Genomic DNA, 576,716 nt, shown 5'->3' with positions numbered 1-576,716 from the left:
AGTTATACGCCATCTTGCACATCAAAACTCAGTGATGCACTTTTCAGCATTTTACCTTTGAAATGTGGTGGCGGCAATTTGAAAAATTCTATTTGACAGCAGCCATCCTTTATCAACAGGGCATCGTGCTGCTATCTTTAGCTACATACTTTTGAAATGTGGTGGCTGGCAATTCCACGTGACAGCTGTCATCCGCCATCTTGCATCGCTAACCTTAGTGCTGCCCTCTTTACGGCACTGCTGGTAATTTAAAACCCACGTACTTTTTAACAGCTGGCATCCTCCATCTTGCATCGCAAACATCAGTGCTGCCATCTTTAGCTACTATCTTTGAAATGTGGTGGCGGATAATTTGAAAAATTATTTTAACAGCAGCCATCTTTAATCAACAGAGTACCGTGTTGCCATCTTTGGCTACTACATTTGAAATGTGGTGGCGGTAATTTTCACGTGATAGCTGGCATCTTTAATTAACAGAGCAAACAAAGCCACGTGCTTTTCTGACAACTGTCATCCCCCATATTGCATCGCTTACCTCGGTGCTGTTATCTTTAGCTACTTACCTTTGAAATGTGGTGGCGGACAATTTAAAATATTCTACGTGCTTAGCAAACCTACGTGCTTTTTTTGACAGCACCATCTTTATTCAACAGAGTACCATGCTGCAATCTCTACGGCTACTACCTCGCTAATTAGCGCTTAGAGGCTACTACACAAGATGGCGGTGGCTGTTATAGCCTCCTCCTCTTCCTCTACCTCCTGCTAAGGCATAGCTTCATCGAACAAGTTTAAACATGCATCGCGATAGCTAGAGTGAGCACGTGCTGCAGTAATGACGCCATTGTGCATGTTTAGACTTGATCCTTTTCTTAAGAGTAAGTAGGTGTAAGGAATGCAATAAGCATGCATCATGAAAGCAAGAGTGTACATGTGCTGCAGCGATGACGTTATCGTAGGTGTGCATGTTTAAACCTGTTCATTGACTAAAAGCTTTAGTCTTCGAGATACGGTGATAGAGAGTGGAGCGCAAACATGACGAAACATTAATAGTTGATGTACAAGGCTTTAAACTAAACGGAAACAAATTTGTGTTTAAAGAGGTGGCTGTGTTAGATTGCAGTGTGTTGTGGGCACCAAAACTTGTTAGTTTAGTATTTAGCCCACCTTTCCATTACTGTTTGCAAACAGATGAAGATAAAAAGCAGACTCAATGGATCGAAAACAAGTTAGGTTTGAAGTGGGAAGAAAAAGGAATACCTTATCGTTTTCTATCTTTAATGATGAACGCACATTTGTCAAGAGCAGATCTTGTTCTTTTAAATGGTTGTGAAAAGAAAGAATGGTTCGGTGAGTATTTACCATCATCGTGTGAAATTATCGACATGCATGAATTAGGGTGTCCATCATTTAAAAATCTTCCGAACGAGCATATAGAGAAACAAGTAAGCAGTCTTTATAACATGTGTGCATGCTCTTTGATTGGTTGTTTTGCAGTGTACGCCGGGTGGTGAACAACATATGTAAACTGCAGTGTCGAAAAACGTTAGTGTGAAAGAAACATTTGTAAAGGCAGCATGTCATTTCTAACAGATACTAAGTGTAACGCAGTTGAAAAGGCAATCGTAAAGTTCTATGCATGCAAAAAGAAACTAAACACTTTTACCGAAGAGGAGTTAAATGCATTACCAAAGGCATTTTTGTTAATGTAGCTGCGAATGCTGTAAAGAAGATTTGGGATAAGGTGCCTCGTGAGTGGACTCAAGATCCTTTTTTTTTTTCAGAGCTTCAAACGTGTAGTTTACATCATGAACACGTGAGTTTAGGTAGAAGACCTTCTGTGAGACAGTGCCGTTCATGTCAACTAATTAAACTGTATCACGGACTTAAAACTAACGAGTTGTCTTCGCTCATAAACACTTATCATGTCTGCGAAGAGAGTAAACAAGGAAAAGGTGAAGAAACATGCTGGTGGCCTTGGACTCCTCAATAAAGTGATTGATCTTCTTCTCTTCGAGCTCTATCTTCCCTGCGGCTCTAGAACACGTTCGCCTGACACATAGTTTTTTTTTTTGCTAGGGGCTTTACGTCGCACCGACACAGATAGGTCTTATGGCGACGATGGGATAGGAAAGGCCTAGGAGTTGGAAGGAAGCGGCCGTGGCCTTAATTAAGGTACAGCACCAGCATTTGCCTGGTGTGAAAATGGGAAACCACGGAAAACCATCTTCAGGGCTGCCGATAGTGGGATTCGAACCTACTATCTCCCGGATGCAAGCTCACAGCCGCGCGCCTCTACGCGCACGGCCAACTCGCCCGGTGACACGTAGTTAGATGCTACCTGTAAAGAGTACGTCGACAAAACAATCCTAAACTAAGACGTGTAGCTGATAAAAATCTGCTTCGTGAAATTATGCATTGTGTGTTATTACCTAGTGCTTCAGCTGCTCAGAAGATAGCAGCACTTGTTGTTATTGGTGCAATAAAAAGAAAACTGAGTGACAAAGACAGTAAAATAAATAAAGGATATAAAACGTATACATATTCGAAAATAAATATGAAGTGTCAAAACATATTACAGGTGTTGTTTAATCCTACAGCATGCCCTAATGACTTAGAAGAAAGGAGAGGTAGAGGATTAAAAAACACACACAAGATTTAAAGTACATCCTCTTTATTAATCCATGAATTAATGCTGTTATTAAAACCAAGCTATTTAACGTACAGTTTATTCCAACGACGTCAAATAACACGTTCAACTAAATAGTGATCAGGATATTTTGTTTTCTGCAGTTCTTCGATGTAGAATCCTCCTTCAATAGGCTGTCTTCTGAGATCGCGAGGTAAATACGTAACTGGACTAGTAAGCTTAACACTTCTGATTTGAAATACTTCAGTGCTCCAGTTAGGTGTGTATCCTTTTGCAAAGATTGACTTGTGTTTGCTGATGCGAACAAAATCACCTTATGTAAAGCGATGGCGATGTGGATCAGCTGTTTTAATTACAAGATAAATAGCAATTAGACGAGGTGCATTCCTTGTAACAAGACGCGGTTTTGTTCCGATAGTGCGATGAGGTGTATCGTTGTATGTAGATAAAAGTCTAGGTAGCAGATCAATCCAACAATATGAACCTTGTGCTGTAAATTCTCGCCACATCATTGTTTTGAGTGTACGATTAAAGCGTTCTACAACACTTGCCTTGAGATTGCTGAACGTAGAGTAGTGTTGAATGCCAAGTAACGTAAGGTAAGAAGAAAAATCCTTGTTGTAAAACTCTTTACCTTGATCAGTTTGAAGAAGCCTTGGGCAGCGTTTCGATACTTCAACAATATGTTTAAATGCTTCTTTAACTTGAGCTGCTATTTTAGAACGCATGGGTTGTGCAAAAGCAGACTTCGAGCATACATCGATAACAGTAAGTAGATACTTATACCCCTTATTACCAGAGGCATATGGAATCATTTGTACTAAGTCTGCTTGCCAGAGATCATCTTTTCCTCGTGTAATAACGCGTCTGTGACAGTAGGTGCGACTTGCTGGTTTATGTAACTCATGCGCGATGTCTACCTTTAAAGGTGAGATCTTCTCTTGACGAGCCATTATAAAATAATACCGGCATAACGCAATTCTCTTTCTATTTCTAGAATTTCTGATTCGTGACCTTGTGACCAGCATCTTGTGATGCTCTTAAAAGTTGTAATCGTTCAACGAGTAAGTTTGGGTCACTCCAGTATCTTACGTCCACATACGGCAACAAAGGCTTGTAGAAAACATCAAGGCCATGTGCAGTCGGAAACAGATTAAAAATAAACTCACGATACTTGTAACTCTTATTTGCATTTACAGCTTCTGTTCTCTTGTAATTACGACGTGTTGCGTCAGTAGCAAAACGTATTGCTTTATATTTTTAAGATCATCTTGTAAAATTATATCCTTATCAGGTATTCGTGAGAAAAGAAGTTCTAAGATCCTTTCGTAGGTTTATAGGTAACACCTTTTACAATAAGTTTGTTGTTATTAATCTTAACATTTTAATTTCCTATCCAGAAACAGTCATCTTCGTAGCGAATACAGTAGGTAGTGTCAGTTTGTCCTGTAAAACGTTTTTCTATATAAGGTGCAAAGAGAGATCCATAGGTATCTTGAATAAAAGTTCTAAACTGATTGCCATACTCTGGCCTAATCATAACCTCAGACACAGATGGTAGATCTTGCGTCGATGTAGTAGGTGTTTCAGCAATAACATGTGTAGTTAAAAACTCAACACGCTTAGATTGTGATGTATCATGAAGTTCTTCCTTATCCTCCTCTTCCTCTTTTTGATCTACATCTTGCTTCTTCTCTTCCTCATCTTGTTCATGTTTTTCTTCTTCTTCATGCTTCTATTTATGATAGGATGTTTGCATAGAAGCAAAACTTGAAGTAGACTGCGGTAATGAACTAGAATTAAAAATGTCTTTGAGTGGTGTACTTAGTTGTGTTTTTAACAATAAATCCGTGTCTGCTTGAATACGTTTAAGCTCTTTAAATTTCCGTCCAATATTGTTTCCAGCTTGGATGATATGTTTTGTAATCTCCTTGCTAGATGTTAACACGATGATGGTTTTTAATCAAGTAGTTACTGTAATTCTGTGTCAATGCATCTAAAATGATCGAAACCCATGCGATATCACCCATGCTGAACATAACTTTCTTTATCAACAACTAAACAGCTGTAACAGTGTAATGACCAACATTTAGCACACATGCGTTTAAAGTCATCGAATGTCATATCAGTGTTAACATGATCGGTATACACATGTCGCATTTTGCGCTCATCTTGCCGAAAGAGCACAATAACATTTGCGTTATCGCGTATCAACTGCTTAGGCACACGAGAATAGGTTTGGCACAAATAGATGCAATCAACATATTTATGCCGTCCCGTACTAAAGAATGCACGAATAACGTTTTGCTGCTCTGTTGCGACATCATTAAAGATCATAACAGAATTAGGAAGCACATCGTCTGGTGATGGTACTTGCTCATGCGAATTAAATTTAAAATATCTTATTCCATCTTTAACTAGATCATGCATTACAGTTTGTAGAATAGTATATAGCGGTTGATAGAGTGACTTTGCAAAAACGTAAATATTCTCGAAGCGTATACCATTTACAGAAGTAATACGTGTAAGTAAATGATTTGTTTTCCCGCATCCCGATGGGCCTGATATAATACATCGAACAGTGAAAGGAAACAACATTCCATGCGTTTTCTTGTAGTTGTACTAGAACTAGGTAAGAGATGTGGTACAATGTCGGTAACAGGTAGTGTGTCTTGCTGCTTTATAATATTCATGATAACTGAATCATAAGTAGGTAATAGTAATATATATATTAAACGAAACAAAAGGTAACGGTTAGTTTATGATTTGCTCTTGACCTGTAAAGTCGTGTACAGCATGGTGAAACAACGATATCCAAACGACATGAAGAAGAAGGCAAAAATGTTGGATGGAAAGATGTTATAAAGGCCGCACAGAAAGCTATTCGAGGGGAATACAATCCTCGTGTAGCTATTACTAAGACATTACGCGCAGCAAGGGCGAGAATTTCTCCAAAGCGCAGAGCAATATTTCGTAAATGTGCACGAATTATTCCTGTACCAACACGAGGAGGATTTCTCCCTGCGCTGTTTGCTGGCCTAGCGGATTTAGGGTCATTGCTGAGTGGTGCTAGTGCTGTAGTAAGAACTGTTAAAGCTGTAGAAGAAGCAAAACAACAGTTGAAAGAGAGTGAACGTCATAACAAGACGATGGAGGCAATTGCATTACGAGGCAAAGGTGTGCACATGAAGCTAGCACCATACAAGAGACGTCTTGGTATCTACATTTCTCCAAAAAAACGTCTACTGAATGCACTGCCACATCGAGCTCGAACGCATGATGAAGGTTTTACGTTTGCTAAATACTAGAAATTCATTATTTTCGAGGTGTGTATATGCGCCATCAACTACCAGCACACCAACGTAAACGTGAAAGTGCCGTAATTAACTTGGACAACAGTCGTGGACGTGGAACTCATTACGTTGCTTACGTAAAACGTAAATCTAAAGTATGGTATTTCGATAGCTATGGAGACTTACCACCTCCCTTTGAGCTCATACGTTATTTCGGAAGCAGTGCAGACATTGTTTACAATAAAACCCGTGTGCAAAACTTTAATGCACGCGTGTGCGGACGATTATGTCTTATGTTCTTATATCAAACCCAGACAATAGAGAAAGAGCATTAGTGTCTGCGTGATGACTAACAGCGAAAGACCTTTTGCTGTGCGCGGAGAAGGACCTGAAACAACCGTCTATTTTCATCCGCCGATCGAACTTGTGTATCAGCCGCATAGTCTTGGACTAGTATCGTTTGAAAGCTACAATAAAATCTATAATGTGCGTGATGGTGTAAACAAGTTCTATTACGATTAGTATGTGCTAACACTACCCTCAGGTAGTTATTCAGTAGAGGATATTCATGACTATATTGCAAGTACGTTAATTGAACAGTTCGGAGAAGACAGTTTTAGTAATCATAATTACAAGTTCAAAATCACTGTAAGCAACATTACACATAAACGTATTATTGAATCATCATTTAAGATTTACTTCAAATCACAACCTGATTCGATTGGACCATTGCTTGGATTTTCATCAAGGGAGCTCCTACCGAACGTACGTTACGAGTCTGATCAACCTATAACACTCTTCGATGCTTATCATGTGCACATTACTTGTAATATTATTACAGACTTGAATAGTAATCTACAACCTTCGCACGTCCTGCCGTCTTTATTGTTACAGAGGAGCGTGGATATACTATTTGCGAGAAACCAGCAGTAATTCTTTATCATCCTGTGTCTGTAAAACACATTAGTAACATTACTCTTAGACTTGTAAATAAACATAATCAGCTTATTCATTTAGATCGGCACGCGTACGTAGCTTACAAACTTCATCTCAAACCAGTATGAAAAACATCTATAAAACAGGGTGTACATTCCGAAGACATACCACATGTGTACTAAGATTCATCGAGTTAACAGATACCCACAAGCAGATACCCCAAGATAAGTCATACGCTACAACAACAGAATGGAAGAAATGCTAGACATTACGAATACAGTAGAAACTCGTGAAGGTGTAGTACGAAGTGAGCTTCATTCCCGTCAACCTTTTATGTTTGGATTAAATAACAATGATGAAATTCATTTTATTATTAATCAGCAAGATGTATACACCTTACCACACGAAAGCTACCTCTATATTGAAGTACGATTAGAAAAGTCGGATGGAAGTGGACCGAGCACATCACAACTAAACAACCATGTTCTACCTCTTCTTTATTCTGATGTGCGATATGAAGTAAATAATGTTGAAATAGATCGAACGAAGAATTTTGCTATTACAAGTGCAATGAAACTCTACCCTTCTTTCTGTCTTGAAGAAAGTAATATTTTGCGTATGGCAGGATGGTGTCCAAAAGCTACTAACAACTGGATGATTAATGAGGATGGAACTTTTACGGGTATGTTATCACTGAAACATATTTTTGGCTTCGCAGAAATCTTTACACGTATTATAATTAACGCAAAACAAGAGCTTATTCTAATACGTGATCGAAGTGATTACAATTCTCTTAAAGCAGCAGAGACGCCAGTAGTATCGGAAATTACACTTCATCGTATACTGTGGTGGATTCCACATGTAACCTTATCTGAATTTTGTGACAGTATTACTCTACCAAGGTATTAGAACAGTTCGACAAACTATGCATTTAGGTTACAAGCTACTGACACAAGTAGTTGAATTTAACAGTGGTATCGAACTTAAGATTTATTTTCCAAGTGACCGTATTTACGATAGAACACAGCCTTAGAACTGTGATTAAATAAACTGGTACAGTTAACATTTCTTGTGTTGAACCCAGGACGGCTCTTGGAAGGACAGTGTTTTCTTTATTTAATGGTGAACTGGACTAAATTCATCCCAGAACAAATTCTTTGGTTTCATTTATTTCTAGAATTAATTCGAACTTGAACTGTGTAAAGTTTGGAAGTGGAATATGTTTTTCTACGTCACTATTCAGCCGAAGTTCTCATATTTAACTTTGATAAGTGACTTATTTATTTTCCGTGGCTGATACTTCACAGATTTAATTTTGAATTCTCGTTCACCAATAACCGTGTTCTGTAGTGAAACCACCACTGTGAAGACAATTGAGTGCAGACCACTACAAGCTAATATCTCATTTGTGCAGACCAGTTACTTTGAATCTATTTCATGCCCAGTGCCAAGTTACGACCAAGACTACGGTTTCTCCTAGACCATTCAGACCTCCGAGATATTCGAGACCTCCCAGATATTCAAGACCGGCTCGGAAGATGGTGGCACCATGAGCACACATTGTGACCCGCAATGTATCAGGGCCAATTCCGCCCCAAGGAGAAGTACTCATTATAATTGCTGTGCTGAGGTGATGTTTAAATCTGACTTCATTTCATGAATAAACGTTTTAAAAAATAATTGGTGTTTCATTATATTAGTCTGACTTCTCTCTTCTCTCTAACAATTCAGATAACGACCGGTCACCCCTGGGCCGAGTCTTGTGTTCAGTTAGGCATCAAAACAAACTTTTACCGTTACAGAGAGGGAAGATAAGTATAAATGGCTCCCCAGACGTATAGAGGCCGAACTGAATAGCATATTAGGGTACACAAGTGTGAATGACACTCTGATGTGATAGGAATCGATCTGAATCTAGAGTGGACAAGTATAAAATCAATCAGCATAAGAGACACTTAGATGAAGCTCAGACTTTCAGAACTTGACCTGAATAAGTGTACAAATAGATCTTACAATCATTCTAAACTGAAGTACAAACACTTTGATTTTCAGATCATACTAAGTTTAGTAAAGTGCAGTGATAGAAATATCAACATTGATCGTGTGCTATTCAATCAGAGTAATCTTGAATCAATGGACGAATTTTGAACTTAGTTGAATTTATACAAAAGTAATACTTGGTAATTTAATGTTAATGAACTACAACGAATTTTTTCTCCTAAGTGCTATCTTGATTTTGATGTTGTCTGTGTAATATTTGCCAGTGTCTTAGTGATTATTTTACAAAGTGTATACCATTGAACATTAATGGTGATATTCGCAAACTTTATAAGTGCTTGATTATTACTTGTCTATGGTATTTTGGTCAAATATAATATTGTCAAATTGGAAAACATATTAGCAGCCATTGAAGCTCTGAAATTTAGCGCGAATGAAGAATTTCAGAATCTAACACCAATTTAGCACGACGTATTCAGGAATCCAACATTCACTTGCAAGCTCGCACTAACGAATCCAACACTAACATGGAAGCTCTCATTAATGAGGCAAGCGCGGCCACTAATCAACTCGGCATTAACTTGGAAACTCGCATTAATGAGGCAAACGCGGCCACTAATCAATTCGGCGTTAACACGGAAGCTCGTATTAACGAATCCAACACTAACTTGGAAGCTCTCATTAATGAGGCAAACGCGGCTACTACTCAACTCGGCGTTAACTTGGAAGCACGTATTAACGAGTCTAATACCAATTTTGAAACTCGTATTACTCAGATGACAGAAAATATAGATAGTAAGTTTTCTGAGACAAACACAAACCCTGAATGTAGACTCGCCAAGGCTGGTTCAGAGATCGAAAAAAGATTCTCTGATACCAATGCTAAAATTAATTCTCAATTTACCGAGATTAATGAACGCCTTACCAGTTATTTAGACACAGTAAAAGAGGTCATAAAGAAACAAGTTGTTGCGGATTTAAAGACAGGTTTTCCTACATCACAACAATAAATTGATCAAGTAGGGAGTTTAAAAGCAAAATTCCAAGAGTCCCATGCACATATTTCGCAAGCACAAGCGAAGATCGCATCAATACCGGATAATATTCGCCAGTCTCTAAAGAGTGGTATTCACAATTTCACTAGTAAAGTAGACTTGCTAAAAACTAAACAAGAAGAGACTGACAAACATGTTAAAACCCAACTGAATAACGCACTCACACAGATCACCTGCATAAGTCACGACGTTGCCGAAGTCAAAAAGGACCTCGAAAAAGAAGTTAAAAACGTAGAAACTTCCATTAATGTCAGATCAAAGTCATTAAATTAGATCTGCATGGTAAAATTGAAATACTCAGTGGTAAAGTTTCTCAAATGGAAAAAGACGGAGTAGCACCGAGCATTCTCGATACTAGCGGAAGCACTCCTCACATTTCTTAAATTATACGAATGCCCGATGACAAACCTGCGAAGTTCTCCGGAAGGGAAGAATATATCCCAAAGGAATGTCCCCTCAACCGTGATGAATATTTTTAGAGAATCAAGTAAGATCTGATTGTAAATTAAGGATACCTTCCAGATTTCTGGAAGGAAGGGCGCTAACATGGTACTCAGCGTTCAAGTTTAATATTAAAACTTACGATGGCTTTAGAGAAGCAGGATTGAAAAGACTTTTGAATTCAGAAATTCAACATTTAATTAAGTTGCAATTATATTCGAGAAAGTATAACACAGCAATTAATTCCTGACGATACTCCGACTTTTTACTCTCACAAATAAAAAAAGATGCAATTTTTTGATCCACCTCTACCCAACATGAATTAATTCAGGTAGTGATACTTCGATTTCCTACGCATGTTCAAGAGATTCTTGTAGCAGCTAATGTCCAAAATTTAGAGCAGCTTGACGATGTTATTAGGAGGTTGGACACCGCTCACACACAGAATCCCAATAAGACTAAGAAACCGAAAGAAGTCACGAATAATCACGTGGGAATAAGGTCACAACAGAGACCGAATCCCGAACCGCACGTGGAAACGGAACAGAGGAGAAATACACCCTCTCGTTTCCGTAGATTTCGAAGAAGCCTATATGAGGATAAAACACCTTATGAGCGTAATCAAAATTGGAATAAGCCCACTGAGTCAGCTCTCCAAGACCGAGATACACATAGGGCCGAACTCGAGAAAAGATGGCGGGACAATCGTGAATACATCCAACGTAGGAATCAGGACGAAGGATTACCAGCGCCGCTTCATTGGAATATCAAGAGAATGTTGGTAGACGGAATGAGATGTCCGAGCCAAATCCTGAATCGAAAGGCGCGATTAAAAAACTTCATTTTCCCAGCAATAAGATTGCCTGAAAACCAGTATGAAGAAGTAATTTCTTGCACCACAAACATTAACTATTGGCATCTAGATGATAGTGAATTATTGCACGAAGATCCTACTATTGCGAACCCTAGGATACAACGTAGTCTCCCAGTCATTAGCATTAAGCTAAGCCATCTCATTTCATCTGCATTGGTCGACTCCAGAGCTCAAGCCTCACTAGTTTCCAACAGATTAATTGATGAGTTAAAAAAGAGAGAGGAGATACTCTTAATGCCAGTCACCCAACTTAAAGTTAAGGGGATAGTACCTGACAAATTCATCAAATGTAAGACACAGGCTTTCTTGACAATTGAAATCGAAGGCGTCTACTTTGAACACGTATTGTTGGTAATTACACCAATGGAGTTAACATTGTTATAGGGTCTGATTTTCTAATTAAGTATAGCGGTGTTATTGACTATTCTGCCAATACCATAAAATTCTCAAATGCTAACTCTGTAGAGTTACAGCTGTTAAATATTGAAGATATGAAGTGCCAGGGTCTTAATCCCCTATAATTAATTTCGAAGGCAATAAGAGCGATGCACCGCTTATCGAGGAAGAGGGTAGACCCGATGAAGTGGGACCAGTAGAGTGCCAAGAAATGGCCATCATTGAGGATGATTTCGAATTGGGTAGTAATGACTACGTATTTTTCAACAGTGTAACTGAAAGCCCAGAGTTCAGTTCTCAGGTAGCAGAGGCGACCCAAGAATTGTTCGAGGAATACGCAGGCGTCTTCAATCATAAGCCTGGTGTAATTGAGAATTTTCAATACCGTCTGAATGTCAGGGATACTTCACTATATAAGAAGCGTCCGTATCATGTCCCCGAAAAATTTCGAGAAGAAGCCAGGACTTTGATCCGGATGATGGAGAACGATGGAATTATCTCTAAGTGTATCTTCTTCTTCTTGCTAGGGGCTTTACGCCGCGCCGACACAGATAGGTCGTATGGCGACGATGGGATACGAAAGACCTAGGAGTTGGAAGGAAGCGGCCGTGGCCTTCATTAAGGTACAGCCCCAGCATTTGCCTGGTGTGAAAATGGGAAACCACGAAAAACCATTTTCAGGGCTGCCGATAGTGGGATTCGAACCTACTATCTCCCGGATGCAAGCTCACAGCCGCGCGCCTCTACGCGCACGGCCAACTCGCCCGGTTCTAAGTGTATCACTCCTTATTTAAATCCTTTGGCGATCGTAAAGAAACCAAATGGCAGTTTCCGCCTGTGTCTCGACGCGCGTGCATTAAATGAGAGACTAGTGTTGGAATAGACCGTCCATCTTTACTCCGAGACGTCCTTAGGAAGTTCAGAGGAAAGAAGTATTCTCTGCAATGGATACGACCTCATCATACTTTCATATTTTGTTGGAAGAAGATTGTCGAAAATTCACTGGATTTATTTTCGGAAACATCACGTATTCCATCAAAAGGCTTCCGTTTGGAATGAAGAACTCGGGAGCCGTGATTATGAGAGCGTTGGAAAGTCAACTATCTGACAAATTCAAAGATATTGCTACCATTTATGTTGATAATATTCTCATAGCTTCAGAGTCACTTGAGGAGCATATTGAGGCTGTTAGTACTGTCTCAAGTGAACTCCGAGCGATGAACTTCAAAATCAACATGAGTAAGTGTCAATTATTTAAGACTGAGGTGTTATTCTTGGGTCATTTCCTCAGTGGATATGGGACTAAGCCTAATCCAGCCAAGATTAATAGCATTATAGATTTTCCTAAACAGACCAGGGTAAAGCACGTGCGACAATTCCTAGGATTATGCCAATTCTTTTCACAACATTGCTCCATCTGTACAGAAACTGTAGCACCATTGCAGTCAATATTGCAGAAAAATAATCGATGGAAATGTTCAGAAGCATTTGACGAAGCATTTCATAAAACCAAGTTAATGCCCCGGGATAGTGTACAACTTGCCTATCCGAATTTTGAATGGCCATTCTGCATTAAATGCGACGCTAGCTCCGCGGGAGAGGGTGCCGTCCTGTATCAGATAAATCCAGAAAAACCTGATGTCAGAATATTTTTCTCATTTATGAGTCGAAAGTTGAGACCACACGAAAGAGCCTACACTGTACCGGAACTTGAAGCACTTGCTGTAGTTCAGTCCCTGCTTTATTGGATGAAGGTAATCTTCGGCTACCATGTGATCATTTAAACCGATCATAAAACACTTACTTTCATTATGTCTTCCGACATTACCAGTGATCGAGTAACTCGTTGGGCACTCTTCATTCAACAATTTAATATCACTGTAGTTCATCGACCTGGGAAGAAAAATATCCTTGCTGACGCCCTAAGTCGCAACCCAGTCAGCACTATTACTGTTCATCCAATTGAAATTTTAGACAGAGAAAATGAAGAGCTTCTTCGAAGACTCCAACATTTACCACAAGCTCAAGCGCGAGATTTCAAAATCCACTAAATCCTTAGGTTCTTCAAGGGTTTGATTCCCATTGATGATGACGATTATAACCGTATTTCCCGCCTCGCTCGATCTTTTTGCTATCAGGATGGACTGATTTATAAGTACTTGGATCCAGCAAAGAGTAAGCCTAGGATTTACGCTCCTCCTAGACTTAGACCAGACATCGTGTGGCATTGTCGTTCTCTATCTGGACATGCCGGCACTGATAAGGTGGTTGCTCTCATTAGAGAAAAATTTGTATGGGAATACATGAGACGATATGTTAGAGACATATTCGCACCTGTGAAGTTTGCCAACGAATCAAACCTAATAATACGTTAATGAGGGAATTTCTTAGGCCATTGACACCAGAGAGACCTAAGGAAATACTGGCTTTGGACCTGTATGGCCTTTTGCCCAAGGCAACCCGTAACAACCGACACATCGTCGTAGTGGTAGATGTATTCTCTAAGTACACCATGCTACTTCCAATACAAAAGGCGAATGCTAAGAACATTCTCCTCAGGATTAAACGGAATATTATTCCGGAAATGGGTAAACCGGAATATTTATTACAGACCATGGTATTCAATTCACGTCTATGGCGTTTCAAGTAGCGTTAGAGGACATGGACATCAAACATATCATGAACTCGATACGTCATCCTGAGGCTAACCCAGCCGAAAAGATCATGAGGGATATCGCCAGATTTTGCAGACTCTACTGCGGGACTCAACACTGGAAGTGGGTCGTGGTTCTACCCATAATGCAGTTCATGAATCTATTCGTGACATTCCCGTAAAGGTCCATAAGGATATCACCCCCGATAGGCCATGAGATCAACTGTTACCACCTCTTCAGAAAATGGTAATCACTCACCAGGCTCGCGTGGAAGCTATGAAGGAACAACATCGACATGTAGCCCAAATCTGAGAGAGGAGGATGAGAAACAGAGCGTTTCGAACACCACTTCGAGTAAATGACATGGTCTTAATTAGGAAACCCGCCGGCTCACGTCCAGAACTTCGCGTATACGGTAAATTTTGTCCCTCTATGTAGGACCTTACAGGTGTGCCCGTTCGCATCTCGTAGACCATTTACAAAATGGCGGCGTAGGAAGGTATGACCCATGCGATCTATTGAAGGCAATGAACTTCTCATTAATACGGTATATAGAAGACCATGCGCGTCACGGAGCAGACCAAGTTGGAAGACACTACAGGACAGTAGAGGCTCAATTGTATTGTTTTATAAAAATACAGCAGCGGAGTAATTGTTATAAAAAAACTACACATTCTAAAAAATTCAACGGCAGAGGAAGGACGCAAGAACAAGCAAAGCTTACATCTGAAGATTATCCTAAACCTTTGAAGAAGATATTGAATATTTTATAATTGACATTCAAATCAGACAAAATAATTCACCGGCGTACATTATAAAAGAGACGAGATATTACAAAATTAAATAAATTACGGTGAGATATATCTAACTTGGATCCGGTGAGCAACCATTCTGCGATCGGCGGAGAAGGACTCACTACATTAGAGGACCGATAATTTCGTACGGCAAGAAAATTACCCCTGTTGTTATAAATTAATACACATATAAGGAGAATTTATTTCCAATTGAAGAAAATTTCGTCGTTAAGAAGAAGCAATAAAACAATGGAATATATTATGACTGATGTCTCCGCAGAAGGAATTTTCTATGTTGTCTGCAGATTTGGAATGATGACTGCTTGCTAAATCTACATGATGGACTGAACTGGAGATAGGCACCGGCAAACCAGATGACCATCTAATGAGGAATATACCGGCAGACCAGATGACCAGCCGAGGAGGAAGAAGGTAGCGGCCAATCTGATGACCAGCTGATGACCGGGAAGACGATGTCCAACATGAGATACAGATCCTAACAGAGAGTCGAACCACAACCAAGGAATGGAGCGACAACCAGACCAAACATAACATATAACGAGCTAAGTCTTTACATTTTCTAGTAGAGTAGTTTCTTACAATCTACACCCTCACTCTAACTTCGGCATGTGCTGATTAATTGGTGATATTTATGAATTAATTAAGAACGTGTGTGAACCATAAAGTGAAGTGTGAGATATTTAAGGCTATAAGATAAGATGGCAGTGTAGAATTAGAGTTGTAATATATCATATACATGCTACCGCAGTTGCATACATACAGTAGAAACTAGCATGTATAAATGAAAGAAGTGTTACTTATGAAGATCTAATAGCAATGAGTCTATACAACTAGTGAAACTTCGATTAATCTCGTATTAATTGTACAATGATTACGTCACCATTTTACCTGCGCAACAGAGATGAATATAGTTAGGTTACGTATTCTTTTCTTTATAGAAGGAGGGCATTGAACTCCAATTGCTTTAAAAGATAAGACGTTATAAAAAGGCGTTTATAAGAAGGCAATTCTAAAATGTTTGGCACATAGTTTTAAGAGTAATCGGCGATATGCGTACGGTAATAAGTGTGCCAGTGGAGTGACAATATATATTGGAATGGTATTAAAATATGGTTATTTCTCAGAGTATATTAAGGAATATTTGAAATGCAGATGTTTGTTTATGTGCTGCGGTATGAGAAAGACTTTTCAATTTGCCGAGCAAACGTTGCGTTAGATTTACATGAGGTGAGTTCTGTGTCACATGGAAGAGTATGTCAAATGAGTGCACATCGCGCAGATGACACATTTTAAGGTAAGATCGACATGTATTTCTTTAACACACGGTTTAACTATGCTCATGACCAAGTACACATATGATATTCTTTGGTGCGGTGACACATTTCAATATAATGCGTATTAATTTCATTCTGTACTGACCATATGAGTTGAGTAGCTCGTACACATGAGAGATATTGAGTAATATGAGATAGCTAAAGCACATTGAGCCGTTGGTGGAGGAGTGTGTGGATCGGAAACTACCTAAACATTTAGATAGATGTTTTATTTCTTTTTAATGCAGAGATCATTTGAGTTCAAGCGTTTAAATAACATAATGAATAGGAAAATGGTTAGGTAGAAGCCATATGTCGTAGGCTCTAGGGAGGTATTGTCTTGGCCCGTGAGTTGTTATTTATGACTATTCAAGATGAAGGACCAAATAATCAGAGTTCAGATTTATGAATAGAAATTTCGGAGAGTAGTTTTACGATTTCATACTCACGCAAGAGTTCAATTGGGAGACATATAAGCAAAGACACGATCAGGTTGATATTCGCAATCTGACTTTATCCCATTTAATTTCTATTACGCTTCAATTTAGCAAACCATCTGTTTGATTACAGTGAATTGACTTAAATGAGGTGAGAATAATTAATATAATTATCGTGACTGTGTTCACATCAAGCATTTATACGGAGGCCGTAATTGTTCAGTGATCTGTCGAATATAATTAGGATAAATTAAAGTCACTTCGGAACATGGTTACGAATATAGAAGTAAATAACCGATATGAACTTGAACATTGAATGAGAATGAGTGTAAATAATTTAAAGATCATAATTATTTTATTTTTATTTGAGCCAGCGCTGACTCTTACCCATTATACATAAATGTTATTAAGATTTTGCTACCCAGAATTCACATTAACTTTCATTGAACATTATTTATTCCAATAAACTTTCTTATATTATTCTTTTAGGATGTGTCTGTGTTATGAATTCTTTTTGGTAACACCTAGTTTGTAAGTTAGCTAGTAAGCTTAGTAGATATAAGTAACTAATGAATCTGACGGAAGAAAGAGATTCTTTTTGAGGTTTTCGGCCATTGGTCCATACTCGAGCGGTTAGGTTTCCCCATGATACATATCTCAGCGGTTCGAGTCTCTTCCGAAACCACGTAAAAACAAACACATATAAAATCTCAGATTTTATGAGCGATAGACAGAATACCCTGAGAAGAAACCGAGTTACCGGGAGGACATTGCGCTGACCGCACGACAGCGGGTGCACAGGATTACTGCAGTCTTTGATAATGAGGCTTATGAAGTGAATAAATTAAATGGAAACCTGGAAGTAATTTATAACTCCGCCAATTTCAAGAAATACTATCATCGGGAACACTAGAGAAGAAAACCCTGGTAGGATTTTCTTTTTCATAGAGACAGGGGGATATATACCCGTAACACGGTTCTCAATCAAAGTCCCCGATGTGTGCGGAGATATGCTACCCGCCGAACACGCTTCCACTGCGAACATGTCAGCTGCGAGCAGCAGGGAAGTGAGACGTCACAACTAAGTAAATTGTCAAAGGTTGTATTACGTCAGACGGAATGTTCCATTCTTTTCTATCGTTAATTCCTTCCAGGTGGATTAATGATATGAAGAAATGAACCACATCGTCGTGTAGCAAAATTTTTTATATTCATAATTCCCAAGTTTGAAGGATATCAGTTAAAATCTACAGAAGATATTAACAATTATAATTCCCAGGGGATGCTGAATAAATAGGCAGGCATTTCGACTGTCAAGCCAGTCTACCTTGTGCCACAGTCGAGGCCGGTCGGTCGGCTGTTGGTCATGCTGTTGCCGTGTAGTTAGTCGCCAGTTCGACTCTCCAATGAAAGTTCAAGTTCGCGTACTATAGAACTCTGATTCTACAACGCATCTTCAAGATTTATAAGTATTACAGTATCGTTTGCGTGTGGTAATAGAAGTTGCGTATAAGTTGAGACGTGAACAGTTAAGGTGTTTAACTATTTTCCGGAACATTGTGATTCGAACTAGTACGATACTACGTTACCAAGTACTTCACGTAATTTGATGTTTAAAGTACAAGAGATGATAGGATTTGAATGACAGTGTTTAAAATTCACAAAGTGACTTAACATTGAATGCTAAAAGTGATAACTCTTGTCATTAGTGAAACTTCAAAACTGTACATAATTTTGTATTTAACCCTGACAAGTGATAAACCTGTGCTAATAGCGAGACGTAATTAGGTATTTCAAACTGTACAGGTGATTGAATTTTGAGACAGTATTACTCTACCAAGGTATTAGAACAGTTCGACAAACTATACGTTTAGGTTACAAGCTACTGACACAAGTAGTTGTATTTAACAGTGCTATCGAACTTAAGATTTATTTTCCAAGTGACCGTATTCACGATAGAACATAGACTTAGAACTGTGATTAAATAAACTGGTACAGTTAACATTTCTTGTGTTGAACCCAGGACGGTTCTTGAAAGGGCAATGTTTTCTTTATTTAATGGTGAACTGGACTAAATTCATCCCAGAACAAATTCTTTGGTTTCATTTATTTCTAGAATTAATTCGAACTTGAACTGTGTAAAGTTTGGAAGTGGAATATTTTATTTTCTACGTCACTATTCAACCGAAGTTCTCATATTTAACTTTGATAAGTGACTTATTTATTTTCCGTGGCTGATACCTCACAGATTTAATTTTGAGTTCTCCATCAGCAATAACGGTGTTCTGTAGTGAAACCACCACTGTGAAGACAATTGAGTGCAGACAACTACAAGCTAATATCTCATTTTTGCAGACCAGTTACTTTGAATCTATTTCATGCCCAGTGCCAAGTTAGACCAAGACTATGGTTGCTCCTAGACCATCCATACCTCCGAGATATTCGAGACCTCCCAGATATTCAAGACCGGCTCGGAAGATGGTGGCACCATGAGCAGACATTGTGACCCGCAATGTATCAGGGCCAATTCCGCCCCAAGGAGAAGTACTCAATATAACTGCTGTGCTGAGGTGATGTTGAAATCTGACTTTATTTCATGAATAAACTTTTTAAAAATAATTAGTGTTCCATTATACTTATCTGACTTCCCTCTCCTCTGTAACAATTCAGATAAGGACCGGTCACCCCTGGGCCGAGTCTTGTGTTCAGCTAGCCATCAAAACAAACTTGTACGGTTACAGTTTGTATGTATGTATGTATGTATGTATGTATGTATGTATGTATGTATGTATGTATGTATGTATGTATGTATGTATGTATGTACGTATGTAAGTATGTATGTATGTACGTATGTATTGTAACCGTATCGGTAATTTGGATATTTATTTACAGATTATTTTTAAGGAAAGAAGACATTTTTCGAGCTACTTTTCCGTATGGAACATATGTTGATTCATAGTGCGCAACAGCTCCGACTGGTTGGCGCCGAAGTTAAGAGTTTCATGGCTTGAAAGAAGTCCCAAAATTGAAAGCGTGAACCAAGGGAGGACTGGGAAGCGATATATAGGTGGAGAGCTCCGCACTAAGAACAATGGCGGGATCACAGTAATGCCAGCGTGAGAGTGTGATTTTAGATGGTATATTCCTAGAAAATCGCCTTAATTATATATGGAAACAGAGGCATTTCTAAATTGTGGATGTTAGGTCCTTACCCAAATTACAAGTGACCTTAAGATATCATTGTGCATGAAATTACGTCATTAGGGATGAGGTAATCGCCAGTAGCGAACCCACACTAGTAGAGAAACCAGACACCGAACGGGGAATCCTAGGGTGAGTGCTGACCTTTGATCGCTGAAAGTGTATAAACTACTGGTCGATAAGTTTTCCGCATCCGATGAAATGATATTGATTCCTAGGCCACACAACCAACCAGATCGCCAGTACTGTAGAGTCCGTCGAACTTGAGAAATGAAAATTGGAGTGGGGACAACTTCTTAACTAATATCTCTGAAACAGGGTTAAACTTGTGATGTTTGGGACATCACTGTATATTTTAATTATTGAACTATATATTTAATCACTGATAGGTCATTCTTAAATTTATATATATATATATATATATATAGGGTTTTTACCATCCATTTCAATCGTCATTTCATTTCTTTGTATCGCGGCTATAACGTATTCTGAGCGGACAAATTATTGGGTAAAGTATTTCAACATCACGCATATTTATAACTTGCAGTAAATTTTCCAATAGCCGTTGTGAGGTGACCAGAGTCAGCAGGCTAATTTCAGCCCAGTTCCAGGAAAAGTACGTCATCGAGGTTACGAGAGACCTTACCCTCAAACTCGGCTTGGGACGCTTTATTTCAGCGGGAAAGTTCAACCTATGTGAATGAACGTAAGGAAGCAACGTGATGGATCCACAGCAATACATGGGAGAAGGGATGAGACCTCGAATCTTACTGGACCATGTGATATGGCTGATGGAAGGAGACTTGTGAACCGATAAATACCAACGACAAGGGCTGGAGAGGACATTCATTCGGACAGCCGGACTTTCTCATTTATATACTTATTCATTCTACGTCTACACATCGGAGAAGATTTTAACTTAGTTCACTTCGCATCTGAGTATATTCTACTCAAAAGATACTCTCATTGGGACTTGTTATCTCAATGACGAGAGGTAGTCAACGGGAGACCGGTTCTGACTGGTATAGGGGAGGAGAGCTTTTATTATGAATTTAGCTACGCTACTGTTCCGTAATACGGAAGAATACGAAGGTATTCTCTCCATGAACATAACCCATGGTGGTTTTGCACTTAAAATTAGGACTCATTACGACTTTATGTAAGGAGTACAGTAGGAAGTGTTAAGGACAGGAAATGTGGATGTAGGACTGGAATCCAACAACAGATGAGGCAGCCTGTACGAGAGATCCACCCATCTTCAGCTTCAAGACAACAGAGTCTACATTTGGTGAGCTTATGGCATAAGTTACTGCAAGTCTTCGCGCAACAGTTCATTTTCTTAAAGTTAATTTCATTCATTTTTTATTTTGTTTCCGTAAGTTCAGATTTCGTTAATACGCCGTTACGTCACGTTTTTCATCTTAATAAATAGCTGTTTTAATTTGTATTTTATGAAATGATTATTAATGATCCTTAAATTCCAAGTTAGTGTACTTAATGATTTGTGTTCCGTTCACCCCACCCCTGGGAGTTTTTTGAGTCTCATTACGTATTTTTATTTATTATTATTATTATTAATAATTATCTACTTTTGTTTTCAAGCCATAAGCTTGAAGACTGGCGCCCTTGGCATACTGTTTCTGGAGAAACAATGAAATATCATTTATTTATTTTAATATTAAAGTGACCCGCCACGTTATAATTTTGTCATACATCTGTGGGCGAAGTGGGTACGTCACAAACTTATAAGAGCCTTCCTTTTAAGGGTGAAAGGCACTTGGCGCGAAGTATTCAAGGCAGACACGCGGTCGGCGAGTGCTTTGTCCTAGACTTTGTTTGGGCGTGTTCATGCGCAAGTTATCGGTACGCGGTAGGAATGACTATATGAGGTGTATTTATAATTGTAGTGTCATTACAGAAGGTGGTGAAAGTTTGATTCCTTGCGAACGGATCGTTATAAAAACTATCATCAGAACGTACCGTCAGCTCATGCCGTAAGTTCGTGTCGTTTGAACGAACCGTTGTTCGAGTGTGAGAAGCATAAATTAATAAGCTGCCGTTGTATTAAAGACAAGATTAGTGGCGGAGGTATCGAGTGAACTGGATATATTTAGATGCGTATGTGTGTGTGTGTGTGTGTGTGTGTGTGTGTGTGTGTGTGTGTGTGGAAGGTCACGCAAAATTAATAGAGGATAAGACCGATCTAAAAATTTGCCACGATAAACTAGACTTTGATAAACTGTGTCAGTGTCAGTACATAGAGAAAATTTACAGTATGTAGAAGTTCAGAAACTGTGGTGGAGCCGCAGATGTAGAAACCACCATAATCTAGCATAAGCTGTAGCAGTAAACCTATAATAGTCTGTCGTAAATTAACATATTGTGTAAAACCTTGAGCTGGAAGTATTGGTGGAATTCAGAAGGATTGACGTCTCATAAAAGGGAATTGCAAAAACTGTGCGAGGGAGAGTATGATAATTTACCGTGAAGTAGCATTCCATAAACTGTAGAGACGGATGTTATAGTAGAAATCGGTAAGGATTGAAGTCTAATGATCTGTGATGAAGGAAGACGGGGTTATCATTGAACGTGGTGTACCTTACTCTGTTTCGAGTGGTTACGATCCAAGGATCATGAAGACGCCAAGAATGGATACAAGTGGAAGTAAACCAGCGATCTAAGCCAACATCAAGATTGCCTAAACAACACCTAAGAGCCTCTCCGAGGTTCGAACGATGTACAAATTAAGTACATTAATTTGAAATATTTGTGAATGCGGGGGTATTTTTTCTGTAAATATGTAGTATATTTTAGGATAGGATTATAAGGGTATATTGCATTTGGTTTTCTAGAAGGGAATAGCTTGAAATGGTCTTTAGGAATTTATTAAATGGGAAGTGGAGGCCAGGGAATACGATATTATGTCTAGCATTGTAATTCCATTTATTGCAATACATGGGCATGGATTTTAATTTCAATAACTTTTGAGAGGGCCTTAGATAGAGTGTAAAGCTTTAATGTGTTGTTGGTGAACCAACGAATAATATTTTCTCCATATATTCAACTAATCACTTATAGTTAATGATGGCACGATGACAGGGTCCTCAAAATTGCTTGTAGTAATGTGTCAATTGCGGGAATAGCAATGCGCTCTGTCTGTATAGTATTGTTTTTCTTTTTGTAGTTTATTTTGCATGAATAGAGATTGGCGGTATAATTGTCGGTATAATTGTGTGTGAAAATGCGCTATTCCTGGACTCGATGCTCCGTCCACCCGAAGTAGATAGTCTCATTCAGATAACCAGTTGAGTTTCGTTTCCTGTTATTTTATGAAAATCACTCTTTTCAAGTCAAAAACAATCAATAGAATTTTAGTGAAATTTGGAGCTTTCAGAAAACAGTAGAATCTTCTATGCTATTAGCTGTGAACGACCCCGGGTCTTTGTGAGTAAGAGATGAGACGGTGTGACGGGATAATATTATCGAAGTGTGCAGAGAACGCATTAGTTAAATTGAGCACCCGATGTGATACAATTGTGTGGCTGTGTTAGATAAATTGCCGCAAACATGTCTTGAAAATATGCTTCGTTATTGTGAGATTCTTTTTAAGACGAGGTTCTTAGTCCGACAAGAGGCGAGACCCAGCTTGAAGATTTATTTTTAAGATTTATGGTCGTAGAGGGTGCTGTCACGAACGTGGTTTGTTAAATGGAATGGCTCTGCTGAATGAAAGCCTCCACGTCAGAAATTAATGCCGGTTGCTCACGTAAAAACTCGCATTAGAGGATTTATTGATAATTGTTTTCCCATTTTACAGCAGTATAGATTTGAATAAATGAACGTCACAGTTAGATTTTATTCATCCTAAGGAAAAATAAAGGGATTTGCAGGGACCCACAGCTGATGCTGCAGTAGAGGCCACATATTCGAGTCCCAGGGCAAATTAGGGATTTCCAGTCACACACAGATTGATTTGCCGCAAGGAATACAGCCAGTGATATATTGTTTTGTTTACATTGTAAAAGGAAGAAGGTAGCGTGCGATAAAATAAATAGTATCAACCGAAGTTATACAATATAGTATAGAGCTTAAGCAAAGAGCTCATAGGAAAGGGAGGCTCGGATAATAATAATAATAATAATAATAATAATAATAATAATAATAATAATAATAATAAATCATTAAACCATGGAAACGTGCAGTAAGAAAGAGCTAGGCCAAGAGGAAAACCAAAAATTAACAATATGGATAGAATATATTTAACAATCAAACATAGTAACAAGATAAATAAATCGAAGACAAATTTTTAACAAGTGGTGAAAGATAAAAATATGTAAAGCTTGAGAAAATTTGAAAAGTGTGCCACATTCACAAATAGAATTTCCGAAATGCATGTAAGAAAAGCCTATTGAACAAATACAAGCGTACAACTAATACATACAGAAACTGAGTAAGAAAAGTGGGAGCAAAACCTGAAGGAGAAGAAGTACGAAAGGAAGGGGAAAGGGAAGTGGGATAAGGATTAGAACGGGGAAAGGATTTTCTTCACCGGGTATTACTATGTTACGAGAACAGAATTTACATATAGCATACGTCTTAGAAGACAACTGAAGTGATTACAAAAATTGTTATATTATCCGTAGCGCAGTTCGTGTAGAAGTGCAGTCTTTCATATGAGCTTTTAAAATACAAAGTATTAAGTCGGCGGAAGAAAAGTTCAGGAGACAGGTGGCCCAGATGAAAAATTAATGTCCAAATAATGATAAATCTTGCTCACCAAATTGTTTGAAGATATACAGTCCGGATGGAATTGACATAATACAAAGTAGCACGGTTATTTTGGCGCTCTACCACTCCGAGACGAAAGCAGACTCAAATTGTGGAGCAGCGGAGTGGGAATATATAGGTATGTAGAAAGGTCTAGAAAACTGAGGAGGCTATAATCTAGCAAGTTCGAGAAGCATATCATCACGTGTCCAAGGTAAGCACGCAGCGCACGGACAACGGAGAAGGCGAAACGTAGAGAGGATGTCGTCAGTCACGTGATGAATGGCGTAGCCAGAGCACAGGTGAGCGGAGTAGTGGAATGCGAGAAGCAGCGGCGACAAGATCGAAGAGAACAGCAGCATGCAAGGTGGGGAACACACGTAGTATATTCGGCGATCGAAACAACTTGTCTTTTCCTTCAGGATTTTTAAATGGATTTTAGTGTGACTTATGTTTAAATATTGTGTCTATTTTTCGTGCATTTGATTATGTTTTAACAAGAGTTATTAAATTCCTTTTAACATTTCTATGTTTATCATTTGCCATGATAAAATGCATTCTATTTTTCCTCCGTTCATTTAGAACTATAAGTTAGATTTTAAGTTAGTTAGTCTTAGCCGCGGCCGCACTACGGCCCTGGGAGGCCGGTGTTGATATGTTGGAACGAAGGAGGTTCGGTGGATCCTCGCACTGTCGAAAGAGCTTTTGTTGGCTCATCAATTCGGATCATTCTTGGTAATACAGATGAGGTGACAATTGTATCTCAACTGAAAAGGTCCCTTGACTATTGATCTCCGTGAGGTGTGGCCCCACATGACTATGGCCCAATTGGAGTGATTTTGCCGTCATAGGGTTCAATAAAGCTATGGGGTTAATGGGAAATGTCCCAGTATGTATGTATGTATGTATGTATGTATGTATGTATGTATGTATGTATGTATGTATGTATGTATGTATGTATGTATGTATGTATGTATGTATGTATGTATGTAATTTGGGATATGCCTGAAAGGTATGTTAGCAGCAGCCAAGGGTTTTTCTCAATTATGAGTACGGTATGATTGGCTGGATCACCAAGACTGTCCAGTTCAGTTGTGAGGGAGATTATAAACCTTAAAATGAACGCCAAGCTGTCTTGAACCGACTTCCATGAAAAAATTAGGGTGATAGGGTGTTTCCCGAAAAGATAATCTCACCTGAAAAGTAAAACATTAGTGAAGTACAAGACCGAAAACAGCAAAGGAAAAAGGCAGATGTAGGGCCCAGAACAAACTGAAATTAAGTGTAAGGACGTTCAAGTATTACAAGTTGCAAAAACAATGACGAAAATAATATTCTACAATGTAAATCAAACATATTAGCAGGCTATAAATTGAGATTTAGATTTAGATTTTGTTGGTTTAGGTGAAGTCAAGAACAAAGAAGAGAGAAGTTGTTCTTTAGAAGTTCATGTAATTAATTCACATAAAACTTTGAATAAAAATATTTTGTTCATTAAACGTGTTTATATTTACTAACCTCCCCCACCCCACTTCGAAAAAGTGTCTGTAATTCGAGCCGAGAATTTACGTTAAGTCTACACATGGCTTTGCAGTCTGAAAAAATAGCATTAAGCACTAAACAAGTCATAATTGGCGACAATTGGCACCGCCTGCTCTTAATTATTGAATTAATGGGGCTTCCTGATTTTCATATGAAGGATATTAGAAAATTAAGTGGGTTTTCCCCTATACTGACTTTGCAGCGTTAAAAATGTTTATGCCGGATTTTAATACGGAAGAATATACTGGGGTACGTGTAGATTACTCGTAAAATAAAATTATATCAAAACGGAGTGAGAATTGATTGTAAAGCTACCGGTATTACTGTTGATTTCTTGGCCTTTGCTGATGGTGGTGATGTGCACTTTGCAGACGATCTTCAAACGGCAGCAAAGCAGATTGAAGTACTCCAAGAAGTAGCTGGTAAGACTGGTCTAAATATCTCGTTCGAGAAAACTAAATACGTGGACTCCGAGAAGATTGATTCTACCCGTAAGATAGTGACACCATATGAAGATGTCGAGAGCACTACGACATTCAAGTATCTTGGTGAACTTATAGCCCCCAATGGTAATGAGAATGAAGCTCTGAAGGAAAGAGTTAGGTAGATGGAATTGGCTTTTAAACTGGGCCAGGATACTTAAAAATTCAAATCCCTCTCTTTAGGGGCAAAACTGAGAAACTACAGCACAGTAGTCACGCCAGAATATCTCTATGCAGCGGAAACACATTCCAAGATAGAAAAAACCTTAATTGAGAAAAAAGAAAGAAAGTTCCTCAGGAAGATCTTAGGACCAAAGTAAGTCACTGGAGAATTTTCTTCCATCTGAGTCCAAAAAGGAAGATAACCATCAAAATGGGGAGGAGGAGATTGACATTTTATGGACATTTGAAGATAATGAGCCCAGCCAGACTGGCATATAAATGAATTATTCTTCAAGAATTGAAAACTCATATCTGCTGGTTGAACGAAGTGCGTAAAGATATCAACGAAGGAGGTATCACTCCAACAGAGATCCAAAATAGAAATATCTTCAGACAGAAAGTTGCGGAACTGAGGGATAATCCAGAGAACGACCTGCTAAACCAAGGAACATCTCGTTGGAAGATCGGCAAAGGAGGAGCCAAAGGTTAAAGAACCTTTGGAGAGAAAGTAAAGAGAAGGGTATTACCTTTATGAACAAACGTGGCAGGTAGATGATGTATTCTTAGCCCAAAGTTGGATGTATCGAAAGAAAGAAAGAAAGAAAGAAAGAAAGAAAGAAAGAAAGAAAGTTATATATGATATATCGTCTCGTGTATTTTGCTTTCGCAAACCAAGGTCGCGTTGGACTTGTGCTTTGAATTGAATACAGGTGCTTTCGTTTTCTTGTTCAGTTGTAATAATAATAATGTTATTTGTTTTACGTCCCACTAACTACTCTTTTACGGTTTTCGGAGACGCCGAGGTGCCGGAATTTAGTCCCGCAGGAGTTCTTTTACGTGCCAGTAAATCTACCGACACGAAGCTGACGTATTTGAGCACCTTCAAATACCACCGGACTGAGCCAGGATCGAACCTGCCAAGTTGGGGTCAGAAGGCCAGCGCCCCAACCGTCTGAGCCACTCAGCCCGGCATGTTCAGTTGTAATGCGCCATCGAATATTCTATTCTTCTTTTATATAGTTTAAAATTTCTTCCATTGTCCGTAGATGCAGGGCTGTAGTTGACGCTGTACGCTTGTGCACACCGCAAGCCCTCAGCTTAACTCCACTCAGTAGTGTATGCAATCTGATTTCTTGCGCATACCTTCTACTTTTGTTTCAATTCCTTTTAATTTCGTCATTCTGTCATTAAGATTAACTTTCTAGCTACGCCTTGGTATTCAATCTAGTGATAAGAAATTGTATACTAACGTCTGTGGTGGGCCCATAGGTTAGGAAATATTTATAAATAACGATCTCCCGAATATTGGTTAGGAAATTTCCGTAAAACAATTTGTAACAGAAAGTAGTGAATATCATGTGAATTTGGTAAATTAAAATGTAAAAACATTGCATTATAAGAAGGATTTGTAGTTAGAAAATATTGAACATGTATATCCTTGTAATTGTATAACTTTTCATTTCGGTAAGAATCTGTACACTTGGCCCAGCAGTGAAGATTCTGCAGCATGAAAAACAGTGCCTATATCGGTAGAGACGGTTGAAGTCGGTTGAAGGTGTTGCAACAAGTGGCTTGGGAACACGGGGTACAGCCGGGAAGTATAAGCTGAAGATATAAATTCATCAATGTTGATGAACACTTGAGATCGCGAAATTGCTTATTGACCGCTCGGTAACCAATCCGAAAGCTCCGACTTTAACGGGGTTGCATTGACTGATATACGCTTGAAGATGGTTCAGTTACAGCGTTTCTACCAGTGGTTTCTTGGCGACGCTAGAGTCAAATGGAGCAGCCAATATATACGTGTGAGTAGTGTTGAAAAGCCCTGATTGTGGAGTCATCACTGTACCATTACGGAGCAGGTTGCAAAGACACTGATGAGTCATTCTGAGTGTATTACTAGGTTATGACAAGTCATTCTCGGTGTGTATTCAGCGGAAGAAGTTATATATTTTTCATTTGTCAGACATACACTTGTTTATTCCTCTCCGATATAACGCACAGTGTGTGAGGTTGTTTTTTATGTGTAATCTGGAGGCAATGTGTTGTTGTGCACAGAATTGATTATGGCTAGATGAAACCTTAGGCCAAGTGTTTGTTATTTGTGCATTCTTTGATTAATAATCAGGGGCGGTGCGTGGTATTGTTGCAGGTGTTGCACAAATCCCAATGATTTTACACTTCATTTGTCGTCTTTTCTTCTATTGTTTTGGTTTAATAAACCAAACATGTTACATGTTAAATTCAAGCATTTTTGGTTGTTCGCTGTACAAATGATTCGTAACGGACCAATAAACGCCGCTGGCTTTCAATCAAGCTCAGGGGGTGTGCTTACCTACGGCAACTCCCCAGCGGACAGCGCGGCCAGAATGTACCTCAGCAGGGACGAGCCTAAGCCTGTATAGCATCAGGTAGCATGCTCGCCGATATCGGTCATAGGGAGTTGCAGGAGACTAACAAGTTCCCTATCGAGAAACATTTCCAAATGTCCCCATTAGATAGCGCCACCCTGCGGAGATGACTTCATTCCTACATTCTCCTCTCATAAATGTAATTTCATTTCCATTTTATAATTTTTTCCTTTACGTTGCACCGACGCAGATAGGTCTTACTACGACGACGGGGAAGGAAAATAAGTACAGAAGATGTTATAAGTAGACTTTTGCAAGCAATATAAATTTATTAAGGATGAACTGTGTGCTTAATACAAAACTTGCCAGTGTAAATTGTGTAATACTGTATCCTAGGTAGAAAACTCGTTTGCAATCAAAGTGAAGGGATGGGATTGGATTGGATTGGATTGGATTGGATTTGATTGGATTTGATTGGATTTGATTTGATTTGATTTGATTTGATTTGATTTGATTTGATTTGATTTGATTTGATTTGATTTGATTTGAAAAGGGCTGGGAGTTGGAAGGAAGCGACCATGGCTTTAACTAAGGCACAGCCACAGCATTTGCCTGGTGTGAAAATGGGAAACCGCGGAAAAACCTTTTCACTCTATCCCCAGAATGCAAGCTCATAGCTACGCGATGTTAACCGCCCGATAAACTTGCTGTGCAATTTTTATTCCAAGCCATACCAGGCCACCCACAAAATTCCAAACATCTTGTTTCAATGAAATACAGGAGGGCACATTTACAATTCAAGTTAGGCAGAAGTAACTTTGCCAGGCTAAGTGGCTCAGACGGTTGAGGCGCTGCACTTCTGACCCCAACGTGGCAAGTTCGATCCTGGCTCAGTCCGGTGGTATTTAAAGGTGGTGCGTCAGCCCCGTGTCAGTAGATTTACAGGCATGTAAGAGAACTCTTGTGAGACTAAATTCCGGCGCGTCGGCGCGTCCGAAAACAGCAAAAAATTCGTTAGTGGGCGAAGAACCAAACATAATATTATTGAGAGTAACTGTAGTTATAGTAGTTGTGCGATGGACATTAGGCTATCACCCTTGGCATCCATTCACAAAGTCAACACGCTTGATCGTTCCCGAATTCCCCGGAATCTTCACGGATGCGTGCTGAGTATACGTGGAAAAGCAAAAATGTTCTTACCCTTCTTATATTAACTTAGTGCGGAATGCACAGTAAGCGACCTGTTCAACACGAGTATGTTTCTGTAACCTATTGCTATTCCATACACTCAGTGTTCTAGTTCCAACTGAATATACTCTAAGACAGGACATGACAAATCTCGGATGCTAGACCACCCTGGTGTTTATTAGTGGGGTTACAACTGAACAAAACGTCGGGGAGATTCATGCCAAATTTAAATTATGTCCTGGTGGCTAATTCGTTCTGGCGAAGAAGGCAAAATGTAGAGAAAATTTTCTCCATTTCTCCACTTAAGAACGAATGGTATTCCCTCATTCACAGGAGCTAAATATATTCTAGCGGTAAAACACTTCCTTTCTGAAACTGAGCCTATCTGAACTTCTGCATGAGCGATATTTTTGTCAGCTTCCGTAGATTCAATCTCGTTCCATTTCACAAACCAGCTTTGTTAACTTCAATAACATCATCGCACACTATGGACTCAATTGAAATGTACGTTATTTGGTCATCTTTCAAGCTATCCAGAACCTATTGGTTGATGATTTTAACTTGCTTGTTTCTTGGGAATTTTTTTTACCGATATCGTAAGCTGGGGATACTTCGACCACTTCAGAATTTGATTTTAACTTGCAAATCAGGCTTTTGATAGAAATATACATTTTTAATGTTTTAACTTCAATCCCAATTTCATTAGAAATGTCCGAATACAAAACATGAATACTACTTCACTGTTTTCATTGGTGGGCGTAGAATGATCCCTCCTATTCATTTTCCTAGATTTTTAGGAGATTCTGCCAATTAGTTCGGCTGTGTCAATGGCCTAGATGTTAGGCACTTTTCCTCTATAGTGCATCTGCCTGTATCTGGTACCAGTTCTAGACTTTAGAATTTTATCTTCTTCGATTACCGTTCACTTCAGCACAGAATCAATCACCTGAATTGGAGCCCTCGAGTATTGAAATACGCAATATGCAAACACTAGTATTATTATAGCGAAGCAGTTTAAGCACTTTCAAGATCACCTTCGCGTAGCAAATGAAATAAATTGAACTGAATGAATATTGAAATTTCACGACCCCATTGTAATCGAAACGACGTTCAACCTAATTGTGGGTTCGGATCCCACTGGTGTCTGGTTGGCCATTTTTGTTCTCTACTTAACATCTCTTCAACACGTACTAAATGTACGTTACACGACCTAATAGGTTGAAATTCAATTTCGATTACAATGCGGTCGTGAAATTTCAATGTTCATTGACTTGGCCCTCAACGGGCGACTTAAACGCACTCTACAGTGTGATAGTAGTACCAGACCTGTAGCTTAGATCCTCTTCAACAGAACAAAGATGGCATAGGCCACCGTAGCTCAATTGGTAGAGCATTCGACGCGAAATCGGAATTTGTGGGTTCGGATCCCACTGGTGCCCGGTTGGCAATTTTTGTTCCGTACTGAACATCTCTTCAACATGTATTAAATTTACGTAACACGACCTGTTAGTTTGAAATTCGGTTTCGGTTTAAATTGAACTGAGTTTCACACTAGAGACATTTTCAGAAAAACTCTACAGTTAATGACAAAGTTGCAGTGTGTCACTTTGCAATAATTAGTACATTTACAACACTGGATGGTAAGAAATATACGTTCCACAATCCGTTGAAAAATGTTTAAAGACTTTACAAATATTAAAGTCCATTAGAACATTTATAATAGTTGATGGTGAAATATCTAAGTTCCACAATCCGTTGAAAAATGTTAAAGACTTGACAAATATCAAAGTCCCTACTTTCACACAAATTCTGAGTCCGATTTACTTGTAGAAACTAAGTTCATTTCACTCGCAGAACTTTGAACAGTACTGTGTTCCGACGAACAGATTTTTTTTGCTAGGGGCTTTAAATCGCGCCGACACCGATAGGTCTTATGGCGACGATGGGGTAGGAAAGACCTAGGAGTTGGAAGGAAGCGGCCGTGGCCTTAATTAAGGTACAGCCCAATCATTTGCCTGGTGTGAAAATAGGAAACCACGGAAAACCATTTTCTGGGCTGCCGATAGCGGGATTCGAACCTACTATTTCCCGGACGAACAGAATTACGACGTAGCGTAGTGAGTCTGACACATCAAACTCTCAGCTGTGACCGATATCTACGGCTCCCCCCCCCCCCCGCGTGACAATTGACTCAATCTACATGGCCCCCGACATGCTATTATTTCTAAGAAGAATTATGAGAACCATCATATAGTACAAGACACGCAAATGCCTTTGGCTTACACACTGTTCCTTCCTTTAAATATGGTACAAAGAGCTTGAAGTTCTCTGCAATCCAAATATTTAATAACATCCCTGTGGAGGTAAAAAAATCACCGACATCGGTAACAGTCAAACAAAGAGTCAAGCGTTATTTTTAGGGAAAGTACAGTGCTGTTTAACCCTTTATAGGGCAATGGTATAATAATTTACCATCACCATTATCTCCTAAAACAATTGCAGTACTGCTTATTTCTACAACTGTATATTTGGAGTAAAAATTAGGACCAAAATATACACACTATTTAGTTTGCTCTTCCTTCACAATGGAACAGAACAAAAAGAAAACGCCACAGGTGGTAAAATAGTATACCACTGCCCGCGTGGTGGGATTACATTGAGTCTGCTCATGTTTGTGTGAAGTTGATATCGAATTACAAAGTCATCTACTAAGTGCAGAAGACTGAGGCATGTTTACAAAGCATACTGGTATATTTTAGTTTCAGAATTACTTTTCCATACAGTTTTATCGTTTTTAACTTTGAGAGAAAAATGAGATATCTGAGAGCATGCTTGATACTTCTAACCAAGGGCAGTCTGTAGGCTACTATGTATAGCCGCTCTGTGAAACATTTATGAGAAACACAAACTGGGACGCTGTAAAATATTATTACAGGAGCTTCAAACTTTACGTTAGCAGTAGTGCATATTAGTAATTACATTTGCCTAACATGTTATGTTATTATAGCTGCCGTATTTATCATATAACCTCAATCGGGCATGGAGACACGTACAGATTGTATGTTTGGGGTTGCTTTTTATACAAAAAAACAAACTCCATCTCACACCAACCCTTGAAGGGCCTTGGCTTTCTAACCGACCGCTGCTCAGCCCGAAGGCCTGCAGATTACGAGGTGTCGTGTTGTCAGCACGACGAATCTTCTCGGCCGTTATGGCTTTTTAGACAAGGGCGCTATCTCACCGTCACATAGCTCCTCAGGTCCAATCACGTAGTCTGAGTGGCCCTCGAAACAGCCCTCAGGCCCAGATAAAAATCCCTGACCTAGCCGTGAATCGAACCCGGGGCCTCCGGGTAAGGAGCAGGCACACTACTGCTACACCACGGGTCCGGCTTGCTTTTTATAATCCACCATGTAAATTATCGGTAATAATAATAATAATAATAATAATAATAATAATAATAATAATAATAATAATAATTTTTTTGCAGGTGAAGGGAAAATGTTTGACGGAGCTGTAAATCGAGCAACTTGTATCAGTCACTGACGAAATTGCTTTCCAGTCGGACTTAGAGGGTAATTCAGGAGCTGGGGATATTTTACTGGTGCAGCAAGTTAGGAACTTCAATGCTTCTTCAGAAGCGGAAGCTACCTTGTCCACTAAGAGATTTTCTCCAAGGCAGGACGCCCAGAACATGAGATTGGGACATACCGCGGATGTGCTTATTGCAGCACAAAGAAAAGGCAAAAGCGTAGCAAATTGATTTGCAAAAAACATGTGATAAGGCTCTATGAAAATGTTGCTTTAGACGTTTCCACGAGAGTCAGTAACACATTAGAATTACTGCTATATTTTACTTCAATGTATCTTAATTATATGCATTTTTTAAATTGATATTGTCAGTGTGCAGAATTTTTCTTCTTCTTCTTGAACTGTTTACCCTGCAGGGTTAGCTTTTCCCTCGGACTTAGCGAGGGATCCCACCTCTACCGCCTCAAGGGCAGTGTCCTGGAGCTTCAGATTCTGGGTCGGGGATACAACTGGGGAGGATGACCAATACCTCGTCCAGGCGGCCTCACCTGCTATGCTGAACATGGGCCTTGCGGGGGAATGGGAAGATTGGAAGGGATAGACAAGGAAAAGGGAAGGTAGCGGCCGTGGCCTTAAGTTAGGTACCATCCCGGCATTTGCCTGGAGGAGAAGTGGGAAAACATGGAAAACCACTTCCAGGATGGCTGAGGTGGGAATCGAACCCACCTCTACTCAGTTGACCTCCCGAGGCTGAGTGGACACCGTTCCAGCCCTCGTACCACTTTCAAAATATCGTGGCAGAGCCGGGAATTGAACCCGGACCCCGGGGGTGGCAGATAATCACACTAACCACTACACCGCAGAGGCGGACTGCAGGATTTTTAATTTTGATGATTTTTTGATCAAATCTGAACTACTTTATGCGTTAGCACAAGGTATCTTGGATGTAACAAAATGTATGTGTGGTGGTAAATTATTACACCACTGCCCAACCTGTGTTGTCGGTTGATCTAAATGGCCAGTGATATAATAATTTACCACCCAATTAACTCTACCTACACTTAATATTTTTCAGATTTTTTTATTGAATTGTGTTTCAAGCTCGGCAGAGAGGCAGTTTACAAAGTTTCAGAATTTTTGAACTACCCCGGACTTCTGCCCTATAAAGTGTTACGACCGCTCTACTACGTCTTACCTTCTGCCTTCTGTCGCATTCATCTGCTTGCTCGCCCAGCTGTTCACTTCTTCTTCTTCTTGGTTAGTTTTTGGACATCGTCGTAAGACGCTACGTCCAGTCACTGGTTTGCGGGATAATTAATGTCTAGGAGAGGTACCAACATTAGAAGAAAGTAGTACACTACAAGATAGTAGGGTTAGCTATGTAATGAAGCTAATGACAGCCGGGAATAATGAAACTGAGGAAAATACCAAGAATATGGAGGAGAAACTATCTAGGACAACACAAAAACACTGGGACACAGGGTTCTAATGCTTCACGTCTGTGTGGTCTGCCACGACGTCTTACTACGAACAAAACAGACCGGACCACAAATAAGGGTTAGGATGCAAAAGTTCGTACCTATAGGGAAGGAAAAGGTTACAATTGGATGTTACAGGTAACTAAAAAATTAAGTATTAAGTCTACAACGCGAAAAGTCGGTTGAAACACTAAACACGAAACATTTAACGGCAGTTGGTAACCCGCATGAAGAAGCTTAGCTATGAATTCTCGACGGTGATGTTCATATGTCTGACACTGAAAAAAGATATGGTTGACAGTACCTACTGCCCGACCGCATGGACATAAGTTACTTTCGATAAGATTAAGGCGATAGAGATGAGCAGGCGTACACACATGATTTAAGCGAAGCCGTATAATTGTAGTAATATGACGCCGAGTGTAGTTACCAAAGGCGAACCACGGTTTATTAGGAATATCAGGCATAAGCGTGAATAAGTGCTTACCTTTCAACTGGGAAGTTCGACGCCATTCTGCACACCACTGATCGTGGATGAAGTGACGACAGTGTTCCCATAAGTCTGTGTGTGGAACTGCGATATAGTAATCCAATCCAGAACCCTGGGCAGCCTCTTTAGCTAGGATATCCGCTGTGACGTTACCGTGTATTCCAGAATGGCCCGGAATCCATGCGAATAATACTTTAACATTACGGAGGAACAAGTCATAGCTTAATTTACGTAAATTTTGAATGTACCAATTATTGGTATGTTCGGGATTGCCTAAAGCCTTCAAGGTGCTTAAGGAGTCAGTACAAATGAGAGCTTTTGATATTCCAGAATATTTTATGTACAATAAAGCCTGGCGTATGGCGAAAATTTCAGCCGTGAAAGAAGAAGCGAGGTGTGGGAGAGTGAATTGTTTGTTCATAGCCAGTTGGGGGGAGTAAAATGCAGCACCTACACCAGTAGGGGATAGAGTCTTTGAACCATCAGTGTAAAAAATAATATATTGCTCTTGGTTATGCCTATTGAACGCAAATTGAAATAAACTGGTCGTAACATGGCTATTTGTTCGTAGTATTGGAGGACTAGTTTCGAAGATAGTGTGAAGAATATCAGGTTTAAATGTACTAGCTCGAAAAGGTATAGAGTATTTCGGGTGGTTTAACGTTTGTACCATGCTAGTACGAAAGTGACCGAATTGGTTAAATGCCCATAATAGGGCCGGTTGATGTTCTTCATTAACATTCCGATTTTGATAATATTCATGTAATAGCTGTAGTTTCGGGATGATTGGGTGGCGATATTTATTTAATTTGTTAAGAAGATATTTGCTAGCGAGTAGTCGTCGTCGAAATTTTAATGGCGGTTCCGATGCTTCAGCTAAAAGTGCATTCGTTGGGGAGGAGGACATAGCCCCCATGATTAAGCGGAGTATTTTAAACTGAAAGGTATCAAGTTTTCGTAGTTGGCTATTAGATGCTATATCAAGAAAATGACAGCCATATTCGTATACTGACCGAATGATATTTTTATATACCATAAGAAGGACATAAGGATCCGATCCCCAGGTGCGTTTAGTGAGAGATTTAATAATAAGGAATTTAGTTTCTAATTTGGAAAGAATATATTCGATATGTTCTTTCCAGAGTAATTTGTTATCAATTTTAATACCTAAATATTTGATCGAAGTTTTGATACAAATCTCATAGGAACCAAAGGTAATTGGAGTACGATCATAATTTCGTTTCCTCGTAAAGATCATTGCAGAGGATTTTTGAAATTCGATTTCTAAGTTATGCTGTAGAAGCCATCTATGGAGGATCGGTAGTGTACGTTCAATGGTAGTACGGGATTCAAGTGCCGATGCTTTAATGGAATAAATAACTATATCGTCAGCATATTGTAGGATCCTAGCCTGTTGAGAAATCACCCGCTCTAAGTCAAAGGTATATAACAGATATAAGATAGGGCTCAAAATATCACCTTGTGGGAGTCCTTTAGAAGTGTATCGAGAATCGAAACTCTGGCCATTGGTCTGTAAAAAAATGTGACGATTGGTGAATAATTGCCGTATGATATTAATAAACGAAAGAGGAAATTGCCACTGATATAATTTGGCAAGAAGTACACCAATGTCCACATTATCATATGCTCCTTTTATATCGAGAAAGATAGCCGTCAAAACGTCACCTCGACTGCGAGCGAGTAATAAGTCTGTAAAAAATATATTAAGAGCGTCTGTCGTACTTCGACCTTTCAAAAACCCAAACTGATACACTGGAAGTATATTATAATATTCTAAACACCATAGAAGACGGTGCAAGAGGATTCGTTGAAAAGTTTTACGAAGGCAGGAACCCAAAGCGATACCTCTATACCCGTTTGGGTCTTGAGGATGTTTACCTTGTTTTAAGAGGGGTAAAATTTGAAAATCGTTCCAATCGACAGGAATGGCATGGCTGTTGAGTATGGCGTTAAATGTAGTTAGCAACGTTTGCTTAGCGTGGAACGGTAGATATTTCAACATTTTATAGGTGATAGAATCTCTACCCGGGCTAGTATCTTTTCGATGTTCGAGTGCCATATCTAGCTCATGGAGGGAGATATTCTGTAATAGACTAGACAATTTGTCGGAGGAAGGTATTAAACTATATTCATAAGAAGGTTCCACGTAATCGGGTGTTAGTTGGTGGTAAAATTGGGCAATTCCTTGAGGATGCGATTGAGAAACAGAATTTCTATGAGTATTACTTAAATGTTGGATGGCTGCCCATATATCTTTGAGAGGGGTTTGTCGATTGATAGATGTGACAAATACTTTCCATGCTGTTCGTCGTTTTTCATTAAAAATAGTCTGTATAAAAGCGACTATTTTTTATATTGGATATAGTGATCATAGGAGCCAGATGTTCTATAAACTTTTAAGGCAGCTTGTCTACGACGAACTAAAGACGCACACTCGGAATCCCACCAACGAATAGCATTTCTCTGCATTTTAAAAAACCGCTTGTGTTCAATAGGATGATAAATATCTAAGTAAGAATGAATAAAGGATAATAGTAGATCATAGTCAAGAATATGGGGAGCTGGAAGTGTAGAACGGATTTTATCTGCAAGAAAGGTCGTGAATAGCGTAGAATCAAAAGAGTGGAGATTACGGGATGCTGTAAAGTGAGAGACATTCCTGATAACCTGTGGGCCGATATCGATTAGAATAGGAAAATGGTCGCTTTGATGGGTGTCATAAATTACATTCCAATTGGTTTTATGTGCCAAATCTACGGTGCAAATAGTGAGATCTACTGCACTTTTATTAATGTTAGGAGCTGTTAACCGAGTAGGAGAACCGTCGTTGAGGATAACCAGTTCCTGTTTTACGGTGATCCGTTCAATATTCCGCCCTTTGGGGCAACTAGATATGCTCCCCCAAAGAGGATTGTGAGCATTAAAATCTCAACCGATTAGGGTGTTGTTTTGTGAGAATTGTGAAAAAAATTTGTCCCATTGGACATAGGTACCTTTTATCCACGGCGGACAGTATATGGAAACCAAGGTCCAGTCTTGAATTTTTACTACAAGGGCTTGAGTGCCCGGTATGATATAGTTTAATGGAGCGTCCTGAAAGTAGATGTCTTGTTTGAGTAAAATGCATGTGCCTCCAGAGATGGGTGCATCATGCCGTATGACCGTAAAACCTTTCATACGAAAATGAAAATGAGATTTTAACCAAGTATCGCTCAAGAAAATTACCGCAGGATCAAAAGAATTTATTAAACTCACTAATTCATGTTTCTTATTTAATATGCTCCGACAATTCCATTGCAGTATCCGGATGGTTTACTTGACATTAGGGGAAAGTCCCATGGATTGAATAAACGCGTCATATACTTCTTGTAGCTGAAGCTTCCCTGGGTCGTTTGAGTCCATTTTTGCGATGAATTCTGCAAAGCCGTTAGCGAGTTTTCGCTGCCGTTCAGCAGAAATAACGTTTAATTGACAAGGTAATTCCCGGACAGAGGGGGATGCCGATATTGGCGCGGGGGGAGCCGAAGGTTGCCCGTGAGGACTTGGCTGCAGGGATGTACATGCAGGCTCGTTAGAAGTAGCAGGTATCAAACGCACGACTGAAGTGCCAGAATGTTCTGGAACCGTCGTCGGATTACTGAGCAAATTAGGATATGATGCCCTGTCATAACCTGGTTTAACGGGTGGGCGGGAAGGGTTACTAACCACCATAGTAAATTTACGCTTTCGAGGGAGATTTTCGTCCAATTGAGATGATCTATTAGGTAAAGGAGGAAAATGTTGGGGCATCAGAAGGGGGTTAGATAGGGACTGTAATGGGGCAAAATAGTTTTTCACTTCGAAATAGGATTTGTTTTCAACACTCATAATGCGTTTAATTTCTTTTTGTTGTTTGTGGATTTCACAATGATCTGCTCCCGCCGGATGATTTCCGCCACAGTTAGCACATTTAACGACTTGGTGTGTGCAATCTTCAGTAGAATGGGTAAGGGAACACTTTCCACATCGCGGCTCCCTGGAACGACAATTAGTAGCGGTGTGTCCATACCGCTGACATCGTTTGCATAATAAAGGAGAGAATATAAAGGCCTGAACCTCTAACATGACTTTAAAAATGGACACACTTTTCGGAAGTTGTTGACTCTCGAATACAACCTTCACAGTACCTGTAGGGATATATTCAGTTTTACCGTCTTTAGATGAACGTCTATTTAGACGTTGGACCTTCACTACAGGATATGGTGAGTCTAAATAGGTGAGAATGTCGGATTCAGAAATAGTAGTGTCTACTCCACGTATGACCCCTACTCGCTGAATATTCGAACACGGAATAAAAGCCGTCAATTTCTTGTCCGTAAGAATGGGATGAGAAAGAAAGGCGTTGGCAGCCTTACTAGACATGAAAGTAACTTGAATTCTATTTCTTCCCTTCCTATGGATGGCCTTGACGTCACCAATGTGCCTCTTGTAGAAAATCCGTCCCAGAGCCATAGGGTGAATATGTCCTATTTTATTTTTAGAGTCAATCGATTCGACAAAGACTATATAAGGGCCAAGATGAGTGGTAGAATAGGTAGCTACAGGAACTTGCGGACGCTGGTCCGAATCACGTATTGTATCGTGAGAACTGTCTCGTTGGGTAGCAATATTACTAACGTCCATGGGTATATCCTTACAAACTGCACCTTTACCAATATCAGGAGGTCGGCCTAAAGGGCCACCGCCACTATCTACAGACATAATAGGCCAAAAAGGAATTACCCAACACAAGCACCAGAACAAACACAAAAGAAAAGTACTAGGATACAAACACAAACGTAAAACACTCTACTTATCGACAGACAGGAAAAAGCCGCTGCACCAGTGACCGGAGCGAGACGTGTGCACCGCACAACAGCCGAACACCGAATGCCAGCTGTTCACTAACTGGCCTGCTCTCTGGCACTGCTGCTGCTTCCTCGTTGTGACGTCATACCTACGTATTTTTCATCGAGTAACTTCTCGAATATGTTCACCACCTATATAAGCAAGCTATTCCTTACTCTCGGCGGTCAGACATTCAGTTGGAAAACAACTCGAGTGGAGAGAGCGGAACTGTTTTACCTACTTTTATTTGTGAATTGCTGCATTGATTTACCAACAGACTGGGTGAGCAAAAGTTACAACCTTTTATATCTTTCGCGCTCAATATCAAGATTTGAACTTTGAATGTTAAATTATTTAGGGGTTTCATGGTTTCTATTCTAACTAAGTCCTTCAGACTGGAACCTTTATCAACCTCATACGCCAGAATAAACTGTGCTTGGACAAGTGAGAGTAGTGTTGCCACACCTTGAACTTTTCACTGACCCGAGTGGTCGTTTACATTGCCAACGTGATAGCGTCTAAGCAGCCTGGAAGGATCCCCCCCTCTTCATTCCTTTTTTCCTTTTTTTCTCTTCTTCCCTCCTTACTCCGCTTCCTTTTTCTTTCCTTCTCTTCCTTTCGTATATCGAGTTCTAAAAATTCTTGTCCTCCGATGCGCTATAACTCTCCTGCCCTCCTTTGGGTGCAAAATGAAGATTGTAAGGGTGGCCTTAAATCATTGTTTATATAAAGATTTAGTGGCTTTGTTTCTTAATTAAAGTGTTTGTGTACTTATATAGGTGTTGATTCTAGTTTTCCCTGTCGAACCTTGCTCTTGGGCTTTTCTTGAAAGTCATAATAATAGTTCCCAAGAAATCTTAATAATTATTATTCTTGATTGTGTTTTGGTTGTCAAACGGGCTGAGCCCTTGTCAAAAGTTTGTAATTCCCTTTCTCTGCTTGTTGTACCCTGCTTATTCTAGTCATTTGAAGTTTAAAATACAACTTGTTTTAAAACCATTCTCCTTTTCTTACATTTGGTCAGTTGTGCGTTCTCTTTCATTCTTTAGATTTCCCTTTTCCCTTCTTCATTTTAAAACAAAAAAATTGTACTTACCACGGACACCCCTCTCGGGTAGCCCGCCGTGGCGTCCACTGGCTCTGCTGATTGGTGAATGATAAAATCTGATATACTAGGTTTCACCCAACGAGGCATTGACCGCAAGTCTTTCCGTGGTCCGACAAGTCACCACCAGTGAAATAACTTTGGTTTACCTTGAGCGTTGTGGTGTCCCAATGATTATCTTTTGACGATCTTTGTTGTTGTGGGTCGACCATCTCATTTTCTATGCTAAGGTTTTCGTTCCTTTTGCCACTGGTATGAATAAAATATTTATCGGCACCCCACATTGACTTATCACGCCACAAAAGGGATATATCAAAATATCGGTTGTCATTTAGGTCATTCTCCCAAACAATCTTGCGAAGTTTTCGGATATATTCTTGTACCTCTGCAACTCTAATGTTGTGTAAATATAAATACTCTGTAAATACATTCAGAAACATATCTCTGTAATCCTCATATTGATGATGTACCTAGTTCATATATTGTATGTGTTTATATACTCAATCATTTAACTATACTTTAATGTGTAAGTGGCGTCAGTATGTATTGTCCTGTGTAATTCCTATGTATGAGCCTGCAAGCTCGTTGGAATGAATTGAAATAAATCAATGAATGAATGTTCCTGCCAGAAGCAGCTAAAAATGAAGCAGCATGTGACTTTTCCGTATCTGCCGGCTATTGAATATAACAGCGATTTTCAACTATTTTCAAATGTGGGCCTGTCGCAGGGCCGTCGGGAAGACTTGGGGCCTAAGACCTAAGGTGGTCCAGTGGCTCTATATCTCCATTGTACGGCCCACGATCACCTATGCATCTATAGTTTGGTGGCCAGGCTCAGAGAGCAAAACTGTGAGTACCAAGTTAAACAGTGTCCAAAGACTTGCGTGTCTAGGAATAACAGGGGCACTGGATACTACACCATTATGTGCAATGGAGGCCATCCTAGGTTTTCCCCCATTACATTTATATGTTAAAGTAATAGCGGGAATGAGTGCCTATCGCCTTTGGTCACTCGGAGGATGGTCCTTCAAAAACCCGAATAGAGGTCATGCCTCTATTCTTACCAGGCTTCACCAGACTTGCCCTATGACAATGATGATCGGGGATCTGATGAAGCCTAGCTTTAATTTGAATTATAAATTTACAGTGGTGATACCCACAAGGGAGGAGTGGGCCGCGGACGCTGGGGCCCGTCTTAAGTCTGGGGGCTGTACGTGGTACACGGACGGCTCGCGGACGGAGACGGGCACAGGCGCCGGGGTCGGGGGCCTAAGACAGGGCTCTCCCTTCCTATGGGTAAATATGCTACTGTTTTCCAGGCTGAAGTATACGCAATACTAGCCTGTGCTGTAAATATATGGAATATGCCTGGACACAGAAGACATATCACTATTTGTAGTGATAGCCAGGCAGCACTAAAAGCACTATGTGCAGTTAAAACAACATCAAAACTGGTATGGGAATGCCAAAGGATGTTAGATCAGCTGTGTGAGCTTAGCTCAGTTACCCTATTATGTGTTCCTGGGCACACAGGTATCAGTGGAAATGAAGAAGCTGACAAACTAGCGAAACAGGGCTCAATGGGTTCCTTCATAGGACCAGAGCCCTTCCTGGGAGTGTCACTCCGAAGTGTGAGACTGGCAATATCCCAATGGATAAACCAGTCTCACCTAGATATTTGGAAGAGGTTAACCATAGCAAGACACGCACGTGAACTTATCAAAGGGCCTAGTCAAAGCTATAAAAAGGTCCTAATGAATTTGAATAGGACCAGAATGAGAATGGTAGTTGGACTGTTAACAGGCCACAATACCTTACAGAGACACCTACACATCATGAAAATCACCCAGGATCCGATGTGTAGAAGATGCGGTAAGGAGGAGGAGACCTCCGCGCATGTGTTATGTCAGTGTGAGGCTTTTGCAAGCACTAGACATCGATTCCTGGGCTCACATTTTGTGAGCCTGGAGGACATCAGGAATGCCAAAATCCGGACACTGGTATCCTTTATAGGAGCACTAGGGCTGGACTAGGCAAACCCGTTCAAGGGGCACAAAGGGTCTTCATAGACCTATGTGTGGAGCTCTGCGAAAACAGGGCTCACCCATTTCTTATCTATCTATCTATCTTTCAACTCTTTTCAATCTGTGATACTCACTTGATCTTACACATTCACTTTCATAAAAGTAACATTTAAAAGTTTTATATTTACTCGTAGATAATTAAATCTCTTACGAACTTAAAGCAAAATTGCCGGTATCTATTTATAGTCATTATTTGAAGACCTCCCCGGAATAAGGATAAAAACAACAAATCAATCATTTTTCAGGAGAGAAGAAAAATGCTTTTGGGCGTCTATTTCATAGTATTCAATATTTGAACCAATTGCATATGAAATTGCACAAATGAGTTCATCTATTAAAAACAAGATTTTATTTTTGCAGCTTATGATGTTAATAATAATGTATGAATTGGAAGTGATACAGCGGAAAATAACCTACAAGTATGTCTTATGTTTGTATATAATGGAAGAGAAATCATGTATTTGCACGTGGAGCACAAATGATAGGAAATAATATTAGTGTAATAATAGAATAATAACAAGTAATAATAAAATAATAACAATAAAATTGTCAAGAAAATATTTCAAAATATAAATGTGATTTCATCTACGGCATTTATTTAAATGATCTATTATACCTGGCGATGAATCAGCACAAGTACTGGCCATCACCTTCACTGATGTTTATCGCGTACTTACAAGTGAGGTATTACACGACAGTACTTGGACGATCAGGGAAATTAAATTAAGGAAATCACCTACCAAGATTTTCCCAAGAGAAGTCCGCAGCAAGACGTGGAAACCGCTAGGCTTACAGAGGTCGAGTAGATTGGACGAGAAATAATACTTACTGACTAAAATAATAATTCATGTTTAAGTTACGCACAAACTTTAATCGACTGAAAATTAATTAATTGTGATTAAAAGATCAAGTTAAAATTCAGTTAGGTAAAGATTAAAGAAGGAATTATATTAATCATAGAACTTTCAAGTTCATTAAAATTAAAATCGGGAAAAGAAAAGGGAAAAGAAATACAATCCGGATTCACAAACCAGTCCCCAGGAGAAATCCTCAATGAGGGTAAATTAGGAAATATAACTTTAAAGAAATGAACGAACGAACGGCGTTCTTAATTGAACACTTAACACAAAACTTTGTTTTCACACAATACCGTTTTCGAGAGTGAAAAATGTTTCTTAAGAACCACTTCAACTGTAGATCAAAATCAGTAGAATGGGAAATCCGCAGAACACAAGTTCAACTTTAAGAATGGGTTAATTAAATTATATATAAAAGTGACCAACAGGTACAATGAGTCGCCAAGTCAAAAATAATCCAGAATGAAATATTAATAGTTTAAGGACGCCAAGCATACGGAGAAACGGAGATGCCTTTACTGAATCACATCTATCCCCAAAAACAAAAATTCCAACAATCTCCCATGGTGCACGTCAGCTGTCAACACATAACAAAGCATAGGAACGGCCAGTGGCGAAGCGTGAACTAAGTAAGGGGGTAGACAGAGATTTCTTTTATTTAAACTGTTTTAATCATATTATTATATGGAATTTTTGTTTTCAACGCATACATCTGTATTCAGTATTATATTAATGACTCTAAAAATAAGACAAACACTATAACAACCTATAACCCTACGTGCAGTTGCTTTATTTTGAAATATAGACGAAATAGGCCGCGGGAGTTGTCAAATAACATACTTTTAGAATAAAAATAGCAATATATTTCATTGTTATGTAGATTTAATAAGAAAAATAAGAAATAATTGATTGTTCGTACAAGTCACCTTAAACAATATCCTTGTAAATGAGTTTAATCCGCCTGTCCTTCATTTCGGCAAATATATCTATTACTCTCGTCTTGAAGTCAGGCGTTTTGCTAAGATTCCACAGAAATTTCTTCTCTATAGCTAGAGTTCCCAAGTTAGACAGTCTCTGGTTGGTCATCCAATTCCTTAAATACGTTTTAATTCATTTTGATGCACTCATAGCGCGTTCACTAGAAACTGACTTTAACGGAATATACAGCATCAAGTTAAGCATTTTTTCCGTATGCGTACTCTGGAGTACCTTATAAAGACTGGAAGCCAATAATTATTGGGGTTATAACACCGCAACTAATATTGGCGGGCAAGAAAGTGCACGTACTTGAAGGGTTATGATGCTGTCATTTCTTTATTAGGTGTAAGTTTACTATACTTCGTATTTAAATATTATTAATTTATTTTAGACGTGTCTTATAATAAAGTAAATTCAAATTATTAACATTAAAGCATGTCTAAGATGGTAGCCAATAAGAGCACCTTTACAAGAGAGAACCAAATACTAGCCAATGAGAGCAAGAAGAGACGCTGGTAAGTATGTCTACTGGGTGGAGACATCTCGCTATAGGAAAGTCATAGTCCCACAGTAAGCACCAACAGATAGCGTTAGTGTTGCTCTATCTGAAAGCTTTGAAAATCAAAGGGATAATACACAGAATGGACAGCGTCTACTTTCGCCTACGTGCTTCGTATAACTAACGCAGGCCTTAGCATTGCCGAAGTTAGAAGAAAATAAGTAAAGCGGGGAATACAATAATGCCACGAATCTGGAAATATCTAATGTTCTAAAAAGTAATTGAATTAACTAGACAGTATTTTTTCACAAAATGCTAAGTGTACACGCTGTCTACCCTGTCTCCCTTGACGTTTTGCCCCTGGGAACGGCAAATGTCAAACATAATCAGACAACGCCCACCCACATATAAATAGTGCAACCATGACTACCAGGTCACGTGACGAACCCAAACAAAATGGCTACCCACCCAGAAAGGATAAATACACAGCAGAATTTGCCATAAGAAATATTTTCGGCTCATATAATCATTTCCTTGATGGGGACATTTAAATAACAAGGATTTAACACGTCCTATTACTCTACACAGTTACATTAAAGCCCCAACAAATAGGTAGTTAATTAACAATACAAAATGACTTGCAAATGAAATTCCTTGTGCACTAAGGTGATCTGGATAGTAGAATATTATAGATTTAAGCAGTTCGATTAAGAAGACGAATTTATGTAATCCACTCCGTAACCTTCAATTATCCGATTTGCTGCTCACATAGCTTGATCTCCGGGGTAAACAAGAACTGGATGCTCACTTACAGATTATTTAAAAACTAGTAGAAGAATGAATGGAATGCAATAAGGTCATCGCCACACGACGACATGATCACCCAGGATCAAATAAAACCTTCATGTTTTCTCCTTCCACTCTTGATACAAGTAAAAGTCCACCTGCAATAGCAGAAGTAGCTCGGTCCTGTATCACTTTCCAAAACAACAGCACGTCTCACATTGTCGTTCGTGCATGGAGAAAAAGAAGTTGAATTCAGTTCCGTGGTTGTTGCTAGATGGCAGTATAATCTCGACAGCATGCCTACTGAATGCTAGCGCTATTGTGGCGAGCCGTGCAAATTATGAGCTTGCAGTCAAATTCCGACGAGCCGAAATAATCATGATAATGAGTTTTGATCAAAAGTAACTTGATAAGTGTCGAAGTACATTATAATACATCCCAAATCAGTTACAGATCCTCTTCACAAGGAAGACTAACATGGGGTTGGGCGAGACAAAGATAACCACAGACAAAAGTTCTTTTCAAATATACATGAAATAAAATTTCTTACTTGACGCTTCTAGAAGAAACAAGCTTACCGGTTAGAGCGATATCCTTGAGCTTTCATGATAAGCTGATAACTCAACAGTCAGTTTGAGCAGATCAATGTGCATCAGAGTCCATAATTAGGTTTGTAGAACAAGAACACATCACTCCATACCATAATGAACTGTTAACACATAAACTGTCAATTTTGAACAAGTAGCACACGAATCGTTACAGTTTCTTTTGATTATATTGCACGAGGTTTCATATTAAATTCCCCACACCAAACAAAACAGGTCTCAACTATCCTTTGAACAATACTAGTAAATTAAATTATTAATGAAAATTTGGGGCTTCTACTATAGAAAAAGGCACGATTCACATGCAAAATCTATTTTGATAGAGAAAACAAATCACATACACCCAGGGAGAAACAGGAAACAATTAATATAAGAAATCAGTACATCAAAATCATTTAACTAAGGAAACATAGAAAACATCAAGCCCATTGCTACATCATCAGGTATCCAACCAATTCAATTAAGTTTCAAATCAAACAGGATAATCCCAGAAGCTCGAAAATAAACTAAAAGCAGGACCTCCAAGGAAGGAGTTACATAGGAAAACAAAGTAAACCGAGATACTCCTTGAACGCAGTAGCTGCAGCACTACTAATCAGTGAGTTAAATAATTAACAACTAGAATCCCTAAATAGTACAGCAAAATAATTTAGTAGTTTAAGGTAGGTCTGGAACAACATCTCACAATTACAATGCACAACCAACAGAAGAAGAAGGAGACTAGAAACCAATACAATGAACAAACAGCAACACGGAATAAGGAAGGATTTAAAAATTACACAAATCCATGGCATAAAGGGTGAACATATTCTAAGCAAGGGAAGGATTGACTAGACCAGTTGGAGACCTCTAAAATTACAAGATGACAGTTTCAGGAATAGTACGTCATCAACAACAGATCAGACAATTATCACTAAGCTATGAATAACTTACAGATCAAATACTAACACTTCACGAGGCAATAATAAGCACCATGGAACCAACAGGAGAGAAATAGAAAGCAAGAAACTCAGGAGGGAATGCAATCTGGAATTTCAAAACAGACCTACTACGTGCGATCACTAAAATTACAGCTTCCACAATGGCACATCCAATCAAAATTAAAAGGTAAGGAAACACCTCAGGCTAGATGGTCAAGAAGGAAGATAAAGAGCAATTACTTGCACAACGTACACCACCAGAAGTTCCATTACAGAACCTCGGCACGACCCGGTACTAATAAGTAAGCGACATCCCCATTACACTATCTTAACGGCAAAAGAGGAACCTCCTCCAATTCCCAGGAGAGCAGGCAAATAAAATATGTGGCGGAATACTAGGCAAGAGCATGGAGAAGCTCAAGGACCATGAAGAAGGCAGTAACACTGCTAATAGCCCCCATAAACCATTAGCAGGGAGATTCCTGTAACGACTAGGGAAAACTAGCTTGTCCCATATCTAACTAGCGAACCCATAGAACGGTAAGATGACTAACAAATCACGGCAAGAGACACTAACTGAACCACTGAGGAAAAGAAAATGCCATAGGGTGGCAGGTAACATCAAATGAGCTTCACAGTGGAAAAAATTAAAACAATAGGACATCTGATCAACAGGTCATGCAAGCATACATGAGATGAAGAAACCAGAACACACAAAATCAACCAGGAACTAATAACAAAGCAAGGTGATTCACTAAGAGTTGCGGATAGATGCAAGAATACGTTCCAAAATATACAGGGCCACAGAGGTAAATTAAAGGCAACACACCGCCCACACCGAAGTGCCATACCCACTTAACACCAGACACAATGACAAAATAACAGTAAATACTGGCAAGACACATGAGTTAACTCACAAGAGATTAAAAGATACTCATCCTCCACAACATGAAATCACAACCCCGAAAAGAACCCTAATTCGGGACTCGATCCATGCCAATTGGGGTCGGAGTAGATACACCACTCAGGATAAGATTTCCTTAACGGAACCAGGGAACACGAACATCAAACTGTAGATCAAGTAAATCACACTTCATCATCTGCAATCCACATCCCAAAAGTGAAACCAAACACCAAAAGAATGCCAAATACAAGTTTTAAAAAATTCAAGTACCAAGCACAGAGCAGTATACTGCCAAACCAATCAAGGTGATTAAAGAGCAATATAATTGCGACAGCTTCATGTCAAGTAGATTGTAATAATAAATATCATATGACGACATTCACACGATAAATGAAGTTAAAATACGTAGAATAAAGCACCAGAAACAGTTGACAAGGATAACCAAGAGAGAGCAGGGGGTTATCTAGCAATAGTTAAATACAAGACATCAGAGGTCAGGAAATGAAATGCTCTTAAGACACAAAGTCCATGCACTAGGCAAACGAGTTACCATTTCCAACACCGACTAATCATATAACACCATAACCAATAATCACTCCATAAATAAATAACACAGAACGTAGCTAGGATCACAACCAAGCGCTACACACACACAGTGAAAAGATGAAAAATGGGAAAACTTTCATACAGCAAGCACACTCCATTCACTTTAGCGCAAACATACTACAGCCCAGCAATGATCAAGTTGTGTCATCCTAGGTGATTCAATACTAAACAAATTCAATACTAAACATTCTACGTAGAAACAGCTAAGAAAGGATTCTGCTAGGTTAAGTTACAACACTAACAGGTAGAAAGCCAACCGCAAAACATAATCTGCAAGTTTGACAAGGTTAAATACCAAAATTGTTGATCAGTAGTACAACATGCAAGCACAAGGTTCAAGTACCTAAACATAATAACCTAAGGAAATAGAACAATAGTACCAATACAGATAAGGTCACAGCAAGTTCGTAGATTACAGTTTATTAATCAGAAAATCAAGTTAACAGGTTCAGTAATGAGTCATCCACCAATCTCAGTATAATAAAACAAATTATTTCACTCATCGATGAGCAGGATGCAACCCAAGTTCAAATGAAGATACAAAACCGCTACCGAAGCTACCTTCCAAGGTTACATTCAACCAAGAAGGCTAGAAAACATAACCAGTTAACAAACTTTAATTTTGGAAAGATGCACAGGCCTGATGCGTTTAGCTACGGGATCACTCACTAATACAGATACAGAGGACAAAAACTGCAACAAGGTATATGAACCTTGATATCTGGGGGCAAACTTAGCAGAAAATGTACGGATAGCCTTTACATACACTTGATCACCAACTTTCAATTTCGAAGAGGTTCTACCTTTATCATACCTCTTTTTAACCTTCTCATGTCACACAGCAAAAATCGTCTTTGCTTCATCCCAAATCCATTTTAACGTCATTCTGTTTTGACAACTCAGGTAAGAGATCTTCAATACATAAACATTAGATTTAGGAGAATATGGTGTGTAACAGAACATGAGGTCCATAGTGCCTTACCATGTGACTCATGAGTAGCGGAGTTGAAGGCATGCGCCAACCAGTGCAGACCAGAATCCCACTTGGATAGGTTGTGATGATGATATGCAATCAATGCAGACCTTAGGTTTCTGTTCAACCTTTCAGCATACGAAGGGTTCGAATAATATGGAGTGGTAGTTACGTGGGAAATGCACAACTCAAACAGATACTTCTTGAATAAATTACTGGTGAAGGAACTGGCATTATCAGAAACCAGAAACTTGGGAGGACCACAGTATGCAAATATCGAATTTAAGCAGTTAATAAAAGTACGGGAATTAGTGGATCTGGCGGGAAATACCCAAAAACCTAGAAAATGCATCGACACATACAAAGATATGGGCGTTTGCCAGAGAGGAACGGGGAGATGGTCCCACGTAGTCGATGAATACCCTTTCCATTGGGCGAGAGGCTTGTGACGATGACAAAAATCCAACCTTTTTATTTAAGTTAGGTTTACTAATGCCACAGGATTTTCAGGGCTAAATCATGGTTCGAATCTCATGGTCCATCTTCTTACAAATGAAGAACTGCCTGATTATCTGGCGTATTTTATAGGTTCCTAGATGACCTCCAATGGGAGAACAGTGATAATACTAAAGATGGCTGGTACTAGAACCTTTGGGACAACGATTTTGAAGTTATGGGCCTTCCGAACCTTGCAACAGAGAACGCCGTTAGATAAAGAGTAAGATTTAACTTCGGTACCACGATTAATTGTGTCAATGATGCTTTTCAACTCTGGATCAGATTTTGATGATCTCCAAATTCGTGGTACAACAGAGGAAGGTCAGTAAGTATGGCACTAACACCAACGGCGTTAACTTGAAGTTCGTCCACATTAGGGTTCACGTCAGTACCACAATTCCCATCAAACATCATACTTAACCTGTCAGCAATGACATTCTCGAAACAACGGATATGCCGAACATTGAAATTAAAAGATGAAATTCGAAGTGCCCATCTGGTTATACTTCCGGTTCTCTTGGGCCTATTTAATACCCAAGACAGAGCCTGATTTTCGGTCTGTAGGTCGAAGTTCAAATGTTCTATAAAGGGCATAAGCGTATCTAGGGAAAATAGTACAGCTAGATATTCCAGCTCGTAGATGGAGTATTTATTCTCCAGATTGTTGAGGACTATGGATACAGAGACTACCGGTCTTCGCCCATCTTCATGTTCCTGTAGGAGGACACCAGCAATAGCGCGCCCAGAGGCATCAGTTTGAACAATGAAATGCTTCTCAAAATGTGGAATCGCCAACACTGGGCATTTGTCAGGGCAACTTTCAACGAACTGAAGGATTCCCATTGGGCACTATCCCAAGTGAACTTAACATCTTTCCGCCTAAGATAATTCAACTGAGCTGCAATTTCTGCAATGTTAGGGATAAATTTTCGGAAAAAATTCACCATACCGATGAAGCGGGCGAAAACTTTAACATCCTTAGGAGGAAGAGATCTCTGATGCCTTGAGTTCTGGAATGATCGATTGAGACACATTCAGAGGAAACTACATGCCCTAGGAACGACGTGCTAGGTTTGGCGAATGGAACCTTGGATAACTTCACCGTAAGTCCGGCCTTCTTTAGCCGTTGCAAGACTTCCTTAACATGTTACATATGTGCCTCAAAAGTATTGGAGTAGGTTACCAAATCGTCCAAATAATTAAATACGAATTTAAATTTGATGTCCGAGAGGATGGAATTCAGCAGTCTACTCATCACTGCGGCGCCGCATGAGACCCCAAACGGCAGCCTCAAAACTCATACAGGTCCCAATCCGCTAAGAATGAAGTAAGGGGAATTGATTCCTTGGATAAGGGTACTTGGTAGTACTCTTGTTTCAAATCTAGCACAGTGAAAAATTTTGCTCCAGGAAACCATCCAAAACAAGTATGAAGGTCGGGCAAGGGGATGGATTGAAGCACAACCTTGCTGTTCAAGACTCGATAATCAACAACAGCTCGAAAGCCACCAGAGATCATAGGCACCAAGAAAACTGGGGACGCGTAAGATGAAATAGAAGATCTAATTAACCCCATCTTCCTCCATTTGCACAATAATGTTTTTCAATTCCATCATGTGTGGTGAGGAATGACGGTAAGGGGAGATCGAACAGGTTGGTGGTCTGACAACTCAATATCGTACACAAGAACATCGGTCAAGCCAAATTTGTTAGTGAAGACTTCCGGGAACTCCTTACACAGAGGGGAGACTTGATTAGCTTCAACATCCTTTAAATGGTTTAGGTCAAGGCGACCAATGTCGCTAGACTCATCAGTCTGAAAGTAACCACACAAGAAGCAGTAGGGACCTTCAACTGAACGTTAATTAAGTCAAATTTTAAACTAGGAGAAAATGTGAAAAACAAATTTCGGCTTGATAAATCTAAAACAAGTCCAGCGCTAGACAGAAAATCGACACACAAAAACAATTTACAATAAAGGTTAGGTGTCACCAAGCACTTAAATTTCCAAGTAAAATTACCTCTTCTTAACCTGGCCTTCACCGAACTCAAGACTTCCAGAAATTGAGAATTAGCAGTGACGCATTTAACATTAGTAAGTTCCAGTCCTGGCAATTTACACGACGATTTCATCTGATAGTACCATATTGAATGAATCAAGCACACCACACTTCCGGTATCAAGCAAGTTGGTTACAGGCTCGTTATTGATTTCAACGGTAGTAAAATTACCTTGGAAGAGGACATGAGTTGAAATCTTATTACATTGGTGAGGGCAGATGATTTCTTCACAAGTTGTAGAATTCTCGAGAGTAGGATGCCTACACTCCGCTTCCTTGGCTTGCAGTCATTGAGTACCTTTTCGACCTACTAAGGGGCAATTTTTCTTAACATGCTGTCTAGAGCCACAGGAATAACATCCACTAGAATCTCGTCTGACATCAGGACAAGAATTCCTTAAATGATTTCGGGATCCACAATTATAACATTTACGATCATTCTTCTCTTTAGATGTTGATGAAATGGTGTAGCAGGAGGGGGGGAAATTCACAGGCCTAGAGGCATCTCCGTGCTTGACATCTTCGGCAAGAGTACACGCCTCTTCTAATTCTTGAAAATTAGTTGGGCATCGAGTTAAAGAAAGGTAAGAACGATATGCAGGAGATATTCCTGTTAAAATTCTAGCAACCATCTCTCCTTCTGTAACGAAAATTTTAAATACCTTACAATAGAATCGTAAATCTAGAACATAAGTCAGTAGGTTCACATGCAGAACCTGTGTTCGGAAATAGTGCTGTGGAATTAAGCTCTGGAGAGCAAGAGAAGGGATGAATTTCCCTAACACTAGTTCATGAAATGTATTGATCGACAATTTTCTTGATATAGCCTCAGAAATCTCTCTCTTCAAAATCTCATCGTAATGAGGGAAGAGTGCATAAAAAATACCTAGGTCGTCAACTGAATAGACACTACCCGAGTCAGTCAGTTCGACAAGAAATCGCAAAAACCTGATAGTCTCTTTAATAGAGTTAACGGAAATGTTATTTACTCCCCTGAAGATTTCTTTTAAACAATTAGGAGAGGAAGTAGAATTAAGCCGGGTTAACAAATTTTCCAAGATGGGTGTAGTCAAACAGCATGTACTTTGGTTGTTAGAAAAGGACGGAGTAGTGCTTGGGGAAGGTTCAGAAGTAGGTACGGTAGCATTATTTTTCGCCGAAATGGTCAGATTTTCAACATTCCTATTGACTAATAACAGGTCAAGTTCGGCGGAAATGCTTGAAACAACGGTTAAAAACTTAATGCATTCAGAAACAAGCTCAGCCTCAGGTTTAATAGTAAGCAGATCCTGAATGCGACCAAGATAATGATGAGCTCTGGCTTTCAGTCTGTTTATTTGAGTTCTCGACGGAGGCAGCTCTTGGAATTCTTCCCTAATAACGTTAATTTCATGCAATGCTTCATATATTTGGTTCAAAATTTCACAGCATTTGTTTCGATCGATAAGGGAAAAATTAATTGAAACGTGTGCATTTGCACTCACCAACGCAGCAAACTCCCCCACGGTAGTTGGTGGTTCTAGATTGCAGATGGATAGCTCATGTACTAATTTCGCCTTCCTAAGCTGGGAGGGAAATAACACAGAGCGAGTCATAGTAGTGGGCAAGAAACGAACCAAGCTACAGATTACACTCGGTGCGAGAACTTCCTATTACCAAATTTATTTCCAAGTAGAAATTTTACCTACTTATCAACTTTCGAATAATTCACAACAACAAATCAGAGTACTAGAGCAACTTACGAGAAGCTCTAGGCATAAAAGAAACAACTAGAGATCAGCTAACACTTCCTTCGCAGGCAAATTGAGCACATTAAACCCATAAAATGATTATGCCCAAAAGTAAATAACAAGTCACCGAGACGCAGATACACACCAGAGCAGATAAGAAAATGAGATGTTCTCAGATCTTATTCCTTGATAAAAAATCACACCTTAAATTAATAAGGTAGTCAAAATAGAAAAATAAAATAAAACAACTCACCAATTCACTGCCAACTACCATGTCCAAGCATATTTAATACAGCAAGCAGCAGTATAGCACACGAAAGCTCCCAAGCCAAAGAATTAGGAATACAGAACGCTCAGATACCTCACACTGCAGCAATGGGCTCCCGCGAGATGACAAAATGAACATGGAACAGAAATATACAATATTATAGTCTCAACCCGAATCTTGCCTTCCCCTTTACAGTTCAATGCACTTAACACACTCAACTTTATTTAGTCGGCATTAATTAATTTTAAAAATAGGTAATAATGACCTGAAACAGTTTACTAAAAGGGAAACAGAACCACAAGGTAAATTAAAGTGCAAAAAACAAAAGAACCACTCGAACTGATACCAAAACACTATCGCGTACTTACAAGTGAGGTATTACACAACAGTAGTTGCATTATCAGGGAAATTAAATTAAGCAAAGCACTTAGTAAGATTTTCCAAAGAGAAGATCGTAGCAAGACGTGGAAACCGCTAGGCTTACAGAGGTCGAGTAGATTGGACGAGAAATAGTACTTACTGACTAAAATAATAATTCATGTTTAAGTTACCCACAATTTTTAATTGACTGAAAATTAATTAATTAATTGTGATTAAAAGATCAAGTTAAAATTCAGTTAGGCAAAAATTAATAAAGGAATTGAATTAATTATAGAACTTTCAATTTCATTAAAATTAAAATCAGGAAAAGAAAAGGGAAAAGAAATAAAATCTGGATTCACGAACCATTCCCCATGAGAAATCCTCAGGATGAATTAGGAAATATAACTTTAAAGAAATGAACGAAAGAACGGCGTTCTTAATTGAACACTTAACCCAAAACTTTGTTTTCACACAATACCGTTTTCGAGAGTGAAAAATGTTTCTTAAGAACCACTTCAACTGTAGATCAAGATCAGTAGAATGGGAAATCCACAGAACACAAGTTCAACTATAAGAATGGGTTAATTAAATCAAATATAAAAGTGACCAACGGGTGCAATGTGTCGCCAAGTCAAACATAATCCAGAATTAAATATTAATTGTATACAGACGCCAAGCATACGGAGAAACGGAGCTGTCTTTACTTAATCACATCTATCCCCAAAAACAAAAATTCAAACAATCTCCCATGGCGCACGTCAGCTGTCACTACATAACAAGGCATAGGGACGGCAAATGTCAAACATAATCAGACAACGCCCACCCACATATAAATAGTGCAACCATGACTACCAGGTCACGTGACGAACCCAAACAAAATGGCTACCCACCTAGAAAGGATATATACACAGCAGAATTTGCCATAAGAAACATTTTTCGGCTCATATAATCACTTCCCTCATGGGGACATTTAAATAATAAAGACTTAACATGACCTATTACTCTAGACAGTTACATTAAAGACCCAACAAATAGGTAGTTAATTAACAATTCAAAATGTCTTGCAAATGAAATTCCTTGTGCACTAAGGTTATCTGGATAGTAGAATATTATAGATTTGAGCAGTTCGATTAAGAAGACGAATTTATGTAATCCACTCGGTAACCTTCAATTATCCGATTTGCTCCTCACATCATTTGAACTCTGGGGTAAACAAGAACTGGATGCTTACATACAGATTATTTAAAAACAAGTAGAAAAAGAATGGAATGCGATAAAGTCATCGCCACACGATGACATGATCACCCAGGATCAAATAAAACCTTCATGTTTTCTCCTTCCACTCTTGATACAAGTAAAAATCCACCAGCAATAGCAGAAGTAGCTCGGTCCTGTATCACTTTCCAAAACAACAGCACGTCTCACATTGTCGTTCGTGCATGGAGAAAGAGAAGTTGAATTCAGTTCCGTGGTTGGTGCTAGATGGCAGTACAATCTCGACAGCATGCATACTGAATGCTAGCGCTACTGTGGCGGGCCGTGCGAATTATGAGCTTGCAGCATAATATACTTCCAGACAAATTCCGACGAGCCGAAATAATCATAATAATTAGTTTTGATCAAGAAGTAACTTGATAAGTGTCCAAGTACATTATAATACATCCCAAATCCGTTACATGTTCCATCCTTGCACCACGGTGAACTTCGTTCTGCTGGCTGGAAGTTCAAATATAAGATAAGATGACGCCATATCATAGAGGAGTGATGATACATCCCAATGTATTTAAACTGAACTCTCTCTTTTCAAATTTTTGCTGGTTACATCCTTAATATCGGGAGGTCTTCAATTAACCTTGTATTTTTAACCAATAACCAATCGATTTTAAGTACAACAGTCGTCGTAACACAGGATTCGATGAAGAGACTATCACATTGATCAAATCATGTTCGTTCAAAGGGAAATAAAAACAGTTATTCTCTGTCCTAGGGAATCAGTCTCCAACAGAAAACGGATCATAATTAGGTACTTATTCAACGTTACTCGTATTACAATGAACCCTTTCTATATTGTGAAATGATAACTGCGTCTGTAACATTACAATCTTCACAATATACAATACAGTACAATTAATAGTTACACTACTAAAAATTAACTGAAAAGGACAATACAAAGAATACAATGAACTTAGGTAATACAATCAAAATATACAGTTTTATGTTAATAATTATTTTACCAGTGGTGCCTAACACAAAATACCACATTCAGTTAAACAGTTAAATTATACAGTCTTAGTCTTTAAATATGACACATTATGCAAAAAGAGAAATAAAATTATATTATTATTATTATTATTATTATTATTATTATTATTATTATTATTATTATTATTATTATTATTATTATTATTATTATTAAGGAAAGTATTGGAATATTCTATTACATCGTGTGCTTCATTTCATAAAAGAGATCTACATGATTAATACTTTTGCTTTCATTCTCTCGCAGCATACCGGTTAAAATGCCGACACATGAATACCATGACCATTTGCTAATTCTTTGTGCAGACATAGGCTACTGACTGAATAGCATACGCATGGGAAGTTGCAGTTTTGTAACCGGAACCATTGTTAGGCAGGTAGGCCTACTGATATCACTTGCCTTTGCGTCAGATAAGTTTCCGGTTTGACTCGTACATCACCTCCTTCATGGCGTTTATTGCATTTATTATATTAGTCTCAACGAACCTACATGTTCAGACAAAATTCGACAACGAAAAATATAAAATGGCCGAACTCCTATTTTACATTTTTTAAACCTTATTTTATTGATTACTGAACATTTGGATATGGGTAAACAATATATTATTTTAAAATCGAAGCTAAGTAAATTCTGTGGCTAAATACGTTTTTAGAAAGTTTAGATTTTGTCACAAGTTGTTGCACTGGTCACCAGCAGCACGGCGCCTTTGCGATTTTTTAAATATGCGAATCACCACAGTCATTAAATGGCAAACTACAACATTTTGAAATTAACTAATTATATCTTTTCAAGATAACGCCTGCCGGTGGTGGTGTTCCTCAAGCTGTTGAGAGTTTTCAGAAATACAGTAGTTTAATGGAAACTAGTGAATGTATAGAATTTAATGACGGGAAGAAGAAGGTGCCAAATACCAGTGGAAGTGTGGATCAGAGTAACAGTACTGACATAGGCCAAAGGGAAAATAATTCGCGAAGTGTTTTGTGTATGTGACGCACGCATCGGGCAGGCGGAAGCGAGAAATTGTGTTGGCTGTGTTAATTTATTATCCGAACTGGCCTCAAGGGATGAAATTTTTCGAATGTTAAGGGAGGACATTGAAAATATTAAACGTAATGGACTTAGTTTAAATGGTGTGACTGAAATACAAACTGAGACATGGCCGGAAGTAATTAGGAGGAGTTGCAAGAGCAGGCACAAAACTAATCATGATCGTGGCGCAAGCCTAGGGATTGAAATAAGGAATAATTTCCAGGGCTTGTGTCAATTACCTCTAGTGAAGGAGAATGTGTAAATACTAATAAATTTCCAGCCATTACAAGGAAGCCTGCACTGAGGTTGAGGAAGAATGAATGTAAGGTAGTTGTGTACGGGGATAAACATGGTCGGGGTATTGCTGTCGAACTTGCTGATATGCTACCGGGAACTGAAGTTGTATGTTTTGTCAAGCCATGTGCTCTGTTCAAAGTGGTTCTTAAAGTCAGATATGGAAGAGATGGGAACGTTTGATGAGAATGAATACGTGGCTATTCTGGCTAGAAATATTGCTAGAAATGAAGCATCAAATGTGATTTCTGGGGTGAAGAAAACACTTTGTAAATTAAAGACCGAAAATGTGTGTGTCATATTTCTTAAACTGCTATCTTCCCATCGTCGCATGAATATTATCCAGGCTTATGATCACCCCGGCGATAAGGAAAACGAATTATTCGAAGAATTCTGTCCTATTATAGGAGAGGCAATGTCCCTTACAAAGAAAGGGGATGTAAGTCTTGTCCTTGGTGATTTCAATGCTAATATAGATTTCAGTGCAGAGGATGAAATTGTTGGACAATATGGCCTTGGTGAGAGAAATACCAGAGTTGATCGTCTAGTTCAGATTTGATCAGAACAACAGCTCTCTATTATTAATTCCTTTTTCAAGCTACATCCCCGGCGCTTGTATAGATGGACGTATCCTGCAGATTTTGAAGGTCATATTGTCAGGAATCGGATATACTTCATTCTCATCAAAAGTCATCCAAAAATATACGGGAAAGCTGTCAAAACCTACCCTGGGGCGACCATAATCCCGTCGTCACGGACTTAACACTTCATTGCTTCGTCAAGAACATATGCTCTGACAGACCTAAGCGCATCGATACAAAAGAGACTTGACAACCCAGTATTTCGAGCTCAAACAACCTTGAAGCTCGAAGAACGTATGAGTACAATAAACAACTTGGATATTTAATCACAATGTACTGCACAAAAGAACATACTCACTGATACTCAAGAGAATGACATAGGACATTCGATCAGTTCAAAAAAGCCATGGATGACAGAAAATATTCTACAGCTTATGGACCAAAGACGGAAAGTGAAAAATGTACGTAAAGTTCAATACAAAGAGCTAACCAGGACAGTGAGGAAGAAGTTTAGGGAAGCAAAAGAACTATGGCTCGTGGAGAGATGCTGAGAAATATAACTTCTCCAAGAGAAACATGACTTGTTTAATCTCCACAAGAAGATCAAGGAACTTGTAGGGAAATATCACAGGCCATGTAAAGCTATACTGAGGGATGCCAATGACACCATTTTGGTAGGAGTCGAAGACAATTTGAAGTGTTGGGAAAAAATATGTTAAAATTTTTTTCAGCGATGTAAGGACAGACAAACCACCTTTTATTGGCGAAGGCAGCAAAACAAGTCCAAATATAACCCAAGATGATGTACTGTATGCAATCATACTCCAGAAGAATGGAAAAGCTGTAGGTCCGGACAAGATTCATGCAGAAACTCCCAAACTCATTGCTGAAGGCCATGGCAGAGGACTAGAGCTGCTAACTGTATTATTCTATGCAATATATAAATCTGGTAGAATTCCATCTGACTGGATAAGATCTACATTTGTCACCATACCTTAAAAGGCTAGTGCATCACATTGTGATGATTATCGTATGATCAGCCCAATGTTCCGTGTGCTAAAGGTATTTCTGCGTATCATCCACACTCGAATCTACCTCAAATGCGAACGCCCAAGTTGGACATACTCAGTTTGGCTTTAGGAATGGACTGAGTACTTACGAGGCTCGTTTTTCCTTGAATGTTTTGACCCAGAGATGCTTAGATATGAATGTAGATGTGCACGTTTGCTCCATCGACTACTGAAAATCTTTCGATTGCGTATCTCATGCAAAACTTGTGGAGATTTTAAAATTTACTGGTGTAGATGTTCAGTACCATGAGGACCTTGCTCACCAGTCGAGAACTCAACCTCCAGCTCAGAATTCGAATGCTACGTTGTTATATATTTCCTGTCCTTCTGTATGGTTTCGAAGGGTGGACGCTCAGCCCTTTCTTGGAGAAGCGGATTGAATCTTTTGAAATGTACTTATACAGAATAATACTACGAATATCTTGGGTAGGAAAAAAGACAAATGAAGAAGTCTTCAACATCTTGAACAAGAAGAAAGAGCTCTTCATAATCATCAAGGAGTGTAAGTTCAGATACCTCGGGCACATCATGAGAGGTGAACGATATGAACTTCTCCGACTGATCATTCAAGGGAAGATTGATGGGAAAAGATCTGTGGGAAGACGGAGAAATTTCTGGCTGAACGACTTGCGGCGGTGCTATGGACATACGTCGATAGAAATCTTCCGTGCTGCCGTTTCGCGTGTAATTATAATCAATTGGATCGCCAACCTTCGGAGAGATACTGCCTCATAAGAAGGAGAGGAAGAATGTAATATTATATAATATTCCATATCGACATGTTTCAGTTGAATGGTTTGTGTAAATAAGTTAATTAATGATACAAACAGGCGGCTACAGAATACTATCAATTGCTTTCAAAATACAGAAATAATTGATATGGGCAATATCGATCGAGGATTTTTCACAAATCACGGCATGCGTCTTAACAGAAGAGGGAAAAAGCAGCTATAAAATATAATAAGGAAAAAATAAGAGATACCCCAGGAACAACCATCATGAATAACGTCATACGAGTGCTGTTCGATAAATATAAGGAAGATGCAGAACACTTGCAGGTAATAAAAATAAGAAGAGTTGAGGAAGTAGTTGAGGTGAGCGCTACTACTAAAGAAGGATGCCCAGGAGAAGGAAATAAGCTGAAAGGGATTAAAGTGAATCTACCTTAAACATCATGGACAGCAATACCAGAAAGCATCGAGTATTCAGGGAAAACTCGTGACGAAACCACTGAGCTCCTCAGTAGGAGTCACTTGGATGAACGAGGAGAGGAGTTAATGGAGAAGCTGAATGTTGGAGCACATTCAAGGACGAACTGAAGGAGGGCAAGGTAAACAACCAGAAATAAGAACGTCAAGTAGGACAAGGAAACGACCAGTATTACTAAAGCAGAATTTTTAAGGTAAAGGGTAACAACAGTAATAATCTAAAGGGAGAGCTAAATTTGTTCCACCAGAATGTTCAATCTTTAAAAAATAAAATTCTATGTATGGAGGTTCTGTTGGTAGATAACCTACAAGGGTATGATGTTTTATGTTTAACTGATCATTGGTTGGTACAGTATGAGATTTCAAACTTTGTAATAGAAGGTTATGCTCTTGCAAGTAATTTTGTAGAAGGAAAATGAAGTGTGGAGATTCATGTATAAAGTATATGTGAATAATAATATCAAATGTAAGCAATTGGATAAATTTGAGTACCTGAATGTAGAGGAACATTTCAAGGCTAGCTTCTTTGAGCTATTGGATTATAAGTTAATACTTACATGCATTTACAGAAATCCTTCAAGTAACGTTGAAACTATTTATAATAATATTGAAATAATTTCAGATGACCATAAGATCAAGAATGTAGTAATCATGGGCGACTTCAATGTTGATTTTTAGAGAATGATGTTGGGCAAGACAAGCAAATGCTAGAAATGTTGCTTTCCTTGTATGGTGTAAAGGCAGTTGTAAATAAAACAACTAGAATATCTGGGGATACGAAGTCAGCAGTTGATCAAGTTGCATTGAATGAGGAAATGTGAAATTATGAAATAGAAATTTATGATACAGGTCTTTCAGATCATTTTGCTCAAAATGTTCATCTAAATTTTAGGGTAATAGGAAACCATAATTTAAAAATCACAATGCAATTTACAGGGAAACTAGAATGAGTAACAAGGAGAATATTTCATATTTTAATCAGTTATTGGCCAAGGAAACTTGGGAAACTGTATATAGAAATAACGAAACTAATGAGGCCTTCAGTGACTTTTTGGATTTGTTCAACTATTATCATCAAGTGGAAATACCAGTCAAAAGGGTAATTGTAAAGAATTAAGGGAATCGGTGGATTACAACAGAAATCAAAAATTCAAGTAGATGATTAAGATTTTTAAGCAAATGTGTGAAAGGGAGTAACAAATCATCTGAATTGAAGGATTGTTATAAGAATTATATGAACATACGGTGCCCGTATTGTAACAGTAAATGTGGTACTTCGGTGAGCACGAGAAACGCAGGGCGTGTACCAATCTGTTGAAGTGCATACAGAGGGAGAGGGTGTGTTTAGATGAAAATCTTTCAGATTTTTTCTGAATTTATTAATAAGTTCAAACCCATGTCACCTCTGTACAGCAGATATAGTAGAAGTATCCCCCGTCCTAGGGCTGGCGACGTCCTTGGATTCCGGCAGCTCCTCTCCCTTCCATACCAGTGGACCCCCATTTGTCCCTCGATGGAAGTTCTAGAAGGTCCATTCGACGACTAGAAGATCCATACGGTGCTGATGAAGGACGTTGAGACAGACCATGTGAATGACGAACGTGAATGAACACTGTTAAGCCTTGGGGCGAGTTAATGCAAAAAACTGCTTCTGCACAGATGAGAGAAAGGTTTATCACTGGTTTTAACAAGCTTCATGACACGTGAGAATGTATGTTTGAAGGTCTATCACACGGTAGAAATCTATCCCGTGTTAAATCCTCAATCATTTGAAATGAAAAATAAGGTCATTAAACTTGAATGAGTATATAATTTTAACATTCATAAAATGAAAGTCCACTCGAAACTTATCGAATTTCAAAATAGTCGCTTAAAGTTTATAGCACTTGGCATAATGTGATGTTACGCCACACGACTTAGTTCTTAGTTTGAAGCATTGTTCAATGTAATCACTTGGATTGGGAAAAATAAGGGTATTTCCCTCGTGAATTCAGACTTGTTCACGCATTGGTAATGACATAAAAAAATAAAACGAAATTAATCATGCATCAATAGTCCTCGGTTCGACTGTTCATAGAATCGAAACCCACAGCTGAATGTTCGTAGAATTGAAATGTACAGTTCTTAGTAGAATTGAAATGCACAGTTCACGCATGCAGTCTACAGTTCATTACTTACAAATATTTACACAGTTCATGAAATGGTAAATTAGTGGCGTAGTCATGCTTGCAATTTGAGTAATTCTGAATTAAAGCACAGTCTCGTTAACTTGAAGTATTCAGTACTTTGTAAGGAGCAAACTGTTCCAAATCCTGTCCACAACATGAAACTTTAAATTACGAGTACTCGAAAAATATTCACAAGTCTTAGACACTCGTGTAGAATAAACAGTCACTGATGATGTTCAGATGAAGCACAATTTATATCACGCCCCGTTGGAGCAGAAGGTTATCACTCACAATTGAAAACAACTCGTACAAGTTCATACTCGTCGCGATTGAGTTGAAGTCCACGGACTCGAAGTATGACGGCCGCTTCACGCTATATCGCGGTCCTCGCGAACCGACTGCACGAATTCCACTGCCATGTGTGCACATACACACGCTGGTCACACACTGCTCTGCTAAGCTTTTTTTTATTCGGTGGGGGGCCGAAACACGCTCCCCCCGCGTGACCACCGACTCAATCTACATGGCCTCCGACATGCTATTATTTCTAAGAAGAAGAAAGAGATAGCAGGGAGGAGTGGAAGGTGATATAAGGAGTATCTGCCGGTTTCCGTGTCAGACTCGCTACCACGGCAAGAGTTTGTGTTAGGTATATGGTGTTGAAGGGTCAGGGAAAAACCACATAGGCAGAAAGAAGAAAGAGCCTACATGTAAAACCTGACATCCTGTGATAGCACATGCAAGGATGTGGGCCGGATACAGTCCAGAGGTTGTGTTAGTTAGGAATAGGTGTCATGCAATCATAACCATTTCCTTGCAATTTTCTGTTATTATGGGGATCAGTCCTTCTTGTCACTCCGGGTCGGCTCGGGTCTGCTAGCGTCTGGGTTTGGCCCACAGGTTCGTCCCATTGTCCAGCAGCCAGCAGTCCCTGGTGCCAAGTCTCCTTTTGGAGAGGGGGGAATTAGAGCCAAGCCTTGCATGCAAGGGGCTATCTTCTTCCTCCTGTCGATGTCCCTCTATGCGGTGTTGTTGGAACACACTTGTCACTGCAGATCTAAAACTAAGGTTATTAATAACATATGTATATACAAGTTCTCATTGGAGTGCCGGCTGTTTTCCTGCTCTCGTGTCCAGCGTTCAACCTAGATAGGAGTGAGATAACTTATTAAACAGATAAATATTTGTGCTGTTTATAGGGCGCGGGCTGGTGTTCCGCTCCCATGTCTCTGTCGGGGGGCGGGGGTGTATTTATACGTCCTTGGCCGTCTGGCTGCGTTGCCGTCGTCTTCTTAGGTTGTACTTTTTGTCAATCTTCCTCGCCTGGTCCCTGGGCCTAGGAGAGCTGAAACATATTTACATATTTACATAGGTGTCTGCAGTGTGTGGGTTTATGTGGTATATAGGTGTCAGCTTGGTGTTCCGCTCCCATGTCTCTGTCGGGGGGCGGGGGTGTATTTATACGTCCTTGGCCGTCTGGCTGCGTTGCCGTCGTCTTCTTAGGTTGTACTTTTTGTCAATCTTCCTCGCCTGGTCCCTGGGCCTAGGAGAGCTGAAACATATTTACATATTTACATAGGTGTCTGCAGTGTGTGGGTTTATGTGGTATATAGGTGTCAGCTTGGCGGGAGGGGGTTGGCTATCGGCCCCTCGCCCACCCAATCCTGTGGCTGAACAGAATGTGCTTCGGTGTAGGACACTTTTTGTACAGATCGACGTCGTAGCGTCCGATCCCGCTTATTAACGGGTTGATCTTATTACTCCATGACTTTCTGTACATGTTTAGTGTCTACGTATTTGGTGACTTATTGAGCTGACTTTCGCAACACTGCGTAGTTGGCGTATTGGCGTGTCGTAAGGGAGTATGCTCGTAGGCATTTATTTTGTATTAATTCCAGCTTATCCAGGTTCGTCATTGCAGTGAACCCCCACGCTGGGGCTGCGTACATGATTATTGGTCTGATTAGGGCCTTATACATGTTTATGGCTACTTCCGTGTTAATACTGGACTTTTTGTTCAGTATAGGATATAGCTGGCTAAGTCGTATGTGTGCTTTTCTTTGGATATCATTGATGTGGTGTAGCATGGTGAGCTTTCTGTCTAGGACTACTCCTAGGTATTTGACTTTGTCATGCCACACTATATCTTCGTTGAAAAGCTTTAGCGCTTTTATGTTGACTGGTCTGCGTGTGCGTCTGTTCTTCTTAGTGAACAGCACTGCTTGGCACTTGTCAACATTGACCTTGATGCGCCATTTCGTTAGCCAAGGCTCGAGAGTTCTTAGTGCTACTTGTAGCCTCTTTCGAGCGCACGCTAGCTGTGGATGTTGAACTGTGATAGCGGTGTCATCAGCGGAGTTGTGTGTGGTAGTGTGTTCTGTAGTAGGCATGTCGTTTGTATACAGGACGAAGAAGATTGGGCCGATAAGGGACCCTTGGGCTACAACCGCTCTAATCCTGCGTGTACTTGACAGCGTGTTGTGTACGTCTACTTTGAACTCTCGGCCCTCCAGATAAGATTTTATAAGTCTTATATAGCCTGGGTGGAATTCGTGGTCTATTAGTTTCGCTAGTAGGCCTTCGTGCCAGACTTTGTCAAATGCTTTCTGGATATCAAGGAAAACCTTTCCTGTGTCTCTTCGTTTGTTGAGACCTATGGTGGCTTGTTCTATGAATCGAGTGAGCAGTTGTGGGGCTGAATGTCCGTTCCTAAAGCCAAACTGCTCGTTGCGAATTATACCTTTTTCATTGATATGCCCTATTAACCTTTTCAGTAGTATTTTCTCGAATACTTTACTGAGGCGTCCAGAAGGCTGATGGGCCTGTAGTTGTTGGGGTCTGACTTGTCTTTGTGTGGTTTTCCAAATACGAGGATCCTAGCCCTTTTCCATTGTTCAGGGTAATATTGGAGTCTGAACATTGCATTGAAGATGCTGGTAAGTAGTGTTAGGGCTTTGTGAGTTAATTTCTTAATTATTATATTCTGGATCTCGTCTGGGCCAGGCACCTTCTTGGAGTTAAGATGACCTATAATCCACTTAATTTCGTGAATATTTGTCATCTTAACCTCCGGCTTAGGTGCGTTTTCAAGGAATTCTGCTACCTTTGCCTCAGTTTGCCTGATGAAGGCTGGGTCAGATGGTATTTCATTTGGAGTGAAAGCCGCCTCTATGGAGTCCGCTATGATTTCGGCTTTATCACGGTTCTCGTATACCGGGCCGTTAGGTCCCTTGATGGTAGGGATGTTGTGTGTTTCTCGCGTGAAGTGTCTCGCTAAGTTCCAATCTGGCCTGGTGTTGGTGTCGAAAAGTCTAAGGTGGTTGTTCCACTTTTTCGACCTGTATTCCAGTAGTTGAGTTTGTATTTCCGTGTTTAGTTCGTTTTTCATCTCGCGGTCTTCGTCTCTGTGATTTCGAGCCCAGTTACGCCTGTGGCTGTTGCGCCTGCGTATTAACTCTTTTATGTGCGCTGGAATCTCGAAAAGAAGGGATTCTCTGTGTTTGCTTAGCGGTATGCTCACAGTTGTGGCTGTTTGAATTGCTTCTACGAGGGTTTTTACTGCTTCGTCAACTTGGGCTGTGCTGTCTATTAGCATGCCTTCGCTTCCCTGTAGGAGTGTGTCTAGCTTGCGTTCGAATTTGCCCCAGTTGGCTGCTTTATAGTTGAGCCGGCGCCTGGGGTTTTTCTCATATTCCTCTGGGTTCGCATCTAGTGTAAATATCACTGATTGGTGCCTCGACCCCAGGTCGTTCACTACCTTTATGCTATGCCTTTGAGGAATATGTCGCAATAGGGCTATGTCGAGTATATCGGATACGTGATCGTTCGGTGCTAGGAACGTGGGCTCGCTGGGGGCTGTTACCACATAGTCCTGGGATAGCATGTGGTTATACAGCCTTGTGCCTGCTGCGTTTTGTTTCAGGCATCCCCAGGTGGCGTGTTTCGAGTTTAAGTCTCCTCCTAGCACTGTGTTTCGATTTAGCCCTAGTACTGTTTCTATGTCCTGAGTGTTTAGGCTTGTCGGTCTGGAGTATGCTGCTATGACATTTATAAGTGTTCCTTGCACTGGTAGGGCTATTCCGCATGCCTCCAGCGTGACCAGCTCTGGCATGTCTACCTCCATGTGCTTGATGTCCTTCCTTACCAGGACTGCCACTCCTCCAACTTTGTTTGCCTTATCGCTTCTGTGCATTTTGTAGCCTCTTATAGTGAACTTCTTCCCCGGAGGGAGGAAGGTCTCTGTTAGGAGAGCTACGTGTATTGTGTTCGCGGCTAGGAAGGCTTCGAGTTCATATTTCCTAGACCTGACGCCCTGGCAGTTCCATATTAGAACTAGAAGCTTCTGCGTGTTATTATTATTATTATTATTATTATTATTATTATTATTATTATTATTATTATTATTATCATCATAATCTTCGTTGGGTTGTTCAGCCATCCGGGGTTAGGAGTTCGGAGATTGCATTAGCCAGGTCCCTTAGCCAGGGGCAGGGGAGCATGTTGGCCATCATAACCCCAGTGGTTATGACTACCGAGAGGTTCAGGTTCGGAAAGAAGGTTTTCAGGATTTCTTCTATCCTTTCCCTGAACGCCTTTACTGCCATGTTCCCCGCTGGCTTTTGTGCCTGTTCCTGTGTAGTTGGTGTGATTGGTGTGGAGAGAGGGGGGGCGAGGGTGGTGGTGGTGCGGATGCCGTCTGACTATCGGCAGGTTCTCTGCGGGGGGGTGGAGCTGGCCTGGGGCTCTGCTAAGCGAAACAGTACTGTATTTATATCCAATCCGTGCCTTCACATCTCGTTCCATAACTTCGTTGTCTCATGTCGAGTTTACGTGAAACTTTGCAGGAACGTAGATAAAGGATCTGGCTGCACGATGATATGGTTAAATTTGTATAATTATTATTATGGGGAAAGTTATTATCCATAGAAGCTCGAGGAACATTCCACACCAGTCTAGGCTCTGTGTTGTGGTGAGGCATGCTGTGACGTCACCCGTTCTACGTCACACGCACTCAGCTGTTGCTCGCTGTTCAGTCAGTCTTTCGCTGCCGGTCTGGAGCGTAACGCGTAAGTTTTTAAATTTTCATTACGGGGACTTATTTTCGTACCGCCGTTACCGGTACATCATATCAACATTTTTGAATGCTGCCAAAAGAATGCATAATGAGAATGAGCTAAAAGTTCTAAAAACAGGTCTGAATGTATAAAAAGGGAGAACTCTAGTTCAAATAAAACATAATTACTCCAGGAGAAGTTGGAGAAATCTTTAGTAATTATTTTCTAGAAGCAATTTTTCGTTTAACGGAAAAATTTCAAACATCAATGATAAGAACAAACTTGAACACAGTTCATAGGAATGTATTATCCGTGTTTCTTACTCCTGCGAATGAGCAAGATATAGAGAAGATAACAAAACAGATGGGCAAAACGAATTCTTCTGGTTTATATGGTTATTCAAACTACCTCATCTTTTAAAGCAGGATAGATCACATTATGAAGATAAAATTGGAATTCAAGAGGATAAATTGGGGCAAATGATCCTTTATAGGAAGGGGAGTTAGGGATTGGAATAACTTACCACAGGAGATGTTCAGTATATTTCCAATGTCTTTGAAATCATTTAAAAAGACTAGGAAAACAACAGATAGGGAATCTGCCACCTAGGAAACTGTCCTAAATGCAGATATTGATTGATTGATTGATGGATTGATTGATTGATTGATTGATTGATTGATTGATTGATTGAAATGCTGTTACCAATGCATAATGAAGCTTCTCTGTAATTTGATAGATTTGTCACTAACAACTGGTAAATTTCCAGACAAATTCAAGGTAATCAAAGTTTTTCTGATACATAAAAGGGGTAGTGAAGAAGATGCTGGTAACTAATAGACGTGTCTGCCTCCCATCTGTATTCTCCAGAATACTGGGCAGAATTATGAACGACAGACTATATCATTCTTATAAAAGCATAATATATTAACTGGTTGCCAAAATTGCTTTCGTAAAATTACAACAAGTACCACAGCATTCATTTATTGAACGGATATATGACACACTAGACGGGAAGGGTGCATGTTCAGGTATTTTCTTAGACTTAACAAAAGCTTTTGATATAACTGACCACAGCTTGCTTTTAGAAAAGTTATTCATGTATGAATTTCGTGGAATAACCTATAAATGGTTCAAATCATTTGTAGCGGATAGAAAACAGATTGTTGAAATACCGGAACTATTCTTGTGCCTCTACAACTTTTATGTTATGTAAATATAAATATTCTGTAATCTGTTCTTGTACCTCTGCAACTCTGTGTTATGTATATATACTGTAAATACTCTGTAATCAATTCCTGTATGTCCGCAACTTTTATGTTGTGTAATTATAAATAATCTGAAATCTATTCTTGTACTTCAGCAACTCTTATGTTATGTAAATGAAAATACTCCGTAATCCATTCTTGTACCTTTGCAACTTTCATGTTATGTAAAAGTAAATACAGTCAGAAATAATTCTCTGTAATCCTCATAATGATGATGTACATATTTTATATATTGTATGTGTATATATGTTCAACCGTTTACTAATTATCTTATACACACACACACACACTATATTTTGATGTGTATGTGCCCGCCAGTATGTAATGTCCTGTACAATTCCTATGTATGAGCCTGCAGGCTCGTTGGAATTAATTGAAATAAATGAATGAATGAATGAATGAATGAGTGAATAGAAATATTATATACCGGTACTGATTAGAGCAAAGAAATTAAGAATGTGTATTCCTGTGCCAGGAACATAGATCATGGTGTTCCACAGGGGTCAGTTTTGGGACCATTATTATTTTTAGTATTTATCAATGATATAGTCCAAATTGTCGATGATATGCAAGGAGTGCAATTAACTTTGTTTTCCGATGATATTACTGTATTTGTAGCTGATGAAATTTCTGAAGGGTTAGAATTAAACGCAGGCAATATAGTGAGTAATATCCTGAGCTGGCTTGAAGATAATAAATTAATTTTGGTAAACAGAAAGCTTCTGTGATTAGATTTCACCATAAGATTAATCTTAATATAGAAATTTGTCCAATATCATTTGGAGATGCCATAGTTGAGTACTCATCATCAACAAAGTTTCTTGGCTTGTGGATGTAAGAATCATTAACCTGGGAAAAACATAGAGTGTTTATAGGGGAAAAAGTTAGTAGAATTTATTTCATGATAATATCTTTGAAAGATTTAATTTGGAGGCTTGTTGAATAATGTATTTTGCATGTGCCCACCCCATACTAACGTATGGAATCATTTAATGGGAAAATTCACGATATAGAGAAGTTATCTTTAAGTTAAAAAAGAAAGTAATTAGAGGAATGTCCGGTGTCGGCAGGAGGATAAGCTGCAAAAAATATTTAAAACTTTATTCTATTTTACCATTGCCTAGCCTTTATATCTTCCAAACACTTGTATATATGAAAGAGAATGAAATCAGTTTCACCATAAACTCAGATGTACATAGGTATAATACTAGAAATAGACACAGTCTGCACATAGAACCACACAAAACTAAGCCTTATGAATCAAGTTTGAGTTATGCAGGAGTACAATTGTTTAATAAATCGCCAGACTTCATTAAGCATATACAGTAAAGTCATGTTCAAAATTTAAGAAAGAATTATTGAAATTTGTTTGTAAACATTGTTTTTTTTCTTTATTGAAGAATACTTAGCTCTTCAAAATTAACTTATGTATCGTCTTTTTTGTTCATCTGTGCGTCTTAACTACATTGTATATTTTTCTTTATTTCTCATGACATGTATATTGCTGTTTTCTCCTTTGTAACTGTAAATATGATTATTGACGTGTCCCATATCACTGTATGATCAGTTGGACGAAATACAATACAATACGATCACGGCAAACAGTTGAATCTTCTGTCCATAGCTTTCGTGAAAAGGAAATAACGGATACCGGCAAGTATTAAAAAGGGTATAAAATGCAATATTCGCAAATCAAAATAGTAGTTTAAAAATCTAAGCTAAATAGCTGACAAATGGCTTCATATTTTCTCGATTCTATACTTTTTTGCCTGTACCCTAGTGGCGTGTTACATTTATGCCAGTACGGCCTACTGGCTCAACTACAGCAGTGGGTAGCTGTGTTTAAGCTGATGGCATGAGCTGGCACTGGCACTGGCCTGTAAATGAAGATGAATATTATGAAGAACACAAATACCCACACCTGCGAGCTAGAGAAATTAACCAAATGCAAATAAAAGTTTCAACCCACGCGGGAATCGATTCCGGGGCGCTCTAAACTGAAAGTGACTGAGCTGACCATTCAGTCAAGGGGACGGAGCTACACGCATATTTTCATATGTGTGACAGAAGTCAGTAACTTATATAGTAAGAAAACTTCCGCTATGTACAGTATCGGTACTTACGTAAAACGTCCATCGAAATACGGTACGGTAGCTGTTTGCCTGTCGGAAATTTGGAAAGTTATATTTATTTTGTTAATCGCCATTACTGTACCTCTCAAGAGGGGTAAGACACCAACAAGCAATATGATAAAATACAAAGAAAAGATAGTCACTAAATATAGGTGGAGAGAGGAGCTAAAAAAACGAGTTTATGAATTATTATGATGGAGAAATAGGACAGATAGTGAAAGCTGGAATAGATTCAATGATCGAGAGTAACCAAACGAGTACAGCAGTTAAAATAATTGAAAATTCTGTAAAGATGGCAGGGGAGATGATGAGGATAAAGGAGGGGCAGAATATAATAGGAAAAGGCTGGTACAATGACGAGTGCAGGCATAAAAAATATGAAGTGATGAAAGCACTGAAAGAGTTTCGGAAGCATGGGGGAGAAAACCATAGGATGGGATTCTGTAACTTGAGAAGAGAATATAGGGTATTACTGTATGCAACTAAGTCTGAATGGCAGGAGCAGAGAGTTGTCGAATTAAATAGCAATGCAAAACAGAATGATAGTAGAAAAGTTTGGAGTACAATTAAGGGGATTTGTGGAATACAGAAGCTGCCGCGGCAGACGGTAATAAGTCAGGCTATCTGGGTGGAGCACTATAAGAAACTATTAGAGGCTGAAGATAGGTGGAGACCGAGATTAAACGATACTGGTATATCGGTAGGGCAAGGGTGTACTGTGCCGGCATTAGATAAGGAAATATCGAAAGAAGAAATAAGGGAGGTACTAGGGAAAGCCAGGAAAGGCAAATCAGGAGCGATTTCGGGTATCACTAACGAATTTTGAAAGCAGGTGGCGCAAAATAAGGATATCCTAGAAAGTATGGCGAAACTATTTAACAAAATATTTGAAGGAGGTGAGTTCCCAAAATCTTGGCAAGAGGGAGTGATCTGCCCAATCTATAAGAAGAAGGGCGATAAAAATAACCCTAACAACTACAGGGGTATAACGTTGCTAGATACATTAAGTAAAATATATACAGGGGTGTTAGCAAAAAGGATAATGAAGTAGGCAGAGGGGCAATCGATTCTGGAGAGGCTGCAAGCAGGTTTTAGAGAAAGGATGAGGACAACAGATAATATTTTTGTAGTGAAAACAATAATAGATAAGTATGTAAAAAAGAAAGGAGGAAAAGTATATATTACTACTATTGATTTGGAGAAAGCATTTGATTCTGTGAGCAGAGGGGCGGTCGTGACCAAGATGAGAGGGATAGGGGTGTCCCAGAAGATTTAAACAGCGGTTGAAAATATATATGCAGAAGTAAGGTGCGCAATAAAAACTAAGGAGGGCGTAGTATTTGGAGAAATATTCTCTAATGTAGGATTAAAACACGGTTGTAAATTGTCACCAGTACTGTTTCTACTCTTTATAAATGATATCTTTCAATCGAAAGGCTTCGAGGCAGGGGTTTACCCAAGTCTTGAGAACCGGGATATTCCGGGCCTCATTTTTGCTGACGACATCCTTCTGATCAATTTGACACCCAATAGTATGCAAGGTAGTATAAATGTGGTGGTAAACTACTGTCAAGAATGGAACTTAAAAATCAATGTACAGAAAACTAAGGTAATGGTGTGTAAAAAAGGTCATAAATTATCAAAGAATGAAAAATGGTGGATGGGCGAGACGAGGTTAGAAGTTGTCAATAAAGTCGAATACTTGGGTATGATTTTAAGTGGAAACGGAAAGTGGTCAAAGCAAATAAATAGATCAAAGCTAAAAGGCATGAGTGCACTGTCAGCTATTAGCATACTGGAAAAGAAGATGCCCAATACAGACTACAGAGTGCATAAAATGTTTTTAATGCAGTAGTCAAATCTCGACTGTTGTATGGAGCAGAAATTTGGGGAGCTGAAGAAAGGGTTGACTCACTTGATACAATTACGAGTAGATTTGGGAAAATAATTATGGGTCTACCCAGCTGTACAGCTAATTGTGGAGTGAGAATGATGTGCAAAGATATAAGTCTGCGAGTGGACATTATTAAAAGGACAATAAAGTATTGCTTGAGAATGAAGTTGTTAGAAGGGGGCGAAATTTTACAGATAGCATCTCAACACCAAATGAAACATCAGAACCAAGGATACTGGGTGGATGGGGTACGGAATATTTTAGAAACGATTGGAATGGGATGTTACTGGGAAAAAGAATGTATAGAGAAGTGGAAAATATGTAAAAAAAATAATTCTAAGAATTAAGGATATTGAAAAAAAGACATTGATACACAATGTAGAAATAAGAGGTCATTAGAAGAATTTTGTAATATATATGGGAGAATGAGAATAAATGTAGAGTTTATAACAAAAAGAGAATGAGAGGTATAATATGGTGGTTAAATGGGATACATAAAAATAAAGCATATAGAAGGAACAGGGATGAAAATAAATGTTTAATATGCTCTGAAGAGATGGGATGGGCACACCTTATAAAAGATTGCCCTATGACAAAGGAAATACGAGAAAAATTCATAGACGATGAGGATGTAAAGAAAATTGAGAACGAAAATCAGTTGTATACAATTGTAAATTTATTGAACAGAGAATGGATGCACCCGGATAGAATTGCAAAATTATTTAACATTATTAGGGGAAGGTGGAGCAGGAAATTGAAGGAAGGAAAGGATGTGATACATGTCAGCCAGGAACCGAATTGTGCCTAAGGCAACCTAGACAATATAACTCCGTTGAAGTCTAGAGCCATTAGGTACATAGGCTTAAGGGTTAGCAAGGAACTACCTCGTTACATTAGTTCTAATAGTTTTATGTAGTGTAGAACAATAATTTCCGTTTTCTCTCTTTTCTTAACAGCCTGCAAAGGCAATATTATCTTTGATAATCTGAAAAGATATCACTATAAATAGATGTTGTGGTTTTTTTCCTGCCATAATACTATATATGAATGAAACTCCAACAGTCAGTTTATAGTATTCTTTCTCTGTTCAATTTCTATGCACCTGCTTTATATGAACATTCATTGCATGTAACAATTATTAACACTATTCACAATAGTTATTTAAGTTACTCATTCTAATTTTGTATACGGCATGTATCACAAATTATGAAATTATGAAACGATTACAATAAACAATACCCTCTCCCTAATCTATGATTTTCGAGACTAAGGGAGACGGGTATATTGAATCTTGTACCTCTCAAGAAGAGCAGTAAAGCGGTATTAACTTGTCAAGACAAAGACAAAGACAAAGACACCTCCGTACGGACCATGAAGGCCCTTGGAGGAGTGGAAGGTAAAGGCTTCCACCATTGTTAACCGTGGCACGTGATGGGGTAGGGTGGTTAGCTCTACGCCCGTCCGCCTTTGCCCTCAGGAATTAACCTGGTACTCATTTTGGTGTAGGCTGAGTGAACCTCAAAGTCATATGCACCTCCGGAAGTGGAAATCTCGTTTCTTAAATTTTACGACTTCCTGGCGAGGATTCGAACCCACGTCCTTCCGGGCGAATTGAATTTCAAACCAGTCCGTTGCTTTCAGTGGCGACTGTTGGACTGTTAGGCCGTGGGGGGAGAGGACGGCCACAGTACTTTTTCACCCACCTCTTTCTTGACAACTTCGACAGAAAAGAGCAAATTGAGATCTTAAGGCTGCCCTTATCAGCTGTTTTTGCCATTTGGATATACAATGATGATTACATTTAAATGACAGACCACCATCACTGAGGATCTGATGTGAAAATTACGTACCGGCAGTGGCGTATACTGAGGGCTACCCAGGCTATCAGTGAAGTCCAAACCTCAATTGAGAATTATGGAAATCTAAAGCACATTAAAATGTAAGCATCTGGCACATTCTTCCATTTACAGAACTTGAAAGCAGTGAGAAAAAACCTCGCACGTATATCTGTGATCAAGACATCGGAGACTGATATTGCAGCCCAGACTCTCGTCCCTCTCCCCTCGACTCGCCCCCTATGGCTTGCTGCTGTTTATATCAGATAGGAGCGGGCACCGGGGTGATAGATGTGCTAGGCTTCGGTCCATCAGATCGCCACTGCTAACTATCAACCATGTGTTACTCATCGACATCGTACATTAGGCCTACTTCCTCACCTCAAACTTCTGACTTAATTATATAGATAACAGAGTGATTGTATTTCACTCCCGTTTACTTCTATATCCTTGTAGGAAGACACCGCAGGGCTGATGTTATAGGAGCAATATCGTTTTCTTTTTATCGGTAGATCAGTTAAAATGAAACGCAATCTTTCAGCTTTAGTGTTCTCTTTTCTTGGTTGGAATAGTACCCGTTATCATGGGTCAGACACCACCACTGATCTCCAGAGGAAGCTAATTAACCAGGTACGACCGCTGTAAAATTCAACATTTTTATTTAATAATAATAATAATAATAATAATAATAATAATAATAATAATAATAATAATAATAATAATAATAATAATAATAATGCATGACATCTGTATAGGTTTGTTGGTGACCTAATGAGGATAAAATCAATAGTGAAGACGTCATAAACATCCACTCCCCAAGCCAGGAGAATGAACAGTATGAGGGTGTTGATTCTGAAAATTGGGGCCATCGGACGAAACGCAAGCATTCTACCCATTTAGCCACAAAGCCGGACTTTAATTTGCTAAACCTTAGGCTACCATCTCCACTGATCAGTGGTAGCACACCTCTTGAAGCCAGCATATGCCACTGCGTACCGGTGACATATATTCGGAATTAGTCAAGCTTTATTTTCCGAACTAGATTGACTGGAGGTAAGTAAGTCCCCTGGAAAAGTAATTAGTCAGAGGTATGATGGTGCGAATGTGGTAAGAGGGCAACACACCGGTGTACAGGCAAGAAATAAGACCGTGTACAAAAATGCGCACTTTGTTCATTGTTGCGTTCATCATTGAACTTGATTATCGAGCGCTGTGCAACCCAACAAGCAAGTATCTAAAATAGCAATTTAGAACGATTTTGCACGTTTTGCTCCAAATCTCCCAAACGTCAGCCGTACTAGATGAGATCGTTTAGAAACGAGTCCCGAAAATTTCCCCAACTTAACGGAATTTTAGGGCAGGATGTGTAAAAACTATTTTCGTCTTCAAAAACGAACCGAGTAAACATTTTGGATGACTGTAATTATTATTCTGGTTTTCTCAGAAAAAATATCGTCATATATCAACTGAAAGCGCGCGGAATAGATTGAGTCTAAAAGATCGTTCTGTTTAGTTTTAGATAGTCCGAGAAAAACACGGCCGTTAGCTTTTCTAAATTTTCCCCTTTAAAGTAGAATCTACCTCGAAAATTAAGTTAGTCAACCCACGAAATATTCCAGGATTATCGGATGAATTGGTTTCGTTGTATCCCCGCAGTGCGAACTCAGATTTTCCACAAAACTTAATGCAGTCATCAGTTTACTGGGTATGTAACGGGTTTTCGATACGTCCTCATTGAACTGTTTAATTTTCAAGTCTACCCAAATACAGTAGAGACAATACGGACACTCTACGAGATATCGAGGGACAGTTATTAGAGCTCTCTCTAGCGGATTGACCTGAGAACTGCTGATTCTGTCATAAGAGCACGTGTATTTGTGTGTGAAGTTTTTTGTGTTATTTATGCGTTTTCAGTGAGTTGACATAATTAAATAGTAGCGTGTGTTATTCCTTATTAACTCCTCTCAACGTGAGGAGAAAGGTATGTGCTGTGTTTGGCTGCAGTAACTATGAAGTAAAGAAGAATGCGCGGTCTTTCTTCCGTTTCCCTCGTGACAAGCAAATGTAAGTAATATTGTGTTTGCACATATATTCTTCCAGTGACAAAGAGATTTATATAGTACTTCATAATCTTCTGACCTGCTCGACGTATATTTTAACTGGCTTAAAATATAATACGCATATTTTATTGTATAGTGCAGCAGTTAAACTTCAATACCAATGTGTTGTTGTAGGTGTGATCTGTGGGTTTGATTTACTTCAGGTAAATATATATGCATATGAGTGTGGCTGGTTGTGTTCCAAGTTACCCTATTTGCAATGCCGAAATGCGTTGTCAAGCACTGAAGAAAATATAGGTGATTTAAGAAATATACATATTTTATTGAAACAATATGATAATGCACATCTGCTTTACCCTAATGAAATGGCATTATGGCAAGTATTGCTTATAGGGAAAGTTTGAATATTTTTGAGGCTAAATTTATATATTTTCTTTCTGTTAGTAGGCTTCAAGTTAAAAGGAAAATTGCCCAGCTCTTAAATGTAAATTCATTGAATCATGTGTGTAAAGCCCGGTCTCCACTGATTAACATTTAACAACAACATGTTGAATGTTATCTGGTGACACCATCAACACACCGGGCGAGTTGGCCGTGCGCGTAGAGGCGCGCGGCTGTGAGCTTGCATCCGGGAGATAGTAGGTTCGGATCCCACTATCGGCAGCCCTGAAAATGGTTTTCCGTGGTTTCCCATTTTCACACCAGGCAAATGCTGGGGCTGTACCTTAATTAAGGCCACGGCCGCTTCCTTCCAATTCCTAGGCCTTTCCTATCCCATCGTCGCCATAAGACCTATCTGTGTCGGTGCGACGTAAAACCCCTAGCAAAAACAAAACACCATCAACAAGTTAAATATTGAATGTTGAATACTGTTTCATTTAACATTGTGTCCACATTTAATAAACATGTTAAATTTGACTTCTTTTGTCTATACACAGGTAGTTCATTATCAATTTGTGGTAATACATTTAGGTGATGTCTAGTAATTTCAAACAAGGACAATGGACTCAGATGAAGAGGATTACCGGGTGAGTTAGCCGTACGGTTAGGGGCACGAGGCTGTGAGCTTGCATCCGGGAGATAGTGGGTTCGAATTCCACTGTCAGCAGCCCTTTTTCCGTGGTATCCCATTTTCACATCAGGCAAATGCTGGGGCCTTTCATATCTTTCATATCTCATCGTCGCTAAATGTCGGTGTGACGTAAAGCCACTAGCAAAAAGAAAAATTATGAAGAGGATTTGGCCTTTTTTATTGCCACTGTAGCTACTTGTTACGATTTAGAAATGCAGTTTTATTAGCCACATTTCCTCCCCTCACCCATCTCATGCTTCAAAGGCAAACCACTTTGAAGTATAAACTTCATCCTTCTTTTCTGAACTTTTTGCAATTCTCGACTGTACTGGGAGCGGAGGGACGCTAGTTCTTTTTCGATGTACTCGCGGGAACAATTATAGATAATTTCGAGTTCCTGAAAACTGTCGGCATTTTTCGCTTTATCTCTGTATTCCTTTGATGAGACAACCCACAAACAAGATCTTTCTATTACATCATCCAGAGTAATCTCCTTGCTCGACTCCATTTGACTATAAATTTTAGTACCCCCCCGTATAGTGCAGAGAGAATGACATACGTGCGCGTATAGTATTTGTAGCTTATAACAAAGAGAATGAGTGTTGCCGAGTGTTGTAGGCCTAACTATAATCCTACTTCACGAGAAGCACGTCGTTTGCGTCGTTTAGGGTATCTGTTGTTATGGGAAACAGCACGGAAGCTGTCGAAGATGTGCCAACATGTCACGAAGAACGAATTGACTTGACACGTTTTCCACTTGGAGCGGAAAACATGCCAACATGTTAAAAGTGTTAACCTCAACATTCTGAGTTAACATGCAAAGTCAATTGAAAAATACAGTCACAATATACATGTCAATTGTAACATTTTAAATGTAACATGTTGGTGTTAAATGTTAATCAGTGGAGACCGGCCTTAAGGAATGTGCCGATGTTTTTGTTGATAAGTGTTTTAATATGATGATCCAATGCTTTTAAACGAGGAAAAAATCTAGCCGTGAATGTTCAGGCAGGAATTCTAAAGCTAAAAAAGTAATGCATAAATGAAAAATCAAGCCCTTTCACAGCAGTCCATTTCACATCTTGATTATATGTCTAATTTCAGTCTTAAAATAATAACCTGTTAAATAATTCTTCATTCATTTATCCAGAATTGCTTTAGCAACTTTGAAATGAATATCTTAGTAACACTTTCTTTCTAGACGTTAGTTATTTATCCATTTCCGTATATACATTTCCATTGATATTTGAATTTAGCGCGAATTTTCAGGTCAAGCCATTAGGGGCGCAAATTGCGACTTGTCTCCCATTTTAACAAGGCTAAATCCGGAAGTGTCGCGTATTGTCTCTACTGTATTTGGTCTACCTTACCAACAATCGCGAAGTGAATGCTATTGTGTATATGCTTTTCACTAGATTTATGTTTTTTAACTCATTCAAGAGTTTTAAGCAAAAGAACGAATTTCTTATTTCACATCCGTACAATCAGTTTGCATGCTTGTAGGCCCTACGATGTGCGATTTAGTTTTGCAATGATTCTGAACCTGTGTAATATCTAAATCGGGTTTCGGAGGCCCTAGCCTTTTCAGTTCTAATCTGCTGTCAAAAGAAAGACGTCCGCTCTTTAAAATAGCATCCACAGTATTCATTTTCAAAAGCAGTAATAATTAACCTCCCTAAGATGTAAGCATTGTCAGAATATGAAAATTAAAAAAGGTAAAACATTTAAGATTTGAGCACTGTGAGCACAACTCACCAGTTTCAACTTTTTTTTTTTTTTTTGCTAGTGTCTTTGCGTCGCACCGACACAGATAGGTCTTATGACGACGATGGGATAGGAAAGATCTAGGAGTTGGAAGGAAGCGGCCGTGGCCTTAAGTAAGGTACAGCCCCAGCATTTGCTTGGTATGAAAATGGGAAACCACGGAAAACCATCTTCAGGGCTGCTGACAGTGGGATTCGAACCCACTGTCTCCCGGATGCAAGCTCACAGCCACGCTCCCCCAACCGCATGTCCAGGTTTCAACACTAGACAGTATTATTATTATTATTATTATTATTATTATTATTATTATTATTATCATCATCAATAAACACAGATAAAGAAATCGCGAGGATATCACTGTCACCACAAGCGGTACCAAATCTCAATCGCACCGATAAATTAACACACACACTATTTTTAAAGATTAATAGTGTACAGATTAATCACTAAGAAGCACGAACATAATGGAAGATTACAAACAAAGAGTACAACTACGGACCAGTATCACCGCACTCATTCGAGTCTTCTGCGCAAAAACGAACTCGCACACTGCTGGCAACCCTCACGAAGAGCGGGATGCAAGCCAGAGGGCTGTGTTACTTCACCTTTGCAATTCGAATCGACATTCCTGATCCCAAATGTTACATTTTATTATCATTCATTATTATTTTTCATCTTCAAATATAATTAAAAATAGGGCAAACAAGGTCATGAATTATTATTTAATGTCATTTCCCACTCCTAGGCCTTTCCTATCCCATCGTCGCCGTAAGACCTATCTGTGTCGGTGCGACGTAAAGCAAGTTGTAAAAAAAAAAGGTATCGGTACACCTTATCGTTGGTAACACTGAGAATCAATAGAGACAAATTGGAATTGTATTTTTGCGTCTTGAAAACCTATAGCTTGTCGGTTACCTTTGCATTTAGGATTAACTTGAAATTTTCGCAAATATTGACACCCAGTAATTCGTGTTCCGAAAACGTTCAGAAACCTTACAACAAATGAACAATGTTCTTAAACAGTTTTACGCTGTTCTATAGTTTTCTTAAGAGACATAAGAGGCATTTCACTTGTAAGACAGAGGTAATAAATCGCCGTATTATATAGATTATACTTTTGTCCTCTGAGTTTAACTTCACTTTCGTTTCATATTCGGGTATTTTCCTCCGCCATCTTCTTTAGGCAATGTTATTGGTGGTAGTGATTATTGTTTTAAGGGGAAACGCAAGTCTTTGAGGTGAATACTTCTAGATTCGTGTACACCCAGGAAAAATAGAATTTTCCCTCGGCCAGTTTTCGGTTGTAAGGAACACTGACATTGGACGTAGGTACCGGTAGGTATTGTGGAGATGAGAAACAGGTTATAGGACAGGAAACTTTCAATAATATTCCCAGCGTTGCGTCGAGTAAACACAATAAAAATACGGTAGCCTACTACCTACTAGGGTGGCGAGAATTGGATTTACACCCACTTGTAATTAAATTCATGGACAGTGGCTACCGGTACGTACTCTCTCAGGAGACGGAGACTATATCAGTAGATGCCGCGATGTCTTCTTTATGTCTTATCTTGAGATACCGTAACCGATAAAAGCCCACTTGACAGATGGCTGCTTGAGTGCAGGCATTTTCTTTATCTATGTTCCCCAGACCTTCTTAGAGAATCGTTACTGTTTGTTAGTGGAATCATGAAGACAGAAAGATTTTCATATTTTTTACTTCCGATAGTGTGCATTTTGGTGAAATCTCCTCATGTACGTAGCACCACGGAACCTGTGCCTGTGTTGATGTGGGAATCTGCTGGAAATAGCAATAGTGTAGATAATTCGCCTTCGGTTTTTACTAAGATGAGCGTTAATGGCTTTTATCACCATGTTGCGAATCAGTTATCAGTGGGAGACTCAAGAAATAAGCATATTGTTGTTTTTGTTGAAGAAATGTTGAGTGTTGAAGACTTTAGTCGAACTGATGCGCATGGATTTTCTTCTTACCCGTTCTTAACTAATTTGACCTCGACAGCCTCAACGGTGTCGTTCTTGCCATCGGTCCAAAAACCTCTGAAAGCACTGGAAAGGTTGAATTATGAATGGCATGTGCTGGATGTACGAGATGCGACAAATATTACTTTGCCTGCTGAAGGTGGTGCGATCTTCGTTGTTTACTTTGGCGAGGGTAAGGACGTTGAACCAAAAAGGTCAAGTGCTTTGAAACAGCACGATCAAATCATATTTGAATCATACAATAAAATTTTGTCTCATTCTCACGTAATTGGGATATATACATCTAATCGGTTGTCAAGGGATGAACTGGACAGTTTTACAACACGTAAGCTTTTCGCTGTTGAGGATTATGAAGAGGAAGAGAAGAAAAACGGTACAATGTGGTATGATAGTCTTAAAAATGCGACAGTGTTTCTGTATTTTCATACGGATCCTTTTTTTAGTACCAATGTTACCGGTACCAATGATACACTAGATATAGATTCTATAATAAGCGTTATCGAAGAAATGGATGGAACAGACTTGCAACGTCAGTATCAACTAAATCTTACAGTTGATTTCACAGGAAACACAACTGGTAAATCTGGTGTTTTGAATTTTATATTTTATTTGTCGGCTTTCAATTATTGGAAACTGGAAGAAATTCAATATTCAGACGAAGATTTCTCTAATGAGACACTACGTTCATTCACAGAAATTTATGCTCCTAAGGGATTCTCCTATCATTGTAGCAACAATATTACGTTCACGAGTGAGTCAACAAATCTGTACTTTCCTAATGTCCAAATTGAGGCTTTTATCGAAGATAGGGACACATTGAGGTTCGGAGATGCTTATGATTGTGTTCCTTTTTATACGCCTGCAATTTTATCAGGTCTCTTTGTTACTGTTATGATTACATTAATAACTATGTGGGGTCTTTCTATGATAATGAGCATTCATACAAACGATCAATATGATGATCCAAAAGGTAAAACAATCACAGTCAGTTCAACAGACTAAATGTAACTCTGGAAAGGAAATACTTTTAATTGCTCAAGATAATTTTTATTCAACGAATTATTTTTGGGGGTGTGGGGGAGGTGAGTGGGGTAAATGCTTAGTCAGCCAAGAGGATTAAATTTCAGTTTCAGCACGACTCCTCGTTTTCCTTTATATACTGGTACCTAACCAAAACAGAATATTTAGGCCTATCTAACTTACCAGCAATGTTCACTGAATAAAACTAGATGTTACCAACACTCTTCAAAGGTCAAAAAATGAGTATTCAAATTGAAGTAGGTAGCCTATCAGCACAATGTAGATGTATCCATCTCCTTCCATTGAAATGTACTGGAATCAATCAATCAATCAATCAATCAATCAATCAATCAATCAATCAATCAATCAATCAATCAATCAATCAATCAAAATGAGGTATGAGTATGGATACAGAATTTTTATTCAACGAATTATTTTTGGGGGTGTGGGGGAGGTGAGTGGGGTAAATGCTTAGTCAGCCAAGAGGATTAAATTTCAGTTTCAGCACGACTCCTCGTTTTCCTTTATATACTGGTACCTAACCAAAACAGAATATTTAGGCCTATCTAACTTACCAGCAATGTTCACTGAATAAAACTAGATGTTACCAACACTCTTCAAAGGTCAAAAAATGAGTATTCAAATTGAAGTAGGTAGCCTATCAGCACAATGTAGATGTATCCATCTCCTTCCATTGAAATGTACTGGAATCAATCAATCAATCAATCAATCAATCAATCAATCAATCAATCAATCAATCAAAATGAGGTATGAGTATGGATACAGATTTTTACAACTATAGTACAGTACTGGTACGTGAACCACTGGTACGTGAACCTTTTCTTGAGCCCTAGTTCCCATTCAGCACTATGGAGCTCAGGGCTCAAGAAAAGGTTTGCATAATATATGTAATTAGCATAGGTACCCTGCAAGCTATAAATCTGTACAATTCATTCAATCAGTTTTAAAGGGTAAACATTTTTGAGATTATTTGGCTCATAACTCATATTGTTGTATTGTAAATAAAATAAAAATAATTCACAATACCTATTATTAATTTTTATCATCCTATTTATATTATAATAATTTACAGTATTATTATTATTATTATTATTATTAGGCCTATTATCAGTATTACAAATAGTTTCAAAATTCAACAAGCAGGTTTTGAATGGTATAGGCTACATTAAAAAAAAAAAAAAGGCAAGAATTTAAAATGGTACCTGTAGCCTACTTATAAGTAAGTTGCCACGATTCCTTTCTCTTTGTAAGAAAATCAGGTATGTCTAATCGTGTAGGCCTGCATGATTTTGTGGTCTAATAAAGATGAATAACAATCAATACTGAACTGGAGGGTGGAAGTGAGAGTTGTAGCCTACATTTGAAGGCTACTACGGTCATATTACTGAAAGGATGTTGATGGCCTGATCATCAGATAAATGAGAGAGGTTCTCAGATTTTAAAAGCATCTGTAACACCAATTTGAATGATTAGTAGAGTAGGATTATTACGCACAAAAAATATGGGGATCGACATTTCAATTTTCATATCAATATTCAGTGGATGAAGATCTTTCTTATTCTTCTTCTAAAATACAGGGTCCCATGAATCATGAAATTTCCAATAAGAGTAGTTTTTTTATTTTTTAAAGTACCATATCCTATGTTTGCACATGGTACATTATAGATTTGATACAAATAATATTATCATACAATTCTTAACTCATAATCTTTTCTATTTTTTTTTCTACGTTCTTTCTAAATTGAGGGTCTGATACCAGAGTGAACCAATTATATATTTAACAATTCTCAGTATCATCTTTTCAATTACTGGTAATTTTTAGAATGATAAAAATTGAAATTAAAAAGTTGTTAATTTAAGTTTGCAGAGATATCTGGACACAATTTCTTTTGCAATTCTGTACTTCTAAAAGGAACAGATAAATTCCAATTTTGTAGTTGGTTCAGTTTGGCATTAGATCCTCCAAATGTCAGTAAAACTAATAACTAATTGATAAACGATTAAGGAATACTTATCTCAATAACAGAATTAATTTCCTTCCTTTAAGGAAAAATGTAAATATTGGTATTTTGTGGTAGGTAGCCTATTTTGCTATAATATTTGGAATCATGTAATAGAATTTCTTCATATTATTATTCCTACTTCTGGTCAGACCTATCATTATGAAGAAAGTCTAATGCAAGCTATTATTGGTGATTAAAAATTAATGATGATTTCAACAATGTCCTCCACATTATCATTGTTCTATTCCTTTTTTTTTCCCCACCTGATATTCTTGGACATTATGTTGAAAACTTTCATACTAGCCTCAAAGACGGTGAATGTTTAGGTTCTTTTTAAACTATCATGTTCAGTAGATAAGGTATGTGTGCTTCATTTATGTTCCTTTATGAAATCTGCAAATACTAATCAGTGTTAGTTAAAAATGTATTGAGTGGGTAGTTTAAGAAAAAGAAAGATAACAAGAGTGTTTTCCTTAGATAACCACTCCCTCATAATGTGCTAAGTGAAGTTCAAAATACCGTACTGTACCAATATATTGATAATACTTAACTCACAACTACATTTTTATGGGCAGACACTTTCTTAAATCTTCTATATATATAAAATAAGAGTTTTGTCTGTACATTGCTCAGAATTTGAAAAAAATGGTATTTCTGTATCGTTCATGTCCACAGTAACAAGGAAACGCACTTTTTTCTTTTCCGTAATTTCTGTCTGTCTGTATGTATGTACACGCATCACTTGAAAATGGCTGAAGAGAATTTAATGAAAATTGGTATGTAAAGTCGGGGGATGAGCCACTACAATCTAGGCTATAAATCATTTTATTCACGCTGAGTGAAATGGTACTTTAGGGGAAGGCCTAAAATTCAATTTTCAACTATTTATATTTTAAGTGGTCCTGTCGATAAATTCTACACAACTAAAGTTACATAGAATTAAATTTCCGATCATTTATGTCTTATACAATTTTACCGTACCGGCTATGATAACACTGATATTCATGAATTTCGATTTTTGTTGCTAAGTCCCCATCAATGCCGAGCCACGAGAAAATGGGTGAACAGAATTTAATGAAAATCGGTATATAGAGTTGGGGAAGAAAGAACTGTAGTCTAAGCTATAAACAATTTTACTGAACCTGGGTGAAATGGTAGTTTAGGGGTAGGTGCCTAAAATTTAATTTTTAAATACCTTCGTTATTGCTCCTATAGAAAAGTACTACATAACAAAAGTTATAGAGAATACATTTTCCGATCATTTATGTTTTAGTCAGTTTAACCGTACCGACTGTGATAAGAGTAGTATTTCAGAGGCGGAAGAAAACTAAATGCGAAGGCCTACAATATGGAAAGCGCATAACATTGATCAACAATAACATTACATTGAACATTGTTTGTTGTGATGTTCTTTGCCTCTTATCGTGCCCTCAACTCTGATAGAAGGGATTACTGTTGTGTACCGAGTATAACAGCCTGACTCAATATTGGCGGGAAAGCTGGGGAGTTAAAAAACTGTTTTCTTTAGCATGCCATTCCTCTGGTTCATACACTGTCTGATACTGCTGGTACGTAACACACTGGTTCATCAGTATTCCAGCTATTCACTCCCTACTCTGACACGCTGTTTTGAATGAGCAGTGTGCAGATTTGGCAGAGGCTCACTTAGTAATAGTAGTATGACCTGGTCTAGAATTACAATTTAAGCCTATTCCAAATTACAGCACTACAATTCATTAATAATTCAAAATTCAACCCTGAAAAGAGACGTTACTTAAGAAAAGCGTCTTCCTCTTCACTTTTATTAAATTCTACATTCATTTTGTTCGAAATTAGCAGTGAAGAGGGGTTTTCTCCTCTGGCTTGGAGGAAAAATTTGCCTCCAAGTCAGATAGATTTTTCCGCCACCAGTGTAGTGAAATGAGATTTTCCGACTCATCAGGTACTCCTAGGAAAGAGATTAGTAAAAGGGCATAGATTTGTCCTCCTGGGACACCCCGCTATTCGACCCCCCCCCCCCCGAACGAAAAAAAGACGAAGTCTGTTCACGGATCAAGGCCGTGCGGCTTGGCCATTCTAGCTCTGGAACTTTGGACTGTTAGATCGGCAGCGTAGTACTGTTCGTCAAAAGTGAAAAAATATGTTGTTTTTCATTTGATCGGGTATTTCATATTGCTTTTAATCGTGCCTTTCCTACTGACGTCATTGTAATGACCTATGTTCATTTCACTTGGGAAAACCACTAAGGCAGTCTTTCTGAGAATGTAAAAAAGCAGGTGGAGAGTGAGTGTCTGCCATTATAATGAAAACTCCCCAACCTGATTGTGACAGAGTAGGCAAGCAGACCTACCATCACAATGAAAATTCCCTAACCCAGTCTTCATATGAGAAAAGACGTTTGGTGACTTCCCTGTCGCGTTTCTAGGGTAACGTTGTTATGCAATATAATACAATGTTGCTCACAAGGTGTACACTACTTAACATAGAATTCTGTATACAATGTAGAATTCCGTAGCGAAGCACGGGTACATCACCTAGTAAATAAATAAATAAATAAAGAAAGAAAGAAAGAAGGAAAGAAAGAAAGAAAGAAACAAACAAATAAATAAATAAATAAATAAATAAATAAATAAATAAATAAATAAATAAATAAATAAATAAATAAATAAATAATCTATCTATCTATCTATCTATCTATCTAATTTACTGTTTCATAGTACAAGTACTAACATTTGAATCTTCAATGAATTTTGGTTCTGGTAGCAGATCAACTGCTGCCCAGAAATAGGTACCAGTATTGCATATAGATATGGTATGTTGTGACCAGACCGTTCATTACTTGGAACCCTGCTGACATTTGCATTTAATTTTATGTAAGTTGCTAAAAACAAACATAGATATGTGTACCTACGATATGTAAATAGAGAACAAAGTACATGTTACTTTTGTCTTTAACCAGTCACATCAACACCTGTATAGTTGGAAGTTAAATTCAGTTTAAAGATTATGGTACAGTATGACATACGAATAATGTCAATTTTATCTGACATACCTACATTTCAATTTCATCACAAGTCCTCCATAATATTCTCATTTCAAAAATGTCATTGCATTCTTCTTCTTCTTATTATTATTATTAAAAACAACAACAACAGCAACAAGTCTGTAACTTCATACAGAGGATCTCCCCAACTTAATGTGTCTTGCATATCACCAGCAGTTATTTGGTCATCATTTTGACAGGTTTGATTTTCCAACAGTACAGCAAATTGTTAAGTTGAAAGTAGTAGTGTTCAAATGTAAATGACAATGAAGATTAAATTGCTTTTAGTTTAGATGAAAACTGTTTTTTTAATTAGCCATTACAAGGTCAATTCTTTATGTATCCATACTCATCTGAGATCTATCAATTTATAGCACTTTACTTTACTCCACACATGTTTCCCTTCTTGAATAGTTGTTTGTGAAGAAAGTTGTATTCTATGTGGAGGATCTAATATATCCTTAGGCTGAGTAGAGCTTGAGTCATGTACAGGGGGAGAGAGTGATTTGTTGGAGCAGTGCAGTGAAGCATATCTTCTAGTTAATAATGAACGTTCTTTAGTGGCGGCTCGTGACCAAATTTTCAAGGAGTTCACAACAAAATTTGTGTTAACGTATTAAATATACCAACGTAGAATGCAAATACGTACAAAATCACTTACTTAAATCATTTCACTAAAAGTTCCTTGTACGGTTGCTTCTCTACTCATAATATGGTAGAACCCTTATAACCGAGGATACATTTTTCTGAGACTGATTTGTGAGTGTACAAGAAAAATAAAATTATGACTGCCGGTCTGAGTTGCTCAGGCTTTGGCTGAGGCTGAGGCTCTGGCTTTCTGATCCTGTGATTACGAACACCTGTTCAGAATTACCTACTAGCAAAATCTTCCGGCGATGTAATACAATAGTAACTTCTGGGAGCTGTGGCCAATAGTAACAGGGGAGGTGGTTGACCCTTGCTGTCAACTGTAATACTATCTCTGGTTTGAGGGTGGTTGTAGACGGAAAGGTACATTCCTTACCGTGCTCCTCGCTTGTGGAGATATCTGTGCATAAACCATGACATCATCTCCATGCGCATGTCTATAGTCTTAAGGTTCGTAGCAAAATCTCCAGTGTGCTCCCTGGCATTGTCAGCTGAAAAGAACAGCTGTCAGTGTAATGAAGCTTCGATATAAGTCGAACGCTTTCGATCGATTGACGGAAAAAGGAAACAATTTTGGATTACTGGGTGTTCACGTGCTCATGTGCTCTTGAGAGCCTACCGCCACTGAGGTCCTTGAACAGCATACATGAAACATTATCTCTGGTAAGACTTAGGGTTCATGGTTTGGCTATCTACAGTATACATACAAAACCCCTATTCTGTCTCTCATTCACAGTCATACTGAAAATGAGAATATTTTGAGTGATGAAATTGGTACCAATTGTAGGTTGTTATGATGACATAAGTACACAGCTATATCTATCGTCATGAATTCGAAGTATGTACATCCTAACTTCTGTTGCCTTCCAACTGGTTCCAGATGTACGTTATAAGAATAATGCGATGTTGATCATCATACTTTTTAATGAAAAATCCTTTCAGTAAAATAAATTAATCATTCTTTCCATTCTGGGGTATGAAAACACATTATCTCCATCTATAAGCACAAAAGCAAGCAGTCTCTGTGGTCTTGGTCGTTAAGGCATTAAATTTATGGTCTGATACTGTGGTTATTCGGTTCGAATCTCATTGGTTTAAAAAAAATTTCCCATCAGAATGTTAGCCGGAAAGGTAAGGGAGATGGTGGTATACAATTTCTAATCACTAGATTGCGTACCAAAAGCCTGGATTAAATTCCAAACCTCTCTGCAGTGCTCATATGGAATGAGGGCAACTATTTATATAAAACCCCTATTCTGTCTGTCATTCAGTCATGTTGAGGTAACGAGAACATTTCAAGAGCTGAAATTGGTACCTGTTATAGATTTTTATGTCTTCTTTACAAGAAAAATACAATGAACCTCTCACGACCACGACTTTTGTACCTTCTATAAAAAAATAAAAATAAATTTCTATCAGTGAAGTTATTGTTGCATTTGCCATGATGTACATACACAACTATATCTATCAGCTTGAGGTCGAACTACATACATCATGACTTCTGTTGCCTTCAACAGATACTGTATATGAAGAAAACAGGAACGTTCGAGAGTTAAAATGTTACCAGATATGGACTACAAGAGTAATGCAATGAAAACCATCATAGTTGAACTATAATGTTATCGGCTTTATGTCCCACTAACTACCATTTTGGTTTTTGGAGATGCCGAGGTGCTGGAATTTTGTCCAACATGAGTTCTTTTATGTGCCAGTAAATCTACCAACACGAGGCCGATGTATTTGAGCACCTTCAAATACCACCGGACTGAGCCAGGATCGAACATAGTTGAACTACACAGTTCAAGAAAATTAGGGGAACATGATTTTGAATATATGCCATGCTCCACAAAACAATACCTCACACCCAGACATATTACCAACTAAACATTTATTCTTTACCGTTGAAGTAGACAAAAGAACATCAATGGATTCCCATTCATTTTCAGAACACAAACGGTAATGTCCAAATAGGGGCAAAAACAAAGCGATACAGTCCTCCAGGGTGGATTTTTATCACAGTTGGAGAGCTTCCATATGGTGTATGTCCTCTACGAGCATTTATCACAGCTTGGCACCTACGTGGCATGCTCCGTATAAGTCGACGGAGGTCACGTTGCGGTATCAGGTCCCATTCTTCAATGAGAGCCTGTTCGAGGTCTTGGAGAGTCTGTGGTGGAACAGGATGCCCACGAATACTTCTGTCAAGCTTATCCTACACATGCTCGATGGGATTAATGTTGGGTCTCACTGCTGGCCATACCATCTCTTGAATGACCAGTTCTCGCAAGACAGCTCTGATGATGCGCGCTACATGAGCCCTGGCATTGTCCTGCATGAGTACGAATTCAGGGCCAACACTGTATGCATCAATCAACACATGCTGTAGCAGTATCTGCTCGATGTACCCTGCAGCTGTAAGATTACCATGGACGACGACAAGCTCCATACTGCCATCAATACTAATGCCACCCTACATCATCACAAAACCTTGTCCGAATCGATCACCTTCCTGTACAACATTTGGCATGTACTGCACACCACAGCGTCTCCATACATGTTGGCATCCATCACGCTATATCAGCGGAAATCTGGACTCGTCTGTGAACAACACAGGTCTCCACTGCCAAAGTTGTCAGTTGATGTGGGTACGGGCAAAAAGAAGGCAAGCTGCGCAATGTTACTGCGTTAAACGGGGCACTCAAATAGGACGTCTGGGTCATAAGGACAGTTCTCTTAACCTGTTCCTTACTGTCTGGTCAGACATCGTGACATCAGTGACCCTCCTGAGGTTTTGTTGCAGTTCTCTGGCAGTTGCTGAACGACGCCGCAACGCACAGATGGTCAGATATTGGTCATCCTGTGGGGTTGTTATGCATCCACAATCTTGTCCAACCCTCCTTGTGAACTGGCCAGTCTCATTGTAGCAATTCCACAAGCGTTGAATAACTGACGGAGAGACATCGAGATCCACAGCAACACGAAGAAAAGTCCTTCCTTCCTGGATCATAGTGATGACCCTTGCGACTTGAACCTTGTTAAGATGTCTCATGGGATGTGTGTTTTATGTACAACATGCTCACATGACCGCAGTAGTCTGTGTATCTCACAACGACACGCAGACGCACTGCTATTCACTTTGTTTTGAGGGGTCACCTGACAGTTTAATGGATGGCTATGCCTACAGATGGAGTTGTCCAGGTAGTGTAGCAAACCAACAAGTACACTAATTGTCAGCACAAATTGCACCGGCTGGTACTACCTTTAAACCAGTAGGACCAAGACAAGTTAAATCAGAGATGGAAGCTCAGACAACATAATAATACCACGAATAAGAAGAAATGGACCCAGTACTTACCAACAAATGGTCATCGTTCGACCCAGAGTACCATGAAAGAAGTATTACCTGTCTCGGTATTGCATTAGTAAAAGTGAAAGATAAAATTACACCTTTAGGTAAATTAATAATTTTAATTTTGAAAAAAGATTAAAACAACATAAATAACCCAAAATGATTATCATCCTTTAAAGAAACAAAGCAAATGGACTACCTTGGAAAATAGTGATAAATAGACTAGTAGAATTCAATTACGACATGCCCGGTCTTTCTTTAAAAATTTAAGAAACAATATGGTAACCATAGTAATTATAATTAATTAACAACATTTCTGTGAGGTCTGAGCAATAACATGCCCCTTCAGACTTGTTTCCAAGAAAATATTCCTTATTTTAGGATGAGGTTTTGTTTAGGGAGCTTTTGCAAGGGCATCAAATTCTAGTCCATAAATTAACACCAGAAACTCAGATAACTTCCAAGGCAAGAAACTGACCCAGAAAAGGCTGCAAAATACTTAAAACCAAATTGGCAAATGCTTCACAAGTGCAAATATTTTATAATAAGAAAATAATCACATATCCAACAAGGACGATCAACAGAAATAGGCTGGTCATCAGATGGCGCATTTGCTGTGGTATGCTTTAATATTGGGGTTACTAGAGCATCCTTCCATGCAGTTGGAAACATCCCTGTAGTGAGACAGTAGTTTACAATGTGGGTAATAATTGGTAGAACCATGCCAATAATGTATTTTATAAAGGCTACTGGGATGTTATCTGCTCCTTTAGCTTGTGACTTAACTGAATTCAAAATATGCTTTACATCATTTACACTTACAGGTGAAAAGAGAAATTATGTTCATTTTCTGTAGGGTCACTGATTCTTTTATTTAGATGGATATGATTTTGAGGTTGAAATTCCTTTATTGGGTTAGTTACAAAGTGAAAGTTAAGTGTAAAGAGAGATATAGTTGGCAAATGTGGCTCTTTGCATTTTCCAACTCCCATAGCTCGAAGTTGGGTTCAAAAGATAAAATAAATTAAGAGACCAAACTAAAATTTTCATGCACTTGTGGAACCTCACATAAGCAGTAAAACACCCATAGCTAAATTTTTTTTATAATTTACATCACCGTGTAAAACTTATTCCCAAAAGAATTATGATAATTTTGAAACTGAGTTTTTTCCAGCACCAGATATGCTACCATTGGTTTAACATTATATTTTACAGAGAGGTTTTAAGATTACATCGCCACTTATTTCATCATTACTGTAAATTCTGATAAGAATCATTTAATAACCTCTTGTGAAGCCAGTTTGAAATAATCAAACACACGGCGGTTTCCCATGAAGTAAATTTTCCGAAGAATCATAGTTCGTGGTCACTGAAGTAAATATTAAATAAGGCTTGAAGAACTTACGTGTGCAGATCCAATCTGCAGTCAACAGTAAGTCAAATAATAAGATACAGAGATGTTCAAAGATATCCAAGGTTTCATCTCACAAAATAAAAACAGAAGGACGATGAGTATTTTTGGAAAATAAATCAGAAGTCTTTCCAGGGTATGAGAACCTTTAAATTAGAATAGCTACCCTGGGTCCATATCCCAAGCCAATGCTAGGAACCCGGGAGCCTACAACACACGTCTGTACTTCATGGCATCAGCTCTCCAAGTCACTTCACAATCATAGCTAATCTCCACTCGCCCACATGGCTACACACGCTTTAAGTAGATGCCGTGCACTGATTGGTCAATGAGGGTAGAAGGGGCGATCAGTTTAGACAGCTAACGTAAGATCGCACCACTTAGCAGGGCCACAGGAAAAGACCAGTTTAATCGATAAATATATATATATGAGGCTTTCAAAGGAGTCCGAATTTAGTTCACAGACATAAATTAACATAGGATATGTGATCCAAAATCACATGTGAAGTACAGAAGGAACCTCATAGCTTACAAGTTTAAATGATATGAATTTCAACGGCGAGACTGCCAGTCCGAAAATGTGTTGGGGAAGGGGCTGAAACACGTTATTCCATAACAGAGTATAACTTCGATTTGACATACCCTGAGTAGCTAAGGTCTCAAGATATGCTGTACGACCCTTGGAACCCCACCTACCAAATTAACGTCTACATACCAGATGTTACAAAACATGTTTCCCTAATTTTTTTTTGAACTGTGTATTTAGTGAGCCAACGGCTGTAGCCATGTTGAAACACCGGATCTCCAAAGTTAAGCAACATTGGGCATGGTTGGAAAGTGGATGGGTTGCCAAGCGCTGTTGGTGGGGGTAAGGGAATGGAGGAGCGGAAAGGAACTGGCCACCCTAGCGTACATAAACTCCAGCTCAGGTACACCTCTGTGGAGGTTCGGACCTGCCTTCGGGCAGAACACACCCTTACCTTACCTTATTTAGTGAAAAATGCTTTCAGTGAAATGAATCAATAATTTTCTTTTTACCATTTATCTCTGTTGATAAGCACGAAATACAGCAGCCCACCTGACGGCCATGGTCATTAACGTGTCAAGTTTATATGGTCTGACACTGTGGTTAGAAAGTTAGAGTCATGTTCGTTGAAAACATTTTTACCATTAGAATGTTGGCCCGCATGGTAGAGGAGGGGGTGGTATACAATTTCTAATTACTAGAATGCGTGCCAAAAGTCTGGGTTAAATTCCAAACCTAACCGCAGTGCTCATATGGAGGGAGGTCATATGACGCTGTTGATGGTGATTCGGTTTGGACAATTGTATGTAGCTTTCTCATGAGTACGAAGATCCATAGATGTCAAAGCACAACTTCGAGCTACAACTGCACTCAACATGGATTGTTAGAAAATACGATAATACCTGTTTTGATTCAACTCAAATGTGTATAAATCCTGAGTGTAACTTTTATTCATAAGATATATTAATAGTCAATTTAGAATTTCCAATTACTTTTTATATATATATACCGGGCGAGTTGGCCATGCGTGTAGAGGCACGCGGCTATGAGCTTGCATCCGGGAGATAGTAGGTTCGAATCCCACTATCGGCAGCCCTGAAGATGGTTTTCCGTGGTTTCCCATTTTCACACCAGGCAAATGCTGGGGCTGTACCTTAATTAAGGCCATGGCTGCTTCCTTCCCACTCCTAGCCCTTTCCTGTCCCATCGTCGCCGTAAGACCTATCTGTGTCGGTGCGACGGAAAACAACTAGCAAAAATTTACTTTATAGATTGTAATTTCGACTGCCGAGGACAAGCTTATGTACTAATAGCTAAACATTTTTGGCTATCATTGGAAACTTTACCCAACACATGAGGAATATAGAGTGAAATAAGCAGGCTATTTGTTGTTAACATCATCAAGATTTTAAAATATTGTGTCTGACCAGTACCAGTTTCCTGTGACGTCAATCAATCAATCAATCAATCAATCAATCAATCAATCAATCAATCAATCAATCAATCAATCAATCAATCAATACTGATCTGCATTTAGGGCAGCTGCCCAGGTGGCAGATTCCCTATCTGTTGCTTTCCTAGCCTTTTCCTAAATTATTTCAAAGAAATTGGAAATTTATTGAACATCTCCCTTGGTAAGTTATTCCAATCCCTAACTCCCCTTCCTATAAATGAATATTTGCCCCAGTTTGTCCTCTTGAATTCCAACTTTATCTTCATATTGTGATCTTTCCTACTTTTATAAACGCCATTCAAACTTATTCGTCTACTAATGTCATTCCACGCCATCTCTCCGCTGACAGCTTGGAACATACCACTTAGATTGATGTAACATACCACTTAGTCGAGCAGCTCTTCTTCTTTCTCTCAATTCTTCCCAACCCAAACATTGCAACATTTTTGTAACGCTACTCTTTTGTCGGAAAAAACCCAGAACAAATCGAGTTGCTTTTCTTTGGATTTTTTCCAGTTCTTGAATCAGGTAATCCTGGTGAGGGTCCCATACACTGGAACCATACTCTAGTTGGGGTCTTACCAGAGACTTATATGCACTCTCCTTTACATCCTTACTACAACCCCTAAACACCCTCATAACCATGTGCAGAGATCTGTACCCTTTATTTACAATCTCATTTATGTGATTACCCCAATGAAGATCATTCCTTATATTAACACCTAGATACTTCCAATGATCCCCAAAAGGAACTTTCACCCCATCAACACAGTAATTAAAACTCAGAGGACTTTTCCTATTTGTGAAACTCACAATCTGACTTTTAACCCCGTTTATCAACATACCATTGCCTGCTGTCCATCTCACAACATTTTCGAGGTCACGTTGCAGTTGCTCACAATCTTGTAACTTATTTATCACTCTATAGAGAATAACATCATCCGCAAAAAGCCTTACCTCCGATTCCACTCCTTTACTCATATCATTTATATATATAAGAAAACATAAAGGTCCAACAATACTGCCTTGAGGAATTCCCCTCTTAATTATTACAGGGTCAGATAAAGCTTTGCCTACTCTAATTCTCTGAGATCTATTTTCTAGAAATATAGCAACCCATTCAGTCACTCTTTTGTCTAGTCCAATTGCACTCATTTTTGCCAGTAGTCTCCCATGATCCACCCTATCAAATGCTTTACACAGGTCAATCGCAATACAGTCCATTTGACCTCCAAAATCCAAGATATCTGCTGTATCTTGCTGGAATCCTACAAGTTGAGCTTCAGTGGAATAACCCTTCCTAAAACTGAATTGCCTTCTATCGAACCAGTTATTAATTTCACAAACATGTCTAATATAATCAGAAAGAATGCCTTCCCAAAGCTTACATACAATGCATGTCAAACTTACTGGCCTGTAATTTTCAGCTTTATGTCTATCACCCTTTCCTTTATACACCGGGGCTACTATAGCAACTCTCCATTCATCTGGTATAGCTCCTCCGACCAAACAATAATCAAATAAGTACTTCAGATATGGTACTATATCCCAACCCATTGTCTTTAGTATATCCCCAGAAATCTGATCAATTCCAGCCGCTTTTCTAGTTTTTAACTTTTGTATCTTATTGTAAATGTCATTGTTATCATATGTAAATTTTATTACTTCTTTGGCCTTAGTCTCCTCCTCTATCTCGACATTATCCTTGTAACCAACAATCTTTACATACTGCTGACTGAAAACTTCTGCCTTTTGAAGATCATCACATACACACTCCCCTTGTTCATTAATTATTCCTGGAATGTCCTTCTTGGAACCTGTTTCTGCCTTAAAATACCTATACATACCCTTCCATTTTTCACTAAAATTCATATGACTGCCAATTATACTTGCCATCATGTTATCCCTAGCTGCCTTCTTTTCTAGATTCAATTTTCTAGTAAGTTCCTTCAATTTCTCCTTACTTCCACAGCCATTTCTAACTCTATTTCTTTCCAGTCTGCACCTCCTTCTTAGTCTCTTTATTTCTCTATTATAATAAGGTGGGTCTTTACCATTCCTTACCACCCTTAATGGTACAAACCTGTTTTCGCATTCCTCAACAATTTCTTTAAACTCATCCCAGAGTCTGTTTACATTTTTATTTACCGTTTTCCACCGATCATAGCTACTTTTTAGAAACTGCCTCATGCCTGCTTTATCAGCCATATGGTACTGCCTAACAGTCCTACTTTTAAGACCTTCCTTTCTATCACATTCATTTTTAACTACCACAAAAACAGCTTCATGATCACTAATACCATCTATTACTTCAGTTTTCCTATAGAGCTCATCTGGTTTTATCAGCACCACATCCAGGATATATTTCCCTCTGGTTGGTTCCATCACTTTCTGAATCAGCTGTCCTTCCCATATTAACTTATTTGCCATTTGTTGGTCATGCTTCCTGTCGTTCGCATTTCCTTCCCAATTGACATCTGGCAAATTCAGATCTCCCACTACAATCACATTTCTTTCCATGTCGTTTCCCACATAGCTGACTATCCTATCAAATAATTCCGAATCCGCGTCAGTGGTACCCTTTCCCGATCTGTACACTCCAAATATATCAAGTTGCCTATTATCTTTAGAAATGAGCCTTACACCTAGAATTTCATGTGTCTCATCTTTAACTTTTTCGTAGCTTACAAATTCTTCTTTCACCAGAATGAACACACCCCCTCCCACCCTTCCTATCCTATCTCTACGATACACACTCTAGTGCCGTGAGAAAATTTCTGCATCCATTATATCAGTTCTCAGCCATGATTCAACTCCTATTACAATATCTGGTAAATATATATCTATTAAATTACTTAATTCTATTCCTTTCCTTACAATACTTCTACAGTTCAACACTAACAATTTTATGTCATCCCTACTTGATTTCCAGTTCCCTGTTCCCTTATCACCGCTCCCTAGGCCATCCCGTTTCCCTGAAAACACTGAGTTGAGAACACATAATTTTATAAAATGCATTAAACTTTTTATTCAGACCAAGCATCAATTTATTATTATCATCACTGCTGAAAAACTTAATACCTTACTGTTTGCAGTGTCTTTGCTTGACCAATAATAAGATTCTCATTAGTTAAGAATTTAATGCTTTGTAATGTTCTACATCTTAGAGCATGAACACTGACATTATTTTTTTTACAAGAGAATCTAACATATATAACAATCTGATATTTTCTCTTCTGTTACTCATCATATCTAAGTAACAAATATATACACTGGAGCACACTTTATATCTTTGAGTTATTGTGAGTGATATTAGTGCTTACTAACAAAATTTTTCAAGTCACTGTCAATGTTTTTGAACATTCTCACTTTACAAATTCACATTCCCAAAGAGACATTTTCTCGAGGCTACCTTTTCCCAAATGCCAGTTTCTCTAATTTACTTTTCCAAAGCCACATTCCCAAAGCTACAGTCCTGAATATCATTTATGGTTCAATTTCCCAAATATAATTTGAGAAATTGCCAAACAGTATGAAGTGACAATCACTACATATTACCAAGAAACAACCCAGCAACCAGCCAGCAAATCCTAATATCCTCCAGGAGCTGTGAAACATTCCAGGCAGTTATACAAAAACAGTGACTGGGAAATGATTCCTTCATAAGGATATACAAAATGGTGATCAAATCCTAATTTTTTGTACAAAACAGAATTTATAAATGTTTATAAGAAGTGAAATCCCCATTCATTGATGGAACTATGAAAACAAGTCCATTTATCTTCAGGCAACTGTTCTGTATTTTAAGTTTGATTAGAAGACTAGCTCATGCACATGGGGATCCTGATGTACAAATGGCTGTTCCTTTTGTATATGTATTTATGTTCTCTAAAATACAACAATCATATGAGGCTATCTTTCAGAAGATAATATAAGAAGTGATCACTGTTTCCACACAGTTCACATCACCAAATTGTATTACGTGTGATTTTGAATTAGTCATAATCAACAGTGCAACAGAAACTGTACCCACTGCAGATATTTCATGCTGCTTTTGCATCTGGGGCAGTCAGTATAAATAAATGAAAATACAGACTGAAGGGCTTCAGGCTCAATACAAGGATCCCAACAATCATACATACATACATACATACATACATACATACATACATACATACATACATACATACATACATACATACCTACATACCTACATACCTACATACATACATACATATATTATCATTATAGACCATTCTGCCTTTCAGCGTTCAGTCTGCAAGCCTCTGTGAATTTACTAAACGTTGCCACAATCCTCTATTTGCAAATAGTGCTGCGGCCTCATTTAGTTTTATATCTCTTATCTTTAAATCGTTAGAAACTGAGTCTAACCATCGTCGTCTCGGTCTCCCTCTACTCCTCTTACCCTCCATGACAGAGTCCATTATTCTCCTAGGTAACCTATCCTCCTCCATCCGTCTCACATGACCCCACCATCGAAGCGGTTTATGCGTACAGCTTCATCCATCCAACTTAGTCTTTATCTCCTCGTTCTGAGTACCCTCCTGCAATTGTTCCCACCTGTTTGTACCAGCAATCATTCTTGCTACTTTCATGTCTGTTACTTCTCACTTATGAATAAGATATCCTGAGTCAACCCAGCTTTCGCTCCCGTAAAGCAAAATTGGTCTGAAAACAGACCGATGTAAGGATAGTTTTGTCCGGGAGCTGACTTCCTTCTTACAGAACACTGGTCCCAACAACCATACTGTAAAACAAAAAAATCCACATATAGCTGGCACTGGCATTTGTGCACACTGAAGATGTGCTGCAATGTTTTGAAGGACTCCACGATATATTTCTATATTTGATTATCTTGTTGTCATGTACATCAGCGGCACATGAGCTCATGACAGAAGACAAGCTGCACCTCCTCAATATGATACGATATTGTGGAAACAGTACACTTGTCACATTAAATTGAGAACACTGAACGAACAATCTGTCAAAAGGCATCCACTATCATCTGCAAATGTTGTTTGGGAAACACTATCCAAGCTTTTATACAGCTTTGTTTGAGCTGCAAAAGGCAGAGAGTGACACTCGGACCATAACTGCGGAATTCACATTAGGCAGACGTGTGAGCACACACCCACAGAGAGTGGCTACAACTGCAGACACAAATATGAGTTCTAACAGTTATAACAGATACCTTTGTAATAGGAAAATGGAAATTAAATAAATTTTCATGGTAATATACTTTACTGTACTGCACTGTTACAATTCAGGAAAATGGAAATTAAAGCCATCAGGAAAATGAATATTGGGCCTGAGTAATCAGGAATCTTGTATTGGGGAAAAATACTATTTGGGAAAATGAATGATCGGGAATGTGGATTTGGGAAAATGTCCAGAAACCATTTTAGAAAAATACCATTAAGAAGATTTTCTCTGACAGACCTATTAAACTGATTTTGATTTTGCATCCTACTCATTGTTTATGATTCATGGTGCTAGGAGTGGAACAACTAAAATAATGACATGTTTTTATAGAAATTTCTAAATATTAAATTAAAACTGTACTAATTTTAGAATGTTTAAAATAAGGCATTCATTTTCTATTGCAGAAATTAGGTTTATTTCAGGCCATGAAATCATAAATCAAAAGAAAATATTAACATGTATGTAACTAAGGGTTGCCATATGTCCTGAAAAAGCGGGACTGTCCTGAATTTGAACACGTGTCCTGAATTTGAACACGTGTCCTGACGTCCTGACGTCCTGACTGAATTTTTAAAAATTCCTAAATGTCCTGAATTTTAAAAATCAGAGTAAATTATTTCAAATTTTGTTCAAATACTTTTGAAAGGGAATGTCCCATCTGTTACTTAAAAATCTGTGCAAATAACATTGAATATTATTTAATTTTGGAGTGTTATGTAAAGTAGGTATTTTACCTCAAGTATGATTTTTTGTTATTGCTCTTTTTGATTTTTAACATTAACATCAAAACAAGTGTGTCTTTTCGTAATGGATGGGACAGTTCTCGTGGAATTACTCAAATACACTCGTTGGAACCATAGGCACCAATTTTTGGTCTTGAGCACGGGGGCAAGGATGAATATATAAAATATTTTTACGGGAGCAAAAACACGATTATGTCCCTGTACCACTATATGCATGAGGGCAAGTGCTCCCGTGGAGTCGGCACCTATGTTTGAAACTTGTCGATGTTGGTGTCCTGAATTTAATTGTGAACCGTATGGCAACCCTATAACTGAATATACATATTAATCATGAATTATTTTTCTTTGCATGTATATACTAAAAAAGTAATTAATTTTGGGAAACAAACACAAAACACCCATTTTTATAGGCCTGCTATCTAGTATAAAAAATGTGCTTTGTAACTGTACAAAGTAATCTTATGATCAGTCAAACTTCAGAGTGAAAAATAATGTCAACCATTTTCTGAATTTATAATTTGAATTATGCAGTACCATAATAAAAATGAAATGTAGGAAGACAAAGCATATATAATAAATTGAAAGTTTCTAGTGTGAATTATTCTCATCACCTCAAACAAAATATTTGCAATTTCTTGCGACTTTTAGTATACCTGTACAGTTATTACTTTGAATGATATGAATAAAAGATCAAATTAATCAACAAATATGCACAGATAAACAATAAAAATTTTGCTGATGTAATCACGTGGTATACACTTAGTCAGCATGGTTCATCTTCGCAGATGAAGTCCATGTCTCCGCATAAAACGAACAGCCCATCCCATGCTCACCATACATTGTTCTCTAGTAATGCCATGTTTTTTGCTACATCCTTCGCTTTCATCCACATCATTTCATATGATACAGCAATGCCGTCATTTCTCAGTTCCACTACATAGTCAAGAACTTCTTTCTCGATCTTTTCACACTTTGATGGTGGTGAAGTCCTCAATTTTTGGGAGCATTGGTTTAGCCACCGGTGCTGGGTCTATGCAGCCATCCCTGGCCCAGTGAATTCCCACAAAGTGCATTTCCAGCTCTTCATTGGGGACCTTACAGTAGGGAGACTCCTACTTGAGGATCTGTCTCATCGCCTTCCTAGGGTTTGAGCGGTAAAAACGTTGGATTTTGGCAGCCTCCTGGGGGTTGAACTGCGGTACTCCTCTCCGTCGTCGTCGGTTGGTCTGGTCCTGATGTGGCTTTGCAAGAGACTATCTTAATTTTTCTGCATTGAAAGTCTATTTAAAGGAGAAACAATAAAACTTTTGTATCCACCTATTCAATACATTAAAAGGAATTATAAAATAAGGATTTCATCCTTATTTTATTGCTTAAATATTAAAACATAGGACATGTTTCGTTCATATTTTGAACATCTTCAGCCATAAATATTCTTACAAGGTTAAATGGTAACATTGTTTTAGAACTTACACGTATGGTTTGCCTCTGACAAACTTTTCAATAAGACGATGTAATATACAAACGTTTTAATATTTAAGAGATTTTTCAAAGCTCATTAAGGATAAGTTTGTCAAAGGCAAACCATAAGTGTAAGTTCTAAAACAATGTTATCATTTAATCTTGTAAGAATATTTATGGCTGAAGATGCTCAAAATATGAACGAAACATGTCCTATGTTTTGATATTTAAGCAATAAAATAAGGATGAGATCCTAATTTTACAATTGCTTTTAATGTATTGAATAAGTGGATACAAAAGTTTTATTGTTTCTCCTTTAAATAGACTTTCAATACAGAAAAATGAGGATAGTCTCTTGCAATGTAATGGCCAACCAGGCTAAGGTAAACATTAAGAACAAATTTATAAATCTCAAGGTTAAAATAGGAGAGATCTCAAAAGATATATGGTTTTTGAAGAAATTTTTAAAAGACAAACTTATACCAAGTTTTTAAGCCTACATAAAGACATAATTTATCTACACAAAACTTAGTACACTCACAAAGAAAGGTGAATGAAATGTGGCTGAGGGACGAAATTAAAATTCATTACAGAAAAAAGATTGTTTTTGAACCTACAACTATACCGCACACATTTAGAAATTTCTCAGCAGTTATCCCCTTTAAAATGGGGTTCAATCCAATTGCATACTAGAGAAAAGCTTGTTGACATACTAGATAAGAAATAAAAGACTTTAGAAAACAAACTTTTCCATCTGAATGAGAGTAAATTAAACTTGAGGGATCAGGAGACAAGAATAAATAAATCCACTCCAGCTTTAAAAGATGTACCCACTACAATAAATTTGTCTAGCACTACTTTCAGTGAGAATGAAATAAGTTTACTCAATGAAGGATCTAAATTCAACTCGCCTAACCCACACATAATGGAAGATTTGATACCTACAATAGCAGAAGCAGAGTAGAATGTAGGACAAGTGCCAGTAGATTCACAGAATGATACTAGGTATGATATAAAAAAAGAAGCTTCCTATCTTAGTTGAAGAATTAACAATTCAGATTCTACTCTATCTAAACAAATCAATGGTTTAAAAACCAAAATTAGGAATAGTAATGCAATAGTGACTAAAGCCGACAAAGGTGAAACCACAGTTCTCTTAAACAAACATGATTACATTAACAAAACAGAAGCATTTTTTCAGATAATAATTATGTAATAACTAATAAAGACCCTATAAACAAAATCCAGAAGAACCTAAAGAATATACTTAAGAATTCCATTTTTAATTAACGAACAAGAGTATCAAAAAATGATCAATATGAATCCCAAATTACCAACAGCAGAGGAAGTCCTACTTATAAAATCTCTAAATTCTTACACCAATTTTTAAAGAAACATTACAAATATATCAGCAACGTTTTAATATTTAAGAGATTTTTCAAAGCTCATTAAGGATAAGTGGTTTTTCTTACGTTGGCCAAACTGGGAGAAGTTTCATAACTAGATATTTGGAACATGTAAACGCTGCTAAACATAATAAATTCTACACTATGAGTAACCATATACAAGAAAAGGGACATCATTTTACTACAACAGAAAAAGATTTAAAAATAATCAGAAAAGTCGACAAAGGAAAATTAATGAATGAGCTGGAGAATATACATATTTACTTAGACAAACACTTCAATAGAGATAAAAATCTGAATGACGAAATAGAAATTAAAAATCCATTAATAGAACAAATACTGAAATTAATACAAACATTTAAACTCAATAGTACAAAATTTACACGTAATTTTATCCCGGATAATAAAAAGAGTCAATCCACGAATACACAAACCCCTCCCTACACAACTTCTAAACATTCCCCTCCACGAATCACGCCATTTGCTAGAACGCCGCCCTCTGTTACCTCCCCTCCCGATGCCCCGCAGATACGGAGACACATATACAACATGAGGAGCGCAAGTATAATGCCAAGCAGCAGTCAAACAGCTGAGTGCACTAGAGTAAATGCAGGCAGGAGGAGAAAGAGTAAGTGCTGATTTTTCAATGTTAGTTTCTTCAACTTTTAAATCATTCGGCATATTCTTATGAAAATAACTTTCCTGTTACAGATATGTCAACAGACTTTCTTATGTAAACTTTGATGAAATTACCATTTGCTTTTCACCAAAGCTTGTTCATCACCAATTGACAGAGTCCCTGCTTACGTCTGGACAATTACCCTATTATACACTGGTCAAGACTACAAGCAAAATGTTAGTGTTGAACTGTAGAAGTATTGTAAAGAAAGGAAATTAAGTAATTTAATAGATATATATTTACCAGATATTGTAATAGGAGTTGAATCATGACTGAGAAATGATATAATGGATGCAGAAATTTTCTCATGGAACTGGTGAGTGTATCGTAGAGATAGGATAGAAATGGTGAGAGGGGGAGTATTCATTCTTGTGAAAGAAGAATTTGTAAGCTACGAAAAAGTTAAAGATGAGAAACATGAAATTCTAGGTGTAAGGCTCATTTCTAAAGATAATAGACAACTTGATGTCTTCGGAGTGTACAAACCGGGAAAGGGTAGCGCTGACACAGATTCAGAATTATTTGATAAGATAATTAGCTATGTGGGAAATGACATGGGAAGAAATGTGATTGTAGCGGGTGATCTCAATTTACCAAATGTCAATTAGGAAGGAAATGCGAACGACAGGAAGCATGACCAACAAATGGCAAATATGCTAATATGGAAAGGACAGCTGATTCAGAAAGTGATGGAACCAACTAGAGGGAAAAATATCCTGAATGTGGTGCTGGTAAAACCCGATGAGCTCTATAGAGAAAAAAGTAACAGATGGCATTAGTGATCATGAAGCTGTTTTTGTGGTAGTTAAAAATAAATGTGATAGAAAGGAAGGTCTTAAAAGTAGGACTATTAGGCAGTACCATATGGCTGATAAAGCAGGCATGAGGCAGTTTGAAAAAGTAACTATGATCGGTGGAAAAAATGTAAACAGACTCTGGGATGGGTTTAAAGCAATTGTTGAGGAATGTGAAAACAGGTTTGTACCTTTAAAGGTGGTAAGGAATGGTAAAGACCCACCTTATTATAATAGAGAAATAAAGAGACTAAGAAGGAGGTGGAGATCGGAAAGAAATAGAGTTAGAAATGGCTGTGGAAGTAAGGAGAAATTGAAGGAACTTACTAGGAAATTGAATCTAGTAAAAAAGGCAGCTAAGGATAACATGATGGCAAGCATAATTGACACGTGGGTTTAGCTTTCTTTAATTCTTTCCGAGCCGACCAATAGTAAATTAATGTTAGTTCTACATCACACCATACACTGGAACCATATTCTATTTGAGGTCTTACTATGGATTCACACACCCTCTTCTTTACATCTTTACTACAACCCCTGAATATCCTTATAACCATATGAAGAGATCTGTAACTAACCTTGTTAATAAGATTTTTTTTAAAGGGGGGGGGGGGAGGGTGTTCAGCTTTTCAAATAATTCTGCATCAGCTTCAGCACCATTCTTTCCAGGTCTGTTTATTGTTCAACAACAATAAAGGTGTTTTAATTTAATCCACCTATTCAATACTTTTATTTACACTTATAGTGGTTACATAAACAGACTATCAGTTAAATGGGACATGTTTCGCCCTCAATTAAGGGCATCTTCAGCCTAAAAACAATCATCAAGAGTACAACTAATATTAAATGTGGAAGCTGTAAGTTTAGCCAGTTATTACAATTCGGGACATAAAAATGTGAAAAATGATACAATATATAAAGATGCTAATGGAAACACTGTCAATGATTAAACTATAATCTTGTCAGAGACTAAAACTTCTTCCATTAAAATTCTAATTAAAACAGTTCGTATAAAATGTTACTGGAATACCAAAGTGGAAATAATATAAAGCCAACGACATGAGGGCATGAACACAAGCATAAACATGATTGTCATAGATACAATATGTCCAAGGCCGCTGATGAAGTTCGTGAGCATAAAGTGAGACAGAAGCATCAGTTGAAAAATTGTAGAAGTGGCCCTTAGCACTAGTAGGTAACACTATTGGCTGAAACCTTGTCAGGAAATGTCAGTAGATACTGAAATAATGTTTGCTGTAAGAGAAGGAAAAGATGAATTAAGAAGTTGAACGTAAGGAGAGAATTCGGATTACATAATTTGAAACAGATGAGGACTTACATGTTAGTTGAAAGTTGTTATTTGTTATCTACTGTCGTGTTGGTTGCTGCCCTTCTGTTGGCCTGAATCTCATGTTGTAACTGTGCTGCAGAGGTGGCAGTGAACTCGGAGGGGAAGGAATAGGAGAGTGTGGAAGGGAGGAGAGGATGGGTGGAGTCAACTGTGACGAGGCTGACAAAGGGGTGGAGTCAATCGTATTGATGGAAGTAGGCCTAATATCTGTAGGTATGGGTGGAGTATTAGAGTATGAAGAGTTAAATATATTAGGTATCCTAAATTTATTCGAACTAACTGACTTTAATAATTTCGGCATTAATTCATGTAACATACTTTTACTGTCCGTGATTTCATTAAGATTCTGTTCCTTATTGTACGTCTGATCTAAATAGATATATGAACTGTCTAATTCGTTCAACATTCTCCCTTTTTCTATGTTTCTAATTATCGCTAGTTCTTTCTCTATGGATTGAAATCTGTGACCAGTCTCCCTCATATGCAAACTCATCGCTGAGTATTTCCTATGTTTTTCCACATTAACATGTTCCATGTATCTTGTCATCCTTGCCGACATATTTATGGATTCAATCGAACACAATGAAATAATAGCAAAAATTGAAGGAATTGATTTATAGTTGAGATATGTAGATGATACGTTTGTAATCATAAACAAAGATGTCACTAATAGTCAAGAAATCTTAAATAAGTTAAATGAAATCAAATCTAATTTGAAATTCATGAAAGAGGACGCAATCGATAACTCATTGAATTTTCTAGATGTAACAGTTACGCGTTAGGTTAACACTCTTGATTTCCAAACATTTAGAAAACCGATACAATCATCTACAACTATAATTAATTTTTCTTTACACCCAAATTCACATAAACAAGCATCTTTTCACAGTCTGATTTATAGAGCACTTAGAATCCCTCTATCTCCCAAAAATTTGAAGAAAGAATTAAATTATATTAGGTACCTCGCTAAACAAAATGGTTTCAAAATAGAAATTAATCAATAAAATTAATAATAATAATAATAATGTTATTTGCTTTACATCCCACTAACTACTTTTTAAGGTCTTCGGAGATGCCGAGGTGCCGGAATTTAGTCCCGCAGGAGTTCTTTTACGTGCCAGTAAATCTACCGACACAGGGCTGTCGTATTTGAGCACCTTCAAATACCACCGGACTGAGCCAGGATCGAACCTGAATCAATAAAATTAAGAATAAGTTATCCACGAATCTGATTCCAAAAAAAAAAAAAAAAAAAAAAAAAAAAAAACCTGAGTATGCTACATTCACTTTTAATAATCCAGCTATACACAAGATTACTAACGTATTCAAGAAACATAATTTTAATATAGCTTTTAGAACTACTAATACTAACCAGTCCATATTCTTTAATCATAAAAAAGTTAATTATGACAAAAATCATTATTTGGGATCAGGAGTATACAGACTCAAATGTACACAGTGTTATTTTTCATATGTTGGACAGACTGGGAGAAGTTTTATGACAAGATACATGGAACATGTTAACGCAGAAAAACATAAGAAATACTCAGCGATGAGTCTGCATATGAGGGAGACTGGTCACAGATTTGAATCCATAGAGAAAGACCTAGCGATAATTAGAAACGTAGAAAAAGGGAGAATGTTGAACGAATTAGAAAGTTTATATATCTATTTAGATCAGACGTACAATAAGGAACAGAATCTTAATGAAATCACGGACAGTAAAAGTATGTTACATGAATTAATGCTGAAATTATTAAAGTCAGTTAGTTCGAATAAATTTAGGATACCTAATATATTTAACTCTTCATACTCTAATACTTCAGCCATACCTACAGATATGAGGTCTACTTCCATCAATACGATTGACTCCACCCCTTTGTCAGCGTCACAGTTGACTCCACCCATCCTCTCCTCCCTTCCACACTCCCCTATTCCTTCCCCTCCGAGTTCACTGCCACCTCTGCAGCAAAGTTATAACATGAGACTCAGAGCCAACAGAAGGGCAGCGACCAACACAACAGTACATAACAAATAACAACTTTCAACTAACATGTAAGTCCTCATCTGTTTCAAATTATGTAATCCGAATTCTCTCCTTACGTTCAACTTCTTAATTCATCTTTTCCTTCTCTTACAGAAAACATTATTTCAGTATCTACTGACATTTCCTGACAAGGTTTCAGCCAATAGTGTTACCTACTGGTGCTAAGGGCCACTTCTACAATTTTTCAACTGATGCTTCTGTCTCACTTTATGCTCACGAATTTCATCAGCGGCCTTGGACATATTGTATTTATGACAATCATGTTTATGCTTGTGTTCACGCCCTCATGTCGTTGGCTTTATATTATTTCCACTTTGGTATTCCAGTAATATTTTTTATGAACTGTTTTAATTAGAATTTTAATGGAAGAAGTTTTAGTCTCTGACAAGATTATAGTTTAATCATTGATAGTGTTTCCATTAGCATCTTTATATATTGTATCATTTTTCACATTTTTATGTCCCGAATTGTAATAACTGGCTAAACTTATTGCTTCCACATTTAATATTAGTTGTACTCTTGATAATTGTTTTTAGGCTGAAGATGCCCTTAATTGAGGGCGAAACATGTCCCATTTAACTGATAGTCTGTTTATGTAACCACTATAAGTGTAAATAAAAGTACTGAATAGGTGGATTAAATTAAAACACCTTTATTGTTGTTGAACTGTAAATTTTCAATACGGACCAAAAATGAGATTTATAACATGTAATAGGTCTGTTTATGCCAAAAACATCAAATTGCCTATTATATCTTCTTTAAAAATGGGTCTTCAGCCCAGAATTCCATGTTTCTCATCCTTAACTCTTTCATAGCCTATAAATTCCTCTTTCACAAGTACGAATACTCTCCCTCCTACGGTTCTCATCCTCTCTCTATGATAAACACTCCAGTTCCATGAGAACATTTGCACATCCATTATACCACTTCTTAGCCATGATTCAGCTCATAACCTCATGGAGATCACTGCAATTACAAAGGTGTTACCATAAGGAAAGATCTTTGTGGTAATCTCATTAACAAGGTTGTTGATAGTTACAGATATCTTCATATGGTTATGAGGATATTCGGGGGTTGTAGTAAGGATGTAAAGAAGAGGGTGTGTGCGAATCCGTGGTAAGACCTCAAATAAAATATGGTTCCAGTGTATGGGACCCACACTAGGATTAGCCTACTTGATACGAGAAATGAAAATGATCCAAAGGAAAGCAGCATGATTTTTTCAGGATGTTTTTAAACAAAAGATTAATGTTATGAAAATGTTGCAAGTTTTGAACTGGGAATACTTGGAAATAAGGAGACGAGCTGCTGGACTAAGTGGTATGTTCCCAGATGTCAGTGGAGAGATGCCATGGAATGATGTTAGCAAAACCAATAAGCTTGAGTGGAGCTTTCAAAGGTAGTAAAGATCATAACCTTCTATACAAATAAAATAGTAACGACCATGCAGGGGCACTGATTCTGGGGGTGCTACAGTGCTTGAGCACTCCCCAGAGTTTTGTATGGGGGGGGGGGGGGGGAGGGAGGGACTTTTCATCACAGTTCTTAACTCTAGCAATACCAAGGTATTTTTGTCCCAACATTACCAATGGTGCGGGGGGGGAAGGGGGTTGAGGAGCCCACCGAGAAACTTTTGTTTTCTTTATTCTCAATCACAAGCGAGTTATATGGATATTTTATTTTATTAAATAGATTTGATTCATCCAAAATTTCATAAAGGGTGATTGATTCCAGATGTTGTTACATATTTTGCTAAAGATCGCTTTAACTATACCCTTTTATATATGTACAACAGAACTTTTTTTTTCCACCTTGAGAAGTATACAAGTAATAAACTTCATTCCAGTTCCGTATTGACTTCAAGTATCTATGATGAAATTCTTTTTTTTTTCTACTTGCTTTATGTTGCACCGACACAGAGAGGTCTTTGGGCAACGATGGGATAGGAAAGGCTTAGGAATGGGAAGGAAGCGGCCATGGCCTTAATTAAGGCTTGGTGTGAAAAAGGGAAACCACAGAAAACCATCTTCAGGGCTGCCGACAATGGGGTTCAAACCCACTATCTCCCAGATGCAAGCTCACAGCTGCGCGACCCTAACCGTACGGCCAACTCACCCGGTATGAAATTCTTTGAGAAGATCTGTGTTGTACCATGGCGCAAGGAAAATTGAACGAAGTGTAATCATGCATGTCCATTATAAATAAACAAAAAATAAACTGAACCTCGAAACTGTGACAAATATTTTCATCAAACGATAGACTGTTCATTGGAACACTCTCTTTGAATTAGAAATTCTGTGAACATTTTAAATTTCATACTGAAGACTTAAGACTTCCAGTTTCTTTTTTATTATTATACCAATAACAAATGCCAAATGTGCATTTTAAAAATTTATTTGGTATCATTCTACAAGAAAACTACACTATTATGGTTCCTTTTTCTTACCATTAGAGACAACATTTTTCTTTAGCTTCCATCTTTTAATTCACATAAATTTAAAATTTAAAATCTCTTACTTTTTCATAATTAAAACACACCTTTACATTTCATAGGGGCTGCCTGGCCGAGTCGGTAAAGGCATGCTCGGTTCACCCGGAAGGACGTGGGTTTGAATCCCCGCCAGGAAGTCATAAATTTATGAAATGAGATTTCCACTTCCGAAGGTGCACATGGCCCTGAGGTTCACTCAGCCTACACCAGATATGAGTACCAGGTTAATTCCTGGGGGCAAAGGCGGCCGGGCGTAGAGCTAACCACTCTACCCCATCAAGTGCCGAAGTTACGGATAGTGGAAGCCTTTACCTTCCACTCCTCCAAGGGCCTTCATGGCCTGTACGGAGATGACTTTGCTTTTTTTACATTTCATGTCGATTGTATGTGGACTTATGTAGAATTTTGTTTGTATTCATCCATTATTGTTAAAAAAAATGGCTAATAAAACAATTTCTCCATCAAGTCTTGCTCATTCAAAAACATCTAAAACTCCATTTTCATGACGGTTAAATTTTGACATTTTCTGGGGCCTTCTGCTTTTTGAACTGTGAATTTTTCCAATTTGCTTTATGTCAAACCGACATAGATAGATCTTATGGTGATGATGGGATAGGAAAGGTCAAGGAGTGGGAAGGAAATGACTGTGACCTTACTTGAGTTACAGTACTAGCATTAGCCTAGTGTGAAAATGGGAAACCATGGAAAACCATCTTCAAGGCTGTCAACAGTGTGGTTCAAATCCACTATCTTCCGAATGCAAGCTGACAGTTATGTGACCTAAATCATGCTGCCACTTGCTTGGTTGGACTGTGAGTTAGAGCAACTGTACTAATTTTCAAAACTTGGCACATCTGTAACCATGTGTCAGTACATTGAATACTTTTGCGAGGCTTTCTCATAGCTATCCATTTAAGGTTTAATAATAGCCATCTATAGATTTTTTTAAAGCTTTTGTGTCTGTCTGTTTGATGTCTTATAACTGGAAAACTACAGGACATATACATTTCCATCATATATTAACCTATCCACAGGTAGGTTTTAGGGTTCATAACATGTCAAAATTTCCGAATGTACTGCAGGCTTGTAGGAAGACCAAAACAGTAATTTTACTCTCCTACAAAGTATACCTTGATGGAAATCTACTTCTAGAACTTTTTTCTCACATATGCCTTTTTGATAGAAGGAATAAGAGGGGAAGATTTTTTTTTGCAAGTTGCTTTACGTCGCACCGACACAGATAGATCTTATTGCGACGATGGGACAGAAAAGGGCTAGGAGTAGGAAGGAAGCGGCCGTCCATCTTCAGGACTGCCGACAATAGGGTTCGAACCCACTATCTCCCGAATACTGGATACTGGCCGCACGTAAGCGACTGCAGCTATCGAGCTCAGTGTTTTACAGTCTAAATACTAGCTGACATTGCCCAGCAGCAGTGCATTTACTGTTGCCATAGATAAAACTGTAACGAGCATGTGTCTGTTCACTGATTAGTTTTCATATAGTTATTTGTTTCAGGTGTAATAATGACCATCTACAGAATTTTTAGATTCGGTTTCTGTTTCTTTGTTTGACTGTATGTTGATTGATTTTTATAACTGGAAAACTAACAGACATATTTCAACCTAATTTCATATTTAAAATTCACCTATCCACGGTAGGCATTCATTGCATGCATAATGATAGCATGAAAAACTGTCAGAAGAACGATTTTAGGTTGTTTCAAGTCAAGTATTATTAATTTCATCTTTCAGAAGTTCAAAAGTTCCATGCAAATGCACTACTTCCATTGCATGTCTACATGTGGTGCTGGTGTAGTTTTGCCATCTAACCCACTGTAGAAAGAAAGAAAGAGAGAGCAAATGTAGCTCATTGGAGCAAACGGAGAAGCTACGGATGTAATGCATTCAATCTTTGAATAGCATTCGGTGGCAGACATAGTTCTGAAACCCTCCGCATGACGTCACTGCATTTGAATCTTTGTCATTGTTCACGTGTTACACCCTCTCCCAACTGTTAACAGCTTTGGAGAAATTAAGAGATAAGAATTTCATATTGTTCCATTTTGAAGTGAGTTCACTAATAAGTTCTGTGCATTGTTTTACACCTGTTTGTGATCGGCTGATGATGACCAAAAATTCTGTTCGAAACCAGTACCAATTTTAATTAAATAGGAATGTAAACTTACATTTCTTATTTTAATAGTATTGAAAGGTTGAACTATTTTATACTTTCTTTTAACTTATTAGCTTTGGAGAAAGTCGGAATGTCCAAGGTAATGTTGAGCGGGAAGCATGGATTACCCCCTGGCGAGATGAACTCTCTTCGGTACGGATCCCATACGGCTGCTCCATTTTCCAGGACTGGCCTTAACAAAGCCAGCCCAAAGCTGTGTGGAGGAGTTTTTGGATTTAGATTCTGTTGCTATTAAGAAATGTAAGCTTACATTCCTATTTAATTAAAATTGGTAAATATGTGTGTTATACTTCTTCATTAACTGCATTTGACAGTATCATCTAAACTTCATATTTTACCTGTGCATCTTTCAACGCACAGTACTCCCTGAAGTTTTTAAAGCTTCACTATCAGCAACCTACAGAATTCTTTATACTTTGAAATTTATTTATCTGTGCATTGTTTTACACCTGTTTGTGATCGGCTGATGATGACCAAAAATTCTGTTCAAAACCAGTACCAATTTTAATTAAATAGGAATGTAAACTTACATTTCTTATTTTAATAGTATTGAAAGGTTGAACCATTTTATACTTTCTTTTAACTTATTGGCTTTGGAGAAAGTCGGAATGTCCAAGGTAATGTTGAGAGGGAAGCATGAATTACCCCCTGGCGAGATGAACTCTCTTCGGTACGGATCCCATACGGCTGCTCCATTTTCCAGGACTGGCCTTAACAAAGCCAGCCGAAAGCTGTGTGGAGGATTTTTTGGATTTAGATTCTGTTGCTATTAATCCATTCAAAGGTAGAAGATCCTTTTAGTCAGCTGAAAATAAAGATGCATAACAGACTCCGTATCAGAACTGCTTCACGCTTCACGCCAAAAGCTCTTAGAAGTGTTAGGAAGACCTGTTGCACATAATTATGAATTGTCTGAAAGTGCCTCGTGTAAGATAGGACTCTCAGCTGCATCTTCATATTCCAATTGCAACTACACCAGATGAGGAACCTGAGTCTTCTCATTTTAATTAGGTATGTTGTAGTTATTCATCCATTTAATTTCAATATCCTCCTCCCCCACCCATATAGAACTAGTTCACAAAATTTCATGTTGTGACATTTTAACAAAATCAGTGATAGCTGGCAACACTAAATCTAGCACCTACCCAAGTTCAGTAAAGACTACCCGATAATTCATTTAAACTGAGCAAACAGGTCCATTCAACTTCCAGTAGCATAACCACTACTGAACGAGTACAGTAAGGAGATCTGACTTCCTAAAACTTCATGCACATTCGTGCGCTGTTATTATATATATATAATCTTCTTTTTTAATGCTATAGTTGCAATGATACTTGGGACACAACATTTTCTGGGCGTCTGCAAATACACGAAACATTTTATTAGTAACCCAAATTCAGTCTGCGCATTCACAAGTAATAATGTTATTGATTTAACGACCCACAAACTACTTTTAACGGTTTTTGGGAGACGCCAGGATGCCAGAATTTTGTCCCATAGGAGTTCTTTAACATTCCAATAAATTTACCGACACGAGGCTGACGTATTTGAGCACCTTCAAATACCACCGGACTGAGCTGGGCTCAGAAAGCCAGTTCTACCATCTAAACTACTCATCCCTGCTGCGTCTTCACATTATTTCGATAGTAGGTTCTATGTATGATTATTAATCACTTATCTCGTTATATATACTCGAACATATCCGTGAAAAATAAAACAAAAGACAAGACGAAGTTCACTACACACAACATACAGTATAGGTGAACAACACACAGCATCATATTGGATTCTTTTACCCTTATTGAAAGAATGGTTATCTAGCTGTACCACCCTTAAAACAAGAATCATCACCATCACCACCTTCATCTGATCTTTGTTTTGTTTTTGTTTGGTAGTGGTTTAATGTCACATTATCTTAAATAGGTTTCTGATGATGTTGGAATGGGAAAGAGTTACGTATGGGAAGGAAGTATCCGTATTTAAGGTACTGCCCCAACATTTGCTGAGGGTGAAAATAGGAAACCACAGGAAACCATTTTCAGGGCTGCTGATGGAGGGATTCAAACCCATCAACTTCCAAAAACAAGTTAACAGCTACACAGCCCATACTGCACAGCCAACTTGCTCGTTTTCCTTTTCTCTCAAACTAATGATGTAACATTTACATTTGTAGCCAACTTAGTGGCCATGATCATTAAGGCACCGTGATTAACCAGAAAAGTCCCGTTGGTGGAGAAAAAAGTGTTCATTATCAGAATGTTGGCCAGCAGATTGCATGCCAAAAGGCTGGATTCTATTTCAGATCTCTTCACAGAGCTCATACGGAATAAGAGCATATAATACTGTGGATGGAGATTCGTCCATCAGATGGGGACTTCAAGACTTGAGCAGACCCCTTTGTAAAAGGGGCAATCAAAAAGTTTCCATTCAAAGGACGTAGAGTCCTCAATCGGGATGCCAATCAGGCAAAATCGCCATGAGCATTGAGGCACTCATGCCACCAATGGACTGGGTTGAAGATCCCCGTGTGGTAAAACACTGTGTTCTGCTGCGTGAAGAAGTCTGTAACCGCCTGCTGCACATTCAACTCGACAGGAAGCGTCGACGCTTCAAGGCTTTTTGAGGGGACCGAAGGAAAGATAATCGCATGGGGAGAGATCAGGACTATAGGGTGGATGCTTGAGTATCATCGCCCACTTGTTGTTGTCCGTAATGAATGGGGCTGGCTCTCAGATCAACTGGCATCTTGTGTCGAAACGCGACCCACACGGAACTTGGTGCACCATTCCACAATGGTGGTTTTCGACAGACATGCTGCCCCATACTCAGTCTTCATTCTCTGATGGGTGTCCACCGGTGTTTGTCCTTCAGCAGCCAACACCCAGAATAACAGGACGCTGGTCCTGTTTGGACGCATTTGGTAATAACGTTGCCATAGTTCACGTGGTCGCATTTCACGTATGCATCTCAGCACGACACGAGTGCCACACTAGGCCCTATGCCTACATGTCTATGCTTATAAACCTGCATCGGAGTTGCGCTACATTGCATGTCCGCTGCAGCAATGCCCTCTAACGGAAACCTTTTGATCACACCTTATATTATACGACAGGAGTAAGCTATGCACCAACACACGGTTTAACCCTCTCCCTATCTCATTATTGTCTGCCTCCACAGCCAAAGAGTTAGTGCTATTAGCTGCTGTCCTCAGAGGTCCAGTTCAATTCCTGGTACCGACAGACAGGGCGAGTTGGCCGTGCGGTCAAGGGCACGTGGCTGTGAGCTTGCATCCGGGAGATAGTGGGTTTGAATCCCGCTGTCGGCAGCCCTGCAGATGGTTTTCCGTGGTTTACCATTTTCACACCCGGCAAATGCTGGGGCTGTACCTTAATTAAGGCCACGGCCGCTTCCTTCCAACTTCTAGCCCTTTCCTATCCCGTAGTCACTATAAGACCTATCTGTGTCGGTGCGACGTAAAGCAACTAGCAAAAAAAAAGGTACTGACAGAAATGTAAGAATGACAGGAGGGCTGGTATGTGGTATATGCAGCTCACTACCATTGGGGATATGGCACCACTTAGAGGATAACAGAACACAATTTTTCTTACATCATCATCATCATCATCATCATCATCATCATCATCACATACTTCACAACAACACATAACATGCAGTCATCACACTAGACAAAGAAATGCATACGCTCATGAAATGATCTTCACCACTGAGTCTAGGAGTAACTAATTCCTTGACCAAAGATAATACACACAAATAAATGAAGATAGTAAACCACCCATCATCAAGACCAATGGACTCATATCCATGTGCTTAGGCATTAAAATACATATTTCTTACCTTGAGCCTTAATTCGTTTTAATTTTTTGTGTTCAGAATAATTTCTTCAGAGATTTTTCAGCTCAGTGTTAGGCTACCTCAACTGGTGGATTGTTTCCCACCCACAAATCTTCAGGGGTACATTGAAATGGACATCAGGGCAGTTCAAGATCTTGAACTTGGCAACATTCATATAGGATGCCATTTTTGTGCCTAAAAATGCATCTTGCCAGGCAGGTCTTCACTGGTGCAACTCCTGTTCTGGCCCAGTCTTCACTCCAACTATACATCTGCAACCTCGTTCTCTTGAAGTGGATACCAGACTGGGAGGTATAAGCTTACTTCTGACCGGAGACTTTTTCTTGATTGCAACCTCCTAGGACTACCGAAGATAACTTCTGCCCCAAGCATGACGTGCTTTCTAGCTGTCAACTTCCTCTCAGTCCACTTCATTCCACCAAGCATCCTTCTGAGCCTGTGAGACGAAGTACAAGGTCAGTAGCATAGCTACAGTTATTAAATGGACATATTTTCTGCAGTGTTCAGTTAAAGCCAGTATTGCAGTTATGCCGGAGGTGAGCATTAATGCAAAGATACGAGCAATCAAATTTAAAATGATCATCATCACCCTTAAAAACCCAAAATCTAAAAGTCATGGTATTCAAATTCCTATGCAAATGACACAGAACACCTTTAAAATGCACCTACAGTCATTTAAAATCAACACATGAAATTCAGAAAAAAAGTAAAGCATTTAAAAAAAAATACTGATTTCCATCAAAAGAGAAAAAGAAAAATGCAAGTACCTAGTTATCGCTTGTTTATTTTAATCTAACCAATATCACCTGCTCTTTCTCTTGATACTTTCCTTGTACGGGTAGATTTTATTGTCAATAATCTGCCCTTCTTATATGACCTCATTATTAAAATCTTTAATACAAAAATATTCTAAAACATTTTATAAAATGCAAAAGTAGGGTTGCAGTTTTATTAGCATGAATTATATTCATCATAAGATGCCAACCCGAAATTTCTACATTGATTCTACACTCTTAGGAGGTGTCACTTTAATGTTAGTGACTAGTATTTGAACCAAAGATGCCTTGGTGAGAATTAAGAAGTTATCACATCCTGAATTTCTTTTCTCTGTGGTATTCGTATATACTGTACATGAAAAGATACCATGTTAAGAAATACAGTATCTTCCATCTACAAGGGTCGAGTCATAAGTCATGGCAACTATTTCTTTTTCTCGTGAAGAGGACAAAACACGGAAAATATAAGATGTGCATTTGGAAATACAGGACGTGTACTTATGCATAGTGCCTGAAGACAAATTCTGACTTCAGGAGATTCTCGTAAGTAACTGACAGAACACAGGCCATTGGTAAACATTGTTTTATTATGATATAGACAGCAAATACACAAGATTATGTACAAAGGACAGGTCTCCACTGGTTACAGACCTTCGAAATAATCACCCAAGGTTTCCACTGTGCGTTGCCACCAGTGGGGCAGGCGCTGAATACCATTTGCAGCATTTGTATTGCTAACGTGTGACACCTCTCTCTGAAATGCTGTTACAATGTCCTCACGTCTCCACCCACCTCGCCACTGTTTTATGGGGCATGGCATTTACACCTAATGCTTCCCGCAGCTCTGCATGGCATTGGTGTGCATTTCTGCCCCGGAGAATGCTCTTTTAATATATACGATCGTTACTCCTGCTTGCTGACTTCCATTTTGTGATGCTTTCACTCACACACTGAACTTGGGGGCATGCTTAGACCCACACTGTTGTTTACATACACCATCTAGTGGCATCATACGCAAGTTCATACTGTACGTTTCCAAATGCATATTTTAGATTTTCCGTGTTGTCTCCTGTTCGCGAGAAAAAAAAAAAATAGTTGGCATGACTTATAACTCGACCTACGTATAAGCTATTGGCATAACAGCAGGTATGGATAGAGTATTGGCAGGAAGCATGGGCTGCCCTTCCACACACAGAGAAGCAGAGGCGAAGTGTCTGAGGTCAATGATGGAACAACTGCAGAAAGCATTCCAAAATGGATTGAACTGGAAGAAGATTATCAAGAATGTACTTGCCATGGCTGCCATAGAAACAGTATAGGGGTGTTCTTGCAGCTTAGGTCATGATTTCCTGCTGATTTTAGAATAAATGAATGACTCCTATGCACAAATCACTGCCTCCTGACATACATGCAATGATGGATTGTTGGATTGTCTTCTTCATCAACAAAAGGAATAAATGAGCACCTTACAAAATATTAATAAATGATGTGAGTTACACAATATACTATTTTTCTCCAAATACAAAACGTTTTTTTCTCAAAATTTCATGTAAAAAATCACGGGTCTTCTTGCATTCACGATGTAACTGTAATGAACACCAGTAGCAGCTACCACCATAATTATGCTGCTTCCCTTCACACCCAGCGTGCGCACAAAACTCACCTTCAACGTCCGCGTCTTTCACTAGTCGTGGCAGTCGATTGTACAGTGTCTCTGTGTAACATTACTGGCTCTCGGAAAATAGTGAAGAGAGAATGACATTCAACTAGCCTCTACAAAAATGTTTCTCAAATCTGCAGAATGGAATCAAAATATTAGGCCTACTGTACTGTCTTGAGCTAATTACAAGGCCGTCCGTAATGTACCGAACTTCCGAGCCCCAGCTGCGCAGGAAATGTCAATCGAATTGGAATAGCAAGGATGCAACCCTTAGATTCTTAGAAAGGTCATGGTTACTCAGTGACAGAGTTATGACGTGTCTACTGCACCTGACGCTTAGTAAAAGTATCCGTTTTATAGACAGCAGAAATATTTTCGTGATAGATCTTCATATTGTAGGGAAACATGGAACAGGTGTTGCTGGTAATTTTCAACTGGTTCTCGTCGATATTATGATGCCAATTTTAAGTTAATGGTTATTAAACATGCAGAAATGAAGAATAATTGTGCAGCCACAAGAAAATGCGGCACAACTAAAGTCAATCTTTGGCGTTAGTGTGAAGCCACAGAGAGCTTAAAAAATGCGTACTATACAAAAGATGCATTCAGTGGCCCACAACAAGGATGCTTTTACAGAGGTTGAATATGAAATTGTGAGGCATGTGCACGAAAAATGCAAGGGCGGAATGGCCATATCACGGCTCACAAAACTCGTCTGTGCCTTTATTGTACTGTCCATCGCTAGCTGCTGAAGCAAGCTGGCAAGTGAGACGTGCGTCTTGCGGCAGCAGGTTGTACCTGACACTTAGTAAGAGTTTTATAGAGAACAGGAATACTTTCATGATAGATCGTCGTATTGTAGAAACACGTGGAAGAAGTATCGCCGGCAAATTTTCAATGGGTTCTCTTCGATAGTACGATGCCAGTTTTAAATGAATGGTTATTAAACATGCGAAAATAAAGAATAATTGTGCAGCTGCAGGAAAATACGGCATAACTAAAACCAATGTTCGGCGGTGGCATAAAGACAGAGATAGTCTAAAAATGTGTACTGTACAAGAAAGACATCCAGTGGCCTGCAACAAGGAACATGAAATTGTGTGGTATGTGCGTGATAAATGCAAGGTCGGAATGGCCATAACATGAGACGCAATAAGAATGCGGGCTCGCGAATAGGAATAAATTTACGTAATTTACATAATACTTGTGTGTGTTTATTTTACATCTCAAATTAAATTTGAAATTTGTAATAAATAAAATTATAATTTCAGAAATCACTTTTTAAGCCTGATTTTTTTTTTTTTTGAAAGAAAAAGTGAGGGTCATCTTGCATTCAGGATTGTCTTGGATTCTGAGAAATATGGTATATGTTCCATGCCTGAAGTCGATCTGTTGAATACTTTTCGAGTTACAAGAGTTTTGAGTGCAGCAGTGTAATTTTGTACCAAGCAAGTTGGCCGTGCAGTTAGGGTCACACAACTGTGAGCTTGCATTCAGGAGATAGTAAGTTTGGCAGCCTCGAAGATGGTTTTCTATAGTTTCTCATTTTCACACCAGGAAAATACAGGGCTGTACCTTAATTACGGCCACGATCATTTTCTTTCCACTCCTAGCCCTTCCCTATCCCATCGTCACCATAAATCTGTGTAGGTGCGACATAAAGCAGATCATAAATAAAAAAATAAATATATATATATATAATTTTGTTCTTGCAAGTTTGAACTATCGGGTGAACAAGGGGTGGCAGCCTCTGCTCAGAGCCTGTCCCCAATGTGTTGAACATGTCAAGTTTACAAATCTTATACAAGAGCACAACTCCATCTATCCAGAGATGTGTGTGGGGGAGGCATTTTGCATTTTCTGCCAGTGATTATGCTGTAAACTCTTGAAGAGGAGCACTGTCCAATGTACAGTAATTGCTTTGTTAGTTGTAAAATGTGTACTGAATGTTTTGGCCTCATTCCGGCATAATGGTTTTCATTTTGTGCACAGAGTTGTTTGCTTTCACCACCAAAGTACTCTCATTAGGGTTGTATAGAGCTCTTAATAAAAGTAATCACATGATGAGCATGTAAATAAGAGAAGAGAGGGGAATAATTCCAATTCTCATAGTTTTGAATGTGTTCATTTGTGAATGTTCATATAGATAATGTACAGTATAAATATGGATCTGGCAGCTGGACCAAGCCCAGCATGCAGAGAGATTAAATAAATACATTTCCAAAAATAGTTTCTCACTAGATGAAAATTCCTTCTTTAACGAGAAACATTTTTGTAGGCAGATTATTTTCAGTCCTGCGCTCTCATAATTAGGTCACATTACCAACTGTTCACCACTATGAATCTTCCCTTAGAGGGAAACAAAGTTCACCCTTAAGATGGCGGCTTTAAAACAAGGTAATACGTTACACAATGATGAGATCTGTTCTGAGGTTGAGAATGTCTATGACCTGATCTGGAGCAAGATTGTGAACTCCTACATCAGCTAGCACTTCCGAACCTTGTGGGCCTTCTTCTGCACCCTCTTCGTCTAGGCTCAGTTTCAAGGTTTCCCGCAGCAAGAGAGCAGAGCCTTTTGGCAGATTTAGCAGCAGACAGGCTTCCTTCACTCTGAAAGAAAAATTGAAAATGTAACTAATTAGTGAATATTACAGAGTGTCAAGAATAAAAATCTTACATAACATATTCTTCACAATTGTTTAATAATATAACAAGAAAGTCAATCTCATAGCATTTCTCTGTAGTTCTGTCAGAAAGAGTGCCAGACACTCTTCAACAAAGGAATGAGCCATAGTTCAAGAGAATCTTCTTTCAATTTAAACTCTTTAAATGAAATTAAAACAATGTTAGCAAAACATATGCAAAATGACCACTCATTTTCACATATTTCTTGCTATTTTGGTATACAACCTGCAAGCCTGTACTGTTAGAAGACACATACAACTGGCCCATTTTCCTGTGCATAATTGGAGCTTTTTTTACCCAGTTTTATAGAATACATACATTGTACAAAGACTGAAGGAAACAAATGATTTACTTGACATTTCTTTTAATTCCTGGTGGAACATAGGACCTCAACAAAATTTCTTCAGCTTGTTCTATCTACTGCCAATGCTTTCACCTCTCTCCATGTGTTGTTGACTCCAGCTATTTCCCTGTCTATGATTCTCTTCCAGGTAATCCTTGATCTGCCTTGCCTGGCACTACCTTGTGGATTCCAGATCAATGCCTGGCTTGTGATACTTTCTTGTGGTCTTCTCAGGGTGTGGCCGACCCACCTCCATTTTTTGCCCGTTATTTATTGCTGTACAGGACTTTGGCTTGTGGCCTCCCAAAGGTCTTTGTTTTGTTTGGTCACTATATTGTCATAATGTACCTTAAGCAACCTTGTGGTGATGTCTTTGGTCACTTTCCAGGCCTCACGTCCATACAGTAATACAGATTTAACATTTGAATTTTTATGCAAATCCAAGGAGATCTCCATATTGGTTGTAACAGTGCAAAAGCTCCTTTGGCTTTATTTACAGAACTCATCACATCTATAAAAGCAACTCCATCTAGAGTCAAGCTAGAATTGTTACAACAGTTTATGCTCATTTCCTTAGTCTTTTGTTATTTATCTTTAAGCCTTCTTCTTTAGCTTCTATTTTTAAGTTATTCACTTTGATATCCATGTCCCAAAAATATTCTGCAAGAGGACAGAAATCATCCATATAATCCAGATCTTCCAATTGGTTATTTAATCCTCACTGAATGCTCCACTTTCTATTAGTTGCCTCTCTCAACATTCAATGTAATGTCATGATAAACAAGATAGGTGACAGGAGATATCCTTGTCTTACTCCAGATTTCACAGCAAAAGGTTGAGACAGCTTCCCTTTATGTTCTACTTGAAAAGTATATCCACTGTACATTGCCTGTGTCAGGTGGACTATCTTTTGTGGGATTCCAAAATTTTCCATAGCTCCCCATATTTTCCTCTGGTTAATAGAATCAAAGGCCTTTTCAAAATCAATAAAAAGTATATACAAAGATGTCTGATACTCAGAAAATTGTTCAATGATTAGCCTTTGTGTGTTAATCTGATCTACGGTAGACTGACCTCCTCTGAAACCTGCTTGTTCTTGGCAGAGTATCCTATCAACGACACTGCTTATACTGTTCAGTATGACTCCTGATATCACTTTTCTCCCATACGAGCGCAATGTTATTCCCCTCCAGTAATGACAATCTGAGAGGTCACCCTTCAACAGTATCTCGATGAGGACTTCCTTCCTCCATTCCTCAGGAAGGTGTTCTTCATTTCATATGTGTTAGAATTGGCTCCATGATTTCCGCTGTTAAATCTGGATCTGTCTTTAGGATTTCTGGGATAATGTTACCTATACCAGGTGATTTTCTACCCTCCATTTGTCTTACTGCTTACATGATCTCCTGTTTGTGTTGGTGGTTCTACTGAGATATCTGGATCCTCTGAAATGGTTCACCTTCTTTAGTTCTTGTTTCCTCACTGAGATTATTGAGCATTCGTATGAAGTGCTGTCCCCATCTTTCCAATTGCTGTGTTAAGGCTATTCTGTATGCATCTTTGACTGGTTTCTCCACTGAAAAGTTCCTCATGGAAAGCTTTCTCACAATGGCATATACCAATTCTTGCTGCTTCTTCTGCTTGTGTTGCCAGTTGGTCTGTAAACCCTTGTTTATTACTCTGCAGTAAACCTCCTTGTTGGCCTCCCTGTATTTTATCATTGCTGTTACTTTGTGGTGTCTTGTTTGACTGGAATTGGCCAGTGCCTTTCACTCTGTTTGCCTCTGGATTGATTCCCAAGTGTCATCTGATGTCCATTCTTTCCTCCCTTGTTCTTTGTAGCTTTCTTATCTCTTCACATGTTTCAAGAGAGAGTTCCTTGACTGAGTTCCATTTAGTGTTTCTCTCTTCATCTGGTTGTTTTTCAAGGGCCTCAAACGTGTCCTTCAATTATATCTTAAATTCATTTTGGACTTCTGGTTTTCCAAATTTCCCTGAGTCGAAACATGTCATCCATATAGCTACCTGTTTTATTGACGCTGCCATCTTCAATCTAATATCAGCAATCATAAGATGAGGGTCGCTCCCTTCATCTGTTCCACGTTTATTCCCCACATCCAGGAGTGAATGTCTCAACCTTTTGCTTATTGCCAAGTGATCAATTTGGTTTCCTGTCCAGAAAGCAGTTGACATCCTCAAGATCTTGTGGCAGTTCTTATGTAGAAAGTGATCCACCTATAACCAAGCCAAAATTACTGCACAGGTCTATGAATCTTTGGCCATTATTTTTTCTTCCCCATGTCTACGTTAACCTATGATGATTTTTCTTCCTTCAGGTTCACTACCAATATTTGTGTTTAAATCTCCCATTAATATCATAATGTCCTTCTTCTTTATCCCTGCCAGTGTTGAACCTCTCATAAAACTCTTCCTTTACAGTTTATACCTTTTCATTTCTGCCATTACATCTCTCAATCTGCCAGTTTCATACATAGTTTTCACATTTCAGAATCTCATTTGTGCCCTGTATATCATAGCAAAAGTCATATCTATAAAATATAACCAGGAAAATTTTTGTCTGGTTTCTGCTATGTTTCTTTCAGGTGTGAGTTGTTGGCTCACAGCACCCTAGTTCAGTGGAGGGGCTGCCTCCTGCCTGCACTAGACCACAGAAAGATCCTTCTTTACCACACGAGACCAGAAGAAGAAAGGCTGCTAGCTTTGCTGTACCAAAGGACTCCTTCTCCGCCATTGCTGCTGTTGAGATCTTCACCAGAGCCCCATTAGCCATCACATATCAGGGTTCCTGCAGGCCTTCACAGATACTGTAGAGGTCATGGGGCATATGTATTCTCCCCTGTACATCACCCCTACAGAAAATCCCCTACTTCATAACAATGTCCACCCCTGACAATGTGAACCACGAGTTGGTTGTACGGGAGACAAAGAAAACGAATGGTGAGTATTAATTTTAACAAACGACCAAAAAAGGTCATTCCCCAGATAGTTGTCAAATATTCCTGAATCTGAAAGAATTTCCCACACAGATGTATGTTTAATACAATCCTAGTTAGAAGAATAATAATAGTCATTAAAATAAAACTTACTGTGCAAAATAGGCATCAGGCTTCTGGGTATACTGCCCAAAGAGAGGGAACAGATTGCGAGTCATATCATACTGGAGCTGCATAGATCCTCCTTCATTAAAATTGTTTTGTAGAATGACCTCTTCATATATGAACTGCAAAGTAATACATAATATATGTAAAAGTAATACAATTATATTTTGGTACTAAATGCTTTCTGTCACTGGGCATGGTCCACATCTGAATCTTAATCGTTAGCGCTATTAGCTCCTATCCTCAGAGGCCTGGGTTCAATTCCTGGTACTGGCAGTCATTTAAGATTGGCAGCAGGGCTGGTATGTGGTTAAAAAAGTGCATGCAGCTCACCTTCAGAGTATGTGTGCCTGAAAAGAGCTGCACCACCTCGGGATGAGGAAACAAATGTTCATTTATACAGAGTATGGAACTGCTATGAAACAAAGTAATGGAAAGGAAAATGCAAATGGCAAATCAAGTTATAAAGAGAAAGATAGGAACATACGCAGGAACACATAATAGGACAAACTCAAGGATGGATCAGTGTGGGAAGAGGGAGCAACAGAACTGCTTCTGAAGTAGGCCTATGCTATATTGCCATTGAAAATGAAAAGGAGCAGTTCCAAATTGTTTAATATTGCCCAATATGCTCGGCATTCATGGTTAACGGAACTAAAACTAGTGGAGCAAGACCAAACCACAAAAAACAGGCCCACATCATATTGCCTCCTCTGTCAAATTTCACAGAGGGAACAATGCTCTCCAATAAGTAACATTCACTTGGCATTCACCAGGTCCATACACATACATCAGGCTGCAACAGCATTCAGTGTGTTTCATCACTCTACATGATGTTCTTCAAATATTCTAGAGTCTATAAGCAATGGGTTTTGCATCACGATAATTGACAGCAAGCATTTAGTTTAATGATCCTTGGCTTATATATTGCAGTTCACCCATGGAATCTAAGTGCAAACACCTTCTAACAAACTGTACACTTCCAGACGTCAAACGAAAGTCTATGGCCATGGTTTCTAATGGAGCTTGCCGGTTTGAATTCACCATACGTCGAAGGCATTGACGGTCCTTATCTGTTAACTGTTTAGGTTTTCTTGGTCAAGAAGGGGGTTTTCAAACTCTTTGGTGTTTCCATTTCACATTATCACTCATTGTTGAATGAGGTATCTGAAACTTGTTAGAAGTCTCATGGATGGAATGAGTGAATTGGTGAGCAACTGATAACCATACGCCTTCAGCCTCAGTGAGCTCTTATAGTATGTCCATTTTGAGATCTGTAGGTAGTAAACATTTCCACTGAGTGCTCCTGGCCTGATATAGGCTCACAACATTCTTGAGTGACAAATAAAATCAGTCCTTTCAAGGAGTGTCCAGTCATTAATGGCAATGTAGTGTAATCAAAGACAAATCTGATAAAACTGTAAGAGTACTGAAACTTGGTGTGAATCATGCCAATAAGATAAACTACTATGACCTGTTATACTAATACTAGAGAGTTATAACTTTCACCTGACAAAGGTCTTTTGCTAGAGTCTGCCAAGCCAACAGGAACAGTGGCACAGACAGGAGTTCCTGTAGCTGATGTAGTTTCTCAGCAAGTACTTGGAACATGGAGCAAGCACTTGGTGTCACAGAGGGGTTTACAAGCTCCTTTGGCGAAGTCATGGCAAACCACCTACAACGATTTAAAAAATGGTAATGTCTAACATTATTTCATATATTAAAGACTGTACAATAAATCATATATACATGGAATATGGTTCAACACTTTTTATACTAAATACAGTTCAACACAGTTTCTCCCATTACTAAATAATGACAAAACAATTACATCTTGCATTTACCTTTGCAAATGTCAAATACAGTACTATCAAAGGTTTATAAGCAGATATCACTGACAAATCAATGTAATAATATAACTAGACTAGCTGCATGCCCATTTTTTCACACAGGATATTTCTTAATCACAAAATATCAGAATAGAATAGGTACTTTTCTTAATTAGTTTATAAGAAACACTTGTACCAAATTTCAGCTGTCTAGATCTCTAGTGTTGTGGTTGGAGTGCGATTTAGTGATGTTAGGTATAGGGTAGTTACCCCAATTTCATCGCCTTTATCACAATACATAGGAATAAAATAACTTTACTTTTCCTAATTAGCTACAAGACTTATCTATGCTAATTTTCAGCCCTCTACCTTCATGGGAATTGTGTGAGAATTAATGATACTGTTAATAAGGGAGATACCTCAATTTCACCCCTTTAAATATAAAACATAAGAATGGTCAAATTCCACACATTTTGTTACTCATCTCCCTTGTGAACAAGGGTTGGTAGTAGGGTGCGGACTTTCCTTTCCTCACTTAATTTCTATTTAATACAAAGACCATTTGCTTGAAGCACAACTTACATACAGAATGACATAAAAAATTATGTATATTTAAATCGTTTTTGTAATTTAACCAAATCCCCCCCCCCCGAATGTTTCGGCTAAACTATGTTGATTAAAAGTGTTTTGGATAATGGAGGATCTACTGTATTGTGTTTAGGGTAGTTACCCAAATTGCACCCTGTTTATACAAAACAATTAGAAAAACCTTATTAATTTTCCTAATTATTGGCTTACAAGGAGCACCTGTGCAGCTCTCTAGTTTCATGAGAAGTATGAGAATTAAATATTGTAATTAGGGGAGTTAACCCTATTTCCCTCCCCTGTCAACCATGTGACCTTGCTGCAGTGGGGAGGTTTGCATGTCCCAATGAAGCAGAAAGCTGAACCATAGGTGCAACCATAATTGATGGGCATCTGTTGAGAGACCGGGCTAATGACTGGCTCATTTAAATAGGGGTAAGTAAAGTAAACTCACGTCCTCATCCCGAGGTGGTGCAGCTCTTTTCAGGCACACCCCCATTGGAGGTGAGCTGCATGTACCATTTCAACCACATACCAGCCCTCCTGCCATTCTTAAATTTCTGGCAGTACCGGGGTAGCAAGCAGCCTTTCGGAAGTAGAGAAGGCAGCAGTCTGGATGACGTGACTGATATGGCCTTGTAATAATATTTAAAATGACTTAGCTGTGTTGATACTGCTACACGGCTGAAAGCAACAGGAAAATACAGCCGTAACCAACTCATGAGGACATGCACCTTTCTCTGTATGAATGAAGTACTGATGATGGCTTCCTCCTGGGTAAAATATTCCAGAGGTAAAATAGTCCCCCATGCTGATCTTTGGGTGGGAACTACTGAAAGGGGGCAATCATCAGGAAGATGAATACTGACATTCTGCGAGTCAGAGTGTGGAATGTTAGAAGTTTAAATTGAGGTAGGTTAGAGAGTCTGAAAAGGGAAATGGATAGATTAAAGTTAGGTGTAGTTGGTATAAGTGAAGTACGTTAACAGGAAGAACAGGAGTTTTGGTCAGGCGACTACAGAATTATCAACACAAAGTCAAACATCGGAAATGCAGGAGTTGATTTAATAATGCAAGTTGCTTTACGTCGCACCGACACAGATAGGTCTTATGGCGACGATGGGATAGGAAAGGCCTCGGAATGGGAAGGAAGTGGCCGTGGCCTTAATTAATATACAGCCCCAGCATTTGCCTGGTGTGAAAATGGGAAGCCACGGAAAACTATCTTCAGGGCTGCCGACAGTGGGGTTTGAACCCACTATCTCCCGAATACTGCATACTGGCCACACTTAAGCAACTGCAGCTATCGAGCTTGGTGTTTCAATAATGAATAAGAAATTAGGGCAGTGGATAAGCTACTACTTCCAGCATAGAGAACAAATTATCGTTGTCAAGAAAGACACCAAGCCAATGCCCACCACAATAGTGCAGGTCTCTATGCCTACTAGTTCATCAGCTGAGGTAGAAATAGAAAGAGTATATGAAGAGATGATTTAATACAATTTGTAAAAGGAGACAAGAAACTAATTGTGATGGAAAACTGGAATGCAGAGGTAGGACAAGGAATAAAAGGTAATGCCATATGAGAGAATTTGGACTGGGAGAAAGGAATGAAAGATGCAGTTGGTTGAATTCTGCACTGATAATAATTTAGTCCTTGCTAACACTCAGTTCAAACACCACAAACATTGGCTATATATGTGGGCAAGACCTAGAAACACAGGAAGGTTAAAGTACACTTCATTATGATTAGGAAGAGATTCAGAAACCAGGTGTTGGACTGCAAGACCTTCCTAGGAGCAGATGTGGACTCTGACCAAAACTTTGTGGTCATGAAATGCCATCTGAAGTTCAAGAAATTGAAGAAATGAAGGAATGCAAGAAGTGTGTTGGATTGTTTCAAGGAGCATGTTACACAAGGACTAAATGAAAAGGCTGAAGGAAATACAATAGATGAGGACTGGACAGTCGTGAAGAATAAGATCAGTAGGGTTGCTGAAGACAAGAATTTAGGAAGAAAGGTATGACCAAGTAAGAATCAGTGGATAACTGAGGAGACATTGGATCTGATTGATGAATGGCAAAAATACAAGAATGCAAAAATGAGGAAGGCAGATAAGAATACTGGTGATTAAAGAATGAAGTAGATATAAAGTGCAGGACAGCTGAGGAAGAATGGCCGTAAGAGAAGTACAAGCATGTCGAAGATTGTATGGTTGTAGGAAAGGTAGATGCTGCATACAGGGAAATCAAGGAAACCTTTGGAGAAAGGAAAACTAGGTGTATGAACATTAAGAGATCAGATGGAAGACCTCTTCTAGTGAAGGAAGAAAAGGCTGAAAGATGGCAAAGAAATACTATATAATTGTATCAAGGGAAAGAAGTAGATGATATGGTTCTGGAACAAGAACAGGCTGTTGATGCTGATGAAATGGGAGACCCACTTTCGAGGTCAGAATTCGATAGAGCTTTGAGAGACCTGAATAGGAACAAGGCACCTGGAATTGCTGACATACCCTCAGAATTTCTGATTGCCTTAGAAGCCAGCATGGCGAGGTTATTCCATTTAGTGTATAAGATGTATGATACAGCAGAAGTACCATCTGATTTTAGACAAAATGTTGTTATACCTATTCCCAAGAAAGCAGGTGCTGACAAGCGTGAAAACTACTGGACCATTTGTTTATTTAGTACCTCATGCTTGCAAAATTATAACTTATATTATTTACAGAAGAATGGAAAGACAAGCTGAAACTGGATTGGGAGATCAGTCTGGCTTCAGAAGAAATGTAGGAGCACGTGAAGCAAGCCTGACTTCACGGATGATCTCAGAGGATTGAATTAAGAAAGACAAGTCCATCTAGATGGCATTTGTAGATCTAGGAAAGGCATTTGATAATGCTGAATGAACCAAGTTATTTGAGATTCTGAAGGTGATAGGGATCAGATACTGAGAAAGAATAATTATCTATGTTCCAGGAATATTGTGGAACGCAGAGGTATAAGAAGGTGCCGGGGTGAATGGGCGGACAAGAAAATGACCAGAGCATAAGTAGAGGCACTAAATTTTAAAATTTTATTTCTTTCCTTTTTTTTTTTTGATAGATAGAAAATCTGAATAAACAACAACAAATGAGCTCATCAGCTCCCACAACAACAATAACTTAATGTCCAAAATCAGGCACAAAATTAGAGAAAATTACCAACGAGATAGCATGAACATTGTACCCCTGAACAAATACACTATTTATAAGAGCATGTTTCCTCCACTAATTTACATAGCCTACAAGTCTGAGCTCCAAAATTTACTATAGCCCAGTCTCTCAGATGCACAAGTTTCTACAATGTTATGCCTGACAAACTTTACAGTCACTTCTGCTCAACAGCTTGTTACACATTGGTCTATAAATAATTACAATTTAAACAAGGGCATTGAGTGCCCAATTTAAATGGCCTTAATGGAAAAAGAAAGGGTTTAACATGACTGACCATGAACAAAAGGCTAGGAGGTGAAACACTTCCACTCCTTTTAGAAAAACTCTTAAAACCCTAAATGGGCTTATGGCCCGAAGTTGCAGAGGCTAAGCCTATTCTACAGAGAGGTGACTAAACAAGAAATATTAAATGTCAAAAATGTGTTAAGAATTTAGAGGTTTAGAAAATTTTAGTCACTCCATACCAAGTTGAATGGGAATCAACAGAGGTTAATCACACTTTGTTCCCTGAGTTTACATGTCTCAAAGTCAGGATTTGAACAGAGTCCTCAGACTTGTCAAAAATCTACATTTAAACCGTTAAATTAGAACTTTACATAAAATGAAACAGGTTTGAAACCTTCCCCTCAAGTTACCTACTGGAGCTATCACATGTTTAAGAAAATTCTGCCATTACCTTGTTTAGCTGGGCCTTCCAAATGCCAACCTACGGCCCCTGCCTCTGAATAACATGCCGCACTCGCTGAACTGGAATTATGAAGACGACAATACGGCCTTAAAGCACCCAACTTTTATAGCATTCCGAGGGTAAGTTTCCAGAACTCTTTACAATAGGCTGGCTGATTGGTTAATAACTGAGGAAGAAGCAGGCAGTAGGAGTGTTGACAACTTTGACATAACAACAAAACAATCTTCATAAACTTTAGGTTTGCCACCTGTCACAATACAAATTTCTTAATAAATTAGTTAAGAGTTCGACACGCTAGGGGAAGCAAAAAAGCTGAGGATAGAGACATCTAGCGATTGAAAGTTCAAGTAACTTGTATAACATTAGTTCAAGTTCAATTACATAGATAGCCTTATAGAAGGCGCACAGTTTTACTGGACGAAGAAGGTGTACCCCCGGTACAATCTACATTCTGTACAGAAAACAGTCTGCAATGATAAGGATCAAAGGCTATGAAAAAGAAGCAGCAATCCTGAAAGGAGTGAGGCAAGGCTGCAATTTTTTTCCACTTCTTTTCAATGTTTATATAGAACTGTGGTAATGTAAATCAAAGAGGAATTTGTAAAAGGAATAACAATCCAAGGAGAGAAATTCAAAAGTTTGAAATTTGACGATGATATTGTTATTTTATTTCAGTCTGCAGAAGACGTGGAGAAACTGCTGAATGGTATGGACACAGTCTTGGAGAAGGAGTACAATATCAAAATAAACAAATCCAAAATGAAAGTAATGGAGTGCAGTCGATCAGTCAGATGATGCAGAAAATATTAGATTAGGAAAGTCTTAATGGAAGTAGGTGAATATTTTTTCTTGTGTAGTAGAACAACTAATGATGGCAGAATTGAGGACATAAAATGCATACTAGCACAAACAAGAAAAGAAATTTGCTCACTTCGAACACTGATATAGGAATTAGAAGGATTTTTGAAGACTTTTGTTGAGTGCAGCATTGTATGGAAGTGAAACATGGATGATAACTAGCTTTGAAAGAAAGAGAACAGAAACTTTTGAAATGCGGTGTTACAGAAGTACACTGAAGGTGAGATGGATATATTGAATTATGAATGAAGAGGTACTACATCGAATTGGTGAGAGAGAATGATTTGGCAAAATTTGACCAGAAGATAGAATGATAGGACACATCTTAAGACACCGAGGACGTGTTCAGTTGATTTCGGAGGGAAGTGTAGGTGGTAAAAATGGGAGGGGTAGACCAAGGTGACAAACAGATTAGAGTAGGATGTAGTAGTTATGTAGAAATGAAAAGGTTATCACAGGATAGGGTGGGATGAAGGGCTGCATCAAACCAGTCTATGGACTGACCAGCCAAACAACAATAACAGCAGCAACAACGACAACAACCACCACCCTGTTTCACACTTTTAACTCTTAGAGTGCCAACGAGCGCGATTCCACTCCTCCTGACTCTTGCTAAAATTGCCAGGAGCACGACTGCACTCTTCTTTATTCAGCCTTGCAATTTGGTCATAAAATGGGCGGCATTCTTAGCATATCCACTGTAAATAGGCACAGCAAGAAGAGAATTTAAAAAAAATCAGAATAGAACATCCTTACTGTCCTTAATTAGCTTAAAAGAAACACTTGTGTCAAATGTCAGCCTCTATCTTCATGGGATGTGAATTATTTATTGATATTGTGTTTAAGGTTGTTACTGTAATTTTACCCTGTTTATCAAAAAAATCTATACTTTCCCTAGTTAGCTTATACGGAACATCTGTGTCAAGTTATATGCCTCTAGCACTGTAGGAAGGGTGCAATTTAGTGATGCTGTGTTTACCCAATTTCACACCCTTTATCACAAAACATTGGAATAAAACATCATTACCTTATGAGGAGCACCAGTGCCAAATTACAGCTCTCTAGTTCTGTGGGAAGTGTGAGAATTAATGAGTGAGTTAGGGTGTTTGCTTTTATTTATAGATAAATAGTTACCAACAGCTGCTATAAATAAGCCAGCCGATGATGAATTGCACCATTGGTGCAGGTTTCTCAACCTGGAAATGCAATGTCGCCCAGAGCCTCTTCTACCTTAACGTTTCCGTGAAGTATGAGTATGTTTAGAAACAACAACAGCAACAACTACTACTACAATTACAAATACTACTACTACTACTACTACTACTACTTCTTGAAGTACCGGGCGTGTTGGCCGTGCGCGTAGAGGTGCGCGGCTGTGAGCTTGCATCCGGGAGATAGTAGGTTCGAGTCCCACTATCGGCAGCCCTGAAGATGGTTTTCCGTGGTTTCCCATTTTCACACCAGGCAAATGCTGGGGCTGTACCTTAATTAAGGCCATGACCGCTTCCTTCCAACTCCTAGGCCTTTCCCATCCCATCGTCGCCATAAGACCTATCTGTGACGGTGTTGGGCTTCTGACAGTGGGATTTGAACCCGCTATCTCCTGAATGCAAAGCTGACAGCTATGGTACTCAAACTGCACAGCCACTTGCACAGTCATAGATCAGATTATAATTGTCACAGCTCATACTTATGACCATTATTTTTCTTTTTGGTGTGTTAAGGTGTAGTCCACATCCTTCACTGAGACTGAAGTTCATTGAGTTTAATGACACTTACAACTTGATTGACTGTTTTTCGCAGTCCTTCTGCACCACCAGCAAGTAGAACTGTATCATCAGCGTATCTCTAGTTGTTAATAATTATCTCATTTACAGAAATGCCATCCTCTACAACTCTGAGAGCCTTTCTGAACAATTCATCGGAGTAGATATTAAACAATAATGGAGACAATATATCCTTGTCCAACTGCTTTACAAATGAGAAAATTCTTATGATGTTTGGGCAACCAACCAACCAACCAACCAACCAACCAACCAACCAACCAACCAACCAACCAACCAACCAACCAACCAACCAACCAACCAACCAACCAACCAACCAACCAACCAACCAACCAACCAACCAACCAACCAACCAACCAACCAACCAACCAACCAACCAACCAACCAACCAACCAACCAACCAACCAACCAACCAACCAACCAACCAACCAACCAACCAACCAACCAACCAACCAACCAACCAACCAACCAACCAACCAACCAACCAACCAACCAACCAACCAACCAACCAACCAACCAACCAACCAACCAACCAACCAACCAACCAACCAACCAACCAACCAACCAACCAACCAACCAACCAACCAACCAACCAACCAACCAACCAACCAACCAACCAACCAACCAACCAACCAACCAACCAACCAACCAACCAACCAACCAACCAACCAACCAACCAACCAACCAACCAACCAACCAACCAACCAACCAACCAACCAACCAACCAACCAACCAACCAACCAACCAACCAACCAACCAACCAACCAACCAACCAACCAACCAACCAACCAACCAACCAACCAACCAACCAACCAACCAACCAACCAACCAACCAACCAACCAACCAACCAACCAACCAACCAACCAACCAACCAACCAACCAACCAACCAACCAACCAACCAACCAACCAACCAACCAACCAACCAACCAACCAACCAACCAACCAACCAACCAACCAACCAACCAACCAACCAACCAACCAACCAACCAACCAACCAACCAACCAACCAACCAACCAACCAACCAACCAACCAACCAACCAACCAACCAACCAACCAACCAACCAACCAACCAACCAACCAACCAACCAACCAACCAACCAACCAACCAACCAACCAACCAACCAACCAACCAACCAACCAACCAACCAACCAACCAACCAACCAACCAACCAACCAACCAACCAACCAACCAACCAACCAACCAACCAACCAACCAACCAACCAACCAACCAACCAACCAACCAACCAACCAACCAACCAACCAACCAACCAACCAACCAACCAACCAACCAACCAACCAACCAACCAACCAACCAACCAACCAACCAACCAACCAACCAACCAACCAACCAACCAACCAACCAACCAACCAACCAACCAACCAACCAACCAACCAACCAACCAACCAACCAACCAACCAACCAACCAACCAACCAACCAACCAACCAACCAACCAACCAACCAACCAACCAACCAACCAACCAACCAACCAACCAACCAACCAACCAACCAACCAACCAACCAACCAACCAACCAACCAACCAACCAACCAACCAACCAACCAACCAACCAACCAACCAACCAACCAACCAACCAACCAACCAACCAACCAACCAACCAACCAACCAACCAACCAACCAACCAACCAACCAACCAACCAACCAACCAACCAACCAACCAACCAACCAACCAACCAACCAACCAACCAACCAACCAACCAACCAACCAACCAACCAACCAACCAACCAACCAACCAACCAACCAACCAACCAACCAACCAACCAACCAACCAACCAACCAACCAACCAACCAACCAACCAACCAACCAACCAACCAACCAACCAACCAACCAACCAACCAACCAACCAACCAACCAACCAACCAACCAACCAACCAACCAACCAACCAACCAACCAACCAACCAACCAACCAACCAACCAACCAACCAACCAACCAACCAACCAACCAACCAACCAACCAACCAACCAACCAACCAACCAACCAACCAACCAACCAACCAACCAACCAACCAACCAACCAACCAACCAACCAACCAACCAACCAACCAACCAACCAACCAACCAACCAACCAACCAACCAACCAACCAACCAACCAACCAACCAACCAACCAACCAACCAACCAACCAACCAACCAACCAACCAACCAACCAACCAACCAACCAACCAACCAACCAACCAACCAACCAACCAACCAACCAACCAACCAACCAACCAACCAACCAACCAACCAACCAACCAACCAACCAACCAACCAACCAACCAACCAACCAACCAACCAACCAACCAACCAACCAACCAACCAACCAACCAACCAACCAACCAACCAACCAACCAACCAACCAACCAACCAACCAACCAACCAACCAACCAACCAACCAACCAACCAACCAACCAACCAACCAACCAACCAACCAACCAACCAACCAACCAACCAACCAACCAACCAACCAACCAACCAACCAACCAACCAACCAACCAACCAACCAACCAACCAACCAACCAACCAACCAACCAACCAACCAACCAACCAACCAACCAACCAACCAACCAACCAACCAACCAACCAACCAACCAACCAACCAACCAACCAACCAACCAACCAACCAACCAACCAACCAACCAACCAACCAACCAACCAACCAACCAACCAACCAACCAACCAACCAACCAACCAACCAACCAACCAACCAACCAACCAACCAACCAACCAACCAACCAACCAACCAACCAACCAACCAACCAACCAACCAACCAACCAACCAACCAACCAACCAACCAACCAACCAACCAACCAACCAACCAACCAACCAACCAACCAACCAACCAACCAACCAACCAACCAACCAACCAACCAACCAACCAACCAACCAACCAACCAACCAACCAACCAACCAACCAACCAACCAACCAACCAACCAACCAACCAACCAACCAACCAACCAACCAACCAACCAACCAACCAACCAACCAACCAACCAACCAACCAACCAACCGTAAGTTATTCCAATCCCTAACTCCCCTACCTATAAACGAATATTTGCCCCAATTTGTCCTGTTGTATTCCAGCTTTGTCTTCATGCTGTGATCTTTCCTACTTTTAAAGACATCACTCAAACATATTCGTCTACTGATGTCATTCCGCGCCATCTCTCCAATGACAGCTCGGAACATACCACTTATTCACAACTGAGTATTTTTTATTTTCCACCTTGTCGATTCATTTGTTGCTTATGGAAACTTATGAGTTAGAAGTGGTACATGTTTTGTATATTATTAACATCTTCAGCCACATAACACTGTTTAGATGAAAAATTCATATATAGACAAAGTATCCATGCTTTGAGAGAAAGTGTCTTTAAAAATAGCATAAGAAGATTAAATGGAAGATCGTCATTTGTTTGACAAGTGTTGCTGGCATGACTGGGCGAGTTGGCCGTGTGGTTAGGAGCGCACGGCTGTGAGCTTGGATCCGGGAGATAGTGGGTTCAAATCCCACTGTCGGCAGCCCTGAAGATGGTTTTCCGTGGTTTCACGTAAAGCAACTAGTAAAAAAAAAAGTTGCTGGCATGCTAGGTGCGCGAATAGCTGATCTCGCGAGATATCATACTTTGCGAGAGTCGAGACTGTTGGTTACGGAAGTCTACCTCGCTCACATTAGAGATCCGTATCTGTCCCGTGAAAGTGCTGTCTCGATAGTAAGCGATGGATTCAAAACGGCATCTGTGGTCGTGTACTGTGCGTGAGAAACTTACAGTTGTAAGCGAAGCTGAAATATCAAATAGAGAATATTTAAGATAAACTTAAATATTAAAAATATTATTAATATTATAAACAAGTTCATTAAGTTTATCTTAAATATTCTCTATTTGATATGTAGTCAATACAGGATTATTATTATTAGAAATGAAGTTGTTAAAGCTTGTTACATGTGAATCTGAAATCTACGGAAATTGTGCCATTGGCAGAAAGTACAATATTGATGAATCGTGTATTTGTAATTGGCGGGAGAAGAAGAAGAAAAACTTCTAAAAAGTAACGGCGATCGCAGAGCATTCTGCGGGCGGAGTGCAGTATTTCCGGAAATTGAAGAACGACTCCACAAATTTGTGATAGTAAAACGTGAGTTAGGATTTGGTGTTTCTATTTATTTATTTATTTAATGGTGTCTTTATTTGTGGCGAAGTTAGGCTCTTGGGCCCTCTCTTACACTTAACCACATTATGCGGCTTGATAACGAATACAAACTTAAATATTCAAACTTAATACACTGTATATAATATAATAATATAACTTAATATAGACTAAAACTAAAAATCTACATCCTAAGTCTAAAATGAACAAAATAAATTCAATATTAACTACTCTACGTGGAATTCATATAATAAAACAATAATTTATGTAAACTTTTGGGAACTATTTACTCAAGACATTCACACATAACTACATGATATAGCCTACGTATTCAAGAGGAAATCTTTACACTGCCTTTTGAAGGTAATTAATGAGGAACAATGTCTGGGATACATGCGAGGCAAAATTCAATGAAAAAAATCTAATCCAGGAGTTTAAAGCTCGCTGCAGTTTCTTATTTTGTTCACTGGTAGCAACCAGCAACACAACATCACAATAGTTAAAAATTGGAAGTATTAGTGTTTGAACCAGTCATATTTTTAAGTTGAGAGGTAATACGGTCTGGTGAATCTTAAGGGGATGAAGTGATGAATGAACTTTCCTGCATGCATTAGTGACATGCTCATCCCAGTTTAAAGTTTCATTTATAGTGACTCCAAGGCTTTTTACTGATTTACAGAATGGGATAGCAACGCCATTTAGTTGAATAACTGGAAGTTTTAGACTGTGTATATGGGTAAACAGTTTTCTCTGCCCTAGTATGATAGCTTGTGTTTTCGTGGGGTTGAGGGAGAGAGAATTCTCAGCTGCATAACAGCTGATCTGCTCTAAGTTTTGGTTCATATTTTCAATAGCTGCATTTATGAAATTCTAGGTGTAAGGCTCATTTCTAAAGATAATAGGCAACTTGATATATTTGGAGTGTACAGATCGGGAAAGGGTAGCACTGATGCGGATTCGGAATTATTTGATAGGGTAGTCAGCTATGTGGGAAACGACATGGAAAGAAATGTGATTGTAGCGGGAGATCTGAATTTGCCAGATGTCAGTTGGGAAGGAAATGCGAACGACAGGAAGCATGACCAACAAATGGCAAATAAGTTAATATGGGAAGGACAGCTGATTCAGAAAGTGATGGAACCAACCAGAGGGAAAAATATTTTGGATGTGGTGCTGATAAAACCAGATGAGTTCTATAAGGAAACTGAAGTAATAGATGGTATTAGTGATCATGAAGCTGTTTTTGTGGTAGTTAAAAATAAATGTGATAGAAAGGAAGGTCTTAAAAGTAGGACTGTTAGGCAGTACCATATGGCTGATAAAGCAGGTATGAGGCAGTTTCTAAAAAGTAACTATGATCGGTGGAAAACAGTAAATAAAAATGTAAACAGACTCTGGGATGGGTTTAAAGAAATTGTTGAGGAATGCGAAAACAGGTTTGTACCTTTAAGGGTGGTAAGGAATGGTAAAGACCCACCTTATTATAATAGAGAAATAAAGAGACTAAGAAGGAGGTGCAGACTGGAAAGAAATAGAGTTAGAAATGGCTGTGGAAGTAAGGAGAAATTGAAGGAACTTACTAGAAAATTGAATCTAGCACAGAAGGCAGCTAAGGATAACATGATGGCAAGCATAATTGGCAGTCATACAAATTTTAGTGAAAAATGGAAGGGTATGTATAGGTATTTTAAGGCAGAAACAGGTTCCAAGAAGGACATTCCAGGAATAATTAATGAACAAGGGGAGTGTGTATATGAGGATCTTCAAAAGGCAGAAGTATTCAGTCAGCAGTATGTAAAGATTGTTGGTTACAAGGATAATGTCGAGATAGAGGAAGAGACTAAGGCCAAAGAAGTAATAAAATTTACGTATGATAACAATGACATTTACAATAAGATACAAAAGTTGAAAACTAGAAAAGCGGCTGGAATTGATCAGATTTCTGGGGATATACTAAAGACAATGGGTTGGGATATAGTACCATATCTGAAGTACTTATTTGATTATTGTTTGGCCGAAGGAGCTATACCAGATGAATGGAGAGTTGCTATAGTAGCCCCTGTGTATAAAGGAAAGGGTGATAGACATAAAGCTGAAAATTACAGGCCAGTAACTTTGACATGCATTGTATGTAAGCTTTGGGAAGGCATTCTTTCTGATTATATTAGACATGTTTGTGAAATTAATAACTGGTTCGATAGAAGGCAATTCGGTTTTAGGAAAGGTTATTCCACTGAAGCTCAACTTGTAGGATTCCAGCAAGATATAGCAGATATCTTGGATTCTGGAGGTCAAATGGAGTGTATCGCGATTGACATGTCTAAAGCATTTGATAGGGTGGATCATGGGAAACTACTGGCAAAAATGAGTGCAATTGGACTAGACAAAAGAGTGACTGAATGGGTTGCTATATTTCTAGAAAATAGATCTCAGAGAGTTAGAGTAGGTGAAGCTTTGTCTGACCCTGTAATAGTTGAGAGGGGAGTTCCTCAGGGCAGTGTTATCGGACCTTTATGTTTTCTTATATATATAAATGATATGAGTAAAGGAGTGGAATCGGAGGTAAGGCTTTTTGCGGATGATGTTATTCTCTATAGAGTGATAAATAAGTTACAAGATTGTGAGCAACTGCAACGTGACCTCGAAAATATTGTGAGATGGACAGCAGGCAATGGTATGTTGATAAACGGGGCTAAAAGTCAGGTTGTGAGTTTTACAAATAGGAAAAGTCCTCTCAGTTTTAATTACTGCGTTGATGGGGTGAAAGTTCCTTTTGGGGATCATTGTAAGTATCTAGGTGTTAATATAAGGAAAGATCTTCACTGGGGTAATCACATAAATGGGATTGTAAATAAAGGGTACCGATCTCTGCACATGGTTATGAGGGTGTTTAGGGGTTGTAGTAAGGATGTAAAGGAGAGTGCATATAAGTCTCTGGTAAGACCCCAACTAGAGTATGGTTCCAGTGTATGGGACCCTCACCAAGATTACCTGATTCAAGAACTGGAAAAAATCCAAAGAAATGCAGCTCGATTTGTTCTGGGTGATTTCCGACAAAAGAGTAGCGTTACAAAAATGTTGCAATGTTTGGGTTGGGAAGAATTGAGAGAAAGAAGAAGAGCTGCTCGACTAAGTGGTATGTTCCGAGCTGTCAGCGGAGAGATGGCGTGGAATGACATTAGTAGACGAATAGGTTTCAATGGCGTCTATAAAAGTAGGAAAGATCACAATATGAAGATAAAGTTGGAATTCAAGAGGACAAACTGGGGCAAATATTCATTTATAGGAAGGGGAGTTAGGGATTGGAATAACTTACCAAGGGAGATGTTCAATAAATTTCCAATTTCTTTGAAATCATTTCGGAAAAGGCTAGGAAAGCAACAGATAGGGAATCTGCCACCTGGGCGACTGCCCTAAATGCAGATCAGTATTGACTGATATGTCATTCACTTTTGTGTGGCAGTAAATTTGAAGGTCATCGGCATAGAGATGATAGCTGCAGTTTTCCAACTTAGAAGAGATGTCATTCAAATATAAAATAAAAACAGGGGGCCGAGTATAGAATCTTGTGGCACACCATTAACTTTGTACTTCCACTCCGTTCTCTTTTCATTTACGACAACACACTGTCGTCGGTTATAGAGGTAGGAAGTGAACAAATTGAGAGATGTGTGGCTAAGATGGAAGGAATGCAATTTCGCTATTAATTTGTCCGTACTGATAGTGTCAAAAGCACTGCTGAAGTCTAGGAGAATGAGCACGGTCACTTTACATTCATCCATTGCTTTTCTTATGTTATCCGTAATTTTTAGAAGAGCAGTAGATGTACTATGTCCTTTTTTAAATCCAGATTGGAAGTGATCAAGTAACGAATGGTACGTCAAATACTGGAGCAGTTGTTCATACATGACTTTTTCTAAGACTTTCGAAAGTGAAGAAAGTATACAGACAGGCTGAAAGCCAGATGGAGAATTTGCTAGAGATTATTTTGGTACTGGAAAAATTAAAGCATCTTTCTAAACAGTTGGGAAGTAGCCTTCTGAAAGACATGAGTTACCTATGTGGGTTAAAATTGTCAATACTACATATATCAAGGTAACGATGAAGGATGTCGGGATGTTGTCCACTCCGATTGCTTGTGATTTTATTGATGTTAGTTTTCTCCTTACATCTGTTTCATTTACTTTACAGAATTTGAACAAAGGCCTTTGTGGTAATGGAGTAGATTGAAGAGAATTTATTGTTTTTTGTATAATATGAGGATGGGTACTATCTATTTCTCTGGTAAAGTGGGTATTTTATTCATCTGGATTTAAGTCATGCATATTGGAGTTTGTAGTTTGCCTCCCAATACCTACCTACGGATCTGAGTTGCTGCCAGGTACTTTTTGTGTTCAAGTTACAGGCTAATTGTTGGAAGTACGCTTATTTTTTGTTTCTGATTATTTGTTTAACTCTATTTCTAAGCACACGGTACTTTTCAAAAACGTCAGCTGATAATGTCTGCTTGTAACATCTGTGTAGTGCATCACGTTCAGCCATTGTGGACTTAATGTCATTTGATAACCATGGAGCAGCTTTGCGAGTCAACCTAGCAGTACGTTTAGGTACGTGTTTATTATACAATCCTTACAATAATGTGTTAAACCTCTTTACTTTTTCGTCATTGTCAGTCAAGTGCAGTATTTCGTCCCACGGGCAGAGAATAGCGTCTTGTATTAATTCTTGAGGATTTAACTTTTTCATGTCTCTATAGGTTATCCACTTCGGCTTTGTTTTGGGAACTTTCAAAGAATAAGCTAAATATATGAGATCGTGGTAGGATATACCAGGTACAGAAGTTTGTCCGTGTTTTAGTATTTTCTGAGGATTGTTTGTGATGAGTAAATCTATTAGAGTGTGTGAGGATCCACTAGCCGTATGCACATGGTGTGTAGGGTTAAGTGGCAATACTGACATGTTACAAGAGGTAAATATGTTCTGTAAACGATTTGCTTCAATGGAGTCTATTAACAGGTTTGTGTTAAAGTCGCCAAATATGAGTACATGTTCGTAGGTAGGTATGAGTCTTAGTAAATTTTCTTCGAATTCGGTGAAGTTTCCTGCTTTTGGTGGTTTGCAAACAACTCCAATAAGTACTTTAGTCTTATTAACAGATAGTTCAACAAACATATATTCAGTTAAGGTGTCAGTAGATAATGTCGAAGTTTGTATAATCTTCCCTGTTAAATTGTTTTGTAGTATAGAGCTACTCCTCCTCCACGGCGTTTCGGTCTATTGTGAAAAACTGCATTAAATCCTTCTATATTTACCGTGTTTAGAGGGACCGAGTCCTTCATCCAACTCTCACTAATTGCTACAACTTTTACCATGCTTCCTTCAAAAATAGCTTTCAGCTCAGTGTGATGGGCAATTATAGACTGAGCACTGACATGGGCACGCAGTAATGAGTGGGGAAAGACAAGAATTCTCTCTCCAGGTGACTGCGGGTGGGGTGAGGAGTCAGGGAAAGAGAAGGGTGGGAGGGTTCAGTATCAAGGTGAAGGTCGTTTACCCTGCCCAGGGAGAAAGCTACATTACTACCAGTGTTAGCCATAATAAAAAATAAACAAGGGACAACTTACCATGGTTTCCTCTTGTATACGTAAGCCACTCGAATCATTTAAACATTCACTCACACTGAACTTATAATAAAACCACTTATAATTAAAATGTAAATCCATGAGTCATGTACTCTACTCTACTAGTCACCTAGCACTGAAATAACAGCATTTAGTTCCACTTTAGTGGTCACTGTAAATTTGTTTTTGTTTTTACCTAGAACTATGATTCTTCCTTCCTGGGTCCAAATGTTACGCACTCTGAGCTGGTCTCGGGCTCGATTTAATAGATCTTTCCTTGTAGCAGTCAATGACTCTATAACCAATAGTTTGGTCCCTTTGAAGAGTTTCTTAGCGTGTAGACATGATCGCGAACATGAAACCGGGCGAATTTAACTATAATCGGCCTGTTTCCCGAAGTCACGACTTCCGCAGCTGATCTGCGTAGAGGTCCCAATCTATGACAGCGATCAATGTCATCCATCGATAAGTCCACTTGCAGGTTAGATTTTACTGTCTCTATCACTTTGGCATAGACATTCTCAGCCGGTTCTTCTTTCACCCCGTGTATGAGTAGACATTTCCTCCTACTGTATTGTTCGGCTTCATCAGCCCGGGCTTTGTCAAGACACTGGTCAAGACGCTGTTTCACAACTAATAACTCCTCCTTTACACAAGAAATTTCCACCGAGATGTACTGGCGGAAATCTTTGAACTCAGAACAGAGGGAAGTCAGATTTTCATTAACCCAGGCGTTAGTGTTAGCAGTCCTGCTGGCACTGGCTGATGTCAACTGTTCCAAGTGAGCTTGGAACTCATCCATCCATTTAGCAAACATCGTTTCAAAGTCCGACACACGCTTATTTACACTTTTTACGGACATGTTTTGCTAGAGCTACATGTCAGTTGTCTGGTGTAATTATTGACACACACTCACCAGACCTCTCTGCTAATTATCTTGTTAATTTGGGCTGGTAACACGGAACTCTCCTACACAACACGCAAAGCATGTGCCAATGTCAATTAAAAGCACTAGAGATCTCAAAAGAACTCAAAACACAGGGTTTTACTGCAATCCGCGGATGGATCCGAAACTTTTAAAAGGGATTGTGCATTCGGAGACGTACGTCTATTTGACAACATCTCCCTGGGATATATGAAGAAAAACTAATGGCCTTCCAGCGTCACATTATTCATTTGAGGAAGCAAAATTCTTACTTGCTGTCGCAAATTGAGAATGCCAACCAGACACCTGACTATTTTGAAATTCCGTTGGAAAATACAGTGGATACAAAGGGTTCTAAAAATGTAACCATCAGAACAGGTGGTAACGAAAAGCAACAATGCACAGTAATGTTGTGCGTATTAGCGGATGGAACCAAACCCCCTCCATATGTGGTTCTGAAAAGGAAAACACTTCCGAAAGGAAACTTGCCGTCCGGTGTTATTGTTAGAACACAGGAGTCCGGCTGGATGGACAGTGCGTTAGTTGAGGATTGGGTGAAGTACGTTTCGCAACATAGCTCAGGAGCTTTGTTACAAAAACGAAACATGCTTGTTGGAAAATTACCGAGGACATACAACTGACACCATGAAAGATATGATGAGGAAAGGAAAAACCGATCTTGCGATAATTCCCGGAGGACTCACTTCTATTCTGGAGCCGTTGGATGTGTGCATGAACCGGCCTTTCAAACCTGCAATGAAACAATTGTACACCAAATGGATGGTGATCACGCATTAACACCAACCAGACGAGCGAAGAGGCCTGAAGTGGGACTAATATGCAGCTGGATCAAGACCGCATGGGCGCGCATTCCCAACAATCTAATGTCCAAAATCTTCAAGAAATGTGGAATTTCAAATTCAGTGGACGGTAGTGAGGACGACTATTTGTGGAAAGATACCAACGACGAAAGTTCCTACGGTGAAACTTCAAAGGACGATGGTGAATTGTGAATGATCTGAGTATTGGACCAATTTTAATTACTATGATTTTTGTGATGATTTTATTAATTACAAGCTGTTTGAATTTATATTTGTGGTATATTTGAAGAAAATTAAATAGGTATGTAAGTTATTTGATTTTTGATTTTTTTCCTATTTTGCCATCTCAAATTTAGGGTGCAGGTCTTATTCGGTGGCGGGTGGTATTCGGGATTATACGGTACTTGATTTGATAGTAACAAACAATCCCAACAAGATCATAGCACATGGACAACTTCCAGTTCCTGGAATTTCCCATCATGACGCTGTATATGTTGTATATTCACTCAAAATCTGCAATTATTAACAAAAAACTGTAACTTTCAGAGATTTTAAAAACAATAAGATAGATGCCTTCATTGAGGATGCTCTTTCTACACCATGACACGCTGTTCAGCACCTGAATGTGTTGATGATAAAAGTTCTTCACTTTAGCTACCTTTTGTTTTCATTGTTTGTATGATAGACATGACTCACTCAAAACAACACTGGTCATTTGCATCACCCACTCTCAGCTAAATACCAACAACAAAGCTAAACTGTGGAGATCAGTTAAAGATCTAGGTTTAGGAAAGGCTCCTGAAAGCAGCAAACTAATTAGTATAGATATTGAGAAGCTCAGCAGCCACTTTGCAACAAGACTGAGTCCAATAGAAGAACAAAGTAAAAAAAATATATTTGAATGAAATTAAATGTGATCAGAAACCAAGTACTGAACAACTGTATTTCTCTCATATCTCACCCACTCATGCGAAGCAAGCCTTTCTATCAGCTTGCGTGCTACCGGTTGTGACTGTATTAGTTTTAAGATGTTAAACAATACACCAGATATCATCCTTCCTACCTTAACTCACATAATAAATAGTGTACATCCCTTACAACTGGTATTTTTCCTTTGCAGTGGAAGCAAGCTATAAATTGCCAGATCCCAAAAAATGATGATCCTACTTTACCTGAAGATTTATGACCTGAAAGCATATTACCTTTTTCATCAAAAATTCTTGAAAAAATAGTTCATAAGCAGATTATAACGCTCATAGATGAGAACAGTTTAGACAATAAATATCAGTCAGGATTTTGCTCTAACCACAGTACTACAAAAGCTGTGGTGAAAGTAATTTATGATACCGAATGTGCTATGGACAATGGTCAGTTAATAATTTCAATACTATTAGATCTGACTAAGCCTTCGACTGCACAGATAAAGATATACTTTTGACAAAATTAGAAACGTTGAACTTTTCATCTAATGTAATAACGCGGATAAAATTATTTTCTGTCAAATCGTAGTTAGTGTGTTTACATCGTGGAAAGAACATCCTCGTGGAAGGACATTGAGACAGGGACACCTCAGGGTTCTATAATTTCTCCGCTTCTCTTTTTCCTTTATATTAATGATATTTCATCAAATGTTGAAAACTGTAAATATCATCTACATGCAGGTGATTTGCAATGTTATGCTTACACGAAAGTTACTGGTATTCACAAAGTTATAATTAAAATTAATCAAGACCTTATGTGTGGCAACATGTGGACTAGACTAAATAGCTCAGAATGAACTGCGTGAAATCTCAAGCTCTAATGATAGGTATATACAAGACACATTATCACTTTACGAATGTATATATCTGCCCAATAACATTAAATGGAATCATTACCCCTTTTGAAAACATAGTTAAAGATTTAAGGTTAGTACTGGACAAAAACTTTTACTGGACAGAACACGTAACCACTATATGCCAGTGAGTATTTTTCACCCTTTACTCACTTAAAAGAGTTCTGTCGCCAAAAGACCTATCTGTGTCAGTGCGACGTAAAGCAAATGGCAAATAAAATAAACTTACAAGAACGAAAGATTTACTTCCCTTCAAGGTCAGAAAGCTGTTGGTTCAACAGCTAATTGTGCCTCTGTTTGACTACTGTGACGTCTTGTATGGCAGACTAATAGACTTCAGAGAGCTCAGAATGCTTAAGTCAACTTTATAATGAACATTCCAAAATTTTGTCATATAACTCCTGCATTCCATGAGATAAATTGGCTTAAACCAAACCAGTGTCGTAACTATCATTCGTTGCTTTCATTCTACAAAATAACATACAAGCAGACACCATCTTATCTAACAGATTCTTTCCAGTTGCTCTCAACCATTCATAACATCTCGACCAGAGCTACAGTTAACCTAACCCTCAAAATACCAAATCACAGATCCACCCTCTTTTATTGCCAGTACAAATCAGAAATTCATTGCCCAATGATCTAAGGGACACCCTATCTGAACTGGTACTTAAAAAGAAATGTTGGCAGCGGTACTTGGACGGATTAAGTTGAGTGTAAGTACATGAATTCTGTTTTCCTGCTTTGTTACGAGGGCTATTTTTTTTTTTCAAGGTCCAATTGGTCACGAAATGAAACAGCAGTACAAATTTGACACTTTTCTATTAGTAACACTTACTGATACATCACAGCTATTTTTCAACATAGTTGCCTCGCATATTGAGACATTTGTCATAGCGTGGTACCAACTTGTCAATGCCCTCTTGATAGAACGTCGCCGCCTGCGCCTGTAACCATCTTTGTACGCCGGTCTGCAGCACCTCGTCGGTGTCAAAACGCTGTCCTCCTAGCCAGCGTTTCATATGAGCAAAGAGGTGAAAATCTGATGGAGCCAGGTCCGGACTGTATGCTGGGTGATCAAAAACGTCCCACTGGAAACGCTGCAGGAGGTTCGTGGTGGCAGCTGCAGTGTGCGGCCGAGCATTGTCATGGAGGAGGACAATGCCTGATGACAACATCCCTCTCCGCTTATTCTGAATTGCCCGTCGTAGACGTTGAATAGTCGCACAGTATGCGGCTGCAGTGATGGTGGAACCAAGTTCCATGAATTCCACCAACAGAACTCCTTTCTGGTCCCAGAACACAGTAGCCATACACTTTCTGTTGGAGAATGTTCGCTTGAATTTCTTTGGCTTACTTGGGGAGTGCGAATGCATCCACTGTTTGGATTGCTCTTTTGTTTCTTCCGTTTCAAAATGAACCCATCTCGCACAAAGTTTGCGGTACTGAAGTGTCTCACTCACAATTGTGTAGAGAGCTGACCTGGAAATTTCAGGAAACGAAGCACTCAACACAGAAATTGTGAACCGACGATTTTCTCGAATTGCCTGATCCACACGCTGAACAAGATCATCAGTTGACACACGCTTCCTTCCCTGGCCGCCTGCATCATGGACGTCTGTACGCCCTGCTGTAAAGTTCCTGTACCATTGTCGCACTTTGCTGTTGCTCATGCACGTTTCACCATACACACGACTTATTCAGCGATGAATTTCGGCTGCATTGCACCCCTCAGCCTGAAGAAATCGAATTACACCGCGCACTTCACACTTGGCGGGCGAAGCGATCGTTGTAGCCATGTTTACGAGCGCGCTGCATGTTCACTACTGACAGGACTGAGGTGAGGTGCATAACGGTCATTTCAGAGACGTTGCGCAACACATCTGCGCAGTGGTTCATCATATATTCGCGAGCGTTTGACTGTCGCGACCGATCGGACCTTGAAATAAAAAATAGCCCTCGTATTTCATTCTATGTGTCAGTAAGTTTTACTAAATTTGTTTTTTTTTGATGCATTAGGACAGTAGTTTTATTCTGGATTATTATATATACATTTATTTTTTCTTTCCTTTAATGTGTTTTTATATTTTTATAACAACTACTATGTCCAAGAGAGAGAGAGAGAGAGAGAGAGAGAGAGAGAGAGAGAGAGAGAGAGAGAGAGAGAGAGAGATATATCCTTTTGGGGATCATTGTAAGTATCTAGATGTTAATAAGGAAAGATCTTCATTGGAGTAATCACATAAATGGGATTGTAAATAAAGGGTACAGATCTCTGCACATGGTTATGAGGGTGTTCAAGGGTTGTAATAAGGATGTAAAGGAGAGGGCATACAAGTCTCTGGTAAGACCCTAACTAGAGTATGGTTTCAGTGTATGGGACCCTCACCAGGATTACCTGATTCAAGAACTGGAAAAAATCCAAAGAAAGAGAGAGAGAGAGAGAGAGAGAGAGAGAGAGAGAGAGAGAGAGAGAGAGAGAGAGAGAGAGAGAGTGTGTGTGTGTGTGTGTGTGCGCGCGCACGTGCGCGCATGAACATGTAATATGTACATTATAGCCTGAGTCACACCATGAAAATAAAGGCATTGTAATAATAATGAATTTAGATGAAGGAAGCACACTTACTTGTCCTTTCTGTACTCCCTGCTGCGAGCTTTCACCTCAAGCATTACAGCTTCACACAGCTGAGCAACCAGCTCTGTCTTGGTGTGCAAGAGAAGGGCCAAGATATCATCAAACACAGTCTCTTGTATGTCATCCAGCTGAGGTAGAGAAGATACAGTTATATTGTCTTCAGTGTGACTACCAGTGCGATCATTCTGTAACTTGTAGTAGTAGAGCTGCAAGAAGTGCTGAGAACAAATCAATCAATTATTATTAAAAACATGTTCTGTTCTACTTGCAATAATAAAGATTTAATTTTTTTTTTTTAAATAGCCTAAACCCCATGGCACTACAGCTCTTATGGGTCTTGGTCTACCAAGTGACTGCTGTTCAGCCTGAAGGCCTGAAAATTACAACGTGACACGAGGCCAGAATGATGAATCCTCTTGGCTCTTATTTTTGGTTTTCCGGACTGGAGCCACGATATCACTATCAGATAGCTCTTCAATTGTTCTTACATAGGTTGAATAGACTTCAAACCAGCACTCTGACCAAGCTAAAAATCCCTGATCTGGTCAGAAATCAAACCTAGCACTCCTGGGTAAGAGGCAAGTGAAGACAAATAAAAATAAGAGGGGAATTCCTGAAGGTAGTATTATTGGTCCTTTATATTTTCTTATATATATAAATGATATGAGTAAAGAAGTGGAATCAGAGGTAAGGCTTTTTGCAGATGATGTTATTTTGTATAGAGTAATAAATAAGTTACAAGATTGTGAGCAACTGCAAAATGACACGATAATATTGTGAGATGAACAGCAGGCAATGGTATGTTGATAAACGGGGTTAAAAGTCAGATTGTGAGTTTCACAAATAGGAAAAGTTCTCTCAGTTTTAATTACTGCGTTGATGGGGTGAAAGTTCCTTTTGGGGATCATTGTAAGTATCTAGATGTTAATATAAGGAAAGATCTTCATTGGAGTAATCACATAAATGGGATTGTAAATAAAGGGTACAGATCTCTGCACATGGTTATGAGGGTGTTCAAGGGTTGTAATAAGGATGTAAAGGAGAGGGCATACAAGTCTCTGGTAAGACCCTAACTAGAGTATGGTTTCAGTGTATGGGACCCTCACCAGGATTACCTGATTCAAGAACTGGAAAAAATCCAAAGAAAAAAGCAGCTCGATTTGTTCTGGGTGATTTCTGACAAAATAGTAGCGTTACAAAAATGTTGCAAAGTTTGGGCTGGGAAGACTTGGGAGAAAGGAGACGAGCTGCTCGACTAAGTGGTATGTTCTGAGCTGTCAGTGGAGAGATGGCGTGGAATAATATTAGTAAATGAATAAGTTTGAGTGGTGTTTTTAAAAGTAGGAAAGATCACAATATGAAGATTAAGTTGGAATTCAAGAGGACAAATTGGGACAAATATTCATTTATAGGAAGGGGAGTTAGTGATTGGAATAACTTACCAAGGGAGATGTTCAATAAATTTTCAATTTCTTTGAAATCATTTAAGAAAAGGTTAAGAAAACAACAGATAGGGAATCTGCCACCTGGGCGACTGCCCTAAATGCAGATCAGTATTGATTGAGTGATTGATTGATTGATTGACTGATTGATTGATTGAATAACAACAACAATTATGAAACTGATAATGAAAATGACTATGATGATTTGAACAATAACAATAGTCAAAAGTGGATTTCCCTAGACAGAAAGTAAATTTTTCTTATATTTGTTCCTCGATGATAAGTCTGAAAGATGGGTTCCATAACTCTTCTGGTACAGAGTTCCATACATATTCTACACCTACAAACTGCCTTGGTGGATCAGTGGTTGAGTATCCAACTCATGATACCATATTCATGAGCCTGATCACAGTTGGGGTAGACGATTTTTAAAGGTTGGTAAAAACTTGTGGCTTTCCATGTCATTGTTATTAGCATTTTAATGATTTCTGGTGGTGTACTCACTGTAACCCGATTAAATTAACTCAGCTATAGGGTAGTTGTGGCGATTACTGTTGTAAAAGGAACTACAAATGGGCAACCATCCTTTTGTGACACTAATCAGAGGTGATCAGCCATAGGAACCGTCCAGTACAAATCCACTTTCATTGCTAGACAGTAGCACAATCAGAATGCTGAAATTGCTGAAATTAGTAAGCAGGCCACCTGGATACAGTCACCACCTAAAGTCTGCAACTTGGTAGTTGCAGATATACCTGTACAGAACTTTGAGAGCAGTATGGTGTGAAAATCGGGTTCCAGAGGACTGGGCAAAAGGTATTCTTATCCATTTATTTAAAAAAGGCTGCAGAAAAAAGTGTGCCAACTATAGAGATATCACAATTTCTCCCATGGTCTAAAAATAATGGAAAAGATTATTGAAACCAGACTGTGAGCAGTGACAGAACCTGTCCTGGAAGAACAACATGGATATAGAACCAACAGATGGACAACAGACCTGATCTTCACCCTAAGGATATTAATGGAACAGCACTGAGAGAGAGGGAAAAAATAATTGTAGTATTCTTAGACCAAGAAAAGGCATATGATAGGGTACCTGGACCAGTCATATGGAAGTGCCTCAGAGAACTGGGAGTGCCTGAATATCTCATAGGCAAGATCCAGATGCCGCACCACAACAGTAGCAGCTGTGTGTGTATTGGGGATGGCCATTCAGAATGGTTTAATACCATACAGGGCATTCAACATGGGAGCGCACTCTCAACATTGCTATTCATTACTGTGATGGACACTGGGCGAGGTGGCCATGTGGTTAAGGGCACGCAGCTGTGAGCTTGTATCCAGCAGATAGTGGGTTCGAACCCCACTGTTGGCAGCCCTGAAGATGGTTTTTCAATGTTTTCCATTTTCACACCAGGCAAATGCTAGGGCTATACCTTAATTAAGGCCACGGCTGCTTCCTTCCCACTCTCATCGTCACCGCAAGACCTATCTGTGTCGGTGCGACGTAAAATAAACCCTGTAATGGACAGTCTTCTTAAAATAGTGAAAAGAGAATGAGATCGAGAACCGTGCACATTGGTGTTTGCTGATGATGTAGCCATCTGGGGAGAGACAGACGTAGACGTACAAACTAGGCTGGATGAATGGGTAGCAAAGTTCAAACAGTATCAGATGAAAGTTAGCACAACAAAAACTGTTGCACTGAAAATTAGTAGGAAAGATACTGGCTGCCACATAAAGCTTGAAGGTGAAAACAAAGTGCCCATGACACCCAAGATGACAGTGCCCATTCTCACGTACAGTCTACAAACATGTACAATGAAAGAGAGAGAAGTTAGTAAATTACAAGCACAGACATGCCAAGTCTCCAGATTTTTCATCGTTCCTCCAGATCGCAGGGACTGATCACCCGATTTTCAGAGCAATATCCAAAATTTTCGTATTATTTTAAACTCCCGTGGATTTCCTCGTTCTATCGAAATATGGCTGAGTATGGCTGGTCGACAGTAGTTCTAATAATGATATCAGATGGCAGTACGGGGCACGGTGGCCAGTCATGTGCTCCTCTTTGGTCTATAATACAGTCATTCTCTTTGCAAGCGAGTCAAGCGAGTAACATTCTCTTTGGAGTAACCTAACCTCAGATGAAGCACACCATAGTCATTTTACTCGGACCAAGACCTGCAGAAGTGCTCGTGTTGTGTCTTAATATTTGTTTTGGCCAAAATGTCAAAAAGGAAATTGATGCAGTGTTTAAAAGTGCTTATAGGGAAGAGTTTCTGTGTTTGAGTGAATCCAGAAAGAGACCAACGTTCACATTCTGAACTATATGTAGGTGTGATTTTTCAGTTGCACATGGCGGGAAATGCGATATACTCAAGCATATGCAAACGAAAAAACATAAGGAGAGTGTCCAGTGTGTAGAAAGAAACCAGAAACTGAACTTTTCATGTAAAAACCAAGATGTAAATCCTGTGACGAATGCCGAGGCGTTACTTACGTCATTTATAGTAAAACATAACCTGCCTGTAAATTGTGCCGATCACGCAGGACCTTTGTTTCACAAAATGTTTCCGATACGGAAATCGCAAAACGATATGGGTGTGCTAGAACGTAAACAGCGGCTATCATTACAGAAATGTGCATGGAAGAAAGGGCAAAATTTGTATGACATTTGCAGGTGAATGCATTTTCTGTTGCTACTGATGGTAGCAATAAAAGCGACTTGAAAATATATCCCATTGTTGTAACATTTTTTAGGCCTGAACTCAATGAAATTCAGAGTTTATTTTATTTATTGACTTACTTATTGGTGACAGAAGGTCCCATGAGCCTCTGGCTTGTGATAGGGACAATACAGTACATATTTTTCTTAAGGCCTCGTTGGCTGAATGGTCAGCATACTGGCCTTCGGTTCAGAGGGTCCTGGGTTCGATTCCCGGCCGGGTCGGGGATTTTAACCTTAAATGGTTAATTCCAATGGCACGGGGGCTGGGTGTACGTGTTGTCTTCATCATCATTTCATCCTCATCACGACGCGCAGGTCCCCTACGGGTGTCAAATAGAAAGACCTGCACCTGGCGAGCCAAACCCATCCTGGGATATCCCGGCACTAAAAGCCATACGACATTTCATTTTCAAAGGCGACACAATACATATACAATAGCTTTTTCTGTAAAGTGACAAGTACATTTTTGCATAACTAAGACATAAGAATATGTTTTGTCAAGTCCGAGGGTTTGATCTCTAACCCCTATCAACCTTCATCTGGCGTCCCACAGGGATCACTGTTAGGGCCTCTTCTGTTTGTTTTGTTTCTAAATGATATTAGTACAGTCATTCAGAGCAGTGAATGTCTCTTGTACGCTGATGATTTGAAACTATACAAAGTCACAGAAGACAGTGATGGCGATTGTCTACAAGAGGATCTGAAGCAAATATGCGAGTGGTGTGATAAGTGGTCCCTTAAAGTGAATAAATTCACGTGTGGTGTCATGTCATTTACTTGGAAATTGACACCTGTATTTTACAGATATAAAATCAGTGGAGAAAGTTTAAATCGTGTGGAGGAGTTTAATGATCTAGGTGTAATTATTAGTAACAGGAATGGTTTATCCTTTGAGAAACACATTGATGGTATTATTAAGAAATCTTTCAGACTCCTGGGGTTTGTCAAAAGGAATTGTAAAGATTTTGGTAACATTGCATGTGTCAAAACACTGTTTTGTTCCCTGGTGAGACCCTGTCTCGAGTATGGTTGTGAGGTGTGGCTCCCGTATCAGAAAGGCCACATACACCATCTCGAGAGAGTACAGATAAGGTTCATGAAGTGGATTAGTTTTGGATTCCTGGGCATGCCACACTCTTCAAGCAGGTATGAAGAATTTGTAAACATTCTTGGAATGAATAAGCTGCCAACACGCTGAAAATGTGCGAACGCAATGTTAGTGATTAAATGCTTGAAGAGTAAAGTGGACAGTCCGGCTATACTAGGGTTGATCCCACTTCATGTTCCAAGCAGACGAACAAGGCAGATATGTACATTCCATCTGACCAAATGTAGAATGGTTGCACATGAAAATTCTTGGTTCATGCAAGCCCTTAGGACCATAAATCAGCTAAAAGTGTCACTCGACAATTTTTACCACCCTTCCACTGCAATTCGGAAACTTCTTCTTAAGGGTGGAACGTGATAATTTTGTAAATTATGTAAATAATCTGTAGACATGTGAAGATTTATATCTGTTTGTATATATATATATTTGTATATATATTATTTAATTTAATTTTTTAATTAATTTAATTTAATTTTTAATTTAATTTTCTATTACATCATCTGTAATTGGGACATCCTGTAGGTGATAAATAAATATATTCTATTCTATTCTGTTTTTAAATTAACATGTTAGCATGATAGTTTTTCAGAAGTATATTCAGATATTGCATGGCTGTAATATATTATATATAGACAATATATATATTATTGTATTAAATAAAGCAAGTTATACAGAGATTATATTAAGATATCTGTATAAGAGTAATATTCCTTCAGTTTTTCTTAAAACATATAACCGATTTAGAGTTCTTTATAACAGGACGCAACACATTATATTCCGTAAACATTGATGATTCTATGCCTTTCACTCCATACTTTACTGAAATAGAGTGAGAGGGATATATCCTTAATGATTCTCTAGTTTCATATCTATGAATTTCACTAAAATGGGAGAAGTTAACAGTAGAGTGGGTTAATTTCCTGTCTAGCTTATACATAAAGACTGATGATGAAATTGCAATTTGTTTATGGAATGGCAGAAAATTTGACTCTGAAAAAACTTCATGTGACGGTTTGAGGAAGGGGAATCCATACTTGATCTTGATGGCTCTTTTCTTGTAGGATTTCCAAATGATTAATATAATCTTTCCTACATCTTCCCCAAATAAAGCTTGTGCATGTTAGATGTGGATGGATCATTGCATAATATATACACTTCAATTGTTGATGAGAGAAATTACTGTGTCTTAATCTGTGCATTATTCCTATCAAAGGGGTAATTTTGCTGATTACATAATCAATATGGCTTTTCCAGGAAAGTGTTGAGTCTAATATTATACCAAGATACTTAGCTGAGTTGACTTGCTCTATTATTTGGTCCTTTAGGGTAACAGTGTTAGCTGCTGTGATCTTATGGGCTGTTTTATGAAAGATTAAGTATTTTGTTTTAATCACATTTATGATAAATTTTTTAGATAAAGCCCAGTCCGATAACTTGTTCAAGTCACAATATATATCTTCCATAATTTGCGTTTCACTTAGTCCTTTATAATTTACATTTTCCCTCTAGTGTTAAAGATTGTACGTCATTAATATAAATAAAAAATAGCAAAGGACCTAGTACTGAGCCTTGCAGTACTCCCGTTTTTGTTTGCTGGTTAGAACTTTTAGTATCATCAATCATCATGTATTGTGTTTGGTTTGATAAATAATTTTGGAACCATTCGTGTGCTAAACCCCTAATTCCTGCTATTTTTAACTTGTTCAGAAGGATTTTGTGGTCAACCAGGTCAAATGCTTTTTTTAAGATCTAGGAGTAGCCCTGCTGCTAATTTATTTTCATCTAAGGTCTTTTGAACATCTATTACTGTATCAAATACAGCATTATCAGTTCTTCTATTTGGGAGAAACCCATATTGATTATTGGAAAAGTAATTAGTTTTACACATAAAATTTACCAACCTAATTTTTACTACAATTTCTATGAGTTTTACAATTGCAGATAATATACAAACTGGCCTGTAATTGGATGGATCTGTATTATTTCCTGATTCTGGCACATTTGAGTAATTGGGGTATTTCTCCACTGAGAATTGAACAGTTAATAATTTCCACAATATATGGCACTAAACTTTCAACACAGGTTTTTAACATGACATTGGTTATTTTATCTTCTGTTAAATTATTTTTATTTCTCAGAGAAGTGATAATTTTGAGCACTACACATTCATCAGTTGGAGACATGAAAATACTATTAGTTTGACTTTCAGCTGTTGTGCTGCCATGAACTTGCTCATCTTCAAGGAGTGAGAGTGTTGTTTTGCGGTGTGCTGGGATAGTCAGAGTGTTCCAAATGTGAGAGTGCATGTTTATACTCACCTACAGAGTAGTGCAGCAGGCAATGAACATGAAGTTGCCTTCTCATTTGAAGATTTAGCACTGATACCTGGCAAATGTACAGAGAGATATATTGAAAAGGTTATAGGGTAAACCGTACAGTGATTGGCCATTTTGCGATCTCTCTGCCTCCTGTACTCTTTGGATACAGTCTGACTGATGCCACTTGTTGATTTCAGCTTACTATCCTTGTCACCAGATACGTGATTGTTGAGTAATAGCGTATTGGGTTTGTTGATGTGAAACTCTTTCCAAATTTTAAGGTATGTCTTAAAAATTCGTTAAGGATTGAGAAATTTATTCGGCTGTCTCACAGGAGAATGAATTGTTCTGAAATAGTCATACTGTATGTAGATGCTCTTTAAAGCATGAAATTTTGTTTAGCGCAATTGAAATGCCATGAATCACAATGTTACACGTGGTTCTGGGGTGGCCAATGACTGTGTGTGAATAATAGTGGAAAAATAGTTATTGGCCAGGTGGCCAATCACTGTCATTTGTGATGGCTAATAGCTGTGTCCAAATGTTAACACATTTAAGTATCCATCATTCCCAAGGCTCCCAAGCAGGCTTATAGCACAAAGGCAATGGAGAGAGCACTGGCTTATGTTCAGTTAAATAACGCTTCTGTACGCACTGTGGCTACTATGTTTGGTGTACCAAGATCCCGTCTCCAATTCAGAATAAAAAATCCAGGTCATAAAGATACATTTGATACCACTACAGTTCTGTCAGATGAAGAAAAGAGAACACTAGTGAAGTAGGGCTTTACATTTCCTCTTCCTTAGTGTGCTTGCACCATATTCTTTTAACAAAGCCTACATCATTCACAGGTACTCCTTACCTTATTACTTTATTTCAGATAAATAACAGAATTATCTCTGAAAGGTTTCCCAAAGAAAAACGAGGACTTAAAAACAAGTATCCAGCAATTCCTGGTCGTACATCCACGCCCTAATACGTTTAGGATTAATCGTCCTGGAGATGGCTGGGTGAAGGTAGGACAGTTTTATACAAATGGAATAGAGGATGAGCTGAAATAATTCCTTCTTAACATTCACTGAGTTTCTTCTATTTTGAACTTAATCTAAAACTGTGCTCTATTTACATGCTTTTTGAGGTGTCATCCTTAAGTGACTAAAGAACAAGTGGAGCAGTGACAGCAAGTTCATGCGTTAGTGTAAAGGATATAAGAGGGTGGTTTAAAGAGGTTCAGCTGTACATAGATGGAAACAACTTACGTCCTGAAATAGTGTTTGGTGACAATGGACTTAACATCGGCAGTCTAGACAAGTACAGAAGTTTTTTCATTATTTTAATACTTGTATATCATTATTTGTCAATACTTGTTACTATTACCACCTGACTCTCAATCATTGACAAGTTTATGCAACGTCAACAATACTGTGCATATATACGCATGTTTTAAGTGATTTGACAGAATCTGAGGATGGTCTTGTAGAACGAAATATGTCATTCTTTGTATAATAGTGTATTTTTTACAGGTATGTTTATAGTGTTATAATTTATATTGAAATTGTTGTGTGTTTGACAATTCTGGCTTGATAAGTGGAATAAAGCCAAACGACCCTATTGCGAGTGTGGGAATATGCCACAAACTATGTATCATGTAGTAATGGATTCTATCAAGATGATGTTCTTTCAAGAATGAAACGTGTCATTCTTTGTTTAATAATGTGTATTTTTATTCCTTATTTATTCCTTGTTTAATAATGGTGTTTTTTTTTTTTTTTTTTTTTTTTTTTTTTTTTTTTTTTTTTTTTTTTTTTTTTTTTTACATATATGTTATAGTGTAATATTTATATTTAACTTGTGTTCAGCAGACTGGAAAGCTTTTAACTGAGCTGACATTGAAAAGTATGGCTTCCTTCTTTAAAAAAAAAAAAAAAAAAGATTCATTTTCAGTAAAACAATCTGAGAGAACTTCACTCCCAGCCACATTCTCTCATACGTTGCAAGTAGTTGACTGTGTTTGATCAACTTGGCCATTACTGGATATTAACAATGCTTATTGTTGACTATAAGTGACACTGTGAATTGTAATTTATTATCTATTATCTAAAGAGCAACAATATCTAAAGGTCAACGACTTCGGGCTCTGTTGTATGAGGAGAGCAGATTTAATACTATATTATTATTAGAGACGGGAATTTGCCTATTTGTCTATTTTATTCCTGTGTTCAGAAACGTAGGCTTTTGAGATATAAATCCCTTTTAGGTTATTTCTAGCTAGATTTTGTTGACTTTATTGTGCCTATAAATGCCTATTTCAGGGGTTTGTGCCTATTTGGAGTATAATTGCCTATTTGATGCTTTTTGACTGTATTTTAAAGAAGCCGATTTTCTTTTAGTGCATTATATTTTAGCCGCTGTGATAGACAGAATTATCTTCTCATTTCTGAATATTGTTTACCGCACGAACAAAATATGGGAATTCTCGGAAGTCACCAGAAATAGTTCTTGGGAGATTTTCACCAGGAGAAACAAGGAACAATTTGACCTCGAAGCCTTCAACCCCTCCAACCTCTATGCGAGAACCAATCAACGTCGAACTACAGTATCTTGCACAACCCATATCCCCTATACCTCCTTCTTGATGCAAACTGTTGTACGCATACGCTTTATTTTAAGAACGTGTTGTGATTTGTCATGTAGAAGAAGAAGAAGAAGAAGAAGAAGAAGAAGAAGAAGAAGAAGAAGAAGAAGAAGAAGAAGAAGAAGAAGAAGAAGAAGAAGAAGAAGAAGAAGAAGAAGAAGAAGAAGAAGAAGAAGTGTGTCTGCAGCAATGCCCATAGAAAAATCGTCAAAGTCCCGCTGGCTGAAGCAGTGGATTACAGGGGATCCCATTTTCACTACGGACGGAAGGGTAGTCTTCTGCCAAGCTTGTTGCAAGGAGGTAAGATTGTTTGTTCCTTCTACCTTTTTTGTGACTGAGAACTTCGATCGCATTTCATTGTAACATTTATATGCCTATTAATTTATGTATTGTGGCAAGTTGTTTTGTTACAATGCTGTATTAGTTGTGATCTTTCAATAATTTATATTGCTAAAATGTACGTAATTATTTCATTACTGAACGAGGAGTTAGAACGCCGGTGGTCTGTTGTCACAGAGTGGATGAAAATTAAAACTCTGTATTTTGAACTGTGATTCATTTCCTGTGAAAATAAAGATTTACAATGGAAATGCAATTTTAAAACAGTCATAACTTTCACCAGCGCTATGTGTAGGCTCTAGTGAACTCTATTACACTTCCACTAAGCCTTTGCGAAACATAGGTTGGAGATCCAATGTGGCGTGGCGAGGACAATGTCACAAAATGGCACGGCTCGGATTATGTCACAGCGTGTTTTACAAGGGTGCCAAGACTATCTTTACAAGACCAGGCCAGTGAAAAAACCGTTGGTCTAAATTGGTGGAGGAAAGCAAAGAGAGTCTGAGGCGATGTAAGCTCCCAGGTTAGACCCGTGAAGTGGTCAACAAGCCTCTAGCATTGTGAAAAAAGTAAGGTTATGGGCACATGCCACGACAGTTTCAAATGACGTAGTCTTCTAAGTTTCAACGAGGGTGGCAGCCTTGTGGGTGCACATGATGCAGGATCTATAGTAAACAACAGAATATAGTCTTCATGACTGCTGACCCAGCTGACCAAAGCTGACGAACAGCAACAAATAAAATGTTCACAAATCTGAAATTTAATGCCTCCATTTTAATTTTTCTGTATAAGTAAGAATACTGCTAGGGACAGGTTGGTAGGTGCCTGACAAGCATAAAGGAAGGATCTCTCCTCTCCGCTACTCAGGTATTGTTTCACGTCATTCTTATTATTTCCCCCCCCCCGGTGAACTAGACAAGATACTGCCAAATTATAACTGAAAAACCTTTGAGGACATATTTCCACGTAAATTATGAATTCCCTTGTTCCTATTTTAATGTTTTGTACTTTTAGAAACATCATATCTAATAGGTTTTCCTTTTCTTTAATGAAACAAATGAATGATATATATACTAAGCTTTATTGCCAATTACAACAACTGTAGAAATATAAGATATAGGAATATAGTAATTTATTATTTACATATTTTACGCCCACATTGGAGCACTTAAATCAATACATTTGAGTTAATTTCTTCTTTTTCTTTTCCGAGAACTTTCTTATCCTCTCCAACCTGGAAGCCGTTTGTGTGTCCAATATAGTATATTGTTTCCGTTCAACTGTTTTTAGTTTGAGACTTATGCTTTTGTTCTTCAAAATCCTCTTCTCTTTTCTGTCTTTGATTTGTTGCCGAGTTATACCCAATTCTTCCAAATCATCCTGAACTTCTTTGAACCAATTATTATTGATTTTATTTTTCAAAAAATAATCAAATAATTGTTTCAATATCCTGGTGTCTGGTAATGTTGATATGTGACAGAAAAAGGAAATTCTTCTTTTACGCATTGTAGATATTATTGATTCACATTCACGATAGACGATGTTTTTAGGCAACAATTTTATTAATTTTCAGATCAAATGTTTAAAAAACCATACAGATCAACATAGAAATACTGCAATGCATCTGACATGAGTACAGAAAGCTGTATCGACGCAGCCTTTCTACCAGTCCATGTTGAACAGCGACCAACAACAATTTTCTTCAGACCTATGCATTGCAATGTTGGGAGTTAATATCCCCTCCATAAACTGCAGCATCTTCAAACTTCAACAAGCAGCTGCAAGCAATCACCAAGTTCGAGAAAAGTGGCATGCCCCTGGTGGAGTCATTTAGTATTGTGGAAGAAGTCAGGGAAAGTTTTGACCGAACCTCTGTGAAGGTAGCTGTCAGCGAAAAGTTTGATAGGGTCCTACAGCGGAATCCAGGATGGAAAGCGTTGGTAAAACTAGTCAGGGTGCTACGAGGTGAGGTAGATGAAAAATTGAACTAAAACCAGATGAAGTGACTATATTGAAGTTTTGTCCAACTACTTCATATGATGTTGAGAGATCTTTCTCTCAGTACAAAAACATTCTGCATGTCAGGAGAACAAGATTGTTACCGGAAAACATTGAAAAGTTGCCTGTTATAAATTCCTTTTATACTAATTTAGTATGTTATTAAATTATAAGTAATTTTTAATGCCTATTTTATTGCCTATTTTAGCTAATTTAAGATCCTATATGCCTGCCTAGTTTCACTGTTTTTTAGTGCATATAATTCTCATCTCTAATTGTTATACATAATACGCTTAATATTTTACATACACATAGACTTACATAATGGCACAAATGGATTCCACTACACAACACATACTTTCTGAGTGTTGTATTTCTCAAAACAACCAATGATACAGAAATGGTGCTTATTGGGACACTGAGCACAGATATAAGTGGTTTGCTTCTGCTTACAGCAAACTTTGCCATGTTTTGGACAATTTGCAGGCGTTATACTACAGACAAGGAGCCTCTGTGGCTCAGGCAGCAGCGTGCCAGCCGCTCACCGCTGGGTTCCATGGTTCAAATCCCGGTCACTCCATGTGAGATTTGTGCTGGACTAAGCGGAGGCATGACAGGTTTTTCTCCGGGTACTCTGGTTTTCCCTGTCACAATTCATTCCAGCAACACTTTCCAATATCATTCATTTCATCTGTCATTCATTAATCATTGCCCCAGAGGAGTGTGACAGGCTTCGGTAGCCGGCACAATTCCTATCCTCACCGCTAGATGGGGGCTTCATTCATTCCACTCCTGACCCGGTCGAATGACTGGAAACAGGCTGTGGATTTTCATTATACTACAGACAGAATAATTCATTTTTGTACTTTCTGTCCTTGAATTGAATGCATCTCTTCGAGCCTTATTTTGAACAGGTTACAGAAACGACATCCCTTTCAAACCCTTCAAGTAGTCCGTCAATTATAAATTGCCAGAATGTGTGGTGAGCGAATTCCTTTGTAAGATTTTCTAAATTATATGAGATGCAACCATTCACGAGTCTTACTCTGGAAATGAATTGCCAGATTATATGATACCATTTCACAGACTTTCTAGTAAATGAGTAGGTTGAACAGTACTGATCAAAACGAACGGTCAACTACACCCGTGTACTTACTGTAACCAACCTGCACGTTAGGTTTGGACACAACTCATTTTCCACTTTTGGAGTTTATTTGGACTTTGGTAACTTTGGCATTTGTAACATCATCAGATGAAAATGGGTCAACAGTTTTATCACAGAAGGAGCACACTCATGCACCAGACTGGGAGCCTGTGGGACAGCAGAGGTAAAAGATTCTTACATACACATCACAATGTCTTTATGACTCTTCCCATTTAACTCGTTAGGTACATGCTAGCAGAGTCGTTGACGAAAATGTGGTCCTCAAAGCCTTGAAAGTTTCATTATCCATAATGAGAAATCATTTATATAGTCATAAATGTATTTAGTATACTTTGTCACCAAGCTTGATAGCTGCAGTCGCTTAATTGCGGCCAGTATCCAATATTCGGGAGATAGTGGGTTCGAACCCCACTCTCAGCAGCCCTGAAGATGGTTTCCCATTTTCACATCAGGCAAATGCTGGGGCTGTACCTTAATTAAGACCACGGCCGCTTCCTTCCCACTCCTGGCTCCTTCCTGTTCATCGTCACCATACGACCTGTCTGTGTCGGTGCGACATAAAGCAACTTGCAAAAAAAAAAGTATACTTTGTCCTCATGGGCAACCTCCTAACGGGGGAAGTGTTTATTCTCTGAATTAATGTGTATATACCTCTGTTCATTTTGGCAGTCTTCATCAGGTAGCCCTTTCCTGTTGATACATACCATACCACATGCCCCAATCCCATTACTTCCAACATTTCTGAATAGATCGACACCTGAATAAAAATTATCCATGTACAGTAAAACCTTGGACTGCAAGCATAATTTGTTCTGTAAATGTGCTTGTAATCCAAAGCATTCATATATAAAAGCAAATTTTCCCATAATAAATAATTGGAACGTAGATGATTCATTCCACAACCCAAATTATGTATTGATAAAAAATTATCCATATGAGAAGGAACTTGCTTTGATACTTCCATAACTCCTTTTACTGCATCCAGACCTTTTAGTTCTTTCCTCTTTAATAATGTGCAAATAGTTGATCTAGGCTTTGTATAAAATCTTGCTATATTGGGCACATGCATACTTTGTTCATAGGCTACTTCTCGATGATTTCCTTCTTAACTTTCACCATAATCATCTCCTCCTTACTGCCTTCATCTTCAAGTATTCTTTTCATGGGGCCCATTGCTGTAGTAAAGTTAGGCTACAAGATAACAGTCACTACACTTGGACATACATAACTTTATGCACAAACGTGATTACAGTAGAAAGCGTATGCACTCGTATGGATGTTAACTAAATGAGCACGGCACAGTGATGCTCAGCGGATAAATAATTATTACTTGTAGTGCAAAACCTTGCTCGTTTATCAAGTTAATAATTATTTAACATTTTTTTTTTCATCTTGCAAAACACTCGCAGATCAACTGCTCAAAATCCAAGATTTTACTGTATGTATATATCCTTGAGTTTCAAAATACATCAACAATGTCTTTACGACTTTTGCACCTAACCTGTCCTCAGCAGTGGGGATTAGTGTCTTTCCCACTACTGTCGCATAATGACCAGACTTTTATGCCCCATTTAGCTGATGGTTTCCTTTGAAAGCACTGCTTCAAATATAAATGCCTTTTGAAGTAGAGCTTAGTTTCATCAATGAATAGCTCTTTGCCACAATTAAACACATTTGTGTACGCAACTTTTGCCAGGTTGAGTATTGGCTGTACTCTTAACAGTGGGTCATAATTTTCTTCTACTTTGTGTGGCTGGATTGTATTGTCACTGAATGACTACAGAAACTGATACTGATCCCTACTAAATACTTCTGAAAAGAGGGAAGATCTTGTAAGCCAGAGCTTGTCCTGCAAGTAAGATTCAAGGGTAGGATTATGGCATAATCTCATTCCTATTTCTATTGCAACAAATGCTCTAATGTCATGACAATTCACATCTTTACTCTTCCATTACTTACTTGAAAAATATATCCAAAAAATAATTCTTCACAAATCGATTCATCATTTTCAGCCATCCTATAAAAATATGTGTGAATACATAGTTAAGAAGAAAGTTTATTTTAAAAATTCTGATATGATTAAAGCAGCAGGAAGCATTGGACTACAGTTGCTATACCAAGCCCTCAATGCCATATGGAAGGATGAAAGGATACCTGAAGATTGGCAACAAGGAAACATTGTACCATTGTTCAAAAAAGGAAATAGGAAGAAATGAGAAAATATTATCACATAGGCTAAAAATAATGGAGAAAGTCATACACAAAAGACTGAGGGATATAACAGAAACACAGAGGAAGAACAATATGGCTTTAGACTGAATAGATCAACAATAGACTTGATATTTACAGTGCGAATGATAATGGAAAAACATCTGGAAAGGAACAAAGAAATCATCTTCGTATTTTTGGATTAGGAAAAAGGCTTATGATACAGATAAGAGGAAACATGTATGGGAATGCCTACTGAAAAGGAATGTACTAAAATCATTAATTAACAAGATAAAAATGTTGTATATGAAAGTAAAAGCAGTGTACAAGTGGGGAGTGGTGACTCTGAAACATTTTGTACAAAAGAAAGGTCTCAAGCAAGGAATTGCACTGTCGCCATTATTGTTTATTATATTGATGGATGAAATCATAAAATGTGTAAAACAGAGTATCAGTAGTGATGAAGTGAATGCTTTGGTATTAGCAGATGATGTGGTGATTTGGGGAAAGGGAGAAAAGGAAGTACAAAAAAGACTGGACATTTAGAATGAAAATCTGAAGGAGTTTGAAATGGTAATTAGTAAAAAGAAAACTGTAGTCATGCACTGTGGAAAAGAGAAAAAGAGAAGTCAAGTGATCATAGACAGAGAACGGTTAGAGAATGTAGAACAGTTTACAAATCTGGGTAGTATTATTAATGGAAGTAATGAAATCAACCCCGAAATTAATAACAGATTAAGTAAAGGTACAACGTTTCATCACCAAGTCACAGAGCTTTTATGCGATGACAAAGTACCCAAGAGAACGAAATTAACATTATATAACTGAAAAAATAAAAATCACAGACAAACTTGAAGACTTAGTACACAACCTTAAACAAATTGCAGAAGATCTAGCTCCAATTAAACCACGTAAAAAACACCAATGGTGGAACAGTGAATGTGATGAAACAGTGGAGAAAAGACATCAGGCATGGCTATTACATCAGTCCCAAAAGACAGAAATATCCTATCAAAAGCTAGTAAAACAGAGAAAAGAAACTACCCAAGTCTTAAGAAGAATAAAAAGACAACATCATAAGGACACCCTGCAGTTAATTGAAGAACAGTTCAGTAAAACTAAATCAAGGGACTACTACAAAACCTTCAGAAAGCAGCTCCAAAAATATGAACCCCCGACCCTACTGATGAAGGATGAAGATGGTAAGCTGGCCCATAACAATAAAGACAATGCAGAAATTCTGGCTAAACATTTCAACAAGCTTTTAAATTGTGAGGAACCTACAGAACTCCTTCATTTGGACACCAACACCCCGATAAAAACATCACCAGAAAACATCAATCCCCCCACAATAAAGGAAGTCTACCAAGCTCTGAATAAATTAAAAAACTACAAAGCGTCAGGAGAAGATCAGACCTTTGCGGAAATCTGGAAATATGCAGGAACCTCAGCAAAAGTTGCCCTCCATCCACAACTTGTCTCTATCTGGATTAAAGAAGAACTACCAGAACACTGGACAACAGCCCTCATTCATCCTCTGCACAAAAAAGGGGACAAAACCGACCCTAATAACTACAGGGGAATCTCTCTCCTAGACATAACATACAAAATATTTTCAATAATCATCCTTAATAGGATAAGTTTACAACTTGAGAAAGAACTAGGAGAATATCAAGGAGGTTTCAGACCCTGGAGGAGCTGTCCTGATCAGATCATGAGTCTTAAGTTGATAATGGACTATAACAGGAGAAGAAACAGAGATATGGTGATAACATTTGTAGATTTCAAGAAAGCTTATGATTGCATCCATAGAGAATCTCTGTTAAAAATTTTAAGACACCTTGGACTACACCCCAAATTAATAAACATGATAAAATTGACTCTCACCAATACCAAGTCAAAAGTGAAGTTTAGGGGTGAAACATCAGAGACATTTGAAATTAAAACTGGACTACGGCAGGGAGATGGGCTCTCACCACTATTATTTAACTGTGCTCTAGAAATGGTAATGAGGGAATGGTTTAGAAAATGTCCCCCCAAAATAAAGATTGGCCGAAAAATCAAAACAAATTGCCTGGGTTTTGCTGACGATTTAGCATTACTAGCAGTGGACATAAAAGAAGCAAAAACCCAGATATCAGAACTTCAAAACATTGCAAATAAAAATTGGCCTCAAAATATCATTTGAAAAAACAGAAATTATGCCCCAAAAACCAACACAGCTAAAAGAAGTCACCATAAATGGTAATAAAATCAAAATAGTAACTCAGTTTAAATATCTTGGAGAAGTAATAACACATAACTTAAATGAAAAAATCTCAATCCAAGTAAGAACAAATAGATTAGCTAAAGCACAAAAATTAACATGGGATATCTACAAAAAGAAATGTCTATCAATAAATACAAAAATAAAACACTACAACACAGTTATAAAACCGGAAGCTACATATGCAGCAGAAACACTCTTTTACCTGAATAAACAATCAAAGACTGACAGACTTCAGAAAATTGAAAGGAGGATTGGAAGAACCTGTATCAACAAAAAATATCAGAAAGATGGACAGTGGCGGTTAATACCTAACAAAGTCGTGTACAAAGAGCTAGAACCCATTACAGATACTATGCGTAAGAGGAGACTGGGATTCTTTGGACATATCATGAGGATGCAGGACTCGAGACTTCTGAAACAACTAGTACAACACAATCTCGTCTCAAAAAATACCACAACAGGATGTAAATGGATCAGAGAAGTAAGAGAGGATCTGAAGGAAATAGGCCTTACAACAGAAGACACCAAAAATAAGATAAAATTGAATACAAAACTCAAGAATACAAACCTCCGCTTTACCCTTACACAAAACAAACCAACAACACGCACATTTTCAACTGAGGAAAGGGCACGAAGATCGGAGCGTCTGAAGTAGTACTGGGAGGACCGCAAAGCCCGAACAATCCCTTCAAAGAGACCTGAACGACGGACTGACTAAAGTGATCCTATGTGGTCATAAAAGAAGAAGAAGAAGAAGAAGAAGCAACAGTATTTCATACCAACTGTAACAAAGGGACTAGAAATGCTGGTAAATAATAAGAGACAAGATAGTAAGATCCAAGCAGTAGAAATGAAATTTTTAAGAACATCGGTTAAAAAGACAAGAAGAGATAGAAATCAAAATATTAAAATCAGAGAAGAGCTAAATATAGAACTCTCAGTACACAAAATACAGAAAGCAAGACTGAGATGGTTTGGACATGTAAAAAGAATGGGACAGGAATGGGTATCAAGAAGGGAATTGGAAAGAGAAGTTAATGGAAAGAGACCAGTATTACCAGTATGGTTTAGTTGGAAGACCGAGAAGAAGGTGGATGGATCAGATTTGGAAAGACATTAGAGAAGCTGAATTGGATGTGGTGGAAGTCATGGAGCAGGAAAAGTGGAAGGACAGAAAGGAGTGGAGGAGGCTTGTTAACCACACCTACACAAATAGAGTGGGACATTGATGATGATGATGATGATGATGATGATGATGATGATGATGATGATGAAGAAGAAGAAGTTGAAACAGATTTTAAAATAATAAAATTACCGTTAATCCTCCCCATTCTTGTAACACTGAAGCTAGATAACTGATGGTGTTTAGAATTGCTGGCAGGCGTGAGTTCAGAGGGTCAGGGAACTCTTCATGGAGAAGTTGCAGCATCCGTACTCGAAAATCATCCAAGAGCTCTAGCTGCAAGTCGAGGAATTGAAGCCTGAAAATATAAATGAAAATGGGAATGAAAAAGATGATAAATTTCATAGTTCACTGTTGTGGATAATCTATACTCAAGTAAAGTATATACAGGATGAGTCGCTCCTCTATGGAAAAATGTACGGAGGTGATTGGGGCGATGACAAGGAGGATAGTAATCCAAGAAGTATAGTCCAATATACTACTATTTGTTAATTACAGCTGATCAAAGCTGGAGGAGAATGTGAATTGTGTTGAGTTGCAGCTAGCATGCCACAAGTCACTTCCAGCAACTACTGTGACATTGTTTCTTGCTTGGCCCTGCAGAGTCCTACTAACACGAGGCATAATCATCAACAGTCTGCCTACAGACTGCAGTACAAAAAGGTCTCATACACACCCACTATTCACACTTACACTTAAAATGCATATGGTATGTTCATAGATTGTTGATATGTCCAGAACAGTCAACTGTTGATTATGCTCAGTATTTTTGTTGCGATAAGAGTAGAAATGTTATAGTAAAACTATGTGTGTGCGCGATTCAATTAGTGTAATAAAAATTGTGTATTTGTGCATGTTGAAGTAATCAAGATTAGTGATATATATATGCATTGAGTAGTTCTGTCAGTGTTGGTATGTTCCCATGCTGTAGATTACGCAGGTTAGGTTTCGTGCAGTAAATTATGTAGGTTAGGTTTACTTTGTTTCAACTTTGGGTTGGGGGAAATAAGAAATAATATTCCCTTATCTTCTCAAATATCTGTAGTTTTGTTGATAGAATACTTATAAAGACAGTTTATTATTTAGAGTTGTACTTTCCACAGTTTTTACATTTGTACATGCCTATGTATCAGATTTGGTATTTCGCATACAATACCTGGAACTTTAAGATCCATAGCTGGAAAATTTGTAATGTCCAATAACGGACCATTATATTGGTATTATAAATTTACTCATTCAGGACAAATATTTTAGGTTCCCTATGGGAATCAACATCTACATCATACTGGATACTGGCCGCACTTAAGTGACTGCAGCTATCGAGCTCGGTTGTTAACAATTCCTCTAACTCCAGTCTGATATAATTTGTGCAACAATATTTCACGATCAACAGTATCAAATGCCTGTGAAAGGTCAAGAAATAGTCCTATCACAGTTTCATCATTATCAAGAACATTTACAACCAACTGTGTAAAAATGTGATAAAGCAGACAAAGTACTTCTGCCAGCTCTGAATCCGTGTTGTGCATTATTTAACAAATTTGAATAAAAATTTCGTAAGCCGATCTTTCATAGCACATTCAAATATTTTTGAAATAACATTAGGTATTGATATTGGTCTGTAATTATGTAAATTGTGTAAGTTTCCACTTTTAAAGACTGGGATAACTTTAGCTATTTTTAGGAGATTCGGAAACTGACCACTAGAAAATGATTCATTGATGAGATAAGTTAAAGGCTATACCAGATAAGGAGCAAATTTTTTAATGAGTTTTGTGGGAATTTCATCTACACCTGTAGAAGTTTTATTCTTCAAAGACTGTATGATTTAGAACTTTCAATTCTGTTACTGGAGTTAATTGCATAGAGTTTTGCACAAAGGTTGGGAGTTCTGGTAATACATCTGATTTATTTGCATTTTCAAATTTGTATGGTAGGGATAGAAAGAAATCATTTATATAAAATTGCAACAGTAAATGTACTGACACTGACGGGAAAGACAGAAGAACTGGTTGACTTCATGACAAAAAAAGATATAGCCATACTTGGACTGTGCGAGACCAAGGAGAGGGGTACAGGGAAGATCCCTCTGAGAGAAGGATACAGGCTGTATTACAGCGGAGGACCTGAAGCACAAAATGGAGTGGCCATCATACTTAGAAGAGAAATCCAAGAATATGTGGAATATACAAAGTACATCAGCGATAGGATGATGATGATGAGACTCCAGTTTGAAAATGGTGTGAAAGATCTATTTCAGTTGTATGCCCCACAAACTGGTTGCATAGATGAACATCTAGAGGACTTCTTAGAGGAAGTGGAGAGACAGATAGAAGATAAGGAAGTACTATTGATGGGAGATCTAAATGCACAAGTTGGAATGGAAAGACAAGGAAAGGAAGATGTAGGACCCTTTGGATATGGAAATGTAAATCCAGAAGGTGAGTTGTTGGTGGATTTTTGCATGAGGAATCAAATGATTGTTGGAAACACCTGATTCAGGAAGAAGAACAGTCAGAAGATTACAAGGTATGGTTGAGGAGACAGACGAACAAAGACCATGATTGATTATATAATCATAGAGAAAGAACACCGGAAGAACCTTGTAGATGTAACGGCCATGCCTGAAGAAGCCTTTGGTGGAGATCATAGAGTTGTGATAGGAAAACGGAAAGTTGGAAAGATTGAAAAACCCCAAGTAAGAAGAGAGAAAAGAATTAAAGTATGGAAGTTGAAGGAGAAAAGCATACAAGAAGAATTTCAAAGGGAAATAATACCCTTGGTACCCAGGACAGAGGTAAAGTAAACTCGTGTCCTCATCCCGAGGTGGTGCAGCTCTTTTCAGGCACACCCCCATTGGAGGTGAGCTGCATGTACCATTTCAACCACATACCAGCCCTCCTGCCATTTTTAAATTTCTGGCAGTACCGGGAATCGAACCCAGGCCTCCGAGGACGGCAGCTAATAACACTAACCATTACGCTACGGAGGCGGACAGGACAGAGGTGGGGAATGTTGAAGAGGAATGGAAAAGATTTAAGGAAGCACTGGTTGAATGTGCAGAAAAGGTGTGTGGTAGAACATCAGGAAATGTGAAAGACAAAGAAACACACTGGTGGAATGATAGGGTAAAGATTAAAGTGAAGGAAAAGAAAATGGCACGGAAAGCATGGAAAACATCTAAGACTGAAGAAAGTAGAAGAAAATATGTGGAGGCAAAGAATTTGGCCAAGAAAGTAGTGGAGGAAGAAAAGAGGAAAAGCTGGGCCTTATTCACACAGAAATTGAGAGATGATATGCAGGGCAGCATGAAATTACTGTATGGTATCTTAAGAAACAAAAAGAGAGATCAAGTAAACACCAGATTTGTGAAGGATGAAGGTGGCATAATGTTAACAAAGCCAGAAGAAATAAGAAATAGATGGAGAGAGTATTTTCAGAAGCTGCTGAACATAAGAACAGATGACAGTCATTCAATGGACGACCGGGAAAGGCAATTAGTTGATGAAGGAATGGATAAAGAAATTACAATGAATGAAATTGAAATGGCAGTAAGAAAGATGAAGAATGGAAAAACTGCTGGAATAGATGAAATTTCAGTGGAGATGATAAAGTCAGCTGGAGCTGTAGGTCTGCAGTGGACATATCGGGTTCTCAGGAATGTCTGGGAGAATAAGGAGGTCCCTGAGGATTGGCAAAAAGGAATAATCATCCCAATTTTCAAGAAAGGTGATAAGAAAGTATTGAAGAACTACAGGGGAATTACTCTAATATCCCATGTTGCTAAGATAATGGAAAGGATACTGGAAAGTAGAATAAGGTTGAGGGTTGAGAACCAGATACAGGAAAATCAGTTTGGTTTCAGAAGTGGAAGGTCAACAATAGAGCCCATTTTCATTATGAGACAACTAATGGAAAAGCATTGGGAGTACGGGAATGATATGGTGATGACATTTGTTGACATTGAAAAGGCATATGACAGTGTACCGAGGATGAAAGTTTGGGACAGTCTGGTGCAAAAAGGAATTGGACAGGGATTAATAAAAATGATCATGGCATTGTATAAGGAATGTTGTAGTTGCGTGCAAACACAAGTTGGCAGGACAAGTTGGTTCAAAATAACTAGTGGGCTGAGAAAGGGAAGTGTTCTATCACCAATCCTGTTTACAATAGTAATGGATGACATCATGAGAACAGCAAAAGCAGCATATGGAGGAAGAGAAATGAACATGATGTTATTTGCAGATGGTTAAACATTTCAACAAGCTTTTAAATTGTGAGGAACCTACAGAACTCCTTCATTTGGACACCAACACCCCAATAAAAACATCACCAGAGAACATCAATCCCCCCACAATAAAGGAAGTCTATCAAGCTTTGAAAAAATTAGAAAACTACAAAGCGCCAGGAGAAGATCAGACCTTTGCGGAAATCTGGAAATATGCAGGAACCTCAGCAAAAGTTGCCCTCCATCAACAACTTGTCTCTATCTGGATTATGAAGAACTACCAGAACACTGGGCAACAGCCCTCATTCATCCACTGCACAAAAAAGGAGACAAAACCGACCCTAATAACTATAGGGGAATCTCGCTCCTAGACATAACACATAAAACATTTTCAATAATCATCCTTAATAGGATAAGTTTACAACTTGAGAAAGAACTAGGAGAATATCAAGGAGCTTTCAGACCCTGGAGGAGCTGTCCTGATCAGATCATGAGTCTAAGTTGATAATGGACTATAACAGGAGAAGAAACAGAGATATGGTGATAACATTTGTAGATTTCAAGAAAGCTTATGATTGCATCCATAGAGAATCTCTGTTTAAAATTTTAAGACGCCTTGGACTACACCCCAAATTAATAAACATGATAAAATTGACTCTGACCAACACCAAATCAAAAGTGGAGTTTAGGGGTGAAACATCAGAGACATTTGAAATTAAAACTGGACTACAGCAGGGAGATGGGCTCTCACCACTATTATTTAACTGTGCTCTAGAAATGGTAATGAGGGAATGGTTTAGGAAATGTCCCCCCAAAATAAAGATTGGCCGAAAAATCAAAACAAATTGCCTGGGTTTTGCTGACGATTTAGCATTACTAGCAGTGGACATAAAAGAAGCAAAAACCCAGATATCAGAACTTCAAAACATTGCAAATAAAATTGGCCTCAAAATATCATTTGAAAAAACAGAAATTATGCCCCAAAAACCAATGCAGCTAAAAGAAGTCACCATAAATGGTAATAAAATCAAAATAGTAACTCAATTTAAATATCTTGGAGAAGTAATAACACATAACCTAAATAAAAACAAATAGATTAGCTAAAGCACAAAAATTAACATGGGATATCTACAAAAAGAAATGTCTATCAATAAATATAAAAATAAAACACTACAACACAGTTATAAAACCGGAAGCTACATATGCAGCAGAAACACTCTTTTACCTGAATAAACAATCAAAGACTGACAGACTTCAGAAAATTGAAAGGAGGATTGGAAGAACCTGCATCAACAAAAAATACCAGAAAGATGGACAGTGGTGGTTGATACCTAACAAAGTCGTGTACAAAGAGCTAGAACCCATTACAGATACTATGCGTAAGAGGAGACTGGGATTCTTTGGACATATCATGAGGATGCAGGATTCGAGACTTCTGAAACAACTAGTACAACACAATCTCGTCTCAAAAAATACCACAACAGAATGTAAATGGATCAGAGAAGTAAGAGAGGATCTGAAGGAAATAGGCCTTACAACAGAAGACACCACAAATAAGATAAAATTGAATACAAAACTCAAGAATATAAACCTCCGCTTTACCCTTACACAAAACAAACCAACAACACGCACATTTTCAACCGAGGAAAGGGCACGAAGATCGGAGCGTCTGAAGAAGTACTGGGAGGACCGCAAAGCCAGAACAATCCCTTCAAAGAGAGCTGAACGACGGACTGACTAAAGTGATCCTAAGAAGAATAATAATTAGCCAAATGATGTGGGTCATTCATTTGTATTCCCTTATCATTTTTTTTGGCAGCAACTTTATTTCCAACTGCGTGTCTTTTGGTTTCTCCCTTGATTACATTCCATATGGTTCGTGACTTACTGCACAACTCTTTAACCAAAACTGCTGCGATCAAGTACTTTCATTAACATCTTACATTGAGAGCGGATAACAGCAAAAGCTTAAAACGTCTGCTGTCTTTGTGGATCTCACTGCTGCCTTTGATACTGTATGGAAGGAAGGATTGATTTATAAATTACTCAGAGCTATACCCTGCAGAACGATTGCACAGCTTATAAACAACATGATCAGCGACAGGAAATTCCAGGTCTGTTTAGGTGAAAAGAAAAGCTCAGTGAGAAAACTGCATAATGGTTTGCCCCAAGGATCAGTTTTATCGCCACTACTGTTTAATCTGTACATCTTTGATTTTCCAGAAACAATATCCAGAAAGTTCTGCTATGCTGATGACTTGACCCTGGCCACACAACACAAGATCTTTGAGAAAACTGAAGACATTTTGACTCAGGACTTATCCACATTGGCAGAATATTTCAGGAAATGGAGACTCAGACCCAGTACAGCCAAGACGGAGGTTTCTTGCTTCCATCTGAGCAACCGGCTTGCTAACTTAAAACTAAATATTACCTTCTCCAATCGAGTACTTAATCACAATAGGTATCCAAAATATCTCGGTGTTACCTTGGACCGGACTTTATCATTCAAGCAACATCTTTTGAACTTGTCGAAGAAACTGAAAACCTGAAACAATATTATTCAGAAGCTAACTGGTACTACTTAGGGATCTACTGCTAACATCCTGCGCTCTTCAGTCTTAGCACTGGTTTTCTCTGCTGCTGACTATTGTGCTCCAGTGTGGATTAATAGCCTGTATACAAAGTATATTGACGCACAATTGAATACCAGCATGCGTCTTATATCTGGCACCATCAGATCAACTCCAGTTCACTGGCTCCCACTGTTGTCTGGAATAATGCCACCTGACTTACGAAGATCCAGTGCACTTGTTTGAGAGTACAACAAGTTCTGCAAGAATCCTCTGCAACCTGTTCTAAATGACATACCAATTCTTAGTCTCCAAAGACTATAATCACGACATCCACCCCTTTGTGATGCTGCGCTGAAGACGTCTATCAGCTTCAATGCTTTGGAGGAGTGGAAAGGCCGCTGGAATAACTCTCCTGACTTGCTCCTGCACAACATTTTCAGAGAGGAAAAAATTGCAAATGGATCCCAACTGCCACGTGCAACTTGGTCCAAACTGAACAGGATCAGGACAGGTCATGGAAGGTACAGGGATTCTCTGTACAAGTGGAACTTTGTACCATCTCCAGAATGTGACTGTGGAGCCCCTTGCCAGACTATTCCCCACAGTGTAAGTGAGTGTCAACTATGGGCTTATCCGGGTAGTTTGGAAGACTTCCTATCTCCAATAGCGGAAGTACTACAGTGGACTGAAAAGTTGGACATTCAGATATAACAGATAACACTAATGCTTGAAGTGAATCAATGTTTTTTGTTATTGTGTATATATTGTATATTATGTATATAATTTCCTTGCCATGCGCTAATAATAATAATAATAATAATAATCTTAGCCGCCTTAAGAACTCTTCGATAGACTGATTTGTAGTTTTTAACATACAAAAAACCTGGTCACAACTCTGCTGTGCTAATCTACTTAGTAATTTACATTTTTGACTTGAAATCCATACACCCTTCGTGATCCAAGGCTTTTTTGAAGATTCATTAAATACTGCAAGCGTTTTGGAAAATGTAATTCAAACTGCGTTAAAAAATGCTTAAAAATGTTTTATACTTTTGGTCATTGCTATGACCAAATGTTATTGGAGCCCAGGTCTGAAGTTTAAGACTTTCAATGGAACTGCCACATGCAGCTGCAGAGAAAAAACAAGTTAATTGTGCTTGCTTCATTTTGGTTGAATTCTTGTAGCATTTTCAATTTCTAGTTGTAAAATTTGAGCATGATGATCTGATAATCCAAAATTTATATTGGACGCTTGAATTTTAGAACAATGGAAATTAATACAAATGTCGTCTATCGTTGTAGCTGAGCTGGCAGTTACCCGGGTGGGTGTAAAAATTAAGTGTTTTAGATTACAGCTTTAAAGAACATGCAGTAGTTGTGATGTTGATGGAAGGTTTTCTTCAGCAAAATCTACGTTACGATCACCACTAAGTATTACTTCTGTGCTGCTATTCCTACCGAAAATGTTATGAAGGACATCTAATTTTCCTAAGAAAATCTCCACATTAGCATCCGGTGAATGGTACACGGTTAACAGAATTACCCTTTTACAAAAGGGAAGCTTAAATTCCACTGACGTTACTTCAAATTCTAATTCAGAATTATGCACTTCAAGATCCTTCCTTTCTTTACTTAGCAAAAATACAAACTCCCCCATGCTATTTATTAACCCGACTGTAATTACTTGCCAGATAATAACCTTCAATATTAATGAGTTCAAGTTCATCAGTGGTTAATTTGGCTAATGAAATCATTCCAATAGAGTATGCTGGTTTCAGACCGAACCATACTTGTGTTGGTCAAGTGATGGCTCCCATGACATATATTCAAGCTGATTTTCAAAGACACACAAAGACATGTTGTCCTAGGTACGACATCCTAACTGTTGTAAAACCTTCAATTTCTTCTTCTTTCTTGCGAACCGGACAAACTTAGGACCACGCCAATACCACTTCACTTCCTTCTAATCATCCCTTCTTCCTTCCTCTTTCTCCACAGTGCCTTCATTCTTTCAGAATGTTGCGCTCTTCTCTCTTCAGTCCATCTTCCCCCTCTGAGCTCTTTCTTTTCTTCATCCAGAACTTTTATGTTGGAAAGTCTTTTCCTGAATTGTCTATCATGACATTCTTCATCTGCAATTCTTAACCTCTTGAGTTCTTCCTTCATCTGCTTGGCATATCCCCCCCTGGCTCTTCAAGTAGTATATTTTATTAAAAATTTGTTTATTTAACCTTGTTGGATCCATTCTGACCATGTGTCCATAGAATCGCAGCCGTCTTTTCCTTATTGTTGTTTCCAGGTCTTCTGTTCTTTTGTATATCTCCTTATTTGAGCGTAATCTGTAGTTTCCCTCTACCACCCTTGGGCCGTAAATCCTCCTCAATATTCTCCTTTCAATCTTTAGTAGTTTTTCCAGGTTCGTTAGTGTTGTTGTTTCCACCCCATACAGAATCACTGGTTTTACCACAGCATCATAATGTCTTAGTTTTGCATTGATGGAAAGATTCTTTTTGTTGTAAATGGCTTTGGTAGCAATGTTTAACCTTTCCAACTTAAGTCCTATTTTCCATGGCCTCTTTATCCATCCCGTTGCTGCTGATAATTTCTCCCAGGTATTTAAACTGCTTTGTGACCTTCACTTCGCCATATTTCATCTTCATTGTTCTCTTCACATAATTCCTGTTCGTGCTCATCATCTCTGTTTTCGTGAAGGAGATTTTTAAACCTGTTTTTTCGGCTATCTCCTGTAGTTCATTTATCTGTGTTATTGCTTCCTGTTCTGTCTCAGCAAAGAGTGCCAAATCATCAGCAAAGGCCAAACACTTGGGTTTGACATGTTTATTTTTACTACCTATTATAGCACCTGAGTCATTATGTTTCCACAGTGTTTTCATGACCTTATCTAGAACCACACTGAAGAGTGTTGGGGATAAGCTGTCACCCTGTCTCAGACCTGTTTTTATCTGGAAGGGTTTGCTGATCTCTCCTCGAAATTTCACTTTGGATATGGTGTTTGTTAGTGTTAACCTAAGTAAGTTGAGTGTTTTTTGATCGATGCCATATTCTCTCAAAATTTCCATCAATGTGTCTCTATCTATTGAATCGTATGCTTTTTGAAAGTCAACGAAAGAGATGAAGATGTTCTTTGGCCGCGCATTGTAATATTTGATTATCATTTTTAGACTCAAGATATGGTCCTGACAAGAGCGCCCTCTCCTGAAGCCACCCTGATACTCTCCCAACTTGTGGTCAATTTGCGGTGTCAGTCTGTTCAATAGGAGTTTAGAAAAAATCTTATACGTGACAGATAAAAGTGATATTCCTCAGTAGTTGTTGACGTCTGTTTTCGGTCCCTTTTTATGTAGCGGGTGTATTAATGCCACTAGCCAGTCTTCTGGTATTTTCTCATCTCTCCAAATATTCCGGAACAGTTCTGTCACTTCAGTGATAAAGGCGTCATTGGCTATCTTCCACAGTTCTGCTATTACTCCATCTTCACCAGATGCTTTCTTGTTCTTTAGGGAGTTGATTACTTCCCTTACTTCTTCCTCATCTGGTAGTTCAGAATCTGGGTTGTGGATTGTGTTCTTCTCAATCTCCAATTTTTCCCGTGGTGATTCACAGTTAAGGAGGTCTTCAAAGTACTTTGCAAGGATCTCACAGTTATCTTTATTGTTGAGGGCAAGAGTTCCATCCGTTTTCTTGAAATGCAGGCTCGGTGCTATATAGCTTTTGATTCTATTTTTAAAGGCCCTATGGAATAATCTGGTATTGTTTTTCTTGAAGTTTTCATCCATTTCTGTGACTTCTGCCCTAAGGTGTTCTCTTCTGACTCTTCTCAGTGTTTGGTGGGTTTGTTTCCTTATTTCTCGTGATTTTTCCAAATTTGTCACAGTCTTATTCTCATTCCATAATTTCCATGCCTCAAATCTTTCTTTGATTGCATTTTCACATTCTGCATTCCACCATGCATGCTTGCTTCGACGTTTCATAGACGCTAATTCAACTGCTGGCTCCTGCAGATTTTTTGTCACTTCATTCCAATTTTTTTGACACCTGTAGCTTTTTCCTGTATTCTTCCCCCTTTTCTTGGATGAGCAATTCACGGTCAATTTTTGGCACTCTATTGCCACAGATATGTGTTTTTCGTCCGGGTATGAAATTCATCTTTATCTGGGATAAATAATGGTCTGATGTTACATTAACCGCTTTTCTAACTTTGACGTTATGAATTTCCTTGTAATTGTTCTTGGATATCGCTACATGGTCCAGTTGAAATTCGCCTAGCAAGGGGTTTGGTGATACCCATGTTTTCTTTTCGTTGGGGTGTGCTTTGAAATGGGTAGACATGAGTTTGAAGTTGTTCATATTGCATAAATTGATCAGTCTTTCTCCGTTTTTATTCGTCCTGTTGTGTGCCGGATATTGTCCAACTATTTCAATGTACTTCCTTTCCCGCCCCACTTGTGCATTGAAGTCCCCCAGGAGAATTTTGATGTTATTTTTTGGGATCTTTAGTATTTCATCCCCCAGTTTGTCCCAAAACTCTTCAACCATATCGGGGTTCTTTTTATTATCCTCATTTATTGGTGCATGAGCATTTATCAGCGTGTATTTCTTATTCGCTGATTTGATCGTCATGAGTGATAGTCTTGAGTTTACACTCTTGAAGTCGACTATAGTGTTTAGAAACTTTTTGTTTACTACAAAGGCTCTTCCCAGTTGCGGGACTTTTTCATGATCTTTTTTCCGGCCTTTCCTTTGAAGATTCTGAACCCATCTGATTCAAAAGGTTCTTCATCCATGTACCGCGTTTCCTGGAGGGCCAATATCGAGATGTCGAGTCTATGTAGCTCCGCTGTTAACTGTTTCAGTTTTCCAACCAGAATAAGGGAGCTGATGTTGAATGTTCCAAAATAGTATTTTCTCTTATTCTTGAATTTAGCAATGTTCTTGTGGTGCTCCGATTCACTCACAAGCTTCAAAATGTCAGGCACCCTGGAATCCAAAAGCCTGATTTTGTCTTCAGGGTAGTTTAATTCGTAAGAAGCTTGTTCCATGATATTAATGTTCATTTTAGGGGTTGGACATAGTCCAACATTGTACAACTAAGGTTGTTAGCCTTAGAGGGCCTCATGATGTTTTCTGGCGAAAGGCAGGCATTTCCTCCAACCTTAAATACGTATGGTTTTCCCGCGCCGACACAGAGAGGTCTTATGGCGACGATGGGACAGGAAAGGCCTAGGAATGGGGAGGAAGCGGCCGTGGCCTTAATTAAGGTACAGCCCCAGCATTTGCCTGGTGTGAAAATGGGAAACCATGGAAAACCATCTTCAGGGCTGCCGACAGTGGGGTTTGAACCTACTATCTCCCGAATACTGGATACTGCCGCACTTAAGCGACTGCAGCTATCGAGCTCAGTGTTTAATATATTTTAATTACATTTTATTACATGCTAAATTATCTTTTATTAAATGTTAAATATTACTAATACGTGGTTTCCTTGTAAATATGTATAAATTTGTATAACCTCAAATACGTATTGTGTATAAGTTTAACTCAAAATCTATATAGTCGAAAGCTGTAGAAAACTCTATATAATGCTCGTATATTAGGTGTATTCTGCTATAATTTGGGACATATGAAGGGTTCTGGAAACTTACTCTAAGGTTTATTATCCAGATACATGTAGAGACATTAGGAATGTTGGAGAGATTTCCATGTGTATTGGTAAACAGTAATCGAAAGTTCGAGCTGGATCCATTACTGGAGTACTCCATTCGACTAGCTGGTCGATCGATGTTTCGAGTGTGTTCCATTTAGAGCGTTGTAAGAATCCTTCCAGAAATCGATAATTCTAGACAGTTGATCAAACAGGATATATATCGAGCTGTCAGTCACTGAGTCAGTCAGTTCAACAGAATGTGCGAGTCAGTGTTGTTGATATCTGTACTTGTCAGAATCGACTTCAGGATACTCTGCTATTAAGTGCTGTAGTGTCACTTGCTCATCATCATCATCATCATCATCATCATCATCATCATTTCCCTTTATCCAGCTGTAGCCGGGTAGGGGCAAATACGGTTCCTCTCCACCACTCCCCCTCCAACGCTGTGTCCCAGTCCAGGTTTCTTTCTATAATACTGCATTAGATTGTATCCTTCCATCTCCATCATGGTAATCCACGGCCTCTCCTTCCTTGCATTTGCATTTCCATCACCTTTTTTGGCATTCTTTCATCACTCATTTGCTTTATGTGCCCAAACCATCTTTTTTTTTTTTTTTTTTTGCTAGGGGCTTTACGTCGCACCGACACAGATAGGTCTTATGGCGACGATGGGATGGGAAAGGCCTAGGAGTTGGAAGGAAGCGGCCGTGGCCTTAATTAAGGTACAGCCCCAGCATTTGCCTGGTGTGAAAATGGGAAACCATGGAAAACCATCTTCAGGGCTGCCGATAGTGGGATTCGAACCTACTATCTCCCGGATGCAAGCTCACAGCCGCGCGCCTCTACGCGCACGGCCAACTCGCCCGGTCCAAACCATCTTAGTTGGCTCTATTCTATCATTCATTTTTTTTCCACTCCAATATCTTCCCGGATTTTCTCATTCCTTATTCCGTCTCTTCTGTATCATACTCCTCAAGAACTTCATTTCAGCTGCCTGTATTAGACTCTCATCCTTCTTTGTCATTGTCCGAGTTTCTGCTCCGTAAGTTGTTATGGGTACATAATACATCTTGTACATAGTTTCCTTTGCTTCCATTGGCACATCTTTGTCCCATAACATGTTTCTTACACTATGATAGAAACAATTTCCAGCTTGAATCCTCTTACTAATCTCACCATCCAGTCAAGCATTCTCCATTAATTCACTCCCCAGTTATTTGAACTTTTTCACTACTACTAGGGGCTTGTCTGCAAGTCTAATCTGACCTTTCCCTTCTTTCTCCCCTCTAGTCATAACAAGAGTTTTACTCTTTTCTACATTTATTTTCAATATGCATTCTTCGATCTTCCCATTCACCACATCCAACTATTCTTGAACCTTCCTGTCGTCTTCTCCCCAAATCACAATCATCATCATCATCATCATCATCATCATCATCTGCACTTTCCAGCTGTTGGCCGGGTCTGCTTGGAACATAAGCCTCTCCATCTCCTCTTTGTCTTTCCACCACTTGTCCCTAGTTACTCTTGCCCAGTCCTCTCCTCTTCTCTGTACACACTCTTCCACTTTTTTTATCCACCTGTCTCTTGGTCTTCCTCTTGGTCGTTTACCTGTTATCTCCATTTCGTGCATCCTCTTCGGTATCCTTTCCTCTGTCATTCTCTTTGTGTGTCCATACCATCTAAGTCTAGATGCCTCTATCCTATTCTGTAGTGGCTCTTCTTTTACTACATCTCAAACCTTCTCATTTCTCATCTTATCCCATCTTGTCACTCCTATCCTGCTACTCAGAAATTTCATTTCACTTGCCTGTATTCTATTCACGGCTCTCTACCTCAATACCCAAGTCTCAGCTGCATACATCAGAATAGGTATATAGTACATCCTGTATATCACCCTTTTGCTTCTCTGAGGGACATCCTGGCTCCAAACCAGGCTTCTGACACTTTTCAGAAATGCTCCTGCTTGTCTTCCACGCTCGATTATTTCCTTATGATTTCTTCCACTTTCCTCTATGATAGTCCCTAAGTACTTGAAACTCTCTAACTTCCTAAGCTGTTCCCCTCCAAGCATTATCCCTCTCGTAGGTTTCTCCTCCTTTCTAGTTGTGATCACTGTCTCGATCTTTTGGGCATTAAATTTCATTCCATATTGTTCCACCTCATCTACCCAAGCATCTAACTGATCCTGGAATCGTCGCCATAAGACCTATCTGTGTTGGTGCGACGTAAAGCAAAAAAACACCTGTTCCTGGATATCCTCTTCCTTTTCTCCCCAGACTAACAGGTCATCTGCAAACATCATCACTTCATTTTTCTTTCTCCAATTTTCCTTGTCACTTTTGTCATTATCTCGTCCACTGTTACTACGAAGAGCAAAGGTGACAGAGAACTTCCTTGTTTTAATCCACCTTTTTGCTCAAACCAGCCTGTTCTCTCTCCTATTTTCACACAATTGACACTCCCATCGTACATCTCCTTCACCTTTCCTACGGACTGTTCCTCGACACCTTTTCTCTGTAAGGCTTCCCATACCTTGTTTCTACACACACAGTCATAAGCTTTCTCAAAGTCTACGAAGGCCATCACAAGATCCTTACCCCATTCATAATGACCCTCTTGTAGTTGTCTTACTGCGAATATAAGGTCTACTGTGGACCTTCCTGATCTGAAACCATACTGCTCTTCTCTTAACTTTTCTTCCACCCACTTTCTGATTCTGTTCTCCAAAATCTTCTCAAACACCTTTGCACAGTGGCATATCAATGTGACTCCCCTATAGTTCTTAAACTCTTTTCTATTCTCCTTCTTGAAAATGATTATGATTACCCTCTTCTTCCAATCTTCAGGGGTCTTCCTTTCCTTCCATACTACTTTCAACACACGATAAAGCCACTGTTTCCCTACCTCCCCTGCTGCCTTCACCGTCTTAATACTCACTTCATCTAACCCTGGCTGGGGCTTTCCCTCCTTTCATCTTGTCCAGTGCTAGCTCCACTTCTGCCCATGTTAAGTCTTTTTCTTCCATATTTCTTACTTCCTCCCTGCTTCTACTTTCCTCCTCAGGGCATCCTTCTGGGTTTAGTAAATCTTCAAAATACTCCTTCCAGATTCCTTTGAGTTTGTCCATTTCCTGCACTTCATCTCCATTTTTGTCTATCATTATAACATCTTCCCTCATGCCTTTCCCCTTACTCTTGACCATTCGATACAGTACTTTTTTATTTCTATTGCTATCCTCTTCCATCATGTTTGTCCACTTTCTATCCATTTTTTTCTTCTCCTCTGTTACAATCTTTTTAGCTTCTTCCTTTTTCGTCTTATAGTCTTGTCTTGTCTTGTCTCCGTTGCCCTCTGTTGAAACCACACTCTGAAAGCTTTATTCTTCTCCCTAACTGCCACTCTGAATCTGTCGTTCCACCATGGGGTCTCCTTGCAGCTTTTCCTGGCACTAGTTCTCCCACACACTTCCTCTGCAGTTTTTACTAGTGTCCTCTTGAAACTTTCCCATCCTTCCTCTCCTGTTTTTGTATTATCCGTTGGTACGTTCAATCTTATTTTTTCCTGGTATTCTTCCTTTGTTTCCTTTTCCTTCAGTTTCCATATTTTGATATGTCTTTCTTGCTTCTCCATTCTCTTCCTTTCTGTCATTGTTCTCAGTTTCATTACCAGCAGTCTGTGGTCACTATCTAGGGCCTCTGATGGTATTACCCTTACATCTATAACATTCCTCTTCATTTCCCAATCGTAGATCATATAATGTACAATGGATTTCCTAGATCAGTCACTGATATCTCTTTTTGAACCACGAGTTCCCAACCATCATCCCATTTCTCCTGCACAAATCCAGTAGTCTTCCTCCTTCCTTATTCCTACTTCCCCATCCTTCCGCTCCAAGCACGTTCTCATAACCCTTCCTTTCCATGCCTACATGGGCATTCAAGTCCCCCAATACCATTTATTTTGTCCACTCAATTGTCTCTCCAATTCTTCCTCAAAGTCATCTGTATCTTGTTGCGGGCATCCTGTTTGTGGAGCATACACTTGTACAATTTCCCAGGTTTTTCCTTTGACTGTTATTTTGACTTTTATCAACCTGTCACTTATCTCTTTTACTTCCTCTTACAATCCATTCCTTACTACCACTCCTACTCCATTTCGCTTTCCCTCATCATTTCCTATCCAAAATAACCAAAAACCATTCCGCAGCTCTCTCCTACCCTCACCCCTCCACTCAGTCTCTGCCAGCCCTAGTACATCCAGTTTTCTTCTTTCCATCATGTCTACAAACTCTTCTACCTTTCCAGTCAAAGTTTGTATATTCAGTGTGTCAATTCGTAATCCTGTTCCTTGCCAGGGTCATCGTCTGTTACATCTGTCCGGCTTATAGTTCCATATGCTGCTTTTGCTGTTCTCATGTCATCCATTACTATTGTAAACAGGATTGGTGATAGAACACTTCCCTGTCTCAGCTCACTAGTTATTTTGAACCAACTTGTCCTGCCAACTTGTGTTTGCACGCAACTACAATATTCTTTACCTCATTTTTATTAATCCCTGTCCAATTCCTTTTCGCACCAGACGTCCCAAACTTTAGTCCTAGGGACACTGTCATATGCCTTTTCAATGTCAATGAATGTCATCACCATATCATTCCCGTACTCCCATTGTTTTTCCATTAGTTGTCTCATGATGAAAATGGGCTCTGTTGTTGACCTTCCACTTCAGAAACCAAACTGATTTTCCTGTATCTGATTCTCAACCCTCAATCTTATTTTACTTCCAGTATCCTGTCCATTATGTTAGCAACATGGGATATTAGAGTAATTCCACTGTAGCTCTTCAAAACTTTCTTATCCCCTTTCTTGAAAATTGGGATGGTTATTCCTTTTTGTCAGTCCTCAGGGACCTCCTTATTCTCCCAGACATTCCTGAGAGAACCTGATATGTCCACTGCAGACCTACAGCTCCAGATGCCTTTATCATCTCCACTGAAATTTCATCTATTCCAGCAGTTTTTCCATTCTTCATCTTTCTTACTGCCATTTCAATTTCATTCATTGTAATTTCTTTATCCATTTCTTCATCAACTAAATGCCTTTCCTGGTTGTCCAGTGAATGACTGTCATCAGTTCTTATGTTCAGCAACTTCTGAAAATACTCTCTCCATCTATTTCTTATTTCTTCTGGCTTTGTTAATACGCCGCCTTCATCCTTCATAAATCTGGTGTTTACTTGATCTCTCTTTTTGTTTCTTAAGATACCATACAGTAATTTCATGCTGTCCTGCATATCGTCTCTCAATTTCTGTGTGAATAAGGCCCAGCTTTTCCTTTTTTCTTCCTCCACTACTTTCTTGGCTAAATTCTTTGCCTCCACATATTTTCTTCTACTTTCTTCAGTCGATGTTTTCCATGCTTTCCATGCTTTTTTCTTTTCCTTCACTTTAATTTTTACCCTATCATTCCAGCAGTGTGTCCCTTTGTCTTTCACATTTCCTGATGTTCTACCACATCCTTTTCTGCAAATTCAACCAGTGCTTCCTTAAATCTTTTCCATTCATCTTCAACATTCCCCACCTCCGTCCTGGGTACCAAGGGTAGTATTTCCCTTTGAAATTCTACCTGTATGGTTTTTCTCCTTCAACTTCCATACTTTAATTCTTTTCTCTCTTTTTAATGGGGGTTTTTCAATCTTTCCCAGTTTCAATTTTCCTATCACAACTCTATGATCTCCACCGAAGGCTTCTTCAGGCAGGGCTGTAACATCTACAAGGTTCTTCCGGTGTTCTTTCTCTATGATTATCTAATCAATCATGGTCTTTGTTCGTCTATCTCCCCAACCATATCTTGTAATCTTCTGACTGTTCTTCTTCCTGAATCAGGTGTTTCCAACAATTATTTGGTTCCTCATGCAAAAATCCACCAACAACTTGCCTTCTGGATTTACATTTCCATATCCAAAGGGCCCTACAACATCTTCCTTTCCTTGTCTTTTAATTCCAACTTGTGCATTTAGATCTCACATCAATAGTACTTCCTTATCTTGTATCTTTCTCTCTACTTCCTCTAAGAAGTCCTCTAGATGTTCATCTTTGCAACCCGTTTGTTTGGGACGTAAATCAAATAACATTATTATTATTATTGCAACCCGTTTGTGGGGCATTCAACTGAAATAGATCTCTCATGCCATTTTCAAAACTAGGTCTCATCACCATCATCCTACTGCTGATGCATTTTGTATATTCCACATATTCTTGGATTTCTTTACTAAGTATGATGGCCACTCCATTTTGTGCTTCCGGTCCTCCGCTGTAATACAGCCTGTATCCTTCTCTCAGAGGAATCTTACCCGTACCCCTCTTCTTGGTCTCACACAGTCCAAGTATGGCCATATCTTTTTCTATCATGAAGTCAACCAGTTCTTCTGTCTTTACCGTCAGTGTCAGGACATTTACTGTCGAAATCTTGATGTAGTTTGGTGCTGGTTGCCCATTTCTCACAGTTCCCCCAGCACCTGAAAAGCTGTGCGTCGCTTTTAGCAGGGGATGCCCTAACCTTTTCCGAGGCACCATATCTGCTTTGTCCATATAGACTATTGTTACAATGGGCTCGCCACACCTAAAGGCATTTTATACCTACTGCCAGGTTCAAAATTAGGCCGCCCCTAACATGGAGTCAGACGCCTTTCGTAGCCGCTCCTCTGAAGTATAGATGCAACGGGTTTGCCCCATCCGCCATCTCCACCGTACCGAAGTCCACCTTCTCTGCCGTAGATGCCGTTGAGGTCTTCATTCGTAACCCTGAGCTGGGACCCATACCAGATGTTACACACTGGGTCAGTGTGCTCTGGGACTTACATAGGCTGGGGCGCCGCTCCCTGGGTAGGGCTGCCTCTGAAGAGGGTCCCTACCTGCTACCTGCACTTGCTATTGTGTGTAAGTGTGTGTTGTGACTTACAGTGACAATAAAGTAGTTTACACAAGGAAGTGAACGTGTTCTCGTATGATATTTATTTACGTCAAATAAAATCGCATTTGAGAGTGATAATGTGCAGTATTTGTTGATCTGAAAGTAGCCTATGGTTATTGCGATATTCGATCCCTACGTTTAGCAAACCTACCGCATCATCGTGACATAAAGAAACTGGAACGCTTCCATCAGCAAAAACTTAGATCCATCGTGAATATCAAATGGGATGACGATGTAAGCAATGTGGCAGTTCTTGACAAAGTGCACATGAACAGCATAGAAGCCTTCATCATCACTCATTGGCTTAGATGGGTTGGTCACATCCAGCGTATGAACAATAGCAGACTGCCTCAAGAACTTCTCTATGGTGAGATTGTTCATGGCAAAAAGCCTCAAGGTGCTCCTTTGAAACGTTATAAAGACCAGTTTAAGAAGACTATGATTCATTGTCGTTGGCCACTACTCATATCCGAGTGAATGTTTTTCACTTGCAATTCATGTAGAGTCCGTTTTGTGTAAATGACGTTGATGACTCATCAGGCCAATTCTTGCATAGAACATACAATCACATTTGGCACACCTGAGAGAAGGGGGTGGACGTGGTTGAGTTTGTCTGAGTTTTCTCTCTCTGTTTGCAGTCTTTGATGCTCAATTTCAAACTGCAATACAGCAGTGGATGTGACTGCGCGCCAGCGAGGGCGAACTTCAGTAAGTGTGTGCCAATTATTGGGGTCAATGTTTGTGCTCTTCAAGGTTTTTTCAGCTGATCCTTGTAGCGTTTCAGAGGTGCACCACGTGGCCTGCTGCCAGAACTGAGTTCACTGTATAGTATCTGTCAGGGTAGCCTATTGTCATCCATGCGTTGGACATGACCAATCCATCTAAGCTGGTGACCTATGATGGAAGCTTCTATACTATTCATCTGTGCCCTTTCAAGTACTACAACATTGGAGACATAACCCTCCCATTTGATATTCATAATGACCCTAAGCTTCTACTGGTGAAAACGTTCTAATTTCTTGATGTCACAGTGGTATAGAGTCCATGTTTCCCATCCATACGATAAAGTGGAGACAACAACAGCTTGGTACACCATCAGATTAGTGGATATATTTAGGTCTTTATTAGAAAAGACTTTGCGGGATGGATGTCCAAAAGCACAATGAGCAGCTCGTATTCTATTTTCTACATCCATCTCCGAGGTACGAGACGAGAGAATACTTCGAAGGTAGGGAAAGAGGTCTACTTGTTCCAGAGATGTATCTGAGATGGTTATGTTCAAGTCTGGCAAACTAGTTACTGGAGCAGTTTGTGCTAAAACCTTAGTTTTATGAATGTTGATAGACAGGCCAGAATGCTCATAAGCAGTCTTAAAGCAATCAACTGACAATTGCAAGTCCTCTTGAGAATGTGCTGGAGTAGTATTGTCATCTGCACATTGCAGTTCAGTAACTCGGGTGAGATGGGTAAGTCTTTTAGAGCAGAATCTTGCCATTAAAAATCCCTCCATCAAGTCTGTAACTAATTTTACACCTGCATTGTTGCCTGATGTCTCATAGCATAGCTGTCAGGTACAAGACAAACAGTGTAGGTGTGAGCACACAACCTTGCTTTAGTCCATTAGTAATAGGAAATTCTTCTGACACATTGTTTTGATAGAGAACCTGACCAACCATATCATCATGAAGAGCTTGGATGAGTCCAACAAAATATTCGGGGCAGCCAAACTGCCTTAACACCATCCACATAGCATCTCTAGGCACAGTATTGAAGGCCTTTTCTAGGCCATAAAACACCAACAACAAGGGTTTCTGTCGTTCTCTGCATTTTTCCTGCAACTTTCTTATACAGAAGATCATGTCAGTGGTACTCCTGGATGTGCAAAATCCACACTGCAATTTAGGGAGTAACTTTTCAGATAGAGTTTGAAGCTGATTCAACAGGATTCTGGTGAATATTTTACCTACTATAGACAGCAGGGATATGCCACGGTAGTCACCACAAATGCTTTGATTGCCCTTTTTGAAGGTGACTATGATAGAGTTCTTCATGTTGGCAGGTACGTATTTAGTTTCCCATATCCTTAGGATCAGAGAGAAGAGCCTCGTTTTGAGAGGTAGGCCTCCTTTAAGAATGAGTTCTAGAGGAATTTTGTCCAGTCCAGGAGCCTTTCTAGGTTTGAGGCTGAGAAGAGCTTTGTTATATTCATGAAAGGTTGGTAGCACTGACATCCAAGGTTGCATAGTGTGTTGTGGGACATGCTGAAGAAAATTTTCAGCAGCAGTGGAACTGCGGTTTAAAAGTAAATTGAAGTGCTCTTTCCAGCGTCTCAGAATGTCTTGATTTGTCTGTAAGAATGGTGGTGTTGTCGGGAGCTTTCAAATTTCCCGATGAAGCTTGGACAGGTCCATAAATCTGTTTTAGTCCAGCATAGAAATTTCGCAGGTCCCTGGCATCTGACAAGTTTCGTAGTTCTTTGGCTTTTTGTTGCCACCAGCTGTTCTTTATTTCCCTAATTTTGGTCTGACATTTCTGCTTCAGCTCTTGAAAACGTGATCTCTTCAACTGAGAAGATGGATCTTGCATGGAGGATAAAAAGGCATCCCGCTTGGCCATTGATAATGTTGATTATGGTTTCATTATTACCATCAAATCAGTCTTGTCTTTACCTTTTCTTAAAGCCAATAGCACTTTCTGCTGATTGGTTGATGATTTTTTGTAGTGTGATCCATTCACAATCTATGTCATTATTGTTGACTGGGTTGTGTGACAAGTGGTTTAAAACTGAATTCTGGTATTCAGAGGCAACAGCCTCATTTTGAAGTTTAACAGTGTTGAATTTTCTTCTGAAAGGGTACATGAGATGGACATGTAGTTTCTGATGGATAGCAATCCTGAGTCGACTAAGAAGAAGTTTATAGTCTGTCCAACAGTCATCAATGTTTTTAGCAGTCTTTGTAATCAGAATATCTCTTCTGTCACGTTGCCTGGTAATGACATAGTCAATGAAGTGCCAGTGCTTGGATCAAGGGTGCATCCATGTAGTTTTGAAACAGTTAGGAAGTTAGAATTGTGTATTTGTGATCAACAGTTCATGTTGAGCACACAGGTCAAGTAGTAATAGACCATTTGAATTGCTATTCCCAACACCTTGATTTCCCATGACATCTTTCCATAGCTGGTTATCATTACCCACTCTAACGTTGAAGTCGCCAAGCAATGAGATATTATCTTTTGTAAGTATCTTGTTGAAAACTGTATTCAGATGTTGGTAGGACTGATTTTTTTGTATCTTCCTCATATTTTAGAGTAGGAGCATAGGTGGAAATAAATGTAATGGCACTATCCTTAGAAAGAGGCACACACAGGTTCATAAGCCTTTCATTTACTGCAATTGGTGTGAGTTGATGTTCATACACTAACTTTGTCTTGACCACAAAGCCAACACCATGAATACCATGTTCTCCTTCCTTCCTTCCTTCCTTCCTTCCTTCCTTCCTTCCTTCCTTCCTTCCTTCCTTTCCAAAAGATGGTGTATCCGCTACTTGCTTCACTGATTTGTCCTTCACCTGATAGTCTTGTTTCACTCAGAGCAGCGATGTCAATGTTTAGCCTTGCTAGCTCATGGGTAATAAGAGCTGTTCTTATTTCGGGCCTATTATTGTCCTTCAGGTCAAGTAGCGTTCTAACATTCCACATGTCTACAGTTAAAATTGTGTTCTTCATTTTCAATTGATTTTGACCGCATGAATTGGGGCGACCCTCTGAGTGCGGTTTCCCAGATGGGTTTGAATGTGACTACTGATGTTTAACCCACATTTTCTAGGGCCTTTCTCCTTTGGGGTGGGCACCGGTGATCCTAAATAGGCCTGCCCAGTCATAGATGCAGGACCGGATCCCTGAGTATTCACAAGTTCTCAGGAAGGCGACCATCACACATCTAACGTCAACGTGCAAGTCCAGACTAGAAGCTCCCAGTTTCACCCAAAACCTGCTCCTACCATCCTTACCCCATCGCCGTTGGACTTTTGAATAGCAAGTGAAACTGCCATTGGCGTGACTTTGTTAAAGGTGGTCTACAACTTGCCAGGAAGTGGCCCACACACTATGATTCCAGAGCCGTTCATCGCGGCACATATAGCATGAGACATGCAGGATCAAGCACTGGAACTGCAACAAACTGCCGCAGACTCCACAAAACTTAAGTTGCGCCTTTGTAGCAGTCAGTCTGGCATAGCCTCTTCTGCTAGCACAGCCGTTGGGAACCAGGGTTATTATATCGGTTCCTCTTCCGCCTGCTTAACCATTGGGCGATTTTGTTCTTCTATTAATCCTCAGTACCTGGGCTGCCTCTTCCGCCATCTCCATTATACCAAAGCACATCTTCTCCACCATAGATGCCGTTGAGGTCTTCACTCATAACCCAGGGCAAGGGCCCTCCATATTTATGACCCCTGGAGAGAGGGTGTCCCAGTACTGTAAAGCCCCCAGGAATTGGGCTACCTGTTGGTCCGCGGGTTGTATTGGGTATTTCAACCAGCCCTACATACTGTAGGGGCCCCCTATCCGCCACCTGGGGATGCGCTCTGTAGGGGTCAGGTTCTCCTGGTTACATACGCCAGCCACAATGGCTGAGGTTATTTGCAGAAACTATGAATAGTGCCAACATAAATGCTAATACCTGGGCAACAACTGCACAGCTGTGTTCTTTAGTGCAAAGCTACTGCAGAAGGTGTCTCACTGTTTGAGCAGGCACGTTGCACACAAGAAATTGAAACCCATGAAAAGTGGAAACTACGTCAGATTCAACTGCGTCCTCCACCCACCTTTAGATGTGACCTGTCTAGCCGTATGTTTCATGTGAAGATTGGCATGATCAGTCATCAGCGAGATCTCCACAGAGCCAACAGACTTTAAGAATTGCAGAAGAAAAACGTATTCTTGGAAACGAGTAGCGGCCGATGATTATACATCTGACCTTCCTCCAACATCTTGTTCTTCTTTCCTGCCCATCTACGTGTCCATAATGGACACTCCCAAGAATTACTCAGAGTCGGCTCTTCTGAACCTCAGAGAATATTCCCTTCGGTTTGATGTCTGCGCCACTGGAATGCCGTTTCTCTTCACAGCCTTTACGGCTGGTCTAGAACATCCTCGTCCTCTCCTTGATTCCTTGATAGCAAGAGCTTTCTGTACAGGATAATCTTTATCTCGACATTGTACGTGCCCATACCAGCACAATTGCCGCTCCTCCAGTTTCTTACTGATACAAGCAGTATTAAATGATCTTTGGACATGCTCATTGAACAGCGTGACACTTGCTGGCCATCTCTGTGATGTGCATTTGCTGAAAGTGCTTGTTCTGCAGTGTCCAACATTCAGAGCTGTAAATGAGGGCAGGTCTGATGACAGTCTTATATGTCTTGCCTTTCAGATTATAAGTACCTGCCTGTCACAGAAGACTCTTGTCAGCAAATGCAATGTTGTCCATCCAACATTGATGTGATGCTTCACATCATCATGGTATTGGTGGCCATAATAGAACCCAGGTACTTGAATTTGTCTCTCATTACCAGTGGTTCACCTGCTAGGTAGACTGTATTAGGTGGACCTTTAACTTCTGACTTGGCAAAGTTACAGAATATATTCTCTGTCTTTTTATGACTAATTATGAATCCATTTCTCCCCAATGCTACTTTTCAAAGTTCTAAGACTCCCTTGACCTCTTCACACACTTCATTAATATTCGGAGAGTTCGAATCGCATCACTAGTTGGCACACCAGGTAAAACCCACACTGATTTTGATGGATGTTTGTAACATTCCTTACGTGATTTACAATGACATGTTCCAAAATTTTAAGGCTGTGTGAAGCGAGTTTAATGCCTTTATCGTTCCCACATTCTCTGACATCTCCCTTCTGCTTGAAGATGAGCAAAAATAAGTTTTCACAGAATTGTTCTGGCATGGAAACGCCAGCAAGGATCTTATTAAATATCTTCGTAAGCCAGTCAATTACTTCAGTTCCCAGAGCTTTCTGCAGCTCGGCTGGGAAGTCATCAGGTCGCAATGCTTTGCCATTTTTCATTTCGGGCACAGCTGTCTGAAGTTCGGCCATGGTGAATATAGACACAAGACCCTGCACAGGATGTTGTGGAGCTGTCATGTCCCTCAGGAATTCTTCGTTTAAAAACTCTATGAAATATTCCTTCCTGCTGTTCTTGATTTAGTTATCCCTTGTAAGAAGCTTGCTCTTTTTGTCATGGATGTATTTGGTGGCAAAGATGCCTCTGAATTGCTTTCATGCTGGACAGTGATCTTATAGATTTGTTTCAAGCCTCTGGAGTTTCTAGGCCTTCATAGAATCCTTACACAGCCTCTTGTATGGCTTTAGTCACAACCTAATTTGCTTATTTCTTAGCCACCTTATATCTCATCCTGAGCTGCGATCCCTCTAGGCTGTTCTTGGACTTGCACCACTCCTTGAAAGCTTTTCCTTCTCCTTTAGCATCTTCTGGACTTCTCTCTTCCAACATTACATTTCCTTGTTAATTTTTAGTCTCCTTTCTGAGATTTCAAGATGTTGCCTTGCTGTCTGAGTACAGTGATTCTGAAATATTGTTCACACTGACAGTCTGTATTGGTGCTGTCTTCCATATCCTGGGCAATGTAATCCTTCTTCCAATTGTGTGTAGTAGATATGTTTATGCCGATGACTTAGAAATTACCATTTAGAATACAAATATGCAGTCTGCCAAGGTCACTTTAACCACAGATATGCATGTACTAGCATCATACTCCCATAAATGGATAGTACAGTTAAAGAAAACCAGATGGTTTCTATAGAGAAACTGAAGTGATCACAAAACTATTTTTGTTGTAGTTGAAAATTAATGCAATAGAAAAGACGGTTGTAAAATTAGATATATTATGGTTGATAAAACAGGATGAGGGAATTAAAAAAAGTAATTATGTTAGGTGGAAAATGGGAAATAAAAACGTGAGCAGCTTATGGGGTGGGTTGAAAGCAAGTGTTGAGGAATGTGAAAACAGGTAAGTAACTTTAAAGTTTGTAAGGAATGTAAAAGACAAATTACATTATAGCAGAGAAATAAAGAGTCTAAGAAGGAGGTGCAGGTTGGAAAGAAATAGTTAGGAATGGTTGTCAAAGTACAGAGAAATTGAAGGCAAATTACTGGGAAATTGAATCTAGCAAAGATGTCTGATAAGGATAACATAATGGCAGGCATTACTAGCACTCATATGAATTTTAGTGAAAAATGGAAGGTTATGTATAGGTACTTTAAGGCAGAAACAGGTTCCAAAAAGAATATTCCAGGAATCATTAATGAACAAGGGGAATGTAAATGTGAGGATGTACAGAAGGCAGAAATATCCACTATGGAAAGATTGGATATAAGGAGGTGACTAATACTAAAAAAAGTATTGAATTTTACCTATGGTAACAAAGATATTTACAATAAAATAAAAAAGGTGAAATCTACAACAACAGTTGGTATTGATAAAATTTCTAGGGATATACTTAAGGCAATGCATGAAGGAGCTATATCTAATGAACAGAGAGTTGCTATAGTAGCCCTGTATACAAAGGGAAGGGTGATAAACATAAAGCCGATAATTACACGCCAGTTAGCTTGACATGTGTTGCATATAAGCGGTGGGCAAACATTTTTTCTGGTTATATTAGAGAGTGACAGAATGAGTGACTATATTTCTAGAAAACAGAACTCAGGGAATTAGAGTATGTGAAGCATTATCTGATCCTGTTATGATTAAGAAGGGTAAGGTAAGGGTGTATTCTGCCCGAAGGCAGGTCGAACCTCCGCAGAGGTGTGCCTGAGCCGGAGTTTACATACGGTAGGGTGGCCAGTTCATTTCCGCTCTCCATTCTCTTACCCCACACCAACAGCACGAGGCAACCCATCCACTTCTTGACCACGTCCAATGTTGCTTAACTTCAGAGATCTCACAGGATCCGGTGTGTCAACATGGCTACGGCCATTGGCATTAAGAATGGAGTTCCTCAAAATGTATTATTGGATCTTTATGTTTTCGTATATATAAATGATATGGGTAATGAACTGGAATCGCAGATAAGGCTATTTGCAGATGATATTATACTGTATAGAGTAGTAAATAAGTTACAGAATTGTCAGTGCCTAAAAAAAAAAAAAAAAAAAAAAAAAAAAAACCCAACGTGCTGTCCATCTCGCAACATTGTCTAGGTCTAGCGGAAGTTTGGCTCACCCCCAATGTCCAGTGTTCCAATAACGAACCGTGTGTGTGTTGTGTCTCACTGATCCGTGAGTGCACCAGTCAGCATTGTCTGCTGTTAGTGAGCTGACTCATGTGCTGTGAGTTTGCTGCTGCTGTGATTCGATTCACTTGGACAGTTGACTGAATTGATACACTGCTTCAAAGCATACACTCAGTAGCCAACACTAATAAATGGCAAAGCAAATAAAGGTTACAGATCTCCTCAAACGGCTTGTGGCTTTATTACAGACTCTCACACTCAGCTCATTTGAAAATAATACACTCACTTGCATTTCTACTAACAGGGAGATTTAAATAATAGTGATTTCTAACAAAAGAGTAGTGTTACAAATATGTTGAGAACATTGGGCTTTGGAAGATTTGGCATTAAGGAAACATGCTGCTCGACTATGCAGTATGTTCTGAACAATCAGTGGAGAGATGGTGTGGAATGACAATAGTAGATGAATAGGGTTGAGTAGGGTTTTTAAAAGTATGAAGATAATGTTGAAATTCAAGAGGACAAATTGGAGCAAATATTCACTTATAGGGATAGGAATTAAGGATTGGAATAGTTTACCACAGGAGATATTCAATAAATTTCTGAATTTTTTGAAATAGCTTAAGGAAAGACTGTCCGACTCGTTGGCTGAATGGTCAGCGTACTGGCCTTCAGTTCAGAGGGTCCCGGGTTTGATTCCTGGCTGGGTCAGGGATTTTAACCTTAATTGGTTAATTCAAATGGCTCGGGGGCTGGGTGTGTGTGGCGTATTCAACATTAGAAATCATCCTAGGTAAGGCCCTATCTTCACAGACATGCAGGTCACGTAATAGGCTGTCTACTACAAAATCAGTGCGTATTTGTCTTGTGTTGAGTGAGAGTTGGTTGTATACTATGTAGTATTTGTGTGTGTTCTATTATTTTCATATTGTACAGAAGTTGTTGCTGAAGACTTTGGTGTTGTGGTGTGCAGCGATACGTCATGGCATAACTTGTACTGATAAAAAATTTGGTGTGTTATTTGTGCTTGGTTTTATTATTTAGCTGTTCTTTCTTAAGCGCATTTTAATTTTACCACTTTTTTATGATTGCATTTAATTTTTACTATTGTTTTCGTGAGCGATACAACTGCACAGCAGTAGCCTGTGTTGCCTGGGGGAAATTTATTGAATGTAATTAAATGCCTCCCTCACCCCTCGAGCCCATAAAAAATATCATTTTTTTCTATTTTCTCCCCCAGTTTACCTTACACTTCAATACTGAGGTTTTTTATGTGCCGTAGTTTACCTCTGCCAAAAATAGCCCTAGTAAACCCCCATCCCCTTTAGTTCATAAAAATAATTTGCAGCTTCGTTTCTTCCGTTTTGTAAATCCTTAACTTAAATACCGAATTTCACAAATTTATGTGCGCCCGTTTTCTCGTGATGATGTTAAGAAGAGCTGTTTGATATGGTAACCCTGTTGTCATAAGAGCACCACTGTTTTCTTAACATGGAATCAACTATAACCTGCTTCTACAATATACACTCCAGTTCCATGAGAAAATTCCCGCATCTATAACATCACTTCTCAATCATGATTCAATTCCTATTACAATATATGGTAAATATATACCTATCTAATTACTAAATTCTATACGTACTATTGTGGTTCAAGTGAAGGCCATCTGAGCATAGCCTATCTCCTATCCTCCCATTAGGATCTACAAATCGCACTCCAAATTTCCCATATACGCATTCCATATTCTCATTTAAATACCCTACCATCCTTCATTCAATACCCCTTCTACACAGTATTCCACTGATATAATATAATTAGTGTTTTCGACAGGCTGAACAGCTTGACAGTTACATTAACTAAGTTAACACTAGAAGGTATGGCTTCATTCTTAACAAACTGTTGCATCCATTCAACCTGTTTGCCAATTCCTTTAAATTGTTGTTTTAACTTAATAGAAAGGAATGATGTCTGATTTTAAATTTGTACATCTAAAAAATGGCCAAGTAAAGAATAACGATTGAGTTTATTCTACAAGCCACTATGAAAAAACTACACTTCTCCACAATCCTCTATTTCTAACTTCCTCTGTGGCCTCATTTAGTTTCATACCTCTTATCTTTAAATCAATATAACCTGATTCTTACCATTGTTACCTTGACCGAGTCAATTAATCTCCAACATTCAAATTATGTGAGTGCACAATGAAAGTCAGTTCATGCACACAACTTCATCATCAAGTTCATTCCTAGCTTAACCTTTTTCTTCGCATTCTGAGAAACCTCCTATTGTTGCCCCCAACTGTTTGTACCAGCAATTTTTTTTCTTTCCATTTTCATGTGTTTTATTTCTAATGAATGAGATATCCCAGCTTTAACTGATGTACAGCAAAGTCAGTCTGAAAACAGACCAGTGTAAAGACAGTTTTGTTCAGGAGCTGACTTCTTCTTTACTGAATACTGCTGATCTCAACCGTGAGCTCAGTGCATTAGCTTTACTGCACCTCAATACAATTTAATTTATGAATGTACTACCATCATGGGAGAAGACACATTCTGAACACTTGAAATGATCTAACTGTTCCAGTTCTCTCCCCTGCCCCCTGATCTGACATTAAAAAAAAAAAACAACAACAACTGTAACAATTTCAAATTTAAAGAATGTAAATGATTTATAGGTGTGGCAAGGGTTGTACTTGCCTAATATTTTATTCACCTGTGACCGGGTTGTGGGAGGCTACTATAGCGCTCTGTGATTGTGAGTAGAAGGCTGAGAAAGCTCTCTCCACATTCTGTAACTCGCAGTTCATCAAGTTCAGGTGTCCCTAAAGGAAGCCATGCAGTCTCAGAACTCAGCATTGCATCCATCTTCTCAGTGGCATCTGCAGGAAGAATAAAATGTCAACAAACTACACAATCCTTCTGATTTTTATTTTATGCATATTTTTTTCAAAGTGTTCAAGCCTCTCTTTGTTGCCTCTGCTACTTTTACTGGCTTGTCACAGTGTTTCCCCTTCTATATGTTCCTGTCCTCCTTTCTATCACACTGCCTTTGATGTATGATATTCCTGTAGATGTTTAGCAAGAAACTTCATAAAAAACACTTTGGTACACACACAAAACCATAGATTTGACAAGTCTTAAAAAATATATATTTGTTAATGCAAGTCAATGCAATCACATTCTTCAATAATATACCTATAAGACATAGATGGTGTTTCACAAAGATCCATGGTTTTTGTCTTAAAATGAAACCAAAACTGTGTTAATAATACTGTGACCAAGAGCATAACTGATTAACTCGGTATATACCCAAAAAACTGTAATGTTTAGTATTCTAGTTTTCTTTGGCCATTTTCAGTAATTAAATATGACTGGTTCTGCTGTAGTTAGGAAGGTAACAAATAACTAACCCATGAGAATACATTTTCTCTGAATTATATAAAAAATATCTGAAATAATAATAATAATAATAATAATAATAATAATAATAATAATAATAATAATAATAATAATAATAATAATAATAATAATGATAATAATAATAATAATAATAATAATAATAATAATAATAATAATAATAATCATCATCATACAATGATATATGGACAATGGTGATTATTACCTAATGAAGTTGTATACCAGGAAACCGAGTCAATAATAGACACAATGCAGAAAGGGAGGGTTACATTTTTCTGCCACAAATCTTTTTGCTAGTGGCTTTACGTCGCACCGACACAGATAGGTCTTATGGCGATGATGGGATAGGAAAGGCCTAGGAGTTGCAAGGAAGCGGCCGTGGCCTTAATTAAGGTACAGTCCCAGCATTTGTCTGGTTTGAAAATGGGAAACTACGGAAAACCATCCTCAGGGCTGCCGACAGTGGGATTCGAACCCACATTCTCCCTGCCACATATCAAGACTACCAGAAACCAGTGTACTGAAACATCTTTTCAACTACTTTTGGAAAAGTAAAACCAAGAATAATTGGTTCCAAGTCTAAGATGATTTAGATGAGTTAGGCTTGACAATGAAGCAAACTGAAGACTGAGAAGAGAAGAGAAACAGAGACTTGAGACTTAAACTAAAAGCATTTACACGCAAACAGTACATCATAACTGACGGAGAAAGGGCATCCAGGTCAGAAAGAATGAAGAATTTCTGGGAGTAGAAGAAGAAACGTAAGCCAAATTTGTAGCTAATACTCTTAAGACTGAAATGTATATGGATTGATTAAAGTGCTCCACTGAGGGCGTAAAATTAATTTTTAAAAAAATTATTTTATTTCTTACACAGTTAATAATATTTTAATAAGAATGACAAACAATTTGTAATTTATTTATAAGGCAAGATAAAAAGTGATTTCAACAAATCCTCAGAATTCTCGGTACATTATACAGCAGCTGAAGAAGAGAACATATAAGTCCTCGAAACATGTATGGCATTTAGCCAACAATAAAACAATAAAAACCATCCATCTTGGTACGTGCGCTAGTTACCAACTGTTGAGCCCAAATTGGCACACTGGGGTGAAATTGGCAACTAAGAATGAGTTAGCTGGAAAATTTATAATTTCCAATAACGGACTATTTATATTGGAATTATGAATTTACTTATTCAGGACCAATATTTCAGGTTCCCTATGGGAATCAATATCTATATATTCTGATGGCCTAGCAGACATCAATTTTTGTAAAAGAGACCAAGTATCTCATAGTGCATTGGCACTGCCTGTGGCTCCAAGTAGCCTATGCAGTGGCCTTCACTACATGCACTAGCCATGTATTTTGGTAGGTGTGCTAGTTACCAACTGATGAGCCCAAACTGGCATACTGGGGCGAAACGCTAGCAACGAAGAATGAGTTAGCTGGAAAATTTATAATTTCCAATAATGGGCCATTTATATTGGAAGGCTGTAATCTTTCACCTTTGTTGGTCATAGTTTGCATGCGTCATTAATGAAAAGGTAAAAAAAAAAAAATACAGAGGAATTCATTTGGGTGAAAATGTGTAAGCAGTTTGGTCTCTGCCACCAATTTAGTCCCAAGGCCAGACAGTGCTTAAAGCATGCAATCTAATATTGTATTTGGAGCTTGAAAATAGGTGTGGTGAGTATGATATAAAAATTAACATTTCCAAGACAAAAAAATCAGTTGGGAAGAAACCTAAGAGGATTGAATGTCAAATCAGAAATATGGAACAGGAACAAAGGGAAAGTACTTAGGATGTGTATTATCACAGGATGTTAGTGTAGTAAGTGAAACAGAATCAAATTGTAGCAATGCTAATACAGTGAACTAGCAGTTGCGATCAACAGCATTCTATACGAAAGAGGCAAGTTCTTGGTCAAAACTACCTTTACACTGGCCTGTTTTTATACAGCAAAGTGGGTCTGAGAGTGAAAGCTGGGTGGACTCAGGATATCTTATTTATAAGTCGGAGTTACAGATTCAAACGTAGCAAGAATGACTGTACAAACAGGTGGGAACAAAGGCAGGATGATACGCAGAATGAGGAGGTATAGGTTGAGTTCAGATAGAACTTGATGGATGAAGCTGTGTGTACAAACCAACTTCAATGGAAGGGTCACACGACTTCAACGGAGGAGGATAGATTACAAAGGAGAATAATGGACCTTGACAGGGAGGTAAAAAAAAAAAAAAAAAAAAAAGAAATGGCATATGGCTTTTAATGCCGGGAGTGTCCGAGGACATGTTCGCCCCGCCTGCAGGTATTTTGATTTGACTCCCGTAGGCGACCTGCACGGCGTGATGAGGATGAAATATGGTGAAGAGGACACGCATACCCAGCCCCCGTGCCAGCGAAATTAACCAATGATGGTTCAAATTCCTGTCCCTGCCAGGAATCAAACCCGGGACCCCTGTGACCAAAGGCCAGCACGCTAACCATTTAGCCATAGAGCCAGACGACAGGGAGGTAAAAGAAACAGAGGGAGGCCACAACTATGTTTGGTGAGACTTGGTTCTTAATGATTTAAAGATAAGAGTTGTAGAACTAAACAGGGTTACAGAGCTAGTTGTAAATAGAGGATTGTGACAGTGCTTAATTAATACAGAGGCTTGTAGAATTAATGCTGAAAGGCATAACATTCTATAATGATGATGAATGATGCATCAGGGTTTCTCTTTTTAGATGTCATAGATAATTAAAATGTTCACTCACAAGACAAGTCTATAATCATTGAAATCACTTCCTGCCTGATGAAGCTGGCTAGGAGAAACCTGCTTACTGGAGGGTGAGAAGAAACATATCTAGAAGAATTGGAGTTTATGAACAGAGAGCAGATGAGGTGGAGTGGGTATGTTCATTGTCCTTTTGTGTTGCAAGTGTAATTTATATTTTGAAAAGAGATCTTGGAATAAAGTTTAACCACAGAACTATGTTACAAGCAAAGAATGATAATCAAAAAGAAAAAGAAATAATAACAGAGCAGAAGCATTTGTAACTGAAATGAATTTTTTTTTCTATTTGTTTTATGTCGCATCGACACCTATAGGTCTCATGGCGACGATGGGATAGGAAAGGCCTAGGGATGGGAAGGAAGCGGCCATGGCCTTAATTAAGGTACAGCCCCAGCATTTGCCTGGTGTGAAAATGAGAAACCACGGAAAACCATCTTCAGGGCTGCCGACAGTGGGGTTCGAACCCACTATCTCCCGGATGAAAGCTCACAGCTGCGCGCCCCTAACCGCACGGCCAACTCGCCCGGTCTGAAATTAAATTAATTAATTAATATACTGAAACTGAAAGATTGATAGATGTAGCGATGGATTGCTGTTTATCAAGCTTTATTCATACTTCCAAGAACAAGATGCGTACTTGCACCTAATGTCGCAAGTGAAACTGAATGAAAGCATCCAACAAACATTTTCTTGAAAGTAAGTGGGAGAGATGATGAACTTTCAGAATTTTCTTTATATCAAATTTGAATATACATCAGTCAGATAAGTCACTCTTACTTCATCATTCCTGGTCTGGACACAAGGACAAGAGAATACTTCAGGAGACCCCAGGGGAAAGTGACATCATTTAAAAACCATTCCACAAAACACTACCAAACATGTTCAGGCCTTAAATGTTTATTTTACCAGGCAAATATAAAATTTACACAAAGTGGATAACAAACTACGTAACACTATGTTCCAACGTGTTGCAGCCAAAAGTATATGACAGAATTTTTATTCTGAAAATGCACTCTATGATCTGCAGTCAACTGTCCGAGGAGATCTAAAACCCTATGCTTTGTTATGCATGGCAGGAAATTGGCTACCATAATGGTGAACCTGTGCAGAGTTCAAAAAAGTCTATGTGATTTTCAACACTGACATTCTTCATGAGTATGCATTCTGTGAGTGTACTGACATTGCATTTATTAATTACTGTGCATTCTAAAGCATGGTTACCATTTTGAGTATTTCATAGAACACTTCCAAAGGCGTAAATCTTTGTACATTTAAATACCCTGACCATTCATAATGAAGTTACAGAAGTCAACAGTTATTTTCATACAGATTCACTTTTAAAGATATAAACTGGCACTCATCATAAAAGACCTCCTCTGATCAACTACGGAATTTTACAAGAAAATGATTCAGAGATATGTAAATGACCTATAACTGAATTTTGGTGTGGTTTTGTTTGTTTGAATGTGAGGGTGATCTTTTGTGAGTTTTGGCTGGCTGTAAAACACAATTTATCTCTATTCAAGTAACATGTAAAAAGGGAAGAACATGAATAGGAACACATAATCGCATAAACACAAAGATACGTCAGCAATGGAAGAGGGAGCTATAGAAAATGAGACAAGGACAAATATTGAAAACACTAAAGAACAGGACAATCTACACATTTTCATCCACAGCCATCTTCACATAAATAGGCTTTCTCATAATCAATCCTATTCTTCTGGCCAGGCTGATTGGTTCAGACAGTTAAGGCGCTGGCATTCTGAACCCAACTTGGCACGTTCGATCCTGGCTCAGTCCAGTGGTATTTGAAGGGGCTCAAATACGCCAGCCTTGTGTCAGTAGATTTACTGGCATATAAAAGAACTCCTGCGGGACTAAATTCCAGCACCTCCGTGTCTCCGAAAACTGTAAAAGTAGTTAGTGGGATATAAAGTCAATAACATTATTATTATTATCTAATTCTTCTATATCCATTTCTTCTCAGACCTGACAAGCTAATTTCTGCTTCCCAGTTCCATCAGCAGGAAAGGCTTCAACACTCACTGAGGGACCATCTTAACAGATCTTCAGTCTTGATGTGGGAGGTGTATGATAAGAAACAAGCCACACAAACACAAGAAAAGGGAACAGACAAAATTATAAAGATGAATAATGGTGGTAGAAGGTTAGGAACACAGGACAAACACAAAAGGGAAAAGTAACCCAATGGGTCAACGTAAGGAATGGAAAGAAACAAACAAATTTTGAAGTTAATGGTCTTATGCCAGAATTATGATGATAATATAAGTAAAAGGAAATACTTACATTTCTTTTCCATATTTATCCACTTGATGAACACTTGGGCTTGGGTAAGAATACTGATTACATTTGGCTGTGAAGATGGATAGCTGAAACTTTCCCTAAGCTCACGATCGAAGCCCAGGGTCTCATCCACAGTGTGAGAGAAGAGGGCATCATCGTACTGCAGATGTGGTAAATCTTCATGAAGTTTCTCTGCTACCAACTGCACCAGACCACGCATCATCTCGATCTAGAGTATAACAGGAGTTCTTTTTATGAAGTCCTTTATAAAGGTACAAAAAAGGATTTGAATGTGATAAACTTGAATAAAAGAAAAAAGCATGAAAGAGAAACAAGTAGGAATGTACAAACTTTGAATTCAGGAAATCTGTTAGGAATGTGCGTTTTCTATGGTTTCCCATTTTCACACCAGGCAAATGCTGGGGCTGTATCTTAATTAAGGCCACGGCCACTTCCTCCCCACTCCTAGGCCTTTCCTATCCCATCATCACCATAAGAACTATCTGTGTCAGTGCGACGGAAAGCAAATAGTAAAAGAAAAAAGGAATGTGCGGGTATTCCAGGGACTTTTTGGCGATAGAGACCATTATCCGATCTGTAGTGAATTAAGTATCTCTAGGCCTAGGACAGGGAAAGTGAAATCTGTCAGCAGACAAATAAGGGTAGAAAATATCTGGGACGAGGAAATTAGACAGAAGTACATGTATATGACTAGTAAAATGGTCTAAATAGTGGACAATAATCAAGTTCAGGATATTGGAAGACAATGGGTGGCATACAGGGATACTGCAGTAGAAAAATGTCTAGAAACAACCATGTGTAAAGATGGGAAAAAGCAGACATCGTGGTAGAATGATGAAATGAGAGCAGCTTTTAAACATAGAAAGAAGGCCTATCGGAAATGGCTCCAAATTAAGACTAATGCAGACAGGGAACTGTATGTAGCTGAAAGAAACAGAGTGAAATAAATAGCTGTTGAATCCAAGGGGAAGTAGTGGGAAGATTTCAGTAATAACCTGGAAAGGCTAGGTCAAGCAGCAGGGAATCCTTTCTGGACAGTAATAAAAAAGTAAATAAATATTGTTTTGGATAAATAATGTGAACTCATTATAGATTCCAGATAATCACTGGACAGGTGGAAGGAATATTTTGAAAATTTTTTCAACGTAAAAGGGAATCCGTCCGGTAACTGTAAACAACCGAGCTCATCGCGATGAGGACAATGGTGACGGTGAAATAAATCTTGAAGAAAATAGCACCTATCTATAAGCAAGGTAACAGGAAGGATTGCATCAATTATCGAAATATTTCATTGATATCCAGTGTACCAGACAAGATTTCATTACCATCTTGGATGGGAGGGTGCGATCAGTGGTTGAGAGTAAGGTGGAAGAAAACCAGTGTGGTTTCAGACCAAAAAGGGTTTGTCAGGATCAGATTTTCATTATGCACCATGGCTAGAACCCTACATCACAGAAATTTACTTTTTTTTCTACGATCTGCTTTACGTTCACCAACTCAGATAGGTCTTATTGCGATAATAGGATAGGAAAGGGCTAGGAGTGGGAAGGAAGCTGATATTGCCTTAATTAAGGTACAGCCCCAGCATTTGCCTGGTGGGAAAATGGGAAACTGAAGAAAAGCACCTTCAGGGCTGCTGACAGTGGAGTTCGAACCCTTTATCTTCTGAATGCAAGCTCACAACTGCACAGCAGAAATTTACTGAGTACACTTAGAATGTTTTTAGCAAGCCTCAGACCATTGGGAATGATGGAGTCCGACTTCCATTTGACAGTCCAGGAAGACTTTGGAAACAACTTGGCAAGTGCTTATTAATTATAAGTTAAAAACTTCATTTTCCCATATTGAACTGAGATTCACAATTAAAATATCAAGGAAGGTTCAACCTTTTCAATACAAAACGTGTTGCATAAGATGTTCACAACATAATATTTATTAAATAGTTAGAACCGGTTTTGACGCTCATTGCATCATCATCGGCTACAAAAATCACAATGGGCAAAGTACATGTCATAAAAATTGCATTAATAACTCTTGCATGGCTGAATACAAATGGTAGGCTGCTTTTTCTTAAAAGCTAGAAGAACTTGAGTAAAATATGATGATGTGATGTGACACATAAAAGAATAGTAGTTTGATGGGTAAGTATAGTGCATAAAATTGAACTGGTGCTTTGAACATAAAAGTCTGAATATGATGATAAAACGATGTGGTAAAACCAAAGTAGTAAAACAGTCCACTCTTCTGATGTTCAATTCAGGCACAAAAGTCCAGGTCCGATGTTATATAGCAATACCAACAAAAAGATTTTGTCGAGGCCGGGACACCTGATGTTGGGCGAATGAATAAGGTTGATCTTCGAATTAGTCTCAGCTCAACAGGGTGGTGAGTCTTAAAAGAAAAGAAAGAAAAACTAAGTTAGTGAAATGGAAGTCTAAATGGAGTTGCGGCCAAGGATGATAGGATATGAGACTCACCTTGTTTAGCTTGCTGAGTGTGTGGTGTAAGAAGAGTTGTGGACAAGTGAGATGGGTGTGACTGAGGAGCGAAGTTAGAGTGAGAGAGGTGGAAAGGGGGGGTGTGGAAAAGGGGTAGGGAGGCGGAGTTTAAGGCGGGTCAGGAGGGCGGAGTGGCAGTGGTATGGGCCGTAAAAGAGTACTGTAGAGAGCGTGAAAGATCGATTTTCCTCCCGTGGTTTTTATACCTCTAAAGACTTCTATTAGGAAGTCGAAAAGAATATTGGATTTTTCTGAGATTTCATTAAGATTTAAGTTAGGGTTAAAAAATTGGTCTAGGTGAATAAAACAGTTCTCCGTAACGTCGAGTAAAGGGCCTTTATTTATGTTTTTGAGAATTTCTAGGTCTTGTTCTATGGTAGTAAAATTATGCTTTAAGTCATGTATATGTTGGCCTATTGCGGAAAATCTATTATATCTGATGGCATTAACGTGTTCTAAGTATCTAACTTTGAAGCTGCGCCCGGTCTGTCCGATGTATGAGGAAAAACAGTTTTTACATTGAAAACGGTAAACGCCTGACATTGCGTAAATGTCAGACCTGTTAACTGATTTGGAATTGTGAACTATATCAATGTTTCTATTGCTGGTTCTGTAAGAATTTTAATATTATGCTTCTTGAAAATATTCGTTACACTGTGTATGTTTTCGTTAAAGGTGAAGGTGGCGAATAGGGCAGGGTTATGTCTTTCTTTGGTTAATGTTGTCTTTAGTCTATGTTTACATTTGTTAATGATGCGTTCTATGAATGAGATGTTATAACCGTTGAATTTAGCAATGGCACGAATGGTGTTCAATTCCTTCTTTAGGTTTTCCTTGGATAACGGTATTTTTAGTGCACGGTCTACCATACTATAGTAAGTGGCGCATTTATGTGCGTGTGGATGTGTAGAGTTGTTTCTGATAGTAGTCGCTGTTTGGGTTGGTTTTCTGTAGATATTGTATTCTAAAGAAGAAGGATGTCGTTTAATTGTAAGGTCTAAAAAATTGATTGAGTAATTGGACTCGGATTCTAATGTGAATTTTATATTAGAATCAATCTTGTTTAATTTATTAAGAGTGGTAGCTGCATTAACCGTTCTGTCATCTAGAATAACCAGAGTATCATCAACATATCTAGACCAGAAGTGTATATTTGAAAAAGTGTTATTGGTATTAATTGCAGTGTCTTCTAGGAAATCTATGTAAATTTCAGCCAAAATTCCTGAAGCCGGCGACCCCATAGCCAGTCCATCTTGTTGGTAAATGCATTTGTCAAATGCGAAATAGTTGTTATGTATTACGAGTTTTAGGACCTGCATAAAGTCTTGGATCTCTAGTTTACTTAGCCCACTATATGTTTTTAGGTTTTTTTGTATTATGGGAAGGAGTTTTTTTGTGTTGATACTGGGATACATATTATTAATATCGAATGAGTGAATGGTGTGAAATCGTAGTATTTCAAATTTATTCAGTTTTTCGATTAGTTCGATGGTGTTTTTTTACGGATTTTTTCGACTGAAATTTATAGTTTTTACTAAGAAAGTTTTGTATGAATTGGGCCAATTTATATAATGGGCTAGGTCTATAGTTGATGATGGGGCGTATGGGGACGCCGGTCTTGTGGATTTTGGGGAGAGCTTTAGCGGTAGGCAGGCCGGGATTCATATTAATTAATCTCGTTTTTTCTTGTTCTGTAAAAAAATATGATGTATTTTTTAAAGTTTGTTTTAGAAGACGTTGGATTTGCTGTGTCGGATCTTTTTTGACTAAAGAGAATGAACCAGTATTGAAAAAACTTTTTGTTTTATCGATATAATCATTTTTATCCATGATGACCGTTGTATTGCCCTTATCAGCTTTTGTGATGATAAGGTTATGAACTTTAATTTTTTCCGCAAGTTTTGTAATGTGTTCTCGTTCTGCGAAGGTTTTTTTATGTGAACTGATATTAGTGGGAGTTGTTCTGTTTTTTAGGTTATTGATTTTGTTTAAAGTTCGTTTGACATCGAACCTAACCTCATCTTGTGCGTCTAAAGGTATTTTATTTATGGCTGTTTTGGATTCTATGATTAGTGTGGTAGCGATATTAACTTTATTTGGATTAGGTCAATTGTGTTTTGGTCCTTTTTCGAGGATCTCGTTTTCCTTGTCTGAAAGTGCTATTTCTGTTAAGTTAGCTACTGGGGGATGGAAATGTTCTCTTAAAGACTCTAGGTTACGGGTACTCGATTCGTTAGGAAATGTTGTAGTTGGACTATTCAGCCTTGCGTTATTTTTAAGGTTGTTAAGTTTCTTCTCATGTGTTGCTTGTTTTTGTTCGAGTATATAGAACAGTTTGTCCGCAATTTTATTTTGGAATATATTCCATTGAGCTTTAGAAAGTAAATGTGCTGTCTCAAGGTGCGTCTCATATAATTTGTTATTTAAAAAAGATTTTTTCTTGTATAAAAATCTTATTTCATTCTTAAGCCAGATTTTATTTACCTTGGCTTGGGTTTTCGAGTGTTGGAGAGATTTTCGTTGTATTTTTTTCGAGTAATTTTTAAGAAAGTTCGGAGTTAAATTGTATAATAGACATTGTTTTAAGAAACTAATGTCCTTGCCCAGTTTTGCGATCTTTATTCTTACGCCCATGTATTGATGGGCTTTAAATTTTGCTTGGTTAGCTTTGTCATTATAAAATAAAAACTTTATTTTCCCGTATTGAACTGAGATTCACAATTAAAATATCAAGGAAGGTTCAACCTTTTCAATACAAAACGTGTTGCATAAGATGTTCACAACATAATATTTATTAAATAGTTAGAACCGGTTTCGACGCTCATTGCGTCATCATCAGCTACAAAAATCACAATGGGCAAAGTACATGTCATAAAAATTGCATTAATAACTCTTGCATGGCTGAATACAAATGGTAGGCTGCTTTTTCTTAAAAGCTAGAAGAACTTGAGTAAAATATGATGATGTGATGTGACACATAAAAGCATAGTAGTTTGATGGGTAAGTATTGTGCATAAAATTGAACTGGTGCTTTGAACATAAAAGTCTGAATATGATGATAAAACGATGTGGTAAAACCAAAGTAGTCCACTCTTCTGATGTACAATTCAGGCACAAAAATCCAGGTCCGATGTTATATAGCAATACCAACAAAAAGATTTTGTCGAGGCCGGGACACCTGATGTTGGGCGATTGAATACGGTTGATCTTCGAATTAGTCTCAGCTCAACAGGGTGGTGAGTCTTAAAAGAAAGGAAAGAAAAACTAAGTTAGTGAAATGGAAGTCGAAATGGAGTCGCGGCCAAGGATGATGGGATATGAGACTCACCTTGTTTAGCTTGCTGAGTGTGTGGTGTAAGAAGAGTTGTGGACAACTGAGATGGGTGTGACTGAGGAGCGAAGTTAGAGTGAGAGAGGTGGAAAGAGGGGGGGGGGGGGAGGGCAAGTGGAGAGTGTTGCCGGCCTCAGGAATTATGGCTGAAATTTACATAGATTTCCTAGAAGACACTGCAATTAATACCAATAACACTTTTTCAAATATACACTTCTGGTCTAGATATGTTGATGGTACTCTGGTTATTCTAGATGACAGAACGGTTAATGCAGCTACCACTCTTAATAACTTAAACAAGATTGATTCTAATATAAAATTCACATTAGAATCCGAGTCCAATTACTCGATCAACTTTTTAGACCTAACAATTAAACAACATCCTTCTTCTTTAGAATACAATATCTACAGAAAACCAACCCAAACAGCGACTACTATCAGAAACGACTCTACACATCCACACGCACATAAATGCGCCACTTACTATAGTATGGTAGACCGTGCACTAAAAATACCGTTATCCAAGGAAAACCTAAAGAAGGAATTGAACACCATTCGTGCCATTGCTAAATTCAACGGTTATAACATCTCATTCATAGAACGCATCATTAACAAATGTAAACATAGACTAAAGACAACATTAACCAAAGAAAGACATAACCCTGCCCTATTCGCCACTTTCACCTTTAACGAAAACATACACAGTGTAACGAATATTTTCAAGAAGCATAATATTAAAATTTCTTACAGAACCAGCAATAGAAACATAGATATAGTTCACAATTCCAAATCAGTTAACAGGTCTGACATTTACGCAATGTCAGGCGTTTACCGTTTTCAATGTAAAAACTGTTTTTCCTCATACATCGGACAGACCGGGTGCAGCTTCAAAGTTAGATACTTAGAACACGTTAATGCCATCAGATATAATAGATTTTCCACAATAGGCCAACATATACATGACTTAAAGCATAATTTTACTACCATAGAACAAGACCTAGAAATTCTCAAAAACATAAATAAAGGCCCTTTACTCGACGTTACGGAGAACTGTTTTATTCACCTAGATCAATTTTTTAACCCTAAGTTAAATCTTAATGAAATCTCTAAAAATCCAATATTCTTTTCGACTTCCTAATAGAAGTCTTTAGAGGTATAAAAACCACGGGAGGAAAATCGATCTTTCACGCTCTCCACAGTACTCTTTTACGGCCCACACCACTGCCACTCCGCCCTCCTGACCCGCCTTAAACTCCGCCTCCCTACCCCTTTTCCTCACCCCCCCTTTCCACCTCTCTCACTCTAACTTCGCTCCTCAGTCACACCCATCTCACTTGTCCACAACTCTTCTTACACCACACACTCAGCAAGCTAAACAAGGTGAGTCTCATATCCTATCATCCTTGGCCGCGACTCCATTTAGACTTTCATTTCACCAACTTAGTTTTTCTTTCCTTTCTTTTAAGACTCACCACCCTGTTGAGCTGAGACTAATTCGAAGATCAACCGTATTCAATCGCCCAACATCAGGTGTCCCGGCCTCGACAAAATCTTTTTGTTGGTATTGCTATATAACATCGGACCTGGACTTTTGTGCCTGAATTGAACATCAGAAGAGTGGACTGTTTTACTACTTTGGTTTTACCACATCGTTTTATCATCATATTCAGACTTTTATGTTCAAAGCACCAGTTCAATTTTATGCACAATACTTACCCATCAAACTACTATGCTTTTATGTGTCACATCACATCATCATATTTTACTCAAGTACTTCTAGCTTTTAAGAAAAAGCAGCCTACCATTTGTATTCAGCCATGCAAGAGTTATTAATGCAATTTTTATGACATGTACTTTGCCCATTGTGTTTTTTGTACCTGATTTTGACGCAATGAGCGTCGAAACCGGTTCTAACTATTTAATAAATATTATGTTGTGAACATCTTATGCAACACGTTTTGTATTGAAAAGGTTGAACCTTCCTTGATATTTTAATTGTGAAGTGCTTATTAATTCACAGAGGCTTGAAGACTATAGCAATGAGAGATAAAAGAAGATGTTAGGCCTTTTAATGCTAAAACACAAGCTGAAAAATCTGAGAATGCACGAGAAATCTGGGCTGAAAAAAAGAGGGGAAGAGACATTTTCGGTGGATACTTGATTACAGGAAAAGCGGAGCGGAGGAGCAGGAAAATTGGAAGGACAGAAAAGAGTGGAGGAGGCTTGTAAACTACACCTGGGTGACTGGAGTGGGACATTGGTGATGACTTGATTACACTGTTACTTCCAATCCAGTAGAGATTTTAAACAATCCACAGGTCTGTGACAAGCCTTGTCTGTCAGTACACTCCTAGGTAATATCAAGATTAATAAAAGAAATAGCTTTAAGCCCACCTACAACAGGGAAGCAGTGCTCCTACAGCAAATGTCTTTTCTTAAATAGCTACATGACAATCAACCTAAATAGAAGCAGAAATAACATCTTTCTTTGTCAGTTACTGCCTAGAATATAGTCACATATATTATGTCAATTAAAAATTAAAGCACACACAAAGAAAGTTCATATAATTAGAGTACATTAGGCAGCAATTAGAACAAAGCAAAATGAAAAAATACTCGGCAGAATTCAACCAAGAAATATTATTATTACCTGAAGTTTACCCTCAAATGCAGTGGAGCCCAAATTATGCATTGGACAAATTGGCCAAAATTCAAAATGATGTTTACGAATCACTTCAGAGAACTCAAACATAAAATCATTCTCATTCAGTGATCATCAGCCCTGAAGACCATGCGCTGCCTTAACAATTTTCCTCCACCTGTACTGATCTAGTGCTTCTCTCTTCCAATCTCCTGTGATGTCCGACTGGTTTAGGTCTTTTTATCAAGCTCATCCTGCCATCACAGCTCTGGGTCCTGTTTCATAAAACATCTTTCACTAATGTTATTGGTAAGAAACCAATAATATTAACTAATAATATTAGTAATTAGTTTATGAATCAAAATTATTAGTAGATATTCCTTATATAATTAGTAAATTGTTTCATAGACAACATGACTAATAAAATTTACTCATATTATTAGGATTATTTCTATGAGTGTATTTTGACTCATAATTCTTATTATTAGTGAAACCAAAGTGAGTGGTATTTTAATATTCTGGCATAAAATCATGAAGATCACTGAAATGGTCGACTCTGATTCAAATACGAAGGAACGAGCATAGGTATTCACCGTTCAATAAATGTTACAACAAAAACAGCCTGTACTGGCATGTAACAAATATATGAATACAATGGGAGATTTAGGTCAGATTACAGAACTTTTGAGTATTCACTTGATAGGATTGGTATTAGAACGTTCAACTGCAAAGAATGAAGCATAACCTTAAAATAGCAGCTTTACATTGCACTCCACTGGTTGGTAGTGATACACAGTATCATTGTGTTTCTCTAGTGCAGTTCTGCTCGGACACTCCAGGTATCCTTTAAAATCTTGGCTTATATCACCAGTAAACCAAGATGATGGTGGTGATGATTATTGTTTTAAGAGGAAGTAGGCTACAACTAGGCAACCATCGTCTATAACAACACTAATCAGATAGAAAAAATGGAATCCAACATTTTGAAAAATGAAGGTATCAGCTAAAGAAAGAGAAGGGCCACGAAGGGCGTGAAAATGAAAGACTCTCTCGGCCTCGCAACCTAATACCGTCAGGGTCGGAAAAGGACAAGAGTTGAACAAGGGAGGTCGGAAAGGTAGATGAAACAGCCTGACACAAGTAAGTTGAAGCAAGACTCATCTCAGTGCCCTGTGTTCGCCAACACACGCTCCCAAGTTGAGAGCCCTGGGACCCCTTTTAGTCTCCTCTTATGACAGGCAGGGGATACCGTGGCTTTTATTCTACCGCTCCCACCAACAGGGGGTAGTAAACAAAGATTTTGCTAGTCCATCTCAACAAAAAATTTTAAGAGCACATGAAATAAAAAAGTAAAAGGAACACGGAGGGTTATAGTGTGCAAAAGGCTGTGAATAGTTGACGCTTGAACTCAATCACTTTCCACAAAGAAACTTTCTTCTCTCACATTATTTTCACTTCTTTTATCCATTTTCATATGTATCAAAGTCACAACAACGAAAATATCGAGTGAGCCTCTCGAACATGTGGATTAATAGTCGGTTGTAGTGAAGCATTAGCCTACCACCAGGAACAAACCTAAACCAAAAACGTATGCAACAGACCAATTCTAACCTCCATCTGTATCAGCTGACTAATGAACTAATATTATTAGTGAAGATATTTTATTAGTCATGTGTAAATCTTTATGCAACAGAATTTGGTTAACTAATAATCAATTTTATGAGTTCTAATATTATTAAGTAATATTATTAGTTAGTTTTATGAAACAGGGCCCTGGTTTACCAGGGGGATATAAACGACAACACAAGCATTGAAATTTTCTACATCAATTCCACAGGACTCATTTTAACACTCAACAACAATCTGACTTATAGACACAACATATTTCAAAATATCAATGTTCTCAATAAACAGAAATGAAAATAATGGCATTATATTCAAGCAGCTCAAAGAAGCAGCCATGGATAATTTATTACAACTTATGGAAGAAAGATGGAAACTGAAGCACAAGGATAAAGATCAAAATGAAGAGTTGAACAAGGCAGTGCAGAGAAAATGTAGGGAGGCAAAAGAACTTTGGCTGGTGAAAAGATGCAGAGAAATAGAAGATCTTCAGGAGAAACACAATTTCTTCAACTTCCATAAGAAAATCAAGGAACTTACAGGGAAATATCATAAGCCGTATAAAGCTTCATTGAGGGATACCAATAGCATTATCTTGGGAACTGAAAAAAAGATGAAGAGCTGGAAGGAGTACACTGAGAACCTATTTAATGATGTGCAACCAGACAAATCACTCTGTAATGATGAATACAATGAAGCAAGTCTTGACATAACAAAATATGAATTATTGTATGCAATCAAGCTTCAGAAGAGAGGTAAAGTTGTGGGTCCAGACAAGACACATGCAGAAATTCTCAAACTCATTGCTCAAGGTGATGGTAGAAACCTAGACCTACTAACGGCACTATTCAATGCAGTGAATTGGACTGGGAGAATTCCTTCTGACAGGTTACGATCAACTTTTGGTACCATACCAAAGAAAAGCTAGTGCATCACACTGTGATGATTATCACATGAACAGCCTAATGTCCCATGTCCTAAAGGTATTCCTACATCATCCACATTTGTATCTATGAGAAATGAGAATGCAAAATTGGTCATAGTTTGGTTCTAGAAATGGACTGGGAACTCGCAGAGCTCTTTTCTCTTTGAATGTTTTGGCTCAGAGATGCCTGGATATGAATGTCAACATGTATGCACGCTTCTTCAACTATAAAAAGCTAATGTAAAACAAGAGCTAAAAGGTTTCCACCTATTCAACAGCTATTTATGTAAACAAAAAATAAATAAATAACAATAAATACTGTAACCTAAAAAATAAATAAATAACAATAAATAAGTATTGAATAGGTGGAAACCTTTTAGCTCTTGTTTTACATTATATTACTCTTCAATACAGAATAATATGAAATTTATTACCTATGATATCAAAAGGCTTTTGATTGTGCTTCTAATGCAAAATTTGCTGAGATTTTAAAAACTACTAGGGCTCTACTGGAACCAAAAAGCAGAGGTCAAAACAGAGAGAGACACAACTGAGGATATAACTATACAAAGTGTTGTGGACAGGGCTGTGTCTTGTCCCCTCTCCTTTTTAATACCTATTCTGAGGCTGTGCTCAGAGAATCTTTCAAGGATGTTAAAACTAGGCTTCAGAAACAATGCAAATGTCATTAATAACATTACTTTGCTGATGATATGGTATTGTCAGCCAGCAGCCTTACTGATCTACAAATTATTATTAATAACACCATAAGGATCAGTGCAGCACTTGGTCTGTTTATGAATATTGGCAAGACTAAGCTGATTATTTTTGAAAACACCTAAGCAGGCCTCCTGCACATCAACACCACAATCGCTCAGCAACTGTCAGCTCAGGAACATAGGGTACATCATAAAAGGTGAATAATATGAACTTATTCAACTCACTTTTGAAGGAAAAACTGAAGGGCAATGATCTGTCGGGAGACAGAGAAATTCCTGGTTTAAAGACTTGCGCTGTTGGTATGAACAAACTTCTATTCAATTCTTTCGAACCGCTGTTTCATGACTAAAATCAATAGAATAGCCAACCTTCATGGGCAGACAGCGTCCGAAGAAGGAGGAGAAGAAGACGAATAATACAAAAATGCCTTTCTAACTATAATGTTGGTATAAGTAACAAGAAACGGTATCAAGTGTTCCTGTCTTGAAAGTAGGATGCGGAGGACAACCAATCAATATCAGCTGAAAGTACCCAAATGAGTAAATTTACTAATCATCAAAAACAGTAGTGAAACCAATGCATTACATTCTAACAAACAGACATATAATTCCAGTATAAGCAGACATTCTGTCACCAGATACGGAACAGCTGAGAGGCTCTCACTGCTGAATTAAAGAGTTAGATGACAGATGCTGGCTAGACAACTGTCTGACATGTTGACATGTTTGCTGCTGGTTCTTTAGATCTTTGCATCAGCAAGGAGATGAAATCTTGAAGTTTGAGTTCTGTAATTACTAAATATTGACTTTTATGATAATTTATTAATACCAAAGTGTTTCCTGTATGGGCTTGCAGCATATTCTAACACTTATAAGTGGCACCAGCAGTGAATGTGTTAACAGATTTTTCAATATCCCACAGTGCTTCTTTACAATTTGTGACAAGAAGTCTTTCTCAGATTTTCCAGATTGGTTTCTCTACATCACTGCAATGGTGATGAGAATGCAAGAACAAAAAATTTAAGAACAAAATACTAAATGGGTCAAATGTATAGGTTGAAGACGGAAAGAAGAATGGAGTTCAGGAACAATCTCAGGATAAACACACATCCACACACACCAGAAGTGAGCATAAATATGTTTTAAAATGAGGAAAGAATTACTCAATTAGCATACTTTAGCTGATACGTGTTGCATTCCAACTCTGTTGAACACTGGCTGCACTCGCTGGCCAACAAACTTCTCATGGTCTCTTATCCACGTCAAAACCTGGGTAAAGAACCACTCTGGCTTGTCTGGACGATTAGTCTGCTTGTTGCCATGAAAGTGGAACAGGAAGCGCTTCCTCAGAGGTCGTAATAGCAACACCATTGGCAATGTGAGAGGAGCAAAGTCTACCAATAAAGTAGACGTTACGACTGGATGAACTACTAAATCTTCACTGAAGATTATATTAAGGAAAATTTTCATACAAAATCACATGTACACACACACACACACACACACACACACACACACACAAAAAAAAAAGCCACCACCACCACCACTTGCCATGTTTGCTGAACTCTGCCCTTGTTTAAAAAAACTTTAAAATATCAACATTCACCAGTAGTCAGTGGTGTTGTCATAAATAAAAAGGAGAATTGATTGCAACCATTACTAGTCAAATGCTGTTTTCAGGTCTGCTAAGGATCATGACATCATGGTGATGAGAATGCAAGAAAAAAAATTGAGAACAAAATACTAACAATGTGGTTGTGGTTTGAATCCAAGTTCCTACGGTTTGAATTCCAAATATAACTGGAGGTCCCATGGCTATAAACACAACATGAGCAGTCATGTGAAACTGAAAGATTGCTTGGTTGCTTTTTCAGGTGTGTTAACTTAATTTTTATGTGAAGTTCAATATTATAATGGAGAAAATTTTCAGTAAAAATTAAACCATTCTTCTAACATACCATATATATGTATAAAATGCTGCTTTTAAGGGGCAAGATAGACAAGTGACAAACATCACAGATTTCTCACCAAGTGGTGGGAGAATGAAGTGCTAAAATAACTGGTTTAAATTTTCTTCGAAAATTTTCATGACATAATACGAAACTTCACATCATGTATGGGCAAAACCTGGCATTGTTTATTTGTGAAAGCAGTTATTCACAGATAAGCAAACATAATCAAACCTTTTATCACAAATAATCCTAATTTCACACGCTTCACAACTGAAAAATGTTCGAATACATCTACATCAACTTTGTTGTTCAACAGATGCATCATTTTGCACTGATATTAATTTGAAGTTTATGAAATGGAAGAATGAACACTGACCTTCTGCAATGTCATGTCTTGCAGCTCAGGTCAAGAAACACTTGTGGTTTGTGAACCAATAAATGCCCATGCATGTTTTACATTATCATCACCATATCATTTGATTTCCTTCATCAACATTCAGTTGGATCAGGGCAAATATGATCTCTCTATATTTCTTTATCCTTTCTTCACTTCTCATCTACAGCCACATCCCCATTAAGATATTCTTGCTCAATAATGTTCTCAACAAGGTACAATTCTTGTTCTCTGGGTATTTTTTCTTCTATTTCCTCTCATTTGTAATTCAAAAGACTGCTTATGCATTCATCTGTTTAATGTTCCTAGAACCATCTCAGTCTATTTTATCACTCAATTTCTCAAATATTATTCCTGCCCATATATATTAATTTCTCATTCTATCTCTCCTCACCTTTAGCAATATATTATATTCCTGCATTTCCGTATGTTTTGACACTGCATAAGCTGCAATAACTATACATCTAATATATTTTTCCCTTAGCCTTCCACTGGGCTGAGTGGCTCAGATAGCTGTTTTGTCCTCAGATGGCCAGTGCTATACTAACTGAACCAGTCAGCCCAACTCTTTTACTTTCAACTTGTTATTTCATCATGGTGTCTATTCTGTCTTACCTTCCTTATGTTCTACTACATTCACTTTCTGTGCTACTGACAATCCTTAAAATTTTCCTATTCTTCTTCTATGGTGCCAACCTCTAGCCCCAGGATTAGTTGTTTTAGTTCCTTACCAAACTCTTCCTATACATAATTGTTTTCCAGTTTCTACACTCTTATTCATCTTTCAGACCTTTCTTGCAATGGTAACAATCCTACTTACATTCAGCTTTGTTATCATTTAGGCTTTACATCAATATGCAGTAAATTAGGATTCTGAGATCTTGAAGCTTACCAACACAATGTCTCAGCTATGTCACAAGTATCCCAAAGTGGCTGAATTTGGGCTGACCAATCTTTAGATTAAATTATCACTCTTGTAATATTTACTGCTTGTATGAGATAGAAATGCTAGTACTATCACTTTATAATAGAGGATGGTTGCCTAGTTGTACTTCTGTTTAAAACAATTATCACCACCACCAACACTATCACTTTATAATAATGGAGATAGAAAACAAAATGACTTTTAAGATGTAAGAGGAAATTATTATGTATATAAGTATGCATGGGCGCCCATATGGCAGTTTGTAGGAGGGGGGGGCTAGACCTGGGGGTACATAGTATTTTTAATATTTTGAAAGATAAATGGCGACTTGTAATCTGCGGTAGAATAACCCATGGTATACCCTATCTGTTGGTGGGAGACGGTACTACTACTTCTACGTAATACTGACTTTTAAATAATTTTCTTGAAAGGAAAACACCTGACTACATTAGATTTTTGCCTTTCCCTGAGAGCTGGGGGAGAGGGCACCTTGCCCTCGTGTATGGGCGCCCTTGTAAGTATGAGTTTAAGAAGCCAGTCAAAGTACAGAACATCACAACCAGAATAATTAGAAAAACAGGTTAATCTTAACATCAATAGAACTATGCTGTAAAATATAATGTTACAGAATAAATTACAAAATATGTCCAGAAACAAACTCAAAAGTTATGAAGAATGGTCATGGGAACTAGTAACAAAATATTCTTCTTTAAGATCTACCAGTATTGAGAGAGAAGTCAGTACCACACCATTTTAGCAGGATAAATGATGAAAAGAGGTCTGGACTATTTGGAGCAGGGTTGATGGAGATTAATATACACAATACAGGTTTTTCTTCTACTTCTTTCTTTTTTTTACAATTTGCTTTATGCTGTACTGATACAGAGAGGTCTTATGGCAAGATGGGAAAGGAAAGAGCTAGGATTGGGAAGGAAGTGACCATGACCTTAATTAAGGCACAGGCCTGCATTTGTCTTGTGTAAAAATGGGAAACCACAGAAAACTATCTTCAGGGCTGGTGACAGTGGGGTTTGAACCCACTGTCCCCTGAATGCAAGATGCCACTTGCTTGGGATAGATAATACAGAAATATTTATGAAATAAAATGATCAAAGTGTCATTACTCATTCAATTTTCAGGTTCTTCATACCTTCCACGATTCACTGCTATGTTCTATTTTTATGAAATTAAATAACAGAAGAGCTCAAATAGGCATGCAGCTGCTAAAGGATACGGGAGCTGAATGTGGAGAAGATGTTCCGTCAGTAGATCAAACTTTTGAAGAGATTCTGGTGTTGGTGTGGTAAGCACGGAATTACCACTTATCACAGGCCATTTGATGGCCTTAAGAACCTCTTCAAATTCACTATTAACAAGAAATAAAAAAAATACAGTTTTTCTGGTACCAGTACATATCTACAGAAGTTGGTTATTTCTCTTTGTTATTTTTTGTTGTAATGGAAGCTATTTCCTTTCAGTTTTGACTTAGTTAATTTATACCTGTGAAGTTCTTTAGTCTGTTGAAACTCAGTATAACATAACATAAATTTAGAAAATACATTTATTAACCGATTATACCTGAAAAAAGAAACCATTAATTAAATACAGAACATATCAGATTCTATCAAATCACACTTTAAAACATATATATTTACTGTATGTTAAAATTCTGTTTATACCCTTCTATAGTTGAATGTTAGAACTTAACTAGACCAGCAAAGAGTGCAAGGTGCTAGTTTGTTGGTAATTTAATGGGTTCTTTTCCAAGTATAATTTATTAATAATTGTTTTCTTTTTTAGGTATTTTCTAAATATGTGATAATGAATTAGTGCAAACAGACTGAAGAAACTCATATTCATAAATCTCTTTGTCATTCAAAATTAAAAAAGGAATTAATTACGAAGTGAGGTAAATATGGGAACACAATCAAGATATGAAAGAGACTTTCAGCTCATTAGGTCATGTTGAGTACATATAGCACAGGCCAAAGAGCTGTCAAGTACAGAAAAAATATGATCAGAGACCAGTTCCAAATACAGCATTCAACTCAAATGGCCCAAAGCAGGCAACTAGTGCACACTCTACAGTTGCGCTGGCTGTAGAACCAGACCTGTAGCTTAGATTTCTGCCAATATAACTTGAATGACTGAGGTCACCATAGCTCGACTGAGAGAACATCAAACATAAAATCTGAAGGTTCCCTCTAGTGACTGGTTGGGCATTTTTGTTCTGTACAGTATGTATTCAGCACGACCTAATAGGATGAAAGTCTGTTTCAAGTACAATGTAGCTGTGAAAGTTATTACAGTGTATTTGGCACCTAGTGCCACAAATGCTCCGCTGGGCCTAGCCTCTGCCACCTGGCAGACAATGCCAGGCTGAGCTGCGCCTGGCATCTAACAGTTGACCGACAAGGTGGACGGTCTCAAGGTCAAGCTGTACTACACATCTCTTATTTGCAGTCAAGTGAGGTTATGTGAACATGTCAGACACGTGATAGCAGTGATGCAATACACTAGAAGAGCAACAGATATTTTTCATTGAGACACAATTTTTAAAGAAGTTGTACGAAAAATGTTCATGTAAATTTTACCGCCATTGAAAAGTATGGTAATGCAGTTGTTTAAGAAATAGAGAGAAACAGGCTCTGTTTTTGACAGGAAGAAGCAGTGCCCTAAATGATCTCTCACTGAGCAATGACTTCAAGATATCTGAGCAACAACGGAATTAAGTCCAAAAAAATCGATCCGGCAACTCTCCCAAAAATATATGGCATGTCTATAGGTTTTGCCTGTAAAGGCCTTAAAATGATCAAGTTTCACTCGTACAAAATATCTGCAGTTCATAAATTAAATTTAAGTGCGGCCAGTATCCAGTATTCGGGAGATAGTAGGTTCGAACCCCACTGTTGGCAGCCCTGAAAATGGTTTTCCGTGATTTCCCATTTTCACACCAGGGAAATGCTTGGGCTGTACCTTAATTAAGGCCACGGCCGCTTCCTTCCCACTCCTAGCCCTTTCCTGTCCCATCGTTGCCGTAAGACCTATCTGTGTCGGTGCGACGTAAAACAACTAGCAAAAAAAAAAAAATTAAATTGTACTCCTAACCCGGATGCATGCTCTAAGTTTTGCAGGTGGATTTAATAATCCATACATGACAGAACTGTGCAGCCCACACTTCTTTTTATGAATAACAAGGCCACTTCAGTCTGCTACAGTAACAGGGCAGACCATACAGCCAGCAACTCTGAGCTGAGTGCCGGGCGGCGAGAAATAACTCTACCCATAAAAGAGGACCAAAGGCTTTGAGCGAATGTGTTCTCTTAGGTGGGGTGATGGTCCCTTCAGTGTGGAAAATGACACTGAAACCCATCAAGCAGCATCTGTCCCCAGGTTAGGGGAGGCTACAGAAGGCATCTATACTCCATGTTAGGAACGACCGAATCACTGCTGGCAGCAGCTCTAAAATGCCTTGGGAGTGGCGAACCCATCATGATAAAAGCCTAAAATGAGAGCAAATGTGGTGTGGTCTTGGAAAATGCTAGGGCATCTCCTGCAGGTGATGCACAGTTCTTCAGGTACTGGGGGAGCTGTGAGAAGTGGGTGACAAGTACAACAATATATCCCAATCGGGACAGTCAACATCCTAGTCCTGATAGACAAGACCGAACAGTTGATAGAGTTCATGAAAGAAAAGGACATAGCTATCCTTTATCTTAGTAAAACAAAATGTAGAGGACGAAGGGGAAAAAAACTGAAGGAAAGATACAGGCTGTTTTACAGTGCAGGACAGGATGCAGTAAATGGTGTAGGAATGATCATTAGAAAGGATGTCCTGGAATATGTGAAGGAGGTGAAGAAGATTAGTGACAGAATGATCATTATCAAGGATACAGTTTGAGACAGGAACACAAAGTCTGTTCCAAGAATATGCTCCACAAACTGGAAATAAAGAAGAGAATACACAACAATTCCTTGAAGAAGGAGAGACGGATATTGGAGACAAAGAAGTAATTATAATGGGGTATCTGAGTGCACAAATGGGAAGAGAAAAACTGGAAAGAGAATCTGGGGCCATTTGGATATAGAAAAAAGAATCAAAAAGGGGATATTTTACTGGATTTTTGCCAGAGATAGACAGATAGATAAATAAAGCCTTTATTATCTGCAGCCAAGTTAGGGCTCCTGGCTCTTTCTTATACTTAACCACACACATATTATTACTTATTAATACAATGAAACTGATAAACTTAAAATACTAAGAACTACAAATAACACTAATGTTTAAGACAAAAATATGAATATATACACACAACGAGGAAAGAAAGAAAAAAGGAACTGCCTACATAATACAGATTAGAAAAATACTTATTTCAATACACAACAAAAGAAATACCAAAGTAAAAATACTAGTAATAAAAATATTAAATGAAATTTAACTAATTGTATTCTTGCAATACTAGATCTAAGTTAAATACTGTAATTACTACTAACTATGTTTACTTCTAATTAGTAAATACAGTATGGATGTTTTTAATTTAATTTAATTATCATATTGACCCAACATTTTATTTCATTGTACGATAATCTCATAACATCATTTTCACACATAATTACTCGTTCCACTCACACAGGTACCTTGCTAAAAGCACTCAATGAGGAACTGCTGGTAAGAGGTTTTAAATATACTTTTTGATGCAGCAGCCTTGATGTCTTTGGGGAGAGCATTCCACCATCCTGAAGTGGTGATAGTGAATGATCAATAGTATGTGGTTGTTTGGTGGACAGATATTTCTAGGAGGTACACTGAGTATCATGGAGATGTAAAACAACCAAGGTGATGAAAATTGTTGGAGAGATAAGCAGGGATGTCTTCCGAAAGCACCTGGTACACAAGAGCATTTGACTGTAGTTTATGCCTGTCATCTAGTCTTAACCAAGATAATTCTTTATAGTAGGGAGAAACTCGAGCATCATACAGTACATCATTAGCATATCTAAGGCAAGTATTTTGAGTGCACTGTAGTTTCAAGCTTAATTCATATCCGTAAAAATTACATCATAGTTGTCGAAAATGTGAAATAATAATGACTGAACAAGTTGAATTTTTAGTGATTGAGGGAATACATTTCTGAACTATTTTAAGGGGTGCAAGCCACAACACACCTTTTTACAGATATTCGTAACTTGCACGGACCAGTTTAGAGTTTCCGTTATAATAACTCCAAGGTTAGAAACTGATACACATTAAGGTATAACAGTATTATTTAAAGTTATGGGAGGAATGTAATTTTGTTTTAAAATGTGAAGATTCTTTGATGTACTGATGATAACAGCTTGCATTATATAGGGGTTAAATTTAAGGTGGTTTTTAATTGCATAGCCATTAATTAACTCAAGGTCAGCATTTAGGCCTTCATTATATATTGCTTGTTGTATATTATTAGTTCTAGTGTGGTAATAAATTTGCAAATCAACAGCATAAAGATGGTACTTGCAGTGCTTAATTGATCTGGTGATATTATTTATATATAAAGTGAACAGGAGAGGGTCCAGTACTGACCCTTGTGGGACACCAATATTTTATGTTTGCCACGTTGATTTATTATTATTTGCAACCACACTTTGCCGGCGGTTTGTGAGGTAAGAATAGAAAAATTCCAGCACTTTCTCGCTAAAGTTTAAGGACTGTAATTTGAAAAGAAGCAACCTTGGATCGACAGTCCAAATGCGCTACTGCAATCTAAAAGAGTAAGTATTGTCACTTGTTTGTTGTCCACTGCATATCTAATGTCTCTGTCACTTTCAGCAGAGCTGTCATAGTACTATGTTCTTTCTTAAAGCCCAATTGGTAAGAGTCGAGTAAAGCATATGTAAGTACGCAAGGATCCGCTCGCGTACCAAGCGTTTCAGCACTTTGGAAAGGGGTGGTAGGATGGAAACTGGTCGATAATCTGAAGGAATACTTGGTGCACCTTTCTTTCCACACAGTAGGGAAAATTCCTTGGGTCAAATAGTAGTTAATAATGTGTGTTATGATTGGCAGAATGTCACCAATGATATACTTGTAGAAAGACAGAGGTACTCATCGTGTCCAGCAGAATTTGATCTGAAAGAATACATAACTCGTTTACATCATTTATACCAATCTCTTTAAACACAAATTTATCTTGAATTGAAATAGAAGAAAAATTATTATTATTATTATTATTATTACTATTATTATTATTTGCTGTTAAGTGGATTTGGCCGACATGAAGTGTAAATTTAAATTATCAAGTGATACATTCAGCACCTGCTTTAATAACTTTCGACCTATACCCATCATTCATAATTATTTCCATATTTCTGTAGAGTTCTTGCACCTCGTTACTTAACATATGTGTTTGTATTTACTGCTTCTGATTAACTGTTTAACCCTGTTGCAGAGAATGCGCTAATTTTCAAAGTCATTAGCATTACCCATTCGATTAAACCTTCTGTAGCCGGGCTGAGTGGCTCAGACGGTTAAGGTGCTGGCCTTCTGGCCCCAACTTGGCAGGTTCGATCCTGGCTCAGTCCGGTGGTATTTGAAGGTGCTCAAATACGTCAGCCTCGTGTCGGTAGATTTACTGGCACGTAAAAAGTACTCATGTGGGACTAAATTCCGGCACCTCGACATCTCCGAAAACCTTAAAAGAGTAGTTAGTGGGATGTAAAACAAATAACATTAATTAAATCTTCTGTACCATGAGTCACGCTTTGCCATTTCTGATTTAATCTCACTGGTCAACCTCGGGGAAGATGGTCAAGTTACCTGGATCTCTTTCTTGGAAGCAAATCCGTCATAAAGTTCTAACACCAGACCAGATCATTTATTTATTTTTACATCAATATCATCCATGTGTAAAATATTGTTCCACGGCAGATAATATGCTTCGTGTTGTATTCTTTCCTTGTCCAGATTTTTTATATTCCTACATGTTATATATTTAGTTTCATATTTTGGCATCTTTAATGAATAGCAGACATACTGTATATAAGATCATGGGTAGAAATATATGGCACTGCAAGCTGTCCGTAATTTAAAACTTTCTGAAGATTGTTAGTTATGATCAAGTCAATCAAAGTGTGAGTCGTCCGGTTTACTGTATGTAGATGATTAGTAGCATTTAGAGGTAGAATGTGTAGGTCTAAGCTAAAGAACATATTTTGTAAATGTAATGAGTCGTTTGTCGCAGTCAGCAGATTTGCATTAAAATCTCCAAGCATAATTATATTTTCGTACAGTGGATTTAACCTGGCTAAGCAAAGTTCAAGGTCAGATATGTGTCTTATGTCTGGGGGTTTATAAACTACTCCGATCAGTACTTTATGATTGTTAGCCGAAACTTCTACAAACAAAAATTCTGGTCGATTGGGAATTGTCAGGTCTGAAGTAGCCACTATTTTAGATCATAACGACAGTAAATAGCATACCCTCCTCCTATACGTTTTCTACAGTCTAGATGATGTAAAGTTATGTTATTTAACTATTATGAAAGAGGGACTGTATTTCGTCAATGTGAGCCAATAACGATAACACGTTAATATGACAACACTATAGGGCTCTCAGATACTTTGCAAGACTTTCCCTGAGAATGTCTCCCATTAACGCTGTTGAAGAAGAGGGTGAGAGGGGCAACTGGGATGGGGATGGGTCTGGGTCACGGACATCAAGGTCACTGCAGTCGGTAGAAACAACACTTGTATTGTGACTAGCCATAGTCTAGGAAATACTTTTGCCCACTTTTAGATTTTCTCCACAAGTACTTCCAGGGGCAAAATCACTTTTACTCACATACATACATACACACACATATACTTAAAGTACAACATTATGCATTAATGCCATCTCAGAACTGAGCCCTTATCAATGGTCACTTGTGTTTTTACATTAGACTAATAAGTCGTACCATTGTAGAAATAAACACTTTTCGTCTATAGTCACATAGCACAACGATGCGACCATCCTGGCTCCAAACATGATTTAAACCAAAGTGATCACGTGCATGATTTAAAATATTTTTCCTGGTGCCCATGAGCGATTCCATCAGGAGGCACGTGCCTTATAGCTGACGTTTAGCCCTCCAGATGCGGTCATGATCCTGGTACCGCAGGAACTTAATAATAAACAGGCGTTTACCCGTGGCAACCACATCAGCCGTTGTTCACTTCGGAACACCTAGGTGATGGCAACGGTCAATGGCCAACATATTAATCTCTATTTCCAGTTTTTCTTTAATAGTTGATATTACTTTAGTGTACATGTATTCACCTGGTGCTTCCAGGAAGCCATGCAAAATCGGACAGTTTCGGCAGCTATGTTGTTTCGCTTTGTCCATCCATTCACTTTGCTTGTCCAGCTTTTCTTCTATTTTTAAAATATTGTTTTTTTTTATGTCTTTCAGTTCACCGGACACTTTCTCTTGAAACGCACAGAAATCCTCCTCCAGCCGCCGTAGTTTCTTCTCCCGGCTGGCGCTGCTGGTCGCCTCCTTGAGTTGAGTGGGGAAATGCTGCATTGCATCTTCAATTGCCAATACCTTTTGAACCACATCTCGTAGCATCATGACTGTTGCCAGTCTTCGACGGTGATTATTAAAACTATCAAGATTAAGTCACGAATGGCACTTAGCTGCTGTTTATCTTGCAGATTTAAAAGTTTGCCTTGACTCACACTTTACCTTATGACTGAGCTCTCTGCCATTTTGAAGCCTGGAACTAACTATAATAGGAAACACATGGTTCAGGAAGAAATATAGGCAGAAGATTACCAGTAGGGATGGGGGAGAAAGAAGAACAAAAACGTTGATTGATTACATATTAGTGGAAAAAGGACATGTTACATCTATGCCTGAGGAAGCCTTTGGGGGTGACCATAGAGCAGTGATAGCAAAGTTGAAAACAGGCAAGGTCAAAAATCTACAAGGATAAAGAGAAAGAAAGATTAGGGTCTGGAGATTGAAGGAAAATGCGGTTCAGGAAGAGTTTAGGAGAGAATTACAAAATCTAATACAAAAGGCAGACATTAGCAATGTTGAATAGGAATGGAATATTTTAAAGACTGCATTTGTAAGGTGTGCAGAGAAAACACATGGCAGAAGATCAGGGAAGAGACAACATGGTGGAGAGTAAAGGAGAAGAAGAAACTTGGAAGGAATGAAAAACACAAAAGGACTGAAGAGGGTAGATACATCGATGCAAAAAGAGTTTACTAAAAAGTAGTAGCCAAAGAAAAGAAGATAAGTTGGAAAACATTCACTCAGGAAAGACGGTGGTGGTGCGTCGAGATACTGATGTAGACCTTGAACCTGAAGGCCGACATGGTTCAAGTGCTGATCATTTCTTCACAACATACTAATTCACATGGCCTGTGAATATGATCTCTATCTCTAGTCTTTAAAAGGTGTTCTGGTTTTTACGAACATGAGTTTATTTGGGATTATAAGCAACTGTAGGAATGAAGCAGTGAACACAGGGTTTGTGAAGAATAAAGGAGAAATACTGACAAAACCTGAAGAGATAATGAACAGATGGAAAGATTATTTCAGTGAACTGCTAAACGTGAGAAACCAGACATGTGGAGAAGGTATCCAGGCAGCAGAAATAGAAGGAGTAACAGAGAAGGAATCAGACATTACAATAACAGGTGGAACGGGCAGTTAAAAAGATGAAGATGGGTAAAACTCTGGGAATAGATGAAGTAACCATAGAAATTATCAAGGCTGCAGGACCAGTAGGACTCCATTGGACTTATAGAATACTCAAGTGTGTATGGAGAGAGAGAGAAAAAAAGTGTGCGATAACTACCAAGGAAACATCATTATTTCCCATGTTGCCAAGGTAATGGAAAGGATATTGGAGAGAAGAATTAGAGAAAAGGTGGAGAGTCAGTTACAAGAGGAACAATTTGGATTCAGAAGTGAAATGTCAACAGCAGAACCCATTTTCATTCTGAGACAGATCACTGAAAAGAGCTAGGAATATGGGAGGGATATAGCAATGACTTTTATAGACTTAGATAGATAAGGCATTCAACATGATTCCCATACAAAAGTTGTGAAAAGTCTGATACACAGGGGCATTGGCGAGGAAATAATAATGAAGACAACAGTAGGTTGATCAGAATGGTTTGGAACTGACAATGGGCTAAAACAAAGGAGTGTACTGTCATCTTTACTGTTCAGAATGGCGATGGTTGACCTCATAAAGGCAGCAAGGGAAGATTATAGAGGGGAAGGAATGAATGTAATGATGTTTGCAGATGATGATGTGACATGGGGAGAAGATGAGGAGGAGGTACAACAACAGCTGAATGTACTGAATAGAAGGAGTGAACAATGGGGACTGAGGATCAATGTGGAGAAGAGCAAGACAATGGTGATGAGTAGAGGAAGTAAAAAAGGAAAATGAGCTATGAAAACTGGAGACAAGGAATTGGAAATAGCAGAAAACTTCACATTCTTGGGAAGTGAACTGACAAAAAATGGAAGACCAGATATAAAAATTAGTAGGAGGATACAAGTGGGGTGTGACTTTTACCACCAAATATGGAGATCAATATGGAATAAAGATGTACCAATGAAGGCTAAAGCAGTAATGCACAAGAGATATTACTTACCTATAATGACATATGCAGCAGAAACATGGACAATGACTCAGAGAGACGAGAGTAGAGTAAGGTAGCTGAAATGAAATTATTGAAGAGTATGGTACAGAAGGCCAGCCCTGTGGTGTAGGGGTAGCATGCCTGCCTCTTACCCGGAGGCCCCGGGTTCGATTCCCATTCAGGTCAGGGATTTTTACCTGGATTTGAGGGCTGGATTGAGGTTCACTCAGCCTGCGTGATTACAATTGAGGAGCTATCTGACGGTGAGATGGCGGCTCCGGTCTAGAGAGTCAAGAATAACAGCCAAGAGGATTCGTCGTGCTGAATACACGACACCTCATAACTTGCAGGCCTTCAGGCTGAGCAGCAGTCACTTGGTAGGCCAAAGCCCTTCGGGGCTGTTGTGCCATGGGGTTTGGTTTGGTTATGGTACAAAAGACAAGAAGGGATAGAGTGGGAAGTGAAGACACACAAAAAGAGTTAAATGTGTAAAAAGTACATGACAAACTGAAACAGAACAGATTGAGATGGTCTGGACATGCCAAGCAGATGAAAGAAGAAAAATTGCCAAGACAAGCACTGGAAAGACAAATGACAGGAAAGAGAGGATGAGGAAGACCAAGATTACGATGGATGCACTTTGTGAAGAACAGCATAGGACAACAGAATCTGGACTGGAACACAGTGTTGGATGGGGAATGGAGGAGAACCAGGACGAAGTGGAAAGGGACCATATTTGCCCCCACCCAGCATCAGCTGAAAGAAAAGGGAAATGATGGTGATGATTATGATGAAGGCTTGGTTTAAACTGAGTTATGTGAATGGTCAGAACAGATGATACTGGGACAATGAAAATCCTCATGGAGTTCAAGAACTTCCATTGCACAACGTAAGTTGAGTAAGATGCATGAATACTGCAAAATGGATAATTGGTTCTACCGTATATTTTTTCAAGACACTGTAAATTCAGAGCGCTATGTAAATAACAATTTGCGACCATTCATTCAAATGCTCATGGAAGAAGAAAAACAGTACGCTTACTTCCAACAGGACAGTGCAAGAGCTCCGACACATTCACTGCAAGCTGTTTGTGAGATTTTCGACGAATGGATAATTACCTGTGGACTTTGGCTCCCTTGTACTCCCAACTTAATGGGTTTATTTTTAACTTTGGGATAACCTTAAACAGGAAGTGTACAGGAACAACCCACATACTCTTCAAGCTCCTGAGGAAAATATCACGAACGTTGTACAGGGTATAACTGAAGATGAACAGCAATGTGCTTTCTAAAACATTCTGTGCTACTGCAACTTATGCCTGGAAATAGATGATGACCACTTTCAACGTCTCATATGAATGCAGGTAAGAATAAACTTCCAATACAATACATTTCAGTCAGGTAGCTATTACCACTGGCTGCCCGTGTTGTCCGCCTGTGGCGGAGGCTTGGTCCGGCAGAGCATGGGTAGTGCTAGGTTCTGAATGCCCTGTACTACACAATGAAGACTTTGCTTCAATAAGTCTGATTACATGATGATCAGATCATGTTGATACAAACCATAAGATCTATCTGAGCCTGACATTGCTACCATTTACTCGTGCCAGACTCCTCTCTTTAATTTTTCCTGACAAACTTCCATCAGTAAACTTCTATTCTCATCTGGCCCCAATAGTGTTAGGTTTGCGAGGTCGAGGGAGACTTATATTTCATACCTTTCATGGGTCTTTCGTTTAGTCGATTCAAACTCTTCCTCTCTGTTTAGAGTGATTCTGCCTTTTTATACTACAATTACCACCATTATATTAATAAGAGAAAGGAATTATGAGGATGATTCTAAGAAAATAAATGTTGTTAATGTTACTGAGTCAGTTTAAGGGGCATTAACACTGAGGTCATCAACCTCATGACTTACAGAGAATAATTGGGAACAACCATAATCAAAAGAGCTCTTCAGAAAAGAAAAGAAACCTAACTTACACCCTCTACTCTAATTTCATCATCTCATAGATCTATTGTACAGACATGGCTACAAGCACCATGCCCTTTCATACTAAATACGGCTCTCATCAGGAATAACAGAAATAAAAAAGAATTACATTTAAAACAAACAGTTCTAGTTGATGGTTTAAAGAGTTGATATCAATAAATAATTTGCAATGAATGATGCATTTCAGAATTTCTACTAGCAAAAAATATATTTACGACAAATCACAGATTTCACAGTGATAAATGCTGAAAGCAGGACACATTTATTTATGGATAAATTCAGAGGCAGGGAAATGAACCATTCTTATTTCACTATTACTACTGTTTCAAACAGATTAATTATCATGTTCTAACATTGACTCACACAGAAAACTTTTGCTTCAAAAGATTGTGCCAGAAATGGATGGTGTCGTGTAAGAATGATATGAGATGTTGGCACAATGATCCTTCCAGCTTCTTGTTAAGATCACACAGAGAGACGTACAACTGGACACTCTTCTGGTCATCCTTTTCAGACAGAGATGATTCTAATCCACAGCTGCAACACACAGATCCTTTTAACAGTAACTTCTTTTTTTTTACTAGTGGCTTTACGTTGCACCGACACGACACAGATAGGTCTTATGGCAACGATGGGATAGGAAAGGCCTAGGAGTTGGAAGGAAGTGGCCGTGGCCTTAAAATAGGTACAGTCCCAGCATTTGCCTGGTGTGAAAATGGGAAACCATGGAAAACCATCTTCAGGGCTGCCAACAGTGGGATTCAAACCCACTATCTCCTGGATGCAAGCTAACAATAACTTCTAGACAGGATATACAGTATGTTTAGCCATTCCCTTTACCTGCATCAGAATATAAAAGTACCAAAAAAATCAATGTCAAAGAATAACCTTTATTACTATGCTAGACACTTCATGCAACAATAAACCACCTCAAATATTCATGGCTCCTATTTGTTATAATATGGGTAATAATACAATGGAAATTCCTTAAATGGGAACATGGAAAGCCAGAAATCTCTTTAAGTCAGAAAATTACCATGGTCCTTTCGATTCCTCATAGTTAATGTGTTAAAAACAATGTGAATGAAACCATCTAACATGGAAACGGAAATAATTTTTCCGTTCCAATGATCATAGCTGCCTGTATAAAATGTGAAATATTTGTTGAGAGATATATAATTAGTTTAAAATTCATTCACCAAGCTCGATAGCTGCAGTCGCTTACGTGCGGCCAGTATCCAGTATTTGGGAGATAGTGGGTTCGAACCTCACTGTCGGCAGCCCTGAAGATGGTTTTTCGTAGTTTCCCATTTTCACACCAGGCAAATGCTGGGGCTGTACCTTAATCAAGGCCACAGCCACTTCTTTCCCACTCCTAACACTTTTCCATCCCATTCTTGCCATAAGATCTATCTGTGTTGGTGCGATATACAGCAACTTGGAAAAAAAACCATTCATTCTATGAATACCTGCATACTTTCCAGTTATAAGATAAGACAGAGATGGGCTATATAATTAGTTCATGGATTTTCCCCACCAAAACAATACTGTACCAAGATTCCCACTGATTCTAAATTTACAATACCAATTCAGAGATCTTGGGTACACATTCAGTACTGTATTTCGAAGATTACAGATATCCGCCATCAGTAAAATGAATAAAGTGAAAAGCAACATGTTGTCTTTGAAATTAGACCTTATTAAGTGTTGTGAAGAAAATAAAATTAGTGTTAAACTATTAGAGAAATTTAAATGTGGAAAAACTCATATTAATGAAATTCTGAAAAACAAGGACAAAATAAAAGTGATTGGCCGAATAAGGAACAAAGCAATAATTCGAAGAGGAAGCTAAGAAAAATTGGAAATGAGAACATACAGTAAATGCAATAATGAAGGATTGGTTTTTGGATACAAGATCTTGAAATTTGTCCATTTCAGGACCTATTCTTCAAGTCCAAGCAAAACTGGTGGTGGTGAGACTAAACAAAGAAAATTTTAAAGCATCAAATATATGGTTGGAGGGTTTTCATGTCCGCTATGACGTAACATTCAGACAAATCAGCAGAGAAACAAATGATGTTGATACGTACATTGTCAATGACAGAAGAGGAAAAATCAAAAGTTAAACTCGCAGCTACCAATTGGAAAATATTACAAACTGTGATGAGACAATTTTGTTTTTCATGCTTAGGGAAATAAGATGCTAAAACTGAAGGACATTGACAGAAAAGAATCAAAGAAGTGATGACCATTTTCAAGACCGTACCCAGAAATTTTTTCGGAGGGGGTTAGGATTTGGCAGGTGGGGGGTCCGAAAACAAAAACTATAGTAACAAATATCTTTTACTTTCAGATAGATTTTACAGAAAGAACATTGTTAAATAGTTTTAAAGAAGTACCTTTTACAACTCAACGGGTGAAGAAAGGTAAATTTATAGCAGACTGGTGGGCAGAACACGAGCGTGCAGTGCAACACAAAGATTTCTGTCATTTGTTTAAACATGGAGGTAATAATATGTTTCACTGTAAGTATTAAGTATAAAAGTATTAAAACTATTTAGAGGTTTGATTCATGTTTAAAAAATCACCTAGCAGCTCGGTAACATGAAGATATTTTTATATGTTTATTGAAATTGATTTTTATTATGGGAAATCTATTAAAATATAAAAACCAAACAATCCATATATCTCACTAAAATTAAAATTTATATTTTCCTGAAATTTGTTAACTACTGTATATTCATAGAGAAACATTTAAAGATGATACAGATTTTATAGGTTGAATTCAGTTGTTTATTTTGCAAATGCTTGTTTTCATAATATTTCTAATATATTGTAGGCTATTTCAAAACCCGTATATTCTGTTTAAATTTGTCAAGTTCACAGCACATCTTGTTGTTCATAATGCAACGTGTCCTCTTGCTCTAAAGTTGCCAAACATAAAACTCTGTTTCCTACCAGTGAATACAACTAGTGTTACTCAACTACTGGATTAAGGTGTGATTAGAAATTTTAAAGTGCACTGCTGAAAATACATTCTGCAGTTGGTAGTTGTGAACATGCAGCAATCAGTCTGTGAATAAATTACCGAAGAAAACATCCATTATCGATGCTGTAAGATGGATTTGCAGTGCCATTAAAAACATTAGCCCAGCATGTATTTTAAAAAAAATGCTTATGGAAAAGTGGCATTCAAAGCAAACCAGGAGAAGGGACCAGAAGAAGAAAATTCCATCTCTAGTTTATATGCCTTGATTACCAATGGAACTAAACCACAGGATTACGTCAATATTGACGTAAATGTACCAACTAAAGCCACACTTCAGAACTTGGATCAAATTACTGAAGCAAGAGTAAAGGCAAATATGAATAAAAAGAAGACAAAAGTGCAGGAACTGGTAAGTTTGAAACTGTTGTAGTCATCCGGTAACACTAAATTTTTTTTTTACTATGGCACTGATAGTGCTGCTGTTGAACCTCACTTAAAAATTCAAGACTGCAGAGATGCTTCAGAAATTGATATTTGAAGAATTTGCAGAAAAGTCAAACTGTAATGAAATGAAGGAACCCATCATCGAACTACAACCTTTGATTGAGAAAGAGTCTGTTGTAAAATGAAAACTAAAAAACACTCTTAGATTTGTGGAAAAATGGGAATGGAGGCAGTGTTACAACATCTAAATATATGCCTCATTTTCAGAAAATCAGGAAATGAATACATTGTGAAAACACACGATCTCAATGCTGAGCAGAGGAGTTACATTACCAAACTTTGTTTGACCAATGAAGCAGAGGAACATACCAAAAACAGCAAAGATTTAATAATGTTAATGTTACTATTTTCATGTCGCACAAACTACTTTGATGGTTTCTGGAGACGCTGAGGTGATGGAATTCTGTCCCGCAGGAGTTCCTTTTATGTGCCAGTAGTAAATCTACTGACACGAGGCTGATGTATTTGAGCACCTTCTTCAAATACCACTGGACTGAGCCAGGATCGAACCTGCCAAGTTGGGGAGCAAAGAATGAAGAGGGTAGTTAAGAAAGTGAGAACGATAAATGGTGTGAACTGTGTTTTCATGGGAAAGAGGCAATACGAGGACAGTTTGAAAAGTTCTCGGAATCACCGCTAGATATCGGTGCTAGAGCAACGTGGTTCCCGCGCAATAATCATACATCTTTTGTGAGTGAACACGTGGTGCGTCAGTGCTCTAGCTGCAGGAGTGTGGTAGTGACAACTCTCTGTTGTTGTTCCCGCGTAATGATTTGTGACAATGGAAAAAAAAACTGGGATTCGAGCAGTGATTAATTACTTTGTAAAGAAAGGTATGAAAGCAAAGGAAATTCATGCCGACTTTCAGAACACACTGGGGGATTCTGCTCCTTCATTTTCAACTGTTGCCAAGTGAACCAACGAGTTTAAATTTGGTCGGGAGAACTTGGATGATGATCCGCATAGTGGACGGCCAAAAAGTGTTACGACCCCAGAATTTATCGTAAAGTGCATAAAATGGTCATGGAGGATCGTCGACTGAAAGTGCGGGAGATTGCTGAAGCTGTAGGGATGTCTTCTGAATGGGTATATTATATTTTAACCGAAGAATTGGGTATGAAAAAATTATCCGCAAGATGGGTGCCGTGGCTCTTGACATTGGACAATAAACGCACCAGACTGGAAATGTCCGAACAAAGTCTGGCCCGTTTTCAGTGCAACCAACAAGATTTTTTGCGTCGGTTTGTGACTACAGATGAAACTTGGGTCCACTACTATACCCTAGAGACAAAACAACAGTCAAAGCAGTGGAAACATGCTGATTCACCACCACCAAAGAAAGCAAAGGCAGTGCGTTTGGCTGGAAAGGTCATGGCCTCAGTTTTCTGGGATGCAAAAGGCATTCTGCTGATAGATTATCTTCCTACTGGCCAAACAATTACAGGGCAATACTATGCAAACCTCCTAGACCAACTACAGGAAAAGATACGCGAAACAAAGCCTGGTTTGGCAAGGAAAAAGGTCATCTTTCATCAGGACAATGCTCCGCCGCACACAAGTGTTATTGCCATGGCAAAACTTCATGAACTGGGGTACGAATTGTTGCCACATCCACCTTATTCACCCCTGATTTGGTACCATCAGACTTTCATCTATTCCCCAAGCTGAAAATTTTCCTCGGTGGATGGAGATTTTCTACAAGGGAAGAACTGACTGCCGAATTGGGGAGGTATTTTGCAGGCCTGGAGAAACTTCATTTTCGAGATGGGATCAAGGCATTGGAACATCGCTGGACCAAATGCATTATTCTACAGGGAGACTATGTTGAAAAATAAAAGCAGTTCCACTGAGGTAAGATACTTAATTCTAGTACATTCCGAGAACTTTTCAAAGCACCTACGTACTTATCAAAGACATATGTCATCATACTGTTGGATTGAGACTCTGAATGGTTTGTCAAGATCTGAGTGGACAGAAGCCCTCAGGCTCCAATATAATATCATGTCAGCGCGTGCCTTCCCAGGACGAAGTCGAGACGGAACCCGCTGCAGACACTGCTGAGAGACCAAAACCCTTGCACATGTTTTTGGTTCTTGTCCCAGAGGGGAGTTCCTTAGAAACCTGGGGTTCTTCTGCTTCGACCTTACGAACTTCAGCCCTTGCCCTTGTCTTCTCAACTGCAGAATATTGCTCTCCAGTCTGACTGAACAGCTGTTACACAAAGCTGGTTGACACACAGCTAAATCATACTTTGCGCATTATATCGGGAACCATAAAATCCACCCCCACTTCTTGGCTACCGGTTCTGAGTCATATTCCTCCACCTCATCTACGGAGAAAGAATGCCTTGTTGCGAATCAACATCTATATCATCTGATGGCCAAGCAGGCATCAATTTTTAGTGATGAGACAAGGTCTCTTGGTGCATTGGCACTGCCGGTGGCTCCAGTTAGCCTACGCAGTGGCCTCCACGGTATGCACTAGCCAGCGTATTGGTAGGTGTGCTAGGTACCAACTGATGAGCCCACCCTAGCACACGAGGGCGAAACGCTGGCAACCAAGAATGAGCTAGCTGGAAAATTTATAATGTCCAATAACGGACCATTTATATTGGTATTATAAATTTGCTCATTCAGGACAAATATTTCAGATTCCCTATGGGAATCAACATCTATATCATCTGATGGCCAAGCAGGCATCAATTTTTAGTGATGAGACAAGGTCTCTTGGTGCATTGGCACTGCCGGTGGCTCCAGTTAGCCTATGCAGTGGCCTCCACGGTATGCACTAGCCAGCGTATTGGTAGGTGTGCTAGGTACCAACTGATGAGCCCACCCTAGCACACGAGGGCGAAACGCTGGCAACCAAGAATGAGCTAGCTGGAAAATTTATAATGTCCAATAACGGACCATTTATATTGGTATTATAAATTTGCTCATTCAGGACAAATATTTCAGATTCCCTATGGGAATCAACATCTATATCATCTGATGGCCAAGCAGGCATCAATTTTTAGTGATGAGACAAGGTCTCTTGGTGCATTGGCACTGCCGGTGGCTCCAGTTAGCCTACGCAGTGGCCTCCACGGTATGCACTAGCCAGCGTATTGGTAGGTGTGCTAGGTACCAACTGATGAGCCCACCCTAGCACACGAGGGCGAAACGCTGGCAACCAAGAATGAGCTAGCTGGAAAATTTATAATGTCCAATAACGGACCATTTATATTGGTATTATAAATTTGCTCATTCAGAACAAATATTTCAGATTCCCTATGGGAATCAACATCTATATCAGTACCAGAAGCTTTCGAGGAATTCCAATTCATGGAGATATACCCAATGCCTTGAACAACAGACTTCGGTCCAGAAATCAAACAATAAGGACTGCCAAAATCCTGGTTGACAAATTCAGTCTGCAGCAGGATTGGATTCACGAATGGACTTCTATGGCTCCAGCTGAGTATCAGAACTTCCCTTGTATTACAAGAATACCAAAAGGATTTGACCTACCTCGCAAAACCCTTAATCGTATCAGGACAGCCCATGGAAAGTGCACTGACTTCCTCTATAAATGGGGCAAACTTCCCTCCCCGGAATGTAGCTGTGGTGCCCCTAAGCAAACAGTTCGTCATATAGTGGAATAGTGACCCCTGAGTGCTTATCAGGGTACCCCAAAAGACTTTCTTGACCCAAATCCTTCTTGCATAGACTATTTGCAGAGCTTGATGGTGAAATTGTAACCTACATAGTATATTGTATATTTAATTTGTGATTGTGTGTTTTTATTTTTAATGTCATACGCTAAATAATAATCAAAAGTCATTGAATTTGGACAAAGATTGCAACTACCCTTTCTCAGCAAGGCCTGGAAGTGTATGAGGAAGTTTCATGAATTGCCACTGGAGGAAGCTGCAGATGGATGGACATAATCGCCATTGACGAAAGAAAGGACAGCGCTGTGATCTTGGATCCAACTGTCAAATGTGAAGTGAGCTTCAGCCAGCCTGAACAGGTACATCAGGAAAAGAGAGCTATCTAAGAGTCAATAATAAAATATTTCAAACACTTCTACAAAATTTCTAGTGTTAAAATTGTTGGACTGTTAACTGGGGCCAGAGGAACAAAGCCTAAATTTTGTGTGAAACATCTGCAAAATCTGGGGGTTTCTAAAAGCATTCTCCTAGATGTATCAATATTAGCGATCAAGGGATCACTTCAAACTATTTGCAATCACCTTTAAAATCCATTTTAACAACCAGTGTTCATTATGATTTTGAACACTACTGATGTGTCATGTTTGGCACCCTATAAATTGGGAGGTAATAAAGAAATAAAAACCTAAGAGTGCAGAGTTCTCCCTAGGGCCATTTTAATGGGAGCACTGCACTGCCATTTTTACAGACCACCCAGCTAAAATAACCTAAATATGTGCTAATTACATAATATTAATACATATTTGAATCATTGGGTATTCCAAATTAAAACGTAAATATTGTAAAGCTCTGTTTATTTAAATGATAAATCATTATTGTCAGCACATGATGACTATACCTTGGTATGACTCCAGGGACAGTCCAGAAATTCACACAGTTACACGCAGTGAACAACTAACAACTCAACAGTAAACAGCAGGACGATACACATGACAGAAAATAATAACTCAGGTCCATTTACCCCCACACTAACAATATTGCTGATTCACGGCTATCCTCAGTCCACAGAAATACACAAACACACAGTACTCTCGGGTAGTACACAGTCTTCCGTTGCGTACGTCATCTCCAGCCCACCTACTCACTGGACTCTCCGACACCACAGAAGGTCCTTGTTCAGACCTCGGTAGGACAATAGCGACAGCAAACACCTCTGTCGCCCTCAGCTCAGCCACCGAACTCAAACACACCGAGTCTCACACTGACTTCACCACAGAGCCCAACACTGACCCTGAGTCCAGCACCAACTCTGACTCCAACACGGAGCCCAACACTCAATGACTGTCTGCGGCTAGCCTCCCTTTTTATAGTTTGGTTGATGGGAACCAGAATATTCGTGAGGTGGCTAGAGGTAGAACATTCTCGTAAAATCTTCAAGAAACTCACAGGTAAGCCAGCCGATGAGAACAACTCACAGAAATGCCCGCCATACCCTCCAGGCCGGCTGGGAGCTGACTCACTAGTCCCTTCAAAGAAGTGCCGATAGAGGCAATCACAGGGCTAGTATGTAACACTATTAAACAAGGAATAAAAACACACACTATTAAACAAAGAATGACATGTTTCATTCTTAAAAGAACACCATCAGATTCTATCATGTCACACTCAATATTTAGAAATATTTATATTTATTTCTATCCAAACACCTAGGAATTTGAAATTTGGAACTTAATGAAGTCCTGCTTTGTCTCCACTCCAGCATACAATATATTTCCAAATATTGAGTATGATTTGGTAGAATTTGATATAATGTTCTTTTAAAGAACAAAACATATTCTTTGTTTTGTTTTGTATTTTTATTTCTTGTTTAATAGTGTTTTTTTACAATTATGTTACAGTGTAATATTTATACTGAACCTGTGTGTTCGACAGACTGAAAAGCATTTAAGTTGCATTTAATTGAGTCGACCCTGGTAAGTATTACTTCCTTCTTAACAAATGATCATAGAAGATCAAATTAAGGACAAACCCACATATATGGCATTTGTAGATCATACATCAATAATGGTGATTGGATCAAACCACCTGGTATTTGAGATTCAGAAGATGATCGGGATCAGATACCAAAAAAGAAGGCTTATTTAGAATCTGTGCAAATATCAGTCTGCAGTGATAAGAATTAAAAGTTATGAAAAAGAAGCAGCAATTCAGGAAGGTGTAAGGCTAGGCTGCAATTTGTTCCCTCTTTTTCAATGTTCATATAGAACAAACACCACCATTGTCCGGTCCCAAGTCCAGAATGGGAAAGGAAGAGGGTTAGATGGCTTGGCAACCGGCTGTAAAAACAGCTAACGCCGAGTGTCAAGCGGCGGTAAATAACTCGACCCCCTTAGGAGCCAACAGCTTAGGGCGGATGAGCCCCTTTGGATGGGATGATGGTCCCCTCAGTGTAGGAAATGACACTGGAACCCAGGCGTAACTCAATGGTATTTCGAGTCTGCTGAAGTCCATTGCAGTCGTGATACTAGAACCTGCATGTCGCATTTCATTTGTGCCGCAGGGTATAGTTCCGAGATCATAGTATGTGGGTCACTTCCTTGCAAGCCGCGATCCATCTTAAACAAAATCCTGCTTGTGGCACTTTTTCCTGCTGTCACCCCCTTCAACTCAAGTCCAACAGCGATGGGATAAGGATGGTGGAGGCAGGTTTACGGGTGAAACTGCAAGCCTCTAGTTTGGACCTGCGTGTTGGCAGCAGAGGTGTGATGGTCGTCTTTCTGAGACCCCGTGACTACTCAGGAATTCAGTCCTACATCTGTGTTTGGGCAGGCCTATTTAGGATCACTGCTGCCCACCCTGAATGGGGAAGGCCCTAGAAAATGTGGGTTAAACATTGGTAGTCATATTCTCAGCCGGCTGGGAGGCCGCACCCAGCAGGTCACCCCTTATGCGGTCGAAAAACGAAGATTACCAAAACTTTCATTATAGGAACCTGGAATGTTTGAACCCTACTTGATTTGAAAGACAACAACACACTGGAGAGAAGAACAGCGCTTGTCACCTATGAGCTTGGACGAATAAACATTGCTCCCTTAAGTGAAACCAGACTGTCCAGTGAAGATAAACTTACAGAGTTCAGCTCAGGGTACACAATCTTCTGGAAGGAAAATGATGAGGGAGAACACTGCATTTATGGTGTGGGATTCACTCTGAAGACCACATTGGTGAATGATTATCAGCTAACTCCATCCGCTGTCAGTGAAAGAATTATGACTCTCCGAATCCCAAATCTATGACATTCATCTCCGCGTATGCTGACACCTTGGATGCTGAAGTAGAAACTAAAGACCAATTCTACAACCTGCTGAGCACTACCATTACCAAAGTACCACCAAGAGACAAACTCTTACTACTTGGCAATTTCAATGCCAGAGTTGGTAAAGATCACCAATTATGGAGCATTGTGATGGGAAAACATGGACTTGGCAAATGTAATGCCAATTTGGTTTATGTGCTGAACATGAACTTTTCATTACTAATACTCAGTTCTGCCTGCCTAATTACTACAAGACCACTTGGATGCTACCTCACTCAAAGCACTGGCACATCCTTGACTATATCAACAGGCAATGTGATAAAAATGATGTCCTTGTTACAAGGACCGCAAGAAACGTCAATGACTGCTGGACAGATCATAAGCTCCTTTTTCGCTGATTAAGAATCTCAATCTGTTGCAAACCAAAAAGATCCATCCACAACCTGCCCAGAAATAAATCTGATACTTCTAAACTTCAAATTGAATCCATTGCTACAGATTACAGAAATGCAATCTCAAACAAACTAGATTAGTCATCCAGTCAGCAATGATAGTACAAATCAGGAATGGGCCACACTTCAGAAGGTCGTCACTGAGTCAGCTAAGGAAACAATTGATTTTGTGAGAAAAAAAGACAGGACTGGTTTGATGAAAATAATGAAATTAAATGTCTGATCAATGCCAAACAGGAAGCCCATCTAATCTATCTTCAAGATCCATCTTCCAATCTGAAGAAATCACATTTCTTGGAACTTAAAGGAAAATGTCAGGCACAAATTAGGGAAATCAAGAATAACTGGTGGCAACAAAAAGCTGAAGAACTGCAAAGACTACCTGATGCCCGTGACCTGCAAAACTTCTATGCTGGCATAAAGGAGATATATGATCCAATTTGATCTCCATCAGGGTCATTGAAGACTGCTGACAACTCCATCATTTTAACTGATAGTGGAGAAATTTTAGAGCACTGGAAGGAACATTTCTCTGCACTTCTAAATCGTGTCTCCAACGCTGCTGAGGACTTTCTTCGTAATGTCCTTCAGTACCCCCAACAACCATGAATGGCAATTCCACCTACATACAGAGATTTCACCAAAGCACTCAATCAACTAAAACCAACAAAGGCTCCTGGTCCTGATAACATCTCTCTGGAACCGATACAAAATGGAGGTATACCCTCGAAGACTATACTTTTCACTCATCCTCTTGATTTGGGAAACTCAAGAAGTACCTGACGACTTGAAGAATGCTACCATCATCACTATCTTCAAAAAGGTAATCGTAATGTATGTGGGAACTAGTGTGGTATATCGCTTTTGTCAATTGCAGGTAAAATTCTCGCAAGAATTCTATTAAGCCGGCTCCGAGTTATCTCAGAGAGGATTTTGCCTGAGTCTCAATGAGGTTTCCGAACCTCCAGAGGCACAACAGATATGATCTTCTGCACTAGACAACTCAAGGAAAAATGTAGAGAGCAACAGCAACCTCTGTGTTTAGTTTTCTATGATCTGGAAAAAAGCCTTTGATTCGGTACCAAGATCTGCTAGGTGAAAGTATTGAGGCATTTTGGATGTCCTGAACATTATGTGGCATGTCTGGAGAGGTTCTTCATTGTAACTCAGTATCAGATTTGTTTCCAATCACTCATAGAATAGAATATAATAGTTTTATTTATCATCAACACGTTATTTTCCCCATTAAAGATGATTCAATAAAACATTATATACAACAATATACCTTAAATAAATAACACTAATTTCCTAAAACAATAACCAAGTTCAAACTAAATCTCGAGATCTTTAAAAAATAAATAAATAAATAAATAAATAAAACTAAATCTCCTTAAATAACTGACATTATTAAACTACATCAAGTAACATTTACATATTTACGTATCTCACAGATAGGGCCTTACATTCATGAGGTCATTAAGGCATGTCTGATTTTAGACGGGGGTGAGTGAAAAAGGTCCACTGATTCACCCACCCCATTCAGTGATGTTAGTGCCTTCACAAGCTATGAGTTAGCCCGACCTACAGTTCTCACTTTAGGCAGATGAAAAATATACCTTTGCCTAGAATTGCGCTGAGGAACATGTAATGGAATCAGCTCCAGTAATGTTGAGGAATCCACTCTATTCGTCAGACATTTATAAAGAAAGAGGGCATTGGCATATCTGCGACGTGAGTACAACGTACTCATGCTCATAGTCTCACAAAAAGACTCGTAATCGGACGAAGAGAGAGAAATACCCAAACCCTTGAAGCTGATCCATTTCATGAACCTAATTTGGACTCTTTCCAAGTTTTGTATTAAATACTGCTGAGAAGGTAGCCACACCTCACAACAGTATTCTAACAATGGCCTGATAAGAGTGCAAAACGAAGATATTAGAGTTCTAGGAGAAACAAATTCAGCACGGTTCCTTTTCAGAAAGCCAAGTAATTTAAACCCTTTCCTAGAAATCTTGTCTAAATGTTTCTCGAAGGAAATACCGTAGCAGTTTGAAAGTGTCACACTAAGATCATTTATTTCATTCACACGAGCTATTTGGAAAATGCATAAATGGTAAGGGTAATTTACTGGTTCCAACTTACATGAAAATGTAACTGTGTTGCGTTTTGAAGTATTCAAACCAAGCAGCCACTTTTTACACCAGTTACGTAGGAGGTTTAAGTCAGACTGCAGCAACCTACAGTCCAACTCACTATTGACCACCTTAAAGATCTTTAGATCGTCAGCATAGAGAAAGCAATTACTGTGTTGTATAACTGATGTTATATTATTTATGAATATGACAAAGAAAAGAGGACCCAGTAAAGAGCCTTGGGGGACACCTGAAGTAGGCTGGTATGGCATTGACATAATACCATCAGCTTTTACTTCGCAAACCTATTAGTGAGATAGCTTCTATTCCACACCAAACCACTTCCTCCTATCCCATATGCTGACAATTTGATGAATAGAGCATCGTGTTGAACTGAATCAAAAGCTTTGGCCTCATGTCCCACCACCATAAAGAAGGCCCCCATCTTGGTGGGCTTGGCCTCATTCTCCCCACACGGGGGGCGAGCGGGATTCACACGCGCACCCACCCCCCCCTCTCACTGAGAAAAAATGGTGCTGCTACCGGCGTGCTAGCCGGCCAGTGTCTTGGGAAGGTGCGCTATCCAACTCATGAGGCCATGCTGCACTGGGGCAAAACACCACATTTTGAAAGCTTCTATTCTCTTTCTTACTGAGCTAGTTATCATGCATGTTTCACTTCCATACAATATCATGCTCCAGAAGAAAGTCTTTAAAAACATTTAAAATTCCTATATCAATGTTTGAAGTGAAAAAATTTATTTTTTAAGGAAGGCCTTCCTTGCTTGTGCTAGCCTGCATTTCTGTCATCCTTACTTTGGCCATCGTTAGTAATTTTAATACCAAAGTATCAATATTCATCTCTTTCCTTTAAAACTCAATTTCCTAATCTAATTTCCTGCATCACTTGATTTCGTTCAACTACACAAAATTATACTTTTGTTTTGGACATACACAAGAACATTGTTTATCTGGCCCTTGTTAATCCGGATCTCTGGTTTATCTGAATCGAAAATAATAAAAATTCATTTTTACTTGTACAGTATTTCTTCTATGTGGTTGATTCTTCTTTACTGTATTTTCGGCCAAGGACAGTTAAGGGAGTAAGTCATCCACGGTCTAGCAAAGGTACCATCCTGGCATTCGCCTGGAATTGAGAATTGGAATCTGTGGACTCTTCCGAGTTCCTTGACACATTTGCATGCATTCCTGAATGCTCGAACATAGATGTGAACGACGTAAATGACTGGTTGAAAAAATACTGTAATTCGGGCTACAGCATAGTGACAGATGAATAAATTATTGCCTCTTGTTCCTCAGCAGGTAATGACGAGAGTGATGGTAAATTCGAAGATAAAACCAGCTCTCCATCAGAAGAAACAATGACACATGGAGATGCAAAAATGCAGCTGGACAAACTGATGGCCTATTTAGAATCCCAGACTAAAACACACCGGGAGAACTGATGTTAGTAAAACGTCTTTGTGATCATGCTGCGCGCAAACGCTATACAAATGTAAAACAGAAAAAGCTTGCACATTATTTTAGTGCATAAAACAGAGTCGTAAATGTAAGAAAAATGTTCTTATATTTTGTTGTACAATTGAAGAAATGTATTACTGTACAACTTATGTTAATATACTACTGTGTACTGTATTTGTTTTTTAGTTTTCCGGATAAACGAGGTTCTTGTGTATTTATTTTAATCTTGTACCCCTTGCCCAAGACTCTGTCCATACCATTCAGCAATTTCTCCACATCTACTGTAGACTCAGATAAAATAACAATATCTCTGGCAAATCTCAGGGTTTTGATTTCTTTTTCTTGGATTGTGATTCCCTTTCCAAATTCCTCTTTGATTTCCTTTACCACCTGTTCTATGTAAACAGTGAAAGGGAGTGAAGACAATTGCAGCTTTGTCTCACTCCTTTCTGGATTGCTGCTTCTTTTTCAAAGCCCTTGATTCTTATCAGTGCAGACTGATTTTTGTACAGATTGTAGATAATTATTTTTTTTTGGTATCTGATCCTGATCACCTTCAACATCTCAAATAGCTTGGTCCAATCAACATTACTGACTGCCTTTTCTATATCTATGAAAGCCATGTACATTGGCTGGTCCTTCTTAAGCCGGTTGTCTAAGATCAGAAGTAAAGTCAGGATTGCTTCATGTATTCCTACATTTCTTCTGAAGCCAAACTGATCTTCTCCCAACTCAGTTTCAACTTGTATCTCCATTCTTCCGTAAATAATACATGTTAAAAGCTTGCAGGCATGAGATACTTAACTAATGGTGCAGTAGTTTTCACACTTGTTGGTACATGCTTTCTTGGGAATAGGTATAACAACATTTGGCCTAAAATCAGATGGCACTTATGTTTTATAAATTAAACATAAATTAAAACATTAAATTTAAACATTGAAATCATAGAAATTTCATATATTATACTCATTCTGTATCCAAGTACACTGTACACAATGCATATCAGTTTAAGAAAAGAATATAACATTAAATTAATAAGAAACAGAATTTAATTTAATCAGTTATTTTATATTTGGAAATCAAATCGAAAGCTTGCAGATGATTTAATTCTCTGGACATCTCATTTTCAAAATGTATCCAGTTTGAGAAAAAAATATTATGGTAAGCCTACTTTAAGCTATTTACTAGATACCTTAGTGTATGTGTATCCAACCCTTATACCGATTCTCTATGGGGTCATGTAGGAAGTGAGAGGAATCTTAATAACAAGATTTTACCAAGTTTTTGTCAAGCTCATCAAAAGAGTCAATAAGATGAAATGAATGACACGATAGAAAGGGGCAGGGTGAAACCCAGTGTCGGCACATAGCCTACTCCTGTCGAACAGTAAGGGGTCTGTTCAAAGCTTAATGTCCCCAACACCATCAACACCTCCCACTCTATACGAACACTGCAGAGAGGTTTGGAATTGAATCCAGGGTTTTGGCACGCAATCTAGTGATTAAAAATTATATACCACCAACTCTCCTACCCTGCTGGTCAACATTCTCATGGTGAAACATTTTACCACCGACAGGGCTCATACCAGCTAACCACAGTGTCAGACCATACAGACTGAACGCCTTAATAATCATGGCCACGAGGCGGGCTTGCTAATTAATTTAGTCATTTATTATTGTTTACTCCCTATTAAACTCAGACATTCCTTTCATGACTTATAACTAGGTAGTTGATTACCATGATATTTAAAATAATACTCTAAAAATTTCAACAAATTCATGTTTAAGAGAGGGCCAAGAGCCCATAATTAATTAAATAAATAAAAAGATACATACTACCAAATTATGAATTTCAGCAGTAAGATTCTTACCTTAGGTCTTCTATGGTCTTCACACATCGTAAATATGCTTCAGTTCTCTCCAAGTATTCTATTTTCTCAATATATTCTTGCATTTTGTTATTGACTCCCTCCACTTTCTCGAGTTGACTCCTGACATTACAGCTCAGGGCATCAAATCTTGATGTTAGCGAATTGATGTCTCGACTTGCTTCTTCCACACCACGAATAGCAGCACTCACTTTAGAAGGAACTTCACTACTAGCAAGAGACAGCTAAAGGAAAGAAAATTATTTGAGAAGAAAGAGAATGGGATATAACAGATTTCAAACAAATGTATAGGAAACATTTATAATATGTTACTCTGTTTGATGATCAACATTCTTACAATTGCTCACATCAAACATAAATAAGCAAATTAGAAGATGATCATGAGGACTTGGAACATGGCACTGTGAAACGTGATCAATGTCAGGAAGACTGTATCCATGGTGTTTAGGAAAGGTGGGGAGATCATGTGTAGAAGACTGTATTTACCTAAATAATGTTAGACTTGATTCTGTATTGAAAAAAAAAGTGTAATGTCAAGTCATATATAAAGAGATAGGAATAAGAAAAGGAACACACAATAGCAGGTCAGTATGGGAGGAGGGAGCAACAGAAAAAGAAGACAATGATTTTTATTTTATTTTTTATTTTTTTATTTTTGCTGGTTGCTTTACGTCGCACCGACACAGATAGGTCTTACGGCGATGATGGGATAGGAAAGGCCTAGGAGTTAGAAGGGAAATGGCCATGGCCTTAATTAAGGTACAGCCCCAGCATTTGCCTTGTGTGAAAATGGGAAACCACGGAAAACCATCTTCAGGGCTGCCGGCAGTGGGGTACGAGTCGTCCGAATCATGGAAAAGATCTGTGTTATCACAATGAGCACCACAGCTCCAAAGAGAGAGACACACAAAAAGGCTGCCATAGGAATAGTAGCCATTATTGATATTCCACACCTAAAAACGCTTATCGCTTGAGATTGCTAGGATTTTTTTTTTTTTTTACAAGTTGTTTCACATCGCACCAACATATATAGGTCTTATGGCGACACTGGGATAGGAAAGGTCTAGATGTGGGAAGAGAGCGGCTGTGGCCTTAATTAAGATACAGCTCCAGCATTTGCCTGGTGTGAAAATACGAAACCACAGAAAACCATCTTCAGGGTAGCCGAAAGTGGGGTTCTAATGCACTATCTCCCGAATAAGAAATACTGGCCGCACTTAAGCGACTACAGCTATCGAGCTCGGTGCTAAGAACTTTAAAAAATAAGATTGTCCCATAGTGACCTATGGACTGGAACTTATGTGGGAGTCCCCCCTGTGGGTGGGGATGGTAGAATAACACCCATGGTATCCCCTGCATGTCACAAGAGGCAATTAAAAGGGACCCCAAGGGCTCTTAACTTGGGAGTGTGGGTTGGCGAGCACAGGGCCCTCAGCTGAGTCCTGGCATTAATTCCATTTACTCGTGTAAGGCTCCTCACTTTTATCTATCCTATCTGGTCTTCCTTGGTCAACTCTTGTTCTTTCCCATCCCTGAAAGTATTAGAGCACTTAAGGCCTAGGGAGTCTGTCATTTTCATGCTCACTGTGGCTCTTGTCTTTCTTTGGCCAATACCTTAATTTTTTGAAGTGTCAGATCCCTTCCATTTTTTCCCCTCTTATTAGTGTTATGTAGAGGGTGGCTGCCTAGTTGTACTTCCTCTTAAAACAATAAACACCACCACCACCACCTCATGTGGGAGTATCTCACTACGAATGACTTATAAAAGCTTGTGCAAGTGAAGGCAGTTCATTCGAAAAGATACATTATATTTTCCTCATATTTAATTTAAAACTGATGTATGCTTCTGACACAATATAAATATAAAAAAATTGGAAAAGAGGCCTATGCGTATCTAAATACACAAAATCCAGACTTGTTTATGAGATGGCATGTGAGCCTTTCTTTATAGATGAAATAAAGTTTCCGATAATGCAGCCATCTACCTCTCAACTTCTCCCCGTAACTTCAGGAATTAGGAGAAAAGAAAAAAGACTTTCAGGCAGATTTCTATTCTACAGAAGCCATGACATTAAATGGAAAAGTCTTCATTATGAGTTCGGCCACTGGATCACACATTTTGCAGTGCAGGCTTCCATCACACGGTATTTTTTTATATCTACAAAAAAGAAATTTCATGAACACCAAACTGTAAATGTGAATGGTGTGGGGAACACTGAAGTAACTGCCATTCTATACCATGTCTGAAAAGGGCAATCTTGATCATGAAACTATGTACAAATAATGAGACAACATAGTACAGACCAACGGCGTTTTACAAGGAGACCTGATTAGCCCAACCCTATTCAACATCGTCATGTCAGACGTCAAAGACATCCTACAAAAGGACTCAGTGAAAATGTACCTCTACGCAGATGACATCGTATTAGCCTCGCACAACAGGGAGGCCCTGCAAGACACTGTAGACCGGCTACAGGAACGGGTCGAAAACAAACAATTTCAGCTAAATACCAACAAGACAGTGCAAATGATCTTCAGGAGGGGAGGAAGAACCTCTGCACAAGACAAAATATACTACGGAACAGAAGAGTTAAAGATCGTAAACTCCTTCAAGTACCTAGGCATCACCCTACAAACCATCGGGATCATCCTACAAAATTCACATACGGGAGAGGGCAGCCACCGCAATAAAAGCCATTTATGACATAAAAAATCTGACAAGACTAGCACTAGACACTGCATTAACTCTTTTCTATGCAAAGATAATGCCTATTCTGTCCTATGGCATTGAGCTCATATGGAACAACCTGACAACTAGAGACCTCTCGACCCTTGAGTGTGTGAAAGCAAGGTACCTAGAGAACTTTGGGAATATAAAAATACGCCCCTTCGAGACTGGCATATGAACTTGCAAAAACGTGCTTTCTCATAGAAGACTTGAGGTTTCCTCACCAGAGTGTGTATGCAGCCTCTGCGGGAAGGCCTGTAAATGCTACCACTTCAGCGAGTGCCACAAGCGCACTAAATCACTAATGGAATATAGCAAAGAACAATGAACCTTAACTCTCTGCACGTTTGTGCGCTTTTCTTATTAATAATTAATATATAACATGTAACATTGTGCGCTTTTCTCTCTTTATGAATTTTTATACAAAATGTCAATTCATTCAACTTTAAAGTTTTCTATAGATAATATATCTAAGATTTTCACTGAAGAGCGAAACTTTGTATGAGAAGTTAATTAATTAATATCTACTATATAGTTGTACGTTTCAACATTTAAACTTGGTTACAGGTAAATGAGTGAGTGCTGAGTCAAATTACATTTTTCTCTTTATATCACTGAAGAATAATATTATTAAAGGAATTTATAGGTTGAACTCACTGATTTTTCGATGGACGTCTTCTCTTCTTGTAATTTCTTGCTCAATTCATGACATTTGCTAATATTTTTAACATCATCTCCAAATTCTTCATTCAGTTTTTGATACACTCTTTTCTTTAATTCATCCATTATTTAGCAATAATCGGACAAAAGCATAAGGAAACTTACTGGACAGCTGTATGACCACTCATAACTTCCATTTCCACAAAGAACTAACTTTCGAATTAAACTAACCTAACATAACCTCCTTTATAACGCCAGGCTCCAAGGAGCTCCACGTTGATGTCACTTGTCAGCTGATTTAAACAATTGAAGACACAGCAGGAATCGTAACACCAACTTATACAGAATCAACGTGGACAAATCTCTGCATGAATTCAAAGTATAGGCAAGAAATCTTCATCAAATTACGTACCTATATATGAAACTAATTATTTTACTCACATTCTAGCACTATTTATAGAAGAAAAATACAGAAGAAGGAATTACGGCAATAACGAATGGTGTGCAACCCTTTGCATGTTTCATTTGTTTCATCTAACGGTGCTTGGCAACCACAAAGCACATGTAAACAATAATTCAAAACAAATATCGATGAATGGACGTGAATAAGACGGCGGATTCTCATGATTACTACATAAATATCTGCGAAGACACATGTTGCGAGAGAAAATACCGTGTGTGACGATTTACCATGCCTTTCTTTTCTAATAAATTTTCACCAAAAAGGACCACTCCTAGAAAAACCGATGCATCTGTCATAATAAGAGACCTAGAGCATGGTAAATCACTCGAAGAACTTGGCTTGGAAGTGGGTCCGATCAAGATAACGCTGGGTGACCAGAAAGCATCGTTTGATAAAGGCCAGTGGATTCCAGGTAAAGTTAACCATTTTAGTTTCCCCCAACTTAAGTATTTTCCATTTAAGTACTTAACAAGTTCAGATTGTTCTATTGTTTCACAAGCACCTGCGTCAAGGAAGTTTGCAATTGCTCATTGTGACTGCTGTCAGAAAATTAGGTACACGTTAAAAAAGTGGATTTTTCAGTAGGGCTTAGGCCTTATATGCAAAAAATTTCAGTCACAATTTCACATACTCTTGTTGACACAAACTTTCCATACACATTGGAAAATTATGGTCATTATCCACACTGATTATACTGTTAGATAATGCAAGTCCTCTGATGTAAATTAAATCAGATCCTAATGGGTGGGTAGGTGATAGGGATCTGCGTTCAGGTGGCCTTCACTTAAACCACAGTGAAATTTGTTTAGAAGGGTTATAGGGAGGTACATTCAGGGAAACGGGGTGGCCTAGGGAACTGGAAGTCAAGTAGGGATGACATAAAAATGTTAGTGCTGAACTGTAGAAGTATTGTAAAGAAAGGAATAGAATAAAGTAATTTCATAGATATATACTCACTAGATATTGTAATAAGAGTTGAGTAATGGCTGAGAAATGATATAATGGATGCAGAAATTTTCTCCTGGAACTGGAGTGTGTATCATAGAGATAGGATAGGAATGGTAGGAGGTGGAGTATTCATTCTGATGAAGGAAATATTTCATTCAATTTCAGTCACTACTGATCTGCATTTAGGGCAGTCGCCCAGGTGGCAGATTCCCTATCTGTTGTTTTCCTAGCCTTTTCTTAAATGATCGCAAAGAAATTGGAAAATTATTGAACATTTCCCTTGGTAAGTTATTCCAATCCCTAACTCCCCTTCCTATAAACAAATATTTGCCCAATTTGTCCTCTTGAACTCCAACTTTATCTTCATATTGTGATCTTTCCTACTTTTAAAGACACCACTCAAACTTATTCGTCTACTGATGTCCTCCCACGCCATCTCTCCACTGACAGCTCGGAACATACCACTTAATCGAGCAGCTCATCTCCTTCCTCCCAAGTCTTCCCAGCCCAAACTTTGCAAGATTTTTGTAACGTTACTCTTTTGTCGGAAATCACCCAGAACAAATCGAGCTGCTTTTCTTTGGATTTTTTCCAGTTCTTGAATCAAGTAATCCTGGTGAGGGTCCCATACACTGGAACCATACTCTAGTTGGGGTCTTACCAGAGACTTATATGCCCTCTCCTTTACATCCTTACTACAACCCCTAAATACCCTCATAACCATGTGCAGAGATCTGTACCCTTTATTAACAATCATATTTATGTGATTACCCCAATGAAGGTCTTTTCTTATATTAACACCTAGGTACTTACAATGACGCCTGTTGCCATTTCTTGATGGACACAGTATTTTTGTATCCGTCTGTTGGCACAGGCCAGAGCAAAGTGTAGCTTCCACCAAAGTTCCAGTCTTATCCATGGCTGTGACAATATGGAAGCTGCTGGGGTATGGGTGGTGCTGAGTAATGACATTTGGAGCACAACTAGTGTGTCTGAGTGTTATGAAAGGTGTTGCTCATAGGATCAGTTGTGCTGCAGTAGCACTCTGGCTCAGTGAGGAAAGCAATGGCAAACTACCTCACTCCTTATCTTGCCTTGTACGCTTCATTTGGGCTCTGCCATTGGTTTTTGCGGCTTCCCTATAACTGCATAGCCTTTGATGGTGCTATTTGAGGATCCAACCAGCCTCCGGGCTGATGACCTAACAGACAGACAGACTTACAATGATCCCCAAAAGGAACTTTCACCCGATCAACACAGTAATTAAAACTGAGGGGACTCTTCCTATTTGTGAAACTCACAAATATGTTGCAAAGTTTGCGCTGGGAAGACTTGGGAGAAAGGAGACGAGCTGTTCGACTAAGTGGTATGTAACTTAAAATCCAATAACGGTCCAGCTATTCAATACTGTCCCATTGTAAGTGGTTACAAATACATACAATTACAGACATCTTCGGGACATGTTTCACCCTTTCTGTAGGGCATCTTCAGCCTTAAATCAATCTTAAAATATTAACCTTAAATTTTAAAACAAGAAGCTAGATAATTAGCCTTGTGACCTTATATGCTTAAAATTCTGGTACATTAAGTGAAACATATGGACTACACTAAATAATAACAGTGATAAAATGTCATTGAAAAACTATCACTTAATCATTCTAAAACCATGTGTTCCGAGACAAAAACTAGATCTTCATCTTATATGAACTTGTGAAGTCCTTATAGAATGTCTGTTTGAATTGTCTCCTATTTCTCCAAATTCAATGGTAAAAACATATGTTCTAACAAACATGACTTCACTTTTCCTTTGTTAGAACATATGTTTTTACCATTGCATTTGGAAAAATAGGAGACAATACAAAGAGACATTCTACAAGGACTTCACAAGTTCATATAAGATGAAGATCTAGTTTTAGTCTTGGAACACATGACTAAGTGATAGTTTTTCAATTACATGTTATCACAGTTTTTATTTAGTGTAGTCCATATGTCTCACTTAATGTACCAGAATTTTAAGCATATAAGGTCACAAGGCTAATTACCTAGCTTCTCGCTTTAATATTTAAGGTTAATATTTTAAGATTGATTTAAGGCTGAAGATGCCCTATAGAAAGGGCGAAACATGTCCCAAAGATGCCTGTAATCGTATGTATTTGTAACCACTTACAAGTGGACAGTATTGAATAGGTGGACTAATAAAATAACTTTATTGGATTTTAAGTTATAACAACTTTCAATACAGAATAATTATGAAGTTTATAACTTGTAATAAGTGGTATGTTCCGAGCTGTCAGTGGAGAAATGACGTGGAATGACATCAGTAGACGAATAAGTTTGAGTGGTGTCTTTAAAAGTAGGAAAGATCACAATATGAAGATTAAGTTGGAATTCAAGAGGACAAATTGGGGCAAATATTTGTTTATAGTAAGGGGAGTTAGGGATTGGAATAACTTACCAAGGGAGATGTTCAATAAATTTCCAATTTCTTTGCAATCATTTAAGAAAAGGCTACGAAAACAACAGATAGGGAATCTGCCACCTGGGTGGTTGCTTTAATTACAGATCAAGATTGATTGATTGATTTATTTATTTATTTATTATTTATTTGTTTGTTTGTTTGTTTGTTTGTTTGTTTGTTTGTTTGTTTGTTTATCCTCTTGCTGATCAGGTGATGGCACAGTTCACACTGAGTTTCCTCCAATTTACATCGTCCATGCTAATTCCATACCAAGACCTGAAATTTTAGTTGAAGGGTGAGTGCTTGCGAATTACAGGAAACATAATACAATATGAATAACAAGTGTGGTAAAATATTATGAATATTTCAACTTACATGGAGGTTCATTAACGTTATTTAAGATATTCAGCACTGAGTTTGGAATAGAACTCTGCATAATCTCTTTCCTCTGCACACTTTTGCCAGATGTGATCTTTGTTCCCATTTATCTGTGTGTGCGTGGGATGATAATGAAAATAAGGCTGTTTTCAATATCCTGTTCATACTGAATCAAATAGATTATTTCATAATCAGGAAAAGATTCTGGAATGTAGTGAAAGCCGTTAAGACCATGCTGGGAGCGGACATCCCATCCGACCACAACCTGCTTTGTGCCACTATACGCCTACAACTGAAGACAATATGGAGGATAAAAGTACCTGACAGAGTGGATGTCGAAGCACACCGCGGTGACGAGAAGAAGCAAGAGGTCGTTCAAAATCTAGAACAATTTGACATCCAGGGAGACACAGATACTGAAGAGGACATGTGGACTCAGTTTAAAATCTACATTATGGATACTGTACACACTACGCTCCAAAGTAAGAGATCACTTAAAAAAGAAATTGTGGGTGACGCATGCCATGTTGGCTCTCATGCAAATGAGACATCAGTTACAAACTGAAATCTGAGTAGACACAGAGAACTCAAAATAAGGATCAGACGAGACATCAGGAAGGCCAAAGCCATATGGCTCAAGGACCATAGTGCCAAAATTGAGGACCTAGATAGGCACCATGATATGTTCCATCTACACAAGAAAATTCATGATGTTGGACGTAGGTAGACTGGTCAACTGAGCTGCCTAACGGATAGAAATAGCAACCTGATCTTGAATGATCACTCCTATCCCATCATCGCCATAAGACCTATCTGTGTAAAAAAAAAAAAAGAGAGAGAGAGAGAGAGAGAGGAAAAACAAGTCCTATGTCAAAATGGTGTTTAAAAAAAAAATGATGACTTGCCTTAGTTTCTTTGTTTATGATTTCCAAAAAGCAATGGTTGCACTGCAATTCTGGAATGGCTATGCTTTTAAATGGGAAAAAAATTTCTTTCAAATATTTATGAACTCAGTAAGGAACTTTAGCTCTTTTTTACTTTCAACTTCTCCAAGTTTGTAGGTGCAACATGTTTCCTTGCTAGGAAAGGAACAGGCTTAATTATATCCTTTGATTGCAATTTATGCAAGCTTTCTAGATGACTCCCTGTTATTTCTCCATGACTGCTTGTCATTGTCTTTTCTAGATAAAGTTTTTGACACTCTTTAATGTGTGACACTGGTCAAAAGCTAGAAATAATGGTCTGCTTTTGTCTTCTTTTGACATATTATATGTGGCTTTATTGTTTTTCCTTCTGAAAATAATTTCATCACGTTTGTATTCATTTTGTGACTGTCAGTAACTAATGTTATTAACAACTCCAAGCTTCCACTTGTTTAATTACTGACAGTTTTAAGGTGTGTGAAGGCCAGAAAGTTCCTTTGAGAATAAATATGCCATAGAAATTTGGTAGTTGATTGATGCGCCATTTATCAGGAAGCGCAATAAATGCCTCTCAAGCACGGTTCTATTTTCTCTTGCATTTCAAGAATAGGTAATTGATCGGATCTATTTTTACATTTAGGGGCTTTTGTATGTACTGGTGTCCTTACGCAAGAAGTGTATCTAACTCCTTATCATACTGTAGCTGCTGTTTGATAGACACTCCTCGATAATTAGAGAACACATTCTTTTGAATTTAAAAATTGAAGCCTGGCTTTCACTAGGTCTGTTACATCTGCTTCACATGATGTGTCCCTTATATAGCGACTCAGTGTGCTTGTTGATGGTAGTTTAAACAAATTGTTTCTAGCAAAGTTGTACCCGTTAGGTGAAATAAATTCCCAGATTACATATTGTTTTAAAAAAATTTCTGGCGATATGGATGTTTTTATTAAATAAAATGAACATTTTATGATGGAATGGTTACATTAATTAATTTGACATTTGCTTGCCACAGTTCATTCTAGTGATGATAAATGCTTGTAGCTCTTAAATGAGAACTACTGCTTTAGCACTGATCTATTCTGCAGCAGAATATGCACGTCCTGTTTGGTATAGATCATGTCATGCCAAACAGGTAGATATTGCTTTAAATGAAACTTGCCGGCTTATAACTAGTTACAAGTAACTAATCTCATGTTTGTTCCTTATTGAAGATAACAATAAGTAAGATTCTATTAGAATAAAATTTATTGTAGCCACCTATTCAGTACAATTCACACCAGTTTGGGCAACACCTTCTTAGCAATAACACATGCGCACAAAGCACATCCCAATCCCTTTCCCCCACTACGCTCCACCCATCTGCTACTGTATCAGTATTTCACTAGAAGTAGAAAGGTTAGTCGTTCAGATGCAACAGGAACAAGTGGATCCAGCTAACATCAGATAAAAGTTTAAGTTCAACTACAATCATGGGATATACAATAATATTATTAACGCGGGTTAGAACATTCATAATTCTAAAGTTCTTCTATTTATTTACAGACAATATAGGAGAGCCTCCGTGGCTCAGGCGGCAGCGCGCCGGCCTCTCACCACTGGGTTCCGTGGTTCAAATCCCGGTCACTCCATGTGAGATTTGTGCTGGTCAAAGCAGAGGCGGGACAGGTTTTTCTCTGGGTACTCCGGTTTTCCCTGTCATATTTCATTCTAGCAACATTCTCCAATATCATTTCATTCCATCTGACATTCATTGATCATTGCCCCAGAGGAGTGCGACAGGCTTCGGCAGCCGGCACAATTCCTATCCTCGCCGCTAGATGGGGGCTTCATTCATTCATTCCATTCCTGACCCGGTCGAATGACTGGAAACAGGCTGTGGATTTTCATTTCATTTACAGACAATATACATTAACAATCCCATGACAGAACAATGAAACACCGATAACATTAGTCTAAAAGCATCCAAGTAACACTTCATAGAGGAGCAGCTAACTACTGAATGACATTGGATAACATACTCCAACATTACACGAAGTTCTATCCACAAAAATTTCTTAATTCCTTATAATGTAACAACCTACTATGCTTCTTTGCTAATGGGATATTTCAAGCTTTGCAAGAATGACAACAAACTATGGTTCCTATTTGTTGCTGCCAAACGAATGTCATAGGTGAACAAAAAGAAGCTTGGATGAACATACTTTCTACAAACTACCAACCTAATGATTCGTCCAAAGATGAAGAGATCCAATTGTTGCTTTGTACAGTTTGTAAATTGTTAAAAAAGTTTAAATGTATTCATGTAACAAATTTTTGTTTTGAATTGAAGTTGCACATTTTTATAATTTTTTGTACATATCACCTAAAGTAATGCCACCTTTTTTTATTTGTAAAAAATAGGAAGAATCTTAGTATAAGGCCATATTTGTATATATTGGTTCCAAATGTTTAACTCAAACAAGACCCGAGTCTTGACCTTAAGATTGACAATAGGCTGAAGATGCCCAAAAACCGGGCGAAACATGTACGTGTGTAGTGTACACAAATCACTTAGAATTTAATCATCACAAATGGTGAATTGTATTGAATAGGTGGCTGCAATAAATTTTATTCTAATAGAATCTTACTTATTATAACTGGTTGCCTAAGATCTACACCTTGTGAGAATATATACATTTTGCTTGGCTGGCATTGCATCCCCAGATATTAGACATGAAGTAGCTGCCAAACATGAAAAATCTAAAGTAGATTTTTCCCAAACACATCCATTACATGATTATCAACCTGCTCAACAACGATTGAAATCCAGGAAAAGTTTTCTACATTCTACAGAGTGGCTTTCGGAATCACCTCAATCATCAAGACTAACTTCCTGGAGATCCAGAAACCTTCATCTCAATGGATGGTTGGATCCATCTGAAACCCTTCCAGCTGGTTATAAAGAGTCGTGGTCTACATGGAAGAGTATGAACAGGCAGCGGTCTGGGGTTGGTCGATCTAAAGGCCGGTCTCCACAACAACATGTTAAATGTTAAAAGTGTTAAATGTTAACTGGTGACACCATCAACATGTTAAATGTTGAATACTGTCTCATTTAACATTGTGTCCACACTTAATAAACATGTTAAACTTGACTTTCTTTGTTTATATATAAGTAGTTCATCATATCAATTTGTGGTAACACACTTAGGTGGTGCCTGGCATTTTCGAATAAGGACAATAGACTCAGATGAAGAGGATATGGTCTTTGTTATTGCCATTCTTGTTATGATTTAGAAATGCAGTTCTATTAGACACATTTCCTCCCGTCATCGTGCTCATTGCTTCAAAAGCAAACCACTTTGAAATATAAATTTTGTCCACTCCCGCCCCCCGAGTTTTCTGATTTTTTTTTGGCAATACTCGACTGTCCTGGGAGCGGAGGGACGCTAGGTTTTTTTGATGCACTTGCGGGAACAATAATAGATAATTTAGAGTTCCTGGAAAATGTCGGCTTTCTTTGCTTTATCCCTGCAGTCCTTTGATGAGACATCCCACAAACAAGGCCTTTCTATTATATCATTAATTAAGACCAAAGTAATCTTGCTCCAATCCATTTCTGACTAATAAATTTTAGTATTGAGCAGAGAGAACGGCACACGTGTGCGTATCGGTACCAAAACTGTATTGGTAGCTTGTAACAAAGAGAACAGAACAGGAAAATGCCCAAAATCAACGTTTGGGAACTCCAGAACACAGATAAGAGAACTGAGTATCAGAACCGGATAAAACCTTTGGCCACCGGGGTCCTGGGTTCGATTCCCAGCAGGGTCGGGAATTTTAACCATCATTGGTTAATTTCTCTGGTACGGGGGCTAGGTATATGTGTTGTCTTCTACATCCTCATCATGACGCGCAGGTTGCCTACGGGAGTCAAATCAAAAGACCTGCATGTGGCAAGCCAAACATGTCTTCGGACACTCCCGGCACTAAAAGCCATACACCATTTCATTTACCAAGAGATGAAAGGAAAAATGGAGAGGCAGAATGAACCAGACTAAGGGACACATTGGTTAAGGAAGCAACTGAAGGTTGTGGAAAGACAAGCATGAAAACAAGGGAGAAGGAAACTCCTTGGTGGAATGAAAGAGTGAGAGCAGCAGTCAGGGAAAGAAATCTCTTGTGGAAAGAAAGGGATTGGGAGAAAAATAAACTGGATCTTACTAGATATGAGGCAAAGATCAGAAACCTTGAACAATTATACCGAAACAAGAAACTGGATATTAAAAGAATAGCTACAGAAGAAAAGACCAAGGCATGGAATATATTCACTCAGAAACTGGAGGAAGACAGCAGAGGCAATAAGAAACTACTGTATAGTGTTATCAGTGGTAAAAAGAAACCAATGGATACCATAAAGGCACTTGAAGATGAAAGTGGAAATCTGGTTAGGACAGAAAGTGACATGAGAGAAGTCCTGAAGAACCATTTTGACCACCTACTGAATAGACCAGTTCAAGAAAAGAAAAAAAAAATACAGAACTTGAAATCCAAGCCTACAATGAGGAACCTCCCATCACCTGGACAGAAACTGATACAGCCTTAAAATCTATGCCTAAAGGGAAATCTTCAGGTGCAGATGAAGTGAATGCAGACATGATAAAGACAGCAGGCATCCAGAGTATACAGTGGCTGCACAGAGTACTAAATGCCATATGGACAGACAACAAAATACCTGCAGATTGGAGCAGGGGCGTTATAATTCCCCTGTTTAAGAAAGGCAGCAGATGGAAACCCACCACCTATAAAGGAATAACACTGCTTTCTCATGGGCTAAAAATTCTAGAGAAGATCATAGAAAAGAGATTGAGAACCATCATTGACCCACAGTTAGAGTAGGAGCAATATTGATTCATAAGTAGCAGATCACAATGGATCTCATTTTTAGCACCCACATGCTGATGGAAAAGTATTGGGAGATAGGCAAGAACCTGGTCATTGTATTCCTGGATATAGAAAAGGTCTGTGATAGTGTTATAAGAGATAAGATTTGAGTGTGCCTGAGGAAAAGAAATGTGTCTGAAGGACTGGTAAGGAAAATTCAGTTGTACAAAGACCGTACTAGCTGTGTACAAATTGGGGAAGGCCGATCATCATGGTTTGAGACCAAGAGTGGAGTTCAGCAAGGAAGTGCACTGTCCCCACTACTGTTCATCACTGTTATGGACAGTATAATGATGAACATTAAGGAAAAGTTAGGTGAACTGAATGCAGTGGCCTTTGCTGATGATATGATTTGGGGTGAAACAGAAGAGGAAGTACAGACCAGACTCAACATATGGAAATCCCATTTCCAGGAATATAACCTCAACATCAGCGAGATGAAGACAGAGGTGGTGGCAGTCAACAGAGAAGGGCGTCCAGCAAGTGTAAAAGTAGAAGACTACCAGCTAGAGTGTGTGGATAGTTTTCCTTACCTTGGATGTGTAATCTCCAGTGATAATTTGGTCAGAAAGGAAATTACAAATAGAATGCGAAAGGGATCAGAGTTCTACCAACAAGTGAGAACACTTTTATGGGATGACATGATTCCAAAACTGGCTAAACTGATGTTATTTAACAGCTATTTCATACCAATATTGACCTATGGTATTGAAACGTGCACCCTCACAAAAAGAGATTCATCAAGACTGCAAGCGTCAGAGATGAAATTTCTTAGATCCGCCATCCAGAAGACCAAGATGGACAAGTTAAGAAATGAGGAATTGAGGAAAAAAGCCGGAATAAAGACATCCCTGTTAGACCAAATCGGCACATGCAGACTACGGTGGTACGGGCATGTGATGAGGATGGATCCTACAAGAACAGCCAGAATAAATTTGGAAAGTCAGGTGGAAGGGGAAAGACCTGCAGGAAGACCTAAAACCCGATGGAAGGACATGATCAAGGTTGATCTAATTACCAGAGGATGGACAGTGTATGATGTTCTCCATGACAAGTTGTATATGGACAGGAAGACGTGGAAGGGGCTCTTTAACAATATCCGGGAAACTGGAACTGTACAATGATGATGACAAATAAATAAGCTCTTAAATAATTATTGCGAACACTATTTTCTGATTGAACTTCAGTGGACTTTCTTTTATGATCGGTTAAATTGGAACATATACTTATTAAATTGAAAATGAAAAAATGAAAACCTACAACCTGTTTTCCAGTCTTTGACCGGGTCAGTGATGTAATGAATGAAACATATATAGGCTGTTATTACAATGGGGTCGCCACTCCCAAGGTGATTTATTAACAAGTGATAAATGCTATGAAATGATAATGGAGAGTGTTGCTGGAATGAAAGATGACAGGGAAAACCGGAGTACCCGGAGAAAAACCTGTCCCGCCTCTGCTTTGTCCAGCACAAATCTCACATGGAGTCACTGGGATTTGAACCACGGTATCCAGCGGTGAGAAGCCGACGCGCTGCCATCTGAGCCACGGAGGCTCACTTATTAAATTATTATTTGTTTATTAATTAACCACCTATACAATACATAAAAGTCTTAACATTAGGATTTTATCCTTGTTACATGAGTTGGAATGGGACATGTTTTGCCTTTTTGCAGGCCTTCCCATTTGCCTTCATTTCCATGCTAAACAGCGAATGGATCGTAGTTCATGATTTTCTTACAGTAGAATTTTTTTTTTTTTTTTTTTTTTTTTTTGTTTGTTTGTTGGCTAAACTCATCATTAATTTACCCTTATCCAGCTAGGTCAGAGAAAATATTGTTTCTCCCCATTTTAGTCTTATCTTTCTTCTACTCCTCATCCATAACTACATTCCAGTCCAGGTCATGTTTGCTTTACTAATTACGTCCTATATGGCTTTCAATTGGTAATTTCCTTCATTCATCTGTTTAACATGTCCAAACCATATCAGTCTATTTCTCTCCATTTTATCATTCAACTTTTCCACCTTTATTCCCCTCTGTCCTTCTGTAATATACTTCTCAGGAATTTCATTTTTACTGCCAGTATTCTATTTTCATCCTCCTTTGTCAATGGTCTAGTCTCAGATAGTTACTGAAGGTAGACAGTGTACACTTCTGGACAAGAAACTGAGCAGTTTTGAACTATGTATTGTACCCTGATGAGATAGGCTCTATCTTTCATGATTTGATTTTGATACGAGAAATACTGATAAATAGGAATATTAAATGAATACAGTGTCAGTTTTGTGTGGACGGGATAATTTCGATATGAGCTAGACATATCGCGACTGTCCGTCGCCACAGTGTAAGCTTGTCATTAAGGGGAAAATGTTTCTTGGCCAGAAGATAAGAGGATTAAAACTAGAGCTCACAACAACGAAGTAATGACTTCGAGGAAGTGAAAGAGTATATATTTCGGACCAAGGGCGAGCGGATGTATCACCAATACCGAGAATGTGACGTGCCAGTTTTTCCACGCCCGAGGCATTTGGTGTTGTCAACGTTACAAGGAAGAGATTTCAAACTAACCGAAGCGGTGTTGACCAATGAGAAAATTTATCACAGGCCCGCAGATAAACCAACATAAGAAAAACTCAGAGTGAACTCCAGTTAGCTTCTCCGATAACAAATATTAAATTATTCCAACCACATAATTGAATAGAGGGGATTTTTGTGATATCATTCCCATGTTGATTAATTGTAATCGTAATAAATTCAAGTAATGAATTCGTGGAAATGACCCACGCTATCTCGCCATTGGTCGAGATGAGCACGCCATCAGGGACGCCGAGTTAGCGCGCAAAAGGTGGAGGACAGAAATTAAGTGATATTTCCATGATCACCGAACGATAGGAGTTCAGAATACGACACATGAATGTGTATCGCCAGTGTATTAAGTAGGATAAAGCAAGAGATCCAAATCCGCCTGCATATGCCGATTTAGGATAACCAACCCCCCTCTCCAGGAGTTGACCGCGGATGACCCCGGCGGGAAATCATATCGTCCATAAAAGTCCAGTAGCGAACCTCACATCACTCAGTTCTTACCAGTCACCAGTCGTTATCGGTCACCAGTCGTGTCAGTCGTATGAAGTAGTTGAGACTCTGACACGTTGACTCTGTAAGTCAGTACCTCGGGACGCATTCGAAGTCAGTTAAAGCTGAAAGTGCGTGAATTATTAGGAGAATGAATACGAACAGTGAAATTATCCATAGTACCGAGTGTAACTAATCAGTACAACTGTATGTTGAATTTAATCAATGTCATGTGATTAAATAATAAATAATTAACGGAACGCCGATAGTACCTTTGGAAGGCAGTGTGCGGAGCCTGAAGTAAACACCTCAAGATAGACGGTGAATAACTATCCGAGCAGGGAATTATAGGAGCTAGGCGATTATCAAGACGGCTTAGAAATAAACCAGGAAGTGCCGGTTGAGGACGCGATACGCGCCGGTTCAAATGAACGACATTTCGTCGTAATGTGTCACGACGTGTGTTTCGGGCGTATATGAAGAGTATATTGTGCGAGTGTCAGGGGTCTAGGAGCACCTATAAGTGTTTTTTTTGTTATTAGTATTCCTGTGTAAAATAGTGTAATAAGGTATTAATCATGGGTAGTCACCCAGAAGTGTTTTATTGTGTTAAATTTGTATTGTGCGACATGATGGACGAGTAGATCACCATGGGGCCGTAAGGCCTATATCTCATCTGCTACGAGACAATGGAATTCTACATAGGAATGAGTACACAATTTTGATATTGGGGAATGTTATCGCGACTAAACGGGGTTCAGTGTAAATTAATTATGGTTACTTAACATGGTCCGCTTCCCGAGTCCATGATTTTTTTTTGTTAGACGGACGAATTAATTTATATTAACGTAATAATGGGTTAGATTAATTAATTTGAGTATTTGTTTGTTGTATATAATGTAAATATGGGATATATTTCTTTCAATTAATGCATGCTGTTTGTAATACTTTGAATTAAGTTCATTTCAAGTGTTAAATTCTTTTTTTGTGCTAACCCATTTATTTGAATTTCATTCACTGCGGTGATCATTTGTATTTTAATTAGGAATAATTTCTATTAGACAGCCAGATTATGAAAGAGCCAGAGTATGTAAGATTTGTGTTGCGTACGGAAGGTCATTAAAATACTAATAATAATAATGTTTTGTGAGTTGACAAAGGAAAGTAAATTAATAATAATATTTGTGCGTTTGCAAGTTACAGTATAATAATAATAATGACAGTGCTTCGCGAGTTAGCCAGTGCAAATATAATAATCAATGTGGAGATGACATGTTGCGTTAAAGACTTTCATTCGCGTAGTCAGTTTGATTTTACATAAATTTTTGATTTTACGTTTTTGGACTTTAATTTAACCATTAAAATTTTGTTTAAAGCGATATAGGCACGTGAATTAGAATGGTCACAATATGTTAAAAGCCCAGAATGATTTGAGCCCATATTTAGAGTTGGAAGTCATGAGGGACGAATATCCGGCGTGAAATAAATTGAGCCGTATTGTTTGTAATGATGAAATAGATGAGTCTCAAGGCCTAAGATGATATAAATGCATATGCCGGTGTTATTAGTGGTAGAATCCACGCACCGAGGATTATTTTAGGAATTAAATGTTTGAAGAGTTCCGATGAAAGGAAATGGACTTAAAATTTGAAGGAATAGTTTAGCAATCGCCGGCATTGGAGGTATTTGCCCAGCCGCGATGTGCCATAGGTTGTGAGATGTGTCTTGGGAGGACAGGTGTCCCCATATAAAATTAACGGCAGTACGAAGTTGAAGGTACGGTCCCGAATACCGTGTTGTCCCGACCAATATAAAGCAGATCTTAGTGGTTCATAACGGGATTTAACATATGTGACTAAATTCTAAAGAGTGGAAATTAAAATATCATCTTTCCATTTTTAATAATAATAATAAAAATAATCATACTCCAAGTGAATCTTGTCTTAAATCAAGTGCTTAGTGCCAAGATAAATCGGAATCGTAAAAGGGGTTATGCGTTAAACATATTAAGAGTGAACTACCATGTAACAGGCGAAATTAATTTTTTTAATTAATAATAATAATAAATAAAACCTAAGCTACTTTTTTTTTTTTTTTTTTTGAAGAATTTACTTTTTTTATTTTGGACATAATAATGATGTTGGGAGTAGAAATGAAAGATTTGAGATTTTTAACTAATAATAATAATAATAAATAAAATATTTGAAGAAGGAGAAGAATAACCAATGAAGCTACTTTTTTTAATTTATTTTTTTTATGAAAATAATAAGAGCGAGAAGTTGAAGTATTATAGCAAGGATGATTTCGGGTTACGATAATCACGATTTCCACTATTAATAATAATAATAATAATAATAATAATCATAATAATAAATATTTATGAGGAAGCTGATCATTATATTGTGCAGATAAATTAGTAGGAAGAACGACCCTTCGTTTGAAACGTCGGCAAGGGTTGGCATATAATCATCCCGGATGACAAATGATAATAATCAAAAATAGGATTATAATTGAAATTAATGATAATAATAAAATTAATTGATGGTAGTCAAAGAATATGATAATGATCAGATAAAGAATGGTAATGATATTATTTAATAATCATAGGAGGATATGCTAGGGACAGTCATCCTGTGTCGAACTGCTCCGAACCACATGTTGGGTTTTCACGGGGAGATAGCGGTAGATACGTAAATAACCCACGGACGGCACATGTTTTCAGGATCAGAGCATAGTAGTGAACCTTTCCGTACGTCTTGTCGTATTGACAAGTGTAAATATTAAAGTAGCTTTTGAGTTAATGAACTCTACCTGGTGTGTTTGTGAATCTGGAAATAATAGGCTAGAGTTTGTCCGTATTATAAATTCCCGTTTTTTCGAGGCGATAACATTTTCTACGGTGGGTGTCCAGCTCACCAGAATGTACATACCGGAAGTGTCTCATGTCCAAACGGAACGAGGAGACGACAGTAAAAAGTTACTGTCGTGCCTTCGTCTCCGAAAGAAGATCTCCAGCGGTGAAACGTCCAATCATACGGATGTGAATTCGATCCCCAGTAACCAATTGGGGCGAATTCACCAAATGTTTTACACTACCAGAGTAGTGAGGTAAAATCCAAGTATTATGTCATTTATTTTTCAGGATTAAAGTGTCCCAATGTAAAATTGTCATCATGTGTAGTATGCAAAATAAGTGAATAAATTGCTCTTCATTGCAATTTCAATAGGAAACAGTTTCCATATCTTTTCATTGTAGTTAGTCCAGTATGCCCATGGAATTTAAGTTGTCACTTCCCAGTCCTATTGTGGAGTCAAAAATTTGTATCCATGAATGAGTCGTCCCCCGTAACCTTAAATTTGCATGCCCCGTTCATCCCTGTGTTTATTTGATGCGCCGATATATATTTTTTTGATTTTCTTTATATAAATTTTTTTTTTCGTTTTCGAACTGATCACCCATGAGATAAATGCTAGTCTGGGACTCAGGAGGTGGGCGGGTGCAGTATACCTTATAATAAAATATTTCTTGTCTTATTCTGTTTTGTTCAGTACATATGTTGGTGATCAGCTTGTGTAGTTCCTTTTGTGTGAGGAAAATGACTTCTAACATTGAGGAAAATTTTTAGCGAATGTTATCATTTAAATTTATCCTAAAAGTGTAGAAGTGCATCCTTTTATTGGCAAATCAAGTCATATAAAGATAGGAACTGTAACTTTGCCCGAAGCCACTTACACTTGTGAAACCTTGTTCCAAATTAAAAATGAAAGAAGAACTGATTGGCTCCTCAAAACTGAAAGAAGAATTATTAGAACCTGCATAAATAAAAAGTACCAGGTTGAAGGAGCCTGGAGAATCCTCCCCATTGAAACTGCCTATCAAGAGATTGACCCAGTTACCAGCACAATGAAGAAGAAAATAATCTCTTATTTCTTTCACATCTTATGATTACCAGAAAACAGGATTTTACGACAACTAGTGATGTGAAATCTGGGAAAGAAGACAGGAGGGCATTGGATCAAAGAAATTCAAGAGGATCTCAAAACAGTTGGACTCAAAATTACAGATGCAGATAAGAATAAAATCACCACCCTTCTTAAGAAACACAAATTTTCAACTGAAATGATGCACAGAAGATATTTTAGACAAATTAAGAACACTGTGATCAGTACGAATGAAGCACTACTGGGCAGATAAGAAGAATCAAACAGTACAACCTTCAAAGAAACAAGTGTACATGGAAGACTCAAGTGGTCCAATGTGGCCAATAATAATAATAATAATAATAATAATAATAATAATAATAAAGATAGGAACATGAAACGGAACACACAAAAAAAGATGAATACAATGAAAGGTCAGTGTGCGAAGGAGGCGCAATAGGAAGAGAAGACAAGGAGAAACATGAAGACACGTAAGGAGAAGGACAATCTCTACATCTTTGTACACTGTCATTTTTAATTAGATTAGGTTCTCTGCTCATCAGTCCCAGTTCTTCTACATCCATCTCTTCTCAGACCCTGATGAGCTTGTTTCTGCTTACCAGCTCATCAAGAGGGCAGGCATCAGCATTCACTGATGGGCTATCTTGGTAGATCTTCAGTCTTGACATGGGAAGTGTATGATAAGAAGAAGCTGGATATAAGTTAGGAAAAGTGAATAAATTAATTGAAGACAGCAGTATATGAAGATGTGGAGATTGTCCTTGTCTTTTTGTGTTTTCATGTTTCTCCTTGTCTTCTGTTTCTATTGCTCCCTCTTCCCGTACTGATATATCCATTGTATTCAACATATTGTGTGTTCCTTTCCATGTGCAGGTTTCTGCAGGAGCACTGAGCTACTGTGTACCAATCGTCACCATCGAGTAAGGACGTCAATTGCTCAAGCCTTGAGCCAAGAAAAGTGGATATCATAGCCATCATTAAGAAAGATAATAAGATGATGGTGTTAGAGATTCTACCATGCACTTTGAAAGGGACCTACGACAGGCTTAGGATTGTTAATCTTGGAAATCAAGCTATTTATATGGCATGTCTCCCATATTTATATGCCAAATATAATATTCCTCTTCGTCAGTGGGTTGTCAGAGGCCTCCTGTTTGGATCCAGGAGGACCCTGCCTAAGAACACAGTCACTATTCTATAAAACCTGAAAATTATGTTTTATGAAATGGAAAGAAATCTTGTAACAGATCTTAAGAGATTCCCCCCCCCACACACACACACACACTCTCTCTCTCTCTCTCTCTCTCTCTCTCTCTCTCTCTCTCAGCGTTCAATCTGCAAGCCTCTGAAAATGTGCTAAGCTTCGCCAAAATCCTCTATTTGTAACTAGTTCTGTTACCTCGTTTAGTTCTATACCTTTTATCTTTAAATCATTACAAACTGAGTGTAACCATCATTATTTTGTTCTCCATCTGCTTCTCGTTCCTTTCATAACAGAGTCCATTATTCTGCTAGGTAGCCTATCCTCCTCAATTCTTCTCACACGACCCCACCACCGAAGCTGGTTTATGTGTACAGCCTCATCCATCGAGCCTTTATCTTCTCATTCATGTACCCTCCTGTCATTGTTCCCACTTGCTTGTACCAGTTATTATTCTCGCTACTTTCAAGTCTGTTACTACCAACTTATAAAAAAGATATCCTTAGCCCACCTAGCTTTCACTCTCGTAAAGTAAAGTTGGTCTGAAAACAGACTGGTGTAAAGATAGTTTCATCCAGGAGCTGACTGCCTTCTTACAAAATGATTGCAACTGTGACCTCACTGCATTAGCTTTGCTGGACCTTGATTCAATCTCACTACAGACTAACATCCTGGGAGAACACACATCCCAAATAGTTGAAATTATCTACCTGCTCCAGCTTTGTATTTCCAACCTGACGTTCAGTTCTTTTAGATATCTAACATACTGGCATGAATTTATTCTTGGAAAACCTAATTTTCATATCATACTCATTGCACCTATTTTTCAAGTTCCAAGGTATTAGACTGCAGGCTATTAGCACCATCTGCCATTAAGACCAAGTTGTCGGCATAGGCCAAACTGCTTGCTACGTTTTCACCTAATTGAATCCCTCCCTGCCCTTAATACTTTTCAGTAGATGATCCATTGCAGCCAGTCCCTGCTGTGAATGGTGTGAAAATGTTGTTCACAGGGTCGGTTGGTGTATGCATTTCAGTGGGCTTGGCAGACTGATATGTAATAGCAACTCTGGCTCGGTGAGGAAAGCAACGAGAAACTACCTCACTCCTCATTTCCCTAGTACGCCTCTTCAGTGATGCCTAGGCCATCTATGACAGCTGATGGCAGAGCTGTTGAGGATCCCACCAGCGGCATTGCTGACGGACTGAACATACGGATGATCCATGTAAACTGGGATTGCCATGATTATTTTTCTTCCTGAAACATTTTTGCTTATGTAGGTCATCCAAATGCTATGATTCCTTACAAATTTTACGATTTCAGTTAGGTATACCTAAGATTGTAATCTCTGGCTAACTATGTTTATTTTTCCAGCATAAATTTTTATAAGCTACTGACAGTTTTTTACTGTATGTAATCCAGATTTGTATGGCCACCCTCACTGAAGGAGGGATGATTTATTTCTAATAAATCTTACTACTTCACTGATTACCCCACTCGGATCCTTTTTTCCTTTTGTGTTTGTCCTGTGTTCCTAATTTTTCACCACGTGTATTCAATTTTATTTTCCCACGTCAAAATTGAAGGTCGTGATGGCTCCTCAACGAGTGTTGGTGCCCTCCATCCTGATGAGGCTGGGAAGCAGAAACAAGCTCGTTTGGGGCTAAGATGAGATAGCTGTAGAAAAACTGGGACGATGAGGAATGAGCCTGTCTGATTACAGTATTGGGGATGGCAGTGTATGAGGATGTGTTTTCATGATTCTCCTTGTCTCCTCTTTCTACTTTGATCTGTCATTGTGTTCATCCTGTTATGTGTTCCTTTTCATGTTCCTGCCTCTATATGACTTGATTTGACTCTTCTTAGAAGAGAAGCTTCCACAGTGTGTAGAATTATTTATTTCTTTTCCCGGGTTGAACCGTGTTGTTGCTTTCTGTACATTGTCGGCAAACTGTACGTAATGTACAGAAAACGACAACACGGTTCAACCCGGAAAAAGAACGAAATGATTTGACTCACGTTTGTTCTTATACAATACTTTTATCAGCCAATTTTATAAGGTGTGATAAAAAGTTTCCATTTGAGGGTGTTGCTGCAGTGGACATACAATGTAGTTTGACTCCGATTCAGGCATATAAGCACAGGCACGTAAGCAAAGGGATTAGTGTGGCAGTCATGTTGTGCCAAGGTGCGCACGTTAAATGTGGCCATGTGAACTATTGCAACGTCATTACCAAATGCGTCCAAACAGAACCAACTTACTGTTATTCTGTTCTTGGCTGCCGAAGGACAAACATCGGTGGACATCCGTCGGAGAATGAAGACTGTATATGGGGCAGCATGTCTGTCGAAAACCACCGTTGCGGAATGGTGCCCCAAGTTCCGTGTGGGTCACATTTTGACACAAGACATCAGTTGATCTGGGAGCCCAGCCTCATCCATTAAGGACAACAAGAAGCGGGCGGTGTATGAGGCCTATAGTCCTAATCTCTCCTCATGCAATTATCACGCCTTTGGTCCCCTCAAAAAGGCCTTGAAGGGTTGACGCTTCCTGTCAGACGAGGATGTGCAGCAGGCGGTTACGGACATCTTCACACAACAGGACTGTACGGAAACTTTTTTGATCATCCCTTATAGATAAACCTCAGTGTATTTGCAAACCATGAAACCTCTGTGATGATATGCTCCTTCCTTTCAGCTGTGCTTGTACTTGGGGAGGTAGAAATTTCCAGCCAATCACTTTCGATGTCAGGAGATGTACGAAATATTGTTAGCATTCATTGGTATATATCTTTGTTCCGTAGTAGATTGTGAACTCTATGATAGGTTAAAGAAGACTTACAAGTTGAATCTTCCTGCTGATTTCCATACCATGTCTTGATTTTTCCATTAATTCACTTCATAAGTACTTGTATTTTAACTTTTTCTCTGACACCAATATGTGTTTGCTAAAAGACACAGATCCAGTCAGTTATGTGAAGGAGAAAGTGATAAGAAGACCTTAGAGATTGTTACTGGGCAAAGGTTTGGTACAACACAATGCCTGATGAGCAAGAAATTTAAGGCTATGCTTTACATAGAGTATACAGAATTTTTAAGAAGTGCTTTCAGGTGATGTTCTGAAGAAAGGCCAGAAAGTGGATGTTAGATCATATTATGAAATATTCAGGCATTAGGTCAATGATAAAGTAAAGACTGTATTGAGGAAGTGGGATTTTTAATGATGTAACAAATGATATTATTTGTGAATTAGCATTTTTCTTAGCCATTTGTTTTCTCATGTGAACTTTCATTGACAAGAACTACTGTTCCCTGCATTGCAAAATATTTTATAGAATTAAAAAGTATTTTCTTTATAGAATCTGGTCCCGTTAGTGGTACACACAAAGAAAACCAGAAATTGAGGAAATATGTTCAGAAACTGGAAGAAGAAAACAATTTATTGAAACTGAAGTTTGAAATTTTACTGGATATGGTAAGTAGACCAGTAATTCATAGTTTCCCACATAGTTTTCCAGATGGAGCAAAGTATAAAGTTTTATTGACATATAAGTAAGCAAGAGAGCTCACAGATAGGCAATACAGATAAAGCCCTTTTATTGCATGCTTGCATGCTGTTAGTCTGGATATGTTATTAGGTTTACTATACACCATGTACACCTACAGCGTGAATCACATAAAAGTGGCACCCCAAATATTTCTGACATGGAAGTTGCTATTGATGTGCTGTTTTCACAGAAATTGAGGGTAACCAAGGGTTCATAATTGTAGCCCATACACTGATTTTAATAAATTTTTTTTTTTTTTTTTTTGCTAGTTGCTTTACATCGCACCGACACAGATAGGTCTTATGGCGACGAAGTGACAGGGAAGGGCTAGGAGTGGGAAGGAAGCGGCCATGGCCTTAATTAAGATACAGCCCCAGCATTTGCCTGGTGTGAAAATGGGAAACCACGGAAAACCATCTTCAGGGCTGCCGACAGTGGGGTTCGAACCTACTATCTCCCGAATACTGGATACTGGCCGCACTTAAGCGACTGCAGCTATCGAGCTCGGTGATTTTAATAATTATTAGAATGTGTATTTACTAATATATTGATGTTGTATGCATGAGCCATCATCAGTGATGGGTCATGTTAGGCGAATGGGGGAGGATAGGTTAACTAGGAGAATAATGGACTCGGTAAGAGAAGTAGAGGGAAACCAAGATGACTATGATTAGACTCACCTGTTTCTAATGATTTAATGGTAAGAGGTGCAGAATTAAACGAGGCCACAGAGCTAGTTACAAATAGATGATCGATCGATCAATCAATCAATCCTGATCTACATTTAGGGCAGTTGCCTAGATGGCAGATTCCCTATCTGTTGTTTTCCTAGCCTTTTCTTAAATGATTTCAATGACATTGAAAATTTATTGAACATCTCCCTTGGTAAGTTATTCCAATCCCTATCTCCCCTTCCTATAAATGAATATTTGCCCCAATTTGTCCTCTTGTATTCCAACTTTATCTTCATATTGTGATCTTTCCTACTTTTAAAGACACCACTCCAACTTATTCGTCTACTAATGTCATTCCACGCCATTTCTCCACTTACAGCTTGGAACATACCATTCAGTCGAGCAGCTCGTCTCCTTTTTCCCAGTTCTTCCCAGCCCAAACTTTGCAACATTTTTGTAACGCTACTCTTTTGTCGGAAATCACCCAGAACAAATCAAGCTGCTTTTCTTTGGATTTTTTCCAGTTCTTGAATCAAGTAATCCTGGTGAGGGTTCCATACACTGGAACCATACTCTAGTTGGGGTCTTACCAGAGACTTATATGCCCTCTCCTTTACATCCTACTACAACCCTTGAACACCCTCATAACCATGTGTATCCTTTATTTACAATCCCATTTATGTGATTACCCCAATGAAGATCTTTCCTTATAGTAACACCCAGATACAATGATCCCCAAAAGGAACTTTCACCCCATCAACACAGTAATTAAAACTCAGAGGACTTTTCCTATTTGTGAAACTCACAACATGACTTTTAACCCCGTTTATCATCATACCATTGCCCACTGTCCATCTCACAACACTTTCGAGGTCACCCTGCAGCTGCTCACAATCTTGTAACTTATTTATTACTCTGTACATAATAACATCATCTGCAAACAGCCTTACCTCTGATACCACTCCTTTATTCATATCATTTATACATATATAAGAAAACATAAAGGTCCAATAATACTGCCTTGTGGAATTCCCCTCTTAATTATTACAGGGTCAGATAAACCTTCGACTACTCTAATTCTCTGAGATCTATTTTCTAGAAATATAGCCACCCATTCAGTCACTCTTTTGTCTAGTCCAATTGCACTCATTTTTGCCAGTAGTCTCCCATGATCCATGCTATCAAATGCTTTAGACAGGTCAATCATGATACAGTCCATTTGACAATTGTGGTGGAATTTAGTGAAATCGCAGAGGCTTTCCGAATGAACGCTGAAAGGCATAACAATGTATAATGAACCTATAATGTACTGTATGTATGAATGCATGTATATTTGTATTTAGAAATACATTTTTCAAATGGAATGCCTATTGACATTAAAAGAATAAAACTGGAGTAAATTAGAACACCAAGGATGATTTTATTTTCTTTTTTCAGAATTCTAGTACATAAAGTTTACAAGCTATCGTAGTTTGAAAATTGTAAATACCGGTAGTTGTCTGCTTCATGTGTTAACGTTAACTTAAAAAAAAGTGAATAAACAAATTCTTTGTATTCTGAAGAAGAAAGAGAACAGGTCTTCAAAAGTTGTGTTCAAAATGATGATCACCAGCTTCAATACAAGCTTCCAGTCTGCCATGTAAAGATTGGTGCACACATTCTAGCAGGCAGCACTAATACATTGTTTCATATCATCTGGTGTACTCAGTATGTCGTTGTAAACATTGTCTTTTAGCTTTCACCAGAGGAAAATCTAAAGGGGTTAAATCTGGCAAACAGGCTGGCCAACGTACAGGTACCTTTTTGTCCAATCCAACGATTTGGAAACAATCAGTGAAAACAAGCTATAGCACGTTGTGCGCTATGTGCTGGATAGCCGTCATGCTGATACTACATGTTCCTCCTAGTCTGCTGTGGAATGTCTTCTCACACCTGTGATGTTGGTGTGTTAGAAGGTTGAGATACTTCTGAAAATCTAGTGTTCCTTTTATGAAAAAAGGGCCCATGAGCTGATAGTTAACTATTGCACACCACACATTTAAACACCATGGACACTGACGTTCAACCTGACGAAGCCAATGGGGATTGTGTATGGACCAATAGTGCATGTTTCAGGGGTTTACTTGGCCATGATATGTGCTTCATCACTAAACAAAATACCGTACACGATAAATCTGGTATGTCTTATCTTAATGCCCATGTACAAATATTAACATGATTCTCAAAATTTTTTTCATGCAGCTCTTGATGGAAAGAGACATGATACGGATGATACTTATGATGGTGGAGGATGCGTAATACACTTGTCTGACTTGTGCGATTGCATGGGAACTAACACGTGAATCTTCAGCAACAGCAGCTTCTTCTTCTTCTTCTTCTTCTTCTTCTTATTTTAAGACACCGTCTTCAAACAGAGGTTGACGATCCATGTAGCCAGCTCTGATCTTGACATTGCCGCATGGAAGAGCTGCTTCTGATGTACATTTATGCCTATTTGAATCTCTTTTAGCCATGAATTTCTCCATTACCCAATGGACCTTTTCCCTTGTATCTTTCCTTCAATAATTAGTTGTAATAATTGATACCATTTGCCCCTCAGGACACATCATAGATATTGCGTTTTCCTTTGTTTTACAATAAGTAGCTTTTTTTTTTAATCCAATGAAAGACCTTGACATTTGAAATTTTCAATATCCAAGGTAGGCACAAGAGACAGATAATGAATATTGAATTTTCACAATCGCATTGTAATGTAAACTTCTGTAATAAAAACAAACCCCGCCTCCATCTCTCCAACTCATCACCACTCCCCCCCTCCCCCCACCAGCCCTGCACCCCACCCTTCCCCCTTCACTCCTCCCATCCTCGCAAACACAGCTGAGCCAACAATAGACACAATCAGTAAGGACCGGACCGTTAAGTTTGAGAAGGTCAGGCCGTTTCGAGAGGACAACTACTTAATAAGTAAGTTTAATGTTTTCTTCACACTTATTTTCCACTTATTAGCCCAAGTTTCTCATACAACCTCATTTTTCCATTACAGATTTGAACTCCATTGGCAGTTTCCACTATGTATCACATAAATTTTACCTGGCATCTGTTATCTTCTGTAACATTTATCACTGCCCTCCTGACCATTTAAAAATAAGGCAAGCTCACCTAGCCAACATTGGACACGTTCATTGAGAACAGGACCGCTAAAATTGAGAAATCATAATCTATTAGTTTCATGTCCGCATTGATAATTGATATTCACAAATTCCAAATTGGCAGACGAAAATTTCTTACATTTCACTCTTCTCTCTATTCTTACATGTCCAACAACACTACTGTGAAGGGGGAGTGTTCACACTAATTAAATGCCACACAGTGTGTCACAAAAATGGAATAAGATAACATGTTATGATATTTTAACGAAAATAGATAGCACAAACTCAGGAAAGCACATCACAAGATCAACAACCCACACTATAATTTTACATAAATTCAACTGTGTTTCTACATAACATTTCCCAGCACTGACATAAGCTTTAATGTGAATTGCATGAATGCTATGGAACAATTCTAAGCTGAAGAATATTGTACCTGATAGATTAAGATTTATTCAAATGAACGAGTAGATTGGTGAAGTTTTATATCATAGATGCAGACACTGAACTGTGACAAATATTTTAAACTGAAGTATAAACACCAATATATTTAATACTAATAATCATATCACATAACTTTTATTACTGAATCCAGCAATGTTTTATACTCACAGTCATGTTAATAGTAGATAATACGGTTGTCATGTAAGTGAAATCAAGTAGCATAAGAATGAAAATACCAGAATGTCGTATGAACTTACCTGTGCAATCAAAAGTTTTAATGTGGACTGCAAGAACACATTGAACATTCTAAGTCCAAGAACATTGTATTTTAACCAAATATATGTTATCCATGTATGGAACAGTGGATTGAAGTCTCGAAATTCAGGTCATTTGACTCGACGAGTATTTTAAAGCCATGAAGAAGAAACTATAAATTGATACTATAACAGTTTACTCATATCATGTGACATTCTTCATTGAATTTAGTGATGTTGTAATTGTATGTTATGTCAACATTAGATCATATGACTAGCTGAGGATGACCTCTAAAGAGGTCGAAACCAGTCCAGTACATTAATAAGACAAAATAAAGTACTGATTAGGTGGAAGCTATCTATTTTTACATTTGTGAAAATTGAGGTCAGACCTTTCTAGAGTGCAGCTATTCAAAAAATGTGAACTTCATTGGCAGTTTTCCACTATGTTGTCACACATTTCTTACCTGGCACGTGTTTCCTCTCAAACTTAGTTTCTCAAGTTTTTTCGCTCCCCTCTTAACTATTTGTGATGGTGACTCAACGGAGACACTGTTATTTTGGATTTTTTAGCACTATGATTTTGTCCTGTTTTTTAATTATAACACACTGCAGTTTTAGACTAAGAGGTCCACAACCTCGCCATAATCAATTACTGTTTGTTTCCGTCATGTCTCATTTCTTTTCATCCTTTTCCTCAGTAGGTTTTAACACATTTTTTAACATAAATTATGTAAATAATTTCAACCTTTTTTTCACTGCAGATGTCCCAAACATGTTGATTATTACTCCATCTAATTACGGAAATGTGTATATATTGAATTGTTTTAATTCCGTCATGTCACTTTTGTTTTTTATTTCCTTCATTATGTTTTAACACATTTTTAGCATCAATAATGTAAATAACTTTTACCTTTATTTACTGAAGATGGCTCAAATGAGTTGAAACATGTTTGACTATTATTACTCCATCTAATGATGGAGATGTGTATGTATTGAATTGGAGGACATATTAAATTTCCTTTATAAAGTGAAAACCGTCAATACGGAATGATTCTAATATCTTGTACTGCTATATTCTGTCAGCATTTCCTTAGAGATTTGCTCAGAATAAATGTTAAATAAAAGAGGCGACAATACACAATCCTGACGAACATCATTTCTGATTGAAGCTGTTTTTGAAGTTCCTTAATCAGTTTTGACATCTGCAGTCTGATTCCAGTACAGGTTACGGATTATGCATAGATCGTTACTGTCAGTACCAGTTGATCTCAAAATCTCTATCAGCTTCCATGCCCGACACAATCAAATTCTTTTTTTTCTTTCGCAATCTATGAAACAAGCATAGACGTCCATATTCATATCCCGGCATCTCTGCATCTATACATTTAAGGAGAAAAGTGCCTCCCATGTACCAGCACTATTTTGGAAACCAAACTGATTCTGTTCCATGTGAGATTCATATTTCTGATATATTTGAATATGAATGATTCACAAGAATATTTTAAGTACATGAAACATCAAGAGATGGGCTTCTTCAGGAGAGTATAAATGTTGATTTCAGCCAGTCAGATGGTATCTCTCCTGAGACATATATTTTATTGAACAACGGCGTTAAGAAATCAAGGCTGGCAGTTTCCTATTCTTCAGCCTAAACACCATCTGAATCCATGGCTTTACCATTCTTTTTAAGTTTTACAGTATGTGCAACTCAATTTTTTGTTATTTCAGGGATAGTCTCATTTATTCTAGAGAAGAGGATGATTACCTCATTGTACTTCCTCTTAAAACAAAAATCACCACCACCATAATTTATTTTCTCATTTGGTGAAAGAGGATCATTTCTGTTATCGTTAAAAAGAGTTTTATCCTTCCATCTTTTGAGTTTCCCTTCCACACTCAAGATGATTTCATTGTTGGCATTTTTTGGAATTTCTCTGAATTTGACCATATTATTTCTGGTGCAAACCACCAAGTTCTTTCACTTTCTTATGCAGATTAAAATGGCTGTATTTCTCTTGAAGGGTCTCAATTTCAGTACATTTGTCAGACATCCACATTTTTTAGGCTTCTTTGCACTTTCTGCCTGTGGTTTTGTGCAGGGTTTTGTATTGAATGTGACCTTTGGTTTTATATTTTCTTCTTTCATTTATTTCTAGAATTTCATCTGTCATCCAGTTCTGTCTTTTGGTATTGGGATGTGCCCAATATGAATTTTAATTACACTATCTTTTATGGAGTTCCAGGTGGATTCCACCTCTGTTGGCTAATGTTTCTTATTGTTTTCATCTTCTCTTCCAGAGCATTTCCAACATAGGTTCTTACTTCAGGATGCATTTGTTTCCTTGTACCTACGTGCCAGGATGGTTTAACAATCCTTTTAACTTTTCTAAAGTGTAGGATTTTGAAATCCATTACAACTGGATTTTGATCACTGTTTACTTCAGCACCAGGATATGTTTTCGTGGATGTAACATACTTCTTTAATTGTCACTTCAACAAAATTAAATCAATTTGGTTCCTTATGATCTTTTTATTGCTATCAGTGGGCGATGTCCATGTGTACCGTTGCTTAAGAGGAAGTTTGAAAAAAGCATTGGAAACAAATAGATTAGGTTCCATACAAAACTGTACCAGTTTATCTCCTCTTAAGTTTCGTTCACCAATGCCATAGCCGCCTATGGGTAAAATAACCCATGACCAGTGTTATCTCTCCCTTCCTGGTGAGTTTCATTGCTTCTTCTAATGTGTCATGGAATGATTCAACTTCTTCTTCATCTTTTTTGGTGGCTGGTGGATGGGCCTGAATAAGATTTATGATCCAGTGTGATGTTTGCATCCTCAGAAACATTACGCGATCATTAAGTGGTACAAAATCCAGAACTGAGTTTGCATTCACGGATGAAATAAGCACAGTAACTCCATACTGGTGATTGGTGTCTGTTCCTCAAGAAAAGTACAAATACTTGCATTTTGTAATTTGAATTTCAGATTCAGACCATCTTAACCTCACGCAATCCAAGGATGTCTGCATCTTTCTGTTTCCACGTTTGCAAGTTTTCTGGCCATATACAAGCTGCATACATTCCAAGCAGCAAATCATACTTCGTTATAGATTTTGATCCTTCTAGAGCTGTCAAGCATACTATCATTCATAGCAACATTTGCAGCATCTCCCCCCACCCGGAGAATCAATTGGGGCAATAAAAACTCTGGAAATATTTTTTGCATTGAACTGAGCCATTACTATGTGAATTTATAGGGCTATCCTTGAGGATTTTGAATGCAGTGGTTTCCCGTTGCCTTCTTTATCCTAATGCCATTGACCAATTTGGTTCCTCCACCTTTAAGCCATGTACAGACAGATACATTTCTTGCACGGGAACTGGCGCAATAACACAATGTTCTCGTATGAACTTTGACATTGCTTACCATCTGTGGCAAGCAATGAACTTGCTTTTAGATTGCATGCCAACAAATGATGCCAGATATTGTGCCATCTTCCTAGCTCCTGAAGTTTCACACGGGTTATTGAAATAGTGCTGTCAGTGTTTATGTGTAATAAAATGGAGTTAAGCAGGCTGGTAGTAGAATGTTTGCTCCCATTCATTTTCTTTTGATGGGAACTAGAGAAAAGAAACATAATATTGCCATGAAAATATCAGTGAACACATAAAATGTAACTTGAAACATAACTGTTTAATTTTAAAATTACGGGCCACCTTCATGCATGTTTCTTTCAAGCTGTGGTAAATTGGTGCACATGTCTCGGGAATAATAGTAGAGATTGTACCTGCAGGAATTTGAAATGAGAACATTAAATTTATATACCTCTCTACTGTTGCTAAAAATTGTAGAGTAATTACCAACTTATAAAAATAATATCATACAATCAATGGCGAGGTTATTTTACAAGAAAAACGTTTCAATCACTCAGAATTTTCAGGCAGTTACCTCTGTGAAGTAGAAATACTTTCTCACATGACTGTATTTTTCTTTGTGAGTTGGGGCCCAACTAATTGTAACATTTTGTTGAAAGCCTGTTCATTCATCCTCAAAAAGCACTTGATTTGATTTGATTTGTTTATTTATCATCAACAGAGTTATTATTTCTCCAATTACAGATGATATGATACATTCAAATAATAACTATATTAACAGCACTTACTACTACTACTACTACTACTACTACTACTACTACTACTACTACTACTACTACTACTAATTATATACATATTTACAAAACACATAAGGAACATAAGAACAGAAAAGAGAACAGGAATCAGTGTCCACTGTCCTCAGTTCATCATTCAAGAAAGTATGTAATTCATGTTCAGTTTCGCTCGCTGTAATATCCATAGTTTAGTTCACCATCTTCTATTCAACCACCGTAATTTTCTTCTTTGGCAACATCGAAAAATTAACATAGAAATAATCGCTTGTATGGCAGCTACTACTAACTCTATTGCACTATCAGCCATTTTCCTGACAGAATTTGTACCATATAGAGTATTGTGTGTTCATGTGCTACTGTCAGAAGGCATACCAATCATTGTACAATAAAGGGTAATAACAGATTGCGCCAGTTCTGTCGTAAGAATGTCTCCGTCTGTACAGGGCTTTAGGGACAATTTCTTGCCTCCTGGACAGCAGAGTACCAAGCTCGATAGCTGCAGTCGCTTAAGTGCGGCCAGTATCCAGTAATCGGGAGATAGTGGGTTCGAGCCCCACTGTTGGCAGCCCTGAAGATGTTTTTCTGTGGTTTCCCATTTTCACACCAGGCAAATGCCGGGGCTGTACCTTAATTAAGGCCACGGCCGCTTCCTTCCACTTCCTAGGCCTTTCCTATCCCATCGTCGCCATAAGACCTATCTGTGTCAGTACGACGTAAACCAAATAGCTAGACAGCAAAGTGCCTAACCTATACCCGCTCATCCACTCTCAAAGAAACTCCTTATACCAGGAAATATTTGGTATTATATATATATATACACAGTATATATAACTATGTACATAAATTATAAACCCTTACCAGCACTGATAAACCACAATATTATCAAATAAATATGCTTGGGACCAACAATACCGTTCAAAAAAAAAAGTACATAAAAAACTTCTTAGTAAATATTATTTTGTCAATATAACCTATCAGCTGTATCGATATTAATCATGTACGAAGATGTCCAAAGACCTTAGGTTTATAAGCTATAAATTTCATTTTTCAACGTATTGAAGTGCAACTATAAGAAATATATTGTACTGAAAAGGTGGACCTTAGGTTGTTAAAAACATTTCTATCAATGTGCTATACAGCAGCTAGAACATTTATTTCACCCGCTTCTCCAGTCACTAGTTTGTTTCTGTTACATTTTCTAGGTGTTACACTTCCAATTGCACTTAACTCATTGAAGAAGTTCACAGATAATTATCAAGATATGTGACATCTATTGCAATATCATTCCACGTAGAGCACAAGAATGAACAGCATTTTTCCTACATTGTCCATACACCATTAACATGTCAGCTTTTTAAGCATAACATCTTCCACCACGTCCTACTTCTTGAACTATCACAAAGTAACTGGCAGGGAAGTCGCAATGCAATCAGTGTAATGAAAAGGAAAAAAAAAAAAAACGTAAGACATCATAGCCTCGTAACCAAACAGTTGAATCGAACAGACGACTGTCGGTATTAATAATTTTTGTAAACTATGTGTATAAGAATCCTGAATAAAACACTGTTGGCATTCTAGTTTACTCTAGTTTTATTTTGTTAATGTCAATAGGCATTGTTCCTTTTGAAAAATGTAACTTTCTAAAATAATATACTTCTAATACGTATTAAAATCTGTGTATGGGTTGTGATTAAGAGCCCTTGGCTACAATTAATTCCTGTAAAAACAGTACGTCACCTTCCATTTCAGAAATATTTTGGGTGCAATTTTCAGGTGATTCACCCTGTATATGTAGAGGAGTGGGTTCCTCACACCAAAATATGGGAAAATTGTCCCATAAATGCTTCTTTTAGGAGTCAATGACATGTTATCTGTTTTACAAGAAAAAAAAAATCCTTTAATGGAAAAATAGTATCTTGTTCCACCTATTCAATACAATTTCAACTTTAATTAAAACTGAAATACAAAATGTAGTTGTACATGTTTCGGTTTTTAATATAGACCTTCAGCTATCAGATATGCTTCATATATGCATGTTATTTGGTTATGTGCATTGAAAGTCTTGAAAAATCCTCATCTTTAAAACCTGACTGTCAATTTTAAATGTTATGTTAGTGTTCTAATTCTAGTATGTTCTATGTTATTGGATGTCTAACACTCTTGATGATGAACATAGAATGTGTGAAAGTAAGGTCCAGTTATTTTTTATTACAGTAAAATGATATAGAAACATACATATTCTCAAAAAATTTTTTAGAAAATATGTTTTTACTTTCAAATAGATTTTACAGACCAGGCGAGTTGGCCGTGCGGTTAGGAGTGTGCAGTTGTGAGCTTGCATCTGGGAGATAGTGGGTTCGAATCCCACTGTTGGCAGCCCTGAAGATGGTTTTCCATTTTCACACCAGGCAAATGCTGGGGCTGTACCTTATTTAAGGCCACGGCCGCTACCTTCCCATTTCTAGGCCTTTCCTATCCCTTCGTCGCCATAAGACCTATCTATGTTTCCCATAAATTCGTTAACTATATTCATAGAGAAACACTTAAAGATGGGACAGACTTTATAGGTTAAATTCACTTGTTTATATTGAAAATGCTTGTTTTTACAATACTTGTAATTTATTGTAGGCTATTTCAAAACGCATATATACTGTTTAAATTTGTCAAGTTCACTTTTATTTTGGAGGGTGTTTGAAACCCCCTAACCTCCTCCCTGGGTACGGCCTTGCATATTCTAAATGTGAACTCTTGAAGTAAATTGATAGCATGAATTACTGAAGGAGCTTAAAAAATTGTCTTAAAAATGTTTTTTCATTGTCAACATAGTTCTAAACGAAAAGTCAAATGTGTGATTGTGTTGTTTTACAAACTAAGATCTAAAAGAAAAATGAATTATTGTTGAGAACGAAGAAAAAAGAAAAATATGAATAAAGGATAAGTTAAAATGCATACTCGCTCCTTGTTGATATGACATTAACCTAGTTAATGTTGCATAGCATATATCTGCTTCGATGAAGGCAGACTGACTGCCAAGTGGATCCGCTGTTGTTGAGGGGAAGTGGTGGGAGGAGAGGAAGGGGCGGAAGTAAAAGAAAAATAATTTGTATTGTGTTGTGTATTATAGGAATTTTGTTGTTGCTGTTGTTATTGCTGTGAATTCTAATATGTGAATACGGAACATAAACATGAAATTCATAAATTATTGTACATTACTTTTTTGACATTGGCAGCTCATTGGAAGTGTTCAACTCATAGCAAATATTCAAAATATCACTGCGTTACCTATGAGTAGTACCACTATGCGAGGAACACCACAGGATTGTGCATTGTCTGTGATTAGTACCACTATGTGAGGAACACCATGGGTCTGTGTTGCCTGTGATTAGTACCACTATGTAAGGAACTCCATGGATCTAGCCGGCGCCTGCAATTAGTACCTCTCTGTGAGGAACACCCTGGGTATGTGTTGCCTGTGAGTAGTGCCGTTATGTGGCAACATACCCTGGGTCTACATTACCTGTCATTAGTACCACCATGATTCTTCGTTACCTGTGGTTAGTACTATTACGAGGGACCGGTGACCTGGATTTTGGTCCCCTTGGGACAACAAGCATCATCCCAGAAAATACGGCATTGTGAATCGGATCCACTAATTATTTTGGATTCATGGTTATTTTTTCATCAGCATTCGTTTTAGATTCTAGTCAGTGGATACATTTTTAAGTTTTAATTATTGTTTTATTTTGTTGCACCTCGTATCATTAGGAGCCGATCACTTAGCTGTTAGACCCCTTTAAACAATAAACATCATTATCATTGGGTTATGGGTTTCTTGAGCTAACCACACATCCACCAGTGCTGGGTGTTACTAACATAACTCAATTACCTGACAAAATGAATTATTCTAACCAATTTACGTTGTTGGAGTGTACCTTGAATATACACTTTAAATAATATAACAATAATAATAAACTCAAAAACAAAGCTTTTCACATTGTATGTTTATAGAATGTTTTTTTCCTTGTTTTGGTTTGGGGAACCCACCCCCATTACTTGTCCAAGTATTTCTGATACACCCTGTTTTACACACACACGCACTCTCTCTCTCTCTCTCTCTCTCACACCAATGAAAATAATACCGGGCGTGCAGCTGTGAGCTTGCAACCAGGAGATAGTGGGTTCGAACCCCCAGCATCCCTGAAGATTTTTTCCTTTAGTTTTGGCATCTAAGGCCATGCTCACTTCTTTCCCATTCCTAGCCATGTCCTATCCCACCATCGCCATAAGACCTGTCTGAGTTGGTGTGATGTATATACTCTTGGACAACCTGAGTTTTTTCTTATAAGATTTCACTCAGTTTCTGTGTGTGTTAATTGTTTTCTGTAAGCAGGGGCTCAAGTTTGGATTGTTATCCAAGTATACTACAGTCAATAAATTGCGTAATTCACTGGTACCTTGAAAGTAAAGGAACATGAATACATTCAGTCACTGACAAGAATATTATTACATTGATAAATATTTATTGTATTACCTAAGAGTCATTTGCATGGTCTGGGTTAAGTTTTACAATCTCCCACAATTGAAATCCTGTCATGAATCTTGACACTAAGAACAAAAAAAAATTATTATTCTCACAAATATACATGTCACTGCTGCAATGATTAATTTTATTACGGTACCCAGGAAGAGAGGTGAGGATAATACTTTATTGATTATGAACTAATTTGGGTATTTTTTTTTTTCAGCTTACCCAAACAACAGCCGAGTTTCACCTTCGGGAAAAGGAAATTGAACATCTGAAGAAACTGAAGCTGGGAACTCAAGGAAAAGGCAGTAATAAAGTAAAGAAATGAGTTATTAGCTCAGTAGCATTTAAAGTTAAAAACTTAGTCTGCATTTTATTTTCTTATACAAACTGTATATAAGTTACAAGATACTCAATTTCATGCAGCTATTTTTTAAAAGTAGTTTATACAATAATACGTCTTGAATATGCCATCTCATCATACAACTACACTGTATAATCTTAAAAGTTGTTACTTCTCCAAATGGCCAGCATCTTAATATAATATCTGTTTCAACATTAAATGCAGTCTGAACTAATTTTTTCATTATTAATTTCTAGACAATAAATAGGTCTGTGAATCCATTGGACTTCTTGCTCCAGCATCTAATTGATTTACTTTTAGCCAAGCCTTTCTGTTTTCACTTTTTTTCTTAAAAAGAATTACTCCACTGTTTGAGACAGATAATATATACAAATAAATATTTCATGCAGTGACTTATGAAGATCTGATATTGAGATTTTATGTTTAGTATCTAAATGTAAATATCTATTTTACAATATGTAGGATTATATTGCACTTATAATACTCCAGACTTTTTATCATTTCTGCCCTTTCTGTGTAAACAAATATCAGCTAACTTAAAAAGGCCTAAAAAATTATAAATAGTAATCTACAAGATCAAGAGCTTTAATAAATTCACTTACATGGTAGGGAGAGTGTCAGTAAAAATGATACCTCAAAGGAAATCTGTGATAGAAATATACAAAGAAAAATGTAAGGTGAAATATTTCATTTTCATAACTGAGAGGTCAATTTGAGATGTGGTATCCACTACACGGTGCATCAGTATAAGGTAAGGTAACTGAACAGTATATGTACTACTGAAATGATGTCCTTTAAGTGTGATTTCTCGGCAATTCCTTACATCTGGTGTTGTACACCAAGCCGACATCACTGACAAACATCAATATACAAACTTCATGCTTAAACAAGTTAAAAGTTTAACATAGCTTTTATGCTTACTACTCTACTAAGAGAAAAACATTACTGTTGCACTTAAAAAAGTATTACATGAACAGGATAAAAAATGTGTTTCTTAGAAACTAAAGACTTAAGAAATGTTACAATGAGCATACACATGCATTTAGCATGTTGCTTTACTTTTTGCAAAGGCATTTACACTGAGCACAGCTTAACAATACAACTAGTTACAGAATTTTCCTGCAAATTCAAGCAGAGTTAATTTGTTGCATTGATATAAGTGATGATCAAAGTAAGATACACTTGTTATATCCTGTTTAGATAACATACCAGCTAGCTTTGTTAATATATTCAAACACTGAACTGAGGGATTTTAACATTTTTTTTCTTTTTCCATCAGTACTTAGGACTGGTCTGATGCAGTTCTCCATGCCATCTCACCTTACCCTTCCAATTAATTTACATACTAATTTTTGCACTAAAGACAGCTTGGCCCTGGAGGTTCAAGCTAACAGTCTCTCACAGTGAACCAGGCCAACTCTCTATGCTCATTAAGGTTATTTATTATACATATCACCTTGCCATGATATGTTGCTGCTGGCCTTCTGAGGAAATATTGTGAACGTTAAAGTACTGCCTGGCTGACCTGGCTTGATGCAGTCCTCCCCACCAGCCTATCCAGGGCCAATCTCTTCATCACTATGTAACTATCACATCTTACATCCTTCAAATACTTAACGGTTGTAGCAGATTTTGTGATATTTACTCATCTTACATCCTTCTTATTCCTGTTTGTCATTTTAATCCCTTGGCTATTCTTATCCCATAACCCTACTCAAAAGCTAATTGAACAGATCCTGCATGTCTCAGAACATGACCTGGAAGAGCTAATGAGCAGTTGTTTCAATAGTACTTAACCGACCAGTGGATGAGCTGCCTAAAGTATATAGCTAGGCATAATGTCTAAAATGCTGTACCATTTTGAGCTTTCAAAAATAGGTATTGTATATGTGACTAACTCCTGATTTAAGCCTATTGAAACCAGCAAATGAACAAATATTACCCTGGAGTACTTATCACAATCCCAAGTTCATGATGATTACAAGTACACACACTAGAGCAACCCCTAAAAAAATCAAATAATCAGGTATAAGGGAATGCAGATACTGATCTAAGATGTCCAAAGCCCCTAATATAAATCAGTAATCAATCTAGCTTATCAATAAATACTCAGATATAATTGTCAGGCCATAATCCTGGCATAGTTTCTTAAATTTTGTGTACTCCTGAACTACATCTTCAATTCCTGTTACACCCCCCTACTGATGCTTCTGATTAGTAAATGGAATGGAGCAGTCCCTGCATCTTGACAATAGCCTCAGTTGTATTAGTTTCCATGACCAGATCAGCTGCATCTTGTATCCAACAGCTCCTCACTTGGACTCGTGAGGCTGAGGAACCCTGTTCCAGCTCCCAATCTAGAATTAAAATTCCCAGAATAGCCAGGAATCAGACCTGTGTCCTCCAGTTAAGAGGAAGGCATACCATTCCTACACCACAGGGCTAGTATCCAACTGAGGACTATCACATCGCTATAATGTACACTTACCAAAAAAAACAAAAACAAAAAAAAGCAGCAGCATTTCCAATTAAACTTCGATAGGTAAGTAATGCTCATAGAAATTCAGATAATACTTTGTCAGAAAGAGGCCCACAGGGTGACCTAAACAACAATGGACTGATACACATCACAACAACATAAGAGAGTAAATCTACATCCTTTTTTTTTTTTTTTTTGCTAGTTGTTTTACGTCGCACCGACACAGATAGGTCTTACGGCGACGATGGGACAGGAAAGGGCTAGACGGGGGAAGGAAGCGGCCATGGCCTTAATTAAGGTACAGCCCCAGCATTTGCCTGGTGTGAAAATGGGGAAACCAAATCTACATCCTGACATGGCTTTCTTCATATCCTTTGCTCCCCAAATCATGAATGAAAATCTTTCAACATGTCCAGACACCTTCCCACTTAATGAAATGGAGACAGCGCACCCTGCCACTACATGAAAATATCCTGGTACAATTTCTGTAAAATATGAACCAAAAAGATCCAATCATCCTTAAGTTGCTGCTTTATAATAGCAGCTATGGACAATGTAACTCCCAGACCTGTTTCAAATACCTATATTATTATAATCTCTATAATATCTGAGTGTAGTGTATCAAAGACTACAAAATCTCGACTTGTATATGAGCTCGCGAGAGAAACTTTCCTGATTGAGGGCCTGAGATACAATCTTATTTTACCAGGAGGTGCAGCATATGATAAACTGATGCATAAAATAAGAGAAAAAAAAGAGGGACATTTAGGAAGACTTCTACTCAATGGAGGCCATGATGGATCGGAAATGGATAGAAACAGACTACACTGATAATGATGATGCTTGTTGTTTAAAGGGGCCTAACATCTAAGGTCATCGGCTCAGACTACCAACTGAGACATATAGTTACGAGACTGGTTGTTCATGGATTCCACTTCAAGATGTGTAAAAACAAAGTATTTCGTGAATGAAACATAAACTGTGTGTGTGTAGGCTATGTGATCAAGTATGTGAAAGATATCATATCCAGAAGTGTTCCTCGAGGTCCTGTTTGGTTAGTGAGTTTATCAAGGACTAACACTTATGCAGAGCACATTAGTTGTCACATTATTGTATCTAACTTATATAGTATTCTCATTCAGTTCAACCAAAATTTTATGTATTGATCATTTTTATAATATTTCTTTTTACTCTTTGATATGGTGTATTAGGACAATACTTCTTTAAATTGTAAAACAAAAGATTGTGTGATATTGTTTTGTTCTTTGATCTGACCACTGAGGAAGGGAATGGTTGAGATTTCCCGAAACATGTTTGGTTTAATAAATAGTTTTTCTTTCATTTAATGAGTGTATTGATCAAGGCGGATTCAAATAAACTATTTTAAATAGTTATATACTATGCACATTGTGCGCAATAAAAAAATTATTATAATCTCTAAGATAGTGTGTGTATCTTTATATGTGGAGTGGAACTGAGGGAAGTGACAAAGGACTCAAAATTGGGTATCATCACCAGAATCAATACCTCAATTAATAACTTTATCACCATATGTACTGTATATGAAAAGAAAATGAAAAACAAATGTGTAAGAATATGTATCACATACAGGAATATAAGAAGCAACTCCCTTCTCTTGCATTCATTCTGCTTTCTCTGTGTCCTTTGCTTCCCAAATCATGAATGTAAAGCTTTCAACCTGTCCAGACACCTTCCCATTTAATGAAGTTAGGAAGTAAAAAGACACTGAACAGCACCAAAAATGAAACACATTGTAAATTTTGAAAAATTATGTGTAATTGTCCACTTAATGTAACTTCAGCACTTTTTTCTTGATGGGGAAGATTGTCTGTTATATTTTTTATATATAAGAGAATAATGCATTAATGGTGGTATATGACACTGCACCTGTGAATTTCACTATCTTATCTCTCCTGTAGTTTGAAAAATTGTTTTTAAAGGATAATGCATAATAAAGTTTATTATACACTTTCTGTGCCCAAGGGTGATTTTTCTTTCTATGAATTGGATTTCTAAGCATATCTGTCAGTTTAAAAATCAACTCTCAAGAGAAAACATGCCATTAGGTCCTGAGGATGCTGCATGAGCTATCGTCTTGGTGGAAGATCGTCATGATACGGGGGTTATGTAGCACAAATGTTAAGAACTAAGGCTTTGACAATGTCCAGAACAGTAGAAAGGTATAGGAAAATTAGATGCTATTTGAAGAGACCATGATGAGGCCTGAGAAGGGTCACATCAGCCAGGGATGATCAGTTCATACAGCTCCAACTTCTCCATGACTGTTGCACTACTACTGTTGATATCCAAAATTGACTCCAGTAAGTCTAAGGGGTGAACATCAGTAAGAGAACTGTCTGAAGAAGCCAGTTTACATTCCAGAAGACCTGTTGTGGACCCCAAATTTGCCTGACAACACCATATTCCTTGGCTGTGTTATATGGTAGAACACTGTGATTAGGCGATACAATATTTTTTTGCAGTTGCTTTACGTCGCACCGACACAGATAGGTCTTATGGCGACAATGGGACAGGGAAGGGCTAGGAGTGGGAAGGAGGCGGCCGTGGCCTTAATTAAGGTACAGCCCTGGCATGAAAATGGGAAACCACAGAAAACCATCTTCAGGGCTGCCGACAGTGGGGCTCGAACCCACTATCTCCCGATTACTGGATACTGGCCGCACTTCAGCGACTGCAGCTATCGAGCTCGGTCGATACAATATTGGAAGTAAGTTCTGTTCAGTGATGAGTCTCAGTTTTGCCTACAAACACTGGATGGCAGAGAAAGAGAGGACTGGGGAAAGATATTCAGCCCTGAAAATTTTCACCCAGGATAGCTTGTTAAGGAGGTTCTTTGATGATGTGGATGAAAGTAAGTTTGATGGCAACGACGCATGTTATCTGCATGGAGCACAGGACCATTACAGTATGTCAGTATATGTTGTATATTTTGCTCCATTCATTGATGATGGTTTCATGCTAATGCATGCGCACATAGTACAACAATACTTTGACGAAGTTGGGATTTACAGTATGGAATGGCTTGCTCATAGGCCGGATCTGAATCCCGTAGAGTATCTATAATTAGGAAGAAGAGTCTGCCAACATTATCCTGATAACCTGCAGGACCTGTAGAATGTTCTTAAATAAGAATGGAAGTAAATTACACAGGACAGGATTGCAACGTTAATTAGGAGCCAAGTCTAAGTGGTTGGAAGACTAATTAAAGCAAGAAGTAGCAATATGCACTTCTAAGAAAGTAAAAGTGTCAGTGAAGTATATTCATTGAAAAGCAGTAAACAAAAAAGTAATCATGTATTTCAGCAGAAAAAAGTATCAGTGAAGGGTTACAGTGGACAGACATTTCATGATTAACCATAAACAGCTAGAGGCATACACATCAATTATTGTGTCTTTCTCAAACAGTTCAACATTAAAATATTAGCCTTCCACTATGATGTACAATGTCACTTGGCATAAACACAGCCTGACAAAAGTGCGATTCATCACTAAAGACGACCCTATGCCATTCGTTGACCCACATCGATCTTTCTCGACACCAGGCCAGCCTTACACGTCGCTGTTGTGGGGTCAATGGAACACCTTCTGCAGGGACACAGGCTCGTAAGCCAGCTGCATGCAGGCGATTACCAACTGTTTGTTGTGTAACGTGGGGTGCCAGAGCTGCTCGAATTTGCGCTGGTGTTGCATGGGGTTCCATCCGGCCCATCCGAATGATGCGGCGAACCTCTCTCACAGTTGTCTGTCGCGCTGGGCCTGTGCCAGATCTACGAGTGTGGGTACCTTCATTTGACCACTGCTGCTATACATGTTGTACCGTAGATGCATGTCGGCCAACACATGCCGCGACAGTCCTTAGCGATAATCCAGCCTCACACAGCCCAATTATCCAAGCCCTCTCAAACGGCGACAGTTGTTGATATCGTGCTCTTCTCTGTCATCGAGGCATGTTTGACGGGAAACACTTCACTGCACAGACTGCAAGTCAACTTCGCTACACCAGAGTCCGTATACTGGTGATGATTCCTCCGTGACCAATCATGTGGGGAGACCTGTAGCAACAATCCAATGGGTCTGAAACTTTGATCGATTACATACCTACATGGCATCATTCCATATCTTGAAAATCAACACAAACGACCACTGCCTTCATGCAATTTCCATTTTCTTAAGCGTAGGACACAGATACCCAGGACTTGCTCAGTTGGTTTTTGAGGGATGTGTAGGTGGTAAGAATGGTAGGGGTAGACCAAGGTGCAAATATGATAAGCAGATGTAGGATGCAGTAGTTACGCAGAAATGAAAAGTTAGTACAGGATAGGCTGACATGGAGAGCTGCATCAAACTAGTCTATCGAATGATAACTCAAACATACATAATCCATGGAAGCCCTATAAATGGAAGCTTCCTGAAAAAATCAACAAAGATTGTGCTGTTTGTTCCAACACAAACAAGAAAGGAGGTTAACTACTGCTACGTGTTTGAGACAACCAGGTCTCCATCCTGAAAACCTTTTTCTTTTGGTAAGCTAACACATGATAAAAAATTACAAAGGTTGTAAATATTTTTCATATTAATTTCTTACAGCTGGCCATCCTCTAGAAATATTTTTTTGCTAGAGGCTTACGTCGCACTGGCACAGATAGGTCTTATGGCGACGATGGGATAGGAAAGGCCTAGGAGTTGGAAGGAAGCGGTCGTGGCCTTAATTAAGGTACAGCCCCAGCATTTGCCTGGTGTGAAAATGGGAAACCACGAAAAACCATCTTCAGGGCTGCCGACAGTGGGATTCGAACCCACTATCTCCCGGATGCAAGCTCACAGCCGCGCACGGCTAACTCGCCTGGTCCTCTAGAAAATAAATAGGTGCTAAGTGTGAAGCACTGGTTAGGGATAATGGAGCTCAAATGATTAAAAAAGGAAATGAGTGTTACAGTTCTTGTGCTGATCACAGCAGATCAGCAAGAACTGAAAACCCACACTAGCCTGTATTATTACATTTAACTTTTATGTGTATTTTGTAACTCTTTCTTAGCTTTCTGTCTTTGATATCTATATTTAAAAAATTCTCAGCTTATCCCAGGTTCCACATAAGCCATGCTAGCTTATTTATATAATGCCTTCATCAATACAGCACTTAAATATGACCTATAAATACAAACACTTGCCGAGTATTTGCAAGTATGGGGAAAAACTCAAAAGAAGGATAAACCACAGCCTAGTTTGAACCAATCAAATTTGGCTTCTTTGATCTCTCATAGTACAGTGACTCAATGAACACACTCAAAAATGCTGCTTTATTTTCTAATGATGCCAATATTAAATATATATTATGCATATTATAATGTAAGCCTATCAAGAGTAAAGGCAGATATGTCATATTGGTTTTTAAACTACTCCCAAAAAAGTATAATGATGATAGTATTATTTTTTTGAATTCATGCATATATATATACTGTATATAGTTTAAAACCATATGTAATATATTGCACAAAAGGTTTTTCTTTTACACAAATATTTTCTTAAAGATTATGACCATACTTGGATTTTTCTCTGATTCATTACTAACAGTTTTGACAGTGTGCAGTGAATATATGCTGCAGAAAACTCGACCATTCATCAGCTGAAGAAAAACTGCCATGTACTGGTATAAGCTATCATAACTGCATCTAATGGAAAACTATTGTCTGCTGGGCTCTGAGGCCATAGTTGCATTTTGATAAGTGTCATTGTTTTACATGCTATATGGTGCATCTCCCAGCAGAACCAAAAAATAAGTAGCAGGTCACAAGCAGTATCATTTGAAGAAAAAAGACAAAGTCATTTACAACAGTATTGGCAATTGAAATGAAAACTTGTTATTCAACAATTTAAAATTGAATAAAGCATTCATACCTAAATCTTAATAATCTTATTTCATTTCCATTATGGGCATATACTGAAGCATGATAAAAATGCAAAGCACATGATGTTGGCGGTATTGTTTTATGAGCCAAAACTAAGAGGTATGATACTGACTGGCCAAAATAAATTATTTAAAAAAATTTACAACCATATTATTTCTCTGTACAGTGCATACATGCACTTGTACCTACATAAAAAGGAGTTGATTCCACCTGACCGTCAAACTGTCCTGAAAAAACCTGCTGTATAATAGTCAAAATATCAAAACTTGCCAAAATATCAAAATGTGACAACAGCCTACAGCCTGGAAGACAATCCTTTTGAAACTTGCAATGGTAGAATCTTGCCACATATTGGTTTGTTTTTTTTTTTTTTTTTTGACAACTCATTAATTTACCTCCATAAATATGCATCACGAATATTTTATCTAAGATAAAATTCTAAAAGAATTTAATTGTATGAAGTCCACCTCTTCATACAAGTTCTTGACTTGTTATCATGGATATCTGTTGTCAGTTCTTATAATAAATTGCAAGGCTCAGATAGTTCTTACTAAGAAATCGACAAACCAAAGAGTTGATTAAAGTTATCCAATGTGGTCTCAAAAGAAGAAGAAGAAGAAATCATTGTTTGCTTTTTGGCAATTGTTATTATTATTTTGACATTTTAAATATTATTTCTGCGATCATGACTGTTTACTGTACATCTGCATATGTAAACATATATGAATAAATTAGATGAAATATAGCAAATTGACTATTAATTACTGGTATCTGAAAATGAAATAAAGTATACTTCAGTAAGCTGTGTGTTTTCACTTCTATTAGGCTGTTAATGGAACATATGCGGAGGCACAATGGATAAGCTAAGATTATTACAGCAGAAAGCATTACGATAAACATCAAACAAAAACAGCATCTTCACACTTCAGCTAAACTTCTACGTCTAATGTAAAACTTTAAAAAATGCAAGTTGCATAGGATATTTATTATTGTTTGAAGCAACAAACTGCAAGACTATCAGTCCAAGTCCATAGCAGAGTAAAGACCTATTAACTAAATGATTACTTGACACATGGCAGGATGCTCCATAGCCATAAAATGACAAACCCATGTTTAAAAACAGTACTCATGATTCATGTTATAGAAACATTAAAAAGTAATTTGTGCTGATATAGACTGTGTTTTTATTCCTTTACCAAAGTGTGAAAAAAGAATGAAATCACAAAAGACAAATCTCTCTGCTGCTGAATGTTAGTTTTTCTGATCAGATTCATTGTTAAAATTACCTCAATGATTGTATTTTGCAAGTTTCAGTTAACATCCTTAATAACTCAATGGATATGGTTATTAGGTATTTGTATAAAGTAGCAGTCTTTCTCACAGTTCACTTTGCAGGGTTCTAGGATTTCATGAATACCTTAAAAAACAAATAATTCTGCAAGTTCATGATATATTTTTCTATTTTAATTATTAATAATATTATATAAAGATTTCTGGTGAGGTACAGTGTTTATAAAGCACCGTGTCTTCTGGTATGGGACAGAAAGCATTTGTTATTTTCATTGACCTGTCTCAGACTTATCCTTGGCTTTGACAATATGAAAGTGACAGGTATGAGCGATGCTAATAATGCCATTCTCATGCATAGGGTGGATGGGTGCATGCATTTCAGTGAGCCTAGTAGACTGATTGTGTAATAGCACCTTCTGGCTTAGTGAGGAAAGCCAAGGAAAACCACCTCACTTATTTTCCTAGTATGCCTCTTCAGGGTCACCCAAGTTATTTATAACAGCTGATGGTGAAGCTGTTGAGGATCTAACCAGCCCCGGGCTCAAAAAAAAAAAAAAAACACACACACACATATTTACAGTGTGAATTTCTGTAGCCATGACCTACACTATAAACCACACAGAACCTAATAAATAGATCTGAGAGTTGGAATACCAATTAATAATAAAAAGTGTTGGATTTACATCCTACTACAGTTTTTGGAAACATAGAAGTGCTAGAAATTTTGGTTCTGTGAGAGTTCTTGTACTCACTGGTTAGTTTACCGACATGAGGCTGAAGTATTTCAGTATCTTCAGATACCATAGGACTGAGCCGGGACTCAACACATCAACTTGGACTAAGAAAGCTAGCACTCTACAATCTGAGCCACTCAGACTGGTAGTTACTACAGATTGCAGTGAGTATCTTGGGCATACGAAGGCAGATCAAATATAAACGGTAATTTGAATTTACCGCTGCTGTTAGTAATAATTCTGAGGCCAGGATGTTGGTGGGGGTGTCTGGAGAAGGGGTTTGTGTGCGCGAACGACAGTGGAGAGCTGGGCTGCTTCAGTATGCCATGAGTGAGCAAGAGGTGTGTACACATCTGTTGCACATCATTATAAAATTTCTTGAAAAAAGGGCACCAAACCTTCCAAAATTTTGAGAAGGCTCACAGTTTGGGGAAGAAACACTTTCGCAGACTTGAGTGTATGAGTGAGCTAAAAAATTTGTGGCAGGAAGAGAAGCTGTGGAAAACGAACCTCATGAAAGGAGACCACGGACAAGCATCACTGCAGACAACATTGTTGCCATTCGTGACATCATTGGTGAAGATCGGCGAATAAAAATTTCGCAAATTATTTTAGCCGTAGGAGTAAGTTACAGAAGTATTCAAACCATCATCCGAGATGAACTCCATTTCAGAAAATTATCTGCCAGGTGGGTTCCTTGTCTCCTCAATCAGGAACAAAAAACTTTAAGCCAGGAAGTTTGTCAAGGAATCCTGCATCGCTACAAGGAGGAAGGAGAGGATTTCTTGTGTTGTATTGTGACTTGCGATGAAATTTTGGTGCATCATTACACCTCAGAGTCAAAGCAAGCAAGCATGGAGTGGCGGCAAAGAGACGAAGCAGGTCCGGTCAAGGCCAAAACGCGCTCATTTGCTGGAAAGTTGCTTGCAACCGTTTTGCTGGTGAATTTTCTTCGTGAACAAAGGACAATTAATGCAGCCTATTACTGTCGCATTTCAGACGAAGCAAAAGCTGCGTATCGCAACAAGTGACACCGGCAACCAATCCAAAACGTCATTCTTTTCCATGACAATGCAACGCCGCATACTGTCGCTTTAACATGGGAAGAACTGGAGGAAATTCACTGGACACCTCTGGAACATCCTCCGTACAGTCCATATTCATAACCCTGTGACTACCATTTGTTTGGACCACTCAAACAAGACCTAGGAGGACAACAGTTCGATGATGATGCAAGTGTAGAGGAGTTTGTGCACAACTGGCTCTGCACACGTCCCTCTTCTTTCGATCAGGACGGCATCAAATTCTTACCAATCCGATGGACAAAATGCGTATGGAAGGCAGGGCACTATGTAGAAAAATGATCTCTATATGTGTATTTTTTTGGGTTGATGCAATAAATTTAAAAAAAATTCCTGTTTATATTTGATCCGCCCTCATATTCTGAGATATTATCTTTGTGGTCATCCGATTGGTTAGAAGCGATGTTTTTCAATGTCGAATTCTAAACAGTGAGAATGTGAATAAGTTTTATAATTGATTGAATACAATTTACTATAGTATAGGCTTCCCAATGCACCACTGTTTCCTAAACAATTGGAATTAAAATCTCACCAGGTATGTACATAAGTAAGGCAAGCACACTGCTTAAGAGACATTTACCAATGCTTTATAATGACTTTGATAGTTTTTCATCTTCTTCTTGTTCTATCGCTTTTTCCCACACCTGTGGGGTCGTGGGTGCGAACGGTGGATTTGACTCTGTTTTACGGCCGGATGCTTTTTCTGACACAAACTCTATACGGAGGGATGTAATCACTATTGTGTGTTTCTGTGGTGGTTGGTATTGTGATGTGTTGTCTGAATATGACGAGGGAAATGTTAGTAAAACACAAAGACCTTGTCCCCGAGCCAGAAGAATTAATGAGACACAATTAAAATCCCCGACCCAGCTGGGAATCGAACCCAGGATCCTCTGAACTGAAGGCCTCAAAGCTGACCGTTCATTCAGCCAAGGAGTTGGACATTGGCAAGCCTTAGTTCTATGAAAGAAACTTCCACTTGATATGACACACCAAAGACTAGCCAAACAGAATAATAGCTGATGAGGCACAATCAATATCAACTGGAAGAAATTAATTTAATAAACAAATAGGATGTGACTGGTTATGTTAGGAAATAACAATATTTAGGTAATGGGAGAAAAAACATAGATATGTATTCATAACAGGTGTGAAAAAAGGGTACCAAAGATTGTAAGAGTAAGATTATTCAGCAAGAAAACCATAGCACTTGGCCTGGTTTCTGTGAGGTCCATAAATGAGTGAGGGATGTGGATATATTTTGTGATTGCAGGAATTAGGACTAAGACTGTGCCACTGAGTATGCACCACATGAAGGAGCAGATGAGGATGAAAGACAAGATTCACCAGATATGAGCAAAGGTAATGCAGTGTTAGAAGGTATTTGCTCATATGGAGTGATGGCATACGATGCAGTTGATAGTGATTGATGGTGATTCATTCTGCAGGGTAGGAGAGGTGGTAGTATAAAATTTCTAATTGCTAGCCTGCGTGCCAAAATGCTGGATTCAATCCAAATCTCTCCGCAGTGTTCATATGAAGTGAGGTCATATGATGCTGTTGATGGCGATTCATCCATCGGATGAGAACGTTAAGCTCTGAGCAGACCCATTGGTGCTATTCAACAGGAGTAGGCTATGTGCTGGCACTGGGTTTCACCCTCTCCCTTTCTACTGTCATATCACATCCTTAATTTCATCTTATTAACTCCTCTAATGAGGTTAACGTCAGGAAGGACATTCAGTCATAAAAGCTTGCTACATAGATTCATCTCATTTCATACCCAGCCCCATAGAGGAATGGGACAATGGTTGGACATACAGTGTTATTACTTTGGTGGTGTTAGTAGAAGGATCTCTATCCCTCGTAGGGATATTTAACTAAAAAAATTAGTCTCTGAGTTTGGTTCCTGGCTCATTTAATTATTTTAATCCTGAAATGAGGATTGGAATGGTTCACTCGTCTTCATGAGATTCAGTGAAGAGCTCTCTGCTATGAGGAAGGAGATTCAGTCACACAATCAAGCAATACAGCTAAGGAAGTCTTAATAAACTACTCAACTCTCTTATTATCTACAGGCAATCTGGGTGGTCTGCTGATGTCTTTTTAGACCAAATGCCCTTCATTGGCTATAGGGACTATGAGTTTAACTTTATTTAGTTACATATCCCTTCAGCTGGCTGATAATCCTGTTCCCCGTCCCCTTAAAACAACACCCAGTGACAATTCCTTTGTCTACTATTGATGCTGTGAGCGCTAGAATTTTATCCTGAATGTGCCAATGAAACACTCATTTATTTCCACTAACTTGCTGAGATTCAATCCAGAAACCTTGAGTATAGGACATGAGTACCTAACCAGTTACATTACAAAGCTGACCCTGAGATGAGCCCTGATATGATTCCTGTAAATATAACATAGGATGTTGCCGTTGCTGGTGAGACCTAATGTTTATATGCACTATGTCTTCTGGTAAGGGCTAGAACAAGTTTGTTATTTTCATTGACTTGTCTCAGTTTCATCCTCAGCTTTGACAATATGAAAGTGCCCGAGGTATGAGCAATGTTAGTAATGTCATTCCTAATGTAACCAGTCTCTGTTATGAATGGTGTGAAAATGTTGTTCATAGGGTTGGTTAATTCATGCATTTCAGTGGACTAGGCAGACTGATATGTAACAGCAACTTCTGGTTCAGTGAAGAAAGGAACAGGAAACTACCTCACTTCTCATTTCCATAGTACACCTCTTCAGTGACATCTCTGCCATACAACTACGCTACAATAAGATAAGGTAATTTAACCCTTACCCCTCGAATTAAAGTTCTCTGTGCTGTCTCTACTACTCGTATTTAAATGTCAATTTTAATCTTATATGACCTGTATTCATCTTTCACGATTTTGGAGATAGCATTTGCTTTTAAGTGATGTATTTAGGCTATACACGTTTTAAGCAAGCTATACTGGAGCAAATAACGGCAATATGTGCAATTTAAGACAAATTATTTTGCGTTTTTATTATTATTATTATTATTATTATTATTATTATTATTACTATCGTTATCGCATACCGATTGGTTTCGTTAATAATTTCACCGAACAAATTATCGGTAAACAGCAATTGAAAAACTCTATTCAGTCTCTGGTTTCATACCGCATGGTAGTTTGTAGGCTAAACGGCGATTTCTTGAAATCGGGATCGGTTGATTTATGACTGTGCCAGCCGTCAGCATCAGGCACATGTTGGGTTATGGTACACAAGCCGAACATCGCCAGTTCACTTTTAGGGTATAAGGAAGGTGAAGAGGTGCGAAAATACTGTGGTTTTGTGTGTTACCCGACATATACAACATATAACAGTAAACTATATACATGACTAGAAGAGCACATGGCGACCATGTTTCTTTACTATCGCTCGACCTTTCATGTGCGTGAGTGGACAGCTGACGGCTACGCTGCCCTCTAAATAATAGATTTTTGACTGACTGTCAAATAATATCTGGATATTTCAAAGTTCCACGCTGAACCAAAAGGTGGCAGTACAGGATAGCATCGTTTATTTTATCGCCTAAGAAACTGCACAAGAGCGGTGGGCGATATAATGTCATGTCGGGTCTCGCCCGACATGCGACCGGAACAGGAATATCGTAATGTCGGGCCTCATCCAACAGACGAGTGGTAAGGGTTAAGGGTTCCACCTTTTCAGTACAATACAATTATATTGTGCAATGTATCACAACATGTTTAATATGGTACCGGTTTCAACACTATGTTTGTGATCATCATCAACCGATCATTAAAAATAGCAAAGAACAAAATATACAAGACAATATTCACACACATGACACACAAATAACAAGTAAAACACTTAAAAGTAAGATAATCCTTAACGAAAAATCCACATTAAAGTTTTAAAAACATGATTCTTCTAGTTATAACGTATTTAAGACATGATAGTCTTGATTAATCTTGATGCAATGAGGAAAGCCAAGCTTTAATGCTGAGTCATAATTGGGTATGTGTTTAAAATCTTGAATATACACATTAAAATCTTAAATTTGTTACCTTGTTGTGACAGAGTAAAATGGATCTCTAAATAGAGAAACAACTTTGAAATACAACTGATGTATAACAGTGGCTTTAAAGTTTAAGTGTTGCAGTACGTTGAGCAGTGGAAAGCTATAAAGGTGAAGGCCCTCTTTTCTGTATAAGACCTAGGCTTCTCAGTTCGATGCGGAGCGTAAACAACCTTGCTCAGCGTGCCGTGGAGCCTGATGTGCCGAGAGGAACTAAGTTATTTGTGTGTCATGTATGTGAATATTGTCTTGTATATTTTGTTCTTTTGCTCTTTTTAATGATCGGCTGATGATGACACAAACATAGTGTCGAAACCGGTACCATATTAAACATGTTGTGATACATTGCACAATATAATTGTATTGTAGAGAAAAGGTAGAACCCTTAAATTTACCTTATCTTATTATAATTCTCAGTTCAATACAGACCAACCATGAAGTTTTTAACTTTAAATACAGTTACACTCTCCGTCCCACGTAGTAGGGAAAATAAGAGTAATCCACCAGCTGTAAATATCATATAACCACATTTCAGCTGAGAATTGTAGTGTAAATATGGTATATTTAGATAGTATCTTGCATGCTATATTCGTGTGTAGCTTTCGTGTGTATCTATTAGAGCATAGTAGGATAAAATAGTACTAATAATAATCTGTCTATGCATTTAGCTTTGTTGGTAATCTTTAAGTAATCCTTGCGAATTACAAACTTGCAATTTTCATTTCTGTTTGTGCTTAGTAGTAACAATTGTAATTAGGATACATCTGAATGTAGTTTAAAATTATTGTAGTGTATTGTGGTATCTTATTAGAAATTAGCGTGCTTGTTCTATTGTAAATTATTTGTGTAGTACAGTAGAAGTAGCAGATTGACCCTCTCCGGAGGCAGCCCTACCCAGGGAGTGGCGCCCCTGCCTATGTGAGCCCCAGAGCACACTGACCCGGTGTGTAACATCTGGTATGGGTCCCAGCTCAGGGTTACGAGTGAAGACCTCAACGGCATCTATGGCAGAGAAGGTGGACATCGGTACGGTGGAGATGGCGTAAGGGGAAAATCTGTAGCGTCTGTACTCCAGAGGAGCGGCTACGAAAGGAGTCTGACTCCATGTTAGGGGCGGTCTAATTTTGAACCTGACAGTAGGTATAAAATGCCTTTGGGTGTGGCGAGCCCATCGTAACAATAGCCTAATGGATTAGCTGATATGGTGCTACGGAAAATGTTAGGGTGACCCCTACCAAAGAAAGTGGAGAGGAACCATATTTGGCTACCTGGCTACAGCTGGATTAAAGGAAAATGATGATAACGATGAGTAGAAGTATCTGTAGAAAGAGTCCAACTAGAATTCTATTGCTGTAATTAGGATAGACTTAACTGCAGTTTAGAATTGTGTAATTCTCGTGTATTTCTTGTGGTATTCAGTAATAATAGCAGTTTTTATCCTGTTAGGGTGTTGTAGGATAAAAATATAGTATGACTAAGTAGTATTGTAGTGTAGTGGTATATTAATTAACCTTATTGTCGTGTGATCTTTGTGAGGCAATATTTCTTTCCTTTAATATTTTTTTTGCACATAATAAGTTGAGGGAGGAGTTGGAGAGTTTGAGGGAGATAATTAGGATTCTCTCAGAAGACAGCAAGGAAGGCCTCCCTCAAACAATGTACAGGATACAGTAAGTATAGAAGAGGGGTAGGAGGAAAGGGGAGAACTGTAGAAGACAGGGGGTCGAATGTTCTAAGGGGAAGGAGATTGCAGGCTAAGGGCTCTATTCAGGATCAGAAATCAAGACAGGTGTCTGTGAGAAATCGGTACGAGTCGTTGCAGGTAGAACAACAGAAGCAAGATGAGGAACAGGGAGCTGTTGCCGAGAAGTGTGGAAGTAGGAGGAAGGGAAATCGGTACGAGTCACTGCAAGTACAACAGAAGTAAGATGAGGAACAGGGAGCTGTTGCTGAGAAGTGTGGAAGTAGGAGGAAGGGAAAGCGTAGGAAAAGGAAATGTAGAGGATAGGAAAAGACAGATGGAAGAGGCTCATGGGGGGGAGGAAAGGGAGGAGGATGTAGCTTCTGCAGCTGTCAGAAAAGATATGGCTGACCAAGACGGTGGGGGGGATGTCAAATGAGATGGGTAGGGTTAAGGCTCTGGTCATGGGGAATTCCATTGTTAAGACATGTGGGGAAAGTGTGTGGAGGAATAAAAGCAGCATGGGTGAAGATTAAGAAAGTGGAGATTGTTATCAGTGGAATAATGTGTAGGAGGGATACTGACTGGAAGGTGATAGGGGATTTAAATGAGACTATGGAATGGGTATGTGGGAAACTGGGAGTGAGATTTCTAGATCCTAATGGGTAGGTAGGAGATAGGGATCTGCACTCAGATGGCCTTCACTTAAACCACAGTGGTATGTATAATTTAGGAAATTTGTTTGGAAGAGTTATAGGGAGGTACATTCAGGGAAACGGGGTGGCTTAGGGAGCGGTGGTAAGGATACAGGTATCTGGAAGTCATAGAAGTGTTAGTGTTGACCTGTTGAAGTATTGTGAAGAAAGGAATAGAATTGAGTCATTTGATATATATGTATGCACCAGATATTGTAATAGGAGTTGAATCATAGCTAAGAAATGATATAATGGATGCAGAATTTTTTTAAATTTTTTTTTTACAATTTGCTTTACGTTGCAAGGAGACAGATAGGTCTTATGGCGACGATGGGACAGGAACGGGCTAGGAGCGGGAAGGAAGCGGCCGTGGCCTTAATTAAGGTACAGCCCCAGCATTTGCCTGGTGTGAAAATGGGAAACCACAGAAAACCATCTTCAGGGCTGCCGACAGTGGGGTTCGAACCTACTATCTCCCGAATATTGGATACTGGCCGCACTTAAGCGACTGGAGCTATTGAGCTCGGTCAGAAATTTTCTCATGGAACTGGAGTGTGTATCGTAGAGATAGGACAGGAATGGTAGGAGGGGGAGTATTCATTCTGGTGAAAGAATTTGTAAGCTACGAAAAAGTTAAAGGTGACAAACATGAAATTCTAGGTGTAAGGCTCATCTCTAAAGATAATAGGCAACTTGATGTCTTTGGAGTGTACAGACCGGGAAAGCGTAGCGCTGATGCTGATTCAGAATTATTTGATAAGATAATCAGTAGGGCCCGGATTCATACGCACTAAAAACTCCAAAAATATGCATGCAAATATGCACTAAAAAGTTGAAAATATGCACTAAAATAAATAAAAACACACTTACCAAACGCATTATTTAATTTTAACTCAGTGTTAAATTGATAAACAGGTTTCATTCTTTGTAAAATGATGCATGGCAGTAGGTTATTAACAGTTTTTCAATGTTTTCAGGGGTCAATGACTTTCTGTTGTCGGACAGAATTAATTTACACACTGAAAATAGAACGACGACGGATGTAACTAGGCAATACTTGTACACTGGCACTGATTGCTGGGAACATTCTTCTGGCAAAGACTGCCTGATTCTACTTATGTAGTTGCTTATGGATTGAAGTCAGAAAGAAGGAAATAGCTGTTGTAAAAAGGGCCACTATCCATCTGCGACACTGAAAGCACTGTCCTTGATCAGCGAAGGTTTCTCGTGTTGCCAAGGGATGTAAAACATAAATTTGCCAGAAATTGACTGCACAGTTCGGTGATCAAACATTGTCAAGGACGCATGTGTTTGCCTGGCATAAAAACTTCAAGAAAGGATGAGAACATGTCGAAAATCAGCAACACGATCGCCGTCCTCGGATCAGCATTACAGACAAAAACATTCGTACAGTTAAAGACATTATTGATGATGGTCGGTGGGCATGAGCGACGCACAATTGCTGCTTATTACTGCGAGCTACTGAACAAAGCAAGGGTTGCATATCGCCGCAAACGATGAGACCAACCGATTCGACAGGTCACCCTCCTCCACGACAAGGCGCGGCTCCATACTGCAGCTCTAACTTTCTCCACGCTACAGGAAATGTACTGGACTACACCTGATCTTCCTTCTTACTGTCCGGATTTATCACCCTGCAATTTCCATTTGTTCAGACCACTTAAAGAAGCTCTAGAAGGGCAATGATTTGAAGATGACGAGTGTGGAAGACTTTGTGTGCAACTGGCTGATGACACGACCCTGTTCTTTATACAATGAGGGCATCAAAAAGCTGCCCATACGCTGGGACAAATGCATTTCCAAACCAGGAAACTATGTGGAAAAATAAATTGTAATTGCCTTGTGTTTTTCAATAAATGAATTTAAATAAAAAATAAAGTCCCATTTATATTTGATCCCCCTTTGTAGTAAGGATGTAAAGGAGTGGGCATATAAGCCACTGGTAAGACCACAATCAGAGTACGGTTCCAGTGTTATGGACCCTCACCAAGATAAATTTATTCATGAACTGGGAAAAAATACAAAGAAAAGCAGCAGGATTTGTACTGGGTGATTTCCAAGAAAAGGGTAGCATTATAAAAATGTTGCAAACTTTGGGCTGGGAAGACATGGCAGCAAGGAGACAAGGTGCTCGACTAAGCAGTATGTTCTGAGCTGTCAGTGGAGAGATGGCGTGAAATGACAGTAGATGAAATAAGGTTAAATAGTAGTTTTTTAAAAGAAGAAAAGATCAAAATATGAAGATAAATTGGAATTCAAGTGGTCAAATTGGGGCAAATATTCATTTATAGGAAGAGGAGTTAGGGATTGGAATAATTTATGAAGGGAAATAATCAATAAATCTCCAACTTCTTTGAAATTTTCAAAGAAAAATCTCAGTAAACAACTGAAATGAAATCTGCCACTTGGGTGACTTCCCTAAATGCAGATCAGTTGCTTGTTGCTTATAAATTGTTTCACAACAAATTATTTTGCAGAAAGCTACAGTACAGATAATTGTGGTGAGATTAATGGACCTTGCCGTTGTCGAAGAAGCAAAATGTAATTTATTGAGAAAAATTGCCAAGTTTGAAGTAGTGACTGATGGTTGCATATGGTAGTTTCTAAATAATAATAAAAAGGCCACACACATCGGGTGAGTTGGCCGTGCGGTTAGGGCGCACAGCTGTGAGCTTGCATCCGGGAGATAGTGGGTTTGAACCCCACTGTCGACAGCCCTGGAGATGGTTTTCCATCGTTTCCCATTTTCACACTAGGCAAATGTACCTTAATTAAGGCCACAGCCGATTTCTGCTTTCCCGTCCCATCGTCACCATAAGACCTATCTGTGTTGTCTGTGTTGGTGTAATGTAAAAAAAAAAACTCCACCACACACACACACACACACACACACACACACACACACACACACACACACACACACACACACACACACACAAAAAAAGAAAAAAAGTGCAATTGTAAATACAAAGACTTTTACTGATATGGTCTACATTTTCTATTTGTTCAGCTGAGCTTTCCCTTGCTTATGGGATTTATGAGTGACATCCAAGGAAGTATTATTAATAGGCCTTGCTCACGTTGGCATCTCTGATCCGACATCACCAAGTCAATAATGAATACTAATAAAACTCGAAGATTTAAATAACTTCTGGACTTCGTAGTTATTCTTGTAGTGACTAGCTGGAACGTAGATAAATATACATGGTATCAACCACTACCATGTGGGGAAATTCTACCAAAAATTTGAAGTATTATATGAATGACGGAGTGCCTTTGAAATACTCACAGGACATGGGTGTATTTAAAAAAAAAAGAAAAAAAAGAAAAAAAAAAAAAGAAGCTGAAAACCCTAATTAGGTTGAAGGGGCTTCATTCCTGAACACACTTTTGAAAATTACAAGCCAGCAAGAAACTGGAGGTGTTGGATAAAATTCCACAAGTATTCAGTTTTGAACCTCTTAGGATGAACTTGGCAACTACAACCAGTTTAATCACCTAGCCCATCACATTGGCACAGTTTTGCAACTTGTACACTGAACAAAATACTCTGCTATATGTCCAGTGGACATTTTCCACCCTTCATTTTCTTCTCGCTGAGAACTTGTAGTTTCTGACACAGAAGGGTTCTTTAAAGTCCATTTGGTTTGTATCACATGGATGAACAGATCCATTTAGTCTGTATACCAAATTAAGACTGTTTTCACAACTTTTAGGAACTCATTTTCATAATTCATTTCTGGGACAGTTCTTCTTGTTGTGACCTGAAAAAGATAATGAAAGATTAACAATACCAATCAAATGAGATATCCACTGACTGATCAGTCCACATTCTGTGATGTAATAATAAGATCTGTTATTAATAACGATAAGCAGACCTGGCCAACAGCTGTAAACTGCAGATGATGATGATTATGATGATTATTAATAACGATGTGATTGGTTAGAAACAAGGCCTTTCAGTGTCAACCTTTTAACAGCAAAAATGTGAAAAGGCTGTTTCCTACAAACACATTCTGTGCTTAATAATGCTTTTATTTCAACCCTAATGTCTTAATCTTTTTGTTCATATTCATCTATTATAAAAATGTTCTGACTGGAGTGTGACGATAAAGTTAAAACATTTAACGAAAAAGTCCCATGCCGAGTTGTAGTTGTTGTTCATGTTAAGGGCTTGGAACATATAAACTCAATGTATTATGCAGTAATTATGACTAAACCTAAATGTTTTAATATGTACATCAAAACACATAGAAACCTTTCAAACTTCAGTTAATAATACACATTTCTTAATATTTTGAATACACTATATGATCAAAAGTATCCAGATACCTATTCAAAATTGTCTTCTAGGTGCATCTCAGGTATACCAATCATCATCATTTCCCAACTCCATTTCCCAGGTGTGGTGTACAAGAGCTTGCCATCTCCTTCTGTCTTCACACATCTTCTGTTCCAATACATCCTCACATTTGTGTCCTCTCTCCTCTACATCTGATCTTACAGTCTCTATCCAGCGTTTTCTTGGTCGTCCCTGTGGTCTTTTTCCTATGAGACTAAGGTCAAAATATTTTCTGGCATTCTCACTGAAGTCTGTATTTCTTTATGACACTGGTAATAGGAACCTTGATACCAGCTACTTTCCTATTCACTTCATTTCTGATCTTGTCCTTTCTGGTAGTCTGGTTCATGATTCTAATGAATCTCATTTCAGTTGCTTGGATTCTACCTCATTCTTTGTTTAGTAGGGTTCATGTCTATAAACCAACGTGAGGATTGGTACGAAATAAGTGTGGTACATGACTGTTTTCGCTTTTTGTGGTATTTTGCAGTCCCAGAGAAGATTTCTGACTTGACTGTAGAAGTTTGATGCTTTCTGTGTCCTAACGAGTATTTCCTACCTAACAGTGTTTTCTTTTGAGATTGTGCTTCCGAGCTACTTGAAGTGGGAAGGTGATTTGATTTTTAATCTTTCCAGAAATATATTTGAGCTTGTCTCTTCCCTATTGATGGTCATTTCCACTGTCTTTGATTTGCTCATCTTCAGTCCAAAATTTTTGAATGTATTGTTCCATTTGATATAGATGTTGATTCCTGTAGGGAATCTGAAATATTTGTCCCAAATGAGTAAATTTATAATACCAATATAAATGGTCCATTACTGGACATTATAAATTTTCCAGCTAACTCATTCCTGGCTGCCAGCTTTTCGCTCCCGTGTGCTCAGTTGGGCTCATCAGTTGGTACCTAGCACACCTCCACGGTATGCACTAGCCAGCGTCAGGCTGTATAAGAGTATATGACAGGGTACTGAGGGAAAAAATGTTCACCATACTGGGGGACTATGGGATTACGGTTAGATTATTAAAATCAATCAGGGACATTTATGTTGACAATTGGGCTGCAGTGAGAATTGATGGTAGAATGAGTTCTTGGTTCAGGGTACTTACAGGGGTTAGGCAAGGCTGTAATCTGTCATCTTTGTTGTTCGTAGTTTACATGGATCATCTGCTGAAACGTATAAAGTGGCAGGGAGGGATACAGTTAGGTGGAAATGTAGTAAGCAGCCTGGCCTATGCTGACGACTTGGTCTTAATGGCAGATTGTGCCGAAAGCTTTCAGTCTAATATCTTGGAACTTGAAAATAGATGCAATGAGTATGGTATGAAAATTAGCCTTTTGAAGACTAAATTGATGTCAGTAGGTAAGAAATCCAAGAGAATTGAATGTCAGATTGGTGATACAAAGCTGGAACAGATAGATAATTTCAAGTATCTAGGATGTGTTTCCTCCTAGAATGGTAATATAGTAAGTGAGATTGAATCAAGGTGCAATAAAGTTAATTCAGTGAGCTTGCAGTTGCTATCAACAGTATTCTGTAGAAGGAAGTCAGCTCCCGGATAAAACTATCTTTACATCGGTCTGTTTTCACACAAAATTTGCTTTACGGGAGCGAACGCTGGGTGGACTCAGGATATCTTAAGTTAGAAGTAACAGACATGAAAGTAGCAAGAGTGGTTGCTGTTACAAACAGGTGGGAACAATGGCACTCGGAATGAGGAGATTAAGGCTAAGTAGGAATGAACTCTATGGATGAAGGTGTGTGTATAAACGAGCTTTGGTGGTGGGGTCATGTGAGGCGAATCGAGGAGGATAGATTACCCAGTAGAATAACGGACTCTGTTATGGAGGGTAAGAGAAGTAGAGGGAGACTAAGATGACGATGGTTCGACTCAGTTTCTAACGATTTAAAGATAAGGGGTATAGAATATGATGAGGCCACAGCACTAGTTGCAAATAGAGGATTGTAGCGACGTTTAGTAAATTCACAGAGGCTTGCAGACTGAACGCTGAAAGGCATAACGGTCTATAATTATGTATGTATGTATGTATGTATGTATGTATGTATGTATGTATGTATGTATGTATGTATGTATGTATGTATGTATGTATGTATGTATGTATGTATGTATGTATTTGCTTTCTATTGATTTGGTCATGAATTTCAAGAACAGGAGCGATAATAACTTTTGTGGATATAATGGTGGTGGCTGCATTTCCACTAGTGGAAATGGACATAATGGATGTGGACATAATGGTAGGTACTTGTATCTCTCTTTAGTGACTGGAAATAAGGGTCTATGCAGCAAGCTTGGCAGTGGACATACAAGTCTCTGCAGCAGCCCATGGTTTTTAACCTACAAAATAAGCAATGTAGAAGGCATTTTGAAGCTCTACGCTAGTGTTAATCAATGCTAAATGATGTGAAGAAGGAAACGGTGGTCTTATTTCAATTTTCATTTTTTGTGGACTTAAGGCTCTTTGCATCTTGGCAACTCAATTATTAATTATAAACATACCTTGTCTTGCTCCAGAATCATATACATTAAGTTACAGTATCTGAAATAATAATAGTTTTGAAGTTTTCTCAATATAAGCGTTAAGAAACTTACGCCACCAAGAACCTGACTCCCAACTGATATTCAAAGATTTCAGTTTTCTGCTATATAATGACCACAAATCCAAACAAATGTACCATTCTATAGCCACCTGCCGTTATAAAAAAATACCTTTCTTACGGCAATCTTATTCTTTTTTTTCTTCATCTTATTATGAAAGTTTCATTTGGCAATCCCACTTAATATTGAAATATATTTTCATTTTTCTCTTCACCTTTCAAAATGTATTTTCAGTATAAAATATTAAAACACTGAATGTACTGAACTTTCCTCATTCACACAGTTAAACTCCTCCTTGTTGCATCACTTGCACAGTTCCTTCAATGAGTTAAAAGTTTATCCCATTAGTCTTCTAAACATCAATTCAGACAATTTTTTCCATTTTTTTTTTTTACAAGTTGCTTTACATCGCACCGACACAGATAGGTCTTATGGCGATGATGGGACAGGAAATGGCTAGGAGTGCGAAGAAAGCAGCTTTGGCCTTAATTATGGTAAAGCCCCAACATTTGCCTGGTGTGAAAATGGGAAACCACAGAAAACCATGGGTTCGAACCCACTATCTCCTGAATACTGGATACTGGCTGCACTCAAACGACTGCAGCTATCGAGCTTGGTCAATTCAGACAAACCATCCATGTTCATGCTAATAAGCTTTGTATACAATTTTATATTCCTTTAAAATACTTGGATGAACAAGTTACAAACATGACCAAAAATATAGCTTCCGAATGAGATAGCTAAATCAAATTCAGGAAGCTCAATCATCAAAAATTTCATTAATATTTTATCAAGTTACAACATTTTATCAAGTTACAAACTTGTAATGCTGTCTGGCTTGCCAGTGGTATCTATTAAATTATCGTATCATGTGTAAGTATCCTTCCGCACAATTTTCCTTTTCTATTACATTTACCGAAGATTCATCCACTTGGCTTTATATCTTCTCTTAGACTACGATCTATTACATCATTCTTCATTACACATGTAGTCATCATCATCATCAGTTTGCCCTTCCAGCGAGCCGGGTATGGTGTTTGAAAACGAGCGTCTTCCAAAGCTGCCTATTCGAAAACATTTCGTTGTCCAAGACAGATTCCCAATTCCATCCTCTTCTCTCCACGTCTTCCCTCAGTTGGTCCATCCATCTTCTTCTTCTTCATCTTCCAGCTGGTCTTCTACCTGTTATTCTCTTTTCCAAATAAGTACATGGTAACCTTGTGGTATTCATTCGTTTAACATGCCCAAACCATTTAAGTCTAGATGACCTCTTTCCTCCATCGATTCATTTAGACCTAGGTTAGATCGGATCTCATCATTTTTCACATGATCAAGTCGGGTCTTTTGGAGGGCAGTTCTAAGAAATTTCATTTCACAGGCTTGAATCCTACTACAATCCTTTGATGTTAGTGTGCAGGTTTCCAGAGAATATGTAAGGATGGAAATGAAATATGACTTGTACAGGGTCATTTTTGTTCTTTGTGGGGCCTTCTCATCCCATAGTAGGTGTCTAATGATACTGTAAAAGTTAGAGCCTTTGGTTACTCTACACGTGTAGTCTTCTACACAATTACCTTTCTTTCTTATCTTTTGAAATTCTGACTTACTTACTTTTTAAAACGTCTGCCTTACTTTCTTAAAACAATGACAGAAACATTCCTTTTTAATTGCCAAAAAATGAACCCTTATCAAAGAGATACGGACACATGAACATATCCATGCATATGTAGATACGACATACGCACAATATAACATGAGTACAGATAAATGAATATAACATAAAACTTAACATTAATAGATAAAATATATACAGTGTGTCTGAAAATGAGTTACGGAAAATTTATGGGCATAATAAACCCAATAATGTAAGAGAGGATCTCATAACCTTTAAATCTCGTTCAACTGACGTGTAATTGTGGTTGGATTCCTTCATATGTATACTTGTGGCTGAGAAATGGTTATATCTAATAGCATTTAATGTCCCTTACTTTACAGGATGTTTTGTAGGACTGACAACTAATTTTATACACCCCTGACCTGAGATATTTGTTGTTCTTGTTGTTGTTGTTATTATTATTATTATTATTAATATTATTATTGACGAAATGTTAGTACCAAGATGGAAAATTACCACCTTCCCCTTACCCTCCTCGTTCCTTTATACTTTCCTCAACATGTGCCTTAACCTAATTCCTGGATAACACTCTATTATTCCCATTTAAATCCCCAATCACCTTCCAGTCAGTATCGCTCTTACATGGTATCCCAGTGATACCAATTTCTGCTCATTAAACTTCTCCTTGCTGCATTAACCAGATCTCACACATCCCCAACTATATCAGTACCTATTCCTGCTTACCTTATGTTGTTGGGACCAACATGGAAAATTACCACCTTCTCCTTTTCCTCCTCCTTCCCTTCTACTTCCCTCAACATCTGCGTGAATGATGCCTGATACAGTATTGTAGCGTTTTACTTTGTGATAGGGAGCAAGGGCTGATGATACGTAATACATAGCCTCTCTCAGCCAAATGTCAAACCCAACCTTCTCGTGGTGCTCCCTGTTATCACAGACTGGATCAATGGCGACCGAGTACCGGCGGTATAACCGAAGTATACACTGTTAAGAAGATGAAAGGAAATGCTCTTTCTTCAGTATATACACCAACACCCGTGTAAGGGCCAGTGCTTTGGCCTTAAGGTGGCAGCCCCACCAAGGCACTCGGAGTTTATGGGCCAATAAGTCGCCGGGCGGACAAAACGCTGACGACCTTTAGCGCGAAACAGGTAACACGATTTGGATGTTGGAATGTTCGTACAATGAGAGAACCTGGGGAGCTGAAACAGATCATCAGAGAAATGGAAAATTAGCGACTGGATTTTCTTGGTTTAAGTGAAGTGAGGTGGGATGACTTTGGAGAAATGAAGTGCCGGAATGGAATGACCCTCTTGTACTCAGGGCGAGAACATAGAGAGATTGCAAGGGACGGTGTTGGACTGTTACTGAGCAAGAGAGCAAAGCAGGGACTTCTGGAATGGCACCCTATATCAGAGCGAATTATCATAGCTCGTTTTCAGAGTAACATACGCAATATCTGCGTAGTGCAGTGTTATGCCCCAACCGAGCCGTCTGAAGAGACAGTGAAGCAGGAATTCTATGCAGCATTATCAGGCGTTTTAAAGAAAATAAAACGGAAAGAAGTTGTCCTGCTCATGGGAGACTTTAATGCAAAAGTGGGAAAAGATTATGAAGGAGTGGAACACATTATGGGAAAGCATGGGCTTGGTGAGCGAAACGAGAACGGCAAATCATTCATTAACTTGTGTGCAGAACATGATCTGGTTATTGGAGGGATGCTTTTCCCACATAAGGAGTGTCATAAAGTCACATGGGTGTTACCCGACCATCGCACAGAGAATCAAACTGATCATGTGGTAGTAAGTCGTAAATGGAGGGGCTCGCTTCACGATGTGAGAAATAAGAGAGGAGCGGATGTTGGATCTGATCATCACTTGGTGATGGCTTGCTTTAAGTTTAAGATATCAGCAAACACAAGAATTTTCCAGAGGTGAAGTAGACTTTATGACACTGGCAAGCTGAAGAAGGAACCGATAGTAGAAAACGTTAAGTTACAGTTGAAAAACCGGTTTGTAGTCCTAGATCTAGAAGCAATTGAAGGAGTAAAGGAAACATGGGGAGCCATTAAAGAGACTTTAACAGAGACCTGCGAAGAGGCATTAGGTCATAGAGAGTTGCTGAAGAAAGACTGGATGTCAGAAGAGACATGGGAGAAGATTAAACAGCGTAGGGAAACGAAGCAACTTATCCTCAACTCTAGGACACGGCATATTAAAAGAACTTGAGAAGAAATACAGTGAGTTAGGCAGACAAGTAAAGAGGAGTGCTCGCAATGACTGACGTAGGCAGGTCAAAGAATACGCAAGCCAAGCTGAAATAGCCACAAATAAAGGTGATGTGAAGGAACTGTATCAGATAACGAGGACATTATCCGAGAGGAGTTATAGGCAGAAGCGTCCCACTCGTAGTAAAGGAGGGACTATGCTTACTAGAGAACATGAACAATTAGCTAGATGGAAAGAGCATTTTGAGGAAATACTCAACCGAGGAAATGATCAGGAAGATGAAGTCGAAGAAGAGGAATGGGACGGTGATGCTCACATCCGTGTTGATGAGCCTTCGATGGAAGAGATTAGAAAAGCACTTAAACAGATTAAAAGCGGGAAGTCTCCTGGGCTAGACAACATTCCACCTGAAGCCTTAAAAGTTGAAATAGATGTAACGGCTGCAGCATTATATATCTTATTCAAGAAAATTTGGCAAGAGGAAAAGATGCCAAAGGAATGGAAGAACGGGCTCATAGTTAAGCTGCCTAAAAAGGTAGACATAAGTAACTGGCTTCCGAGAGAGTTGTAGTTATGTAGACTCGATCAACACTCTTCGGATCATCACTGAGCAGAGTTGTGAATGGAACTCTAATACGTATATGCTCTCTGTGGACTTTGAGAAGGCTTTCGACTCAGATGACAGGGACGTCATGTGGTGCCTGTTACTGAAATATAGAATCAATCAAATCAATCAATACTGATCTGCATTTAGGGCAGTCGCCCAGGTGGCAGATTCCCTATCTGTTGCTTTCCTAGCCTTTTCCGAAATGATTTCAAAGAAATTGGAAATTTATTGAACATCTCCCTTGGTAAGTTATTCCAATCCCTAACTCCCCTTCCTATAAATGAATATTTGCCCCAGTTTGTCCTCTTGAATTCCAACTTTATCTTCATATCGTGATCTTTCCTACTTTTATAAACGCCATTCAAACCTATTCGTCTACTAATGTCATTCCACGCCATCTCTCCGCTGACAGCTCGGAACATACCACTTAGTCGAGCAGCTCTTCTTCTTTCTCTCAATTCTTCCCAACCCAAACATTGCAACATTTTGTAACGCTACTCTTTTGTCGGAAATCACCCAGAACAAATCGAGCTGCTTTTCTTTGGATTTTTTCCAGTTCTTGAATCAGGTAATCCTGGTGAGGGTCCCATACACTGGAACCATACTCTAGTTGGGGTCTTACCAGAGACTTATATGCACTCTCCTTTACATCCTTACTACAACCCCTAAACACCCTCATAACCATGTGCAGAGATCGGTACCCTTTATTTACAATCCCATTTATGTGATTACCCCAGTGAAGATCTTTCCTTATATTAACACCTAGATACTTACAATGATCCCCAAAAGGAACTTTCACCCCATCAACGCAGTAATTAAAACTGAGAGGACTTTTCCTATTTGTGAAACTCACAACCTGACTTTTAGCCCCGTTTATCAACATACCATTGCCTGCTGTCCATCTCACAACATTTTCGAGGTCACGTTGCAGTTGCTCACAATCTTGTAACTTATTTATCACTCTATACAGAATAACATCATCCGCAAAAAGCCTTACCTCCGATTCCACTCCTTTACTCATATCATTTATATATATAAGAAAACATAAAGGTCCGATAACACTGCCCTGAGGAACTCCCCTCTCAACTATTACAGGGTCAGACAAAGCTTCACCTACTCTAACTCTCTGAGATCTATTTTCTAGAAATATAGCAACCCATTCAGTCACTCTTTTGTCTAGTCCAATTGCACTCATTTTTGCCAGTAGTCTCCCATGATCCACCCTATCAAATGCTTTAGACATGTCAATCGCGATACAGTCCATTTGACCTCCAGAATCCAATATATCTGCTATATCTTGCTGGAATCCTACAAGTTGAGCTTCAGTGGAATAACCTTTCCTAAAACCGAATTGCCTTCTGTCGAACCAGTTATTAATTTCACAAACATGTCTAATATAATCAGAAAGAATGCCTTCCCAAAGCTTACATACAATGCATGTCAAACTTACTGGCCTGTAATTTTCAGCTTTATGTCTATCACCCTTTCCTTTATACACAGGGGCTACTATAGCAACTCTCCATTCATCTGGTATAGCTCCTTCGACCAAACAATAATCAAATAAGTACTTCAGATATGGTACTACATTCCAACCCATTGTCTTTAGTATATCCCCAGAAATCTGATCAATTCCAGCCGCTTTTCTAGTTTTCAACTTTTGTATCTTATTGTAAATGTCATTGTTATCATATGTAAATTTTATTACTTCTTTGGCCTTAGTCTCTTCCTCTATCTCGACATTATCCTTGTAACCAACAATCTTTACATACTGCTGACTGAATACTTCTGCCTTTTGAAGATCCTCACATACACACTCCCCTTGTTCATTAATTATTCCTGGAATGTCCTTCTTGGAACCTGTTTCTGCCTTAAAATACCTATACATACCCTTCCATTTTTCACTAAAATTTGTATGACTGCCAATTATGCTTGCCATCATGTTATCCTTAGCTGCCTTCTTTTCTAGATTCAATTTTCTAGTAAGTTCCTTCAATTTCTCCTTGCTTCCACAGCCATTTCTAACTCTATTTCTTTCCAGTCTGCACCTCCTTCTTAGTCTCTTTATTTCTCTATTATAATAAGGTGGGTCTTTACCATTCCCTACCACCCTTAAAGGTACAAACCTGTTTTCGCATTCCTCAACAATTTCTTTAAACCCATCCCAGAGTCTGTTTACATTTTTATTTACCGTTTTCCACCGATCATAGTTACTTTTTAGAAACTGCCTCATACCTGCTTTATCAGCCATATGGTACTGCCTAACAGTCCTACTTTTAAGACCTTCCTTTCTATCACATTTATTTTTAACTACCACAAAAACAGCTTCATGGTCACTAATACCATCTATTACTTCAGTTTCCCTATAGAGCTCATCTGGTTTTATCAGCACCACATCCAGGATATTTTTCCCTCTGGTTGGTTCCATCACTTTCTGAATCAGCTGTCCTTCCCATATTAACTTATTTGCCATTTGTTGGTCATGCTTCGTGTCGTTCGCATTTCCTTCCCAATTTACATCTGGCAAATTCAGATCTCCCGCTACAATCACATTTCTTTCCATGTCGTTTCCCACATAGCTGACTATCCTATCAAATAATTCCGAATCCGTATCAGTGCTACCCTTTCCCGATCTGTACACTCCAAATATATCAAGTTGCCTATTATCTTTAGAAATGAGCCTTACACCTAGAATTTCATGAGTCTCATCTTTAACTTTTTCGTAGCTTACAAATTCTTCTTTCACCAGAATGAAAACTCCCCCTCCCACCTTTCCTATCCTATCTCTACGATACACACTCCAGTGCCGTGAGAAAATTTCTGCATCCATTATATCATTTCTTAGCCATGATTCAACTCCTATTACAATATCTGGTAAATATATATCTATTAAATTACTTAATTCTATTCCTTTCTTTACAATACTTCTACAGTTCAGCACTAACAATTTTATGTCATCCCTACTTGATTTCCAGTTCCCTGTTCCCTTATCACCGCTCCCTAGGCCATCCCGTTTCCCTGAATGTACCTCCCTATTACCCTTCCAAACAAATTTCCTAACTTATACGTACCACTGCGGTTTAAATGAAGGCCATCCGAGCGCAGATCCACAGAAGATAGTCAACCTGATTAAGGAGACATACAATGGCTATGAGTGCCGGGTGGTTCATGAAGGCAAGCTAACAGAAGCATTTGGAATGACCTCCAGAGTTAGGCAAGGGTGTGTCCTGTCACCTATCATCTTCCTTCTGGTGATAGATGATATAATGAGGAAGTGTACGCAGAAAAGAAGGGGTTTACAGTGGGGGCTGCTAGAGAGACTGGAAGATCTGGACTACGCAGACGATATTTGCTTGCTGACACACACCTTTCAGCATATGAAAGAGAAACTCAAAGAACTAGAAACTGAGGCATGAAAACAGGACTCAAGATTAATTCCAGTAAGACCAAAGACATGAGGCTGTTCTCAAATACCCAAGAACGATTTTGTCTAGTTGGACAGGAAACTGAAAATGTAGATTAATTTTGCTACCTGGGAAGTATGGTAGATAAACAAGGCAGGGCTACAGAGGATGTTAAGTCACGCATAAGGAAGGCTAATGTGGCATTTGAGCAGCTCTATCCACTGTGGAAAAACCGTGCCATATCTCAACAAACTAAATTGAGGATATTCAACAGTAACGTCAAATCAGTCCTCCTCTATGCATGTGAGACCTGGAAAGTCACTAAAGGAATTACTAAGATGCTGCAAACCTTTGTAAACCGGTGTTTGCGCAGGATCCTAAACATTCATTGGCTGGACACGATTAGTAACGAAGATCTATGGGAAGTGACTGGGGAAACACCCATTGAAAATCAGATCAAACAGCAGAAGTGGAGGTGGATAGGACGCACGGTGAGAAAGCAGGATGGAGCCACTGAGAAGCAAGTCCTGGAATAGAATCCGCAGGGACAGCAAAAGCGGGGTCGACCACGGCAGACCTGGAAGAGATCCGTATTGGAAGAGGCAAGTGAGGCAAGAAAAACCTGGGGAGAACTACGTCGGAGGGCCTGCAGCAGAGTCCGCTGGCGAAAATTCATTGAAGCCCTATGCTCCTGAAGGAGCCACAGGAAATATGTAAGTCAAGTCAAGTTACTTTGTGATGAAAACCAGTCCGAATTATTGCGAATTTTAAATTAGTGAGGGTTTACTGTACTGAAATACCATATTCTACAAACAGATTTCATGACAGTAAAGTGAGGTATAACTGGTAAACATTCTACTTACATGTGTTCTAATTACAAACAGCAGTCTAACTGAAACTATAGACATGTACTTATACTAAATACATAAATATAGACAGATTTGTTATTGTTGCCATTGATGCTTTTACGGCCCGTACTTATAGACATGATACTGTATAGGCTTTTGGGCTTATGCTGTGTCAAGAAAATAAGGTGAAATTCTGTACGTTTCACAGAGAACTGTGCTCTGCATCATCAGAAAAAATCTTGACTGTCCACGAGAAAGGCTTCTTAAACAATAACTCTTTAAATTTAGACGTTATAATAGAAGTGGAAATTGTACCATTGTAGCATGTCTTAAACTAATTCCTGGATAACTCTCTATTATTCCCATTTAAATCCCAAATCACCTTCCAGTCAGTATCGCTCTTACATGGTATCCCAGTGATAACAATTTCTGTTCCTTAAACTTCTCCTGTTGTGCCTGGAATGCATTCTGTCTAGCTTCTCCATAGATGAGTAACATATCCACACATTTGTCACACAGTGAATAGTGTGTGACACATTTGTCAATGGAATACACTGCGAAGGAGTGAATAAGCTTTGTGTTGTGACCTTCCCTGAAGGAGGGGAGTTCACTTCTATTATAACATCTAAATTTAAAGAGTCATTGTTTAAGAAGCCTTTCTCGTGGACAGTCGAGATTTCTTCTGATGACTCAGAGCATAGTTCTCTGCGAAACGTAAAGAATTTCACCTTATTTGCTTGACACGGCATAAGCCCAAAAGCCTATACAGTATCATGTCGATAGATTTGTTATCATTACAATGTGCAAATAGAAATAAAAACTGCCGTTAAATGTTGAAATTTTGAAAGCACTCATCCTAAGAAAAAGACGAAGAAGTCCTATCCCGAGAAGAATGGAGGTACTGACAAGAGAAAGGTGTCAATGAAGGGCATGAAAATGAACATCCCTCTAAGGTCACAAATCTAATAGCATTGAGGACAGAAGAGAACAAAAGCTGACCATGGAAAGTCATATAAAAAGACAAAAGGAGTCTGACACACGAGAGTCAGACTCAACTAGGAGACCCTGACATTAGCAGGAATTCTGAAAATCAACTTTACCTTCTTGATGACAATTAGAGCACTTTCTTGCTTTCTTTGGACCGCCAGCAGTATAAGGAGCAGGGCGCTTTGTTCCTTTATGACCAAACCCTGAAAATATATTACAGACAAGCAAAGTTTTATGAATACAGTTGAGTTTATAGCTGGTAAAACATTTCATAAATATGTGAACATACTAAATGATCTTGAATTTAATTATCCTTGATCAATTGTTTATATTAACCAACTATTTACATAATGAGGGTGAGGAGGTGATGGTCTTGCGGCCAGGACACAAGCAGCCAACATTCCAGTTAGGTATGTCGTACATGTTCTAAGTGTGCCCATTAGAACCATAACAACACACAGCAGCAGGTAGGAATGTAGCTCCGTGAACTCCCCTCCTTCAGGGTAGGTCACAACACAACACAACACAACACAACACAAAGCTTATTCACTCCTTCGTAGTGTATTCCATTGACAAATGTGTGGATATGTTACTCATCTATGACGAAGCTAGACAGAATGCATTCCAGGCACAATGCCTGTATCAAGAACGATATCTGAATGGACGACACCTGACAGGCATAACATTTCGGAGTGTGGAAAGACATCTGCGTGCAACTGTGCCCCTGGGAAGGTCAAAGCCTAATTTGTCATTTGAACACTGACTTGTTGAATTTTTAACCAACATGAATGAACTTTATTTCATCATCATAATTACATGTTTTAATATTCATGCCATTTTATCATATCTTTTAGCTTTTGTATCATCATAACATCAATGTATTTTAATTGTCTTGCCATTTTGTCAATTTTTAGCTGAAGATGTTCCATAATCGGAACGAAACATGTACTAGAGATTATATGGTTTATATTATGTAATTAATAAACCTATTATATAGAAATTGATAAGTATTGGAAGGTGGGAACCTACTCATAACTTAACCTTAGTTGATCTGTAGGTAGCAAACTGAGCAGTATTATCCTTAAGGACTAGCAGTGTTACAATAGATTGATTGCATATCTTCATGAATTTCGAAGGGCTGGTGGATCAATCTGTGTAGCTATGAGTAGGAGTGGAATTTGCCTGTGAGATTGTTCCACCAAAAATTGGAAATGGCTGGAGATATTTCAGTGAAATTTGGTAGATGTATACATTTAGATGTATTCTTAACTTAAATAATAGGCTGTAAACTGTACTCCAGAGCTAACTGAAATGAAGCAGTAAAAGCAAATGTAGAGCAAGTCAGCAAAAAAAAAAAAGTCTGACTGTGATCCTTGGAAGTTTGATGATGATGATGATGATGATGTTGATGATGATTATGATGATGTTTGTTGTTTAAAGGGGCCTAACATCGAGGTCATCGGCCCCTAATGGTACGAAATGAGACGAAATGAAGTGACAACTTAAAAGTCCAAAATCCTCCACTAACCAGAATTCAAAGCATGAGGACGAAGAATGAATGGATGGATAGATATGAATTTAAAACGATCAGTGGATCCAACCCACAGTGCCTCACATGCACAGAAGCTGGCACAAAACAATAGCATTACTGACCAAGGGACTGCTTCTATAGCACGATGCTGAATCGATTATGCATATAGTCGAATCGGGTCCAAAATCCAGGTCATCGGCCCCTCTTAATGGTATTTATTGCTAGGAAAGTAATGTTGCGGTACTAAACAAAAGTAGCGGAGACTCACGGTATTCCACACATTATGGTACTATTCACAGGTAGTGTAATGCGCACATGTAACACCCAGACCTATGGTGTTTCGCACATTGCGGGACTATTTACAGACAACGCAAACCTATGGCGTTCCTCAAGTGAGTGGACTAACTACAGGGACTCGTACTATCCTGTGAAATTCCTCACATAGTGGGAACTGAGCATAGGTAAGGCAGAACCATGGTGTCGCTCATATACGAGTACGAATCACAGGTACTGTAGTCCCCACATCCTGATTCATATGCTGTTGCTACTAATCACAAACCTATTGCGTACCTAACATAGTGGTAGTACGCACAAGTAAATGCAACCCACTGTGTTCCCTGCGTGATGGTACTAATTACAAGTAGTCTCATGGTTCTAATTGGATCATCCTTTGGTCGCCCCTTTTAGTCACCTCTTATGACAGGCAGGGGATACCATGGGTGAATTCATCTGCGTTCCCCACCCACAGGGGGGCCTTGGAAGTTTAACCATTTTCTAACAGTTTCAGATAGAGCAAGAAAAGTAAGGAAATGGTTTTAAGATATTACGCAGATCTATAAAAAGAAACCAGAAGCATATGTCTATCTCCAGTCGAAAGCTCACAATAGTGTTTGTATGATTTTCATCTTCACTGTTTTCATAACTGTTAAGTAATTCACTCAGCTGAAACTTTGAATAATTACACTTATAAACTACCTGAAAAAGAAAACATATGGTAACAAAATTATACCTGAAAAAGGAACTTAATGAAAATACAATAACATGTTTCATTCTTGAAAGAAATCATTCTATCAAATCACACTCAAACATATTTACAAACGTATAAACATTTATGTTTAAATTCTTTTAAATCCTTAAAACTTCAAATTTTTAACTTATCTTAATGAAGTCTTCACTTCTCTCCATTCTGGCATAGAATGCTAGAATGAAACATGCCATTCTTTTATAATTACATTATTTCTTTTTCAGGTATAACTCTGTTTTCATATGTTTTCTTTTTTCAGGTAGTTTATAAATTTATTTATTCAAAATGACAGACTGAAGAACCTGACAGTTATAATTAACTCTGTCAAAACTGAAGAGAGATGGCTTCGAATATAACAAATTTACTGTTTTTGGAACAATGAAATATTTGCAGATTATTCCTGAGACAGTTCACGAAAATTACCAACCCCATAGGTGAGTAAATTTAATGACAGTGAAAAGGCATTTTACGGGATGTATTTCAAATTAATACTTTTTGAGATATTGCCTCCTTAACTCTCTTGGTGCCAGGCGGTAGTGCGAGCTCCGCCCTTTAAATTGCCAGAGCCGATCTGGTCGGCCGTTAACAATCCAGTCGGAAGTTGCCAGAGCCGATTACATCGGCCGGCTTAAAATTCTGTGATATACGTAATTTTGAGGCAACCTATAGTGGGGTGCATACTTTTGTTACAACCTGTAGTAAAGGGGCTACACGTTATTGTGTGCCTGGCCTTGCTTTGGCAGTTCTAAGAGGGTGTTATACCTTTCACAAGAGTCGTTTCCTGTGTTTACAAATACCGCTAACCGGTCAGTAAGAGATTGCTCCTTGCAGTGAGTGGATGTGTGACAGGAAAATGGCATGTTATTCACGTGATAATTTTTCAGCAGGTATTGATGACAATAAATTAATGCAGTATTTAGAACAGTGCGAAGTTAACGCTGATGATTTATCGGATAGCGATAGGGAATTTAGTTCAGAGAGTAGCGATGAAATTATACCAGACACGTCCGCGGAATCACCGCAGCTAAAGAAGAGACGTTTAATTGTGTCTAACTGCACTAAAGCTACTCTGAATATGGTGGTAGATGAAACTAGTGATAACGAATATGATGATGATGATGTCTCTGGAGAACATTTTGTGGAAATTTGTCCCAATGAACCCGACCACATTCCTCAACCTCCTGTCTCCTTCAAGGAAGTTCTTGGACCTAAACATGCCCTACCGTCTGATTTTCCGCCCATATCACACTTCAATTTACTTTTCACTCACTCTCTGCTAAACCTTATAGTCACATATAGCCCTCTATCATTACCTAAATGCCGGTCTCCACGGGCCAATGTAGCGTGCCTGCCTTTCACCCGGAGGTCATGGGTTCGATTCCCGCCCAGGTCAAGAATTTTCGCCTAGTCCTGAAGGTTGGTTCGAGGTTCACTCAATCTAAGTGACCCTAAGTGATTGCAATTGAGGAGATATCTGAGGGTGAGAGGACCCCGGTCTGGAAAACCAAGAATAATTACTGAGAGGATCTGTCTCACTGACCATGATTCACCTCGTAAACTGCAGGTACCGAACTGAGCAGCGGTCGCTTAGCAGGTCAAAGCAAATCAGGGATTTAGTGCCATACATTTCTTAATTTCGTAAATTCTGTTGTATTGTAAAATGATTTTTCTAATATATACTACAACCGAAAACGAGAAACTATTTTTTTCTGAAAACAAAAAATATAATATCAACTATTACTTTTTACTTATTTAATAATTCAGAATTATTTCAATACTGTCTTGTCCGCACATAGAAAATTTGTTGTCAGTATCACGCGAATTTTATCGGTGAGTAAAATTGTCTTGTTTTTACTAGTGACATATGTTTGAATTTTTATTTTTTACGTTTTTATTTTTCTCGTTCAAATTATTTATTCTTTATAATTGTATTTAGAAATACATTATACATAATTACGTATATTCTTTTGTATCGTAAATTATTTTTTCAAAGTAGATACTGAGAGAGAAAGTGCGAAAATATTTTTCTCTTCCTCAAAATAAACGTTATCGACAACTATAAATCAACAATAAAAGGTCTTTGACCCGTTATATCTCTCCAAACCAGTTTCTTATTCTACGTAGTCGATATGTAGAAAATTTCATGCCGGTATTTGCTATACACCGGTAGATATACGCGAATTTTAAAATACGTGTATTTCCACTGAAAACGGCCTGGCACTTTACAGTAGTAGAGTGGAGGCGGAGCTCTGGCCTCTTCCAGCTGATGGGGAGCGGCCGACTAGATCGGCTCTTGGCTCCAAGAGGGTTAAACAGGAAATAAATTATCCAACAGTGAATGAGCAGACTGGTGCAGGTGTATTCATTTGACAGAGCGGTTGACTCTGTTCAAAGGCACACAAATCCAGTTTGATAAAGATCATTCTGCAAGCACGCCTTCGTACTATTGTTAACAATATAGTGGTTACGTTAATTGTTTGTCATAGGAAAATATGGCTTTCTGAAAATTATTCTCTGTTGTAAGCAGTGTACCCATGGAATGATTGGTGTCTACTGAATTTTTTTTTTTTCAAGCTATGTGTTCTGTTAGTTACTGGTGTACTCTTGTAATTGAATGATCTATTAACAGTCTGGGCATCTGGTAGCCTTCCTGCTTTGTATGCAACACACTTGTGAAACTTTCCAGTTTTCTTAGGCCTCTTTCCAGATTAGCTTTCATCAACATAAGGCTATTTTATTAACTCTTTTGTCACCATGGCCCTGCATAGGATGATTGCCTAGTTGTACTTCCTCTTAAAACAATAATCACCACCACCACCACCCTGCTTAGGGCAAGGTCAAACCTGATCGTGACGCAAGTGTAATAGACTAATATAACTTGGAAACAATATTCTTTAACCATGGGTAAATAATGTAAATATTATCATCATTATTATGACTTGTGACGTATAGCTATGAAGTGTTTACATCCATTTATATTATTATTATTATTATTTACATAGTTATGTACGGACGATTGTATTATTTTTAAGTTATGCCATGAAACATCTGCCGTATTTATTAATATGAGTTTAATGTAAGAACATGTAATTAATAGTATACAATTTATTATTACCTATACATATGATGTATAATCCAATGTAACATTGTGCAACACACTGTAATATCCAGAATAACGTATCTCTGGCACAAAATAGTTATACAAAATTCTTTACATTGTAACTAGGCTATTGGAGACTTGAATTTACGAGAAAATATGTTATACATACAATTTACAAAATATACGTTTAATGTTAACCTACTAATAATAATATTAATAATAATAATAATAATAATAATGAATAATAATAATAATAATAATAATTAATAATAATAATAATAATAATACTACAAACATACAATTTACAAAATATACATTTAATGTTAACCTAGAACTAGAACTAGGTTAACATTAAATGTATATTTTGTAAATTGTATGTATTCACTATTGTCAATACGGACCAAAAATGAGATTAATGACTTGTAAAAATATGTTATGTCATATTCCTCTAGAAGCCTGGCCAGGCAACATATATAAAGAGGCAGTCTTGTGAGTGAGAGTTGAGTTGTTTTAATGAGACTTGTGTGGAAGTCATGTTAAGCAAGTGTTTGAAGTCAAGTATGTGAATTGGTTTTGTTGGGTTAGTAGTTGACATGCACCTGTTGCAGTCTTCTTCTGATTCTTCGTGTAGTGTTTGTTATGATGGCAGCTTATTGGTGCATGTATGTCGATGTAAATATAATCTGTGAATAAAACAGGGTACACAACTGACAGCATTTTGTGTGCGTCTTTGTGAATACGTCAACCTGTATGACAGCTAAGACCAAGAAAGCTAGGACTGCGTGCCAAACTGAAAGCTAGTTGAAAAGGGAAGGTTAATTTAACAGTCAGCAAACCAGACAAGCTGCTTCGATGAGATGCTTAAGTCTTCAGAAGGGAATTTTAATTCAAGTATGCCAACTTACATAAGTGAACAGATCAACACAGAGTAGTATGTCAGTGATGCTATTTATAAACAATTCCTGAATCTATATGAGCAAAACGATAGGCAATAGCAAGTCTCCAATAAAGAGCTAAAATGACACGCACGATTAAGACTACTTTCCTTCTTGAGATTTGTTCTAACCATTGAGCTACCTTGTCATACCATACTTCTCTGTTTGTAAAGTTTCTTTTATGAAACAAAAATATTGTCTGTATGATCATTTTCATGATATTTTTCCATACATTATCCTCATCATCATGATGATCAAAACGTTCTATTTTAAGTTTTTTTTTTTTTCATGTATAATTCTGTTTATCATATGTTTTCCTTTCCAGGTAGCTTGTAAATTTATTTATTACAAATTAGTTTTGGCAGACTGAAGAACTTGAGTTAAAAAAGTAAAAAATGATGTAGAATACACAAAAAATTAAAATACTGAAAAATGGGGAAAGAGATTCAATATGGAGAAAAGCAAGACAATTGTGGTGACTAGAGGAGAGGGAACAGTAAACTGTGAACAAAAATATTGAAGTTGTGGAAATCTCAAATGCCTACAAAGTGAATTAAGAGGAGAATTCAAGATTAGATATGGGAAACATCAAGGGGATACGATTTTGGAGTGTTATGTATTATACAGCATGAATCTACTGAAACAAAGGTATAGTAATGAAGGCTCAAGAAACGATGTACAAATCACATTTACATACCTACTATTTTAAAAAACAAAACAAAAAACTAGTAAGCAGCAAGGTTGGATGAATAATGCAGGAGCAAAAATTAAGAAATTAAGACATATAGAAAGAATAACAGATGGAAAAGTTGAGACATAATGTGGAGAAAAATGAGCTAACCTTGTTTGGACATATTATAAGAAAGAATGCCAAAACAATCTAGATGGATTAATAAATGAAACGAGCATTGGGATCTGAACTGAGACATAGTAATGGATAGGAGAGGTACAGAGATGAGTGAAATGGAGACAGTCATATTTGTCTACACCCAATTGCATCAGCATAAGGTTGCTGCTGCTGATAACCATGATTGCTCTACAGTAAATGCAGTGTATTGTCTAATAGCTTAAATCCTCAGTTTAGTTTTGAAAATTTACCACTCCTTCTAGCTAATTACTTTCCTATTTTACATTGTAAACAGTAATTATGCAACTACAGCCCTCGTATATTCACTAGCAACTATATACTTACCACCACCCCTCCCATCTCCACCTCTTCCTCCTCCTCCTCCACCACCTCCTCCCCAGCTGTCTCCATTGTTCCCTTGATCTGCATCATCAGCCCATTTGAAGAAACGGCATCTTTCATTAGGTGGTTTGGAACAGCCATAGAACTGTCGTCCTTTATTTGGCCCTTCTTTCTGCACTGTTAATCTGTACAAAGAACGTAATTTCAAAAGCTGGACATTCCATCAGATTACAGCTAGTTTCTCATAAGTGAAGTTAGTTAGTTACCTTCTAGCTGGAGCCCCACAGTCACACATAACTTCACTTCCTCCACTGTTGTTATCTGGAATAGTAAGAATGATAGCAAAGATTTAAGAGATGGTATTACTGTCATTAATATTCTTGAAATCACTACAACAATGATTTATTGTTGAACAGTATCCTCCTTCTTCAATACCTTATGGTAGTGTGAATTAAAACAAAAAAGTAAATTTCACATTCGTCACATCTATACATGTTTCAATATTAATTGGATCATCTTCAGTAGATTGCTAACATTGACATTACATATTGTAGTTAAAAACATTTAAAACTGAAATAAGAATGATGTTATGAATGTTAATATGTTCTTATTAAGGAAACGTTTATGCTCTTATAAGGTCGTGGTTTTAAAATCTTCAGGGTGCACTGTTATCCACTTGTCGTGATGTCATTAAGTTGAAAGTCTACTAACTGGACTAGGCGGTATCTGATTAATAACTGATATTACGTGATATGGTTTGCTGCCAAAAAGGATTCAAATTCTTTAACTTTCCAAGTACAGGTAATCATACCAGAGAGACATATGCAATTATGATAATCCTTATTCGCAGCAAACCATATCACATGATATCAGTTATTAATCAGATACCGCCTAGTCCAGTTAGTAGACTTTCAACTAACGATGACATCAAGAGGACATCACAACAAGTGGATAACAGTGCATCCTGAAGATTTTAAACCACAACCTTGTAAGAGCATAAACTTTTTCTTAATAAGAACATTGTCACATTCATAACATAATTTTTACTTCAGTTTTAAATGTGTTAAAATACAATAAGTAATGTCAAATTTAGCAATCTACTGAAGATGATCCAATTAGGATCGAAATATGTATAGAAGTGACGAATGTGGAATTTAAGTTTTTAAAATTCACATTAACCATAAGGTATTGAATAAGGATACTGTTCAACAATAAATCATTGTTATAGTGATTTAAAGAATATTAGTTTAGCTGTCAATACAGAAACATGAAATTTATATTTTGTGGTACTACTGCCATTAGTGAAGGAACAGCTTATAAATGTAATATCCTATAAATATTCTCTTTGGAAAAGAAGAGCCGGCTCTGAGTGACAGTCAGGAGTGCCCACATTATCCATTACAGCTGCAGTAATGGTGGTGGTAGGAGCAGCAGCAGTAGTATAGTATTTACAGTTTGAGGCAACTCTCAAGTTCTAAGGATAAAAAGGCCAGTTATGTTCCATACAATCTATGCAGTTTTTGGTAAGTAAACATACAAGGGTTAGAAGAACTAAACCTCATGGTACAGGAAAAATGACTTGTTAAACTTGTTATAATACATAAATCAACATTTTATATACATTCAAATTAGAGTATTGGCGATATGAACAAAACATACCATTATATCTCCAAGCAGGTGACTCCTGGGGCTGTTGCCAATTACTAGGTTGAACAGTGAAAGTAGGAGCTAGAGGAGTTTTATTCTGCTGATTATGTGACCCATCATTTGCATCACTGTTACCATCAGTAGCCCACAAGAAAAAGTTACATTTTGACTCCTTACATTTGTAGAATTGACGTCCTGAAAGAAATTCAAATGGGTAACTTTATCTATGATTCTGGTGGAAAAAAAGAAAAGAAAAAAAAGAAAGAAAAAAAAAACAGTAGTTTTTACTAGAGTTGAACCTCATTACCATGAACTCACTTAAGATGAATACTAGGTTAACACGAAAGAAGGATTTGGTCCTAGCAAGGATCCATTATTATTATTACTACTATTTTTTTTTTACAAGTGCTTTACGTCGCACCGACATAGATAGGTCTTATGGTGACGATGGGGCAGGATAGGGCTAGGAGTGGGAAGGAAGCAGCCGTGGCCTTAATTAAGGTACAGCCCCAGCATTTGCCTGGTGTGAAAATGGAAAACCACGGAAAACCATCTTCAGGGCTGCCGGCAGTGGGGTTTGAACCCACTATCTCCCGAATGCTGGATACTGGCCGCACTTAAGCGACTGCAGCTATTGAGCTCGGTCCATTATTATTTATGGGAAGTCTTATCAGTTTACACAAATTGCAGTTTGCCCGAATCACAAACTATATTTTGTAGCTTGAGCTATCTGGGATCGTTTAAGACAAATTCTGTTTTGTTATCATCTTATTTATTATAGGTTAAAATTTGCAAACATTCCTTGGAAAACAAGCATGCCAAGGAAAATCAGGCAGCAATGTAACACCCACTTCAACAGTCATGTCTCCACTGCCTACGAAGAAATCTTTGCGCGCACTCAGTAACGTTATTCCCACTGATTAACAGATACTGCAATAAAGCTCAATGGGCCTCAAACACAATCATATCTCAGGAGTGTGGTTCTAAATAATGAGCTAGTGCAATTAGGACAACTGCAAATGACAGTCTAAATACAGTTTTCAATGAATGTGATTTTCAGCAGCGAGTTTTCATATCGTGCACTAACAATTGTTACTGATACTACATGAAAGAGTGAAAGCTCGCTGTTTCTGTAAAAAAATTACTGCTCACAGTGAGTATGAAACACTAGTGATTTGAATCTTATCCAGAACAGAGAAATATTAACTTTTTTACCACAAATTTTTTTAAAATTTCTGGACCCTTGAGCTCATGTTAACTAGGTTTTACTGTAGTTAACACTTCAGTACATAAAGAGTCATTACAGAACAGAGACCAGCCAGACCTGTACTACCGGGCGAGTTGGCCATGTGGTTAGAAACGCACAGGTGTGAACTCGCATCCGGGAGATAGTGGGTTCGAACCCCACTGTTGGCAGCCCTGAAGATGGTTTTACGTTGTTTCCCATTTTCACACCAAGCAAATGCTGGGGCTGTACCTTAATTAAGGCCACGGCCGCTTCCTTCCCATTCCTAGGCCTTTCCTGTCCCATCGTCGCCATAAGACCTATCTGTGTCGGTGCGACGCAAAGCAACTAGCAAAAAGACCTGTACTAAAACTTCAGTATTCTTAGCACATCAAAACTTAAGAGAGTCTGGTCCTTGAGTTACTCCTCCCAACATTCATGAATTGGAAATTTGCTGTGTTACTTTATAGAAAGGAAAAGGGTGTCTGTTTCAGCTGTGAATATCATCTGTGAACACACAGATTAATGATACAATAAGAATGGGTAGCTACAATTCTAGGAAACAGTTGAATGAAGAGATTGGTGAAATCCCTGAATTTTTATGTTCGGTATTTCCTGACTTACAAACTGATTAATATTAAGTGATAACTAGACATAATATTGTGATTTGGGGAGGAGACAGGAAGGTTCAAGAGCAGTTGGATGTGTTGAATAGGAAGATCGAAGAATGTGGATTGAAAATAAGTGAAGAAAATAGTAAAACTCTTGTTATGACTAGAGGGAAGAAAGAAGTGAAAGGTCAGATTAGACTTGCAGACAAGCCCCTGGAAGTAGTGGAAACGTTCAAATACGTGGGGAGTGAATTAATGGAGAATGCTCGACTGGATGCTGAAATTAGTAAGAGGATTCAAGTGGAAAGTTGTTTGTATAATAGGGTAAGAAGCAAGTTACGGGACAAAGATGTGCCAATGGAAGGAAAGGAAACTATGTACAAGATGTATTACGTACCCATAACAACTTATGGAGCAGAAACTTGGACAATGACAAAGAAGAATGAAAGTGGAATACAGGCAGCCGAAATGAAGTTCTTGAGGAGTATGATACAAAAGAGTAGAAGAGACAAAATAAGGAATGAGAAAATCCGTGAAGAAATTGGAGTGGAAAAAAATGAATGATAGAGAAGAGCCGATTAAGATGGTTTGGACACATAAAGCGAATGAGTGACGAAAGAATGCCAAGAAAGGTGATGGAAATGCAAATGCAAGGAAGGAGAGGCATTGGATGACCACGATTGAGATGGAAGGACACAATCTAACGCAGTACTGTAGAAAGAAACCTGGACTGGGACACAGTGTTGGAGGAGTGGTGGAAAGACCGAAGAAAGTGGAGAGGAACCATATTTGCCCCTACCCAGCCACAGCTGGATAAAGGGAAATGATAATGATGATGATGATGAAGTAGACATGAAGATCAAAAGTTCAGAAGACACATATCGTCGCTGCCGGGACAAAACCTCCTATGTGAAATATTTTAACTTAGAACTTTGACCGGTAAGGTTCTGCCTTCTGCCATCTAAGGTGCAATGTTGTGTGAATATGGTCTCACTCTTCATAATATATGTGCTACGGGTCAGTATATCTCCAAAAATATTATTACATAGGAAGTTTTGTCCCGGCAACAACGATATGTTATGTCTCTCCAGTCAGCAAGGTGAGCTCTATAAATAGCAAGTGTTAAACATCATTAGAAGTGCTTGTTTTTCACAACCCATAATAAATGTAAAAGTGGTCACAATGCAGCAATTGACATTTTCATTTATTATCTATGTATAATGGGTCAAAATATGTGCGAATTCAATTGTGAAATAAAACAAATTTTTATAACACAGATTTTTTAAAATATTCAACAAATAACATATTTTCCTGGTCTATTTTTATGGAATTCAAATTGTTTTGTTTAATTTCAATTAAATAAACTACTTTTAAATGTTTTTAACATTTGACAAAATTAAATTCCGGTAAAATTAAAATGTAACAGCGTGTGCTTGGAATGATGCACAAGCTAGCATCAACACATCATTCTCTATGCAACTACAGTATAGTACCTAGGTATACATTCAAGTTCATTGTAGTCCTACAATGCCACAATTGCTAGTAATTATGACATTCTCTGTGTAGCCACAGTATAGTACATATTTATGTCTGAAATGGTGTCCCTTCTACATCTTAGGGCACCATTATAAGTTCCTTGTTGCTTCCTCCTAGCAACCCTTGATGTGTCATGTTTCATTTCTCTGTTGTCTCTTGATGAAGAAAGGCAAGGTTCCTTTTAAAATGCGTTGAGTTTATACGGTTCATTACAAGGTATAAACCTAAAATATATATCATGAATAGTTACACAGGCCGTGAAAGTCTAAATGATAATTAGAATCCATCAACATTATATTCCACTGCTTGGGGACAAGGAATAAGAAAAGAACAAATTCAAAACAAATACGTGGCTCATCTATGAGAGGAGATGACAGATACAAATAGAAGATGTGTCTTCAATATTTAGTTCTGTCTCCTGGAATCATCCATGGAACAAAATACATACTTGGCTGCATCTGTCTTTCTGGATATGGCCAAAAGTTCAGACTGTGCTAATGCAACTTTACATACCATAAAGTTGTATAATATTGATAAAGAAAATGTACTTGCAGTTATTACAGATTTGGCACACTATGACAAAATGCTACAGGTGCTTTTGCTCATAAAGTTAACTTTTCTGGAAACATATTTGAGAATTACATGGAAGAGGTAAACACTGCTGCAGTGAAAGTGCTGTTCTCTATACAAGGGAAAGAAAAACTTTCCACAAAGATAAGTACGAAGGCCAAAATGATGACAAAGTGGCTTTGTTTTCTATAGCAGAACATACTACATGTAACCCTTGATTCCAATCAGTTATTTATTTGTCCTTGCCTATTAATGATCTTGTGGAATTCTTCCAGGCCCAATATGACAATAATGCTGGAGTCAAATTCTTCCAGAGCATCACCCAACAAGATAACGATGTAATGAAATTGCAATGTTCATTTCTGTAAGATGTCTTCCTCTTATTAACTTCTTGGAAGGATCCAACTATCCAACAATTCACTTGCTTATGGAAAATTGGCAGACTTAGCAGTTACAACTTCTTACTGATGGGATTTTTAATCAGATCATATTAAATGAGCTCAGAAAGCTCCCATTAACATTGAAACTGTCAACAAAGGCCAAATTTTCATACACAGCTCGTTCAGCATTGGTGAAGAATTTGAAGACCACAGTTTCAGAAAGAAAACTAGTTTATGCTATTGGCTCATTATTTGATCCCTCCAATATAATGAGAAACAGCAGTGCACCAGAGTTAAAAGAATAACCAAAATTATATTCCTTTTATTCAGAAGGTGGAATCACAGCACTTCCTAAGCCAGACTACTTTCCAGGCAACAATAAAGGAGGCGCTAACTTGAAAAGACTGCAAATCAGTGCATGTGGTGAAAGTGATCACTGAATTGAAAATAGCACATAAAGCACAGCTGCTCTGAAGGATTTGTGGATCTCATATACAAATATGGAGTCTTGAGTGATCATTCTCATAGTACAGTTCAGTGGTACACAGACAAAGAATTACAGCAGCTAATGGAAACACTTGCAATGATCTCTTTTGAATAATGTGAAGTATTGTAACAAAAACTTGCGCTGCAATGGCCACATTATCGTTGCAAGTTGTTCATAATATAAAAACACCAAAACACTACATTTTGAATTGTGTCTCAACAAATTTAGGTAAAAATAACACCATTTTCAAACACCTCTGCCCATCCGTATATCCTTCGAAATTACCAGAATTCTGTGTTTACAGTACCGAAATGGATTACTAGGCCATCAGTTTGGTCTATTTCTTAATCCATGTTTGGAGGGTCTGCAATATTGCTGTTAGCAGAAATAATATAATTTTCTTTAAAGTTTTATGTGTTTTAATGTTCTAGTGTTTTCTATTTGTATCATAAACATTTCACTAAATAGCACAAATACTGATAACACTGGTGAAAGAGGTAAAGTGATGTTACATAATCTGTCTGGAAACATTTTTCCAGGAGTCAAATTCTCATAGTTAAAGAATGTTGTGTAAATAAATTTACAATGTCATATGTATGTCGGAGTCCAAGAATATATATTTTTTTTTTTTTACAATTTGCTTTACATTGCACCAACACAGATAGGTCTTATGGCAATGATGGGATAGGAAAGGGATAGAAGTGGTTGTGGCCTTCATTAAGGTAACCCCAGCATTTGACTAGTGTGAAAATGGGAAACCACAGAAGACCATCTTCAGGGATGCCAACAATAGGGTTCGAACTAGTTGAACTTACCAGGTACTCCAATGTCCTTGACACCCAGGAGATACATCAATTTTCCAAAAAACAAGCAAACACAGGATTTCGATAAAGTTGTTGTTTGTAGTAGTGTCTTTAAATTTTATGACAGGTGAGAATTAACTCCACCTACAACACCTACTGGGTGGATTGAGTAGCTCAGTAGTTGCTATTGCCAGTCTCAAGCCTAGGAAAAGGAGGAGGGTTGGCTCAATGCCGTAACATAACAGCCAGAGAATATCTTAAGGCAAACACACTTTACAATCTCATTTTTCATCATATCATATTTCATTATCATCTTTCCAAATCACATCTGGAATTGCAAACCCTGACCATGTTCACACTCTTGATCATTGATCAGACAATCAACCTAATATGGGAAGTATTCTATTGAAAGAATCCACCGGTTTGGACAGCTATATAATCTTACAAACGAAGACACCATTTGGATACGATGGGGTGTCAGAAAGAGGATTGGAGAGTCGGAGCGCCCAGAGGCATAATGATCAATCGTGCAGATTAATCAAACTAAGAATGTATTTAAGTTCAATAAGCTAGGGAAATTTTCGTATTTGGCAACATTAAATATCAATTCATTGATGAAGGTTGGTAAGTTGAAACATTTAATAGATATTTTGAATCAACATAAAATTGTGATCACAGCTCTTCAAGAATTACGTAATACTGCTCAGAATCCAATTGAATCAGGGGGCTGTCTATAAAGGACCTCCATGTGAAAGAGTCATAAAAATGTTCCTCAGTTTGGAGTTGGTTTCTTGATACACAATAGAATTCTAGATTCCATCATTGATTTTTCATCAAGAGTAGCATTATTAACGATTAAAGTGGAAAACAAGATCTATACATTGATATATGTTCATGCTCCAACAAATGAAAAGAACAGAACTGACAAGGAGGGAACAGATCAATTTTTGGATGAACTTGACCTATTGGTAACGAATATAACTGATACTAATGTTAAAATTCTTCTTGGAGATTTCAATGCAAAGATTGGACGTGAGAGAAAATTTCATTTTGTGGTGAGACGATGGCCAGCACATAAATTAACGAACAAGAACGGCAAATGTTTAATTGAATTTTGTATTAACCATGGACTAATTTTAGAAACAACAAGGTTTAAAAGAAAACTGCATAAATTAATGACTTGGAAAAGTCCAAATGTTAAAATGGGTGAATCCCAGATAGATCATGTGGCCATGGATCGTAAATTTCATATAGAAATTGATAATGTTAAGGTTCTGCGTGGTGTCGATGTTGATTCAGACCATTACATCTCCTAGATGTCCGGCTCCATGGATAAATGGTTGGCGTGCTGGCCTTTGGTCCAGAGGGTTGTGGGTTCGATTCCCGGCCGGGTCGGGGATTTTAACCTTAACTGGTTAATTCCGATGGCTTGGGGGATGGGTGTGTGTGTAGTCTTCAGCATTATAATTCACCATAGGTAGGGCCCCATCCTCACAGATGCGCAGGTCGCCTATAGACCTGCACCAGGCCTCCCCGGAGGCCACACACCATTAATTAATCAATCTCCAGGATTAAATTTAAATTAACTCCTAAACGAAAAAATAAACCGCACAACATTCATAGGAAAGGATTATATGATCCCAGTTCAGTCATTAATAATCGAACATACTATGAGAAATCTACAACACTTATAAGTGATAGCTTGGGAACCACTATTAACAAACTAAAAGCCATAGCAGAGGAAGTTGCTCCCATTAAAAAAAAAAAAAAAACATGCTTGGTGGAATGAAGAGTGTGACAGGCTATACTATGCCGGCATAAAGCCTGGTTGAATGATCAACAACAAAAAACAGAAAGCTTGAGAGAAGAACTAATCAATGCTAGACGATTGATGGCTAAAGAAATCAGGAGAGTTAAAAGAAATTATCAGAAGGAAATATTAAAATCTATTGATGAAGCTTTCAATCAAAATAAAACAAGAGACTATTATAGGACATTTAAACAATACCAACAAAATTATACTCCCCCTACTCTTCTGATGAAAGATAAGAAGCGAAGGTGACTCATAATGATTATGATAATGCAATAATTTTCGCTTAATACTTCAAAACATTACTGAATAGTGATGAACTTGAAAAATATTTTGAATTTGATCTATTTCCGAGAAATAAAACACCTTTGGAGAAGGTCATACCACTGGTTTACGATGAAGTAAGTGCAGCTATTGATTCAATGAAAAATTTTAAATCAGCAGGAGAAAATCAACTAGTAGCGGAAATCTGGAAGAATGAGAATATACAGACTATTCAGCATCTACATGAACTTCTCACTGACATTTGGAATACAGAAAAATTGCCTGAAGAATGGAATCAGCAACAAAATTATCAATGAAATAACTCAAAAACAATTGGATGCCTAGGTAAAACATATTCCGAAAGATCATAGGAGAAAGATGTTAGAAATGAAATGGGACAAGAATAGATGTTAGAATCCATTATTATGAATTTACAACTAGATGAACAGAGATGAAGAAGACAGAGACCTATCTCTCAGCAATGGGAAATTCAAATGCAATTTTCCAGATGAGGGGAAAAAATTGACAGTGCCATTGGATAAAATTTCTAAGGTTTGTTTGTTGTGTTTAATAATGTATGATAATTTACATAACTTGTTTCATATTTCTAATCAGATCTGTTAATATGAAGTGAATTTTATAACAAGATCAGATGAAAATAAAACAGACACAGCTTTGATTAAATGCAAGCATACAATAATGTGTACAGTTACTTATAGCAAAATTAGAAAAAGTTTTACTTAAGACTTCAGGGGCCACCTAGCTGAGGTGGTAAGGCATGCTCGGTTCATCCGAAAGGACGTGGGTTTGATTCCCCATCAGGAAGTCTAAAAATTTAAGCAACAAGATTTCCACGTCCAGAGGTACATAGGGTCCTGACGTTCACTCAGCCTACACAAAAAATGAGTACCAGGTTAAATCCCGGGGGCAAAGGTGGCCGGGCATAGAACTAACCATTCTAACCCACCAAATGCCGAGGTTACAGATAGTGGAAGCCTTTACCTTCCACCCCTCCAAGGGCCTTCAGGGCCTGTACGGAGATGGTTTTGCTTTTGCTTTACTTCAGACTTTAATAGCTTAGCAAACCACAATTCATAAGATATTACTGTAATTAGCTTTTAGCCAAATATCAAACTGCAATAAGAGTAAGCCCTATATACTAAACGATGGTTTACCCCAGGGATCAGTTCTTGCTCCTCTACTATTCAGCATCTATACTGCTTCCAGAAACTAGTTCCAGGAAATTCATATATGCAGATGGCATAGCTCTGGCTGCCCAAATGAGTGACTTCAAAACAGCAGAAATTACACTCACAAAGGATCTCCATAACCTGAACAAATATTTCAGTACTTGGCGACTCAAACCTAACTTGAACAAAACTGAAGTAAGCTGCTTCCACCTAGACAACAAAAAAGCCAACTATGTACCTCAAGTCGAATTCAAAGGCCAAAAACTTAAGTATAACCCATATTCAAAGTAACTGGGCATCACAATGGATCGGACACTTTCATATAAGCAACACCTCTCTAACACTGCAGCCAAGATAAAAACAAGGAACAACATATTACACAAGCTCAGTGGAACAGGATGGGGAGCAAACGCGACAGTACTACGAACATCAGCTCTTGCCTTGATCTATCCAGTTGCAGAATACAGCTGCCCTGTGTGGCTTAACAGTGTATATACTTCAAAAGTTGATACACAACTGAATGATACCATGAGGACAATATCAGGCACCATCAAATCGACACCCCTAAAATGGTTACCCGTTTTATCCAACATCCATCCCCCTCACATACGAAGAGAACGGGCTCTAGTAAGAGAATGGCAGAAATGTCGCAGTAACCCTCAACTGCCCTTACATCAGGACTGCAATCCTCAGAAACCAAAGAGAAACCCATCATGGAAGTTAGGCGAGACGCTCCTGGAAACACATTTTGATGCTGATGAGATCTGGCACGAAGAATGGACCTCTTCAAATCCTGACCACCTGGGTTTAATCCACCATCCTTGTAGAGCTCCTCCTGGTTTCAACTTACCGAGAAGGGAATGGACATCTCTAAACAGAATCAGAACAAACCATGGAAGGTGTAAATTCTGGCTTCACAAGTGGGGAAAATCTGAAGACCCATTCTGATACTGTGATAATGTGCCTCAGACCATCCAGCACGTTGTTATGGACTGCCCAAAAAGAAGATTCAATGGATCCATTAAAGAATTACATAGTGCCTCTACAGAAGCAGTGGACTGGCTTAAAAGTCTGGACATTAAATTTTGAATGCTGACTTGTAAATCACATACTTATTTAAGAAATATGCATTTATATGTACTTATAATGTATCCTTGTTTTGCCATACGAAATAATAATAATAACTCTCTATTTATATCATCGCGAGGAGAAAAGTTCACGGTTTCACATATATTCAAATTGGTTGGCATATGATGTTCATGATTTGAAGACAACCTGAGACAATGCATTTCATTCCTCTGCATTTGCATCATGCATGTAGCTCAAGAACCTGGTACAATGCAGCATGTTATTCGAGTAGATATTGGTTGTTGTTCAAATATACAGAGTATAATGGAATATGATTACCCTTCCGATGGTGGAAAGCAGAAATAAGCTTGTCGGGGTCTGGAAAGGAATGAATGTAGACCAACTGGGATTGATGAGGAAAGGCAACTCCCTCGAGTTATAAACTGACCAGGAAAACTAGTAGAAAGAGCCAGCTGTACTTCAAGCTGGCTCAGTCAACTAGAAAATGAAACTCAGGAAAGTAAGGAATGAGGTCTGAGACTGCTCTTGGTAAACTGTCAGAGTGTAGTAAATAAACAACTAAAATTCGGTACATTGATGGAATCTTATGAGACTGATGTGGTGATAGGAGTGGAATCGTGGTTGAGAGAAGGGGTGGGTAATAGAGAAGTATTTCCAGAAGGGTATACAGTCTATCGTAGAGAACGAGGAGATAAAATGGGAGAGGGCGGGTGTTTATTCTGGTGAAGGAAACTCATTGTTCACATGAATGGTTTAGTGATGAATGGGATGAAATATTAGGGATAAAATTAGTTTGTGATAATATGAAGGAGGTGGGAATTATAGGAACATATAGGCCTGGAAGAGAGGAAAGAGACATGGAAATATTTGAGAAAATAATAGATTATACTAATAAAAACAATAATAATGATATGGTAATAATTGGGGGAGATCTAAACTTACCTGAAGTTGAATGGAATGGAGCTGCAAGTGAAGCCCATGAACAGAAACTGGCAAATAAGTTAATTTGGGAGGGAGGATTTACACAAGTAGTACAAGACCCGACTCGTCTCAATAACTTGTAGATGTACGGTATTCTTGGTTAAACCATGGGAAACTGTTGATAAAACTGAGGTAATTAAAGGAATAGGTGACCATAAGGCTGTAATAATGGATGTAGGACTCGTATCAAAGTGCTTAATAAGAGGGTCACACAAGACAAGAAAGTATACAGAAAAACCAAAGTTGATGAATTTGGGACTTACCCTTAAATCACAATTCAGTTGTTGGATAAGTGAAGGGATTAATGTGGATACACTATGGGCTAAATTTAAAGGAATCATTTGGGAAGGAGAGAAGAGATTTGTACCTGTTAAGAAGGGTAAAATGACCTCAGACCCTGTTTATTATACAAGGGAAATAAGAAAATTAAAAAGAAAATGTAGAATAGTTTTCTTTTGCTAGGGGCTTTACGTTGCACCGACACAGATAGGTCTTATGGCGACGATGGGATAGGAAAGGTCTAGGAGTTGGAAGGAAGCGGCCGTGGCCTTAATTAAGGTACAGCCCCAGCATCTGCCTGGTGTGAAAATGGGAAACCACGGAAAACCATTTTCAGGCTGCCGATAGTGGGATTCGAACCTACTATCTCCCGGATGCAAGCTCACAGCCGCGCGCCTCTACGCGCACGGCCAACTCGCCCGGTGAAAATGTAGAATAGTAAACAGGGAAATCAAAGTGGGTAGGGAGAGTAGAGAAACTAGAAAACAGTTAATGAGGAAACTGAATAGAGTGAAAAAGGAAGCAAAAGAGAATTATATGAATGGCATACTTCAAGAGGGTAATGATCACAAAGGGAAATGGGAAAAGCTGTATTCATATATCAGGAATCAAAAAGGAAAAGGAATCCAAATTCCTACAATGGTGGTAGAAGGGGGTGAACACTATTTAACAGATACTGAGAAAGCAAACCAATTTAGTAGGGAATAAAGAGATTCAGTAGATGATTGTTAGGAGTTGGAAACTGAAACAGAAGATAGAGAGGGAGAGACACAGAGGGAAACAAAAAGCTTCTCATTCACAAATGAAGATATTTTCAGAGAAATCCAACTGCTTCAGCAAGGAAAAGCAGCAGGAAGTGATCAAATTGCTGGGGAGGTATTAAAGACAATGGGGTGGTACATAGTGCTTTATTTAAAATTTCTCTTTGACTATGTCATAAATAATAGTGTAATACCAAAGGAATGGAAGGAATCTGTAATAATACCAATTTATAAAGGAAAGGATGATAAAAGGAAACCAGAGAACTACAGACCAATCAGCCTGACCAGTATAGTCTGTAAACTACTGGAGAGTTTAATAGCAAAGTACATCAGAGGGATATGTGATGATAAAAATTGGTTCATGAGGATCCAGTATGGATTTAGAAAGAAATTTTCTTGTGAGGCACAACTGGTGGGATTTCAGCAGGACATATCAGATCAGTTGAATTCAGGAGGCCAGTTAGATTGCATAGCCACAGATCTTTCCAAAGCCTCTGATAGAGTGGAACATGAATATTATTGAAGAAATTGGAGGGAATAGGACTGGACGTAAGGGTTATACGTTGGATAAGAACATTTCTAAATTCAAGGGTTCAGAAAGTCAAAGTAGGAAATAATGTATCAATGTATCATAGGAAGAGAAAGTTTGGAAGGGAATTGCACAGGGTAGTATAATTGATCCGTTACTTTTCTTAATATACTCAAATGATTTTTAGGGAACAATATAACATCAAAAATAAGATTGTATGCAGATTAAATAATTGTTCATAGGGAAATAAATAACATTGAGGATTGTTCAGAATTACAAAGGGACCTTGAGAGTATCCAATAATGGGTTGAAGAAAATAATATGAAGGTTAATGGAGGCAAATCAATTGTTACAACATTTACAAACAGGAGCTTTAAAACTGAATTTGAATATACTTTGGATGAGGTAGTTATCCCAAAAGATGGCAAGTGCAAATACTTAGGTGTGAGGTTTGAAAGTAATTTGCACTGGAAGGGTCATGTGGATGACATTGTTGAGAAAGCATACAGATCGTTACATGTCATAATGAGGCTACTTAAAGGATGCAACAAAGAATTAAAAGAAAAAAGTTACTGAAGTATGGTTCGTCCATTATTGGAATATGCAAACTGTGTTTGAGATCCTCACCAAGAATACCTAATAAAAGAAATAGATAGTGTGCAGAAGAAAGCAGCAAGATTTGTAACAGGGGACTTCAGGAGAAAAAGTAGTGTATAGAAATGTTAGAGGAATTTGGGTGGGAAACTTTAAGTAAGAGAAGGGAGGAAACTAGATTTATAGGATTATATAGAGCCTATACAGGAAAGGAAGCATGGGGAGAAATCCGTGAGAGGCTTCAGTTGGAAAATAATTATATCGGCAGAACTGACCACAAGTATAAAATTAGAAGGAATTTTAGCAGAAGCGATTGGGGTAAATTTTCATTCATTGGAAAGGGCGTGAAGGAGTGGAACAGTTTAGTAGGGGTATTGTTTGATCCGTTTCCAAATTCTGTACAGATATTCAAGAAGAGAATAAACAGCAACAGAGAAAATAAATGAAATGTTAGAGGGCATTCGACCAGTGCAGGTTTTGGTAAATCAAAAATGTGTGTGAATAAATTAATTCCATCCCGTGGTCTATGGAGTTTGGACAGCCGAAGTAGGGGAATGCCTGTAGGGGTGAAGTACAGTGGGGACTTCAAGGGCCCTGGGACCGCTACGGTAGCTGTGAAGGCCCTTCAGGAACTCTGAAAAGTGGTGGCAAAAGGAGCTCTGGTTAAGACGCAGCAGGTCATTATGCTACTTAGGTTCCAAAGTGGGTAAAAAATAAATACGTAAATAAATGCAATGTAAATTTTAATCTTATACCAGTTGTATAGTATTATTTGAAGTAATTCCACATACTGAATACGAGTTGACTATGTTTGTAAGTACAGGAGATATTACAGTAGAACCTGCCCTAACGGACACCCTTATTCAGCGGACATTTCCTCGGAACCGATTTTATTTTATATAAGGCAAGTGTTAAATTGGCCTCATTTAAGCGGACACCTCGAACTCTGGACAGCGGACATCGCCATTTGTCCCGTCCACATGACTTAAGCGGACATTTTACACGTTGCAGGACAATTTATTACACCGGACCACATGTCATTCTCTCTTTTAACACCATTCTTCAGACATAAGGAAATCCCTTTTGAGTGTTTATACTATTTCGAGTGCAAGGGGAGAGAAGGTACATCGGAATGCAGTTCTACCTAGTGGTGTGTAGGCCTATTTCGAGAATTCTAATTGCTCAGAAATGCTGCCAGAGACTGTTGACTCACAAGTTACCTGGGGATTTTCTTCCCTTCTAGCATCATTCTATTCATAACTCGGATTGTCGCTGACAAGGTCGAGCTCAGGTAGTCAACTTGAGAAGGAAAAGACAGTACAGGCAATAATTAGTGAGATAGAAATACAGTAGCATTTCGGTTGTCTGTTAAACATGAGTAATAAAGGATTACTTCACGAAGCTGTTATGTTTGTGAATGATGTAAAATCACTTATAATAACTCTCTGTGAAATACTAACACAGAAATGACTTAGAATAATAAAAATAAAGATATGTATGCTTATATTTAAGATGGGTGTTCTTTGCCGTTAAAATGTTTGATTATTTTTACAAACTTGTTTTAGCGGACATCTCTCATAATGGACATTTTTCCTCGGAATAGACAGTGTCCGCAGAAGGGAGTTTCGACTGTATAAGTAGAATTTTGTAAACAATATAAATTTATTAAGGATGAGCTGTGTGTTTAATAGAAAAAAAAATTCTTAGCATAAGTTGTATAATAGTGTATTCTAGGAAAATTTTCTTCTTCTCTTGTTAATTTAAAATTTAGTGCTTGACAATAATGTATTTTAGTGTACCATTTGCCACCGAGGTAGACACCTCATTTGCAAATAAAGAGATTTTGATTTGATTTGAATCAATCTATTTGAAGACAACAGTGTATGAAGATGTGGTAATTGTCCTTTTGTGTTTTCATGTTTGTACTTGTCTTCTATTTCTACTGCTTCCTCTTCCTCCACTGATCCGTCATTGTATTTATCCCATTAAGTGTTCCTTTTCATGTGACTAACTTTCCATATACTATTTGATTATCCTTCTGCTTGTACATTATTTAATACGAACATGTGTGCCATTACACTAATCCCGAAGTGAAAATCCAATCGAGTCGGATTAAGCGCGATTACCCACATCGAGATTAAACAGAATGAATAATTCATAGAAGATCACAGAAGCTAAGATTGACACGATATTGAAGTATATATAATCATAATGGCAGAGAAAAAACAGGAGCTGAATTGTTAAAAAAATGGATCCAACACAGTAGAAAATAAGAAGATGATTTTTTCAGTGAGCAGATGTATCGCAAGTAACGAGCAAATTAAATCAGATAGAAGCATCAAGAAAGAAGAGAGTTTGATTAAAGGAGATATCAACTACGATTATGCATCGAAACAACGCGTAACAAAGTAATATTTGAACATAAAAACGTGTGAATTTCACTTGAAACGTTTATCAAGTGTTGAAAATCAGCCAGATTGAAGACGCCAAGGGAATAGAATCAACTAGAGAATCAATAAGTTGCAAGAACGCAATACCATTGGTAGCATAAACTATAAAGCAAACCCATTCGACATATATATTTTGAAAGGGGGGTAGCAGCCTTTCGGAAGTTGCAAGGGTGGCAGTTTGGATGATTGACTGATGTGGCCTTGTAATAATACTCAACATGGCTTAGCTGTGTTGATACTGCTACACGGCTGAAAGTAACGGGAAATTACAGCCGTAACTAACTCCCGAGGACATGCAGCTCTCTCTGTATGAATGATGTACTGACGATGGCTTCCTCCCGGGTAAAATATTCCGGAGGTAAACTAGCCCCCCATTCAGATCTCCGGGTGGGGACTACACGAGAGGGAGCGATCATCAGGAAGATGGATACCGACATTCTGCGAGTCGGAGTGTGGAATGTTAGAAGTTTGAATTGTTGTGGTAGATTAGAGAACCTGAAAAGGGAGATGGATAGACTAAAGTTAGATGTAGTTGGTATAAGTGAAATACGTTGGCAGGAAGAACAGGATTTTTGGTCAGGCAACAACCAAATTATCAACAAAAAATCAAACAGGGGAAATGCAGGAGTTGGTTTAATAATGAATGAGAAAATAGGGCAGCGGGTAAGCTAGTATGACCAGCATAGTCAAAGAATTATTGTCGTCAAGATAGACACCAAACCAATGTCCACCACAATAGTGCAGGTCTATATGCCTACTAGCTCAGCGGATGATGAGGAAATCGAAAGAATATATGAAGAGATAGAAGATTTAATACAATATGTAAAAGGTGACGAGAATCTAATTGTGATGGGAGACTGGAATGCAGTGATAGGCCAAGGAACAGAAGGTAATACAGTAGGAGAATTCGGATTGGGACAAAGGAATGAAAGAGGAACTCGGCTGGTTGAATTCTGCACTGATCATAATTTAGTCCTTGGTTATACTTGGTTCAAACACCACAAACGACGGCTTTATACATGGGCGGGACCTGGAGACACTGGAGGGTATCAAATAGACTTCATTATGATTAGGCAGAGATTTAGAAACCAAGTGTTGGATTGCAAAACTTTCCCAGGAGCAGACGTGAACTCTGACCACAACTTGTTAGTCATGAAACACCATCTGAAGCTGAAGAAACTGAAGAAAGGAAAGAATGCAAAGAGATGGGATCTAGACAAGTTGAAAGAAAAGAGTGTGAAGGATTCTTTCAAGGAACATGTTCCACAAGGACTAAATGAAAAGGCTGAAGGAAACACAATAGAGGAAGAGTGGACAGTCATGAAAAATGAAGTCAGTAGGGCTGCTGAAGAAATGTTAGGAAGGAAGAAAAGATCAACTAAGAATCAGTGGATAACGCAGGAGATACTAGACCTGATTGATGAACAATGAAAATACAAGAATGCTAGAAATGAAGAGGGCAGAAAAGAATACAGGTGATTAAAGAATGAAGTGGATAGAAAGTGCAAGGTAGCTAAGGAAGACTGGCTGAAGGAGAAGTGCAAGGATGTCGAAGGTTGTATGGTCCTAGGAAAGGTAGATGCCGCATACAGGAAAATCAAGGAAACCTTTGGAGAAAGGAAATCTAGGTGTATGAATATTAAGAGCTCAGATGTAAAGCAACTTCTAGAGAAAGAAGACAGAGCAGAAAGATGGCAGGAAGATATCCAACAGTTGTATCAAGGTGAAGATGTAGATAATTTGGTTCTGGAACAAGAAGAGGCTATTGATGCTGATGAAATGGGAGACCCAATTTTGAAGTCAGAGTTTGACAGAGCTGTGAGTGACCTAAATAGGAACAAGGCACCTGGAATTGATGACATTCCCTCTGAATTACTGACTGCCTTAGGAGAAACCAGCATGGCAAGGTTATTGCATTTAGTGTGCAAGATGTATGAGACAGGAGAAGTCCCACCCGATTTTCGGCAGAATGTTGTTATACCTATTCCGAAGAAAGCCGGTGCTGACAGGTGTGCAAACTACCGCACCATTAGTTTAGTATCTCATGCCTGCAAAATTTTAACACATATTATTTACAGAAGGATAGAAAAACAAGTTGAAGCTGAGTTGGGAGAAGATCAGTTTGGCTTCAGAAGAAATGTAGGAACATGTGAAGCAATCCTTACTTTACGTCTGATCATAGAGGATCGAATCAAAAAGGACAAGCCCATGTACATGACGTTTGTAGATACAGAAAAGGCATTCGATAATGTTGATTGGACCAAGCTATTTAAGATTCTGAAGGTGATTGGGATCAGATACCAAGAACGACAAATTATCTACAATCTGTATAAAAATCAGTCTGCAGTGATAAGAATCGAGGGCTTTGAAAATGAAGCAGCAATCCAGAAAGGAGTGAGGCAAGGCTGCAGTTTGTCCCTCCTCCTTTTCAATGTTTACATAGAACAGGCAGTAAAGGAAATCAAAGAGGAATTTGGAAAGGGAATCACAATCCAAGGAGAGAAAATCAAAATCTTGAGATTTGCCGATGACATTGTTATTTTACCTGAGACTGCAGAAGATCTCGAGAAGTTGCTGAATGGTATGGACGAAGTCTTGGGTAAGGAGTACAAGATGAAAATAAATAAGTCCAAAACAAAAGTAATGGAGTGCAGTCGAATGAAAGCAGGTGATGCAGGAAATATTAAATTAGGAAATGAAGTCTTAAAGGAAGTGGATGAATATTGTTACTTGGGTAGTAAAATAATTAACGATGGCAGAAGTAAGGAGGACATAAAATGCAGATTAGCACAAACAAGGAAGAGCTTTCTTAAGCTCACTTCAAACATTGATATAGGAATTAGAAAGATGTTTTTGAAGACTTTCGTGTGGAGCGTGGCATTGTATGGAAGTGAAACATGGACGATAACAAACGCAGAAAGAAAGAGAATAGAAGCTTTTGAAATGTGGTGTTACAGAAGAATGCTGAAGGTGCGATGGATAGATCGAACCATGAATGAAGAGATACTGAATCGAATTGGCGAGAGGAGATCGATTTGGCTAAATTTGACGAGAAGAAGAGATAGAATGATAGGACACATCTTAAGATACCCAGGACTTGTTCAGCTGGTTTTTGAAGGAAGTGTAAGGGATAGACCAACATATGAATATGACAAGCAGATTAGAGCAGATGTAGGATGCAATAGTTACGTAGAAACGAAAAGGTTAGCACATGATAGGGTGGCATGGAGAGCTGCATCATGGACTGATGACTCAAACAACATTTTGATAATATTCCAGACATAATGGGAGTCTGATAAAAGTTACAGATCAGTGAAAGAAATTCTAAAACGAGATAAATAATTGTTAAATCAGAAAGCTTTGCAGTGGAGAATGAATGATGTATAAATCACCCCAAAAAGCGTCCGACTCGTTGGCTGTATGGTCAGCGTACTGGCCTTCGGTTCAGAGGGTCCCAGGTTCGATTCCCGGCCGGGTCGGGGATTTTAACCTTCATTGGTTAATTCCAATGGCCCGGGGGCTCGGTGTTTGTGCTGTTCCAACATCCCTGCAACTCACACACCACACATAACACTATCCTCCACCACACCAACACGCAGTTACCTACACATGGCAGATTCCGCCCACCCTCATCGGAGGGTCTGCCTTACAAGGGCTGCACTCGGCTAGAAATAGCCACGCAAAATTTTATCTCAAAAAGCAACAGAAAAGAGATGTTTCACAAATAAAAACATGTAGTTAGGTAGATATTATTTTAAGTAGATTATTTGTGGTTGAAGGGTTGAGATTGTGCCATTTAATCTTCAAATGAAACTATATCATGTTAGATTTTTGCGAGTGATTTTTCATTAGATTGATATAAAGGAATTAGGCAGTCTTCTATCGAAATATAACCAAACCCCAGATACAGAAACGAATATCCAAGTAATGCCATATCAGATGTGAAGTTCTGACAAGAAGAATACTTAATGATATTGTACAGATTCCAACTGATAGGATGATGTGAATGTAGATAACATATTTAAATAATATGAATAGGTGATACGTTGCTATAATAAAAAAGAGTATTAAGAAATATGGAAACGTCAGTAGACAGGGGGAATGTTATTGGAATTCAACAATATATAGATCCAATGATGAGAAGACATGAGAATGGGGTTATCTGTGCGCCAGAAAGAAGTGATTATGTGAAAGGTTGGGAATAGTAGGAAGAGATGAGAGTTGAAATGAGTAAATGAAGAGGATATAGATATGTTATATGAAAGAAATGAAAGATGAGTTGGATGAATTGTATCCCACGATGAAATGAAAGAAGAAATGGAATTTTTAAAGTAAGAAAGGAGATGATTAGCGCAGACTAGGATAAATTATCATATAATCTTGAATACCACCCGCACTGTTTATTCGAAAATATCGCTTCCAAAATTGGGTGTGGGTCTTATTTAAAATTTTGGGAAATTTATCTTTCCGAATGCGCGTAAATTGGGCATCACCGCTGGCGCAGATTGGCAACAATGCTCTCTCTGCTCTCAGTATATGCTACTTCCGCGCTTGGCGTCAGTCTCACGCATGTTCTCGGAGTATCAACATGAATTCCACAAAGCGTTTGCTATCTTTTACTGCGAGTGAGAAACTGAAAGTAGTTCGGGAAGCCGAAATTATTGGAAATCATGCCGCCGGTAGGAAATACAATATTGACGAGTCGTGTATTCACGATTGGAGAAAGTAGGAAAATGTGCTATTAACATGGAGTGGTGATCGTAGAGCTTTTCGTGGACTGAGTGTGCAGTTTCCAGAAATTGTAAAAAAAAAACTTTAAATATGTGACAGAAAGGCAGGAATTGGGATATGGTGTGTCAACCGAAATGTGTCAGCTAAAGGCATTAGAGATCGCAAAGGAACTCGTTGGATATCTTCTGGAAATATTTGTCTACTTTTATTTGTATTTTCTAATCATTTGATGTGTGTTAATAAAGACTGTAAATAATTTTGTTCTTTCAAAGTAAGAATCCATGTATAACAATAATTGTGGCATATCTTAACCTACATAGAATAGGATGTTAGGACGTGGTCAAGAACAAATATGCATTACACTTGGAAATACTAATTTAGGATTTCTTCTGTAAAATTGCACTCTTCTAAAATTGAGTATGGCATACTTAGATTAATATGAAGGATCATTGCTACTGTATATAAGAATGTAGATAAGTTGGTCCCGTACAGTATCTTCAAGAATGAATTTTCCCTAATGCTTTAATTGAATCAGAGGTAAGGCTTTTTGCGGATGATGTTATTCTCTATAGAGTAATAAATAAGTTACAAGATTGTGAGCAACTGCAACGTGACCTCGAAAATGTTGTGAGATGGACAGTAGGCAATGGTATGTTGATAAAAGGTTAAAAGTCAGGTTGTGAGTTTCACAAACAGGAAAAGTCCTCTCAGTTTTAATTACTGCGTTGATGGAGTGAAAGTTCCTTTTGGGGATCATTGTAAAGTATCTAGGTGTTAATATAAGGAAAGATATTCATTGGGGTAATCACATAAATGGGATTGTAAATAAAGGGTACAGATCTCTGCACATGGTTATGAGGGTGTTTAGGGATTGTAGTAAGGATGTAAAGGAGAGGGCATATAAGTCTCTGGTAAGACTCCAACTAGAGTATGGTTCTAGTGTATGGGACCCTCACCAGGATTACCCGATTCAAGAACTGGAAAAAATCCTAAGAAAAGCAGCTCGATTTGTTCTGGGCAATTTCCGACAAAAGAGTAGCGTTACAAAAATGTTGCGAAGTTTGGGCTGGGAAGAATTGAGAGAAAGAAGGACAGCTGCTCGACTAAGTGGTATGTAGGATGCTAAATCCTACATTCAGTATCTTCAATACGGATAACAATGATTTTTATCACTTTTAAGTGGTATGTTCCGAGCTGTCAGCGGAGAGATGGCGCGGAATGACATTAGTAGGCGAATAAGTTTGAGTGGCATTTATAAAAGTAGGAAAGATCACAATATGAAAATAAAGTTGGCATTCAAGAGGACAAACTGGGGCAAATATTCATTTATAGGAAGGGGATTGGAATAACTTACCAAGGGAGATGTTCAATAAATTTCCAATTTCTTTGAAATCATTTAGGAAAAGGCTAGGAAAACAACAGATAGGGAATCTGCCACCTGGGCAACTGCCCTAAATGCAGATCAGTATTGATTGATTGATTGATTGATATTGATTGATTGAATCACGCAAGATCACACAATCGTGCTGAGACACACTATCGGTTATAAATACCATGCTACATTTAATGATTACTTTAATGTAAATAGGAAGGTTATTTTGAGATGTGAATTTGAAGAGATAATTTCAACTGATTTAAAGCAAGATTTTGCTGAATAACTGGAAACTTATCACTTTTTCCGCAGGCTTGTGAGGAGATAGTGTAAATATCATGAGATAATTCACGATTAGAAGGCACCAGACAATATCTTATCAAAATATTCTTTGAACAAATAAGATTATTACAATGGAGAGGGAATCTTAGCTGCAAGGAATATGATACCTTAACATAACCAAGCTTCCCACGATTAACTTGCGTTTATGAACAATGTCATGTTGCAAATATTGTAAATACACTGAATCATTAGCTTATTTCAATGGTGATACAAAAATATGCTATGAAGAATGTGAGTGCTAACAAATAATTCCAACCTACCAAATGTTAACTTGTTAATTAAGTTTGAATTTTGTTTTATTTTATTATTCCACTTTTCTCTTCCAAGATTTTATTTTTATTAATAAATCATAGTAGTTAAGATTTACTGGATGTCTTATTTATAGCCTGATATGATAGCATAAGATGCCATAGAGTCAAAGTGATGAAATTTTGGGTATTCATATGATTTATGGATGCGTCGGATGGAGACGTCCATCGAGTCTAATAGTACATAAAATAATTAATCAGCGTATTGACTTTCTTTTCTGATCCCACGTAAAACAACTATTAAATCAAATATCCTGAGAGACTGGCTGGAATTTATTTTACGTGACCCATCCTCGACCCGGGAAGGGCGTAATAAGAAAATATGGCTCCCGAATGTGGGGCAAGAAAAGGAGACAACCAGAGGCAAGAAGAAGATAAAAAGAAAATATGGCTCCCGAATGTGAGGCTCGAAAAGAAGACAACAAGAGGTAAGAAGAAGATAAAATAAAAATTAAAAATAGGACGACCAACGTGAAGGCAAGAAGAGAAAGACAGAGATAAAAGAAAATGCGATGCCTCAACGTGGGACTCGAAAGAAAACATTTAGATAAAAATAAAATATGACTCCTGAGCACGGGGCAAGTATAAGATAACAAGAGAAAATATGATACTCAACGTGAAGCTCGAGAAGAAGACATGGAGATAAAAAGAAAATGCACCAATGTGAGGCAAGAAGAAAAGAAAGTAGGAGGTAAAAAGAAAATATGACACTCAACGTTGGAGTAAGAAGAAAAAGATTGTTTAAAGCGGCAATATACAGTAACTACATTTAGATGAAAATGATAAAAAATGGAATATAAATTTTAGTAATTTATGAGATAAAGTTATGATGTATTATAAAATATTAATTACTTTGTAGTGATCACATTGAAATGGGCTAAACTTGAGTGATGTACTTAGGATGTGGATTATCTCATGATCTGGAATGATTTATGTAGTTCAGCAAGGGGGAATCCAGGCAGTCTAACCAATCGCATAATAAATACAAATAGAAGTACTTAATAGCTAAGATAGAGATAAGTTAACATAAGACATTAAAGCAAACGTAGGAAATGTTTAAAGTATCAAGAGAAAAATTAGAGAAATAATAAACTTAGAGATGGCAAACCTTTGCCAGATGAGGGCACAATTTGAGGAATACCCGAAGGAACATGAAAAGGAACTACAGAAAAGGGATGAAGCTATAAAGAGTAACCAGGAAGAGATAGAGAAAACAAAGGAAGAGCAAAGGGAAATATTAGAAATCTTAAAGGAGATGATAAGAAAACAAGAAAAACAACAGGATATGATAAGAAAACAAGAAGAGAAACAACAGAAAATGACTGAGGAAATGAGAAAGGAAAGGTGAGAAGATCAAGAGAAACAAGAAAAATTCATTGAAGAAATCAGAAGCATGAGAGAAGGACAGTAGAGGCAAGAAGAATTCAGCAGAGGCAAGAGGAACTACAACAGATAATACAGATGAGTTAGCTGGAAAATTTATAATGTCCAATAACGGACCATTATATTGGTATTATAAATTTACTCATTCGGGACAAATATTTTAAATTCCCTATGGGAATCAACATCTGTATTATCTGATGGCCAGGCAGGCATCAATTTTTTGGAAATGAGACATAGCTCTCATAGTGCATTGGCACTGCTGGTGGCTTCAAGTAGCCTATGCAGTGGCCTCCACGGTATGCACTAGCCTTGCGTCTTGGGTGGTGTGCTAAGTCCCAACTGATGAGCCTAACTTAGCACACGAGGGCGAAACGCAGGCAACCAAGAATGAGTTAGCTGGAAAATTTATAATGTCCAATAACGGACCATTATATTGGTATTATAAATTTACTCATTCGGGACAAATATTTTAAATTCCCTATGGGAATCAACATCTGTATTACCTTCCTGTCATGTCGGGCCTCACCCGACATGCGAACGGAAAAGGAATATCGTAATGTCGGGCCTCACCCGACAAGCGAGGGGTAAGGGTTAATGGAACTGCAGTACCGAACAGTAACTTTTATCTCCTGAAGCTTATACTGACTGTTCCATTACATAAACCGTTAGTGGATTTATATATTTAAACATGTGACATGTGTTCAGTACCATTCTTTTGTGGATGCCCAAGAAAAAAAAAAGACAATACTTTCAAACCTCAAGCAGAGATTCTGTATGAATTATTGTCTACTAATCCATATTCCATATAACAACTGTACGAGGTGTTATTCTGCTTGTATAGAAATAATGTGTTTCAGTGCGACAAGCCAACAGCAAGGAAGAAGAAGAAATTCACTCAATTGAAGACAATTTATAAAATAAAAGTACAGACTTAAAAGCTGCAACAAAAAAGGAAAGCTAAACATAAAATAGTTCAATGCAATAAAGAGGTCATTATTAAATTCCTAAGATTGATGCTTTCGAGGCCTGTATTAGCAGAAAAAAACTTGTCTGTCCACGAGAAATACTTTACCATTGGTCTATCGTAGGTGGTACTCTCATTCATCACTAGATGGTTCACTATGCACTAGCCTTCTGAGTGGGAAGTGACATCGCCATCTTAGCTCCAATTAAGATGTTTCCTGTTCAATACATGTGTGTTGCAAAACAGACAGCAAGGTCATCAGATGAATCAAAGACGATGAGGAAGGATTGTTGTAGAAGAAATAAATAAAATACAATGCAACAAAAGAGTGATAAGGACAGAATAATAGAACAGAGATGAAGATAGGTGAAAAGTGTGTGAAAAGAACTCGTACTCATATTAAGGAACTCCAAAGAAAATTCCATCTCAACCAGCCACACAAGTCAGCAACAGCATGCCATATCGTCGGGTCATGATGTCTTATTCCAACATCACAAAATACTACAGGTCTAAGATTATAAGCGAAGCAGTGGAAATAAATAAAAATCCTAATAATTTCAACAGTGGCTATCAATTAATACATGGTTGTCAGCCATTAAATATTTACATAGGTAGTTCTATTCCCTGACCTTTATGTCATTTTTTCCCAAATTCGTATTCTCCTCAACACCAGATGGATCAATTTAGGCTACGTGTCATACTTTCATAACCTGTGTACAACTGTTACTACATTATTCTTAGGTACTTTGTTTCATTCTTTTGTCTTCAACTTCATTGTAGTACATTCTTCTTACCGCTCCACTTCCCTCTCCGCCTGACTCGCACATTTTTTCTCTTGTTTTATACTTTCACACACTTTTAATCTCATCTCTATTCTATTCTTCTACACTTGTCAGTCTTTTATTGCACTTTATTTTATTTATTTCTTCTACCATATTCCTTCCTCATCGTCTTTGATTCATCTGATGACCTTGCTGTCTATTTCACAACCCATATACGTACTGAACAAGAAACATTTTAATTGGAACTAAGATGGCATCGTCACTTCCCACTCGGAAGGCTAGTGCACAGTGAGCCATCTGGTGACAAACAAGAGTAACACCTACAATAGATCAACGGTGAAGTATTCTCAAATTCAAACTGTCATTACTAGAGAAGTCTTGCGCGTGAACAGACAGAGTTTTCCTCTGAATAATCTCAACACTGAAAAAAACTATTTAATATATATAATTTAATCTATTATACATATTTCTAGAACACCATTATATTCTCTTCATCAGCGACAAAATATTCTGCGGACAGGCTACCATATAATATAATACCTTACAAATAAAAATACTCACCACCACCACCACCACCACCACCACCACCACCACCACCACCACCACCATCATCATCATCATCATCATCATCATCAATGTCCCACTCCCCGGGTGTGGTTAACAAGCCTCCTCCACTCTTTTCTGTCCTTCCACTTTTCCTGCTCCATTACTTCCACCCCACCCAATCCAGCTTCTCTAATATCTTTCCAAATCTGATCCATCCATCTTTTTCTCGGTCTTCCAACTGGTCTCTTTCCCTTAACTTCTCTTTCCAATTCCCTTCTTGTTACCTGTTCCTTTCCCATTCTTTTTACTTGTCCAAACCATCTCAGTCTAAACTGTTATAATTCATCATCTGACAACTTATATCATTCCCATGAACAGGATTAAAACTTTAAAAACCTCAATTGTCAATTGTAAATAGAATCTTTAAAATTATATAAATCAAATGTTGTTACATGACCTATAAATAGAACAATATGCTATGAACTAATTTGGAGAGTAGTTTATTCCACTGATGGTGTAGCTGTTGGCAATTATTAAGGTGAATGTTGAGAGAAGGAGGGTAAGGCAAAATGTCAGAAGTAGCTACAGAACAAGAACTACAAGGGCAATGCAGGACCTTTTCTCTTGACTGTGCCATAGAGAGGAAAGAGATGGTGTCAAGGTTTACTTACTGTGTATATATGTTCTGTACAGATGATGGCAAATTTTGCTAGTCTTGGTTGAATGGGGATAATTTGAAGGACTGGGCAGTAGGCAGATACTTGTGACCCTATGGTGAGGTGCTAGATTCTTGTAAATTGTAGTACTAGTTCTGTATCCCCAAGTCCAATATCAAGGATGGACCAACATTGGACAATCAGGTAACACTGAGTCTTTCGAATTGATTCATTACAGTGTAGCTGGAAGAATATGACACTCACTAAACTCATGACGAATAGAATACCTAGCGAGACCACTCACTGAGTTTAAGCGCGCTTCCGCAGAGTGGCGCTAATGGTGCCAATCACCCCAACACTACACGGTCAGCTGTTTTAGTAGAGGTTACACTGGTACACAAATAACCAAATACAACTCCCAATTGTTTACACTTATGAATAATACAGCCAGAGAGTTGTAAATAATCTCAGTCCCCCAAAAGAAACATCCTTGGATTTTAAGAAGAGAACAGACAATATAAAATGGAATATTATGAAAAGCGAAAGCAATATTGTGCTTTACACACTTTAAAAAAAAAGATGACTTTTTAAATAGAGCACATAAAACATAAAATATTCCGTGTTCTTAATCTGCTCCTGTAGGAAATTAATCCTAGCTTTGACTGAGGAAAGAGACATTTAGCTTGCATGAAATTACGAGTTGCTTTCTTTAGTTGCTGTTTGAGAAACACTACTGGCTGTTGAGCATCGGTAAGAGAACTAGACTGGGCATGAATCTGACTACAACTAGGCTGACCTTGAACCTTACCGCTCACTGTTGCCATCACTGCTTCACTCACATAGTGATTCTTGTTCCTTAGTGGTGGTGGTGGTGGTGGTGGTGGTGGTGGTGGTGGTGGTGGTGGTGGTGGTGGTGGTGGTAATTATTGTTTTAAGAGGAAGTACAATTAAGCAACCGCTCTCTATATAACACTAATCAGAGATAAATAATGGAAGGGATCCGAGACTTCGAACAATGAAGGTATCGGCCAAAGAAAGACAAAGGCCAGGCCACGAAGAGCATGAAAATGAAAGACTCCCTAGGATTCTAGAACCTAATACCATCAGGGTTGGAAAAGAACAAGGGATGACCAAGTGAGGTCGGATAGAATAGATGAAACAGAGGAGCCTGTCACAAGTAAGTGGAAGCAATGCCAGGACTCACCTAACGCACCTTTGGTCGCCAAACCACACTCCCAAGTTGAGAGCCCATGAGGCACCTTTTAGTTGCCTCTTACAACACACAGGGAATACTGCGGGTGTTATTCTACTGCCCCCACCCACAGGGGGCTCTTGTTCCTTATCCTCTTAATATTGTCTTCATTCCTTTTCCTATTAGGTGCCTTTTGCGATTTTACCTCAGTGGATAGGTATTTCGGTAAATTTGGAAAAATATCAGGCAACGCTCCTGGTTTCAATTTCCATCTCATACGAGGAAGTTCAGTGTTTTCACCGTTCACAACAAAACAGTCCGCCTTTATATAAGTTAATTATATCTGCTGAAGAATGCAAGTCACATATTCTGCTTTTGGCTGATAATTGCTTTTCTTTCTGTGGAATAACTCTCGTCCACTTTGCAAACAGATTATTTTCTTTTGGCGATATAAAATATCGTTTGCCATCAGGCTGCCTTCCGTAACCCGATTTACAACCAAGAATGAAACAGTACAACATTTTCTTGAAATAATAGAAAACTAGTTGATTGCACACACAAAGCCCTGCAGAGATATTAATACAGACTTTCGGAAAATATCAAAACAAACAAATTCCCTCGATAGGCGTTAAATTGTTACCATGACTTCACACATGCATACTATTACCTTCGTCGACAATTTGACACATGTGTTGTTGCAGCTGGTTCATTGCGACTACAACACCACACTCCAGCGGGGCCACCAACGACAACATTAAGAGAGTGGAATGATCACACTAGGCATTCTATTCGCCATGCTAGATTGTAACCTCACTGAAGATGTCTGGGGTATGTTGGAACAGGCTGGAAGATTGACTTAAGCAGATTGGCTTAAGCAGATAGGTCCAGTATGGAGGATGTTCGTCAACTTATACGCTCCTAGATACAAACATCAGCCTGCAGACTATTAAGACTATTCTCGCTAGATTTTATAATAGATTTGAAGAGAAAAGTAACCCCATTTAAAATGTATTATGCCAAGTACTGAAAACCTGTTGGAGAACTATAAAATAACTGTAAACTTGAACATTTAAAATATGAAATGACACAGCATTTATTTACTCAATGAGGGAGGAAAAGAACACTACAAATATTTATGATGAAAAATAATCAACTATTAGCATAACAACTTACCTGTATTAGGTCCTTCTTTTCTTACTGTGAGAAGAATAGCTCTTTCAGTGCAGTCACAAACAATAGCATTCTCATCATTTACTCCACTCGCAAACCCAATACTATTAGCAGCAACCATACTCCCAGAAGGAACTCTGTTTCCGGTTCTATTTGAAAATGCAGTTGCTTCTCTTGCACTCTGAAATGTACTGCTTGCAGAAGACCCTCTTCCACTGCTTTGAAATGAATTGTCTGAGATAGAACTACTTCCATTTTGTAACGAACTATTATTTGGAGTTCCTCTTCCACCACCTTGAGTTGTAACACTGACAGAAGATCCTCTTCCACGACCAGATCCTCTCCCACGACTAGATCCTCTTCCTACACCAGTTCCACGACTCTGTGAAAGAGTATTAGTTGCAGTGCCCCAGACAGGTGGAGGGTCATCTCTTAGAGTAGCATCTCTCCATCTGTTTGTATTAGCCTGAGTTACCAGAGTTAGAGCTCGAGTCAAGTCAGTGCTACCAAAACCACTGTCAGCAGTGTCATCTTGATCTCCTCCAGGTGCATTACCCCCTGTTGAATAAAAACGTGATACAAGTGAATAATACACAAACAACAAAACAATTAGGTACAATTGAAATTATGTTAAAGTTACGAAGTTGGTTGTGGGGACGATGATAAAATATTCCTTGCTGGGCTGAGTCGCTCAGATGGCACGGTCAGCATGTTCATGTTACTGACTTTATGTCCCACTATCTACTTTAATGTTTTTTGGAGATGTTGAGAGGATGGAACTTTATAATCTATAAGTTTCATTTCCGTATTGATTGTAGCTACAACATAAGATTGATACTGAAGCCTCCACCTTATCAATACATTTATTTACATACTATCATTCACAGTACCGGTTTCGACCCTTCGAGGGTCATCCTCAGCTGACAATTACAAATATGGTTCTTAAAATATCACAATGGAAAATATTGTACAGTCGTGACAATTGTCCAATTCTTCAGACCGTCTAAAACAAATGATACAATTAAAATAGTAAAATAAGTCCTCTCTTCTTAGATTGTAAAAGGGTTACGTAGTATAAAAGGACATATCATCTCCAAATGTTTTTGTTGTTTTGATCAGCGTAAAAATTGAAACTTGCAATGCTATGTATGCACTGGTAGAAGTATTCTTGAAGTGTCCACTATTTTGCGTTAAAACTTATGGCTAATTGATTAAAACATTTCAAGGGTTTATTCTTGTAATAACTGTATTGTTTGTTTCACCGTGTTCCTCTGCTGGTAGTATGAGCATCTTGAAGTGACTTGGACACTCTTTTTGAAGAAATGGGTAGTTGTCTAGTGTTCATTTCGAGGCATATTCAATATATATGTACAAGACTCATAATATATACTGTACTAGGAAAGCCTATGTTCTGGCCCATATCAATCGAAAGAAACGTTATTCCAGCATAAAATATCCGTCCGATGTACAAACATTTAAATAAAGGAATGTTCCAGCAGGTGCCAGACTTCACGAGTGCACTAGGCGAAGTCAAGTGACGTCACCTGTCGCTCGAAGCTCACCTCCCCTAGAGATATTTCTCGAAAAGAATTTTCTTTTCGCAAGCTTTTCAACGCCTTAACCAATTTCAATGGGACAAACGCTGAATTGTAGCGGACGTCATAAAAGTTAATCCCTGTGAATTTCGAATTAATCCATCCCATGGTTGTTGAGTTATAATAATTTAAAGTCTAAGAAAATTATACACTCACGGTCACATGGCCAAGAGAAACCACCCCTCCCAGCGCCGGCATATATATGTCAAGGCTAACAAGCAGAGCAGCACAGTACAAGGACGAGTACACAGATGTGTGTGAGTGAGACAGAGGAGAGACCGACACTCATACAGTATGTCCGCGCAGTCACGGTGAAAGTACTTGCCGTCGCGTTTCCGGAACACGAAGTTATATCGCCGACAAAATTATAAAAGACGTCGCACTGTATTTAGTACATCGCGTCGCGACTACAGTCTAATTCTAAAGACATTTGAGAACATAATACGAGTGAACTTATTGAAGTGTAAATACCAAATATTTAACGTTCACAGAATATATCATTACGTGTAGACTTAGTTTACTTCACATGATATTGAACTTCTACAGAAACTAATGTGTAGAATTACCAGAACTCATTTCTTTTCGAGTACTGAACTGTATTTCTTTATTCACGCCATATTAGTATACGACTTACAGTGGTAATCTGGGTGAATACTAAGAACTTTTTCTGAGGTAATATGAAGTTATAATAACAAGATAATCAGAAAATAATCCTTAGTGACTTAATGACCGTGTTCAAAGACTGTGATTATAGACTATGATTTGCCTTTTCAAGTGTGAACTGTGTAATTATGGATGTTTCAGTAACGACTTTAAATAGTACTTCATACAGGAAGGACTGTGATTATTCATTTAACGTCTTATAGTTCAATTACGCCATAAACTGTGTTCAACAGTAAATGACAGTGTCAGTGATAACTACTCGCACTAAGTGAATTTTTCGTGTGTGAAAAATCACCTTAACGAGCTGCAATTCTACACGATCCAGTTCCAGCCATCATCACCTCATCGGGGGATGTCAACATGGTGTGTTAAGGGAACATCGCCGACCCTGATTCTCCACGGAACATTCCAGATGTCCATCCTTCAACATTTGTAGCAACATTTCTTTCATTAAGTGAGTAGTAACAAACTGACTAAAATTTTCTCATTAATTTTGAACAGTGGAAACTTCAGTGCCGCATGTGAACAAATATTTCAGAGTTCTCATAGTTTCTCAGAAGTGATTAATTTAATTTTCAAATTTAATTTTCATATCTCATAGAAAGACTTTAGGCTCTTCAAGTGTGCTATACATCAAGGTTTACAAACTGAAAAACTGAAAACTTTTAACAGAAATTTAATTTCTCATGTCAATTTGCAATTACAAGTGTGTGCTCATATTTAGAAAGACTTTAGGTGGAAATCTAATACCTCGTCTTCTCACACATGAAAGACTTTGGAATCAGTGATATTCATTTAATTTTCATGAACAGAATTCAGGAAGATTACGTTCAAACTTTTATTTTCAATGCCAGATTTGAGTCCAATAATCATATTGCAGGGTGAATTAATAAATTGTTAAAAAAAATTTTAACCATCTATTATTCGCTCTGCGAGTCTATCCTACTCTGTATTGGCTCCAAAACCAAGTTCCACTCCCTGAGGTCCTACTCATGCCCTTTCCCCAAAAACTTTTCCTGGTACAATACTAATGCTGAGTTGATAGTAAAATGCATTTTGTAAGAATAAAAATTTGTTTTAGCGACGTGGTCCTTAATTTGTTGTATAATTTTATCAAGTGTCAATTTGTTTTACAATACTTGATATCTTGATTTTGAAAGATAGACGGTCTGAAGAATTGGACAATTGTCACAACTGTACAATATTTTCCATTGTGATGTTTTAAGAACCATAGTTGTAATTGTCAGCTGAGGATGGCCCTCGAAGGGTCGAAACCGGTACTGTGAATGATAGTATGTAAATAAATATATTGATAAGGTGGAGGCTTCAGTATCAATCTTATGTTGTAGGATGGAACTTTATCAGAGAGGAGTTCTTTTGTGTGCTGGTAAATCTACTGACACAGGCTGGCATATTTGAGCACCTGAAATAGCCTCGGAATTAGTCGGGATCGAATCTGCTAACTCGGGCACAGAAAGCCAGCGCTCTACCATTGAGCCACTCAGCCCAGACCAATATCTCAGTTTTATGTCGGTAGATTCACTGGCACATAAAAGAACTCTTACGGGACAAATTTTTGGCATCTTGGAATCTCCTAAAACCATGAAGGTAGTTATTGGGAAGTAAAACCAATTTTTTATTATTATTATATTCCAAGGCCCATTTTGGAACTCACAGCTGTTGATATTCAGGTTGAAACGATGATACTGCGGTATACAGTATTGAGAAAAAAAGATCATAATGTTTATAAGGCATTAATAAATTAACTAGTGGTGGTGATCTTTTTTGCATGGAATAAAGTGTGAAATGCTCATAACAGCTTGTACTTGTGTATTTTCATTTTACATGGACCAGTGAACTACTTTTTAATGTATTTTGAAAATGCGGCAAAATGCCAAATTGACTCAAAATGCGAAAATTATACTAAAATAAGTGTGAAAGTCACTCAAATAAAACACTTTTCTTTCTTTCTTTTTCACTGGAAACTTCAACTGAGGAATTTATACACCCTTGGAATGTTTCTGATTGCTTGACCACCATTCCGGAATGTGAAAAGTAATACCTTGTGCAACTCGTTGTTCAACTGTCGCTTTCATTCCATTCACGTAGGTCAGGTCAACAAGTCTAAAACGGTGGACAGAAAATTATAAACAGGGAAGTTTTTATATCGATGATAGTGAAATTTCAATGTGTAAACTGTGTAATCAGCACCTGAAATGGCAAGATAAGTACGTCAAAACTCGGGGTATACCAGTGCAAAAGAATGTTTTAACAACATATCAGAAGAGGAGCAACGTGGAGTAAACTGGCAAGACACCATCCAAATGATGCAAGGTGAAGTAAAAAGTGCTTTTGTTGAAGAGACAATGAAGATATTTTTGGAGACAAGGGTCTCTCTTCTCAAAGAGAACCATCCAGCTTTTCAGGAATACTTGTGAAAGTTTAAACGCGGAAATGTCCTTGTTAAATTCATGGCTATCTCTCTCTTCATTTTTGAGAATCAGATAAAAGTAAATACGCGTTTACTCCTTAATGAAAACAATAAAAATGTACAAAAAAATCTGAAAACTAGAAAATGAAATGAAATTTAGGAGTGTAAAATAACACAAAACCATATAAATCACCCAATATTAATTACCGGTACTGTAGCATAGAGACTTGTGCTTAAGTTGTATTAGCTAATTTATTTCAGTTCTGCATTCAGGTACATGCCAGGATCTGGAGATCTGCCAAAGGAATCTACATTGCAATATGAATACATACCACGCTGTGGAGAAGCAATAAAGGTTGAGATTAAGGAGTGCCTACAAGGAAAATCAATTGTTATATTTGCAGACTTCAGACAGGCAGGGAAGATGTGTTTTCATTATTTTATTCTGAACAACGTGTTGTGACAAAGAAAACCAGGTTGTATTTCCAGGTAGTTGTAAATTTTTTGACAAAACAAATGGGACTACTTACACCAGGGCAATCACTGACACTTTGGAAGAATATATCTCATATGAGAATGAACACGGTTTGGTATCAGATTGAGCTTGAAACATGGGGACATGCTTCAAAGCACTGGAGACTATAATTGGTAACAATTTTATGCACTTTCAATGTTTTGCACACAAGGTAAACTTAGTTCGAGATGTGATTTTAAAAGAATTGTCACAACTAAATCATTCTGTATCCAAACTGAAAACGGCTTTCTTACATTCAAGAAGAATGAATATGAATTTTCTTGAAGAATCAAGTTATCCCGTTGTGTGATAAAAATTATGGACAACACTTACATCCCTTCATCAACTATTCTCAAAAATACACTAAAAATTAAATCTATCCTCCAGTGAAATGGAAAATTTTGAAGCAATTGATGGTGTTACCAAATATCTTTTTTTTAAAATGCTATTTGTTCGGAGCGTCAACCTAGAAAGATCTTTTGCCCCTTACCAAATATCATACTATGGACAATAAAATTATAGAACATAATCATCAAGATACTTCCCTCATCAACTGCATTGACATTGGACTTGCCCAAATAATTGCAAGATCTGAAATAGCAGAAGATATTACTTCCCAGCGTAACTGTACAGTATCTAATGGAGGCCATGTTCAGGCAATTCAAACGGCTTCAACAATTGCAGTGATAATCAAGTTAGTGAGAAGGACAACACTGGTGTAACTAAAGAATCAGATATTCCGGAAGCTGTAGCAATTTGGGATTTTTTAGCTGAAGAATCAGTTGCCTGTCTTTAGTGGATAGTAAAAGTCTTTAAAAAAAGATAAACAGAAGGTACATGAACGAGAAGTGGCAAAATTTTTGCTCTGTATTCAGTAACCAAAAGATAAAGCACCTCGTTTACTTCATCATTAACAACCTTCTTCATTATCTTACATCTTTTTATTCCACTGTATGAAAACTTGGGTCAAACACCACTTTTCTATGTCATAACAAGCTTTCTTCCAATCACTCGCTGTACTATTTCCTACTACCATCTCAGCTGCTATCTTTGCAATTCTCCCGCATCTAGTCACTTAATTACTCAAAACTTTTCTTTAATTGTTACTACAGGTTTTTTTTTTTTTTTTTCCCGGCCATCCTTCTGAGTTTGCAATTTAGCTTTTACAGCTGAGCACACCCTATCGTCGGCTTATGATGTCATGTTCCAGGATGTTCGAGCTCTTACCCACACTAAACACTACAGGTCTAGGATTATACATGGGAAGCTGTGGAAATACGTAAAAATCCTAACAATTTCAACAGGGACACTGACTATCAATAAATATGTCATTGCCGGTCATTAAGGTCCCTCCTTTCATTATCATTAATATCGGTGTTTTCCAAATTTGTACTCTCCTCATCACCAGATGGTTCATTCTGGGCTATGTGTTAAGTGTCATACTTTCATAATGTATGTACTACACATGTTATGCCCCCAACCCTCCGACCGACTCACTCATTATCCTCTGATTTTCTATACACGTTCTTTCCATTCTTTCAGCTCTATTCTCTTCTTCTATCATGTGGTCTTTCATTGCACTTTATTTTATTTTATTATTTCTATTTCTTTCTTATACCACATTCATCCCTGATTTTTCTGATGACCTTGCTGTTACTTTGCAATGCACATGCGGTGTAACAAGAAACATCTTAATTGGAGCTTAGATGGTGTCATCAACTCCTGCTTGGAAAGCTAGCATACAGTGAGCCACCTGGTGATGAATGAGAGTAAAACTTACTGTAGATCAACAGTAAAGCATTCTTAAATTCGAACTTTCATTATTGGAGAAGTCTTCCTTGTGAACAGAGATTTTCTCCCGAAGATACGGAGCTAAGTTCTTTGTGAAACGTAATGAATTTCACCTTGTTTTCTTGACATGGCAAAAGCCTAAAAGCTCATTATCATGTCTACAACAACGTTATTTGTTTTACGACCCACTAACTCTTTCTTTTTCCGGAGATACTGAGGTGCTGGAATTTTGTCTTGCAGGAGTTCTTTTAGTGCCAGTAAACTTACCGACACATGGCTGTCGTATTCAAGTACCTTCAAATATCACCGGACTGAGCCTGGAATGAACCTGCCAAGATGGGCTCAGAAGGCCAGCACTCTACCATATGAACTATTAACCCGGCAGTAACAGCAGAGGCTCTCTTGAAACAAAGGTTGGTGACCACGTGGCCCCTACTGAATCTGACATTGGTTCCACTTGTGCCAGGTTCCTCATTTTTACCTTTTCTATCACACCTCCTTTGGTTCATTCTTGTTCTCTTCTGACTCTATCATGTTTGGGAATCCCAGCGAATATTTCATTTTCATACCCTCTGTGATCTTTTGTTTCTTTTACTGATAACTCCATACTTCAAAGTCTCAGACCTCTTCCTTTTTCACTTCTGATTATGGTTAAGAAGGGATAATAGCCTAGTTGAACTTTTTTATTAAACAATAATAACTACAACCAGTCATCGGATAATAACAAAGTCTCCAGAGATTTTCAAGACATTATTATGTTGAAATGCTGAGTTTTCCCACAACTTCAATATCTTTCTTTCTGGTTAACAAAGGTTTGTTTCAAATTTGAGGAAACCACAACTCATGCACATGAATAGGTTGAATTTGCTTTTGAGGATAAAATAATTGAAAGAACATGGACTTTGGAAAGACAAGCACATTTCAAAAATGGTGTATTCTAAATGCTTCCCCTTATAACAACAGTAATGTATCAAGATACAAGACAGAACCTCTCATATCCACCCCTCTAACGGTATTATCCGAAACCTCTGACATCTGACATCTGACCTGGTTTCTGGAGATTTTTTATTACTGTGTGTGTAAAATCAAGAGGTTCAGGCCAGAGAATAACGAATAGCATTACTGAGTTGGACTGTAGTGTAAGAAACAATGCAAGGAAATGCAGGGATGAGAGGGCGGAGGAGGTTGATGTCCATGTAGTCAGCAATATTGTGCACCTGCTCTACATGCAGTATTTTTATTGTGGTAGTGGCTTCCTGGCTAAAGTGAAGTTATACAGTATGTGTCATTTGAATTGATGTTACAACAGAAGCATAGCCAAAAAAAAAAGTCTGTAGTTACAATTGAAGAAATGTTTCGAGCAATAAAATAATTAAAAGTGGGAGAGTCGCAAAGAAGATAGCAGCTGAGATGCGAGTAGGAAAGGGCCGATGACCTTCGATGTTAGGCCCCTTTAAACAACAAGCATCAAGCGAGTAGGAAATAGTACAGTGAGCGATTGGAAGTAAGCTCGTTATGACATAGAAAAATAAAAGAAAGTATAAAATGGTTCAACCTTTGAATACTATTAAAGTTTACATTACTATTTGACCAGAATTTTTGGTCATCATCAGCCGAACACATATAGATGTAAAACAATGCACAGATAAATAAATTGTGAAGTATAAAGAATTCTGTAGGTTGCTGATTTTCTAACACAACCTTGAAGAAATTTAAGAGTAAGGTTAAAGGAAATGAATTGTTTCAGGAAGTCAATGTCCTTTCCTAACTTAGCAATCTTGACCTTTAAGCCCACATAATGGAAGGCTTTTCGTTTTACATTTCTTATTTTAATAATTAAAAGGTTGAACCATTTTATACTTTCTTTTAACTTATTAGTGAACTCACTTCAATATGGAACAATATGAAATTCTTATCTCTTAATACAAAAGTGGTGTTCGAACCAGGCTTTCAATTAATGGAAGAAGAAGGTGTAATATGATGAAGAAGGTTGTTAATGATGAAGTAAATGAGGGGCTTTAACTTTCGGTTACTCAATACACAACAAAAGGTTTGCCAATTTCAGAGCCAGTTTTTCAAGAAAATCCCCCCAAATGTAATAAGAAACTGAGCAACAATTCTGATAAATTTCAAGCAAGTGAAGGCTGACTCGAGAAGTGGAAATCACTATGATGTTCAAAAGTTGCAAATAAATGGGGCAAAACTATTGGCCAATGAAGAAGGCATACTTTTTTTTTTTTTTTTTTTTTTTTCAGCGACTGCTCGACAAGGAAGGTATATCAGAAGACCCGCTTCATAATTGTGAGGAAAGTGGACTAAACTTTAAAATGCTACAGAGCTCAACTATGCCTCAAAATAGGAAGACAGTACTCCCAGCTATAAGAATGATGATTTTGGCTTGACATTACAGGAATGCATAAGCTTCCGCTAATTGTGATTGGAAAAGCAAAGAAGCCAAGAGCTTTAAAAACGTTAAGAAATGGTCCCCCTATTTGCCTTTATAGTACAAAAATCAATGAAGTGCCAGGGTGAACTCAGTAATTTACAGGGAATGGTTTTGTAAGCAGCTTGTTCCATCTGTGGAAAAAGTTTTAGAAAGCAAACAACCTTCCAAAAAGAGCAACATTAGTACTTGACAATGGGATTTTGCATCCTGGTGCAGACAAACTGAAAAATAGTGAAATAAAGTGTCTTATTCTGCCATCCAATTTTGCATTGACATTGACATTATAGACATGGTATCCAACATGGAATCAACAATCCCATTGTCAAATGACAATGAAGACAATCAAACAAATAATAAACTATGTAGCTGTATGGAACATCAGGAAGAAGCAACAGCTACTGGCCTCGTGCTTCTTAGATTTTGGAGGGTCACTGCCTCTAAATAACATGTGCAGAGAGTTAAATAGGCTACAATAACAACCATTTTCTAAAATATCTGTGAGTAAAAGAAAAATTAACTTAAGTTTTTTTTTTATTCGTTCCATGATTTACCATATATACGCAAATAATCTGTGCATATTTTTTCTGGAATTTAGCTAAGAAAAATTGAGCTGCATGCATTATTTGAAATAAGGTTGTAATGCTTTGCCTCAAACAATAGATCTCGTTATACTACAGCTCTGTCTAGCCTCAGTCTGTGTGGCATCAGTAGTACATTAGAAGTGAAGAGTGAACCATGTGTTAAGTGTGGCTACAAGTTCTTGTTATTTTTCATTCATGGTGAAAGAAAAGCCTAGCATTATTGAAGATGAAAAGAACAATGGAAAATGCCCATTAGAAAGAAAGTATGATGTCAGAGAAAGTTGTATTTATGACTGGTGAAAAATCAAAACGAGACTTCAAGAAACAAATAGTAATTGCCGGGCATTTCATGGCCAAAAAGGCGAAGCATCTGAACCTCGGAAAAAGGCTGTGTAATTATAAAGATGATAACAGACAATATGAATACACAGTTACATGTGAAAGGGTGCCAATTAGCTATAACCAAGGAAAAAGGCATTATTAGCTTCAAAGCTAGCCGAGGCTGGCTAACAAATATTTTTAATTGTGATAGATTATGCTTACAGAGGAAAACAAGCATCGCTCAATGACTCTGAGGTGATTATGAAGAAAAGGTACTGAATTTTCATCACTACATAATAAATTTGTGCCAAGAAAATTTTTCTGCACTTCCATCAGAAAAGTACCTAATCTGTTACACTATGGTATGGATTCGTCCCAACAAAATGCTCATGATATGTTAAAAAGAATGTGTGATTTAGTTAATAAAAATGTGTGTGAACTACCTTCCAAGTAATTTATAACCTGTATTTCACCAGGGTACAAAGCGGAGGTGGGACAGGTTTTTCTCCGGGTACTCTGGTTTTCCCCTGTCATATTTCATTCCAGCAACACTCTCCAATATCATCTCATTTGTCATTTATTAATCATTGCTCCAGAGGAGTGTGACAAGCTTCGGCAGCCGGCACAATTTCTATTCTCGCCGTTAGATGGGGGCTTCATTCATTCCATTCCTGACCCGGCCGAATGACTGTAAACAGGCTGTGGATTTTCATTTTCATTTCACCAGAGTATGTTCCATTGCTTGGCTGAATGGTCAGTTATTACAAGTGATGAAAATCATTTTTCGTCCGTATTGAAAGTTTCATAAACTGTATATAGGATAATATCTTTTGTTTATTTCCACCTATTCAATACATTACAAGAAATTGGCATTTATTTTAAAACATTATTCAGATGAGACATGTTTCGCCTCTCACTGTGAGGCAGCTTCAGTCATTATCAAAAACCTTATTATTTTACCAGGCATCTGGTTAAAGATATTCAAAAATGTGTTTGATGATTATAAGAGAGGTAAGATTTACGTTAGTTATAAACATGTTCATGAAGTAACTAAAAATCCAATATATTGATAAAAACATATGTAGTTCTTTGTTGAATAGGACTTGTTTGATTCTACTATAGTAAGAGAAGGTGGCTTGAATTCGTAGTCGTTAATAGATGTCTAATACATAGTGGAAGGCATAAAATATCAGTTCTATGAGAATATACATTACATTCAAATGATACTAAAAACTAGTGGATTCAAAAGTAGTACATATAAAATGTTCAATGAAATAACTATTGATCTAATAAAATGATAAACACATTTGTAGTTCTTTGTTAATTAGGACGTCGTAAGATTGTAGGGCTTAAAGCGGTAGTCATTAATAGATGTCTAATACATAGTGGAAGGCATATGAAATCAGTTCAATGAGAATATATAATACAAACAATTGATACATAAAAACTGGTAGATTCATAAGAGGTACATTTAAAAATGAAGGCGTCATGTGACTATAAAAGACAGTTGATGGCTTAAAGCCGTCGTCGAGGTTTGAAATGTAGGTCAAATAACTGCTAAATATATGGTAAAAAGATATAAGTCAAAATATACAGCTTAGTATAAAAAAATATATATAAAATATGAAGGAAAAACATTCCAATTGCTTGACAAAAGTTACTTGACGTTGGCATGCGTATGTCCGTGATATTTATTGGTCAACATTTCGTAGGTTATTTTAGATTTATTCGGCAAGATTGCGTTGAACAAGAAGTTCACCAGATGTTTATAGTTGGCCTAATTTGTAAAAAGAAAGTTGCAGAGATGATGATGGGTGGAAATTCTCAACGTTGGTATGGGTTTTTTTGACGTGAAGGTTGGAGAGCGTTTGTGTTCTTCTTCGATGACAATATATTTTATAAAACGTTGATTGTAAATAATTTATATTATTGAAGAGTATTATGGAAGTTTGATGAAGCTGTTGAATTATTGTTGTTATAGAATGGTTCTGAAATGAAGAAAAAAACTGTAGTTAATTTTGACGAAAATGAAAGAAAACATGGGAAGGTTTTGTTTAAGTGTTGTTAGTGAGAAAATGTTGGTGCTTACCTATGGCGTTGTAGGCCCATTTAACAAGCTGTGTGAGGCGCTATTAGGATACTAATGGTCACTAACGGTTTTTACTCCTTGTGTTGTACGTATGTCGTCTGGCTAGAGGGGGGTGGGTAGGAGGCGGCGGAGTTGTAGGCTTGTGATTCGTGAACGGGAGGGAGTTGTGAATGGTAGGGGAAGCGGAGGGGCGTGTATCATTTATTGGTTTCTGAATGGCGCGTGGAGGGGAATTACGTAAGATGGGATGGGGAGGGGGGTATGATGTATTTGTTGACGTAGGGGTGTTTGTTGATACTGTTTTGAAAATATTAAACTTTTTGTCCTGAAGGTTTACATTATTGAATAATGTTACTATTTGGTCATATAAAGGGCTTCTATTGTCTATTGGATCATTTAAATTCTTATTAGCATTGAATTTTTGGTCCAAAAATATGTATAAATTTTCGAATTCGGTCATAAGTCTACCTTTTTTTACTGTTTTTAAAATTTGAAGGTCCTGTTCAATTGTGGTAAAGTTGTGCCCCGTTTCTTTCATGTGATTGCTCATTGCTGAGTGTATATTATGTTTCTGAGCATTGAAATGTTCTGTGTACCTAGTTATGAAGCTTCTTCCTGTTTGTCCGATGTATGAGCTGAGGCACTCATTACATTTTAATCTATAGATACCGGAGCCTGAGTATTTATTATTTTCTGAATTTATTGTATTATGGTTGAAGAACATTTTTTGGTTTGAATTTTGAGTTTTGAAAGCTATTTTGATCTCTTGATTTTTTAAGGTGTTGGTTACTTGGTGTATGATTGGGTTGGTGTATGTAAAGGTTGCGAATTTTGATTTTTCATTTTTTATTGGGGAGAGGTTTGTGGATAGTTTCAATTTAACTTTATTGATTAGTTTGTCTATGACAGAGGGATTATATCCATTAAAAGTGGCTATTTCATTTATTGTATTTATTTCTTTTTTAAAATTGGTCGCTGAAAGGGGGATTTTTAGAGCTCTGTACACCATACTATAAAATGAGGACTGTTTGTGTGATTGTGGATGAAGGGAACTTTGTTTAATAGTTATAGGTGTGAATGAGGGTTTTCTGTAAATTTGGAAATCAAACTTATTGGAAGTTCTTGTTATTGTGATGTCAAGAAAATTAATTGATTTGTGGTTCTCATCCTCTTTAGTGAATTTAATATTGTTATCCAGATTATTTAAATAAGTTAATATGTTTTCACTATTGTTGAGGTTTTTGTCAATTATTACTAGAGTGTCATCAACATAGCGTAGCCAGAGATTTAATCCATTGATGTTATTTATTATTTTGCTGTTTTCGAGGTTTTCCATAATAAATTTCAGCAAGTATTCCGGATAAAGGGTCTCCCATGGCCAGGCCTTCTTGTTTGTATATTTTATTGTTGAAAGTGAAAAAGTTGTTTTGTAAGACGAAGTTTAGTACTTTTAAGAATTCTTCTATTTCTATTTTGCTTAAATTGCTATGTTTGGAAAGATTGTTTTTTATTATTTCTATAGTTTTTTTAGCGGGAATGTTTGAATACATGTTAATGACGTCGAAAGAGCACAATGTGTGATTAGGTTTTAAGTTAAATTTTTTTAGAGTTTCACATAGTTCTATTGAATTTTTGGGATGTTTGTTATGGAATTTGAAATGTTTTTTGAGAAATTTCTGGAGGAATTGTGAGGTTTTATATGTCGGGCTATTTTGGCTGTTTATGATTAGTCGAATGGGAACTTCCGTTTTATGTACCTTCGGTAGTGATCTGACGGTGGGTAGTTTGGGGTTCATATTAATGAGACTTTGGTATTCATGTTCATTAAATAAAAATGAAGAGTTTTTTAAAAGTGTTTTTAGATTACGTTGAGTTTTTGTAGTGGGATCCTTTGAGATTATTGTGTAGGTCTCATTAGAGAAGAACTCCTCTGTTTTATGAATGTAATCTTGTTTTTTCATTAAGACTACAGTATTGCCTTTGTCGGCTTTAGTTATTATTATGTTATTAGTGTCCACTTTATTTCTTAATTCTTGGATCTGTTTTAGTGAGGACGAGTTATTTTTGTTAAAAATTTCTTTTACAAGGGCAGGTAATTTCTTTTTAATTTCGTATTTTATGTCGTTTTGTTTGTCTGTTGGAATTTGTTTGTTTATGTTTGTTTCAGCTTCGGCTATTGTAGTGATTATATCTTCTGCTTTATGTGGGTTGGGCCAATTATGTTTTAAGCCTTGGTTGAATAAACGTGTTTCTTTATCTGTAAAGGTGACGTCGGATAGATTAATTGTAGTTGGAATATTGTTCCAAGGAGAGGGGGATATTTTTATATTACTGTTCCGGTTCATTGATTTTGCTTTTTCTTCTTTTAAGTGTGTCAATTTACGATTTAGTGTTTCTTGTTTTTTGTTCAATGCCATTTGTATTTTATATGTAATGTGTTGTTGATAAGAAAGCCATTCTAGCGGTGATAACGATTGCGCAAGAATCAAATGTTCGCGATAAAGTTGTGTATTTAATAAGGATTTCTTTCTATACGATAGTTTTATCTCATTTTTGAGCCAAAGGTTGTTGATTTTGTTTTGAATATCGTTAGATTTATGTTTCGGAATGTTTTTCCTTTGAGTCGATTTTAGAAATTTCGGCACTAGATTGGATCTTACACATTCTTTCTTTTCAACGTTGGTATGGGTTTGAGAATTTCCACCCATCATCATCTCTGCAACTTTCTTTTTACAAATTAGGCCAACTATAAACATCTGGTGAACTTCTTGTTCAACGCAATCTTGCCGAATAAATCTAAAATAACCTACGAAATGTTGACCAATAAATATCACAGACATACGCATGCCAACGTCAAGTAACTTTTGTCAAGCAATTGGAATGTTTTTCCTTCATATTTTATATATATTTTTTTATACTAAGCTGTATATTTTGACTTATATCTTTTTACCATATATTTAGCAGTTATTTGACCTACATTTCAAACCTTGACTACAGCTTTAAGCCATCAACTGTCTTTTATAGTCACATGACGCCTTCATTTTTAAATGTACCTCTTATGAATCTACCAGTTTTTATGTATCAATTGTTTGTATTATATATTCTCATTGAACTGATTTCATATGCCTTCCACTATGTATTAGACATCTATTAATGACTACCGCTTTAAGCCGTACAATCTTACGACGTCCTAATTAACAAAGAACTACAAATGTGTTTATCATTTTATTAGATCAATAGTTATTTCATTGAACATTTTATATGTACTACTTTTGAATCCACTAGTTTTTAGTATCATTTGAATGTAATGTATATTCTCATAGAACTGATATTTTATGCCTTCCACTATGTATTAGACATCTATTAACGACTACGAATTCAAGCCGCCTTCTCTTACTATAGTAGAATCAAACAAGTCCTATTCAACAAAGAACTACATATGTTTTTATCAATATATTGGATTTTTAGTTACTTCATGAACATGTTTATAACTAACGTAAATCTTACCTCTCTTATAATCATCAAACACATTTTTGAATATCTTTAACCAGATGCCTGGTAAAATAATAAGGTTTTTGATAATGACTGAAGCTGCCTCACAGTGAGAGGCGAAACATGTCTCATCTGAATAATGTTTTAAAATAAATGCCAATTTCTTGTAATGTATTGAATAGGTGGAAATAAACAAAAGATATTATCCTATATACAGTTTTTGAATGGTCAGTGTCGAGATCTTGGTTCAGAGGGTCCCAGGTTCAATTCCCAGCCGGGTTGGGGATTTCAGTCGCTTATGTTTGGAATGACCATTTGTTCATTACTCTATTTCTGTCCCTTTCATCACTATTGGACCTTTTATCGTCACTGTTGCTATTATCTATACGCGGAAGGTTGAAGAGATTAGAGTTATCAATGGTCACCGAAATTCTGTTCCCTGTGTGTTTATAAGGACGCACATGACTACTGCCACTGCTGGAATCATTGTCAAGTAATGTCCGTCGACCAAACTACCGCCAGCATGGAGCCAGGAGTTGTTGAAACGAGAGCAGGTTTATGTAACAAACACATTTGTACAGGACGCATGGAAAACATGTTTGTGATGGTCAGGCAGTGATTGCTCATTAGAAGCAAATATAGATACGAAATTCAAGCCCAAATAAGGTCCGGAAGCTATAAACAAATAAATTTGCGGCGATGTTAAGAAAGGCACTGCTATCGAGAATAACAAATTAGTCAACTATGTACAGAGTATAAAGAGGGTAGCTAGAGGAGATAAGAAGTCTTCTCTATTAGGTCTTCTCCGGCGAATCATGTTCAAGTAAGTCTTCAGTAAAAAGACTGTTAGGTAGGAAGTGACCAGCGAACAGCTATGTAGTAAGGAAGAGATTAGACGTAAGGGTTTAAGTCGAGCTTGTACTCCAAGGAACTTTAGAAGCAGTAAGCAGCTATTCAAGAGATAGATTACAGTCTCAGGGAGACTAGAGATATTTGCAGTATAGAGTCTGATAGGAAGAATTAATCAGAAGAGCAACATTATTTCCATGCTACCTAAGAGAAGTATCAGAACATGTAAATAAAAAGCCAATATATATCAATTTTGGAGAAGGGATTCAGTCGCTGTTCTCACTTAGTATTCTCCGAGACCACCCATCCAGCTCCCACACCAATTGACAAGCGACACACCGCTCGGCCGTACGACATAAATGGTGTCAGCAGCAGGGTTCCCGGGTTCGAATACCTCAGAGAGCAGTACGGCAAGCAACTGAAAGAAGACGAAGGCGCACAGAAGTCCAGGTCCAGGAGTCCAGAACGAGCAGTACGGCAAGTAGCTGAAAGAAGACGAAGGCGTAGAGAAGTCCAGGCCCAGCAGTCCAGAACAAGCAGAGACAACAGCCGACAGCGCATCAAAGAAGACGTCAACAAGGGGTAAGTCATACTCAGAGCCACAATTTAAGTAATTGAGAGTAAGATTAAAGTTTAAAGGTGAAATGTCACACCATTCTGAAGACATTTCAGATGCTAGTGAAATCAAGGAAACTGAGGCACCTACTCAAAGTGTACCTAATATTTATATGCCAGTGAATTCTCCATGCAGATTAGTAGAGTCAAATTTTGTTGGAAGGAATAAGCGTCAGTTAAGAGAATTCTGTGCTGATGTAGATGCAGCTTTCAGGCTAATTAAACCAGAAGTACATACATTCTTCTACCAATATGTGCTATCGAGAATTACGGGAGAAGCTAGGCGAAAACTTATGCTTAGGCGCGTTGTAAAGAATTGGCCGAGTGCGAAGGCAGTATTAAATGAATACTATGCGGAGAAACAAACACTTGAACATTATGTCAGTGAAATGTCAGAAACTCGTCAAGGAAAAAGCGAGAATGTACAGGAGTGGGCAACACGAATAGAGTTGTTATTCACAGCTTTTTTGCGATGCAGCTTTAGAAATAGCTAGTCCAGGAGAAACCAACAGGGTTAGGATGATAGCAGAGCACTTAGGACGTGCCTATTTTATTAAAGGTTTAAGTAATCCCGGTGTTCAGTCGAATGTGCGAGGTCAGCACACAAAAGACTTCCAGAGCGCAGTAACATATGTGATAGAAGAGGAAGCCTCTACCACAGCCAAATCAAAGCGACCCGGTATAATAAATACCAGAACATGTAATAACTGTGGTAAGTTGGGACACAGTAGTACGGATTGCTACTTAAAGAAAAAGGTAAACAAGAGAGGGCGTGTAGAAAACAACCAGTGCAAAATTCGCACCACTAACAAAGTAACTAACACAATGGAATGTTTTAAATGTCATAAAACAGGACACATGGCAAGAAATTGTAGGGTTGCGAAGTGTCAAAAATGTAAGAGAATAGGACACGACAGTAGGGACTGTAGGGTTACCGTAAGCACTGTGAGGAACAACGACAAAACACAGGAAGTACACGAATCAATATATTAAGGGGATATATTAAATGCTTTCAATGTGGAAAGAAGGGACATAAGAAAATTGAGTTCTGGAATCGAACAGCAGGACACCAAGCAAGGATGAAACGGTGTTTTAATTGCGATAGGGCACCACATTTAATAAAAGATTGTTGATTTCTGACACAAGGAAAAGAAAAAAAACTTGAAAGAAGAAGTAGAAATGAGCAAGGCAGAGTTAGGCCACAAATAAGAGGAAATACTAACATAGTTTCGACAAACTAGAATGGCCTCGTACAGCAGGGGTGAGTACGAGCCATGAAAGTAGGAAGGCCACTAATGTGGAAGAAATCGAAGATAAAACAAGAGAGAACAACTGACCATTTATAGTCATAATTAAGGTAGCAGAAGATGAACCTTATAGGAAGTTCTTAATTGATACAGGTACAGACATAAGCATAATAAAGGCAACTAGCCTCCCCGAGAACTGCCAAGTAAATAGACGGAATACCATGAGAATTAAAGGAATTACGGAAGGATCGTCGAAAACAAAAGGGTCAACTAGTCTAAAGATAGGAGACAGGTTTTATAGATTTCATGTAGTAGGACATGAGTTCGACATCCCACAAGATGGAATTCTAGGACAGAATATATTAAGGAATTCGGTAATAAATTGTGAGCAAAAAATCTTGAGTATAGGAGAATACGTATATCCGTTTGGAGCAGCAGCAACGGTAGGAATGAAACTGGATAGGAGACAGGTTTTATAGATTTCATGTAGTAGGACATGAGTTCGACATCCCACAAGATGGAATTCTAGGACAGAATATATTAAGGAATTCGGTAATAAATTGTGAGCAAAAAATCTTGAGTATAGGAGAATACGTATATCCGTTTGGAGCAGCAGCAATGGTAGGAATGAAACTGAAACCCAGACCAGAAACCATGGTATGTGTAGAAGTAGATAAAAAATATGGGGATGAAATAATTTCTAAACAGGAATTAGGTACAGGGATAAGAATATCCAGCTGTATTACCACCGCAAAGAAATATCAAGCAATAATTAGTGTATTAAACACTACTGAGGATGAGGTCTATGTAAACAGTCCAATATTCCACTTAGAGGAGGCAATGGGGGAGAATGATCTGCCCTTTGGAGTAAAAAGAGAAGAGGATATGGGTAGCATAAAACAGTGTTGTACAGTGAGTCCAGAAAAATCAAGAATTGAGAGAGTTACTGAACAGGTCAGGACAAGTCACATAGTAGCAAAAGACAGTGAGGAAATCCTTAAAATTTGTGCGAGGTATAATGATATATTTTACCTAGAAAGAGATCGGTTAACATGTACAGACATGCTTAAGCATTCTATTACGCTTCAGCAAGATACAGCACTGATAAATGCCCGCCCATATAGACTGCCGGAAGCACAAAAGAAGAAGTGCAGAAACAAATAGAGAAATTATTGGCAGATGATATCATTGAAAGTTCAACCTCAGCATGGTACGCACCGATATTATTGATAGAGAAAAAGATGGATGCATCAGGCAAGCGAAAATTTCACCTTGTAATTGATTTTAGACGTGTAAATGATGTCACGATAGGTGATGCTCATCCCTTACCTAACATCACCGATATTCTTGATCAGTTAGGAAAAGCTAAATACTTTACTACTTTTGACTTAGCAAGCGGATACTATCAAGTCCCTTTAGATGAAAAAGACGGCCTTTAGTGCGTTAGATCGATATTATCAATTCAAGAGAATGCCAATGGGATTAAATAATTTTCCCGCGACTTTCATGAGATTAATGCAAACAGTATGAAGCGGATTAAATGGATTAAAATGTTGGGTTTATCTAGATGATATTGTAATTCAAGGAGACTCATTCGAAACACATAATCAAAGACTGATTGAAGTGTTTGAAAGATTAAGGGAACATAATTTGAAATTTCACTCACCAAGACCAACTGATGAGCCCAACTTAGCACACTAGGGCGAAACGCTGACAAACAGGAATGAGTTAGCTGGAAAATTTATAATGTCCAATAACGGAGCATTTATATTGGTATTATAAATTTACTCATTCGTGACAAATATTTCAGTTTCCCTATGGAAATTAACATCTATATCATCTGATGGCCAGACAGGCATCAATTTTTGGTAATGAGACAAAGTCTCTCACAGTGCATTGGCACTGCCGGTGGCTCCAAGTAGCTTACGCAGTGGCCTCCACGGTATGCACTAGCCATGCACCTTGGTAGGTGTGCTATTTACCAACGGATGCGCCCAACTTAGCACAATAGGGTGAAACGCTGGCAAACACGAATGAGTTAGCTGGAAAATTTATAATGTTCAATAACGGACTATTTATATTGGTATTATAAATTGCTTTATGTCACACCAACACAGATAGGTCTTATGGCAACGATGGGACAGAAAGGGGTTAGGAGTGGGAAGGAAACAGCCATGGCCTTAAATAAGGTACAGTCCCAGCATTTGCCTGGTGTGAAAATGGGGAAACCACAGAAAACCATCTTCAGGGCCGCCGACAGTGAGGTTTGAACCCCCTATCTCCCGAATACTGGATACTGAACACAATGTCGACAATATGTTAACATTGGAGCTGCTACTACTACTACTACTACTAGTACTACTACTACAATCCATAGGAGTTTTGCGGGTGAAATAAAACAGAAATTAAAGTCCAATTTTTTAGAAAATCCTAAAATTACGGTGTACAGATTATTTAATGCTTGCTTGTCGTAAATGGAATTGTAGAACTCTTTGCTCTTGGAGGCTGTTTCTGTCCATATCCCTTTTTATCCAAATTCTGCTGCCCTTCAAGTTCCTCGCACCATTCAAAATTCGGCTTGCCATTAATGAGGAAACAAACTTAATTCTAACAGGTCTTCTTCCTCTATTCTTTCCCATCCTATACACATCATCTATCTCCCTCTCGGTACACTCAATGCCTAATTTCTCTCTCATTAGCTTAAGGACTGAGCTCATCAATTCCATCTTAGATTCTCCTTCCTTTTCATCCAGTCCGTAAATAATAATATTTCTTCTCTTCTCCTCCTCCGTTCTTCTGCTATCTCGCCATTGAAGTACCTGTACTTGTTCTTCTAGCTCCTGTATCCTCTGCTTTATTATAGCTCTTTCTTCCTTGTCTTCTCTTATCTTCGCCTTTATTTCTGTTAGATCTTTGGTTATGCTGTCCTTCATATCGTTGATTTGTTGGAACTGTGCTTCAAACATTTCTTTGGTCTGGTCAGCCTGAGAAGCATCGCGGACAACTTCCTTAATTTTCTCAATGTCCTCCCATGTCAATGGGCCTGGGTTCATCTCGACGCCTCCGATGAGTAATAGAGTAGCCACTATAGCTGCCGCCATCAACAATTCTGTCAGTCCTATTTCTTTATTAAATCCTGCTTTACACTCCGTCTTGATCCACTTGACCCGGTTGTGCCATAGCCCTATCACACTCCTATACTGCTGCACTGTTACTCCCATATTGCTTTTCCTGCACTTCCGCACCGTTACCACGCACGTCTGCTCCCTAGCTCAGCTCAGCAAAGACTGATTATTTAATGGTGCAGAGTATTCACATATATACAGTATGTTTTCTATGCCTTTTGTATTCAACTGTACTTACATAATAATAATAATAATAATAATAATAATAATAATAATAATAATATTGGCTTTACGTCCCACCAACTACTTTTACGGTTTTCGGAGATGCCAATGTGCCAAAATTTAGTCCCTCAGGAGTTGTTTTACATGCCAGTAAATCTACTGACATGAGGCTGATGTATTTGAGCCCCTTGTTATACCACCGGACTGAGGCAGGATAGAACCTGCCAAGTAGGGGTCAGAAGAATCTGAGCCACTCAGCCCAGCTAACTGTACTTACAAATTCATACTGTGGACTAATTATTAGATTCTAATATACAGCATATAAAATTATTAGAGGCCTACATACGAAGGCCATCCAGAAAGTAGTACCCGTTTGCGCAATAAAGACACAGGGGTAAATATTAACAAATATACACATTTTTATTGGAAAGAGCATACTTTACACTACTTCTCCACATAATCTCCAAGCAAATTTAGGCATTTGTCATAACGTATTCCAGCGTCATAGTCCTCCGCCGCCAGCGTATTGAGATATGTAGTAACAGCTCGTTTAAGTTCTTCATCGCTGTCAAATCATCAGAAAGTCTTTAAGAGATGAAAATCTGAAGGGGCCAATTCCGGGCTATACTGGGGATGGTCGAAGGTTTCCCACCTGAACTGCTGCAAAAGTTGTTGTGTTAACACAGCTGCATGAGGCCTGGCATTGTCATGAAGGAGAATGATGCCTGTAGACAATAGACCTCGCCTTCGATTTTGTATTGCCTGCTGTAATTTCTTTAATGTTTCACAATACACATTAGCATTAATTGTGTCTCCACGGGCCATAAAATCAATGAGCAGTACACCTCGGCGATCCCAGAAAACGGTTGCCATGAGTTTCTTGGTAGACAGAACTGTCTTGAATTTTTTTCGTTTGGTTGGTGAATGAGCATGATGCCACTCCATGGACTGTCGTTTACTCTCAGGTAATGCATAACAAACCCAAGTTTCGTCCCCAGTAATGATGCAAGTCAGGAAAGAGTCTCCTCCTTCATCGGAATAACGTCCCAGAAACGTCAGTGCTGCAGCCATACTCTTGGTTTTGTGCTTCTCTGTAAGCATGCGAGGAACCCATCTTGCACAGATTTTTGAATAATGCAGATGGTCTTTGACAATTTCATGAACAATTGTTCGAGACACATTAGGAAAATGTTCACAGAGTTCATCAATTGTAACGCGCTGATCGTTCCTCACGCATTCGTCTACTGCACTCAGCAGTTGGTCTGTAATGACAGTTGGTCTCCCTGAACACTCCTCGTCGTGTGTATTCCCCCTCCCCAGGTTGAAGTTGTGACACCAGCGCCGAACAGACGACTCGTCCATCACACTGTCTCCATACACCTCCGTTAATTGGCAATGAATATCACAAGGTCGAACGTTTCGTGCATTAAGAAATTTAATCACGGCCCTCACTTCAAAACTGGCGGGGTTCTCAATTTGTTTAAACATTTTAAACGATCACAGACACAACACAGGCAATGCTAGCGTCAGGCAACCTCGCACAGAGCAGGCAGACAAGCCACTGACGCGGTCTGACCTTGCCCAGCAGCTACCCGAGTCGTCAACGCTTCATGCGGCGCTAACGGGTACTACCTTCCGGATGGCCCTCGTAAAATAAAATTTTAGACTCTCTCTTTTTTTTTTTTAAATTATCAATTTGGCTGTTTTAATGATACTCTCTGATATCTGGATTTTACATTATCTGGATCACCCAACGCAATGTTAGTCTGCATAGAAAAGGATTCACTCTAGTTAAGAAATTTCTATAGGAAAGCTGTTACGAGCAACTATAAGGAACCGAGATTAATGATCTAACAGATATTTCAAGATTATGCAAAATCCTGGCATCCCACTGCACATGAACAGACACCCTTTGTAGTCATGTTGGTGAAGGGTGGAATTTGCATGACTCAAATATTTAAGATGAAAGAATGGCTTTTTACACATAAAATAGAGCGTTACCAGTTTCTTGAGAGCAAGAAATGTGGTATCTGAGGAGCTTCATCACCAGATCTGTGAAGAGTGCTGACCCAATGCTATGAGTGATGGCTAAGTTTATAAGTAGGTGAAATTATTCAAGGCAGATTGGGAGGGCATAAATAATGACCCATGTATGAGCCGATGATATTGATATTGAGCCAATGATATTGGAAGCACAGATGGTTCACAATTCTTTCATCTCATTTTCCACAAGTTTCAAGGCCATTTTTCTACAAAATTTTACCAGAAAATTTGTTCTTGCATTCTTGATGGGTTCTGAAGATTCTTTATAAGGAATACGAAAAAGAAGAGATGTGCCAGTGCTTTGATATTTTTGACCTGATACTATGAGGAAGATGATGAATTACTGGACCACAAAATCATGGACATGGCATGGATGTTCCTCATGATTTCCAAAATGTGATACCTGTGAAGTGTGCTGCCCCAATCCTATGAGCGATGGCTGTTCGTACGTAGGAGAGTATATGACTACATTAGTCACTTGGCAGCAATCCATGGAGTGGGGACACACATCAACATTGACAAAGGTGAAATTCATACAGACCTTCTAACTTGCAACATTATGGCTACGAAGTATTGGGACAGATGCAGTGTTTTGCTGGTGGACTTAAATGTAACAAGGGACAATAAATAAAGCTATGTATTGTCAGAATTTGAAGAAACTTTGCAACACAATCCAGAATAAATACTTTAGTGCGCTGTCTGCCAGAGTACTGTTGCTTCTCACCAAAGCGAGGCCCTCACTACTGTTCAAATCCAAGGTCTCCGAATCTTTTAGTTGGCAGCAACTGGATTATCCCCCTACAGCCATAACCTTGCGGCTATTGACAACCAAATATTTGTGTATATGAGGAGATGCCTCACTGGCAAGCATTTCCACATTGACAGTCTAATAAAAAGTTGTATATCAAACAAAAAACTGAAATTTCTGATTCCGAAAATTTTACAGTGGTAACACACGGTGACCCTATGCACCATACAATATCATTGTCCAAGAACTGGACTCCAGAGCCAGAAACTGATCAATAATAGCACATTTTTTCTTTCTTTACAATTTGCTTTACGTTGTGAACTGACACAGATAGGTCTTATGGCTACGATGGGATAGGAAACGGCTAGGAGTGGGTGCGAAGGAAGTGGCCATCGCCTTAATTAAGGTACAGCCTCAGCATTTGTCTGGTATGAAAATGGGAAAACATGGAAAACCATATTCAGGGCTGCCGACAATGGGGTTCGAACCCACTATCTCCAGCATGCAAGATCAAAGATCTGTGGCCCTAGCCACATGGCCAACTTGCTCTGTGGCACAATCTTAAAACAGGTACAAAAATGCAATCAAAATATAAATGACGACAGCTGAATTAGCATGAATTACTCTGGAATGTGTAAGAAGCAGCAGCAAGATTTTCAATAAAATCCTACAAGAACAATACTGATTGCCTCACTGGAATACAACTATTATTAACATCATTATAGACTGTTATGCCTTTCAGCGTTCAGTCTGTAAGCCTCTGTGAATTTACTAAATGTCACCACAATCCTCTATTTGTGACTAGTGCTGTGGCATTTAGTTCTATAGCTCTTATCTTTAAATTGTTACAAACCGAGTCTAACCATCATCGTCTTGGTCTTCCTCTGTTTCTCTTATCCTCCATAACAGAGTCCATTATTCTCTTAGGTAACCTATCCTCCTCCATTTGCCTCACAGGACCCCCCCAAGCCAGTTTATTCACACAGCTTCATCCATCGAGTTCTTTCCTAACTTAGCCTTTACCTCCTCATTCTGAATATCCTCTTATTATCTATTATTATTGAAAATGAAAATCCACAGCCTGTTTCCAGTCATTCGACCGGGTAAGGAATGGAATGAATGAAGCCCCCATCTAGCGGCGAGGACATCAATTGTACTGGCTGCCAAAGCCTATCGCACTCCTCTGGGGCAATGATGAATGAATGACAGATGAACTGAAATTATATTGGAGAGTTACTGGAATGAAATATGACAGGGAAACCGGAGTACCTGGAAAAAACCTGTCCCGCCTCCGCTTTGTCCAGCACAAATCTCACATGGAGTGACTGGGATTTGAACCACGGAACCCAGCTGTAAGAGGCTGGCGCTGCTGCCTGAGCCACGGAGACTCCCTTATCTATTATTATTATTACAAGGGTTTGGATGTTTAAGAAAAGTCATATTTTTTCTTTGTCTCTATTTTCTTGTCTGATTGGATTTTGGTGCAAATCAGGTGATTATCGTCACAATTAAGTGATTTTTTATTTGTCATATAAATGCATATTTTGGCTATTTTTTGTCACAAGGTCATATTTTGAGCTATTTTCGTAGAAAATTCATATTTTGGCTGTAGTTGTGCAAAATCGTCACTTACCGAATGAGAACTAGTATTCACAAAACTGCTTTTCCGTATCACATCTGGGGAACACAAGTGGAATATTCTGCTCTCTTGTATCATGACTGCGCAGGAACTGTTTTCCAACAGTTTGTCAGTAAGGTTTTATTTTTTTGTATTTTACAATTTTCCTTATGTTGCACTGACATAGAGAGGTCTTACGGTGACGATGGGATAGGGAAACGGCTAAGAGTAGGAAGGAAGTGGCCATGGCCTTAATTAAGGTACAGCCCCAGCATTTTCCTGGTGTGAAAATGGGAAACTATGGAAAACTATCTTCAGGTCTGCCGACAGTGGGGTTCGAACCCACTATCTCCCTGATGCAAGCTCACAGCTGTGCGGCCCTAACCGCATGGCCAACTCGCCCGGTTTGTCAGAAAGTCTGGTATATATTAAGTCAAACTTCGGAATTATATCGAGTGCAATTACTCGTTTAGAAGCTGCTAGCTTAGAAATTCATGCAAGTATTGAAATTGTGAGGAGTGTTGACCCTTCAGTACAACTATCACATGGAACAGTTGGCGTCAGTGTAAAACGGAAACTTCAAAACGTGCTTAATCGAAATAACTGTTTTCCCTGTGTGTGCAAGATAAATTATGTTCTTAAAGGAGAAGGTACCAGTACATTTCAAGATGAGTGCATACTCGACAGCAGTGATTTAACATTATGTAACTACGCACCAATAACGTCTTGTGATGTAGAAAGGAGCTTCTCTTCTTATAAGAATGTGTTATGTGATAATCGGAGGTCTTTTGCACCTTATGCTTAGAAGATGAATTTTGTCATACGCTTCAATTCCACCTGCAGAGAAGAATGAAAAAGTTATGTGAGTTTGCACTATATGCCTTGCCGCCCTATCATAATGTATTGAAAGACATCTACTTAATTCGTTTTGTGGTGCTCAATTTAAACTTTAATGCATTTGAGTAATATTAATGTAATCTGGGCTTAAATGTTCCAAACTATTTTAAAAAATAGATTTCTAGTTTTCTCATATTTTAAACCACCAACGAAGGGTGCAAACATGTTTTGACTTTTAAAATGTTGTGTGATCTGATAATCTTGGCGAACTTAGTACTTTATAGGTATGCATTCACAAATGTTTGATAAGTGAATCGAGGACAATAGACTGTGAATAACTGCTAAATGTGTATATTCAGAGAATTGATACTGATGATGATGCTTGTTTTAAGGGGCCTAACATCGAAGGTCATCGGCCCCATTCAGAGAATTAGTATGAAAGTAAGTATAAAGAATTAAGTTAAATATGTATCAAAGAAATTACCGTTTTGATTTATAACTTATTTTAAAATGGCCATATTTAGATTAGGGGCTGCCTGGCCAAGGCAGTAAAGGCATGCTCGGTTCGCCCGGAAGGACATGGGATCGAATCCCCGTCAGGAAGTCGTAAAATTTAAGAAATGAGATTTCCACTTCTGGAGGTGATGGCCCTGAGGTTCACTCAGCCTACACCAAAAATGAGTACCAAGTTAACTCCTGGGGTAAAGGCAGCCGGGTGTAGAGCTAACCCCTCTACCCCATCAAGTGCCGAGGTTACGGATAGTGGAAGCCTTTACCTTCCACCCCTCCAAGGGACTTCATGGCCTGTATGGAGATGACTTTGCTTTGCATATTTAGATTAATCATTTTCAGGTCATATTTTGTAATTTTTATGTCATGTTTCATCACTTTTGAGGTCATATTTGCTTGCTTATTTCAGCTATTTTTAGGTCTTAAACATCCGAGCCCTAATTATTATTATTATAAAAAAGTTTATACAGATAACAAGCAAGGTATTAAGCACAATAAGAAAAATACATATATCACTCTTTGGACATCTTAATAGAACACCTGACACCAGAATTAGCAGGAGACTAACTGAAAAAATATGGAATAGCAAGACCAAGATTAAATGGATTATGGAAATTAAGTATGATATTAAAGAACTACAAATAACAATACATGATCTCAAAAACAAAACAGACAAAATTACGATACTTCAAGACATATACACCAGGCCACAGACCAAGATTAATAAAAGGTCTAAAGGGAAGGTGTTTCCAGTTGAAGAAAGGAAGGTGGCATCTCTCAGAATGAAGAAATATTGGGCCGATAGGCAAAAAGTCCTTTGTATTAATTAAATAAATAAATAAATAAATAAATAAATAAATTTTAAAAAATATTACTATTCCATTCTTGTTGCAATATCCCATATAATCTCGAATACCACCGGCACTTTCTTTTTTTTTTTTTTTAAACTGTTTCTAAATATTGGGTGGGGGTCTTACTGAAGCCTTTCATTTCGTGGCACGATACTTCATGTCTCAGGGAATGTTACATTTTTTAGTGTATTTTAGTTTTAAGGGTTGGCACTGGATTCAACCACGTCCTCCAAAAGCGTTTGTTTGAAAATAACAAGTGGACTTGTGTGTACAATTTTGTTCTCTCTTATGTAATTCATGTGATAGGAGATTTGCTCTATAAATAATATAAATATAATATAAATGTGTGTAAATTAATTTTTTCACAAACATTTTTTAATTACAATAGCCTGCACTGGTCGAATACTCTCTAACATTTCATTTATTTTCCCTGTTGCTGTTTATTCTCTTCTTGAATATCTGTACAGATTTTGGAAAAGGATCAAACACTACCCTTGGTAAACTCTTCCACTCCTTCACGCCCTTCCCAATGAATGAAAATTTACCCCAATCGCTTTTGCTAAAATTCCTTCTAATTTTATACTTGTGGTCAGTTCTGCCGATATAACTATTTTCCACCTGAAGCCGCTCACGGATTTCTCCCCATGCTTCTTCTCCTGTATACTCTATATAATCCTATAAGTCTAGTTTTCTCCCTTCTCTTACTTAAAGTTTCCCACCCAAGTTCCTTTAACATTTCTGATACACTACTTTTTCTCCTGAAATCCCCTGTTACAAATCTTGCTGCTTTCCTCTGCACACTATCTATTTCTTTTAATAGGTATTCTTGGTGAGGATCCCAAGCACTGTTTGCATATTCCAATAATGGATGAACCATACTTAAGTAACTTTTTTCTTTTAATTCTTTGTTGCATCCTTTAAGTAGCCTCATTATGACATGTAACGATCTGTATGCTTCCCCATCAATGTCATCAACATGACCCTTCCAGTGCAAATTACTAAGTATTTGCACTTGCCATCTTTTGGAATAACTACCTCATCCAAAGTATATTCAGTTTTAAAGCTCCTGTTTGTAAATGTTGTAACAGTTGATTTGCCTCCATTAACCTTCATATTATTTTCTTCAACCCATTGCTGGATACACTCAAGGTCCCTTTGTAATTCTGAACAATCCTCAATGTTATTTATTTCCCTATAAACAATTATTTCATCTGCATACAATGTTATTTTTGACGTTATATTGTTCCCTAAATCATTTGTGTATATTAAGAATAGTAACAGACCGATTATACTACCCTGTGCAATTCCCTTCCAAACTTTCTCTTCCTATGATACATTGATACATTATTTCCTACTTTGACTTTCTGAACCCTTGAATTTAGAAATGTTCTTATCCAACGTATAACCCTTACGTCCAGTCCTATTCCCTCCAATTTCTTTAATAATATTCCATGTTCCACTCTATCAAAGGCTTTGGAAAGATCTATGGCTACGCAATCTAACTGGCCTCCTGAATCCAACTGATCTGATATGTCCTGCTGAAATCCCACCAGTTGTGCCTCACAAGAAAATTTCTTTCTAAATCCATACTGGATCCTCATGAACCAATTTTTATCATCACATATCCCTCTGATGTACTTTGCTATTAAACTCTCCAGTAGTTTACAGACTATACTGGTCAGGCTGATTGGTCTGTAGTTCTCTGGTTTCCTTATATCACACTTTCCTTTATAAATTGGTATTATTATAGATTCCTTCCATTCTTTTGGTATTATACTATTATTTATGACATAGTCAAAGAGAAATTTTAAATAAGGCACTATGTACCACCCCACTGTCTTTTATACCCCCCCCTCTCAGTAATTTGAACACTTCCTGCTGCTTTTCCTTGCTGAAGCAGTTGGATTTCTCTGAAAATATCTTCATTTGTGAATGAGAAGCTTCTTGTTTCCCTCTGTGTCTCTCCCTCTCTATCTTCTGTTTCGGTTTCCAACTCCTGACAATCATCTACTGAATCTCTTTATTCCCTACTAAATAGGTTTGCTTCCTCAGTATCTGTTAAATAGTGTTCACCCCTTCTCCCACCATTGTAGGAATTTGGATTCCTTTTCCTTTTAGATTCCTAATATATGAATACAGTGTAATGGACTCTTCACTTCACCGGCAACTACTGTTATGAACCTCGCCACGCACATAACCTTTTTCTACTATTAATATGGACTTACCCTCATCAGGATACACACCGCATTTTCTCTTGAACTAGAACTTACATACTTATGTGAATTCGCACACATCATACCTTGCACGAACTCCGCTCTATCCACCTTTACGATCTACGATAAACTAACTTCCTTTTCTCCGCTTGATGTCATGTGACATCGCCCGCTTTGTCACGCATGCTCCACTAACCTCTGGAATCTTCCAGACATATTTCTCATTATTCCACACTATAAATACCCGGCCTTCCTCTGAATGTGTTGAGATGGACTTTGGCCTGTGTGGAGGGAGCAACCTTTAATGTCATCTCCGTCCTTAGCGACATGTGCCCTGGACTCTCCATTTTTGGGCACAACTACTTGGTTCAAGATGAGGTATGACAAACTGATAATGTCCTTATTGTAACAATTTCTATGTTGCATTTGGAGCTATTTTCTTTACATATTCTAACTGGGAGCAGTGCATTTCCAGGCCGAGATTTCACTTGTATGTTCCATATCTAAGCCTCTATTGACTAACTAGTGACAATTTGCTTTCCAAATGTGCGTGTGGTATATCGGCAACTCTGCGACTCCTATACACACTTGTGCTTAATCAGTGATTCACCATTTATGTTTTTGCATACTTTGAGACTGTTTCATTATAGTATACAGTGACTTACGCCAGTATGACAACGTTAATTTGTGCCTATTCGGGTGATAATTGAAGAGGTGGCAACTTTCATATTACATTTAGACTTTTGCTTAGAAGACTTCATGCTGGTATACTCCAATCTGGTAACTGTGTACATCTTTTTCTTATTCTCGTTGTTCAACATTTCTCTTTATACCGTATTCATCCCTTTCTTGTCCATCCCTTTCAGCTCCTGGCCTATTCTCTTATTTGCTTTCATTCTCTTGGATATTTTATTCTTGGTGTAACAAATTTGTATTACATGTGGTTGGGAAAATTCCGTATTTGTACAGACTTCTATTCATCTAATATTGTAAGAGCTTGATTTAATTCTTCTAATATATCTATTTCCAAATTTTATCTTGGTTTCTCATCTGTTTTCACCCGTCATGTCCCTTATTTCTCCTGCCATTTTCTTTTAATTTTTTTAATATTATCTAGCATAGTTTCCACTGCGCCATCTGTGATTATTCTGGAATGCTTATTGGAGAACTTTTTTTTACCACGGCCTCCATTCACAAATTGGCGTTTTACTCGCTGTGTAATATTTCTGCCTACCGTTTGAAAGTATTCGGTGTCACCGATACTTTGGATTTCCCTTGGCTGGATTTATGAATAAATATATATATATATATATATATATATATATATATTATGCATATAGCCTACCCCCATAAAAGGGGTTACAACAGCCATTTCCCTTTGTGGTCATTACCCTCTTGAAGTATGCCATTCTTTTGCTTCCTTTTTCACTCCATTCAGTTCCCTCATTAGCTGTTTTCTAGTTTCTCTATTCTCCCTACCCTCTTTGATTTTCCTGTTTACTATTCTACATTTTCTTTTTAATTTTCTTATTTCCCTTGTATAATAAACAGGGTCTGAGGTCATTTTACCCTTCTTAACAGGCACAAATCTCTTCTCTCCTTCCCAAATGATTCCTTTAAATTTAGCCCAAAGTGTATCCACATTACTCCCTTCACTTATCCAACAACTGAATTGTGACTTAAGGTAAGTCCCAAACTCATCAACTTTAGTTTTTCTGTATAATTTCTTGTCTTGTGTGACCCTCTTATTAAGCATTTTTGGTACGAGTCTTACATCCTTTATTACAGCCTTATGGTCACCTATTCCTTCAATTACCTCAGTTTTATCAACAATTTCCCATGGTTTAACCAAGAATACATCTAGCAAGTTATTGAGATGAGTCGGTTCTTGTACTACTTGTGTAAATCCTCCCGGAAGTTCAACTGCTTTGTTCGCAGGTAAAGATCGCGTGGGATTGTATCTCCGGTGACCTCGTCTGAAAAAGTTTCCGGAAGTGCAGAATTTCCAATGCTATGGATGGCAATGAAGATGACGCGTGGGAAAGTGATAGTCAAAGTGATAGTGAAAGCTCCAAAAGTGGTACTTCTGATGATGAAAGAAATGTTGACTATCATTGTGTGATTGATAATTTTTCTGTGTGTGTTTTAAATAATTTGTTGGGTATTATTTTAAGGACACTTAAAAAGGTCTGAAACTATTTTAAATTCATAAAACATAAGTAGCAAAATGACATTCTTGTTCTGTAGCAAATACTGTAAATAAATTTGAAAATCCTTTGAAATATAGGGTGCAAGTCTTATTCAGGGGCGGGTGGTACTTGGGATTATATGGTGTTTAGCATTACCTTGAAATGGTTGCATAATTCACTTATCAAAACAATGTACATAAAACTGTTTCACACTATAGCATAGAAACTTACGTGGTCTTCTAACGATACTTGGATCAATATTTAAAGCTTCCAGAAGATCCATATCACAACCTCCAATGCAACCAACATGTCGATCGGGATAGAAGGGTATAAATGAACCTCTACGAAAAGTAAATTTTAACTTGTGGACATCAGGACCACACTGCAAAAGAAAAATTGAGATTATCCATCAATTTTTATTGTTTTATAATAAAAGGAAAGTAGCAGGAGTATCATGAGATATAGAAAAGCCAAAAATAAAAAGGAAACAAGTCTTACTGACCTAATAGCATGGTAAAAGCACAGAATAGCAGGAAGTGATTAAAAAAATACCTCTGATTATATTCACTTCTAGTCTATCTCAAATTCAAGCTGTTTCCATTGTGGTCGCTTTTATAAGTAAACTATTTTGACCTGCCATAAGTGATATTTAAAACAGTGAAATTTTCTGCAGAATTCAATGCACTGAACAGGTGGTTGGACAATTCTGAACAGACTCCAAAGGCCAAAACACTACCCACCTGACACAGACTACAGGCTTGAACTATTTCAGGCCAGGTTATAAACTAAGTTTCCTTCCAACAAACAGTAACTCATATGAACTGCTACAAATGAATCCTGATGATAAAGATTATTCATCATCATCATTATTTTACAGTTCCAGTTTCCCGGTTACTGTTGGCGAGCCTCTTTCATTCTGTCTTATTGAGAAATGTTCTGTTGTTAATGACGTCCTCCAGTGTCCTTCCCCGATCTGCAATGTCCATCTTTATGATGTCTATCCAGTGGGTTCTTGGTCTTCCCACCTTCCGTTTCCCTGCCACATGTCTCTCCAAGTTAACATATGCTGTCGTTGTTGGCTCCATCCTCATTAGATGCCCAAACCACGTCAGTCTAGACGTGCTGACCCAATCTAACAATGATGTAACAATACCAGCTTCCTTCCTAACCACATCATTCCTTAACTTGTCCTTTTTTTTTTTTTAAACTATGGACCTAAGGAACTTTATCTCGGATGCCTGCAACCTTGATGAGTCTTTCTTAGTGAGGGTGCAGGTTTCAATACCATAGGTTAAGATTGGTATGAAGTACTGATTGAACATCACCAGGTTAATTGTTGGTACTTTGGGACCCCAGAGGAGTGTTCGATCTTGCTGGTAAAAGTGAGAGCTCTTCTGCACTCTATTTGCCATTGCCACCCCCTTTGTTGCTAGTGTATCTCGAGATATTACACTGCTGTGGTATGTAAAGCTTAACACTTTCTAGTGGATGGTTTCCTAGCATGATGTTCGCTGGTCGTCCCTCTCTGTTTATTGCCATCACTACTGTTTTGAGTTCACTTATCTTGAGATTGAACTCCTCGAACTTAACCTTCCATTCATTGAGCCTCGACTGTACTTCTTCCTCAGTTTCTCCCCAGATCATAACATCATCAGCTAAGACCATTGCATTTAGTTCACCAGAGGTATTCTTGATGTTCTTCATTATGTCATCCATAATGGTCATAAACAATAAGGGGATAGCGCACTGCCTTGCTGGACACCACTTTCGGTCTTGAACCAGGATGAATGTTAGTCACCCAATCGCACACAGCTGGTACAGTTCTCATACAGCATCTGGACTTTCCTCACCAGTCCCTCTGGCACATTCCCTTTTCACAGGCATTCCCATATCTTCGCTCTTGCAATACTGTCATATACCTTTTCAATGTCACAGAAAACCATAACCAGATCTTTTCCTTTTTCCCAATATTTTTCCATTAACATACGGACAATGAAGATTAGGTCTGTTGTGGACCTGTAAGGCCAGAAGCCATACTGTTCCTCTTCAAACTGTGGCTCTAAGATGACTGGCAATCTGCTCTCTAAGATTTTCTCAAGAATCTTTAGCCCATGAGAAAGGAGTGTTATTCTCTGGAAGTTGGAGCATTTTCAGTGATTTCCTTGCTTAAACAAGGGGATTATGACACCCTTGCTCCAATCAGTAGGTATCTTGCCATCTTTCCAAACTGCATTGAGCACTCTGTGTAGCCACTGTAAACCCTGGACTCCTGCTGCTTTAATCATGTCCGTGCTGACTTCATCGATTCCCGGGGATTTCCCTTGCGGCATCTTCCTAAGGGCTGCTTCTGTTTCTGCCCATCTAATGGGAGGTTCCTCTGTGCAGGTTTCAACAGCTGGTTCTTTTTTTCTTTGATCTGCTTCTGTCCTGTTCAATAGGTGATCAAAATGATTCCCCAGAACCACTCTGAGATCCTCTTCTTTCCTGGCCAGGTTTCCATTAGGATCCTCAATTGCTTTGATGGTTTGAACTGAATTCCTTTTGTTTTTTATCACTCTGAACGATAGTTTCATATTGCCTTTGCTGTCTTCCTTCAGTTATTGAGTAAATTTCTCCCAGCACATTATCTTCTCCTCTTCTACTCCTCTTTTAACTCTCAATTTCTTGTCCCAGTAAACCTCCTCGAGGTCTCTGATCTTCCCCTCGTCCCTTACTTGTTCTGGCTTGGATTTCTCTCTATCTTATTCTTTTTGTGCTATATTCCTTTCCTTTATTGAGGATCTTACTCTTTCATTCCACCAGGGTCTCTTTTTTCCTTACTCTCGCACTTGTCTTCCCGCAAACCTCTATTGATTCTTTTATCAAGGTGTTTTTAAATTTTGTCCACTCTACCTCACCACTCTCCACTTCTTCGATAGGCAGTTGTCCTCTTATATGGTCCTGATAGTCAGTCCTTTTTCCAATTTGTTGTAGTTCTCACACCTTAATCTTAGGTCATTTCCTGGTTGTTATCTTTGGTACATTAATGTCTTTCAGATCTGCTACTAATAACCGGTGGTTGCTATTGAGGTTCTCACTTAGAATCACCCTGACATCAGTCACAAGTCTGCTTCTTTAACAGTTTCTTATGCAGAACTGTAGGAGATGTTCTCCTTCTGAATTCTTTCTCCCAAAATCATGTGGTCCCATCACCTTCTCATAGCCATTTCTGTCTGTCCCGAGCTGTGCTTTGAGGTCCCCGATGATAATTGCCCTCTCTTCACTGATGGTCTCTTCTAGGCCTTCGAGAAACTTGTTCTTTTTATCTTGACGGCAACCCGTCTGAGGGACATACACTTGCACCAGTGTCAGCTTCTCTTTCCCAAGGTGAACTGTTAACTTTATAATCTTCTCATTGATGTACAGGATCTCTGTAATACCATCTAACTCTTTAGACAACATCAAACCTACTTCATTTCTCATCTCTCTGTTGTTACCATTCCAGTAGAGGGTATAGTTCTTCCTCAACTCTTTCTTCCCTTTACCTTTCCATTTAGTTTCACTCAGTCCGAGGATTGATATTTTCCTTCTCTCCGTGATGTCCACTAACTCTTTACATTTCCCAGTCACACTCAATACACTGATTGTTCGTATTCAAGTGTGTTGTCTTCTCCGGGGTTGTTGCACAATCGCAAGGCCTGGCCTATCATCAGGCTGTAAGCCATCATACCTGCCGTGGGTCTGCGGTGGCTGTTGTCTACTATATTCCTTTGTTTGCATCCGAGGCTCGTATGCGTGTTGAAAGCGATTGCAGTTACTGTCCAACTGACTTGCTAGGCCTAACGTTAGAGAAAATCTTCTGTCAGGGTTATCTCCCTTAGCCTTTAGCAGTCCACTGCCACATCTGCAAAGCAGCAGCTTCCAGCTGAATTTATGTGTTATTTCCTACACAATGGCTTCAACAAGCCCCCTAAGGGTGAACTCCTCTGCCCATAGCCTTGGCCAGCCAGTCGCAGGTAGTACCGTCTAGTGTTGCATACGATAGCAGAATGTACCTGACCTGAGATTATTGTTTGAGAGAGAGAGAGAGAGAGAGAGAGAGAGTGTGTGTCTCAAGAGTCATGATAGTCAAAGTCTGTGTGTTTGAACCTGTCTGTATCGGAACTGCTAGTGTGAAGTCACAGGTGTATGCGTTCGAAGGGATGTGAAAGGTGACACCTGTCAATCAGCATTATGGAAGGATCGCCCATTCCAGCTAAACACCAGGCAGCAGAAGACTCACTGTGAGGACAAGAGACTTTTGTAAACAGCCACTGAAGTGTTGCCATTTACTGTGAAGTACAAATGTGTGTGTACTGATTGGGTCATCATAGATTAAATTAGTCTAGTCAGCATTTTATTCATAACAGTATGAAGTGACAGCTTCAAATCAATTGCAAGATCTAGAGTATTTTCTGACCTTCCTGAACTTTTCTTGAGGCCGGAGCGGTCGCTCACACTGCCAACTTATAGGGTTTAAGCAGCCTGGAAAAATCCCCCTCCCTTTCCTTCCCTTCTCAGTCTGTCTCCCTTTTTCCTTTTTTTTTCAGGGTATTATGTTGTATAGTTCTGTCTTGTAACGTGCTCTAACTCTTACCCCTTTTTGGGTTTGATATTTGATTATTGTGGCCTTGGCCTTTAATCACGATTGTCAAATTGTATTAATACCTCCCCCTTCTTTCTTAATCAGTGTCATTTTTTAAACGAAAAAAAATTTAAATAAAATATATACTAATTGTGGTTTTCTGCCGAATACGGGTCTTGGGCTTTTGCAGAAACTTATTGGTGTTATTCGCAAGATTAAAAAAAAAAAAATCAAGATCTGTCTCAATTGCATTTTATTGTTAAAAGCCCCCCCCCCCCCCCCCCTACTAAAATCGTTGTGATTCCTATTCTTGGATTGTTGCACTTTTCCTGTTCCAGTCATTTATGGTTGAAATATAATTTGTTATATAATTTGTTTAAATTGATTACCTTTTCTTCAATATTATTTGTTGTAAGCTCCCTCACCTCTGTTCTCTCCTCTCTCTCTCTCTCTTTTTTTTTTTTTTTTGACTCTGCACTTACCACGGACGGCCCTCTTGGTCGAAGTTCCACTGACTCTGCTGATTGATAAATGTCATGTTTAACACATCAGTTTTTGTGTTGCCGTAACCTAATGAGATTTATGGTTTTGGGTATCTGACATATGCCCTTCCGTGGTCTGACAAGTTCCCACCAGTGAAATGATACCTGCCTGCCTTAGATGCTGAGTAGCTCGAAATGTATACTGTTTGATGATCCTTTGTGCCGTGGGTCGATCACTTTTCATTACCTGTGCTGTGATTTACATCGTTTTCGTCATTCCTATGAATATATCATTTATTGATACCACATACTATTCATTTCGTCACCCTGAATTTTTGGAAGTATTTACATGAAGAATGAAATAATTATTGTAATTACAGCATATTCAAACTCTCCTATAACTATGAAACAGTAAATAAAACTCTGAAGTAAACCTAAGAACAAATTTCTGACATGACATCTCACTCCACAGGACTGTATGCACGAAAAATAGGCGTTATGAAAATCAGCCTGTTTAACACAGACTATTCCTGGCAAACTAACAGAGATACATTTGATATTCCAATATCACTACGTGTTTCAAGGCCTCAGCTAAATCCCATAATAATAAATTTAATGCAAAGATGCAACCCCTCCCTGCAGGGGCCTCATGCTTTGGCTTGATCATGCGCATTCAGTACTCTTTGGATTACCGTAGCGAATGAACACGCCAAACTTCCTTAAAAGATTTTTGTCTCTTTTAATCACAACTACACAGGCTAGCAAATATAAGTGACAATATAGCAAATAAAAGTAAAGTTTGTGAATAAATGAATGAAAGTAAAAAATCTGCAACAAAAGTTTCTTTACATTATATGAAAAGAATTTCATTTTATAATCCATATTGTCAACCTTAAACAAGTGTTAAGAGATCTTTTTGAGGAGAAATCCAACTTTACAATACTGGAAATTTCCAGAAATCGTAAAGTTGGATTTCTCCTCAAAAGGATCTATAACTTTAAAAAGTTTTGGAGTTCCATATAGGAAACCATCTAATACAAAATTACCAAATTATATATCGAAGTTAGCAGTGGGGAAGTATGTCGAGTGCTTCATTTGCTGCAGTTGTTAATGTATCTGTTGTTCTACCCCTAACTTGTAGCAATGCATCATCTGTATAAGTAATTAGCATACAATTATCGGGATGCTTCTGTTGAAGAATGTCATTATAGAGTATGTTCCAGAGATCCGGGCTACAAGCAGAGCCTTGTGGGCATCCTCGATCTACGTTTCTTGTCACAGTTGTGCCACAAATGGTCAGGTGCACTTTTCTTATTTGTGAAGTAATTTTGCATTAGACTATAAATGTTTTTTGGACAACCCTTCACTTTCACTTCACGCCACCATGCAAAGCTGAACGCACCAGAGATATCTAATGATACTAGTAGTCCGAATTCTTTGCAATCGTAGATTGATTTCATCCATTGTGTCACCTTATGTACTGCATCTTCTGTAGATTTTGATGGCATAAACCCAAATTGATTTTCATGTAAACTGTTCTTTATTACAAAGTTAAACATCACTCTATTAATTATAAGTATCTCTAAGACTTTTCCTAACACAGGGAGTAAGCTTATTGGACGTAAACAATTGGCTGTATATTTATTTTGCTTTCCGTGTTTAGGGATCACTTTTATCATGACCTCTTTCCAACAGTCTGGAAAAACACAGAGTTCTAAACATTTATTAAACAGTTTCGAGAACAAATCAGGACAGGCACTATGAATATGCTTCACAATATTTGCAGATATGGCATCAATTCCTGGGGCTCTCTTATCATCTAACTTTGTCAGTCAGTCATTTCACTCATGTTCGCGCGCGGCTAACACGTGAGTTGTGAGGCTCCCGGAGAAAGTAAAAATAGGAGGGGAAAAACAGTGAAGTGTGCATTGAAACCGTGCTCGTGTTCCGTGTGTAAAGCGTGTTTAACTGATAGCTAAGTACCACATACAAAAAAGCTACGGTTTCATAATTATCTTTAAATTATTGATTGCTTTGTGAAGTAGCGTCATGCCTGCATCCAAGCCCAGAGGAAGTGCTGCCAACCCTAGCGTGGAGGACACCATTCGGCGCGTACTCCAGGAGCCGGACTTAGCGAAGGTGCTAGCCGATGCGATTGCAGCCAGCATAGAAACTAAAGTTTTAAATAGAGTGGAGGAGGCACTGTCCGAGTTCAAGACTTTGCATGAGGAACTTAGAAAACAACTCAGTTTAAAGGACAGTGAAATTGAACAATTGAGGCAAAGCTTGGAGGAGCTAAGGACATCGTCTAAAGAAGAAATTATCTCTCGGACTGATGACCTCGAGCAGTACCAGAGGAGAGACAATCTGCGAGTGTTTGGTGTGCCTGAGACTGAAGGGGAAGACACTGACCATCTTGTACTGGATGTTGCACGAAAAATAGGAGCTGACATTCAGTTAGCCGATATTTCGCGCAGCCACCGTGTTGGTCCGAAGACGGGGCAGAAACCTCGCCCGATAATAGTTAAACTTGTGTCATACAGAGATCGCAGCAGACTGTTTCATAATAAGAGGAAGCTTAAAGGGAGTGGGGTCACCAACCGGGAAGATCTGACGACCTGCCGGCTGAGCATCCTTCGTGCAGCAGTGGAGCTCCACGGACTGCGTAACGTGTGGACCAAAGACTGCACGGTCATCATTCGGAAACCAGACGGCAGCAAAATCCGAGCAACACGGATGGAACACATCACATTGTAAATATTAAGATAACATTATTTTCCATAGTTATGAAACTCCGTTGCCCACTATTCTGAACTGTAACTTTGAAATTTCAGTATTACTATATTTGTATATACATTTCCTATTCGTAACACTTCATTTTTAATTTTATTTAACTTTTGAATTTAACCAAATACGTGTATGTGCGTTCTTATTTTTTATGATTAGTATTAATGTAATATTTTTTAAATAGTTTCAATACTTTACCAGTAATATATACTTCATTAATTTAAGACAAGACACCCCTAGTTTAGTTGTCCTTTAAAAATATTAGGTAATTTTATGCACAGTTAATTCATTACCTGCACCCTTGTACTTCAGTTAACGATAATTTTCTCCTAGCCCCTAGTGTTTATTTGTCTATTTTGGTGATTTACATTCTACCAAGTTGGTTACTGTCACGGGTCACAATGGACATTCCTCTGACGTCACCTGTTTATCTCAGCAGCCACCAGGCCATGTACCCTCTCCTTTCCTTCCGCTGTCCCCGCTCCCCCCACCCTCTAGTTCCAACCCTGACCAAAGTACCGCTAACATTCTTAAGAACTTCGTCTCGCAACATCCTAGAGCCTTTCACGTCTGTCATATAAACGGCCAAAGCTTATTAGCTGCCAATCGAATGGATGAGCTTACAGAAATATTCACCCCAGTTGTTTTCCATGTCCTACTAGTGTCTGAGTCATGGTTGACAGATAAGAGCCCGTCTTCTTTGTGTCAATTTGAAGGCTACTCACTTCTGAGAAATGACCGCACACACAAGCGAGGTGGAGGGGTATGTGGCTATTTCTTAACCAGCCTCAAACCCAAAATGTTAGGTCATTCACTAGGCAGGTATGAGAGAAAACCAGAATACATGTTCGTAGAAATAACAGCGAACGGGATTAAAGCCCTTGTAGGAGTAGTTTACAAACCTCCGAATATAGGCCACTTAGAAGACTTTGAAGCTGACTTAACTGAACTGCTGCCAGACTACCCCCACACAATAATTATGGGAGATTTTAATACGGACATAATTGACGTAACTTCTCCCGAAACCACGCGACTTAAAACGTTGTTTCAATCCTATAATATGGACATCTTGCCTCTCTCTCCAACTCACTACACATCTCATTCGCACACTCTGTTAGATCTTATAGTTACCAGCAATTCAGACAGAGTTCTCAATGTTGGTCAAACCTCTGTACCTGGTATTTCTGCACATGACGCAATATACATCTCGTATGACCTCCGGCCACCGAAACGCTCCCAGAAATTTATTACCTATCGACCATTGAAAAATATAAATAAAGATAGACTCTTCCAGGACGCAAGCAACATACCCTGGCACAACATAACGACATATAACAAACTAGACGACAAAGTCACTTTCTTTAACAGCAAAGTAACGGAATTATTTGACAAGCATGCCCCAAAGCGGCGAGCGAGAATATCTAAAGAACCCTCTCCGTGGTTAAATGACGACATTAGACAACTAATGAAACAAAGAGACTGCGCCCACAGACAATACAAAAATGACCCTACTGTACAAAATTTTGACGAATATAGGAAGTTACGGAACAAGACAACACAACAAATACGGAATGCTAAACTGCGGCATGCTTACAGTTTAATTACGCCTAACGGTAGAACAGCGACGACATTGTGGAAATCTATTAATAACCTTGGACTTACGAAGAACAAAAACAAAGACGAAATTACAGTACCTCTCGAGGCTCTTAACGAGTACTTTATTGCTAGTTCCTCTGCAGTATGACCTGTCGACAAACAGAAACTTATGAACCATTACGATACACACCCCACCCCTGACAGAGATAAATTCTATTTCAGTCACGTGACACCCCTCCAAGTCAGGAAAGCAGTTCTTAGAATAAGCACAAAAGCAAAAGGAATTGATGACATTGGAACTGACATGGTGAAACTAATTCTTGATTTCATATTACCAACTTTAACCCATTTAATCAATTTCTCTCTTCTATACTCCACATATCCAACTCTCTGGAAGAAGGCTATTGTGCTACCTCTTCCGAAAAGTCAAACGCCTTCGAACGAGGGAGACTATCGTCCAATATGTATTTTATCAGCTTTATCTAAAATCTTAGAATATATAGTCCATAAACAAATGTCAGAGTACCTTCAAACGCACAATCTCCTTAATCCTTTCCAGTCCGGTTTCCGACAGGGACATAGTACAACTACAGCCTTACTCAAAGTGACTGAGGACGTTCGACAAGAAATAGACAGAGGATGAGTCACAGTTTTAGTACTACTAGATTACAGTAAAGCTTTTGACAGCATAGACATTGACATATTACTTGTAAACCTGAAGGCTCTACATTTTTCTCAAAGTACGATTGCTTGGATGCATTCCTATCTTTACGGACGTCAACAATGTGTGAAAGGTAATAATGGAATTGTTTCATCGTGGCGTCACGTGAATAGAGGAGTCCCTCAAGGCTCTGTACTTGGACCACTTCTTTTCGCACTCTTTGTGAATGACATATCATCGAATTTAAGACATTGCAAATACCACATGTACGCTGACGACCTTCAACTCTACACAGACTCTACAGCACAAGACCTTCAGGAAAATATAGACTTACTAAACATTGACTTACAGACTGTTAGTGAATGGCCTGCAACTGAACCCTACAAAGTCACAAGTAATCCTTCTTGGCCACCAAAATCAAATGGCAAGTATCAATAAACGTCCATTGCCGAGAGTAATCCTTCAGAATGTTGCAATTCCTTTTGTACCACAAGTGAAGAACCTCGGCGTTATCATGGACGAACGCATTACTTGGTCTGGACATATCTCACATATCTGCCAGAAGGTTTTCTCTGCTCTTCATTCTTTATATTTCTGATAAAACTTAAGCAGAAATTAATCGAGGCTCTTGTAATGCCACATTTCGACTATTGCGATGTTGTTTTCAATGATGTGAGGCCACTGCTGTCCCTAAGGCTACAACGCGCTCAAAACGCATGTGTGAGGTATATATGCAATCTAAGAAAATATGACCACGTGTCATCATCTTTCCTAGAACTAGAGTGGTCGTGACTCCACGTTCGTCGTAATCATCATACTCTGTCTCTCCTCCACCGAGTCCTTACTACATCTTCCCCAACTTACCTTTCTTCGCGTTTCCATTATTTCTCAAATGTGCATAACAGAGGTACACGGCCTCAAACATCAAACCTGCTCGTCATTCCTCACCATCGAACTGCAACATATAATAACTCATTTTCTGTGTTTGCCGCCCGAGAATGGAATCTCTTACCGGATGACGTCAGAGGAATACCAACCACCAGGTCATTTAAAAGAGCGTTAAGAGGTACAGCAGGATACGAATGAACTGTGCATTTCTAGTCCTTTACTGATGGTGTTAGTACATTATTACTACTAGCTATTATTATTATTATTATTATTATTATTATTATTATTATTGCTGTTTTTATTATTATTAGGCCTATTATTATTGTTGTAAGTATGTTTATCTCACTGGGGTGGAATTTTATTTCTGTTATAAAATATTTAGATTGTCTTTAACTGTGCTATACTTAGTATTAATTACGGTAGTGTTAACTTTGATTCTATGTACAAATTGGTTTAGTGTAAGAGAAGGCCTAATGGCCTTAACTACGCCAATAAAGACATTTATCTATCTATCTATCTATCTATCTATCTATCTAATCACATGATTGTCCGATTCGTTGGCTGAATGGTCAGCGTACTGGCCTTCGGTTCAGAGGGTCCCGGGTTCGATTCCCGGCCGGGTCGGGGATTTTAACCTTAATTGGTTAATTCCAATGGCCCGGGGGCTGGGTGTTTGTGCTGTCCCCAACATCCCTGCAACTCACACACCACACATAACACTATCCTCCACCACAATAACACGCAGTTACCTACACATGGCAGATGCCGCCCACCCTCGTCGGAGGGTCTGCCTTACAAGGGCTGCACTCGGCTACAAATAGCCACACGAAATTATTATTATTATCACATGATTAACTTCTTTCATGCTAAAAGGCTTTTCACCTTCTGTTTCTGGTGAAAGCATGGGTTCTTTCGAAGGGCAGTCTACCTTTCATTATCAGCTTTGTCTCTAGGAAAAAATGTCTCTACGAGAGTATTTGCAGTTTCTAATGGTGTTGTTGTGAATTCAATGCCAGTGTCAATAGTATGCAGAATAGTGTTGAGGATACCTGATTTTTGGCATACTTTATTAACCCATTAACGTCCAACGTTGCATTAACGCAACATTTTATTTTTGTCTTTATCCCAACTTAAGGTTGCAGTGAATTTTAATTTTAAGCATTGATATATTGAAGGAACATCCTAGAAATATTGTTGATCCAGCTGTTTACGCTAAATACATGTAATAGCAATTTTTATGAATTTTTCAAAATTGAAAAAAATCACAACATGTAACCAGGTTGAGTTCTGAATTTTTTTTCAGAAATAGAATAGATATTTTGTGTCTATTTTTATATATTCAAACTTTATAGACATACCTGTAAGAAAATAGGTCTTTTTCACACAATGAATCTATCACGTGAAGCCTCTTATTGAAATTTACAATAATGTTGCGTTCACGCATCTTTGGGATTAACAAGGATGTATTCCTGATTCACAGACTGCTCACTTGACTGCACTAGCAACTCTGTTCCTTCCTTCATTGTTGCTCACTTGACTGCACTAGCAACTCTGTTCCTTCCTTCATTGTTGAAGTGTGCGTTTGTAGTGGAGTGAGGAAGCATGAAACTGTATTTGTGTGCTGATAAACAATATCGCAAGAAAGGTACCGTACGCTAAACTCTATGAAAAAATTAATTATTTTATAAATAGGACATTTTTGCTTGCTGTGGAATTATGTATAACATTTTTCGTATTTATATTAGGATTTCATTGTTTTCCGACATGTGTCACATCAACCAGAAAACACTAACTGTGGCAGAACTCGTAGCTATCTTAGAAGAAGTAGAAGAATAAGATGATGACCCAGTGAATGCAGATAACATTGACGCTGTCTATATTTTACCTGATGTCGATGAAGTAACTGATGAAGAAGACTTTGTCTTGTGGAAGAGGAACAAGTACGTGACGTGGCTGGTACCTTTGAAATACATGTAAGTACTGAACAAGAACTGGAGTATGAACCTGAGCGGGTCAGCTGTAAGGAAACCTAAAAAACAAGGAGAAAGGAAGAAGGAGCAGCTCCCAAACTGGAGAAAAGTTGCTCCTGTCTATACTTCTTCACCAACATCAGAAGAATAGGCTAAAATTGGAGAAATAAAAATCAATGTAAGTGGTAAGTCACCTTACGGAGTATTGTTACTGTACTTTGATTCACAAGTTCTGCAAATGATGAAGCAGCTACTATAGCATTGTTACTGACTGCGTCAAAATCTTTGCACCATATTGCTTCATTTTGGAGCAACTTCAACATTTGAGGAGAATCAGATACACAATCATCTGCACGACAATGGCATTGCCAATTATAGGATTTGAGTTGGGGGTAAAAAGTGGTGGTGGCCTCTGTTTATTTATTTGGTTGACAGTGTCATCGTAAATTCTTGGAAAATACATAGACTAGTAAACAATGAAAAAATCTCTCAGCTTATGGAGGTTTTTCTTCTTTTTGTCAGCCCAGTACTGTTTCATCCTTTCTGAACATAATTTTCTTTCTGCTTCTGGAATCACTCTTCCTATTCTCTGCTTGTTGATTTTTGTCTGTAGTCTAGTGTGTTTATCTTTGAATATTTTGAGTGTATTGGTTTTGTATTTTAAATCTTCTATTGTAATATGAAACTCTCTCATGTCTTCATGATAGGAGGATTTTATAAATATTTTCTTTTGTAAAGTGATAACCGTCAATACGGAATGAGATTCATAACTTGCAATTCTTTAAGTTCTGTGTAATATTATTCTTATTCTTACTCTTCCATCACTTTTTAATTATTTTATTATTTTTCTACTGATTCTATTTTCTGGTGACCGTATTAGATGGCCTAAGAATGATATTCATTTCTTTTTCATTGGGCTAGTCACAGGTTCTATTTCTTTATAAACTGTCTCATTGGAAGCTAGTCTCCAGACAACATTTACTTGATAATTTTTATTTAAAAAGGTCCTCACTATTCTCCTTTTAACTTGAGTACTCTATCTATTGCAACTGTGTTTGTTGTTTTGAATAATGTTTCACTTGGATATGTAATTTGTGGCTGGGTGACTGTTTTGTAAAGTTTCAATTCGGTTGCTATTGAGAGACACTTTATTATATGCATTCTTGGTAACATGCTGTGCAGTAACCAGTTTATCTATTCTATTTTGCCATGCTGGTTTCTTGTTCAGGTTACATGTGATTATTTCACCTAAATATTTAAATTTTTCTACAATTTTTATTTCTTGGTCTCCCAGTTTAATTTTTTTGCAAGCAGAAGTTGAGTTAGCATACCTGCCAACTTTTAGAAACCAAAAACAGGAAGATTTTTAAATTCTTGGATTTCATCACATATATTCCACCACAGTCTACAAGAAAAAAGGTCAGGATAATAAAGGGCATACATATCTACAGTTACAATGCGAATTGACCATTAAATTTAAAATCTTCAACTAAGAAAACATAAAAATGGTTACAGGAAAATGAACCTAAACACTCTCATTTATGACACTTACATACGAATAATATAATACCATATTTTCTCTTCGTAATTAATACACATTTTCGACGAAAAAATACAGGCGAAAAATTCGGATGTGTAAATTAGTCAAGGAATTCAGATCTTTACAAATTATTTACATTTAAAAGATACATCAAATATAATATAAACACAATTGGTTCAACTCATTTGCTGTTATCGTCATTTGGCGTAAAATTCCGGCGTGAGATTTTTTCTGAAAAGTCAAATAGGGTACATCAGGTAAGTTAGACATGTGGGTTTGAAGTACCGACACTACAAAATATTCTTCTCATTACGAGCTGACAATACGACCTGAATGATATACCGGCAAAGAAAGAAAACTGTCCAACATGAGAAGAGCCGGGCATCGAAGGAGGGACCCTGCTACATTACCCCAAACCATTCGTATCCAATCTTGTATGAGTGACGTGTCCATCCACCCTTTTTCTTGAATACGAATGTGGATCACTCGTGGAAATTTTGCTTTAGGCATTGTTTTTCATTTTAGAACAACGTAAGGTGCAAGTTTTCTGCCATCAGCTGTTACAGCAAGCATTGCAGTACCGGTACATCATTGTTTTTTGCTTCCGGTAGAGCGTACGATAACACTGTATGTTCCTTTCTTATCGATTGTTCGACTTTGTGGCATATGGAAACTGATTGGCGTCTGACCTGCAGTTCCTAAAAGGGAGATCAAATATTCCTTCACTTTACGCTTCTCAATCACAAAGCGATGAAAATGGTTGAATCATTCGTCATTTTTTGGCATAATGTTGTTCTTCGTCAAAGAGAAAGTCCATTTCTCTTCATAAAATTAATCAGGTCTCGGCTAACCTTCAAATCCGAGACACCATGTTCCGCTGCTATTTCTCAATCTTTAAAATACAGCATTTCGTGAGAAACGGCTTATCCAACATTGCGTAACAAAATCATATACTTAAGCAGATAATCCTCTACTTGCGGAAACTTGCCGCTTTTTGGTCTGTGAAATGCTTTGCGAGACTTGTTGGCCGCTTGAAGTGCACTTCTGTTACCGTGGTAGCGCACGTTTGATTTGGACATTGAATACTTGCTGCCCGCTGCTCTATTACCGTATGTTTCGGCGTAACTGATCACCGTGAGTTTGTATGATGCAGTATTACTCCAATACTGTGGACTGACAATTTTGAGATCACAGAATGTCCCCTACCCGAAACAGTCGTTGTAAAACTAGTGCAGTGGGATTTCCTGACAGCTAATAACAGCACGTTGCCCTGTGTTTGGAATGCCCTCTTTCGCAATAGGAAGCCTGCTACTTGAGTAGTTGACATCTTTATTTTGAAACGCATCCAGAGCTGAGTGATGTATGTTCGAAGTTGTGGATGCGTCCAATACATGAACATTTCTTTTTCTCCAGTTTGGACCCAAAAATATTGGGATGCGTAAATTATGCAAGGGCGTTAATTAGCGAGAAAATACAGTAGTTTCCTTTATCAGACGGTAAAATGAATGGAAATTTATAGGTATCTCGGAACACTTGGAGATAATGTTTGTTATATTTTTTGGCCATAGCGAGAAAAGAAAATGCCAGAAACTGTCACCAACACAACACCCTTAAAAACATTCAACTCATTAAAATTATGCACTCAAATACTACCACATACAAAACAATTCAATATGTCCCGTACATTATTAACATGAAACTTTGACAGAGGGGTGGGAGCATAGAAATGCAAGAAAAAACACGTGGCCTACAACTCCAACGAAACTACGCATAGAAACGATGTTAACAGCGCGTGAACAACACAATAACAAACTCATTCTTTCATCCCGATTAACTAAGTCGTTAGCGCGCACCAGCCTCTTGCTTTGCAGTACGATCGCCGCACCGAATCCCCAGCTGTATCAAGTGCACACGCTGCTGTGGTGAGCGGGAAACACGATACATGAAGGCGACGGACGAAACACTCACGAAATAAAGTATCAAATAAATATGCTTGAAAGTGAGGTTTTTAAATTACACAAGGACATAAGACTTTTCCCTTTATCCTAGAGGAAGAGTATTGGCCGTACTAGAGGTTATATTAGTAAAAAATCGGAAGAAGTAAAAATAAATCGGAAAACCAGAAGACAAGTTAAAAACCAGAAAGTTTCCGGGAAAATCGGAAGGGTTGGCAGGTATGAGTTAGCATAATTTCAGTTTTTTCAAATGAAATTTTCAAACCAATATTTTGAGCTATTTCCTGTAAAGATTTTATCTGTTGTTTTGTTTCTTGAATATCATTGGCCAGAACAGCTAGATCATCAGCAAACCCTAGACAGTTCAAATGTATGTTATCCTTCTGGGTTCCAATTTTTATATGTTTTGAGTTGTTCTTGTACCATTCCCTCATAACGTACTCTAGTGCTCAGTTAAAAAGAAGAGGTGACAATTCATCACCCTGTCTTAAACCAGTTGTTACCAAGAATGGTTCAGAAAATTCTCCTCTGACTTAATTTTAGAAATAATATTAGTCAGAGTAAGTTCAATCAATTTGATTAGCTTTGGGTGAAGTCTGAAATGTCTTAAAATTTTTAATAATGATTGTCTGTGGATGGAGCGTAAGCTTTCTTGAAATCTATAAATGTTGTTGAAAGGGGCTTGTTTAGTTTTCTGTAATATGCTATGACTAGCTTCAAAGTTATTATTTGTTCAGAGCAGTTTCTCCGAAGCCTCCCTGGTATTCACCTAACTCGTTATCAAGTTGTTCTTTAATCTGATTATATAGTATCTTAGAGAAAATCTTATAGGTGCAGTCAAGGACGGAAATACCTCTATAGTTGCCTGGATTACTTCTTTCACCTTTCTTATGAATTGGATTAATTATAGCTGTTCTCCATTGTTCTGGGAATTTTTCTGATATTCAAATCTTCTGTAATATGAGGATTGGGGCAAAAGTCATGGCAACTATTTCTTTTCTTGTAGATATGTGAACGGATCACAAACGTATATGTGTCGTGTGGAAGTTCTGCATGCATAGTGTGTATACAGAACAACAGATGGCTCTGTGATAGCTGGTAGTAGTGCAGCGAGGGCTGTGAAATCAGTCAATTGGTGAGTGTCGCGCGAGATGGAAGTAACCCATGTTGAGCAGCGCGCTTACATCAAAATGGCAGTTTTCCGAAGGAGAAATGGAATGTTACAGTGAATTAGTGGAAGCCCTTGGGAATAATGTCCTACCATACCGTACAGTAGCATGGTGGGTAGGAAAGTTTCAGCAAGGATGTGTGTCAACCAGTGATGAGCAACGTTCGGTACGACCTGTCAGTGTGCGGACCGACGTGGCACTTGCCGTCATCGAGCAGCTCCTAGATGAAGACAGATGATGGACACTACTGGAGTTAGAGAAGGCAAGTGGCATAGAGAAACGCACCGTCCACAGGATATTGCATAATGAGTTGCATGTGCGCAAAATCGCATCGCGGTGGGTACTGCATGCATTGACGGAAGTTCAAAGGTGGGTGCGCTATGCAATATGCTCCGACCACCTTGCACACTGGCAACAGGACGGCGATCAATTCTTGTCACGAATAATCCCCATCGATGAATTTTGGGCCAGGGCATACGAACCAGAACTGAAACGTCAGTCCACGGAGTGGCGACATGCTGGATCACTATAGAGGCAGAAGGTCCGTCAGAATCCTTCCCGAGTCAAATTGATAGTGACTGTCGCGTATGACGTCAGGGTGTCATTGCTTGCCACTTTGTTCCACATGGCAGAACAATGACCATACAGTACTACAGGGACTTCCTGGTGCAACAGGTACGATGTGGTGTTCGGGAGAAACGTCAGGATCTTGTGGACATTGCAATAATCCTGCATGACAGTGCAAAACCACATAAGGCAGAGTGTGTAGGGCAGCTACTGCAAATTTGGGGATGGGAAGAATTGGAGCACCCACCGTACTCTCCCGACATTTCGACCTGTGACTTTGATCTCATTCGAAAGATGAAGGAACCACTACGTGGTAGGTGGTTTGCAATACGAGAGGATATTGCTAACGCTGTGCGCCAACAGGTGACCCGATTCACACATGGTGTGGCAATGCTGAGGCAGATGGTATTCAGCTCCTCCCACATCGCTGGCAGCGTGTGGTGTCAGTAGCAGGGGACCACTTTGAGGGTCTTTATGCCCAGGTTTGTCATGTCAACTTTATGTGTACTGTGTTGTCATTCTTTTGCACCGGGAAGGCCATATTGCCCTGTATACTACCGTAATAAATTAGTGTGTTACGATATTTCAGTGCTATTCATTGTCCACACATGTAGTTAACACCTTGTCCTTTCGTCTGTATATGTCACATTTTCCAACTGGACTAGTATCTTCAAGAAAAAAATAGTTGCCATGATTTTTGCCCCAACCCTCGTATCATATGGAGGGATGTCTGAGTTGCACTGTCAGCATATTTCCACATCTCTGCAAAATAATAATTATTATGACGTTCACACGAACATCTCAAGAACCACCTGACTAAAGACTTTTATGACACCATCGAACACCATTATTGTCAAAAAACAGGATTTTATTAATCACATAGATGATTTATTTTAACTTTTCTCTCATAACACGACATGAGTCTTAATACATTTATAGGCTTAGATTCCTCAAGCTAATGTACCATATACGTGTGCATAAGTCTACACATCAAGATCAAAAAAGACTTTTAACAGAACGGATGATATTAAAAAGTCTTGCTCGTCTAGGACATTTAAAACAGCCTACCGTAAATTCCTCCCAGAGTACATACAGTTGACTCGAATGAATGTAAGAGTGAATGACGTGTGAATGAAACCAAAAACGACGTACTAGATTTAAGTTCTTAGGCTATCCCATTTACGTTCTTACTACTCTCATTTAAGGCTATAGACTGTTCACAGAAATAGACTACATAGTAACATCGATTTTAGTACACTTAGATCATAACATACTAATATTCAGTTAATTTATTCTAGCCTTATATTTGAATTTTTCCTTTAAGCTAGTTGTAGATATATTCTTTAGGTTATAAGTTGATTTTTTTCTTGTTATTATCCACTCTCTATTTATCCTATAATTTTTCATCAGTAGTAACCTTAATTAATTGTATTATTGTAATTCCTTATCTGACTTAAATATCTCAATAACAGTAATTGATTACAATGATATTTTAGATTAATACCGTAAAAATAAAAAAAATTGTATGTGGTTAAGTGTAAGAGAGGGCCAAGGGCCCTAACTTTGCCACTTAATAAAGACACAAATAAATAAATAAATAAATAAATAAATAAATAAATAAATAAATAAATAAATAAATAAATAAATAAATAAATAAATAAATAAATAAATAAATAAATAAATAAATAAATAAATAAATAAATAAATAATGCACCTCATTTATAATTCAAGTTTTTGTGCCAAACTTTTGTCATATTTATTTTAACTTAACATAGCTACTGTACATTTCCTGTTATGTGTTTTTATATTGATTTTAGGAATTTGAAACTTGTACCTTTTGTATCACTGGCTGAAGATGACACAAGACTTGTTGTCCAAACTAGTACCATCTATTTGTGAACGACATGGGATGTAATTCACATCAAAACTATTTGTACTGAAAAAGGTGGAACCAAAATATACCTATTTTTACTGTATTTATTCGAAGGTGACAGTGGTCGAAGTTCCATTGGTAGTTCTGATGACTTTGAATCATGACTGATTTGTATATTAAACTAGTTTTACTTTTCATTGTTGTACTTTTAGTGTTTTTATTACTTGTAAAGTGTTTTAAATCAGCAATCTTGTGACACATTTGCAGAAATAAAAAAATTGATAAGTAAAAATGTGATCCAAATTTTGTTGTTAGAAATTCAAGTGCGCGGGTCTTATTTGGTGGCGGGTGGTATTCGGGATTATACAGTACGTCAAAATATATTGACACAATACCTCTGGACAGGTTTCATCTGATATTTGTACATCCTCTACATTCCCAGGGAGCCAAACAGCATTCCGACAGTTTGGAAATCCCATGCAAGAAATGTATTTGCCACGATTCTCCTTCCTTGTTCTCAGTACCATATCTAAGCCACAGGCAGGGCATTTGAGGACATTTGGAGGTACTTCTTCCTGTAATACTGGATTGTCAGCAGGAGGCTGCTGAGCTCTCTCCTCCAAGTACTTGCCAAGTGCTTCATCAATTTTGCTTGCCTGTTGACAGTTCAAACAAAGTAAAAGGATAAATGAGAAAACTTTAAATAATTATACTGTATTTTCCAAACTATGAGCAAAAATCAAAATATAGTTAGGTAGTTCAGTTCTTGTCTACTATAAATAGAACTTAAACCTCCCCATACTGTGCTAATTTAAAGACCTCTCATTTTATACCTTAAACCAACAAGACATTAAACAATACAGTACAATCATTATTAAATTAATTTATGATTGCAGTTAAGTCAGATGCCATTACTGTTACTTACAGCACTAGTTGGAACCAGGTTGGGTGAAGAGTGGGACAAAACCATGAGAAAAACTAAAGGAAGAAACATCATGCAACTCTGTACCACCTAAGCTACAAAATACGTAGTTCAAGTCTGTTATTGCATACAATAGCTGAGTTGACTGCAACATTAGCTCTACAGTAAGTACCTTAACCAATAGAGTAAGATGGTCAGTGATCAGAGCAATTCTTAATCTGCAGCATCTCAGCAGGTGAAATATGAACGTCAAATATTGCCCCTCAGTCTTCTAAGCCACCTCACTTTTGGTTGTTCTCTTGGCTTATTGTCTAGCACCATGATGTTTATTGACGTTTCTGCAACCGAGTTATTTCTGCCGTACAAAACATGTCATACTTCCTCAGTCATGATTCTTACATTATCTCTTCAGTTGAAGTGACACCAAAGTTCTTTTTTATGTAATCATTTGGTACTCATTCCAATTTTATAAAGCCAAGGGACCATCTCAGCATCTTCAGCTCTATGGTATAGAAAGTCTGCTCATGTTTGTTGATGACCTATCTACACTCTTATCCATACAATACCACAGGTCTAATTACTGTTCTATACACACTGATGTACAGAGATATTTTCTCAACAAATAATACCACAATGAATTGACATTATTACACCTAAGCAGAGCTGGAACAACCTCAAACTTCTTGAACAGTGTCAGAATCTATTAAATGGAAACAGAGAAGGTATACAGTGGACACCATCGTTAGGTGGGACAAACTTTGATGAACAAAAATAAGAAAAGATGATGATGAGACAGCAGTGAAGTTTTAAGTTTGGACGTTTGTGTGAACCGGGCTTTCAAAGCTACTTTGAAACAGCTCTACACTGAGTGGATGGTGCCTGTCGGCAATTACTCACTGACACCAACTGAAACGACCTGAAGTGCAACTACTATGAAAATGAATGAAGACTGCATGAGATCACATCTCCAACGACTTGGTGAGGAAACGTTTCAAGAAATGTGGAATTTCGAATTCTATACAATATTAACACAATGTTTCCTGCAATAGTCCTATATATTTTGCCAAGTAAAAACCTAAAATAACACTAGAATTAAAATGGTACAATTTTGGCAATTAACATGTTGCTACAGAAATGGGGGATAGTAGTTCCTTTACATAAAAAGAAACGAACAAAAAGGACTAAACAGTAACAGATGAACTATTACAATAATAACAACCACTTGTATTAGCAAATTACTGTAAAAGACACTGTCACAATAAAAGAAACTGTATGAACTTACCTGTTCCAGTGCTAATCGGAAGACTTCCTTGTATTTAGCTAACTGCTCAGCTAAGACAACTTTGGGGTCCTTGGTACCCTCGCATATTCTCTTGAGGTCTGCTTCCAACTCTGCCCGCAGATTTGGTTTAGACATTGGAAAACCCATGTTATCATACCCTTCAACAAGACCCATTCCCAGATGGCCAGGTACAAAGAATTTTTCATTTTCAAGTCCCACATAAAGCCGAGTCTTGATAGTTTCAATGTGGTCGGCATGAGTAGCATCAGTTCCTAAAATACAAAAGATATGCATATACAGGTAGATGACTAAAGATGACTAACAAACTGGAACAAAGCAACAATCTTCACAAAATCACAACTCTTACATTAATCAAGAGAGGGTCAGAAAAATGAAAATAGAAACCAGGTATATATATATATGTAAATTACCCGCACTTCAGTTCAAGAAAGGCTCTCAGGATCCTACCCCAAATCATTATAAAGCATAAAGTGAAGTGAAGAGAAGTAAAGCCATCTCCACATAGACAATGAAGGCCCTTGAAGGAGAGGAAGGTAAAGGCTTAGGCTTTCACCATTTGTAATCTCCCCACTAAGTAGGACAGAGTGGTTAGCTTACGCTTGGCCATCTTACCCCTAGGAATTAAGCTCTTACTCACTGCCAGTGTAGGATGAGTGAACCCTAGGCCTATATGTCTCTCCAGAAAGTGAAATTTCATTCCAAAAATGTTTAGTTGGCCGACAGAGACTCAAAACCACATCCTTCTGGTGAACTGAGCATGCCTTCACTGTCTCGCTTAGGCAGCCGAGAACATCTTCTGCTGCTTGAAATTTGTTTCCTATGTAAATGTTTAGGCATAAATTAATTACTGTATGTTTGTATTGACACTTGTCATCAACAACATACCATTTGTGTACAGCAAGCCAATAAAGAGTGGTGACATTTAAGTCAACTGTCAGTTAATTCCCTTGGAAGGCTGAAAATAACTCACTTAGAGGAAGAATCGCCAATGATGTTTCTAGTTTTTGATGATGTAAATTATACGAATAAATTTCATCCAAAACAATCTGTTTGAATGATTTGTAAAACAGTACATCCTGCAACTGCAAGATAGTTAAACTTCAAGTGTTCTACTTGGCAACACTGTGAGACATAGAATGAAACAAACTAAACAACAAATAGCTTGTAACATTTATTGGTATCGGTAGGGTTGTGTGCTTTTTCTTTCTATTAAAATAAAGTGTATTTCTCAGAGTCGGTTTCAGTCATGTGTATTGTGTATTTATAGTACAATATTTTCAAAGCAGTTTAACATTATAACACAGGTATAAAAACTGGCATTCTAAACAAAATTTAACTCTATAAAGTCCACCTATTCAATACAAATTGTTGCCATTTAATAAATAGTATGTCTAAAATGCTACAAAATAGGACGTTTTGATCTAGCCTAGAGGTCATCTTCAGCTTAAAATAACACAAGGATGAAAAATATGTATAAAAACAGTGATACACAAAAAAACTTAAATGAGATAAAATACAATCAGCAATTGCAATAAAAATCCATGTTTAGAAATGTTCATTGCTTCAATCTTGTTGTAAGATGAATCTAGTTGTAACAGGTGTGGATTCAACCGTGTTTACCACAACTGTTGATTGGCTGGAGGAAAACTTTAAAATTATGAAGACTGTCAAATGCTATCTGTTTGCCACGCTTCTGGAACAGAGTAAAGTTTTGAGATGCGTAAATATCTTCATGGAGAATAAAAATGTAACCAGGATCTAAAAGTGAAATAAAAACGCAGAGTGTGAAAACAAAAAAATATATAGTTGAAATAAAAGTTAATACGAAGAGTCCCAAACGTTACTCGCTTCCTCTTTCCTGCAGCTCTGAGCTTGTATAGTTCAAGTTGGGTCGGTGTTGGTCTTCGCACTGATTGGGGATCGCTCTGAGATGTATGGGTTAGAGAAAACAGTGAGTGAAGGGAGGGAGAGTGAGTAGAAGGATGTGAGAACGGACCTGTAATGCGTGTTGTGACAGACTTGATTGTAGTTGCTTCAGATTTTTTTCAAATATTGTGTCAACCTAGATGTTCACTTTTTCTTCAATTTCTCTTAGATGGGATTAGATTTTTGATCAAGGTTTATGTAAATTTAAAAAAAAATGTTTAGTGAAGTTCCCTTTCTAGTTATACATAGGATATCTAAATCTTTATCTATAGTGGAGAATGAGTAATTGTAATCTTTCATGTGCTCACTCATAGGAGAAAATCTCCTGTATTTAGCTGCATTAAAATGTTCTTTGTAGCAGATGAGAAAATTCCTCCCAGTCTGTCCAACGTAATTAGCGTCGCACTGGTTACACTTCAACTTGTAGACCCCTGATTGCAAATGTTCATTAGATTTGTTGAGTGTGTTCATATTATAAAAAGGTTTGGAAGTAGTGTAGCCGGCCCCGTGGTGTAGGGGTAGCATGCCTGCCTCTTACCCGGAGGCCCCGGGTTCGATTCCCGGCCAGGTCAGGGATTTTTACCTGGACCTGAGGGCTGGTTCGAGGTCCACTCAGCCTACGTGATTACAATTGAGGAGCTATCTGACGGTGAGATAGCGGCCCCGGTCTAGAATGCCAAGAATAAAGGCCAAGAGGATTCGTTGTGCTGACCACACAACACCTCGCAATCTGCAGGCCTTCGGGCTGAGCAGTGGTCGCTTGGTAGGCCAAGGCCCTTCAAGGGCTGTAGTGCCATGGGGCTTGGTTTGGTTTGGTTTTTTGGAAGTAGTGTTATTAGTTCTAAAAGTGGCGCTGGTACAGATTATTACTATTGAAAACTGTGACAAGGTCAGTCTTGTCTTTTTTTCATTTTTTAAGTGTGGTGAGGCCTTTTTGTGAGAGCCGGGGTGCAGTGAATCCTGTCTAATCATGTTAGCTGCCTGGCTGGGTTTTCTGAAGATTTTAAAATTTAGATGCTTGTCGCTTCTCCTAATTTTGAAATCTAAAATATTTAAAGATCTATCTGTTTCAGATTCAACTGTAAATTCTATGTAAGGGTCACAAGTATTTAGCTTATTAAGGAGGGTTGTGCTGTCAGTGATACGTTGGTCAATGGTCGTGAAAATATCATCTACGTATCTCGACCATACCTTATTAATTGTTGAGTATCTTCATTTTTTCCAAATTATCTATGTAAATTTCTGCCAAAATTCCAGAAATAGGGATCCCATAGAAAGTCCTTTCTGCAGATAAATTGTGTTATTAAACGTAAAATAATTATTACTGAGAACGAACTTTAGAATATGCACAAATTCTTCTATTTCAAGTTTACTTAAAAGGTTGTGTTTATGTTATCTTTAACTAGTTTAATGGTTTCAATTATGGGAATGTTAGTGTACATATTCGTGATATCAAAACAGTGCATAGTGTGATTTGGATTTTTAAGTTTCTTTGTGAGGTTACTGAATTCTACAGAATTTTTGACAGAAGTTCTGCTGGAAAATGTATAATATTTAGCCAAGAATGTTTATATAAACCGAGAAACATTGTAAGTAGGACTACTTTTGACATTAGTGATTGGCCTGATGGTCTTATGAATCTTTGGTAAAGCTCTAACAGTGGGGAGTTTTGTATTCATTAAAGTAAACTTGGAAATTTGTTGTTCATTGAAAAGGGCTACAGTGTTATTCAAAATTCCTCTAAGTTTTTTTCTGAATTTTATTGGTGGGATCTTTAGTTATGGCAGTGAAACTCTTATCGGAAAAGAAAAGTTCTGTTTTACTGATGTAATCATTCTTATTCATCAGGACTGTGGTGTTTACCTTATCTGCCTTTGTAACTATTGCATCATCATTTTTATTTCAATTTTACAGTGTGTTTCGGTGGGATGCTACGTTTTTCCACGTTTTTCTATGAACGAATTCTGCAGTTTTTTCCTTATTTCATATCTAATTTTGTCTTGTTTCTCATAAGGTAATTTACTGATGGCCAATTCCGATTCTGCTACGGTGTTCATTATGTTGCTTTGGTTGAGGATGTTAGCCCAGTTATGTTTTTTCTTTTTTTTTTTTTTTGCTAGGGGCTTTACGTCACACCGACACAGATAGGTCTTATGGCGACGATGGGATAGGAAAGGCCTAGGAGTTGGAAGGAAGCGGCCATGGCCTTAATTAAGGTACAGCCCCAGCATTTGCCTGGTGTGAAAATGGGAAACCACAGAAAACCATCTTCAGGGCTGCCGATAGTGGAATTCGAACCTACTATCTCCCGGATGCAAGCTCACAGCAGCGCGCCTCTATGCGCACGGCCAACTCGCCCAGTCGGTTATGTTTTGGTCCCTTGTTGAGGATCTCTACCTGTATCTCATTCAAATATAAATTTGTGAGATTCATAACTGGTGAATGAAATTCATGGTTGACTTGTTGCTCATGTTGGGGAGTATGAACGTTATTTGAAAAGGATGCTGAGTTGTTGGCTTTCAAGTTTATTAGTTTTTTGTTCAAAGTATCGTGTTTTTCTAAATGATCGAAGATAGTCTCAGATTAATATGCTTTTGAAAAGAATCCCATTGCAATGGGGCCAAGGAAAGAGGAGCCACTAAATGAGCGTCATACAATTTTGCATTGAGACAAAGATTTCTTTGACTTTTGATTGTTTTCTTTGTTCCCTACTTATACTTTTGCGTTTGTTGAGATTGGCATTTGAGAATTTTGGGGTTAAGTTAACTCAGATACATTGTTTTAAAAAGAATATCTTTGCCGATTTTTGCAACTTTGATTTTAATATCTGAAAACAAATTTGCTTTTTTATATGCCTGGTTAGCATTATTATTACAAGTAATGAACTTCATTTCAGTTCTGTATTGACTATAAATATCTAGGATAAAATTCTAAACAGAATTTAATTGTATAAAGTTCACGTATTCAATACAAATTATTGCCATTTAATAAAGGGTCTGTCTAAAATGCTACATAGTAGGACATGTTTCGACCTAGCGTAGAGGTCATCTTCAGCTTAAAATAACACAAGGATGAAAAACGTGCATAAAAACAGTAATACATCAAAAATGTAAATGAGATAAAATACAACCAGCAATTGCAATAAAAATCCATGTTTAGAATGAATGAATGAATTTTTTGAAGTGGTGCCAAGTATCGAAAGACGAATAAAAAAAAGACAGACTAGACTCGACAAGACTCGTATTTTAGTGGTAAAAGCAAAAGTGAAGAGTGTAGACCAGAAATTTTGGGTGAAATCAGTAAAGACAATTTGGAAGAATATGCACTACCCATAAATGCTACATGATCTAAAGCAGTGGATTCAGCAATTTGTGTCCCTAGTAACGACTTGGGAATATTTGTTAAAACATAAAATAAACTGGAATGAAGATGCTGACTTCTCTTAATCCTTGAGGTAATATTATGATGGAACACTGCTGCAGCAAAAAACTATTCCAAAGGGTTTTAGTGATGGAGAAATTGTCAACCATGAATATCTTGTTTATTCTCCTAGCCAAGGATCATTGTTTTGTGTCCCTTGCAAATTATTCAGCGGTACAGCTTGGTTTGCAACATTTGGTTTTAATGATTGGAGCCATGCAGATGTGTGAATGAGTGAACAAGAAAACTCTTAACATTCACCGAGACTGTACGTTAAATCTGACCTGAGGCGAACAGAATAGACAGAACAGAATGTAGAATGTGCCTCTAGACAATGTTTTAATACCATATATCAGGACCAAATGAAGATTTTCACCTAAACATACTTGTGGCTGATTATGTTCACAGATTAAACGAAACATGCACTACTAATTTACGAATTTGCTTAAGGCAAAATATATTGTATGATTAGGTGGAACAATTGCTGTTGATTTATCCATTTATGTTATACATTGATACAGACAATGAGATTGATTGTTTGTAACATCTATGTTAGTGCGACATAAAGCAAATAGTAAAAAAAGAATGTTCCAGTAGTGGACTTCCTGTTCTGTGTCTTTTTTTTTAATGCTACAATCCTATTATACATTTTATTGTATTCAAAGTGCTAAGATGTCATACCCGCCTTCCTTACGAGTTAAAAATATATTTTTTCTTCAAAATGCCCTGTTTACACCTTTGTGACACATAATAATACTGTTAGTACTATGTTCAAAAGAGACAGCAGAAGAAGTTCTGGGAACAAAACGTAGGAGAAAAATAAGGAAGGAATGGGTAACTGAAGAAATGTTGGACAAAATGGAAGAAAGGAGAAAATGGAAAAACACAAACATTCAAGAAGGAAAAAGATGTATAGAAAATTAAATAATGAATTAAGAAGGGAGACTGAATGTGCTAAAGAAAAGTGGATCAAAGAAACCAGCAGCAAAATTGAACTGTTGGAAAGTGAAGGTAAATATGACATGATGTACAAAAGAAGCTATGGAATTAACATTCAAGGATAAAAGGAATGGAAGTGGAATGACTGAGATTGAAACATTGGATGGACAGTTAGTGAGCCTGAAAAAGTTAGGAATGATGGAAAGAGTACATAGAATGGTTATACGATTGGAACAGCAGACCAGATGAGAGTAGTATAAATTTGGAGAAGGAAAATGACATAAATGAAAATCAGATTGGTTTCAGTATATCAGAAGAGGAAATAGAAGCAACTATACAGAAATAAATGGTAAGGCAGTTGGTGTAAATGAAATACCAGTTAAACTACTCAAAGTACTGCAGGGGAAAGGAAAAGATATATTTGTAAAACTTAGTCAAGAAATATACTTAAAAGGGAAATGGCCAAAAGATTTTCTGGAAAATATAATAGTACCAATAGAAAAAAGGAAAAATAGTAAGAAATGTGAAGAACACAGGGCACTAAGTTTAATTTCTCATGCAGCTAAAATACTATTAAGAGCAATAAACAGAAGGATTTACAGTCAAATGGAGAATTATATTGGTGAAGAACAATATGGATTTAGGCATGGAGTAGGCACAAGGGATGCCATTGGTTTATTGAAAGTCTCAAGGAATTATATTACAACCAAACAGCAAGAGTGAGAATAAGGGAGAGGTATTAGACAGGGCTGCTGCTTTTCACCAACTGTGTTTAATATTTACTTGGAGGAAATTATTTGTGATTGTTTGGATGGTAAAAGAGGTATCAACATCAGAGGTAAGAGAACTGAATGCATTAAGATTTGCTGATTATATGGCAGTAATAGCTGAAAATGTGAAGGACCTCTGCAAAATGCTGAGAGAATTAAACAAAGTATGAAGAGTATGGAATGAACATAAACGAAAAGAAAACTAAATTCATGATAGTTGGAAGTAAAGGTGAAAAGTGACAATCAAGATAGGGGGAGAAATTATTGAACAGGTGAATAAGTTTTTTTTAAGTATCTTGGAAGAATTGTGACTGAAGACCTTCACTCTATAACAGACATAAAAACATGAAATGCCTTAGCCAAAGAAAGCTTCAACAAGAAGAAGAAAACTGTTTTGTGGCCCACTAGAGTAAGATCGGAAGAAGAGACTTGCAAGGGGTTACGTATGGAGTATACCTCTATATGGCACTGAAACTTGGACATTAAAGAAGGAAGAACAGAAGAATAGAGGCATATGAGATGTGGATTTGGAGAAGAATTGAAGGAGTAAGCTGGGAAGATAGAGTATCAAATGAGGAAGTTCTGAAGAGAGTGGGAGAAGTGAGGAGCATGCTGAATGTAATTCAAAAAAGGAAGAAAAATTGGATAGGGCATAATCTAAGACATAATACTTTACTATGAGTAGCAATGGAAGGGATGATAAAAGGAAAACGAGGAAGGGGAAGGAGACGATATCAGTTATTAGACAGCATTAGAAAAAGAAAGGAAGATTGTGCAGAAGTAAAGAAAAGGGCACAAGATCGAGAGATATGGAGGTCACAGCCATGACTGGACCTGCCGGATGGCAGAACAACCTATGATGATGCTATGTTCAAACAAGGTCTACTTGCTAGTGCTCAGCAGTGCTATGTCCCTACTTGAAAAATTAAAAAGAAAATATTGATAATTTTAACTTAAATTCACTAGAATTACACCTCAAGTGCATCATGCTTCATAAAACATCAGTGTAATAGCACAAAAGAACAATGAACGGTAATAAAATATCAATTTGAAATCTTGTTTTGCTATTACCCACAAATTACTAAAAGTGGACATAGAACTAGTGTGCTTTAAGGTATTGAATAAAAATGAATGTTTCTCTGTTTGTTTATCCTTTATGGACTCAAAAACTATTGGACTGATTTTGCTGAAAATTTCACAATTTGTTCTTATTAATCCTGAGAGTGTTTAGGAAGTGGTAGCAACTCTAGAGGTGAGGGTGAGAGGGGGTGAGATATAAAAATAATCAAAAATAGTGTCAAATTCATAGCTTTTGGTGTCGTTGAGATGAATAGTGATACTCCAGACGTTGTTTAAGTTCAAGTTCAGCCCCAATCAGCCTGGGGGCAAGAAGGGGTGAAAAAAGAAAATTCCCAAAGTGACCAAGATTATGGATGTACGGGTATATGTTTCAGCACAGCTCTCAACCAAACTTGGTACACACAAACTTACTATTTGGAAAACAGACTGTGATGGCAAGATATCCCTAGAACCCCAAGGGGAGGGGGTAAAATATAAAAACTAAAAACAACCAACATTAGTGTCGAATACATAGTTTTTAGGGTCGCTGAAATGAATCGCAACATTCTGGATGTCGTTCAAGTCCAAGCTCAGTCCCAGTCAAAAAGAGGGTTAGAAGGAGTGAAAATGAATGTCCAAAATGACCGAGATTATGAATGTATATGATCCAGCATAGATCTCTAGACCGAACTTGGTATACATACGACTTACTATTTCAAAAAAGTACTAAGGCGGTAAGACACCCCTAGCATTCGTAGGGTTGGGGGAACGGGGTAAGGGGTGACATACAGAAATAATAAAGAACTGCTAATATTGTAAATAATAAAATAATGTTATTTGCTTTACATTCCACTAACTATTTTTACAATTTTCGGAAACGCCGAGGTACCACAATTTAGTCCCGCAGGACTCATATCTGAGAGACACTCCTAGGTATGTTCTCTACAGGTTACAAATCTGTGGTACTAAGGTAGAACCAGACATGTCAAAGAACTTGATTTTTAGGGAGGTGCTTTTAACAAAGAATTTCCACATGGAAATTTTTTTAAAATACAAAAATACCTGTTCAATACTGTTCAACTATTTAGTTATAAAAATAGTCAATTTAATCTTAAATTACGACATGTTCTGGTCCTTGTATGGACCATCTTCAGCTAACGTCAACAGTACAAGATACAATTAAAAAAGTACAAAAACATTTAAATAAAAAATAAAACACATGTATACATTTAAAAAGTCTTATAAAATAATTATTGCATCTAAAAAGGATTTAAAAACTAATTTCTTTGGTGTTCTTTGAAATGCATAATAAATAAAGTACAAAGACAGCTAAATTAAACATTTTTAATAATAATGTTTTTTGCTTTACGTCCCACTAACTACTTTTACGGTTTTCGGAGACGCTGAGGTGCCAGAATTTAGTCCCACAGGAGTTCTTTCACGTGCCAGTAAATCTACCAACACGAGGCTGATGTATTTGAGCACCTTCAAATACCACCGGACTGAGCCAGGATTGAACCTGCCAAGTTGGGGTCAGAAGGCCAGCGCCTCAAACTGTCTGAGCCACTCAGCCCGCCAAAAATTAAAAATTAAACACATACTCTTAATTAAAATCATACTCATCACAAAATCTACCATATAGGCATTAAAACTGAAAATTCAATTTTATTTTTTTTTTGGACATATTGGATTCTGTCTTAGTACACAAGAACCTTGTTTATTTGGCCTTCATTAATCCGGTTTATCCTGATCGAAAATAATAAAAATTTACTTTAACTTGTAAAGTATTTTTTACCTCTCTAAAGAACTAGAGAAACTGGGACTACTCACCTAATGTATGGCAACCCTGAGAGAAAAGTCTCTGGCCCTCCAGGTTGGGGGTTACATTTAGGGTTAACGGCTCTATTGCGTAAAAAAAAAAGTTGTTACAAACATCTCACGTTTGCCTCGGGTGAATAAGAATGGATATCGAAATATGGCGACCCTGCAATGGAAATCGGCTTTATGAATAGGAACTTGGAATGTAAGAACCCTGTATTAACCTGGATCCTTCAAAATCCTCAGTCAACAGTTGGAAAGGTATAGAGTGGGAATTGCTGCAATTCAAGAGACTAGATTATTAGGTAATGGTATACAAGACATGGAGTAGTATACACTTTCTAAGAGTGGTAAAGAAACTGGACCCCACAAATTTGGTACTACATTTTGTGTCCAAAATTCACTAGTATCGTCAGTGCTGTCCTTTGAACATGTGAATGAAAGACTATGCTATTTGAGGGTACATTCTAAATAGTTTAACATATCACTGGTAAAATGCCATGCCCCCACAAACGACAAGGATGATCACGTTTTTTTTAAATAAGGATTTAGAACTGTGGAATAAATCACCCACACATGATATCAAAATGATTTGGGGTGATTTCAATGCAAAAGTTGGAAAGCAAGAAATTTTTGTGCCAACAATAGGAAGGGAAAGTCTGCATGACAAAAGCAATGATAATGCCATTAGACTAATCAATTTTGCTACATCCACAAACATGACTGTGCGGAGTACCACCTTCCCACATAAACAAATACACAAGGAAACTTGGTATTCGTGTGACAGTAAGACTGCCAATCAGATAGATCACGTCATTGTCATCATCACTATTTTCCAACTCCAGTTTCCTGGGTGTGGTGTACAACCGCTCGGCATCTCCTTCTGTCTTCATACATCTTCTGTTCTAGTACATCCTCACATTTGTGTCCTCTCCCCTCCACATCTGAGCTTACAGTCTCCATCCAATGTTTTCTTGGTCTTCCCTGTGGTCTTCTTCCTATGAGATTAAGGTCAAAATATTTTCTGGCAGGTCTTTCCCTGTTCATTCACATCATATGCCCATACCACTGAAGTCTGCATTTCTTTATGACACTGGTAATAGGAAACTCGATACCAGCTACTTTCCTATTCCCTTCATTTCTGATCTTGTTCTTTCTGGTAGTTTGGTTCACGATTCTAATGAATCTCATTTCAGTTACTTGAATTTTACTGAAGTCTTCGTATAGTAGGGTGCATGTCTCTAAACCGTACATGGGGATTAGTACGAAGTAAGTGTGGTACATGATTGTTTTCACTTTTTGTGGTATTTTGCAGTCCCAGAGAAGATTTCTCACCTGACTGTAGAAGTCTGATGCTTTCTGTGTCTTGCTGAGTATTTCCTACCTAACAGTGTTGTCTTCGAGATTGTGCTTCCGAGGTACTTGAAGTGGGAAGCTGATTCGATTTTTACTCCTTCCAGAAATATATTTGAGCTTGTTCCTTCCCTGTTGATGGTCATTTCCACTGTCTTTGTTTTGCTCACCCTTGGTCCAAAATTTTTTAATGTATTGGTCCATTCGTTAAGTTTCTTCTGAACTTCAGCTTCTCTCTCTCCCCATAAAAGCACATCATCAGCAAATACCAGGGTGTTTGGTTCACTGTCCATTTTCTTGATAGATTTGATGATCTTGTCCATTACTATTAAGAACAGGAGTGGTGATAGAACACTTCCTTGTTGGACACCTCTCTTTGTTTCAAACCATTTTGATCGTCCATTGCCTATCTGGACACAACTGTAGCACTTCTGGTATAGCATCTTGACTTTGTTCATTAAATACTTTGGCACCTTTAGGTCTTACAGACATTCCCATATCTTGTTTCGAGGAACACATCATATGTTTTTTCAATGTCCACAAATGCAATCTCAAGATTTCTTCGTATTCCCAGTACTTTTCTGTCAGTATTTTTACTGCAAAGACTTCGACCTTTCCTGAACCCGAGTTGTTCTTCCTCAAGCAAAGGTTCGACTATCTTCCTTAAGAACCAAGGGTATTGATACGACCAACATGTGACCACTAACATTTCAGAATTAAGCACGCCTCATTTCTATGATCTTTTCCAGCAGCTTCAGTGTGTGTGACAACAGCGTGATGCCTCTGTAACTTTCACATTTCCGTCAGTTGCCCTTTTTGAACAGTGGGATGATGACTCACTTACGCCAATCTTCTGGGGTTTTGTTTCTTTCCCAAATCACTGATAACACTCTATATAGCCAATTCAAGCCTGGGCCGCTGACCTTCGATGTTAGGCCCCTTAAAACAACAAGCATCATCACAAGCATCAATTCAAGCCTGGTATTCCAGCTACCTTTATCATGCTTGAGCTGAGATCATCAAAGCCTGGGGACTTCCCATTTCACATGCTCTTTAGTGCTGTTTCTACCTAAAGGCATGTTAATGAGTATTTGTAATTTTTGGCTTCTTCTACACTACAGTCATTGGTGGTGGTGCTGCCCCCATCTCCATTTAACAGCATATTGAAGTTCTTCTTCATTTCATCCCTGATCCCTTCCTCTGTTCGTATTAAGTTACCATCATCTGTTTCCAGTGCAAGGATGTTTATATATTCATTTCTCTTACTGTTTACTATTTTGTATAGTAGTTTCCTACTTCCTTGACAGTTTTCCTCTATCTTTATAGTACAGTCATCCCAGACCTTTTCCTTTTCTTCCTGGATCAGTTCTTTTACAGCCAGTTTCATTTTCTGGTATTCCTGTGCTAGATGTTCAATTTCTAATTAATTTCATCAATCATCTGTTTTTCGAGGTCTAATTTCCTTTTCAGTATATTTCTGTGTTTTTACTGCTGTCTTCACTCGGTCATTCCACCAAGGTGTTTCCTTCCCTTTTGGTGAGACACTTGTTTTCCCGCAAATTTCCATGGCTTCTTTTACAAGGTTTCTTTGAATAGAGACCATTCTTCTTCTACTCCCCGTTTCTCAGTTTTGGGTAATTTGGCTGTTATCCTCGCTTCATAGTTTCCTTTCTTCTCCATGTCCTTCAACAGCCACATCCTAATCTTTGGCATTTTGTTTTGTTTAATTTTGGGCACATGGACATCTTTTAGGTCAGCGATTAATAGCCGATGGTCGCTATCTAGGGCACTTGCTGGGTATGAATTTAACATCTGAAATATACTGACCCACTTTTCTATCAGTGATGGTGAAGTCTATCATAGTCTTAAGCTTTCCATCCCAGCTGTATCTCGTTATTTTTATGGCCCTCCCTCTTCTGATACCATGTATTCTGTAAGGTTAAGTTGTTTCGCACACAGAAATCAATCAGGTTCTCTCCTTCAAAGTTTTTGTTACCATAGCTATGGGGGCCAACAATGTTTTCACAGCCTAGTCTTCCTTTACCAACTTGGGCATTCAGATCACCAATAATTATTGTTCTCCTCTGGTATTTGTTCCTCAAGTTCGATAAGCAATTGCTCTTTCTCTCCTGTGGTACATCCCATATGCGGTGCATATACGTGCAGAATAGTATGATGTGCATTACCAAGACTTAGTCTCATCTGGATGATCCTATCACTCGCATATTTGACATCTGTCTGTGTGTCTATATTTTTATGAAGGAAGAAGCCAACTCCATTTTTGGATTCATTATTGTTCCCACTCCAGTACAGCATATATCCACATCTCAAGGACTTCTTCCCATATCCTTTCCATTTTGTCTCACACAACCCCAATATCTTGAGCTTATGCCTCTCCATAAGATCCACAAGTTCTTCATATTTGCTGGTGAGAGTGAGGATACTGAGTGTACTAATTTTCAGTCGCTCCTTCTTGGGAGGACGTTGTGTCTTCCGGAATCTCTGATGAGCATTAGGCTTTTCGCCATCATAAATTCAGACGGTACGAGAAGAACTGACATAAGGTTTTGGTCCACCCAATCAATACACACTACTTTACAAGTGAACTATTTAATTAAATTATATTAAAAATATTTAGGGGCATGTTTCGTCTCTATTTGAGACTTCATCAGCCATAAAATTACGTGGTAGATTACAAAACTCAAATACGAAAATGAAAAAATGTAAAAAAAATAAAAAATGGAAGAACCCAATGTCTTTTAAAGGACTACTTGGGAAATGCAAAAGATATAAATATATATACATTATTTACACAAATTGACAACACTTGTTGCAAAAACTTTTGTCTTCAATGTTAAAAAATGAAATTAACTTGAAATTGACAAGCCTGCCATAACGTCTCGTACGGAATCAATGTTCGCTGTTGCTGTCCGTATTTGAAATGGAAGTTACTATTGAGCATAGGAGAACAAATATACATATATTTAAAGAGGTAGTTTAAAACTTCTTGCAAACAATCTTTTAGCCAAGTTAAATATGAACGACCTTACTCTAAAAACATTGCAAACATTGTTGGAATCTGGTAGTTTTACTGTGTTGACTGGGGAGATCGAAATTCTGGCCTCAGAAAGGGATTGGTACTAAATCCATATCAGACTGACTAAAAGCATTAACTTGTAGAATATTCTTTCAAATTTAGCTAATTTGGTAGAAGAAATCTGAAGCCTTATGAGACCGCATGTCGTATGGCAAAGACCAGCACTGCATAACCACCATATTCGTGGCTTAAATCCTAAGAATAATCCTTTTTCAAAAAGACAAGGTCTGGAAAGAAAGAGATATAAAAATTAATGGGTTTAAACCCTTAGATAACTAAGAAAAGATTCCGTCATGAATGTATGACATAAAAGCTTACCGTAAATGACACTCCCTACAGCTGATTTAGAATGAGCCTCGCTCTGACTTGCTTCTCGCTACGCTACTGCGTGTGTTGTAGTTGTGTTTTCTTTGGCCCAGCGGAACATGGCTCTACACGATGAAGTTCGTAAATTGTAAGAACCGTCATGTCCGGTATTTAATTTATTCTTCCATCCAAGGCTTGTTTTAGGTTTGAAAGCAGTATATTCTTACTCAATTGTTGACTTGCTAGGCCTAACACAGGTGAGTATTTTCTTTCGGGTTTTACTCCCTTAGCCTTTGAAGATCTCTCTTCTCCACAAGGCAGTGGTGTCCTCTTCTAATTATCCCCAGGGAGGATGGGTTGCCTTATCCGTCATCTCTGCCATTCTGAAGGTCACCTTCTCTGCCAAAGATGCTGTTAAGGTCTTCGCCCGTAACCCTGGGCATGGGTTCCACGTTATACCCCGTGGGGCTGGGTCCCTGTCTGAACTTAGCCATCCTTTCACACTGGCCTACTGATGTGGAGGATGCTCACCCCTGCAGCGTGGATGCGCCAGGCAAGAATTACTTAAGTGAGGAACAGGGGAGGTGACCCTCTCTCCCTTGAGCCGGGTTAATGGTTGTGTACGATGTCACAACCAAGACAGATCATGTACGAATTGATAACAGGCATGGAAGCTACATAACTGATATCAGAGCTTACAGAGGAGCTGATATAGGATCTGATCACAATATGATAATTCCTTCTGTTAAAATTAAATTGAAAACCTCTTGTAAGTCACAGACTGAGGAAAGATGCAAAGTTGACACAGAGAAACTGAAGCAGAAAGATGAAAGATTAAAGTATAATGTGGAAATTGCAAAGAGATTTGATATTCTGGGAGAAGATCCTACAGAAGACATTGATGAAACAAATGACAAAGTTTGTGAACGAATGTGGAATAATGCGAAACAAATTATGACAACAGTAGCAATGAAAGTGATACCAAAAGGTGTTAGTAAGAAAAAGAAATGGTTCGATGAGGCATCGTAAGTTATGATCTTCATTTCCATATTGACGGTTAACTAATATAATAGAGTTTGAGGGATGTTCCATCATTCAACACATTGCAAAAATATGTTAAATTATAAGAAGACCAGTTTCGACTCCCTTGGAGTCATCATCAGTTCTTGGTGAAAATTAAATCAAGGAGAATCTCATAACAACCATCATAACGAAAAACCATGTACCTATAGGTGATTGCATGGAAGCACATCAATGGTTGCTAGACATTACCTTGAAATGCAATGTACACTTGGCAAGCAGAACATGGAGCTTAGAAAGTTCCCAGTTCTGGCTCTAACAGTCTTGTGTTCATGGAACACTGGAATTACATGTACTGGTTGAAAATATATACAAACACAATACAGACACTTATAATGGTATGGAACCTTGGCTCTCTAAGAGCATTCTTGGATTTGACAGTCCTTTTTCTATCTGAAAAAGATTGGATGAAATACACACACATTGAAGCAAAATGTACAAAGACATAAAACTATGCTCTTAGAGACCCAAGGTTCCATACCATTATAAGTGTCTGCGTTTGTATACATTTTCAACCAGTACATGTAATTCCAGTGTTCCATGTTCCATGAACACAAGACTGTTAGAGTCAGAACTGGGAACTTTCTAAGCTCCATGTTCTGCTTGCCAAGTATAAGTTGCATTTCAAGGTAATGTCTAGCAACTCATTGATGTGTTTCCATGCAATCACCTAAAGGTGCATGGTTTTTTGTTATGATGATTGTTATCAGATTCCCCTTGACTTAATTTTCACCAAGAACTGATGATGACTCCAAGGGAGTCGAAACCGGTCTTCTTATAATTTAATATATTTTTGCAATGTGTTGAATGGTGGAACATCCCTTAAACTCTATTTTATTCGATGAGGCATGTCAAGATGCAGTTAATGAAGTGGCAATATGGTGTAATAAGTGACTGCAGACTAATAATGTAGATGTTGAGGAACTATACAGAGAAAAACAGAAATAATGTAGTAAATTAATTCGTAGAAAGAAAAAAGTCTACCTGAGACAACAAACAGAATCAATCCAAGATTAATACAGAAACAGGAATCTGCAAGATGTATGGAACTGTCAACACAATTAAAAAAGGATTTCAACAAAGATTGAGTATTATGAGAGATAAGTCTGGAAATTTAATTGCTGATCAGGACAAATTATTAAATTATTGTAAGCAATACTTTGATTCCTTGCCGAATTGTGATGATCCAGAAACATGTATTGGTAAACCATCTAGTTCTCCATCAGAAGAACAAATATCAGAGCCATCATATCAAGAGGTATTACAAAATACAGTATTATATATTTAAGAAACAATAAAGATTCAGGTAGTGACAACATTCCTGCTGAGCTTATTAAATACGGTGGAGAAAGATTACATAAATACATATATAAGATCATACTAAGGATATGGCACGATGAAGTTATTCCAAAAGAATGGCGGAAATCACTTATTGTCCCAAATCATAAAGGAGGGGTGAAAGCAAGAACTTCAAAATTATCGTGGTATATCTCTTGCAAACACGGCCTACAAAATTCTGTCTTTTATTCTTTTACAGCATTTAAAACCATTTGCTGAAAATGTTATTGGGGACTATCAGAACGGTTTTCGTAGTAACAGATCCACTACAGACAACATATTTGCAATTAAGACTATTAATTATAAGGTGTGGGAACACAACGAGTCAGTTCATTATCTCTTTATAGATTTCTTCAAGGCATATGATTCAATCCATAGAGAAGGGCTTGGCTTTCCCATCAAATTAATTAACATGTACAATGTATAGATGGTAATGTTAGCTGTGTTTTGCTCAAGGCCAGAAAATCAATTTCCTTCCAGATTATCAGGAAATTAGCTCTTGTACCTGCTGGCATCATATTGGGGAGACAACATAAAGTCCTTGCATATGCGGATGATATTGTTCTTATTGACCGCAATAAATTAGAAATTACCGGGCGAGTTGGCCGTGCGCGTAGAGGCGCGCGGCTGTGAGCTTGCATCCGGGAGATAGTAGGTTCGAATCCCACTGTCGGCAGCCCTGAAAATGGTTTTCCATGGTTTCCCATTTTCACACCAGGCAAATGCAGGGGGTGAACCTTAATTAAGGCCACGGCCGCTTCCTTCCCACTCCTAGGCCTTTCCTATCCCATCGTCGCCATAAGACCTACCTGTGTCAGTGCGACGTACAGCCCCTAGCAAAAAAAAAAAAAATTAGAAATTAAGCAGTTATTTGTGGAACTAGAAGATTTGGCTTACGGGTAAATAATAAAGACACATTACGTGGTTGTACAGAGACCGAACATGAGGAGGTTGACAGACTGCCTTTGAAGATTGGGAAATATATATTTAAAAGAGTAGAGACGTTTAAATTCCTGGGTGTATTAATCAATGAGCAAAACCAAGGGCAACAGACACACCAAGCCAGAATTAAGAATGCATATAAGGCATTTTACTCTATGAGCCCTATATTAGGCTCCAAGTTTTTAACAAGGAATGCATGGTTCAAGGTGTGGGTTACTGTAGTCACGTCCTACATCGTGAACCATGGGCAACGGCTGAGTGGCCTAGTACGTGGTCCTGAGAGTCGGGATACCAGTTGCTATGGAATGGGAGTGGGCATCTCGGACATATTCTGAGTCGTGCCCCTCCTTGTGCTCAGGCTGCTAGGACTATACAATTCACTGGTGGACCATAACCCGTTAGAGGAGAGATCCTCACTTGGACTATGTGCAAGTAAGGTTGCATTCTGCTTCATGAATTTACCGAGCTCAGAACATTTTAAGCAAGCCTCGGACCTATGGGAGTAACGGAGCCCCACTCCCATTTGACAGGCGAGGGAATCCTTGGAAACAACTTGGCGAACAAAATGGAATTCGATGGGGAGCTATCAATAATAATGAGGCTTATGGAAAAAAGAAAGTGGAACTGGCTGAGTCAGCAAAGAGGACGCATCTGGATGTGTTAGGAGTAAGTGATATTCGGGTAAGGGGAGATAATGAGGAAGAGATAGGAGATTATAAAGTGTACTTGACGGTTGTTAGAAAGGGAAGGGCAGAATCTGGGGTAGGGCTCTCTATCAGGAATACCATTGCACGCAACATAGTTTCTGTTAGGCACGTAAATGAGCAAGTGATGTGGGTAGATTTGTCAGGTGGAGGAATTAGGACAAGAATTGTCTCCGTGTATTCACCATGTGAGGGTGCAGATGAGGATGAAGTTGACAAGTTTTATGAAGCATTGAGTGACATCGTGATCAGGGTCAACAGCAAGGATAGAATAGTGCTAATGGGCGATTTCAATGCGAGAATTGTGAATAGAACTGAAGGATACAAAAGGGTGATTGCTAAATGTGGGGAAGATCTGGAAGCTAATGCAAATGGGAAGCATTTGCTGGACTTCTGTTCTAGTATGGGTTTAGCAGTTACGAATACATTCTTCAAGCATAAGGGTATTCACCGCTACACATGGGAAGCTAGGGGTACCATATCCATAATAGACTATATCATAACCAACTTCGAATTCAGGAAATCTGTTAGGAATATACAAGTTTTCTGGGGATTTTTCGATGATACAGAACACTTATCTGATCTGTAGTGAACTAAGTATATCTAGGCCTAGGGTAGAGAAAGTGAAATCTGTCCGCAAACGAATAAGGGGGAAAAAATCTCCAGGACGAGGAAATTAGACTGAACTACATGGATATGATTAGTGAGAAGTTTCGAACAGTAGACAGTAAGCAGATTCAGGATATAGAAAGTGAATGGGTGGCATACAGGGATGCTGTAGTAGAAACAGCAAGGGAATGCCTAGGAACAACTGTGTGTAAAGATGGGAAAAGCAAACATCTTGGTGGAATGATGAAGTGAGAGCAGCTTGTAAACTTAAAAAGAAGGCTTTGGCTCCAAACAAGGGCCGAGGCCGACAGGGCTTTGTATGTAAATGAAAGAAACAGAGCGAAACAAATAGTTGTTGAATCCACAAAGAAGTCTTGGGAAGATTTTAGTAATAACCTGGAAAGCAGCAGGGAAACCTTTCTGGACAGTAATAAAGAATCTTAGGAAGGGAGAGGAAAAAGGAAATGAACAGTGTTTTGAGTAATTCAGGTGAACTCATGATAGATCCCAGGGAATCACTGGAGAGGCGGAGGGAATATTTTGAACATCTTCTCAATGTAAAAGGAAATCATCCTGGTGGTGTTGCGAACAGCCAAGCTCATGAGGAGGAGGAAAAGATGTTGGTGAAATTACGCTTGAGGAAGCGGAAAGGATGGTAAATAAACTCCGTTGTCATAAAGCAACAGGAATAGATGAAATTAGACCTGAAATGGTGAAGTATAGTGGGAAGGCAGGGATGAAATGGCTTTATAGAGTAGTAAGATTAGCATGGAGTGTTGGTAAGGTACCTTCAAGATTGCACAAAAGCAGTAATTGCACCTATCTATAAGCAAGGGAACAGGAAGGATTGCAACAACTATCGAGGTATCTCATTGATTAGTATACCAGCAAAGTATTCACTGGCATCTTGGAAGGGAGGGTGAGATCAGTCGCTGAGAGGAAGTTGGATGAAAACCAGTGTGGTTTCAGACCACAGAGAGGCTGTCAGGATCAGATTTTCAGTATGCGCCAGATAACTGAAAAATTCTACGAGAGGAATAGGCAGTTTTGTGTATGTTTTGTAGATCTAGAGAAAGCATATGACAGGGTACCGAGGGAAAAGATGTTCGCTGTACTGGGGGACTATGGAATTAAAGGTAGATTATTAAAATCAATCAAAGGCCTTTATGCTGACAATTGGGCTTCGGTGAGAATTGATGGTAGAATGAGTTCTTGGTTCAGGGTACTTACAGGTGTTAGACAAGGCTGTAATCTTTCTTTTGCCTTTGCTGTTCGTAGTTTACATGGATCATCTGCTGAAAGGTATAAGATGGCAGGGAAGGATTCAGTTAGGTGGAAATGTAGTAAGCAGTTTGGCCTATGCGGACGACTTGGTCTTAATGGCAGATTGTGCTGAAAGCCTGCAGTCTAATATCTTGGAAATTGAAAATAGGTGCAATGAGTATGGTGTGAAAATTAGCCTCTCGAAGACTAAATTAATGGCAGTAGGTAAGAAATTCAACAGAATTGAATGTCAGATTGGTGATACAAAGCTAGAACTGGTCAATAATATCAAGTATTTACGTTATGTGTTCTCCCAGGATGGTAATATAGTAAGTGAGATTGAATCAAGGTGTCGTAAAGCTAATGCAGTGAGCTCGCAGTTGCAATCAACAGTGCTCTGTAAGAAGGAAGTCAGCTCCCAGACGAAACTATCTTTACATCGGTCTGTTTTCAGACCAACTATGTTTTAGGGGAGCGAAAGCTGGGTGGACTCAGGATATCTTATGAATAAGTTAGAAGTAACAAACATGAAAGTAGCAAGAATGGTTGCTGGCACAAACCGGTGGGAACAATGGCAAGAGGGTACTCGGAATGAGGAGATAAAGGCTAATTTAGGAATGAACTTGATGGATGAAGCTGTACGCATAAACCAGCTTTGGTGGTGGGGTCATGTGAGGCGAATGGAAGAGGATAGGTTACTTAGGAGATTAATGGACTCTGCTGTGGAGGGTAAGAGAAATAGAGGTAGACCAAGGCGACAATGGTTCTGTATGGTTCCAAGACATGGAGTATAACCAAGAAAGAGCAGCAGCAGTTGCAAGTCTCTGGTTTATAGAAAAAAATTTGGTCCATGGTTCGATCCTATCTCTCAAAGCTGGCAGAAAAGATCCAATTATGAGATTTACACCCTCTCTCAACAACACGCTTTAATGGATGTGATAGAATCCCACAGACTGCACTGGGCTGGACATGTATTGAGGATGCAGGATAACAGAGCACCAGTGGATCTATACAAGGGATTTCTTTATGGGAAAAGACCTTTAGAAAGAAGGTGATCAACAAAGTATGCCGGACCCTCCAAATTGATAACTGGGAAGAGCAGGCTCGAGATCGATGAGGATAGAAGAGGATTGTGAGATCGGCACAGGAACTTCATGTCCCTCAGAAGACTATGGAGTGAGTATTTGTTTTACGAGGTCGACTCTTCATGAATGTCTTTTCGGCCAAGGATAGTTAAGGACAAGAATTGGAAGTAATTCGGCCACGGTCTATCAAAGGTACAGTCCCGGCATTCACCTGGTTTTCAAATGGGAAACTGTGGAAAACAATTCCCAAGATGGCCGAGGTGGGATTCGAACTGACGCTCTTCTGAATTCAATGCACTACTAAATGTGCCTCAGAATGCAGAGCTTCGCCGCTCGGTAAACACTGTTTAGTCACTTCATCAATCACTCTTTTTAATGACTGTCCTGCTGACATGAAGTCTATGACACTCATCTGCTACTGCAGACATTGTTATCTCGGGTTCACATCGTTGCTCAATAATGACCTGCTTAAGACGATGTAAGAGGAAGGGAATGAGTCATCATATCCAGTAGTCTGTGAGAGACCACATCAGTAGCTGAAGGTTAACCCCACGTTGTACAGTTACAGTATTTTCCTGTGCAGTATTGTATTGTTTGAGTGAGCATCAAATGGCTTCGAAATGGAAGAAAGTGGTTGTTTCCATGGACAAAACGTTAGAAGCATTACACTGGCCGGAGAAAGGAAAACTTTCGAAACATATTGCTGTAGACTATGGCGTAGGGACTTCAACTATGTTTGATTGGAAGAAAAACCGAAAAGAAATTGAAGACTTCTAGTTTAAAATGATGACAAAAGATAGTTTAGGGAATCATGCCACAGTTAAGAAAGCTAGAAATGAATCTATAGATGACGCATTATTGACATTGTTTAGTGGAGAAAAAGAGCACAGTGTTCCGATTTCAGGGCCAATTTTACAAGAAAAGGCGCTTGGTTTAAACAGGCAAGCTAGGAAATGGAGATCCTAACTTCACAGCTAGTCAAGAGTTGGTTGGAAAGGTGGAAAGCTCATCAAGCCAGCTTTCAGTGACTGGTGAAAGTTTTTCAAAGGATAAAGTCAATGCTTACAATTTCATAAAGGAATTTCAGGAGATTATTTGCTCCAATAACTTAATGCCAGATCAGATGAATCTGAGCTGTTTTATTGCATGCTACTAAATAAGACACTAGCGTCTAAATGAGATGAATCGGAGGGGTTATAAAAGAAGTAAACATCGTATTACAATTATGGCATGGACCAATGCAGCTGGGGGACATAAATTTCTTCTTCTGTTAATAGGGAAATCAAAAAATCGCTGTGCTCTTCAAAATGTGAATCGATCTGCCTTGCCGGTTTCTTACACATCCCAAAAGAATTCATGGACGGACAGTGGAACTTGTCGTAGGTACGACCATAGAGTTAGTATATTATACACTAGAGGTAGCATGGGCGCTGCAGTCGCGTGCGAAGTTGAACGAGCGCGCTGTTTGGCAAAAGCTAGATTGTTTGGCACTGTTACTACTGGAGCTTCCCGATAAATTGAAGTATATACTTCTCTAAAGGAAAATGCCAGTCTCCTGTGCAGCTTATGGCTGCATAGAGAGGTTCATAAAGGGCAGTGGCGTATCATTTCACAGGTATGTTTCATTGAAATTCATTTCCGTGCGTATAAAATAGTACTTTGCCTGACACTCATTGTCATGTGAACTGGCCTACTTGGGCTGACTTCGTGACTGATTCCCCTGTCGGTGTGAATGAGATTCTTCGGATCTTTCCTTGAAGACTGTAATTAAAGTTTTAGGAAATACAAGGGATGACATTTTCCTTTCACTGAATGGCCATGCCTTTGAAAGCGAATATGCAGAAAAATCATGTGCACGATACCGAGCGAGTGGCTGTAGGCTTTACGTCGCACCGACACACATAGGTCTTACGGCGACTATGGGACAGGAAAGAGCTAGCAGTGGGAAGGAAACGACTGTGGCCTTAATTAAGGTGTGAACATTGGAAACCATCTTCAGGGCTGCCGACAGTGGGGTTCAAGCTGACAGCTTCGTGAGTACGGCGAAGTGAGCTTTTTGCCATACAGCTGCGATTTCAACATGCTCCGCTCGCTACAGTGATTCTCTCGTAGACAGTGGCGCCAATGCTACCTCTAGTGTGTTATTTACTAACTGTATGGGTACGACATTGTAACTGGTGTAAAACCTTCAATTATTATGTTTAATATATTTTAATTATAGTTTAATCAAGCTAAATTATCTTTTATTAAATGTTAAACATGACTAGCACATGGTTCCCCTGTAAATATGTATTATAAACTTCGTATAACCTCAAATATGTATTGTGTATAAGTTTAACCTCAAAATCTATATAGTCGAAAGTGGTAGAAAATTCCACAATGTTCGTATGTTAGATTTATTGTACTATAATTTGGTATATAGGAAGGGTTCTGGAAACTTACTGTAAGGTTTTATTATCCAGATACATGTAGAAACATTACGGATGTTGTAGAGATTTCCATGTGTACTGGTAAACAGTAAACGAAAGTTTGAGTACGCATTCGACTACCTGGTCAATCAATGTTTTGAGTGTGTTCCATTAGAGTGTTGTAAGAACTCTTCCAGAAATCAATAATTCCAGATGGTTGATCGAATAGTATATATATCGAGCTGTCAGTCAGTGAGAGGTCAGTTCTTAGGACTTAGTCGAGTGTTGGACTCGAAGGCAAGGGATGGACTGCGAGTAACTGTTTGGCTCCGAGGTGGAGTCTGTGAATTCAAGAGAGTGGATGTTATAGTGCACGAGTCAGTGTTGTTGATATCCGTACTTGTCAGAATCGACTTCAGGGTACTCCGCTATTAAGTGTTGTAGTGTCATTTGCTACTGTGTATAATTGTGTGTTGTGACTTACCGTGTAAATAAAGTAATTTATACAAGGAAGTGAACGTGTTCTCGTGTGATATTTATTTACGTAAAATAAAATCGCATTGCAGAACGATAAACTTTCAAAAACTGGTTCCAAGAAGACTTCATGCTGAATGTAAAAAGGTTTCTAACAAAACAAGGTTTGCCACTGAAGGCCATTTTGTTCATTGACAAATGCGCCGTCACATCCATGAGTAGAAGAGTTAGTCAGTGGTGATATCCGAGTGAAACAGCTCTGTTGCAACCAATGGACCAGGGTGTATTGGAAAACATTAAGCAGTTATACAGGAGGCAGCTGCTCAGCAAAGTGATTGAAGAGGAGGAGGAATATGGTATAATTTTGGTATTGAAATCAATAAATATGAAAGATATTATTTATATGATCGCAACTGAATGGGATCAAGTTAGTGAAATGACAATTAAAAAGTCTTGGAAACATCTATGGCCTTCTATCTGTGCATCTACCAACGAGGTTTGTGAAGATGATGACACTTCTGAGTTCCTTGACACATTTGCACACATTCCTGGATGGTCGGACGTAGATGGAAACGACGTAAATGACTGGTTGAAAAATGACTGTAATTCAGGCTACAGCATAATGACAGATGAAGTAATTATTGTGTCTTATTTCTTGGCAAGTAATGACGAGTGTGATGGTGCTCCGGCACTCCATAAGGAGAAACAATGGCTCATGGAGAGGCAACAATGCAGCTGGACAAACTGATGGCCTATTTAGGATCCCAGGCTCAAACCACACTGGCAGAACTGATGTTAGTAAAACGTCTTCGTGGTCGTGCTGCATGCAAACGCTAAAGAAGTGTAAAACAGAAAAAAACTCTCACATTATTTTAGTGTATAAATCAGAGTCGTAAATGTAAGAAAACTGTTTTTACATCTTTTTGTACAACTGAGAAAAGGTATGACTGTACAACTTATGTTAATAGATTATATAACAAGTACTGTATTTGTTTTTTAGTTTTTTGCAGATTATCCAGGTTTTCGATAATCTGGATCAGTTCCGGTTCCACTTACTCCGGATAAACGAGGTTCTTGTGTACCGCAAAAATATACATTTGGTTTTCAAAATCACCAAGAGATTAAGAATTATTTTTACTTACCAATGCCATGTTTTTCCATAAGAGCAATGAGGTCAGCTTCTGTAAGTAGTCTAGGAGCATTGGTTTCACCATCAACCATCTCTAGATTAGTAGGAGTAAATGTCTGACCTACTTGGTATATAAGAATTTCCTTAGCATTCCATTTCTCATAGGGATACACATCCAGGTAATTGCGAGCAAGTATCATCAAGCCACTGGCAACAAACTAAAACAGAAAGAGATGGAACATAACCTCACAAATTTTAAAATAAGATGAAACAATAGGCTAACTACTAAAAATTATGCTTCTAAAATTGCCCTATGATACTTTACTAAACCAGAATTGTTATATACTATCCTTACAAATAAACTCCCATCCATTTCTTGATAGATACAGCATTTAGGATGCACTACATCCTCATGTATGGGCTAGAAAAAGTTTGACACATTTGTTGACCTGACTCGGTTTCAGTTTTACTCTGACAAAGTGAAAGTGACCAAGGTATGAGTGATACTAGAATACTAGTAATAGTGTTCCTTCTGAAGTCAGTCCCTCCAGTAAACTGTATGGAGGTACTGTCTGAACGTTTGGATGGTGGAGTGAGTCGGTTGGTCGGCCGGCAGGCCAGCCAGCCAGCCATTCAGTCAATTCATACCTAATCTGCATTTAATAATAATAATAATAATAATAATGTTATTTGTTTTACATCCCACTAACTACTTTTTAAGGTCTTCGGAGATGCCGAGGTGCCGGAATTTAGTCCCGCAGGAGTTATTTTACGTGCCAGTAAATCTACCGACACGGGGCTGTCGTATTTGAGCACCTTCAAATACCACCGGACTGAGCCAGGATCGAACCTACCAAGTTGGGGTTAGAAGGCCAGCGCCTTAACCGTCTGAGCCACTCAGCCTGGCAATCTGCATTTAGGGCTGTTGCCAACGTGATACATTCCCTTATCAATTGTTTAACTAGTCATTTCTTAAATGATTTCAAAGAACATGGAAATTTATAGAATATTTCCCTTGACAACTTTTTTTAATGGTAGTTTGATGTCGCTCTAACACTTCACAAGTTTACGGTGACTTAAGGATGGGAAAGAGCTTGGACTGGGCAGGTAGCAGCAAAGACCTTAATTAAGAGACAGCTCCAGTATTTGCCTGGTGTGAAAATGGGAAATCATGGAAAACCATCTTCAGGGCAGCCGACAATGTGGTTCGAATCCCCTATCTCCTAAATACAAGCTCACAGCTACGCAACCCCAACTGCACAGCTAACTCGCTCAGTCCTTGATAAATTATTCCAATCCCTAATTCCTCTTCCTATAAATTAATATTTGCCTCAATTAGTCCTCTTGAATTCCAGCTTTATTTTCAAATTATGATCTTTCCTACTTTAAAAAACTTTGCTCAAACTTATTTGTTTACTAAAATATATCTAAAATCAACTACAAAGTTGAATACATTAAAAAACTTCCAAACCATATCATGTACCTGGTTAAAAATGATCTAAAATCTACTACAAAAATGAATACATTAAAAAACATCACTTAAAAAAGCCATCATTATATGAGTAACTTGACTTAGGTACAAGTGAAAATTAACAATATTGATAGCCTTGAGCCATGGTCAATGTTGAATATGAATGAAAGTTTAAAAATATTGTTACAAAATGATGAAAGTGAGTATGGAACAATACAAATGATTATATACAAACTAATTCCAAAACTGTGCCATTTTTCATAATACTGGACTATGGCATGTTTACTTCATACAGTCTTATTCAAAAAATAGCGAATAAGTTCCAATTTTTAATTTTTTTTTTAAATTTTTAGTTTGTAGCTAGCCCAGAAAGACGTTATATTTATGTTGTATTTCTACTTGAGCACCTATGTTGAACAATTTCTTAGAGAAAAAGTGAGGATGTTGAAATGTCATTAGACCATCTTCTTCCGTTGAGCAATATTCTGCGTTGATAGTGTGCCTAGCATAGAAAGACGTTGCTTTCATGTCATAATTCTACTCGAGAACCTATGTTGAATAGTTAATTAACAACTTAATGAGGACTGCTGGAGTGTACCGATTATCTTCTTCTGTTGGACAATATTCTATATTGATGGTGCGCTTCTGTTGTTAGTGTGCGCTTCTGTTGTTAGTGTGTTCAGATGTTAGTTTAATAGTTGAAAGGGGCTGTCAAATTGCAGTATAAGTTATGAACGTTAAGCTGTCCAATGTATACAAGCTCTGAAAGGAAAGAGAAATCCATAATTAATTAGGTTGAAAAAAATTAAAGAAAAAGAAAGCAGGATTTACACATAAAATTTTGAGTCTGTGGTGTTAATGCTTACCTTTAATATTGTTGGACTGTTGTCCTCTTGTGTGAGAGGTTTTTGAAATACTGGCAGTCACTAACGTTCTGCTCCTCGTATTGTAAGTGTGCCGTCTTGGTGGAGGGGAGTGGACTTGAAAAGGCGGTGGGCTTGTGGTTAGCGCATGAAGAGGAGTTGTGTGCATTCAGAGACGAGGAGGGGCGCGATATGTTTATCAGCTTAGTGAGAGTGCTTATTGATATTGTCTTAAAAACTTTTAAAACTTTTACTTGAAGATTTAACTTATTAAACAAAATTATACATACATACATACATACATACATACATACATACATACATACATACATACATACATATATTACCATTAGACTGTTATGCCTTTCAGCGTTCAGTCTGCAAGCCTCTGTGAATTTACTAAACGTCGCCACAATCCTCAATTTGCAACAAGTGTTGAGGCCTCATTTAGTTCTATACCTCTTATCTTTAAATCGTTACAAACTGAATCTAACCATCGTCGCCTTGGTCTACCTCTACTTCTCTTACCCTCCATAGCAGAGTCCATTATTCTCCTAGGCAATCTAACCTCCTCCATTCGCCTCGCATAACCCCACCACCGAAGCCGGTTTATGCATATAGCTTCATCCATCGAGTTCATTTCTAAATTAGCATTTATCTCCTCATTCCGAGTAATCTCCTGCCATTGTTCCCACCTGTTTGTACCAGCAATCATTCTTGCTACTTTCATGTCTGTTACTTGTAACTTATTCATAAGATATCCTGAGTCCACCCAGTTCTCGCTCCCGTAAAGCAAAGTTGGTCTGAAAACAGACCGATGTAAAGATAGTTTCTTCTGGGAGCTGACATCCTTCTTACAGAATACTGTTGATCGCAACTGCGAACTCACTGCATTAGCTTTACGATACCTTGATTTAATCTCACTTACTATATTACCATCCTGGGAGAACACACAACCTAAATACTTGAAATTATCGACCTGTTCTAGCTTTGTATCACCAATCTGACATTCAATTCTGTTGAATTTCTTACCTACCGACATCAATTTAGTCTCAAGTATTATTACTTTTAATTTTATTCTATTCTATTCTACCATCAATTTAGTCTTCGAGAAGCTAATTTTCATACCATACTCATTGCACCTATTTTCAATTTCCAAGATATTAGACCGCAGGCTTTCGGCACAATCTGCCATTAAGACCAAGTTGTCAGCATAGGCCAGACTGCTTACTACATTTCCACCTAACTGAATCCCTCCCTGCCATTTTATATCTTTCAACAGATGATCCATGTAAACTACGAACAGCAAAGGTGAACGATTGCAGCCTTGTCTAACCCCTGTAAGTACCCTGAACCAAGAACTGATTCTACCATCAATTCTCATCGAGGCCCAATTGTCAACATGAATGCCTTTGATTGATTTTAATAATCTACCTTTAATTCCATAGTCCCCCAGTATAGCGAACATCTTTTCCCTCGGTACCCTGTCAAATGGTTTCTCTAGATCTACGAAACGTAAACACAACTGTCTATTCCTCTCGTAGCATTTTTCAGTTATCTGGCGCATACTGAAAATCTGATCCTGACAGCCTCTCTGTGGTCTGAAACCACACTGGTTTTCATCCAACTTCCTTTCAACGACTGATCGCACCCTCCCTTCCAAGATGCCAGTGAATACTTTGCCTGGTATACTAATCAATGAGATACCTCGACAGTTGTTGCAATCCTTCCTGTTCCCTTGCTTATAGGTAGGTGCAATTACTGCTTTCGTCCAATCTTGAAGGTACCTTACCAACACTCCATGCTAATCTTACTACTCTATAAAGCCATTTCATCCCTGTCTTCCCACTATACTTCACCATTTCAGGTCTAATTCCATCTATTCCTGCTGCTTTATGACAATGGAGTTTATTTACCATCCTTTCCACTTCCTCAAGCGTAATTTCACCAACATCTTTTCCTCCTCCTCATGAGCTTGGCTGTTCGCAACACCACCAGGATGATTTCCTTTTACATTGAGAAGATGTTCAAAATATTCCCTCCAACTCTCCAGTGAATCCCTGGGATCTATTATGAGTCCACCTGAATTACTTAAAACACTGTTCATTTCCCTTTTTCCCTCCCTTCCTAAGATTCTTTATTACTGTCCAGAAAGGTTTCCCTGCTGCTTGACCTAGCCTTTCCAGGTTATTACCAAAATCTTCCCACGACTTCTTTTTGGATTCAACAATTATTTGTTTCGCTCTGTTTCTTTCATTTACATACAAAGCCCTGTCGGCCTCGGCCCTTGTTTGGAGCCAAAGCCTTCTTTTTAAGTTTACAAGCTGCTCTCACTTCATCATTCCACCAAGATGTTTGCTTTTCCCATCTTTACACACAGTTGTTCCTAGGCATTCCCTTGCTGTTTCTACTACAGCATCCCTGTATGCCACCCATTCACTTTCTATATCCTGAATCTGCTTACTGTCTACTGTTCGCAACTTCTCACTAATCATATCCGTGTAGTTCAATCTAATTTCCTCGTCCTGGAGATTTTTTTCCCCTTATTCGTTTGCGGACAGATTTCACTTTCTCTACCCTAGGCCTAGATATACTTAGTTCACTACAGATCAGATAAGTGTTCTGTGTCGTTGTTGTTTGAGTCATCAATCCATAGACTGGTTTGATGCAGCTCTCCATGCCACCCTATCCTGTGCTAACCTTTTCATTTCTACGTAACTATTGCATCCTACATCTGCTCTAATCTGTTTGTCATATTCATACCTTGGTCTACCCCTACCATTCTTGCCACCTACACTTCCTTCAAAAACCAACTGAACAAGTCCTGGGTGTCTTAAGATGTGTCCTATCATTCTATCTCTTCTTCTCGTCAAATTTAGCCAAATCGATCTCCTCTCACCAATTCGATTCAGTATCTCTTCATTCGTGATTCGATCTATCCATCTCACCTTCAGCATTCTTCTATAACACCACATTTCAAAAGCTTCTATTCTCTTTCTTTCTGAGCTAGTTATCGTCCATGTTTCACTTCCATACAATGCCACGCTCCACACAAAAGTCTTCAAAAACATCTTTCGAATTCCGATATCAATGTTTGAAGTGAGCAAATTTCTTTTCTTAAGAAAGCTCTTCCTTGCTTGTGCTAGTCTGCATTTTATGTCCTCCTTACTTCTGCCATCGTTGGTTATTTTACTACCAAAGTAACAATATTCATCTACTTCCTTTAAGACTTCGTTTCCTAATCTAATATTTCCTATATCACCTGCCTTCGTTCGACTGCACTCCATTACTTTTGTTTTGGACTTATTTATTTTCATCTTGTACTCCTTACCTAAGACTTCATCCATACCATTCAGCAACTTCTCGAGATCTTCTGCAGTCTCAGATAAAATAACAATATCATCGGCAAATCTCAAGGTTTTGATTTCCTCTCCTTGGACTGTGATTCCCTTTCCAAATTTCTCTTTGATTTCCTTTACTGCCTGTTCTATGTAAACATTGAAAAGGAGAGGGGACAAACTGCAGCCTTGCCTCACTCCTTTCTGGATTGCTGCTTCTTTTTCAAAGCCCTCGATTCTTATCACTGCAGACTGATTTTTATACAGGTTGTAGATAATTCTTCGTTCTCGGTATCTGATCCCTATCATCTTCAGAATCATGAATAGCCTGGTCCAATCAACATTATCGAATGCCTTTTCTAGATCTACGAATGCCATGTACGTGGGCTTGTCCTTCTTGATTCGATCCTCTAAGATCAGACGTAAAGTTAGGATTGCTTCATGTGTTCCTACATTTCTTCTGAAGCCAAATTGATCTTCCCCCAACTCAGCTTCAACTTGTTTTTCCATTCTTCTGTAAATAATACGTGTTAAAATTTTGCAGGCATGAGATACTAAACTAATAGTGCGGTAGTTTTCACACCTGTCAGCACCGGCTTTCTTGGGAATAGGTATAACAACATTCTGCCGAAAATCGGATGGGACTTCTCCTGTCTCATACATCTTGCACACTAAATGAAATAACCTTACCATTCTGGTTTCTCCTAAGGCAGTCAGTAATTCAGAGGGAATATCATCAATTCCAGGTGCCTTGTTCCTATTTAGATCACTCACAGCTCTGTCAAACTCTGACCTCAAAATTGGGTCTCCCATTTCATCATCATCAACAGCCTCTTCATGTTCCAGAACGAAATTATCTACATCGTTACCTTGATACAACTGTTGGATATGCTCCTGCCATCTTTCTGCTTTGTCTTCTTTCCCTAGAAGTGGCTTTCCATCTGAGCTCTTAATATTCATGCACCTAGATTTCCTTTCTCCAAAGGTTTCCTTGATTTTCCTGTAAGCAGCATCTACCTTTCCCAGGACCATACAGCCTTCGACATCCTTGCACTTCTCCTTCAGCCATTCTTCCTTAGCTACCTTGCACTTTCTATCCACTTGATTCTTTAATCGCCTGTATTCTTTTCTGCCCTCTTCATTTCTAGCATTCTTGTATTTTCGTCGTTCATCAATCAGGTCTAGTATCTCCTGAGTTATCCACTGATTCTTAGTTGATCTTTTCTTCCTTCCTAACATTTCTTCAGCAGCCCTGCTGACTTCATTTTTCATGACTCTCCACTCTTCCTCTACTGTGTTTCTTTCGGCCTTTTCATTTAGTCCTTGTGCAACATGTTCCTTGAAACGATCCATCACACTCTTTTCTTTCAACTTGTCTAGATCCCATCTTTTTGCATTCTTTCCTTTCTTCAATTTCTTCAACTTCAGATGGCATTTCATGACCAACAAGTTGTGGTCAGAGTCCACGTCTGCTCCTGGGAAAGTTTTGCAATCCAGCACCTGGTTTTTGAATCTCTGCCTAATCATAATGAAGTCTATTTGATACCTTCCAGTGTCTCCAGGTCTCGTCCACGTATACAGCCGTCGTTTGTGGTGTTTGAACCAAGTATTGGCGAGGACTAAATTATGGTCAGTGCAGAATTCAACCAGCCGACTTCCTCTTTCGTTCCTTTGTCCCAATCCAAATTCTCCTACTGTGCTACCTTCTCTTCCTTGGCCTACCACTGCGTTCCAGTCTCCCATCACAATTAGATTCTCGTCACCTTTGACATATTGTATTAAATCTTCTATCTCCTCATATATTCTTTCAATTTCTTCATCATCCGCTGAACTAGTAGGCATATAGACCTGCACTATTGTGGTGGGCATTGGTTTGGTGTCTATCTTGGCGACAATAATTCTTTCACTATGCTGGTAGTAGTAGCTTATCCGCTGCCCTATTTTCTTATTCATTATTAAACCAACTCCTGCATTACCCCTGTTTGATTTCGTGTTGATAATTCGGTAGTCGCCTGACCAAAAATCCTGTTCTTCCTGCCAACGTACTTCACTTATACCAACTACATCTAACTTTAGCCTATCCATCTCCCTTTTCAGATTCTCTAACCTACCACAACGATTCAAACTCCTAACATTCCACGCTCCGACTCGCAGAATGTCAGTATCCATCTTCCTGATGATCGCCCCCTCTCGTGTAGTCCCCACCCGGAGATCCAAATGGGGGACTAGTTTACCTCCGGAATATTTTACCCGGGAGGAAGCCATCATCAGTACATCTTTCATACAGAGAGAGCTGCATGTCCTCGGGAGGTGGTTACGGCTGTAGTTTCCCGTTGCTTTCAGCCGTGTAGCAGTATCAACACAGCTAAGCCATGTTGAGTATTATTACAAGGCCGTATCAGTCAATCATCTAGACTGCCGCCCTTGCAACAACCGAAAGGCTGCTACCCCCCTTTCGATGAACCATTCGTTAGTCTGGTCTCTCAACAGATACCCATCCGATATGGTTGCACCTGCGGCTCGGCTATCTGCATCATTGGGACACGCAAGCCTCCCCACCGCGGCAAGGTCACATGGTTCGCGATCATCGAAAAATCCCCAGAAAACTTGTATATTCCTAACAGATTTCCTGAATTCGAAGTTGGTTATGATATAGTCTATTATGGATATGGTACCCCTAGCCTCCCATGTGTAGCGGTGAATACCCTTATGCTTGAAGAATGTATTCGCAACTGCTAAACCCATTCTAGCACCGATGTCCAGCAAACGCTTTCCATTCCCATTAGCTTCCATATCTTCCCCACATTTACCAATCACCCTTTGGTATCCTTCAGTTCTACTCCCAACTCTCGCATTGAAATCGCCCATTAGCACTATTCTATCCTTGCTGTTGACCCTGATCACGATGTCACTCAATGCTTCATAAAACTTGTCAACTTAATCCTCATCTGGACCCTCACATGGTGAATACAAGGAGACAATTCTCGTCCTAATTTCTCCAACTGACAAATCTACCCACATCATTCGCTCATTTACGTGCCTAACAGAAACTATGTTGCGTGCAATGGTATTCCTGATAGAGAGCCCTACCCCAGATTCTGCCCTTCCCTTTCTAACAACCGTCAAGTACACTTTATAATCTCCTATCTCTTCCTCATTATCTCCCCTTACCCGAATATCACGTACTCCTAACACATCCAGATGCGTCCTCTTTGCTGACTCAGCCAGTTCCACTTTCTTTTTTCCATAAGCCCCATTATTATTGATAGCTCCCCATCGAATTCCATTTCGTTCGCCAAGTTGTTTCCAAGGAGTCCCTCGCCTGTCAAATGGGAGTGGGACTCCGTTACTCCCATAGGTCCGAGGCTTGCTTAAAATGTTCTGAGCTCGGTGAATTCATGAAGCAGGATGCTACCCTACTTGCACATAGTCCAAGTAAGGATCTCTCCTCTAACGGGTTATGTACCACCGGTGAATTGTATAGTCCTAGCCGCCTGAGCACAAGGAGGGCCATGACTCAGAATATGTCCGAGATGCCCACTCCCATTCCATAGCAACTGGTATCCCGACCCTCAGGACCACTTACTAGGCCACTCAGCCATTGCCCATGGTTCACCATCGAGGACGTGACTACAGTAACCCACACCATAAACCATAACAAAATTATTATTTGATCATATAGAGGGCTTTTATCGTCTATTGGATCATTTAGGTTTTTATTTTATGTTGTATTTCTGGTCCAAGAAAATGTACAAATTCTCGAACTCAGTCATGAGTCTGCCTTTTTCAATTCTTCTTAAATTTGGAGATCTTGTTCGATAGTGGTTTGAGGTAATAATACGGCTGATAATGCCCCATGGGAAAGGGCAAAACTTGTACCAATTCTTCTTTTAATGAGGATTTAACTCTAACTTTAACATGATGAGTTGTATTGAATAGGTGGAAGAGAAATAAATTTCTTACATTTATCATAAAATTACTTTCAATACGGACTCGCAATGATTTTCATTACTTGTAACATACCGCTTAAACAGATCAGATGTAAGGCTTTTCAGGCGTTTGCTCTATTAACCAGTGTTTCGTCTTAGGTGAATTCACCTGCATACACCCCAGCGTCAGTGGGTAGGGTCTGACACAACCCACTCTGATGAGTCTAGTGTCAGACCTAAGACAAAACGCTGGTTAATAGAGCAAACGCCTGAAAAGCCTTCATCTGATCTGTTTTTGACAAGCTCTATTGGTGAAAAATATCTAATTCTCTCCATGGGAACTAGAATTTTCCATTACATACTGCTTAGTCAAGGAGCTTTTCTTATTCCTGAGTCTTCCCAGCCAAAAGTTAGCAACATTTTCATAACACTACTTCTTTGTCAGAAATCACCCAGAACAAACTGTGCTGATTTCCTTTGGATATCTTTCTCCTTTCAAATAAAGTAATCCTGGTGAGGGTTCTATACACTGGAACAATACTGTAACTGGGTTCTTACCAGAGACTTATTTGCTCTCTCTTTTATATCCTTACTAATAACCCTTAATACCCTCATAAACATATGAAGAGATCTGTAACATTTATTTATATTATCATTAAAGTGTTTACCCCAATGAAGATCTTTTTATTAATATCTAGGTGCTTACAGTGATTCCCATGAGGTAATATCACCCCATCAACATAGGAATTAAAACAAAGTATTTTTTTTCTCTTTGTGAAATTTACAACCTCACTTTTCATCATGTGTACCATTATATCATTGTGTTTATATTTTATATTTTTTAGTAGTAATCAGATACAGGTATGAAGTACTCCATTTTACACTGACTGCAAAATAACATAAAACATTAACAGTAAGAAAACAAACAATAATATTAACATTAACAAATTCATTACAAATGAAATAACAAATAAAATAAATAATAACAGGGGGTATAAACATATATAATAATGCCTGTGTCACTAGTAATGTTCTGGCCAGGTTATCAACAGAGAATCGAGAGCTCCTCTAGTACATGTTTCAGTTTGGTTTTGAAGAGACAATAGGGAATGAAGATGTCAATTTTGTGCAGAGCATTTGCTGTTGTGGGAAGGCGATAGAATAAGGAGCATTGCTGGAGTATTAGGTGCAAAGGGGAATATATTCTCCAACGTAGGCAACCTTTGTTTATTACTAGCAACCATTCTCTCTAACACTAGTTGGAGAAAAAAAATAAAAATAAAAAATGACTGAACAAGTTGGCCGTGTGGTTAGGGGCGCACAGCTGTGAGCTTGTTTTTGGAAGATAGTGGGTTTGAACCCCATTGTCGGCAGAGCTGAAGATGGTTTTCTGTGGTTTCTCATTTTCACACTAGGCAAGTGCTAGGGCTGTACCGTTAGGCCACTGCCGCTTCCTTCCTATTCCTTTCCTATCCCATTGTCACCATAAGACCTATCGGTGTCGGTGTGACATAAAGCAAATAGTATAAATAAATAACTTGGTTTGAATGTTCCTCGCTGAGCGCTCTAGCGCAGCAAGCTCCTATACTTCTCTTTATGGAGGTGTTTCCTTGCACCAGTCCATAGTACTACCAAGAATGGAATGCATCATGTGTTCCTATTGTTTGCACTCAACTACAATTGAGGTGACCTTGACTTATCTGTACACTCCCGGAACAGCCGGATATTTTTAGTGTTAGCTCCCGAAGCTATCCCTTTTATGGGGATATTTGTGGCCTCACTGGCCCCTTTTGAACCTGGATGATAATGAAATGGTCATCCTTTCATCATAAAGTTTGTTTTTTTCTCTTTCCTGTGATTTGGTCATGGTTTTAATTATGTCTTTGTATTAAGTTGCATTCTACTAATGTGGTGACCCTGTGCCTACGACTGTAAGTATCTGTTGTCGTATTACCATGATACAAGTAAGTGGCAACTTCTCCTTCGTCTTTAGGCTACAACTTCCTCCTGAAATTACTATGTGGTTGTGGAAATATTCACAGATATAATTAATTTATTCGATATGTAAAATGAAGGTCACATATAGCTAACTCCCAAGATTCTGTGCTTCAGCCTTATTTTATCATTTTTACTACAAATTTAAAGCATCTGCGGCTCAGAGGACAGCGCGTCGGCCTCTCACCACTGGATACCATGGTTCAAATCCCGCTCACACGTGCGATTTGTGCTGGACAAAGCGGAGGCGGGGCAGGCTTTTCTCCGAGTACTCCAGTTTTCCCTGTCATCTTTCATTCCAGCAACTCTCTCCATTATCATTTCATAGCATTTATCAGTCATTAATAAATCACCTTGGAAGTGGCAACCCCATTGTAATAATAGCCTATATATGGTTCATTCATTCCATCCCTGACCCAGTCAAAGACTGGAAAACAGGTTGTAGTTTTCATTTTCACTACGAATTTAATTTATTTCTTATCACTTAAAGGTTCAGTAATATGACCTTGTAAAATGGCTTCACCTTATCTACCCTACTTATTATTAGAATTAATCATATGTTAAGTATTGTCAGTTAATTGATACATATTACTAGTGTGACCATTGCCAAGTTTAATTACGCCTACCTTAGCCTTTCAGTTGTATGTACCTCTCCGAATATTATTATTATTATCATCTCTTCTGCTAATTTGTTATGGATCTTATTCTAAAATGGAAAATATCATATCAACTTGTAGTACCTCAGTCACTTATATTTGAGGTTTTGGCTTATTCGTTTATGCCATTTTGAAATTATTTCTTGATAATTTAATATATCTAGGGACTACTTCCCAGATTATTCTTTTCATTTTATTATGTTTTAATCAGTTTGTCTGAGACTTAGGCAACCTCAGTAAATGACTTGAAAGGGGTTCTCAAATATAAAGAATTGGAAATTAACTCCCTTACTTCTGTTTTTTCTTTACTTTCGGGTGTGTTTTGTTTTCTTCTGATACCAGATCTTTCCTTTGCTGCCATGGTGTTCCCTTAGCCCTCAGGTGTTTGTTTTGAAAGGGGGCATGGTCTCATTTGTCTCGCTGGGTTAATTATTATCAATTTTCATTGTTTTTAAGCTTCTGATGATTGTTGATGATGATGGTGATGATGAATGATGATCATCAGTTTTAATTTCGATCTCGATTTTTCGTAGTTTGTGTGTAGAGTGATGCCAGCATCAAATACAACCTCAGTACTTATTCTGTAATTTTAAAATTAGAACACTTACTATTAAAAGTTGAAATTACAAAAAGGTTTATAAGGGGTAAATTTCCTCATATTATTTCTTGAGTAGCATAAAAGGAATTAATTTGTTATTACAACGATATACCTTTATGGATAAGCATGAGAAAAAAGTTATTTCTTACTTTTTCTCCAGCAATGTCGATATCAACAATAGTCTCACTTCCTTCAGCGTCTTTCGAACAACATGCGAGGAAATGTCGTGTTACAAGCTCATACAAACGTTGTTCATTACCTGAAAATAAAATAAAAATGAAATGTTAAAAAGTACACAAAATGTACAGGTAAAAAAACCTGGGAAAGGTAAAATATTGTGGAGTATACTTTACAATATGTAGATCAATTGTAACCTTTGTAGGCACGTTGCTTTTCCACTTTATTTTCCTTTTATATATAAACCAAACCAAACCAAACCAAACCCCATGGCACTACAGCCCTTGAAGGGCCTTGGCCTACCAAGCGACCGCTGCTCAGCCCGGAGGCCTGCAGATTACGAGGTGTCGTGTGGTCAGCACGACGAATCCTCTCGGTCGTTATTCTTGGCTTTCTAGACCGGGGCCGCTATCTCACCGTCAGATAGCTCCTCAATTCTAATCACGGAGGCTGAGTGGACCTCGAACCAGCCCTCAGGTCCAGGTAAAAATCCCTGACCTGGCCGGGAATCGAACCCGGGGCCTCCGGGTGAGAGGCAGGCACGCTACCCCTACACCACGGGGCCGGCTTCCTTTTATATATAGATAGATTTATTTAGCATAAACAGGATAAATCTCTATTGTAGGTGATACAAAGGGATGAGAAGTGAAATCATATGACAGGTAGAAAGAAATTAATCTAAATTAAACACTAAACATAGACAGTGTATTTAAGAAATCTACATATGTAACCTAACCATTAAAGAGAGACAACACATAGAACAAAGCCATACCAAACTACTTTTAACTTAACTGGTAAACGAAGACATAACATACAATAAGTTCATCTCTTTATATAATACAGTTGTATTTACATACAATTTACATTTATGAATGCCTTTGCTGGCGGGACCTAGTGTTTACAGGGCACTATGTCTTCTGGTATGGGCTAGAGCAATCTTGTTACTTTCATTGATCTGTCTCGGCTTTATCCTTGGCTTTGACAAAATGAAAGTGACTGAGGTATGAGTGATGCCAGTAATGCCATTCCTTCTGCAGCCAGTCCCTGCTATGAATGGTGTGAAAATATTGCTCATAGGGTCGGTTGGTGCATGCATTTCAGTGGGCTTGGCAGAGTGATATGTAATAGCAACTTCTGGCTCGGTGAGGAAAGCAACGGGAAACTACCTCACTCCTCATTTCCCTAGTACGCTTCTTCAGTGATGCCTAGGCCATCTATGACAGCTGATGGCAGAGCTGTTTGTGGATCCAACCAGCCTTCGGGCTGAGGACTAAACATAGATACATACATTTATGAGCAGCGTTAGTCCTAATCTGCAAGTCCCACACTCCATGAGAGCCCACTGTACCGCATTGGGATAGGTGTGAAATAAATCCACGCTCATCCAGTTGATTTAGTGTATGTAGAGCCTGAAGGAACCAAGAATTGCAAAATGCCTCATTCCTACACTTGTGAAGATGGAAGATGCACTTTTTTTCTCGTGCTACATCCACAAACATAAAACGGAATCAGTCCCAGCACATACGGGCAGCCCATTTCACCACTTATGCATATGAGTACGAACATGGCATTTACACATCTGCAGTGCACTTGCAGTGTGTTCGTGCCAAGATTCAACAGAACACCTCATAATGCTCAGATGAAAGACTTACCCCATGCTTGTAGCTAATCCACCTCATGAATTGAATCTGAATACATTAAATTTTTCAATTACGTACTGCTGCAATGGTAATCAAACACCAGAGTAGTATTTGAGGCTAGGCCATCCCATCAAGCAGAAACGAGATTTCATAAATCTGACTGATTATCAATTTTCTTAATGATTTTGATACTGCTTTGTCCATATTACTTTCAAATGATAAACCATTCTTTGCACTCAGAGTGACACCAATATCATTAATAATACACACATGGTTGTAATTTATAGGAATCCTCTTACATGAGTGATGATCAAATAAGTATTGCTGCCAACTCACAAGCATTAAAACGACAATGTCAGTCATGGATGGTTTTAAGTTCAAGGACCACGTTCTGCACCATGTATCAAGTCTGTTTATGTCGTGTTGGAGGATAACAGCATGCTTTATTTCTTACACTGCCTTGTATATTTTTAAGTGATTAGCTTATAGAAGTGATTTGCTGTCATGGATGGCAGTAGTGATATCATTTATAAATAAAATGAACAGCAGTGATCCTAATAGTGGCCCCTGAGGAACACCTGAAGTCAGGGAAAATGGATTCATGTCCGGCCTTCATTTCACAACACAAATTCAGTTTGATAGGTAACTTTTCATCCATTCCATGGCAGTTTCTCCAGCCCCATACGCTAATAGTTTATATTCAAAGTTTCATGCTGCACAAATCTTCGGAAAACGACTTGTTGACCCTTTTCTAATGCCTCAGAAATGAAATAAAAGAAACAAGACTGATAGCAGTTGAAAGTTCATGTATGAAACAATGTTGTAACGGCCTCCACAGTATGCACTAGCCAAGCTTCTGGTGAGTGTGCTATTTACCAACTGATGAGCCCAACTTAGCACACTGAGGCGAAACGCTGGCAACCAGGAATGAGTTCTGGAAAATGTATAATGTCCAATAACAGATCATTTATATTGGTATTATTCCTTGTTGAGCCAGTCTCAGCTGTTTACTGTTGTGCTGTTCACTTACTATTATCCGTAATGGCGACCAGTATTTCAAACCATTGAGAGTAGCCATGCCAGTAGAAATGCTAAATTCACGTCTTACAGTCACATTTTTCCACACTGTATTCACCGTACAGTTTAGGCTACTATCATCTTTGAAATGGCATATGGCTTTTAGTGCCGGGAGTGTCCAAGGACATATTCGGCTCGCCAGGTGCAGGTCTTTTGATTTGACTCCCGTAGGCGACCTGCGTGTCGTGATGAGGATGAAATGAAGACGACAAATACACCCGGCCCCCGTGCCAGTGAAATTAACCAATGATGGTTAAAATTCTCGACCCTGCCAAGAATCGAACCCAGGACCCCTGTGACCAAAGGCCAGCATGCAAACCATTTAGCCATGGAGACAGACACTATTATCATTACCATGCACACTAGGGTGTCCCGTATTTTGCAACAAAAAAAAGTTACTCTAATTTTTTTGGACTCATCCCATAAGTATTTTCCATTGGGTCAGATTTAAGCAAAAACGAAATTTAATTTCAATAGGCCATTATTAACCTGTGCTGACTTGAGCGTGAAATTTGAATATTAGGTAGAGGCACCGGCCTTCTGACCCGAATTTGTCAGGTTCTATCCTGGCTCAGTCTGGTGGTATTTGATGGAGTTCAAATACTCAAATACGTCAACCCCATGTTGGTAGATTTACTGGCACGTAAAAGAACTCCTGCTGGACTAAATTCTGGCACTTTGGTGTTTCCAAAAACCTTACAGTAATTAGTGGAAAGTAAAAACAAATAACATTAAATAACATTAAAAACAATCCAGATTTTCACAACACATGTCTGAAAAGATATGACTGCAGAGGCACCAACCCTTGAAGTGAGTTATCTGTAATAGCCCCCACCCCACCCACCTATCAGAAAATTTTCAACTCAAATTCAAAGCATGCTCCACTCTTTTCGACAATGACAGCCCCTTTGCCCTTTCTGACAGCAATCTGTTCTAAAAAAGCTATATCATATTACACAATAATATATGTACACTACCAGATTTTACTGTGATAAAACATTCTTTATAGCTTGTTTCACACCCAGCAGCTGCTCTTCAGTGTAGGTTTTCTTTAAGCAGCCTTCCTCCTGCGATTACATTTTCGTCTTCTATACCACATGCGATCCCGGTGTAGATGCTTTTAATATATGCCAGAATTCTGTCTCATTTTTCCTATCAACACTGAAAAGTCTTTCTTTGGGAGAGTTACTGTCATGCTACAAATACAAATACAATATGGTTTTATAGTGGAGAAGATGGGTAGCAAAAGGAAGTGATGATCAAGTGATGCCAACTCACAAGCATTAAAATGACAATGTCAGTCAAGCTCGAAACAACTGAACATTTCTCCTTCTTTCCTTTTCCTCTGTAGAAAATTAATTTTTCGTGATGTTGCTTCTTCATAATAACTTCCCCTTGCACCGTAATGCCATAATCGTGATGGGGCATATTTACAGACAATCCGTAATAGTTGGCACTTCTGTGAGTGCCATCTAGGGTGGAGAACTGAACTGATACATACAAAGAAAAGACTAAGTAAACAACTGATAGGGAATCTGCCCCCTGGGAAACAGCCCTAAATGCAGATTAATGATGATTCACGTTATGGCAAGCCATATGAATTTTAGGGAGCAATGGAAAGATATACATTGATACTTTCAGGCAGAAACAGGTTCCAGAAAGGGCATTCCAAATTTCATTCATGAATAAGGGGAATGTACTGTGTATATGCGAACTTACAGAAGGCAGTCAGTGTATGTAAAGGTAGTTCGATATAAAGATAATGTCCAGATAGAGGACATGACTAATACTGGACAATTACTGAAATTTACCTATGATAATAAAGATATTTACAAAAAGATACAAAAGTTGAAAGCTAGAAAGGCAGCTGGGATTGATAAGATTTCTGGAGATATATTAAAGGCTATGGGTTGGGATATAGTGCCATGTCTGAAATACATATTTGATTACTGTTTGCATGAAGGAGCAATACCAAATGAACAGAGAGTTGCAACAATAGCCCCAGTGTACAAAGGAAGGGTGACAAACATAAAGCGGATAATTACAGGCCAGCCAGCCTGATATGTGTTGTTTGTAAGCTCTGGGAAAGCATTCTTTCTGATTATATTAGGCATGTTTGCAAACTTACTATCTTTGATGGTTATGAATTTCATGTTTTTGGTCCGTATTGAACTGAGAATAATATATATAATATATATATATATATTATAATATAATATATATATAATATATATTACCATAACATCTCATTTCACTTGTTATTCTTTAAAATATCATTGTCTTAGGATTTCGCCACAAATGATCTTTGCTCCAATACGGCTGATGATGACCCCTAGATGGGTCGAAACTAGTACCGTATAATTTGTAATTTTGTGAATATATTGTAGTATTGAAAAGGTGGAAACGTTTACGTTATTATTATTATTATTACTTATATATTAACTTACTATCTGGTTTGATAGAAGGCAGTTCGGGTTTAGGGAAGGTTAAGCTCAACTTGTAGGATTTCAGCAAGATATAGCAGATATTTTAGATTCAGGAGACCAAATGGCCTGTATCACTATTGGCCTATCCAAGGCTTTCGATAGGGTAGATCATGGAAGATTACTGACTAAAATAGTGCTATTGGACTAGACAAAAGAGTGGTTGAATGGGTGGCTAAGTTTCTAGAGTAGGTGAAGCGTTTTCTGATCCTGTAATGATTAAGAGGGAGATCCTGCAGGCCAGTATTATTGGACCTTTATGTTTTCTTATATATATTTTATTTTATGAAATACTTCCTCTCATGCAGAGGCTGCCTTGACACAAAGTATACTTTTACATATATTTTTAGAAGAGAAATAGATATACTGTACTTGAGAAATGTTAAAAGTAACATAATTGTAACAGCGATTTCTTAGAATTATCATAGATCCCCTTAAGGCTATGATGGCAATCTCCCATAACGTTGTAACTGGCAGAGACATCTGTTTCCAGAAATTAGCGGCAAAAACGGGAATGGTTCCTCTTGCTCCAATCATCAGACCTACTATGTCGATTTCCTCTATCTGGTAGAAGTCTGCTATAACAAGTACGGCATAGAACATGAACCCCGTTATAATGACAGTTTTGTCTGTCCCTTCAAAATTCCTATATTAAACTGTGTATTATCCTTTGGCTACAGCAAGACACCTATCACTGATGCATCCGTTATTGCGAGGGATTAAGCGTGCATGAATTTTTTCCATTACCAACATTTATACACCCAGCGATTATATTGCATGTGTTCAATCATCTTCGGTATCGTTTCCTTGCTTACGTCCACTAGAGAGCTATCTCGTCGAACGTTCGAAGGCAATGTTGGAGACAGTTAGTAATACCTGTCGACAGCTGTTCCATAAAGAAAAATTGAAATGCATGAGGAGAACATGTGTTCGTAATAAATGTGTAAATAATGTGTCTGATAGCAGTTGTTAACTCTTAAAAATAAAAGCTGAAGTAAACAATCGCTTAATTTTAATGCTAGATACTGTAATTAAGTAAGAATGGGATACTCCTCAAGATATAGTAGAGGGCATCATTGATTTCAGAGGTTAGTTTTATATTTTCTCATGTCTGGTTAAATTTCGGAAACACTATTATCATGTAAATATATTTTATGGTAGGCCTACATACGCGGTTAAGTTAGGTTAGGTGACGCCGTTTGAAAAAGAAAACTTAAGCATTTGCCACAAAACGCAAACTTCAGTATCGTTTTCTCACTATGTGCAAGGTGTGAGCTCTCTCGTTGACATTCGAAGGCAATGTCAGAATTGAATAATAATACCCGTCAATTGCTGTTTCATAATAAATACATCAATAACATGGTCAATAGCAGCTGTTAACTTGTTAGGAATAAAGGCTAAGTAAACGATCGCTTAATTTTAATACAATACCGGTACACTGAAATTAATTAAGAATGTGATACACCTAAAAACATGGCAGAGCGCATCACTGATTTCTGAGGGTAGATTATATTTTCTCGCATCCGGTTACAATTCAGTAAGGCTATTCCCATCTAAATTTATGGCGAGAAGGTTATCACTTTTCTAGTGGCGCTTGATATATCTTTTCATGGTACATACGGGGTTACGTTAGGTTAGGTTTGAATAAGAAAACTCAAGCATTTGCCACAAAATGCGACCTTCGTTATCGTTTTCTCGCTATGTGCACTTGCGACCTCTCTCATCTACATTCGAAGGCCATGTCGGAGTCGATTAGTAATACCCGTTAACTGCTGTTCAGTAAAGAAAATTAGAAAATAGAAATGAAAGAAGAGAACATGTTTTTGTAACAAATACATAAATAACATGGTCGATAGCCGTTGTTAACTCAGTAGAAATAAAGGCTAAGTAAATGATCACTTAATTTTAAAACTCTACACTGAAATTAAGTATGTGACACACCTCAAGATATGGCAGAGCACATCACTGATTTCAGAGGTTAGTTTATATTTTCTCGTGCCTGGTTAAATTTCAGGGAGCCTATTCCCACGTAAATTTATAGCGAGAATGTTATCATTTCTCTACCAACGTTTGGAATATGTTTTCATTATACATATAGTACGGTTAAGTTAGGTTAGGTGACGCTGTTTGAAAAAGAAAACTGAAACATTTGTTACAAAATGTGATCATCTTTGGTGCGGTATCATTTTCTTGTTATGCTTGTGAGTTCTCTCCTCGACATTCGAAGGCGATGTCGCTGTCGATTAGTAATGCCCGTCGACTGCTGTAATCTAAAAGAAAATTCAAAATGAAAGAGGATAACAGGTTTTCGTTATAAACGTGTAAATAACGTGGCTGATAGCAGTTAACTCGTTAGAAATAAAGGCTGAATTAACAACTGATTAATTTTTAATGTTATATACTGAAATTAAGCAAGAATGGGATACACCTCAAGATATGGCAGAGTACATCATTGATTCAGAGGATAGTTCATATTTTCTCACGTCTAGTTAAATTTCGGAAAGGCTGTTCCCATGTAAATTTGTAATGAGGAGGTTTTCATTTTTCTACGCGAGCTTGAAATACGTTTTCATGATACATATACGGTTAGACAAGTGGACAAGTGGAATGTTTGCAAGAGAGGCCTCAGGAGTGATACTATAATTTTTTCAAAATGAAATTAAACTTACACTTTCAGATTTCGAAAAATAACATACGAGCAAGCCGTAGTGTGCATATCATCTGCAAAAACGCAAGTTTTGAACAAACTTATTGCTGTTTCATACCGTTTTTAATGTGTGTTGGGTTATTCCCGACTTTTACGAATATAACGACAATCCGTTTTAGCATGTAAAGTTTTCGCTGTTATGAATTCTCACTATGACGGACTTCTAGTGTAGCCTATATATGCAGGGTTATTGAAAATGATTGTTGGGGCTTCAAAAATCATAATACACAGTGTAATTGATGTAGGAATACGAATCTTGTTTTATTGTATACTGTAACTCAAGTCTTCTTTACATACATTACAAATGCTCAATATGGGCACCTTTTGTCATTCTACTCACATCTATTCTATAGTCCATCTCTTCCCACACATGCCCCAACATGTCACTGAGGATATTTACAAAGGTGGCTAAGGTGTGCTGCTTCATTTCCAGAATATCCACTGGTAGAGGAGGAACAAACACTTGATCTTTAATGTATCCCCACAGGAAGAAATCACAAGGTGTTAAATCTGGTGAATGTGGTGGCCAGGGTAAGAGCATTTGATCACAATCCATTCTGCACCCGATCCATCGTTGTGGTAGTTCTTGGTTTAAAAATGCTCTGACCTCCCTGTGGATATGAATTGGTGCATCATCCTGTTGCAGCATGTAATCGTCCCTGTTGTCACTCAATTGGGGTAACAGCCATTCTGTAAGCATGTCCAGGTAAGTCAGCCCTGACACTGTCTTTTCACTGAAGAAGCAAGCACAGAATACATTCACCTTCGGGGAATCACGGACACATTTCACACAACAATGAGGGTTTGTTGCTCCCCAAATTCAAGCATTTTGTGTATTAACCTTTCCACTCACATGGAAGGTTGCTTCATTGCAGAAAATTAGTCTGTCACGAAAACCATCATTTCACAACATTCCTGCAGTGCAATGCAAAAATTTGAACGTAGGAATTTGTCATTACCTGTTAAACCTTGACGCAACTGTAAGTGATATGACTTTATCTTCAGGCGCCTTCATAACACACACCATAATGAGGTTTGAGGTACATTTAGTTCCCTTCTGCCTCTTGTAGTCGATTTCATAGGGCTACAGAGATAAGTGCTCATGATCCAATTCACTCCCTCTTCTGACACAGTGGAATGCCCACTTCTTTTCCCATTACACCGTGACCACAAACTGAGCATACCATCTGAAAATAAAGTTGTCGGAACGAAGGTCCTTCCCATATTTTGTTTGAAAATGGCGCTGGACTATGGTAACGGACGATGATGATATTCTACAATACAAAACGCTTTCTCCTTACCGATGACTGCAAATTTGTAAACACTGTTATAGCTGCCATCTGATGGTAACTGATGTCACTATAGTCGATGCAAAACAAAACATTGAGAGTTTGTCTAACCATCACTGCAACAATAACGATAGTATGTTTTCAACTGTTTCTAAAACAAAATCACAGAACCCTGACAATCATTTTGAATAACCCTGTATAAATGATATGTTTTAAACAACTGAAATCACAGTTAAGGCAATTTACAGTTGATGTTATACTGTATAGAATAGTAAATGAGTTGCAGGATTGTGAGCGACTGCAGAGGGACCTAGACGCCATTGTGAGATGGACAGCAGACAATTATGTGATGGTAAATGAGATGAAAATTCAAGTTGTAAGTTTCACCAAGAAGAAAAGCCCTCTCAATTTTAATTGCTGTGTTGATGGGGTGATAGTACTGTAATTGCTTCAAGAAAACAGTGGGCTGGAGAAATCAGCCGTCTCGATACAACAACAATTCACTGTTTTGAAGCAGTGAGATTGCTTTGTGTCTCGTGAACAGAAATTTGTAATGCCATAACATCGTATCTTAAGCAAACAAAAACAAGAAGAAAGAATGAGTCAAAAGGAATCAAACAAGCCCAAAATATCAGAAGCTGAGCAAAGAATGCCTACATATGGTAGGAAACCATTTTTTTTCTGTAGTTGTACTGTGATATTACTGTATTAAGAAACACAGGGAGAAGTTTCCTTCAATAATGTGCTGTAATTTACGAAGATGGACATGTAAGCAGCACTAATAAAAATCCATAATATTTAGAGGCACCTGTTTTTTGCAAAGTGCAAAATCACAAAATTTTATGAATTTGGCTCAAAATCACGAAACTATTTACATTTAAGCAAAATCGAAAAATAATTTACGAAATTATTCGGAATTGCATCATTTGATGTTAACAACGGAGATTCGAGGCAAGTTGTGGCAAAAGAATCTGATAATCGATGTCACAATCGACTTTATACCCGTTCAACATATATATAGAAAGCTAAGATATAGTATATCGATTATTGCAATTACACAATTACATCGTAGTTGGTCTTGGCTAAATTAGCTTCCTGTGAAGTGAGAAATTTATCGTATTCATAATTACGTGACGGAGTGGCAGTGTCCTCTTGCCTGTTGAAAACTGCTGCTGATTGGTGTGTTTAATTTCCTATTTTTTTGCTCAGTTTATTAAAATGGTTGTGATAGATTTTGATTGAGAAAAAAATTTGCATCGGAAAGATTTTACATGTTTTACTAAAAAGATACTGATATGCAAATACTGTAATGTGCAAATTGCGTGGCAGAGTTCCACATAAGAAGACCAAGGAAAAGGCGCTAATGACGACAGCCCTCAGATGACAAGATAATCTCACAGACACTAGTTCAGTGGCAAAACGAGTGAAATACGACAAAAACGAATTCATTTTATCTACAACTCAAGTTTTTATGGAGGCAAATATTCCACTGGAAAAAGTTGATCATCCAAAGATGAGAGAGTGGATGGAGAAATATATTCCAGGTTTGTGCAATACTACAAAATTTTTCTAAGGAAGAAATTTGAGGTTATATTTTTCTAATAGCTTTGTGTGGTTATGCTAGTTTTCTCGTTTAATGACATGCATGCTGGATTCCTCATTTACTTAAAATTATAAATGATTTAATTCATTCAAATGATATTAAAGAGCCCTCTAATATTAGGCCTTTTTTTTTTTTTTTTAAGGTGCTGGAGACTTGCCCATAGCTGGAAAACTGCGGGAAGGTTCTGTACCTTGAATCATCAAAGAGGAGGAGAAAAGATTAAAAGAAGCTGTGAAAGAAGAAGGAGTTTCAATTCTGTGTGATGAAACAACTGATAAAAAAAGGTCAATGAGTGTTTATGGTTCTGGTAAAAGTGCTTAGTTGCGGCGATAGAACAGTTCAGACGTTATTTGTAGGGAAAGTGAAAGTTATTGCAAATGCTAATGCTACAGCATGTTCACAGGCAATTATGAATGTAATTCACAAACTTGAAATTCAGTAATAGAATGTAGTTTATATAACTTCAGATTCAGCATATTACATAGGCAAGTGCATAAACGTAGTTAGGATTTTAGTTTCAGAAGGGTTAGTACACATGCAGTGCTGGGCTCATAAACTGAATTCGGTAGGCAGTGTGCAGGCTGAGGAACTTAGTGCTTTGAACCAAGGTGTTGTACAGGCAAAACACGTCTTCCTTTACACGGAAGAAACAGCATGTATACATTCAATTCTTGAAACAGATATATGAAGACGAACCCACTAAAGCTAAACTCTTCCCTATTCCTGTGATCACCGGGTGGAACTCATGGTTTAACCCTTCTTTAGTCGCGCGAAAATTATAACGTTACTAGTCGCGCACGGAGGTAACCTCCGGGGCTAAAAATGCACGTAATTTTCGTCCTTTGAGATGTTGTTTTGGCATGTTCGTTTGCAGTATTCTTTGGTATAATTAAAAGAAACCCTTTTAAGTATTAGTAGGTTATTCTTACACAGTTTGTTTGAACTAAAATCAGAATACTGTAGACCTTAACTGTGACAAATGGTCTTATGATATTACCTACGACGATCACATCATATGAAATATGAAATAATATTTTTCTAAAACACGTTTAGAAGAACAGAACAACAAAGTCATCGACCTAGAAAATAAATAATATGCACTAAAATATAAGGTTTTTTGCTTTTTTGCACACGGAGGAAACGTCCAGGTGATGTCACTTGTTACAACAATGATCCCACACTCGTTCACAGGATGCACGATCGCGCCGAAATGCTGACAGGACGAGTCCAAATGAACAAGGAGAAAGGTGTAGGGGTGGGGAGACCAACAGTTCAACTGAGAAGTTCAGTACCGTGCAAAATGTAATCGGCCCGGAGGAAATCTCCGTGAGCGACTAGAGGAGGGTTAAAAAGGTTGAGTACCTTGGAGAATATCTTCGTGATCAGTCAGTAATGTTGATAGTGAGAGGGCACTTTCAATGTATTGTAATGTAATGTCTGAGAAGAGAACAGCTCTGACTCCCATTAATATGAACTCATGGTATCTCTGTCTTTTTCAGACTGATGTGTAAATGATATACTTAGGCTAGGCCCTACTTATTAAAGTGACAGCTGATACAATTTTTCCCAATTTCCATGCTTTGATATAATGTGTAATACTGTATGTGTTCTAAGCAGAAGCATAACTCATGTATATATACTTATGCAAAAATACAAACGTTGTTATAATGCAAATGTGTTATCAACTAAGTTCTTGGTTTACCTGTTATTGCTGAAAAGTGGAAATAAAATTTAGCAAAATTATTGATGAAATAAAATAAAAATAGCTAAAAATATACCAAAATAACTGTTAGAAAATGACAAAATTAGGCAAAAATTTTCAACACAAACAGGTGCCTCTAATAATATTGAAATCCATAGTACTGTCAATATGTATGGGAGAGCTTTTGTATTTTTCATTCGAAGGAAAAGAATGTCTTTCTTTTCACCAAACTGAAAGTCCTGCTATGACATTTAACCTACCTTTTAATCCTTTCTATTCCAGATTCTTCACCAGTCTTGCACTAACCAAACTATAAACAAACAACAAACTATAGCTCAGACAATGGCTAAGATCCTGAAAATCTGGCCTATACCATAATGAGGTGGTGACAACTATAGAAAATCCTTATGTAGAGTATCTTTATATGGCCTGTTCTTTTTAGTAAGTTTAACTAATTTTGTCTACATCCATGGCAAATTATGGATCAAATTAACACCTATATAAAATGAGCTATGTAAAGATATGTCATAAAATAGGTAAATAGATCATGCATGACATGTGGCTTTCAAAGAGGCCTGGTGCAGGTCTTCTGTGTCGACGCCCATGGGCGACCTGCATGTCTGGGGCCCTACCTAAGATGAATTCTGGTGTTGAACATGGCATACATACCCAGGCCCCGAAGCAGACAAATTAACCAATGAAGGTTTGACAAGTGCTGCTTATACATCTATGTTGAGGACCAAACCTGGAATTGAAACCAGGACCTCTCTGACCAAAGGCCAGCATGCTAACCATTTAGCTATGGAGCCGGACATAAAATCGATGGAACAAGAGGATTATCTCCTGCAAAAATTAATCAGTATCTAATGATCAAATGCTATAGCAATACTCTTCGTTTACCCTTTTGTAGGCCCAACATACACTACAAACACTATCCCAAAAGAAATTTCAGAGTTCTTATTTCTTAAGAAATACTTTGTTACTGACCAGTCAGTGAAGTAGTATGCTTCGTCGGATGAATAGGGGGATGGGCCTGGTCACTTTTTTTCCCTTGACGAGGATTTGGTCCATCTTGCAATATTCTATTAGCAAACTCTGTAAGGGTAGAGGATAAAATTATTACACAACATATAGAAAATAAGTTACATATAACCAGTTAATCATCTTCTAGTTCAAATAATAATACAAAAACAGTGCCTACTTATAACAGATGAATAAAAAAACACACAGCAATATATATTACACATCTGAATTACATTATTACGACCATCTGCTTGAAGTAACATCTGTAGCGTGTAGCCCAAGATGTATGCCCCATAACATGGGCTGGTGAAGCAGGTATAAAATGCGACCAACAGACTGGCTGTATACATTGCATTCCTGCTGTCATGGGTAAGGTAAGCAATTTAATAGAGTTTTAAAAAAAAAAAAGGCATAATCAGCAACTTTTGAGCCAAGGGGAGCAGAATTTCAGAAACAGAGATATACGTGTATATGTGGGAATAACCATCGTGGAAACTGTGGAGATCCACACGCAATTGATGTCCGATGTGAACATCGACTACAACTGTGTGTGAAGGCAAATCAACAAGCTAAAGTGGATAAATGGACTAGGGAACATCCAAACATGTTTTTGCTGCAAAAGTTTCAGCAAACCCTTCTGCGAATGGGGTTCCGGAGTAGATGGAGGGTGACTGCACCCATGCTAATGCAGGTGCAACGCTAAAAATTACTGGAATTTGCTAGATGGTAAGGCGACTGGATAGCTACTGATTGGCAATGGTTAGCCTCCTACAAAGAGTCATGTTTTCAGTTGCATAGAATGGATGGATGTCAGCATGTCCGGCAAGAAATGTCGCAGAACCAACACTTTGCAACCACTGCTAAACAGACAAAAGGTGATGGTTGCGATGTTATGATGTAGGGAATGTTCTCATGTGGATGGCACTGCTGATCGATTTAGTTATGAATTCATCCTCGGCGATTCACAATCACAGTCAGTCAGTTCTATCAATAACTGATGTGGCTCTTGAAGTCTGAAACTTAGGTAAGTATTTAGGAGTAGCCTCCACTTCCAGCGATCTTGAGTGATGTTTTGCCAATTAACTCCGGCAATTTTGCGCATGTCTTTGTCCCAGCGATCCAGTGGCCTTCCTCGCGGTCTCAATTTATATGCTGGGCTCCATTCAAGAACAACCTTGGTCGATCTGTCATAACTTCTTCCAGCAACATGTCCTGCCCATTGCCACTTCAAGGTTGAAATTCTCGTTATGATGTCAACGACATTTGTGACTGCTCTTATGAAAGGGGCCTTCTTTCTATCTTTCCTGGTAAACCCAAGCATAGACCTCTCCATTCCTCTCTGGACAGTTCTTAGTTTCCATTTAGTGAATTCATTAATTGTCCAGGTCTCACAGGCACAGGTCATGACAGGGAGAATGCATTGGTCATGAGGATAGATCATGGAATTTAAATAATAATCAATATTAATGTGAACATTTTTGGGATAACTTGTGAGTATATGATATGTCTGCAAGGGGATTCTGAACTGTATAGACCTACAAGAGATTATTAGCTAATACCATCTGAACAGTGGGGTTTCTCAATGCATGCCAACAGGATAAATACCTTTCTTCAAAATAAAATGTTCCAATTGATTTTTTAATATTATCTAGGTGTGAAATGTATGATATGGCAAGAAAACATGAAATCTAATATCATGAAGTACTGGATATTCTAAAATACGGTATGTGTAATTTGGTATCTTAACATACCTTTGATCAACGATCCTGCACATAGGATGCTAAATTTTAATTTTATTCCAGTATCACATTAATATTTGGGAAGAAAATTATTAAAAATAATCAATACACACCCCCCCAAGCTGGATCATGAGTCTGTTGTTCCACAAGGTTACGAAGATTCAACTCCTTCGGGAAAATATTTGTTTCAGTACGAGGATAACTGATGAATCCTTGAGAGTATAGTTTCTCTGCTATCCTCATAGTCTCCTTGGCACCGATTTTCAATTTACGAGAAGCTAACTTCTCAAGTTCCTGAAACCAGACAAGTAAATAAGTACTGTTATAGTCATTTCTACACTATGGATTAAAGACAGTAAATAAAAGTTTGTTTTTAAAAGAACAGAGTTTTACACTAGGTCTTATAGATATTTATACAACATGTGTAAAAACCTTTTCTTTTACTTGTGCGTGGCGACTGAACATCGTGAGTTTTAAGAAGTGAAAAGTTAAGATTCTCACCTTCAAGAATGCCAGCCAGTCATATGCTCAGTGTACGGCTGCACTAATCGGAGTAATGTAGTTGGTAATGTTCCATTTTTAGATAGACTTATAATAAGTGATGATTTCTTGGTAGGCCTACCTGTTTATCTTTGCCCTTGTAAGTTCAATTTTGTTCCCATCTGGTGTTGATGTACGATTCATTGAAGTTTGATATATTGAGGTTCCTTTTTTTCTCTCCAGAACGGACCTTTGTCTTGTGCTTGGACATTGGTTTGATGTAGGCCTATATCAGTCAAACTTTCACCAAATACAGTAAATACAGTATTTTACTGGTTTTCATGAAATTTAGGAAATGGTTATTGTACACCGAGTGAGTTGGCCAAGCGGTTAGGGGTGTGCACCTGTGAGCCTGCACTCTGGAGATAATGGGTTCGAACGCCACTCTCGATAGCTCTGAAGATGGTTTTCCATTGGTTTCACATTTTCACACCAGACAAATGCTGGGGCTGTACCTTAATTAAGGCCACAGCCACTTCCTTCCCACTCCTAGCCCTTTCCTATCCCATCATCGACGTAAGAGCTATCTGTGTCAGTGTGACGTAAAGTAACTTATGAAAAGAAAAAAAATAAGAATGTTCAGTCACATTAATATTTAAAATATTAGGCTACTCTCAGAGTGTCTACAGTTCCATTTTCAAAAATCCAGTCTATTTCCAGTATATTCAGTATAACTATCAGCAACATTCCAGTACCTAATACCGGGCGAGTTGGCCGTGCGGTTAGGGGCACGCAGCTGGGAGCTTGCATCCGGGAGATGGTGGGATCGAACCCCACTGTCAGCAGCCCTGAAGATGGTTTTCCGTGGTTTCCCATTTTTACACCAGGCAAATGCTGGGGCTGTACCTTAATTAAGGCCACGGCCGTTTCCTTCCTATTCCTAAGTCTGTCTTATCCCATCATCGCCATAAAACCTATCTGTGTCGGTGCGACGTAAAGCAAATAGGAACAGGAAAGAAAAACAGTATCTAATGCTATGAATTTTTTAAAAAATTCTTTAGGAACAATTACACCCCTGATTATTTCAGGTTTGTAATTTTTTGCCAACAAATGCATATTTTGTTTTTAATGAATTCAGTTAGCCTTGATTATTTAAAATGAAAATCCACAGCCTGTTTCCACTCATTTGACCGGCTCAGGAATGGAATGAATGAAGCCCCAATCCAGTGGCGAGGACAGGAATTGTGCCGGCTACCAAAGCCTGTCGCACTCCTCTGGGGCAACGATTAATGACTGACAAATGAAATGAAATTATATTGGAGAGTGTTGCTGGAATAAAAGATGACAGGGAAAACCGGAGTACCCGGAGAAAATCCTCTCCCGCCTACGCTTTGTCCAGCACAAATCTTACATGGAGTGACCAGGATTTGAACCACAGAACCCAGAGGTGAGAGGCTGGCGTGCTGTATTTATACAACATGCATAAAAACTTTTTCTTTTACAGCTAATTATCAAAATATACCATTTTTTAAATGTGTTTTTTTTTTTTTTTGCTAGGGGCTTTACGTCACACCGACACAGATAGGTCTTATGGCGACGATGGGATAGGAAAGGCCTAGGAGTTGGAAGCGGCCATGGCCTTAATTAAGGTACAGCCCCAGCATTTGCCTGGTGTGAAAATGGGAAACCATGGAAAACCATCTTCAGGGCTGCCGATAGTGGGATTCGAACCTACTATCTCCCGGATGCAAGCTCACAGCCGCGCGCAAAATGTTTTTTTTTACAAGGCCTATCAACTCCCCTCACTGCCCTTCACTCCACCAATTGCTTTCAAAACTCTTTAATTTAGAATAATTTATACAACTCTTGCTTTAGAAAAAAATTACAATCTCAATGAATACAAAATTGTTTGTAAGACTATTAAAACAATTTCAAGACAAAAAAATGACAACTTGACAGTTTTATATAAATGGAAAAAAAATCATTGTACTTATACATAGCTGCAAAACTATTTGTTTTCAATTTACAATGGTATATTAGACACACATAAAATATACCGGTACTTGAAAAGTCTTATCTAACACCACTGCTTCTAAGTGACAATGCACTTTTGACTATTTGGATCACTTTGTTAACACTTACATCCAATAAACACAGCCAAAGAAAGAGTATCATATAATACACACTGTGGAAGTAAACCGTTCTTGAATAGATTCTGTACCAGGCTTATTCTAAGTAAAAACTTGTTCCGGATAACAAGTCACAAGAAAGACGTATATATGAAATCAAGCACTTTTATATGCATCACAGTAAAGAATATAAAATATATTACTCTATATACAGTAGTCTTTATAATATGGTATATGTTATGTACAAAAAGTTGTGTGCTATGCTATATAGTGTATACATTTTGTAACAAAGTTGTGAATTATCATCATATGTATTTTATTTCAATTCACAATGACCACAGCTTACACTCACAAGGTTCACACACTTACGACAGTATATATATATATATATTTATTTTTCAGTCTTTTCAACTCTTTCTCCAGTCTTCTGCCTCTTCCTTAGCACTCTGAATAACACATCGTTTCTTCAATTCTATATGTTTTATTTCGTCTGCTGCTAACTTTTTTTAGGTTGTGATGTTATCTGTACTCTTTTTATACTTATCTAAAGCTTTATTTCCCAATGATGCATTTTTGGCTGCATGGATCATCTTTTTTGAAACACTGACAGCTAATACTCCACCAGCTGCAGATACTGCATCATACACCAGATGCTGTGCAATCAAGCTATTTTCATGAAGATTCTCTACTAGGCATTCTTTGTTTATTGAAAAACCTCCTTCTACAGAAGCGTTGCTGTGAAACAAAACAAGTACTTTTTGTGTGAAGTGGATCAGTTCTTTTGAAACATTGTGTTGAAAATAGGCAGTGCTGCTTCACTACTTCTTTTTTTTGATGAGAAATCTAAGAAGTCTCATTTTGCAATATCAGCTTCCATAGGAGATAAATTGTTTAGTCTCAACAAGAACTTCTAATGCAGCAGTTACCCTGCAGGTCCTAATAGACAAATTGGTCATAATTGCAGAATTGAAGCAGCTGGCACCTCTAACAAACTTGAAAGCGAGAGGGCTTTTGACAAAAATCTTTATACAAATATCAACACGAAATTTTCTGCAGTCTCCACAGAACTGGAGAACTTTAAAATCTCTTATTCCCTTACGTTTTAAAGCTGATGAGGCTGCAAATCCAATCTCAACAGCATGGAAGGGCTTTATATTTTCTGTTTTCTTCAAATCAATCGAGAGAAGTTTCTTACTAGTATTTGCTGATGTTAAAACCTGGTTCTTTACAATTCTTCCTAACAGGTGTTCAAGCATTGTACTCAGATCAGAAAACAAAAAAGGCAAAAGAGGATCATTACTCTGATATTTGGAGAGATACTGGTCCAGCTCAAGGGAAACAGAACTCATGAATCATAACTGTGCTGGGAGCAGATCAGTTTTTTCTTACAAAACTTTTTGTAATTCTAAAGTTTTCTGATGCAGGAAGTTTTTCCTCAAAAGCATCAACATACTTCTTAATATGTGGCAGCATTTCCACAGCTCCTTCAGTAACTTTTGAGTTTCCGACCCATCTGATAGACCAGAACTTCAGAGGAAACAGATGTGATCCTGTTACGTGTTTGTAATCTGCACATCGCTCAGCTCCATGGCTAAATGGTTAACATGCTGGCTTTTGGTCACAGGGGTCCCAGGTTCGATTCCCGGCAGGGTCGGGAATTTTAACTATCATTGGTTAATTTCGCTGACACGGGGGCTGGGTGTATGTGTCGTCTTCATCATCATTTCATCATCACAACGCGCAGGTCGCCTACGGGAGTCAAATCAAAAGACCAGCACCTGGCAAGCCGAACATGTCCTCTGACACTCCCGGTACTAAAAGCCATACACCATTTCATTTTTTAATCTGCATGTCTGCTTAGAAAGTTGCCGTGTAACAAAACAAGTACTTTTTGTGTGAAGTGGATCAGTTCTTTTGAAACATTGTGTTGAATATAGGCGGTGCTAAGAAAATCGCCCAATCGATCAGTTTTGGGATAAAAGAACGCAAAAATCGGTAAATGTTCCATTCAGAGTTGTTGTGTGCTGTTTTATATGCACCATGAACAGTATGCAAAGAGTAGGTACCAAAATACAACACCTCCAGATCTGAGGTGTATCACCTAAGTACTTCTTTAGATCTTTCAAAAACTTTATTGATACTTGCAGCACCTTTTTCACATCCAAACCAGTGTCTTTCAAGTTTTGCAAAAATGTCATCAGAAGGTCCTCAGCAGTAGCATGACCTAAAAATAAGAGGAAAGACTTCTTTCAAAGATGACTGGTTGGACAGAACAATATATTGAGATTGTTGCTAATGTAAGATATCTTGTTCGAACTAAGTTTCAATCCCAAAATCTAACAACCATACCCATTCGACCCTTCTGAGCGACAGAATTTAAACTTTTTTACAAGAAATACAAAAGCAAGGACACTTTTTAACCAAGTTTATCAATTCTTTTCAGAAGTATGGACCCAATCCATATGTAACTAGGTATCCAAGTTTATCCTTGTGCAACTTCTTCACAATTTTGCTGTCAGGAAACATGATTTTAAAAAGATCATTACAAATGCCAAAACTTCCAGCAGAAGAATGGGTCACAACTTGAGTAATAGCCAGAAGTGCCAACTTTTGAAATGGCTTTTCCGTAATTTCCCTCCAACTACCCTCCGAAAAATTTTGGAGTCAAATCCAAAGCACACTGACACCTTCTGGATAATGACACCCTCTTTGCCCTTCCCGACACCACTCTATTCTAATATATATCCTATCACACAATAATTTGCATATTACTAGTTCTGTCATAAAACATTCTTTGTAACTTGTTTCCCACGCAGCAGGTGCTTTCGTGTGGGATTTTTCTCGTATTCCACTGTGAGGACATTTTCACCTTATGAACAATAAGCAAATCCAGTGTAGATGTGATTATTGTAGGCCTGAAGCCATTCTGTTTTTTCCTATTAACACTGAAAACTCTTCCTGTGGGAGACTTAATGTCAGGTACACTTAATACTGCAATAATACAAGATTACATTTTTTAGTGAATAGCAGAGTAGAGTTCCTTCAATCACAATGAATTTCACGATGCTCACAAGTAGCAAAAGGAAGTGATGAATGAAAAAGTATCGTTGCCAACTCACAAACACTGAAACGAAGAGAGTCCAGTACTAATGCTCGAAAAGATTCAAATTTCCTTGTTTCCTTATTTTTTCCGTAAAAATTATATTTTTGTTATAATGTCGCTTTTTCGGTAATAATTTACCCTTTGGCCATAATGCCATAATCATCAGGGGAAATCCGTAATAATTACGGATAATCAGTAACAATTGCACCTCTGGTAATAGCCCACAATATTTCTGCAGTAATAAATTCATCCCTGATGATAAAATTGTTAAGAGTGCTTCTAGGTTCAACACAAGTATGCTTATCATAAACAACTGAAGTTAGCACTTCACAAAGTTCAGCTTTCACTGGAACAGAGTTCGTAGTTGAGGGAGCAGCATTCTCTGGAACAGAGTTCGTAGTTGAGGGAGCAGCATTCACAGGAACAGAGTCTGTAGTTGCTTCCTTGGCAGGCGTCATGTGAAACAGTGTTTTGCTGGAACTTGAAGCGTTTACTCTTTCGATGTGCCATCTGCCTTTGGCATGAAATCGAACTGAAGACACCCCCCTGTTGCTAATATCAAAACTAGCCATACACAATGAGCAATACCCTTCATAGTTATCACTTTCCATTCTCTGAAGCCAATTCCAATCTGAATTTATTGTTCTGTCCAACCAGTCATCTTTGAAAGAAATCTTTCCTCTTATTTTACTCACTGTCTCTGAAAAATAAGTGCAACACGAGTGTAAATAAATAAATAAATAAATAAATAAATAAATAAATAAATAAATAAATAAATAAATAAATAAATAAATAAATAAATAAATAAATAAATAAATAAATAAATAAATAAATAAATAAATAAATAAATAAACAAACAAATAAATGAATAAATAAATAAATAAATAAATAAATAAATAAATAAATAAATAAATAACAATGGATGAATGATATTATATGCATAATACAGGCTACTTGAAGTATAGCATATAATATAATGCATCCATTGTTATTATACTTGAAGTATTGCAAAAAAAGACGAATGAAGGAAAAGGGAATGGAAACTGAAAACAGTATTAGTAGAAAAGGGGAAATTATGACCGTCTACAATACCAAGACCGGGCGAGTCGGCTGTGTGGTTAGGAGCGCGCAGCTGTGTGCTTGCATCCAGGATATAGTGGGTTCGAATCCCACTGTCGGCAGCCCTGAAGATGGTTTTCCGTGGTTTCCCATTTTCACACAACGCAAATGCTGGGGCTGTACCTTAATTAAGGCCAAAGCTGCTTCCTTCCCATTCCTAGGCCTTTCCAGTCCCATCGTTGCCATAAGACCTATCTGTGTCGGTGCGACATAAAGCAAATAGCAAAACAACACCAAGAGAGATGCTGGGCGATGAGGGCGTCACGTCCTCACACCAGGTTATTAGAGAAAATCACAAGTTGTTATTCTAGTAACTGTACTGTTACTACTGTACCACAGAAGTACCACTTTAAGTTTGCCATCCTAAACAATTGTTCTTATTACCTGGACTTTGAGTGCAAATATCCAGGGCAGATTGTAAAGAATATTTGTTCCGGTATATTTTATAATTTTTCCAGTATATGGTTCAAAATTCCAGTACCTCCAGTACCTATATTAAATTCGAGTACTTCCAGTATCAGTAGACACCTTGACACTTCATAATGCCAACTTTCGAGGTTACCTTTCAGCTATCAATCCCAGTCTGATGCAGTAAAAGAAAAAAAAATGTTCCCTACAGTATAACAAATAATTTTAACGAGCGAGTTGACCGTACGGTTAGGGTCACGCAGCTGTGAGCTAGCATTCAGGAGATAGTGAGTTAGAATCCCACCGTTGGCAGCCCTAAAGACGGTTCTCCGTAGTTTCCCATTTTCACATCAAGCAAATGCTGGAGCTGTACCTTAATTAAGATTAAATCTGTTACCTTCCCAATCCTAGCCGTTTTCCATCCTTCCGTCACCGAAAACCTTTGATGTGTTAGTGCGACATTAAACAAGTAGCAAAAATAAATTAATTAATAAAAAACAATTATAGTGGTATTCATGGGGATGCAATACATTGTAAAATATGATCAGAATGAGGTTGTAACCTATCATAGGTCCCTTTCATTTTAAGAACTTTCCTTCCTAAATACTCATTTATGTCCCCGGTTTTTATTGTAATTAACACTTAACCACAACAGCCAAGCAGGGTAATGCTCGTATTCCGATTTCGTAGCCTGTTCTTACCTGTATGTCACTGTATGACTATTCTCCTTGTATCCTTTTTGAACTACCCTACAATCACCTGATTGTGGTGTTGCCCTCGTCCCACAACAGGGATGAAGTGGCGCTATTTGCACTCTATGATTATTAATGCTCTAAACTTTCAGCTAATGGTCTTTAATTTTGCAACAGTGATTCTATAATGCATGTTTTCAATATTTGTTATAATTCGACAACCACACCCTCTTGCTTATATGACCACCGAAAACATGGCGGACGTCCGTTCAGTTAGCTTCAGCCAGGCAGCACTTCTGCCTCTCTATGTTATTCTAGCTCGTAACTATGCATAAAAGAAAATATATTTCTGTAGGTGGAAAGAGAACATGTGTTTTTCTGCGTTTGTAAGAGATAGGTACTATAAAATTTTTACCATGACATCTCCAATCAAACTCATGCCCACCTAACCATGCTTGGTAACTGTTTCACGGTGGAAGATCTTAATCATTTACGTGTATCCACCCATTCCTTCACTCTGAGGACTCCAAAGTTAATCAACAAGTACTCAAATACAGGAAAGCACCCAGCCTCAACCGATCATTTTCATCCATTTTCTTACTTCCATCCACAACTCAGCAGCAGTCTCCAGGATTCATCAAAAAGCAGAATCATTCTTGCTCTCTTACCGAAAATTCTAGATCAGTTAAGATTTAGTACATAATGTTCTTACCTGATAAATTGCTCTTCCATCTGTTCCCTTAACCCATTCAGTGGGAAATGTGGCATAGGCTGCGAGATACTGTCTCTTTCCTGGTGGATGAGGCAGAGTAAAGAAACTACAATTGGCAGCTTTCTCACAGAATATTACAATGTGTAGGCTACTTTCATGTCCCAAAATATAGTGTGCTATGTTATGTTTATTCCAGTGGTTTGTAAGTGTTCTTAACTGCAGTGTGTATTTTTGAGTTATTAGTTATAATTGAGAATTTTTATATACATCTGGACCAGTACTTTAATGCTAACACCGGGCAAGTTGGCCATGCGGTTAGGAGCGTGCTGCTGTGAGCTCGCATCCGGGAGATAGTGGGTTGGAATCCCACTGTTGGCAGCCCTGAAAATGGTTTTCCAGTTTCACACCAGGCAAATGCTGGGGCCGTATCTTAATTAAGGCCACGGCCGCTTCCTTCCCATTCCTAGGCCTTTCCCGTCCCATCGTCGCCACAAGACGTATCTGTGTCGGTGCGACGTAAAGCAAAATAGCAACAACAAAAATATTATGCTAACCTTAACGAAATAACGGAAAAGTCCAATATTTTATTTGATTTATTCATTACCTATTTCAGAAAAAAACAAATTAGCGTATCACAAATATTTCTTTAACCCTCTCGTGCACGCATTTTCAGTTTCAAGTGAAAGAAAAATTGTCTTGATTTTTTATTCATTGGAAGGTTACAAAATACAATCATGTTGAAGATAAAGAAATAATAGTTCATTTTCTTTGAAAATTCCACAGACCTCATATGAGGCCTATATGCATGAAGGGAGTCCACACACATCACAACACAACTGAAGTGAGGAATAATTTTCTTGGGAGATACTGTGCGCTGCATGTCAGTTTTACATGCACGTTTTACCAAACTAAATTTTGTATTAAGAAGTGGCTGTTGTTGTTATTTCCTGCTATGGAATTCCTCAAAACACTGTGGATAAAGGGCATATTGACAGTGAAGGCAGACATACCTGGTTTTCCTTGAACAAACGTGAAGGTGGCACTTCTGTCCTTTCCCAGCTTATAGGTAGCCTTTACTTTCAACCATTTTTTGGTTGCTAGTGGCATCTGTGAAGCGGGTCTTCCTTTCTTGGGTTCATGATTGCTTCCCATGTAAATGAGAGAAGTAGTTACTGAGGACTTGAATTCTAACAGATCCAGCTTCTCACAATCTGGGTTCATTCTCCAGAGGATCCAACAGTTTATAATGGTCACATTCAGTAGATAATGGAATACTCTGAAGTACTCCCTTTTGTGCCTTATGTGTGCCAATAAAGACCTACGAGCGAGTCCATTAGATGTACGCCACCCCTGTGGGAATTGTAAATGCTGATGGAATATGGTTGTGGAATTTCAATGATTGCGCGCAGTTTTCGACACCATCTCTTAGCAACACCTACAGGTTCTGCTCCAGCAAATGTAGATGCTACGTGTAAAAATGAATTATCATGCAAGCAGGTTGTTGTGATGTTGGACTGCGACGTAAGAGAGTACAACCCTCTCGGTTCCTTCTTCATGGTTTTCACAGACCACAGCTTGAGATCAGCACCACAAAGCCTGTTAGCTCTGATAGTCCTGGAAGCATAAATGCCATCTTCAAGAAGTTTCTAGAGAAGATTAATCAACCTAAACAGATTATCAAAAGCTTATGGGTTTTGAACTTCACGTCTTCATGCAGCCTAAGAACATCATCGCCAACTGCTCCAAATTCAGAATGACCTTCACCATTTCGCACTTTTCCTTGATAGATCTCAAAGCTATGGATGTATCTGAGGAACTGGTTGAGACCCAAATTTTGAAGCCCCATTTTTAGGGTTTACTCTTCATACATTGTTTCAGCTTTGATCGGCCTTTGAAAGGGAGCATCTCATCAACTGATGAAAATTCTTCTGGCTGGGAAGAACAACTAAGGATGTGCTTGAAATGGTCAATCGCAGGACGTAAACGTATAAGCCGATCATTGATGTCTGCTGGAATGTTCTGATTGTCAATGAAGTGCAAATACTTCCCTATCTCGCAAAAGCGATTGTATAACATATTGTCAGGTATTACTGACAGGGCGCAGAGTATATTGTGACATTTGTTGTGAAGACTACATTTTCTACAGACGGCCCTGGTTCTTCATGCATAGAAATGAGAATGTACGACAAATGTGCCATGAAACATCAGTAGTCTGTCTTGGTTTGCATAAAAAATTCCACCAAAACACTACAATATTGTGTAGTTCTAATTTAGGTTACGAATGTGAACCATAACCTCTCGTACATTTCAACCTCAAATGAGGCCCCTATATTATTACACAAAATAATGGTAATTGCATGTACAATAAAAATACTGATACCATTCAAAAGAGCATACTTTTCTGTTATATAAAACATTTTTACTTATCAGTTGCATATATTTGTAAAGGACATATCAATTTCAATAATACAGTCTCCATATGAAACACACAAATAACAAGAGCGCCACAACTGCTTACAACTTCGCAGCTGCAAGGAAGTGCTGTCATCTCATAGATATAGTTGTAACTAATATAACACCTCACATGAGGTCTAAAGTGAAGTACAGTCATAATTTTCCACAAATTCATAACAATATTAATTGAACGGCACACTAAACGAAACATAATTTTGGGACCTCATATGAGGCTTGTGCGCACGAGAGGGTTAAGTTAATTAAAGGTCCTCCGTCGATACAATCACCATCATTCCCCCACCCGTCGGCCCCGCCTTCAGCCACTTCCCATTTCCCCGCCCCTCCCTCCGCACACCGCCCGCTCCACTGGGTTGCTCCTCCCTTCACTAACTTTCTTCCCCTCCTATTCCATGCCATTCTCATTACTCTAGTTGCACTCTACCAGTCAGGTCGTTCACATTGTGGGCAAGGTGAGTGCTCATGTCTTCTTTCTTCGTTTTTCGCCATTCCCTTCTTTTAAAATATCTCACATTAATTCTAACTTTTTCATCATCAGGTTCTATTGGTTCCAACTTGGATTGGGAATTTTCCTAATACCACAGCAAGAATCCATATTATAAGAATGTCGTATGGTTTTATCTACATTTAATTTCTGTTAAAAATTAAATAATTGAAAAAGAGGTTCAACCTATTCAATACATAGGAAAGAAATGTAGTGATTATATTTTTATTTAATAGTAAATATAAATGGGACCGGTTTCGATCCTAGTCCAGGTCATCGTCAGCCGTAAAAACATGTAAAACAATGCATATGAAAAAGAAAAAGATTAATTAAACTCTGGATCGGTATAAGATGAAACAGTACGTAATATTAAGAATGGTAGTATGGCACACGCAATGATAGGCGAAGTCTCACAATGTTTATGAATATTGGAGAACAGTCAAAAGGGTCAGTTTCCACACTCTGTCAGGCACAAAGTCACAACACTATCAAATAATATATGAAGATCATAAATAACTTGAAGTCGCAGACGAATAGATTTGTAGAAGCAAACCGCCAGCTCCCGGTGATCAGCGCGGCACATTCAAGGTCATGCGCTGCGGTCCCGAACGCCAAAGTAGAATGGAGAATATCCTGAAGGTCCAGTATTTGTCTCGGTTGCGGGAAGTTATGTACGTGTATATAGAAATATACAACGCAAATCAGTATAATTGAATGAGTACTTGTGCTCCTGCTAAGTTCTAGGAAAACAGTTGACTTGAAAAAACAATTGTAAAGAGAAAAAAATATAGTAAAAAGCGCAATATCGGAAAACAAATGATAAGTTATATGCACAGTGCGCTATTTTTTAAATTGAAAAAATTTTAGGTCATGATTGAAGTAGTCGAAGTTGGCGCAAGACAAGAGTTAAAATTTGAAAGAGGAGAACCGAAATGAAGGTCGATGGTTTTTTTTTTTTTTTTTTTTAATAGAGAAGGTAGAATAAATTAACAGAGGAAGAGTGATAGTGAAATAAGAGAAAGAATAAAAGAAATTGAAGTTAGATGGTATTGAGGAAGGATAAGATAGGGAAATGAAGGAGGGGTAGTTTAGGGTGGGTTATTGGAGGTAGAAAATGTGGGTGGGAACTTTGTAAGGCATGGAAAATAGAATTGGGGTTTTGGAATTTGGAATTTTTGAGAAGAAGAATTAGGAAGTCAAAAAGGATATTGGGTTTTTCAGAAATGTCGTTTAAATTGAAATTAGGGTTGAAGTACTGGTCAAGGTGGATAAAGCAATTTTCAGTAATGTTTAAGAGGGGGCCTTTGTTAATGATTTTAAGTATATTCAAGTCATTGTCAATACTGGTGAAACTATGCTTGGAGTCTTCTATGTGCTGTCCTATGGCAGAGAATCTGTTGTATTTAATGGCGTTGACATGTTCAGAGTACCTGATATTGAAGTTGCGGCCAGTTTGTCCGACGTAGGAGGAATTGCAGTTGTTGCATTTGAATCTGTATACACCAGATTTAGAAAAAGCATTAGATTTATTTAGAGATTTAGAGTTGTGTAAGATATCAAGATTTCTATTGTTAGTTCTAAAAGAAATTTTCATATTATGTTTTTTAAAAATATTAGTTATTTTATAAGCATCCTGAGTGAAAGTGAAGGTGGAAAAAGCAGTTGGTTTTATTGTGTCTTTAGATAAAGTGGTTTTTGGACGGTGTTTGAATTTGTTGATGATGCGGTTTATGAAGGAGTTGTTAAAGCCACTGAATTTAGCAATGTTGCGGATGGTGTTTAATTCATTATTTAAATCTTTTTTGGACATAGGGGTGTTGAAACCACGAAAAATTAAGCTGTTATAAGTAGCACGTTTATGAGCTTGGAGGTGCGAAGAATCTTGTCTTATTGTGGTTGCTGTTTGGGTTGGTTTTCTGAAAATTTTGTAAGATAAAGAAGGATGTCTAGTAATGGTTAGGTCTAGAAAATTAAGAGTTTGGTTGTGTTCTGATTCGAGAGTGAATTTAATGTTAGAGTCTAAGTTGTTGAGATGAAAAAGTGTAGAGGCTGCGTTGGTTGATTCCTCATTTAATATTACTAATGTGACATCGACATATCTCGCCCAAAAGAGGATGTTGGAGAAATTATTATTATTATTAATTCTTGTGTTTTCTAAGAAGTCGAGGTAAATTTCAGCAAGAATGCCAGAAGCTGGTGAGCCCATAGCCAAGCCATCTTGTTGATAAATGGTGTTGTCAAAGGTAAAATAATTATTGTTGAGAACTAATTTTAAAATAGACATGAAGTCTTGAATTTCAAGTTTACTTAGGTTACTGAATTTGTTTAGGTTGTTGTTTATAATGGGGAATAATTTTGAAATTGGAATACTAGGGTACATGTTCACAATGTCAAAAGAATGGAGAGAAAAATTTGGTTGGATTTCAAAATTCTTTAATTTGTTGATTAGATCAGAAGTGTTTTTGATAGATTTGTTGGATAAAAATCGATAATTTTTTAGTAAAAATGTTTGGATGAATTTAGAAGTGTTGTATAGTGGACTGGGTCTGTAATTGATTATTGGACGGAAGGGAATGTTAGTTTTGTGAATTTTAAAAAACTGCTTTTTCCACCTTCACTTTCACTCAGCATGCTTATAAAATAACTAATATTTTAAAAAAACATAATATGAAAATTTCTTTTAGAACTATTATTTAGTTTTTTCTTGATCTGTGAGGAGAAAGGAAGCATTTTTTAAAGTATGTTTGAGTAGGCGTTGGATTTTTGTGGTTTGGTCTTTTTTTACTATAGGGAAAGAAGGGTCACTGAAAAAGTTTTTGGTTTTATCTAAGTAGTCAGTTTTTTCCATTATGACAGTAGTGTTGCCTTTATCAGATTTGGTGATAATGAGATTATTGTCATTGATTTTCTTTTTAAGATCTGAAATGATTTTATTATCTTTAATTAAATTATTAATATTATTATTATTATTATTATTATTATTATTATTATTATTATTATTAAGAGAAATGTTTTTGTTATTGTTAATGAAGATTTTTTCAAGTTTCCTTTTTACTTCATATCTGATTTCATCTTGTTCATCTGTTGGCATTTTGTTAATGGCTATTTCAGATTCAATAATTAAATTGGTGGCTACATTGAAAGTGTTGAGATTGGGCCAATTGTGTTTGAGGCCCTTCGAAAGAATTGAGTTTTTAACATCACTCAGAGTTGTTTTAGATAGATTTATGATGGGAGGATGGAATTGTTCAATAGTTTTGGAGGGTGTGTTACGGTTCTTAAACTGGAATTCATGTGAAGAAGATTTGTTCTTAAGAATTTTGAGTTTTTTCTCTACGGTTTGTTGTTTGATTGACAGTACATGAAATAATTTATTGTCTGCTTGAGTTAAGAAGAGGTTCCATTGTGCACTCGGGAGAAGATTAGCAATTTCTAGATGTGTTTCGTATAATCTGTTGTTTAAAAATGATTTTTTCTTGTATAAGAAATGAATTTCGTTTTTTAACCAAATTTTGTTGGTTATTCTTTGGGTTTTTAACATGCGAGGAGAAGAAATGTTTTTTCTGGTACAACTTTGAAGAAATTTGGGGGTAAGATTGTAGGATACGCATTGTTTCAGGAAGTCGATGTCTTTTCCTAATTTAGCGATCTTGATCTTAAGGCCCATGTAAGAGAAGGCTTTTTGTTTAGCTTGGTTAGCTTGTGCATTTAAAGATAAAAATTTCATTGTTCCGTATTGAAAGTATTAACGTTAAAAATTAAATAATTGAAAAAGAGGTTCAACCTATTCAATACATAGGAAAGAAATGTATTTTTTTTTGCTACGGGCTTTACGTCGCACCGACACAGATAGGTCTTATGACGACGATGGGATAGGAAAGGCCTAGGAGTTGGAAGGAAGCGGCCGTGGCCTTAATTAAGGTACAGCCCCAGCATTTGCCTGGCGTGAAAATGGGAAACCACGGAAAACCATTTTCAGGGCTGCCGATAGTGGGATTCGAACCTACTATCTCCCGGATGCAAGCTCTCAGCCGCGCGCCTCTACGCGCACGGCCAACTCGCCCGGTGAAAGAAATGTAGTGATTACATTTTTATTTAATAGTAAATATAAATGGGACCGGTTTCGATCCTAGTCCAGGTCATCGTCAGCCGTAAAAAAAACATGTAAAACAATGCATATGAAAAAGAAAAAAGATTAATTAAACTCTGGATCGGTATAAGATGAAACAGTACGTAATATTAAGAATGGTAGTATGGCACACGCAATGATAGGCGAAGTCTCACAATGTTTATGAATATTGGAGAACAGTCAAAAGGGTCAGTTTCCACACTCTGTCAGGCACAAAGTCACAACACTATCAAATAATATATGAAGATCATAAATAACTTGAAGTCGCAGACGAATAGATTTGTAGAAGCAAACCGCCAGCTCCCGGTGATCAGCGCGGCACATTCAAGGTCATGCGCTGCGGTCTCGAACGCTAAAGTAGAATGGAGAATATCCTGAAGGTCCAGTATTTCTCTCGGTTGCGGGAAGTTAAGTACGTGTATATAGAAATATACAACGCAAATCAGTATAATTGAATGAGTACTTGTGCTCCTGCTAAGTTCTAGGAAAACAGTTGACTTGAAAAAACAATTGTAAAGAGAAAAAAATATAGTAAAAAGCGCAATATCGGAAAACAAATGATAACTTATATGCACAGTGCGCTATCTTTTAAATTGAAAAAATTTTAGGTCATGATTGAAGTAGTCGAAGTTGGCGCAAGACAAGAGTTAAAATTTGAAAGAGGAGAACCGAAATGAAGGTCGATTGTTTTTTTTATTTTTTTTTATAGAGAAGGTAGAATAAATTAACAGAGGAAGAGTGATAGTGAAATAAGAGAAAGAATAAAAGAAATTGAAGTTAGATGGTATTGAGGAAGGATAAGATAGGGAAATGAAGGAGAGGTAGTTTAGGGTGGGTTAGGAGGGTGGGTTATTGGAGGTAGAAAATGTGGGTGGGAACTTTGTAAGGCATGGAAAATAGAATTGGGGTTTTGGAATTTGGAATTTTTGAGAAGAAGAATTAGGAAGACAAAAAGGATATTGGGTTTTTCAGAAATGTCGTTTAAATAATGAATTAAACACCATCCGCAACATTGCTAAATTCAATGGCTTTAACAACTCCTTCATAAACCGCATCATCAACAAACTCAAACACCGTCCAAAAACCACTTTATCTAAAGACACAATAAAACCAACTGCTTTTTCCACCTTCACTTTCACTCAGGATGCTTATAAAATAACTAATATTTTTAAAAAACATAATATGAAAATTTCTTTTAGAACTAACAATAGAAATCTTGATATCTTACACAACTCTAAATCTCTAAATAAATCTAATGCTTTTTCTAAATCTGGTGTATAAGATTCAAATGCAACAACTGCAATTCCTCCTACGTCGGACAAACTGGCCGCAACTTCAATATCAGGTACTCTGAACATGTCAACACCATTAAATAAAACAGATTCTCTGCCATAGGACAGCACATACAAGACTCCAAGCATAGTTTCACCAGTATTGACAATGACATGAATATACTTAAAATCTTTAACAAAGGCCCCCTCTTAAACATTACTGAAAATTGCTTTATCCACCTTGACCAGTACTTCAACCCTAATTTCAATTTAAACAACATTTCTGAAAAACCCAATATCCTTTTTGACTTCCTAATTCTTCTTCTCAAAAATTCCAAATTCCAAAACCCCAATTCTATTTTCCATGCCTTACAAAGTTCCCACCCACATTTTCTACCTCCAATAACCCACCCTAAACTACCCCTCCTTCATTTCCCTATCTTATCCTTCCTCAATACCATCTAACTTCAATTTCTTTTATTCTTTCTCTTATTTCACTATCACTCTTCCTCTGTTAATTTATTCTACCTTCTCTATTTAAAAAAAAAAAAAAAACCCATCGACATTCATTTCGGTTCTCCTCTTTCAAATTTTAACTCTTGTCTTGCGCCAACTTCGACTAGTTCAATCATGACCTAAAATTTTTTCAATTTAAAAAATAGCGCACTGTGCATATAACTTATCATTTGTTTTCCGATATTGCGCTTTTTACTATATTTCTTTCTCTTTACAATTGTTTTTTCAAGTCAACTGTTTTCCTAGAACTTAGCAGGAGCACAAGTACTCATTCAATTATACTGATTTGCGTTGTATATTTCTATATACACATACATAACTTCCCGCAACCGAGACAAATACTGGACCTTCAGGATATTCTCCATTCTACTTTGGCGTTCGAGACCGCAGCGCATGACCTTGAATGTGCCGCGCTGATCACCGGGAGCTGGCGGTTTGCTTCTACAAATCTATTCGTCTGCGACTTCAAGTTATTTATGATCTTCATATATTATTTGATAGTGTTGTGACTTTGTGCCTGACAGAGTATGGAAACTGACCCTTTTGACTGTTCTCCAATATTCATAAACATTGTGAGACTTCGCCTATCATTGCGTGTGCCATACTACCATTCTTAATATTACGTACTGTTTCATCTTATACCGATCCAGAATTTAATTAATCTTTTTCTTTTTCATATGCATTGTTTTACATGTTTTTACGGCTGACGATGACCTGGACTAGGGTCGAAACCGGTCCCATTTATATTTACTATTAAATAAAAATATAATCACTACATTTCTTTCCTATGTATTGAATAGGTTGAACCTCTTTTTCAATTATTTAATTTTTAACGTTAATACTTTCAATAAGGAACAATGAAATTTTTATCTTTAATTTCTGTATCAGAAATATTGGACCTTAAGCAAGACAGACACCCTCTGTGCCAATGTTCAACGTCAATTCTCTACCTGAAGATGCACTTGAAATACAGAACTCAATAGAAGTATCTGGACTTTGCATTCAACCGACATTTTATACTTTTAATGTGCAATTTTAGAGTATTCACGAAACAAGGGCTTACTTTAATCATCATTGTAAAAAAATCATGTGATACTATTCTTACAGTCTAAGTGTAATTGATGTCTAACCTGAAAATATTATTTGTCATTGATCAGTACAACATTATTTTATCTATCAACATTTCATCACTCCACCATTTTATATGTACATTATCGCATCACATACACAGTTCACTCTTTTAATTTTTATTTCCACAATGTAATTTTGTTTTAGGACATCAGCAAATCCATATGTGTATCTTAGTTAGGCTGATGATGACCCACATACGGTCGAAACTAGTCCCTTGATAACATATTGTAATGTATTTATAGACATTTCAATTATTGTACAGTATTGAGTAGGTGGAACAAACTTTGTAAATTATATGTTATCTCTTACAACTTAAATTTAATGTAGGTTTCTCTGCCAGCCTTTGGACTTTAAAATTAATCCCTTAATGGGAATTTGGTAAAATGTAAGGAAGCATGAGTGTTTACCCTCATTTCCCTTCTTCTAATTTCATTTTTGGTCACTTTTTCAATTGTTCTAAATTTCTTATTCTCTTTTCGGCCTTATGCCCAGTTAGGTGTTTACCGTTCAACTTTAACTTTGGAGTGCCTTGTGTTTCAGCCTCAATTCTCATTTTGTTCTTGGCCTTTCGAGTATAACCTTTCTCTTTTTTCTCTCTCTTTCATGGCCGTGTAGTGTGGGCCTTATGCCTCTGATTACTTATGGATCTTTAGATTCCTTTTCATGTTAGATGAGGGTAGTGAAGGTATTGACAGATTACCTAATGAAAGCAGTGTGTGCTACGTGTGTCTGTGGTATTTATTTATTATTTATTTATCATACGACATATATATATATATATATATATATACACACACAGGAACAGGAAAGCAAGTACATTATATTTTAATGTCCAATGTTGTTATCCATTCTAGAGCCTCGGTATTTGCCTCTAGAAATTCAAACCAATCTCCAGGGTAGGCTCTTCTGCTACACTCCTTTACAATGTGTTCGATAGTTTGAAAAGGAGCACCACAGCCACACTTGGGGGATTGTATCTTTCCCCATGTATACAGGGATGCAGCACAGACTCCATGACCACATCGAATCCTGTTAAGGATGGTCCAAGTTCGTCTTGGGAGATCAGACCTCGAATTAGGTGGGAAGAAAGGCCAGATATGTTCACCTGTTTTTGAGACCCATTCTTCCTTCCATTGGGCATAGGGGTTGAAATTGTCTTCTGTGAGCTTCTGAGTGAACTTAAATGGCGGATGTCTAGATCTCAACTGGTTCCTGTAAGGTCAAGAATATTGGAGTGGATGGGCAAGTCAGGGTTCTCATTTATCTTGGAGTATTTTCTCAACAGTGCTTGTGCTCTACCAAATCAAGGAGGCATGATGTTGCTTAACCCTTTCGATGCCGACCCATAATAGGTCCTCATATGCATAGAATGTTAAGCATGTTTCAATGGATTTTGCATCACTGTATAAAATATTTTATTTACGTTTCAGTTTAAAAGATATGGAGGAAAAATTTGGTATGTGAGCTTGATATACTCCAAGGAATATAAACATGTGACTTGCATTTCAAAAAACAAAATTTTGTGGAATAATGTGCACAAAAATATTATTTTTTATTTTAAAAAAGGAAAAACATAATTTGAAATTAATGAGCACATTTTACACTAAACCCAAAATGACTAAGTGAAGATATTTAATCTTCTCTCATATCTGGGATCATATATACCAATTTATGTTGTTAATGTAGGGCTACTTTACAATTTATAAACTAATTTCCAAAAACATTGAACATGTGGAGAGAAAGACACGAACAGTGTAACCTGTCAACGATTGAATATTTTATGAATTTTGGCAGAGTAATAGTTATCATTTGAGAGAACTGTGTCTAGTAGCAGTATTTGTTACTACAGAACAGTTCAGAAGATCAGAACAACATACAAAATCAACTAATAATGTCAGAAATGAAAGTGTAAAAAACAGATTGAAATATTCTATGGGCGGAGCATCAGATTGAGGTAGGCCTACGTGTTTAGGCCCTGGGATTTGATAAAAATGGTGGGGATGGACAACATTACTTTCAGGGAATATGCATTCAGTCCAAGAATCATCTAATTCACTGTCATTTTCATTAGCACCGTCACTATAACTCTTTGACATTGCACGAAATGTTGTAAGCCCATTAGCCAAGGGCACGGCTCCATGATTCTCTGGTGCACTACCTGAAGACCTCAAAAATATCATAATCAACACTTTCGATAAAATTAGAGTCGCTTACATCTTCAAAGCAACCCAAAAGTTCCTCAATTTCTTCTCCCGAATTAGGCCTACGTGACGACATGCCTTGTTGTGATAATTGTACTATTTACAACTTTACTACGACCTAAATAAATTGCTAGGTAATTATAACTGCAGTAGAAATAATAATAAACTTAATATATTACGATAAATAACTCAAATGCGTCAATTAGAACGTAAAATTATTGCAAACAAGTCACAACAAGCGGACATAAACAAACAAGGAGGCTGCCATATTGGATCATAGATGTCAAGCGCTCACAGATCATACACTCGCGATCGACGAGTAAACTAGCAAAAATGAAGCTATGTCAGTGCCATCTAATGACATAAGAAGGAATTACAAACATTCTACCTTCTTTCTACTTGATTTGTGACGCAATCTAGCGCCTTACTACATAACTACACCACTTATAAGTGGGTGCCGATGGAATCGGCATCCTGGCATTTTTCGTACAGAATGTAAGTGCCGATGCATCGGCATCTTGGCACTGTAAGAGTTAAGACAGGAAGCCAGTGGGTAGGAGTTGATCTTATTATGCCTGAAATAATCCTCATTGTGTTGTTGAGTTGAGTGTCCACAAGTTTCACATGGCAGCTGTTGATCCACACAAGAGCACAATATTCTGCCACAGAGAAAACTAAACCAAGGGCAGAACATCTCAAGGTAGTTGCAGAAGCACCCCAGGTTGTACCACACAACTTCTGCAGAATGTTGTTATGACTCCTAATTTTTGCTGCTATATTTGCTAGATGTTGCTTCACGTCCGTAGGTTAAACCTTAAAAAGCCCTACACGTGACCCCTGGGTGGTGCTAAGGAAGCAACAACATTGGCTGCTGGACCTATCTTCTAAAGATTTCCCAGCAAATAAGCAAACTGTACAATGTGTCTGTGGTGTCAGACAACTGTTGTTAATGTGAACCACTGGCCCGATAAAGGGCATTTGTAAAATTTATTGTAAATTGGGCTCCAGGGTTCGAGAACCATCAGATAAAAAGTTGTAATAGGAACTATGACTCTGTTTTCAGTTCTGTATTGACTCTACTTTCAAATTATGTACAGACTAGCCTTTTTCTGCAAGTGTAAATTTATGACACCCACAGGTTGGAATGTATGACTGTTTTGAAAAACGGAGTCTCCTTCCCTAAATTGTAATATTTTCTGAGCTTACAAGCTACACTATTGTAAAATTTCTGAGCTTACAAACACCTCTGTATTTATTTCAAGCTTCTAAGCTCTTAAGGCTCTTCTTTTGTTTTACAGTTGTTGTTGAAAATATCCATCCAAAGGAAAAGAAATAAATATAGTTTTTCCATTGATGTTAGCAATAATTAAACTTTGGTTTATGCTTTGAGCAACCATTCACCCCTCACACTTCTTTCCCTCTCTGGACCACGGAAATAACTAACAAATGCGATAGAAGTGAAGGTTAGGCATAGATATCAAGGATAATTAAATAAAAAACCACCTATTCAATACTTTCCACGTTTAATGTGGTTATTATCTACATGATTTTATGTAGACTCATTTGGTCAGGTACATGTTTCACCCATTATTTTGGGCATCTTCAGCCTGTAAACAACCTTTAGGTCAAGGTTTGGGACCTTTTTAACTAATATAAACATACTAATATATACTCTATATACAACATATACATTATATACAATATATACAAACATAAGTCAATACAGTAAAGTTTTTTGGTCCTAATCTATTTAATATGGAAAATGTCCAATACTAAAATGGATCTTCTTTTCGGTGAAGAGGATTGCAAATCGGGGTTTATGTGACCCCTATATCATATTAAGTACTTGACGTATCGTGTCTGGTGACACAATACCTACAATAAAAATAAAAATCTCAACGACGTCAATGAAATTAAAAATCCTTTGTACGAATTAACACCTAGATTAATTAATATCGTGAATTCAGATCAAAACAAAATCCCTCAATTATTTAAATCTCCACACTCAAATGCTTCATCCATCATGCCAAAAGTTAAACCCGCCCATATTGCTTCTAGAAACTCCCCTCCAGCAACAGCACACACGCCCATAGACCAGCCTACCCCCACTCTCCCTCCATGCCCCGCCCCTCCATTACCGCACCATTACAACACCAGGAGTAGAAATGGTGACAAGACAGGCGCTGCCGGAACAGACAGATCCATCTAGTATTAACTGAACAAGTAAGTCACTTTACAGTTAAGAGGTGTTAATTTAATACATTTTATCACAACGCGTGCTCAAAAAAAAATTTTTAATTCAAAATTATTTTCTACTTCATTACAGATATTCTTAAGATCCCTCCCAAAGACCAAGCAACACATCAACGGGAACAATTTTCACACAAGACTGTATCAAGTGTTTAGGATGTCTCTTCCCAATTAAGCAGCAGCCTAAAACTATGAAACAGCTAAATATTGTACTCTTGTCAATTCCTTGACGTTACATGAGACCCAAAGTCAAGACGCTAACAGTTTCATTCACAACGTTTTTGACCAGTCTACCTACAACAATCGACTTTTGAATCTCCACTTGTACACGACAACACATTTAAATATTAGTTACGTCAAGAACATGAAAATGAAAATCGTGGGTCAAACAAGCTCCAGTTTTAATATCACCCCTTCTCAAGAAGAAAAAAGAAGATCCGTTTCATTTTATTTTTAGTTTTGAACATTTTAAGTTAACCAGAACTGCCAAGTAAAAACACATTCAATTTAAATTTATATTTTCAATCTTGACCAACCTACAATCAGTTCAAATCTCCTCTTATTGTTGACGACACATCCTGTCACCAGACACGATACGTCAAGTACTTAATATGATATAGGGGTCACATAAACCCCGATTTGCAATCCTCTTCACCGAAAAGAAGATCCATTTTAGTTTTGGACATTTTCCATATTAAATAGATTAGGACCAAAAAACTTTACTGTATTGACTTATGTTTGTATATATTGTATATAATGTATTTGTTGTATATAGAGTATATATTAGTATGTTTATATTAGTTAAAAAGGTCCCAAACCTTGACCTAAAGGTTGTTTACAGGCTGAAGATGCCCAAAATAATGGGTGAAACATGTACCTGACCAAATGAGTCTACATAAAATCATGTAGATAATAACCACATTAAACGTGGAAAGTATTGAATAGGTGGTTTTTTATTTAATTATCCTTGATATCTATGCCTAACGTCATCTTCAATACGGAACAATAATGAGAGTTGTTACTTGTAAAATGAAGTGAAGGTTGTAAAAGTATGACTATTAAGCAATACCATATGGTTGATAAGACAGACATGAGGGAGCTTTTAAAAAGTAATTATGATCAGAGGAAAATAGTCAATAAAAATGCATACAGTTATGGGATGGGTTTAAAGCAATATTTAAGGAATGCAAAAATAAGTTTGTATCTTTAAGGGTGGTAAAGAATGTAAAGACCTGCTGTATTGTACCAGAGAGGTAAAGAAGGAGGTGCAGGTTGAAAAGAAATAGTTAGAAATGGTCGTGGAAGTAAGGAGAATTAGGAGGATTGAAGGAACTTCTAGGAAATTGAATCTAGCGATGACGATGATGATGACGATGATAATAATAATAGCATGTGGCCTTTGGAATGTCATAAATGCCTAGCCCCTGAGTCACAGGAACTAACTAATGAAAGTTACAATCCCAGACCCAACCGGGAATCGAACCCGAGACTCCTTGAACCAAAGGCCAGATGCCAACCATTTAGCCATAGATGAAGTCAGGTAAGGATAACATGATGGAAAGCATAATTGCACTCAAATTTTAGTGAAAAATGGAAAGGTATGTATAGGTACTTTATGGTAGAAACAGATTCCAAGAAGGACATTCCAGAAATTGTTATTGAACATGGGGAGTGTATTAGTGAGGATTTACAGAAGGCAAATATTCAGTCAGCAATATAAGATTGTTGGTTACAAGGGTAATGTCCAGGTAGAGGAGGCGACTAATACTTACTAAGTACTGAAATTTACCCAGCAGAACTTCGGCGAGAGTGAAGGAAAACACCTTGGTGGAATGAAAAGGTGAAGGAGGTTGTTAAACAAAAGAAGAAAGCAGGGTAAGAATGAAATAGATAGGAAAGAAGGATGTAAGATTAAGTATCAGGAAATTAAAATTGTAAAAATGTGGTAAATGAGGAAAAGAAAAAAATATTGCCAGGGATTCACACAAGAATTGGAAAAGGATGTAAATGGTGTTGTATGAATTTATAAAAACTAAGAGAAAATTAAAAATCTACACAAAACAAGTGAAGGAAGAACGTGGAAATATAATAAGACTCTGTCAAGAATAGTATAAGAAAAATAAGACTGGACTGGAATACAATTACTGAAGTGGTGGAAGGAGAGGCAACGGCAGAGAAGTGCTGGACAAGGGGAAATGAAAATGTATGTAAAATACAGAAGTTGAACACTAGAAAAGCAGCTGGAATTGATAAGATTTCTGGGTATAAACTAAGGGCAATGTGTTCAGATATACTGCCATATCTGAAGTACATATATGATTACTGTTTGCATGAAGAAGCTACACAAAATGAATGGAGAGTCAGAGTCCTGCACAGCGGCCCAGCCCATGAGCTGCTTCGGCAACAGACTGCAATGGGCATTGAAAGGCTTGAACATACGAAGCCCGTGACATCATCGCACAGGCCGGTCTGGGCAGTGCTATGTCATTTGTACACGGTGAGCCAAGGACAACACTGTGGTAGTTCTATGGGCTGACTGCTTCAATGTGTACAGTGTAAAGTGTGTCAGCAGAGTGCATTGCATTATGATCGAGTGAAGACGATCAAGTTTGCTGTGGTTTTCAGTTTGACTTCCCCGTCTATCCTGTTATCAGAAACGAATGTGGACTGTAGTTATAAAAGAAAAAAAAAACCATGGCAAAATACATGAAGTAAAAAAAGAAGAAACAAACAAACTAGAAACCGCACGATACAAGACTTCTGAATCGGATCCTAAACTTAAGTCGTATTTGGTTGGTATTCAAGCCTGTAGTTGATGGTGATGAGAAACACAATTTTGTGTGTTGTACAATTTACGGTGAACTTTATGTACACACTAGTAGTTACCCGCGGCTTCTCTCGCGTGGATTTCGTAATCTGATAAAAGTAATCGTTCCTCGGCACTGTACTAAGACATTATCTGAAAATCCGTTACGTATAAAACCTTACTGAAAAATTTCATTTACTCCAGAAACTTTTTGTAAACCACGTTTGTGGTATTGCCTTTTCAGGCTAAGATGACCACGCAACACAGAAGTGTACACGTGAGAACATCTTCTCTCAAGGAAAAAAAAAAAAAAAAGAAGAAAGGAGTCTATTTTTAAAGGAAATTCCAAATACCTATTTCCACATCTGTAACATCTTCAGGTTTTGAAATATAAGTGTTCTTCTTCCTGATAAGTTTCTGCTTATGCAAGTCATTCATTTTGAGATATAAGTATTCCCATAAAAATAATTCAACCCCTTTATCAGCCCTTCCTCCACCCCCACGTAAATGGATTTTACAAAGAAAAAAAGACATGTTTCTTTATTCTTAAAGGACTTTCCAAGTACCAAGTTTCATGTCTGTAACATGTAAAGTTTTTGACATACACTGTAGATATTCTGGTCCTCATTTTAAAAATTCACCTGTTTTTCCACCTCTTTTCAGCCCTTTCAATGGTTTTCCAAAAACAAAAAATACGTGTTAATTTATGAAGGAGCTTCCAAGTACCAATTATCATGACTGTAATCGCTTACTGAGTTTTGTTCTTTGCGTCAAGGGGCTTAAAATGAGCTCTGTCTCGTCCTTGTATGACAAATTTGATATTTCTCCTACATTAGCCTGTTATTTTTATACTATAATGCTGCAATAATACCATCTTCAGTTTCTGAGATATTTGTAACCTCATGAAAAGAATTCAACTCCTATTTCACTCCCCCCCACCAAACTTGATTTAACCCCAAAAATGCATGTTTTTTAAGTTTTAAAGGAGATTCCAAATACCCATTTTTACGTCTGCAACATCTTTAGGATATTTTAGATATAAGTACCCTCGTACAATTAATTCATCTTATGTTTCAATCCTTTTATCACCCCTTAAGTGAATTCTCCAAAAACAAAAGAATATGTATTTCTTTCATTTTAAAGAAGACTCCAAACATTTCTTTCATTTTAAAGGAAACTTCAAATAACAATTTTTACGTCTGTAACATCTACAGTTTTTGAGATATCAGTACCCTAATAAAAACAATTCAACCCCCTTTTCAGCCCCCTTTGCCCCCCCCCCCCACCCACATTAAGTGGTTTTTCCAAAAACAAAATGATACCTGTTTTTTATTGTTAAATATTAAAAATATCAATTTTCAAATCTGTAACATATTAAGTTTTTGAGATATACTGTAGATATGCTCAGGGATTATGGGTACCAATTTTCGTTGGCAGCTACGCCCAAACGTACACGTATAATCTCGCTGCTGTAGGATCCTGGAACTGACATTGCCATGGTTACTGCAGTTTATTTCTTTATCCAATTTTGAGAGCAGGGGTAGTGTGGTGCCAATATCTCCATACCGATTGGTTTTAGGGCCCGTAGAGCCTACCGAGTTTTGTTCTTTGCGTCAAGGGGCTTAAAATGAGCTTTGTCTGTCCTTGTACGACAATACCTATATAAATGGTCCATTATTGGACATTATAAATTTTCCAGCTAACTCATTCCTGATTGCCAGCATTTCGCCTCAGTGTGCTAAGTTGGGCTCATCAGTTGGTAAATAGCACACCCACCAACCAAGACGCATGGCTAGTGCAAACTGTGGAGGCCACTGCGTAGGCTACTTGGAGCCACCGGCAGTGCCAATGCACTATGACAGACGTTGTCTCATTACCAAAAATTGAAACCTGCCTAGCCATCAGATGATATAGATGTTGATTCCCATAGGAAACCTGAAATATTTGTCCTGAATTAATGTTATTTAGATTCATTCAGTTAACTTGATGTCAACTGCAGATGAACATTAGTTTATAATAAAGTTTCTGTTTTTGTTTTTTAATTTTAATTATTATTACAATTATTATTATTATTACAACGCAGGAGAGATCTCTATCGTTTTATTTCAAAATGCGATTAGGCATACGGGAATTCGTATAGTGAGTGATCCGAATAGAAGTGTGAAGTGAATATTTCGTTGTACACGGTGCATGCGTTATTGTGGGGAGGAAGTCAAGGTTATTCTACTAAGCCCGCCCAGTGCGGTACTGCGGTGGGCTCTATGAAACCAGTGCTATGGGCCAGTAAGCAGCTGCATGAGAAGGGAACGACACTGCACGGGCTGGGCTGACGAAGCCCGTGGGTTTGAAGTGCCTTGTCAATACACTTTTATCATTTATTCAAACAAGTTTCAGGAACATAAAACATTATTACATACTGATAACTTAACTTATAAGACATTAATAATTACTGATGAAGGGTATGTATTATGTTCCCGAAACATGATTGAATAAATGATTTTCAATGATAAAAGTGTAACGCTTAGTAAAAGTAACAGTTTAATAGACAACAGGAATATTTTTGTGATGGATCGTTGTATTCTAGAGACACATGGAACAAGTATTGCCAGCAAATTATCAATGGGTTCTCTTCGATATTATGATGCCAAGTTTAAGTTAATGGTTATTAAATATATGAAAATAAAGATTCATTTTGCAGCCGCAAGAAAATATGGCATAACTAAAGCCAACGTTCGGCGTTGGCGTGAAGACAAATGATAATCTAAAAATGTGAACTGTACAAAGAAGGCATTCAGTGGCCCACAACAAGGACACTTCAAAGAACAAATAAGATTCTATTAGAATAAAATTTATTGTAGTCACCTATACAATACAATTCACCGTTTGTGGTGATTAAATTCTAAGCGATTGCCCTGTTTTTGGGCATCTTCAGCCTATTGTCAATCTTAAGGTCAAGACCCCGGTCTTGTCTGAGTTAAACATTTGGAACCAATATATACAAATATGGCCTTATACTAAGAATCGCCCTACTCTTTTAAAATAAAAAAGGGGTGATATGTACAAAAAATCATAAAAATGTGCAACTTCAATTAAAAACCAAAATTTGTTACATGAATACATTTAAAATTTTCTAACAATTTACAAACTATACAAAGGAACAATTGGATCTCTTCATCTTTGGATGAATCGTTGGGTTGGTAGTTTGTAGAAAGTATGTTCGTCCAAGGTTCTCTATGTTCACCTATGCTATTCGTTTGGCAGCAAAAAAAAAATAGGAGCCATAGTTTGTTGTCATTCTTGCAAAGCTTGAAATATCCCATGAGGAAAGAAGCATAGTAGGTTGTTACTATTATACGGAATTAAGCGTTTTTGTGGATAAACTTCGTGTAATGTTGGAGTACGTTATCCAATGTCAATCAGTAGTTGGCTGTTCCTCTACGAAGTGTTACTTGGATGCTTTTAGACTAATGTTATCGGTGTTTCATTGTTCTGCCATGGGACTGTTAATGTATATTGTCTGTAAATAAATAGGAGAAAAAAATTTAGAATTATGAATGTTCTAACCCACGTTAATAATAATATTGTATATCCCATGATTGTGGTTGAACTTACTCTTTCAGTCTGATGTTAGCTGGATCCACTTGTACCGATTGCGTCTGAACGACTAGCCTTTCTACTTCTAGTGATATACTGATGCAGTAGCGGATGAGTGAAGCGTAGAGGGAGAAAGGGAGTGGGACGTGCTTTGTGCGCATGTGTTATTGCTATGGAGTGGTTGCCCAAACTGGTGTGGGCGGGTCTGAGATTAGGCGTGGTAATTGGAATATTAGAGTGCTGTTGTTGAAAAATAATAGGGACCTTATTATGATTTACAGTATGGATCAGCTTTGGAGTTATCTCATATAACGGATTTTTGTTGTCAATGACATTGTTAAGATTAATTTCTTTATTATAGGTTTGGTCCAAAAAAAAATGTATAAGTTCTGCATTTCACTCAATAATTTCCACTTATCTAAGTATCTAACGATAGTTAGATCTTTCTCGATTGAAGTGAATTTGTGTCCCGTTTCTTTCATATGCTGGCTCATGGCTCAATACTTGTTGTGTTTGGCGGCATTGTAGCATTCCAAATACCTTGTATAAAAGCTTCTCCCAGTATGACGCAGATACGTGAACCCACACTGTGCGCACGTTAATCTATAAACTCCAGATCTTGAGTAAACATTACTATTATTGACCCTATTATGGTTAAAAAATATGTTTTGGTTATTATTTACTGTCCTGAAAGCTATATTGACGTTATGTTTTTTTTAAAGAACATTAGTGATCTGGTGAATAGCCGGGTTGTTATATGTAAATGTGGCGTAATTATTTTTAGTTTTACCTGGTACTAAATTGGAGGATAGTTTAATTTTTATTTTATTAATTAATCAATTGACCATACCTATTTTAAAACCATTGAAATTAACTAATTGCCTCATATATTTTAATTCTGTTTTCCACTTTCTCTGAATAATTTAAAAACAGAACTGAAATATATAAGACAATTTGACAAAAGAATAGCATTACAAAAATGTTGCAAAGTCTGGGCTAGGAAGACGTGGGAGAAAACAGATTAGCTGCTCGACTAAGCGGTATGTAATTTATTAGTTTCATCTCCATGTTGATGTCTTACAATGATACTGAAAAGTGAAAAGATTGCTCCTCCTAATCAACACTACATATACTTAAAATCAATATCAAATGATCTATTTCTTCCTTTCAATAATGCAGGAAAGCTCGAAACCAGTGCCGAAGCTGCTGTCAACAACTAAGCAAAGTCATGGGCAGAAAGGGTGCTACCTCTGCTGCAAAAAGGGTGTCAGTTGTCTGTCATGACACATCTTTCCTTTGTCTGAAATACTCAGAATCCTTTCACAAGAAAGAGTAACTGAAGGCTGAGTGTACAAAGGCTGCTGCTTCTGCTGCACTGAGGGTGTCAGTGCCTGTAAATCTTGCCAAGAATCACATTTTCATTGTTCTGATGTATATGAAAACATTTCAATACAATGTGTAATGTAATATTCTACGGAAGTGTTAAAATATTTATTATTTTTCTTTATTGCATTTTTCTGTTGAGAAATTTGGACACTGTTTCACAGTGTTCGGCTGTAAAACAAACTGAAGACTCGTTTTGAATTTTCACACAAATGTTTCAAAACCTTGAAAGGCTGAGTGAATGAATCAGTAAGACATTTATTGGGTCAATAATATGAGTACCGGTAATTTGAAATTCAAATTTAATGTAATTTTTTGGCATTTGAAATGATTTTCGTATATATTGGGTCAGTTTGAATGAGCAAATAAAGCTGCTATATCTAAAACTTTTGTTGTTCATTCCATAACTTTAACAAAGCAACAAAAATTTCTGTGACACCATATGGTGTCATGATATATTTTAAAATTACATATACAGAACATACTAATGTCATAAAATATAACAGGTTTTCCATGGTGGGCCAGCATATGCACGATCTAAAGCATAAATTCACATCTATCGAACATGACATTGAGGTCTTGGAGAACTTAGGAAGATGAAGTTTACTGGATGTTACGGAGTGTTGCTACATACACCTGGAACAGTATTTAAATTCAAACCTTAATTTAAACGAGATTTCTGAAAAATCAAAAATTATATTTGATTTCCTTATTGTGTTTTTTAAAAATGTACAGGTATTGGTCAATAGTTCGGTGTTTCGTATTATGCAAAATAGCTTTGCTAGTTGCTTCTTACGACCACGCCCTCCAGAGCTCCAGCAAATTGCCGTTCCTCAGTTGCTCCTCCCATTCGCCTCTATTTCCCCTCTTCAATCCCAACCCAAGTTGGACACTTGATTTTTATCACAACAATGCTTGCGGTGCTTCACTGCGCTTTGCATAGACAGCGACCTTTTGAGGAGAGTCACATAAAAACAATTATGTTATAAGAAACAATTTCATAACTTGCCTCATTGGTGAAGTGATAGTTTATAACATTCTTGTTATTACAGGTCTGCATTGAACTGGGAACGTTGTTCTTGATATCATCTCAAAGGACTTAGTGCTCATTTTCACTTCATTAGGATTGCTCCATTAAAGGGACACTGTAGTTTTTTTTCTATTGAATTATTTCTACTACGATACTACGTCAAGTTTTAAGAAGTGCAATAAATTAAGCACATAGTGTTTCAAGACTATTCTATTTTATAATTTGTTGATCTTTTTTAAATACACTTTATATCATAAGTGAGCAAACCAGTCTGCATATGTTTTTATCAGTTTATGGCATAACACTCGCAAGTCTTTGACTTGTTGAAAATATGAACTTAGAAACAGTATATTTTTAACACAGTTTCTTGTTGTTAAGATGGTTTTAAATTGCGATGAATTTGACGTCGATAAACTTATATGACTGTCAATTTTTCTACAAACTTCTATCAGCTGATGATGATGCAGTGGGACGTCGAAACTAGTATGGATTAAAAAATATATGTTGTAATTACACCTACACAACAATTTTGATGTATTGAATAAGGTAGACCAAAAATTTTAATAAAATATATTTTATGTATCATAAAAAGTGGTGTGACACCATAAGACATCACATATGACCTTGGTATGATGAGATAAAGCTTACTTAGTACATCATATAAATATATTCCAAGATTATATAAAAAGCCCACATCACATGCAATTCTTCTGGCACAAGCAGAATATTAATAAAATTCATGCACGACTTCAGTGGAATAGTGTGCAATCATCAGCTGGGCGCTCACTGTGATCAACCACTTGCGATGATGACGATGATAACAATAATCTTTCTTTGTGTATACCTTCATTTTTTACTCTTTCACCTCTAACATACCTCTCAAAAATGTAATGTTTGTTGCTTCTCTTAGTTTCCATTCCTCTTTCATCCCACATCTTACTTTGACACAATTACAGCATCAAAAACATACTGTTTCTACCATTTTAATTCTTTTCCCATAACTTCCTGAACAAAGCTTCTCCAAATTTTTGCTGTGGCAATGCCATCACAGAGCCCTTTCTTTTTATTTCTTGGGTTTTTTCAAATTACTAGCCATTGGCGCTACAAGTGGATTAAACCACAGTTTTATGTCCAGGTGTCCTTCCTGACACCAGGCCTATATGAAGGGGTGTACTTGCTGTTGTGTGCTTTGGTGGTAGTGGGCAGTTTGGTATGTTGTATGTAAATGAAGAGTTATCAAGAAAAACACAAACACCCAGTCCCTAAGCTGGAAGAAGCCAGATGTTGCTAAAATCCCTGGCTCTGCCAGAATCAAAGCCAGAGTCCTTCAAACTGAGGGCTTAGAATTAGACACAAAAAAAACAATGTTTATCGGAGTTGGGTATCAATGATGTCACAAATGTCAAGACCTCCAAACACATTATAACAATTCTTAGGTCTCAGGATTACAAAAAATGGTGCCAATTGCAAACCCATGTAAAAAGGTGTAGCTTTTTACCAGGAATGCATCCCTCGCCCCCTCTCCCCTGCAAACAGATAGCTGGAGACCAGGGAAGGTTGAAGTAGTTCAGGATGGCGTGACACTTTAAAATTACAGGCAAATTTAGCTCCAGTAGCTCTCCATGGCAGAAATCAAGACAGCAACCGCTACAGACATTGTAGCGAGATTGAAACTTTAGCACACATCCTTGGCTCTATATATTCAGTACATTTTTACAACAATGTAGGTCCTACTGTAGCAAATCATGTGATAAAATAGACCCCTTCCCGTATGCCAACATTTTGTAACCTTAATTCAGCAGCCACCTGTACTAATGGCAATTTTTTTCAGAAAACTGAAGGCCACTTTGGACAGGTTTCACTGTAGTACTCATTTTTAAGAAAAATAAAAAGGTAAATAATTATTATGAAGGAATTATAGTTATACCTTATGCTTCCAAAATCATGGAAAGAATATTGTTGCAGGTCTTTTGAGTTGACGCTTACTGGCAACCTGTGCATCTGTAAAGCCTCATTCACAATGCAAATGTAATGTAACGTAAACTTAAAATTAACGTTAACTCAGAAGTTAGCGGCCATCTTATCTAATAGAACCATTCACAATGCGCCGACGTAAACTTAACTGCGAGTCCGTAAAATTAAGGGACTGCAAACTCCAAGCTATTGCGGTTAATTTTACGTTAACTTTAAGAACCACCCAATCAGAGCAGAGGTAAACATTGTATTGTAATTCTCTTTCAAAACAATCTTTGGAGAAAGAATTACAAAGACGCTGTACCGAAAAATTATAGATGGAAATAAATATCCTGTAGCAATGAAATCTGACGGTAAATGGCGGGAGACAAGCTCGCAGTGCTGGCAAACGGACGAGAGACAATCCCTGTCATAAATAAAACTGTCCCTGTATATTTCTTAACATTATACGGACTACTAGTTTACGAAAACGATATTATCCAAACAAATAGATCCAAACATCTCATCGGGGTGTGATAGATAGGGGCATAGATGTCTGTAAAGGAGACCTTATATTTCTTTTTTACTAGAAAAGAGGAAGTAAATCTAAAGAAAGGCAAACAGTTCAGGTTTCATCCACATGTCCAAAATGATCTGATGAGGGTCATTTCTCACATTAGATTACCGAAATCGCACTGAGGTAACCTTCTTTGAATCAAGGGATGAACCCATTTTCTGTACCGTTGTTTAGATCGCCTTTTCCCAGGAGCAAAGCAATAGATGTTTGAAGTAATATGAATTCCGCTACCATGTTGTTTGATTCCATCGGGGTATTGAAATATAAAACTGCGAGATAGTCCAAAACCCGACTTCCGTGCTAAATAACATGACAGTGTTTTGATTGGCTGCTGTGTACTCTTTACGTTAATGTTACATTCCTCTATTGTGAATACCACAAATTTTACGTTAATTTTACGGTTATGTCGTTAAGGTTACGGTTATGTTTGCATTGTGAATGGGGCCTAAGGATGCGGCCCTAGCTGTGATAAATGCTAATAATGCTGAAAATTACACACATACCCAGCCCTGGAGCCATCGGAATAAACCAATTAAGGTTAAAATCCCCCACCCGGCTGGGAATCAAACTCTGAATCCCTTGGATCAAAGGCCAGCACACTAAGCATTTAGTCCTGGAGCCAGACGGCACACAGGATGAGAATGCCAAAACAGGCATACAAGGAAATGATGGCAGCAGGGAAGAGGCTGGCCTAGAACTAGATGGAAGGATACAGTGAGGGAATGCATGAAGGACAAAGGAATTTTGACAGTGCATGCGAAGAGGAATGGGGAAAGACAGTGTAAAACAGAGAGCAATAATAGACAACACCACCCAGAAAGAATCTGGAACAGATGATGACGATGATGGAAGATTAGTTTTTTCTGATCTTTGGAATGGTCTATAGGATGCTTATGTGTGGTAAGAAATAATGATGTTCCCCGTCCCTATATATTTCTGGATATAAAACAGTCTATTTACTACAATGGATAATGCAATAATTAGCCTCAAAATTTCACAAAGACCAGTCCAGTTGTTTCCAGACACAACAGATAGATGTTACCATTTTATTTCAAGATGGAAGATTCCCTAAGAGGCTCAACACAAATTCTGTAGTTCAGGTTAGCGAGTGCACACTGCACTCACACAAAATTTTTAGCTTAAAGCTAACAAGCAAATATGAAAATATTGTTACACTTGGTCTCATTATACAGAGATAAAACTTTCATGTTTTTCTTTTACATACCACTGTGTCAAGAGGTAAAGGTCTCCATTTGCTTTTAGGCTTACTCTGGACATTTTCCACTCGGGCTAATGGTCTCTCTACACAACAATCATAGAGAACTTGACAAGCCAACTGGTCAAAAAGCCGAACTCGTTTCCATGCAAATTCTACACTCACACCATCTACTGTATGGTTCACTAAAACATAGAAAAGACTCGTTAACAGATTTTTCCTTACATAGTTCAAAAATAACATCTTTACTATCTATATCAACACATACCTCTGATCTTCCAAAATGGTTCAGGAATGAAGTTCTGAATAGATTTAAACCTCTCAACTACAAATCCAAGAGTAGGGAACTGACAACTACCATAGCTAATGAGAGCATTATTTAGGCTTTGTGGAAATATCCGAGTCAATCTGAGTGTTTGAAACCTAGTAAAAGCAGCTCCTGCAACAGAAAATACTGCATTATAGATGGACAATTGTCTAATTTGATCTTGGATTGGGTTTTGGATCACTGATCTCCATCTCTGCCTGTCTTTCCACCATTCTTCATCGAAGATGTAATGAAAGTTTGTCATGCTCATCCTTAGGTCCTATTTAATTTGTTCTCTCCATCGCTTCCTGGGTCAACTCTCGGGTCTTTTCCCTCTCACCTCCAGTTCAAGCATCGACTTTGGGCCTCCCATTCTTTTCATGTGCCCAGTACCAGGGATAATATTATCGAATGGGAATACGTGTTGGAGATCTTGTCGAATGCCTTCATCGGTGAAAGTAAAACATGATTTCAAGTGTACCGTAATAATATGTCTAATTTAGGAGAATTTAACGAGAAGTTCATTGACAAGTTTTGGGATGAAAATGTACAATGTCATGAGAGAGAACGGATTATGTTTGGTAGATATTATAACCTTCCAATGTATGTCAGGATGAGGTTGGTAAACACATTGGAAGTTTATGTTGAGAAATAATGTCAATGAAATCTTATGTCCGGTCATCACACATCCAGGAGAATTTGAGTTCAATTGACTTGTCTAATGATGTGAACAGCATCGCTGAATTGAAGATATCGGCGGATTGATAATAAGCTCTAAACCCCGTGGTGTCTCGGAAATATTGGTGGACAATAAAACATCGTGAAACATAGGGCAGGATTAAATGAATAATACACATTCCTCAAGTAAAGTTACTGAAATGCGTATGAACGGCAGAATATATCAATGACAGAATATTACTGAGGGCCATGGAATGTGTGAATGATTTGGAATAAGCAAAGTTTATATGAGAGGGCCATACCTTGTACATCTAGTCTCGCACGATTCGACGATCGAGATGTAGAATGAAACTGTCGATTACTAACCTAAATACGAGGCAGCAATTATTAAATAAGTTCCTTTGCCAGTACAGCTGATTTATACGAGATCGTTACGCATTATGTGTCAAATGTTTCCAATTGTCAAGAACACATGGGAGCTGGAAGCATAGAAGAGTTCTAAAAAGCAAACCGTCTGCGATTATTATGTTGTTGTAGAATTTGTTTTTTTTGTCTCTGTGGAAGGTGACTCTCTCAATCTTTGTGTCTTAGAAGGATCGAAAGCGAAAATTCGTGAGGAGAAAGATTGTGTTGAAGAGATATATTAACGTGATATTGGCATATTATAAACACATATTATATTGTAAAACAAGATATCTTGTTATCGAAAAACGTAAAGGCAAGTGTGTTAATTGAACTGTAAAATTGTATCAAGGTGTATGACCTTGTCCTAATAGACATTTCTGAGTTTCAGGTAACATGGAACCAACGTTTATGGAATATAGACACGAGATGACAACACGTATTAACATGAACAACTAAAATAGAGGGACCTCGAAGGATCTGGCCAGGAATGTGATGGACACTAATGGATAATGTTAATAATTGAGAGCTGAACATGGAAGGTGACACCGTCGTGGAGCAACAACCCAGGATGAGTACTTAAATATCGTCTATATATTCCGCCATGTAGTTGCTTATTTTAGATGTAGAGTAGTATTCATTTTAAATGTCAATTCATGACATGTATAATTTTCAACTTGAGGACGACCGTTATTTGTTAATCATTGCGTTGTATTAATTATAATCGTTGCGTCTAGTGCGGTGATTCAAACTATGTTGTGATAATATGCGATGGGTCGTGTGAGTTTTCTTTTAATGTCTTCTAGCAAGGTTTTACGGAATGATTTTCGGCATCGATGATATTGGTACCGTAATGGTGTTATTGTGATGAACGTTGACCTAACTCGTGGCTCAAAATACCTCGGAGGAGCTCAGTATTTGTGACGTGCGATTCTATGGTCTTCAAATATTATGTGCTTGTGCAGAAATACGCTGTTTGATAATGAAATTACGATATTATTGTGGTCATATAGTGTTAATGCGGCAACATATTTAGTAGTCTTTGACGTGAAATGCCTGAATAGATTGTTCCTAGGTGTTGTGAATTCGCCGTGCATGACGTTTTGTGTGACGTGATAAGATGTTTGATACGGTAGGATCTTTGAAAATATGTATGTGGATAATGAAATGTGGATGGTTATAGAAGTGTCATTAGGATTGCGTATTTTATGACGATGTAATGTGAAGGTCCTGATGATGGTCTTGGCGTTAGGAATTGTGTTGGTCATGCGTGAATTTTAATGTCGTTGTGATGAATGATTTATTTAGGCACGAGGCCGTATTTAAGATAGTGTTAGATTTTTTTGCACTCATGAATATTAACAGATGGTCGTCACATTTATCCTATTTAAATACAAGATTGACCAGAGCGGACGGTATTAAGGGATGTTTAGGATCTTCACAAAATAAACGGTAACGTAAAGATATTGGGACATGTCGTAAAGGGAATACGATCTCCTATGGTAAGTAAATCATTTCTTTGCTAGTTGGATGTTTTGTAGACCATTTGAGTTAATGCTTAGTGCTGATGTAGTTATTTTAGGCCAAACTTCGCAGTGGAATCCGGAGGCGCAGAATCAACGTAGTTAGAGAAGGTTATTGTAGATGATGCAGTGTCTATTGATGTTCTTTATCTAGGTGCAGTCTTCGATGAATGTCCGAGAGGATCGAGTCTGTCTTTTAGGTGCATGGTATTGATGGATGACATATTATGCTACGATTCTGTGTCTTTCAAACATTTCTCTTGCATTTATGATGATTTATGAATTTAGAATAACAGTGTTTTCAAGTTGTTAGGCAGATAATTTACCGATAAACAATGCGATGGTTTAAATGAGAATGACGGAATACTATGACATATTTGAGTAGGAACAGCATTCTGATGTGGACGATTCGATAATTCCCAGTTATTTATTTCGAAATGTGTGATGGATAATAGATCTTTCACTGTAAGCCTTCAGCAGTAGGACACTTTGTCTCTTTTGTTTTCGATTTTCTCTTGATTGACGATGTTATAATTTCTTTGTAACAAGAGCAAGAAGTTAGGTGTTTATTTCAATTTAACGTAACATTCATTTTTTCCTTTCTATATCCGTTTGTGTTGCTATTAATTTGCTCATTGTGTAACTATTATTTGAATTCATTTTTTTGAAGTCATTAAACGGAAAATCCTTCCATAAATGAGACTTTTCATAGAGTTCTCATTTGATGTAGCGTAGGAATACTAGGATAGTTAATTAATTTAGGATAAAATGAAATAATGATCAATGTATCTTGATGAATATGCCAATATCCTAGATCTCTTGACAGTCTGTTACGGAATATTTACGTAATTTTTTTTTAGGCAGGAAATGATGATTACTTTCTACGTTAAACTATACTGTTACCAGTCCACTATATAAACCTGTGACCCGACTCGTCGGACTTGCACGTCCCTAGAGTGGAGGCTTCATGGATCTCCGACTGTTTTGCTTTGCCGTGGCGTAACCCAACACTGAGATTCAGAATTGAGATGTGCAAAAATGGTCACAGGGATTGCTGTCAGGGCTCATATAGGGTATATAATTTTATTTGTCACCCAACTGTGGGGCTAGAGTTGAATTATTTTATCACCCAACGGCTAGAGTCGAATTATTTATCGCCTGGCAGTGGACTTGAGCTGTATACATCATCGTTTAATGCCTATCGCTGGAGCCCAAGATGAAGAGAATAGAGTAGAGATTATTTTACTAAAAAAAAAAAAACTCGAGACGATATTGGTAATGGAAGAGAACATTGAATTTATGACGTCGTTGGTGAAGGATGTTTGAAATATTTATTTAATCGTAGATTTTATGAATAATATTGGAAGGATTTGTCCGTTAAACAGTACTACGATTTTACTCAATTTTATTTTATGACATTATGGAAGGATATTCCGTAAAACTTCAGCTCTTGTTAATCGGGATAGTGAGTCATTTAATTTGAATAGCATGATATGTTGTTCCGTGTCACTTATTGTTGGATGTCCGTCATATTTCGGGTCAGATCTGGAGAGACCCATACGTTCAATTTATTGAATTTCATTTCGTGAGGTGTTAGGCAAGTATAAGTGTTGTGGGAACACTGGATAAGGACTGTATAGAGAGATTGAGAGTGATATATTCTTAATAAGGAATAATATAGGAAGTTAGGATGGCGTCTCTTGCACAAGTAAAGTTATTATTGGAGGAGCTCGCTGGGAAAATGAATAAAATGCAAGAATCGCAAGAAAGTACGGAAAAGAGAATTCAGGAAGCACAAGAAAGTACAGAAAAGAGAATACCGGAAGTACGCGAGTCGCAAGAAAATACTGAGTAAAGGATTCAGGAAGCACAAGAAAACACGGAAAAGAGAATTCGAGAATCACAGGAGAATACGGAGAAGAAAATCCAGGAATCACAGGATACTACCAGGGCAGAAATCCATGAATCACAAGAGAAAATGCAAGGAACTTTTGACAGAATTACTGATATGGTACAAGAAAACATGAAAGTAATGCAAGAGGAAATTGTATCGTTGGGATCGAAAGTCGCTGAAGTACAAGGAGAAGTATTAAATTTAAAAGAGGAAGTAAATGCGGCAATGAATGAGAATAAGAGAAGTTTTCAAGAAAAATTCGAAGAATTGAAGGTTGATTTTAAGTCGAGCATTCAGGAGTTGCGAGTCCAAGTTGACCATGACCTTAAGGAGCTCAAAGAAGAAGTAGACGTGATGCAAGAGAAGATGAGAGAGTCTGATAATAATTGGGACGGAAAATTCAAGAAAGTAACGGATGAAGTTAATATCACTAATGAGAGTATACGGAAGGAGATAGCCCAAGCAAGAGAACAAATCAATGACAGATTCAATTTGATAACGGAAGAATCGGACGAGAATAAAGCTTCGATGAATCAGCAAATAAAAGGATTAAAGGACGATTTGAATGCTATCCAAAAGGACGTACAGAATTTGAGGATTGAAAGTGAAACAAACAGAAATTTAGTATCATCTTTGACCGACCGGCAGACAATAATTGAGGATGGAAGGAAGACCGAAGTAAACAGTCAATTTGAGATACCGCAGCTTAGCGTAGATATTAACAACAATGGGACAGTTCATACAGGAAGCGGAACCCAGATTGTTAACATTATACGTACTTATGAGGATAGGCCTAAGAAATTTAACGGGAACATAGGATCCAGTATGACTCCTCGTGGTTTCCTCAGAGAGATAGAAGAGTACTTTAGGGAAGAGAAAGTATCCACGGAGCGACAGTTAAAGATAGTGGAGAAACACCTAGAAGGAGCACCACTAATTTGGTTTAAGGCTTTCCGCTACGTTTTTGAAGACTATGCAGGCTTCAAACAAGCTTTTTTGGACAAATTCTGGGGAGTCGACGTTCAACAAGGAATCAGACTCGAACTGTACTCAAAGAAATATTCTTTATCGGGACCGAGTAGATTTGCAGAGTACTTCACGATGCAATTTCATCGGTTGAAAGAACTTGATTCCCCACCTACAGAGACAGAAATGGTACGAGCAATAGTCAAACAATTTCCCGCGGATATACAGAGATTGCTGATGGCGGCTAACATTCAATCGGCCGTGCAAGCGGAGTCAATACTTCGACAAATTGACAGTACGACAACGCATACTAGTAGCCGCATATTAAGACACGTCGATCCGACGGTAAATGTTGTAACACCCGTAGGAGATGAAGGTGTAGAAAGGAACGAGAGATACAACAGTCACGGTCAAGGAGATAGACCTGTGGCGAATGAAGGCTACAGAAGAATGGAACATAAGGATGAGAAGAGTGATAAGACGCGCCAGAAATGGACACCGTTTCGAAACGAAGAACGAAGATATCCTAGGTACTACAGAAATACAAAGTGGAATCGGAACAGAGACAAATGGCCGTATCGCAGAAGCAGGTATCGAGAAAATTCGAGACAGTCAGATATTCGACAGGACGACGAGATAAACAAAGAAAGGGAAAGGTACCTTAGCGAATTAAGAAAACAGCAGGAAGGCAAACAATGGGAGCGAGCAATATTAAATCAAGATATGAATGCTGATTGCGTGGGCGCGACTAGTCTGTTGTATCAGCAAGAGCAAAGAAAAGAAAGCGCCGATAAAACGTTAAATCCCGCAGCCGCACCATTTGACAAGAATAATCAAGGCAATGACGGGGTGAAAAAAAAACTTCATTCTGGAATCAGCAATAGATAATAGAATTAGTAAATTAAATCCAAATTATAAGCAACATGAATGGGTTATAGCTGGAATCGAATCGTGGGAATTCGAACCTGAGGAATTGCTGCACGAAGACGGTCAACCTGAAGGAACAAAATTGAAGAGGGGACTACCCGTTATTTATGTTACAATATTGGGTATTCGAGTGTTGTCATTATTAGACACTGGAGCGAGTATTAGTATCATCTCCAAGCTGTTATTTTCAGAGCTACAAGATAAAACACACTTGCCTGTAATTCCGGTAGCCAATATGAAAATCAAGGGCATAATCCCAGACAAGGTTACGAAATGCAAGATACAAACATATTTGCCAATAGAGATTGGAGGAAATTTAATGGAACACCCATTTGTAGTCATGGATAAAATCCAATACAATTTAATTATTGGATCTGACTTCATCAGGGAGAACAATATAATAATTGATTTAAATAGAGAAGAAATAAGAAAGAGACATAACGGTGAAGGAGGACAGGATATTACAGCTAGAATAGAGAACAAGGAGACGAGTGAGCTACAGAAAACCATGAACATTTCAATAAATGAAGCTACACATGTTGCCGAGAGGATGATGGAAAGATATGACACAGAAGATGCTATATGTGAACACACAGTCGACAGTGGAATAGGAGGAAGTCCTGAGCAGCAAGGGATAATTGAGAATCTGTTGAAAAGGTATAGCAATGCTTTTAAGGATATCCGGACTTTGATCGTGAGTTTATTATTCAATCCGATGCTTCAGCAGTTGGAGTTGGAGCTGTTCTGTATCAAGAGAATAAGGGGGAGAATAATATAAACTATTTGGCCTTTGTTAGTAAAAAATTGAGGAACCATGAGCTTAAGTACACGACTACTGAACTTGAGATGTTGGCCATTGTTTACGCATTACAACAGTGGAGGAAAATAGTGTATGGGTATCCCGTAGTCATTAGGACGGACCACAAGGCACTAACGTTTGTGTTAAAAACCACATTATCCAGCGAGAGAGTATCACGATGGGCACTTTATGCGCAGCAGTTTAATTTGAGCATTGAGTTTTGCCCGGGTAAAAATAACGTGTTGGCAGACAGTCTAAGCCGAAATCCAACAGAAGAGCCTCTGGAAATCAATATGATCGAAGTAACTCAAGAGGATGAGGAATGTTTGGAGAACCTAAAACGATTGCCGGAGCTGCAATTTGAGGATTCATCTCTGAAGGAGATTATTGAGTATTGTCAGAGGAGATCAGCTAACGATGGGCCCGAAAATCAAGTAAATGATTATGTGCTGGCGAATAACATCTTGCATAAATACATAGATAACGATCGGAAGAAATTAAGAGTGGTGGTGCCACGCAAATTAAGATGTAAGCTCATATGGTACATCCATAGGATGATTGGTCATGGTGGACTAGATAAATTAGCGGCTACAATAGGAGAGACGTTCACATGGACTGGGTTCCGGAGGACCCTAGGTAGAATAGTAAAAACCTGTGATATATGTCAGAGGGTGAAGTACAACTCCGTATTATTGTATCAACCACCGATAGCTGTAATACCAGACCGTCCTAGGGAAGTATACGCCATGGACTTGTATGGGAGTTTACCCGTAGGTAAACGTGGAAACCGTTTTGTATTGGTAGTCCTTGACGTAATGTCAAAATTCGTATCGCTTCAGCCCATTAGGAAAGCCAACTCTAAGTCCATTATTAGGAGTTTAGAAAGAATAACGATACCAAAAATGGGTAAACCGAAATGCATAATAACGGACCATGGAACGCAGTTTACGTGAGCCGAATTTGCGGAAGCTTTAAGGAGGATGAACATCCAACACCGGTTTAGTTCCATAAGACACCCTGAATCTAATGCGGCTGAGAGGGTCATGAAAGAAATTGCGAAATATTGTAGAATTTTCTGCCATGAACGTCATTGGACATGGACTTCATGTTTACCGACAATAGCCGATTGTATAAATTTTACATGGCACGAATCCATCGGCAATATTCCAAGCATTCTTCACATGAATGAACAACCAAGACGCCCTTGGAACGAGATCATTGCTAGGCCAGTCGAAGAAAGTCCTGACGTCGAAGAGAACATAAAGCAAGCTCAGGCGTGTATGAAAAGGCAGGCCGAAAAACGTCTCAAGAAGCTAAGGCATAAGAAGTTTCGAAAACCTTTGGAGGTTGGAACCTATGTTCTCGTAAGAAAACCAGCTGTATCCTGTCCTACGGAAAAATTCTATTCCAAGTTTGCACATTTGTACATCGGGCCATTCAAGGTTATTGAAGCGTACAGTTTCTCTATCGTTGATGAGGAAGAAGTTAATATCATTGTGGAAGACGAAGGAAACAGAGATGCTTGGGATGTCTGTTCACTGACCGACGGATCGGATGGCGAATTATGAAGTTTAAACAAGACTGGAAGGCAGGATATTGTATTATCTCAAAAACAGAGTTACTTTCGATCATTTCAGACGTGATAAAAGGTCGATTTCATTGAAGAAGAGAATTATGATTAGATCATGCATAAACATAAAATTTCTCCTTTTATACGAAATTTCATTTTTTGAGTAGAGGGGGAATATAACCTTCCAATGTATGTCAGGATGAGGTTGGTAAACACATTGGAAGTTTATGTTGAGAAATAATGTCAATGAAATCTTATGTCCGGTCATCACACATCCAGGAGAATTTGAGTTCAATTGACTTGTCTAATGATGTGAACAGCATCGCTGAATTGAAGATATCGGCGGATTGATAATAAGCTCTAAACCCCGTGGTGTCTCGGAAATATTGGTGGACAATAAAACATCGTGAAACATAGGGCAGGATTAAATGAATAATACACATTCCTCAAGTAAAGTTACTGAAATGCGTATGAACGGCAGAATATATCAATGACAGAATATTACTGAGGGCCATGGAATGTGTGAATGATTTGGAATAAGCAAAGTTTATATGAGAGGGCCATACCTTGTACATCTAGTCTCGCACGATTCGACGATCGAGATGTAGAATGAAACTGTCGATTACTAACCTAAATACGAGGCAGCAATTATTAAATAAGTTCCTTTGCCAGTACAGCTGATTTATACGAGATCGTTACGCATTATGTGTCAAATGTTTCCAATTGTCAAGAACACATGGGAGCTGGAAGCATAGCAGAGTTCTAAAAAGCAAACCGTCTGCGATTATTATGTTGTTGTAGAATTTGTTTTTTTTGTCTCTGTGGAAGTTGACTCTCTCAATCTTTGTGTCTTAGAAGGATCGAAAGCGAAAATTCGTGAGGAGAAAGATTGTGTTGAAGAGATATATTAACGTGATATTGGCATATTATAAACACATATTATATTGTAAAACAAGATATCTTGTTATCGAAAAACGTAAAGGCAAGTGTGTTAATTGAACTGTAAAATTGTATCAAGGTGTATGACCTTGTCCTAATAGACATTTCTGAGTTTCAGGTAACATGGAACCAACGTTTATGGAATATAGACACGAGATGACAACACGTATTAACATGAACAACTAAAATAGAGGGACCTCGAAGGATCTGGCCAGGAATGTGATGGACACTAATGGATAATGTTAATAATTGAGAGCTGAACATGGAAGGTGACACCGTCGTGGAGCAACAACCCAGGATGAGTACTTAAATATCGTCTATATATTCCGCCATGTAGTTGCTTATTTTAGATGTAGAGTAGTATTCATTTTAAATGTCAATTCATGACATGTATAATTTTCAACTTGAGGACGACCGTTATTTGTTAATCATTGCGTTGTATTAATTATAATCGTTGCGTCTAGTGCGGTGATTCAAACTATGTTGTGATAATATGCGATGGGTCGTGTGAGTTTTCTTTTAATGTCTTCTAGCAAGGTTTTACGGAATGATTTTCGGCATCGATGATATTGGTACCGTAATGGTGTTATTGTGATGAACGTTGACCTAACTCGTGGCTCAAAATACCTCGGAGGAGCTCAGTATTTGTGACGTGCAATTCTATGGTCTTCAAATATTATGTGCTTGTGCAGAAATACGCTGTTTGATAATGAAATTACGATATTATTGTGGTGATATAGTGTTAATGCGGCAACATATTTAGTAGTCTTTGACGTGAAATGCCTGAATAGATTGTTCCTAGGTGTTGTGAATTCGCCGTGCATGACGTTTTGTGTGGCGTGATAAGGTGTTTGATACGGTAGGATCTTTGAAAATATGTATGTGGATAATGAAATGTGGATGGTTATAGAAGTGTCATTAGGATTGCGTATTTTATGACGATGTAATGTGAAGGTCCTGATGACGGTCTTGGCGTTAGGAATTGTGTTGGTCATGCGTGAATTTTAATGTCGTTGTGATGAATGATTTATTTAGGCACGAGGCCGTATTTAAGATAGTGTTAGATTTTTTTGCACTCATGAATATTAATAGATGGTCGTCACATTTATCCTATTTAAATACAAAATTGACCAGAGCGGACGGTATTAAGGGATGTTTAGGATCTTCACAAAATAAACGGTAATGTAAAGATATTGGGACATGTCGTAAAGGGAATACGATCTCCTATGGTAAGTAAATCATTTCTTTGCTAGTTGGATGTTTTGTAGACCATTTGAGTTAATGCTTAGTGCTGATGTAGTTATTTTAGGCCAAACTTCGCAGTGGAATCCGGAGGCGCAGAATCAACGTAGTTAGAGAAGGTTATTGTAGATGATGCAGTGTCTATTGATGTTCTTTATCTAGGTGCAGTCTTCGATGAATGTCCGAGAGGATCGAGTCTGTCTTTTAGGTGCATGGTATTGATGGATGACATATTATGCTACGATTCTGTGCCTTTCAAACATTTCTCTTGCATTTATGATGATTTATGAATTTAGAATAACGGTGTTTTAAGTTGTTAGGCAGATAATTTACCGATAAACAATGCGATGGTTTAAATGAGAATGACGGAATACTATGACATATTTGAGTAGGAACAGCATTCTGACGTGGACGATTCGATAATTCCCAGTTATTTATTTCGAAATGTGTGATGGATAATAGATCTTTCACTGTAAGCCTTCAGCAGTAGGACACTTTGTCTCTTTTGTTTTCGATTTTCTCTTGATTGACGATGTTATAATTTCTTTGTAACAAGAGCAAGAAGTTAGGTGTTTATTTCAATTTAACGTAACATTCATTTTTTCCTTTCTATATCCGTTTGTGTTGCTATTAATTTGCTCATTGTGTAACTATTATTTGAATTCATTTTTTTGAAGTCATTAAACGGAAAATCCTTCCATAAATGAGACTTTTCATAGAGTTCTCATTTGATGTAGCGTAGGAATACTAGGATAGTTAATTAATTTAGGATAAAATGAAATAATGATCAATGTATCTTGATGAATATGCCAATATCCTAGATCTCTTGACAGTCTGTTACGGAATATTTACGTAATTTTTTTTTAGGCAGGAAATGATGATTACTTTCTACGTTAAACTATACTGTTACCAGTCCACTATATAAACCTGTGACCCGACTCGTCGGACTTGCACGTCCCTAGAGTGGAGGCTTCATGGATCTCCGACTGTTTTGCTTTGCCGTGGCGTAACCCAACACTGAGATTCAGAATTGAGATGTGCAAAAATGGTCACAGGGATTGCTGTCAGGGCTCAATATAGACAACAGGAGGGAGTGCCTACCTTAACAGCATAGGGGCAGAAGTTGACATCGTAAGGATTATGTTAAAACATTACTCTGATAGGATTAGGGAAGCTGCCTGTACACAAAAGATCAGTACTATTAAAGAAATGGAGGTATTATTAGATAGTTTCGAGGCTCTGCATAGTAGCGTAGGTGGTAATCTACCACAAAGTAGAACGGTAGGGGGAGGGGGAAACCGATCACATAATTATCAGAGGAGAGGTAATAATTATGATCAGCCGAGGGCTAATAGAAATGTCAATACTGATAGGGGCCAGCAGAGTTACCAGGGGCAATCTGGAGATGGTAGGCGTGAGCATGTGAATTATCTGAGAAATTCTGGACAGAATAGTCAGAGAGATAATAACAGGCCTAATACTAATGTTATTCAGGAGTCATCATCAAGCCAGAGCACTTTAAACTCTCAGCGGACTGGATAAGTAGGTAACGTGGACAGTCTGAAGGTATAAGTTGTCAGAAACAAGTATGTAATGTGAATAAGTGTGGAAAGAAAGTAGATTTAAGAGAACATGATTGTGACCTATGTAATGATAAGTCAAATGTTTCAAGTAATGACGTAGTCATAGATAATAAAGTGATTAATAGCAATATTAATTTAGACATAAGGAGTGATCAGTTAAGTGATGTAAGTACTTATAACACTGAGAATATAAGTAGTGAGGTAGAAACTCCGACGATAGAAATTATGATATGGAGAAGGAAAGTGAAGGTACTATTAGATTCTGGTTGTGAAAGGTCATGTATTAGCTCCAAGCTTTATGAGGAAGTTCTGAAAGAAAGTCAGAATATAACGGAAATTCCCGTGAGGCAAACTTTCATTATAACAGCTCTTGGTTGTAAGTCACAGAGAGTCAATAAAATTATAGCAGTACCAATCACGATTGAAGATGAATGTAACTTTCAGCCATGTCTTGTTGTACCAAATCTTGTGTATTTGGTTATTTTAGAAGCTGACTGGCTTGCCCTGGGGGAAAACTAGCAAAGAAGTATGTGTAAATTATGATGGGTCTGAGGTAGGTGTTGGTAACATGCATTCTATTAAAGATATACGTGAGGTGAGTGAAGGTGTTCCTAGTGAGAGGAAATGTTTTGAGTGTGTCACGTGTCCATACGACAGGATCTGAGGGATAGTCTGTATGAGGCTGTGGCGAGAAGTAATTTTGTGAATTTCAGGAAGATCAATTGTGTTCGATGTCAGTTGAGCATTGGGACATATTTAGCCAGGAAGAACACATGTACATGAACACAAATTTGTAGTATATGACCATTCATCATTTGTGGGACCGAAGTACCCCATTCCACTTAAATATGCTAGTGCCATTGAAGAACAAACATTATGCTGGATTACGGAATAATTGAACCATCTTGTAGCCATAGTATTAATCCTTTAATTGTTGTTGTCAAGGATGGGCCTGTAAGGTTATGTATCGATGCCAGGCTGATGAATCATAGAACTGAGACAGACCAACAGAGGCGTGAAACTTATTTAGCAATTTGAAGGAAAAACATGGTTTTCCATCATAGATTTGTCTTCTTCATTTTTGCAAATTCCCCTCAGAAGAGAGAATAAGACCTCTCACAGCCTTTGCATATAAGAACTGTTTGTATCAATTTGCCAGGGTTCCATTTGGGACAAAGATATCTTCCGCAGCATTGATTTGTGCTATGTCTAAAGTTTTAGGTTGGGATACAGGGGATTTCGTAATGATGTACATTGATGGCGTGGTTATAGAATCTCACACTTATGAGGAACACATGGATCATTTGGACATACCATATAATCCCGAATACTACCTGCCACCGAATAAGACCTACACCCTAAATTTGAGACGGCAAAATACAGAAAAAATAAAAACTTACATACCTATTTAATTTTCTACAAATATACCACAAACATAAATTCAAACAGCTTACAATTAATAAAACCGGGCCAATACTCAGATCATTCACAATTCACCGTCGTCCTCTGAAGCTTCACAACAGGAAATTTTGTTGCTGGCATCTTTCCACAAATAGTCCTCCTCACTACCGTCCACTCAATTTGAAATTCCACATTTCTTAAAGCTTTTGGACACTAGATCGTTGGGAATGCATGCCCATGCGGTCTTGATCCAGCTGCATATTAGTCCCACTTCAGGCCTCTTCACTCGCCCGGTTGGTGTTCGTGATCACCATCAGACATCCAATTCGGTGTACAACGGTTTCATTGCAGTTTTGAAAGGCCGGTTCACACACACATCCAACAACTGCAGAATAGAAGTGAGTCCTCAGGGAATTATCGCAAGATTGGTTTTTCCTTTCCTCATCATATCTTTTACGGTGTCAGCTGTATGTCCTCGTTAACTGTCAAACACAACCATGTTTCGTTTTTGTAACAAAGCTCCCGGGCGATGTTGCCAAACACACTTCACCCAGCCCTCAACGAACACACTGTCCATCCAGCTGGACTCATGTGTCCTAACAATAACACCGGATGGCAAGTTTCCTTTTGAAAGGGTTTTCCTTTTCAGAACCACATATGGAGGGAGTTTGGTTCCATCCGCCAATACGCACATTACCGTGCATTGTTGATTTTCGTTACCACCTGTTCTAATGGTTACACTTTTAGAACCCTTCATATCCACTGTATTTTCCAACAGCATTTCAAATTAGACAGGTGTCTGGTCAGCAATCCCAATATGCAACAGCATATAAGAATTCTGCTTCCTCAAATGAATAATGTGATGCTGAAAGGCCATTAATTTTTCTTCATACGCCCCAGGGAGACATTGCGAAATAGATGTACATCTCCAAATGCAAAATCCCTTTCTCCTATAAAAGTTTCCAATCCATCCGCGGCTTGCAGTAAAACCCTGTGTTTTGAGTTCTTTTGAGATCTCTAGTGCTTTCAATTGACATATTTCACTAGAAACACCATATCCTAACTCACGTTTTTCTACCACAAATTTGTGGAGACGTTCTTCAATTTCCAGAAACACTGCACTCCGCCTGTGGAACGCTCTGCGATCGCCGTTACTTTTTAGAAGTTTTTCCTTCTTCTTCTTCTGCCAATCACGAATACACGATTCATCAATATGAATGTTCCAGAGATCCTAATGAGATTAAGGCTTGCTCACCGAGACTATGCAAATGCTGAATTAAAATGTGTGGTATCCATGTTCAAATATGGATTCTGAAAGGTCATTTTCAAAATATAGTATAATAGTAATAGGCGACGATTGACAGCTGCAAATGCTGAGACACTGACCATGATCTTTCAATTATTTCACTGTAGTATTCGGATAAAACTTGAAAAACTTGTATTCATTTACCATGTGTTTCTCGAGATGCTGCACGGAAGCGAATGCAAAATTTTTTAAAATGTGACTTTTTATATGTGTTTTCTCATTCTTCCATACACACGTTTAATGGTTTACCTGCTATTTAATTTTTACTCTATATTTATAGATCTTACAAGCTTTTCAATGCACTTATTCTACAAAACCTAATTGCTTTCCAAATTGGAATTCTTTTGCAGAAAAAATTAAAAACACAAAACACCACCTTTTCAATTTTAAATCAACAAATCATTGAAAAAATTAAAACACTTTCTAACACCTCTAGCAATCAGATGTGCTAAGTATAGTATTTCAAACTGCCTTTGGTACATCCCCAGATATCAATTCCAGCCCCTTTTCTGGCTTTCAACTTCTGTATCTTTTACGTAAATGCTTTTTTTAAATCCTAGGTAAATTTCAGTAATTTGCCAGTATTAGTTGCCAACTCTACCTCAACATTATCCTTATATTCAAATGCCTTTATATACTGAAAAAGAAGAGTTCCTCAATGAACTGGAAACATGTATTGTTGGAGATGGGATCATGATAATGGGAGATCTGAATGCTCATGTGGAAACTGATAGAATGGGATATGAGTATGTTCTGGGCCCACATGGGTATGGCGATAGAAATAAAGATGAGAGACACTGTTGGACTTTTGTATCAGAAATAACCTGATACATAAGATCAGCCAATATAGTTGGAATGGACAGTATTGAATATTCCTCGATTTTAAAATAACAGACCGAGAATGGGGAAGATACACCATGAATATGAAGATAATCCCCAGTGAAAGTATGGAGCGTGATCATAGATTAATTGTGGAATTAAAACGAGTAAAAATCCTTAAAATTCTATTGAAGAAGAAACCAAAGATCAGGATTTGGGAATTGGAGGAGGAGGATAAAAGAATGGCATTCCAAGATAAAAAGGAAGCTGCCTAACATGGAAATACGAAGTAGAGAAGAATAGTGAGACAATTTAAGACAGACATTTGTTGAAGCAGCAAATGAGGTGTGCGGAAAAACAACAACAAAGGTTAAGGGAAAGGAGACACGGTGGTGGACAGACAAAAAAAAAGAGAAATAAAAGAAAGGAACAAGGTGAAGAAAGAAATGGATAAGGAAAAGCAAAAAACGTATCAGAGGGATGAGAATAAGATAAAAAGGTTACATGTGGAATACAAAAGATTGAAACTACAAGTAAAGAAGAGTATCAAGGAAGAAAAGGAGTTGGCGAGAGTTTACCAACAAAACTGAGCTAGATAGTCGAGGAAATCAGAAACTATTACACAGAGTAATAAAATCAAAAAGAATAAATCAAGAAAAAGTCAAGGCATTAGAGAGAGAAGATGGATCCATAGTACATGACGAATAGGGTCTTCAGAAGGTGATGGCAAAGTATTTTGCAAAAACTTTATAATGAGGATGACTGCTCGGAGGAAGAAGGAGATAAGAAAGTGGAAATAATAGATGGAGAAAAGGAAGAGAACCTGATAACATGGTTGGAACTTGAAAGGGCAGTGAAAGCAATGACCAAAAGTAAAGCAAGTGGAAAAGACAAATTCAATGCTGATATGATTAAGGCAGCAGGAAACACTGGACTACAGTGGCTATACTGAACCCTCAATGCCATATGGAAGGATGAACGGATACCTGAAGTTTAGCAACACGGAAGCATTGTACCATTGCACATGGGTACGGTAGAGATGGCGGAAGGGGAAAACCTGTAGCGTCTGTACCCCAGAGGAGCAGCTACGACAAGCGTCTGTCTCCATGTTAGAGGCGGCCTAATTTTGAACCTGGCAGTAGGTATGAAATACCTTTGGGTGTGGCGTGCCCATCGTAATAATAGCCTATATGGATAAAGCAGATATAGTGCCTCGGAAAAGGGCGTGCGTGCCCTGCTAAAAGCGACGTGCAGCTCTTTGGGTGCTGGGGGAACTGTGAGATATAGCTATACTTGGACTGTGTGAGACCAAGAAGAGGGGTACGGGAGAGATTCCTCTGAAAGAAGGATACAGGCTGTCTTACAGCGGAGGACCTGCGGCAAAAAATGGAGTGGCCATCATACTTAGAAAGGAAATCCAAGAATATGTGGAATATAGAAAACGCATCAGCGATAGGATGATGGTGATGAGATATATGGCATGAAAGATCTATTTCAGTTGTATGCCCCACAAATGGGTTGCATAGATGAACATCTAGAGGACTTTTTAGAGGAAGTGGAGAGACAGATAGAAGATAAGGAAGTGCTATTGATAGGAGATCTAAATGCACAAGTTGGAATGGGAAGACAAGGAAAGGAGGATGTTGTAGGGCCCACTGGATATGGAAATGTAAATCCAGAAGGTGAGTTGTTTGTGGATATTTGCATGAGGAACCAAATGATTGTTGTAAACACCTGGTTTAGGAAGAAGAACAGTCAGAAGATTACAAGGTATGGCTGGGGAGACAGACGAACAAAGACCATGATTGATTATATAATCATAGAGAAAGAACACCGGAAGAACCTTGTAGATGTTACAGCCATGCCTGAAAAAGCCTTTGGTGGAGTCATAGAGTTGTGATAGGAAAAGTGAAAGTGGAAAAGATTGAAAAACCCCATTAAGAAGAGAGAAAAGAATTTAAGTATGGAAGTTGAAGGAGAAAAACCATACAAGAAGAATTTTGAAGGGAAATAATACCCTTGGTACCCAGGACGGAGATGGGGAATGTTGAAGATGAATGGAAAAGATTTAAGGAAGCACTGATTGAATGTGCAAAGAAGGTATGTGGTAGAACGTCAGGAAATGTGAAAGACAAAGAGACGACTGGTGGAATGATAGGGTAAAGATTAAAGTGAAGGAAAAGAAAATGGCATGGAAAGCATCTAAAACTGAAGAAAGTAGAAGAAAATATGTGGAGGCAAAGAATTTGACCAAGAAAGTAGTGGAGGAAGAAAAGAGGAAAAGCTGGGCCTTGTTCACACAGAAACCGAGAGATGATATGCAGGGCAGGAAGAAATTATTGTATGGTATCTTAAGAAACAAAAAGAGAGATCAAGTAAATAGCAGATTTGTGAAGGATGAAGGTGGCATAATATTAACAAAGCCAGAAGAAATCTATATATAAAAGAACATGTCCTGACTGACTGATTCATCACCGCTGAACCAAAACTGCTGGACATAAACAAATGAAATTTTGAGGATACATTTATATTACAATGTAGGTGCTCGCTAAGGGAGAATTTTTGGATATTCCGTCGCTAAGGGGTTGGAAAGGGAGGTGAATTTTTAAAATGAGTGTATCTATATCTCAAAACTTCAAAAGTTTACGGATGTAAAAATTGGTATTTAGAATCTCCTTTAAAAATAAAAAGACCCCAATAGGAGGGGTGAAAAAGGGTGAACAAGGGGTTGAATGCCTTTAATGAGGATACTTATATGTCAGAAATTGAAGATTATACAGACCTGAAAATTGGTATTTGGGATTTCCTTCAAAAATAAATAAACACGTATTTTTTGTTTTTGGAAAACCCAATTAATGGGGGTTAAACAGGAGTAACAAATTGGGGTGAATTTTAGAAAGACTATATCTACAGTATATCTCAGAAACTTAAAATGTTACAGACGTAAAAATTGGTATTTGGAATCTCCTGTAAAAGTAAAGAAACATAGGTGATTTGTTTTTGGAAACTCCACATAAGGGGAACAAAAATGGGGGTAAAATTTTAAAATGAGCATTTCTACAGCCTATCTCAAAAACTTAATATGTTACAGAAGCGAAAAATGGTATTTTTTATGTCTATTAATAATAAACATGTATTTTTGGTTTTTGGAAAAACCACTTGGGTGGGGGTGGGGGGTTCAACTGAAATTAGCATACTGATATCTCAAAAGAAGATGTTACAGACGTGAAATTTTGTATTTGGAATCTCCTTTAAAATAAATACGTATTTTTTGTTTTAGGAAATCCAATTAAATGGGGGGGGGGGGAATTGAAAAATTAGTTGAATTATTTGTATGAAGATACTATTATCTCAAAAACGAAAGATTTTGCAGGCGTGAAAATTGGTATTTGGAATAATCTTTAAAAGTAAAGAAACACATATTCTCTGAAATTCCAATGAAGGAGGGGGGGGGGGAGAGGAGGAGTTGAAAGAATTGAAAAATTAATTGAATTAATTGTATGAGGATACTTATATCTAATAAAAACTAAAGTTGTTACAGACGTAAAAATTGGTATTTGGATCTCCTTTAAAAACAAAGAAAAATGCGTTTTGGGGGGAGAAATCATCTCGGGGGGGGGGGGGGGGGGTGAAAAGGAGTTGAATTCCTTTTATGAGGACACATATCTTAAAAACTGAAGATGTTAGAGTTGTGATAATTGGTATTTAGAAGATCCTTTGCTATTAAAGAAACAAGTATTTTTTGCTGGAAAAGTTCACGTAATGGGGAGGGGAGTGTGAAAAGAAGTGAATTCTTTTTATGGGTATGCTTACATCTCAAAAGTGAAGGTAACAGACGTGAACATTGGTATTTGGAATCTCCTTTAAATATAAAGAAACGCGTTTGGGGGGGGGGGTAAAATCAACTTAACGGCAGTGGGGTGAAAAAGGAGTTGAGACCAATTGATTTTACTGTTCATAATGTACTTATTCTGATCATAAACCAATCATTTTTAAACTTTCCTGGGTTCGTTTTCAAGAGCCATCTTTTCCTTTGGAGAACTTAAAGTTAGATTACAATAGATTCTCCTGGCAGATAAATAAAAATTTAAACACATTTGAAATAAATGATAGGAATGATATTGCCCGTGCAATTGTATACCTCTATAAAGAGGTCAATAATGCATCGCCAGAAATCCTGCGCACTTGCCTATACGCGATAATGGTGCTGGGGCCAGTTCCACGAACAAACTTTGCAACTTTTCACTTTGCACTTTTCAGTTCAGATTTTGTTCCACCATCACTTTTCAGATTTAGCTTGCAAAGTGAAAAGTGAAAAGTTAGGAATATTTTCACTTTTCAAGCCTATTATGTTCCTCCATTGGTAGAGAAATGCAAAGTGCAAAGAAATGAAGTGAAAAGTTTTCATAAATCTTGCAAATAGATGATTCCTTTTTCATCTGTTAATTAACAAGTATGTACACTAGTTTCTCGGCGTAGAATTTTGTTTAGTGATATAAACACGTTAGAACGTGAGCTTTTGTTTGCATCAAGTGAGGACAGTGATGAAGAATACAATATATTCTTATATGATCCTCGCAATAAGAGAACGTATAAAGACGAGATTAACTTTCATAACCTCACTTCAACAGACTTTCGCAAGTGATTTTGTTTTACCCCAACAAAGGCTGACTATATTCTTGAAATGATCGGTCATTTATTGAAACATGCAACAAAAAGAAGTCAATTCCTTTCCGAAAAAGAACAAATACTTATATGCTTACAATGGTTAGTAAATGGTCCCCAGTTGCACGGTGTAGCACCAATGCATGGGATATCAAAATCAATTATTTGCAGAACTGTTACCAAGTCGTAGATGTTATAGTAAATGTAATATTTCCTAACAGTTGGTTGGCCTGATAATCCACATAATATAGCGACGGGATTTGTAATGAAGGGTGAATTTCCTTCCGTGTGTGGATGTGTTGACGGTACTCTCATTAACATTGATGTGTGTCATTTGAGAGGTTATCTTTAAAGTTGTCAAAAAGGATGTCATGTTTCTCCTTGACAACTTCCAGCACAGCCAGCTTCTTGTAATACTAACCTTTCTTTCCCATGATAAAAAATTAAACAGTACCACAATTGTACCGTCAAGTTCGCTGCAAAAAGTAAAGCATTAAAATCATAGAGGATTAGGCCTATACAGTTTACTCGTGGAATAAACTCGATCGGATCACTCATTCGCAAAGATATTTCACTTTGTGAAGAAATTGAAAAGTACAACCTAGATCATGGCGGAACAGAAAAACTTTGCACTTTGCAAGAATTGAAAAGTGAAAAGTGCAAGTTGAAAAGTCGCAAAGTTTGTTCGTGGAACCAGGCCCTGGTCACATTGTCAGCAATGACAATGGCAACAGATGTAATTTATCACCAAGTAGCGGTCTTGTATCCTGCTGTGGGGTCCAGAACATCAATGATGATGGTGATGATGATGATGATGATGATGATAATATGTGCCCAGTGGGTAAGATCATGTGTAATGGTGCTGCGTAATTTGTCGGCTTATACAGAAGAACTGTACTTCTTTTATGGCTTCCAAGGAATAATAGTGGTTCTACTTGTGATGTTTTAAGTGAGTGAGTGTTATCTTGTGATTTTGTTGTTGTATAACAGGGTTTTTGATTAATATTTAATATGAATTTCATGCCGTAAATGTCCGCCATCTTGGAAAATACAACAATTATTCCATAGATAACACTATCTAGAGTTGACATAACTGCACTCATTTCGTTTCTTTTGTCATCAATTCCACAGAAACCACGAATAAGATAATTATGCTATATTCCTTTTACTATCAGCGTTGCCAAGGTCACACTGCCGGCCACTATTGTCAGCCATTTTTAAGACTGGCAATGTGATGCATATGTATTGGACAGCATAATACATTATTACCTGGTCAGCTCATGTGGGGGTTTAGTTCCGAACTGAGAACGAACTAAGCATAACCCTGCGTGAGACACTGGGATGGGGCTCTCAACCCCGACACGGCGTGTCCCAATGGCTAATAGGGGAAGTCTCCTGTAGATATACAGGACAAGCGTGAATAAGACGTAGTCAAATAAGCACTCCTGGATCAACTGAGGAAACTAGAACTGTGGTCAACGGCTTCGATGGCAGAAGAGGACATATGTCTCAATGGCTGAGAGGGCGGAAGAACCAAAAATAAAATCCACCTCGCGTCTGACTCGGATCGAGCGGTGAAGTGGTCAGCGTCTGTTAACCTAGTAGGTACAGCTGTATAGTTACGTTCCAGGAACTAGCAATCCCTGGTCCTAATTTCTCAGTGGAAACACTTGACCAATCCTTGATTACAAGCTATGATGATTCGTGAGAGTAAAATCGGCATTACCCCAGGTGGTAACCAATCCACCCGTCATGAGACGGCTACTGGGTATTCGGATTCTGGGGAAACCAGGCAATCACGAACACAGAGAAAGTCGGAGTTCTCTGGCAAACTAACATCCAAAACCTTCACATACATTGGCATTTTCAATGTAAATACCTTAGTTCAACCTGGTAAATTGCACAATCTTGTAACAGAACTAGATCAACAGAGCAAACGAGCAGGAAACGAGATTCACTGATGGGGACATAAATGATTATGGAAACTACCGGATCTTCAAGAGTAAAAAGGACAGGAGAGTTGGTAAGAGAACTCCCTTACTAGGAATGGCCTTCATGGTACATAAAAGTATAGTAGGCTCAATAAAAGAAGAAAGAAGTCACTCCTATAAGTAACCGGCTCATGATAATGCGAATCCAATGTGCTAACAAGAAATATGCAATAGTGAACATACATGCACCCACTAACGCGGACCATAAAAAAGAACCACAAAACACTGATGCATTCTGGGCTAAACTTGAGAAAATCATGGCGAAGATTCGAAAAGAGGATACAAAAATTTTGCTGAGCGATTTTAACACACAAATTGGTAAAGAAAAAGAACACCAGAAAACTGTTGGCAAATTCCCTGCTCACAAATTCACTAACAAAAACGGGTTGAAACTCATTGAACTGTATCAACAAAACAATCTTAAAATCGTGTCAACTTCTCTGAGAAAATCTCCACAGAAACAGAAGACCTGGAAGTCTCCCGTTCCAGGGATCGGTGAATTTCAAATCAATCGCATTCCCATCTCTCATCCCATGCAGAGAGAGGTACACGATGTACAGGTACGCCGAGGAGCAAACGTCGATTCCGATCACTACCTAGTGAGAATAACGGTAAAATTCACCCCGAAGAAAATTCATCATAAGAGGTCACACATACCAAAGTTTGACACGACACAGATTGGAAACACTAATCTGCAAGAAGTGTGGGAAAGGGAACATGCAGGCACCTGGGAGAAATTCTGCAACAAAATCATCCAGAAAGCTTGAGAGCAAATTCCCCTGAAAAAAAAATACTAAACACCCTTGGTGGAATTCTGAATGTGAACGTGCCTTGAAGGAACGAAAAGAAGCATTCGAGAAATACAACAACAAGAAATCACCAGAAACCAAACATATTTCAATGAAACTAGAAAACAAGTAGCCAAAATCATCAGTCAGGTCAAGAGAAAACACTTCAAGCAACAACTGGACTCGATTGAAGATAACTTTCGTAACTACAACGTACGAGATTTCTTACAGGGAATTCAGAGGACAAGGTATGCTCCTTAAAACCTGGCTTTCAAAACATCAGATGGAAAACTTGCACTCAGTAATCAGGAAAATTGTCAGGAACTAGCACTTTAATTCGCTGATCTCCTCAACTGTCCAGAGCCCCTCACAAGATTCCCTCAAGAACCCCCAAGGCACACTTTCCCAGAATCTCTGCCACCGACAGAGGAAGAAATCCGCGGCCATATCCTCAAACTTAAAAACAATAGGACCTCCAGAGAAGATGGCATCATTGCGGAACTTCTGAAAAATCTTGGACCTAACTCCCTCAAGGAGTTCACTCAAATCATTACAGATATCTGGCAATCAGAAGAATTACCTCAGGATTGGAAGTGTGCCCTCATCCACCCATTACACAAAAAGGGAGATAAGACTGACGTGAACAATTACAGGGGCATTTCTCTTCTCCAAGTGACATACAAAATTCTTTCAGCTTGCCTTTTGAAGAGAACGCAAGAACAACTTGAAAATATTGGCGAATATCAAGCAGGCTTCCACCCTGGTCGCTCGTGTGCAGAACAAATATTCAACTTGAAAGCAACACTTAAATACAAAGCATTGAGGAACAAACCGGTCATCTGCATTTTTGTTGACTTCAGGAAAGCGTACGACTTGGTTGATCGACAGTCTCTCTTCGTTATTCTTGAGGAACTGGGGCTTGTTTCCAAGACCCTCAATCTCATCAAGGCAACACTCACTGACACTATCTTCAAAGTTAAATTCATGGGGGAGATCTCTGAACCATTCCCAATTAAAACTGGCGTCCGACAAGATGACGGCCTATCTCCGCTTCTTTTCAACCTCATCCAAGGCAGTCATCCACGAGTGGGAGAAGGCATTGAAAGACATGGGATACTGGCGCCCCATACGACCAGGATGAACCAAAGACGGTATTGAGATATCATGCCTCGCTTTTGCAGATGACCTTGCATACTGACAGATGATGTAGCCACAGCCGTTAAACAAATTGAAACCCTTAGTGAATGTGCTGGAAAGGTTGGCCTACAAATTTCCTTTGAAAAGACCAAGTTCTTCTGCTCAAAACTTGACATCCAAAATTTGAACACGACATATGGGCAAATCAACCGAGTACCACACTTCAAGAGAGCTGTTTGGCAACTCAGAAAACAGAATCGTTAGAGCTTTGCGTGATCCATTGGGTCCATATGCACATAATAATAATAATAATAATAATAATAATAATAATAATAATAATAATAATAATAATCATCATCATCATCATCACTTCCCTGTATCCAGCTGTAGCCGGGTAGGGGCAAATATGGTTCCTCTCCACTTTCTTCGGTCTTTCCACCACTCCTCCTCCAACACTGTGTCCCAGTCCAGGTTTCTTTCTATAATGCTGCGTTGGATGGTATCCTTCCATCTCAATCGTGGTCGTCCACGGCCTCTCCTTCCTTGGATTTGCATTTCCATCACCCTTTTTGGCATTCTTTCGTCGCTCATTCGCTTTATGTGCCCAAACCATCTTAGTCGGCTCTTCTCTATTCTATCATTCATTTTTTCCACTCCAATTTCTTCCTGGATTTTCTCATTCCTCATTTTGTCTCATCTACTCTTCTGTATCATACTCCTCAAGAATTTCATTTCGGCTGCCTGTATTCGACTCTCATCCTTCTTTGTCATTGTCCAAGTTTCTGCTCCGTAAGTTGTTATGGGTACGTAATACATCTTGTACATAGTATCCTTTGCTTCCGTTGGCACATCTTTGTCCCATAACATATTTCTTACATTATGATAGAAACAACTTCCAGCTTGAATCCTTTTACTAATCTCAGCATCCAGTCGAGCATTCTCCATTAATTCACTCCCCAGGTATTTAAACGTTTCCACTACTTCCAGGGGCTTGTCTGCAAGTCTAATCTGACCTTTCCCTTCTTTTTCCCCTCTAGTCATAACAAGAGTTTTACTCTTTTCTACACTTATTTTCAATCCACATTCTTCAATCTTCCCATTCACCACATTCACTGTTCTTGAACCTTCCTGTCGTCTTCTCCCCAAATCACAATATCATCTGCAAATAACATCATGTTCATTTCTCTTCCTCCATATGCTGCTTTTGCTGTTCTCATGATGTCATCCATTACTATTGTAAACAGGATTGGTGATAGAACACTTCCCTGTCTCAGCCCACTAGTTATTTTGAACCAACTTGTCCTGCCAACTTGTGTTTGCATGCAACTACAACATTCCTTATACAATGCCATGATCATTTTTATTAATCCCTGTCCAATTCCTTTTTGCACCGGACTGTCCCAAACTTTTGTCCTAGGGACACTGTCATATGCCTTTTCAATATCAGTGAATGTCATCACCATATCATTCCCGTACTCCCAATGCTTTTCCGTTAGTTGTCTCATAATGAAAATGGGCTCTATTGTTGACCTTCCACTTCTGAAACCAAACTGATTTTCCTATATCTGCTTCTCAACCCTCAACCTTATTCTACTTTCCAGTATCCTTTCCATTATCTTAGCAACATGGGATATAAGAGTAATTCCCCTGTAGTTCTTCAAAATTTTCTTATCACCTTTCTTGAAAATTGGGATGATTATTCCTTTTTGCCAATCCTCAGGGACCTCCTTATTCTCCCAGACATTCCTGAGAACCCGATATGTCCACTGCAGGCCTACAGCTCCAACTGCCTTTATCATCTCCACTGAAATTTCATCTATTCCAGCAGTTTTTCCATTCTTCATCTTTCTTACTGCCATTTCAATTTCATTCATTGTAATTTCTTTATCCATTTCTTCGTCAACTAATTGCCTTTCCTGGTCGTCCAATGAATGACTGTCATCCGTTCTTGTGATCAGCAGCTTCTGAAAATACTCTCTCCATCTATTTCTTATTTCTTCTGGCTTTGTTAAAATTATGCCACCTTCATCCTTCACAAATCTGGTGTTTACTTGATCTCTCGTTTTGTTTCTTAAGATACCATACAGTAATTTCTTGCTGCCCTGCATATCATCTCTCAATTTCTGTGTGAATAAGGCCCAGCTTTTCCTCTTTTCTTCCTCCACTACTTTCTTGGCCAAATTCTTTGCCTCCACATATTTTCTTCTACTTTCTTCAGTCTTAGATGTTTTCCATGCTTTCCATGCCATTTTCTTTTCCTTCACTTTAATCTTTACCCTATCATTCCACCAGTGTGTTTCTTTGTCCTTCACATTTCCTGATGTTCTACCACACACCTTTTCTGCACATCCAACCAGTGCTTCCTTAAATCTTTTCCATTCCTCTTCAACATTCCCCACCTCTGTCCTGGGTACCAAGGGTATTATTTCCCTTTGAAATTCTTCTTGTATGCTTTTCTCCTTCAACTTCCATACTTTAATTCTTTTCTCTCTTCTTAATTGGGGTTTTTCAATCTTTCCAACTTTCAATTTTCTATCACAACTCTATGATCTCCACCAAAGGCTTCTTCAGGCATGGCTGTTACATCTACAAGGTTCTTCCGGTGGTCTTTCTCTATGATTATATAATCAATCATGGTCTTTGTTCGTCTGTCTCCCCAGCCATACCTTGTAATCTTCTGACTGTTCTTCTTCCTAAACCAGGTGTTTCCAACAATCATTTGACTCCTCATGCAAAAATCCACCAACAACTCGCATTCTGGATTTACATTTCCATATCCAAAGGGCCCTACAACATCTTCCTGTCCTTGTCTTTCCATTCCAACTTGTGCATTTAGATCTCCCATCAATAGTACTTCCTTATCTTCTATCTGTCTCTCCACTTCCTCTAAGAAGTCCTCTAGATGTTCATCTATGCAACCAGTTTGTGGGGCATACAACTGAAATAGATCTTTCACGCCATTTTCAAACTGGAGTCTCATCATCATCATCCTATCGCTGACGTACTTTGTATATTCCAGATAATAATAATAATAATAATAATAATAATAATAATAATAATAAATAATAATAATAATAATAATAATGTTCTGGACCGTGTCAAACTGTGCGGACCACGCTGGAAACGGGTCCTGGCCGGGTAATGACTACAAATGCACTCTGGCTGTGGGTTTAGTACCGTCAAGGCACCCAAGATGACACCACACTGGATTTCCTCAAGGATTTGATGCATATAAAATATGCTTATAAGAAAAGATAGCAAAGATTTAGGTACCCAACTGACCGGATCCAATACCTGGAACGAAATCGATTGCTGGAAGGAAAGATTGAAAAATGGGAGGAACTTTGCCGTAATCCCTCAGAAAATGAGTCAGATCGCGAATTTTGGCAGATTCACTCAGAAAACAAGTCAGATCACGAATTTCAGCGGATAAAGCATTCAATTATAAATTTCAGTATAATACCATAGCGAAGCACGGGTATCTTGCTAGTAATAAATAAATGGAAAGAGTGTTTTCAGAAGTTGCTGAACATGAGAACTGATGACAGTCATTCAGTGGACGACCAGGAAAGGTTAGGTGATGAAGAAATGGATAAAGAAATTACAAGGAATGAAATTGAAATGGCAGTAAGAAAGATGGAGAATGGAAAAATTGCTGGAATAGATGAAATTTCGGTCAAGATGATTAACCCATTCAATGCCAAACTCGTCGGAAAGACCAAGAGGGTGCCCAATGCCGTTGGTATGCGCGGAAAAATACTTTCTTTGCTGATTAAAACTTATCCCTCTTTGAAATAGGTTACTTTCCGGTTCTATGATGTATTTTACCTAAACCTCTGAACCCAACTTCCAAGTTGGAGTTGGGTTTATCTCAAGCAACTTTTGTTGATTGGTGTAACTTTTGTCAGGAGTTTTGTGTGGCATGGGTGGATGCGAATAAGAAAAAAATAAGAAAAACATAGTGATAGAAATCGACGACAGTAAATTAGGAAAGTCGAAGTACAATACAGGAAGGTGTATAGAAGGACAGTGTTATTTGGAGGGGTGGAAAGAGACAACCATAAAAACATTTTGTTGACCCTGTGGAGAAAAGGGATAAGGAGACATTGCTCGTGTCTTTAAAGGGTGGGTCTTGCCAGGCACAAACAATATATCAGATTGCTAAAAGGCGCAAGACTGCCGAAATACAAAGGATTCATGCACCTTCATGTCAATCACTCCATTCAATTCATTGACAACAGCAGGAGTGGTCATGTCAACAGGGGTAATAGGAGGGTGATGCCAAGAAACTGCCGGTGCACACACAAAATATAGAGAACACAGGTTCTAATCCATTCCCAGCTTCGGGAGAAAGAAAGCTCTCTTTGCTGGCTACTTGGTGGAATTCTTATTTATGACCAACTTTCCCGCCGACACAAGGGTGCACAAATTTTTTAACGCTGCGGGCATGCTCTATCCTCGCCTATATTAAGGCAAGTTCAACAGAAAATTATTGTTGTTGTGTATTGTGCATTGTTTCATTACAGATTCTATTTAGTTCAGTTTTTATTGTGCGCAGTTGGTAACGGAATGCGTTTCACTTGATTGCTGGGAATGACATCATATCCGATTGTGTTTCAACCAATGGCTACTGCGTGCTTCAGCAATGAAGAATGGTGCATGATAAATTACAGTGAAACCTCTTTAGTACGTTCCTCATTAACAAGTTTTCCCGCTTGGCACGTTGTAAATTTGAAGAGCCGACACCCATCGTATTAAATCTGTATAAAAAAATTGTTAGTTGCACTCCACCGGCAAGCTTGTTTCACAATGCGCGCAAGGTGAGTCCCCAATGTTTTCTTTTTCTTTTTTCGCCATTATCATTCTCTCATATTAATTTCTTTCTCGCGTTAACTCAAATTTTCTTTTCTGCAGGTTCATTTGGTTCCTACTGAATTGGGAATATTCCTTTGTAACACAGCAAGATTTCAATATATCACAAGATATGTCCAACAGTTTTATCAACACTTAACCTCTGTTGTGGATTTATTGGACATCACACAAAATAATTCCTTCTGCGCCAATGTTGAACTTCATATCTTCTAGAACTCAATAGAAACATTGGACATTGTTTAATATCCGGCATAACCCAAATTTTTAAATGTGCAACCTTAGACTATTCGTCAAATAGAGCTTATTTTATTCAATTTTGAGATAATTGTTGATTAATATGTAATTTTATGAGACATATATCAAAAGATTTTATTTGTCACTGATTAACATAACATTGCTACATCTACAACAGTTTATATATTCACCATTGTATATGTACATCATTCCACCACATCCCCAGTCCATTCTTTCATCTTTCATCTCACCGCACAACTCTGTTTTAGGACTATGGTATACACATATGTATCTTGGCTAGGCTGATGATGGCCCTAATAGGACCAAAACTAGTACCTTGTAATAGTATATCGTAATGTTTTTATAACCATCGCATGATTGTTAAGTATTGAGTAGGTGGATTAAATTTTGTATTTATTTTATGTGTATTATGGAAATGTAAAGATACGAATGTGTATGCGTCGAGAATTATGAAGAAAGAAGAAGGCACTGCGAAATTAAATGACACATGAGAATAGGATTGTAACGAATAATCACTGTATAGCAAGATTTATGTCCAGAAAGTATATGAGTAAGATCACAGCGGATTCCCATATGAAACACAAACACGTAGTAATGAACAATAGTCAGTTGATAGCCTCCATATGTGTAACAGGTGTTGATGTAAGGATTTATAGTAGGAATAATCGACATATTTAGAGTTTCTCCTTCCCAAATAAAGTTAAGACTGAGGTCATGATACAATTCAGTAAATATCACAACTGAATACTTATAGAGGTTAGCTAATAATTTACAAGGAAGAAAGCATAATACATAACGGCACATATTTGGATTCTAATGCTAACTTATGGTTAATGGAAGATAGGCCTGGCATAATGTTTTTTTTTTTTTTTTTTTTTTGCTAGGGGCTTTACGTCGCACCGACACAGATAGGTCTTATGGCGACGATGGGATGGGAAAGGCCTAGGAGTTGGAAGGAAGCGGCCGTGGCCTTAATTAAGGTACAGCCCCAGCATTTGCCTGGTGTGAAAATGGGAAACCACGGAAAACCATTTTCAGGGCTGCCGATAGTGGGATTCGAACCTACTATCTCCTGGATGCAAGCTCACAGCCGCGCGCCTCTACGCGCACGGCCAACTCGCCCGGTCTGGCATAATGTAGTTAGCTAATGTGACATATGAATTTTAAAACATAGAGGATAGGTGTATATATATTTCATTTGGCAATGATAAATTTAGAACAGCAGATAGTGGCTGTGTATGAAAAACTTATCGAGCATTCCGAAACTCAAAAGTTAACGAAAGTAATAATAAGATTCCAGATAATAAAACACCAAATAACAAAGTTCCATATGATAAAATTGCAAATGATAGAGTTTCAGTTAGTAAAATTTCATACAATAAAGATGACAAATAATGAGATTCAGATATGAACATCAGAATTATGTGATGAAGAACAATTTAGGTTCAGATTGGTCACCAATATAAATGGTCCGTTATTGGGAGGCCTCCCGGTATGCACTCGCCAGCGTCTTGGTAGATGTGCTAGGTACCAACTGATGAGCCCAGCCTAGCACACGAGGGCAAAACGCTGGCAACCAGGAATGAGTTAGCTGGAAAATTTATAATGTCCAATAACGGACCATTTATATTGGTATTATAAATTTACTCATTCGGAACAAATATTTCAGATTCCCTATAGGAATCAACATCTAATCATCAGATTGGTCAATCGAAATAGATTATACTTTAGGTAGGGCATTAAACTAGTGATGTAAAACTCCAATTTTCTGACAGAGGAGTAGACCAAAGATTTAAGTGAGGAAAGTAGATTTTGAATCTTGAGTAACGTCAAGTTTAGAGGATAAATGACCAGTGTAATTCAAAGGAACCTATTTCAATTATGATTATGAAGGACATGAAATGTAAATACAAAGGATTATTGTACAGATGAGAATTTTCAGTGGATGTTTGTGTTATCAGACAGAATGACTTGTACAGGACTGCACTGTTCTCTTCCCACAGCTTTTCTTTTCTTCACATTATTATATTTAATAAATAAGTAGAAATAATAATTAATTGGGTCTATTATTTATAAGGATTATGATTAGAATAAGATGGATAGAATTAAGGTTCCATATTTACAATCTGACTCATTGCCAAGGTGTGTCGGATGGAGACGACCATTGGCAGGATTGTGATTGGTGATATGAAATTTCGAGGCGACAGGAAGATGGTCTTTCTCGGATCCTACATTAAATTAAATGAAACTATGACATTCCCCTGAGAAGCTGACCGGGAACTCCTTACATCGGCTTGAACGCAGGCGGGGTAGAGTACTAACGAGGTTTCACTCTATATTAAGTTTTAAAAGTAAATATGGGGGCTGGCGGTGTAATGTGTCCCTGGCTGTCGCAGTGAACACATCCCTCCTCTCCAAGATATTCCACATAAGATTTGTAACATTTCAAATCCTTCAAAAATGTTATAAAACTTATACTGCACAAATTGAATTTCTACCAAGAATGATTTTTAAAGTGTATTCACACACCTTTAAGGAAAGACTGCTTTCAGTGAAACTAACCTCTAAAGTGATTTCTAAATTTCAAAAATCCTTCAGCCTCATACATCTCATATAAGAAAAATCAGAGCTGGTAGAGAACATGAGAAACCAAGAATATTATAGACTAGAGATATGAGATATATGAAAGGTACGAGTGTCAAGAAATGAAAATGAGGAAAAGTTGAATAACAGGAACTGTGGGCAAAGTAAGAAATGAGAAAAGAGATGTCACAGAAATAAGACCACTTACCTATCCGCAAATCTAGTTCTTGCCTGACGTCAACTGCATCACTTATCTTTTTATCTGGCCTCACTAAATTCTGTATAGCTCGAGTAACAGACTGACGAGTAATTTCTGAGAACTTTGCCCTACAAGAGAAAAGTCAGACAATAAAAAAGATTTATGTATGACACAATAAAAAATATTCTTCAGTATTAGTAAAAAAAAAAAAAAAAAAAAAAAAGAAAAAAAGAAAAAAAAAAAAAAAAAAAAGGGAGAAACCATTAACACTAAATAGGTAACAATAAAAGAAATAGCCTACACTTATTACTTACATGAATACCTTGACAACGTGCCCCCAGTGATTTGATCCATTTTCACTATACATGCAGGCCACGGCAAGAACTCAAATTACAAGGCTCAACTTCCACCCAATTCGAAGAAAATGGAATCTGAATATTTTGAGTGTGCTTCACAAGACCAACACACGACACACTTGCACAACGAACGTGCATCACAACGAAGAAAGTCTCTGCTTCACAAGCTCGTGTTCCAGATTGAACCTCCCCTCTGTACTATTTTGGTGGGTTTGTTTTAACGTTCCGTTTATACGTTATTTGCATCGCAAACTCATTAAAGATATGCAGAGTATCACAATGGAATACCCAGCATTTGAGCCATTTTCGTTTTATGTTTGGAGAAAGGATTATAACGCAAACATTAAGAAAATATCACAGGCTTGTGAATATTAGCAACAAAAACATCACAGAAGCAAGATTCAACCCATGCATCATGAGATTGTAATGCAGTGAGCTTGCTTATTGTGCTCCGTGTTCATTGTGCAAATGTGTCACATGCTGGTCTTGTGAAACACTCTTCAAATATTCAGATTCCGTTTTCTTGGAATGGGGTGAATTTTAATTTGAAATCGTGAAAGTTCTTATCATGGCCTGCAAGTATATGGAAAATGTATCAAATCAGTGGAGATACGTTTCAAAAGTCTTCTTGTGAGTGGCAAAATCAGGAAACAGGTAAATAAAAATGAAAGTATTAATATATCTATGAAGGAGGACATGTCACACTGGAAATTGAGCTAAATGAGCTCATGTGAAGGAGACGAAGAGATAGGATAGAACTGTATTACAGCACAGTGTGTGTGTGTGTGTGTGGTGCATGCACGTGAGGAAAATGGAATAGAAGTGCTGTCAAAATGCTGATTATTGAGTGTTCTATTCAATATGAATTTCAACTCACCTGTAGACCTGGAGATTGTTTTTCACAGCAGTACACACTTGGATGATTTCAAACCCAATATTTTCCCCCTCTCTATCACAATCTGTCCAGATTATCAATATGGCGCACTTGCGAACTTCTCTTTCTAAAGTCCTCTGCGAAAATTACAAATACATTAGGCCCATTATCAAATTAAACAAGTATTATGACAAGAAAGTTAAAATAAAACCTCATTCACTAATTGGTAATTGGCTATATCATACAGTATAAAAAAAACTGCACAGAAAAGGAGAATAACTCAACTGCAGTTATGACTGCCCTGGTGATGAAATGGAGGTGTTTTATTTGACTAGTGGGAATAGCTTAATACAATTTCACAATCAATATACAGCATATAAAATAAGAGTCTTGTCTGTACATTGTTCAGAATTTGAAAAGAATGGTATTTCTGTACCGGTCATGTCCACAGTAAAAAGGAAATGCAATTTTTACTTTTCCGGAATTTCTGTCTGTCTGTCTGTCTGTCTGTCTGTACACACATTACTAGAAAACAGCTGAAGAGAATTTAATAAAAATCGGTATGCAAAGTTGGGAAATAAGTCGCCACAATCTAGGCTATAAATAATTTTATTCACGCTAAGTGAAATAGTACTTTGGGGAAGGCCTAAAATTTAATTCTGAAATATTTACATTATTAGTGGTTGTATCGATAAATACTACATAACGAAAGTCATATAGAATTAAATTTCCGACCATTTATGTCTGATACATTTTTACCGTACCGGCTATGATAACACAGATATTCATGAATTTTGTTGCTAAGTCCATATCAACGCTGACCCACGAGAAAATGGGTTAACAGAATTTAATGAAAATCGGTATTTAGACACGGCAAATAAGAAACTACAGTCTAAGCTATAAACAATTTTATTCAAACAGGATTAAATTGTAGTTTAGGGGAAGCAGCCTAAAATTTCATTTTTAAATACCTATGTTATTGGTCCTATCGAAACGTACTACATAACAAATGTTACAGAGAATACAATTTCCGACCATGTATATTTTATTCAGTTTTACCGTAACGACTATGATAGGAGTGGTATTTCAGAGTCGGAAGAAAACTAAATGTGAAGGCCTACAATATCGAAAGCGCATAACATTGATGAACAATAACATTACATTGACCATTTTTAGTGGCGGTGTTCTTTATCTCTTATGCTGCCTCTCAACTTCGATAGATGGGATTACTGCTGCGTACCAAGTATAATAGCCCGACTGATTACTGGCGGAAAATAGCCGGGGAGTTAGAAAACTTTCTTCTTTAGGATGCCATTCCTCTGGTTCATACATTTTCTGATACAGCTGGTACGTAACACACCAGTTCATCATAGTATTCCAGCTGTTCGATCCCCACTCTGACGCGCTGTTTTGAATGAGCTGTGTGCATATTTAAGGCAGAGGCTGTAGTAGTAGTAGTAGTATATAGCACCACAATTCACTAAATGACTCAAAATTCAACACTGAAAAGAGCCGTTTCTTAAGCTTCTTCCTCCTCACTTTTATTAAATTCTACATTCAAATTATTCCAAATTAGCAGGGAAGAGGGGGTTTCTCCTCTGGCTTGGAGGAGAAATTTGCCTCCGCAAGTCAGATAGATTTTTCCACTGCCAGTATAGTGAATTGATATTTACCGACTCATCGGGTACTCCTAGGATTTTTGCCCTAGGAGTCTCCACTATTCGACCTCCTCTCCACCGAAAAGAAGACGAAGAGTGTTCATGGATCACGGCTATCTGCGGCTTGGTCATCCCAGCTCTGAAACTTTGGACTGTAATATCGGGAGCTTAGACCTGTTCGTTAAAAATGAGAAAATGTGTGGTTTGTGATTTGATCGAGTATTTCATATGAAAGCATTGCTTTTAATTGCGCCATTCCTACTGACGACACTGTAATGTTTGTTCATTTCGGTTGGGAAAACCAGTTAAGACAGTCTTTCTGAGGATGTAAAAAGGCAGGTGGTGAGTGAGTGTCTACCATTAAAATGAAAGCTTCCCAACCTTATTGTGACTGATGGTATGCAAGCGGGTCTACCATTAGAGTGAAAATTCCCTAATTTCATATGAGAAAAGATGTTTGGTGACATCGCCATCACGTTTCTAGAGTAACGTTAAGAGTTTTGCAATTTAATACAATCTTGCTCACAACGTGTACACTACCTAACCTAGAATTCTGTATACAATGTAGAATTCCGTAGCGAAGCACAGGTAGATCAGCTAGTAAAACTCTAAAAGCATGCAGGAGGAGGATATAAATAATAATAATAATAATAATAATAATAATAATAATAATAATAATAATAATAATAATAATAATAATAATCATCATCATCATCATCATTCAGCCTTAACTACCTTTTTATTTTGATTCAACACCATTTAGACTGACTGCATGTCAATTTTGATGTTCCAATTTTACTCCATCAGATGGAAAACAAACAAGACTTCTACTGAGCAACCTGTTACTCAATTTAATAAAATTTTGTAAGGTCATCGAATGTGATACCACAGATCTGTGACATGCCAACCAAGAACTGTAGACAAGACATACTTCTGCCCTTCAAAGGAACTATCTCAGCCAGGTTTAAAGTAGCAATTTTGGGATCCAAAGGTAAAATGATCTAATGATTCACAGAGGAAGCATACACTTTCCCAACCTATGTTCTTCTCATCAACTGCATTCCATTACATCTCATCTAAACACTACATTCTAAAGACTTCACTATTTTCTTTTGGTCACTTTTCACTTTCTTACAATGCCACACACCTGAAATACATTTTCAGAACCCATTATTCTTTCCCATATGGTGAGGAAGGCGAATGTCATGCCAGTGACAAAAGCAGTACTGGTAACTCAAAGAGTATAGAATGCTAGTAAGGTGGTTGTTAAGCCAAGCTGGACAAGTTATAATAGGCTAGGCATTATGGAGCATGGTGGTGATATTTAGAAGGAAACTGAGGAGGAGATAATGTGAACAACAGGAAGCATGACCAACAAATGGCAAATACTGTAAGTGAATATGGGAAGGACAGCTGATTCATTACACATGATTCAGAAAGTGATGGAATCCACTATAGGGAAGAATATTCTGGACGTGGTGCTGGTAAAACCAGATGAGCTCTATAGAGAAACCGAAGTAATAAATGGTATTAGTGATCACGAAGCTGTTTTTGTCGTAGTTAAAAATAAATGTGATAGAAAGGAAGGTCTTAAAAGTAGGATCGTTAGGCAGCACCATATGGCTGACAAAACAGACATGAGGGAGTTTCAAAAAAGGAAATATCATCGGTGGAAAACGGTAAATAAAAATGTAAACAGACTCTGGGATGGGTTTAAAGCAATTGTTAAGGAATGTGAAAATATGTTTGTACCTTTAAAGGTGGTAAGGAATGGTAAAGATCCACTATATTATAACATAGAAGTAAAGAGACTAAGAAGGAGGTGCAGGTTTGAAAGAAATAGAGATAGAAATGGCTGTGGAAGCAAGGAGAAATTGAACGGACTTACTAGGAAATTGAATCTAGCAAAGAAGTCAGCTAAAGGTAACATGATGGCAAGCATAATTGGTGATCATACAAATTTTAGTGTTTGGGTTTAGGAAAGGTTATTCCACTGAAGCTCAACTTGTAGGATTCCAGCAAAATATAGCAGATATCCTGGATTCAGGAGGTCAATTGGATTGTACTTCGATTGATCTATCTAAGCCATTTGATAGGGCAGATCATGGAAGACTATTTGCAAAAATGAGTGCAACTTGACTTGACAAAAGAGTGACAAAATGGGTGGCTATGTTTCTAGAAAATGGAACTCAGAGAATTAGAGTAGGCCAAGCTTAATTAATGTTATTTGGTTTACGTCCCACTAACTACTTTTACAGTCTTCGGAGACACCGAAGTGCCGGCATTTAGTCCCGCAGGAGTTCTTTTACGTGCCAGTAAATCTACCGACACGAGGCTGACGTATTTGAGCACCTTCAAGTACCACCGGACTGAGCCAGGATCGAACCTGCCACTCAGCCCGGCCCAAGCTTAACTGACCATGTAATAATTAAGAGGGGAAATCCTCAAGGCAGTATTATTGGACCTTTATGTTTTCTTATATATATCAATGATATGTGTAAAGAAGTGGAATCAGAGATAAAGTTTTTGCAGAGATGATGTTATTCTGTACAGAGTAATAAATAAGTTACAACATTGTGAGCAACTGCAAAATGACCTTGATAATGTTGTGAGATGGACAGTAGGCAATGGTATGATGATAAACAGGGTTAAAAGTCAGGTGTCAGTTTCACAAACAGGAAAAGTCCTCTCAGTTTTAATCACTGAGCTGATGGGATGAAAGGTCCCTTTGGAGATCATTGTAAGTACCTAGGTCTTAATATAATAAATATCTTCATTGGGGTAATCACATAAATATGATTGTAAGAGTACAGATCTCTGCACATGGTTATGAGGGTATTTAGGGGTTGTAGGAAGGATGTAAAGGATTAGGCATATAAGTCTCTGGTAAGACCCCAACTAGAGTATGATTCCAGTGTATGGGACCCTCACCAGGATTACTTGATTCAAGAACTGGAAAAAATCCAAAGAAAAGCAGCTCGACTTGTTCAGGGTGATTTCCAACAAAAGAGTAGCATTACAAAAATGTTGCAAAGTCTGGGCTGGGAAGACCTGGGAGAAGGGAGACGAGCTGCTCGACTAAGTGGTATGTTCCAAGCTGTCAGTCGAGAGATGGAGTGGAATGACATCAGTAGACGAAAAAGTTTGAGTGCTGTCTTTAAAAGTAAGATAAAGTTCGAATTAAAGGGGACAAATTGGGGCAAATATTTGTTTATAGGAAGGGGAGTTAGGGATTGGAATAACTTACCAATGGAGAAGTTCAGTACATTTCCAATTTCTTTGCAATAATTTAGGAAAGGGCTAGGAAAGCAACAAATGAGGAATCTGCCACCTGGGCGACTGCCCTAAATGCAGATCAGTAGTGACTGATTGAGTTGGGTGGAGGTCCTTAACAAATAGGCTGTTGATAGAATGGCAGTTGAAATTGGATGTCCATTCCCTGTACACCATTACAATCTACATGCTAGTTTTGCAGCCATGGAACACTATCATGAATAGAGCCCTCAAGACAGCTTCAGATTCGGTAACCATCGTTATCTCCAGATCTACAGCTCTGTCACAGGAACTTTTCAAGGAGTTTTCCTGCGTCCCAGCTGGTGGTACCTTGTTTATATGGACACAACACATATTCCTTCCCCGACTGTCTCATTTTTAAATGGAAATTCTAAGTTCCCATGGAGGGAATTAGATATTTTTCCACCAATAGAGCATATCAAAATCAGATCAAAAATTAGATGTATGGCTTTTCAGGCGTTTGCTCTATTAACCAGCATTTCGTCTTAGGTCCGACACTAGACTCTTCAGAGTGGGATGTGTCAGACCTTACCCACTGATGCTGGGGTGTATGCAGGTGAACTTATCAGAAGCCTTTTATGAGGCACAGTCTGATAACTGCATACGGGAGATAAGACTCCCCATCTCACTGTGAAGAGTCTAGTGTCGGACCTAAGACGAAATGCTGGTTAATAGAGCAAACGCCTGACAAGCCATACATCTAATTTTTGATCTGATGTCTCATTTTTCCATAACATTCACATGACACATCTATTACTCGCAACTTTTTTGTGACAGATTTGTGTATGGGGTTGAGGAGTAAGAAGGGAGCTCTCCCGGTTCCGGTAATACTGCCAATGGAATGGGAATGAAATCTGAATTGAATCGATAATATGATCGATCGATATGAATTTTCTAAATCTTACCTTAAGCCAACAACTGTGTCACATTCACATTATATAACATTTCTCGATGCGAATCTTGTTCCTAGCATGAATTCTGTAGTTTAGCTTTGCTGTGTAAACAACAGTACTAGTACGTAAAGTATATACCAGATGTCGCACAGCGATGCATAAGCGATTCATAGTTTGTGTTTCAAAGGTTGCCGTTAGGAATCTTGAAGATTGCCGAGGTCGACTGATTCAGCACTAGGATGTCCATCTATCACTAAAAAGTGTGAGAGTAATACACTCATTTACCTTCCTCTCCTCCTATTGATCCACTCTTTATATTAATATTTCTGTCACAATTTTGCTTTATGTTGCACCGACACACATAGGTCTTATAGCGACAATGGTAAAAAAAAGGCCTAGGAGTGGGGGGAAAAAGCGGCCGTGACCACAGCATTTGCCTGGTGTGAAATCAGAAACAACGGAAAACCATATTCAGGGGTGCTGACGTGGGGTTTGAAACCACTATCTCCTGGATGCAAACACAAAGCTGCACGACCAACTTGCCCGGTATATTAATCTTTCAAACAATAGCTCAAACCGTGCATGCATCAGTGAAAGGAAAAGTAGATGAGTACTGATTTGACAGACTACAGACAGAATACAACAAAAACACGTAACGTGAATAAGGAATGAAGGGAAACGAAAACAATCTATAGTATCTATAATGTAAAGTGTTTCAGTCTGCCAAACATGTTAAAAAATTTTATGAAACACTAAGCCCAAGTAGATAGGCTACCTGAAAAAGAAAACAGTTTATTAATACTAGAATTACATGTTTTGTTCCATCTTAACAAACCTGAAGTACAGACACAGAAACATACATTAGATTTAAATCTCTTACCAATCGACATGTCTTCCTCTCTGACTTAGGAATGACTTTTTTTTAAATTCTCATGTTTGTATCAATGTTGTTTGCATTTCCAAATTTCTCTCAGCCAAGCTGAAACTATCATATCACTGTTCATACATATTTCTATGAAATAAAGCTTGAATAATCACTAAATATATTTGATAGGCTATCTTCGCGAATATTCATCGAGGAACTAACCTTGATGTCATTATAATCCGAAGGGCAATGCTTCATGACAGGAGCGTCAAAAAGAGTTAATGGGCTGCATCCTTGCCATTTGCGGTAGTTGCCAACAAAGTCCAAACCCAGTAAATGGCCAGAAACAGAAGTCATGATCATCTCACAATTCTGACCAAACAGAGTATAGTTGAACTCATAAATTTTATTATACTTCGAAAATCCCTCTCTCTGAAAGAAACAAGCATACAGAGATAGTATCCATAAGACAGATAAATAAATCTGCCGTAGCCGGCACAAAAAACTATAGGACAACACTCACTCTTTTCACATTCGACGACATAAATCCGGCGAGATTCTTCGCTGCATCATTCTTCTCCGCAACATTTAAAACTTTCATTTTCGGTGATTCTGGAAGTTCGGTTGCTTTTCGACTAAAATAACGTATACAGTGGACCTGAAATCGTTCCCGCAAATAACCTAAAATAAGTGCAACAACCATTTATAACCTCTAACGCATTACCTGTAGTAGTTTCGAAACCCACTTAAAGGTGAATGTTGTATTTAACATGGCTAATATCAATAAGTGCCATAATTATGTAAAGTATCTCCGCATGTCACTAACGTCAAGTCACTAGATTATACATGTTTACATACAGTACGTCTATATTCACAACCCTAACCCAGTAGCAAACAAAAAATGATTTCGCGCGCATTGTCAATGTTTACCACTAAACAGCACAGCCAACAACATCGCCCAAAATTCTTTAAATTCACAAAATGAATCTTTACTTCTTAACAGTGCAGCCAACAACACTGCCCACAATGCTTTACATTTACCAAATTATAAAGGCGAACAAAAATAAATTATACGACTTGTGCTGCATTCCGTAAAGACCAAGCAGTTTTTTATTTGTGCATATGAATAGTTTTCTTGCTAAGTTTTAACATTGCTGCACCGTTTCACCAACCTCCGTCAAAATGTCACGTTGAAGATCAAATATGACGGTGATCAAGACTTGATTCGTTAAAATGAGAAGCGTTTCACCAACGCAGATTGGCTTTATTTGAAGTTTCGTCAAATATGGTGATTCATTAGAATAACATTTAGATTCCATGACAAATTAATATCTGTTAACCTTTCTGATTCGCTAGTAAAAGAAAAGAAGGTTAGAAAGCAATATAATTCAGATCCCATGAGTTATGTAGCGTTTCTTTATTGAATTAACTCACATCTAAAAGTTAAGTTATTTAATATTGTTTTGATTAACTACCGGTACTAAGCAGAAATGGACAACAAAAAAAACATTTTAAAAAGGTGGAGAGAATTTCTCCAGAGAAATGGTAGAGAGAATGGTAAGGTTAGTTGCTGAAAAGAAAGATGCAATAGAAAATAAGCTTACTAAGGTGTGACTGTAAAAGAGAAGGAAAGAGCTTGAGAACAATTAACAGACATGACTAATGCTAGAGATTTTGTTTTTAAAAAGATGTAAGAAGCAGCTAAAGTCTCTGGTAGGACCCCAGCTATAGATATGGTTCCAGGATTACTTGATTCAAGAACTGGAAAAAAATCCACCAAAACGAAGCAGCTCGATTTATTCTCGGTAATTTCGGACAAAAGAGTAAGCATTACAAAAATGTTGCAAAGTTTGCGCTGGGAAGACGAGCTGCTCGACTAAGTGGTATGTTCCGAGCTGTCAGTGGAGAGATGGCGTGGAATGACATTAGTAGACGAACAAGTTTGAGTGGTGTCTTTAAAAGTAGGAAAGATCACTATATGAAGATAAAGTTGAAATTCAAAAAGACAAATTCGGGCAAATATTCGTGTATAGGAAGGGGAGTTAGAGAATGGAATAACTTACAAAGGGAGATGTTCAATAAATTTCCAACTTTTTAAAATTATTTAAGAAAAGCTGGAAAAACACAGATAGGGAATCTGCCACCTGGGCGACTGCCCAAAATGCAGATCATGATTGATTGATTGATTGATTGATTGATTGATTGATTGATTGATTGATTGATTGATTGATTGATTGATTGATTGATTGATTGATTGATTGATTGATTGATTGATTGATTGATTGATTGATTTGAACCGCAGTAATTTTAAGGTATACCTGGGAAAATCCCACTTTTGTCAGATGAGTGCCTTACATCAGGGACATATACCGGTAATAGATGGGAAAGGGATTATGTCAAACCCAGTTAAAATTTCAGCTATACAGCAATTTCGAACACCTACCAGGATAAAGCACATAAGGCAATTTTTAGGTCTATGTCAGTTCATTGCAGACCATTGTCCTGGTTACACAGATACGGTAGCGGCACTGCAGGAACTTTTGAGGACTAATAGCCGATTGGAATGGACATCAGAACACAATGAGGCTTTCCATAACACTACTAGCGAACTCCGTAAAACTGGGATACCCTTCGTTCGACAGGAACATTATTACTTAATCAGATACATCTAATGTCGGGATTGGAGCTGTTATACCAGGAGACGCCAGAAAAAGAAAGCAAGATAACGTATTTAACGTTTATGATTCGAAAGTTGTGTTCTCATGAAATGCAGTATACGAGGACTGAATTAGAAATGCTATCTATTGTGGCAGCTCTGAGCCAATGGCGAAAATACGTGTACGGTTTTCCCATAACGATTAGAACAGATCATAAAGCCCTAACTTACCTTTTTAAGACAAACATGGCGAGTGAAAGAGTCAGCAGGTGAAGTCTATACGTGCAACAATTTGACTTTACGATGAAGTATTGCCCAGGAAGGTTAATTATACTAGCAGATACCTTAAGCAGGAATCCTAATCCGGAGGAAGTAACCATTAACCTGACCGTATTGGATGACGAAGGTCAGCGAGTTATCGCGAAATTGCAGGACATCAGCCAAGAACAGCTTAACTATCCACCAACTCAGTTAATGATTGAGTATTTTAAGAGGGAACTCGAACTCGGTACTCCACGTTTCGTCGAAGTACATATGAAGGCAGCATCTTTTCACAATTACAATAACATTTTACGTAAGTTCATAGGTGATGAATATACCAAAGTACGTATTGTGGTACCTCCTATATTCCAAACTGGCCTTATTTGATTAGGACACCATACGACCGGACTTGCAGATATTGACAAGGTGACGTCTGTGTTACAAGAAACTTTTTCGTGGCCGATACTACGAAGAACGGTGCAACAGGTAATAATAATAATAATAATAATAATAATAATAATAATAATAATAATAATAATAATAATAATAATAATAATAATAATAATAATAATAATAAGATGATGAATTTTGTATGGCTATTTCTAGCCGAGTGCAGGCCTTGTATGGCAGACCCTCCAATGAGGGTGGGCGGCATCTGCCGTGTGAAGGTAACTGCGTGTTATTGTGGTGGAGGATAGTGTTATGTGTGGTATGTGAGTTGCAGGGATGTTGGGGACATCACAAACACCCAGCCCCCGGGCCATTGAATTAACCAATAAATGTTAAAATCCTCGACCCGGCAGGGAATCGAACCCGGGACCCTCTGAACCGAAGACCAGTACGCTGACCATTCAGCCAACGAGTCGGACAATAGGTACTGAAAACATGTGATACTTGCCAACGTATTAAACCTAACCCATACCTGTTGAAACAAGCTCCTAAGGCATTATTACCCAGAAAACCAAGGGAGATATTCGCAATCGACCTTTATGGGGTCTTCCCGTAGCCCTTAGGTGTGTAAAATTTATTTTAGTCTGTGTGGACGTACTTTCGAAATTTGTGACCCTATGCCCAGTCCAGAAGGCGAATACCACAACGGTTGTCAACCAGATCAAGAACATTCCAGCAATGGGCAAACCTGAAAGTATCCTGAGTGACCATGGTTCGCAATTCACGTCGGCAATTTTCAAGCGCAAAATGGAGAACCTCGAAATTTAACATGTGTTGAATAGTGTGCGTCATACAGTGTCAAACCCAGGCGAACGCACTTTGAGAGAAGTTGCAACGTACTGTCGTATCTTTATTCCCCGGGAGCATTGGAAATGGTTTGATGTTATCCCTCTTATCACGGATTGTATTAATACTACACGTCACGATTTGACTGGACAGATACCGGTACCCTCGGTGGTACATTGCATTGAATATCCGAGGAGGCCATGGCATGGAGCAATACCTTGTCCGAGTGATCCGAGGCCATCTCCTCAAATGTGCATCAGGACGACTGCAGAACATCTTGAGGCCCAAGCCGACCGACGACTGCGAAGAACGAGAAACAAACGTTTCCTTCGCTCCTTAAGAGTCAGTGAACTTGTTCTTGTGAAGAGACCAATTAACTCAGATCCTCCTGCTCGTTTCTACCATAAGTTTGCGAAGTTGTATATTGGCCCATATTAAATTGTTCATGTGTATGATAACATTTCATATAAAGAGGAGCATGTATGGTATAGTGGAGAAGACAATTAATGCAGCGAACTTGAAGGTGTTTTACCACCCAGGGTAAATCAGGATTGAAGAGATGAAGGACGGTGAAGGAATGGAAAAAGAGGAAGAAGATGAGGCCAACATTGAGGAGGAAGACCCGGAAGATGAGGTTATTGTTCCAGAAAATAAAAGAGAATGAAGAAATAAACTGGGTAGAACCTGAGACTACGCCCGAACCTAAGGACGAAGAGCGTACGGAATGCAGTGGCAACCAGAGAAAATTTACGGTATTGTTGGACATTTACTATCAAGGAAGGAAGGAGCAAGAAGAACTCCTGGAAGTAAACAGGAGACTTATTCAAGGGAAAGAGCGCTCGAAGGTGCAAACTGGTGTAACATTGAAAAACAAAAATTGTGGCTACTCACAACTTTTCAAAAAATGTCATATTTTTCATCGGAGTACGGGAGGAATGTACCGTATCACTAGATCACGGTCCAGATAGCATCAATTTATACGAGGGTCGATCAAATATAAAATATTGTTTTTCCTGAACATCAGCAGTTGGTAGGACTGGCCCCGCGCTTCTGCTATGCTTGGACGGGACCATTAGGAGTGGGGGGGAGAGTGCTGTTAGATATTTCCCGCCGTTTTGTCAGTATTGCTCAAGATGTCGGAGCAACAGTTGCACCTCTCCACCGTGCAACGCATAATTATAAAATCTCTTACTCGTGAAGGAGTTACAGTGGCGGAGATATGCCAGAGTTTGACTGCACAGTTCTATGATCAAACATTGTCAAAGACGAGTGTGTTTGCCTTGTATAAGGAGTTGAAGGAAGGACGAGAACGTGTGGAAAATCAGCGACACCATCGCCGTCCTCGGACCAGCATTACAGACGAAAGCATTCGTGCTGTTAAATAGCCTACATTATTGACGACGATCGACGGGCTAGGGTATCAGAAATTGCAGAACAAGTCGGAATCAGTTATGGGAGCTGTCAAGCAATCATCACAAATGACCTACAATTCCATAAAGTGTGTTCCAGAGGGTTCCTCGCCTTTTGACCGAAACTGTCTCCTAGCTACCCAAAATGCACTGGACTACACTTGATCATCCTCCTTTCAACCCGGACTTGTCGCTTAAAGAGGCTCCGGGAGGGCAACGATTTGAAGATGACGAGAGTGTAGAAGACTTCTTGCGCAACTAGGTGGTGACACGACCCTGTTCTTTTTGCGATGAGGGCATCAAAAACCTGCCCATACGCTGGGACAAATGCATTTCCAAAGCAGGAAACTCTGTGGAAAAATAAATAGTAATTGCCTTGTGTTTTTCATTAAATTAATTTAAATAAAAAAGTCCCGTTTATATTTGTTGCCTCCTCGTATAATCAGAATATTCGAATATAGTACCATACAGAGCCCGAACTACGTGTTTTAGGAAAAGGCGACCCCGTAACGTAATTTGAAGTCCTTGCGATTATTTGCGAAGACCCCAACGGGAAGCAAGTTTTATTTCAAACTTACTCGTGTAGACCCAGTGATAGCGTTACCACGCGAGGAAGAGTAAGAGAAAGGAGATCGCGAGACAGTGACAGAGAGGTTTGAATTTGTCACGTGAAGCGAGTGGTGTCAACTACTCGTAACCAAACATGAGCACTTGAGGCCTGGCAGCAATCTGTTAGATCAACTTATGTCCATACGAGTGCCAGTTCTATATTTTGTTGAACACTAATATATATTGATTTGATTTATGGAGAACTAACTGCACCATTGCGGTGACAAGCAAACAAGGTAATGGTTTACTCACTCAAATTCTAACAGCCGTCGAAGGAGACGCGGCCGGTACACAAAGACTGTCTGTAGATAGGCCAGGGATGTACCGACCGTAACGGACACGAGCATATATACTATAAAGGGGAGCCAGCCGTGGGGGAGGACGAGTTTGACTGTCGTAGCGAGAAGGCATACGTGCTTCCCGCTGACTTACCTCTCCTAACCAGGCGATCTGTACTTCCCCAGTACTAGTCAGGCAGCTGTACTTGTTGGTACACTTAGGAAAGAGCTTTTGTCTGAGCTGAGCACTTCTCAGTGCTCACCTTCTATTTCAGGAGGACCACGGCGGACAACAGAGAGGGCAGCCAGATGAAGAAGAGGTCGCCCGAAGAAGTTGCGAGGGAGTTCGGGCTCATGGTCCGAAGCCTCTTAAGCCGAGTACCACCGGCACAGGAGAGCAACACGGAGCCGGAGCAGGAGACGTCGGAGATCGAGGTGTGACGGAGCCGTACAGGGACGGGTGCGACCCCTCTAACGGCTTCTTCTTCTCCTCCGAGGGATTTACGGACCCGGGGTACGAGGCACTGCCCGTGTACTACAGGCCGGGGCGCCCTGTACCTTCTGAACGGCGCCTGGTCCTGGACAGAATGCGGCGCCCTCGCCACGGCAGAAGAATCAACTCGAGGACCATGTCCGTCCATAGATTCCTACCAGGAGGCCACATCATCAGGCATCACGACCAGGAGTGGGTGCGCGATGCAGAGAAGGAGCTCTCTACTCTGTTCCAGGGCATCCGCGTACTAGTGAGGGACGGCGTGCCAGGGATGAACGCCGCCGCCCCCAGGAGGAGGGCCGAGACGGAGACCAGGGAGGCCATCACCCAGACGCCGAGGAGACTAAGGCATAGGGCGGGTAACACCGATCTAGTCCAAGCCACCCAGCGGTAGACCAACGACGCCACCACGGAGGTGGAGCATGCCGCCCCCCGGCGCCGCGACTGTGCCACCCAGGCCGAGCGGATCGGCACTGCGAAGTGGATGCAGACCGCTCCTCCATGGACCACCTTCTCGAAGTGGACGCAGACCAAGGATTACCAGGAAGGGCCTATCATCCGGGCGCAATCCAGGAGAGCGCCCCGGACAGCAGATAGCAGCACAGCAGTGGAGAAGGAACCCCCCTGGCGTTCGGAAACTGCTATCCAGGACCGACCCGTCAGCGAGTCAGTCGAAGTGCAGACATCGATGTGCGCCCCACAGAACAGGAACGCATTCGAGTGTCGGCAGATACTGACGCCACCGCCGCCAGCCAGAAGGAGGAAGACGCCGTCTCCACAGTGGGACCACCAGCAACCCCTGGGTCACCAGGCTGGGAGGAGAGCCACCAGGACGAGGCCTCTTCCCCTGCCGAGGAGAGACCCCCACCCCTGGGAAGAAGACGACACAGCCGGACAAGGAGGAAGAATACGACGCAGGCCCACCAGGAGTGTGCCGCCCAGCCGCAACCCAGGACAGCAGTCTACCCAGCAGCAAATCAGGAGAGGACCTCAGCGGGTAGCGGTAATCAGGTCACCCTCAGCAGCTCTTGCAGTGATTCTGCTGCCTGAGGCAGGAGAGTTGTGGGCTCTTAGTGAGGTGCAACCGTTATGGGGGTGATGACCACTACACGGCCTGAGCAGCATGTAAAGGGGTGCCGGTGTGCGCCAACTGCGCAGGGGGCCACCCGGCCTCCCACCGCAGTTGCCCCATTTACCGGGCCATGGCGCGGGCAGAGAGGAAGGAGGCCCGGCGTCATGACCCAGCCCCACCCAGGAGACACCCGCCTAGGCGGGCATGGCCTCATTCTCCGGGATCGGAGACTTGTTACGAGGGACCCCAAGGAGGTGGCGCTGTGCGGCGGGCTCTAGTGGTACTTGACACATGGCTCCGCAGCCGGAAAGGCCCGCGCTAGTCACGGCAGTGCCCAGACGGACTGATCCCCTAACGACTGGAATGGCGAGACTACGGTTCATGGCTGGTGCATGATACCTCTTCTCAACTAACACAACCACTGGACCTTTCCAGCCCACATCCTTGCATGTGCTATCAAAAGATGTCAGGTTTTACATGTAGGCTCTTTCTGCCTATGTAGTTTTCCCCTGGCCCTTCAATAGCACACTTTAACACCACCTTACCAATACAAACTTTGCCTGGTAATGCGTCTAACGTACAAACAGGCTTGCCATGGTAGCGAGTACACTCGGAAACCGGCAGATACTCCTTGTATCACTTCCCACTCTTCCTTGCTATCTCTTTCTTCTTAGAAATAATAGCATGTCGGAGGCCATGTAGATTGAGTCGATGGTCACGCGGAAGAAGCGGGCTTCGGGGCCCCCCGAAAATAAACAGCCGTGGGATCAAGAGGCTAGTGACTGAAAGGCCGGTGCGGAGTGCGTGGCGCTCGTATCGAACCTGGAGAAAATGTGCCTACAACATAGTCCCTCTAACGAAGCAATTACAACGTTTTAGGACATAAACTAGCTTGCCCGAGCGTGTAGTGCGAGTAGATGATATATGAACTAGATCAAGTTCGTCAATTTAATGCGGTTCGCGAAAGTCTGCTGCCAAATAAACTTGTTATGACCGTTTTTTCATCCACTTAATAGGCTCTACTTGTGATCGAACTCAGACCATAAGTAGGAGATTTACCTCAACTATCTCGCCTAGCTCGCGGCATTAAGTGCGTATACATAAAAGACAGTGAAAAGGAATATTTGATTGCAGCATCCAGTTTCCAGGACTTGCGGATGATCCAAAGAAAAAGAAGACAACTATAATATTGTTCCCAGGAGTCGAATGCCAGGCGTCAAGGTCTAACGTCCACAGCTCTAGGACGTGCTAACTCCACAACGTAGTCCCGGATGGTATGATGTTGCAAAGGCGGGGGATATCAGATTAGTTAAACTACAATTTAAGCATAATGTGTAGTTGTAGATTCGACCCAGTGGTTTTCAATAATGTAGATGTTTAATTATAAGATTCAATATCTTAAACATGTTTATTTCAAATGTAGACTATTTAATTTAACTTGGGGCTGAGGGCACGCGCCAGCCATGAGTTTTTTAAGCTTTGCTTAAGATGACATGAGGGTAAGGGTTTAAGAGTATTTACGTGTTTTGTATGTTGATTTCTTAAGCGCCATTTTGGACGCTAGGGTTGTATTGATGTCATTGTCTTCAGATAGATTTGGAGGTCTGCTCACCTTTTGAGTTTCGAACGGGGAACCCGGTATCGAATACCAGATGGTTAATACCGTTAGGATGTGCATGATTTTCATGGAGCACATTTTTCAGCTTGCAGCGAGACCAGAAGGATATTTTCACCGTTATAAATGAGCGAGGGTCTTTTAGATCATCTGCAACAGAATGACCCGTAGCCGAGTGTGAGATTAGAACCCAGAGAGGGTAGATACGAGGCCAGAAAGAGCCGAGATATGTGTGTGTATTACCACCATGAGGTACTAGTGGAATTAGCCGCGAGGAGGCTTAGATAATAGGCCAAGAGAGAGCCAACATTCGAACCTGTGTATTCTAGACGCGAGGCGTGAGGAGCCCTAATGAGCGTAGCCCATCCTCAAGAGAGATGCGATGTATGTATGAAGTACAGGTTAATGTGAGCCCTGAGTGCGGCATATTATGTGACACAATTTTGTTTGTGTGTCAGAACGGAATACAAAGGGGGCTTATTGTGTCGCTTTCTTTGTCAATATGATGGTATTTGAATCTCATTCCGTAAGCCAAATGGAGAAAAGTCCGTTAAGGGAAGCAGGTAGTTAGAGACCTTCTATGTCAGCTGCATTAGCCGCTGTAAATGGATTAGCGCGAACACACGATCCTGTTATTTCTGACCGGGCCAAAGAGGGTCTGTTCCCATTCCCGCTAGTAGCTTCCTCCCCATAGCTCAGCTGATCTTGTTAATTCTAGCCGGCAAATACATGCACTGCGTGCGGAACACAGCTGGTGACATCCGGAGCCTTAGAGGTCTTTCGTTTGAGACCAGGATCTCAAACGACATCAGTTGTATTTGTTTGTTTTTCTTTTCCAGGAAGTGTCTTATTGCACCTTGTTTTTGTGTTGTGTATTTAGTGTGTATGTATTTATTGTGTGTGTGTATTGTGTGTGTATTTATTGTATTTATTATTGTGGGCGGCGTTGTATAAATGGGTTTCAGCGCGAGCTAAATTTTTGGTTGTAAGGTTCCGTCTCTCTTCAGTTTATCCGGCGGATCCCGTGATAGTAATTTCAGTGTTCTTTTGGGTGTATATGTGTCAGTTCCAAGTCATTGTTTTATTATTTGTTTACCGATTATGTCGGATTTGTTTAACCAGAACGAGATGTGCGAGCCTGTAACTTATATGCCATGCAAAGAGACGATTAAGGTCGAGGCTTCATGCCACCCGCAGTATATCTTAAACGATCCCTCCGTAAAATACAATGATACCACCGTATTTCCACACATGATGTTTGTAATTTGGATTCAAGGCCCGTGTGACGACGAATTTTACTGTAAACTTTTGTAAATTTGACATTGATATTTTATTTTGGGAATGCATCATTCTTATCATGCTTTTTTGTTAATACCTTTGTTCCCTCCATTATTTCTACGAGTTCTCATTTATGAAATATGCATTTTAGAACTTGTCATATTGATTTAAATTATCTTAGATAGATTTTGAGACACATTTATTTCACCCGAACGTCCCGCACCTTCTCCGTGAGCTAGACAAAAATTAGGGGACAGGGAAAGGTACAATAGTAATAATAATAAAAACTCACATCCTCATCCCGATGTGGCATCTAACCGTTACGCTACCTTGGAGGATACAGTGGTATAATGTATCGCAGTTTTCTAATATTTGCATGTTTTCCTGTTACTAGGAATGCAGCACAAATTGCTGGCTGTCTGTAACTTTTCCTCAAAACGGTGGCCGCGGCTAGTAATGTTTGTTCTTCTTCTTCTTCTCCTTGATGGTGTGGGTTGGACTCTGTGAATTTCGTCCAGTCACTATATTTGTGGTGTAAACTCAAGTGTCTTAGATATGGAATTTTGTTATATGCGTTTTATTTTGAATGTGAGATAGATAATATGTTATGGGACCAATTATTGTAAAAAAAAGAAAGAAGAAATGCACACGAATGTCAAAGAAGGCTTAGGAGGCTGTAAGAAATGATCCGGAAAAGGTGTGGAAATGTAAATGTGACGATTGTCACCCGCCACCTAACCTAAGCGAATGTGACGTAGTTAAGGAGGTTACGGGAAAAATAAAATTATCTGTTACAGAACTGAACAGTTTATTCATGGTTGAACTCAGTCCTATTAAGGAAGCGACAGAATTTTTAAATGACTAGTTTGAGAAGTTCAAAACGATCACAGTTGAGTTGAAGTAAAGAACATCTGAATTAGAAAAATCTCTGGTGAGTGTAAGCAATGATACCAGACAGGCTTTAGATGGGTCAGAGGACCTTAAACAGTACACCCGCCGGAACAATTTGTTAATTAATGGAATCCCAGAAATGGCAAAAACATGTGCATGACTTGGTAATACAAACAGCCGGGGCATTGGGAATTTATTTGGATATTCAGGAGATTGACGTCGTTCATCGTCTGCCGTCAAGAGGTGGGGATGTTGGAAGAATTGTGGTGAAATTCACCAACGAAATAGTGAATGCCAGAATACAGAAGAGAGTGTTAAACACCCAGGATATTGGACTGAACTGCCCATCACGCAAAGTTTTCATTAATGACCATCTTTCGCCCAAGAATCAGAACATTGCAAGAAGGTGCAGGCTACTGAAGCAGAATGGCAAAATATTTGCCACAAGGATAAGGGACTGCAAGATCTACGTCCGCGAAGCTAGGGATGGACCAAGCATGCTTATCAGCAACGACGCAAGGATCGCACACCTCGAGAATAAACACAGACAGTAAACACTGCAGGTACTATATTCACACGAATTTATACTGTTGTTAAATGGTAGAGGACATTTATAGGAATAAGGAAATAATAAGTTCTGTTGAGATCCAGCGTGATAGGTACTATAGAAAATTATAAATTACAAACTAGGAATCAAGCTCTAAATTCTAAATTTAAACGTATCTATATCAATGCACGAAGTGTTACGAATAAGTTCGAGGATATTATGCTTATTATTGATGAGGTTACAAAACTTGACATCATAGTTATAACAGAAAATTGATTATCAGATGAAGAAACATCCTATTATAATATACCTAGCTTTGAAACTTACCATGTAGCTAGAGAGGGTACTAGAGGGGGACTGTCAGTGTATGTATCAATAAAATGGACAACTAAAGTAATTAAGATCATTATCAGTTATCACAGTATTCTCCAAATAGAACTATTTAGCAAAAACCGGAGCTATAACGTAATTTCATATTACAACCCAAAGGAGAGTAATACTACTAACTTTATGATAGACCTTGAACTTGTTTTGTGTAATACACGAAAATCAAAATCATTGCTTATAGGATATGATAACGTAGATTTTTAAAAGAAAGCAATATTTATAGGAACTATACATCTTTATTGAATTGTTACAATTTTTACCCCTGCAATACAAGCCTACCAACAAGAATAACACCCACATCCTCAACTTTAATTGATAATATACACTCAAACATTGCCACTGCTGATTACTATTTATATAATGTAATAAGTGACCTTAGTGATCATAACTTTCTAATCCTAGAAGTAACAACACAAATTAAATAGAGTACCGGTACTCCATTCAGTAGTGACATAAATGTACAAACAAACATGAAAATAAATTACACTAAGCTAAATGATTGTTTCACTAGAAATACATGTACAAATCTATCTACTGACGTGAACGAAGCATATGACCAGCTTTGTGCTTTTATTAATGAGGGATTTAGAGTAGCTAGTTCAAATATTGGTCCAAAACCACCACGAAAAGATACACATAAGCCATGGGTAACACAAAAATTCCTAGAAGTGGTAAAAAGAAAAATAACCTATATGCAAAAAACGAAAGCTAAAAACCCTTCAACTGAAACAATCGAAGAGTACACAAGATGTTGAAAGGACGTAATTAAAATGAAAAGATTATAATATTATAATCATGTACCGGTAATTAGAAAAGGGGATACTAATAAAGAAATGTGGAAGGCAGTAAACCAGATACTTGGTAGAACTAATAGTAAACCAAAAGTTATAGAACTTGTGTATGAAAATATTCAACAAACTTCTAGTCAAGATATTTGCAAAGCTTTTAACACATTTTTCATTAATGTAGTTGAAAACTTGGTTAAAGATCTTGGTCCATGTAACCCATCTTTGCTATCTAATCAAACGATCTGCAACTCTCTGTACTTTAGGCCAACAGATGTTAAGGAAGTTACACAAATCATAGAAGCACTAGCCAACAAGAATAACTACACAGATGATGGAATAAATAACATACTCCTCAAGAGGTGTGTAAATCATCTGGCCCTCTGGCTGACTGAGATAATTAATTTGCCATTGCAAACATGAGTAATACCAGATAAATGTAAAATTGCAAGAGTGGTACCAGTTCTTAAGAAAGGAACACAGTCTGACCCCAGTAATTACAGGCAACTATGTATAGCATCTTTACTAGCAAAAGTACTTGAAGTAGTAATAAAAAACAAATATTGAATTTCCTAATGAAAACACATCTCTTCTTCAAATTTCAGTATGGCTTCCTACCCAAACATAGTACAATTTCAGTTGCATTTGACATAGTGTCCCTTATACAGAATGCATTAGATAATAATAAAATAGCAGCTGGACTTGTCATAGATCTTGCAAAGGCATTTGACACAGTTAACCATGTCCTACTACTTAATAAACTAGCAAATGCAGGAATTAGAGGAATAGCATTTGTGTGGTTTACAAATTACTTAACTGATAGGAAGCAATATGTTAATATCAATGAAACTAAAGGGCCTATCTACAATGTTAAACATGTTGTCCCACAAGGGTCAGTGCTGGGACCATTATTGTTTCTAATATTTATTAATGATATAGGTTAGCTTGGGTTTACTGGTAAGATATTCCTATTTGCAGATGATATATTTATATTTTATGACAGCAGTTGCGAACACAAGATTATGGAGTATATGCAAAAAGATATGGACATACTAACATCATGGCTTAACAAAAATAATCTAGTAATAAGCACCTCAAAAACAAAATACATAATATTCCATAAACCAACACAAATGATCAATACCGGTACCTGTAATGTAGTGAAAAATGAAATGGCGTATGGCTTTTAGTGCCGGGAGTGTCCGAGGACAAGTTCGGCTCGCCAGGTGCAGGTCTTTTGATTTGACTCCCGTAGGCGACCTGCGCGTCGTGATGAGGATGAAATGATGATGAAGACGACACATACACCCAGCCCGCGTGCGGGAGAAATTAACCAATTAAGGTTAAAATTCCCGACCCTGTCGGGAATCGAACCCGGAACCCCTGTGGCCAAAGGCCAGCACGCTAACCATTTAGCCATGGAGCCGGACAATTTAGTAAAAATTGACAATGAGCCCATTGAAAGAGTAAAGCAGTTTTCATATTTAGGCCTGGCTTTAGACAATAATTTGGAATGAGCATATCTCAAATGTAAAGAAAAAATTATGAGTGTAATTGGAGAACTAAAAAGATTGAAGGACTATGGAATAAACAACCAACACTTAAGAAACATATATACATCCCTCATACATTCACACCTTATGTACATGAATATAATATGGGGAAATTGTACACAGGAAGCTGTAAAGGAACTAGAAATACTCCAAACGAGAGCTTTAAAAATTATGTATGGATATGATTTACTAAAACCATCTGTGGAAGTTTTTCAGGAAACAAACATATTACCACTACAATGCCAGATTAAATACTCTCAAGCTTTATTTATGTTCAGGTATAAAAATAATATGATTTCTGTTAATACAGTACTACGATACAGCAAAGATATTCACACCCATAACACAAGATCAGCAAACCAGTTTTACAAAGATTCCATAAACACTACCAAATATGGTGTTAAAAGCATTTCTTATTCAGCAAGCACAGCCTTTAACAATCTACCTCCAAAACTGAAACAAATCAATAAGCTGTAGAGATTTAAAAAAGAAGTACGCAGGTACTTCCTTGAACAGCATGTTGGAGAATAAATCGATAACCACTTTGTACCTATTTTTCCACTAAGTTTAGTTTATTTTGAATATTTTTTTCATGTAAAATAATGATATTATGATGTAAATCAGTATTTGTAAAACATTCCTTGTTATATATGTAGGCCTATTCCTTATCTGTTAACTGAAACTAAAAATTGACAAGCTGTGATTGTAAGGGCAGTCCCTCCTTGAGCCACTAGCTCACTGGGACATTCCATAACAAATAAATAAATAAATAAATAAATAAATAAATAAATAAATAAATAAATAAATAAATAAATAAATAAATAAATAAATAAATAAATAAATAAATAAATAAATAAATAAATAAATAAATAAATAAATAAATAAATAAATAAATAAATAAATGAATAAATGAATAAATAAATAAATAAATAAATAAATATTTATTATAATAATGTTAGTTCAAACCACCAAATGGGCTATCAACTGAGGTAATTTCCTATCAGCATTTTACGGTCAATTTCCATACCCTTTTATTTTGGTTCCTCCCACGTACCTATATGTTATTAATAAATTTAACTATCCACACTTTTTATCATTATATTACTTTGTTCGTGAACAGGTGCCCTAAATTAAGTGTATTAGCTCAAAGAATAATTTTGTCATATGGTCTAGATTTAATTACATCGCAACTCTCACAATTTATGAAACGCGAGTTCTTATACATGGCAATATATATAATATCACAATGCGCAGGTTTTATGAAATCTGTTTAGTACATGTATGCCGAGGAAAAAAAAAACTAAATTTAACAGACTTTGTGTTCTGAAATACAGTACATATTTTAAATCCGAAACTCGCCTATATGCAACATGGAAATGTTGTAGGAGTGGCCCACATTGAGTCACAAAATGGCGGCTCCATAAGTAACATTCATGTCCTGATCTGTGTATATAGACCTTTACCAAAATAAAGAAACATGAATCTTCGGCTGTTTATGACTGACACTTGTTTGGAACTGTCAACGTTGCTGCACAACTCGATAGTGCGTATAGAAGGAAAATTGCGCGGAGTATAGCGATGCACAGACGTTAGCTGCATGTTAATTGGAAGAATTAAAGAAGCAGAAAGTAAATTAAACTCCCCCAAAATTAATTGCCCAGACATATGACGGGGCATCCGTTTTGGCCGGTTCCTCTGCTGGGGTACAAGCTATTGTAAAAAAAGGCCTGTCCCAACGCAGCATATGTGCATTGCTATGCTCATCAAGATAATCTTGTAATGAGCAAGGCGGCATCAATTAACCGCAATGTGAAAATACTTTTACAAGTTTGCAAGGAATTTGTGCATTCTTCTCCAACAGCCGACAGCGGACTTCGATACTTGACGAGGCGGTGAGGAAACGGTTGCCACGGGTTTGTCCCACTAGATGGAATTTTCAATCACTATGCGAAAAACAGTTTATGACTGTAAGGAAGACATTAGTGAGTGTATGAACCAGATATCGGAAGGTGACTGTGATGAGTGAAACTACAATTTATCTGGCTCTTGATCATAAGAAAGTTCTTTCCAGTTGTATTTTCAATTACTGGATGGAATCCTCCCGAAAAGTTATGCCACTAGTTGAAGTTCTCTTCGGTCAGCTACGACACGGAGACACTGATGTGGGTTCTACACATAAGTCCGTTTCAGCAAGATCTGTGAAGAAATTGACCTCACGGGTGGTAATGAACCTACTGATTGCTCGTTGAATAAAAGGAAAGTGGACAAGAATGAGTGGAAAAGAGAAGTAAAGCAAGTGTGCGATGTGATAATTTCCCAGGCTAAAGATCGTTTTAGCTTATCTGGTCATCTTGTAATTTCATCGCTGTTTCTTCCAAAGAAGTTCCCCTTGTACTTTTCTAAGGTCCGTAAAGGTATCTTACAGACAGTGTGTTCAGTGTGTACGTTTTTGGACAAACTGAAATTACGCCATGAACTATCTTGCATCTATTTAGCACAAGAATTCAGATCATTGTCGGGCGCTGTTAGTCTAGCAGAGTTTATAATAACCAACAACCTAGAGACGACGTTCACTGAGTTTCTTGAAGCTGTTGAAGTTAATTCTTACAATTCCCTTGACGTATGTTGAAAAAGAAAGATGTTTTTCTACTTTGAAGAGAATAAAAACATTCTTAAGGAACTCTATAGCACAGGAAAAAATGTCGACCTTGGCAATGCTTCCTGTTGAAAGAGATCTGGTGATGGAAATCGCAGACTTCAATCAACGGGTGACTGACAAGTTTGCATCGATAAAAAATAGGAGGACAAATTTTCAGTTCAAGTGAGGTAAGAATGAACTTAGTTATACTGGTTATACTGTATAATTAGCATCTTATTTCCTGTGTTTTAATGCTGAATATATTCAGTTTTAATAGGAACTAGCTGATGTACTCGTGCTTCGCTACGGAATTCTACATTGTATACAGTGTTCTAGGTTAGGTAGTGTACACGTTGTGAGCAAAATTTTATTAAATTATGTAGCACTTCACGTTACCCTAGACACACGACGGGGAAGTCACCAAACGTTTTTTCTCATATGAAGACTGGGTTAGGAAATTTTCAATGTAAGGGTAGGCCACTTTGCCTGCCATCAATCATAATCAGGTTGCGGAGTTTTCATTTTAATGACAGACACTCACTCTCCACCTGCCTTTTTACATCCTCAGAAAGACTGTCTTAGTAGTTTCCTCAATTGAAATGAACATAGGTCATTAGAATGACGTAAGTATGAATGGCGCGATTAAAAGCAATGCTTTTATATGAAATACTCGATCAAATGAAAAACCACACATTTTCTCTGCCGATCTAACAGCCCAAAATTCCAGAGCTGGAATGACCAAGCCGCAGAGAGCCTGATCCGTGAACACACTTTGTCTTATCTTCGACCGGGTGGGGTTGTCGAATAGTGGAGACTCCCAGGGCAAAAACTATACCCTCTTACTAATCTCTTTAATAGGAGTACCCGTTGAGTCGGAAAATCTCAGTTCACTACTCAGGCGGCGGAAAAATCTTTCTGACTTGGAGACAAATTTTTCCTCCAAGCCAGAGGAGAAACCCCACCTCACTGTTAATTTGGAATAAAATGCATGTAGAATTTAATACAAGTGAAGGGGAAGAAGCTTTCCTTAAGAAACGGCTCTTTTCAGGGTTGAATTTTGAGTTATTTCGTGAATTGTGGTGCTATAATTTGGATTAGTTCTAAATTGTAATCCTAGACCAGGTCATACTAATACTACTAAGTGAGCGTTTGCCTTAAGTGTGCACACTGCTCATTCAAAACAGTGCGTCAGAGCAGGGATCGAATAGCTGGAATACTCTGATGAACCAGTCTGTAACGTACCGGCAGTATCAGAATATGAACCAGAGGCATGGCATGCTAGAGAAGAAAGTTTTCTAACTCCCTAGCTATTTTCCGCCAATATTCAGTCAGGCTGTTATACTGTTATACTCGTTACGCAGCATTAATCCCATCTATTTGAGTTGAGCAGCAGCATAAGAGACAAAGAACATCACAACAAATGTTATTGTTGATCATTGTTATGCGCTTTCAATATTGTAGGCCTCCACATTTAGTTTTCCTCCGACTCTGAAATACCACTCTTATCATAGTCGGTACGGTAAAACTGAATAAAACATAAATGATCGGAAATTGTATTCTTTATAACTTATGTTATGTAGTACTTTTCGGTAGGACCAATAACATGGGTATTTAAAAATTACATTTTAAGCGCCTTCCCCTAAACTACAATTTCATCCAGGGTGAATAAAATTGTTTACAACTTAGACTGTAGTTTCTTATTCCTCGACTCCATATACCGATTTTCATTAAATTCTGTTAACCCATTTTCTCGTGGCTGGGCGTTGATATGGACTTGGCAACAAAAATACAAATTGATGAATATCTGTATTATCGAAGCCGGTACGGTAACAATGTATGACATAAATGATCGGAAATTTACTTACATACACTGACTGACAGAGCAAATGCAACACCAAGAAGGAGTGGTCAGAACTTTATGCCAATTGCAGGGTAGACTGACGTCACTGAGGTATGCTCATGATGTGAAATGCGCCGCTGTGCTGCGCACGTAGCGAACGATAAATGGGACACGGCGTTGGCGAATGGCCCACTTCGTACCGTGATTTCTCAGCCGACAGTCATTGTAGAACGTGTTGTCGTGTGCCACAGGACACGTGTATAGCTAAGAATGCCAGGCCGCCATCAACGGAGGCATTTCCAGCAGACAGACGACTTTACGAGGGGTATGGTGATCGGGCTGAGAAGGGCAGGTTGGTCGCTTCGTCAAATCGCAGCCGATACACATAGGGATGTGTCCACGGTGCAGCGCCTGTGGCGAAGATGGTTGGCGCAGGGACATGTGGCACGTGCGAGGGGTCCAGGCGCAGCCCGAGTGACGTCAGCACTCGAGGATCGGCGCATCCGCCGCCAAGCGGTGGCAGCCCCGCACGCCACGTCAACCGCCATTCTTCAGCATGTGCAAGACACCCTGGCTGTTCCAATATCGACCAGAACAATTTCCCGTCGATTGGTTGAAGGAGGCCTGCACTCCCGGCGTCCGCTCAGAAGACTACCATTGACTCCACAGCATAGACGTGCACGCCTGGCATGGTGCCGGGCTAGAGCGACTTGGATGAGGGAATGGCGGAACGTCGTGTTCTCCGATGAGTCACGCTTCTGTTCTGTCAGTGATAGTCACCGCAGACGAGTGTGGCGTCGGCGTGGAGAAAGGTCAAATCCGGCAGTAACTGTGGAGCGCCCTACCGCTAGACAACGCGGCATCAAGGTTTGGGGCGCTATTGCGTATGATTCCACGTCACCTCTAGTGCGTATTCAAGGCACGTTAAATGCCCACCTTTACGTGCAGCATGTTCTGCGGCCAGTGGCATTCCCGTACCTTCAGGGGCTGCTCAATGCTCTGTTTCAGCAGGATAATGCCCGCCCACACACTGCTCGCATCTCCCAACAGGCTCTACGAGGTGTACAGATGCTTCCGTGGCCAGCGTACTCTCCGGATCTCTCACCAATCGAACACGTGTGGGATCTCATTGGACGCCGTTTGCAAACTCTGCCCCAGCCTCGTACGGACGACCAACTGTGGCAAATGGTTGACAGAGAATGGAGAACCATCCCTCAGGACACCATCCGCACTCTTATTGACTCTGTACCTCGACGTGTTTCTGCGTGCATCGCCGCTCGCGGTGGTCCTACATCCTACTGAGTCGATGCCGTGCACATTGTGTAACCTGCATATCGGTTTGAAATAAACATCAATTATTCGTCCGTGCCGTCTCTGTTTTTTCCCCAACTTTCATCCCTTTCGAACCACTCCTTCTTGGTGTTGCATTTGCTCTGTCAGTCAGTGTATAACTTTAGTTATGTAGTATTTATCGGTAGGACCACTAATAAAATAAATATTTGAGAATTAAATTTTAGGCCTTCCCCTAAACTACCATTTCACTCAGCGTGAGTAAAATGATTCATAGCCTAGATTGTAGCGGATCATCCCCCGACTTTACATATCAATTTTCATTAAATTCTCTTTAGCCGTTTTCTAGTGATGCGTGTACATACATACAGACAGACAGACAGACAGACAGACAGACAGACAGACAGACAGACAGACAGACAGACAGACAGACAGACAGACAGACAGACAGACAGAAATTACGGAAAAGTAAAAAGTGCATTTCCTTGTTACTGTGGACATGACCGATACAGAAATACATTTTTTTTTTCAAATTCTGATCAATGTACAGACAAAACTCTTATTTTATATATATATAGATATATAGATGCAGTTCATTACTTAACGATAATAGGATTTCTTGTTTTATCTGTAAGCTTCTCATTTAAAAATGCAACAATGAACATTTTGGTGCAACACACAACTTCAGATACCACCAGCCGCCACGGATAAATAGTCACTCCTAGGGGAACCATCTTCAAGAAGTTTCTGGACCTCAGGAGTTCATCTTAACGTAAATATCTATGAGATACTGAATAATCACGCACTAGTTGAAGACACATATTATTAACATAATATTTCACTATCAGCTTACGTTCGTTTTTGCATTATTCTAACATATTAACAAATAATGCAATTCTTGCTTGAATGCATAATATATTGTCAGATTATATTCACTGTTGCATCATTGTTTATAGCTAATATCACCGAGCGAGTGGCTCGCGGTTTAGATCACGTAACTGTCAGCTTGCAGTCGGGAGATTGTGGGTTAGAACTTCGAACCCAGCTGTCGGCAGCCCTGAGTATAGTTTTTCGTGGTTTCCCTTTTCACACCAGGGAAATTCTGAGGTTGTGCCTTATTGAAGGCCACGGCCGCTTACTTCCCACTCAGCCCTTTTCTATCCCATCGTCGCCATAAGACATATCCGTGTCGGTGCGACGTAAAGCAAATTTTTAAAAATGCTAACATCATTGTTGCTAAAATATAAAGAAGTATAAGAAGTGTCCAGAAAAATACAAAAACGCATTATTTATTCCTGGGTCAGAATGGCCAATTTGGATGTATGATGTAAAATGTTTGATATTTCGAAAACAGTAATATTAATTATATTGCCCTCGTATGAGTGAAATAGGCCTTTGCTGGCAAGATGTAGTATTTACAGTGCAGTATGTCTTCTGGTATGGGCTAGTATAAAATTGTTACTTTCATTGATCTGTCTAAGTCTTTTACTTGGCTTTGACAAAATGAAAGTGGCTGAGGTATGAGTGACACTACTAATGCCTTTCCTTATGCAGCCAGTCTCTATGAATGGTGTGAAGATGTCGCTCATAGAGTCGGTTAGTGCACACATTTCAGTAGGCTTAACAGACTGATGTGTAATAGCAACTTCTGGCTCAGTGAGTAAAGCAAAGTTAAACTACCTCACTCCTCATTTCCCTAGTACGCCTCTTCAGTGACACCTAGGCCGACAGCTAATGGTGAACCTGTTGAGGATCCAACCAGCCCTCGGGCTGAATACCCAACTTACATACATGGGTGAAATACCTCAAAGATGAATAAAACTCGTACAGTTTGATGCTAATAATATTGCGTTCTGAAGGTATGAAAAATGCATTTAAAAATGCCATCGAGTCAAATTGACCCATTTGGGCATTCTAGTATTAAAACGTTAATTAGTATTACTGTAGTATGCCGGGCTGAGTGGCTCAGACGGTTAAGGCGCTGGCCTTCTGACCCCAACTTGGCAGGTTCGATCCTGGCTCAGTCCGGTGGTATTTGAAGGTGCTCAAATACGTCAGCCTCGTGTCAGTAGATTTACTGGCACGTAAAAGAACTCCTGCGGGACTAAATTCCGGCACCTCGGCGTCTCCGAAAACCGTAAAAGAGTAGTTAGTGGGACGTAAAACAAATAACATTATTATAAAAAAATTACTGTAGTATTTGGATGGCGAGATTTAATTTCTTGTAGTTTCTTTATCATTTGTCTAATGACTTCCTTTATTGCGGTATCTGCATTATTATATGTACCGGTATCTATAATTGAGACAAGGTCGAAGTAAAGTACCCTGGGATTATAAAAGTGACACATGATTTCCCTTGAGTAAGGCATGCCTCACTTTTACTCGAGGAATACGGTGATTTCCTCGGCTACCCTGAGCGAGATTCTTCTTTGGAATTTTCCACACACACTGAGATGAATTCTGGGATAGTACTTTACTTTTAATTCATGGGACGCCTAATTTACTAGTCAATCGTCCATATCTCCCAGACTTAAAACTAATCAACTCATATTCATGTCGATGTGAAATAAGCGAATATAATGTTTAACACGATTAGTTAACTCTCATTCACTTGAAGAATAGTAATTTACTTTCTGAGTGAAATTTAATAATAATAATAATAATAATAATAATAATAATAATAATAATAATAATAATAATAATAATAATGATGATAATAATAATAATAATAATAATAATAATAATAATAATAATAATAATAATAATAATAATAATAATAATAATAATAATATTGCTTTTATGTTCCACTAACTACTTTTGATGGTTTTCGGAAAAACCGGGGTGCCGGTATTTTGTCCCGCAGGAGTTCTTTTACGTGCCGGTAAATCTACCGATAAGAGGCTGAGCCAGGATCGAACTTGCTAAGTTGGCGTCAGAAGGCCAGCGCCTCAACCGTCTAAGCCACTAAGCCTGGTGGAAATGTTATAGTTTTGTTACAAAAATATTGGTTGGTAAATGCTAGCTCATATTTTATTCTTAGAGAAGCCGTTTTGATTAGGTAATTGAAAATGAGACTTGAAAATCAAACTTTTGGCTAGTTGAGCATATCTATGGCTTCTCTACGAATAAAATAAACTCAGTGTTGCCAATCTATTTTCGTAACTAACATTTTATTTATCAAGTTAGAGTACGTCTCTCAATTATTAAGTCGATTCCTTCAATTCATTCAAGAAAATAAGAGTTATCGTTTCAAAGTCATATTCCTTATTCCACATCGAAATGAATGGTAACTGACCACTTTTAAGTCGGAAGGATTTTCAGTGTTAACCAATACAATTTCTTATTAAATCGAAGACCTTAAAATACGATCTAGCTTCTTATTAAACTTCCGAGGACATACCAAGAGTTGAGTTGTAATATGTCACTGAAATCTATTTTCTTTACTCACATCTTGACTTCTTTCAAAGCATTTGTGGTGCTTTGAATGAGGAGTATCGAGAGCGCTTTTACTAAGAATTTCAGTGACGGAAAGAAGGTATCAGGGAAAGTGCAACGCAGATAGACTTGTTGTTAGAATGTGAACACTGATGGCTCAAAAGTACGCTACAAAAGTACGCTAAAAACGAAAAACAAAACACACTCCAATGAACAGACGGATACATACATACATACATACATACATACATACATACATACATACATACATACATACATACATACATACATCTTGAACCGAAGAACTGATGAAAGTGTTCTAACATAATCACCTGGTTCCTTGACCCCTTTTTGGTTGGAAATGACAATTCTTTGTGAAGAAAAGTGGTCCTTCATTTGTATTAGCTTTATCTCTACAGTTGTGAACGCTGTTAATAAACACCTTATTTACACAACTGTCGGACAAATTTCATACATATTGGGGTGGAAAGAGAACAAGCGTTGCCTTATGAGGTAAAAAAGAGAGAAGTGATACAAAATGTGGAAGAAAAATCACTCTCAGCTCGGGCCCTAATCAAGTTTCGGCGCTGCGTTGCACATGCCTCATACACTAGTAATATCATCCCAGTTGGTGAATTGATGAAAGCATACCAATTAGTGATCATCGTCATGATATAAAAGTACTTTGTGATCGAAGCACAGAGCTGCTCTACAATCGGTTCTCGGAGTGCATTATGTAGACGGAGCGGGTACCTGGAACAGGTAATCGATAGACAGTGAGAGGGCCAGCTGTGGCGCGCATGCGCTCACCTTACCTGTGTTGGGGGGAGGGTCTGCAGGTGATGCTGCAACCCTCTAACTACCAGACACCCACATGTGTCAATTTTTGCTCGTGCATCGATTTCGAATGTCAGTCTACGGAGCGCCCGCCATCTTGCAGGATGGAGGATAGATTCAGCAGAGAATATTAGTGACACATCATCTTACCTACACTAACAACTGCATTCAGCATTATAAAAGGTACGTTTCTCAATATAACATTTATGACACTAAGAGAATATCATATACGTTTCCTTAGACACTTGGTTCGGTGTTCGTAATTTTGAATATTATCCTTGCCGGAAGAGCACATTATTTATTTGTACGTATTCTCATTGATCGAGATGGTGATTTTACTGAATTCATTCTTGCAACACGAGAAAACATGATTTACTATTTGCCAAATGTAGGTAGTTTTGAAGATATGCATTATTTAAGAGGTTAAATTAGTTAAAGGAAGGCAATGAATTTGTAAACATCGTGGCGGGAAAAAACATGCTTGCTTATGTTAATAGATAAACATAACTAATTTTCATTCATAATAGTTGAGGCATTTCTTTTTTATCATAGCAGTATAGGGCCTAAATATTTGTAATAGTTTACGCGGATAAGAAAATCCTTTAAAGGTTATGTTTATCCAGTAGCGGTATAGGTACCTCCTATTCCGGGCTTTCTCTTCATCAGGACACTTCATATTATGAACGATAACATGAGTTTTTTTTTGTTGAGCGGTACACTGCACTATAATACTCGTTTCAAGGTATTATCCGAAGTTTTGTTGCGTATAATTATTATCAATTATTGTTCAAATATAGTGACATGTGTATGACGCTGATGTATCATGTAGGGGCATATGTATGATTATACGGTATATGTATGCGCATATCCTTAAAGTTACTTAGAAAGAAAACACTCGAAACATTTCGGCTGCAAGATCGGTGTAATATTGAAGAGAACGGGAAATGTATTATGCCACCTGCTATTTTTCCAAATGTATTCAGTTGGCCAACAGATACAGATTTCTCAAAACTTTATTCTCTTATTTCGTAGTCTTATGTGAATAATTCCTACGTATTTGGTACTTTGGACTTTTTTTTATTTTTGGATGCTAG

At 38.3% G+C, this 576,716-nt stretch overlaps 4 protein-coding genes and 1 long non-coding RNA gene across 7 annotated transcripts; 2 read left to right on the top strand and 3 right to left on the bottom strand.

Annotated features, from left to right (window-relative positions):
* Window positions 1–83,494: 83,494 nt before the first annotated feature.
* On the top strand, window positions 83,495–87,126 carry LOC136886140 (V-type proton ATPase subunit S1). The gene is made up of 2 exons (XM_068231030.1): window positions 83,495–85,275; window positions 85,648–87,126. Exon 1 carries the CDS (start codon window positions 83,548–83,550, stop codon window positions 84,859–84,861), a length of 1,314 nt encoding a protein of 437 aa, XP_068087131.1. The 5' UTR covers window positions 83,495–83,547; the 3' UTR covers window positions 84,862–85,275; window positions 85,648–87,126.
* Window positions 87,127–123,203: 36,077 nt separating this feature from the next.
* Window positions 123,204–256,498, bottom strand: Rint1 (RAD50 interactor 1). Of its 3 annotated transcripts, none has more exons than XM_068225947.1 (12): window positions 256,438–256,498; window positions 252,801–253,042; window positions 236,765–236,938; window positions 225,017–225,148; window positions 221,688–221,952; window positions 208,757–208,982; window positions 202,960–203,125; window positions 172,660–172,825; window positions 153,123–153,349; window positions 129,690–129,855; window positions 128,169–128,302; window positions 123,205–124,643 (listed from the first exon to the last, which is right to left on the bottom strand). In XM_068225947.1, exons 2-12 carry the CDS (start codon window positions 252,881–252,883, stop codon window positions 124,439–124,441), a joined length of 1,944 nt encoding a protein of 647 aa, XP_068082048.1. In that variant the 5' UTR covers window positions 252,884–253,042; window positions 256,438–256,498; the 3' UTR covers window positions 123,205–124,438. The 3 variants fall into 3 exon arrangements, with proteins under 3 accessions (XP_068082045.1, XP_068082048.1, XP_068082041.1); XM_068225940.1 differs by having other exon boundaries at window positions 256,204–256,479; XM_068225944.1 differs by lacking the exon at window positions 236,765–236,938 and having other exon boundaries at window positions 123,204–124,643; window positions 256,204–256,479.
* A 283-nt stretch (window positions 256,499–256,781) lies between these two features.
* Window positions 256,782–305,979, top strand: Cby (Chibby). Its single transcript, XM_067158872.2, has 4 exons — window positions 256,782–257,081; window positions 277,883–277,998; window positions 291,512–291,607; window positions 305,842–305,979. The coding sequence occupies exons 1-4, from the start codon at window positions 256,898–256,900 to the stop codon at window positions 305,863–305,865; spliced, it is 420 nt and encodes a 139-aa protein (XP_067014973.2). The 5' UTR covers window positions 256,782–256,897; the 3' UTR covers window positions 305,866–305,979.
* A 7,014-nt stretch (window positions 305,980–312,993) lies between these two features.
* Window positions 312,994–334,154, bottom strand: LOC136886131 (uncharacterized). The gene is made up of 3 exons (XR_010861705.2): window positions 334,106–334,154; window positions 326,437–326,526; window positions 312,994–313,421 (listed from the first exon to the last, which is right to left on the bottom strand). It is a non-coding gene; the product is annotated as an uncharacterized lncRNA (long non-coding RNA).
* Window positions 334,155–334,160: 6 nt separating this feature from the next.
* Top3alpha (topoisomerase 3-alpha) lies at window positions 334,161–551,281 on the bottom strand (the record flags this gene model as incomplete). The annotated part of the gene is made up of 17 exons (XM_067138868.2): window positions 551,036–551,281; window positions 550,735–550,944; window positions 543,806–543,939; window positions 542,582–542,700; window positions 509,995–510,165; window positions 509,736–509,911; window positions 474,184–474,364; window positions 472,296–472,403; window positions 458,780–458,889; window positions 445,794–445,998; window positions 420,040–420,311; window positions 418,231–418,491; window positions 397,976–398,126; window positions 364,758–365,312; window positions 335,762–335,944; window positions 334,369–334,423; window positions 334,161–334,287 (listed from the first exon to the last, which is right to left on the bottom strand). Coding segments are annotated over exons 1-17 (3,198 nt in total), but the record flags the coding sequence as incomplete, so codon positions are not given.
* Window positions 551,282–576,716: the final 25,435 nt, after the last annotated feature.

Source organism: Anabrus simplex, chromosome 1 (assembly GCF_040414725.1).
Source record: "Anabrus simplex isolate iqAnaSimp1 chromosome 1, ASM4041472v1, whole genome shotgun sequence".
In the NCBI taxonomy this organism is placed as follows: Eukaryota; Metazoa; Arthropoda; class Insecta; order Orthoptera; family Tettigoniidae; genus Anabrus; species Anabrus simplex.
Note: the sequence above shows the minus strand (reverse complement) of the source record. Positions and strands in the feature narration are given on the sequence as shown.

Excerpts from the sequence above, each read along its gene's own strand:
- LOC136886140 (XM_068231030.1), top strand. The coding sequence starts at position 83,548 with ATGAAGACAGAAAGATTTTCATATTTTTTACTTCCGATAGTGTGCATT.
- Rint1 (XM_068225940.1), bottom strand. The coding sequence starts at position 256,332 with ATGGATGAATTAAAGAAAAGAGTGTATCAAAAACTGAATGAAGAATTT. Across the intron at positions 253,043-256,203 it reads AGACGTCCATCGAAAAATCA|CTGTCTCTTGCTAGTAGTGA; the intron begins GTGAGTTCAACC and ends TCTTTCCTTTAG. Across the intron at positions 128,303-129,689 it reads TAGCAAAAGACCTTTGTCAG|TTCATATATGAAGAGGTCAT; the intron begins GTGAAAGTTATA and ends ATTACTTTGCAG.
- Cby (XM_067158872.2), top strand. The coding sequence starts at position 256,898 with ATGCCTTTCTTTTCTAATAAATTTTCACCAAAAAGGACCACTCCTAGA. Across the intron at positions 257,082-277,882 it reads TAAAGGCCAGTGGATTCCAG|AATCTGGTCCCGTTAGTGGT; the intron begins GTAAAGTTAACC and ends TTTTCTTTATAG. Across the intron at positions 277,999-291,511 it reads TTGAAATTTTACTGGATATG|CTTACCCAAACAACAGCCGA; the intron begins GTAAGTAGACCA and ends TTTTTTTTTCAG.